Here is a 576716-nt window from a genome sequence, read left to right on the forward strand (position 1 = left end):
ATTTAGCACGTTCTTCCTTGTCTCTAGTGACAATATTCGTTATTTTTTCAGCGTTCAAATTTGGCCTGTCCATTATGCACTCCTTTCTTTCTTCCCTAACTACATATCTCATTTTTAATATGATGCGTTTACGGTCCCTCCCGATGCTGCTAGACCTTTCCTCATCAATGACCACTTCCCCCAATTTAACAGGAAATCCTTCAGTCATCAGACAGTAATCACTGTTCAATTGCCGGTTTCCCACTTCCCACGTGATCTCCCCTTCACACTTACACCCTGTATTCACGATAACAAGGTTGTGTTGCTTACAAATGTCCAGCATTGATTTCCTTTTGTTGCTGGTAGAGCCATCTAAATCCTGTATGTGGGCATTCATGTCACCTAATAGGAATATTTCGGTATCATTCTCGAGACCCCTGATATCAGCACTTATGCATTTTACAAACGGTTTGCTTTTCTCTGTACAATTATTTCCGCTCCACAAATACGTAAAGCCTAACCAAGTTTCTTTATCACTCATTGTACGGGATAACCAAAGATGTTCCTGACATTTTGAATTTACTGCTTTCCATTTGGCTCCCTGTAAGATGAGCATTGCGAATTCCCCTCCCTTTTTTTTCCGACTTACTTCTGTTGCACCCTTCCCAAACATAATTCTCAATCTGTGGTGGCTCTTTCGAATACCGCATACACCCCCGTTTTGTTCTCTATTTAACTTCTCACTCTCTGCCCACATTTCCTTTCTTCTGTCACCCTGCACGTTCATGTCGACTATTGCGTGGTGAGCGCTCTATCTTGCTTTGCTGTTTTTTCTGGTATTGACGGCGATGCTATCCTGAGGTTCCCTTATGATACTTTATTACTACCTACTGTGGCCTCCTGAAAGCCCGTGGGCCCCCTAAAAAGCAACAGCGCGACCAGAAAGCCGTCAGCCCACTTCTCGTGCAAGCCTATAATTGAACACGACCTCATCATGTTGGAAACCACCACACCTACTCCCCTTCCTGTTTATTTCGACATCCTCGAAACCTTTGTCTCGACTCAGTTTCCATTTCGCCTCATTAGCAGACACTACAGCTCTTTGTACGTGACTGTAACGTACAGGCACCTCCAGCAGCCTGCGCACCACAATTTGCACCTGAAGGGACAGCTAGCGCAAGTCGCACACCCCCTTCGCCAAGCGCGATGACCCCTGTCCCTTTCCTGTTTAGCACGTCATTTAGCCTACCTGTTATATGACAAGGTTCTGCATGTGGGCATTTTCCGCCAGCTTTGCTTTTCTTCGCTGCATGCCAGAACCTGGTGGGCGCCCGGGAAATGACCCTACCGCCACTCTTTTATCGTCTTTCACCCTCTCCACAATTGCTTTTGAGCGTCTAGCCACGTTTGAGTCACCAGCGATAATCACCATTTCACTCTCTCCTACCTGTACCTGCTTCCCTTTGTCCTTTTCCGCGTGATTTGGACTCGAGAAGGGACACTGACTCCCACGCTTGTGCTTTTTGTTTGTGGTGGCCTCAAGGTAGGTGCCGCACTTTCCAACTACCTCCTCCCCACGTTGCACGCATTCCACGTGCTTTGTTGACACTCCCTCTACAGTCAGGTCGTAACAGATTCGTGTTTTCTGGCATAACGACTAACAATCTGAAGCTGTCATGTTTACAGCTTCTGATAAGTCAAGCTTTAGGCATTTTCTGACGCAACTTACTTTTAAGAATCATTTAGTTCAATAGCTAACCTGTACTAGGTGGATTTCCTAGAAGAATGAGGATGTATACTGCGCTAACGGTTAGCGCCACTTAGCGGACACGCCCACTTAGGCATACCTCAAATGGTAGCTGAAGAATGCCGTGTCTTTCAGCTTCCACGTAACATATTCTTGTTGTCTCGCATACGGACTAACAATCCGAAGCTATCATGTCTGATGTTTTTGTGTAAGTCATACTCCAGGCATTTTCCCATTTATTTACGTTAACAATCAGTTAGTTCAATAACACCCTTGTGCTAGGTGGATTTCCTAGAAGAATGAGGATGTATACGGCTGGATGGATGTATGTTATCAGCGTCGCCTTCGGAATAGGGCTGTGGGTTGCGTCACCAAGCTCCTGCTATTATACTGCCTAATGTCCTTCCTTATAGGTTGCGTGCATTACTAGGGTAACCGTTAGCGCCTCCTAGTGGTCAAAAGCGTGGCAGTTTGGGCGAGTTGGTATGTCATGACAGCTCACAAGAGAAATCATCGAAGCAAAGGCTATCATTGGTCTGGGCCATGCATGTGTAAGCTCACCTTCATTATCATTATCAAACAATGAATTGGCGTATCTCCGACTGCAGCCACAGGCTGTCTGAATATGTTACCACTTGGTTACTATCGGCTTCGTTGCTTCATTTCTTTGTTATCTCCTGATGTCATATGGTTTTCCGAGTGTATAAGTAGTCTTGTGTCACGAAATAAACTGTCAGATGGAAGTTAGCGCTCACTCTGTTTCCCGTTCCCTTTGATTACCCCTACCTTATTCCTTTTTTGCTCTTCCGAGCTGCGCTACAAGCCTAAAACAGCCTCCTAGTGGACAAGGCCTCTCAGGCACATCTCAAACTGCAGTCGAAAATGTGCTGTGTCTTCCAGTTTCCACGTAACAGATTTGTGTTTCTCGTATATCGACTAACAATCCGAAGCTATCTAATCCGAAGCTACTAGAAGTAGTTCCAGATAAAAGACGGGGAATGCGGGAGATAGAAATTCAAGACGAGGAGCAAAACGTGAACAAGGTGAATGCAGGAGCCAACGTTTCGACAAGTGGACTTGTCTTCTTCAAGGCGACATATGCTTTCCTCGCCACAGTATATATAGGTGGGGTTCTGCTAAAGGGGAGGGGGTGTGAGGCGGGAGGACGCGGAAACGAGGGAAAAAGTGTTAGGTTGTCGAAATGAGTGTAAAGGAACTCTGTGTACAAGGTTAAAGCCAGCCCCCCCCCCCTTCCCCCGCATCCCATTCTGTCAACACACGCGTGTTAGCCGACGTGTCAAGGGCGTCTGACACACTGGCTGACAAAAAAAAAAGAGAAAGGAAAGGGGAACGAAAAGGTCGGGGGGATATGCCAATAAATCAAACTAAGTGTTGTTGCCTATAGCTTGAAGTTTAGCATAGCGAACAGATTCTAAAGCTCCCTTTGAAACGTTTATGCCTATTGGTTGCAATGTCTTGAATTTATGGATAAGGTATGATTCTCTGTATTTTCTTTCTCGTTCAGAACGCAAATTTGACTGTAAGATGTGGAATTTAAGTTCATCAAAGTTATGACCCGGTTGGTCAAATTGGTCGGCGACTGCTTTGGAAAGCTTTTTAGCTGTGTCCGCGCGATGTCCGTTTAATCTGACGTGCATTGATTGTCCTGTTTCACCGATATATTGTTTCTTACAGAAGGAGCATTCAAGCATATAAATCACATCCGAACTTGTGCAAGTAAAGCTAGATTTGATTTCATGTGTATAACTATTTGCGGTGCTTTTAATTTTAATGTCGCTTTGAAGGTACCTGCAGGTTTTGCACCTAGGGCGACAACATGCTTTTATTACGGGGGAATGCTGCTGGCTGACTTTTGCTTGCGCTAACATGTCTTTAAAGTTCTTGTTCCGGTGTTAGGTAACCCTGGGTACATCCGGGAACGCTTTTCGCAGGCGCTCGGTACTTGATAATATTGGGTGGTATTGTCTTAGGGTGTTCTTTATATTTGGGAGTGCATTAGAATATTTTGTTATAAAGGCCGGCGGTCTGTCAGACTCTAATCTGGGCTGTTTCTTCGCCAATTCCGACTGTCTCTCCAATCACGACGCGGCATCATAAGCTCTATCGAGAGCAACTTGGGGATAGTTCCTTTCTGCTAGCGTTGATTTAAGGTCATTTAGGTGGTGGATATAATCGTGGTCTTCACTGCAGATTCTTCTTATACGTTTCGCTTGTCCGACAAAAATTCCTTGCTTGCAATGTCGGGGGGGATGACTGTTGTAGTCTAAATATTGCTGGCTATCTGTAGGCTTCCGGTAAAGTGTCGTTCTCAGTTTTCCGTTTTCTATGTAGACCGTCGTGTCCAGGAAATTGATCTGACTAGGAGAGTGGTGAGCAGTAAATTTGATACTAGGGTGACAGCAATTGAAATGGCTAATTAAATCGCTTAAGGCGCTTGTGCCGTGTTCCCATATTATAAATATGTCGTCCATGTAACGAAGATAGGTGTGGGGTATTAAAGGGTAAGATTTCAGCAGGTCTGCTTCAAGCTGTCCGATGAAAACGTTCGCATACGTGGGAGCGAATGGCGTAGCCATGCTAGTGCCGAAAATTTGCAGGTAATGTATAGAACCGAATTCGAAATAGTTGAGCGTGAGAACTAACCTAAGGAGCGATAAATAAACATCAGGAGCATGCGTTTGGGGATTGATTGCGAGGGATCTAGAAACGGCTTAAATTCCTGCACTCATGGGAATGTTGGTGTAAAGGGCAGAAACATCCAAAGTGACTAGAATAGTGCAGTCGGAAAGGATTTGGTTGGCGTTGATGCCGTCGATAATTCGAAGGAAGTGCGGCATGTCTTGAACGAAAGATGGGAGGATGGTGGGTATGTTTGACAGGTGGTGATTTAAGAATTTAGATAGTGACTCAGTAGGTGTGTTGTTATTAGACACAATAGGCCGACCTGGGATTTCTGCTGTAAATATTTATTCGGCCGGAACTTTATGTATTTTAGGAAGAAGGTAAAAGCGGCCTGCTGTTTTGTTCTTGGGCATCATGAAGCTTAACACAATATTTCAGTAATCTGAAGTTGGGTTAGAGTCAAATTTTCTGTAATGGGTGTGGTTACTCAGTTGTTTAGAGGCCGCATTCTTGTACTTTTCTATAGGCCAGATTACGATACCGCCGCCTTTGTCTGCGGGTTTTAGTACAATATCATTCCTTTTCGCAAGTTCTTTAAGGATTTGTTGTTGAGCGGGGCTACAGAACAGGTATTCAGCTTTAACTCAGGAAGAGGACCTTAGTGTTGAAATATTGAACGACAATCTTGTGGGCATCATTAAGGAGTGTGCAATGGAAGTCGGTGGTAACTCCATTAGGCAGGATACCAGAAAACTATCGCAGGAGACGAAAGATCTGATCAAGAAACGCCAATGTATGAAAGCCTCTAACCATACAGCCAGAATAGAACTGACAGAACTTTCGAAGTTAATGAACAAGCGCAAGACAGCTGACATAAGGAAGTATAATATGGATAGAATTGAACATGCTCTCAGGAACGGAGGAAGCCTAAAAACAGTGAAGAAGAAACTAGGAATCGGCAAGAATCAGATGTAGGCATTAAGAGACAAAGCCGGCAATATCATTACTAATATGGATGAGATAGTACAAGTGGCTGAAGACTTCTATAGAGATTTATACAGTACGTGTGCCACCCACGACAATAATGAAAGAGAAAATAGTCTAGAGGAATTCGAAATCCCACAGGTAACGCCGGAAGAAATAAAGAAAGCCTTGGGAGATATGCAAAGGGGGAAGGCAGCTGGGGAGGATCAGGTAACAGCAGATTTACTGAAGGATGGTGGGCAGATTGTTCTAGAGAAACTGGCCACTCTGTATACACAATGCCTCATAACGTCGAGCATACCGGAATCTTGGAAAAACGCTAACATAATCCTAATCCATAAGAAAGGGGACGCCAAAAACTTGAAAAATTATAGACCGATCAGCTTACTCTCCGTTGCCTACAAACTATTTACTAAGGTAATCGCAAATAGAACCAGGAACACCTTAGACTTCTGTCAAGCCAATGACCAGGAAGGATTCCGTAAAGGCTACTCAACAATAGATCATATTCCCACTATCAATCAGGTCATAGAGAAATGTGCGGAATATAACCAACCCTTATATATAGCTTTCATTGATTACGAGAAAGCGTTTGATTCTGTCAAACCTCAGCAGTCATGGAGGCATTACGGAATCAGGGTGTAGACGAGCCGTATGTAAAAATAGTGAAAGATATCTATAGCGGCTCCACAGCCACCGTAGTCCTCCATAAAGCAAGCAACACAATCCCAATAAAGAAAGGCGTCAGGCAGGGAGATACGATCTCTCCAATGCTATTCACAGCATGTTTACTGGAGGTATTCAGAGACCTGGATTGGGAAGAACTGGGGATAAAAGTTAATGGAGAGTACATTAGTAACTTGCGATTCGCTGATGATATTGCCTTGCTTAGTAACTCAGGGGACCAATTGCAATGCATGCTCACTGACCTGGAGAGGCAAAGCAGAAGAGTGGGTCTAAAAATTAATCTGCAGAAAACTAAAGTAATGTTTACCAGGCTCGGAAGAGAACAGCAATTTACAATAGGCAGCCAGGCACTGGAAGTCGTAATGGAAAACACCTACTTGGGGCAGGTAGTGACGGCCGATCCGGATCATGAGACGGAAATAACTAGGAGAATAAGAATGGGCTGGGGTGCGTTTGGTAGGCATTCTCAGATCATGAACAGCAGGTTGCCATTATCCCTCAAGAGAAAAGTATATAATAGCTGTGTCTTGCCAGTACTCACCTACGGGGCAGAAACCTGGAGGCTTACGAAAAGTTTCTACTCAAATTGAGGACGACGCAACGAGCTATGGAAAGAAGAATGATAAGTGTAACGTTAAGGGATAAGAAAAGAGCAGATTGGGTGAGGGAACAAACGCGAGTTAATGACATCTTAGTTGAAATCAAGAAAAAGAAATGGGCATGGGCAGGACAGGTAATGAGGAGGGAAGATAACCGATGGTCATTAAGGATTACGGACTGGATTCGAAGGGAAGGAAAGCGTAGCAGGGGGCGGCAGAAAGTTAGGTGGCCGGATGAGATTAAGAAGTTTGCAGGGACGGCGTGGCCACAATTAGTACATGACCGGGGTTGTTGGAGAAATATGGGAGAGGCCTTTGCCCTGCAGTGGGCGTAACGAGGCTGATGATGATGATGATGTTGAGCGGGGGTCAAATTTTTGCGTTTCTGGCAATGCCGCGTTGACTCTAGAATTTCCTTTCATATCAGTTTTAAGTATAAATCGAGGTCTGGGCACTGTTTGGCTTCCGGTGTCCACGTGCTAGGTGGTCTAAGAGGGTCTGTATCTCTAGTGGTCTATCTATCTATCTATCTATCTATCTATCTATCTATCTATCTATCTATCTATCTATCTATCTATCTATCTATCTATCTATCTATCTATCTATCTATCTATCTATCTATCTATCTATCTATCTATCTATCTATCTATCTATCTATCTATCTATCTATCTATCTATCTATCTATCTATCTATCTATCTATCTATCTATCTATCTATCTATCTATCTATCTATCTATCTATCTATCTATCTATAGTAGTCTATCTCTATCTAAGTGGTTCCAGTTATCTTCTAGTCTCGATAACTTGCTTGTGCTCGTGGTCATAAAAGAAACATCTCCGATCTACTACCAGTTTGTCACACCGTACCTTAAACCGCTTTCCCAGGGCACGGGCATACTGCAAAATCTTTGAGCGCGCATGTCTCACTATAAAAGAGAAGTTGCGAATTGAGAAAATTGTTCCATTTAGCCTTGGGGCGGATGAGAGAGCTCCCTGCTTATGTTTGTAGGTGGAAAATTTAAGCACAATTGGGTGGTTCCTGTAACTTTTTACTGTCCTAACCTACGTGTGAACCTCATTCTGTTGGAGCAAACACGCTCACGAACGCTTGACTCAAAGACCACGCAGTTTCCTTCAATTCAACCCGGTAAGGTAATTCCAACAATACCAGACTATTTCTGCATAATTCCTTAGCGGCATCCTCTAATGATACCTCAACTGAGTGACCTCGCGGGTGATAATAAACTGGGGTAGATTCGAAAATATGATTAGGGTCATTTTGACTCGGTGAGTATTCAAGAACAGCAACTCTTCCCACCAGCTTATTCAGTGAAGCCGTCACCACACTATGCAGTTCCTGGACAGTCTTCAGCTTAAGAAAGGTTTTAAAATGCCTTATATATTCGGGAAATATGCGTGAAATATGACGTATGCGAAAGTACGGCTGGCTCGTACCGTTAGACGAACTCGGTTTTTATGGGCACAGTGGTGACCTGTTTTAGTAATTACTACCAAGTAAGTGAATTGCCGTGTGTTTGAATTTATGCAAGATCATGAATAATTTGGCACATATTCCTAATTTTGTTTCTGCCAGGCAGTTTACCTTAGCCAATGCAGCTAACTTTTTGGGGTCAGTATATGTCCATAAACTTCCCATTGCACAGTTTTATTGTACTCTTTCTTAGTATTATTTTTTTTAATTTGCATAGCGGGCGCAGTCGCCTGGGCCGCGTAGTCTTTGTCTTTAAACAGGTACACTAGATTTCTATTCTCGAGCATTTCACTTACGTCGAGCAGAAACATGTAGAGATTTACGCAGCGTAAGTTGCTGTTTATGAGTCCCGCTCAGTATCTTATGCGTGGATAGAATCTCTCAGTTAAGCGCTACTCATGATTTCCCGTGCGTTGCGGCGGACTCATGGGTGGGTGTATAGCGCTGCACCTAATACGTCGTCTCTCTTGCGGTTGGTGCTGGTAATGCCGATATCTTTTGGCCAAGCGTCTGTACTCCGTACCGCCAGAGCTTGCCTGTGGTCGTCAATAATGAATCTGGAAACGGCAAATTCATTCGCCCGCAGAATGCCCGCTATTTTCCGGGCAAGCCAGGTTGTGCAGCCTTCACCTCCACCTTCTTCGACTGCCGCTCCTTTCTGCCACACCTTCCGCTCACCACAAGACCCTTCGCGAGTATAGCGCCCATTATGATTGACCGCGATAGGAAGCAAGGTGGTTCCAACGACAAACCTAGCTGTTATTTCCGCGGAATGCGCGATCAAAGCAATATGCCCTCTCGTGCTCCCGCTTTCCAGTGGAACCGCACGGCAAACATCCAGCTGCCGCAGCGTTTATTATGTTGTCATGGTAACGCCTGTCGCCCACAATCGTAAGCCCATCCACATCAAGAGCCTTTGCTGCACTCTCGAATGATGTAGACTGTCGGTGGAAAAATAAAAGGAATTTTTAAAAAAACAACATGGATTTCAAAACCTACCACAGGGTCAAAAAATCACCTCCGTGCACCATTTCCATTATCCTGAATGGTCACTTGGAATATTGTGCAAAATCTCGTAGGTTCACGCATTCGCCCGTATGATGGTTTATTATTGTGCAATAAGCAGATGGGTCTTCTAGCAGGGCACCTTCCGAGCTTTTGCTCACGTATATGAAAGCGTAAATTACCCATTTACGGAACGACTTCAAGAAACGCTCCCAGTGGGCCTCTATCAACAACAGCTAACGTTCGTGCTCGGTAGCTCTTTGTCGTCATCCTTACTGCGCCTTTTTCTTTGCGTGCTTTATTGTTCCAGCGGCGTGCACATTCTTTGGCGTTCCTTTAAAAAATCTGCAGTTTTTCTTCTAGTAAGGAATGCTAGTCGTTACATTTACACTTACGACAACAAGCGTAAATGAAATTAGGCTGAAGAAAGTATGTGAATCTCGCATACTATGGGAGTGGATGCAGGCGAAGCTTTCTGTGCTGTTTGCTTTTATTGACGATAAATAGCGGTGATGTTGATAGCGAATGTTTCTTTTTCTCAGCGTTCAGACCAATACGAGAATACGAAGCGCCGCTAAATGTTACCTTGCGTGCACCGCTGCAGCTTGTAAGCGTAGTACACATAACACACACCCGGACGTGTTTGCTTGTGGTGTTGTTGTGCGCCGCTGTTGATAACATCCGACAAGGTTAGAACTGTCATTGTGTAACACATCACATCGCATCGTGGCACAAATGTCAAGCTTTAATTCAAATAGATGGGCGTACGTACCAAAACCACAATCCGAACATGAAGTACACCGCAGTTGTGGACTCCGGTAAAAATTTCACCTCTTGCGGTCGTTTACTATACACCTAAATCTAAGTACAGGAATTTTTTTTTATTTCGCCCCCATATAAGTATTGTTGCTGCGGTCAGTATTGAACCCATGAACACGAGTATTGTCATAGCCTCAATACTACCACGGCCGGTACAGAAATATTGATTCGACGAATGACCGGTGATTCGCTGTGAGCGCAAGTCTCACCTTGACGCCTAGACCATCTGGCGCTGTAACGAGGAATTGCGTCTTGACGCCGTACGTCATTTGTCCGCTTGACAAATTCACATAGTCTTTCTTTTAGAAATACTAGAAAAGTACCATACCGTACCTTAAACTTATGTTTGTCGAGATTGTCCACAATTATTTTCTTCTCCATAGCAGTAGCGTTTCCTCCCCTTCTCATGCCGCCTTTTCCATCCCCTGCCCTCCCTCCACGTGCGGGAACTGCTAGCGAAGAGTAGCAAGGCTGCCATTCTCTCATTTCGCGATTTCGTCATGTTTGCCCAATCTCTGCCTTCTCTCCCTACCTTCTCTCTAACATTCCGTCTGCCTTCCGTCTGGAGTGTCACGTTCGTTGAAAGGTAAGCGCTGCAGTTTTTGCAATAATTTTACGGAGGGTCACAGATAATTAAAGCTGTCAAGGGCAGGATGCCTCGATCTCCCCAATCATGCCAGTCCGTACAAAGTGGGGACATTCGTTGACGGCGCTCTCGCCACCACAACCGGTTTTTGTAGCGCTGTCTGCCATTGCCACGCCCAGCTCGCACGTCGGGACGTGCCCGTGTGTTGGCGGGAATTACAGACAAGAGCGTTTATTATTATTAGGCAAGATATAGTACACGGCAATTATATACTGGAGGAGGTCCTGTGGTGAAATACTGTAATGGGACCTCGTGTACAGTATATAAGTAAAAAATATAAACAACAGTTGCAACAAATAGTGTGAAATATTGGAATCCAGTCCGTAACCCTTAATAACCATCGGTTATCTTCCCTGCTCATTACATGTCCTGCCCATGCCCATTTCTTTTTCTTGATTTCGAATAAGATGTCGTGAACTCGCGTATGTGCCCTCACCCAATCTGCTCTTTTCTTATCCCTTAACGTTACACACATCATTCTTTTTTCCATAGCTCATTACGTCGTCCTCTATTTAAATAGAACGCTTTTCGTAAGCCTCCAGGTTTCTGCCCAGTACGTGACTACTGGTAAGACACAGCGGTTATACAGTCCCTCCTCAAGACCTGAATAAAGTTCACTGCCTGCTTCCTGTCAAACCACTCATTCAATACAATATTGAAAACTAGAGCACGCAAGGGACGCGCGCAAGGGACACGAAAGGCTGTAAAAGTGAGAAATCTGACTTCCAACGGCCGACTTTCAACTAAATATTCTGGAAATGTTCAGTAAGCATAAAAATAGAAAAATAACCAAGCATAAAAGTTCATGAAAATCATTGCTAACCCTCTTATTTACATTGCGAGGGATATGTTGCGTGAAAGAAATATGAGGTAAGTAATGAAAAGAGAGTGCGACTTACAATGAACTGCAATGCTTTTGGTTGCGCGCCCATTTTAGAATCCAGAACAGCCCAGGAATCGCGAAAGATTGAATTATACAGAGAAAGTAAGAATGTACACAGGTAGAAAAATATGTATTGAAGGACAGGTGCTCGCGAACCTTATGAATTTCCTTATCTGCTTAAGATGTGACAAACGTATGGAATACTATAGTTGTCTGATTGTTGCTTGGTAAGTACGGTGAAATATTTGTTGCTTGAAGTGTGCGGTAAGCCCTTCTGCTGTGTAAAAAAAAAAAGATAGCCACAAAACATAGAATAAGCAGGTGTTTTTTTTTTTTTTTTTTAGTGCCAGGTATGTACATTTGTATCTTGTTTTCCTCTTGGCAATTACGTGCTGCTTCTCCGTCTCCTATCGATCGTGAACGAGTACAAACGGCAGCATGATGTAGCAAAACATAGCGCAGAATAAAGGAGCGAATTATTTTTTATTGCGGCATATGAACGTTGCAGAAGTAAGTCGTGTTCCTGGCGAAAGTCAGGCTTAGCCTGTATGAGAATGTTAAAGTAATCGCCGTTTACTTGGGCCGCGGCTCACTTCAGGCTCCAATGACATACCGATTTCCAGTTAGAACTGATGTCATTTCTAAAAGACAGTGTGGAATTATAATGTATTATGTGTGACATATACAGGCAGCTGAGGTATATTGATAGTATAGAGGCATTAGGTAGTGAATATGACATCCCTCGAAGATGGCGGCGCCGATAAAGTTGAAACGAATGCCACGTAAATACATTGATCAAGTGTGCTTTCTTCTATTTCGATATTATAGTAAAGCCTAGTTTGCCTTGCGCTAGCTGCGAAAGAAATGCCGCCACTCTTTCGTTTCGAGGAGCCTCTCTTAAGTAAGACCACTGCCAAATTTCACTGTCAATACCAGAAGGTCTCACAGACAGAAGGATCATATTCCTCTTATTTCAAGCTGCGTCCTGCAATATTACAACTGCCTCTGTTGACGCTAGCAAAGAATTATTGTAAACACCCCTCTGTACGAAGTATTTAGGTATTTTTATTTTGGTTTGCAAGTTTTGTCATCCATTCGTTTCTTTAGGACCAACAGTTCCAGCTGGCAATCACTTCCAGTCGCCACGAGTGACAAGGAAAATCGAAACCAATTTCTGTAAGCCCGGTCGCAACCGAACCGATTGTCCACTCTAAAAAGATGCCGCTTCCCCATTTTCTGCTCTCTGCATTTTGCGTTTCCCTCCGCAGGATGCAGCTTCATCTTCAATGGAGCCATTTCTCGTCAACCATTAGACGTGCACAATTTCGTTTTATCTACGGTGAAACTAAACAAGCCTCCTTCGAAAACGATTCGCTGGAAATGCTTCGAAACTTCCAGTCAACCCCGTCGAACAAATCGCTAAGACGAGGCCAAGGGAATCGCGGCAAAGAAAGTAAAAAGTATAGCGTGCGTTGCGAGCCTCAATTTTGCCCGGACTGTGCTCGATCTGAAGTTTACACCGAGTTGGTAAACGAACGTACGGAGCAACGAGCAAGCCTGTGATTTATTTGCCGAGGCCGGTTTTGTATTTGCGCAAAAAAAAGTAAAGCACTGCGACCCTCAGTGAAGGCGAGCTGTTAGCTCGTTTCGTCTCAACTTTTTCTTGTCCCGTGCGTGTCACCTGCTTTCGTGCATGGAGCACGTTGACCTTTTATAATTACTGTTATTGTGCTTGCAGTTCGTGGTCGTATCAAATTAAACAGCACTAGCCTCAGCGTCGACAGTGCAATTTGAACGGGAACGGCAGCCCGAGCAGTTCAATCGGCATGTCCTTTAAGTTGGAACGGAAAGACAGGCTAGAGTGCGCTTCTCCACCACACGCCGGGACATAAACCTACTCGCGCAAGTATTACGGGAAACCAGTGCGGGAGATCTGGCTTCCCTTTCTCCTATGAACCAACGTTCCCCGCCCAGCAAGCTATCGCAAGTTTGCTTGGATGGACCGCCGGAGCAAAACAAAAAAAAAATCGAGAAAGAAAGGCGAGAACACGTTTCAACTTCACAATCCTGCCCCACGATGGCGCTCTCAAGCGCCTGCGTGGTCACGTGACAGCTCACGCCAATAAACTGCGCACGCGCGTCTTCCCATCCCTGCCGCCTCTTTTCAGCGATCCTCGCGACAGCTGTGGATCGACGCGCTCCCTCTCCCTCTTTCGTCCATGCCTTCCCAATGCCCAAGGAACGCCTAACGTAGCGCCTCACCACGGCGACTGTAGGAGACTCGCATCTCTCCCTAAGCGTCGTTCGGCGAGCCACGGTGGAGTGCCGCCTTCTCTGTCCCCTGCGGAGCGCCGCCATAGGGTGCATCCCCATACGGCGTCCACTCGCCACGCGCGACTCCGCAGCTGAGCTCTCCTGAATAATCTTTGGGAAGGAGGGGCTCCGGTTGCGCTGCCGTCGGTGCGTGTCATCCAGAAATGGGAGCTCGGAGCCAGTGAACTTGGCCGAAGTGCCGTCGTGCAGTGAGCGTGCGGCCAAACGTTTCAGCGCGAGACATTTTCGCTAAGCGAGCCGAGCGAAACAGAAGAGCCGACCAAATGGAGCACCAGCGGCTCTCTCGGAGGAGCAGTGTTCGGCTTCTCATCGAGTGCCACTTGCTGCTTGCACTCATCCTGCCCTGGACTCCGCACGTTATGAGCGGCCGCAATGGTGAGTTATTTCTAACTGGTGAGTGTTTCCAACTTGCGTGTGGCGAATGTTACGTTCGCAGTACAAAATCTGGCTGGATGTAAACCATGGACAATTTGTGTGTTTTTCGTGTGCCATCAATGTCTTGTAGAAAAGTAATTAAAACGTAAAAGAAAACTCGAAATTGTCATCTTGGTCCAGCATTCAAAGCAAAAACTGCACCGATGAGTCTTCCTTGGCTCTTTAAGAGAATAATTGCCAGGCGAGGTCGTGCCACACGCTCAACCTTTGTCAGAAAAGTGCCAAGATTAAGTTTACAGTAACTTAAGGATTCTATTTACAAAACAAAAAAAGAAACTTTCTAGCGCTTATGAAAGTGGTTCCATCGGCTGTCAACTCAAAGCTATCACCGTTTGTTTAGGTCACAGAATGAGCAGAGAAATCTTACCGGGACGCTGTACGGTGGGTTAGTCAGAGCTGTTTGGAGTCGTGCCATACCTTCCAGTAGATTTTCCTTCAGCTGCAATTTCACACACCGGGAAAAAATCCCACTGCCACAAGTCGGATGAACCCGCGGGATGACGGAGCAGGATTGTAGTGTTTCGCAGCTCTTTGAATAAACAGAATTGTATAGCATCGCATTGCTGTATAACAAGTAGCACTAACCAGATGAACATAAATCAGGACTGTGCCACCAAGTTGCCTAGCACATACGTTTTAGCAAAGCAAAATACAAAATTTGATTTATCATCTGTCGTTCAGGCTGATCAAAGTCGCCGATCAAAACAGTCTGTGCTTTTTATGCTTTTGCCCTACTTTTCTAGGAAGAGTTGAAATAGGACGTCACCATTAGGTATATCATCGATTCGCCTAAAGATGACCGTAATGACAATTTTCCCGTGCATGAATCTTCCTCCGCCTTGCGGGCTTCCGCAGAACTTCTTTAAATGAGAGCAGTACGAACTTTCATTTCTGACAAAGAGACATTCTAGCAAATGTGGTGCTAATTTGGTGGCAAATGTGGACCAGCAGCAATTATAGGTCTAGTTTCTTTCTGCTCAAATGTCAATGTGTGAGGGACATGTATTTTCGCATTCAGTTTACGTTTCCCTAAGTCATTGCCTAAGATTTGTTGATACGCATCCCTGTTCAACTGCAGATTTCCTGATATCTTGTGCGAAGTCATAGGATGCTCTACAGGCAGTATCTGTGCCATGAGTTTTACATTTGCAGCGGTATGTGGCATTGATTGGTGACCTATTCTGCGATTATGTTGAACCAAACCTTGGTCATCCCGAAATCATTGGTGTCAACAAAGTAGAGCAACTGGCTAATGTTTCGTTGACGTATACTTGCTGGAACATAATCCATGCGTAACTAGAGGTACTCCCTAGTCTAATCTGGAGGTTAATTGCAACTCTCTTTTTGTAGTTGTGTCCTTAACATCACTCAATAAAGTCCAACTAAATGCTGCGACAAACCCAGCATCGATCAGTTGCTAAACATTGCTCTGCTACCTAGTGAGTCTATGTTGAAGTCGTTCCAGCGCTATACCTAGTCTGAGCATACAGAAAGCTACTCAATTCCACCTATTACTTTAATCCAAACGTTATAAAAAATTATTTCTTCAACTTTTCTGATACGCGATACACTATCCATGAAAGCTTAAGCTATACTGCAAATGCACATAATTAAACTATGGTAATTGCAATGGGTACTTTAATTTCCATTAGCTACCATAACATCAAAAAAATTTGCCTTCCTAGGACAGTTTAGAAGGAGTTGATAAGTTATGTCAATGATTACCTAATAAGAACAAGGCGTTTTCTTTTTATTTGAAACACGAAGGCTTGCTCTCTGGTTTAGTGGTTTATCCTATTTTCTACATTCTGTTGCATCTCTTATATTCTAACAAACAATCATAACTGCATAAGTCAGTTCTTTCCATATTGAAGAAGGTTCCTGAAAATGTGTAACTAACTGCGTCAGATTATGGGTAAATGATTATTGTTAAAAATTATCTAAGCTGAACTTAGCAAAATACTTTGTACTTCTAAGGAGGACAGTGAACAATAGTAATTCCCTTCAATTATGGCCACGCACACATGTAATTTTTGAAGCATCGCACAAGTTATCTGAAAGACGCTGCGTGTAATTTCACTGCTGCTACGATGTGTCATATTGTACCAGTAAAATTTTGATTGATGTACTCGTCGTGATGCTGTAGGGCACTTCAATCAGAAGGGAGAGCGGGGCCCAGCTCAAACTCTTAAAACCCCGCTACCAGGCATTCCTGACAGACACCTGAACCCAGTCATTTCGTACTGAAGGCACGCTCACTATAGCGCAAAAGCTTCGACGTGACTCGTTTGGTGAGAGCCGGTTTCAGTGTCTTCCCGAGCCGCTGAACCCTCGGCAGAGGTGAATAGGAACGTTTTCACACCCGCCGCAATCTTGCTCCTGTTTTGTAGAATCTTTATGTATTTTAGAATGAGTTCAAAGACATTAGAATTTTAAACATTTTTTACAGCAAGATTTTTACCTTTAGGCATGCATCCCCGCATGCCTTTCCAAAGAGGTCAAGCGGAGGAGCACACTAGCTGGCTTACGTACTTGTTGGCTACAGGAATGAGTGCGCCGATCCGGGAGATCATGTAATACCGGGCACGCATTCCCAGAGGGGGGCGTGGGTAGCCTGGCCGGCTTACATCATGGCTCGCGGACAGGAATGCGTGGACCGATCTCAGAGATTGTGCAATACCGGGCGGATCCGTGGTGGAGGTGAAGCACGCTTCAAGCACTCCGTCAACTTCGAAAGATAGGTTTATTATCTTGGGTACAAATACAACCACGTAAATTCGGCGTTGTAGGAGAAACACTATATATAAGAAAGTGCACTTAGTGTAGACTTTCATGGCCATTATTTGTTTTAAATCTTCCTTTAAAAAGAATAAGACACGGAAAGAGTGTGGCGATGCCGCCTGTGCATGTTGCCTGGTATTCTGTGGCTGTAACGTCACGCACGTCAGAGGTGCCGGCGCGGCTTCAGCAGTGGTTGCATCAGATGCATGGGAGGTGCGGTTACCGTGGTAGCGCTTGTGTCGTCGTAGTGTGCTGTCACACTTAAATACGTGATTTCATGATGTATGCAGCCCACGTATGCAGCCTAAGCAGTTTCGCTCGTAATCCGCCCCACATGTATGTTGCAGCCCCACGAATTTTTCATTCCTTCACTACATGCATTCAATCATAATGTTGCCATCAAACGCGGAACAGAGGTATGTTCATTCTTGTGCCATTGAATGGAACTGGATGCTTATTTTTGATCTTGAATGCACTTGAATACGGGCCCGTGTACCCACAACGTATGTGGCATTTCATTTAGCGGCGGTTCGTTGGTAGTGAGCGGACACACATGATGTCACATATTCACGCACCGTACATGGTACACTAAAATGCAGCATATGATCACGAAGATATATGTATCCGCGTAAAAGAGAAGATAATTATAATATATTCCTGTTACAACAGTGACTCTCTCAAACACTATGTTAGCAGCAATTCCATCACGTGATTCTTGAATGCATTCCTACTCGTATTGAAATCGGTATTATCTTCTATTTTGTCTCGGATTGTTAGTTTTTGGTGTTAGGGTTGTTAGTTAGTTGTGGGTATTTGTTTACCATATGAGTCCTTGTGTTCAGTGTCCGTTTTCTCTTAAGTCGCATATGGTCAGGAACTTCAATAGTGCTTTCGTGTATATACCGTGCGTTGTTATGTATGTACTGCAGCAGTTTAAAATCGTAAACGTCTGTTGCTTGAATAATTCTCTATTAAAAAAATAATAGCAACGTCCGTAGTTCATAACATCCACCCTGATAGTTTTCCTAAATGCGCAATCTCTTCTTTTGTGCAAAATTACCTTCTTGCAAGTTGTTGCTGTGGTGCCCCATACCAAAATTCCGTAGGATAGTATGGAGTAGAATATTGAATTATACATGTTTGCTTTCAGCCAGTCATGTATTAAGTGGGCATATATATGTTATGCAAGCAGCCAATAGATCAGGAGAGTTCGGGCGCTAAATTATTAGTATCTACATTCCACATGAGGGGTGCTCTTGGAACCAAACACGAAGAACCGCTTGCTCTTTAGCCCTGCTTATCAATTGCCCTTCCAAAGTTAAAACTATTTCCCTACTTAGTGATTTGTTAAGTGCACCAAATGTTACATGCTTTTTTTCGCTATGTTAAGCTGCAGCCAATTTTGCCTTAAGAGAGACGCAAGTTTGGTTACCCACCCTCCCCCCTGGAACACATTCCCGGCAAGGAAATATCTCCGGGATAGGCGCACAAATTCCTTTCGCCAATCCAGGCGTAAGCCAGCCAGTTAACGATATCATTAACGTAAACCAGAAAAAAAAACTGTCCCAGTCTTGACCCCTGTGAAACTCCTTGTGTTAGCTTTAGTTTTGATGATGTGTTCTTTTTTATATGCACAATTCTTTAAAGTTGACACATATAGTTTTTCATGAGCTCTAGTGAAACTCTCCGAAACCCCTATCTAGACCGTTTATCCACTAGAATATCGTAATTTATAGAGTCAAAAGATTTCTTTAAACCTAGAGATAAACGAAATGTCAGCTTCTGTCTATATATGTAAGTGTGCTATGTTTAATACAGCCTAACACGTTCTCAGTTGATCTATGCTTCATAAAACCAGTTTGGCTTCTACACAACATTTTGTGTTTGTCAAGAAGAGAAATCCGCCTATGGTTATTCACATTTTCAAAGGTTTTCTACGAAACGGGAGCACCGATATCGGTTGGTAATTTGATATATTATTTCTATGGCAACCTTTAAATGTAGCTTCTTTCTTCCCCTTCCTTCTTCTTTGCTTCCATCCTGGCATGCCCTTTTTCCCTTTCCTCATTGTTGGGTACAAGTTAAGACACATCCTCTAATTAACTTCGTTGCCTTTTCGTTGCTAGTATTGCCCTCTATTAACATTGTATCAAGCCCGTTGAAGGTGAGATATTTGTGTGGGATCTCTACTTTCTAGTTATGTATAGTAATTGGGGATGATAAAGAGGCAGGAATTGAAGCTAATAATCTTCCGCAAGTTACATAAGAGTGTTTATTTAGAAAAAATATATTCAAGCGGAAATGTCGACGCTTTATTTCGCTGAGGAGATCTCCTTAGGGGAGTTGGGATACGCTATACTTTGAGGTTCACTGCTGCGTCTTCAGTCCTCTTGGTATAATAACATTAAGTCACGAGTGCAATATTTCTCTATTTCTAGACAATGTGGCATGATTTCAATTTGTAATTTTACGAGAAATAGGATTATTTATTTTTTATTTTTGTACACATACTGCAGGCCAATGTTTCGGCCCCAGCAGAAGATTGTAAACCAAATGACAAGTGAGTAACAGACAATGTATGACAAATGAAAGATCTGACAATACAGAAATAAAAACAAGCAAAATTTTCCAAGATAAAAGTAAGTTTGCACCCTTTTGCATAGTTATCGGAACCAACAATTCTGTCTGGCAGAAAATTCCACTTCTGAACGGTTCACGGAAAAAAGCTGTACCTGTACGTGTTAGTCCAGGAAAAACTGGATTTAACGAATGTTGCTTTGTATGTCTGGTTATTCTGGTGGAAGTCGGCCTCAGACAAACGGGTACAGTTGCATGGAGTTCCCAGAAATGTACTTATGAAGTAGCGTCAATCCGCTAATCTTTCTGCATGTTTCCAATGCTTGAATCTTATTTTGTAGCATTAAAGTAGTTTGCGAGTCGTCGCTTTTATATTTCGCCATAAATAAATCGCACTGCTTTCCTGTCAGCGCGCTCAAATTGTTTAATGTCTTTACTAAAATGTGGGTCCCATACCACTGCGGCACATTCAAGCATCGACCTTATACAGCCATCATAGACTGCGATTTTTACTGATGGGTGCCTCTTTCAGTATTCTTTTTATGACCCACAGGTTTCTTAAAGCCGATGCTGTGGTGTCAAGCACATGTGTAGACCAGTCATGTTTACTGGTTAGCGTAATGCCTAGATACCTGTACTTGTCAACTTCTGCAAGATGACTGTATGAGGACTAGAGAAAGCTGAATGACACCGCGCTGCATCGTGCCATCCACTTTTTTCGTGGTACCTTGGTGCTCTTCTGCGGATACAGAATACATGAGCTGTGGCAATTAGGGGTCTTGTGAACCGATGTGAGTGGTATGAGAGGCACTTTGTCGTGCGACCGACGGATGGCTGGTTGCAGTCGAACGAAGGAGCAAACTTGTTAAAGGGAAGCTGTAGAGTCTGCCGAAATCGATAAGGCGCTCATATACAGATGCGGCAACTTCATGAACCATGCACGTAAAATTTTGGGCGGGATTTTTCACTTAGGAACGACGTAATCGCCGGTTAAAATTGCACTGTCGTTCCGCGCCACATCGAGCGCCGCGCGCTGCTGCTGACGATGCGAGCGGAGACCGGAAACCGCGGCGTAGTGACGTCAGCACTGGTTTTCCGCTCCTTCGCAGTCTCCGCGAACGTGCCTGACCACGCTTGTTTCTGCGTGCGTGCCGTCATAATCTGCCTCGCTCGAGCCTGCATTCCTTTGTGTGTATGTAGAGTGGTAGCTGACGTGGGCAGCATCAATTGAAGTAGTGCGCTGATCACGCCGGCGTACTGTGCTGCCTACAGCTGCACCAACATCAAAGGCCGCGACGTTCCATTAATGCCCGCAAGACAGGAAGCTTGTAGCTAAGTGGAATGCTGCTGTGAATCGAAAGAATTTCAAGCGCTCAAGAACAACAGGGCTGTGCTCTAACCACTTCCGTGACGACGATTACTACCAGAGTTTATCAGTAATGTATGAATGTGTGAGAGTACGGCTTCCTGCTAGCACGCTTTCTAAACTTAGCGCGAAAAGGTCGACGCAACGAACGCACAAAGGCGGGATGGGTGTGGGCGGACTGGTAGTAACTGGTCTTGGAAGACCTTGTCAATACACGAACTCATCCAACCTGGATTTTGATTTATTGCTAACTCCTTCGTGTTGGCACGCTGAACGGAAGGTACTTGTTCATCTCCCACCCTTGACGCAGGGTTCGTCGCAAACCGCTGTTAATTTTCTATTCGCATGTGTGTTGCGAAGCAGCCAACATGCAGCTGCCATAATGCAGTGCAAGGGTAAAGTTTTCATGTGTTCGAAAGCAGGCGCACGCGAGGGCGCTGCTCTCCCCCTCGCGCACAAAGAGAAACCGGCTGTCTCACGTAGCCGGCGGAATTCGCCGCCTTTACGGCTCCGGTTACGAGTAGCGTGCGCATGGCGGGATGATGGAGGCCACTACACATGCTACAAAAGCCGGAAAACTTTTCCCCCATGTACACAGTCTGTGTAGATTGCCGACAGCTTTGGGGCAGCGCACAAATGCCGACGATCGCATTCCTCTTTACGTTCCACGAGGAGGCATGCAGGAACATAGCAGTACAGTTCTTTGCCCGGAAACGAACTCATTGGATCTCTGAATACAGCTTTGCAAAAAACATGCTCCCCAAAGAACATTTCTAACACAGGGAGATGCTAACACTTCGCTTTCGTTCACTTCGAAAGTACTGCTTGCTACCAGCATCTTTTGCTTCTTCGAGACGCCGGCTACGTATACATGTAGGGAGCAACGCCGAACTCCTCAGAGAAACGCAAGTTCTCGAGATTTATCATTACCGTTTAAACAAATCCCAGTGCCAAACCACCTTGCACCGTGCTTCATGTGTGGCGGCAGTGGCGGGTCCGGACGAACACTAATAAAGGCGCCAATACACTTCGACGTGACCCGGCGCGCGCGCGCGCGGTGGTTGCGCTACGTGACGCCAGGTCGGCTACGCCACGTCAGGCGAAAATCCGTCCCCCTACAGTACAACGCCGCGCCCCTGCCGCAGCTGGAGTAGCGCATGCGCAGAACACCGCGCCGCTCCGTGGCGCCTGCCGTGGAACATAGCGATTGCGACCGCGGACCGGACTGTTGCTCGGCGATGGCACGGATGCAGACACATTCCGCACGACGAAATTAAGCAGGAGACACACGGTACGATTCGGCGTCCGATCCGACGTGCGGCGCCACATGCTCCGGCATGCGGCATACGGCGATTCGGGGCACACGGTGCGTGCATCCGAAAGATTGAGCGGCGCGTAAGCTCCGCCCAGATACAGCCGCCCAGCTTCACTTCATATCCACATCGAGAAACACAATACAAACAACTCTGCACAACACTGCTTCGCTTTACGCGAATACTGTCAATCAAATTATGCCCCTGCGACTGACGGAACACTTCACAACGGCGCGTTGTCCACTGACGCCTCCGCCAACAACCAGTGGTACGGCCGGTAGGCCTAGCTAGGCGGACGCTGCGGCCGACGGCGCTGGCGATCCAACGCGAGCTCGTGAAAGAGCGCTTACTATTGCCAAAACAATTAACACTTTACATTTAGGTCGCCCGTAATTAAATACAATTGGTTTACTCGACGCAGTCATTGCGAAGGGCAAACGTGCAAGCGAAGCGAGCAGCCTCGCTCAGACGGTCGGTGTGTGCTGTCTGCCCGCGAAATGCCCTCGTGTCACGGCTCCCGATCTCGCCAGTAGCTTGGTGCTAGTGTATTAGGCGCTGCTTTGCATAACAGGCACACGTTCGATATAATTTTACTGAATCGGTAACTATTTCGTGTCGGAAACAAACTGCAGCAGGAAAGGAAAAAAAAAAAGACTGCGAGAAACCGGCCAGCCAGTGCCGCCTCCGTGGAGGGAACGTCATGAACGTCACATGCCAGCCACGCTGTCATTGGCTACGGCCAAACGACGGTGCGGTTGTCGGACGCGTCGGACGATGAAAATCTGCCCGGTTTGCCGCACGCCGGACGTCCGTACCGGCGCTTCGGCACGGCAAAACACCTCGATTCCGGCTGCCGTTCTGGTGCGTCGGACGCCTGATCGGACACCGAATCGGACCGTGTGTCGCGTGGTCTTCGTCTAAAGAGGAACAGATCTCTCTACATAACACAGACACGTAGCTGCTGCCACTCCTTTTCGTCGCTTCAACAGCTTTGAGTTCATGAGCATAGCGGTCCCTCAGCCGCTTCCATAGTTTCAGGCACTCCTCGACTGAAACAAGGAAAACAAGACAAACAAACAGGCACTGAAGGAATAGCATATCCAGAGACGTATACACACACGTGCGTAGCATTGACGCTCCTGTTGAGAGGCCAGAGTACATGCGTATCTGCTCCCGCGCGTTGTTTTCCCGCTCCGCATCCCAGTAGTCCATTCTTTTGGTGTCGTAGACACACGGGTGTTGCTGGACGACGCCCAGAGACCTTTCGATTTTAGAGGCGCACATGTCGGGCACGCTTTCTTGCCATCTCGTTCTGGCTCAGCCTGCCGAGTAGTGAGTCTCTACCTCGACGAGAGAGGGCGCTAGGCGCTAACTTACTCGGCGCGGTCGGCGCGAAATGCAGTCGGTTGCATTCGGCGCCGGGCGACGTCCGAGCGCGCCGAATGCCGCCGGTCGAGTCGGCGCCAGATGCCGCCGAACTGAAGAGGGTCGTGTTTTCGCCAACGTAACGTAGCCATGACGAGCGCGCGGTCGCGCGCGCGTTACGTCGGAGTGTATTGGCACAGAACACCTATACAAACTTAGAGAAGGGAAACTGTACCTTCCACAGTGCTACGGAAATAAGCGTAGCGGTGGCGTCTTGAACTAAAGTATGTGACCACGGGTGGCGCTGTACAACAGGAAACGGAAACGGGGTTTTGCACACGCTTTACCAGGTGTTCTGTGGCTTTACTGGGTTTCTGGCTGCTGCGCCTCGATCGTGCTCCCGCCAGTTTAGTTGCTGTGTAGCAAACGTAGCGCCTATATAATGTAGGCGCTACGTTTGCCACACAGCAACCAAACTGGCGGGAGCACGATCGAGGCGCAGAATACATGTAGCGCTGAGTCATATCGAGTTAAGGCACACTCTGAACTGACTTTTAAGGGCATCCCGAGCGGTTTTTCGTTTATTACGCCGCCGTTACGCCGAGTTGTGCCGCCGCGCTCCAGCTGTTGCATTTCGTGTAGGGCTACTGACAAAATGCGGTTTCCAGGTGGCACGATGGCCTCGACTGGAATAAACGCACACGACACCAAAGATTGAGTAAGCCTGAAAATATTTTATTTGCATTTTACAAGTATAACAAAAAGCACACGTCTACGCATCCACACAAACGCGGTTACATAGTCAAGAACATAGGCAAGAAATGGCTCATTAATAAGAGTAGCACAAACGCACAAGAAAGAAGACCTAAGCTACAAAACGTACGGTCGGCTGCTAATTAAGTATAATAATTTCCCTGTCACCGCGTGTCACTTTTATACAGCATCTTTACAGCACTACCAGGCCGGGTAGTTTGGCGGAAAGAACGCAACAGCTTACGGCCGTCAGCTGCCTCTGTCATAATTATCCTAATCTCCGCATCAACGTCGTGCAAGTCCGCATACAGGCATCTGTATCGGAACCATATGTGCCAGCTTAATACATGTGTAGTGAAATTATGACAACCACTGCGTCTTATCAAACGTATTGGTTTTGCAAATGCGCATTACAGCTGACGGAACGACATACTGTAAGTGAAGCACAAGAGAACAAGGACAAAAGGAGGATACAACACTTGAAGAAATGAAGAATTAGTAGGCGTACAGCAAACAAGCGATGACGGAGAACACACAATGATCGGGTGTTCTGTGACATCGCTTTGCGTATTTACGGTGTTATGGAGATCAACGGCATAAAAACGTACCTTCAAGCGTACTCCCTCAACCTCCGCCGCATTCATTATGATAATCAACGCCTAAACAAAATGAGGCACTATTTTTTGCCAAGAGTAGACCTCTTTACAGCAAGTCTATGTAATGACTCGCAGACGAAACCAGCATGCTTTCGAAAATGTTTTACCGGTTTTACCGCCGCAGTATTCGAACGCCAACGGCCAGGAAACACATCGATGCCAATAGGCTGTCGGCTGTCGGTGGTTAATCAAGTACAAAAACCTTGACGCTATTACTAAAAAGCAGCTTCAACAATCGAATTAAAAAAAAATCAGCTGCCTATTTGCCTGAGGTAACAAAACATCCTTAGACACCTCGATTGTTTATGTCAATCGTTTGTGTAAAGTAAAAAATTCAGCATGTTCAGCACCCCTAGCAGAAAAAGCACAAATTAAAGTATTCGACCAAATTACAGTATCTCCACTTGCGCGCTTACACTGAAACACGCCTCGATTGATTTTTCGCCCTCTGTGGCCATTTGTTGAACTTGAGAGTGTACGGGGCCTGGTATTGGCGCCTTAATGTTGACGTCACGAGGCGCCCCACCGATCACAGGCGGAAACGATGCGCACGGGCTACCCGAGTCTGCTGCTGCACTTTTCGTCGAAATAAAATCTATCGAAATAAATGCTAACCGTCCTTTTTATTTATTTACAGTCTTTCTTTTAAGTGTGCGAAATTAAAAAGAATACCACATGACTGCCGACTAATGCACCACCCTTTTAGTGCCATCAGATGTACGTTGAACGAGTTAGCAAAAGCTGTCCCGCCCACATAGATCGCTTGAACAGGCTGTCAGTGACCGCGATGGACGTTGAGTGACCAAAGGGGCATACGGGAACACCGTTTTAAGAAAAAAATTACTTAATGAAAAAGCGGCAGCCACGTGCGAATGGATATGGGACCGGAAGCAGTCTTTGAAGCAGCGTAGGCATCTTTTTTTCCTTTTTTTTCAGACCAATGAAGAAACACGACGAAGGGGCCCAGGCTGATACTGTGATGAAGAACGGAGATAAAAACCATGCTGCCTTCGGTCCCATATCACATTCGTACGTGGCGGCCACATTTACGTGGAAGAATTTTTTTTCTTAAAACGGGACGCTCCTGTTGTCGCTTGACGTCCATCGCAGTCACCAATAGCCTGTTTAATCGATCCCTGCGCACGAATTAGATTTCGCTAACTAGTTCAACGTACATTTGAGGGCACTAAAAGCGCGACGCGTTAGTCGGTGTCAGCAGTCATGTGATATAACCTAAACAATAATTTAGCATGCGCTACCTTGTCAAATGCCTTGCAAAATTCCATAAACATTACATCTATTTGGCCAGTCATGTCAAGAAAACTAAACAAATGCAATGTCGATACCAGCTGCGTAACTGTAGACGTACCCTTTCTGAACCCGTACTGATGAACTGGTAAAACTTTATGTTCGGAGAGGAAGCCTTGCATGTGCTTAGCAATCATATGTTCTAACGTCTTACAGCATTGTCTGGTCATTTAAACAGGGCGGTAGTTAGAAGGCAGAAGACGGCTGCCCTTTTTGTGTATGGGAACTACTTGTGCCAGACGCCAATCATCAGGTATTTCGCCCATCTCCAGTGAAAAGTTAAAGAGTTATGTTAGGTACCAAGAAATTTGTTCGGCATATCGCCTCGAAAGTAGGTTCGGGATACCGTCCAGCGCAGTAGCTTTACGCGTATCAACATTTAAAATCAACGCCGAAATCCCTTCACGCGTTACCCGAATGTCTTGCGGGAGGTCTGATGCGGTGGTTCGTTGCTCATATTCTGCATACTCCGAAAATACACTTTGAAAGTATTTGTTAAAGGTCCCGCTATGCTAGAAGGATCTGTCTGAATGACACCATCGACATTCAGCTTGGACACTTCGACTTTTCTGTTCCCGAAGTAGCGCCAGAACTTAGAAGGATCGTTTTTAATGAACTCCGAAAGGCTGTTGTTGAAAAAAATATTCCTACCTTGCCTAACCTTACGTTACAAATCGTCTTTAAGGTGTGTGAACTGCTCAGATTCTGTTTTACATTTTTTCCTCCATCGTTTTATTTTTCTTTTACACTGAATTATTCATCTGGTGATCCATGCATTTATTCTACGCGGACGGAACATTTTAGTGGCACAAAGTTTTCGATACAATGGGGAATAACATGACGAATTTCCTTCCATGTTGCCTCTATATTACTTATAGGACCGCATAGATGGGTGTCCAAATAGTTTATTATGGCCACATCTTCCGCCCGAGCAAAGTCCTTGATAACTTTTATCATAGAAGCATATTTGTGCCTATCAGTGTCTATAATCCATGAGTAGAAAATTAATTTGTGATCTGAAATATCCTCCTCAACTAGCAGAGTACCTCCCACGAAAATGTCACGTATAAATAAAAGATCTAGGACTGCATTTCCTCTTGTATTTATTTACTTTCACGACTTGCCCGAGGTTAAGGGAAAGCATAATGTCCAATATGGTGTCTCCAGGGGTGGAGCAACCATAATAGAGCTTTACCCAATTAAGGAGGGGAAAGTAATATCACCGGTTATTATTTGACTTTTTCCCTGAAATTGTAGTGCGGGATCGTACAGTTGGCTCAAGTACAAGTAATCAGTATCGGAAGGGCGATAAACAGCGACAAGAACAAACGTAATATAAAAAAACTCGGCTCTCAAAAACAGGCTTTCGTGTTTATCAATCTGGTCAAGTTCTTGTATCTTGACACCTTTTCGCCACCACGTGAGCCTCTATCCCGTCTGTAGAGCTGATTGGCCGGCGAAACAACTTCATCGTCTCGAATATACTCATTTAGCCAAGTTTCTCTTATGACACAGACATGTGGATCATACAGCAGCAACAAATCTTCAAAGGTATCTAATTTATTCAGAACACTTCGAGAATACAGAGAAAGCAAGCGCAGCTGGCAAGGCTGTAGTCGCTAGCTAGGTGCGACCGCTGGAAGGTTTCGGCAAACACTGCCCGGCTTTGATACTGCTTTGCGTGGATGGGCGCCATCGTCCCATGTGTAAGGGCAGTCGTCAACCCAAATCCTATCCTATACTAGAGACACCTTCTTCCCGGCTTCCTTATCAGTCTTGGCACTGGCCCAATGTAGCTTACGCCTTCTGACCGTGTATGCGCAGTAGTCATTTTGAATAGAAATTTGCGTTTTTTTTCTTTTGCGCATTGTGGTGTCGTCTCCCTTCCGTCCTTGTTTGCTGGCGCTAAATATGCTTTCAGTTTACTATCACGCCTAACAAATGACAATGCCGTTCCTTTAAGTTTTTTTTACGTTGTTCCAGACCGCTTGCTTTTCCCTGTAATCTTGGAAATAAAGAATAATCAGACGATTTCCTATTCCTATTTTCCTATTCTCCCATTTCCTGTTCTGTCGAGAATAATCGGACGATTCTCCTATTTCTGAAAAATAAGCACCATGCGAATTTGTCAAGAGGACAAATGACGCTTGGCGTGCAGAGACAAAGCCGCAATAAAGAAATGTATACGGTCGAGGCGACACTACGGGAACGGTTGTATGAGAAATCAACAATTACATTTCCGCCGTGTAAGCTTTGTGGCAATGACATTGCTAGAGGTTGCGGGATAAATCTCCACCGCCGCAGTTGCATTTCAACGAGAGTGAAATACAAGAACGCGACTACACTTAGGTGCAAGTTAAAGAACACAAGGCTGTGAAAATCAATGCGCAGTCCGCCATTACGGCATTCCTCATAATGCAATTTTGCTTTTCGCAGGAAACATTTCATCGACAATGCAATACTTCTGCCATGATGAGATGTGCCATATGAGGCAATGATAATTTAAAACCTTCTCCGACATTATGAACAATAGCGCCCAACAACGCCTCAAACAACAGTGGTAGACACAAGGTAACCTTTAACATCGAGTCACCATCCTTGTATAAGAATAAACGCTGAGGAAATTAGGTATTTGCCGTCAATATCGCCGGTAATTATTTTTAATCATGCAAACCGCGCAGAAAGCTCCGTTTACATCTATTCCCACACTGCTTGGCATTCGCAATTTTTACTTTGCATTTCATTCCAAGCGTACAATATCCTTATGTTTCCAGGCGTCTTGGCTGCTCATCACTTTCAGTTTGGTTGGCACGAAGGCAGGCGCAGCGTGCCACAAGATTCCTAAATAAGCAGCTACGGTCGATTGGCCATATATATAAGCACAGGCAGATAGGCGGATAGATGATTAGGAACCGCAAAGCGCGTGAAGTATCCTAGGTACACAAACCACAATAATAAATTCTAAAATCATTTTTTTTTATCGTGGCCGCAATTGTTCGGAAATTGGAGACCTTGGCGTATTCGCGGCTATCAACCTTCACAATTTCAGGCGTGTACCATAACGCTGGCTTCGTCAATAATCTGCTTTGTTTCTATTACAGCGCAGCTGTATACCTCTACCATCCAAGGAAATATTCGTGTCGCTATGGTAAGCAAGAAAATCCCCATACGTACGCCGATCCCGGAGATAGTGCAATGCCTCGTCGACCCGTGGGGGAAGTGGAGGAGGCGTTAAGCACTCACCCTACGTGGGCCGATGTCGAAGCTAGTGCAATGCCGGGTCGACCCGCGGCGGAGGTGTAGCAGGCGTCAAGCACTCCCCATACGTGGGCCGAACCCGGAGATAGTAGAATGTCGGGCCGGACCCACGCCTAAGGTGAAGCAGGCGTGAAGCACTCCATATACGTGGGCCGATCCCGGAGGTAGTAATATACAGGGTTGACCTCCATTGGATGTGAAGCAGGCGTTAAGCACACACCATACGTGGGCCGATCCCGAAGATAGTGCCAAACCGGGCCGACCCGCAGTGGATGTGAAGCAGGCGTTAAGCACTCACTACACGTGGACTGACCGCGAAGATAGTCCAGTGCCGGGTCGACCCGCGGCGGAGGTGAAGCAGACATTAAGCACTCCCCCAACGTGGGCCGATGCCGAAGCTAGTGCAATGCCGGGTCGAGCCGCGGTGGAGGTGAAGCAGGCGTCAAGCACTCCCCATACGTGGGCCCATCCTGAAGATAGTGCAATGCCGGGCCGACCCGCGGCAAAGGTGAAGCAGGTGTCAAGCACTCCACATACGTGGGCCTATGCCGAAGATAGTGAAATATAGGGTCGACTTGCGTTGAAGGTGAAGCAGGCGTTAAGCACACACCATACGTGGGCCGATCCCGGAGATAGGGCAATGCCGCGTCGACCCGCGGGTGAGGTGAAGCAGGCGTTAAGCACTCCCCCTACGTGGGCCGATGCCGAAGCTAGTGCAATGCCGGGTCGACCCACGGCGGAGGTGAAACGGGCGTGAAACAGACACGAGCACAGACCATCCGTGGGCCGATCCCGAAGAATGTGCCAAACTGGGCCGACCCGCAGCGGAGGTGAAGCAGGCGTTAAGCACTCCCCATGCGTGGGCCGATCGTGAAGATTGTGCAATGCCGTGCCGACCCGCAGCTAAGGTGAAGCAGGGGTCAAGCAGGCATCGAGACTTGGCAGCAAGGGCGGCAGCAGGCATCACGTGTGCTCACGGACTCTGCGCATCTTTTACGCAGGCATTTTGCTGATTCCTTATCCTGCGATCCGGCTCCGGTGGCTTCGCTATCGTTTCGGACTTCATCGCCGTAGATGGGAAAGGTGCATTTCCTACGCTAGCATCACCTTTCAAGTTACGGAAGTTCGACTGCGCCACTGCCCCTTCTGCCCCGCTGGCTCATCTGTACGGACAATACAAAAGCACTGAGCGCGCACCGCCTGTTCTTTCACATGGCAGCAAGGGCGGCAGCAGGCTTCGTGGGTGCTCACGAACTCTGCGCATCTTTTACGCAGGTTGGGAATTGGTTCACTTCTTGATTTTCACTGTTCTTGCCGCTGCTGTCATTGCTGCCATTTGTATTAATTTGTGTTTTTGGCATAGCTATTTGTTTTAAGGATGTCGAACGAGATCAGATTACGTTTTGATGAGCTGAAGTGTGAACTTAGGATGGGGTTCAAAGATTTCAAAGACACAATCTAGCGGGACTTTCGCAAGGAACTAAGGGATATTAAAGCTTTTTTGTCTACAGCAAACTAGGAGTATGAATAAATTATGAATGAAAACGAAGCCCTGAGAGCTTCAAATGATGAATTAAAAGCACAGTGCTCTGATCTCGCATGGCAGGTAAATGACCACGAGAAGAGAATACTTCGGGCTGAGCAGTATTCCCGGAGGGCAAATGTCGAAATCAAAGGTATTCCGTACGAGTCCTCCGAAAACCTAGTTGAAATGGTCATGAAAATTGGAAAAAAGGTGGGCATTCCGCTTGCTGCGACTGATATCGGACGAGCACACAGAGTTCCAACGGCACGCAACCCAAGCAAAAAAAAAAATTGTTGTGCAGTTCGAGCACAGACAAAGGCGGCACGCCTTTTTGAGGAGTGCGCGCGCAGTAGGCCTGACATTCCGACAGTAGGCCTGACATCCCGACATTGACTCTCGGTCAGCGGTATTCGTAAATGAAGATCTGTGCCCAGATTTGAAGCGACTTCTTGATCAAGCTACGGCGCGCAAGCGCGAGACTGGTTGGAAGTGTGTCTGGCTGCGCGATGGAAAAAATTGGAGGAAGCTTAAGCATCGCCTTTAAGAGTGGAACGCGATAGCGTTCCCGTCGACCCCCTAAGGGGTGTAAGTCAATGCGCTACGGCGCAGCGATCACTTACGAGGCGCCTCGCATCGAACTTTGCACCCACCAATCACGCGGTGAGCGTCGAGCAACGCAGCGTTCGGCGCGGCAACAAAACGTGCACCTGAGCAAGCGGAACGAACCAAAGAACCAGGTGTCTCGGAGGAGGAAAGGATGTACGCCAGCCAAACGTCGTGAACGGCACGGGCAGGGAAACAGACACATAGTGATCTAAACAAAGGAAGGACGCTTGATTGTGCAACCCGTGAGGGAGCACAGCGAAGTGTCGTCTGGGGAGAGGGGGTCCGGGCCACGGTGCGCCTCGCACCGGTCCCTGCACAGCCACAATGCGCGCGTGGCGCGCCACCTATCGGGGCAGCGCCGTGCATTGAGAGGAGGGGGTCTGCTGTGTTTGCCGGAAGATGGCACTGCGTGTGCAGAACGCGCAGAAGAAATGTAGCGGAAACGCACTTCGCTGCTCGCGTAACTACGACTTCTGTGACATGTTCATAATTAGGGATATGCACCGCAGTATAACTTCGGCTCGTTTCTAAGGCAACACCGCATTCACTAGAGACGCTTTTGTACCGCCTTAAAGCATGGAACTCGTGGCTGAGTGGTAGCGTCTTCGTCTCACACTCCGGAGATCCTGGTTCGATACCCATCTAGCAAGTTGGTTTTTATTCATGAAGTGCCTTCCGGGATTTATCGCTCACGGCCGACGCCGACGACACCGGGTTTGCTGCGACACGAGCTCCTTAACACTGTCGCGTTAAAATCTTTGCGCGGCATAAACGCATCAAAGATCAAAATTGAAAACAGTGATGATGTAAACAAAATAACCAGTTCTTCCTGCAATCGGGGAAGCGAAATAGGCGTTTTGTGTTGTGGGCACAAATATTACGGCGCTGCTGCAAAACAGAACATCGGTGACCTATTTCTTGCTTATTCTCTGTTGCCACGTAGGTCAAGTACCGCGCATGCTCATGACATTTGATCTCTGTTGGTTCATGAAATCTTTGCTTTACCATGTAAAAACAGCATTTTGCCGTATGAATTGTTGGGGAAAATTTATTTTATTTATTTCTATATTCTTAGGATGTACCAAGGTTCGAGGTGTTGTAGCTTGTTTTGGTTGCAATTTTTCGTTTATGCAGCCTATCCTGTTCGGCGTTGTAAAATTGGTTCTACCAGGATAGCTGTCGCTGCTTTTGTCGTTGCACGGTTGTTCGAATGCAAGATTGCTTTCACAATAAACTCGAATTTTACAATGCACGATTTCCTGTTGACCTCCCAGAAGCTAAAATGAGCACTTGTAGCATTATTACGTCAGTGTTAAGGTATGAAAAGGCCGAGAAATGCGATTCACCTCTAACTTTTATTTATCTTGCTATGTAGTCAGTGCGTCGCAAACAGGATGAATTCTGTATGTTTCTTAGTGATTTCGGTTTTTCTTTTTCTGTAATTATGTCGACTGAAACGTGGTTTTCGGCAAATGATTACATGCATCTAGAAGCTTATAGCGGAGTTTTCCTAAACAGATCGCTTAGAAGAGGTGGAGGCGTATGTATGCGTATTAAACAAGGCATAAATTATGAACTGCTCGATGTCATTTCTTCATGTTCCTCAGATATTGAGATAATATGTTTGAAATGTGGAAAGTTTCTTTTCGCTGTGCTGTACCGTCCACCCGACGGCAATTTAAATGTTTTTTTTTTCAGCAGCTACACGCGATATTCTCTTATGCTAATATACATATTTACAATTTATTTCTAGATGGGGATCTAAACATTGATATGCTTTCTAATACATCAAAACGAGCGGAATTTTCTATACTTCTTTTTTCGTATTTTTTTCAAATGTGGTGCTGGAACCAACTCGCATTTCAGCAACCAGCGCCACGTTATTTGACCTTTTTATTACAAATTTACCACATGAAAGCCTCTTTTCTGGAACAATAAATATTACTCTTAGGGATCATTTGCCGATATATCTAGTTATTGATAAGTGCCACATTGAATCAAAGCCAGCCTATAAATTTCCGTGGCCGAACATAACTGAAAACTCTCTTTCGCAATTTCGAGACAATATCGCCAGAACTAGTTGGGAAGCAGTGCTGTCGTGCTCATCAGCAAATGCCGCATATGCCAATTTTATGGAGGTAATTTCCGGTATATACATGCGATATTTTGCCTACAAAGAAATAAAGAAGTCGAAACGTTCACGGAAACCATGGGTCACAAAGAAGCTGTTAAAAATGATTAATAAGAAAAATAGCATGTATCAACCATTCTTAAAAAATCGCGATCCAGACACATTGGATTTGTTTAGGAAGTATAGAAATAATCTAACTAAACTTATGAAAATAGCGAAGCACAATAATTATTCTTGCATGTTCGAGTGTGTTGCAGGGGTCAAGGAGATGTGGAGCCAATTAGATTCAGTTACCACATTATATAAAGGTAATTTTACTGTAGAAGAGATAACTGAAGATGATCGAACATACAGGGGCAAAGTATTGGCAGAGAAATCACCCTACTTCATTGGTTGATAGCGTCAGTGACACCACTGCACTACATTACATTTCCGCCCCACAAGTAGCTTCGTCGACGTATCTTTATCCAACAGATGAATATGAAGTTATGTGCGTTTTCAGAAAACTCAAGAAAAGTAAATCGGAAGATATTGACGGTTTAAAGAACGCTCCAATCTGTTTTGTTATAGATATATTAGCCCTCCCTTTAACAGACATTCATAACCTCATTTTAGGCACAGGCATTTTCCCACAACGAATGATGCATACAAAAGTAACAGCACTTTGTAAGGGGGGAGTTAAAAATGATTTAAAAACTATTGGCCCACATCCGTTCTACGATAGTTTTCAAAGCCAATAGAAAAACTAATATTCCTAAGATTATCGAATTTCTTCACAAAACGCTCGGTCATTACGCCGGCTCAGTGCGGTTCTAGGTCAAGGCTGTCGACAAAGGCAGCATTGCTACTACAAAAGGAAATTATATTAGGCACTATAGAGGACAGGAAACTTACACTAGGTATATTTGTTTACTTCTCTAGAGCCTTTGACCGGATCAATCACAATACCCTTTTACAAAAATGACCCTATTACAGCATCTGAGGCACTGCGCTGAATTTATTTGCCAGTTATTTGAGCAATAGGCTACAGTGTGTAAGTGTAAACGCTGAACAACCGTCCTTGCAAAACGTTGCACAAGGTGTACCTCAAGGTAGTGTATTGTCACGTGGTGGTGACGTTGAAGAACACCGTAGCAATAATGTGAAAGACAAAACTAACTTTTATTGGGCGAACCTGTGCCCACAAAACAGGCTACACTTTTAGCACAACGATAGCGGCGAACACGGTCGGCGATCGTCGAAAATCCGATCAGCGGGTCAAGTGCGTCGGCTTTTATACATCAGTCGTCGAATGTTCCAGACTAATCGTTCGCACCCGCGTGCCTTCCACAAAGTTCTACACCATTCGCGTCACGCGATGAAATCAGATAACACAACGTTCGGCGACAATAGACAGCCGGGTAGAAGCACCGATAACTTTCCAGAAACTTCGGATATATGCAGGCGCGTCCCGCCCTGTGCGATTACAATTGTTAGGCGATGAAACCTGGTCGCCCGATAAAGATAAGTAGACGTGTCAATACCCCCTCTTAAAAAGCATCGACCCGATGCTGCATACAAACGAAAGTAATAAAGAGAAACACCCGTAGCAAAGAAAACAACAAAATGAGAAAGTTCGTCAGCGTCCGTAAAAGGGTTTCAGACGCACCACGTGGACCACTTCAGATCGTGCGCGGCGCTGCTGTGAATGCGAAATTGCGCCTGGCACGACCACATAGTCCAGATGCGCCAATACGTCGAATGACCTTGTAGGGTCCGGAATAGCGGCGCAATAGTTTCTCACTCAGTCCTCGTTGGCGTATCGGTGTCCAAACCCAAACACGGTCGCCGGGCTGGTACTCGACGAAGCATCATCGGAGGTTGTAGTGCCGGCTCTCGGTCCTCTGTTGGTTCTTCATCCGTAGGCGGGGGAGCTGGCGGGCTTCTTTGGCTCGCTGTAGATAGCTAGCGACGTCAACATTCTCTTCATGAGTGACGTGGGGGAGCATGGCGTCGAGCGTCGTCGTAGGGTTCCTGCCGTAAACCAGCTTAAATGGCGTGATGTGTGTTGTTTCTTGCACCGCCGTGTTGTAAGAGAAGGTTACATACGGCAGGACCGCGTCCCACATCTTGTGCTCGACGTCGACGTACATTGCTAGCAAGTCGGCGAGGGTCTTCTTCGGGTGCTCCGTGAGACCATTTGTCTGCGGATGGTAGGCAGTTGTCCACCTGTGGCTTGTCTGGCTGTACAGCAGAATGGCTTGGGTGAGCTCTGCTGTAAAAGCCGTTCTTCTGTCGGTGATGAGGACTTCTGGGGCACCATGTCGCCGCAGGATGTTCTCGGCGAAAAATATTGCCACTTCGGCTGTGCTGCATTTTGGTAGAGCTTTAGTTTCAGAAGCCACGATCCACTTATTCCCGGATGTTAACATCGGAAACGGCCCCAACAAATCCATCCCACTCTGCTGGAATGGTTGGCGAGGAGGTTCGATCGGCTGTAGTAATCCTGCTGGCCTTGTCGGTGGTGTCTTGCATTGTTGACAGTGTCGGCATGTCTTGATGTAACGGGCGCTGTCGGCGGTCAGACGCGGCCAGTAATACCTTTCCTGTATTCCCGACAGCGTCCGGGAGAATCCGAGGTGCCCAGCGGTTGGATGGTCGTGTAGGGCATGCAGTATTTCTGGACGCACCGCTGACGGTACATCAAGGAGGTAGCTGGCGCAGACTGGTGAGAAGTTCTTCTTCACGAGCAGGTTGGTTTGTAGCGTGAACGAAGACAACCCGCGCCTAAATGCCCTAGGGACAACGTCGGTGTTCCCTTCCAAATACTCGACGAGGCCTTTTAGCTCCGGATCTGCTCGTTGCTGTTTAGTGAAGTCTTCCGCGCTTATTATCCCAAGGAAAGCGTCGTCGTCCACGTCGTCTTGCGGCGGGGGATCGATGGGGGCGCGTGATAAGCAGTAGGCGTCGGAGTGTTTTCTTCCAGACTTGTTTATTACCGTGACGTCATATTCTTTCAGTGTGAGGCTCCACCGTGCCAGCCGTCCTCAGGGATCCTTTAAATTCGCTAGCCAACACAAGGCGTGATGGTCGCTGACGACTTTGAATGGCCTGCCATATAGTTAAGGGCGAAATTTCGCTGTAGCCCATGCGATGGCGAGGCATTCCGTTTCGGTTGTAGAATAATTGCCTTCCGCTTTTGACAACGACCGGCTAGCGTAAGCTATCACGTGTTCATGTCCATCTTTTCTCTGGACTAGGATGGTACCGAGGCCTTGGCTACTGGCGTCAGTGTGGATTTTGGTATCAGCGTGCTCGTCGTAGTGCGCAAGTACCGGCGGCGACTGCATGCGTCGTTTGAGTTCTTGAAATGCGTCGGCCTGCGGCGTTTCCCACTTGAACTCGACGTCACATTTAGTTAGCTGTGTCAGTGGCTCAGCGATGCGTGAAAAGTCCATGACAAATCGCCTGTAGTAGTTGACATAAAAACTGTTTACAGCGCAAACACATGGAACCACAATGTATAAGGGACATGACACTTTGTAGTTCCATGTGTTTGCGCTGTAAACAGTTTTTATGTAAAGTATGCACCAACTCGCCCAGAAAGAAGTTTTAACGCCTGTAGTAGGCACACATGCCAAGAAATCTACGCACTGCCTTGTTCTAGTAGGCTGTGAGAACTTTGATCCGGCAGCTGTCTTCTGCGTGTCGGGGTGGACTCCTGATTTGCTGATGACGTATCCTAAGAACAAAAGCTTATCGTAAGCGAAGCGGCACTTTTCCGGCTTCAGGGAGAGCCCTGATGACTTGATGGCCTCTAGCACTGTCGCAAGCCGCCTAAGGTGATCGTCGAAATTTCCGGCGAAGACAACGACGTCATCCAAGTGAACAAGACATGTCTGTCACTTTATTCCTGCTAACACCATGTCCATGACGCGCTGAAACGTTGCAGGTGCCGAGCACAGTCCGAATGGCATGACCTTGAACTCGTAGAGGCCGTCTGGCGTGATGAAGGCGGTCTTTTCGCGATCTCTCTCGTCGACTTCTAATTGCCAGTAGCCAGACTTGAGGTCCATCGACGTGAAGTATTTAGCGTTGCAGAGCCGATTCAATGCGTCGTATATCCGTGGAAGGGGGTAGACATCCTTCTTCGTGATCTTGTTCAGTCGACAATAATCGACGCAGAAGCGTAGGCTGCATCCTTTTTCTTCAGCGGGACTACAGGAGAGGCCCACGGGCTTTTCGACGGCTGGATGATGTCGTCGCGCAGCATTTCCTCGACTTGTTGCCTAATAACTTCACGTTCTCGCGTCGAAACTCTGTAAGGGCTCTGGCGGCGTGGTCCAGCGCACTGTTCGGTGATCATGCGATGCTTTGCAACTGGTGTGTGTCGAATCCTCGATGACGTCTGTATCGTCGGAGAAGACTTCTGATCTGTTGCTGCTTACTCCTTGGAAGACTTGGATTCTCGACGAAGTCTGGTTCGGGGACTGTGCTCATCGGGGTAGATGAAGCTGAATCCGAGAGGACAAAGGCATTCCTGGTTTCCACAATTTCAATGACAAACTTCATTGAAAAACATAACCTGTTAACACCACATCAATACGGTTTCCGTAAGAACAAATCAGTCGAGTTAGCATTACTAGAACAGAAAGAATATATACTAACAGAGTTCGAGAACAGAGCAGTAGTTGTTGGTATTTTCGTAGACTTTTCAAAAGCATTTGATTTACTTGACCATAATATTTTGCCGGAGAAATTACAGAACTATGGGATACGAGGACAATCACTATCTCTTATAAAATCCTACCTTTCCAACAGAGCCCAAGTTGTTAAAATAGATGCTTTTACTTCAAAAGCCAGGTCTGTCCATAGCGGAGTGCCCCAGGGAAGTATTTTAGGCCCTATACTTTTTAATATTTATATTAACGATATCGTCAACATAAACCTTCAGGCAAGATTTATCATCTATGCAGATGACACCAGTATATTTTTCGCCGGGAATGACATCCATACTCTCATTAAACAATGTAACAGTACAATGAAATCCTTAGAGGAATGGTCGAAACTTAATCTAATGAAGGTAAATGAGAGCAAAACGAAAGCAGCTATATTTAAGCCGAAAAATAAACATATACCTCTGCATCAAGATATTAAATTAAACTCGCGCAGTATTCAAATAGTCGAAAATTTCAAATGTCTGGGTGTCGTCTTTTCCGCGAACATGTCTTGGGATAATCATGTCAAAAATGTTGTAATCAAACTGAGCCAAATAACAGGTGTAATAGGCCGATTAAGGTACATTCTTCCTACGCACATCAAACTCTTGCTATATAATTCCCTTTTTTATTCACACTTGAACTATTGTCAGTTAGTGTGGGGAAACACGACAACCAGCAATCTAGAGCATATTTACTTAGTACAGAAAAAATATCTCCGACATACACATAATGCTCCCTACACTGCATCGACAATAACTGTCTTCATGAACACCGGTGTAATTCCAGCGTATAATTTGTACAAATATCGATTAAGTCGTGTCTATAAGGCAGAAGTCTATAAGAATATTTTTAATCTACATAAACTCGCCCAATTGCAAATTAGACCCCCACTATATAGCACAAGGCACTTCGAAGACTGGGCAGTACCGACACCAAGGTCAAACTATGGGAAACAGTGTCTGAGGTATACATTACCCACACTCCTAAACTATTACAATTCGGTTGGTTTCAATCTGTTCTCTTCCTCTCTCAATGAGCTCCGGCTGATGTACGCCATTGATTTGTAATACTTCTATGACCACTATATGTATATTTTTCTTTGATAATCTTCGTGACTTCTTGAGTAATGTATATGATGTGCAAAATTATGTATGTACGGTATAAATGCGTATATTTGAATGAAAGAATGTGATGCTGCCTCTGCCCAAATGAGGGATGGGGGACTTGTCAAGCTGTTCAATGGACAGCTTTTTTTCCTCCACCCCTCCATCTGTATCTTACAAGATCTGTACCTTACAAGATGGAAAATAAACTTTCATTTCATTTCATTTCACCTCGATGTATGCGATTGTCGTGCCCTTGTTGATGTGCTTGAACTCTTGGCGGAAGTTGGTTAGCATAACTTCCACTTGCCCTCCGTGCAGTCGAGCGATCCCACTTGCGACGCAAATGTCACGGTCGAGCAGTAGATGTTGGTCGCCCTCGATGACGCCTTCTACGTCAGGGGGTGTTTCGGTGCCGTCGGGAATAATAATGCTGGAGCGAGGCGGGATGCTCACTTGATCGTCGAGCACACTCAGGGCGTGGTGACTACGAGAACTCTCCAGTGGTATCGCTTGATCCTCCGACCGCGTTATCGATTTTGACTTCAGGTCGATGACTGCGCCGTGTTCATTGAGGAAGTTCATGCCGAGAATGACGTCTCGTGAACGCTGTTGGAGGATAACGAAGGTGGCTGGGTAAGTCCGGTCATGAACGGTAATTCTTGCCGTGCAGATTCGGGTCGGCGTAATGAGGTGTCCTCCAGCGGTCCTAGTTTGGGGCCTTCCCATGCTGTCTTAACTTTCTTCAACTGGGCGGCGATGGGTCCACTCATGACGGAGTAATCGGCTCCTGTGTCTACTAAGGCGGTGACTGCGTGGCCATCGAGAAGCACGTCGAGGTCGGTGGTTCTTTGTCTTGCGTTACAGTTAGGTCTTGGCGTCGGATCACGGCTGCGTCGTGTTGAACTGAAGTTGGAACGTCACGTCGTCAAGTCATTTTTCGTCGGTGTAGTCTTGGCTTCCTGACTTCGTCGGGTCGGTGGCGTGGCGTTATTATGTCGTCTTGATGGCCGCTTCGTCGTCTTCGTCGGCGGTGGGATCTTCGTCAGTTCGACGAACAGCAACTACACCTCCATCGGTTGCTGCTTTTAGTTTTCCGGATATGGGCTGACGGACCGGCCCCGAACTGGGCCGGTGTATGGTCGGCGCTGCGGCGACAGGTAGCGCCCTGGTGACGGCAAACGGGAAGGTCGTCGAGGGCTCCATTGAGTGGCGGCGAGGTAGTCGGTGATATCCCGAGGTTGTTCGCCAAGCTGTGGCCGCGGCGCGTTAACGGCGAATCCTCGCAGTCTCATCTCCCGGTATGGGCATCGGCGGTACACATGGCCGGCTTCTCCACAGTGGTGGCAGAGCGGGCGGTGGTCGGGGGCGCGTCACACGTCAGTCTTCCTTGGAATACCGCGTGGGTTGATGGGTTGGCGTGCTGGTGGCGGGGGTGGTGGTGGACGACGGAACTGTGTCGTCACTGTGCCCGGCCCTGGGCGCGGAGGGGAAATGCGACGGCGGGCTACAGCGGCGTATGTCATCGCTTGCGGCTGAGGCTGCGGTGATTCAGGGGCTACTCCGAGTTGTTGTTGGAGCTCCTCACGCACAGCGTCGGCAATCGAATCACTTGAGGCTGTGATGACGGGAACAGCTTCTGTAGCTCCTCCCGCACGACCGTTCGGATAGTCTCGCGCAGGTCGTTGGTGGCTAGTGACACAACCCCGGCGTAGTTTGTCGAGTTCGTGCGGTGGTCGAATTGCCGGTTCCGCATTTCCAGTGTCTTCTCGATGCTAGTGGCCTCGTGAAGGAACTCGGCTACGGTCTTCGGTGGGCTTCGTACCATTCCGGCGAAAAGTTCTTCTTTTACACCAGGCATCAGTAGGCGGACTTTCTTCTCCTCGGACATTTCCGGGTCGGCGTGGTGGAATAGGTGGCTCATTTCATTTGTGAACATCGCTGTTGTTTCATTAGGTAGCTGCACCCGGGTTTCTAACAGCGCTTGGGCTCGTTCTCGGCGTACGACGCTTGCGAATGTCTGCAAGACGCCGCTTCGGAACAGCTCCCAGGTCGTTAAGGTGGCTTCTCGGTTCTCGAAGCAGGTCCTGGGAGCGTCTTCCAATGCGATGAAGATATGTCGCAGTTTGTCGTCGCTGCTGCAGTTGTTTAAAGCAGCGACCCTCTCGTATGTCTGAAGCCAGCTTTCCGAGTCCTCGAACGTTGAACCCCGGTACGTCGGAGGCTCCCTGGGCTGCTGCAGCACGATGGGGGACGCTGGGGCTGCCATAGGGGTGGACTTGGTAGCGATCTTCCTGGTCGTCTCAAGCAAAAGTCCGTGCTCCGGGGGCAGTTGTTGAAGACGGTGGCTTCCTCGATGGTCCGGGACTAGGTTGTTGCTCTCTTTGCGGTCCGGGCTTGGATCACGGTTTGTCGGGGGCGTCCGGTACATGAACGAAAAGTACCTCCACCAGATGTCACGTGGTGGTGACGTTGAAGGACACAGTAGCAATACTGTGAATGACAAAACTAGCTTTTTTTGGGTGAACGTGTGCCCACAAGACAGGCTACACTTACTGCACAATGATAGCGGCGAACACAGTCGGCGATCGCCGAAAATCGGATCAGCGGTCAAGCGCGTCGGCTTTTAAACATGAGTCGTCGAAAGTTCCAGAGTAATCGCTGAGACCTGCGTGCCTTCCACAAAGTCCTACACCATTCGCGTCACGCGATGAAATCAGATAACACAAGGTTCGGCGATCACTTTCCAGTAACGTCGGATACATGCAGGCGCGTCCCGCGCTGTGAGATTACATTTGTTAGGCGGCAAAACGTGGTCGCCCGATTAAGATAAGTAGACGTGTCAATATTGGGGCCACTACTTTTCATTACTTGTATGAACGACATTATAAACATAAACCAGACAATCCAATGTGTCATATATGCGGATGACACTTCCTTGTGTTTTTTTCACAGGTGTAGACGTAAATTTCAGCAGCAAACGCGACAATAGGTGACTTGTATGCATGGTCGACCGTATACTCCCTACAAATCAACTGCTTAAAAACCAAAGCTGTTCTGTTTAGATTGAAGGCAACAACGTACACAGCTACTTCAAAGCTATACCTGAACGATTCCACGATTGATTTTTTTTCTACAGGTAAAGCATTGGGAATCGCCTGCTCCCAGTCACCTCTGGCGTCCCGCAAGGATCTGTCCTCGGTCTCTTGTTATTCCTCATTTACATAAACGACTTACCCCAGCGCGTATCTTGCCATATCCGCTTGTTCGCTGATGATTGCGTTATTTATCGTTCGGTAACTAACCCTTCTGACCAAGAATCCCTTCAGGCAAACCTAAACCTCGTGCTAAACTGGTGTTCGCAGTGGATGATGACACTCAACCCTAACAAATGTAAGTACATGTCTTTTCACCGCCGTCGCAACCCTTTTGTTTTTGAATATTCCGTTTCTAACTCCCCTGTTGACCTCGTCCAGTCTTACAAATACTTAAGTATCACCATTTCTCATGACTTATCTTGGCGACTGCACGTAATTAACCTAATATCATCAGCTAATAAAACATTAGGCTTCTTAAAACGTCACCTGAGGGAAGCCCCTCAATACGTCAGACTACAAGCATACATCTCACTTATCAGAACTAAACTGGAATACGCATCGCCCATCTGGAACCCTCATCAAGCATATTTAACAAATGCCATCGAAGCTGTACAAAACCGAGCTACCAGATTTATTCACTCTTCATACTCATACGACGTTAGCATATCATCGCTAAAATTACAATCAGGTTTGTGTGATCTTTCTGCTCGCCGTCGCATTGCCAGTCTTGTTTTATATCACAAGTTTTTTTATTCGCCCCTAAAACAAGAACCATACATCTGCGCACCCCCACCACGCCGATCCCATCGCATAGGTCACCCTCTTCAAGTTTTGCGTCCACGAGCCCGTACTACTACCTTCATGAACTCATTTTTTTTACGAACAGCAACTGACTGGAACGGCCATCCCCACCATGTCGCTGCCACAACCTGTCCATCCACATTTTCGACTTCTGTGAACGCCTGCATCTTGTAAACCCCACCCCTTATGTGACACCCCGAAAGGGGTCTTTAAGGAAAATAAAGTGAGTGAGTGAGTGAGTGAGTGATAATTTTTACGAGCATATATTATGGGATTCCCATAGTGAAATTGTAAGAAAAAAGCAAAGTAAGGCACTAGGCATGCTTAGGAGATGTCAATCATTTGTGCCGACTACTCAGATGTTAACTTTATAACACTCTTTTTTGTTCACAGCTACGCTATGTCTTTTGGTGTGAGGCACTGGTACCCTGCAATCTAAGCAAAACTTACTCCCACTTCAAAAAAATACCTTGCGTTGTATCGCAAATGCCGAATATAATGCACATTCGTCGTCTTTATTCAACAAATTCAAAGTATTAAGATTTGATAACATGTATGAATATTGTTGATTGGTGTCCTTGAAAACTGAATTTAACAAAGGAAGTAATAATCTTACCTCAATAGCACGCATAGAGCGCAGCACCTCGTCTCGATCTACAAGACAGAGTGATTATGGGGAGGTTTCTCGATGCCGAACAAACTATGGTCTCCACATGCTGAAACATTCACTCCCTCACATACTAAACAAGTTCAATTTTTCATTACACCGGTTACGCCTTCTTTCGCGACAGGATTTATCCAATCTTTTTTACTAACATGATGTATTTCTTGATGTGTTTTCTTGGTGCAAGATTTGCGGCATGAGATGCTGCATTTTTACGATTTTCAAATTTTTTGTCTTCTCGAAGAGTGCAAATCTTTCTGCGCTTTTCGTTTTTGTATAGTTGTATTCCTTATTGTACCAATTTAACTATGTATTTATGTGCCTATTTACTTGTTTTCGTTACTATGAATGCTGTCACTTTTCATTGCTGAGATGTGGGCTGCTGCTGCTGCTTTCATTGCTGGGATGTGGGGAAGAAAGCTGCGCTTATGTCACAGCTTTCTTCCCACATTCCACAACACACATCGTATCTTTGCCTCATGTATAAATATGTCAACATTGAAACACTGTGGTGAAATAAACTCCAACATACGTGGGCCGATATCGAAGCTAGTGCAATGCCGAGTCGACCCGTGGCGGAGGTGAAGCAGGCGTCAAGCACTGCCCATGCATGGGTCAATCCTGAAGAAAGTGCAATACAGGGTTGACCTGCATTGGAGGTGAAGCGTTAAGCCCACACCGTACGCGGGTTGACCCCGAAATTGTGCCAAACTGGGCCGACCCACAGCGGAGGTGAAGCAGACGTTAAGCACGTACCATTCGTGGGCTGATCACGAATATAGTCAAATGCCGAGTCGACCTGCGGTATAGCTGAAACAGGTGTCAAGTACTCCCCATGAGTGCACTGATCCCGAAGCTAGTGCAATGCCAGGTCGACCCGCGGGGGAGGTGAAGCAGGCGTTAAGCACTTCCCCTACGTGGGCCGATGCCGAAGCTAGTGCAATGCCAGGTCGACCCGCGGGGGAGGTGAAGCAGGCGTCAAGCACTCCCCATACGTGGGCCGATCCTGAAGATTGTGCAATTCTGGGCCTACCAGCGGCAAAGATGAAGCAGGGGTCACGAACTCCACATACGTGGGTCGATCCCCAAGATATTGCAATACAGGGTCCACCTGCGTTGGAGGTGAAGCCGGCCTTAAGCACACACCATTACTGGGCCGATGCCGAACATAGTGGCAAACCGAGCCGACCCGCAGCGGATCTGAAGCAGGAGTTAAGCACTCACCATACGTGGGCCGATCTCGAAGATAGTCCAACGCCGGGTTGACCCGCGATGGAGGTGAAGCAGAAGTTAAGTGTGAATTCCCATACGTGGGCCGATCCCGAAGACACTGCAATACCGGCCCGACCCGCGGCGGAAATGAAGCAGGCGTTGAGCACTTCTCATACGTGGACCGATCCCAAAGTCAGTGCAATACCGGCCCGACCCGATGAAGTAAGCGTTAAAGATTCCGCATACGTGGGCTGATCATGAAGATTGTGTAATGCCGGACCGACCCGCGGTGGAGGTAGCTCTTTTGTGCATTAGATTGCGCATTGATCTTTGGTGCAATAGCTGGCGCATATGTTTGTATGCGTTCAAGTGCGAATGCACATCATTCACATGTAGGTGTTCTCCTACATTGTACTCCAGTTTTCGTTCCTTATAGTTTAGATGGAGTGCTACTTACAAAGGTTTATGACATAAAATTTTGGTGTGCATTTTTATGCTGGTCTTACCTGAAGCAGACATGCCGTATCGTTTCTGCAAATGCCAGTAGGACGGTTAATATTGTCACGTGGTGGTGACTGAATATTGAAGCGCCAAGTTTCTGAATGACCAAACTAAGTTTTATTTGGTGAACTGATGCCCACAAGAGCATGTTGCACTCAAAGCACAGCGATAGCTGGGAACATGGTCCGCGATCTTCGAAATCGGGTCTGCAGGTAAAGTGCGTTGGCTTTGTACATGAGCCATCGAACGTTTTAGAGTAATATCTGGTGCCCGTGTACCTTCCCGAAAGTTATACACCATTTGCGTAGCACATAGATGCAATCATATTATACATGGTTTGGCGACAACAGACAGCGGCTAGTACCAAAAATAATAGTACAGAAAGTTCCAACAGAAGCAGGCGCGTCCCGCGCTGGGTGATAACATTTGTAAGACGGTGAAAAGCACTCAGCCGAAAAAGATAAGCAAGTTCAGGTGTCGATTCTACCCTCTCAGAAAGCATCGTCCCGATGCTACAAACATAACAGGAGAGCGAACCCCAAGAAGACACTTTTTAAAGAAACAAAATCCAAAGTAAGACAGTCCAAAAAAAAAAAGAAAGCCCAACGGTCAGCTACGCAAACTCCCAAAGTTCATTAGCGCTGGCCGAATGGCTTAAGTCGCACAATGTGGACTATTTCAGGTCGTGAGCGGCGCTGCTGTGATAGCGAAATGCCATCTGGTACGACCTCATACGTCTAGTGCGGCAATGCGTCGGATGATCTTGTAGGACCCGAAATAGTCACGTTAAAGCTTCTCTCTAAGTCCTCATCGGCGTATTGGGGTCCAAACCCAAAAACAGTGGCCGGGCTGGTACTCGACGGAGCGTCGTGGAAAGTTGTAGCGTTTGCTACCCATCCTCTGCTGGTTCTTGATCAGCAGGTGCGCGAGCTTTTGGGCTTCTTCGGCGTGCTGGAGCTAGGTGGGGACGCAAGATTCTCTTCGTCGGGTACGTGCGGCAGCATGGCGTCGAGAGTCGTCGTCGGGTTCCTGCCATAAACCAGCTTGAACAGCGGGGTCTGTGTTGTTTCTTGCACCACCGTGTTGTAAACAAAGCCTGCATACGGCAGGACGCCACACGAGGTCTTGTGTTCGACATAGACGTACATAGCTAGCATGTTGGCGAGGGTCTTTTTCTGGCGCTCCGTAAGACCATTCGCCTGCGGGTGGTAGGCAGGTGTTGTACTGTGGCTTGTCTGGGTGTATTCCACAATGGCTTGGGTGAACTCCGCTGTAAAGGCCGTTCTTCTGTTTGCGATAAGTTCTGGGATGCCATGTCGCAGAACGGTGTTGTCAATGAAGAATTTTGCCACTTAGGCTACGCTACCTTTTGGCAGAGCTTTCATTTCAGGGAAGCGGGTGAGGTAGTACGGTGCCACGACGATGCACTTATTTCCGGATGTTGACGTCGGAAAGGGTCCCAGCAAGTTCATTCAGATCTGCTAAATTAGTCGGCAAGGAGGCTTCATCAGCTGTAGTAATCCCGGTGGCCTTGTCGGTGGCGCGCTGCGCCGCTGGCAGTCCCGGTATGTCTTAACGTAACGGGCAACGTCGGCGGTTATGTGCGGCCAGTAATAGCTTCCCTGTATCCTCGATAGAGTCCGGAAGAATCCGAGGTGCCCAGTGGTCAGATCGTCATAAAGGGCGTGGAGTACTTCTGGACGCAGCGCCGACGAAGCACTAACGTACTTGGCGCAGACTGGTGAGAAGTTCTTTACGAGTGGGTTGTTTTTAAGGGAGAACGAAGACAATTCTCGCTTGAATGCCCTAGGGAAAACGCTGGTGTTCCTTTGGAAAAACTCAACGAAGCTTTTTAGCTCCAGGTATGCTCGTTGTTGTTCAGCGAAGTCTTCCACGCTTATTATTCCAAGGAAGGCGCCCTCATCCTCGTCATCTTGCGGCAGCAGTTCAATGGGGGCGCGTGAGAGGCAATGGGCATCGGAGTGTTTCCCTGCGTACTTGCAGATTATAGTGATGTCATAATCGTGTAGTTTGAGGTTCCACCACACGAGCCGTCCAGAATGATCCTTTAAATTACCTAGCCAACACAACGCGTGATGTTGGCTGACTACATTGAATAGCTTGCAATATAGGTAAGGGTGGAATTTTGCTGTAGCCCAAATGATGGCGAGACATTCCTTTTCACTCGTAAAATAATTGCCTTCCTCTTCTGACAGCGATGGGCTAGCGTGAGCAATCGCTCGTTCAAGTACGTTTCTTACGTCAACATCCTTTGCCTAGGCTACTGGCGTCAGGGTAGATTTCGGTATCGGCGGCCTCGTCTAAGTGCGCAAGTACCGATGGCGGCTACATGCATTGTTTGTGTCCTTGCGTTGCGTCGGCCTGTGGCGTTTCGCACTTGAACTCGACATCGCATTCAGTTACATCTGTCAGCGGCTCAGCGATGCGTGAAAAGTCCTTTACAACGCACCTGTAGTAAGCACACATACCAAGGAACCTACGCACATCCTTCTCGCTAATGGCCTGCGGGAACTTTGCGTTGGCAGCTGTCTTTTGCGGGTGGGCGCGGACTCCAGATTTCCTGATGGCGTTGCCTAGGAAATAAGGTGATCGTAATAGAAGCGGCATTTTTCCGTATTCAGGCTGAACCCTGATGACTTATGGCCTCTAGTGCTGTCGCAAGCCGCCTAAGGTGATGGCCGAAATTTCCGGCGAAGAAGAAGGAGTCACCAACAAAACAAGGTATGTCTGCTACTTCAATCCTGCTAAAACTGTGTCCATCATGCGCTAGTACATTCCAGACGCCGAGCACATTCCAAATACAATAACGTTGAACTCAGGAAGGCCGTCTGGCGTGATGAAGGCGGTCTTTTCACGATCCCTTTCGTCGACTTCTATTTGCCAGTAGCCAGACTGCAGTTCCATCGGCGAGAAGTATTTATCGCTGCAAAGCCGATCCAATACGTCATCTATCCGTGGGAGGGGGTATACGTCCTTCTTCGTGATCTTGTTCAGTCGACGATAATCGACGCAGAAACGTAGGGTTCCGTTCATTTTCTTCATCCAGACTACAGGAGATGTCTATGGGCTTTTCGATGGCAGGAGGATGTCGTCATGCAGTATTTCGTCTACATGTTGCCTAATAGCTTCACGTTCTCGCGTCGAAACTTGATGAGAGCTGTGGCGGAGTGGTCGAGCGCACTGTTCGGTTATTATGCGATGCTTTGCAACTGGCGTTTGTCGAATCCTCGATGACGTCGAAAAGCAGTCTTCCTATTGTCGGCGAAGACTTCCGAGCTGTTGCTGTTTACTCAGAGGGAGACTTCAATTTATGTTGAAGTTTGGTTCGAGAGCTATGGTCGTCGGGGTAGATGCGGCAGAATCCGAGAGGACAAACGCATTGCTGGTTTCAGCGATTTCCTCGATACATGCAATCGTCGTGCCTTAGTTGATGTGCTTGAACTCCTAGCTGAAGTTTGTTAGCATCACTTTCGCTTTCCATCCGTGGTGTCGAGGTATCCCTCTCGCGACGGAAATTTCGCTGTCCAAAAGTCGACCTTTGTCGCCCTCGATGATGGCTTCTACGTCTGCCGGTGTTTCTCTGCCGACAGAAATGACACTGCTGGAGCGAGGCGGGATGCTGACTTGGCCCTTAAATACACTCAAGGCACACTGACTGGAAAACCTCTCCGTCGCTATCGCTTGGTCTGTGGATGGCGTTTTCGACTTCGACCTCGGGTCCATCACGGCGCCGTTTTGGATAAGGAGGTCCATGCCGGAAATTACGCCTCGTGAGCACTGCTAAATGACAACAAGCGTTGCAGGGTAGGTCCGGTCACGAACTGTAATTCTTGCCTTGCAGATTCCCGCCGGCGTTCTGAGGTGTCCTCGCGCTGTCCGAATTTGAGAGCCGTCCTATGCAGTCTTGGCTTTAACAGTTTGGCGCTGAATAATCTGCTGATGACGGAGTAGTCGGCTCTTGTCTACACTAAGGCAGTGACTGCGTGGCCGTCCAGAAGCACGTCGGAGGCGGTTGTTCTTTGTCGTGCATTGCAATTAGCTCTTGGTGGCGAATCGCGATTGCGTCGTGTTGACGTGTGGCTCAGGTGTTTGGCCTGTGCATTCTTTGCTTCCATGCTTCGTCTGGATGGCGGCGTGTCGTTGGCAGGTCATCGAGACAATCTCTTTTCGTCTCCGTCGGCGGCGGGGGATCTTCGTCAGTTGAAATAAAAGCAACCGTACCTCCATCGGTTGCTGCTTTTAGTTTTCCAGGTATGGGCTGACAGACCGTCCCCAGGCTCGGCAATTGTATGGATGGTGCTGCGGCGGCAGGTAGCTGCCTGATAACGGCGAACAGTACGGCTGTCGAGGGTTCACGAGGGCGTTCACCTTGGTGCGGGTGCGGAGCGTTGACGGCGAATCCTCGTAGTCCCATTTCGTGGTATGGGCATCGGCGGTAGGCATGTCTGGTTTCCCTGCAGCGATAGCAGAGCGGGTGGTGGACGGCGGTGCGTTAAATGTCCATCTCCCTCGGGTGCCGGCGCTGGGCGACCGGCGGGTGAGCTGGCGGCGGCCGCGGACGGCGAAAGTGCGTCGTTATAGTGGCCTGGTGCCGCAAGGGGGAATGTAACAACGAGCTGCGGTGGCGCACGTCATAACTTCCGGCTTATGCTACGGCGATTGAGGTACTCTGTCTGATTATTCGCGCTCCTCACGCGCGACGTCGGTTACCGAAGCAACTTGGGGCTGTGATGAAGGGAACAGCATGTGAAGCTCTTCCCGCATGACCGCTCTGATAGTGCCGCGCAGATCGTCGATGGCGAGTGATTGAACTCCAGCGTAATTTGGTGAGATCATGCGGTGGTTGAATTGCCGGTTCCACATTTCCAGTGTCTTCCCGATGCTTGTGGCCTGTCGGAGAAAGTCGTCGACGGTCTTAGGTGGGCTTCACTTCATTCCGGCGAACAGTTCTACCTTTACAGCACGCATGACCAGGCGGACTTTATGCACCTCAGACATTTCCTGCATGGCGTGGCGGAAAAACGGCTCATCTCCTCCGTGAAAATCGCGATCGTCTCAATAGGAAGCTGCGCTCGGGTTTCGTGTAGGGCTTGCGCTTGCTCTCTGCGTGCAACGCTTGTGAATGTCTGCAGGCAGCTGCTTCGGAACATGTCCCCCGTCGTTAAGTTGGCTTCTCTATTTTCGAACCACATCCTGGCTGCGTCTTCTAATGCAAAAAAGACATGTCGCAGCTTGTCGTCACTGTTCCAGCTGTTAATTGTAGCGACCCTCTCATACGTCTCAAGCCAGCTTTCCCGGTCCTCGAATGCGAAACCACGGAACGTCGGTGGCTCCCTGGGTTGCTGGATCACGATTTGTGTTGACGGCATTGGAGCTGTCATTGAAGTTGCTGTCATGGCTGTGCGCTTCCTGGTCTTCTCAGCCAAAAGTCCATGCTCTGCGGGTAGCCCTTGAAACCTGCGGCTCGATCGCTGGCGCTTGGCGACGTTGATGTTTTATTCGCGGCTGGGGTTCACTCACGGCTTTGCGGGAGCACTCAGTATATGAACGCACAAGCGTCTAGCACCTCCGCCAGCTGACATATGGTTGTGACCGAGGAAAGCAGGAAAGCTGTGAATGGTGAAACTAGTGTTTTATTGGGCGAATTGGGTCCCACAAAAGAAAGTTGTACTCAAATCACAGCACCAGCAGCAAACACGGTGGACTGTCGTCGAATTTTGATCAGCTGGTCAAGCGCGTCGGCTTTTCTACATCAGTCGTCGAATGTTCCCCAGTAATTGCTAGTGCCCGCGTGCCTTCACCAAAGTTCTGCACCTTTCGCGTCGCGCATACACGCAATCAGATTACACAATGTTCAGTGACAACAGAGGGCGGGTATTGCCTTCGATAACATTCCGAAAACTTCCGATACATGCAGGCGCGTCACTCGCTGAGCGATAATATTTGTTGAAAGGGGAAAAGCGCTCACAGGGAAAAGATAAACAAGTCCACGTGTCAATATCCTTAGGCCTAATTCTAACAAATTTCCACACAACATGAATGAATTGCTTCATCATGATAACATTAGGCCTATTTTGGAATAAGCTTTCATGGTCTGAGACCCTCAAGTCCCAAATGGGTATGGTATGCATGAACGTATGCAAAATTGAGTGAAGAGGTTTGTTTTAAGCGCTTATGTATGGCATGTCAAAGTGTCGCATCAGTAAACACTACATTGGGCTGGACCCCACTGCAAGAACACCGACACAGAAAAAAGTGAAAATTTTATATTACTATACTTCGAAAAGAGCGGAATTCAGAGAGCGATATACTTTCTTCCTCATTTTGTGTCTCGCCTCCACGACCATGCATGGAAAATACGAGAGATACAGTGCCGCACCAATGCTTTGAAATTCTCGCTCTCCCCACAGGCCATCTCTACATGGTCGAAGTTGCCTCAATGTGTTATTGATGGTAATCTTAAGGGTATGCTACGTCATTGTACTTCACATTGCAATTAAACGGCTATCTAATTATTTGTCTCTATTTGTGCTGCTTATCTTTTGTTGCTTGCTATTATTACTGATGTGCACAATGTTCCCCTTCGCAATAATGTTCTTGTGGCGCTACAGGAAATATAAAAAACATATAAATAAATAAATAATGGCCATAAAGCCGCCGTTTTCATGCCACTATTTTTCCCGCCTTCATCGTATTGTACAGAATTATGTCCCATTGTCTTCGTGGCGTCGTCATCATAGCATCACCGTCACTTAAGAATTATGGTCGTAAAGTCTTCAATCCGCCGTCGTCATACTGGCTTCGTTGTTTCATTGTTACCATTGCGCGTGTGGTACTTTGTGCAGTGACAAGCTTGTGCAGGGACTGTGCTAGCTTTAATATTTTTGTAAAAACCAATGAAGGCGCAAGCTTGGGCTAAAAGCAGAGCCCCGGGCTTCCCTACTATGATCACAAGCTGCAATTCTTTTTATGTCCCTCCATTGCTGTGGCATGAAGTAGTGACTGATTCCAGCAAGAAAAATAAATTAGCTAGGCCCAGTGAGCTGAAAGACAGCTACACTCCCGCAGCAATAACAGAAAGGTTGCCGTCAGCCGCATCAAAGCCAACGTAGCTATACCTCAGATGTGTTTTTCTATTTGTTTTAAACCAATGGGGCGTGAAATATTCATAAAATGTAATTAATAAAAAAAATTTCAAGCGTTAGATTTTGGCATTGCGGTGGCAAAGTGTACCAGTGTCTAGTGCGTATATATATCTATATATATATATATATATATATATATATGTGTGTGTGTGTGTCTGTGTGTGTGTGTGTGTGTGTGTGTGTGTGTGTGTGTGTGTGTGTGTGTGTGTGTGTGTGTGTGTGTGTGTGTGTGTGTGTGTGTGTGTGTGTGTGTAAAAAGATTGAAACACGTAACATTGGGTCGTAGACGTTTACCGCGGGGCTTTTTATTGGGTGGCAAATTTCATCAGAAGCCATGAGAGCTCCAGATCCTGCACCGATAATTGTGGCGGTGATGAAAGCGAACCAGCAAACTTGAAAGCGACCTCCATCTGTGCTGACGTTGAGGGGGGCGTTTTCGGTGTATGAAGAAAAGACAGTTCCGTCACAACTGGAGGGCCAATTGCGAGTTCACGTTCGGCTCCCCCGGGAGAATAAAAGCGGGTGGCTCATTGGAAGGAGCACCTTTAGCAGCGAAAGCATTTTAAGCAATACAAAAAATAAGGAATTTACACTCAATAAGGGCTCAGGCCGTGGGAAAGAAACAAGCTGTGTCGAGAGGTGTCGATTCGATTTAGACACACTCGTCTCTCATCCAAATACTCTGCACCTCGCAAGAAGGAAACTGAGTGAGCGCTATTTATTGTGATAAGGTTTACTTTTTCATGTGTTTTCAAGCCTGATTTTCATGTGTTTACAAGCGAGAGGACACTGAAAAAAACCTAAATTTTGAAGGCCCATGTTATTTTATACGATGAAAAGAAAAGTGCATCGCGCAAAAAAATAACGACTGGGAACTTGACTGATATCCATGGCTGAAACTCGTTACGCAGCCTTCTCTATTTCGCGACGTATTTAAAAAATTATTCAAGGCCTAGTCAGCAGGGACTTTAATCCTAAGCGTTCAAAGTGAAGTGGCGACGAATAGAAAGCGCTGTTCCAAAGAAAAGTGTCTTCGTGGCTTCGTGGGCATTTGAAACTCGAAGCAAGAGTTCCACCACATAGGCCGCCTGTCTCGCCAGCGTATGCACAAGTCCATGGTCATGAAGAACTCCGTCCAAGGGCGCCCCACTTTTTGAATTTCTTCATCGATAGTTCTCTTTGTGCTGCGAGGCAAAAGCCTGGGTGTGTGCTGGCCATTCCCGGTAGCACTTTCGTGAGGATCACGGCCATGCTGTTTTGTTTGCGCGGGTGTGCGATGAGTCAGTTCGTGCACGAATTTCGCGAAGTCGTGTTTCGTATATCTCGTTACCTCTCGCTTCCCCTTCCACCTGTCCTGAAGCGGTCGGGCCGTTGGAGTTATTGAAACTGTGGAAATCGATTGGCCCCTCTCTCGAGTACCCGCTCTCCACCCACGCCGAATGGTCGAAGGTAAAGCTCGGTCGAGCCCCTTCCGTTTCACCGGTCGGATGACTTGCGAAAGGGGGCCATGGCCCAGCGGCAACGCCCTTCTATCGTGGATTCCTCGAGTAGCACTCTGCGCGCGAGCATCTTTCAGTGCTCCGTTCTTGGTCCCTCTCTGGTGGTTTTCGGGTATTTTATTATTCCACTCTTTCTTCTTATATCTTTCTGCATGAGAGTGGTAATCGAAGTGTGACATAGAAAGAGATGCAGAGAAAGCTGCGCAAAGAAACTCGTGTTTCAAAATTATTCTTTATTTTCTCTAAAGCGTTTCAGCTGTGTTTTGTGCGTCTTTTGTCGTTCATTCATTTTTCTTTAGAGCGGAGCACATAGGCGCCCGTTCTTGTGGCAAGCGTTGGAGTCCCTTGGTAACCGAGTGAACGAGCACAGCGAAAGATGAGAGCCAACGCAGCGCGCAGCAGGGGGTGAAAAAAGCGGTGAGAGCGAAGACATGCGAGCTGAAAAGCGGGGAGGAGGCTGCACAGGAACAGTGAAGCGGAAAGCGGCGGAGGGTGTGTGTAAAGAGCGAGAAGGAAAGCGGAATGCCGGCGTCGACCAGGTGTGTTTAAAACCCCTTAAACTACGTAAAGTAGCGACAATCTTCTCCTCCGCCTTCACTCCTCCTCGTTTCTCCTCTATTTCACGCCCCCTCCTCGACCGTAGTGCCGCCTACGCTGCTCGAGTGCAGCAAACGACCTTTGGCAGAATGAACGCACGCACAGCAAGGCAGTGCGTTCTAAGCGTTCCGGTTGGCTTTCCATCTCCGCGTAACTTCGTATACAGCATAGAATTTCTATCAGACGGTTATTACAAATTTAGTGAGGGCAGCTTCTGTTTTATTTTCGGTAACTACTTCTTAAAAAAAAGTATTTGAAGGAGTGTTAACGTAGTGCGTTGACGACTGCGAATGTATTGCATGGCCTACAATTAATTACGCAAGATTTGTCAAGCGCGTATCACAAGATCTTGTTGCGAATGGTTGGAAATAACACGTTTACAATAGAATGCCAACATCTTGACTTCCAGCAAGCCCTCAGTAGCCTAAATAATCCGCGCCGCCTTTACCATATTAATTCGCGGCGCGTATCAGCTATGACGTCAAAAGACTGGTCGAGAACGGTGCTCTGAAGGTTCGAAAGTGTATTACAAGCTACAGTACCACCAACGTGCATGCTTGCTAATCTCATCATCATCATCATCATCAGCCTCGTTACGGCCCCTTCAGGGCAAAAGCCTCTCCCATACTTCTCCAACTACTCCGGTCATGTACTGATTGTGGCCATGTTGTCCCTGCCAACTTACTCTCATCCACCCACCTAACGTTCTGCCACCCCCGCCTACGCTTCCCTTCCCTTGAAATCCAGTCCGTAACCCTTAACGACCATCGGTTATCTTCGCTCCTCATTACACGTCCTGCGCATGCCCATTTTTTTTCTTGATTCCAACTAATATGTCATTAACTCGCGTTTGTTCCCTCACCAAATCTCCTCTTTCCTTATCCCTTAACGTTACACTCATCATTCTTCTTTCCATAGCTCATTGCGTCCTCCTCAATTTAAGTAGAACCCTTTTCGTAAGCATCCAGGTTTCTGCCCCGTAGGTGAGTACTGGTAAGACAGAGCTGTTATGCACTTTTCTCTTGAGGGATAATGGCAACCTGCTGTTCATGATCTGAGAATGCCTGCCAAACGCACCCCAGCCCATTCTTATTCTTCTGGTTATTTCCTCTAAGCGCGCGCAAAGGCTCAGAGGTGGGCGCTGGTGCTATTCTGTTTCTCGTGTCTCCACGTCGACAGAAATACCGCTGCCTATCATCGAGTCGGGACTCTGCCTGCATAAGAAAATAAAATAAGTTTTTACCATTTGTGCGCGAAGCGGGAGCGCGATAACAATGCCTAACTCACTCTCAAATAAGGCCATAGTGGGCTTGAGTAAATTTTTGCAGATGAGTGACTTATCACGAATAGCACTTCATCGTGCGTTGGTTCGTCCATTCACTAAGTGACGTACTTGTCGCGAAGCGAATTGCAGTGAGGTGCGTGCATTCATGACAATCGCGCTCCCTCCGAAGTAACATTTGCGAGACATGACTTTATATAGTGAAGTCATGATCGCGCGAAGATTCCCCCCGCCATGACATGGCCGAGATTGCGGTAAGTGAAATGATGTTTTATATAGGGCGAAATGATATGAAACGGCACTCGACTTGCAAGATAATAATTTATTTTCAGCATTGATGCATTACAGATTTGCTTTTGCAATTACAAGTCTGTGTGCACCATTTATTATCTGACTGTGTAATTAATAAACGCACCAGCCTAAGAGCCCTACAGCAAGCGCGTCTCAATTAGACATAGTGACTCTAGAAACTAATAGTGTAATGAATGAGCAAGCGAACGACTAAACGAGCGCGTGAACTAAACTGGCGAGCAAACGACTAAAATAACGACTAAACGAGCGTGCGAACGAACGAGCAAACGACTAAGCACGAACGACGACAAAACCAGCCAGTGAACGGGCGGGCGACCGCACGTTTTCTTTGCGAGTGCTCCACCGCCGCATCTTCAGCTTCGCACATTTTAAAGCTCACGCGAAATAGCACCTACGTCTCAATTCGCACATACGTCGACGAACGCACCTCGTAACACGGTTTCGGGAGAGCACTCACGCCTTTTATCGGTGCCTCTGTACCGCAAATCCACCGGGCGACCGCCAACGAGGAACACGAACAAATGAGGCAAATAAAGCTATTCTATCTCAAGGAGCCTATTAGGCGACCGCAAAAGGCTGAGAGTTCCTCTCGCATGAGGAGCTTTCATGATGGAGACTGAAATTTTGTCAAAGGACTGCGCCGAATCTTAAAAATTTCGTTACCATCTTATCGCACGCAGCCTCACGTGCGCGTGAACTCAAGCCTGTTGGCTCATAAAACTATTAGGCGCACGAAATACCACTAACGCGACCACGTAGTGCGATTATAAACAAAGCAGACGTTGCGTCAAAATAGTGCTAAAGCGTGCAGACGAATCACAACGTGCAGATTGATCTGTGCACTATCTACTACATTATTCCCCGCAACGAAATACGCAAACCTGGCACATACCATACTATAAGAGACTCATACCTTACCTCGCGTAGTCGCGTGGGGGATGTTCGTCAGAAGTTCTTCCTCCTGATTCGGTGAAGCCACGTCTTTCTTCTTAACCCGTCGCGCTTACCGGAGGGTATCGGGAATAGTTTCTTGCCTTTGCTAAGAATATTTTGGTATCCAAAGGCGCAGCAGGCCATGGTCACAGAAAATGACGTCAAGTGACGTCGCACTTGCCACAAAACTTCTTTCGAAGCGTTCACAAAATCAAAACAACACGGAATAGGAATGGAATGAATGGTGCAACAAGCGTCGCTTCCCGAGCAAAAATGGCACTGAAGCGTGACCGTAGATAAACGAAGCCGGCGCGAGGAGCCACGTGATGCCAATAGGCCAATAGCGACGCGGCGTCGGCTTCGGCCAGAGCGCTCGAGGAGGAGGCAGCATTCTTCAAAGCGTGGCATTACTTTACGAAGCGTAAGGGGCATTAGGTGTGCTATGCAGGATGCGCCGAGTTTGGCGAAACTCGGGATCTTCTCGAGCTCTGGCGACAACCCAAGATAAAATCAGAAATGGTACCGAGACACAGTTTATCTTTCGAGAAACCTCTAGTTTAATTGGTTTACCTAGATTCACACTGCGCGGCTATCATTCCTTGTGCGTTGCCTTCTGGGCGGTCGACAGACTGGTGCTCACGTGGTCATACCGTTGGTGCATAGCGGTGCCTTCTTTCACTTGTTTGTCGTTTCACCGAGTGAATTACATGCAGAAGCAAGTTATAAAGAAAAAGGAATTTAGTGCAATATCATTAGTTACTATAACATGGTTTAAAAGCATTTTAAATCTTACGAGATGTACACTGAATGTGTATGAAACTAAACTGTAGTTTAGTATGCTTCGCATTATACCACGGGGAAACGCTGTGGTGGCGTCATCACATCCATTCACCGTGCGATCATGGAGGCTAAACATAGAAGAGGCCAGGTGTAAACAAGCTCATACAGTGAGCTTGCAGTCCGCGACGTAGTGATCAGGCTCGACGATGACCTTTATTTCTTGAATAGTTCTGTTCCTGCGTAAGCAATCTTTCCGTGCAACCCGTAAGACAGGAAATAGCTTCGACGATTTTACAGATCGTAACGCGCACCTACTGTTCATGGCGTAATTCTGAAGAAACGATTTGTCCGGTGCTGCTTCTGTGAGTACGCTGAGTTCCTCCACTCTGTGTGACTGCGAGCGTTACGAACATTACATAGTGTGTGTAAAAGAAAGACAGCCTATATAGCTACGATGCGACAAGGAGGCGGTGCCGACGATGGATCTCGCAACCAACACACTGAAGGCGACATCCACAAACTGCAGATAAGTATGTTTCTACTGTTTCATATTTAGCATAATAGTAGTGCACGGATTAAGTCACTTTCGTATTAACGAACTGTATGTCCAGCAGTTTAAGATCGGCATTGAGAACCAAAGAGTGTTCGTGATTTTACATGCACGTGGGCGCGCGAAAATATGGAAAAGGTAAAGGTAACCTTCCCTAACTTTGTGGGATAACAGAAATTCATGAGTGAGATTCAGCTCGCAGAATCTATGGAAGAGTTCTTTATCCAGGTGAAATATCAATCGCAGGTGCCGATATAAAGCAGGAAACATATATAAAAATTTCATGGGTTGAGTAGGACATGGGGCCATATAACGTAAAACTATTCCAATATGTTTTTATTCCAATCTCCTGACGTCAAATTTGCGTAACCGCCGACGCTAGCATCGGGCGGTCACCTGCAGGGTTGTCTAAACAAACCAATGAAATTTTCCCCTTGTTCATAGGAGGTCACTTTTGTTTGCCAGAAAAACGAATAACATTGCCTGCACTGAGCGGCTTGTCTTATTTAATTGGCTCACAAGAGGCGAGGATTATGCTTAAGTGGAAAGCGACTCAACGGGGCCGAGCCACTGCAGTGAATATCGATAACCGGATGAAGAGGTTGGTGCCGGCGTCTGCGGTTGGTCCGTTTTCTCTTCTTTAGCTTGCGGTGGCTCGTCGACAATCGCGGCGGCATGCAACGGAAGCTTACGAATTACACTAAAACTGACCCTCAGCAAAGAGGAGTTGGCAGAACGAGGTCGTAAACCTGGCGAAAGTTCTCGAAAACGTTACACGGGTATGTAAAAAGTTTTATTGCACGCAAACAAACGCATGCTCTCCGGCAGGGGCGAGTAGCCAGTGCCGGAGCGATCGGCAGCAGCTCTTTTATTCCTTTCGGAACGGGGCAGGCTGCAGCTACTCAGTAGGAAATTCACTTGTATTCGGCATAATTATGCATCTTTAACGCATAGACGTCACTATTACACGCCAAGTTTTCGCGGTTTTGTGACGTCGCGTGAGAGGCAGGTGAAGTGGGTGCAGCCCGAAAACGTTTGACCAATAGCCGAGGGCTAATGGCGAATAGGCGTCGAATCAGAAATAGCTATTTCTTTTTCTTCGGTCAAATTATGCATAATCAGTGTGTACACGTCATATCAGATGGGGAGATATCGCGCATTTCGTGACGTCGCGTGAAAGACAGGTGAAGTGGGACTCGTCCAAGAAATTTTTTGACTAATCGCGAAGGTCTGATTGCAGAATTGGAACAGAAAAGTTTGGAATAGTTTTACGTTATAGCGTCCATGGATGGCATCACTGAATCGAGATCGCCACATTACCGATATCCTTGAAAAAAGTTCAGAATCATTGCATTCTACCAGTTATGCAATATGGGACCTAAACCTGGAGGTTACCAAAGAAACTTGAAAAGTCGAGTATTGTGCAGAAAACGAATTAACACAAATTGTTGGAGATAGCATTGGGGCAGGAAGACAGTGGCGTAGTAAACCGTGGCAACTGATATGCTAGTTGAGATTAAGAAAAAATGGAATCGGCAGGCAAGCCATGCACGTCTTCAATAACTTGTTTCCAATTCATAATAGGTGATTACATAAGCGTGACAGAGACAGACAGAGACAGAGAGAGAACTGCAACCGAGGATGGTAGAAAATTTCTTAATCGGACAAAAATATGCTTGTAGGCGAAGGATGCAGTAGGCATACGATGCAGTGTGTCTTTTTTAGCTGGTAAAGTAGGAGCCTTAATAGCCTAGTGAAACGCCTGCGATGAACAGCCGTACCACGGCACTGTGTGGTATTTAGTACTTCATTGGGAATAGCATTGCAGCGCCCTTGGCGAATTCTCAACGTATCAACTCCCTCGTGCATGCGATCCTCTTTAATGCATCCGCTTCTAAGCTTTCGCCTCAGTGTCGCCACTCGCGGCAAGAAGTGCAAAATTTAATAGTTTGCTTGATCTCCGTTTGTCATCAGAAATTTTTAGCACTCGAAACGGACAACTGATTCCTAAAGAAATAAAAATGTTTGTTATTTTATTTGTTGTATTTTAACGTATTCGTTTGAGTGAAAGTGTAGGTGTAAGAATGCGCCGCATGTACCCTGTTCGCATTCAATGGAAAATAGAAAGATAGTGCCCGAAAGAAGAGGCACGGCCTTGATGCGCCCGGGGAAGGCGTAGCAAGGGGCTCACGGCAAGTGTGCAGACTGTCAGCGGGACACTCACGGTATTGCTTAGTTGCGATAATCCGTTGATAACAACACGCGGCCCTGGCGCATTTTGTTGTGCAGCGTTCTGCGCTTCAAACGTGGAAGAAGCGTATCGCGCAGGGTTAGCTCAAGTTATCATACGCGGATTTTTCTCTAGACACTTTTTTGCCTGCAGCTTTTGCGCGTTTCACGGTATCTGCGTTCACTGACTGCCGTCCAGCAAACTCGGGTAAAACTCGGGCGAATGAGAAACTCGGTGCACTGATTGAAACACGCACTGATTGAAAGAGCCGTCATAGAAAAATAATGGTGAAATGAATGGCCTTTGAAAATTGTAATTTGTATATTGTCACTAATAATATAATAGGTGCCACACCGGACTCGACAATTCTACTGGACAAAGCAGTTTGTTTCTAATGTGAAACACCAGCTTCCATTACATGCTGTGCAGATAACCAAGCTCAGTTTGTTTTAACGTGGTACACAACATTCACTGTAATTTGTTTCTGATTCTAAAGAAGTGCTAAACACCACCTCTTTTTCAAGGACGTCACTAGAATATTTGGTGCCACTTTTTACAGCCCCTCATAATGGAAGTGTGGCCAGCCAGCTTTGCTTGGATGCCTTTATAGATTTCTGTTCCTGATCCTTGTGTGCTATCAAGTTGCTAAAGTCTATGCAACCAGTGCAAGGTATTACGTGATTTTACAGTCGGATACAACTGTAGGAGGCCGTAGAATCTGCACTTCAAAGGCAGGTGAACACAAGCCTGCCCCAACGGGCAAGCATTCTAGACTGACGTCGTGCCGCCAGACGCACTAATACCCGCTCATTGTGGAGGGACTATTTCTTTAGACGTAGAGGCAATCGACTGCTGCGCTTTGGTCTTCTCGGTGGGACCTGTCCTGTCTCCTGAAGCTGTATTTGGCTAGAGGATGCCGCTTTTCATGCTACACAAAAGGAACAAGTGTTCTATTATTTGGCCTTTGAAATGAATACATCACAAGTGAGCTATGCAAGGGCTTAAACTGTCTGAACATTAGTACATGCAAATATAAGACATTGTTAAAGAATATGTGGTGTCGTACATACATGTAATGGCACGTTTGAATCGGGAACCGTTGCATTCATATGCACAGTCTATTGGTGATAGCATTAATGGCTCCTGCTGTTGCCTGCCTTTCATAGTGAATTACACACACCGCTAATCTTGTGCCTAATCAACAGGCGCTGTATTCTTGCACTTAGAAAGAACAAACAGAACATTGACGTGTATGCTGCATTAGTGTATTTTTCATTTACATGGTCCGAAAGTGGCACAGATTGTCTTACGTTTTTGTTAATTTTGAAGAGACGCCATGTGCATGTTACAAGTGTCCTAATATGCACAGCACAATATTTACTGCACTAAGTTCATTCATGCTCTTGAATAATAAACAAAATAATAAACTGAAAGCTCCTTTATAAGGTGTCTTCAGGGGGCTCGACTGGAGAGCAGTGAGGGCACCGATACTACTGTTGCAGACCAGCCCTCTGGACCTCGGTCACATTCTCAAGAGCACGTAAATGACGCTCACCTACTGCCACCAGGCGGTTGAGTGCCTCCAGCAGCAGAATCTTTTGCTGCGAAAAAAGTGGGTTCCTGGAATGAATCATCTGCATATAAACCATTATTTACAAAGAAAACTGCTCGTTGAACTATTGTTACTAATTGCCCTTAACTGTGGCAGTCTTTAGTGCATGCGCAATAAAACAGTGTGTCGGGACAACGTTGCTTTATTTTTCATAACCTGGGTTTTCTTTTTTTGAGTCAACTGTCATGTTGATTAGTGTGCCAGCAGCTGATGCGTTCCCGCACCTTCCCGAGTCCCTACTGTCAGCACCACAAACCTATTTTTCTTCACTGCAAAACAAATGCCTCTCCCTACAATCCAGTCTTATGGGAGCTGATTCCATCCTATGCCTTGAAACATATTTGCGTCCAATTACGCAATTTCTTTCCATCCTCGGTTGTAGTTCTCTCTCCTTGACATCGATTCTCTCGCGCTTATGTAATCACCTGTGATGAATCGGAAAAAAGGTATTGAATACGTGCATGGCCTGCCTGCCGATTCCATTTTTTCCTTAATTTCAACTAGCATATCAGTTGCCATCGTTTACTGCGCCACTGTGTGGCTGCCTTAATGCTATCTCCAACAATTTTCGTTACTTCGCTTTCTGCACAGTGCTCGACTTCTCAAGTTTCTTTGTTAACCTCCAGGTTTAGGTCCCATATTGCATAACCGGTAGAATGCAATTATTCTGAACTTTTTTCAGGGATATCGGTAATGTGGCGATCACGATTCGGTAATGCCAACCATGTGCTGTTCAACCCATGAAATTTTTGTATAAGTTTCCTGCTTTACATCGGCACCTACTGTTGATATTTCACCTGGATAAAGATACTGTTCCATAGATTCTGCGGGCTTAGTGTCAGTCATGAATTTCTGTTATCTCACCAAGTTAGTCACGGTTACCTTTATCTTTTCAATATTTTCGCGGGACCACGTGCATGTAAAGTCACGCACATTCTTTGGTTGTCAATGCCTATCTTAAACTGCTGGACATACAGTTCCTTAATACGAAAGTGACTTAATCCGTGCACTATTATTATGCGAAATATGAAACAGTAGAAACATACTTATCTGCAGTTTGTGGATGTCGCCTTCACTGTGTTGGTTGCGAGATCCATCGTCGGCGCCACCTCCTTGTAGCATCGTAGCTATACAGGCTGTCTTTCTTTTGCACACACTATGTAATGTTCGTGGCGCTCGCAGTCAGGCAGAGTGGAGGAACTCAGCACACTCACAGAAGCAGCACCGGACAAGTTATTTCTTCAGCATTGCGCCCTGAACGGTAGGTGCGCATTACGATCTGTAAAATCACCGAAGATATTTATTTCTTCATTTATTTATTTATTTACAGGATACTTACGGCCTTTGTTTCAAGCCTTGGGCAGGAGTGAGCAGTGCGATATACAGATGAACAAACAAAATTAACAGCAAAAATCATTACAAGAATTCAATACATGTACCACATCACGCTTCTACCTTGGCTAGGGAAGAATTCAAGCGGACCTGATCATTTACGCCATTAACTTCTTGATATAGTATAGAGTCATCTGCAAATAATCGTATTTTCACGTTTACTTCTTTTATTAAGACCTTCACACATATTAGAATGAATAGAGGCCCAAGGACGGACCCCTGTGAAATGCAATGTTACGGGGTGCACGCAAAGATTGCTCACGCAGGAACAGAACTATCCAAAACATAAAGGTCATCGTCTAGCCTGATCACTACGTCGCGAACTGCAAGCTCGTTGTACGAGTTTGTTTACACTTTGCCTCTTTGATGTTTAGCCGCCATGCTCGCCCGGTGAATGGATTTGATGACGCCGCCACGGAGTTTCCTCGTGGTATAATGCGAAGCGTACTAAATTACAAACTTCATTTTATTTCATTTCATTTATTGTACCCGCAGGGCCGAAGCTTTACAGAGAGGAGTGGCAAAAAAAAAACATTTCTGTGAAAAGATACACTTATACATGGAGTTATATATGTACCATATACAAATACAAATAGTCTAATTAGCAAATCCAATCAATACAAACCACCAAACTACAAAACAATGTAAAATGAGTAGATGATACAGGTAAGTACAAGCAAACAGGAGGAAAAAACGAGAAATAAAATGAGGTAAAGAACTAAGTATTTACTGTTAAAGCATTTTTGAAATGTTGATGGTCTGTAATTTCTGCAGTAGTGGTAAGAAGAGGGTTCCACACTTCACAAGTCTTTGGAAAAAATGAATACTGAAAAGGAGAAGTCCTGCAAAAAGGAACGGCTACTTTATGCCGGTGGTCAATGCGTGATGATAGGTACTCGGGAGGAAAGATGATATCATCGTGTAGTGAACGAAGGTGAAATATGCGGTGAAAAAGACACAAGCGATGAATCTTACGGCGAGATGCTAGTGATGGTAGTTCAATGCTCGATTTCATATTAGTCACACTTGTGGTTCGAGCATAATTAGACATTATAAAACGTGCAGAGTTATTACACCATTTCGAGTGAGTGGATTAGATTGTCATGGAAAGGGTCCCAAACAGAGGCGGCGTATTCCCCCTTCGAACGAATTAGTGTTTTATAAAGTAAAAGTTTAAGAGCCTGAGTAGCGCGTGATAAATTCCGGCGAAGATATGCAAGTGTTTAGATGGCGCTGGCGATTATGGATTCAATATGATCATTCCAGGTTAGTTTTGAGGATATAGTGACGCCAAGATATCTCTATGACGATACTACTTCTAAAGGAAAGTTATCAATAGGATATGAAACATTTGCGTTAGTAGAGCTACCTACATGCATGACTTTGCATTTTTTAGTGTTTAATTCCATGCACCAAGTCTTACACCAAGCGGACACCGTATCAAGATCCGACTATAGAATAGTAGTATCCTTAGGACTAGTTATTTCTCGAAATATTACACAGTCACCTGCCAAAAAGTTGATATGGGAGGAGACGCAGGAAGGTAAGTCGTTAGTGTAGATTAGAAAGAGGAGAGGGCCAAGCACCGATCTTTGTGGTACCCCTGAGGAAACAGGACTCGGAGGAGAGTCAGTGTTATTAACAGAGCCAAACTGGGAACGATTTAGTAAAAAAAAACATTCGAGCCATTCAAGCAGTTTGGAATCCAAATTTAGTAACTGCAACTTATATAAAAGGAGATTATGGCATACTTTATCGAAGGCTTTTGAAAAATCTAAACATATACAGTCAGCTAAAGAAGAACGATAGAGGATGGCATGAATACGGTGAATGAAACATACGAGTTGAGTATCACACGAGAATGTCTTGTCGAAACCATGTTGTCAAGGCGAAAAAAAATGAATTCGAGTCAAGAAACGAAACAAGATTTGAAAATGGAATATGCTCGAAAATTTTACATGGAATTAGCGAAATGGGGCGATAATTTAGAGGGGAGCGTTTATTCCCAGTCTTGTGAAGCGGAACCACCCTTCCAATCTTCCAGTCAGTGGGGAGGGAACTGTTCTCTAGAGACTGTTGAAAAATTTTTGTTAATATAAATGATGAGTAACAGACTGTATTTATAAGAAACCTAGGATTAACGGAATCGTACCCAGGTGAGGAGGATCGTTTTAAATTTTTTATAGCTTTGACCACGCCGTTGTAGTCATATATAATGGGAGACATTACTATAAATCCTAAAGGCTTAACATGAGGAAGCATTGTTTGTGCTGTTGTAGAGAAGTTGCTCACAAAGACTTCATTTAACACACGGGCACATTGCGCATCAGGTATAGTATTGCCTGCAGAATCTACACGACTGATTGCGCTATCACTTTTAGGATGAAACACGCGCCATAACTTTTTGAGATAGGATGTGAGCATTGAAGGTAACGTGTCATTCAGAAAAGTATCTTTAGCTATATTTATGGCTGCTATGAACACGGTGGAAGCTTGTTCGTAGGCTGCCCAGCGGCCGTCATCTGGCGACCGTATTGCTGAGCGGTATGTGTGTTTTTTTTTATTCGACAAACGTCTTATGTGGCGGTTGTACCATGTTGCATCAGCATTTACAATTATTGTACGAGTAGGTATGTATTCATTTAATAATTCTTGAACCTTAAATAAAAATAAATCCCAGTTTCATTGTACCATTCGCCCTTCAAAACCATCGAGAAAGCCGTCAATTAGTCTCATACACATTCAGTGTACATCTTGCAAGCTTTAAAATGCTTCTAAACCACGTTAAGGTAACTAATAATATTGCACTCAATGCATTTGTTTTGTAACTTCCTTGTGCACGTAATGCTCTTCGTGAAACGACAAACAAGTGAAAGAAGGCACCACTATGCACCAACGGCATGACCACGTGAGCCCCAGTTTGTCGACTGCCCAGCAAGCAACGCCCAAGGAATGATAGCCACCCAAAGTGAATCTAGACAAACCAATGAAACTGGAGGCTTGTCGAAACGTAAACTATGTCTCGGTACCATTTGTTGTTTCATCTTGGGGTGTCGCCAGAGCTCGTGAAGATCCCGAGTTTCGCCAAACTCGGCGCATCCTGCATAGCACCCATGGTAACGAAAAGCTTGCCGCACTTCGGTGTGGCCGTTCAACACGCCCAGTCGTCAACCTTGGCACGTTATGTCCAGTTTTTTTTCTATTGTGACTCGTGTAAATTTTACTCCGTAATAAAGCGAACCTCATTGCAAATGCAGAGGCTCTTTGTCAAGCAGTGTAAGCAGCTCGAGTGCTCGACGAATGCCGCACAGTAAATGTTTTTGTCCTAGTCACTATGAAGCACATGTTTCGGATAGTTCATTCCGCATTAACAAGTAAAACTGCGAAGGCTTCACCTAAGCTTTATTTAAGTCTCATGAAAGAAACCAAAGGTGGCGAGAAAGAAAAGTGTTACCTGCCATACAGTTTCATACAATTCCTAGAGGGAACTGCGGCGCTATTGTCTACAGGAGCTGCAAAGCAGACGGTTCAGTCAGATGAGAAATCACGAGTAGCACAGGGATTTGCGTGAAATTCGTCCTTCTGGATATACATGTCTTCAGTGACTTTTTTAAGGGATCATTTTATCGGAAAAACCTGATCCTAATTTAAATAAATATTACTCAAATTCTCTGACGGCACGATTCGAAGACAGGACCTCTAGCACAGTAGTCTGATGTTGAAACGATCAAGCCACCGACGCATACAAAAGCGAAACCACTGCAATTAACAGCAATTGCGCGCGTTTGCTGAACCTTACTACCTTCTGCAGTAAAATAAATACAAATTGCTTTGTGATTTAGGCAAGTAGAGGCCTAGATAAAGCTTAATAAACGAAGCCACATGAACCTCTCATGGCCGAAGCACGAAGATAACAGAAATCCATGTACTACACAACTTTCCCATGGTGGCTAAAGGATCGCAGTGCCCAAGTACGGTTAGTAATTGTAGGCAACTGTATGTTAGTTGCCGCTTAATTAACCTGCTCACCCCGTACAAAAAGACAGATAAAGAAGATAAAACGGTTCTGACTTCTGAAAAACCTGGCATATACGCAGTAAAGCTAAGTTCATTTCAAAACGTAATCGTATTATCAAGTGTTACCTTTTGCGTCAGTGTTAGTGGATCTGGACACTTATGCGATATATTTAGGACTCTAAACATTTCAATATGAAATGATCGTGAGTGGCAGTTTAAGAACACGAAATAATTATCTGTTAGACATATCCTTAAGGAATAATATTGCATAGGTAACTCTCTACGGCATCATAAGGTTTAAGTTTTACCGAATTTCCAAAACTCGTCCGTTGCAGATAGCATTATTGTCCTTAAGTTGGGTTATTCAGAAAGGTGGAGATTACTAGCGCAGATAATGCAAACACATAATCATCTCCTTGTAGAAAATTCATTATTTATCTCTTTAATAATTAGTTCATGGCAGGGATTGCAATTTACAAATCGTAGCCTCCGAGACTACAAGACGTATGCACTCGGAATGAATTTCCAAAATGAGAGAAGTTTCCCTATATTATTTCACAAAATGTGGAACGAAAAATATGGTAGTTCCAATTCCGTTTGTGCTTCAGTGCAAAAAAAAAAAGTTGCTATTAAAGAAGTAGATGGAACAGTGCATTTTTACAGCGAGTTTGATAGCGCATGCCTCCAAGCTGGTGTCACGCTGGAAATTCATTCTAATTGGATACGCCTTGCATACTCATCGGCTAAAATACATATATTGATATATGTGCCATAATTTCACTAATTAAGAAAGTAATTGGGGGATTTTTGGTAATTTGTTGAACATGGGTTTTGATTTCGATTTTTGGAATGTGTTTCGAACAGTGAAGCCATGTCAACAGTTTTCCCCTGGGCTCCAGCGTCATGACCGTGTTTGATGCGAATAAAATTATTCTTGTTATTATTTATCATACAGTAAATTTTATAGTTTTTCATGGCAATAAACATCATTATAGTTAATTATTTTATTTACTTTATTTTACTTTCAATACTGTCACTCAGTTGAGAGCATAGCAGATGGGCATTGCAAAGATTATCATGTTTAAAAAGAAAAAAGAACAGAAAACGGAATCGACAAAGAAATACCGAAGCACCTCCGCCAGGGTAGCATTAAAGCAATAAATGTGGTCTAACAGTCTTTCAAGTAAAAACTTCAATATTGCACTAAAATTTAACAGTGCACAATAAAGCACATTGTGAAAAAAAATTTTTAAATGCGAAATATTATTCGAGAAAAAATAGAACAAAGCAAGATTCTATGTAGAAAGTTGCGTTTTTCTCGCTTTTTCTTGCATTTAAGGCAAAGATTTACCACAAATTCAAATTAACATTTAGAAAATATGCATGCTGCACACACGAAATGAAGCACAGCCACAAGGATGGTTCACAACCAGTCTGCCAAGCAAATAGAATCAATGCCGTATCGATGATGCGCAATGTGCAAACAACACAAAATAACATTGAAAATAAAAAGCGAAGCACAACCAGGTACAGGATTGCAATCTGTTACAAAAATGGGAATGGAATAAAAAAGAAAGCAACGGATAGAAAAAGAACAAAATTTTGTGCAATTGCATAAGCAATCTCTTACACCATGCAGCCGTTACACATTTCAACGGTCATCACCAGCAAATATTAGGGAAGGGAATACATTTTAAAAGGGCAGGAATCTAAGAAAAGGGAACTAGCGTTGAAATTAGAGAGGGTGCGTGGCAATTGCGATGGTACTAGAAGTTAGATGTATTTCCTAACTTTGCAGCGAAATATTTAAACACTTTTTGTGCGCAAAAACAAACAGTGACAAAGAAGAGGAGCAACAGAAGGACGAGTGATTTCTAACAACTGGTTTTATTATATAAGAACTTCCTGCTTAAATACCCAAAGATCTGCGCGATCTAGTCAAACAGAACACGCCTATAGCGCATATAACACTTGAGATAAAATACAGTGGACCAAAGCCACCCGGTCTACATAAAAAAACATCAAGGCGGGTGTAACAAGCACTTACGATGAAAATGCGTTAAAGATGTGATGACAACTGCAAATTTTCTTTATCCAGCAGTGAAACAGAATAATAGCTGGTGCATTGTTTCTTTTGTTTTTCAATCCCATGCAGTTACACAATTTCTCTGGCGGTTTTATTCCTATGCCTATACAAAATTTCGGTGCTACTTAGAAACGGTGAGAAATCGTGTTTTTGACACTACATAGGCAAATGCGCACCAGGGCGACTTTCTGACTAAATCAGTTTTCCCTTAGTATCGTGCTGATGCATCTCGAAGGGTGCCCTTCGTATACATGACCATACGTCATAGCAATCTGAGAAACAACGTTTTTCATGCAATCAAGAAATTGGTTCTTATGCGGCTGTCTAACGCTACATTCATTCTTGGCGTCATCCTTTCTTTCGAACTTATTTTGAACCTTAGAACACACACTACCGATTTAGTTTTCTGCTGAAAACACCACTTTTACTTCGTAACTCCCAGCCACCCTTTTAGGTCTATGTTAAAGGCCGTGAACATACGGAATCGCTGTAACCTTGGAAGCGAAATCCTTCTGCCTTTGATTCTTTGTGGATTGTTCTTTATCCTGTTTTAGTCTTTTTTATTAGTCTATCGCATGACGCCAGCGTCACAGTGAGCGGGTTAGCTTCGAGGTTATCGATGAGCATTGAAATTCCCTCAGATGTGATGTTCACGGGTGGCATTCGAATAAAATTTAGGCTTGGTAAATTAATGCTCTTATCCACTGGCTCATGCGTGACAAATGAGATGAAGTAGGAATTCATTGTGTCTTATTCCTCATAAAGTAGAACGTCTGTGCCGTCTTGTCTTTTTAAGCATATGCTAAAGGAACAGTTCTTGTTGGGCATTAGCAAAATCTAAAATTTCTTGGGGTTAACACGCAATATTTCTAGAAGATCGTGACAGTACAAGTTTCTTTTGGATGACCGCAATAATCTGGTCTATTCGCGAATGATGCCTAAGTATTTTTCCCTTTTTACAGGGGATCCGCAGTTCTTGGCATTGCGAAAGAGGCGCTTCTTTTTTGGGATAGCTTACGCAGTGAGTTTGAATACCGTGGCTTTGTGGCATCCCCGCAAATGCAGAAGAGTGGCAAGTAGGCGTCTGTGAGTGATAAGGTTTTGTGCTTAAAAAGACACCAATTGTCGTTCACGGATCTCGTAGCCATAGACGCATGAAAGGTGGTGAAAAAGTCTTCGAGGTCTGAGTTTATGCTCGCGAAGTCAGCTTTACTGTAATCATGGATGCATTTTATGGATGGTTGACGGGGGGATACTTCAGTCATCAGGTTAAACAACAAGAGATTGTGATCACTCAGCCCACTATAACATGAAAAGAATTCAGTTTGCTCAGTACTGGAAACAAGAATGAGGTCAAGAATATTTGAGCCTCGTGTTGGCTTATTTAATGATTGGGAAAGATTCGAAGTGAGGATCATTTCAAGGAAATCTTTAGATTGGTGAGGTGGCGCAGTAAGAGCCTCCCAGTTGATGTCCGGGTATTTAAAATCACCGCAATGTATTAGATTGGTATGAGGAAATCGGGATTGGAAGTCTTGAACTACAGGGCGAAGGTCCGTAATAGAAGAATGATCCCTGTCAGGTGCTCGATATCATACAATTAGGTTATTGGTACAAGAAGGAAGGCAAATTTTCAGACACATTATTTCGTAGTGGCTGCTTATCGCGAGTAAAGCGGATGAAAAAGTTGAATTCACAAGAGCAAGAATGCCGTTTCCCAGGCGACCTACTCGATCTCGCCTGTAGATATGAAAAGACCGGTAGCTGTGGAGCAATTCTGAATCGTGAATATCAGGTGTTAGCCAAGATTCAGTAAACAAAGCGATGTCAGTGATATGGTCTTCGAGGACGGCCTCAACTATTTCTTTTTTTGGCAGGTAGCGTCTTATATTTGTCAGTAGGACAAACATTTTTTTTAGCTTTAGCTGTGCGCAGGCATTCTGACCGCTGGACCCGCGGCAAGGAATTGTCGCACGGCACTTGCGTTAACCGCTATGAATGTAGTTCTACAACGGAATCTGCTACGGCAGTTATAGGTGAATAGTTTTCTGCCGATAACGAACTTATCAAATCGGATCTTAACTCTCTATTGCATGGCGTCCCATATTTGGCACATACCGGCTACCATTTTTTTTTTGCGTGTGTGAGATTCCCAGTTGAGAATTTGATACCGTCAGAGTAATTCTCATAGTTATGCGCACATATTACGGGAAGTGCTGCCATCTCTTGAGCGATACGCAAAACACAGGTGAAATAGATATTGGGAAGCGATGTGAAACTCGGAGGGGGCAAACACAAGAAATTGGTATTTTTTTTCCACTGAAAATTTCCACCGCAGAATCATACAAAAATTATTTCGGCATATTTTTTGGTATCACCAATTCAAGGCAGTTATTAGTTTTCTCAATTTCGTGTGCAACTACAGTAGAGAACCCGCAATCAGTGTGTGCCATATTTGGCACACTATGAACTTGAAAGACAGAATATGGTAACGTGCTGCCATCTGTTCAATAGCCCAAAACTGCAGGTCACTCTGTCACAATATGGAATTTCGTCCACCAGATGACAGACTGGTCCACCGCTGGAAGCATCAATACAGTCGTGATAAAATGCTTGAAAGAGACAGCTGAGCAACTTTCCGACGAAGACTAAGGCTGGGAAGAACAATACGGGACTTCGGTTATGTGATGAAATAAATATTTATTGGGTGAATCTGTGCCTAGAAAAGACAAGAGACACTCAAGGCACACTGACAACGCCAAGCACATTCATTGGTCGTCAAAATCAGATCTGTGGATCAAATGCATAGGTTTTCATCGCGGATAGTGGTTATTATTATACCAAAGCCTTGTACTACACCCTGTGTTCAAAACATCAAAGGCACATCTGGGTCTATATAAGTAAATATGGAGCTTTTGATGTTTTCCGTTGCAGCAGTTAGGTGAATAGTGACATTGAAGAGAGCGGCATTCCAAGGCAGCATTATAGGACGCCAGGCTCATTTTGTACGCCACCATCGCTTTGGACTTGAAACCGGTAGCTTATGAAGAACAATACAGAAAGAAAAATACATATGAGCGAAGCGCACACGAAAAAAAAAGAAGCACATTAGCCTACAAGCATACAAGGACCTCCGCTCTTGCCTCCCCACCACTCGATTCATTTTTCATGCACCCTCCCCGAATGTGAAAAGAGAGCACAGGGCCTTAAGCCGGCCATGCTTCATTGGCGCGGCAGCAACGGAAAGAGGAAGAATACTGACAGGAAGCTGACGTACGCTGGGAGCAAATAGAATAGGACACCCCTGTGCTCCCTCCCCTTCTGCCCACACACACTGCAGAGTCCCAGGCTCTTGTTCAGCCAGGCGGAGAGCGGAGGTTTTCGCGGGCAGATGGCGGCAGACCAGGGAGCGGGCAGACATTTTCGATGTAAATGCTCATTTCTGTTTTTCTCTGGGAAACTCACTTTCTCTGGGTAGAATGAAAGCGAAGGTAATGAAAGGCAATGCTGGTCTGGAGCAGGCGTTCAATTGTAACCCGCTGAGAGAGTGAAGCATCAGTGTCAGCCTGCGCGACCGTCATAGTCGTGTACCGGTGAAACATAGCTTACATCGAACGCAGAATTGACGGAGTTGGTATGAGGGAAGGTATCACTAATGATCTACGGATAGCAATTGAAATCTGGGTGTCATCCGAAGCCTGAGTTTCGTGAAAGCATATTCTTTAATTCCCTCAATGAATATGCTCACCATTCATTCGCGAGAAGCGCGCACATGCGCTGTTGATGTGTTGTCCAAATGTTAAAAGCACAGCACGGAAGGCCGCTTTGCAACTACGGATAAACGAGCCACCAAGCACCTCCGGAACAACGCAATTATTGCAGTACTTGCAGCTAATATTGAGAATCATATCCTTATTGCTGAACAAAATGTAGGTGCTATAGCAGTATGATGAGATTGGTATGGAACGAGGACACTTATGCCCCAACGTAAGTTAGCGTAATTAAAACGCAACACATAATGATCTAACGAGAAACTTGCATAGTGAAGTCAACGACACCGCAAGGTGCACCAACTGGCCCAACACTCAACAATACAAAAGCAAGTTTCAAAGCTTCATTAATTTACGCCACCGGATCAGAAACACCTCTGCGGTATCCTCCTGCTACGGATTCGGGCCCTCAACATACAAATCACGGAATGTGCAAATGCCGATATTTCATTATGGCCTATCGCCAACATTACCACGGACTGTACCACAGCCACGCCAAACGTTTTACCCTCACTGCAATATGTCTGTGTATGACACCAGGATGTGGAATTCATCAATCTGTGTTTCAGAAGCGAACAATTTTCTTTAACTCCTCCCAGTTTTCGTAGTCGGTAGTTGCCGGTCGTTGATTGGCGCTCATCCTTCTGACAGAGATGCTAACACCACGTGGTATCACGCAATAGAGCTGCGGAGCCTTTCGTTGCGACCACAAAATATATGTTAATTAAGTACCTTCAATGTAAAGGTAGCTCTCACAAACCCATGAGTGATAGATAAGCCTACAATAAGGCTTCTAATAACGCAGTAAACATTGCTAACAGTGGGGCGAGTCAACCCACGGCCTAATCAACTCTTTCGTTTGTTTTCATGTTCTTTGTTCTTCTTGTTCCTTCAGTCTGGGTAAATTATCGCTCTGCTATAGAATGTGTGCGTATCATTACATTTTATATGTTCGCGCTTATTATATGTAAAGTACGAAGCCTTGAGGACTACCTTGTCTTACATTACTGTCTACGCTTATTGCATAATGGATACAAACCCTGCGATGAAATACTAGGACATACGCTGACCAACGTACCAAAAACAAATATGAGGAGCTTCACATTGCGCCCAGAAAAGGTGGCTTGTTCAGAAGTGGCCGTTGCGAAGTGTAGTGACCAACAGTGTGGGGACAGTGTGGGGAACAAAATATCGAGCCTTTTGTCGCCTTAGAGCTGTTTATTCACGATTATGGCCAGCCAGGCAAATTTTAGGCAGGCGTTCGACTTCTTTAGTCAACGTAACCAAAGGGTGCAGGAGCCACAAAACAAGTCGTCAGGCACTTTGAGTGTGTATCCGATAAGGCAACTGTAGCATGACTGCGCACCTTAAATGCGCAGATACTCTCGGCGCATGGTCCCGCGCCTATATAATCAAATGCTTGAATATGGCAATCGTTCATCTTTTTCTGGCCATCATGCTGATGTGTCGTCCTTCCTAGTTACATGGTGCCAGAAGTGGCCGCCGCGCACCGAAGCGTAGCAGTAACGGTGCGGAATGGGCCTGCTGAAGATGCCGCAACCTTTGCACCTATCGGGGAACCTATCGGAAAATTGGCAGTGCTTCAAGCAATGGCTCCAGCTGTATCTGCAAGCAGCGGCAGTATAGAAGGCCCCGAAAAGAATGCTACAAAAGCTGCACCCTTGCTGTGCTTTGCAGGAGATGATGCGCTTGATATTTTTTCAGTACAGCCCCGGTGAAAGCAAGGAAAACTACGGAACTGTGGTGCAGAAGTTTGACGCTTATTTCTCCGAGGTGAGCAACGAAATTCATCAAATATGTGTATTTCGTGCCAGGAGCCAGATGGAAAACCAACCTTTTGAGAAATTTGTGCCCGACTTAAAGAAACAGGCAGCACAGTGCGATTTTGGGGATCACCACGATTCACTGATTAGAGACCAAATTGTTCTTGGTAAGAACAACCCAAAGCTTCCGGAAAGAATGCTCGCCGAGAAAGACGTAACGCTGCTAAATGCTGAAGAATTGTGCAAGACTGCAGAGTCGGTGGCACTAAGGAGCCAAGTTTTGAATAAGTCGGAAGACTGCGTTGACAGTATTTTAAGTCGCACAGGGTCAACGAAAAAACAGCAGCAACGCGATAAAAAGCAGTGTCGCTATAATCAAGAGTACTACTGCAGGAAATGCAACCGTAAACGTAGGCCTAAAGAGTGTCCAGCGTTCCGTAAGATACATCACTCTTGCCGCAAGTTCAACCACTTTGCAAATTGTTGCCGCAAGTCTACCGCCGTCGGGGAAGTCGGTAAAGTCGACGAGAATGACTTTGAGATTCTTTAAATAAGCTCCGGAAATGTTCACAAAAAGGACTGGACAGGTAAAGCATGTGTAAGTGGCGATGACATCACGTTCAAGGTGGACACAGGTTCGCAGGCAAGCTTGCAGCCGTTTCCAATATGCCGTAAGCTTCGAACCAAAGAATCAGTGCAACCTACCTGCTCAGTGCTTCGAGCATACAACAGGGGTGTAGTTTTCAGCTTTGGAACAACGTCGCAGAAAGTGTCCGTTGGAGCTACTGACATCAGCATCAAATTTTTCGGCGTAAAGAATGGGCGTCAAGCCATCCTAGGACTCGATGCCAATGAGGCGCTCTGGTTGTTTCACGCTTGGTGGAGACTGTGAATGCCTCCCCTGAGTATGAAGTTTTGAAAGATTTTAGGCACGTCTTCCAAGAGTTGGGCTGCTTGAAGACTTCATACAGCATGGTCCTGGAACCAGGCGTGGTTCCAGCCGTTCAGCCGGCCCGTACGGTTCCACTGGCACTACAAGAACGTCTGGAGAAAGAATTCCAGCGAATGACACGTGCGAGAATTGTCGTCGGAGAAAGGGAGCCCATTGACAGGGTAAGCCCTTTGGTCTTGGTAAACAAAAAAGACGGTGCTCGAAGGGTTTGCATTGTTTGCATAGCACGAGGACTTGGAAACCCGATGAACAGGAGTTACCTATTTTACCGCTCTGGATGCAAACGCCTGAATCTATCATCTCCATTCATCTTAAAAGTTTTTGTGCGCAAACAAACAGGGACGAAGAATAGGAGCAACACAAGGATGCGCGCTTTCTAACAACTGGTTTTATTTTTGAAGAATAACCTGCTTGAATACCCACTGATCTGCGCGATCTAGTCAACAGCGCTCGTAGAAGACGTGCCTCCCGGTTCTTGCCTTGAAGGCCTTGCTAAGGCACTAGTGCTGCAGATTGTACACATTTTACTGATCATCCCTATCTCGTTAAAATCTATTGTCATCGAAGAAACGATCAATCACTGTCATTTTTATTATGTAGACACTTTTATTTTACGCACATTAGAGCGAATAAATTATAGGTCCTTTTAGAGGCACATTGCACCACATGCATATTTTGCACTTTTTAGTGAATATTGTTGCAGGAAGAAAGCAGGCCCACGAATGTAAAATAATGTATATTTACAAGTGAGGTTAATGGCGTTCAGGCAAGTGCCAGACTTCGTCTTCCTCTCGACCAATCCAACTTCTTCCTTCACTTCACCGTAACGTCACCCTCCCTTTGGAGTAGCGCCGTCCCGGTGCAAGTTATGGAGCCTCACTTAATGGGGGGACATCGGGCTTCAGACTGGCGACGTGAACAACATCGCTGGTGACGTTGGAATGCACTGAAGGCTGACCGACAGGGGCGATCTCGTATGTCACGTCGGACAGTTGGTGGCAGGTAGATGACGTCCGCTGCGAAGTTCCATGATTGTACCCCGCACCTTCCACCAAAATGTTGCAGGAAGAAAGCAGGCCCACGAATGTAAAATAATGTATATTTACAAGTGAGGTTAATGGCGTTCAGGCAAGTGCCAGACTTCGTCTTCCTCTCGACCAATCCAACTTCTTCCTTCACTTCACCGTAACAATATTTTAGGTCACTATACAGCCGTGTTTCATTACTTTCCGCAATTAATGCCCATATATGAATGAGAAGCACTGATAATCGACTTGGCACTCTTTGGCCACATCTGGCCCTTGCGCCAATAAACACTACCAATCAATCAATCAATCAATCAATCAATCAATCAATCAATCAATCAATCAATCAATCAATCAATCAATCAATCAACAGCGCTGGTCCTTGTGTTGCTCCTATTCTTCGTCCCTGTTTGTTTGCGCACAAAAAGTTTTAAGATGAATGTGTTCTAACTAGCCCGACTAGCAGTTATGCTTAGGATTCCATCAGGCGCAACTGGATGAAAAAACGTCCAAGATCTGTACGTTTGCACCGCCTTTCGGCCGATACCGCTTCTTAAGGCTACACTTTAGTATCTCGTCTGCACCTGAGGTGTATCAGCAGAGGCTTTGCCAGGTATTTGACGGTCTACCTGGCCTGCCTATTTATGTAGGCGGTATCCTGGGGTGCGATCTTGTACGCGTGCCAAAATAGAACGGAGGCGGTCCGTTCCACCGAGCCGCACACGCTTGGTCAGTTTGAAAGGTGTCGAATGCCATGACGTCAATTGTGAAGTGATATCTGCTGTCAATCATTCCGTGTTGTCTGCTATCGGATGAACGCAACGGAACGGACCGCCAATTTCGCGACGGAAAGAACGGACCGCCTCGGTTCGAGTTTCGAACGCGTACAAGATCGCACCCCTTGTCTGGGGCTCAACGAAGGAAGAGCACGATAAGCACCTGGTAGCTGTGTTGAAAGCCGCTGAAACGTTGAATCCACAGAAGTTCGGCGTAAGAGGGCTACGCTTTCTGGGTGATAACATAGGCGAGAAAGGCATATCGCCAAACCCAGGCCTCGTTAAAAGCTTCCTTCAAATGCCGGTGCCAACATGCAAGGCCGATGGTCACCGTGTGCTTGGTGAGTTGAATTACTTCGACAAGTTCGTGCCGCAGCTATCAGAAAGAACGGCTCTGTTAAGAACTCTCATCAAAGATGCCACAGAGTTTGACTTGACGGAAATCCACGCCAAAGAGTGGAAAAGCGTCACGCAAGTTTTGACCACCGTGCCCGTGTTAGCAATCTCTGACCCGCGACGGGAGACAAAGTTATCTTGCGATGCATCGCAGAGCGGCGTCGGCACCGCTCTTTTGCAGTGCCACAACGAGTGGCGGCCCGTAGCTTACACATCCCGAGTACTGACTGAAGCAGAAAATCGTTATGCTCACATAGAAAAGGAGGCCCTAGCAATTTGCTTCGGATGCGAGAAATTTCATCCCGTCGTCTATCAGCAGAAAGTGACGATCTAAACAGACCACAGGCCACTTTTGTCAGTTGCTCAAAAGGAAGTCGGTGATATGCCGCCTCGTCTTCAACGATTCTTTTTTAGATTGTTCAAGTATGATTTTGGCTTGCAGTATTTTCCTGGGAAGCATCTTGTGTTTGCTGACATGCTGTCCCGGTCGACTGCTGACCACCAAGACAAGGCTGCTGCCATAAACGACGTCGAAGTTCACGCAGTCCAGCTACTAGGCAAGAGTGTCACACCAGCAACGCAGAAAGAAATGACGGCGGCAACTGCTCGTGACTGCTACCTGCAGCCTGTAATCACTAGTTTCTCATTTGGGCTACCGGTACAAGGTGACCTCAAGCCTTTTGAGCAAGAACTCTCATTTGTCATCGGAGTACTTTTATAGGCATCGAATGTAGTTATTCCGAAAAGCATGCGTCAAAAAATGCTGCAAAGAAATCATACAGGTTATCTCGGCATGCAAAAACGCAAGGAAAGAGCAGACGTCTCGTATTTTGAATAGGGATCAACGCTGCGATCACTTCTATGGTGCAAATGTGTCCTACATGCCGCAAGTACGCTTACAAACAGCCGCAGGAACCGCTTCAAATGCGACCCGTGCCAGGTTGTGCATGGTACAGAGTTGATGATGTGTGGTTTTTTGTGGCGCAATGTACAGAGTTGTGGTTCACATTTTTTCGTTTGTGGGAGACTCGTACATAGTTGTTGTTGATGCATCATCAAATTTTCCAGACATCCAGAAGCTGCCAGACCCATCGGTGCGATAAACCATTGCAGCCCTCAGTGCTATCATTGCAAGATTTGGCGTGCCAGTTGAAGTATATACTGATAGTGGTCCGCAATTTTCTAGCAATGAATTTGCTGTATTTTCAAAGAAATTTGACTTCACACATGTCACATCCAGACCTTATTATCCTCAGTCTAATGGGCTTCTGGCAAATGGTGTGCAGATTGTGAAGCGAATCTTGAAGATAAACTGCAGACTCGGGGGATGATTTCTGGTTGGGCTTGCTGGCTTACAGCCCCACCCCACTGGAGGATGGGAAATCCCCTGGTGAACTCCTGCAAAGATGGTGCCTTCGCGGCAACCTCCCGTACTTCAGTGCTGAGACTGCGACCAGAGTTCAATAAGCACAGACAAAAACAAGCTGGAAGGCCTTTACCTCCTCTCCAAATGGGTACCATCGTGGGGCTCAGAGATACTGCATGGTCCCGAAAAGCTGAAGTGATGGGTATGCCCTACCCAAGACCTTACCTGGTAAAAACGGAGGACCAGAAGCTCCTTAGGCGCGACCATCATCACCTACTGCAAACCGACGAACAGGTCTTAGAGGCAAGCGATCACTACATGGATTCCACCCCAACGTACAATGACGTTGGTTATCATTCCACAGCGACAGTTCCAACCTCTCAAACAGCCACGCGTCAACCACCGATAATGGGTAACCCTTCGACCCCAGTTGTATCACCGCCAGCTTTGAGAAGGTCGACCCGAACCGTGAAGCCACCGCAACGACGTCATTATAACGAGCGTTTTAATCAAGTGTCTGCATAATCCTTACGTGTGGTGAGATGAACTTTCAACAGCTTTTTAGGAAGGTGTACAATTTACTTGTTAGCGGAAAGGGTTGTATCCGATAAGGCAACTGTAGCATGACTGCGCGCCCTAAATGCGCAGATACTCTCGGCGCACGGTCCCACGCCTATATAATCGAATGCTTGAATAAAGCAATCGTTCTTCTTGTTCTGGCCATCATGCTCCTGCGTCGTCCTTGTTGGTTAGAGCGTTGCCACATATCAGCGTACGTTCACTCGGAAGCCTTAGAGATAATCGATTGCCAAGGTGTTAAGAGATTGCATTTAAAGTGGCATTACACAGTAAGTGGTGTTTAGCCATGTATTTAAAAAAAAAAACACATCGTCTGTGCTATTGAATCAATGGGCATAAACGAACGGGCCGTACGCACGTCAGAAATGTAAGCGCCGTGATTTCACACAGGTAACGTGTGCGCAATCTCGTCCAGCGCATTGACTGAGTGGGAAGTAGTACTCTCGTTTCGTATGCATTATTTTGTCACCCGCTTCACATGAGAGGGGGCTCCCGGATGTCCCCATTTGTTTATCACTGGGATGCGAACATGAAATAATAAAGAAAAGGGCGCGACGTGAATTCCCCCCCGCTTCAGCTTCTTGCGCCTGTTTTGCATTCACCACAACCCGCCGCCGTCGGTGAAACAACGGCGCAGGCCCTTTTTCCTTCCCCTGCAAAGATACGCGAACAAGTGCATGAGCCAGCGGGGAAATCCAACAGGCGCAAGGAGTTCTTTTTTTCCCGGCGAAAACGCAGTCTTCACGTGTTGTTTCGGGCTGTATCTTTCCCCTGTGTTGTCAGTTCTTGCGGCTGACGATGTAGGCGGCGCTGAGAATGTGCAAGGAGGGCAAAATAAGAAGAGTGAAGACAACCAACTTCCCGTTATGCGCCGTCCCATTTTGTGCAGCCTTAGCCTGAGCGAAACAGAGAGTACTTTGGCGTGTGCCGACAAGAAAACACGATAATGTGCTCCCCGCGGCGCTTCATCTCCTGCGTGCTGTGAACACCTGTGCAATAGAGCTCGAGACGGCCTCCTTGATTCAAATGCCACAAACCCTGCCTTCGTATTCAGGACACCATGACTATGCGCGTTTCGTCACACCTCGCGCAGGGGCGGAGATAAGAGATAAGGTGTTCGCGTAAAGCTGCGTGAAGCAGACCTCAGGGTAAATCCATTGAAATTTGTCGAGAATAAAGGTGGCCTACTCAGTACGTGCATTTACGAAACTTTAGTTGCATTCTGAAAATAACGCGTCTTTAGACATGCCTCGCCCTGAAAGCGAAACAATATGGCTGGCACGCCTCTTAAAAGCAAAGTACTGTAATGTGTATACAGGTCGCAAGTTGTATTAGCGTGGTAAAGAAACTTCGAGAAAAGCCCCGAGGTTTTCTAATGGCAGCTGGATGGGATGGATGTTATGAGCGTCCCCTTTGGAACGAGGCAGTCAGTTGCGCCACCACGCTGTTGATATTATACTGCCTGAAGTCCTACCTAGGTAAAAAAAAAGAAAAGCTGAGAAAAACTCGCGATCAATTCCCATAAACAATTTTGTCACCCCCTGTTTTGAAGTTTGTTTTTGTGCGTTTCCGTTTTTCTTCGTTTGCGTGCTTCCATCAATCTTCAAATGGCTTCTTACTAATCTCTATTGCGGAACATGTTTACTTTCACCTCCTGTGGCTGAACCCAAGCGCTTCAAGGAGTCCAGTAGTGCCCAAATAGACCACTAGGCAGATATCTCCACATTGTAATAAAACCTGCTCCTTCGTTTCGCTCTCTTTACCGTGGCCCAAGCACATGCTTTTTCTTCCGTCTTATATCTGGCTTTATAGGTGTCTGTTCATAGGCACCCTCATCTCGCTTCGAAAAGTAATGAGCTTCCCTTTCAGTTATCAGAAATTATTTCTTTCCGAATTTTTTTTCTTCCTCTGAAGGAGTTACTCATGGCCGGTTTCTTTCACATTGCTGCAAACCATGAGATTATTTCAGCCTCTCTGTGTTTCCGCTTGGCTTTCTTTCTTGGTGTATGGCTCACCCTACAGTCAGCATACTTGCTGGTAAGCTTCGTAATTCCTTTCCCCCGGCATTTTGCCACCTCAGTGCCATTCACGCCTTGCAGAGCTAACTGTTGAACGCAAACTGCCTGAATGGCCCAATGTCGTGCATGCGACTTTCCGGCGCGAAAGGTAAAAATGCACTGCGGGTATAGGTTTCATGATGGCATAGCATTCCATAAGTATTGAAAATCCGTAGTTGGTGCGTGAACATCTCAAGAGGGACACAAGGACGAGAACGTGACGAGCAGAAGCACTTACCTCGAACTGAGGATTTATTGGTAGGTTTGCAAAATTTAAGGTTTTAAACACCTTGGTTTTTGAAGAATGCTGCAGTAAAACATTAAAAACTTTCGAAAGATGCTGTGCAAACGCAAATTCCCACTCCACTGGCTTCGTTCTTCCGTGAATGATAGTTCTTTGTTACGTGTTCCCAGCTGTAGCTTATTGACGGGAGTGGGTGCGTTCGCGATCGGCTCGCAACTTCTGCTGATCGCTGAATATGCGTGTCTGATAGTCTCCATAGAATTGGGAACCACTGAGGTACGCTTAACTAAAGGGGAGGAGCCGCCTTGATTGTTATTGCATAGCATTTTATAAACTTTCTCGCAATGTTCTATTCACTTTATTTTCTGATGTCTGTGTGTTCCGCTGTTTCAGACTAAAAAAATGGTGTGTAATAAGTTTATGTCGGCTATAAGTAATATGTGATGTGCAAGGACCTACAAGGTCATCTTGCTACTGTACTGGTGCCTTCAAAAGCCATAAAGAGGCAATAATGAAAGACGGCGGAGACACATTATTGGAGTTTGTGCATGTTATCTGATATATAAGTCATCATCATCATCAGCCTGGTTACACCCACTGCAGGGCAAAGGCCTCTCCCATATTTCTCCAACAACCCCGGTCATGTACTAGTTGTGGCCATGCCGTATCTGCAAACTTCTTAATCTCAATCGCCCACCTAACTTTCTGCCACCCCCTGCTACGCTTCCCTTCCCTTGGAATCCAGCCGTAGGCCTTAATGACCATCGGTTATCTTCCCTCCTCATTACATGTCCTGCCCATGCCCATTTATTTTTCTTGATTTCAACTAAGAAGTCATTAACTCGCGTTTGTTCCCTCACCCAATCTGCTCTTTTCTTATCCCTTAACGTTACACCTATCATTCTCTTTCCATAGCTCATTGCGTCGTCCTCAATTAGAGTAGAACGCTTTTCGTAAGCCTCCAGGTTTCTGCCCCGTAGGTGAGTACTGGTAAGACACAGCTATTATACACTTTCCTCTTGAGGGATAATGGCAACCTGCTGTTCATGATCTGAGAATGCCTGCCAAACGCACCCCAGCCCATTCTTATTCTTCTGATTATTTCCGTCTCATGATCCGGTTCCGCAGTCACTACCTGCCCTAAGTAGATGTATTCCCTTACGACTTCCAGTGCCTCGCTGCCTATTGTAAATTCCTGTTCTCTTCCGAGACCGTTAAACATTACTTTAGTTGTCTGCAGATTAATTTTAGACCGACTCTTCTGCTTTGCCTCTCGAGGTCAGTGAGCATGCATTGCAGTTGGTACCCTGAGTTACTAAGCAAGGCAATATCATCAGCGAATCGCAAGTTACTAAGGTATTCTCCATTAACTTTTATTCCCATTTCTTCCCAATCCAGGTCTCATTTCTTCCCAATCCAGATATATAAGTATTACATACTAATAATCTGTAGGTATCTAATTATTTATATTTACGTAATATTTGTTTTATTCAGTTAACAAGGATAAATGTTGCATACTTACTAGCATATGGTGAACTGTAAGCCAGCGCTTGCCCTGGCCTCGTATTCATCCTTGTGTCGTATTTACGCTGTCCCTGCAGTTTCCTTTATAGCTTCGTGCTATGTACTGGAGTGGATGACAACTTCCCTTATCATGAACTCTCTTTCACTTTTCTAACTTTATCTGAACTGATTTGCCACAAATGCCAGTCCTTAAAGGAAAAATGAGACATCTACCAGAAAGCAGCAATCGCTACAAGTGAAATAGGTTCAGTCGCTTCGCAGTTGAAAATTTAGACCTGGTGCGGCACTCCAACCCGGGACCGCAGCTTTTCCGGGACAGCCGCTCTATCATCTGTGCCAGCAGATGGTAGGGTGAAGTCGAACTCCTCAACAACTCTGAAGCAAATGCAAGAGTTGGACGTAGTAGTTCTGGATGGATGAATAGCTGGTTGGATGGAGGTTATGGGCTCCCCTTTGGAACGGGGTGGTGGGTTGCGCCACCAAGCTCTTGCTATTATGCTACCTAATGTCATAGCTAGGTTAGACAAGAAGAAAAGACACTATGAACTCCCACAACCACATTTTCTGATCGCCTATTGCGAACTGTACTTTTGGACGTCTCCGTTTTTTGTCGTTTCCCTACTTTTCATCCACCACTCCGCCAATTGGCTCTTACTAATCCCTATTGCTGACATGCTTACTTTTCACCTGCTCTTGTGGAACCCAAGGGCTTCAAGGAGGCCAATGTTGCCTAAATAGACCGCTGGGCAGACCTCTTCACATTCTAACAAAACATGCTGCATAGTTTCCCTAGATTTACCTAGCTTCCGTATCTTTACCTACCTAGTTTCCCTAGCTTTCCCATGCTTAGTCTTCCTTGTTATATCGCGTTTTATATGTGCGTGTTCTAAGGCATCCCGATCCCGTTTCGAAAAGTAATGAGCTTTCCTTTGAGTTATCATAAATAATTTCTTTCCTGATTTCGTTTTTTTCTCTTAAGTAGTTACTCATGGCAGGTTTCTTTTCCATTGCCCCCACCCATGAGATTATTTCGGCCTCTCTGACTTTGCGTTTGGCGTTCTTTGTTGCTGTGCTGCCCACCCTACTTGCTGGTAAGTTTCCTAGGCCTTTTCCTCCACTGTGAATCAATGTTTTTTCCTGTACAGATGCCTCAACACTCTCCCAGCCCATTTTCTTTCTTCCATAGTCCTCAGTCGTTCTCCATACTCAATTTTACTGCGAGCTTCCCTCACTTCAAAACTGGTCCAGCCCATGTCACCCTGCTCAGCTTCATTTGCAGTCTTCCCGTGAGCGCCCAATGCGAGGCGACCCTCTGACCTTTGGTTCACATCGAGTCCTGATTGTACCCCTGATTTAAAGCAAGCAACCGCATTTCCAAAAGTAAGTCCTGGAACCATTACACCTTTCCACATACCTCGGAGCACTTCGTGCCTATTGTATCTCCATAGCTCTTTGTGCTTCATTATGGCTGTATTTCTCTTCGCTTTCACTGTTACTGTTTTTTCCTGTGTTTCCATATATCTATTGTCTTCGTCTGTCCATATACCAAGGTACTTATATTCTGTTACCCGACGTATTTCCTGGCCCTGTATCGCCACTGTCTGTTTACTGTTCTAATTGAATACCATAACACCTGATTTTCTAACACTAAATTTCAAACCTAAATTGTTGCCTTCCTGTCCACAGATATTAGCCAGACGTTGCAAATCACTTTGCTTGTTAGCTAGTAACACAGTATTGTCCGCATAGTATAAACCTGGAAGCTGCTGCTCTACTACTGTACCCACCTGCTTGTATGAGAGATTAAAACCGATCTTACTTCCTTCTAGTTCCCCCTCCGCCCTCACCATGTACATCATAAGCAGCAGTGGCTATAAAGGGCACCCCTGCCTCAGTCCCTTGTTGATATGAACTTTCTCCTCGCTCCTCATCCCTTCCCATTCAACGCTAACGGTATTTTCCAGGTAAATCTGCGGCACAGAAGAAATTGGGTTTTTAAGAGCAAAACTGGGGAGGGCAACAAAAGATGATGAACTGCTGGCTTACAGATCTCTTATTCGACCATCCCTAGAATATGAGTTAGTAGCATGGGCGCCCCATCAAAAGGTAATGTGGGCCAAAATAGAGAAGGTGCAACGCCGGGCGGCGTGCTTTATTTGTTCGAAATATAGAACGACATACTCAGTTTCGGCGATGTTAAAGTCTTGTGGTCTTGAATTATTGAAAGATCGGTGCAAGAAGCAGAGAGTAAAAACATTATTTCAAATAATTCACGGTGAACTAAAGTTAATGACGATTTGTATTCAAAACCTCCAGGCAGACTTAGCTCCCGCTGAAATCGTAGTGAAGCTATTCAACCATACTTGCCCCGAACCAATGCCTTTCGTTGTTCGTTCTTCCCAGAGTCAATAGAGCTGTGGAACAAGCTGCCCGCAGAAAGTGTTCGAAGTTCTGACACTGCATTGTTTACAAATGCAGTCAATGTTCTTTACTAAAATTGTACCATGTGGATATTGTAAAGTGTTTTCTTTTCTTTTTGTGTGCGTGCGCCAGCTGGTTGAACATTTGAATATGTCTTACAGTCTGTATATCATATTTTGTATTGTATCCGTAGGGCACTAGTGCATTTGCATATTTCTTTTGTATCTGGCTGTCTTGTATGAACGTATATGTAACATCCCTCCCTGTTATGACCCTCAACTGAGGGTTGACAGTATTTCTAAATAATATACATAGATAATAAATAAAACCTGGAGACAATCGTCACCTAAGCCTTGCACTTCCTGAATATCCCACAATGTGCTGCCGTCTACGTTGTCATAGGCTCCTGTAATATCTAAAAAGGCCACATATAACGGTCTGCTTTCTACTTTTGATATTTCAATATGTTGACTAAGAACAAATAACTTATCATCGAAACGCCTACCTATGCTGAAGCCATTCTGAAGTTCTCCCAAAATGCCATTATTATCTGTCCTTGCTTGAAGCTTTAATTTGATTGCCTGCTTTGCAAGCCTGCATATTACCAATGAATGGCCAAAGGTCTATACGAGCGAATTCCATCTTTCTCCCCCTTACCTTTATAAAGAAATCGATTCTACTTTGTCGCCAACTGTCTGGTATTCGTCTATCTTTTAAAGTTTTTGCCACAGCTTCCACCAGAGCATCCTTAGTTTTCGCTCCTAGTTCAATAATCAGCCTAACGGGCACGTCGTCTAGTCCTGTGACTGTGCGCTTAGGCATTTTCTCGTCCGCTTTCTTCCAGTTGAAATTTGTCAGCACTAGCTCCTTTCCCACTAGGCTGTCTTTCAAGCTATTTTTTTGCATCTGATACAACCTCGGCATTGCCTTGAAAAGATTCGGCTGTTATTTTTTCTGATGTAATTTATTGCCGCTTCTCCTCCTAGGTTCTTTTCATCTTCGTCTAGGATAAGTTCTATTGTTGCTGACTTCGTGCCTAATAATTTTATGTGGCTTCAAAATATTCTACGTCTGCCGTTCTTTTTCTCACGTATTTATCACAACTAACGTTCACTTTCACCTTTTAAAGGGAAGCTGAAGACTCTGTCGAATTCGATAAGACGCTCATGTACGGATGCGGGAACCTTATAAACGATGAAAGTAAAATTTTGGGGGAAATTTTTCACTTAGGAGCGACGCAATCGTCGGTTAAATTTGCGCTGTAGCTCCGCCCCCCGTCGAGCGCCGCGCGCTGCTGCTGACGCTGACGAAGCGAGCGGAGACCGGAAACCGCGGCCTAGTGACGTCAACACTGGTGTTCCGCTCCTTTGCAGTCTCCGCGACCGTGCCTGACCGGGCTTATTTCTGCGTGCGTGCCATCCTAATCTGCTTCGCTCAACCCGACATTCCTTTATTTGTGTGTATATAGGAGTGGTAGTTGACGTGTGCAGCATGAATTGAACTTTAGGCCGATCATGCCGGCGTTCTGTGCAGCCTACGCTTACACGAACACCAGCGGCCGTGACGATGTTCCGATGTTCTATTATTTCCTGCAAGACAAGAAGCTTTCAGCTAAGTGGGATGCTGCTGTGAAGCGAAACAACTTCAAGCGCTCAAGAACAACAGTGTTGTGCTCTAACCACTTCCCTGACGATTACTACCGGAGTTTAGCAATAATGCGTGCTTTCGGTTCTCCTAAAAAAAAACGTTGTGAGCACGCTGAACGGAAGGTGCATGTTTATCACCCACCCTTGACTCAGGTTTCATCGCCAAGCGCCGCGAATTTTCTATTCGCACGTGTGTTGCGAAGCAGCCTGCATGCAGCTACCATAACGCAGTGCAAGCGTAAAGTTTGCATGTGTTGGAAAGCCTGCTCACGCGACGACGCCGCTCTCCCCCTTTTCTTGCACACATAAGAAACCGACCATCTCACGTAGCCGACGCAATTCGCCGGTTACGAGTTCCGTGCAGACGGCGCGCTGATGAAGGTTCTATAGTACCCGTGCTACAACAGCCGATAAACTTTTCCTGCGTTTAAACCGTCTGTGTAGATTGCCGACAGCTTTGGGGCAGCGCACAAATGCTGAAGGTCGCATCACCGCTTACGTTCTACGAGGAGGCATGCAGCAACATAACACTACAGTTGTTTGCCCCGAAACGTACTCACTGGAACGCTGAATGCAGCTTAGCAAAGAACATACTTGCCAAAGAGCATTTCCAGCACTAGGAGATGCTAACACTTCGCCTTCGTTCACGTGGAAAGCAGTGCTTGCACCAGCATTTTCTGCTTCTTGGAGAGGCCGGCTCTTCGCAATTGTCTCGTATATGTAGTATGTACAAGTATATACGTACGTGTAGTACGTACAAGTATAAACCCCTTACAGTTTATCTTGCACGCGACAGCGACAGCGCTACAAGCGAGGCGATGGCTGTCGCGTTCACTCGTCGTCTGCAAGCCGAACTCCACCGTCGCGCGCAAAATCGCTCTCGTAGAGTTTGGACTTAAGGCCGAACTCCTCAGGGAAACGCAAGCTCTCGAAAATTTCCATCACCGTCTCAGCAAAACACCGCCAAACTACCTTGCACCATGCTTCGTGTGTAGCGGCAGCAGTCGGTCCGGACGAACACCATTGTTGACGTCACGAGGCGCCCGACCAATCACAGACTGAAACGAGGCGCGCGAGCTGGGCGTGTCTGCTGCTGCTGCACTTTTCGTCGAAATAAAATATGTTTGCGCTTTCTTTCGCTCAATTTCGATGTGCTATTCAAACTCAGAGGGTTGAAAGCCACAGCGCACTGCTCTTCACTCATTTTTTTTTTGGAAAAGCTTTCAGCTTCCCTTTAAATTTGCTGGCATCAGTATTTGAATCATAGCCTTTTTCTTGCGGTATATTTCCCATTTACTGGCTATTTCATCCTGCGGCAACTGCGGCTCCTTTGCCTGCGTGTGCCCTTGGGATGCTTTCTATCGTTCGGGGATCGCTTCTCGTATCCACCTTTTTCACCTACTTTTCGGTTTCCTTTTTTCCTTTCGCAGGAACATATTGTTTCTTGTTTCGTTTTTATATCGTTATTAGAGTTAGAAGCGCACTATATTTTCGTTTTTTATTTGACCATTTGCCAAGTTCCTCCTCGACTATAATGACTGTATTTGTTATTTGTTCGGCATTCAAATTTGGGCTGGCCATTTCCCAATCTTTGCTCTCTTTCCCAACTACATATCCTATTTTCAAAATGATGTGTTTATGGTCGTTCCCTATGCTGCTATGCCCTTCCTCATCAATGATAATTTATCTCAACTTTAATTAATTCCTTCTGTCATCAGACAGCAATCAATGGTGGGCAGTGGAGCAATCAAGAGTGGGCAGTGGAGCAGCGCTTATGACAGTATGCTTCATGCGTATCATTTCTTCGCTCCTCGCGTGTTCCTGATCCTGACGATTGTTTCACCGTCTGCGCCCCTGCATATCTACTCTCAGGCTGGCGCTTGCGCAGTTGCTGATCATGGCCAAAGTGGTTCCGTCGACAGCACAAGTGCTGATACCGACGTGTCGCCTTCACACAGTTGACTGCTGGACAGGACGCTCATCGCTTCTGGGACGACAATGCCGGAAGAAACGCCCATGCCCAGCTTCTTCATAAGCAACGCGCGGATGGTCTACCACTTTAGTGGGCAGTGGAGCAGCGCTTAATACAGTATGCTTCATATTGTTACGGTGAAGAGAAGAACGAAGTTGAATTGGAACTAGAGGAAGACGAAGTCTGGCAGTTGCCTGAACGCCATATACATCTTTTGTAAATATAGACTATTTGATACTCGTGGGCCTGCTTTCTTTCTGCAACATTTTGGGGGAAGGTGCGGGGTACAATCACGGAACTTCGCAGTGGACGTCATCTACCCGCCGCCACAATGGCAAATCAACCGACACCAGCGACAACGCCTCAACAAGCCATGCCAATGGTCATCCTCATTCATCCGCGGGACCCAGGGACATCTTGTGGCACGCACAACGCTGACGTCGAGGATTGGCTTACGATGTACCAGCGAGGGTGCGACAACAACAGGTGGGATCCAACAATGATGCTAGCGAACGTGATATTTCATCTAAGAGGAACTGCGAAGCAATGATACGACACACACGAAGCTGACCTAACGAGCTGGGATGTCTGCAAAGAAAAAATGCGAGACCTGTTTGGCAGGCCTGTCGGTCGTCAGCTGGCAGCAAAAAAAAAGAGCTTGCGTGCCTCACTCAGACGTCCACAGAATCCTATGTCATGTACAGGCACGATGTGCTGGCCTTCTGTCGCAAGGCCGATAACAACATGACCGAGGCAGATAAAATTGGTCACATACTGAAAGGTAATGCAGACGATGCCTTCAATCTCCTGATGTGCAAGGATTGTGGCACTGTGCATGCAATTATAAAGCAGTGCCGGCGCTTCGAACAAGCGAACGGCCGCCGCGTCGCTCAAAATTTTGACCGATCGCCCAATACTGCCGCGACATCTTCTTGCGAAGACCCGCCGCGGTTCGTTAAGCCCACAGGACCGGAAGATGTCACGCGCATTGTTCGCCCTGAGCTTGAGGCCATGGCTCCAGCTCCAGTTCGTTCCGACTGTCGGGAAAGCGTGCCAGCTATCTCCCTTATAAAAGCGGTCGTTCGGGAGGTAATAGCAAGTTTAGGCATTCCATTTCTCTGCTCGGTCCGCCATACAAACACCAACAAGATTTCTCCCGCCGCTCGATCCCAGACGCAAAGTTTTCCGCCACTCGGTCGCAACCCAGCTGACTGGCACAGAGCGGATGATAAACCCATCTGTTTTAATTGCTCCGGTATTGGACACATCGCCCGTCATTGCCGCAACCACTGGTCTTCGCCTCCTTGATGGTCGTCTCCGAGGCAATACCGCGAAGTACCAGACAATCGTACTTTCTCACCCTATACGCCGACTAGGAACATCAACGCCGACAGTGCTCCACCAAGATCCAGCCGCTCCCCGTCTCCGCAAATTCGTAGGTACCGTTACCTTCTCGTTCACCGCTCTTCATCCCCTTCTGCAATGGGTCGCTTCTCTTCGGGAAACTAGGCGGTGCAGCTCCCGGAGGTGAAGCTGCAACCAGGACCCGGCCCACAAATCCTCTGTTGACCCTGCCTACATGTGGAAACCTACTGGACATTGAAGTTGATGGCGTTTCTGTTAGATATCTCGTTGATACAGGAGTGCAGCTTTCATTTATCAGCGCTGCTCTCCGCCGAAGGCTCAGAAAGGTCCTGACACCCGCCGTACCGGGCACTGTGCGAGTCGCCGATGGGAGTACTTCTCCTGTCCTTGGAATGTCCACAGTAGGTGTGACTATTGGGGGCCATTATACCTTTGTTCAATTTATCGTCCTTGAACACTGTCCGAACCACCTCATTCTCGGCCTCGACTTCCTTTCGAAACACTCTGCCCAAATTGACTGCTCCGCAGGTGTTGTACAGTTGGATCTGCCGCCTCCTGCCGACGCAACAACTTGTGCTTCACACCGCTTATGTTCTGCTGAATTTGCAAGGCTGTCTCCACAAAGGGCTACAAATGTCCTCCTGACGCCGTGCCTCCCCGTACCTGATGGCGAGTACGTCGTGTCGCCGCTTACTGACGTGGTTTTTTCGCGCAATATTGCCCTACCGAGCACCTTAATTCGGATGCCTGTGTTACCTCGACGATGTGATTGTGTTTTCGCCGAACTTTGAGAGCCACCTGCGGCGCCTCACAACCATACTCTCCGTGTTTCGCAGGGCTGGCCTTCAGCTAAACTTCTCCAAGTGCCATTTTGGTCACCGTGAAATTAACATGCTCGGCCATCTCGTAAATGCCACCGGAATCCAACCTGATCCACAGAAAGTTCACGCCGTGCGAAATTTCCCTGTACCTTGTTCAACAAACGATGTCCGTAGTTTTCTGGGCTTATGCTCATACTTCCAGCGATTTGTGAAAAATTTTGCCGACATCGCTCACCCTCTCACCGACCTTCTTAAGAAAGATGTCTCTCTCTCTTGGGGACCACTGCAGGAGAAAGCCTTCCCTACCCTAATTGAGCGGCTTACGACTTCTCCAATTCTGTCATACTTTGACCCTTCTGCGCCCACTGAAATACTAACTGACGCGAGTGGTCATGGCATAGGCGCTGTCCTCGCTCAACGTCAGCAGGGCCAAGACCGTGTCATCGCTTACGCTAGCCGCCTTCTTTCCACGGCCGAGCGAAATTACTCCATTACTGACAGAGAATGTCTCACGTTCGTACGGGCGGTCGCGAAATTTCGGCCGTACCTTTTCGGTCGGAGCTCCTGCGTCGTAACCGATCATCACGCCCTCTGCTGGCTCTCCTCTTTGAAGGACCCAGCTGGACGACTTGCACGTTGGGCATTGCGTCTACAAGAATATACATGTTCTATTATGTATAAGTCAGGGCGCCTGCATAAAGACGCTGACTGCTTGTTCCGCAATCCCGTGGATCAACCGGACGATACCGATGCAGACTCGGACATCAGTGCTCTATCCCTCTCCGGCTTCCACCATATTGGCGACGAGCAGCGCAAAGATCCTGTTCTTCGAACACTTATGGAACGCCTAAGCTCCTCGCCCAATGACCCGTCCCTCCGGATCTTCACCTTGCGCGATGGAACTTTATACCGTTGTAGCGTTCGTCTTGACGGCCCGGAGCTACCACTAGTCATTCCCAAGCACCTTCGACGCGCCGTGCTCCAGCAATTTCTCGATGGTCCTACTTCTGGACATCTGGGCATCACACGTACATACGACCGCCTGCGGCGCCACTTCTTCTGGCCCGGCATTTATCGATCTGTGCGCCGTTATGTCGCTTCTTGCGACCTGCGTCAGTGCCGGAAGATGCCTGCTATGCCTCCCGCTGGTGAGCTGCAACCAATTGATATCCCTACAGAGCCCTTCTTCCGTGTGGGCCTAGACCTCCTGGGCCCCTTTCCGATTTCCATCAAAGGAAACAAATGGATTGCTGTAGCAACAGATTATGCCACGAGACATGCCATCGCACGAGCGCTACCAACCAGCTGCGCGACAGATGTCGCGCCCTTCTTACTATGGGACGTCATCCTGCACCACGGCGCACCTCGCCAGTTGCTGATGGATCGCGGCCACTACTTTCTATCGAAGGTCGTCGATGATCTGCTCCGCTCCTGTTCTACAGAACACCAGATTGCTACCGCGTACCACCCTCATACGAACAGCCTCACCGAGCGACTCAACCGCACGCTAACTGAAATGCTGGCCATGTATATTTCCGACGATCACCGCGAGTGGGACGTCGCTTTACCGTACATCACTTTCGCATACAACTCGTCCCGTCATGACACTGCCGGATTTTCACCACTTTACCTGTTGCATGGCCGCGACCCCACCATGCCCTTTGACACTTTGCTACCTTCCGCAGTACAATCACCCAGCACTGGTCATGCTCGCCATGCTATTGACTTAGCCGCCCAGGCCCGAGAAGCCGCCCGTCATCCCCTCACAGTCTCGCAAGCATCTCAAAAACGACGCTACGGCCTTCGGCACCGAGACTCCCATTTTTCACCTGGTTCCCTTGTCTTTCTCTGGACGCCTTCACGTCGGGTTGGCTTGTCGGAAATACTACTTTCGCGTTATTCTGGTCCGTACCAGGTCCTACGCCAACTGTCCGACGTAACATACGAGATCACCCCAGTCAGTCAGCCTTCAGTGCATCCCAGCGTCACTAGCGATGTTGTTCATGTCGTCAGGCTCAAACCCTATGTCCCCCCGTTAAGTGAGGCTCTATAACTTGCACCGAGATGGAGCTACTCCGCCGGGAGGGTGTTGTTACGGTGAAGAGAAGAAAGAAGTTAAATTGAACTAGAGGAAGACGAAGTCTGGCAGTTGCCTGAACGCCATACACTTCTTTTCTAAATATACATTATTTTATACTCGTGGGTCTGCTTTCTTCCTGCAACAATATGCATCATTTCTTCGCTCCTGAGCTGTTGCTGATCCTGGTGATTGTTTCACTATCTACGCCCCTACATTTCTAACCTCAGGCTGGCACTTGCGCAGTTGCTGATCATGGCCGAAGTCGTTCCGTCGACAGCACAAGAGCACTATGTGAAGGCCTACGTGCCGCCTTCACATAGTTGGCTGCGGGACAGGAACCTTATCGCTTCTGGGACGACAATGCCGGAAGAGATGCCCATGCCCAGCTTCTTCATATGCAACGCGTGGATGGTCTACCACTTTAGTGGGCAGTGGAGCTGCGCTTACGACAGTATGCTTCATATGCATAATTTCTTCGCTCCAAGGTGTTGGTGATCCTGGCGATTGCTTCACCATCTACGCCCTTGCATATCTAACCTCAGGCTGGCGCTTGCGCAGTTGCTGATCATGGCCAAAGTGGTTCCATCGATAGCACAGGTGCTGAGACCTACGTGCCGCCTTCACATAGTTGGCTGCTGGACAGGAAGCTCATCGCTTCTGGGACGACAATGCCAGATGAAACGCCCATGCCCAGTTTCTTTAGAAGCAACGCGCGGATGGTCTGCCACTTTAGTGGGTAGTGGAGCAGAGCTTAGGACAGTATGCTTCATATGCATCATTTATTCGCTCCTCAGGTGTTGCTGATCCTGGCGATTGTTTCACCATCTACACCCCTGCATATATAACCTCATGCTGGCGCTTGCGTGTTTGCTGATCATGGCCAAAGCTGTTCTGTCGACAGCACAAGTGCTGAGACCTACGTGCCGCCTTCACATAGTTGGCTGCTGGACAGGAAACTCATCGCTTCTGGGACGAAAATGCCGGAAGAAATGCCCATGCCCAGCTTCTTCATAAGCAACCCGCGGATGGTCTACAGCTTTAGTGGGCAGTGGAGCAGCGCTTACGACAGTGTGCTTCATATGCATTATTTATTCGCTCCTCCGGCGTTGCTGATCCTGGCGATTGTTTCACCATCTACTCCGATGCATATATAACCTCAGGCTGGCGCTTGCGCAGTTGCTGATCATGGCCAAAGTGGTTCCGTCGATAGCACAAGTGCTGAGACCTACGTGCCGCCTTCACATAGTTGGCTGCTGTACAGGAAACTCATCGCTTCTGGGACGACAATGCCAGATGAAACGCCCATGCCCAGTTTCTTTATAAGCAACGCGCGGATGGTCTGCCACTTTAGTGGGTAGTGGAGCAGAGCTTAGGACAGTATGCTTCATATGCATCATTTATTCGCTCCTCAGGTGTTGCTGATCCTGGCGATTGTTTCACCATCTACACCCCTGCATATATAACCTCAGGCCGGCGCTTGCGCAGTTGCTGATTATGGCCAAAGTGGTTCCGTCGATAGCACAAGTGCTGAGACCTACGTGCCGCCTTCACATAGTTGGCTGCTGGACAGGAAACTCATCGCTTCTGGGACGACAATGCCGGAAGAAATGCCCATGCCCAGCTTCTTCATAAGCAACCCGCGGATGGTCTACAGCTTTAGTGGGCAGTGGAGCAGCGCTTACGACTGTATGATTCATATGCATTATTTATTCGCTCCTCGGGCGTTGCTGATCCTGGCGATTATTTCACCATCTATTCCCATGCATATATAACCACAGGCTGGCGCTTGCGCAGTTGCTGATCATAGCCAAAGTGGTTCCGTCGATAGCACAAGTGCTGAGACCTACGTGCCGCCTTCACATAGTTGGCTGCTGGACAGGAAACTCATCGCTTCTGGGACGACAATGCCGGAAGAAATGCCCATGCCCAGCTTCTTCATAAGCAATGCGCGGATGGTCTACCACTTGAGTGGGCAGTGGAGCAGCGCTGCCACTATTGCTTCATTTATTCGCTCCTCAGGTGCGTAACAATTTGGTTTTGTACGCTAGACGGAGCTACAATCGCTCTCTATTGCTGATCCCCTGCCCACTTCTTTTCTTCGATATTGTGTGCGACTGCATTATTATGATTCTGCTGTTGTTAAAATGTGGCGATGTTGAGGAAAACCCAGGGCCTCCAAAACCACAAAAGTCAAGCCAAGTTGTCTATTAGTGAGCTTCAGTCCGATGAAATTAGTTCTGTCCTACAAATGCTAAAAGACATAAAAAACAACAACAGGTGAGGCCAAAGGCCAGGCTTAGTTAAAAAAGAACGCGAAGGACGTCAAAACAAGCCAACAATTTATTGAAAGCAAGCTAACTGGCATTTACCGCCGCCTGGAATCGCTCGAAAAGAAATCCGAAACGATTGACAATGTGTCTAGTGATTTGGTCAAAGCGCAACAATCAGCAGAAAGCCTGGAAAAACAGCAGGTCGGCCTTATAGCTCGTCCAGATGATCTGGATGGCAGGACAAGGCGTAAGAAGCTAATTTTTCATTTCTTACCTGACTGTCGTGAATCATGGCTGCAGACCGAACAGAAAACAATCACTGCCTTGTCGGCCGCGATGGAACGTGATCTGCGACCGAACTCGGTTAAAAGCGCGCATCGTATCGGAGCCTTTTCGGACTGGAAGTACCGCCGCGTCATAATGAAATGAACCAACTCAAAGGCAAGGAAACCATACTTTCCTCGCGCAACAAGCTGAAAGCTAGCAACGTTTCTGTTTCTGAGGACTTCTCACCCGCTACAAGGCACGCAAGTAAAAAGCTTACCGAATTTGGTAAGCGCCAGCCCAATTCTTCCCCATTTCAGATAAGATTTATTAAGCTTTTTATTGGTAGGCAATCCTTCCTGTACGACCCAACGAGTGACTGCGTCAGGCGAATCAAGCAAGCACTCACTGATGGCGTAGCCACAGCTGTCAGTTCAGGCAGTCGCTTTGCCACGTAGGAACACGCGAGGGCTAGTGGCGTTGTTTCATCAGCACATGTCTCAGTGCTTCTTGCTAACGTATGAAGCGTGATAAATCAGTGCGAAACAATCAATTCGCTCGTCAACAACTGCGGTGCCAGTATTATCGCTCTAACTGAAACGTGGTTACATGCTGAGGTGTACGACTGTGAAATGTTTGACGTATCCCGCGTTCATATCTTCCGTTGTGATCGCGTGGCTGGCCACGGTGGAGGCGCACTGCTTGCCATTTCAAAATCTTTGCCTTGTCAACACGTTACCTTTCACAGCTACCAAGAAACGGTGTGTGCCTGCGTTGACCCAGGTCATCAAAAATTTATTTTCGCTGTTTGTTACCGCCCTCCCTCTTACCCGTCTTCTTTCACTGCCGAACTTCATGGCGCACTGCACACACTTTTTTGTGCTACATCCAAAAGCACCCGTTATATTAATGGGGGACTTTAGCTTCCCGAACATTATTTGGACGCTGATCCACCTGTTTGTTATCCGTATACTTCAAAGTGTGGTGAATTTTTTTATCTTTGTTCTTTATTTTCTTTTACTCAACTAGTATCTGAACCAACAAGAATTTTAAGTGACACTGCCAATATCTTAGACTTGATATGCTCTCATCCTGAGCTTACTACGAATGTTTCATGTATACCTGGTGTAAGCGACCATCTAGTTCTTTCATTTAACGTTACCTCTCCTCTATCAAAGCCGGTTGTTAAAGAAACATTAATATATGACTACGACAAGGCAGCCTTTAATGATATAAAGTTGGAATTATCTAACTTCCTTGACCTCTATTTAAGTAACTTCGATGATCGCACGGTAGACAATACCTGGATAATATTCAGAAACAAAGTGCATGAACTACTTGATAAGTTTATTCCGTCGCGTATAATATCGTCGAATTCTAAGGTGCCTTGGTTTATTTCGCACCTAAAGAGGCTTTGCAATCGTAAAAAGCGCTTGTACCGCATCAAAAAAGAAGCCGCTTGGCATTTAAGTGGGACACTTACAAGGACGCCAAAGAAGCTTACATAGCAGCTAAAAACTCGCTGAAAGTATGTTTCAAGAACACACTTTGCCTATAAAATTGCAGAAGACCCGAAAAAGTTTTGGCGCATCATAAACCTTTCCAAAGATGATACAATAACCTTAGCTGATTCTTGTGGATCAAAAATACCCAATGCTGAATGTCCCCCAATCCTAAACTCCGTATTCTGCAGTTTTCTTTTTAAGTGCTGATCCTGAAATCCTGCATGTGGGCATTCATGCCACCTAATAGGATAATTTCAGCACCATTCCCAAAACCCTTAATATCAACGCTTATACATTCAAATAACTCTTTATTCTTCTCTGTGCAATTGTTTCTGGTCCACAAATACGGAACCCCCCGTCAAGTTTTTTTTCCACGCATCGTACCTGATAACCAAAGATGCTCTTGACTTTTTGAATTTCCTCTTTTCCTTTGGGCTCCCTGATGGATGAGCGTTCCGACTCCCCATCCCTTTCTTTCCGACTTAGTTCTGTTGCACCCTTCCCAAACATAATTCTCAATCGCTGGCGCCTCTTATGAGTCTCTAAGGTGCGTTTCTGTCACCGCATACACTCCTATTTGATCTCTATTTAACTGCTCCTCAATCTCTGCCCACTTTTCTTTCTTCTGTTGGCCTGCATTTCTATGCAGCCTACTGGGTGGCGAGCTCTCTTTCTTGCTTTCCTCCTTTTTTTTGTTTTCGACGGCGATTCCCTTCTGAGGTATCCCTAGGGCACCTTCTTCATTACTACCAGCTCTGGCCTCCTGAGCACCCATGGGCCCCCTAAAAATGCAACAGCGTGAACATCCAGCCGCCAGCCCACTTCTCGTGCCAACCTGTAATTGAAGTTCATCCCGTTCGTTTAAAACCTCCACACTTCTCGCTTCCCTGTTTACTTTGACAACCTCGAAGCCTTTCTCTCGGCTCCTTTTCCATATCGCCTCTTTAGCAGCCACTACGGCTCTTTGTACGTGACTGTCACATACAGGCACCTCCGGCACCGTGCACACCACAATCTGCGCCTGAGGGGATAGCTCGCGCAAGTCGTCCTACCCCTTCGCCGAACATTGAGCTAGTCCTTACCCTTTCCTGTTTAGGACGTCATTTAGCCCACCTGCTACTATGACAAGGTTGTGCATGTGGGCATTTTCCACGAACTTTTCTTTTGCTCGCTCCATGACAGAACCCAGTGCCCGCCCTGAAATGTCCCTACCACAACTCTTTTATCGCCTTTCACCCTCTCCACAATTTCTTCTGAGTACCTAGCCAGGTTTGAGGCACCGGCGATAATCACTTTTTCACTCTCTCCTACCTCTCCCTGCTTCCCTTTGTCCTTTTCCGCGTGATTCGGACTCGACATGGGGCATTGTCCCCTGTGCCCCTGCATTTTCCGCGTGGCAGCTTCAAGGTAGGTGCCATTCTTCTCAGCTAACCCTTCAACACGTTGCACACACTCCACGTACTTTGCTATCACTCCTTCTCCTGTCACTTCGGGAGACTGCGTTCCACTGTCATGCACATTCTCGTTCACAATGGCGGCCCTGTTCAGTGCTTCCTCAGCTACTTCATATATTTTTCTTCTACCTTCCGTGCATCACGCTCCTTTTTTAGCTCATTTTTGAGCTATTCCACCTGTTTTACAAGCTCTTCCTGGAAGGTCTCCATTTTCTGCAGCGTAGTATCAACATCACACTGTGTGCCAGTTGACTCAATTTCCTCTCCATTCTCAACCGTGCCCTCATCTACCTTGAGGGTCCCCCCGCGCACTGCCTGCTTTCCCGGCTTTCTTGCCAGGTATTACACGGCTCCTTCTGATGCAAATACTATAATATTTTAATAATGCAGAGCACGAGTCTTTTGGCAAAAACCGATACGCACTGGATCCAAATCGTCAAAATGTCCCAAAGTATCTGTCACCACTGTTTTAAAAGCTATCAATGCTGCGAAGACCCAAGATATGGCACGCTCTCGCATGCGCTCAATCACGCTCCCACGCTCTCACTTTCCCACCAAAACATGCACAGTAAAACCACTAATAGCTATTAGACTCAACTATTAGTCAACTATTGTAGTCTATTAGTAGTCAACTCAACTATTAGTAGTCTCGACTGTTACTAATAGCTATTAGTCTCACTAATAACTCAGCATCCCACCCGGCTGCACGTGTTGAAGCACGGGGTGGGAAAGGGCGCTCTAACTATCCTGCAAAAGAAAATGTACATGAAAGACACCCGCGCACACGAACTAGGAGAGACAAAAAAAGGAAAACAGGAAACCACCCAATTGCTATTTACAGGCAGAAAAAAACGGCTAATCAAAAACAGAAGCAAGCTCAAAGCATGCACGAAAACCTATGATTTCGTCGCCGCCACGGATCCCCGCAAAGCACGTCCATTCGCCAAAAAATCTCAAGCAACACTCTGCAGCTCTGCCGTCAAGGTGAAGGCCACCCTGCGGCCTTAAGCAGAACTATTACGTTAAAAGCCAGTTCATTCCCGACACCTCTGCTTGCCAATAGTAGCACCGCACCACGCAGCCTAACAAGCGGAGGAAGCAGTTTTCAGTGCAACGTATTGTGATATAAGGCTGATCATGGGGCACATGTTTACAGGTGCACGTGACTCCACAGGGCGCTTGAGAACGCGGGAGAGAAGGCGCTCTTTGCAACACACGTAGCATTGGGCAGAATTTTTTTGGACGTATCTGGCTAAGGCAAGGTTTGACCCGAAGTCGCGTCTGTTATCTGACAGTATTTCGCAATACTTTCGATACATAGCTTGGGCATTTACTAACTGCACCTAAAACAGCAGCACTTCATGGCGAGTAAGAGATCGCTATATCTGCATTTCGCTTCTACGCTGAGCACTCGAGTTTGGGACAGTCCCGACTTTGTGGTCGAGTACAGACAGTACACTGTCTGCCTATTGGATACCGGTGCAGGCCAGTCGTCACTTGTCTCCCGCAGGCAAAGGACTCCCGTGGAGGGCCCTACGCGCCAGACGAGCGAATTTATGCAATGAATCCAACTAACGGCATTGTCTATACCGTTGTGTGCTTGCCCCTTTTTAAATATTGAAGCTCTAATATGTACTTTGGTGGCATTCGTATTTCGGAAGATAACATAGAGCCTGAGTAATTGAGTCAACTGGGAATGAACAATAAATCATGAGCGATTTCATTCTGTGAAGGTGGATGACCGGCGAAGCTGTTTAGCGGACGATACAGAGGTGACATAGAATTAAGAAAATAGGTACGGACTCGTTTATCGTGATTTTTATTACATTCGTGTGGACGATGGGACTGCTGCCCCGTGGAGCCGGAGGAAACTAGACATACGGGAGGTTTTGACGAGACCGCCACCACGGAAGAACAGCAGGAAAGGAGAGACGCAAGCCATTGGAGCACCGTAAAAGAGAGGGCGGTGCGAACGTGGACACGACCTGGGCGTGTCAAACTGTAGTATCTGTTGCGATCAGCTTAATGCCTGATGCGGGTTGTATTTGGACCCAAAATATTATTTTCATTTTTAGAAGTTGGTGCAGTGCTTGCAGCGTGCATCACCTTCGCCGGTGGTCGGCCCGGCATTGCACTATCTTCGGGGTCGGTCCACGGATTTTGGTCTACGGACATTGATTGACTATAAACTGGCAATATACAGCTTTGCTGTAAAACCCTTATGGTCACAGTGCCTGCGGAATAAACAAAGCCCAAGCATCGTACTCAACATTGGTAACACACATTACTAAGATCATTTTATTGAAGAAAATTTACGTGAAGTTGTAACAATGTATACTGCTTTACCTGCACTTTCTCGCGCGCTAATTATTTCATGTTCTGCAAATAATTTATCCCATGGTGTGCGCAGGACAGCGGAAATGCGATGGTAGCATGGCTATTTACCCCGTCGCTGTGCTTCCGTTTCAATTCTGCAGGCAACAGTTAATTTTATTCAACATATAGTAACTTCCCGACATGGCAAATTCCGTTCATTGTTCCACTGGTTCAGTCCAGTGTTATGTCACCTTCGACCTTCCATCATACGACACGGTTAAAACAGGGTTACCGCTAGCTTTCTTTTCTTGATTCTGTGTGTGTGCGTGCGTGTGTTTGTCTGTGTATGTGTGTTTGCGTGCGTGTTTACTGAACTTTTGCTTCAATTTGAAGCGTGAAGTGAAGCATTCTCTGCGGTTTCATCACATAATATTGCTGTGTGCCTATGACGCAGCACGCCGCGCCTATACACAGTGAAGGGCGCTGACTTTTGTCCGGGATTCGCAGTACCGCATTTTCTACCTTTGCAATCTTCATCGCAGTGACAGCAGGTAGGTTAAATAGAGGCGTTTGTATTCACAAACAGCCCCGAAAAGACCTCCGCGCGCTATTGTGGGTGCGTACAACAGTAGTTAAGGACGACGCTGAAAGTGCTTCCATCAATTGCTGTCGGAAGACACCTAATTTACCAGGTTTGTTTTACTCAATGCAATTATTTGCTTTTAAGCTGGTTGTTATCACTTGATTGTAAAATGATATTTCTCATTCCGTGTCGACAAGGGGTATCCTGCGTCTTGAGACGCACAGAAAAACATTTTTTTTTACACTGTCGCATCTTCCTGCTTTGGCTAACTTGCACTCGCCGTAAAAATACAGAAGTCGAATTCTTATCTCGCCCACTTTTGCAGAGCAAACGCAACAGGCCTCAAGTTTTTCTTATGAAAGATTGAGGTGTCAACGAGGATCGGATTTGACTGCGTGTTTTAACTGATTAAATAAGCGTGCACATAGGACCGCAACTTTGTTCATTTCTTTATTTTATTTTGTAGCTCCTAGAGGTCCGAAAAAAGAAATACATAGAGGGGCAACTATGAGTACAGAAAAATGTAATATATATATATATTTATATATATATATATATATATATATATATGTAGCCATAGCATAAGAAGCCAACAAACACTGACACCAAGGACAACATAGGGGAAATTACTTGCGCTTAATCAATGAAATAATGGAACGATAAATTATTGGAAATTAAAGAGGATGAAAAAACAACTTGCCGCAGGTGGGCACCGAACCTATCCCCATCACATTTCGCGTGCGATGCTCTACTGATTGAGCTACCACGGCGCCGTTTTCCGATCCACTTTCTTGGGTATTAATGTGTCCGAGTAGAACCCTGGGAGTGTTAGCCAGCGCCACACTCACAGACCTTGGCGGCGGACATGGAACGTCCTTTTTGCCGCAGGCGTCACGAGAACGTGATCTTCTAGGGTGAGGGCAAGTGGTCAATAAACCCACATATGCTACCTGAAGGCATCAATGTTGCCGGATTCGAGACCCGCGTTATGTAATAAAGGAGTAAGAGAGGGTTAACCGAGGAGCCCGATTTTTATTAGTCAGATCATAAGAAGCCAACAAAAACTGACACCAAAGACAAGATAGGGGAAATTACTTGCGCTTAATAAACGAAATGAAGAAAACGGGCCCCTCGGTTAACCGCTTTTCTTCTCCTTTATTGCATAACGAGGGTCTCGAATTAGGCAACATTTGAAATCGAGGGTTCGACGGAAGCCCGTCTGGTCGGGAAGGCAACATTTATGCCTTCAGGTAGCATATCTGGGTTTATTGACCAGTTGCCTTCACCATAAAAGATCACGTTCTCGTGACGCCTACGGCAAAAAAGACGTTCCACGTCCGCCGCCAAGGTCTGTGAGTGATGGCGCTCGCTAACACTCCCAGGGTCCTCCTAGGACACATAAATACCCAAGAAAGTGGATGGGAAAACGGCGCCGTGGTAGCTCAATCGGTAGAGCATCGCACGCAAAATGCGAAGGTTGTGGGTTCGGTTCCCACCTCCGGCAAGTTGTTTTTTCATCCACTTTATTTTCCAATTATTTGTCGTTTCTTTATTTCATTCATTAGGCACAAGTAATTTCCCCAATGTTGTCCTTGATGTCAGTGTTTGTTGGCTTCTTATGGCATGACTAATAAAAATCGGGCCCCTCGGTTAACCCCCTTTCTTCCCCCTAAATATATATATATATATATATATATATATATATATATATATATATGTGTGTGTGTGTGTGTGTGTGTGTGTGTGTGTGTGACATAGCACAGTGAAGAAAATTAAAAGGGGCTACAATCAAAATTGTGCGCAAATATACAGAAAAGCGGAGCCACGTCATGAGTACCTAAAACAAATGGAAATGACTATGCATGAAATCAGCACAAAGAAGCAAACGGTAGCCGTGCGTGTTTAGGAGTGGGTAGTAAAAAAATTTCTGCCACAGGTTCATATAAAATTGACCACAAATGCGTCGAGCTTGTTCATAGGTTGTAATATTCTGGCAGAAAATTATACGCCTGTGGCCATCTTGGGCGCAAACAGGGGCTGAAACCCGCAATTTTGACGCATGCGAGGAAATATAATGTGCGCTGCTTGAAGTGACGATGCTGTATAGTTAGTTGCATTAGGGTAAAGTTCCTAAAAGTATACTATGCTGCTCATTTTACATCTAATTTCTAAGGATGGCAGATCGATGCTATTCCTCATGGTTCAAATGCTCAGACGGGAAGAACAATGTTTGCCGATGAAGTATAGCTGCTTTATATTGGAAGGATTCCCATTTGTTTAAGTATTATTCGTAAAGGTTCCACATGAATGAAGCATGTTGACACGTGTACATGTTCGTCTTTCTCGGGTGACCTCGTTTAACCGCTTAACGAATGTTATCGCACAGCGCAGGACGCGCAGGACGCGCCTGCATGTATAGGAAGTTTCTGGAATGTTATCAATGCTTCTATACGCTGTCTATTGTCACCGAGCCTTGTGATATCTGATTTCATCGCGTGACGACAATGGTGTAGAACTTTGTGGAATACACGCGGGTCCCAGCAATTAGTGTGGAACATTCGACGACTGCTGTATAAAAGCCGACGCGCTTCACCCGCTGATGAAATTTTCGAAGATCGCCGACCGTGTTCGCCGCTTTTGTTGTGCTATGAGGGTAGCCTGTTTTTGTGGGCACAGGTTCGCCCTATACAAGTTAGTTTTGTTCTTCACAGTATTTCTAGTGTGTTCCTCAATGTCACCACCACGTGACATCTGGTGGATGTGCTTTTCGGTCATGTACCGGACGCCCACGACAAGCCGTGATCCAAACCCGGACCGCGAAGAGAACACCAACGTAGTCCCGGACCATCGAGCAAGCCGCCGTCTTCAGCAGCTGCCCCCGGAGCACAGACTTCTACCTGAGAAGACCAACAAGGTTGCGGCCAAGGCAACCCCAATGGCAGCCCTAGCCTCCCCCATCGTGCTGCAGCAGCGCAGGGAGCCTCGGCCGTTCCGCGGGTCAGCATTCGAGGACCCGGCAACCTGGCTTGAGACGTATGAGAGGGCCGCAGCATTTAACAGCTGGAACAGCGACGACAAACTGCGACATGTCTTCTTCACATTGGAAGACGCAGCCAGGACGTGGTTCGAGAACCGATAAGCCACCTTAACGAACTGGGACCATTTCCGAAGTGGCTTTCTGCAGACGTTCACGAGCTTCGTACGCCGAGAACGAGCCATAGCACTACTGGACACCCGAGTGCAGCTGCCTAATGAGACCACTGCGGTTTTTGCAGAGCAATTGAGCCATCTGTTCCGCCATGCCGACCCGGATATGTCCAAGGAGAAGAAAGTCCGCCTACTAATGCGTGGTGTAAAGGAGGAACTATTCGCCGGAAGGGTACGAAGCGCACAGAAGACTGTCGACGAGTTTCTTCGCGAAGCCTAGCATGGAGAAGACGCTGGAATTGCGGAACCGCCAATGCAACCGCCGCACGAACTCGACAGGCTACGCCGGAGCTGAGTCACTGGCCACCAACGAACTGCACGAGACTATCCGAGTGGTCGTGCGGGAGGAGCTACAGAAGCTGTTCCCGTCATCACAGCCTCAAGTGACTTCGATTGCCGAGGCCGTACGTGAGGAGCTCCAACAACAACTCGGAGTAGCCCCTGAATAGCCGCAGCCTCAGCCGCAAGCGATGAAATACGCCACTGTAGCCCGCCAACACCTTCCCCCTCCGCGCCCACGGCAGGGCCCAGTGACGACACAGTTCGCTCGTCCACCACCACCCCCGCCGCCAGCACGCCAAGCGGCATTCCAAGGGAGACAGACGTTTGGCAAGCCCCCGACGACAGTCCACTTTGCTATAACTGCGGAGAAGCCGGGAACATCTACCTCCGATGCCCAGACAGGGAAATGGTACTCCGAGGATTCGCAGTTAACGCGCCGCGACCACAGATAGGCGAACGACCTCGCGATATTGCCGACTACCTCGCCGCCACTCAGTGAAGCCCTCGACGACCGTCCCGTTCGCGGTCACCACGCCTCTACCTGCCGCCGCAGCGCCGACCATACACCGGCCCAGCCCGGGGCCGCTCTGCGAGCCCATATCCGGAAAACTAAAAGCAGCAACCGATGGAGGTGCGGTTGCTGTTCGTTGAAGTGACGAATATCCTCCGCCGCCGACAAAGACGCCGAAGAAACTACCTCGACGACATAACGACACGCCGCCGTTCCGACGAAGTGTGTAAACATAGAATACGCCGACGAAAGACGACCTGACGAGGCAACGTACCAGCCACAGGCCAAGGCGAAGCAGTCGTGATCCGATGCAAGACCTAATTGTAACGCAAAACAAAGAACCACCGATCTCGACATGCTTCTCGACGGCCACGCAGTCACCACCATAGTCGATACAGGGACCGATTACTCCGTCATGATTGGACACATCGCCGCCCAGTTGAAGAAAGTTAAGACTGCATGGGAAGGCCCCCAAACTAGGACCGCTGGAGGACACCTCATTACGCCGACCCGAATCTGCACGGCAAGAATTACCGTTCATGACCGGACTTACCCAGCCACCTTCGTTATCCTCCAACAGTGTTCACGAGACGTCATTCTCAGCATGAACTTCCTCAACGAACACGGCGCAGTCATCGACCTGAAGTCAAAATCGATAACGCGGTCGGAGGATCAAGCGATACCACTGGAGAGTTCTCGTAGTCACCACGCCTTGAGTGTGCTCGACGATCAAGTGAGCATCCCGCCTCGCTCCAGCATTATTGTTTCCATCGGCACCGAAACACCCGTTGATGTAGAAGGCGTCATCGATGGTGACAAACATCTACTGCTAGACCATGAAATTTGCGTCGCAAGAGGGATCGCTCGACTCCACAGAGGGAAAACGGAACTTATGCTAACCAACTTCAGGCAAGAGTTCAAGCACATCAAAAAAGGCACGACAACCGCGTACATCGAGGAAATTGTGGTACCAGCAATGCCTTTGTCCTCTCGGATTCTGCCGCATCTCCTCCGATGAGCATTGCCATCGAACCAGACTTCGACGTGAATCCAAGTCTTCCTATGAGTATGCAGCAACTGGTCAGAAGTCTTCGCCGACGATACAACGACTGCTTCATGACGACATCGGGGATTCGACAAACACCAGTTGCAAAGCATCGCATAATAACCGAAGAGTGCGCTCGACCATTCCGCCAGAGCTCCTACCGAATTTTGACGCGAGAACGTGAAGCTATTAGGCAACAAGTGGACGAAATGCTCCGCGACGACATCATCCAGCCGTCGAAAAGCCCGTGTGCATCTCCTGTTGTCCTGGTAAAGAGAAAGGAGGGAACCCTACGCTTCTGCGTGGATTATCGTCCACTGAACAAGATCAGGAAGAAAGACGTATACTCCTTCCCCGGATAGACGACGCACTGGATCGGCTCTGCAACGCTAAATACTTCTCGTCGATGGACCTCAAGTCTGGCTACTGGCAAATAGAAGTCGACGGGAGTTATCGCGAAAGGACTGCCTTCATCACGCCAGACGGCCGGTACGAGCTCAAGTTCATGCCATTCGGACAGAGCTCGGCGCCTGTAACGTTCCAGCGCGTCATGGACACGGTTTAGCAGGATTGAAATGACACACCTGTCTTGTTTACTTGGATGACGTGGTCGTCTTCGCCGGAAATTTCTACGATCACCTTAAGTGGCTTGCGACAGTATTAGAGGCCACGCAGTCATCAGGGCTCAATCTGAAGCCGGAAAAGTGCCGCTTCGCTTACGACGAGCTTCTGTTCGTAGGCCACGCCATCAGCAAATCTGGAGTACGCCCCGACCCGCAGAAGTGAGGTGCCATCGCAAAGTTCCCGCAGCCAATCGACAAAAAAACAGTGAGCAGATTCCTTGGCATGTGTGCCTGCTATAGGCGTTTTGTCAAGGACGTTTCACGCATTGCGGAGCCGCTAACACATCTAACCAAATGCGATGTCGAGTTTAAGTGGGAAACGTCGCAGGCCGATGCATTTCAAGAACTCAAACGACGCATAAGTGGCCGCGGGTACTTGCGCACTTGGACGAGGACGGCGATAGCGAAATCCACACTGACGTCAGTAGCCTAGGCCTGTGCTGAAGTCCGACGTCCTGAAGGACAGGAGGAAGTATGAAGTTATGCCCTATGTCCACAGGGTCTCGCACGGCCTGAAGCTGGTCGCGGGTAAATTCGGCATACAGGTTCTCTTTTCGGCTCCTTGTAAGCTGTCCAGTCTTTGCCATTTAGTTAGACCTGATAGGAAAAAGAAAATAGAGTGCAGCACTAACCACAGGAACAAGTTTGTGCCCTGTAGGGTGAATGTTGCATTTGTGGCAGCGTGTACGTTGGACAAACAGGCCGCTGCATTATTATTAGATTATTAGAGCATGCGAATCCCCTAAATGATTCTAGAGGACAGCATCTTCCTAAGCATTGCAAGACCTGCAGGCATGACGGCAAAGTTTGTACCCCACTTTTCGGCGGCAGTAAGATTGTCGCACGCGCAAGGGATAAGAGCGTGAAGTAATCGAAGCTTTAGAAATCGCGAGATTAGGGCCAGATAAATGTGTTAGTGAGGCTTCCATACATTTGTACCGCAAGAAGTTGGCGTTTCTAGGCTCGACTACATGATAGCGGCATTGGTCTTTGTGGTTGGTGCGCATGCGTTCTGTTGTTGGTAGGAAAGAGGCGTTGGAGCATTAAACCAGTTGTTAGTCTGCGCCTGTGTCGTTTGGTTCTTTATCTGTCTTGTCCTTTTTTTGCGCAGTTTTTCTTTGTTCTCGGTACCGTCCTAGTCCAGAGGAAAGACGGACTTGAACAGGTGATATCTCATGCTAGCAGGTCGCTGTCAAAAGCGGAAGGCATGTATTCTACGAATGAAAAGGAATGTCGCGCCATCATTTGCGCTACATCAATATTACGCCCTTACCTCTATGGCAGGCCATTCAAAGTCGCCAACGACCATCACGCGTTGTGTTGGCTAGCTAACTTAAAGGACCCTTCAGGGCGCCTGGCCCGGTGCAGCCTCAGACTACAAGAATATGACGTCACGGTAATATACAAGTGCGGATGAAAACACTCTGACGCCGACTTCCTATCACACGCCCCATCGATCCCCCACCGCAAGACGACAAGGATGACGACGCCTTCCTCGGAATAATAAGCGCGAAAGACTTCACTAAACAGCAACGAGCAGACCCGGAGCTTAATGGCCTCGTCGAGTATTTGGAAGGGAACACCGACGTTGTCCCTAGGGTATTTAGGCGTGGGTTGTCTTCGTTCACCCTACAAAATAACCTGCTCGTGAAGAAGAACGTCTCACTAGTCTGTGCCAGCTACCTTCTTGTATTGTCAGCGCTGCGCCCAGAAGTGCTGCACGCACTATACGACGATCCAAGCGCTGGGCACCTCAGATTCTCCCGGACGCTGTCGAGGATACAAGAAAGCTATTATTGGCTGCATCTGACCACTGACGTCACCCGGTACGCCAAGACATGCCGAGTCTGTCATCGACGCAAGACACCACCGATAAGGCCAGCAGGATTACTACAGGCAATCGAACATCCTCGCCGACCATTCCAGCAGATCGGAATGGATATGTTGTAGCCGTTTCCGACGTCAATATCTGGGAATAAGTGGATCGTCGCGGCGACGGACTGTCTCACCCGCTTCGCTGAAACTAAAGCTCTACCGAAAGGCAGCGCAGCCGAAGTGGCGAAATTTTTCGTCGAGAACATCCTGCTGCGACATGGTGATCCAGAAGCCCTCATCACCGACAGAGGAGCGGCTTTTACAGCAGAGCTCACGCAAGCCATTCTGAAATAAAGCCAGACAAGTCACAGGAGGACAACTGCTTACCATCCGCAGACGAATGGTCTCACGGAGCGCCTGAACAAGACCCTTGCCGACAAGCTAGCAATGTACGTCGACGTCGAGCATGAGACGCGGGATGCCGTCCTGCCGTACGTAACCGTTGCTCACAACACGGCGGTGCAAGAAACCAAACCAATCACGCCGCTCAAGCTGGTTTTCGGCAGGAACCCGACGACGACTCTCGACGCCATGCTTCCGCACGTGACCGACGTGGAGAATCTTGACGTCGCTGCCTATCTCCAGCGCGCCGAAGAAGCCCGACAGCTCGCCCGCCTACGCATCAGGAACCAGCAGCGTACCGACAGCCGACACTACAACCTCCGATGACGCTACGTCCAGTACCAGTCTGGTTACCGTGTTTGGGTTTGGACCCCAATACGTGGACGAGGACTCAGTGAGAAAGTATTCCGATGCTATTTTGGACCCTACAAGGTCACCCGAGGTGTTTGCGATCTGGACTCCGAGATCGTGCCAAACCGCATTTCGCAGTCACAGCGGTGCCACGCACGATCTGTAATGGTACACGTAGTGCGTCTTAAACCCTTTTACGCACGCTGACGAACTTCCTTATTGTGTTGTTTCTTTGCTACGGGTTTTTTGTTTATTACTTTCCTTTGTTTGCTGCATCGGGTCGATGCATCTTAAGAGGGGGTAATGACACGTGTACATGTTGGTCTTTCTCGGTTGACCCCGTTTCACCACCTAACAAATGCTATCGTACAGCGCAGGACGCGCCTCCATGTATAAGAAATTTCTGGGATGTTATCGATGCGTCTATCCGCTGTCTGTTGTCGCCGAACCTTATGGTATCTGATTTCATGGCGTGACGCGAGTGGTGTAGAAGTTTGTGGAAGACACGCGGATCCCAGCGATTAGTCTGGAACATTCGACAACTGCTCTATAAAAGCCAACGTGCTTGAGCCGCTGATGAGATTTACGACGATCGCCGACCATGTTCGCTGCTATCGTTGTGCTATAAATGTAGCCTGTTTTTGTGGGCACAGGTTCACCCAATAAAAGGTAATTTTGTCGTTCACAGTTTTGCTAATGTGTTCTTCAACGTCACCACCACGTGACAATATTCTAATTTTGGTAGTATTTCATGGTATGCCCAAACAGCTTCGTGTCCTCTTTAGCACGACATACTGCTTGACGAATTAAGCCAAGTGTTGTACTCGCGCTGGAGTCAAAATTTGTATGCCATGATAGGTTTCTACTCCAGTGAGCACCGATGTACTTGAAAGATTGTATTGCCTAAGCTACACAAGAAATAACTGTATCAGCCTATTTGGTGTAAAGGGTAGTGAATCTCATTAGCTTGGAACTAATAAATTGCATCTTCCAGTCAAAGCTTATACAGGTAATGTTCTAATGGTAGGTAATCACTAATAAGGGTAATGTGGCGATAGCTGACACACTCATCTGAGAGTAATCTTAATTTTAAACATATAATAACACAATTATTGGTAATTTAGATTAAATAAAATGTGAGCCCAGAAATGAGGCCTCGGAGAACACCTGATGCAAAAGGTTGCTACTAAAATTGCGTGTGATGAAAACACTTCCTCGCCAGTCATCACATTCAGAAATTTTGATCGGTATGTTAATTGATATATCTCATGTAGTTTTACTTTATGTTGCATGCAATTGAACTCTTTGGTGAACTCTACAAAAATTATGCGGGACCTCCCTGAGCAGGAACTGTACAAGATATGCCCAGCTGTGATGTATAAGGACGTTCGTGAATAGTTGTGTCTAACACTTCCAGGTTTACTTGTTGTAGTAAATGTTATATATGCAAGATATTAGACTGCAGAACGGTGCCGCTGTAGCTCAATTGGTAATATCATCGCGCAAGCAATGCACAGAGTGGTTTCGCATCTCACCTACAGCCAGCTGTTTTTTGATCAACATGGACTTGCATTATTACCCATTTCATTAATTCCATTACTGAGTACAAGTAGTTTCCCCTAGGTTGTCCTTGATAAATTCGTTTGTTCGGTTTTTATAATACGAATAATAAAAAATCTGACCCCCTTCCTTACGTTCCCTCCCGTTCAAATATCACGATCAGCAGCATCATCATCACCATCATCATCAGCCAGTTTTATGTCCACTGCAGGACGAAGGCCTCTCCCTGCGATTTCAAATTACCCCTGTCCTGCGCCATCCGATTTCAACTAACACCCGCGAACTTCCTAATTTCATCGCTCCACCTAGTCTTCAGCCGCCTCGGCCGCATTTCCCTTCTCTTGGTGCCCCTTCTGTAACCCTAATGATCTTACAGTTATCTAACTGGCGCATTACATGACCTTCCTAGCTCCATTTTTTGCTCTTGATGTCGATTAGAATATCATCTATACCCGTTTTCTCTCTGATCCAAACCACGTTTTTTCTGTCTTTTAAGGTTATGCCTTGCAATCTTCACTTCATCGCTCTTTGCGCGGTCCTTAACTTGTTCTGAAGCTTCTTTGTCAGTCTCGAAGTTTCCGCCCCATAGGTCAACACTGCTAAAATGCAATGATTGTGGACATTCCTTTTCAATCATAATGGTAAGGTTTCAGTCAGGCGCTGACAATGTCTCCCGTATGCGATCCAACGCATTCTTATTCTTCTATGAATTTCCTTCTCATGAACAGGGTTTCCTGTGAATAATTGGCCTAGGTAAACGTACTCCTTCACAGACTCTATAGGCTGAATGGCTATCCTGAACCCCTGTTCCTTTAACCGGTAAATGGGATCATTATTTTTGTTCTTCAGCTTATTAATCTTCAACCCCACTATTATACTCTCTCTGTTAAGTTCCTTAATCATTTGTTGTAACTCGATTGCATTGTTGCTCATTAGAACAATGTCATCGGCAAACAGAAGGTTGCTGATATATTCACCGTCAGTCCTTATTCCTAAGCATTCCCAGTTCAATAGCTCGAATACTTTTTCCAAGCACGGAGTGAATAGCATTGCAGAGATTGTGTCTCCCTGTCTGAGCCCTTTCTTTATAGGTGTCTTCCTGCTTTTCTTGTATAAAGCTAAGCTAGCTGTAGAACCTCTGTGCATATTTTCCAAGGTATTTACTTATGAAAACTGTATTCCTTCATTACGTAATGCCTCTATGACTGCTGGTATCTCTTCTGAATCAAATCACCTTTCGTAATCTATGAAAGCCATATAGAGAGGCTTATTGTACTCTGCGGATTTCTCGATAACCTGATTAATGACATGGATGTGATCCATTTTAGAGTATCCGTTCCCGAACGCAGCCTGTTCCCTTGGTAGACCAATGTCCAGTGTGGCCCTTAATCTATGGGAAATTATTTTCTTAAATATTTTATATATTACTTGGAGTAAGCTAGTGGACCTATAATTTTGAAATAATTAACGTCTTCCTTTTGTGGATTAGTATATTGTTTGCATTCTTCCAGTTTTCTGGGACCCTTGCAGTCGACAGACTCTTCGTGTAAAAAGCCGTCAGTTTTCCAAGCAATATGCCTCCTTCATCTTTGGTTAAATTGGCTGTTATTTCATCGTCTCGTGAGGCTCTTGTCTGTTTAATGTCTTGCAAGACCCTCTAACCTCATAGCTAGTTACAGTAGGAGTTTCTGTATCCTGTTTATTACTGTTTCTAATGGAGGTATCCTGACTCCTCTGGGTATATAGCACATGTCAGTATGGAACTCTTCCACTTCTTTTATTCTATCTGTGGGATCGCTGATGATATTACCCTGATTCTCTCCCAGTGCATACATATGGGTTTGTCCTATGCCAAGTTTGTTTCTCAGATTTCTGGCTGCGTCCATTTCTTCTGGCTTCTTCAGTCTTTCTCACGTTATAGTTTCGAATATCACTTATTTTTGCTTTGTTGATCAGTTTTGACAGTTCCACGATTTCTATTTTATCTCTTCAGTTGGACATTTTTATTTTTTTGTCATTTCTTTATTAGGCTGTTTGTTACTAGGGAGAGCTTGCCTACTGGTTGCCTTCGTGCCTTGCCTCCAACTTCAATTTCTGCCTGTGAAGTCAGCCTAGCTACGGTTTGATTCATTAGCTCTATGTGATGACCATCTCTCTGTCCTAAGGGTGCAAATTTGTTCGCATCGCAACTACCGGCCTGAATTTGTCTGCTTTTTACCTTACTGACTTTACGTTGAGCTGTTTCTTCTTGGCCAATTTTTGTCTTTCACTCCTTAAATTCAGGCGAATCCTAGTACTCACTAATCTATGATCACTGCACTGTACTCTACCTTTCACTTTTACATCCTGCATTATGCTGTGATCAGCAGAACGTATGTAGTCGATTTACTTTCTTGTTTCACCATTAGGGCATTTCCAGGTCCCCTTTCTGATGCTACGCTTCCTGAAAAAGGTGCTCGTTATTCGAAGCTCACTCCTTTCCACGAATTCTATCAGTATCTCTCATCTAGCGCTCGTAGAATCGACGCCGCAGTTGCCAATCGCTTGTTAACCAGCCTGCTTTTTCCCCACTTCAGCATTGAAGTCGCCCATTGCAACAGTACACTGAGTTGGCTAATTGAAGATCTTCATGAAACTGATCTACTTCCTCATCATAGGGACTGGATGTAGGAGCGTAGGCTTGTAGTACCTCTTATCTATACGTCTTATTAAGTTTGATTACGAGTACAGCTACCCTCTCCCTAATGCTGTAGAATTCGTCAACGTTACCCGCTATGTCCATATGGTTTAGGAATTCTACCCGGTATTGCTTCTTATCCGGGCTACTTCTATACCAGAGGACATGTCTGTTATTCAACAATGTAAAAGTCTCACCCGTTCCTCTAATCTCACTAAGGCCAATTATATTCCAAACAATGTCTGATAGTTCCTCAGAGAGTCCTGCTTAGCTAGCTTCACTCGAGAGGGTTTGGATGTTAAACGTTGGAAGGGTCAATTTCCATTGGCGGCCTGTCAGGACTCAGAGATTCTTAGCACCCTCTGCTGCGTTACAGGTCTGACCACCACGTGTTCAGGGGCTCCGCAGCTGCTGGGGAGTGAGGGCTATTGGGTAATTGAGTGAGATAATTGGGAGGGACTGGCCCAATACTGCACCATGGAGGCCAATTCCTGTTCTGGTTAGGGAGTGTCTTGTTTAAGGGCAGTGCGTCTTTCTAATTTGGCTGCAGCTGCATTAGTACAGCCCCACTCGCTCTCGGCATCTTTTGCCGGTGGCAGAGGTCACTTCAAACCTGCAAATTCTGTGCACTGAAGGAGGTGAATTTCAAGCTCACCATCGGAAATATATATATACCCAACGTACGTGCGCTTACAATATTGAAGCTTTTGCTTCAGTTTGCTTCTTGTCTCAAGCACTGCCGCTAAAACATCGGGAAAAGCCTTCTTGAATGACATTCTAACTAATATTAGAAACGTTTTGTAAAAGTGCATGGTACATTAAGAGGAGGCATAAGGTCGGGCGACTGAATAAACATAGGGAAGGCTCCCCACAAAAAGATGAAGGAGCAAGGGAATTTCATTCTCTGCATTATTTCAAAAAAGTTTATTCTCGCACATTTGCCTAAATATTCATTCTCGTTGAAGAGCATGGCACTACTGATTAAAGCATACCTAAAAATTTTTATGCTAGAAATGTGCACCTGGTAACAAGGGCAAAAGATTGATTCCAAAAGGTCTACGGCGTTCATAAATTTAGTCTGCCTTTCCAGCTACAAAAGCTGCTTATTCTGAAGAAACATGGAACTACCACAGCAATGGAATTATCAAAACTCTCAGCTTGTTTCATAGGCAATTGAGTAGAATGCATTACGGGAAAGCATAGATACCCTGTCAGATTTATATTCTTTTAAAACACCGCTATTGGCATGTTTTACTCAATCGGAAACTGTGCAATCGTGTAATTGCAGTTTGTGTTGTGTGTTGGATTAAATTTTCGTCTAGATTTAGAGCACAGCTTTTAGGCGGCCACTTCTGCGGGGAGCATCAGCGTAGACCAGTGAACGATCACAGCGAAGGATGAAATACGGAAGGAGGAAAGTGGAGAAGGAGGGTATGCCGAAAGCGTGAGACGGAAAGCATAGAAGCATAGTGCGGCGATGATGGCGCCATAGTAGCGCACGTCGTCTGCCAAGTCTGTCTGCAACGGTGGCTGTGAATCGCGCCCAGACGTCAACCGCACGTTCGCTCACAATCTCCCGATTGGCGAGACAGTTGCACCACATTTCGCTTCGTTTGCAACGTGCCGCACGGGTCGATTGCATTGTGCAGCATGAGATATATTGTCCACGTCAACCAATATATTGCGAAATGGAAACATGTATAGAGCTGTGCTCAAATTTCCCATTAGGGAGTGTCATAATGATCAGTGAATTTCTCCCCTCCGATTTCGTAGCTCTTGCTTATAAGGTGGACAAATACCTTTCTGTGTCTAATGTCCTTTGTCTTGCTACGATTATTACTTGTTCTTCTTCCTATTTGCTGTTGTGTCAATTTTTTGTACTTGCTATTACCACTGACATCGTACTCTCTTTTACTGAATGCCTCCTGGGCTTACAGCGTACTTAGGTAAATAAATATAATTTACACTCCCTTTATAGATGCGCCACACGTGCACAAAAAATGACTTCAACCTACAGTTCCTGAATGACATTTTTTGTCACACCTGCCAGAAATGTAAATTTAATGAGATGTTGATGCCAAGTGCAGCATCTGGAGTAATTTTAGAGCACTAATGTGAAAAGAATGTGCTATGGGGTGTTGTTTGCGCAGCCATCATCATCATGGAGTTGGTGCTCGGGTAGCCACATGCCGCTGCATTTGAAGTCCGGACACAACTCAGTAAAGCTCCATACTCCCTGGTATTGTAAAGTGACGGATAAATAAGGTTGGCATCGCTAGGCCAGCTGCATGCATTTGCACCGTCATGCGATAAGAACCGCATAGCCAGATACCTACTCCAGGCATAACGCGCTGTCGCGGGCCAGCCTAGCTGCAGCCGACCTTGTTGATACATCAAGCACTTCATAGCGGCAAAATAACAGTGCGGAAAAGCCGTGTCACATGGTATTTTTTTTAAATATTTCGCAGCTTTCTTTGGAGCGTCAAAAAAAAATGCGACGTCAGATTTATAGTCTTGGAGACAATTTATTGAGAGGATTCTCAAGGTGCTCTATAACTTTGCGTATAACACTTGCGGTCTGCTACCAATACTTAAAAACTTGATTAAATAAACAGAACTAATCCGATCGTTAAGGGGAAAATAAACAATAGCTTTAGTAACTCTAGGCGAGTGCCAACATTATGAATTCGATTTAACTCGCGTCCTTAGTGCGTTTCTTGTTTCAAACTTTGGCTCAAGTTATGTGGGACAACCCAACGTTACTAGACTAGCTTCAGTTTTAAAACTCGGCGCCGTTGCGCGGAACCGCCACCCACCCGCGCCTTCGTGGCGCTGCAGTCGCGCCCGGCTTCACTTCCTCACTAGCCGGCTACGCAGGCGGGCCGGACTAAGCGCGCGGTGCAGCGTATTGTGTGGTTCGTTGTCGAAGGCGAATTTCAGCAAGCATGTAATCCGCGAAACGGTAGCTTTCGCCGAGTTTGTTGAGAATATAACCAGACGATGCCGACGTGCTGCGCACCTGGCTGCATAGGCGGCTATCGGAACGATGTCGACAGTTCGGCGCGCTGCTTTTTCTGTGCCGCCAGCAATGCGACGCTTCGCTCGGCGTGGAACAGAGCGATTCCTTGTGCCGACCGACACACGCGCTCGTGCCATTGCTCCCACGTTCATCGTCGTCTTCCACAGCTCGCTGCGTTGCCGTTCATCATTCCAGCGTAGAATTTCACTTCTGTCATCGTAATGGGGAGGCCGCGTTTACGGTGGGAGGTGCCATTGCTTAAGGCAGTATGAGCCACTCATTGTCTTACGTAACGGATAGATTTAATTTCTGAAGAAATTTAATTTCGAATAACCGCAAATCGGGCGAAGGCAGCTAACCACGCCTCCGAGCAAACTCGAGACATCGAACGCAAGCGACAACGGCGGACTACGGGCATACCGTCAGTGACGTCGTTCTCTCCGTCGCAGCCGATTGTGTGTGTTACCGCATAATTCAGAAATACTTTAATGAATCCTCTAGATTAACCCAGTGATAAACACGGGCCGCACGTTCCAGCTTCGCTGGTTAACCATCTTCACGGAGTGGAAGAGCAGATGATATTTGTGTGTGTGTGTGTGTGTGTGTGTGTGTGTGTGTGTGTGTGTGTGTGTGTGTGTGTGTGTGTGTGTGTGTGTGTGGCTTGTGTGTTCAAAGACTGACCTCATCTTTCTTTTCGTTGCGCTTCTTTGGCGTGGCGAAAAGCCTCGGTGGGGATGAAGATCATCCTACAATCACACACTTTGGACAAATGTTCAGGCTTCTGAGACTAAACTGCGCGAAACGTTAAGACGACAGGAAAAAACAGCTTCCGCGCTTCGCTGTATGCGTTTCTTTCTTTCGTGCAGGTTACCCTTCTTTCAGTATGAACCAACTGGCCCGATAAATCTTATTGCTGTAGGGGGATACCGCTTTCTCATGGTATCACTAATTCGGACAAGGGAGAACGCCAGCGAGCGTGAAGCACGCGCAAACTGCCCGTCCGCACGAGCGGAAGGCTGCGGCGAGGCGTCCGCAGTGGAGCCCGATGGAACGGCGCTGCCATCTGGCGGCTGTCACAGAAGTGGCGACACCGGATGTAAGCGCGTGGGCGGAGAGTTTTACAACTGAAGTTAGTCTAGTAACGTTGGGACAACCTGCATATATATATATATATATATATATATATATATATATATATATATATATATATATATATATATATATATATATGCGCACGTGGGGCTACCAGCAGAGAGATGCCAATATTTGCACTTTCGTAAGTATACATTCCGCAAAGCGCCAACTGCCCCATAATGCTGTGCTTATCTTCGACAGATCCCGTATACAGGCAGGTTCCGCCTAATTTGTTTGTGCGATGCCCAGTGCACCGTGACCAGCTTGTGAAGTCGCCATAGGCAGTAGTGGGGAAACGGTTGCGCTTACATGCGTAATTAATGCAGGAGTAGCCCATCATCTCGTTTATCGTTTCGTGTCGCCCTGAGACACCTGTCATCCTCACTTAAGCCTACTTTTTTTACTACAGTCTATGTATAAAATGCTGAGTAATATTTTACCAGTCATCAAAGAGGCTGCTGGTGTGGAATGGAGGTAGAACACGGACTTTCTGCATATGATATCCTAAATTTCAATGTTCTGCTAAGCCACTACACCTTTTCGGTATTGTAGCGATTGAACTCAGCAAAAAAAAAAAAAATCTTTGGAGCCGGCGATTCTAAAGTATTGAAGGGGCACATAGATCTTCAAGAAGGTACTCATTGGCCGGAACAGGTATAGGCATCCCTAGCGCGTTTTTTTGGCACTTTGTCTCTCATGAATCGCTGAACTAATACTCATTGTCTAACAGTTGCGGAGTATCTCACCAAGGCAATGGTCGTACATGGAGTGCAAACAGCTGCCACCATTCAGATGTAAGTGGAGATCACTGGCAGATGTTCTCATAATGTCGTGGACATATATTAGGCTCACCGGGAATGAATCTGCGATACCGTGCCATACGGCAAGCCACATCTTTTCTGTAATGTTCTAAAGAGGTTTACGCATACTTCTTATGGTTCTGTTGTTTCTTCATTCTTTCGTGCTTTTTCTGCGTGCTCACTATGCAACTGGAATCCACAGTCGCGTTTTCTATGCAGGACAATGTTGCAATATGAAAGAAAGATGCCAAAGATACATGCTAGCGCGGAGCGGTACGGAAACCGCTCAGTCAGTGTAGCTTTTTCGGGGGCGAATTCGAATATGCGATCTTATTTATGCTGCATTAGAAACCCAAAGTTTTCGATAAGGAAAATATATTGAAGTAGTCCTTTATTTCCTGTTCCTCTTCCAGTTTGATGACCGTCATTGAGCTAGCTTGTCGCGAGTGCATAAATCTTTATCAAGATCCGTAGCTGCCACACCCTGCAAGAACACGCCCTGTCTCGCAGGGAATGGCGCTCTCCGCACTGGCTGGCATGGGCGCAACACGCGCGCCACCAAAGGTCGGACATGCCCGCAGCCACTTTGGCGCACTTCTCCCGCATCGAAACTGGCAGCATTATTAAATATTTCTCTCTTACCGCACTGCAGAGAGAAACGAGGGGGGGTATTGCTGTCGGTAGCGTTTTGGGGCAACCTCTTCGCCTTTCCCTGTAGTGTGCTTCCGCGAAGACGTATTGCGCGCTGCAGAAAGTTTCTGTCGGGTAAGAATAAAAAATAAAGGGGGGAGGGGCAGAAGCGAAAGCAATCAACGCGGGTTCAGAACACTCGAGGAACACAGTGAGGTAGCGATAGCAAAACAGTGAATGGCCTGCGCCAGCTGTGACCCCCAGCACGCGTGCAATGCCACCCAAGCTGTTTCGGAGGCAAAGTGGTCCCGTTTCGGCAGTCGGGCTTACCGCCGAGTTTCCGCACGACGCTGCCACATTTGTGCGTCTTTTGTGGACTGATGGAGGTGCGGGGATTTGTGTTGTCTAGGGGCAACGGGCGGGAGGCGAGACAACGGGCTCTGAACGCTTGAAAGGCGGAATGTGTCGGCGTGTACACGGGGCATTTTTCAATTTATCTGCGACAGGAATGGCGCAGTAGTGGCGGCGCTGCCGTGGACCCCCCTCCTGGGCCGGCAAAGCAGCGTTGCCGTAAAGGAAGATAGACGCCCCTTGTGAAGCGAGACAGAAAAGCGGCCTAGAAGGAGCGGAGGTCATGTTTCAGTTTATATATCGACTACGGCTCACCTGCACTTGAAACAACGTTTGTCAGAGCGCGTGTATATATACATATATGACGTTTCTGTAGAAGCAAGTCGGGCATTTGTACTATTCTGCGTCTTAGCTTTAATAAAAAAATTCGATTCATTGTGCCCGTCTTTGCAAGCGCGGTGCTCTTTTTTTTTTCTGTGCCGGCGTTAGTCCAAGTCTTCTCTATATATTGAATCTCACGTAGGTGCCATACCGCCTGCTTATCCGTTCTTTTTTGCAGGTATAGAAAAACCAGTTCTTTATTTTATTTGTTGCAAAATCCATCGTTGAACCGCGAAACTGTACTTAAGAAGGTGGCGCGAGGGGAGGGTTGGTCGCACGTTTATTCATACTTTCATTCAGCGTGCAGTTACACTAGGCCACGTTAAAATAATTTTTGTGTAGCGTAAAACCACAGTATAAGTATGAGGCACGCCGTAGTAGGGTGACTTCAGATCAATTTCGACCACCTGAGATTCTTTAACATAAACCTAAATCTAAGCAGAGGAAAGATTTTTGCGTTTCGCCCCCATTAATATGCGGCCGTCGCTACCGGGATACGAACCCGCGGCCTCGTGCTCATCAGGGCAACACCATAGCCATGGTAGATTGCTGTGAAAACGACATGTTGTCTGCAGAGCAAATTGGCCTGTCACTCTGACGGCATTTCCAGGCTACCCCGTATACAAAAACGCGAGAAAATATCATGTACGAAAATTTCTCTGCCCACTAAAAAAAGAAAAGAAATAATGGGTGGAGCAACTGTCTTCAAACACCGATCATACCACTTCCCACTCTACTTCTACGAACACACCGCAGAACGTTAATGAGCTGCATAGGCATGGTAAAAGGATAACATTGCTGTGCCGATTGTGACGAAGGAGATCGGCAGGCTGAAAAGCCCCATTGCCATCGCGTCGCTCGTACCCAGTTCGCTCGCTGGCTGCGCCCTACCTGCTGTTGCCGCGTTGGTCGCTGCTTCTCTACGACCCGAATAAACCCCCTTTACACTATAATTATTTCATCTCTGAAAAAGGGTTCCTTTTATCTGCGTTCCACCCTATTTTTCTTCAGCTCCTTCTCCTTCCTACAATCGACTGATATTTGCGCTATTTAAGCAAGAAACTTGGTTGTTATTGTGCTCTCTGTCCTCTCAGACTATTCCGTCCTTCAAGTATAAGGTGTAAATAGCTTTTCGTCGCTTTAAGTACTGACCGCTTACATGCTTACACCGATCAATTGGCCATTTTTTCATTTTTTATTTCACTCTTTATTTGCATTATAATAAGGTTACAAACGGGGTTTATACATACATACAGAGTGAGGTCCCATAGTCAGCAGACTGTACAGGGCACCTCTCATTACAAGTGAGTAGGATATATAAATACAAAGCAGCTATATGCAAACACAAAAAACACCATAATATGGTAGTCACTAGCTTACGCTGTAAAATATTTAACGACACAAAGCATTTATAATAATAATGATAACGATCAAATTGTTATATTGAGTGCAAATATTTACGAAGGTTTGATTTGAATGTGTAAAAATTAGAGAATATCTTAATATGACACGGTAATGAGTTCCAAAGCAGTGTGGCTGAAAAATTAGTAGTAAATTTACCATAATTAGTTCTAGGTTTTGGTAGTAAATAGCTGTTGGTAGAAGCGAAACGGGTAGACGGGTCCTTTCTTGGTGCACTTCATTGTGTGCCTCGAGAAGGCCGGTGCTTTTACTTTGGAAAAATTAGAGTGCTCAACGCAGGCGAGTCGCCTGAATAAACTTGCATGAAATAATAGAACAAGACCTCGTTTCTGTTCTGTTGGAATATGGATACTGGCTGGTAGTAATTATAGGGAACGGGAGCTTCCCGTTAACAGATTTATAGATAAGTATTCCAAGTGAGTATTTATTTAGCTTTTGTAACGATAAAATGCCGTTAGATCTGAGCAATGGAGATACTTCCGATGTGTAGCTGCTACATGTAATAATGCGAATTGCTTGATTTTGGGTATGCTGTAGCAGGGATAAATGTGAGGGATACGTGTTTCCCCCTGATGATATGCAATAAATAATATGCGTGCGATTAAAAGCGTAGTAGAGGGAGATGAGTGTCTTCATATTAAAGAAATTGCGAACTGTAATTAATATTCTAATTCCATATGCTGCCTTCTTTCTTAAGGATAAGGCATGCTAGTCCAATTTTAGGTGTTTATCTAATATGACGCCAAGAAACAGTGCACTATCAGTAGGACAAAATACACAGGAAGCAAAGGTTAGCGATGGATACACTGAGATATGTTTTGTTTAGCTGAGAAGATGACGAGGTTAGATTTCGCAGTATTAATGTGTAGTCTGTTAAGTTGGCACCAGGTTACAATATTTGCCGCGTCGTGATTAAGCTTAGACTTCAATGAATAAAGACTTTTGTCTGAGGAGAAGATGGTAGTGTCGTCAGCTTAAGGGATACAGTCAGAGGACTTTAGGTACTTTCGGATGTCATTAATTTATATTAAAAACAAGAGAGGCCCTAATATAGATCCTTGTGGTACACTAATGTTAGTTGTTTTAGGGTGCGAGTAAGTGGTGGAGATTGATACAGTGTATTCTCTATCTTTAAAATAGTTACGTAGTAATTGCAGTGCCGGGCCAGTTATACCAATAGAGTCTAATTTAGCAAAAAGGATGTTATGAACAAGTGGATCGAATGCTTTAGAAAGGCCAATAAATAATGCGCCAGTGAAATTTCCAGTGTCAATTGCCTGCCGAATCTTGTCTGTTAGAAATAATAATGCCAAATCAGTTGAGTAACCTTCCTGAAACACAAATTGATTTGGTGATAGGATGCAAAATTTTTATAAATAGCTTGATAAGCGTGTTACGATTAGTTTTTCGATAATTTTACTGAAGGATGAAAGTATAGCTACAGGGCGGTAGTTAGATGTTAGAAGCTTATCTGCCTTCTTAAAAACAGGGATTATTTTGGCTTTTTGCAAAGAACTTGAATAGATTCCTGTTTTAAAATTAAGGTTCAATATGCGATGCGATAACTTTATTTGGAATCCGGTGATTGTTCAATATGTGACAGAATATTTCAGATATTAGGTAAGTTATCGTTTTTGTGAGAGATCGGCTGTAGTTATCGAGACCAGGTCATGTATTTTTTAGACTGGAAATGACTGTGACTATGTCTTCAGGTGTTGGGGGATGAAGGAAAAAGATATGGGGCACACGGGGGTAAGTCTCGGTCAATGAATCTTCGCACTCTTCATTATCTGCACAGAAGGAATTAACGAAGGAGTTTGCAATGTCCAAGGGATTATCAAGGAGAAGATGCCCCGATTGTATCGTAGTTATTTCGAAATTTTGATTCGACCGACCTAAAAAACAGTTTATTACCTTCCAATACTTTCTGACATCATTACCTGTAGACTTAATTTTATTTTCATAATACGTCGTTTTAGCCTGTTTGAGTAGTTTTCCTAGTAAGTTAGAACATTTATTAAACCTTTCGTGAAGTGCTGTGTTAAATGACTGTTTTTTTGTTTTCCTGTAAAGGTCATGCTCTAGTTCAGCGGCTGCAGAGTTTACCCCAGGAAAATTTATTGAGATAAAATTCAGGACATCACATTTGACATCAAAGACAGCCGCCGAACTTGCAGCCCTGCTTGCGGCACTTTAGTTCGTGAATCAGCAAACACCTCAAAAAAGCTCCATATCCGATTCGATGCCAGCCACCCTCCAGAGTTTGCGCTCTGCATTGCACCACGGACCTCGCGAATGAATTGCCGTAAGCGCCAGAAAATTTTACCAATGGGCAGTAAAAAAAAAAAAAACGACATGGCGTCAGCGTTCAGTGGCTGCTAAGGCATCGTTGCAAATCACCATGTCAATGCTGGCACTCGACGTGGCCGTGATGGTTGCGATTTTGTTTTTGAGCATACGAATTCGGTGACCGTTCACACAGCGGACTTTGACAAAAAACAAATCAGCGCCTTCGTTGGCTGGATCCCCTACTAAAGCTCCGCCTTCCACACGGCTTCCTACCACAGTAGGTTGCTCTCATTTTTCGCCTATGGCTAGGAGTCTCTTTAACTGTACCCCACTACTAACATATCAGAATGGCCAGAGGTTCGCAATGCGAAGTTTGTCTGTGCAAAGAAACGACAGCGCACGTTCTGCGCCATGGTCGTCGTTTTAATGCACAAGAACAACTCGTTGGTTGTACGTTTTACAAGATTGACCGCAGATGCCTTATTCAAACCGGAATTCTTGGAACCTGGTAACAGCACGACGTTGGCCCGAACTGCTTTAAAAGGAATAGTCTGTTTTGTATAAGCATTGGGTCTGATTTCAAGACTAGTGCAGACAGACTTATCTACTATTCTTTTGTTTTCCCCTTATAATTTATGCCTTTACCACATTCCTCCGTGCGAAGTATCCTGACGCACTACCAATCTCGTTAACCGCTCTGGCCTACACACTTTATTTTGTCTCACGCTGTGGGTAGTGATTGCATGGTAGAGTACACCTGTTGCCATAGGAGCTCTATTAACTGTGGGCGGCATGTGGTACGTAACGTGTTTCTTAGGGGACCGCCAACGTCACTGCTTCGAAGGCCTTTCTTAGCGCAAAATTTCCCTGACTATTCTATCAGCGCGCGGGTTGAAAGGCGACCGTGCATGGTATATGTGTGACGTCGTTTATAAAAAAAAAGATACGGACGCATGTGGGATCAACATAGCGGCGGCAGTGGATTAACAAGTCCCTTTCTTTTGTTTTATTGCGATAGCAAATATATGGACACTCCAGGCGCATGCCTTCCGTCGGCGTCGCCATGAGGCTAAGCATGAGGGAAAGCTTGTGAGGGTGAGCCGGCGAACGCGATTCGATCTCGCGTGCACGAACGAGGTAACGTGGCCAGGATGCCTTCCCTCTCTCTGTCGTGCGCGAGGCAGCGTGGTAATCCGAGGCAGGAGGGCGTTCTTCTCTGGCGCGGCGGCTAGGGGGCGTCGATGTCCTCCTCGCCCACCACTCCGTACGGATTGGAGACAACTGCGATGGCTACTACGGCTCTGGTCACGCGAATTGCTGACGCCGAAGCACACGCCTTTGCCGGACGCTGTAGGGACGCATTGCCGGCACTCGTGGGCCTTGAAAGCGATCTGCGACGTGGCCAAAGTGCGCACACGCACAGGCCTCATCTTCAGAGCAATCTGCTATGTTTGCAGAGCGCGCATAATGCCGGTAGCTGTGCAGGCGCTGTGCTTTGGACGTTTTATTTGCGTTGAAAGGAAATATTCATGAAGGTCAATTCGCTTGCTGCAGCAGTGATTCCTCAGTTCCGAAATTTGATAGGGAGTTTCCATGCTCATCGAGCGAGATGTGTTCATGTTTACCATTGCGGGCGTGACACCGTGCTGGTTAATTTAGTTAAAACACGTTTGTAGGCTAGTTGGTTGGAATCCATCGTAGAATGTGTAAGCGCGACTGAACAAGGACGTAGAACGAAGCAGATGCCCAAAGACAGTGCTGTCTCTGGGTGTCTGTTTCTTTCTACGTCCTCGTTGAGTCCCGTTTACGTATTCTAGCATTTTTTTTTTGCTAATTTTGTTAGTAAGCGGATGTTTAAATGTTTATACGGCCGATAAAACTGCTACCTTTACTTCGTACAGCCGTCTACTGATTCACTTTCGCAGTCGGCTCGACTTCCCGGTGAAACTGCATATTTTTTCACAACATAGCAAACATAAAATTAACAAATGTTTACTAAGTTGATACGTCATTATTTGACGAAGGCTTCGGAGAGCGTCAAAAACCATGTTCGCTGGGCTAAAGCGAGAGGCAGCACCCAATTGTAAAATCGCTCAATATTTGCAACAACTGTTTGCGTTGTACGAGCTGATTTATTCCAAAAGCGTGCCATAAATCGACCTTTATCAGGCATAGACTTTGTGATTCTGCACTCACTGGAAGTGCAGGCCGGCTCCCTTACTTCAGTAAATCAACAGCTGACGTGTGCAGCCTTAAAGGTTCCACCAACAAACCTCATTTCTGCCGTGAGTAATGACTTCTAGGGAGGAAAGAGGAGGAAGGCCCGGCACAATCAACAAAAATGAAAAAAGAAACGCAGGTAAGAAAACAGGGATGACAAAATATTTCACGCAACCAGAGAGCGATGTGTTCTTTACTTTTTTCTAAAATGACCACCGCTGCTTTCTGGCTTTTCTGGGGGTCCGTCTTAAGCGATAATGAATAGACCCCGAAGCAATTACGGAATATTTGGTGACGGATATTAATGAAGAGAGGCTCACACCTTTCATGCCGAGGCCGAGCTCAGTGACCGAAATACGAAATTGCACAAGAAATCTAAAACACCATCCATGTCCTTACGAAGATGCGCGTGCCGAGAGACGCGTATCGCGCGGACATACGCGCCATGCCACCTTCATTAATCAATTTACTAATCATCATGCTCGAGGATGAGTAATAAGCGCCATTCAAAGGTGACGAGCAAGGCGAGCCCGGTGCCCACTCCTTACGCTGGAGGTGGCGAGTAAATAATTCATGAGCCGGAACAGTGCCTCCGGACGAGAGAGGCTTGGTGCGCTTGCAGTGCGGGGCTCAGTGAAACAAGGCGACCCCGCCCCTCCCTCATGAAGTGGGCGGGGCAGCTTTTGAGCAAATGTTTGCTGTGTTCGCATAATACGAACGCGTTTTGTTTTCTCTAATTATGTACGTTGCTTGCCCTGCTTATCATGTTGCATTGATTCGGGGATTGACGCAATGGTTTTGTAATGAACAACCTTTTTGTTGTTCGCAAGCCGTGTGATGTTATAATAACAGAAAAAATTACATATGCGCCCTATCGTTTCCAATGATACCTTAACTGACATACGCATTTCACCAAAACCGACCAAAAGTGCAGATTCTATTGGGCTAGTTGATTTCTTGCATCAGTTCAAGTCATAGCGCTGAATCGACAAGATCAAGAAAGACGACAGGACGTGCGCTATTAACTTATTTTATTTGAGAAAAACATGGTACTTACGCCGGATAAAACTAGTGAAAATCTTCACACGCGCAGCCGTTCTTTTGCAATCAAGCTTGCGTTTACAATTTCCCTCGTATTTTTATGATTGTTTCTTAACATTACTACACAATCCTTCAAGGGAAACTCCGGCAATCTTTTGATTTCCAGGGATGTCGATGAACTTCGCTGGATACATTCATCTACACACTCCTGTAATGTCTTCAAAAAATCACGTTTGAGAGTTGCACAGATCTGTGACAAATGAATCGAATAAATTGTGTCGAACAGCCAGCCTTACTTCATCCTCAGTTACAGGCAACATTGCGCATAGAGTCAGGGGAGTCCCAGTCAGCATGCCGGTATCATGCAGACGACAGCGAGGAGAGCGCGGACGAGTAGGTGATCGTGAGCTAGTGCTTCGCGTGAGAAGTTGCTGCCACAATTTGCAGTCACTGTTGATGGACTAGTGATGGGGGGTGGCAAGTGGTGTTGCGTTCTTTGCTGCATAAACTGCAGCCCTCACCATCCGTACACACAGTTTCAGCTCATGCCAATCGCGTTCCGCCGAGGTTAAGCCTATATGTCACAGTCGCGTAGTCCATGCGTCTGCTGCTGGCGGACCTGAGCGACTGACCTGAAGGTAATTAAGCCATTAGGATGAAAAAAACTCCTTCTGTGGTTCAGTTTTGCTTGAAATATACGCCGCGCTTGAGTTGAAGGGCAGAGTAAGGAATTTTTTTTAACGCATGTCCTCGTCAACCAATCAATCTCTTTCTCTGCAGTACTAACACTGCTAAATAAGCTTTGTGCGACACTATACACCAGAGGTGTCGGTCTTCGTTTTTTTAATCCGGCCTCCCTGTAAGGCATCCGATTGCTCCGAGCACATTGGCAATCCTTAGTGCAGCAGAAGTATGTGACGGCTTTATGCTTCCTGTCGGAACCAGCAACAACAGTGGTCACTCTGGCCACGATTCGAAATAGTTGCACGGAACATTTTGCGGGCTGGTAACGACAACAAAGGGCGCGGATGCCGCGTGCCGAGGGGATGCAGGCGATGAAGTCGTCACGGCCGATCAGTTCGGTCGCAGTTAATCATCGGGAATGACCGACCGGCTGAGCCCAGCCCCCGGGCTCACCCGTCCGTAGGCCGTCTGTCGGGAACCAAGCCAGTCGGATGGGGAGAACTGCAGGCACGTGACCCGACTGCCGACCAGGAATTTCGGCACAGCAGACGACGGGCGCCGAGGAGTTCCGAAGAATCTCGTTTCTGGTGATCGGCACACCGACGGCATCCGTCATTCGCAGCACGTCCTAAGACGACGCTAAACAACAAAACAGACGTGTTCAGTAGCTGGCCAATTCTATGGGAAATAGAAAGCGTGAGATTCGCTGGGCTGGGCGGACTGGTCGGCGGCCCGGGGGAAGTAACGCACAGACGCAAAGTCGCAGCATGAGATGACGCGTGAAGATAAGGAAGCAGGGAAGCAAAACATTGACCTCGCAGCGCAGCAAGAGGAGCGAACAGTTGCTGAAAAAGGCAGTTCGCGCCCTGCGATTTATGGTGTGCGCACAGTTAACTTCTGTGGCACGCTCTGGATGTCTAGCGCGGCTTCTGTCGGCCTGCGGTGGTGCGCGCCATTGAGTCGCCACTGCTCGGGTCTCCTAGGTTCACAGGGTGAAGCTACAATAGGGTGCGCACGGTCTGACTGGCGCAATGCACGAACGTTGTTGAGATATTGGCTGACACGGTATGTAACGACATCGATATAGCGACAGTCCTTAGTTTCAGAAAACTTGAGATAAGTGAGCATGCCATACCTCGGTTAGATCTACTTGGTCAGCCGTTGTTCAGGAATGCAGCGGCTCAAAATAGACGTAGACGGGCAACGCGTACGACAAGCGCGGCTTGCAGGATTGCACCGGCACACCATTGGGATAACAGAGAACAGAGGCCACGCGAAAGGGTTGTTTTATCTGAAGAGCTGTCTGTCCTTTTTGGCGCCATTCAATACATGAAGGGCGCAAAACGTCAATTTGGGCCTTAGGAAAACAGTGTGTGTGCACAAATGAAAAATTATTGTGCTCCTCCGCACACTAGAAAGGCAGGGGCATGTATTCCGCCCACGTGCCCTTAACGCTGCCTGTTCGCCATATTGTTACTTTATAAACTACACATGCACTAGCGATGGGCTTCCGGATAGAAGGGACTTCTATCCGCCTGCGCCTGCAGCAGAAGGGATGTTCCACATCCGCCACTAAAGATTGTGAGTGGTGGGGCTGGCTAACACTCCCAAGGTTAGTTGCAGCAGTAACACATAATTACTCCTGAAAGTAGATGGGGAGACGGTACCGCGGTAGCTCAATTGGTTAGAGCCACGTACGCGTAATGCGATGACGTGGGACCGTTCCCCACCTGCGGCAAGTTGGTTTTTCCGCCACTATTGTTGCCATAAATTTATCTTTTCTTTGATATGATTAGTAATTACCAGCTTCTTCCCCTATGTTGTCCTTGGTGTCTTTGTTTTTTGGCTTTTCATCCTACGATTAATAAAAATCGGGCTCCTCGGTTATTCCCCTTTCTTCTCATGCTTAAGACGCAGTGACTCAAGCTTCGCTATCGGTGCCAAGACTTATGCATATCAATCCAGTGTGTCAGCCAAAGTGACTAGTGCAACATGGGGAAATAATGGAGTCGCTACCAAAACGTAAGCCTAGAGACGTGACACGCCTCGCCCACAATTGCCCAATAATGGGCTACCTATTCATCCAAGCATTTATTTAAAAAACATGATAGAAAGAGAATATAGTGGTAGATGAAATGTAGGTTATTTTTTTTCGAGAAAAACACATGGCCCTATTTGTCTTGAGGACCGCCATACACTTGTAAACGTCTGACTCACATCAGTGATTGAAACTTGAGATTACATAGCCAGGCAAAACAAATATCATAGGCATATATCAGGAACAAAAATACAGTACGAATGCCGCCATCAACTAAAATGTTGCACTGAGGCAGAAAAAGGAGAAACCTACATATAGGCACACAACATACATAGTCGTATTCTCGCAAAGGCAGTGCCATAAATCGTGAACCATTGACACGATTCTTCAGTTAGGATCCACGATGCCAATTCAGCCTCAGCCCTTCGTCTTATCGGACAGCGGGACATCTGACTTCATTGTGGCACTAGCGTTGTTTTTTGCGTAGGTATTATATCGGTGTTCCTTTGTTATTACGCATGTTTTCCCAAGTTGTAAAACCTTACGGATTCGCTCCGACACCAGCCCTTTAGAAAATTCCAATCCCGCTTTCCATTCAGCCAACAGTTTCTTTACCTTTAAGTTTCCCCTCTAACTTCCAAACACCATTAGACACGCAATGGCATAATTTACAATGCCCATCCCCTGTGTCATGCAAAGTGACCAGTGCAACATAGTGCAACAATCGGGTCGCTGCCTAAACGTAAGCCTAAATAGGTGACACGCCTTGCCCACAACTGGTCCAAAATGGGCAACCTATTCATACCAGTATTTATTTAAAAACAACACGATAGAATTTGAAATCTAGTGTTACTTGAAATCCACGTTTTTCTTTTCTTGAAAAACACATGGCCCTATTTTCTTGAGAAACGCCATACACTTGTAAACGTCTGACTCACATCAGCGACTGAAACTTCACACATTTGATAGGCAGGCAAAAGAAATAATATGGACATGGCAAGAAATACAGAAATACAGTAGAAATGCTGCCGTCAACTGAAATCTCGTACTGCAGCGGAAAAAGGAGAAACAGACACATACGCACCGAACCTATATAATTATATTGTAGCGAAGGCAGTGCCATCATTCGTAAACAATCGACAGCATTCTTCAGAATCTTTAGAATCGACGACGCCAGTTCAGACACAGTAGTTCGCCCATATGAGGTACAGCCGAAGGCACTTCCAGTATTTTCTGACACAGTGGCACATTTCGCTTCATAGTGGCGTTTGTGAAATTTTATGCGCAGTTATGCCGGCATGCTGGTGCATAAAAATGATTCATAATTTATGGGTGCAAGGCATGTGAAAATTCTGGGAAGTAAGATTATTTCACAGTACAGCCTAACCATAACCGTAATTGTTAGGAGCATGATCAACAATGAATAGAATCGAACAAGCGAGAGCAAGCCGAATAAGCCCCTAAACTCATTAGAGTGATTTGGCGAAGCCGAGTAGCTCCAATGCGCTGGCTGGCGCCAGTAGAATCTAATGGCTCAACCATTAGAATTGACGTCTGTCACCCCAGTGCATAAATGACCCAATGCGATGCAGTAAGACTCTGTTCCTGTGCTCTTGCGCTGTTCGCTGCTGCCTTTCTGCCTATATTTCATCATGCGTTTCCAGATGTATTGACGTATTTCCGATATATGTATTTCCGTGTATTTTACCAACCAATGGATAATTTCTAGCAGCAATTGTTGATGAACCTCCGTGACTGATTTTTTATGTATTTTATATTTATGTATTATTTATTTATTATTTATTGGCATGTTTCCTGACGCTGATGCCAAAACCCGCTGCTCCTCGACATTAACGCATCGAGTGAGTCTGCCACTTCTATATAGCGTGCGTTTTTGTCTCTCTTTCGCCTGCGTTTTTGCTTCGCTCGCACTTATCCTGTTAGCCTTGCGATAGGTGTAACATGGCTGCGCACGCTATAAATGCTCGAGAGCTGGGAAAGTTAGAAAGTAACGATTGTCGGTGTCTGTTACCTTTCACCGGCTATATCATAATTCTTTTTTTTATAAACAGGACCCCATAAATATCGACTTCGTTCTTTTCCGCTCCACGATCATGTTTTTTTTTTCAATTGCGTGACTGCATTCTACCTATACAATACTCGTAAATACGAACGCGGTTCTAATCACAGACGACTGCGTTCTCGTCGCCGTAAATGGGACTGCTCTCTTCCTTTGTCTCACAGTATGATTTAAACCGTGACCAATCCTACTCTGGAAAGTGGTTATAGTGCTTGAACGTGAAAATTCGCAAATCTCTAAAACAATCGAAGGCGATCCTACGAGCCACACAAGTGCACCACCGACTTGCGTTCTCTGAAGCTTTTATGCACCTCGGCAGTACGATTGGCGTTCACTAGTAAAGTGCGGCACGCGTTACCAATGAAGCTAGTCGTAAGCTTGGCTACATCCACCAGAAGCTTAACACACCTCTCTCCCAGATAAAATTTGAATTTCCATTTTATTTCGCCCTAACTTAGAGTTTGCCAGTGCTACCTGGGATCGATACTAATGTAATCAAGTAACCAAGCTCTAGGTAGTTCAGAATCGTGCAGTTGGAGTTGTTCAGTCGTATTATATTTATTTCACTAATATTCTGCTCCTTAATCAAGGGCTAATCAAAAGCTTTACGGCGTAGTCTTTACCGCCGTATGGAAGGAATGTTGCTGCCATCTTTTTCAACGAATCAGCAACCACACAGCCGTCTAATCCTAACCGGCTTACACCTTCACCCATCTAATTCTTCCTTTGTCGAGCAGTAAGGGATTGAAAAAGATGGTCTACCAACGCCGCACACACTACAGACCCCAGCGAATTGAAGCAAACTATCGTCCTACTCTTCCAATAGCTTTGTTCGCCCACCCCCTTACGTAATGCCCATCAACGAGACATAGACGTTTAATAGTTAGCAAATATCAGGAGTTGTGAGACAGGTATGGCCAGGTACTGTACCAAGGAGGCCCAGTTTTATTCTGGTGGGGGAGCGCGTTTGCTGAAGCTCAGCGGGTCTTCTTAATTTGGTTGCACCTGAACTAGCATAGCTAAACCAGCTTTCAGCTTATTTACCCCAGCTTTAGGCGCCAGTTCAATCCTCCAAAATGTAGTTGGCCTGGATCGAGCATTCAAACTTAGGATTGAGATTTGAAACCCGTTGTTCTACCTGTACTTCAAGCAACCACCGCGAGAACAGAATATACAGAATAAAATGCACCAGAGCGCCTACAGCAGGATTCCTTAATCATGACCAGGAGCTTACAACTATCATCTGAAAGAAAAGTGCAGAAGCATTCTTTGTATTTATTTACACATGAGAGACAAACTTGGAAGTTATAAATTATGTTTAAGAAGAAGTTAATGATCGACCAATGAGCGATGGAATGAAAAACGTTGTACGTAACTTTAGGATGTAGGACGACGGCAGTGTTGATTACGAAACAAACGGGGGTAGCCGATGTTGTAGTTGACATTAAGAACAAAAAATGTAGTTGGCTAGTTGTAGTTGTAGTTGGGTAGTTACCTGCGCATTGGGCAGGTAGCCGGTGGCCGATCAGCATTTCAGAATTAGTGTCAAGGGAATGGAACTGCAGCCCAGGATGGCAGAAAATTGAGTGGGGTGATAAAAATACGAGATCTGCAGGCACAACTTGGAAATAGCTAGCCCAAGACAGGGGTAACAGGAGATCGCTTAGAGAAGCCTTCGTCCGGCAGTGGACACATAAAATAGGCTCCTGACGATGACATTGAAATAATAAATAAATAAATACATTTAACGACTTCACTAGTTATATAGAGGCCCAGAAATATTTTATTCTACTACGGCATCTCAGCTGCTCGCTCGGGCAGCATAGACAAAGGGATTATGGAAAGGAGCGCTGGTTCACCAGTCATAGTTATCATTGTCTAGTTAAGCCCACTTCAGCCCATAGGCGTAACCGGCCGTTCTTGTTCTGTTACCACAATTGTCCGCTGCCATTCTCAACCTATTTATTATAACGGAATATTTATCTTGTTTACTCGTGAAGATTTGGGTAATCTTCCACATTCCTCCGCTGAACACCAATCTATCCTTTTTTCTGTATAAGCTTGCGAACGACAGGCCTGTTTTTAATGCTGAGACACTTATAGCGCTGTAAAACGGAAGAGGGAGCATAAATAACGCAGTACGAGCACGTGGTAAATTTCACTAGCTTCTATATGATTATTCAATTTATTTCGCATACCACTCTCTTTCGTTCAATCTACTTGCCGCGGGATCCTAAATTTCTTTGCAGGCTTTCTTTTGGGAAAGTACAAATTTGGCCTGTTAGCTATATGAGCGCTAGCGAATTAAAGTTAGCCATTTCAAAACACAGATGATATAAATTCTAATGACACTATAGGATCACGCTGCAGAGCAATGACCTTATTGTGAAGTACCTCCTCTTTTTTTAATGGATCTCTATCAGACCTAATATGTTCAGCTATCTATATGTAATTTGGCGCACCACCTACAGGGAACGACGAATAGCAGTAATGCCCCAACCGCAATGCGAGGATTTGCTTCTAGTAACGTAATGGCCTGAACAACGTAGGTAACTAAGCAAACATTTCCTTTGACTGCTGCGGTAAATATTAAATGCGTTCGCACTAACTACCTTTGTGTTCGCACAACTTCAGTTGGCGTCGTCACCATCGCCATCAGTGTCATACACGGTGAAACGGAGATATCTCTCAGAGATCTCCAATTACCACACTTATGCTCACTTTGTTATATTCAACATTTCATTGATCTCCCCACACCACTTGATACTGTGTTGACTGCATTTCCCTGCCCTATACACCCATTTCGATGCTCTGGTAGCCCATTCTAGTAGTTAACATTTTCACTAGGGATAACATTATCTGCAAAGTTCCCATGCTTTCTCTAGATCTCAACTAAAATGCCACCACTTTGCTCTCCGACCAATAATGTCGCCGTCCTGTGTCTCCAAATTATCAAGTTTTGTCACATCATTCCTTCTACCGCCTTTACTACTTTAAAGATTGCTTTCGTCAAAATTTCCGCCACAGGTAGACTGGTAGACGGCAGTCTTTGCACTTCGTTTCCGTTTCATGCCTACCCAGGAATCAACCTAAATTTCTTTCATGAGTCCTTAAAAGCGTGACGTCTACAACCTCTGTAATGTTGAGAGTCAATTAAGAAGAAAATGGGAACAACTCCTCTGAATATTTGCCACCGGGCTTACAATCAGTAAGCACGATCCAGCGACGAGGTCGAACGACGAGATATATAGCGCCCTCTATGATACCGCCACACGCCTTTGGCATTTGATTGTTTTAACGAGGTGCGTGGACGCCATCACACGAGAAAAGAGAAGGAAGAATGAACGGGGCTCGCACGGTGAATCTAACCTGTAAATAGTTGCTTGTCTTACTGACTCCTCCTTCGCTTAACATTGCGGTGGAGGTGGAACGTTCCCCGTCCTCGCCATGGAGCTCCGAAGCGGCGCCACCGTCATCTTCTCAGCCATGGCTTCCGATGGAACCAACCCATTGCCACCTACACCTGCGGCGCCAACCACAACGTACGTTACGGTTTCTAGTGTTCGTGATCCTGGCACATTCTGCGTCCAAAATGGCGTTGATGTCGACGACTTCCTCAGCATGTATGAGCCCCGTGTTAGTCTAAGCCACCATTAGGACCCTACCATCATGCTTGCCAATGTGATTTTTATCTGCACTGGACATCGCATGTTTTGTTTCACACCCATGAGGTTGCGCTCTCCAGCGGGGACATTTTCAAAGCGAGGCTTCACGACCTATTTGGCAACAAGTCAGGTCACCAGCATTCTGCGCGAAAAGAGCTTGCCACCCGCGTCCAGTGATCGACAGAATCGTATGCCTCCTATATGCAGGACGTATTTGCGCTTTGCCGGAAAGTCGACGAGCACATGGCCGAGGTTGACAAGGTGGGCCGTATCATAAAAGACTTCGCGGACGACGTCTTGAATTTGCTCGTTGATAAGAACGTTTCTACCATCGATGCCAAAAGCCACCGCGTCCTCCCATAGTTTTCCTGGCTTTTAAAGACCCCTGCCACATCCTCTTGTTCCGCTCTTACCGCGACAGGACCATGTCAATAGAATGTCACACTGCCATTTGTTGGGCGTGTTGGTAAATTGAAAGCATATTTAGCGCCAGCAAACAAGGACGGAAGTGAGACGACAACACAATGCGTAGCGCATTGTGTTGTCGTCTCCCTTTCGTCCTTGTTTGCTGGCGCTAAATATGATTTCAACGTCACACGTTTCGTTCGGCGTGAGATTAAAGCGGCGAGTCTGGCCCCCCTTCATCCACGACCCCTTGAGCTACCTTCGACCAAGCGGCCTCCACTATTTGCGTTATTAAAACAGTTGTGCGGCAAGAAATTGCAAACCTTGGCATCCCTACCGCCTGCTCTGTCTCCTGACCAGATTCGGCAACCATCACCATGTCCACAACCTGTAATGACGATTACTTCACTCCCAGATCACGCAATCCTGCTGAATCGCGAACCCCAGCTGACAAACCAGTCTGCTGCCACTGCCACCGCGTTGGTCATGAATCTCGCCACTGCTGCACCAGCTGGATGCCGCCGTACTGGAGCTCATTTCCTGCTCCTCGCCCATACGTCGACGCTCGCCGTTATTCACCTCGCCGTCTGTACCCTACTTCTGATGCCCCTGACAGCAGCTTCTCGGAGCGGCCGCCGTCGCCTCAACGCCGTCGCTTCCCGTTGACCCAACCACGCCGCTTTTCCTCGCCAAACCGACGGACGGAAAACTAGACCATGCAGCTTTCAGAGATAGTGCTCATTATCATCATCATCAGCCTGGTTACGCCCACTGCAGGGCAAAGGCCTCTCCCATACTGCTCCACTACCCCGGTCATGTACTAATTGTGGCCATGTTGTCCCTGCAAACTTCTTAATCTCATCCGCCCACCTAACTTTCTCCGCCCTCTGCTACGCTTTCCTTCCCTTGGAATCCAGTCCGTAACTCTTAATGACCGTCGGTTATCTTCCCTCTTCATTACATGTCCTGCCCATGCCCATCTCTTTTTCTTGATTTCAACTTAGATATCATTTACCTCGCGTTTGTTCGCTCACCCAATCTGCTATTTTCTTATCCCTTAACGTTACAGCTATCATTATTATTTCCATAGGTCGTTGCGTCGTCCTCAATTTAAGTAGAACCCTTTTCGCAAGCCTCCAGGATTCTGCCCCGTACGTCAGTACTGGTAAGACGCAGCTGTTATATACTTTTCTCTTGAGGGATAATGGCAACCTGCTGTTCATGATCTGAGAATGCCTGCCAAACGCACCCCAGCCCATTCTTATTCTTCTGATTATTTCAGTCTTATGATCCGGACCTGCAGTCACCACCTGTCCTAAGTAGATGTATTCCCTTAACACTTCCAGTGCCTTACTACCTATCGTAAACTGCTGTTCTCTTCTGAGACTGTTAAACATTACTTTAGTTTTCTGCCGATTAATTCTTAGACCCACCCTTCTGCTTTGCCTCTCCAGTGAGCATGCATTGCAATTGGTCCCCTGAGTTACTAAGCAAGGCAATATCATCAGACAATCGCAAGTTACTAAGGTATTCTCCATTAACTCTTATCCCCAATTCTTCCCAATCCAGGTCTCTGTATACCTCCTGTAAACACGCTGTGAATAGCATTGGAGAGATCGTATCTCCCTGGCTGACGCCTTTAACTATTTAACTCATCGAACTCAACTTTAATTTAACTCATCGAAGTGTCACTTTGGGCGCCGAGAGATTACAGTGCTAGGCCATCTCCTTGATGCTTCCGCCGTACAACTCAACCCGGGGAAGGTTCGACCAGTAACTGCCGTCATTCGACAGACTGGTTTTTGCTTAAATTTGGTTGAGGCGGCGGGAATGTATGCATCTGCAATCTATGGTGTTGTGTAATTTCGTGAAATCTGGTCATTCTATCTTCTCACTCCCACTCATTGGTAACCAGTGAGGCGCAGCTAACCGAGGCTTGGTCCGTAAGCTTTCGTGCCATGCGGTACGCCGCCTCATTGCTACCGTCTGGTAGTGTGTGAGCGGTTGCCCAGATGAGATGGGCACTTTTGTCGCGGTTATAAGCTAATATTAGGAGTCGTGGTGCCTCTGGGGAGATTCGACCATTGGTGAAGTTTCGTATGGCCCTCTGGGAATCACTGCTGATTATGCCTGCTGGTGTTTGCGCTATGGTTAGCGCAACAGCTATTTCCTCTGCGGCGTCACTGTGTAGCGTATTGACTGTAGCACTCGTCATGCATTTACCCTCGTAATTTATCACCACTGCTGCGTAGGCGCGCTTGTGTCTGTATCTAGCTGCGTCTATAAATTAGGTGTCCTTCCTGTTACCGAATTTCTTCTACATATTGCGTGCTCTGCTTTGCCGTCTACCCTGATGGCGGGTAGGATGTATATTTTTGGGTATTGGAGGAATGGTTATCATGTCTCTGATGTGTCTGGGCATATCTGCTTTGACGCCATGTTTGGTATGATACCTTATACCTAGGCGATCCAATATTTGCCTACCTGCTGTAGTTTTGGCACGCGTTCGTATCGTGCTAGCCTTTTTTGCCTCGATTAACTCGATTAGCCTCGATTAGCTCATCCTGTGTATTGTGGAGACCTAGCTGCAGTAGTATGTCGTTGCTGGTGGTGATGGAGAGTCCAATTGCTTGCGTGTGGATTCTTCTGATTAAGCGGCCTAATTTGTATTTATCTGGCAAGTGCCATCGTAGGCATGGTGTCATGTATGCTATTCTGTTTGTTACGAACGCTTTCACTAGATTAAGCAGATTACCTTCTTTCATTCGACTCTGTTTGTTGGCTATTCGTTTAAGTAGCCGCATGATTTGAGATGGCATGTTATCGAATTTGCGTATGGTCTCTCTATTGTTGCCGTTACTTTCAATGATGAGGCCCAATAGTCTTATTTTGTCAACCTTGGGTGTGGGCTTACCACCTGCCGCAGTTAGGTGAATTCGCGGATTGTTTCGTTCCCCGTAGTTGCGTGGTTTTCGGCGACGTCGCGATGGTAGGTAAATGAGGAGCTAAGATTTCTCTGCCGAACACGCCAGCCCGGTTCTTTCCAGGTATTGTTCAACTGCTACTATTGCACGCTGTAATGTGCTTTCAACCTGTCCATCATTGTGATCGCTCATCCAGAGGGTGATATCGTCAGCGTAGATGGTATGATTGATGCCATCGATTTCCTGTAGCTTTGCTGGTAATAGGATAAGAGCCAGGTTAAACAGCATTGGTGATATTACTAAACCAACTGGAGTGTACCTGCGCTTCCAATCTGTAATTCTTCGGAGTTAATGTCTCCTATCTTAATGTGTGCCTTTCTGGTCTAGGCCTAGCTTACTTATTCTGTTTAGTATTGTTTCGTGGATAACATTGTCAAAAGCTTTCTTGCGTCCAATCCTAGGATAGCTTCTGTGTTCCGACTTTGTTATCTATAATTTGATGCTTAAGTTGGAGCATTGCATCCTGTGTGGACGAATTTCTCCGGAAACACAACATTGTAGGGGGGAGAACGTCGTTATCCACGAGGTAGTAGGTCAGTCTCGTTAGAACAACGCGTTCCATGAGCTTGCCCACACTGGACTTGAGTGAAGTGGGTCTCAGGCTCTCCAACTGTAGCCGCTTGCCTTGTTTAGGTATTAGAATCATCTGGGGCGTTTTCTGTTGTTATGGTATTGTACCGGATTGCCAGCATTCGTTCATATACTTGGTAAGTTGTTCTGGAGAGGCATCATCGAGATTTCGGATCGTCTTGTTTGTTATACCGTCCAGTCCCGGCGCAGATGTAGCGTTAAGGTTTTATAGAGCTGCTCTCACTTCCGCCTCGCTAATATCTTCGCCTAATTGTCTGTTTTTGGTGCCTGTGTAATCTGGGCGAATTGTTGACTTAGCCCGAGATGAATACCTTCCCGCTATCTCTTCGATAAAAGCTGCTTCAGTTTTGTCATATGCATGTAAGATTTCGTATATGTTTTGTCTGTATGTGGCTTTACTTTCTTTAGGATTCAAAAGGTGCCAGAGGAAGTTCCGCGTACTGGACAATCCTAATTGATTATACATATCGGTATATGTTGCTTCCCACTGTTCTTACGGAGCTGTTCTGCGTATGCTTCTATATCTAAGTTAAGCCGGGCCAGCCTGTGTCGGAGCGTCCTGTTGTGTCGCTGAGATTTCCATCTCCTCAAGAGACCTTCTTTAACTTCCCACATATGTAGGCGTTTACGGTCTGCCTGCTCCAAGTGCGCGTCTTGAAGGATTACTTGTGTCGATGCGTTAACATCCTGCTTAAGATGCGTGCTCCGCTCGACGATGTCTGTGATAGTATTGTCATTTTTTTTCTTGTGAATTTGTCCGAGTTTGCTGAAATAATTATATTCTTAGGTGTTATGTTTGAGCTCAGTGATCACTTTACTTGTCGGTGTTATGAGGCCAAGGCAAATAGGGCACTCCTCGCCTTCCATTCCGGTCATACGAAGCTAGTCAAAAGGCGCTCTGCTAAGATGTTCTTAATCATACAACTGGCCACCTGCAGTCCGGCACACATATAATAGGCTAAAGTTTTTAAGAATGAGCTTCATGGCTCCTAATGCCTAAATTTCCATCCAACTTGAAGGTTTGGGTAGGAAAATGATTACTCCGGCTAGATCCTCCTCGGCCACTCTTTCCAGTACCACTCCTCCCGGCAAGACACCATTAGGGATAAAAACGTGTGGGGGTAGGCGAATGGGCAGGAGGTGACAGTTAGGCAGGATCAGGAAGCCACAGCACCTTAAAGAAGGGAATTGCGCTAAAAAGGACACGGACGAGTAAGGACATGGACGGGCGCAACGAATTGCGCTCGTCCATGTCCTTACTCGTCCGTGTCTTTTTTAGCGCAATTCCCTTCTTTAAGTATGTACGACCGACTCGCCCAACAACGTGCTCGCCACAGCACCCTTCGCCCCAGGTGCCACGCTTACGCTCTGATGTCATTCTTCTGATCGGACTTGGTGTTGAGTCGTCGTTTATGCGAATTACTGACATAAGTAGCTGGCCGTACCAAGATTTTTCAGGTACCTGGCAAGAGCGACAGAGAAAGAGAGAGAAAAGTTTATTGGTACGAAATTCAGAGGTCGGCCTTAGTACATTCTTGCAGCCAGCAACTCTGCGTTGGGGGAAGGGGAAGAGGGAAGTAATGTGAGAAGAAAAAGGCGCACGATGGGTGACGATGACGAGAAAAGATGTAAAGCACATAGTTCCTTACACAACTTCAGGCCTACAGTAGAGACCCGTGCTTTAAAAAAAAATGAAGTAAAGCATGGTTAGCCTTAAAACACAATTTAATGTCTGACGAAGGGCCTAAAATAACGTACTCCGAAAGAGGTCGGCTGCCTAGGCGCGTAAGAGCATTGTTAAATTTTTTACCCTCTTCCACGCACTGAGGGCAGTCACACCGCAGCTGACCTATAGTCTATTTCACATTGCACAGTTCACAGTAAGAAGATTCCGTACGTCACATGAAATGCACGTACCCGCGCGCAAACGCCACTCCCAGCAGAAGGCTGGCACAGCTGCGTTGAATTTTGCGTAGAAGCCTAAATTTGACGGTAGGATCCAATCTTTGGAGTCATCTGTAGCGATTAACTGGATAGTCCCAGTGCTTTTCGGCCTGTGCTCGAATGACACTTTAGAGAAGGCAACTGGCGACCGCCCTTGACGAAGGAATCGCAAGCAGTGGCTCTGGTTCTTCTAGCACCTTCGTCGCTTCCGTATCGGCCAGTCCACTGTCGTTTACACTGCAGGGACTGGAAACCCACTGAAGTGTAATGTGGTGGCCGTTCTCTTGCGCTAGAGTGCATAGCTCGGCACTCTGAAGAGCCAACACTCATTAAGAGCATTCCTTCCTTACGAGTCTAAGTATCTGCAAAGCTGATTTCGCATCACTTAAGGGAGTCAATTCTTGAAGAGGCTGTCGCAAAATATAGTGCACTGCCTCATTGATTGTCGCTATTTTGGTCGATGTTTGTGTCGTCTTGTTTCGCACAAGAAACCGTCGAATGATTTCATGCGCATGCATGACGAAAGCCGCACCTGACGCGTACGAAAAGACCCATCCGTCTGTATATACGCTCACGGATGAGTCACATGCTTTTGAAATATATTCAAGTAGTAGATGTCTGAGGCCTACGGTAGGTATTCGCGGTATTCTAGGAATCCGTGGAATTGCTAGACGTATTTGTATTTTAGACATTACCCATGGGGCATACGTGGAAGGTCAGTAGGGGCAAAGTTGGATGGTATGGCAGATTCTAGGCATTTATGGCCCTCGAAAAAGTGGAGTCCGGCCGTATGTCTTGAAGTGTCGATAAGGGGTGGCGTCGGTGATGGCACAGCAGCTGCAGGAATAATAGCAGAGGTTCGTGTCGCAGAAAGACAACTATAGGGATGACGCGAGCTTCCTGAATTGTACCATAAATTGAGGTGCAACGCGGAACCGCTAGACATGTTCTCTGAATCTATGTATAAGGACTTTCCAGCGTATGCAAGCATGACGGCTCATACTGGTAAAAACTTGCAGGCTATATCAAATGCATCCGACGTTGAGAGAAAGATACAGCCTGAGTAGCGAATGCTCAGGTGGGCCCCACTTCATACCCGCCTGAAAGGGAAAAACTTGAGCAAGTCCAGTTGATTCCTTGTGTAACATTGCCACATGCTTCCACCATGAAAAACCACAGCCAATGGCAACGCCCAGGTATCTTTGCCGGGCCACATAAATAATGACATTGCCATTGCTATCAATCGGATACCGACACATAAGCTTTCGTGTTAATGCTATCGCAACGCACTTCTCTGTGGCCAGTTGCAGTCCTTGGGACTGCAGGTACCGAGACGCTAAGGAAACATCTCACAGCAATCTTGCACGAAGGTGTGGTCGCGTGACTGCGGACGTCTGTATGGGTGGGGGGGGGGGGCACATGTCGTTGGCATAGGTACTGATAGGTACTGTATCAGGAATTGTTTCCGCAATCGCAATAAGGGCAACAATGAAAAGGGTTGGGCTGAGCACTCGTACTTGAGGCACTTGGCGGACAACAACGTGCCTTCTCGTTTCACCATCATTCGTGGACATGAAACCTGTGCGACCATCTAGGTAGCTTTCAATCCACATGTAGATGTGGCCGTCCATGCCCAAATTAATGAGGACGTCAAGAACAGCTTCGTGCAGCACATGGCCATAAGCACTTTGGATACCTAGAAAAACTGCTCCTACAAGTAGGTGCCTCCGTTTTTCGTGTTCGACCGTGGACACGAGATGAATGACCCTTCTATAGCAGATCGTCCACGTCTGAATCTAGTCATCATTTCAGAATAACGCAGATTTTTTTCCGTGAACCCCACTAATCTAGTTAACAACATCCGTTCCATCACCCTATCGACACAGCTAGCTAGAGCAACTAGTCGGTAAGATGACAGTTCGTAAGGCGCTTTTCTTGGCTTTAGCAGGGTCACCAAACGGCTGGTTTTCCACTTTTTCGTAATTGTACTGGACAACCACTTTGAGTTGTAGTATGACAGCAAGAGGTCCCGTGCTTTCACGTCAAGGTGGCACAGGGCAGTATATGAAATACTGTCAGGTCCAGTGCAGAAGATCGTTTCGAAGCCGCAAGTGCCGCGTCCAATTCCGGCATCGTGAAAGGGAGGTCAAGACGAGTATCGTTAGTAAGGGGTGCTGACATTCTGACATATCTGTACTCGTTAACTCTCTTACAGAATTCCTCAGCGACCCGCACTTCCGTCACAGGTAAATGAAGTGATAAATCACGGAAAGGCTGCTCTTGCTAAAAAGGGGCACGAAGACCTCGTGCTATCTGCCCGATCTTAGAAAGTGGCTTTCGAGCAACCAGGTACGAACAGAGTGTCCTCCATCGTTGCTTTCCCATTTTTTGAAGGTTATGCCGTATTTTTTCGTTGAGATGGTCGACGTAAGACAAGCCCTAACGAATGTTTAGTGCGCCTACACTTCCTTTCCGCTAGACGACGGATTGTGCGGAGCCGTTTGTACTCAATATCAGTTCTTGATGTAGGTGCACTGATACACTTTGTTGTCCTCTGCACTGAAGATGTAACAACGCCATCTGTTTCAGATGGTGAGGTGATGTCTCTGCAATACTTTTGTACAAATGTCGATAATGTGGACCAATCAGTGCAGCGTACAGCAGACGCAGTTGATCACACAAACCACGTCCTCTGCCCATATGTTGGTATATGATCGCTCCCATGCATTTCTACGTCCGAGCACCAGCTGAAAGAGGGCAGGAGGCTCTGAGACACACCAGTAAGGTCTAAACAACTGCTGGAGGAAGTGCTGCGGATGTAGGTGGGAGACCTATTGTTGATGACAGACATTCAGTCTCTGTGAAATCCATCAAGTTCCTACCACGGCAGTCCATTGCGGCACTTCCCCAGTAAGCATGGTGAGCATTGAGGTCTCCAAGAACATGAGGTCGTGGAGAACCTTGTAACACAGTCGATGGGTAGGACAGGTCATCTTTGTCTAGGAGGTATGTAGGCGCCAATGATCGAAAGCACCTGTAGCTTGAGTTATAATGACACACACACACATACTCATTGCTATCATATGGAGTGACTTTGTGCCTAACAAACGCCATGCCATCACATATACACATTAACATTTTGCTCTGATGTCTATCTTCATGTGACCATAGCTGGACGTATCTGGAAAGGCGAAATTTTAGAGCCGCTAATAGCGGCTCCATAGCATCTAACGCCTTCTCCTAAGATAGTGCAGCTGGCGTTACCAATCCGGAGAGCCATATTCGCGTAGTGCTTACTAGCTATTTAGGCATGCCTATCACTTTTTTATTTCAAAGATTTTTGTGCCCTCTTGGCTTTTGGGAAACGCCAAAGGAATACCCCCACTTGATGTATTTTGAGGTAGCGAAGGCCACTCAGCAGCAGGACAGGTTGGACGAATGTTGGAGGACGCCTCATTCCTTTACGGGCGCAAATGTAGTGGTGGACGCGTCCCTTGTCTGTGGTGGCCTTCCTCTCTCTGTGTCATGTTTTGCAGCCAAGCTCGCAAAGGAAGTGTCTCTTTTAACCGGGACTTACTCTGAAACCAGCGACGCCGTTGCCGCAACAAGCGCGTTGCGGAAGGAATCGACAGCCTCCTTGAACGTGGAGTTCTCTCTCATCATTTTTCTCAGAATTTGTCTCCTCTGCCACTCTGTGGCAGTCCTCGGATGGCCCCCTTCATGGCCTCCGGAGCAATTTGCACATTTGATGGTTTCAGCCGCACAACATCCTATCAAATGGGTTCCACCACAACTTCGGCACGATGCAGGATTCCTACATATAACACTCGTGTGGCCCAGTTTGACACACTTGCGATGCTTTAACGGTTGTGGCACATGGTCGTACTGAGTGCGTCACATAGCCTACTTTGATCGATGCTGGCAAAGAGGATGACTCGAAGACCAACGACGGAAAAAGAAATGCTTTCCGAATTACTTTGCGGCTAGGGAGAGCTAATCACATTTGCGGAAGGTTTACACAATTCTCAAAACGACATTTAAAAGAACATATTTGCACTGACCAAACGCAGAGCAGGTTTGGAAAAACAAAAGGCTGGTAAGAACGCTTTGAAGAGCCGTATGAAAACAAAGGAGGACACTGTAGTGAGGGCTGATAAACAGTTAGATGCACTCATATCTAAAAAGGATGACTTAGTAGGAGTCGCAGAAACAATCTAGTTATATACGGAGAAGTAATGTGGAAAGATGGGCTTGTTGCTGATTAATCATCATACCTTGCTGGTGAAGCAACACAACGACATGGACACAGTGAAGACACGCAAACAAAAAAAGAGGACACTCGTTGCACTCGCACCTATTTTGATTCAGAACGCATACTTCATATTTTTATACCTGCGCACCCTCAGGCGTCAAACAAAATCAAGGCAAGATTATAGGTATTTAAAAAAATATATTTGCCCGCGCATACACGGGCGTCAAAGATCCGGCACCTATCTATCATGATGTGCAATGCTATCGTATTTGTTGCACCCCTAACAAACATTTTTATTACATAACTTTTTGTTCCTTCAGTGTACTTCCAGAAAGCCAACTTCACCATGGCTTAGATGTACAGATGACTGACTCATACAACCCTCTCTCCTCTTTTGAATGTCAAAGGCTTCGACTATTTGCCTGGTCAGCTTATTCTTATGGTGCGATAAAAGTGCAGTATCATTGTCAAGCGGCCAGCACTCATGTTGTGAGCGATTCCTTTAAACCTTTGACGGTCCATTTTTTTTTGTCGTATGCAACCACAAAGGGTCGATACTTTTATTGCAGATTCCAATTCTCCTGAGAGACCTATTACGAAAAGACCGTTCTCCTCACACTTTCGGGACGGCCTGTTGATAAAAATTGCTCTCAGATGTATTTTAGAAACTTCTGCCGTGCTGACGATATCTCCATTATCAATGTTCTTTCCTTTAATTTTTATACATTTCGTAATAACCGTGCCAGTGTTCAAAAACTTTGGGATAAGTTTAAGGCCGTAGTGCATGAATGTGCTGAATTTCATGTGCCGGTTACTGATAAAAAGTAAACAAAAAAACGCATGGATTTCTCGGATGACGCTTCAAGTGAAAAGACAACTGAAGCGCATGAAAAGTGAAACGAAAAGCAAATATTCTTTCTCCAGAATGGAAAGAAAAGATCACTTTCTTTAGTTCTCGGCTGAAAAAGCATACGGTCAATGACAAACAGCGTTATTATGAAGAACCTTTACCCAACTTTATGTCGGATTCTCCCGAGAAATTCTGACGTTTGGTATCTCCAACGTCTAGGGCCCTTGATCAGTTCGATATCAAACGTATTCTGGTCAAGGACGCACAAGCATTAGCGCATGTCCTAAATGAAAATATTAAGTCCATATTTACTAACGACAATAATATATTTCCAAAATTTGAGGCCTGGCTCCTGCAATTTGAGGACCTTGTCATTATTGCGCATGGTATGATAAATACGCTGTTTAACCTCGATGCAAAGCAAGCACATGGATCGGACAACATACCTAATGCCGTTTTGAAAGGATATGCACAATGGACATCTATATATTTCTTTGTTTTACTTACAAGGTCTGTATGTGAAGGTCAAATTCCGAGAGACTGGGGGCTGCCAGAGTGAAACCGCTTGATAAAAGTTTGATCAATTCAATTCAATTGATCAAACGATTGATCAATAACTACCACCCAATCTCGCTAACATCGACTGCTTGTAAACTACTTGAACACATAATTCATAATCACATATCAAACTTCCTCGAAGCTAACAATTTCTTTTTACTAAATATCAGCAAGGATTCAGGAGAGGCTATTCGACTTGTACACAGCTAGTAGAGATTACACATCATTTTGCTTCTTTAAATAACAATGGAACAGAGATTGACGCAGTATTCATGGATTTCAAAAAAAAGCTTTCAACAGTGTTACTCACAAAAAGGTCATTTATATATTAGACACAATACTTCATAACAAAGAATTAGTAAAATGAATTTCAGCCTACCTTTAAAACCGAGAACAATTCGTTGTTTTTAACGATCATTGTTGTGACAGGCTTGCGTTTCACTCTGGCATCCGTCGGGGCTCTATCCTTGGGCATCTGTTGTTTTTATAAAATATTATTGATAGTTTCTCTAACATTGCTGTAAAAGTTAGACTTTACGCCGATGATTGTGTCGTTTGTACAGAAGTAAGAAGTGTATCAGATCAATTACAACTGAATAGCGCGTTAGAAAAAAGTTGCTGCATGGTATGAATCGTAGCAAATATCCATTAAACTTGAAAAAAGTGTAATAATAAGGATAACTCACAAAAAATGTCCTACCGTTTGATTACAGTATTAATGGTATGAGACAGAAGCAACCGCATATAAATGTAGGCCTCTGAGTCACTAACAATCTTCGCTGGAATAAACATGTTGATTTCATAACATGTACCGCTTTTCGTAAATTGTTTTTTAAGACGGGCATGGTGGTTGTCAACTCCTTCTTTCCGCCTTCTTGCTAACAAATGTATTGTTTTGCCTACCTTAGATTTTGCGGCTGTCATTTGGGACCCATTCACCATGTCTAACATAAACAAAGTAGATAGGGTTCAAAGACGGGCTGCTAATACATATCAACCAATTACCGACATACATTAGTAGCACATATTTTAAACAAAGCTGGCCTGCCGACGATAGCCGTCCGAAATTATTCTCTACGATTTATATTGCTGTACCAATTCATTAAAGGACACTAGAGAATTGAACTTATCCGTTTATTTCATTTTTCGTCTGGGTATGCGACTCGACAACATCAGCCATCGTTAACACATTTTCGCGTTCGTAATAGATGCTTTAAGTACTCATTCCTTCCACGAACTCTAACCGATTGGAATTACCTCACCGACAATGGTGTTTTGCAACCGACACTGACGTTATTTGCACAACATATTACGTAGTGTGTGCTGCTGCATTTTGTCAGTTTATTGTTCTGTTGTATGCTTTATTTCTACCGTTTGAGATCTTGTATGGCTGCAGAGCTTCAACCTGCACCCATATTTGGTTTTGTGCACGTTTTGCTTGTTTTTGAAAGTGGTTAGTTCTTTTTCCCACCCAACGATAATCCCGATATTGGGAATGCAGTACCAATGAATAAATAAAATATGATATATTGATGCACCGGGAGCGGCCGAATCGGTGGATGTAGAGGATTCGCACCGTTGATAGTAGAGGCCGCAGGTCTTCAACCTTGATGTCAATGTCCACGTCTGATACAGCACCAGTGCAAGTGTCCTATCCTTACGCTTGGAATGAGCGAACTAGAGTTTTGCCAACGGTTTGAATACCTTTCAAAGCCTCCAATACTGCCTGAGAACTGACGTGCACAGTCATAATTTCCATCTGCTGAGTGGAACGGCGGCGAAAGCACTTTGCTCTTCGTTAGATAGGTTTGACTGTCGTCAGCTTTCGCTGTCATTCCATATTCCCAGAGTGGAATGGTTGTAATTTCTTTTTCACATAGGCCAGCTGGTGTGTGGTAGTCGCTTCGGCCCTCGCTAATCGGTACAGCTAAACATTTCGATACGGGCGCTGCTCTTTGCTCGTTCATGCTATACATAGGCCGACGACGTGAATTCGGCCCTGGGCTCGTGTATGTAAATTGTAGTCGACAGAACAGTGCACTAGGCTCGTATGCGTCCAGTTATATTTTCCGAAGTTTCAGATATCATATCTTCTAAGGCGTAATATATATATATATATATATATATATATATATATATATATATATATATATATATATATATATATATATATATATATATATATGCAGAGAGGAAGCCATCCTTTCCGATCGCCTGCTTTACTCTCACTTCATCTTCTGTCATCGCGCCAGCCATGTGAGCACCCGCGCTCATGAGCCTCTTATTCATCACACTCAGCTACGCTCCGCAAATGGCTCTGGGAATAAAAAATTGCCGAAGGTGGCTGTAGTGTTTCTGGACGGCCGCTGATAAGAAAGCGCGACACAAGATCCTGGACATTAAAGAGCGGTCGGCCACACCGACGTGCCATGGAAGCAGCAAAACCCTCTGCTCACTCTACGGGCGCATCATCGCAGCGTCTTTAATGCGATCAAATCACCCGAACTCTGTTGAAAGCCACGTGCGGCCGAGTTATCCATGCACGATGAAAGAACTAATGGCAATTCCTGGGTACTGTGTCGTGGGTGACTGCAAGGTTGCTCTCGTTGCCCACCGGGAGGCGGTGGTTCCAGACAGGATCCTACTGCGTCTGCACCACCAGCTGTCGTCTCTTGCACGTCTGCTCGGTACACTTGAGCCAGACTAGAAGATCTTCGATGCTGATTTCAGCTGTTTTGGTAGCTTCGGCTTTTGTGAGCAAGGACCAGATGAAATACCCAACGAATTTTTATACAGGTATGCAGCATGGGTTTCAAAATATCTTGCCATTATATTTCGCTCATCTGTTACTACCGGCTGTTTCCCCAGTCCTTGGAAGCGTGCAAAAATCGTACCCATACACAAAGGCGGCGCAACAGCAGACGTCAACAACTACCGCCCAATTTCCCTTACCAGCGCATGTTCAAAATTACTCGAGCACATTGTATCAAAACACTAAATAAATGTCTGGATTACCATAAGGTATTATACAGCCGTCAACATGCTTTCAGAAGAAAACTCTCCACGACAACTCAACTTATAGAAATCGTACATGACCTCTCCCAAACCATTAATTCACGTGGCCGAACCGACATAGTGTACCTAGACTTTGCAAAGGCGTTTGATAAAGTTTCTCAACCTAAGTTATTACATAAAATAGACGCCATATTTAAGAATCCCGCACTAACGAAATGGTTCGCGTCTTACCTTCTTTGCAGAGAACAGTATGTCCAAATTGGAAACTGCCAGTCTGTACCCTCACTTGTAGAGTCTGGGGTGCCTCAGGGCCCGGTACTAGGACCACTCTTATTTCTCGTATTTATTAATGATATGCCTAATGAGATCCCTGTACCGTTGCGCTTGTTTGCGGACGACTGCATCATTTACAACAAAATTCAATCGAGACATGACCAAGAAGAACTTAACCCAAACCTTCAAAAAGCTAAAAAATGGTGCGACGATTGGCAAATGGTCATAAACCCTCAAAAATCAGTGTCCATGTCTATTTCACGCAGGAAGTGTACCCTTAGTTACTCGTACTACATTGATGACAACAAACTCAAGAACGTTAAAAAACACAAATACCTGGGTTTAACGTGTACATCAAATTTACGCTGGAATACACACACAGAAAATGAGTGCATCAAATCGCTTAGAGCCCTATGATCTTTGAGGCGCAACCTCAATCGGGCAACCCCTGAAATTAAATGCCTTGCTTACAAAACTCTAGTTAGACCAAATTTTGAATATGCTAAAATAGTTTGGGACCCACACACCATAACTAACTGTTCTAAACTTGACCGCATACAGAGGCTAGCCGCCCGGTTTATATTTAATAAATATCGTCTCATCCATTCTCCAACAGAGTTATGTCAATTAGTTGATCTAGCACCACTTAAGCTCAGAAGTAAATACGACAGATGAAAATTCCTCTTCCAAGTTATTCAAAATCAAGTAGACATTAAACCAGATGATTATTTTGAGCTTCCTATGAACGCGTCAGCGAGGCATCGTCATAGTATGTACATTTCTCCTCCACTCGCCCGCAATGATTTTTCAAATTCAGTTTCTTTGGTAGGGCTATAAGAGACTGGAATTTGTTACCCGACTCTCTTGTAACGACGATGTCCTCAACTACCTTTTTGGAAAGCCTTAAAAGCACCATTTTTTGTAATAACACATAGTGAATACCCAATATGTATGCATTTACTTTTACATGTGTGACTCCTATTGTGTCTATGACGGTGCGGTGCCAAATTGTGAATGGTTCTTTATTACTTTCCCTTGTATGTTGTAGTTCATACTTTTCAATTTTAGACAAGCTTTGTGAGCCAAAGCTTGTTGCTCGGTCGCATTCTATGTATCTCTTTGTTGTTTTTATTCTCCAATCCTGTAATAGCCCGATGAGGGCTGGCAGTATCAATAAATGAATGAAATGAATGAAAAAAGATGTCGCTGAGCGTGGGGCGAAGTGCGGTGCCTTTGGCCAATTGCTGCCCTCAGAACCGTAGATGTGGCACAGGAGGGCCAGGAAGTATCTCGTTTCCGTGGTCCGAGGACCCGTCGGGAGTTGGGAGTGGCAGAACATCTAGTATGAGAGGAGCTGGTGTATCACTGTACGTAATCGTTGAAGAGCGCGAATGCCAAGTCAACGACTGCTGAGGATGGAAGGTAGTCAAGGTCTGTGCAATTGATGGCATGGTGTCCGATGCTACAGCGGCGCAGGTCGCGGGGCATTCTTCCAAAACCTTTCCGGGTTCAGCTGCAGCGGTGACATGACGTGGCTTCCAAGCGTCGCCGAATTTTCTTCGCAGCAGTTCCGCCAGCGTAGTCTGCCATGTGAAAGTAACAACGGTGACCTGGGGTGCTATGCAGGATGCGCCGAGTTTTGCGAAACTCGGGATGTTCACGAGCTCTGGCGACACCCCAAGATGAAAGCACGAATGGTACCGAGACACAGTTTATCTTTCGACAAGCCTCCAGTTTCATTAGTTTATCTAGATTCACACTGGCTGGCTATCATTCCTTGGGCGTTGCCTTCTGGGTGGTGGACAAACTGGGGCTCACGTGATCATACCATCGGTGCATGGTCGTGCCTTCTTTCACTTGTTTGTCGTTCCACCGAGTGCATTACATGTAGAAGCAAGTTGTAAAACAAATGCATTCAATACAATATTATTAGATACTTTAACGTGGTTTAGAAGCATTTTGAAGCTTACGAGATGTGCACTGAATGCGTCTTAGACTAATTTGTAATTTAGTACGCTTCGCATTATACCACGAGGGAACGCTGCAGTGGCGTCATCACATCCATTCACCGGGCAAGCAAGGCGGCTAAGCATCAGAGATGCCCAGTGTAAACAAACCCGTACAACGAGCTTGCAGTGCGCGACGTAGTGATCAGGCTCTACGATGGCCACTATTTCTTGGATAGTTCTGTTTCTCCGTGGGCAATCTTCCCGTGCACCCGGTAAGACTGCCAATAGCTTCGGCGACTTTACAGATCGCTACGCGCACCTACTGTTAACGGCGAAGTGCTGAAGAAACAACTTGTCCGGTGCTGCTTCTGCGAGTGCGCTAAGTTCCTCCACACTGCGTGACTGCGAGCGTCACGAACATTACATGGTGTGGGCAAAAGGCAGACATCCTATATAGATACGACGCGACAAGGAGGTGGTACCGACGATGGATCTCGCTACCAACACAGTGAAGGAGACATCGACAAACTGAAGATAAGTATATTTCTACCGTTACATATTTAGCATAATAAGAGTGCACGGATTAAGTCACTTTCGTAGTAACGAACTGAATGTCCAGCAGTTTAAAGCAGGCAGTGAGAACCAATGAGTGTTCGTGCTTTTACATGCAAGTGGGCCCGCGAAAATATGGAAAAGATGAAGGTAACATTCATTAACTTGGTGAGATAACAGAAATTCATGAGTGACATTAAGCCAGCAAAATTTATGAAAGAGTATCTTTATCCAAGTGAAATATCAATAGCAAGTACTGATATAAAGCAGGAAACTTATACAAAAATTTCATAGGTTGAACAGCACATGGAAGGCATTACCGAATTGTGATCGCCACGTTACCGATATCCTTGAAAAAAGTCTAGAATCATTGCATTCCACCGGTAATGCAATATGGGAAATAAACCTGGAGGTTAACAAAGAAACTTGAGATGTCAAGGACTGTGCAGAAAGCGAAGTAACAAAAATTGTTGGAGATAGCATTAAGGCAGGAAGACAGTGGCGTAGTGAACCGTGGCAACTGATATGCTAATTGAGATTAAGAAAAAAAAAGGAATCGGCAGGCAGGCCATGCACGTATTCGATCACTTGTCGCCAATTCATATCAGGTCATTGCATAAGCATGACAGAATGGATGTCAAGGAGAGAGAACTACAGACGAGGATGGTAGAAAATTGCGTAATGGAACAGAGATATGATGTTTGTAGGCATAGGATGCAATCAGCTCGTATAAGACGGGATGGTAGGGTGAGGTTTGTTTTGCAGCGAACAAAAATAGGTTTGTGGTGCTGACAGTAGAGACTCGTGAAGGTGCGGGGCCACCTCAGCTGCTGGCACACTAATCAACATGACAATTGGCTCTGAAAAAGAAAACCCCAGTTATGAAAAATAAAGCAACGTGGTTCCAACGCATTGTTTTATTATGCATACTACACTAGAGGCTTCCACAGTTAAGGGCACTTAGTACTAATAGTGCAATGAGCATTTTTCTTTGTAAATAATGGTTTGTATGCGGCTGATTCATTCCAATACACTTCTTTGCAGCAAAACATTCTGCTGCTGGAGGCACTCAACCGCCTGGTGGCAGTAGGCGAGTGCCAGGCACGTGCTCTTGAGAGTGTGGCAGAGGTCCAGAGGGCTGCTCTGCAACAGTAGTATCGGTGCCCTCACTGCTCTCCTGTCGAGCCCACAGAAGGCATCTTATAAAGGAGCTTTCAGTTTAATATTTTGTTTATTATTCATGAACATGAATAAAATTATTGCAGTAAACATTGTGCTGTGCATATTAGGAGACTTGTAACATGCACTAGGTGTCCCTTAAACATAGGGAACAACGTAAGAGAACCTTTGCCACTCTTGGACCATGTAAATAAAAAATACACTAATGCAGCATACACGTCATCGTGCTGTTTGTTCTTTCTATGTGCAAGAATACAGTGCGCGTTGATTAGCCACAAGATTAACGTTGTGTGTAATTCACAATGAAGACAGGAAACAGCAGGAGCTTAATAATGCTATCACCTATATACTGTGCATATGACTGCAACACTCCTCGATTCATATGTGTAATTACATGCATGTTCGATACCACATATTCTTTAACATTGTCTTATAATTGCATGTACCATATTTCACACATCTTAAGCCCTTGCATAGCCCACTTCTGATGTATACATTTCATAGGTCAAATAATTGTACACTTTGTCCTTTTTTGTTGTATGAAAAGCAGCATCCTTTAGAGTCGGATAAAACTTCAGAAGACAGGAGAGGCCCCACCCAGATGACCAAAGAGCAGCAGCCGATTGCCTACACGTCTAAAGAAATAGTCCCTCACCAACGAGCAGGTATTAGTCTGTCCGGCGGCACGATGTCAGTCTAGAGTGCCTTACCATTCGTGCAGGCTTGTGTTCACCTGCCTTAAAGTGCAGATTCCGCCGCCTCCTAAAGTTGTATCTGACTATAGAAACACCTAATGCCTTGCACCACTTGCTTAGACTTCTGCAACTTGATAGCACACAATGATCAGGAGCAGAAATCTATAAAGGCATCCAAGCAAAGCTGGCTGGCCACACTTCCATTATTAGGGGCTGAAAAAGGTCTCGCCAAATATTTCCATGACGTCCTTCAAGAAGAGGCGGTGTTTGGCACTTCTTTAGAATCTAAAACAGATTACACTGAATGTTGTGTAGCACGTCAAAACAAACTGAGCTTGGTTATTTGCACAGCATGTAATGGGAGGTTGTGCTTCACATAGGAAACAAATTGCTCTGTCCAGTACAATTTTGAGGCCGGTATGGCACCTATTATGTCAACAGTGTCTATATACTAATTGCACTTTTCACAGGCCATTGATTTCACCATTATTTTTGTATGATGGTTCTTTCAATCAGTGCTTGTATTACATGAGCAGGTGAATTTGAAAGCAAAGCTTTGTTTGCAAACATTCCGACTTTCATAATTGTGTTGCAAGGCACTGGCATGTTGTCGAATAGCTCACACTTCCTCGGTCCTGCACCAAAGAAGCCCAATGCTCTAGTTGAAGTTGGATTGCACAACAATTCAACGGCACACAAAGTGTAACACACACAGCAAAGCATTCTGCTGTGTGTATTTCTCTTTGTGTCCCGTCGAATTGTTGTGCAATTAAACTTCAAGCTTCTATACCAATACACAGTCTTCAACCTCACCAGTGCTCTAGTTGTTAGGCTACAATGGTGCACATCTTTGAAATTTCCCAACACAAATTAGCTCTCCAAAAAATCACAAATGTTAAATTTTGCAGCACAGCTGTATGTATGCACGTGCCATATTCTTTACCACGAAACTCACAGAAATCAAAGAGGCAAGCCTTAACCAGCCTTGCTGCTGGTGTTACCATTATCATCATGTCACCAATGGAAAGACAGTCCCACGTTTCAGTAAAGGGAGTGCTGGAGGGAAAGGTGTGACAGCGAGGGCTTACAATAAAAATAACAGTTACGAGACATGTTCAATGCCAATAATGCTGCATGTCGCTCAGCCTACTTTGGCATTGCGGCAAGCGTTTACTCGTTTGGGCATATCACGTTTTGTGTAATCATTGCTCTAAAGCTGTACAAATGGTCTATTTGCTCTGCAATTTTTATTTTCTCATGGTGGGTTAAAGCCCCACTTTTCATTGGCATCTGCACCACATTTCTCCCGATATGTAATTTTGCCTTGGTGGTTTATGACATCTTCACGTACAGAGAGATCTGCAGAGTATCGCATGTGCATTGTTCTACTGCTTAAGAATTAGAGCCCCATTATGAGATGAACATATACAATTTATCCATCCAGAATAACGCTGCCCCCCCCCCCCCAAAAAAAAAAGAAGATGCACTGATCCTCTGGCGCATGCATCGACAGTGAACAGAGCAAACAATCTGACGTATTTTCTTCAAGCAAGCCAACACACTAAGATCCTCAATGCACTTTCATTTCGCCACAAATGCGTAGGCACAACGGGCTTGGCGCAATATCCACATCTCGCGCTGCAACAAATTGTGCAATGCCTCGCTGTTTCATAGTGTGGCCGATAGATTACGCATGACCAAAATTCAGCATTGTGCATACTTAGTAACATCACCAATGAAGAACCCCAAGTTCTTTATGAGATTAGGATTCATAGGTTACTTCACGCCATTTGTGATATCCATTTATCTGTTTATACTTAATTAACCTCTTTCCCAAGAAAGTGAGACATTTGGAAGGCACCCTGACAGACAAGTAGAACAATCGGCAAAAAGTGATCAACCAGCGAAAAGTCTGTTAATCACAGTAAGGCTGACATTGAAGGCGCCTTAATTCCTACGTACGTTCCGTCGACACACCCGACTACGTTCGTAATGTTCCCACGAAGTAGGAAGCATTCTTTTATATATGCCCGCTCCACCGCAGTATTCAGGAAAGCTAGCCACCGCTTACGCACTGCCGCATCGACAAGCGCGTCAGACACATCTCTGAAACAGTTGCTAACAGTAGTGTGATGGCGTCCAATGTAACGCTCGGCGCCGACGCTTCCCTGAAAACTCCCAGTCCCGTAGAAACGGAGGGCACAGATGACTTGCTCTACGACGGTGAGCGAATGAAGCCCGCCACGCTGTCTCCGCAGACGAGAGTATTCGCCTAGCTCGTCACACAGCCAGCACACTGATGTCTTCGACAAGCGAAAATGGCGCTGAAACTCCCCGTCGGTCGTGCAGGTGAACGGGTCCGGACGGTCATACTGACGCTTGCTGCCGCTGGATGCAATGAAACAGGCTGCTGCTGCCGCCGCCATGTTTCCGAGTTGAACTCGGAGGGGGTTTCGCGATGTACGAGTTTAGCACGAGTTCGCCTGTCAATCAAAACCAGAGGTCACGCCCCGCGCGAGGCATGTAACTATTGCGCGCGCACCCACTACAGTTGGGGCACGCCCAACTTATCTTCCGGCAACAGCGACGCAGTGTCGAGCTGAGAGGCATCAACATTCTTGACCGCCGACATAAAACACGCACAACGCACTGTCATCAGTGATGTACTGAGCACCACTATCAAAAACAAAGCGTTGACTGTCGTTGGCTTATGCATACATCTTCTCGGGCTGAGATGGCCGCACAACACGGTTTGATTGCCTGCATTGTGGCGCGTAGCGCACAGTAAATAATTATCGGCACGTCACTGTAGCTGCTTGCAAGGCGTCGATGCGTCGAGGGGGACGACGATGCTGAGGAGTGCGTATTGCAGCAGTCGTTTGTGATGGCTGCTCTGTCATCGGTGATGAAACGGAGCCACAGCATCGTAAACACGATCAGCGTCCGAGAATTGCTCGCTCTTCTAGACCCAGTGCAATGGCATTTCTTCATCACAAGCACTGCGCATTCAACAGTTCCAACACCTCTCTCCGTTCGAAATCTGATTTCATAAGTGCTCACAAGAGCCCTAACCTGCCAAAATGCGAGTGCTGCGGTGTCGTTACGATATCCATCTGCGATCGCTGCTGGCTCCAGCAGAGGTAATCCGCAAGCACCTTCGACTGCACAACACACTCATATACTGCGTACATGCGCTCAGAGGCGCCTTCACTGGGCAAGCGATGACAAGCGATGAATTGTGTCGCTGGGGAAGCACGCACTTTTCGCAATGTATCGCAGAGGCTTCGCGCACAAAGATAAACTGGTACATTTTCACTGAACTGCGTCACTACACACTCTAAAATAACATACCGCCATTTTGCAGCGACAGCTGTTGTGTCGTTTTCAATTGGTAAAGCGGGGGCCTTAATAGCCTAGTGAAGCGCCTGCGATGAACAGCCGTACCGCAGCACTGCGTTTCTATTCCCCTAATAGAGAAAGAATGGCCATGACCCTCCATGGATCATGACCGACTTTATTGAGAATAGCAGTGCAGCGCCCCTAGGCGACTTATCACCGTATGAACAACCTCGTGCGTGCGACCCTCTTCAATGTACCGCCTCTAAGCTTTCGCCTCCCTGTCGCCATTCGCGACAAGAAGTGCAAAATTTAATAATTTGCTCGATCTCTGTTTGTCATCAAAAATTTCTAGCGTTGAAAACGAAAAACAGATACCTAAAGAAATAAAAATGTTCGTTATTTTATTTGTTGTATTTTAACGTATTCGTTTGGGTGAAAGTGTAGGTGCAAGAATGCGCCGCATGTACCCTGTTCGCATTCGATGAAGGATAGTAAGACAGTGCCCGAAAGATGAGGCACGCCCTTGACGCGCCCGGGAAAGGCGTGGCAAGCGGCTCACGGCAAGTGTGCAGACAGACAGCGGGGCAGTCACGGTATCGCTAAGTTGCGATAATCCGTTGATAACAATACGCGGCGCTGGCGCGTTTCATTGTGCAGCCTTCTGCGCTTAAAACGTGGAAGCAGCGTGCCGCGCAGGGTGCGCTCATGTTGTTATACGCGGCTTTTTGTCTACATAATTTTTTGCCTGCGTCTTCGGTGCGCTCAGCGCTATCTCCGTTCACTGACTGCCGTCGAGCAAACTCGGGTAAAACTCGGGTGAACGAGAAACTCGGCGCATCCTGCATAGCACCCCTGGTGCGAGTTCAGAGGTACTAGGTGGAGCCGATGATGTAGGTTCGTGATGCGCTGTTGGCTGGGTGCGGAGGCGGTGGTCGGCGTGCGCTTCCCACCGTCCGTGGTAAAGCCGACGGGTACAACTGGTGCGCCGGCGTCTGTGGCGGGTGGCCTTCACACCTCTCTGTCGAGACCTTGCTAAGCATAGCTGCCGCAGGATCGAAGCTTTAGCTGTCCGGAGCGCCATACGCAGAACTGTGTTGGCGGGACTCACCGCATGCATTACGTGGCTGGCCGAACGCAGCTATCAAAGCTGCACTCCGTTCAGGCCAGGACCGCTGCTTGGCGCCACCAGCAAGGAGCGGTCCGCTAAGCAAAATACGATGTTTAAGGAAGAGTTGCGACTAAGAAAGAAGAAACACAGGAAAAAAACTGAATAGATAGGAAGAGCGCAAACGAAATAGCTTGGCGCCACCACAAAGTGATTTTGCTGCAACCAGTAAAAAATATTTATGAAACAGCGCGCGTTCATTATTTAGTTGCCGTCCTTCGCCATCTCAGCAGCGGCAATGCCAGGAAAAATTACACGACGTAGCATTTGTAAGTAAGGCCATCAAGCATGCATAAGTGGTTCGGAGATTAAGTAAAATAGGTAAAATTTTAAAATGAACTGCGCCATGTGGTGCTACAAAAGCAGACTTTGAGCGGTCCGTAAAGTGCTAGGCAATCTGTCTATAATCACGGACGAAGGCCAACAGATACAAAAAGAATACAATTTAAAGAAAGCAGGGTGCCGTGCATACCTGCAAGAAGATAATTATTCTTGGGCATCATGGTTAGATTCTGAAGTCAACTCACTATGTCAGTTCATGTTGTCTACCGGGAACACCCACGGTTAAACTGTCCCCCCCCTCTCCATCACAAAAGAATAATCCCAAGTTTCAGTCGTTATGAACGTTGGGCATGCGGTCACTTGCAAGTCGTTGGCTCGAGACGCAGACAAACATGATTCTCTTTTAGGTACTCGTGTCACATTACTGAGGTGAAAAATGTGATGAGCGATTATCATCACTCCATACGTAAATCCACACTTCGAACTCGCTTTTATATTTATGCTATTGCAATGATGAAATGAAGTAATCAAAAAGGAAAATTCCTAGGAGACGGGAGTGAAGCACGAAGTGGGAGTTATTCGACCAAGGTTCGATTTAAAAGCGCCTCCTGACAAGATCGTTCAAGGGGAGCTGAACGCTAACGAAGAGGAAATGGTACTCCCCTTCCTTCCGGGGCCGCTCTCAGCGAACTACGGCTCGTCTGCCATTCGGAGCCAATTGTCTTCGCCTCCCGCGGCCGCTTGACGCCGGCCTTCCACGCTCAGCGGAAAATCTTGTTTGCCTTTTTGCCGCTCGCAGATCTTTCGCTTCTCGCGGCCGCTAAAAGCGAAGGGGGGGGGGGGGGGGTCATGTCCGTAAAGGGGCTTAAATGCGCTCAGTGCTGCTGGCCTATGCACGCCAAAGAGGAGATCAATATAGGTAAGAGCCCTTGAAGTAGAGAGTGCGTACAAAGGCAGCTTGCGAATTTCTCGCAGGGCCGAAGACCACTGGGACACACAGCAGCAGCCGCGATGGTGGGAGCTGAGACTCCGCGGCGCTGAATTATTTAGGGCCTTGTTCCGTAGGCACCGTTATTTTCTTCCATTAGGCATAGCTTTTACAGTCAGATCCTTCCAGGAACTCGCCGCTAGACGGCTGCCATAGTGCCAGGTCGTGCTGTGATTGCTTAGCGCACCTAATTCCTTAGCGCGCTTCACTTCTTACGAAGTACTTCGCCTACTGCTTCTGTCAATTTTCCGTTGCAGCAATTCTCGCCGAAGAAACAGCGTAGTATGCACGAAACACCCCGGTCGCGTGAAGGCTTAGTTATGTGAACGAGCGGGGCCGCGTACGCAACCCGATTTGAATTTGATTGCAGCGAGTTCCTCCCCCCCCCCCCTTAGCAGAAAATTTCTTCGAAGAGGTTGGCCTGCACTAGTGATGCTCGAACCTCCTGCTCATTGTCCAGCGCGGGGGAAAGGGTCCCGTCAAAGTGCTTTCGGGGATGATCATGATGACATCGGAGAGGAATACACAGCGCTGCACAACTGCACAACTGCATTGAACGTCGGATAAGTACGAAAACATAATTCAAAAAGACAATGCCGGAAGCGACATGGTACCCTATTATGGCCAAATCCATAATTCGAATGAAAGTTTCCAAAGACAGGTTTCAAGATGACGCTCATCTGTAGCCTTCTCATGCGCTTTCAGCAAGGGCGCCACAAACGGGCATTGCAGTTTTAAAGGGAACCGTAAACATCTCCAGTGCGGTGATCCCTCGCAAGACGCATTCTTAGAAAACGTTAGAAAGCCTAGTTTTGCAAATCTATTGGCATTAATTCGGGCCAATGCTTCAATATTTTATCAATATTTTGTGTTGTGAATGAGGAGCCATGGTGTTACTACCGCAGGGTATTGCCCGCTTTGTCTGCACAATTATGTTATTTTTGACATAGATGTCTACTATGGTATCGTCACACGCAAACTGTCCTAAAGAACAGAAAAGATAGCTCCATCTCTGTATCACCCAGATGCAATAAATTATTCGCCCTGTGCTCTTGTCTGTTATAAGAAGAAAGCGAGAAGAGAGTTAAACCAGGGCCCCCATTTTTATTAATCATATCATAGGTAGTCAACAAACACCGACACCGAGGACAACACAGGACAAGTTACTTGTACTTAATAAATAAAAACAAAGAAATGGTAACTTTATAGAAATGAAAGTGGATGGAGTCCACTTTCCCGCAAGGCGGATAAATCAGCAGATCCCTTAGGCACGTGGGACACTCTGGGCTGTATTTTTCGGCGGTAAGGTAGCCACGCCGCCTGCGGGATTATCTGACTAAGCTATGTCGAATGCTCCGTTGTGGTAGTCGGAAGTCGGAATCCTCTTCGTTTTCAAATATGACGATGGTGTGCCTGACTTTGACCTCCTTCAGTCTCTACATTTGCAGGCTTGGAGTGACGCCGGTAACCGGCAAAAGATGCCGAGAGCGCGTGGGGCTATACTAATAAAGATGCAGCCAAATTAGGAAGGCTCACTGAGTTTCTACAAAGACACACCCTCAGCAGAACAAGAATTGGCCTTCCTGGTGCAGTATTCGGCCACCCCATCTCTTGTAATTCCTTCAATTAACCATTGGCCCTAATTCACAGCAGCTGCGGATAACCTGACCAAGGTGGCGTCAGACCTGAAGCGCAGCAGATGGTGCTAAGAACTTCCGGACCCGGACAAGCCACCAACTGGAATTGACCCTGGCAACCTTTAACTGCTGAACTCTGTCGAGTGAGGCAAGCTTAGCAGGACTCTTTGAGTAGCTATTACATATTGTTTCGGACATCATTGGCCTTAGCGAGATGAGAAGACCTGGTGAGACTTATACAGTGCTGACTAACGGCCATGTCCTCTGATGTAGAGGTATCCCAGATAAGAAGCACTACAGGGTAAGATTCATAATTCATAAGGACCAGGGGCGTAGGCAGGGGGGGGGGGGGGGGGGGGGCTTATGGGGCTTCAGCCCGCCCCCACCCGAAATTTTTTCGTGCTGTCCATGCACCGCCGACCAAAGCAACCCCCGGCGCCGGAAATCATACTGGATTTTGTCTAGATGTCTTTTTCACGCTCGAAAAGACATTTCACCACGAACATTGCGAACTCGGGCTGAATTTCGCGGTAGCATCCATGCACCTAGAGTCGCATAATGCAAGCAGCCCCCTCCGAGCACAAAGGTTGTCTTGATGGCAAGCGGGATCGTGGCGGCATATCGCGGAGGCCGCGGAATCTACGGAGCGCATGGATGTCAATTCTGAAACTTCATGGGTATAAAGTTCTCATTAACTTTTGATGTGAAAGGTGCACTGACATTTCCAAAGTTGTGCTTTAGATTTTCAGTTGCGTAACTTTGTGGGTTTAATGTCGTTATAAACATTTAACGCGAATGATGCATTGACTTTTCTAAAGTCTTACATCGGAATATACAACCAGACAGCCAAATCAACACACTATCAGACAAGTTGACAAAGCACGCTGCGAAGTCCGATGAGACGAAACCTTGTAGTGGTTCATTTCTGCCGTCATGTCACATAAAAATCAACATTTTTTTTTTTCACCTACGCCAAAGCATCCATGCCAAGATACTAAAGCCAGCCAAGGTAACTATGCTCGTATTTGTTTTTCTACTTTGACTTTTATTTGCAAGGGCACATTGGGCCTCTTCATATTTTTTTTTGTTCTCGCTACCCTATCCGCGGGCTGCCAGAGCCCAGCGACAGCACATGCCTTTTTCTGGTGTAGCCCCTACCACTGCGCGGCGCACTTTGGTGCGCGTTCGGTTTTCGCTGGCCGAGTGGATTTTCGCCTTCGAGTTTTGGATGCTTTCTGGCTAGCAGACTAGAAAAAGAAACAATGGTCGCTCGCCGCTCGCCACCATCACTGTGGGGACTCGAGGGATTGCAACGCGTTCGCCTGAGGACAACCTCTCCGGAAAGTCTTGTCTCGCCAGCGTAGGATACAGAGCAGCATGCGTACGGTTCTTTGTGGTCCAAGCGTCTCACGTTTTCTTCAATATTCTTTCGGTAGCCACATTAGGTACCCAAAGTAGGCATTCGATTGTGGCCAACATGGTTTCCTTTTTGTTTGTTCATTTCGGTAGCCCTGCTTCTCAAAAGGAAGAAAAAAATACATTGTTGTGACGCAGCAAATTTCTGCATGGTAAAAGTTCAATTTTGTTACTTCTTTCATGGAAAGTAATGAGCCACGGGATGCTTGAGTGGCGGGATACTCTTATGATATTATTGCGATAGCAATTATATGGACACTCCAAGCGCATTCCTGCCATCGCCGTCGCCCTTGTGTTTCGTATAAAGTCCAAGGGTGATAACACAGTGACCGCGCGCCGCATGGCGTATGTGCAAGGAGAGAAGCGGGGAGCAAGCGCGCCGCCTTCCGGCGCCCGCTATACATCGGGGGAAGTGAAAGGAGGGTGGGCGGGCCTTAGGATTCTGTGATCTGTGAATCTGTGATTGCGCAACATGTTTATTTGCCTTGTTTGACACATGATAACAGTGGCTTTTTCTTAGATGCGTAAATTTATTGGACACGTACATGTATATTTAAATATCTTGTTGCGAGGTGGGGGAGGAAGAAGAAGTGCCTCGGAAGAAGAACGCCTATAGCTGTGGTCTCTTCATTTTCTTGTGTCTCGGACGTTTTTCAACATCAGAGGCTGTGCAAAGGGCACAACGTCATCCTCCAGGATGGGGGATAGGAATCCCAGCCAAGCGTTTGACCCTGGTCGTCCACCGCTGGTTGCATCGAAGACAAGGGACCGCACTGGCCCTTCCGCTGTCGCCCTTGAATCTTCCGACAGCCCAACGGTTGAAGAAATGGAATCGGAAAACGATTTCACACTTGCCATGGGTCGCCGTTTGAAGAGAAAACTCAGGAGGACATCAAGAGACAGTGAATCGTTGCCCAGGCAGGACAGTGGTAAGCAATCGTTCACTGTTGCTTACGTCCCTACCACAGCTACCGACGATCTGAATACTTTGAACAGGCAAAGCTTAACGGAGTATTTTGAGTGAATTGCGCCCGGCCAAGTCAGCGAGATCAGAATTAACGCACGGAGGAACATCCTTTAGGTGGATGTCAACAACAAGTCAATTCTGGATACGCTAAAGGCTGCCACACTACTAGGAAACATCCCAGTGCGCTCCTTCTTTGCGTATGGAAAAGGAACCTCCATTGGCGTTCTCTGATGTGGACAAAGAAATCGCAGGCACTGACCTCAAGAGGCTTTTGAATTCCACCGCACCAATAGTGCAGATTCACCGCTTCGGCAATCCCGGTGTATTAAACTAGTCTTTGACTCTGAAACATTACCTGACTACGTAAAAGTAGGATACGTAAGGCACCGTGTGCGCCCTTACGTGCCAAAACTGGTGCAGTGTCGGAAGTGTTTCAAAATAGGACACGTAAGCGCAGCTTGCAAGGGCGGCGTAACATGCCAACGGTGTGGAGGGGCCCATCAAAATGATAGCTGCGATGCTACTGCCCTAAAATGTCCCAATTGCGCCGGTCCACATGAAGCGACATCAAAAGACTGCCAGAAAATCAAGGACGAAATGTCAGTGCTTCGAAAGATGGTGCGGGACAACTCCACTCACAGACAGGCTGCTACATCGATACGCCACCGCAGACGTAGATCGCGACACAGACGACAGCAAGACAAGAGTACGTCCCGTACACATGGACCGTCGGCCGCATGGCAAACTCCTCGCTTGCCAAGTTTGCTTCTGCGATCAAGATGCGGGCCTGACGTATCTTCTTCGGCAGCAGCACATGGAACACATGCGCTGCATAATACGACGCCTCCGCCGACCGACTCTGACATTGACTGGCCGTCGCTCCCACCCAAACAAACAGGCTTAAACGCGTCGGGTGATGTGTCTGCAAAGGTGGTTGAGAATGATAAGACAGAAAATGAAAATGTACGAAGTATGCTGAAACACCTGATAACTACGATGCGCTCACTTCTCTGCGGACTACAGACGCCGGTTGCTAAGACCGCGCTACATGATCTAGATGCTTTGGAACCGCTCCTCGCGGCTCTACAATAAGGCATCATGGCGCTATCTTTTGAAAACCAATTACGAAGATCTGCAATAATGCAGTGGAATGCCAGAGGCCTACGAGGCCGCCTCGCAGACTTTCGGCAATGGATGTTCAAATACCAGTTTCCCGTGGCTGTAATATGTGAACCAAACATGACGTCTTCACTACGTGTATCTGGATATGTGCCACTGTGGTCAAAGAATGATCACAATTCAAGCAAAGTGCTCACTTCTGTTCGTCGGAATTTAACGTGCCTTCGTAAAAACATTCCTGCACACGCTTCCAACGAGTACGTTTGCATAACGCTGAAGTACAAGCGGCGCACACTCTCAGTAATTGGCGGGTATATACCCCCAACATCGAGCATAGACTGTTCATATTTGCTGTCCATACTGAAAGCTTGTCCGGGTCCCCATATAGTCATCGGTGACTTTAATGCCCACCATCCCATGTGGGGCTCTGCTTCGACGAACGCACGCGGTAGAGACTTGGCTGATTTCATGCTTAGTCAAGGCTGGATGGTGATCAATGATGGCTCGCCAACATACCTTCGAGGCTCTTACTACAGCAGTTGTCTTGATATTCCGTTTGTTTCAAAAAGCGTGCTTTCTGCTACACGATGGTGTACTGATCTCGACACCCATGGAAGTGACCATGTACCAACATATGTTCAGTTGAAATGGTTACGTCCCCCAGCTCCTCACACTGTGCGTTCTATCAATTGGCCAACATTTCGAGAATCTGTGACCAATGCATGTCAAGCCATCCAAGCACCATCCAATATTGAAGATGTCATCGCGGCAACTTTACGTGACACAACAAAACACCTCAGCGCAGCCTCACCGAGATCATCTATTGATGACCAGTACGAGCGACTTCGCGCGATACGGCGTCGAGCAGAACGGAAATACAGAAGGACCAAATCCCCATTAGACGTCACTGCATCACGCCGGGCTCAGCGTCATGTCTTGCGCCACCTTGAAAAGCTTGACAAACAACGCTGGAGATCATTCTGAGGCTCTCTGGATCCTAGAAAACCTCTTTCTAGAATTTGGAAAATTGTACGAAGCCTTCGCTCGCCTCCACAACAGCTTCACCCGTTCAGCGCTGTGGCCATACGGCAAGGCCGGCGTGGAGTTGAGGTCACCGATGACTTCCGCAAATTACTCGTGAGCTCCTGGAACGATATACCAACCCATTCACGACTGACGTTCCCGTCATCTAGTGATCACCGTCTGGACGCACATTTTACTATGCACGAGCTCGACGCTGAGATATCTTCTTTCCGCCGGTCAACTTGTCCAGGACCAGACGGAATTACATACTCCGCGATCTGTCATCTTGGAGTAGAAGCTCGAGAAATTCTCCTGGCGCTCTACAACTCTACGTGGGACACAGCAACTGTGCCTAATCACTGGAAGTGCAGTCGTCTTGTGGCTTTACTAAAACCTGGGAAATGCCCACATGATCTCTCACATTATCGGCCAATAGCCTTGGCAAGCTGTGTCGGTAAAGTGATGGAGCGGATGGTACTGAGCAGACTGGAATGGCTACTCGAGAAAAGTGGTGGACTTCCTGATTTCATCAATGGATTCAGAAGAGGCCGATCATCAATTGACGGTGTGATCGACCTAGTATCTTCTGTTCAACAGGAAAAGAGACGCCGTCGTCTGGTATGCGCAATATTTCTGGACATCAAAAGTGCCTACGACGTCTTCCACCATTCGATTCTTCAGGCGCTTGGGGATATTGGTGTTGGTGGCCGGATGTATGCATGGCTGCAGAGTTACCACAGTGGCCGCACCATTTTCATGTCCACTTCGGATGGCGAGACTGATAGACATGACGTTCGCAGGGGTGTTCCGCAGGGTGGTGTCCTTAGCCCAATATTGTTCAATATCATACTGGTGGGCCTTGCAGACGAGCTACCTGAAAAAGCGCGTATCAGTACGTACGCGGATTATATCTGTATTTGGTCATCTGGGGTCACACATAGCATAGCATAGCACAGTGCGTGCAAGGGTCAAACGTGCGGCTACCATAACGGCGAGGTACTTGCGCCGTAGAGGCCTGCAACTCTCAGCAACTAAGTGTGCAGTCATGGCATTCACGCGCAAATCAATGTCACGTTATCCAATCGTTGTCGACGGAACAGCGCTCCCTTTAGTCACCCAACAGAGATATCTTGGCGTGATAATAGACCGCAGCCTTTCCGGGGCCAAACATGTTACTGCTCTTAGGGCTAAACTGACCAACTTCATACACGTTCTTCCTGTAATATCAGGACTGAGATGGGGCCCCTCTCAGCGAAGTTTGCTCCAAGTGTACCAGGCACTTTTTGTGGGCTACATACGCTACAGCATGCCTGTGTTATCTAACATGGGGTCATCTTGTATACACACGCTGGAGAGCCTTCAGGAGCAAGCACTACGAATATGTCTTGGCTTGCCACGCTGCATGTCAACTAAGGGAACAATAGCGGAAGCACGGGCTTGTCCTATCGACATATACAGGTCTTGTGAACCTGTGCGAACCTATCTTCGCCTGCTAACCAGACACTCACACCATTCACTGTCAACACTTCCAAGCACCAACCTTGACTGTGCTTTTTCTAAAGGTATTGCATGTCACGCAAGCATTGTACCTGCAAGATTCCAGGCCACCGACATCCCCGTGACACCTCCATGGACATTGCCAAGACCACTAGTGAGGCTTCAGATACACGGAATTCGGAAGAAATCTCACGTTTCCTCCATTGGGTTGAAGCAGCTCACCCTGTCCCATATATTTACATCATATAGTGGGACTGTACAAGTATATACCGATGGTTCGGTCACGCCATCTGCCACAACGGCCGTATTTGTCATCCCACAGCTTGGAATTACTCAACGATTTCGATTAGACCACAAATCGACATCTACGGCTGCAGAACTTGCGGGAATACGAGAGGCTGTCCGTTTTATGAGAACGCAGACACCCCATAAATGGACGATATTGTGCGATGCCAAATCAGCGCTACAGGCGCTAAAATACTCTTTAAAGAAATGACCATACCATCTGCTCGTGCTGGAAATCGTCGAGCTTTATCACAGTGCCGAGTTTAGTGGCCACGTGATCACCTTTCAATGGATGCCTAGCCATTGTGGTGTCTTTGGTAATGAACACGCTGACAGTGAGGCAAGATCGGCCTCCTCTTCCTCTGATGAATTACGGATTGCCTACTCGCGACCTGACACCAACTCCATGATCAAGGCAGGACCTTACAAAGGCTTACAGAGCCCCCTCTGATAATATTCACAGACGTCTACATACGATTGACCCAGACGGTAAATTCTGTTTGCCCCCGAAGCTTACATGGAGCAAAACATCATTGCTACACAGGATTCGGCTCGGCGTTGCTTTCACCAGTCGCTACGCACACCTCATCGGCCAATCGAACAACCCTGATTGTGTACACTGCCAGATTCCCGAAACACTGCAACACGTACTGTGCGACTGTCCAGCATATATCCTGGAGAGAAGGACATTAGACCGTTTCCTAGCCAGCGTTGGCAGACAACTACTGTCGGAGGAAGCTATCCTCGGCCCATGGCCTGACACTGCAATTTCAGTGCGTGCAACAAAAGTTTTGTTGAAGTTCCTGCAGGACACCAAGCTCGACGAGCGGCTCTAGCGAGGCAACTGTCTCATGTACATAAGCACTCACCACTTCTCTTATCATCATCATCCATCCCAATACTTTCACTCCCCTTCCCTCTTCCCCAGTGCAGAGTAGCAGACTAGAGCGCACTAGCCCGGGTCCACCTCTCTGTCTTTCCTACCAAGAAATTCCATTCTATTCTAATATATTGTTGCGAGGTTTTGTGTATACGTGCATGAGCTTTGTTTCCAGTGACACCTTGTTGCCCTTTATCAAGCTGTATCTTCGCATTTGTATATTCCATTATATCTTCACATTTATAATGTACGAGGGCGAGTCAAATGAAAGTGAGCCAACCCACCCCGCGCAATAATGGTTCGGTTCATTATCTGCGAGGCATGCGTGTAGCACACAAGCATCTCCCATTTACAAAAGTGGCATGCAGGTGCGAGGATAACTATTCTTTAATACTCTCATACACTGGGTTGAATATGGTTGCGTGACGTAATGGCCGCTCCAGAAGTTGAGCAGAGTGGTATTGTGAGGTTTTGACTGCTGAAGGTATTTCGTAAAACGAAATTAGTTGCCGTAGGGCTGCTGTGTACGTTGAACATCGGATTTCATTGGCCACTGTGATGCGTTGGAGCGAACGGTTCAAAGAAGGACGTGAAAGTTGCAAAGATGATCCTAGACCGGGACAAACTCACCGTTCAATCACCCCCAACGCAATTGCAAAGGTTGATGAGCTGACTAGACAAGCATTGATGAACTGGCAGAGCGTGCGAACATCAGCCACGCTTTGGTTCCCGCCATAATTCATGAACATCTCGGTTATCGGTTCTTGTGTGCGCAATGGATGCCCAAGATGTTGAACCCCCGCCAGAAGACGGAGTATTTTGACACTGCCTTGACTCATCTGATCTGGTATTACAATGAGGATGACGACTTCTTGTCTGCAATATTGATCGGGGACGAACCATGGTGCCACTGGTACGGGCCTGAAACACGACGGCAAAGCTTACAGTGGAAACATTCGAATTCACCACCCCCAAAGAAAGCAAATGCCGTCATTTCCGTAGGAAAGTTGTTGTTGACTTTTTTAGATCGTCAGGGGCCATTACAGATAGAATTTGCCAAAGATTTAAAAAGTATCAATTGTTTCCGACATTGTCTTGCCAAAGATTTAAAAAGTATCAATTGTTTCCGACATTGTCAAACACCGGATCGGTTGCGTGTCGCAATCAAGAACAAATGACGTGGAAAATAGACGAATGGGGTCATCTTGTTCCCCACGTCACTGATGTGGTTAATACAAAACTGGCAAAGTTCAAGTGGGAAACGCTTCAACATCCGCCATAGAGCTCAGACCTGTCGCTTTGCCACTTCCACATTTTGGGGCAACTGAACAAACAGCTGAAGGGAACCAGATTCGTGTCAAACGATGACGTGCAAGAGTCAGTTGCAGACTTTTTGAAGCAGCAACCCAAGGAGTTTTGTGAGACGGGAATAGCGCGACTCGTTAGTCGATAGGACAAATGTCTCATTGTTCATGCAGACTAATCTTAACTAAAGTACCCCGTTTGTCAAATGTTCGCATTGGCTCGCTTTCATCTGACTGGCCCTCGTATATTTTGCAAAACTTCTGGTTTTTATACCCGCTCCCTGTTTCGACTATAATTTCGGTGCAATTACTCACGATACATTACCGGTGACACCTGCTTCTGCGTAATATAATGGAGCGAAGGACAGCGTTATTGAGACATTTCATTGGCCGTTGCATATGTACAAGAATGTAAACAAGGCTCTTGAATGACTAAGCTTCATTAACTTATTTGTCCTCAACTTGTTCATTTCATGGCCTTTACATTTTTCATATCAGCGGCATGCACTGCTTTGCTGGTTTAGAACTGATATGGTTCTGAATTTCGTGTGATATTTTCTTTGCTCATTAAATAGACAAACAAATAGACAAACAAACAAAAACACCACAAGTCTCCGTGCTTGTTGCAAACGCTCGAAGTGTGTTTCGCAAACGCGTGGAACTAGAATCGCTCATCGATAGCTGTAATGCTGGTATCATTGCATTAACAGAAACGTGGCTACAACCCCATGTGCAAGATTGTGAAATCTTTGACTTGTCTCGATTTCACACCTTCCGTTACGATCGTACTAATCGCAAAGGCGGAGGCGTACTACTCGCTATTTCAAAATCCCTGCAAGGTCGTCAAGTCCACTTAACCAACGAGGATCTCGGAAAGCGCCGCTAACCTCCTTGACTTAATATTATGCTCTCATCCTGACATAGTTACCAATGTTTTATGCTTACCGGGCTTAAGCGATCACCTGTGATAAAACCAATTGTTGAAAAAAAAATAATTTACCCCTACGATAGGGCAAACTTTGACGATATTAATATTCATCTAGCTAATTTTCTTGATCCATTCCTAAGCCAATTTGATGATCGCACGGTTGATGAGAACTGGACCGTTTTCAAAAATAAGATACATGAGCTCACCTACAAGTTTATTCCATCAAGCGTAATATCCTGCAATGTTAAGAAACCCTGGTTCAATCCCAAGTTAAAAAGGCTTTCAAACCGAAAAAAAAACGACTGTATCGAATAGCCAATAAACGTTCACTGGCATCGAAATGGGACGCTTATAAGGAGGCAAACAGTACTTACACAGAAGCTAATAAGCTTGCCAAAAAGACATTCCAAGTACACACTTTGCCCACTATGCTTGCGAATGACCCTAAAAGATTTTGGGGTGTTATTAACCCTTCCAAAGATAATTCAATCACGTTGATTGATTCCAACGGTTCACCGGTACCCGCAGATGTATGTCCCCATATCCTTAACTCTGTGTTCTGTAGCAACTTTATCGTATGTAGTAACCCTGTGCTTCCAACGCTCGAGTCTTGCAATTACCCCCCTATGGACTTTATTATCATTGAATCTCTTGGGGTAATGTAATGTAATTAAAGGTCTTAAGTTGTCATCAAGTCCTGGTGCTGATTTGATTAACGCGAAATTCCTGAAAAATACTGTTGTTTATTCATCTGTTCTGGTTTCGAAAATTTTTCAGCAATCCTTAGATACCCATCGGCTAGCTACAGATTGGAAGTTCGGGAAGGTGGTCCCACTTCATAAGTCCGGTAGCAAACATTCGCCACTCAACTACCGCCCCATTTCCCTCACAAGCATTCCTTGCAAGGTTCTTGAACATATTCTGTACTCACATTTAGCTAAGCACTTACACAATAATTCATTTTTTACAAAAGCACAACATGGTTTCCGAAAAAACTTGTCATGTGAAACCCAACTTCTTTCTTTTACTCACAGCCTTCATCTTATTCTCGACAAAGGTTATTTCGCATACTGTGTTTTATTTGATTACGCCAAGGCCTTCGACAAAGTGTGCCATAAATTACTTCTATTTAAACTCAGTAAACTTAATCTTGATCCTCACCTGTTTGCATGGCTTGAACATTTTCTCTTTAATCGGTCACAGTATGTGGTGGTTGAAAATCATATGTCCTCATCTAATCCTGTAGACTCTGGTGTGCCCCAAGGATCTGTTATAGGCCCTCTTCTTTTTTTAATTTACATTCACGACTTACCCAATGACGTTTGTTCTAACATTTACCTTTTTGCAGATGACTGTGTTATCCTCCGTGGAATCTCGGACAAATCTGATAACAAATTCTTACAAGACGATATAAACGCTATCTCTAACTGGTGTGACGTATGGTTAATGCAACTTAACGTAAGTAAATGTAAATGTATGCGTGTAACTCGCAGCCATATTCCTCCACCGAACTATTACCTTAATGATACTCCCCTGGAAGTCGTAACCTCGTATAAATACCTAGGCGTCCACATAACCTCATCACTTTCCTGGTCGTTGCACATCGATAACGTAATTAACAATACTAATCGCATGCTAGGTTATCTTCGCCGAAACTTTTCTTCTGCTCCTACATTATTAAAATTAATTCTATACAAAACGCTTATTAGGAGTAAAATGGAGTACGCTTCATCCATGTGGGACCCGCACCTCGAAACCCGTACTCAATCACTCGAACTAATCCAAAACAGTGCCGTACGTTTCATTCATAGCAACTACAGCCGTACATCAAGCGTAACTGCCATGAAAAACTCTTTGCTGCTTGCTCCTCTCTCAGCCCGGCGTAAGTGTTTTCGCCATGCTTTATTTCATAAACTATATTTCCACAATTCGTACCTACGCGATAATCTAATATCACCTCCTACCTACATTTCCTCTCGCATCGACCATAGCCACAAGTGAACTAGGGTGGTTGCTTGGGCTAGTTGGTAATTCATGATCGAAAATAACGTACAGCGCAAAGGACAAGGACAGTGATAGACGACATACACAGCGCTGACTTCCAACAAGATTTTATTGCGTCGCCACATCGTGTGTATATATACAAGAAGAGGCATGCGCAGAAAATATACGACAGTCACAGGGGGTGTCCTAACAGCAAGTCATTGAACTAAGAACATGGTCACCAAAAAAATTAAGCATTACGATTACTATCTGTTTGGAAACGCGATTTCACCAGGCTGAAAGACGCAGGTTTGCAGTGCTGCCATATGTGCATGATGTATCCCATAGGCTGAAGAAAATTGGGCAGCGTGCAGGGATCACAGTCGTTTTCTCAGCCCCAGAAAAATTGGCAAAGCTCTGTAAGCGTGTAAACGAGCCTAAATCGCATAAGAGTTGTTGTTCTGTCGGGCACAGAAAACGGTTTGTGACGTGCACAACTAATGTAGTCTACCAAATTCCCCTGTCTTGCGGCAGTAAATATGTAGGACAGACGGGCAGGTGCTTAAACGACCGACTAAGAGAGCATTGTAACAACGTCCACAACACTGTACAAGGCCACTTGGGCATTCATTGCCGGGACTGCGGCTGCGTGCCATTCTTTGAAGATACGCAAGTTTTAGCGAGACACTGCTCACAACTCACCAGGGAAATTGTGGAAGCTGATTTCATCAGAAAACTTGGCAGTATGTGCGTTAGTGCGCCCTCAATTGCGCTGACCCCTGGTGAAATCGCGTTTCTAAACAGATAGTAATCGTAATGCTTAATTTTTTTGGTGACCATGTTCTTAGTTCAATGACTTGCTGTTAGGACACCCCCTGTGACTGTCGTATATTTTCTGCGCATGCCTCTTCTTGTATATATACACACGATGTGGTGACGCAATAAAATCTTGTTGGAAGTCAGCGCTGTGTATGTCGTCTATCACTGTCCTTGTCCTTTGCGCTGTACGTTATTTTTGATAGCCACAAGGTTGCAATCATTCAGTGCCGCGCCAGAACCTGTAACGAATCATTCATTCCTAGGACCTCTCAGGAATGGTACCACCTTCCCGGCGCAGTTGTCGCAATCAAGGACAACTCAAAGTTTCGTTCGGCATTATCAGACATCATTACTCCCGGATGCAATTAACTAATCACATTTGTTGTTTATTGCTGCTTTGTTTATTTATTTGTGTATATTTTTTTACCCACTCCCCTCTGTAATACTTTGGTCTTGAGGGTACAATAAAATAAAATAAAAAATAAAAAAATATCTCAAAAATATATCAGCATAGTTGGCAGTGACAATTCAGTATGTATTTGATCCATGAATTCATGTATTTGATCCCTCGACAAATTGTTTAAGAGGAAGCTTTAGCTCGGGTCCAGTTCCGACGCGGTCTATCCAAATACATGTAAAATGCAGAAACGCTTTTCTGAGATGACCCTTTCATCGCTTTTAATGAAATTTGTTGCATTTGAGAGAGAAAGCTCAATTCTAATTAGGGTCTTTCGATTTAGGGTCTGAATTGTGTTTAAAATATTTCGAAAATTTCGAAAAAAGTTGAGGCACGACGTTTACAAATTAATTGCTCTGCATCAAGAACAGATATTGCGGTTCTGTAAACGGCGTCTGTTAAAACACTCAAAGCGGGCAAATTTGATACGTCAATTGGTATCTTACGTGAATTTGTTACGTTGTGTACAAGGATTCTGGAAAAACAGTATTTCCATAATATTAATTTTTCTTAGAATAACGTATAACAAAAGAATTTTGTCCGCTATACATATACTATTAGACGCAATTCACAGAATTTTGATATCATTTTTCGTTATTGAGTTACAGTTTTAAACTTTATTGTTTAGCTTTCTGAAAATTTGTGATTTATGCCAATTTTTATTAAAGAAGTGACTGTCTAAATGAAAACTCCAAAACAAACAATCACTAGAATTTAAGTTGCTATTCTAATTGCAAGAAACCTCGTCAAATTTGGTGCAGTGGTTGCCGAGAAAAACGAATTCACCTTCGACATGTATTTAGATACGAACACCCGAGCTAAAGCTTCCTTTTAAGGAGGAGGCCGAGCTGCAAAGTGAGCCCCCCTCGAACGATATTTCTGGCTACGCCACTGATAACGACATGGCGCACAACATTGACGAATTCCTCAGCACTATTGAGAGGGTAGAAGTAGTGGTAATCAAACTTTTAAGAGGTAAAGGTTACAAGTAGTGGAAGCCTACGCTCTAACATCCAGTCACGATGACGTAAAAGTGGATCAGTTTTAGGAAGATGGTGCATTAGCGAAGAGATAAATGCAGACTCAGTATACTGCAGTAATGGGTGACTTCAATGCAATTGTGGGGCAAAAAGAGGCTGGTGAACAAGCAATTGGCAACTACGGTGTAGATTCCAGGAACGCTAGAGGAGAGATGGTGGTTGAATTCGCAGAGAGGATTAAGCTGCGAATAATGAACACCTTTTTCAGGAAGCGTACCAAAAGAAACTGAAATTGGAAAAGCCCTAATGGTGAAACACAAGAAATGAAATGGATTTCATACTTTATGGGGAAGCCAGCATAGCGCAGGATGAAGTGATTGGTAGGGTAAAGTGCAAGGATCATGGGTTAGTGAGAGCTAGGATTCACCTCAATTTGAAGGGAGAAAGAGTAAAATTGGTAAAGTAAAAACAGGTCAACCTACAGGCAGTAGGTAAAAAGCAAACAAATTCAGGCTGGTGCTTGCACGCAAATATGCAGCCTTAGAACGGAGAGATGAAGATTACATAGGGATGATCAATGAAACCGTAACGAAGCTGGCTTCAGATGCAGCAATTGAAGTGGGAGGCAAGGCACCAAGGCAACGAGTAGGCAAGCTTTCCCATGTAACGAAAGACCTGATAAAACATGACAAAGAATAACTGCCCAACTGAAGAGATCAGATAGAGTTCGCGGAACTCTCAAAACTGATCAAGAAGGCCAAAATAAGTGGTATTCAAAATTATAACGTGAGAAAGACTGAATAACCCCTTAGAAATGGACGCAGGCTGAAATAAGTGGGAAGGAAACTTGGCATAGGACCAACCACGATGTATGCACTGAACGATAAGCAGGGTTTTATCATCAGCAATCTCGAAGGCATGTTAAAAACAGCAGAAGAATGCAATACTGACCTGTGCAGTACCCAGTGGTGTCAGAATACCTCCATTCGGAGCAGTAATGAACAGAATATAGAAATTTCTATAGCTAGCGACCGCTCTCTTCCTGTCTCTAAATATTACACTTAAAATCTGATTTCCTCGCTCATTTGGCGGTCCTTAACCTGTTCTCGAGCTTCTGTGTCATCCTCCAAGTTTCATTCCCATATGTTAGCCCCGCTAGAATGCATTTATTGTACATCTTCCTTCTTTATAAACGTGGTAACCTTACAGTCAGGAACTAGAAATGTCTGCCGAATACATTACAAGTTATTTTTATTCTGTAAATTTCCTTTTTATGATCAGAGTCCCCAGTGAGTACTTGGCCTAGGTAAGCGCACTCCTTCACACACTCTAGAGGCTTACTGGGCATTTTGAACGCTTGTTGCCTTGCCAGGCTATTGAGAATTACCTTTCTCTTTATAATAATAATCTTCACCCCCACACTTACACTTTGTCTGGTAATGTCTTCAGTCATTTGTTGGAATTGCTCCTCAGCCTTGCAGAACAGGACAATATCATCTGCAAACAAAAGGTTGCTGAGATTTTCGCCATTGAATCTGACTCCTAAGCCTTCCCAGTTTAATAGCTTCAATACTTCTTTGAAGCATGCAGTGAATAGCATTGGAGAGATAGTGTCTTTTGCCAGACCATTTTATATATAGGTATATTTCTACTTTTCTTTTCGAGAACCAAGGTAGCTGTAGAATTTTTATAGATATTTCCCAAGATATTCGCGTATGCGTCTTGTACTCCTTGATTTCGTAATGCCTCTCTTATTGCTGGCATTCCTAATGAATCAAATGTGATTTCATAATTTGTGAAAGCCCTATAAAGCTGTTGATTGTATTCTGCAGATTTCTCGACTGCTCATTTTATGCAATAGATGTGATTCATTGTACAGTACCCTTCCTGAAGCCAGTCTGTCTCTTAGTTGACTGAAGTCAAGTGTCGCCCTTATTCCATTGGAAATTATGTTGGTGAATATTTTATAGAATGCTGAAAGTAAGCTAACGGGCCTATAATTTTTCAATTCTGTAATCTCTTCGTTTTTGGGGATTAGTACAATGATGGCATTCTTTCATTACTCTGGAGTCCTTGACTTCATGAGACACTCAGTGTAAATGTAAGCAAGGTTTTCAAGTATAATATCTCCTCCATATTCGAATAAATCTATGGTCATTTCATCTTATCCTGCGGTTTCTTCCCGGTTCGTTCCGTGTAATACCCTCCTAAATTCATCGCTGATTATAGAAAGAACCTCTGTAGCCTGTTTATTACTACTTCGAATGGAAGTAGCGTGGCATCTCTGTGTGTTGTACAGGTTAGTATGAAATTCCTCCACTGTATTTTCTATATTTTCAGAATCGCTGATGATATAGACACGCGTACGTCTTTATATTTATTGCGTGACCACGTTGCACCGTCTAAAAAATGTTATCGCTCAGCGCAGGATGCGCCTTCATGTATGGGAAGTTCCTCGAATGTTATCTACGGTTCTATCCGCTGTCTGTTTTCACCACACCTTGTGAAATCTGATTGCTTTTATTCACGACAACAATTCTGTAGAACGTTCTGGAAGACACGCGAGCACCAGCAATTTCTCTGAAAAGTTCGATGACTCCTGTGTAAAAGCCGACGCGATTGACCCACCTATCGGACTTGCGACGCTCGCCGACTGTGTTCACCGCTATTGTTGTACTTTGAGTGTAGCCTGTTTATGTGGGCATAGGGTCGCCCTATAAAGAGTTAGTTTCACCTTCCACAGTTTTGTTACTGTGTTCTTGACCATCACTGCCACGTGACACTACTGCCCTGTTTATCTTTCAGTGGATAGGTCTTGGCCATTCCTATGCCAAGTTTTGTTCTCACTGACTTCATGGTGCGTACATTCTTTTGCTACTTCCTCGGTCTTTCTCACGTCATCATTTACAATAACCACCACTTTCTCCTTGTTGGTCATTTTTGATAGTGCCACAAATTCTATCTTATCTCTTGACGACAAACTTATGGTGCTATGATGTGCAAACATTGCTGTGTATGTATGGCGTGGCCATATATTACGATGTTTTCAAGGAATAAGGCTAATGGCGAATGACGCCCTTTACTCTCGCCTTTCTCTTTATTTCTGAAGCGCATCGTTTTCATTGTAAGAAGCGTGCACTGACTAGCACAAGAACAAGCTTTATTCTGATCTCTTGAGTTGGACACTTTCATTCTTTGTCGTTTCTTTATGAGGTTTTTGTTACTTGGGCGAGCTTACCTACTAGTTTCCTTGTGGCCTTACTTCCCACTTCACCTTCTGCTTCTGATGACAGCCTATTTGTAGTTTTATTCATCACTTCGATGTCAGCTTCATCTCTTCGCTCTAAAGCTTCATGTTTGTTTGCGAGTGCCAGCCTAAGTTGGTCTGCTTTTACTCGTATTGTGTTTAGGTTGGCCTCTTTCTTTTTAACTAATTTTATTGTTTTTATCTTCATACTGAGGTAAATCCTAGAGTTTAATACCATCATTAAGCAGCAAGGAGACAGGGCGTCCCGTAATGACACAACTAAAGAAGTGACTCCTGAAAGTTTCGTCAGCAGAATCTCTTCGGCTAACTTTTTAGCTGCAGTACCTATTTAAGGCTCTGAATTTTTCTGTGTGCCAAGCCCAAGCAACACAAAACGTAGACAAGACTAACCTGCTTCGCTACATGCAAAGCATTCGATAATTTTTTTCCTGCCCTGTTCTCGGTCGCAACACGCTCGCACCCACAAGAGGGAGTTGTCGAACACCATGGGTGCATGTTTACTCGTGGCCGCCGTTAAAAAAAACCCACTGAACTTCACCCAAGTTTGTTGTCTATACAAAATTAACCCTGCAAGTTGCCGACTTTCGAAGAGCTCGTCAATCATCTCGAGCCCACCATTCGTCCACGGCGTCTGTGCGAAATCCCAAAAGCTGAGCAGAGGGCGCCCATGCGTCTCCTGCCTTGCAGCCGCACACGCGTTCCAGCCATGAAGTGACAAACAAGAATGCCGCTGCGACGGGCGACAACTAATCTCAGCACCCTCACTGTTGGGACATGTTCCACGCTTCCCGCCTTCCGCTCCGAGGAGCACCAATGACGGCCGCTCAATCACGTGACTAATTACGCAGTGCATCGGCATGACGGCGATCGCCGGCGAGCAAATTCTGTAATCGCCAAGGTTGCCGCCTGCACTTGCGAGGATCGAGCGCGTCGTGAGCACACAAGGCTCGATAAACCGGAGCAGAGATCGGCGTTTCCCGCGAACCACCGTTGTCGGAGGCCAATTATTGAAAGATATAGAGCGGCAGACCTGCTGGCAAGATTCGCTAGTATGATGTGGAGAAAAAAAATAATGATTGATGAAAGCTGAGATTCGCATGACAACTTGGGGCAGTGGGACATTAAAACGAAAGGCGAAAGGCACTTCTTAATTGTGTCTTCAATTGGTCGCCTGCATCCTTCAAATAAGGGTCGTGGAGTCCGGCGTTCCTCGAACTCGTAGGCCGATGACAAGCACGTTAGTGAAACGTGCGACTCCATGTAGGAGAAAGAATCAGCAGATCCAGAACCACGTAACTACAACAAACGTCCCAATTTTACATTTTTATTAATTTATTTTCGTACTGCCAGCCTGTTTTAGAGGCTCTAGGCAGGAGTGGGATATACATAAAGGGTTAACAACCTAGTAACATGTGAAACACAGTAAAAAAAAAAGGTAGAAAGGGTGGAAACAAGCAAAGCGTCATCTTGTTACAATGCAAAAAAGAAGAAACAACAATAAGCAACAATATCAAAGAATTCTGCAATACAGAACATGTTTGCACTATGGCTCATAGACACACACAAAAAAAATAAGAGTACCCTTAACATGACATGATCTATATCACATAGCATATGGAAAGGGACACAGATCGTGGGGAACGTTTTGGGTCATAGATTAATGAGAGCGTGCACAAAGGACGATAAGGTTATGCATTAAAGAACGTTTTCAGGCAGGGCGTTCCAGTCATGGATGGTTCGGGGGAAAAACTACTGCTTATATAAAGTGGTATGGTGCGAATACTCGTCTAACCGGAATGAATGTGGTGAACGCGTTGGGCGCCGGCTACGAGGGGTAATATACAATTTCTTGTCTAGCATTACATGCTCCCGATGAATTAAATATAGCATTTTGAGCCTCTTTCGATACCGTCTTACCTCTAGGGTTTCAAGGTTCGCCTCCTATAAAAGAGCGCAAACTGATGTATGATGGCGGTAAGAAATAAAAATAAACCTGACTGATTTCGGCTGTATCATTTCAATAATATTTATGCTTCCTTGGGTGTAAGGGTCTCAGATAAGGGTAGCGTACTCTAACAATAGTCTGATGAAAGTCTTGTATGCTAATAATTTTATATTACTTGTAAATTTAGCCAATGTCCCCCTCAGGTATCCGAGCTTCTTCATGGCTTTCTTTTTAATGTGAGTTACATGGCTATTCCATCTAAGGTCCAGCGTAGTAACTAAACCAAGGTATTTGTATTTTGTAACAGAAGATAAGTTATGGCCATTAATGCTGTATACAAAGGGTAACGGCTTGTTTTTGCGCGTAATTATCATTGAGACTGTTTTTCTTAGGTTAATGCTCATTTGCCACTCTAAACACCATGTGGCTATTGCTGATAAAGATGAATTTAGGATCGTCTGATCTGCCTCGCTGCGAAATTCATGCTAAAGTACGCAGTCATGTGCAAATAGCCGAATTTTAACTGGCATATTAGTCAAACTTCATAGTCAAACTTCCCGGCTCTGCCGAGAAAACCAGCGGACATGGCATTGGGACGACAACCCTTGGTTCAGACGGCCCGCATGTAATGGCTTAGGTAGTCTAAGTTATAAGGAACCGTCACCTACAGTGGCAACGCTGTTTTGTGATGATGTGACGACAAACGCTCATCTAGACGAGTGCTCGCACGACAGGACACAGAGCGCATGGGAGAGCTCGATGGAGGAGGAGAGCGTGTAAAAAGAACCAGCCGAATGCAAAGTGCAAGCTCTACTACCATCAGTCAAAGACAACGCTGCTTGCGAGAGTGGTCTAGAGCGCTCCGAAGCGACCAGATGAAGGTAAAATAAGTATCGGTGCCATGTATGATCATACTTCGAAAAATATCTATCCTGTCCTACGTCCCTTTTTCATGTGCTCAGCAGCAGTTGAGCTTGGCTTAAAGGCATCAAGTTACGGATCCGTTTCTGGGCATGGTAACCTTATTTTCCTTCAAGGCTTGTTCAGCCTGCATAGGAGAGGTGCTCTAAATTAAATATCACGAGTATTAGTGTGCCGTTCACTGCAGTGTCTCCCGCAGAGTACTGGAGGTCCGCACTGGGGATCCAGCATGAGTACATCGTCAATAACTAGGAGGCGATATCTCCGGCTCACAGCGCGAAGAAGCGGGCGATAGCTGGCATTCACCATACAGCCTCGCTTGTCTCCACCACTCTGATTTAAAAATTCTGCATATGTGTCTCTATGAGTATTGATTAGCAACACGCCCTACAATCAGTACTGCGAAATCGCATAACTAGTTCTTTGGGCTCTCTTCAGTGTTAAAATTTCCTCATTTTTACCCTGCAAGTTAGATAGTACAGTATGCAGTGTGCGTGAACCGAGCGATATCTGCTTCGTGGCACTTTAAGGAACAAACGCGTCCTGAGGACGTCCATAATATGTGCGGTTGATTACAACCATAACCTAGCCACACGAGAAGCATCTGCCGAATTTTGAAATCACAGTGGTGGAGACAGGCGAGGCTGCACGATGACTGCCTTCATATCCACAGTGACCATGTTGCAGGAAGTCAGGCGATGCACCTGAACAGAAAGTGATGTGTGTTTCGCATCACGCAACGCCTTTGGAATATCATCCGCCTTACACTTCCAAAAAAGGAGAAGAAAACACATGGGCTTCCTGGCAAGGTTGTATTCTTGGATGAGACCGCCTTGCGACAAACACATCTGAAGACCTCAGGGCTGTGCCCTCGGTTCTGCTTCGAGCAAGCACTCGGACATGCAGAGACTTTAGCTATAGCATGCTCTATTTCTGAAAGGGATCCTAAAGTTGAGAAGGTAAGGTGCGTTGCAGAAAAAGCAAGGGTTCTGACCGCTTCCAGGTCAAGAGCTGGTTGCAAAATCAAGGTGAATTCTTTGGAGGCTTTTATGACTGCGAGTGGTATTAGGCATTTGATAGCCGACAAAGAGGGTTGCTTCGTTGTCTTGCATAAAGGTTCTTTTTTCCGAGAAGGCAATACAAGCTGCGAATGTAGAACCTAAGGAGAGCAGTAGATAGGCCGGCTGACCTGAAGAAAGCTGTTAGCTTATTACGAGAGCAAAAGCTGGATAAATTATGTGCGGCTGTCAAAAATGAGAAGGGACATTTGATAGGATTGTTTGTTACTGTTAAAACACAAAACGTAGGCAGTGTCCTTCGGGTAAGAGTATCTGAACGTAGAACCTGGCAATAATTGATATCTTGATTCCCCAAAAAAACACTTAACTAGACATTGAGAGGCGCGCCGAGCAGTGCACCCGTGGAAGCATCGGCTCCGTTTTTTTTTTCATGCTTCATTGGCCAACTTTCAGAGTTCAACGAAAATCAGCGTATCACTGGATCTACGAGGCGACGGCGAGTCGACTGACATCAAGATTCGAGGTTGGGCTTGCAGTTTCACAATATTACGGGACGTTTCCTGCTCCTACATGCTGAGTTAAGCTTAGCGGAGCTAAGCTTAGTGAGGAGTAGGGCCTTTGTTGGACCTGGTAAGCACATTTGCCCGCAGGCATGGTGGATACAAATATGGAAGATGAAGCTTTTGCTGGAAAGGAAGGAAACAATGCCGAGGACGACTTCAGCTGACAAGTAGTGGCTGGCAGAGGATCACGACCTCTTAATAAAGCTGTAGATAAGGAGAGCGCATTGTCACGTAATCAATGAGAGCATGGCGTCAAGGGAACTGCCGTCGGGAGAATGGTTAAGGAACGGGTCATCAAAGCTTCCACGATGACTCAACTGCCTGAGGAGCACAGTAAGATCATTATACGACCTCGAGGAGGGCTCTGTTTGAACATGGTGAGCACCACCACGATTGGTGCCACAGTCATCGAGGCCTCATGCCTAACGGAAGAGCAGGCCCGTGAAGTTGTTGTCTGCCCAAAGGTCACTAAAATATTTATTTATTTATTTCAGATACCCTCATGGCCCACAGGTCATTATTGAGGGGAGTGGTACACACATTTCAATAAATTTACACAAAAGGAGACAATGCATACATATAAAACATATATATATATATATATATATATATATATATATATATATATATATATATATATATATATACGGGAACAAATACATAAATCACAACCCGGAACATGAAGTAAGTTCAAAATTATACAATTAACAAGCAACGTGAAATCACGCACACAAAAGTTCAAAATTGCAAAACACCACCATTAGCACAAACATGAACACAGCAAATCTGGGGGAAAAGTACAGAAGGATGCGCATGATAACGAGAAAAATGGAAATCGAACCAAAGCTATGGCAAGCAATGATGTGTTGATAATTTCTTCTTAAATTCATCAAAATCTTTCGAAAGTGCAATATCCCATGGTAGCTGGTTCCAGTCCAACGATGTTTTTGGAATGAAAGAATTCCTGCAGGATTACGAGCAATAAAAACAGCGCTAAACGACGGGACGAGCGAAGGGACACAGACAAAAGCGCTGTCTGTGTCTGTCTGTCTGTCTGTCTGTCTGTCTGTCTGTCTGTCTGTCTGTCTGTCTGTCTGTCTGTCTGTCTGTCTGTCTGTCTGTCTGTCTGTCTGTCTGTCTGTCTGTCTGTCTGTCTGTCTGTCTGTCTGTCTGTCTGTCTGTCTGTCTGTCTGTCTGTCTGTCTGTCTGTCTGTCTGTCTGTCTGTCTGTCTGTCTGTCTGTCTGTCTGTCTGTCTGTCTGTGTCCTGTCCTGTCGGTGTCCCTTCGCTCGTCCCGTCGTTCAGCGCTGTTTTTATTGCTCGTGATCATGAACCAACCAGCCCAAATGCGTACTCTTTGCTGCAGGATGTTGTACGGCACTGTGAAACGCCAACTTTGCATGGATGATCTAAGCGGGATGAAACATATGTTGTCGGCGTGAGTAATGTATCTTTAAGGGTGGAATTCATGTGGTAAATTTAAAAAAAAACAGACACAGGCGTGATATTTTTCTGCGCGTTGAGAGAGGGGTTAGTGACAATGTGTTTTTCATTTCTGTGACGCTGGACAAACGATCATAGTTACGAAAGATGAAACGGGTTGCTCTGTTCTGTACGGCTTCGAAGGCGTCGATAAGAGAGTTAGTGAAAGGGTCATGTACTGAGTTAGCATATTCCAATTTGGAGCGGACAAGCGATTTGTAGAGAAGAAGTTTAACGGGTGACGCGGCCAAGGAAAAATTCCCTTTCAGATATCTAAGCATGTGGATAGCGGACGTGATGATAAAAATGATATGTGCCTTCCAAGCCAGGTTTGACGTTATAATGACACCGATGTATTTGTAAGATGTTACCGTTGTTAGCAGGGAAGAACAAATAGTGTAGGGAGCGGGGCATGGATTGACGCGACGCGAAAAACGCATTACTTTGCATTTAGTATCGTTAAGTGTCATCTTTCATTGTGAACACCAGTTAGATATTGTAGCTAAGTCTTCCTGGAGTAGTACAGTGTCATTAGTATTTTTTATTTCCCGGTAAACCACACAGTCATCCGGAAAAAGTCGCACTGTGGATGTTACGTTGTTAGGGAAGTCGTTAATATACACCAGAAAGAGCAAGGGACCGATAACAGAACCTTGTGGGACGCCTGAGGTCAAAGTGAGTATGGGAATTCAGTGGGCATGGGAACAACGCTACAATGCGGCTGACAAATATATTCCGCTTCTGCCTGTTTCAGCTCATGACAGCATCCAGCCCAAGCACCGCTGCGGCGCCTTATCGGTGCTGCAATGGCGCTTTGCCACACGTGTTGCACACTGAAAACCAAGCGCCAAGTGTCGCATCCTCCGCCGACCCACGAGTTGCCACGCCAGCGCCGGTTCCTGTGACTCTCCCTGGATGGTCTACTGCATCGCCATCGACATCAACGCCCCCGCTCTACTTAAACTACTGGCACCATCCGCAGCAGTTCAGTGGGCATGGGAACTACGCTACAATGCGGCTGACAAATATCTTCCGCTTCTGCCTGTTTCAGCTCATGACAGCATCCAGCCCAAGCACCGCTGCGGCGCCTTATCGGTCCTGCAATGGCGCTTTGCCACACGTGTTGCACACCGAAAACCCAGCGCCAAGTGACGCATCCTCCGCCCGACCCACGAGTTGCCACGCCAGCGCGGATTCCTGTGACTCTCCCTGGATGGTCTCCCGCATCACCATCGACATCAACGCCCCCGCTCTACTTAAACTACTGGCACCGTCCGCAGCAGTTCAGTGGACATGGGAACAACGCTACAATGCGGTTTACAAATATATTCCGCTTCTGCCTCTTTCAGGTTTGTTACACATGTTCTAAACGCTCAGATAACGCGTTCCTTGTCGTGTTCACATGCCCACAGCTGCTTTTGGACCATGTGCATGAGTGTTTCTGCTTGATGAAAATGTTGCTGTCCGAGGATGTCGAGATGAATCCCGGGCCGAATTCTAATAAATCCGCGAAAGCTTCAGGTGATGACAGTCCAGTTTTAACGCTGCTTCATGATCTTCGGGGCCATTGCGCCAACATAGAACAAGGACAGGCGCGCATAATTGATTCTCTGCAAAGCCTTACAGCAAATGAGAAGGAACTGAGTAAAAACATCACAGAAATATCCGCCCGCCTTAACGCTGTTGAAAATAAATTGCAGTTGCTCGACGCAGTTCCGGACGACATGACCACAGTGAGCAAAAATGCTGAAAGAGCACTCGCTCAAAATGAGCTACTAAAAATCCATTTAAATGACCTTGAGGATAGGTCTCGTAGAAACAATATTGTGTTTTATAATGTTCCAGAGGGACCCAATGAAACATGGGCAGACTCCGAGGAAAAAATAAGAGGTATTGTTCAAAAGGACAAGTCCTTAACCGTAGCCGAACTGGACATTGAATGCACGCAAAGGATCGGTAAGGCTGTAACGGGGAAAAAGCAACCAATAATTGTGAAATTCCCACACTACAAAACTAAAGAACAGGTCATGGGCACAAAAAGCAAGCTAAAGGAGTCCGATTTCTCGATTAATAAAGATTTTGCTCCGGACACCAGGCATGCACGAAACAAGCTAGCTGAATTCGCAAAGCAAACTGAGCCCGGTGAACCGTTTAGTCTTCGTTTTAACAAGCTTATTCTGAAGAGAAAAAAATGCTATACCTACTGCCCTATAACTGATAGCGTCAAGAAAAAGATGAAAAACGTGTTGTAACTAACTTTAGTCCTTTGTCTCCTAGATAGCTCAACGAACATGAGCACCGCCCTATGCAGGCACCACATAACGTCTCAGTTCTTTTTACTAATATAACAGTGTCATTGGCAATCGTGATAGTTTATCTTGCACGGCCGATACTACAGCAGCTGACATAATTGCACTAACAGAAACGTGGCTCAATGAAACTGTGCAAAATAATGAAATATTTTCAACGGAAAAGTGTTACCGTGTATTTCGCTGTGACCGTTCTTTTGGTCGTGGTGGTGGTGTATGAATCGCTGTGTCCGACAATTGTTGATGCTTTGATGTTAGTGTTGATACAACACTGGAGTTTAAATGTGGGCAGGTAACAATTAACCATAAAGCTCTATTATTTTGTGCATGCTACCACGCACCATCTACGCCCGTCGGCTTTTCTAACGACCTTCATGATATTCTGAACATAATTCAAACAAAGTTTCCTGGTCGTCCTACTTTTATTTTTGGTTATTTCAACTTCGCGAACCTTAATTGGTCTAGCCCTGCTGTGGACGGTGACGGATCTTCCAAGTCGGCAAGTTTTTCAGCCCTCTGCTCCTTCTTCTCGCTAAGACAAATGGTTACCCAGCCGACAAGGACGACAGCTACCAGTTCTAACGTATCAGACCTTTAGCTAACGAGCGCCCCAGATTTTGTTTCCGAGGTAAAATACTTGCCAGGCTTAAGTTATCATTGTTTACTGCACATCACGTTGAATTTACCGTCGAATAAAACGCCAAGAAAACGAAAACCATTTACAATTATGCTAAAGCAAATTTTTGTTCAAATAATGATGGCCTCTGGTTTTTTCTCGACGATTTCGTCCTGGCATTTGCCGAACGATCTGTTAACGACAACTGGTGGATGTTTAAAGAAAAACTGCATGAATTAATCGAATGGCACGTCCCTCGTAAAATCATCACGACTAATCGTAGGTTCCCATGGTTCACTCACTCCTTAAAACGCCTCGGGAACAGAAAAAGGCGTTTATATGTCAAGGCGAAGTTGTCCGGAAGATCGGAGCATTGGTCAGCTCTAAGAGCCGCAGTTGGCACTTATAAAAAATCGTTAAAAGATGCTATACAACATTGCTTTATTGTCACACTGCCATCATCTCTTTTAACGGATACTAAAAAATTCTGGAACGTTGTTAATGGGTCAGATCAGCCATCAATCTCTCTCCTGGATTCTCAATCAAATCCTATCCCTAACAGCGATAGTACTAATGTATTTAACGAGACTTTTGCTAATGCATTTTCTGTCCCTTTTAGCGCATCACCACCAGACTATACTCCCGATATCATATTTCCTATGGATCCCATTCGTTTTGACTTTGAAGGCATTATAAGTATCATAGATCATTTAAAGTTATCCTCTTCATGTGGTCCCGATAATATCAGCACTAAAATCCCGAAAAACACTAAAGCATATTCTTCCATCATACTATCGAAAACATTTGAGCAATCCCTTCGAACTTGTGAACTCCCAGACGACTGGAAATCGGCTAAGGATAGGATAGGAATAAACTTTATTTGTCCAACGGTTGTTGATGTTGGTGCCCGGGGCTAGGCTGCCAGGGGTCCATCAACCGAGGAAAATCTTTCGAGATCCCCGGCAACGGCCCTGGCCCGCTGGACGGCCCACTCCTGGTCTTCGGGTGCCTCGCTGAGGAGGGCGGCTTGCCATCTCTCAGCGAGGCGCCCCGCTTCAGAGGGTTCTGCTCTTGTATTCCCCCTTCCTCTTTGTCCTTGTTCCACATGGCGTCGGCATTCCCAAAGCACATGGGCCTTATCGGCCCGTTCGTGCTCGCACCACGGGTAGCCGGGCGACGGGTGCAGCGCGGTCCACAGGCGGTGCAGGTGGTAAGGGTTGGTGAAAGTGCCCGTCTGCAACCGTCTCAGGTTGATCACCTGGGACCTGTCTAGGCGCCCGTCGTGTTGCGGATATTTTCTTCGTTCTTTCCTATAGTGACCAAGCACCTCCCGGTACGTTGCCGGAAACTCCTTGACATCGCAGTCGGCGTCCTCGTGATACCCAGCTCCGTCCGCCACGATTTGTGTTGTATTGGTAACAACAGCGGCCGCGCCAGACGGGGTGGCAGCCGCCGTCGCCGTCTCTCCTCCGCTGGGGTCCCGCACAACAACGGCAGGTGACCGCGTCGCGGCGGGTAAGCTGCCTCGCGACGAGGTGGGCGCGCTCGTTGTGGTTGGGTGGAGTGTCGTTGCGCCTTCGGCCGTTAGCATTGCGGCTAGAACAAGTACTCCAGCAATTCCAGGCCGACAATGTATAACTCTTCAAGAGGAAAAATGCAAGTTATTTTAAAGGGGAGTTCGGTACCTGGGCCACCGGATATCTGCAGCCGGAATCCAGCCTTTGGGATCAAAAGTTAAAGCAATTACGGCTGCGCCAGAACCCTCAAACGCAACGGAATTGAAATCATTCTTGGGTTTCACTCCAGGGATACAAAGCTCTTACTCTCCGTGGGGATGGCAGAGGAATCTGCACATTAGTCAGCAACAAGTTCGCTTTCGTCGCACACGATCTAGGGGTCCAGCCTAGCAAGACGGAGACCTCCCTAGTAGAAGTCATCCCAAGCCAATCCAAGACCTCTAGCATTTTTATACTTAACGTATATAGCAGCCCGAGCGATCACAGACAACGTTTCAAAACCATCATCACTAGGGCAACGAAACTCGCCGGAAACTCTCCCCTGGTTGTGGCCGGTGATTTCAACGCCCCCTTTCACGCGTGGAACTACACGCACGACACGGTCAAGGGCAGAAGCCTGTGGCAGGAGATGCGGGACTCTCTCTATTGACGGACCCAGCCTTTCCCACCAGACGGGGCACCTCCTCGACAAGGGAATCTGTCCCGGATCTCGCCTTTGTTAAAAACGCTGGCTCAGCCATGTGGTCGAATCTGCTCATAGACCTCGGTAGGGATCATTACATCACGGTCACCAGCTTACAAGTGGAGCAGAAAAGAAAGAAGGCGTTCTCGGTGCCTGAATGGGACAAATTCCGTGAGGTTCGCAAGGCCCGCGCCACCCGTGGAGAAAAGCCGGAGAGTCTCGTCCAGTGGTGCGCACTAATTCTGCAAGATGTCTGCTCCACCACCAAAACCATAGAGACGGATCTACAGACAGACAAAATGGATAGCAGGCTAGCACACCTTCTCGAGGCTAAGTAATCACTTCTCGAGAGGTGGAAAAGCCAACGCTTGAATCGCAAGCTCAGAAAAAAGATAGCCGAGATCAACAAGCAGATCGACGAGCACTGCCAAGCCCTGTCTAGGCAGCAATGGGACGAAATTTGCAATTCAATCGACGGGCAGATGCGCACGGGAGGGAAGTGGAATCTCCTCAAACACTTGCTCGACGACTCCGGCACCAAGTCAAACCAGAGAAGTGTCCTCGCTAAAGCGCTCCACGAAGCCAAGAAGTCGTCTTCGGAAAAGGACATGCTGGAGATGTTGGCTAAGAAGTACTTGCCGCTCAAAACTGTGGCCGATGAGGCGGCATACCCAGTATACAAAGGGAAGCCGAACTCCGCCCTGGACGAGCCTTTCAAAATCAGTGAAATCCGCCGCGCCCTACGCGACCTCAATGGTAGGTCAGCACCCGGCCCGGATCACATTAACAACAAGGCTCTCAGAAACCTAGAGGACGCATCGATCGAGTTTCTTAGAGATGAGATAAATCGGATTAGGGAGCAGGGAATTGTACCTGAAGAATGGAAGTTGGCGAAGGTCATACTAATCCCAAAGCCCGGTAAACCGCCGAGCCTGGACAACCTCCGCCCAATCTCACTGACGTCATGTGTAGGGAAGGTGGCCGAGCACGCCATCCATAACAGAATTGCCGAGCATATCGAGACCAACGACCTTTTCCCTCACAACATGATAGGATTCAGGCCAGGCCTCTCCACTCAGGACGCCATGAAGCTTATCAAGATCCAAATCCTGGAACGCTGCACTCGGGACACGAGAGCCATCCTTGGTTTGGACCTAGAGAAGGCCTTTGATAACATCCGTCACGAGTTCGTCCTCGACGCCATCTCCAAGCTCTACCTGGGCTCGTCCTTCCATGCCTTCGTCAGGTCTTTCTTGAGCAAACGATGCGCCATCCTCAAGGCTGGAGATTTGGAATCGCCGCGCAACAGAACTCCCTGGAGGCAGCTGTTTCGTTGACGCGGCCCAGTATGCCAACAGCGACAATTTCACGGTGGTGTCAATCAACCACAGGGGTTCGACCGTTAACGCGTCTTCGGTACGAAGCACGTCGCCGCGTGCGGCGGAGCAAGTGGCCATTGCCTTGGCCCTCCTGGATGACGGATATGCCAATATCTTCAGCGACTCCAGGGCAGCCATCCGCGCCTTCAGCGTCGGCGCCGTGTGTAAGGAAGCCTGTCGCATCCTCGACGGCAAAAGCATCACCACCCACACTCTCACGTGGTTCCCCGCTCACGTGGGATCCATCACGGGAGGCCCCACAAACCTCAACGAGCTGGCCCACTCCAAGGCGCGAGGTCTCACTTTCCGCGACCATGGAGAACTCCAACGCCGGCCCGCAGCGGTGGAGAATAGAGATCAACCGACCACATATAACGAAATTGCGCAGCACTTTTATCTCTGCAGGAGAGAGTTTCCCCTTCCACACAAGAAGTTAAATAGAGCGCAGGCATTGACCTTCAAATTAGTGCAAACAGGCTCATATCCCAGCCCGGCTTTATTCTATAAAATTTATCCCGACACCTATGCCACTAGTTCTTGCAGGCATTGCAATGACATCGTTAGCCTAGATCATATGCTCTGGCGTTGCCCCTCGTTACGAGGCACAGAAGAAATCAATGAAGACAAGTGGCTCTCCGCTATCAAGAGCCCTGATGCCGGGGTGCAACTATGGGCTGTCCAGAGGGCCCACGATGCGGCGGTCGGGCAAGGACTGACTGTCCCAACGTGGGAGCGGCCCGCAGCGCGCTGAGTCGCGTACCTCAGGACCTTATTAAAGTTTCGCATCCATCCATCCATGGGCATGGTGACCTTTTATTCCAAGTTCCTGTCGAACTTGGCAATCGTGGCAGCACCGCTGTACGTTCTTTGAAAGAAAGGCGTGCGGTGGCACTTGTCCATAGAATGCGCTGCTGCTTTTCACAAAACAAAGAAGCTGCTCACGTCGAGCCCAGTAAACTGCTACTACAACCCAAAGCGACCGCTTGTACTCAGTTGCATGCATCCCAGTACGGACTGGGCGCAGTGATGACACTCCCCATGACTCGAGAAAATCATTGAACTTTCGTTCAATGATTTCACTCGAGTCATGGGGAGTGCGTCACACGTACAGCCCAACTTATCGCCCGCAGTCGAATGGAGCAGCTGAGAGGTGTGTGCAAATAGTCAAAAAAACCTTGCGTAAGCAACTACTCCATGATAGCGCTTCCGGCAGCCAGAGGACGCTACGAGAACGCCTAGACCGTTTTTTGCTTGCCTATCGGACAACTCCGTGCGCAGTAACGGGCCGCTCACCAGCCGAACTGTTTATAAAAAGGGCACCGCGTACAAAGATGTCGCTACTAAAGCCATCATTTCAAGAAGACATGCTAAAGGGGCACCAAAAGACCAAGGCTCAACGCGACCGAGGTTGCTCTCCATGTCGCTTCTTCACGGAAGGGGACCGCGTCAACGTTAAAACGGTCAGAGGGGAGAAAACAGCGTGGACTGAAGGCCGAATAGTGAAGGTCATTAGCCCTGTCACGTACTTGGTGGACACGATGAGCAAAGTACATTTCGTATGATTTCGGTCCTACGACCGTCAAGAATACGGTTAATTTATTGGCGTCGCCTACCCCATTTGCTTCCACATACAACTCGAACCATTCCACGTACGAGTCCAAACTTTCGGCCTTCTCGTCAAAGCAATCGATTCTTCCCACCTTTGACATGCCGTTTCCTCGAGGTTCCGCCGCCCTGGCCTGGTTGCCTGCCACGCTTGTTGTCAGCATCCGCCACGGTCCAGGGAAGCCATTCGCGTCAGTCCCACCCTCGTCGCCATGTGTTGTGTACTACGTGCGGGCGGGGACGCGCCCAGGCGCGCAGCGTGACGAGCAAGAAGACCAGCGGGATCCGGATCAGAGAATGCTTTAGTCGGAACAGCGCGTGCTTCTTATACACGCTGGCGGTTGCTTAGCCCCTTCTGATAACGAACACTGAACGACGCCTGTCGGCGCTATCACAACGAGGAAGTGTTTGATTCTGTTGAAACCTCAGCACTCAGACACGCATTGCGGAACCAGGGTGTAGACGAGCCGGAAGTAAAAATACTGAATACGAGATATCTGTAGCGGCTGCACAGCCACCGTAGTCATCGATAAAGAAATCAACGAAATCCCAATAAAGAATGACGTCAGACAAGGAGATAAGATCTCTGCAATGCTATTCACAGCCTGTTTACAGGGGCATCTATATGGGCATTCGTATGAGCATTGATATTGTGGACATTATCTGCCTCAGCAGTACATAACCATCACCATCGCTTCGCATCTTCATTTTGGGCGCGCTAGCTCGTGATTGGAAAATTGAAACCTGGCTTCTCAACACACACATACACACACACACACACACACACACACACACACACACATATATATATATATATATATATATATATATATATATATATATATATATATATATATATATATATATATATAGTCATATAATGAGAAGCCAACAAACACTGACACCAAGTACAACATAGGGGAAGTTGCATGTGCTTAATAAATGAAATAAAGTAATGATAAATTAATGGAAAATTAAAGTGGATGAAAAAACAACTTGCCGCAGGTGGGAACCGAACCCACAACCTTCGCATGTCGCGTGCGATGCTCTACCAACTGAGCTACCACGGCGGCGTTTCCCCATCCACTTTCTTGGGTATTTATATGTACTTGTAGAACCCTGGGAGTGTTAGCCTTCGCGACATGCGAAGGTTGTGGGTTCGGTTCCCACCTGCGGCAAGTTGTTTTTTCAACCACTTTAATTTTCCATTAATTTACCATTACTTTATTTCATTTATTAAGCACATGCAACTTCCCCTATGTTGTACTTGGTGTCAGTGTTTGTTGGCTTCTCATTATATGACTAATAAATATCGGGTCCCTCGGTTAACCCCCTTTCTTCTCGTTTATTACATAACGAGGGTCTCGAATCCGGCAACATTGATGCCTTCAGGTAGCATATGTGGGTTTATTGACCAGTTGCCTTCACCCGAAAAGATCACGTTTTCGTGACGCCTGCGGCAAAAAAGACGTTCCACGTCCGCCGCCTAGGTTTGTGAGTGGGGGCGCTGGCTAACACTCCCAGGGTTCTACTAGTACATATAAATACCCAAGAAAGTGGATGGGGAAACGCCGCCGCGGTAGCTCAATTGGTAGAGCATCGCACGCGACATGCTAAGGTTGTGGGTTCGGTTCCCACCTGCGGCAAGTTGTTTTTTCATCCACTTTAATTTTCCATTAATTTATCATTACTTTATTTCATTTATTAAGCACATGCAACTTCCCCTATGTTGTACTTGGTGTCAGTGTTTGTTGGCTTCTCATTATATGACTAATAAATATCGGGTCCCTCGGTTAACCCCCTTTCTTCTCGTTTATTACATAACGAGGGTCTCGAATCCGGCAACATTGATGCCTTCAGGTAGCATATGTGGGTTTATTGACCAGTTGCCTTCACCCGAAAAGATCACGTTTTCGTGACGCCTGCGGCAAAAAAGACGTTCCACGTCCGCCGCCAAGGTTTGTGAGTGGGGGCGCTGGCTAACACTCCCAGGGTTCTACTAGTACATATAAATACCCAAGAAAGTGGATGGGGAAACGCCGCCGCGGTAGCTCAATTGGTAGAGCATCGCACGCGACATGCGAAGGTTGTGGGTTCGGTTCCCACCTGCGGCAAGTTGTTTTTTCATCCACTTTAATTTTCCATTAATTTATCATTACTTTATTTCATTTATTAAGCACATGCAACTTCCCCTATGTTGTACTTGGTGTCAGTGTTTGTTGGCTTCTTATTATATGACTAATAAATATCGGGTCCCTCGGTTAACCCCCTTTCTTCTCGTTTATATATATATATTGTTGCGCCCACAAAAGGGCATGTTTTAGCAGAATATTCGCCACTTCGTGACGCTGCTTAGTGCTGAGCGACTTGTTTACCATAGTCAGAAATGAGGAGTGCGCCGCAGGGCCGACATAAGCGAAATGGCGCTCATCCGCAGAATCAAGGGCCTCTGTAAGAATGGCGAGCGATAGCACGTGATCTTCATGGTAGGCGGCAAGTTTCAGACCCTGTGGTAGTATTGCAGGTTCACTGGAACAGTTTACGGCCCATAAGTTGGTGCGTCCCTGAACGACTGACAGCATACAATACGGTATCAGTACATTCCTCTTGATGCAACTCAGGTGAACGGGCTCCACGGTAGCGTCAAACGTTCCGTCGGTGGTGGGGAAGCAGGCGACTGAAACACACATTGTGGATAACGGAGGCACAACGGTATCCCGGGATACACAAAGCACACTTTCACGATACGATGGGCCTTCCATAAACGCAGCAGAAAAGCTCGTACCTACACTGATTTCACCCGTTTTGCAGTCGACGGTGGCACCACACAGTTTCAAAAAATCAAGGCCCAGGATTACGTCATGCGTAGAATTAGGTAGAACAGCGAACTCCGCGTTAAATATTTGACCACCCAAGGCTACGTCTACATTACACACGCCCACAGGATGCAACAACTCCCCACTCACTCCGCGAAAGGTATCGGCACGGTCCCAGCGAAACATCACCTTTCGTCCTAGGAGGCTTTTAAACGCCAGACTCATCACTGAAACGGTTGCTTCCGTGTCCACTAAGGCCATGGATGAAACCCCGTCAATTAATACAAACACCTTATTCTTAAACATACAAATGGTTGGAGGTATCTCTGTCGACAGCGAAGATTGTCCAGCGACCTCACCTCCAACGGCCGCGCTGGCTAGTTTTCCGGAGGTGGCGACGGGTATCGACGCCGCGGAGAGGGCGATCGGCTTACACGAGGAGCAGGTGGTGGTGTCAAGCTGTGATCGGATGCTGGAGAACGGTTCCGCAGCGGCTCCGGGTGCTGGTAAGGCAAGCTTCCTAAGTATGTGTGCGAGGGCGAGTATGTTTCGCCCAGAGGAGCGCGGTACCGCCTAGACATCGTCGATCGGTTGAACCTCGGTGGTTGGCGGCGATTGCAGTACCTGGCAATGTGACCTAAGTCTCCACAGCTATAGCACACAGGTAAACGACGATCGATGAACTGCCCTTCGAAGCGCTCAGCCGTGGGGGGTCGTGTAGCAGAGCGAAGCGGCTGAGCCTGCTGCACAGGAGGAACGGTCGGTCTGCGTGCAAACCTGCTGGGGCGAGGGTGTTCTGCAGGTCGGTGCTCGGGCCTAAATGTGTCCTCACGTGGCCATGGAGCACCTCTGTGGTTGACGTCTGTGACACATACCGCCGGTTGCCAGGAAGCGCAGGGTGCGGCAGGCGCCATGTGTTGCGGGTAATAAGCGTCAGGTTGTCGTATGACGTCGCGCGCAAGTTCCTGGTGCCGCAGCAGTTCTTCACTCACGATCTGCCGTATAGTAGACGAAAGATCGGCAGACGGGCTCTCATCGACGCTGGCAATGGTTGTCACATTCGCCAGGCGTCCAAACTTTGGCACAATGCGACGTGTTTTCAACGTCTCAAACGTACGGCAATGACGCACGACATCTGAGACGGAATCAACGTGTTCCCGACTTATGAGGAAATTGTATACATCCTCTGCAATTCCTTTGAGATGTCCGACTCGGTCTTCCTCGGACATCTGCGGATTGACGATTTTGCACAGCTTGAGGATTTCCTCTATGTATATCGTGCATGTTTCTCCAGGAGCTTGAGCTCTTTGAGCAAGTGTCCTCTCGGCGCGTTTCTGTTTGGCGTGGGTGTCACCAAAACACTTCTTAATTTCCTCGACAAAGTGCTCCCACGTTGTTAGGGAGTCTTCGTGGTTTTCATACCACATCAGCGCTGTCTCACTCAGAAAGAGCGCGACATAAGAGCTGAGTGACAGAATCCCAACGGTTGTAGCGGCTCACCCTTGCGTAGTGCATCAGCCACTCGTCGACGTCTTCCCCCACTTTTCCCGCGAACGAGCGTGGTTCCATGTAGTGCCGCAAAGGTCCAACTGGCGCTGACCTTTGAGAAGGTGAAACTAGAGCTGGCATTTGTCCACCTCCGTCCTGAGCCATAGGGAAGGTCGTTGGCAAGAGACCGGCAAGACGACGGCTCCGGCGAAGTTCTGGATGTTGCGACTCCGTGGTACGTCCTGTCGTACCCCGCACCTCCACCACTCTGTTGCGCCCACAAAAGGCGTTACTTTGAAGCCGGGTAGAGTTCGGAGCGATGGCCTTGGTCAGCTGAGCGCCTGTCGAGATTCAGCCAGCCAGCCACACGTCGTCTTCCTCGTTCACCACTCTTCGGTGCTCCCGCATACTGTTTGTTGAGGCGTGACCCCACTATGCACCTAAGAGCGTCACATTCGTGAACCCACTATGCACCTAAGAGCGTAACAATATATATATATAATGTGCGTTTAAAGGATGTCCCAGCTATCCTGCTTCGCGCTTTTCAGATAAGAACTAAGCGCATATTGTTCGCAGTCTATTCCAGCAACGCTAGAATTTGTTTGTGTTCATGTCATTCAAATGAATAATTATTTGCAGTTATTTCACGCCTGTCAATGAAGAATTTGGAGGAAATTCAAAGAAACCTAAAGTTCGTATGTTTTGAACCGCAGTGATCGCTATGTTGAGCAGCGCCATGGGCCTCATGCAGCAAGGCTAGCGTAGACATAATTTCGAGCATACTAGACTTGAAATGCGTGAGAACTGTGCCAGTGTGTCACAAATATTTGATAGCGCCTGCCGCTCAGATGTTTCGTGGTTGCCTTAGGTTGGCCGTGCACGAGCATGCGCTCTTATGTTTTATGTTTTACTCCCTACGGCAATCGATCAGACTGTGAACTGATTTACCAGTTAATGCTGGTAATACAGAGACGCCGGTTTTCTTTGTTGAACTAAAATCGATATAAGCAAAATAGTAAACAACACATACACGCACCGCGACTGATAATGCGCGTACACCGCGGCTGATTATGCGCGTCACATTTTTGCGCCCCCAAGACATATTTCTTCCTACAGTAGTTACCGATGCACCGAAAGGCTTCCCTGACGACCTGATATGAAAGAACATGGCGTAAATTTCAGAAAGTAAGATCGAAAACATCTCGAAATCGTTCCGCAGCACGCGACAGCAATACTTTCAAGCAGCGCCGCGCCGGATCGCCCAAGCCAGAGAGGAGGAAAGGCTCTCGGCGCACCCTATCCTCCTCGCCCGATGAAACGGTCTATAGAGCAACAGAAAGCTGAGTAAGGGATCTTTCATGTTGCTCTACAATTTTCTCCGTGACACTTTTAAACGAAATATATTATTTGATAAGTTGATTCAATAAATGAGGCTAATGGTGTCTTTAGGCGGAATGCAAAAAATTATGAGTATTTCCAAGCAACGGCAAAGAACGCCACCTTCGTTCTGTCCAGATACGTGGTATGTGCATATTTTTTAATCTTGGGGCATGATACATGGTACATATAGTTTATGTGTCTGTGCGTTTGTCTATTTGAAGATCAAATTGTCACGCGTAGTTGCAGTAGTTATGTGGGGTGAATATAAATCAGCCTTGACAATAACAACGTGAGTTTTTGATTAAAATCTTGCCGGTTAACTTTACGTGTTCCTTGTGAATCAGGCGTCTATTGAACCGTTAATAATCACGAACCTCTCAACTCGGAGTTCTTGTGAGATCAGAGTGTATTATGACTGAAAGCTGATTTATTCGTGCGTGAGCCATATCTCATTTCTCATTCCTCTTTTCTCATTCTCAAAGGATGATTGCTTTTGCACATTCCATTCGTGCACAGTGCATAATACCATATCTTTATAATGACACCTTGCAGTGCCCACATGTGCTAGGCAAAACTGGCTTTACTGTTGTCTCAAATTAAGTCCTTCATCGAAGAGTCAACACAAATCAAGAAGCACACGCCTAGCTTAAAAGCCTTCCTCAAAGCTCCACGACTGAGAGAGAGAGATAGATAGAAAGAAATGGGAGAACAAAGGGAGAATGTGTGTGTGGGGAGTGAGGCTGTCGAGTGAGGGCACTGAGTGCGACTAATGGCCACAAGCAAGCAACGGAGGGTTGGTACTGACTTCGCTAGATTTGTAGCACCCGGCTTTTTCCGCTTGCCTTCTGCGAGCGCATGGATGGCAAATGGCGCCCAAGCGCGACGGTTGGCAACAAAGCTTGGGCGCGGGTGAGATCGGTTAGACCCCGCGCTGCCAGCTTTTTGCGGCCAGCTGCTCTCGTCCTATCGACAACTCGACAGGAGGCGAGGAGGGATTTGCAGCAGCAACGATTCATCTTTCGCAATATACAACAGAACCATTACCAACCCTCGTCGCGATCGTATACGAGCGTAGGGTCTTTTCCGGCGAGCCACCAAAGCCACTGCGAGTGGCCGTAGGGACAGTTGCTTCAATGCTGCCGTGTCGTAGCGAAGGCGGGGCCCTGACAACAATTACCTCTGACAGACTTTCTGGCCGAGCAGCAACGAGTGGGGCTGCAGCTGCAGCGACAGGAACAGCGGCCGCACCTTTGCTCATTATCAGCGCCAGCAGTGTAGGCGAACCCAAATATTGAGAATTCTCCCACGTTGCCTTACAAAAACATTCTTTATGATTTGCAGCCCTAGCCACTGCGTATGCAGCAATACATTTGTCCTTCACTGCCATTCGGGATCGAGATATGTGCTTTCGCTCCCCTTTTGCCCCGTTTGTTCTTTCGAAACTTTGCTTGTGTTGTTCGCAGCCAGCTGGACGGTGCCCGTCGAAACGATGCGTATAGTCTCTCTCCTTGGAAGTGCAGTCCAGATCGGTACAGTGGGAGAAGCTCTTGGGAAGATAGATTCGCTCGGCCATAACTCGCGCAGAGATGTACCTTGAGCCTGAGAGCTCTCATTCGGGATCCCGCCCTCGTGTAAGAAGCCTTTGTGGGTGCTTTACACGCTGCTCTTGTTTTACTTCCCTCAGTGACCCCTTGCACTTTCACTGTCTTTATCATTCTTGCAACAGCAGGTTATATTCGTCTTTCTTATATGATGCTTATTTTGGCTATTCTTTTTTGCACGTTGTGTCTAGGCTGGGTTTTCGTGCTCTGGGTTATGTATTTTGTTACGTTGTTCTGCAAGGTCATCCCAGGAACAAATGACAGCTTTGTCACTGACACACGAAGTTCGTGATCACTTAGCTGCCTTCGAGTAGCTAAGCTGCTATGCCCGGGGCTCTTCTGTTAAACCTTTGTCCTGGAAGTGGGCGCGCACAGTGCAATAAAATGACGTCAATACATTGCCTTCAACGGCTCGCCCCTCCACATAAACACACGGTCAAAGTACAGTAGGCTTTTGCCATCCCTCTCTTCGATGCCTTATGTTTTTCTTTCATCGATGGTGCACTTGTGCCATCAGTTTCGGCGGCCTGCGCAAGAAGAGCGGGAACACGTACGTCGAATGGCTTCTTCGTGTCGTGTCCTGTGCGGTTGACAAGAGTTCGCTAGTCGTATCGATGTGTACTTATCCAGCCTTACTCCAAGTTAATCTTGCAGTCTCCCTAGCGCATTACCGTTCACCATACCCTTTAGTTATCTCCAAGACAAACAAGCACACCTTACCATATCGAGATACTTGCGAAAAGCAAGTAAAGAATTCACAACAGTGACATTCGAGCATCGTCGTGTTTATCACAGAGGATTAGCATCCTGTTCTCGATCACGAACATTCGCGGGATTACCTGTTCTTTACTCAGGAATCTGGGATCCCAGCAAACGGTTAGGCACGTCGCTGTTAATCATGTTTTTCTGCTTTGTTTGTAGATTAACCAATCTCCCTCATAGTTTGTGGGGCTACGAGCTGCTCTTGAATGAGACTCCTGCACAGTGGCACGCCAGTATTAATTCACATGTGGCTTTCGCTTCCTATATATTAGAAAACGAGACTAGAAGAATGTAGCCGAGCAGCTGTAGAGCACATTGCCTCTAATGATGTACCTCCTGTTCCCTGCATGTAGACGCGATGAGTTACAAACCGTGCATAATATTTCTGAGCGTAGTAACTCACACCAACAGCTAAGCAAATGAAAGTGCAATCAAGCAAATGGTTTTGTCCGCACATCCGCCGAAACAGAATGTTTTGGCTTACACGTTGTCGACTCCGAGGACTACAGTCTTTTAGCTTTTGAATAGCCAGTCTTTGCATGCTTAACCCTCCCCCCCCCCCCTCCGCCCTCAGCCGCTGGCTTCTAGGTGGTTGTCGAACACACGATATTATTGGCGTGTTAAAGATCGGTCAGGCCCTGCACCGCCACTTTGTGGCCCGCTGCTCCCGATCTGTCGACAACTCACGAGAGGAGAGACGGGAGACGAATAAACAGCAGGGCAACGATGCACCCTTCGCGATGTGTGCCAATGTACTGTTTATATATATATATATATATATATATATATATATATATATATATATATATATATATATATATATATATATAAATATATATATATATATATATATATATATATATATATATAAATATATATATATATATATATATATATATATATATATATATATATATATATATATATATTTCAATGGAAGGTCCTGTAGGTCCGGTGCATAGGTAGTTGAAGATACGAATGTGCACACTTATGAAAATTGCCTCTTCAACGTTCTTAACGTTTTGGCCGTGGCACGGTCTTCGTCAGAATAAACACACATAGAAGCGCGCAGCCATTTTTATGGGCATGCGCACGTGGACATAATCAGCAGTACATGCGCCTGTACGCGTACCAAATAATAAGAGAAAAAAAGTACAGCAGTAAATATAACTTAAGCACGATAAGTTACATGCATAAAATATCACGAAGGTATCACGATGATTGCACATGAAGTACAGAATAATATCGATTGCGATATGGCAAATATGGTTTGGCGTGCTTTGTCAATTCTGTACAAGAACATACACATCAAAATATGGTAGAAAGGCACGACATTTTTCCTACGCACTCGTTGATACCGGATGACACATTGTTAAATTAATGGATGAGAAAGGATCCTCGTACTTCTCGATCATGGTGCAATTTGAAACCTGATCGTATTCTAGTTACACTGCTACTGTGAAACATATGACCTGGCAGGCGAACATGTTTAGGTAATGGAAGTTGGGGCAAGTTGTCAATGTGTGCTCTGTGGCTGTTGAATCTGATACGACAAGATGTTTCGGCCTGACCGATATACTGCATATGACACACTGAACATTCAAGCAGATAGATGACGTTAGTGGGGTCACAAGTGAAGTCGCCGTTGATTTTAACAAACAGATTTGATGCTGCGCGTCTAGCGGTCGTTGTAAAGCATGTATGTACATGCTTTACAACGGGGCTCCTTGCAGGGATGACAACCAGCAGGAGCAATCGCTTCAGTCTTGGAAGAGGTTCCCAGGGCACGCAGATTACTAGAACGACGATAGACAACTCTTGGCGAGTCCGTGCAAACGTAATTTAAAACGGTCGCTTTGTGTCAGTAAGATATAATGCTTCCTTAGAATGTGGACACACACACATATATATATATATATATATATATGTGCGTGTGTCCGTATGGGTCGCAGTGCATATTGCAGGCATTAGCAAAGCCGGACTGGGAGCTTACTGTTGTCATTGAACTGCGCAAGTGCACGATTACTCCATTCTCCCTGAGCCAACATAGGGGAAACAAACATGGAGTTTACCAAAGAAGCTCCAGAACAAAGTAAGGACTACCCAAAAGGCTATGGAACGAGCAATGCTAAGCGTAATTTAAGAGACAGGAGGAGTGGTGTGGATCAGAGACCGAACTGGGATATCCGGTGTACTAGATGAAATTAAGAGAAAAAAATGGAGCTCGGCTGGCCATTTAATGCTTAGAATAGATAACCGGTAGACCATTAGAGTTAAAGAGTGGGTGCCAAGGTAAAGGGAATGCCGTCGAGAATGGAACTGGGCGCGATGATAAGATTAGGAAATATGCAGGCATTAGTTAGAATCAGCTAGTGCAAAAAAAAGGGATAATTGGGGATCGCAGGGTGAGGCTCTTGTCCTGCAGTTGAGAAAATAGGCTGATGATGATATATAGGTTTATATATGCATATATCAGTTAAGCATAGAATCGCAGCATGCCGCACAGAAATAGCTCAAAGAACAGAATCACCTAGGAAAAATAACAGGACTTTACTAACGTTTTGTCCGGAAGCGGCCGAAATGTCAGTAAAGTCCTGTTATTTTTCCTACGTGCTTCTCTTGTTTTGGCAATAAATTATTAGATACGGACCATTATTTAGCATAGGTCAGGTTATCTGAGCGCACTCTCCGTCACATTCCGGTTACGGTGCGCAGGTGCGCGTGGACCATGTTACCGGACCCGCCAGATACGCTGGCTATACCACTCTGGTGTGACGTTTCGCGAAAGTGCACGTGGAGGCGGGCACGCATTGTTATAATTGAACTTAGTCCCACGAAAAGCTGCTTTGCTGCAGTAGAGTGGTCGTTCAAGGGCTCCCACGCGATTAGGCAACGCCGGACAGATGCGGCCATCGGCGGATGGAGCCAAGTGACGTCCCCATTGGCCGATCATGACGCCACGTGCACGGGCCCTATGATTGGATGAAAATGACAAGTCCACAGGCTTGATTAGTCGATGAAAATGAACTGACCCCGGCTGACTGAAAGAAACGTTCTAGCCACAGGCCTCAGCGTACGATTCGCTGCTGTCCGTTGATTTACTCTTGCTTTACCTTCTTCTAATCCTCTGCATAATGGAAGTAAACCATGATTTCTCCAAGTGCCCCTTAACATCAGCCAACTTCCTCACTCAATGAGAAGGTCCAAGATCTGGTGGCAGCGATACAGATGAACCTTCGGCAAAAGCAGTCCGGAGAAACTGGGATCAGCGATGAAGAATGAGCATCTAACCCAGGAACTCCTGATCAAATGGAAACAGCGGACAAATGAACCAGATGGCATGGTGCTGCATGCATTCTTCCTTTTGATTCGCCAGACTTCAAAATTTGTGTGTTTATTTTGGTTGTTCTGGGGATCAGGTATTTGTACCGTATTCTGGGCTCTCACAAATTATTTTAGGAACACTTTTTACCACCAGTCGCGGCAGCGGTAATAGATCTTGGAAACTTAACGAGGTCATACCTATTGTTGTGCGACCAGTTGGGAGTTGAGGCGGACGAAAAGGTGAAAAACCAGCTATCCAAAAGGCAAATAGAGTTAGGGGCAATGGCGACGAAAGTATTGATCTTGCTTGGGATGCGGTGTAGGAAACGCGGAAGCGCGAGCGCGAATGTCAAGACAGTGAAAGTGAGCGTGAAAGAGAACGCCAAAAGCACAAGAAATAGATTCCGGAAATACAGGTGGAACTTAGAAATAGCGTCCAGCGGCGGGTAATGAAGGAACCACCCTAAGGAAATCAAGTGAGGGCGAGGCATGTCGTATGGACCAGTAGATGAAACCATACAAGTTGCCTTATTCTTGATTCGTTTTCAGAGAACTTGTGATAACAGTCATATTGCTTCGAGCACCCAGTGACAGCAGTTGGTGACATTCTTGTATTTGGCATTGTTAACTTGTGAGACGGTGATTGTAGTCGCAAGATTACCGGCGAGTGATACGCAAGACTACGGGAAAGTAAAAGCAACACTCCTTAGGAGTTGCGTTTCTTCCCCGAAGCGTTGAGGCAGCGATTCACATAAGCGAGCAAAAAGTGCAACGAGGGCTACTTTGAGTTCACGTGTGGTTTAAGAAAAACATGGTTCAGTGGTTTAAGAGAGCCGAAGCTTGCGAAAGTAGAGATGAAATTGCAGAGTGTATTGGTCTCGAGCAATTCGACCTGAGCATTCGACAATCACTGAGGTATTGGGTGCAGGATAGAGACGCCGTAGAAACGGCAGATAAGGTAGCTTGGCTAGCTGATGAGTACGTGATGCAACAAAGGCTCACTGCCAAGGAGAAGCATTCAAATTTAGGAAATAATCCGAAAAGGTGTGTAAACCAAAAAAAAAGGAGCACACGCACCGCAAAAGATACAGAGACAGCCGGCTCGATGAAAAATATTCAGGAAGCGAACAAGGATAAGGACGCCAGAAACCCTCCGGAGGAAGGGACAAAGAATGACACGAGAAAGTTCGAGAGGAAGCAACCGCTTCCATCTTATCAGAGCCAGGACCCTGGTCAGTTTGCCGCAGATTGCGAAAAAAATAAGGCATAAGAGGGCATAGCTAGGCGCAACGCGACCAAGCTCAAAAAATGAGGACTCCAGTACAGACACTACCTATATCGTACAGGCCGGATCCTAGATTACTTAATCGTTCCAGAGAAGTATCCCGCTGAACTCCTGCCTTTGTGTCACAGAAATGGCTGGTCTGGTCATCTAGAGCAATAAAAAAAAGAGATCCCTTTGTTAGGATGAAAGTGGCCAGGATGCTTTAGAAGATACGAAAAAAATATTTACGGTCCTCTGACGCGTGTCAAATACTTGGGAAGCCGGTAGATGAACAGCAAGGCGCCTTTAAAGTTGGGTCCCTCGATGACGGAGCCATTTCGTCGTCTGGTAATCAACAGAATTAGGCCTTTGCCGCCTAGCCGATCATGAAGCAAGTACCGTTTGATCATGTCCGTTCCCGCGCCAAGATTTCCGGAGGTGCTTCCTCTGAAGGAACTCAGCTCCACCGAGATAGTCGGCACTAAGTTGTCCACTTTTGCTCGCATTGGTTTTCGTGCGAGTGTTCAGGCTGACGAGGGAACGGTACTTACAAGTTATTTAAGCCCCACTTTCTTAGAAAGGTGTGGGCTGCGGCTGATACACGGCTGCATGTATCACCCACAGTCAAACATCATTGAGAAGATACACTCGGTGCTTAAGGCTGTGTTACGCGCATTGGGCCATGAACACAAAGTAGCCTGGGAGGGCTGTTTACCCTCAACTCGGTTCACGTTGAGAATGGTCCCAGACAAAGAAACTGGGTTCACTCCCTGCGAGCTGGTGCACGGTCGGACGATCCGTTCCTCCCTCGGAATGTTAAGAGGAATGCGGGAATGAACAGGAGAAATCCAGACGGTGGCGAGTTGCGTTTTAATATTGCTTATCGCTTAGATGTCTTGCAAGAACTGGTGGAAAAAAACCTTAAGTAGGCCCCGGAAAACGCGAAGGCATACTGTTGCAGAAATGTGCGCAGGCGAATATTCAAGGTAGGTGACAAGGTCAGGATCCTAAGGCCTCCACGACAAACAAGCTTCAGGTACCGCGGGACGGACCGGTGAAAGTTACCCAAAGATCTCGGAAGCATACTAGACCTGAGAAGTTCCCCAAAAAAATAATAGAGGAATCATTTAACATTACGATTTTAATGAAACCTTATTTTGAAGGTAGGAGGTTGTCAACATGGTTGTAAATGCGTCGGAAGAGGTAGTGGTCGAACTTCCAGGTTTAGCGACACTGATGGGCGCGGAACGCTCCATAGAACCATAGACCTGTATATGTCTGTAAACCCACTGGCTCTCGATCAGAATCAGAAATAGAATTTATTATTAGAAGTTGCGTCCCATCCCAAGTATTTAGTATACAGAAGGAGGTCCCGTAGTTGAAGAGTGTATCGGAACCTGCTATACAAGAACAGTTATAATAGCTAATATCTCAAAGCAACGGTAGCATGTATAAGCTAGTGCAGAATCAACAAGAAAAGAACAATTACAGAACTAAATGCACAACTGATTACAAATAATAAAAAATTTAGCATATTTTATGGTAACAGAAAAAAATTTGTGGTAAGAAAACACCAACTGTTTATCTGGAACCAGAAAAAAAACAGAAAAAGAAAAAAATGAGAAAAGCGAAAAAAAACTTTATGCAGTAAACCTTCTCGTTAATCTCTCAAAAATAAATGCACTTTTGTTCTTTTTAAATTGTGATAAAGATCTTGCGTTTTTCATTTTGAAATGAAGGGTGTTCCATATTGATATGGAAGAGAATTATATGGCCTGTTTACAATAGTAAGTGCGGATTCTTGGTAAAGTAAATTCTTATTCAATGCAAATATGGTGGTGCTAAGAATCATCCGGTTAGAAGGTGGAAATGTTATCGATGGTAGCTAGTTATTCACATCTAAGTATAAAAAATACTTAGGATGCATTTAGTGAGTCCAGAAGTGGTATGGATGTTATTTTCGTGTAGTAAGGAATTGGTATTAGAAAAGCGTGGACTGCAAGGAATTGTTCTTATGCCTTGGTTCTTATGTTCTTATGCCTTGGAGACGCAATATGAGTAGAATACATGTTGCCCCAACATATTATGTCATAAGTAATCTAAGAGTGGACAAATGGGTTGTAAAGTTAAATTTGGTAGTGCGAAGTAAGGGCGCGTTTTTAAGATGCGTATACCGTAAGCTATTTTATTTTTTATGGTAGCAAAACGATTGAGATATTTGAAATTAAGATCAAGTGCAATACCAAGGAAAGATGACCAGGAATTTGGAGGAAGGCGGTGAGAAACAAAAGTGATAAGTGGAATGGATGGTATGTTTCGCTGATGTGAATAGAATACGAGAAATTTAGTTTCACTTGCACTATTACAAAACATGTTTACATTACACCTACTTAGGACATTTTCTAAGTCAGCATTTACCTTATTAACGAGAGATGAGATATATTTAAGAAAGGTGAATATAATGGTGTCATCTGCATACCGAATGCATATTGTGGAAGAAAGACAATTAGGTGAATGATTTATACAAACCAAGAACAGAAGTGACCCCAGTATAGAGCCCTGGAGTACACCAATGTTAGTAGTTGGCTGTCGGGAATAAGCAACGGGAAATAGAAACAACTAGAAATATGGTATATACAAAGCTTTTTAGTAGTGAAACAGCCGTGTAACCTAAGCCACCCCCTTCCTCAACTGCAAGTAGATGGATCTGGACAAGATCGACACACTAATACGAACAGGATCTTTTTTTAAAAAGGTCCTAAGCCTCCCTGGGAACACTAGCACGGATCAACTCCTATAACTGGGGCTACACAACACGGCAACCGAACTCTTTAGGACACAGCGAAACGCCCAAATTACTCGGCTCTCACCCCAAGAGCGGGCAGCAAGATCTTACTAGTAGCAGGCATACAGCCCCTCTTCATACCACCAGAGAAGTCGAAACAATGCCCAAACGCCAAGAGGGCAATAACGGTTCATCCAATCCCATGAAATGTAGACCCGACGCACAACGAAGGGCGGAGAAAAGTGAGAACCAAGGCTATCCTCGACAACATCAAACGCCACGAAACGGGAGTCCTCTTCGTGGACGCGGCCAGATATTTGAATCGAGGTGCCTACGCGGTCTCCGTGTTGGACGCCCATGGCTCGCTCGTCAACGCAGCCACGGTAGTTACCAACTTCACGCATGAAGCGAACGAAATGGCCATCGCGGTGGCCCTTCGAAGCTGCAAAGGAGCCTCCGTCATTTACTCGGACTCAAGAACAGCCATTATAAACTTCTCGGCGGCCCTCGTCTCCTCGAAAGCAGTTATGGTTGTCAACTAAATGTTTTTTTCCAGAAACGGGAGATTACAACCATATGTAGCCACACATCACATGGTTAACCGCCCACATCATCGAACCCAGGCCACAACATCAAACGCAACGAAACGGAAGTCCTCTTCGTGGACGCGGCCAGATATTCGAATCGAGGTGCTTACGTGGTCTCCGTGTTGGTCCCCCATGGCTCGCTCACACCGCAGCCATGGTAGTTACCAACTTCACTCATGATGCAAAAGAAATGGCCATCGCGGTGGCCCTTCGAAGCTGCAAAGGAGCCTCCGTCATTTACTCGGACTCAAGAACAGCCATTATAACCTTCTCGGCGGCCCTCGTCTCCTGGAAAGCAGTTATGGTTGTCAACAAAATGTTTTTTTCCAGAAACGGGAGATTACAACCATATGTAGCCACACATCACATGGTTAACGGCCCACATCATCGAAACCAGGCCACAACATCAAACGCAACGAAACGGAAGTCCCCTTCGTGGACGCGGCCAGATATTTGAATCGAGGTGCTTACGTGGTCTCCGTGTTGGCCCCCATGGCTCGCTCACAACGCAGCCATGGTAGTTACCAACTTCACTCATGATGCAAAAGAAATGGCCATCGCGGTGGCCCTTCGAAGCTGCAAAGGAGCCTCCGTCATTTACTCGCACTCAAGAACAGCCATTATAACCTTCTCGGCGGCCCTCGTCTCCTGGTAAGCAGTTATGGTTGTCAACAAAATGCCTTTTCCAGAAACGGGATATTACAACCATATGTACCCACACATCACATGGTTCCCGGCCCACATGGGCAACCTTTCCGGATGTCCTGATTGTAATACGAATAAACAGGCACACCAACTGGCGCGAAAATTCACATTCCGCGTCTGTGGTCCACCCCCCTCTTCAACCCAGCCTGTTCGGAGCTAGACAACAAAGACCCGCTCGTTTCATACCACAAGATCACTTCAAATGATAGGTTATGACGTAGAACTTTCCCCCTTCTCAACCAAAGCTCAAAAAAGCACAGGCCGTCAATTACAGACAGTTGCAGACTAGAACATACATCACACCAACGACACCAAGAAGGATCGATCTAGACCTTTCTACTGAATGCCCACACAGGGGCCACGAATATTGCTTCGAATACAGCCCTGCCAGCCAGAGCATGTGTCCTCCTGGGATTCAGCACTCAGAAGCACAGAGTTCATCGCTCAGCCCAAGGCTGTCTAGAGCGCCCGGCCCGTCGCGAAGGGCTCCGTTTACCGGATCCGACCTGGGTGTAGCCGCCGGATTGATTTCATTCTTTCCCCTCAGGCCCTAACTGAAGTTCACACTCACTCACTCAGTAGTCTAACAGCGGGCCCACAAATGCCAATTCCTTCCATCATAGACAATGGGATATTAAGATTTATGCTTGCGTTATATCGACAAAAACTGGGCGGCGAGAAATCCTTCGTCGATTAATTTCCTTATTTAGTCGGTAAGATGAATGAGTGCCAGCTCTGTGGATAATCCACGGCAAACACCAAACTCATATGAAGAAAGGATATTAAATTTAGAAAGGTGTTTCTTTAGCCATATTTGAATTTGTTTCTCAATAACTTTCAAAAAGAATAGTAGCATGTGAATAGGTCTGTCATTATGTAGCAATGAGCTATCGCCTTTTTTTTAGAACTTGGATGGTTTTGCGAGGCTTATGTTCAGAAGGAAATAAAGCCGTCTAGAATGATAAAGTAACAATAAGTGATAGTATGTCTGAGATTAGGTGAACAAATATTTTAATATTAGCAGAATGGACCTCATCCCTTCAAGCGCTTTCACTTTTTGATTGTTTATAAATGCAGTTATTTCTACTGGCGTTGTAGTAAATAAAAGGAATGAATGAGGTAGACGGTTCATGCTGATGATCTGTATAGGAGAAGGTAAAGTATTAAGAGAGAAAAAAATTACAAAAAGCCTCAGTTACTTCGGCAGTAGAGTGCCGCGTAATAGAATGCGCCTGTTTGGTTTGGGCGGTCCAGAAATGATCTTATCTTTATTGACCAAAGTTGACAGTGGCAAGGGCAATGATGTCTATTTTCACATCAGTACAGTGTAATGCAACAAAGGCCCGTGCGGAAACATCTGTCATTTTGAATCCGACCACTGTCCTCTCACCTGGCTCACACAGATGTCCCCTAAGAACGGACATTTACTCATACGTAGTCTGATTCTTCAGGAACAGAAATTCACCGTCCATAACAAAAAGGGCAAGTTATATGGGAACGCGGTTAATTGAGCCTGTTGTTTCAGTAAACTGACGTATTGCCTTCCTTCCTTTGAATAAGGAGGTATGTAGATTTATTCATCATCATCATCAGCTTAGTCACGCCCACTGCAGGGCAAAGGCCTCTCACATATTTCTCCAACAACCCCGGTCATGTACTAATTGTGGCCACGCTGTCCCTGCAAACTTCTTAATCTCATCCGCCAACCTAACCTTCTGCCGCCCCCTGCTAAGCTTCCCTTCCCTCAGGATCCAGTCCGTAACCCTTAATGACCATCGGTTATCTTCCCTCCTCATTACATGTCCTGCCCATGCCCATTTCTTTTTCTTGATTTCAACTAAGATGTCATTAACTCGCGTTTGTTCCCTGACCCAATCTGCTCATTTCTTATCCATTAACGTTACACCTATCAATCTTCTTTCCATAGCTCGTTGCGTTGTCCTCAATTTGAGTAGAACTCTTTTCGTTAGCCTCCAGGTTTCTGCCCCGTAGGTGAGTACTGGTAAGACACAGCTATTATATACTTTTCTCTTGAGGGATAATGGTAACCTGCTCTTCATGATCTGAGAATGCCTGCCACACGCACCCCAGCCCATTCTTATCCTCCTGATTATTTCCGTCTCATGATCCGGATCCGCCGTCACTACCTGCCCCAAGTAGGTGTATTCCCTTACGACTTCCAGTGCCTCGCTGCCCATTGCAAATTGCTGTTCTCTTCCGAGACTGTTCAACATTACTTTAGTTTTCTGCAGATTAATGTTTAGACCCACTCTTCTGCTTTGCCTCTCCAGGTCAGTGAGCATGCATTGCAATTGGTCCCCTGAGTTACTAAGCAAGGCAATATCATCAGCGAATCGCAAGGTACAAAGGTACTCTCGATTAACTTTTATCCCCAATTCTTCCCAATCCAGGTCTCTGAATACCTCCTGTAAACATGCTGTGAATAGCATTGAAGAGATCGTATCTCCCTGCCTGACGCCTTTCTTTATTGGGATTTTGTTGCTTGCTTTATGGAGGACTACGGTGGCTGTGGAGCCGCTATAGATATCTTTCAGTATTTTTACATACGGCTCGTCTACACCCTGATTCCGTAATGCCTCCATGACTGCTGAGGTTTCAACAGAATCAAACGGTTTCTCGTAATCAATGAAAGCTATATATAACGGTTGGTTATATTCCGCAGATTTCTCTATCACCTGATTGATAGTGTGAATATGATCAATTGTTGAGTAGCCTTTGCGGAATCCTGCCTGGTCCTTTGCTTGACAGAAGTCTAAGGTGTTCCTGTTTCTATTTGCGATTACCTTAGTAAATAGTTTGTAGTCAACGCACAGTAAGCTGATCCATCTATTATTTTTCAAGTCTTTGGCGTCTCCTTTCTTATGAATTAGGATAATGTTAGCGTTCTTCCAAGATTCCGGTACGCTCGAGGTCATGAGGCATTGCGTATACAGGGTGGCCGGTTTCTCTAGAACAATCTGTCCACCATCCTTCAACAAATCTGCTGTTACCTGATCCTCCCCAGCTGCCTTCCCCCTTTGCATATCTACCAAGGCTTTCTTTACTTCTTCCGGCGTTACCTTTGGCATTTCGAATTCTTCGAAACTATTTTCCTTTCCATTATCGTCGTGGGTGCCACTGGTACTGTATAAATCTCTATAGAACTCCTCTGCCACTTGAACTATCTCATCCATATTAGTGATGATATTGCCGGCTTTGTCTCTTAACGCATACATCTTATTCTTGCCGATTCCTAGTTTCTTCTTCACTGTTTTAGGCTTCCTCCGTTCCTGAGAGCATGTTCAATTCTATCCATATTATACTTCCTTATGTCAGCTGTCTTACGCTTGTTGATTAACTTCGAAAGTTCTGCCAGTTCTATTCTAGCTGTAGGGCTTTCATACATTGGCGTTTCTTGATCAGATATTTCGTCTCCTGCGATAGTGTGCCGGCATCCTGCCTAATGGAGTTACCACCGACTTCCATTGCACACTCTTTAATGATGCCCACAAGATTGTCGTTCATTGTTTCAACACTAAGGTCCTCTTCCTGAGTTAAAGCTGAATACCTGTTCTGTAGCTTGATCTGGAATTCTTCTATTTTCCCTCTTACCGCTAACTCATTAATCAGCTTCTCATGTACTAGTTTCTTCCGTTCCCTCCTTAGCTCTAGGCTAATTCGAGTTCTTACCATCCTGTGGTCACTGCAGCGCACTTTGCCGAGCACGTCCACATCTTGTAGGACGCCAGGGTTAGCTCAGATTATGAGGTCTATTTCATTTCTAGTCTCGCCGTTCGGGCTCCTCCACGTCCACTTTGGGCTATCCCGCTTGCTGAAGAAGGTATTCATTATCCTCATATTATTCTGTTCCGCAAACTCTACTAATAACTCTCCCCTGCTATTCCTGGCGCCTATGCCTTATTCCCCTACTGCCTTGTCTCCAGCCTGCTTCTTGCCTACCTTGGCATTAAAGTCGCCCATTAGTATAGTGTATTTGGTTTTCACTCTACCCATCACCGATTCCACGTCTTCATAAAAGCTTTCGACTTCCTGGTCATCATGACTGGATGTAGGGGCGTAGACTGGTACAATCTTCATTTTGTACCTCTTATTAAGTTTCACAACAAGACATGCCACCCTCTCGTTATTGCTATAGAATTCCTGTATGTTACCAGCTATATTCTTATTAATCAGGAATCCGACTCCTAGTTCTCTTCTCTCCGCTAAGCCCCTGTAGCACAGGACGTGCCCGCTTTTTAGCACTGTATATGCTTCTTTTGGCCTCCTAACTTCACTGAGCCCTATTATATCCCATTTAGTGCCCTCCAATTCCTCCAATAGCACTGCTAGACTCGCCTCACTAGCTAACGTTCTAGCGTTAAACGTTGCCAGGTTCATATTCAATTGGCGGCCTGTCCGGAGCCAGTGATTCTTAGCACCCTCTGCTGCGTTGCAGGTCTGACCGCCGCCGTGGTCAGTTGCTTCACAGCTGCTGGGGACTGAGGGCCGAGGTTTGATTGTTGTGTTCGTATAGGAGGTTGTGGCCAAGTACTGCACCAGGGTGGCCAATCCTGCTCTGGTGAGGGAGTGCGTTACCGGCTCTGGTCACCGGGGTCAGGCCACACTCCAGGCCTGTTTGTGCAATTTTATCAACACTCGGATTTTTTTTTATTCCGGTGGAAAATTGCGGCACCGGGATTCGAACCACGGACATCTTACCTCTTGCACGCGAGGCGGGTGTTCTACCTCTACGCCACCGCTGCATGTTGTAGATTTATTATGCGCGGGAAATCATACTCGTGGCCTCACAGCATTGCTTGTGTATAGTAATATTGGTTGCTTTCATTATTGTTTTGTTTTGTCGCGAATCTTTTGCAACGGCCATAATACCCTGGCCTTGTCGGCATCGGAGAATATATGGAAAGCTTTTTAGAAAGGTGGCTAGATCTGATTTATTAAAACTGACATAGAAAAAAGACATGGTTGAGTTTGGTGTCGTAATGACATGACCACTTGCACGGTGGCAGCGCTATGTTTTTTTTTTCTTGACATAGGCTGGCCAGTGCACGGGATTCAGAAATTTGTCACACGAAGCTCGTGGCCATTGCACTACACGCGGCATCAGTGTTCTTGATGGCAACTCCGAACTTCCGGGGCAGCTGTTATATAGGGACCATTAATTAGCGCTGATCACGTTCTTCGAGCGCAAGCAATTCGCCGCCACATTCCAGTTATGGTGAGCCGGTGCGCGTCGACCATGTAAACGGACCCGCCAGAAAGTTTGACTATTCCGTCCTCGTGTGACGCTTCCCGAAACCGTACCTGGAGGCCGGCACGGTTGGAGGTTTTTGACCTTAATCACGGCAAAAGCTGCTTTGTGCCACTGAGAGCTCGCACAAGGACAACCCATCGAGGAGACAACTCCAGACTTTTGCGGTCATCGGAGCACAGATGAAGTGGTGTCACCAATGGCCGAACATTTCCCCACTTGCACGGGTGTACGATTCGATGACTATTACGGCACCTGCGTGAGTTCGACGACTGGATGAAAATGCTGTAAAGCACTGATTTGAGCTTGTTGGTAAGACATCGTGATGTTTATAGAGCGGAAAAAAGACCAGGACGAAAGTGAGACGTGACACACACAGCGCCTGTGTGTGTCACGTCTCACTTTCGTCCTTGTCTTTTTCACGCACTATGAACCTCACGATGGATGAAAATGGCATGACCCCGATGGCCTGAAGGGGATATACACCAGCAAACCATCGGAAAGGAAGAGACGTTCTTGCCACGGGCAGCAGCGTACGATTTTCTGCCGGCTGTCGATGAACCTGAACTCTCATTAACGCGATAGCGTTAAAGGCCACGTGTGGCAGAAAATCCTGCTTCGGCGTGCCGCCTCCGGCGTCGAGCATCGGATGTCACAGCGGCAAAAAGAATTTCGAACCAGACATACTCAACCACGCCAGCCCTCGATGTGGCGCAAGAAAGCTTCTGAACAAATTGAATCTCTCAAGGTAAAATTCGCAGAAAATTGTAAAGTATGACTTGCACACAATCTACATACATGATAGCGTCTCATTACAATTTGAATTTATCAGAACACTTTATTTTTTTACGCGCAAACCACAAAACTCTTTTCCAGCGTTTCTACCATTCATCGAGTGGCCATGGCCTCCCAGTTTTGCGCGTGCAACTCTCGAAGGCCGTAAAGTGGCGCACCCGCTTCCTTGCCACTCCTTCAAATGACGCTCGCCTCCGCCACGTCTTGTGCCGCAGCGTACGCTGCTGCCCGCACGCAGCGTACAGAAAGATGAGTACGAGGCGATAGGAAGGTTGGTGGAAGAAAATTAGGGAAAAGACAAACAACTGAAACATTAAAAAACAAAGTTCACAATGCGAGCTCAGAAAGTTTCGCTAAGGGAATTCATCATGGGTCCTTTCTTAGTTTCTTTTTCTTCTTTACCTTAGGTAGGACATTAAGCAATATAATAAGAAGACCTTGGTGGCTCAGTCTACCACACCGTTCCAAAGAGGACGGCCATAGCATCCATCAATTATTCGCGGCCCACAAGAGCGCTCGCTTTCATGCATAGCGCTCATGGCCAGCGTTCCCGGTAAACATTCCGGTTACATAAACTGCAGTTACCGGGAAGCGTGAGAAGCAGTCAGGGAACTTTGAACGCTATTGCGTTCCACCCTTAAAGGCAAAGCTTAAGAGTCCCCCAAATTTTTTTATCTGTAAATTATGTAAATAACCCTTAAGTTCTCCAAGTCCCCCTCAACGTCGACCAACGCCCGTGCTCGATGGCGACATCCATAAGTATATATATATATATATATATATATATATATATATATATATATATATATATCCAGTCGAAAACGACGACAGGAATTCCTGTGGCAGCTACAGAAATTACTGTTGCGAATACAAAAATCTGTTGCACGACCGCAGTTTCTGATGTTTCTGTAGTTGCGACAGCCATTTCTGACGTTACGACAGAAATTCTGATGTCCCAACAGAATCATTCTGTCGCGAAGACCAAGAGTTCTGAAGTCGCAACAGAAACGTTCTGTCGGGACTCGAGATTATGAAGTCACAACAACTTTCTATCGCGACAGAGATTCTGACGTTGAAACAGCAACTCCCTGTCGGGTCTACACATTTTCTGTCATACCGTTAGAAATGTCCCACTTGCTGTCGCAGCGACATAAGTTCTGACGCCGCGGCAGAAGCGCTTTCTTCGCGACGCTTTAAAATAGCTTGTTAGTTTCGCATCGGTGGTGTACACTGTACTTTTCTCTTGCATGGTATTTAATCGTACTTCTCTAAAGCCGGCTATGCTGATGGCACCGACACCGACATTAAAGTCGACGTGGCCAATTGTTATAATTGTTCAGTGGGAACGAGGTACCATGAACGCCCTACCAGCCTCCTCAAACTCGGCCGCTTATCAAAATCATATTGACGCAAGATGATTTCAAATTACACGCCAGCCGCCTCCTGCGTCCGTCCAGCTGCTTACTGCTACCTGCGAAAGATAGCGGCAGTGAAGCGGGCAACACGGGCCCGCAAGGCACGCGCAATCGGAGCAACGTGCCATCAGCGCGGGACACGAGGGAAGAAGAAGAGGTGCGGGTCTCTTGCGAAAAGACTGTGGACGCTCTAGCGAGGCTCTCGTTTAGCTCTTTGTCGGGCACAAGTTCGCCCAAGGTAGATTGATTAAAGCAACGTCACTCAACTGTGCGTTACAAATCTGGTGGAGGTGCGGGGTATGATTTCAAGCCCTTCTCAAGCCAGAGAAAGGAGCCCGGACTCACGGCGACTTGGACCCATCGAGTTGACTCCTGTTCACCAACGCAGCAGTCGTCGCCTACGTGGTGAGAGCCCCCCGAGTTTTCCCCCTTGCCGGTTTCTATCGGAGCGTCAGCATCTGCTAGCGGAAACGCTACCGAGATGACGACTCAAACCACGCCAACTCACATCGTGGTCAACTCGCCAATGACGCCAGAGCCTTTCCACGGCGACACATTTGAAGACGCGGAGGACTGGCTAGAATGCTTTGAGCGCGTCGCTGAGTTCAATGGATGGAACGGAGAGCGCAAGATACGAAATGTTTACTTCGCATTAGAGGACAGCGCTCGAACGTGGTTTGAAAACCACGAAGCGACGTTTCTGTCGTGGGATGCTTTCCGACTGGAGTTGCTGGCAACTTACCCGAGTACCGACCGCAGGGATAGGGCCGAAGCTGCCCTGCAAGCAAGAAACCAGCGTAATAACGAAAGCGTGGCCATGTATGTAGAAGACATGGCCCGACTATTCCGCCGAGCCGATCCGAACATGAGCGAGGACAAGAAACTGCGTCATCTAATGCGCGGCGTAAAACAGGAACTGTTTGCAGGGTTGGTTCGGAGCCCGCCGCGCACCGTCGCTGAGTTTCGTGCAGAGGCGACAACAATGGAAAGCACGTTGCAACAGCGATCAAGGATGTACAACCGGGAGATGAACCTCGCCTCTGTAGACACAGTTCCAGCCGTCTTTGGAAATAGCGTGAAGATCATACGAGAGCTCGTGCGATCTGTAGTGCGAGAAGAGCTCCAGCGGCTACGGCTTGACCAGAACGCTCCAATGCCCTCTTCCCTGGCAGACCTGGTTCGTGAAGAGGTCAGGCAGGCCGTCCGGGAACCACAGCTCAGTGCGCAGCCCGAAGCGCTACGACTGCGCCAACCGAGCGTCTCATATGCCGATGTGCTCCGGCAAACTCCCGCACGTGCTGACGTCGCCGCCACTTCCTCTATGAATAGCTCGATGCCTCGAACTACGCTGCCGCCACCCGAGAGAAGATTCAGGAAGGCTGATGTATGGCGCACTCCTGACCGAATACCCCTCTGCTACCACTGTTATTTGTTAGAAATATATATTTTGTTAGAAAAGCGCCTCCTATTGAACAATTCCTTTCATTTCGTTGAATATATATTTGGGAATATATATTTGAACCATCAGGTATGTCCCCATTCTTAACTTTAAGGCGAAAGCCTTAAGTGGCTCGTTGCAATCGCCATACCCAAAAAAATGGGCGTCTCCTCCAGTGAAAGAAAACAAGTAGACGAGTGAAACAAGAATTATCATCATCAACAAAGAATCATACCTCCGTAAGCAAGCAAAACTGCAATGCCTGAATATTATAAAGCAACGAAAGAAAGAAAGAACGAAGGAAAGCAAGAAGGAACGAAAGAAAGGACAAAGAAAGAGCGAGCGAAATAAATAACGAAAGAAGGTTTAGGTTATGCATTGGGTGCTCGCATGTGTCATTAAGGAGGTCGACCTAGAGTGCCAGACGTTTATTTATATTGTGGCTCGTTACTTCCCGCAAGAAGACTGACATTCCGATCGTACCACTTAATGCACTGCCACGAGTGCAGCAGGCTTTCGCCTTCACATGTAACGCGAGCGTAACATGCTGCCGAATTTTTAATTCTTTTGTTTCAAGTACGAAACCCACGATCTGACTATGATTCACGCCATAATTGACAGGGAAGTTACAGATTAAATTATACCACCTGGGGTTCCTCAACATGCATTCGACGCGTGGCACAAGGGCGATTGTGCATTGCGCCATGATGGGACGTGTCTGTGCAGCCGGTGGGCCTGTTCTACTCGGACACGAGAGACAAATAATGCCTCAATACAATTACATAAGTGTCGTACGTCTCTCTGCGTACAGTTCTCATCCCCCTTCTTTACTCTTCAAACATCGCACGTCACCTTCGTATTGTCCGGACCATCACGTCAACGTTCCGCGGTATATCCATGTGATTGGAAGCTTGTATTTCGGCATAGCTTGGGATAGCAGTACTGCATAAGCATTGCAAAACATTAGAGTGCCTTGATGTGCATTTGTAGGCTCAGACATTTTGGGTGAAATGGCACAAGCCGCATATCGATTGGGGTTAAATGCAGAAACATCCATGTCCCATACATTGCGTACGGTTAAAAAACCTCGGGGGTCAAACTATAGCGGAGTCCCGGACTACGGCGTGCCTCATAATAACAACCTCGTGTAAGCTAGTAAAGTCTTAAATTTTGTGTTTTGATGAAACAAAAAGCGCGGAAAATTATATGTATTTATACAATTTCAAACATGTGGGACTTCGTACCAGTATTATATGTAATATTTCAGAAATCTGCATCGATGTTCGCGGCACTTGTGTCAACATAGATCCCAGACATGTGATTTTGTTGGGTCATTGTTCGCTGTACGTCCATATATTATCATGGAGACATATTTTGTGGCGTATACATTTGTCTTATTGTTCAAGGGCAGCTTGAATTTGCTCACAAGTGGCGTTGCCGTAGTCATGCAGAACACAGTTGCTGCCAGAGCACAGCAGCTGTGGGGACAGAGCGGTTTGATGAGCTGACTGAGTTGACAGCTGCACCGGCGCCGAAGCGTGAGCCATTAGCAAGGATTCCAGATGCATAGGTGCAAGCTCAGGCAATGCGCGAAGCCAATCAGAGGTTTCGCTTCCGCCGGGGAGGGAAAGGGCATTAAAGGACCTCGCGCGCGCGGCGCCGGCTTTGTTTTCACTCAGTTCAGTCTCGGAAAATATATGGGACGGCCGCGCGTTGTGCGTTCCCCCAAGGAAAGAGCAGCCTTCCACGAGCGCCAGTATGAACTCGTACGTGAAAGGGCTCACCGTCGGTGCACCGTTGCAGCCGTTAGAGTCGCCGGAGCCCAGGCAATCAATCCGACAGCAACGAGAAGGAAATTCCGAACTGAAAAAGCGGGATGCCAAAGCAACCAGGCACCGTTACCTGTGGCTTACTTAGCCGTGACGAAGGTCAGGTGCACGCAGCACAAGCTGCGCTTAACCCCATTTTCCGGAAGGGGAAGAGTTGATAATTATTTCTTTTTCATTCTGATTGCATTGCACTTGTAAACATGGAAAGGGATGTAGCAGATTTTGTGTCACCACGTGTTAACTACTCGCGCGAGCTGGCTTATGAGTGCTTTTGTATGACTATGGCCACGCTATTTGGGGAACGTTTATATTTTCATGGCAAATCGGCGCAGAATAGTAGCCGGCGCATCTAGAAACTTTTCGTTAGATATGTTTATTATTGTTATTAGAAAGGTTGTCACCGGTGCATGGCAGAAATACCGGTATGTATTTATAAAAAGAAAATGAGATATCTGCCCAAACGTACCTAAGCGCTACAAAGGAAACCCATACCCGTTCCTCAGAAGAAAAGCTTCGGAGCCGAAGAAAAATTCGTCCTGATCCGGGACACGAATCCGGGACCATCGCCATTCTGGGGCAGCCGCTCTACCATCTGAGCTAACTCGGCGGCTAGCAAATGGCAGGCGAAGTCGAATTTATCAACAACTCAGAAGCAAAGGCAAGAGCTTGACGTAATTGTTGTGCGGAAATCCGCAAGGTGGAGAAAAGCCATTATTAAAGGCAAAACGAGACATTCACTCAAACGTAGCTTGCGTTCGAGTCCCGGACCACGACGAATTTTTTTTCAACTGCGAAGCTTTTCAATCGAGGAACCCATATGAGTTTCCTTTCTAGCGCTTAGCTATGTTTGGATGGTTGTCTCATTTTCCCATAATTAATTACTTCTCTCCACCTTGCAGATTTCCGCAGAGCTATTACGTCAAACTAGCAGATATACTTGGTATGATGTGATATGGTACATTGGGACTGTTGACATTGTTTTCAATTTAACACCGCACTGTCATTGTTATGTGCGAGAAATTATTATTTGACAAAAATATTTATCCTAAATTTAGAACACAAGGCAGAAATTGGCACAAACGCCTGTATGTCCTTAGCAATAATCGCCGTTTTGCGAAATGAACCTGATAGCCCACAAACAAGTGCTCTTGTAGTTCGCTCAATTCAAACAGTAACCTCCCCAAGCGGTTTCTCGCAGTGGACGAAGACGACCGATGCAACCGGACCGTGGATATATACCAGGGAGTGGAAAGTCCTCCAGTGACCGAGCGAAACCGTGGTCGACCCCTGCACTGCACCTACCGTATCCGAGTGAGGCCTGCTCGGGACGACTGGGTTGTCTTCGTTCGATTCATCCGGCTGCGCATTGGCGAGCCGTCCGACGACCGCCAGAGGTAGGGGCTTACAGTGAGTGCACGCCTCGTATTGTGAAAGATTGCTCTTTGCGACGGAGCTGCCATGGCTTGTTCAGCTTCACCGTACACCCTACGCATTTTATTTACTCAAGGTAATTTGGGTGCCCAATCGCTCCGCTACAGTGTACGCAAAATGGGTGCGACGCCGCTACTGAATTGAGCAGCATCAAAGGGTCTCTCGAGCGTGTTAGTTAATAAGTGCAGCGGCGCTTCTAGGAAAAAAAGACAAACGAATTGAGACAGCACGAACAGCTGTTTCCACTTCTTCCGTTCCTCGTAAGAGCGCAGGAGATACGCACAGTTTTCAACTAGCCCAACGATACGCGCTGCGAAGAGCGAATTTCTCAACCCTCGGGAACACCCGGCACATCCATTGCAATCAGCAGCGGCGGCGGGGAACACCGTGCCTGTGAGGGGTTCGTGTGTGACAGTGCTGTACGTCGTAAACTGACCCGCGCTTACAGCCATCTGCTTACGGAAACGTACTGTGAAATGTAAGCAGGAAATAATGTTCGTCGGCATAAAATCTCGCGGCGTCACATTACAGAAAAGCGTTTTGCGCAATATGTCAGATTAGCTGTCAACCGCATGCCTTGGCTACTTCGCACGCTCAATTTATAGGCCGTGCTACCAAACACAGCAGTTGGCTTGTCCAAACGGCTGACTATAGCGCGCGGGCTGAAATTGCGCTACTTGAGGCACCGCTGTGTAACGAACGGTCTTTTACCAACTGCAGTATGCAGCTCAATATTGCGAACAGCATCGGGAATGCTGTTCCCGATGCCAAAGCGAGCATCGTAGCTGTCAAGTTGGTTGTCGCGCAACAATCACTCGCTCCCTAGCGGCAGTTGTGCATCGGGTGACAGAATCTCCAGCAACATCTTGTGTATACATCGATGGCCATTAAACTAAATTTTAGCCCTTTTCATCCGGGTGTACGTGTTCTGCTTGCGCATCTCGACCAGCTCAAACTTCATTACGCCTACAGAACATTGTCATGCTCAAGCTACCAAAGGGCGAAGAGAGACGGCGTAGCACTGTTGTAAACCGGTATTTATTTTATCACTGCTTATTGCTGGACTACATCGTTACGGTTGAAAAGATGCGTAGCTACATCAAGAAACGAAAGGACTGGAACGGCGTCATCTACTATAAAATTATCTCTTGCAAGAAAAATTTATGCTTAACCATAACGTCGTATTTTTTCATGCCCGCTTACTTGTGATGGGAAGAAAGCGCAGCTTCCATTCCGCCTACCACACGTGTTCACCACCAGAGCGCGTGGCTTGTCCATACCCACACACAAAGGGCAGTGCCTTGTTATTGAGGCTCGAGCTGGTTGCCTAAGCAGAACGATTACGCGGATACCACGAGCTGTAGGAATCGCCGTGGGCGAAGCTTTCTGGGCTGCGTGCTCTGATTCACGATTGACCGTAATGTTAACCGCGAATGTTTCATTTCTTCAGCGTTTAGTTCAATGCGAGAGTAGCGAGTCGATGTTAAATGTTATCTTGCCAGCACCGTTGCTCTTTGTTTGCGCAGCACGAAGAACACAAAGGGAGACAGTGTTTGCTTGAGGCATTGGTGTGCGCCATTGTCATTTCCTCGCAGGGCACATCGCTTTGTCGCAGAAGTGATGAACTTTTATTCAATTATTTGTCTGGACAAGCCTAAACCACTTTCGGATTATCGGCCATGTCGTAGTGGTGGATTACGGTATAATTTCGACTCTCTGGGATTTTTTAACGAACACCTAAATCTAATTACACGAATTTTTTTTTGTATTTCACCTCAGCAGGAATATGGCTTCCACGCCCTGGATCGAATTCACAACCTCGAGCAATGCCATAGCCGAAATGCTGCCGTTACGGGCGCAGAAGTGTTGTTAGACTTACCATTAAAGAAATAAGCGCAAATTAAACACAACAGAGAGCAACGGCATTAACGACAGGCGCTAACCCAGAGCTGCTTATCGGCATGGGCCGCCATACTCGTAGGCTATATTTTGAAGAAACTGTGCATGCTAGAGACAGGGTATCACGACCAAGTTGCCTCTACGTGGCTGTGAAGAAAAGCTTACTTTCTTTTATAAAAGCTGATAGACGGAATGCTGGTACGATTGCTCCCACACTTCGACTATAAATATGAGTGGTCAGTTCGTATTTATATTCTCATAGTGTGACTTTCATAATGTGTGAGCTTGCGTTTGTTCTCCGTACTTTCCATTGTAATTGTGTATTTTTTTGTGAGGAGGGAGGCGGGGGGGTGAGGCTTTGCATTGGAAGTGTGCACACGTACATTATACATTGCAGCGCATGTTGGCAAGACGCCTAACGAAGGACTGGCCGATTTTGGTCCCTGGTCACAAATTTTGCGCACGGGCTATAATGCGCAAGCATACTCGCTGATCCATTGTTACGACCCTTCCATCAACAACATGTTGCTTGCCGTGCCGGCCATATTCACAAGTTAATATGATTGACTTGCGAAGTACGTACCAGGGCTGCAAGACGATACAGATAGAAAGACAGCACAAGCGTTGTAGTCTCCTATCTCCTCTGTGCTATCTGTACTCGGCTGGCTATCTCGCACTTCGGAGGCCCTACGAGACCAACTAGAACCAATGTTGTCCGCGGCTGCTGTTCCTTAATCTGATTGGGCCTACCTATTAAAGAATCCTACATTCGCTATACCCTAATCCTGTGCCATAATTGCCTTTTTCCACTCAGGTGCGATGGAGGCTACGTGCAGATCGTGGACGGATACCGAGACTCGAACCAGTCGAACCGCGACGCTCCTGGTTTCTACTGCGGCGAGATCGACTCACCAAAGACGTTCATTTCGGAGACGCCACACGTAAAGATTGTGTTCCACGCCGACGCCTACGGATCCGACACGTACATGCATTTCGACGCGTCGGTCAAACAGCAAGGCGAGGTGTCATCACGGTGAGTATTACTTCTTCGCTAACGCTACTGCTGCAACACACGGTCCATGATGCCGAGTTTGTTCATTTCGATTACTGACCAACCAGCATGACGCTTCTTTACTCAGTAAGTAACAGTATGAGCGCTAACATTTCCGCCTTCGGAATACAATACCGACGATGCATGTATCGTTTCCCATCTTTACCTGAGATTTTACCTGCATCTTCATTCCACGGTTTCATCCTATCATTAATGATTCCTAGTTAATTTGAAAGCTTAAATTGCGAATGCCGTCTATTTCCCAGTTTCTGACCAATCTTGACCATTCAGGCAATTTTACCTGATCGTGTCGGCAATATGTACTCTGTAACTTAGGAGAGCTTCTCTGGTTGCTCGACTGCCATTTTCCCTTCACTTCTACTCAACTTGTACCTCTGCAAACATATTTAAGACCTCAATCATTCTCAAGGTAGTCGTTCAGCAAATGCTCTTTGTTTACCGACCGTCATACTTATAGCGATTGAGGCGGCGTGGAGTACGACAACATTCTTTTTATTTATTTGCTCGCTCAAGCTTTTCCGAATATTTTTCCTTTCATTTTAATTTAAGTAAAAAGTGTTCATTTCGAGCAGCTGACACCTTTATGCTAACTTTGCCAATACATCTCGTGTACAGTTATTGCAGTGTTTTCCATTGCCAATTTCCGTTTCCCGAACTGACATTTCCGCCCCTTTTAATTTAATACATGTCATACCAAACTATGTGAGTGTTCTGAGCAACGTTTGTAGCTGACCGATCAGTTGCTAATATATCTGTTCTACTTCATCATTATGGTTAGGACCTAGCAAATTGACCATTTACTAACTTTAGTTGATATATCCTATTTATATTAGGTTAAGCTCTGGAGAAACCTTCAGAACCTTGTCGAAACCACTATTTGATTATGAGGCACGTGGTAGAGAGATACTCCACATAAACTTTCCTCTTTCTACTCGTACAAAAGCGAGTTTTCTAAAGCCATTCCACAGGCTTCTCTATGCAACGGAATTTGCGTCATCGCCTGACATGACAGCGCCTTGACTACCTAGCCTGCCCATTCAGGACGAATGTGTGCTCGTTTCTAATGCATTCGCCATCTTTACAGGAAGTGAATCTTTTTGTAGACTTTCGCTACGCTTTATCTTACGGCGGCAGCAAAGTTCAGGCATTATGAAGTTTTATATTCGCAAGCGCAGAAGCGCTACGTGCATGAAGATCTTGTGGCCTCCTAATGCGGCCGCGCCTAATGTAGATACGTAGTACGGAATTGTAGCTAGAAAGGAGCGACAATCGTGATTTGGCTATCATTCACACTTGTCTTGAACATACTTGACCGAAGTAGCATTCATCGCCGCCAGTAGAGGCCGCTGTGGTAAAGATGTAAAGGGCACTATAGGGAAACAATATCAGTTTTATTCTCTCAAACAATCTGGCGGGTACAATAGTAGAGAACAAGCACTCATGTTTCTTTTATGTCGACGGCATTGTGTTGCTAGGTAACAAGCAAAGTGATATGCAACATCTGGATAATATGTGTGGAGAGGATGGAAAGAATTTAGGTCTGAAATTTAGCGTAAAAAATCAGGTAGTGTGGTGTTCGATAAAACATAGAAAAGGCAGTGTCAATACTGGGCCAGGAAATACATCGGCAAAAAGAATATAAATACCTTGGTATATGGATAAAACCAGGCAATATATATATATGAAAACACAGGAAAACAAACATAACAGCAAAGTGGAAGAGAAGTGCGCCCATAATTCAACGCAGAGCGATATGTGGCGTAGGGTATGTGGAAAGGTATGTGGAAAGGTGTAATGATTCTCCGGGGTACGCGGAAAGGTGTAATAGTTCTAGGATTTAAAGTTGGAGAGAGAGAGAGAGAGAATCAACTTTTGTGCTGAGTCCTTAGTGATGGTTGGTGCGCGCTGGCACCTGATGGGGTGGAACCTTCTTCTCAGGTCCCATATGCGTCCAGCAGTTCCTGGCCCCTAGCCGCCAGCGCGAGCTGGGTAGGTAGGTCGGGGCTGGACAACAAGGTCTCCCATCGCTCGGGGGGGTTGGGGCTGGGCAGGGTGGGGGGTAGGGATGGTGGAGGGATCTTGAGCTTAGTGCACTCTGCAAGGATGTGTGCTAGAGTGCCTTTTGACCGTCTGCAAAAAGGGTATGAAGTGTCATGCTCCATTGGGAATATCTTGTGCAAGAGCACGGGATGCACTAGCGACCCCGCTTGCGTGCGTCGCACGATCGTTTGCTGCATTCGGTTGAGTTGCGGATGCGGACGGGGAAGCCTACGTCTGCCGCTTCTGTACATTTGCGTGATTTCTTTGTAGCTTGTCACGGGGTGCGGTAGCTCTGGCTCGTCCTCGGCCCGGATTGACAGTTCTCGGGCATAGTGGTCGGCGAGTGCGTTGCCTTCCACTTGCGAGTGAGCGGGGACCCACACAAGCTCAACGGCCCGTCCCGGTGATTTGCATTTGGTGAGGATCGCTAGTGCCGCGGGAGAGATGTTCCCCTTGCGGTAGCTTGCGTAGGCGGTCTGGGAGTCTGTGACCATGGTCCTCACTCCCGGTTGTGCGAGTTCGAGGGCCACGGCCACTTCTTCCGCTTCGGCTGTATTCAACGTCCGTATTGACGCGCCTGTGACCAGTTTATCGATGGTGGTGACGACCGCCGTTGCTCTGGTTCCATGCTTGGGAAGCGAGGCGTCCGCGTAGAGGACCTCGGGGTCCTCTTCCAGCTGTCGAGCCAGTGCCTTGGCCCGCGCAGAGCGTCTCTCGTTGTTCCTCCCCGGCTGTATGTTCCGGGGGAGGGGCTTGGTCTTAATAATGTCTCTCCACATTGTGGGGAGCGGCTCCATTATCGATAGCTGTTCAACTTGCCATCCTATCTTGCGTAGGACGGCCCGACCATGCTCTGTCCGGCACAGGCTTACTCTCTGATGGGATAGGTGTGCTTCCACCAGCTCTTCCACCGTGTTGTGTGCACCCATTTCCAGCAGCTTCTGCGTTGACGAGTAGACTGGGAAGCCCATGGTGAGTTTGACTGCTTTCCTTATCGTCGTGTTCAGCGTCTCGCGGTTCACCTTCGCAAGCTGGAGGTACGGGGTGGAGTACGTTACGCGTGGCACGACGAATGCCTGCACCAGGCGCAGTGCGTCTTCTTTTATTCCTCTGTTGCGGTTGGTGACTCTCCGGATCATGCTCAGGACTTGCTCGGATGTGGTCTTGATTTTGTTGACGGCTGCGTGCGCCTTGCCGTCGCTGTACAACAGCAGGCCCAGTATCCGGATCTGATGCGTTGGTTTGATCTCTGTGCCGTCAATGGTGATGATTATGTTCGGAGGCGGCTCTTTCTTTGGTCTTCCGGGCTGTACAATGAGCAGCTCCGATTTCTGTGAAGTGCGCAGCTCAGGCCGCAGGTCGTGGCATACTCGTGGACGGTCATTGCCGCTCTCTGCAGGGCTTCCTCCGCCCAGGTATCGGACCCCGCGCGGTTCGTCCACACCGTTATATCGTCGGCATGGAACGCGTGGTCCACGCCCCCGATGTGATTGAGTAGTACGGGCAGGGGCAGGAGTGCTAGGTTAAAAAGCAGAGGGGACAGGACAGACCCCTGTGGGGTACCCTCTCTCCGAGATCCGCAGGCTCTGACCATTCATTTCCTATTCGGATAGTTGCTGTTATATTGGTTAGGAAATCTTTATTAAAGCCGTAGGTCTTGCGGCCACACCCCGACTTGCGCAGGTTCTCGAGCACGCTGGCGTGGGACACGTTGTCGAAGGCCCCTTTGAGATCCAAAGCCTGTATACTCTGGGGTGCGTGCCTCGTTGCGCTTTTAATCACTAGTTCGTGTAATTGGATCAGGACGTCTTGAGTGCTCAGGTGCTGGCGGAATCCATACATGGTCGCCGGCATCTCATTTGTCTCGTCCAAGTGTGCTTGAAGTCTTATGAGTACCATGCGTTCCATGACCTTCCCCACACAGGACTTGAGCGAGATAGGGCGCATGTTCTCGATGGTCAGAGGTTTGCTGGGTTTAGGTATGAACCGTACCACGGCCTCTTTCCATTCCGTGGGCAACTTCGAGCTTTCCCAGGTTCTCTTGATGTGAGCCAGGAGCCCGCGTGCCGCCGCATCACTCATGTTATTGAGCAGCTTGTACGTAATGGCGTCCATTCCGGGTGCGCTCGTCTCATTACTCTCGTCTATGGCTGTTAATAACTCCGTGATGGTGAACGGTTCATCCAATGCCGAATTTTCTGGTCCCCTGTACTCCTCCGGTATCGGAAATCGCACTCTCTCCGTTGCCATCGTAAGCGTTCAGAACTTTGGTGAGGTTGCGGTTGCTTGCGGTCTTGCTGCTCAACGGGTCGATCAGGTGTCTGAGCAGGCACCAGGTATTGCGCGCCAACAGCTTTCCCTACAGCCCGTCGCGCGTACTCATCCAGTTCTCTCGGCACAGCTTGGTTGCGTATTCAGCGATCTGTTTGTTGAGGAGCGCGATGCGTTTGACGAGCTTCTTGTTTCGTCGTTGACGCTTCCATCTTCGCGGTAGCGAGTGCCGCGCCTCCCGCATGTGTGCTAGTTTGGCGTCGACGAAGGGCCTCTGCATCGTTGTCACAACTTCTTGGGTAAATCTGTCGAGCGCGATCTTTTGTTCTCGCGCCCATTCTGCGTACGTTTGATGTCCGCCCTCCTCCGCGTTTTCTCCGGAGGTCTCATTTTCTTCGTCCATGTGCTTGCGCATTCGGTCCCAGCCGATGATCCGGGCTTTGCCGAAGGCTGCCCGGTACCTTGGTCCCTTGATCGTTACACTTATGATGCTGTAGTCGGAGCCCAGGTCTACGTCTTCGTTCCGCCAGGCCACTTCCAGGGATCCCGCCATCCACGACAGGTCCGGGGTGGTGTCCCTGTTGACGCTGTTTCCCTTTCGGATGCCGACGCTCGGTTCATTAAGGAGCGCCATTTCTTGGTCCTCCATTGCCTTTGCTTGAGCCTTGCCTCGTTTAGATTGGTATTTCTAACCCCATGTAGTGTGAGGGGCTGTTACGGCACCCAACCGGTGCCACCAGTGTTACGAACTTGCACCGCTGCACCACGAATACGGCTTTGTGGTCCCGTAGCGCTCGTCACACGTTTCGTGACAGAGCGTTGGTAGCGAAGACTCCGAGCCTGGCGTCGATGAGAATAACAAAAGGGACTTTATACATTATATACAGGTTATCATACAGGACATGAACGGGTCGGCACTGGGGCCGAGTGCTCACAACAAACGCGACTGTTCTCGCACGACGACGTCCGGCGAAAACGCGTTACACATCTCACCCCAGTCGGGAGCGACACTCTCTCCCGGTGGGGTCGGCAGATCCTGTTTTCGAGCGGCGTGTCGCTGCTTTTATAATCCCCGAGGCCCATTGTCACTCAAACGGCCCAATACAAAGTCAGCACACGACGGTCGTCCGAGGGGTCCAACCAGCGACCGCGCTGGCCACCCGGTTCAAAGTTCGCGCGCGCGGTGACCTCCAGGCAAGGGAGGTGCGGCGCCGGGCTGTCGGGCACACGCGGACACGTCAAAACACGCTGCTCGCCGAGGCTTCTCCCGCACGACGGCGCAGCATCTTGTCTTGTGAAGGGAGAATTATGGCGCTCGCAGGATAGATTCCGCATCTTGCAGATTCGGAATCCGGGCTTGTGGTAATGGCACAACAGCATCCCCGCCCTCAGATAAGGCGCCGGGAAGACGAGCTGCCTCCACGTGGCTCGGATGCCAGGCGCGCACGTTCGTCAGGCTCGTCCAAGTTCACGTCCAGTGTCCGGACGCCAGGGAACATCACGTGCCCAGGTCCGACTCGCCAGGACAGGAGCTCTGCTCACCACGTCGTCGCCAAGGCACCTTGACCAGCTCCGCTCGGGTCGTTCCTAAGACCTTGCTTCTCGCCACTGGTCCCGCTTGGTCGTTCTGCAGCTTGCAGAACCGACCGGCAAAAGGCAACACCCAACACGAACAAGTGCCCTCTGTCTCCCGTCAAACACCAGACAAGGCCATAATTCAAATCAACCTAACTAAATTGTTTTCCCCTTTTTTCTCCCGCTGCAACAAGAGGCAGGTGTACGATCTAGCACACAAGGCTCAAACAATCAGTTTTCAAATCAACAACTCAACAAAATAGAAACAATTATTAATCAGCAATAATAATTACAAATAGAATGGTCCCCTTGAAATCACTTGGACCGAAAACATACTTCTGAGGAAGCAAATGAAGTCATTCATTTTTCCCGGCGATATTTTCGCGGAATCCGAAGCTGCTTATATTTGCGACCCTGCTTATCCGTGTAGCGGCGGTACAATAAGCCAGATTCCTTGCCAAATGAAACCTCCTTTTTTTTCACTCCCCGTTTGACGCTCTTCCTCAGATCGGCTAGTGAACAATCTTCCTGTTGTTCGCGAATCCGACTTTCCCTTTCAACTGCAGCCTGCTCCTGCCAGCTGGCGGAAACCGGAGCGAGTGTGGAGCCCGCGTCGCCTAATTGCGGCGTCGCGTCTCTATCGCGGCTAGCACTGCACGCGTCACTCCCACTCACCTCCAGGACCCGCTCGCCTAGGCCAGCCTCCGAGCTCTGCCTCTCCCGTGACTGCTCGCCACTCAAGTTACCGTGATCGGTCCGTGTGCCGCACCGCCTTTCGCTCACCGACGCTAAGTCAAGTTCCCTCGACAGCGGGCGCGCTTTGGATCGCGTGGGGGCCATGTACGCCACGTCGGCAAAGAATGATTTGCCCTGATCCCTCAGCAGCTGCTCCGAGCTATTTGAGAAGAGGTAGGAAAATTGCTCCGGGAGGGCGGCTGACACAGCGGCTTCGGTGTTAAGTTTCCCAAACTCTCCTTCAATGATAACCGTTGCGATCGGTAAACAGACACTCTCCTTCTCGGCCACTTGCCGTATCCTAACGCACTCTCCCGTAAAATCACTCGAGGAGACGAAAGACGGGTGAACAACGTCCATAGTTGCTCCAGAGTCCCGCAGTGCTCGGCACTTCTTGCCGTTTACCTTAATTTCCTGCACATAGGGCTCCAATAGACGTATGTTCTTGTGAGTTTCCTGTATCGTTGCAAAAGCAATTCTCTCTGGGCAGCTTGCAGCGATGTGCCCTTGCTTTTTGCAATTGTAGCAGGTTAACGGTTTCCGTTTTTCAAAAGAACGCGTCATTTCGTTTCGCTGTTTCGGACCATCGTCATCATTCTGAGATGTATTCTGCCCTTCCCTTACAGTTTCTTTGGTAAGGGATTCGTCGTCCCGAAACTCGCGACGCGTGATTTCCTTCCGTTCGTCGGACTTCCCGGAAAACCAATCTCTCCTATCAGCTTTTTCTATGCGCACTGCCTTGCTGTGCAAGCTGCGGCGGGTGTAATACTCTTCCGCTAACTCTGCTGCCTTGTTTAGCTTAACCTCCTTTAGCCTATCTTGCAGCCAGAGCCGGACATCCTCATCAATGCAACGGTAGAACTGCTCCAACGCGATGCATTCGACAATTTTGTCGCGGTCGTCGTAAACCTCTTCGCCCTTCAGCCATTCCACCAGGTCGGCTTTTAGACGAAACGCGAAGTCAACATTCGACTCCTTGCCCTTTTTTGCATACCGGAACCTCTGCCGGAAAGCTTCGGGCGACAATTTGTACTTCCGCAGTAGCGCTTCCTTCACATCACTGTAGCTCTAAAACGCCTCTTTCGATAAGCAAGTGATTACGTCTGATGCCTCCCCAGGAAGCAACGCTAACAGATTCTGTGCCCAAAGGGATCGCTCAATGCTATTCCGTTCGCACACGTGCTCAAATTTCACGAGGTATTTGGCCATATCCTCTCCGACGACAAAGGGTGGAAGTTGATCGCGTATTCTTGGAACATTAGAAGTGAGACTAGGCGCCGGCGAGTTATTTCGGTTCTCCAACTCTTTCATTTTAAGCTCGTGCTCACGAATCTCTCTCCTTTCCTCCTTTTCCTCCTCGCGACGTTGCTGTTCTCTCCTTTCCTGCTCGCAACGTTCCTTTTCCCTTTCCTCCCTTTCCCGACGTTCATTGATATCCGCCCAGGCCTCTGCGGCTTCCTCAGCCGTTACGTCCCCAGTCCTCATGACCTCAAGGATCGCATTCTTTCTTTTGGTTGAGCCCAACTCAATGCCCAACTCCTCACAAATTTCGAGAAGTTCATTCACCTTGTACTTCTCCATCGTTCACACTGTCCTCCTGCTGTTTACCCTTTTTGAATATACCTGCCGAACGCTACTATAATGCTACTAGTAAGACATATGCAAGTATTTCACACACTGCCCTGTTTACCCCCTCAGCATCCCCTGGTTTCCAAAACACTCTTACTAGGCTTGAAACACTCAAGGTTATCACAATGCAACACCAAATCCTTCCCTAAGCTACTATAACCTGTGTCAGAGAAAGTCTGGTGTTTGAGGTAAACTTCAGGCACTCACCGCGCCGAGGTAGCTGATGCCGGTCAATCCCACCGCTGCCACCAATGTTATGACACCCCCAACCGGTGCCACCAGTGTTACGACATCCAACCGGTGCCGCCAGTGTTACGAACATCCCACCGCTGCCACCAGTGTTACGGCACCCAACCGGTGCCACCAGTGTTACGAACTTGCACCGCTGCACCACGAATACGGCTTTGTGGTCCCGTAGCGCTCGTCACCCGTTTCGTGACAGAGCGTTGGTAGCGAAGACTCCGAGCCTGGCGTCGATGAGAATAACAAAAGGGACTTTATACATTATATACAGGTTATCATACAGGACATGAACGGGTCGGCACTGGGGCCGAGTGCTCACAACAAACGCGACTGTTCTCGCACGACGACGTCCGGCGAAAACGCGTTACACATCTCACCCCAGTCGGGAGCGACACTCTCTCCCGGTGGGGTCGGCAGATCCTGTTTTCGAGCGGCGTGTCGCTGCTTTTATAATCCCCGAGGCCCATTGTCACTCAAACGGCCCAATACAAAGTCAGCACACGACGGTCGTCCGAGGGGTCCAACCAGCGACCGCGCTGGCCACCCGGTTCAAAGTTCGCGCGCGCGGTGACCTCCAGGCAAGGGAGGTGCGGCGCCGGGCTGTCGGGCACACGCGGACACGTCAAAACACGCTGCTCGCCGAGGCTTCTCCCGCACGACGGCGCAGCATCTTGTCTTGTGAAGGGAGAATTATGGCGCTCGCAGGATAGATTCCGCATCTTGCAGATTCGGAATCCGGGCTTGTGGTAATGGCACAACAGGGCGTTGAAGTCGCCTAGGACCAGGAGTGGCCTGTTCCCCGCCAACTTCTTCGCCTGGCTCACTGTTGTTTCAAAGTCGTACTGCCTTTGTGACGGCCTGCAGTATGCGCTCATCACAAACAGGTTTCCGGCACTGCCAACAGTCCTTGTGTGAACCTCGACCAGCGTGTGTTCGCAGCCCTTTTGCGCTGTGAGGTGCTGGGTGGCTGCTATGTTGGTGGGCACCAGTAACGCCGTCCCACCTTCCGTCGGATCCGTGTAGGTCACGTAACCCGGGAGTCTAGGTCTGCCGTGTGTCTGTTGTAACGCGCTCATATCCGGTTTCTGGTCGAGCCCATCTATGTGAAGTTGTAACTCGGCTTCCCTGGTGCGGATGCCCCTGCAATTCCATTGGTAAATGATCGTTGTTTCCCCCCCACGGATTTGCTTTTTACTGTTCGCGGTCTGCGCCATCTTCCTTTGACGTTTTGATGCGACCGCGCCTGCACGCGATCGATTCCTTGACCCTATTGATGCGTTCTTTCCTTAGCGCTGCGAACTTGTTCTTCACGGTTATCGTCGCTGTCTTCGCCGCCAGTCGTTTGTGCTTGACTGACAGTATCTTTATTAGACCCTCGAAGATCTCTAACCTGGCATTCATATTGCCGAGATTCTCGTTAATTTGATTGATGGCTGCGAGTATCACTGCCAGTTTGCCCTCTTGCGGCGGTTGCTGTTGTTGATGTGACGTCTGCGGTGCCGCTGCTGCCGTCTTGCAGTCAGCTGTGGTTTCAGCGTCCATCGCTTCTTGAACATTCAATGCTTGTTGCATGGGCTGCGACTCTCCTCTCCGCTCTTGGCGGGGCGAGAGGGGGTCCCTCCACGGCAACTTGCGTTTCTCATTGGCGTCCTCGGGCGCCGTGCTCGTTTTGGCTATATTAGTCGCTGAGCTGCCGCTAGCTAGCGCATCTATTTTACTCATGAGTGCTCTGATCTGCACATTCTGTTCCTGAATCTAGGCGTTTTGCTTTTCGATTAGTCTTTTAAGTTCTGTACATTCGCCACACTCTTGACGTGTTGCGGCGTTTGGCTAGAGGGGGGAGGTGGGGTAGGGTTGAGAGGTGGGAACTCTCTGTCGTTCCCTAGAGCGACGGAAAACCTGTTGGTCCAGCCCACCTTTTTCTCGGCGAGTATTCCTCATTGGTTGGACTCGACCCGGGTTCTTGATCTGGTCCGGGACCTCGAACGGGATCCCCGGCGTCTTCCGCTCGAGCTACGACTGCCTCCTTTCCCCATCGTCTCCCAGCGGCGGCCGTCCTTGGAGCCAGCCGATGGCGCCTGGTCGGCCTTGTTCGGGCCACTCCGGGAACGGGATCTCGATTGTTGGCGGCTTTGGTGGGTACCCTTGCGGGCCGGCGTTCTCGAACGGCTCCGCGAAGAGGTGCTGCGTTGGGCACGGCCTGCAGGACCTCTATCTTCTTGGCTACTGTCGTCGATGGCCCGGCACCGCTCGCAGCGCCGGCGCCGCACCACGTACGGCGTCTTGAATTTTGCCTTACAGGCCCGGTCGGCGGTGAGATGCTTGCCGCCGCACAAGACGCACTTGGGCACGCACGCATGCTCTTTGTCCGGGTTGGCGATGCCGCACCCCCTGCAGATGCGATTTTGTGGATTGGGGCACACGTCCATTCGGTGTCAGACGCGGCCGCACTGGTAGCAGACGCCGATCTGCTTGCGGTGCAGTGAACATTCAATGAGCAGGTTACCGTAACGCACGTAATTGGGAACCTTGGGTCTCTCGAAGGCGATCACCATGGACCCGGTCTTGCCAATCTGTTTCGCCTGCAACGCCGTCGGGTTGTGCTTGTGCGCCATTAGGTCTTGAATTTCTTGGGCGGTGTCCTCTAGCGGGATGCCCCGTATCACTCCTTTAACCGTTCCGTGAGGCGCCGATTCGTAAGTGCTCACCTCGTGGGCCGTTCCTCGAATGTCGATGCGTTTCACCATGGCGTACTTGTCGGCGTGCTCCCTCTTTGAAGTACTCACGACGATTATGTTCTGTTGATGGTTTGGACAAATAATATATTCTCTTGCTGCAATTGCATCGACTTGGGCCGCCCCAGTAATGGCTCGGCTGATTTCGACCCGGGTCACATCGCTCACTTGAAGCCTGCCGCGTGGCCGCATTACAATCTTCACGTCTTCGCGCGGGAGGTCTGGAAGCTGGAAATGCGGTTGCTTGCTTGAACTCATTGGCACAATCTGCATTTGAAGATAACCAAAGGTTAGTTGGACGCCTCGCATTGGACGCTCATGGGCAGATAACCAATGAATTAGCGCAGGGTGACATGGGCTGGACAGATTTTGAAGTGGGGGAATACTCACTGTAAAATTGAATACGAAGAACGACTAATGAAAATGGAAGCAAGTAACTGGGCTGGGAGAGTGTTCGGATACTTGCACAGGAAAGAAAACATTGATTCACAGTCGAGGAAAAGAACTAGGAAGTCTACCAGCAAGTAAGTATGAGACTTGTATGGCAAGGTACATGGCAACAAATAACGCCAAGCGGGAAGTGAGATAGGTAGAGACAATCTCATGGGTGGCGGCAAAGGAAAGTAAAACTGCTATGAGGAGCTACATAGGAAGAAAAAAATTAATTCAGGAAAGAAACAATTTATCATAACTCAAAGGGTAGTAATGAAAGGAAAATGAGACATCCGACGAAACGTAGCAAACTGCTACAAAAGAAACCCTTACATGTTTCTTGAAAGAAAAAGCTTCGTCACTGATGAACAATTCTTCCTCGTCCTGGACTCGAACCTGGTACCACCGCCTTTCCGGGGCAGCCGCTCTACAATCTGAGCTAACAAGGCGGCTAGCAGATGGCAGGGCAAACTCGAATCCATCAACTCAAAGCATAGGCAACAGTTTGACGTAATAGTTCTACGGAAACCCGCAAGGTGGAGAGAAGTAGTTAATAATGAGAAAATGAGACATCCACCGAAAAATAACAAATTACTACAAAAGAAACGCATACGGGTTCCCCGAAAGCAAAAGCCTCATCACTGAAGAAAAATTTGTCGTGGTCCGGGACTCGAAGCCTAGACCACCACCTATCCGGTGCAGCCACTCTACCACCTGAGCTAACCAGGCGGCTAGCAGCTTCCATGTGTACGCACTGTGTGAACTGAGTGACCGCCGCTCGCTCACAAATGCCAGCGGGATCCTGAGGGTCGATGATCTCTATTGCAGCGAGTCTCCATATCTCCGTCGGGTTAGCAACGTCGTACGCGGCTCCCTTATTCCGCTCACAGACACGAAATAGGGCCTATGCGCTTGCGTTCTAAATTGACAAAGTACTGGCGGGCCTAACTGGGTACGCGCGTTGCACCAGCCAACCGAAGACCGCCTCAACTGTGCATAGGTCGATGCTTAGGCTTTCAATTCTTTCGGTAACTATGCACCAATAGTGATCTGATCCTCTCATGACACTGATTGTTGCTGTCGTCCAGTCGATCAGTCGATGCTCATCTGCGACAAGCATCTTGCGTTCACACAACTGTGCGAGGAGATCTTGTTCGATGGCTGAAGTCTTCCCGCTGCAGACTTCAGGTACTTCCAACACGTCCACCGCGATATCATGGGAGTCGAACCAGCTATAATGTTTGAGTTTGACGCTTCGACAGCTGTAATGGTGGGAATACTTAGAAGTGCCAAACGTCAACGGGGAGAAGTTTTCTGTTCCGGGAGAAGGCAGGTCGCGTCGAATAAACGTTCTCTGCTGCCGGTGTCGAGCAGTAATCGAATACGGAATTTTTGTTATGGTTTCCATACGCAAAGATTCTGGGCGTTTGCACCAGGACAGGTGCAGATGCAAAAATACTAAGTGGAGCGCTTATCACTGACAACTTGTCACTTACCCGCCGTGGTTGCTCAGTGGCTATGGTGTTAGGCTGCTGAGCACGAGGTCGCGGGATCGAATCCCGGCCACGGCGGCCGCATTTCGGTGGGGGCGAAATGCGAAAACACCCGTGTACTTAGATTTAGGTGCACGTTAAAGAACCCCAGGTGGTCGAAATTTCCGGAGCCCTCCACTACGGCGTGCCTCATAATCAGAAAGTGGTTTTGGCACGTAAAACCCAAAATTTAATTTAATTTTTAACTTGTCACTTAATTGTGTCATGCTTGACAAGTGGATCACTGCTCTCGGTAGACTGGTGGTTGCTGTCTTGATTCCATGCGGCACAAAGTGCTGAAAGTTGACATTTCGAGCAATACTTGCATTTGAGCCTCGTGGCGTTGTGGCGCTTTCTTGCGGCGTGTCCTTCTTTCCCACATTTTTTTAAAACAACAGTTTTAAACAACAATCGGTGTCGAATCTTGTCGGCGGACTATGTGACATGGCAATCTTTTATGGCCTGGTCACGCTGATCACACAGGACAGAGCAGGGTTGGTCGTTCGATGTTCTTGTCAAGCTGCTTATGGCACCTTTTAGCCCAGGAAGACGTTTCTAGTGCTTACTAGGAGAATTAATAAAGTTGAAGTTGAAGTTGACATCCTGCGGCCAGTGCTAATACTGACGGTACCACTGGTGGTAGACGAAGTTCGCATCACCTGTGCTACGTGGAGTTGTTTTTCGATAGAAACCTTGAATAGGAGACCTGGCTCTCTTATCTGCACTCGACTCGCATCTAGAGGAACTTCATGACTTGTCGAACATCTTCTTGCTGCGACCGAGGAGTAGCGCCGTCGTCGGCCTCAGTCTCCTTCATGCGTTGACGTAGAGAATGGCGATACTTTAGGGGAGAGATTGCAGAAGGACACGATGAATTATGACTGCGTAATCTAACGCTGGAACTCTGACGCTGGAACTCTGAGGCTGACTGTCCATTTTGTCAAAGATTATTGTCGGGTGAACCACGCATGCGTGATCGATTACTTAGGAAATTGTCTAACTGCTTTTGACGAAAATTATGTTAGCTTACTTTGGTCCCGCTTTAACGACATGTTTCATTTTTGCATTGATAAATTCATTCGAACTATGAAAAAGCAAGTTTACAGGAAACGCCATGGATGATGATGAAAAACGTTTATTTTCTCTATTTTGCAGTGATTTTTGCGGCATCAGATGGAGTCTTCCATCTTCTCTCCAGGGTCGGTTCCCCTAGTCCAGGGCTCCGCTGAGGGTAGCTGGCCTGCGTGCACGCCTTACTAGTCCTTGTTGGACTTTCAGGGTGTCGCTGGATAGCATCCTCTCCCACTGTTCCGCACTCGGGTTTTTTATTATGGCTAGCCCTTCTGTTTTCTGGCTAGCCCATGTGGTATGATATAGGGTTGGTTTGTCTCCACACCATGGGCACTTGCTCTCGTACTGCGTGGGGTAGATCTTGCTGAGCATGTTTAGGCACGGGAATGTTCCCGTTTGTAGCTGTCGCCATGCTACGGCGTCTTCTCTGTTTAGTTGTTTGTGAGGGGGTGGGTATTTTCGTCTGATGCCTCTGTAGTAATTGAGTATCTCTGAATAGCTTTGGGCTACCGGCTCGGGTTCCTCAGTGGGGTCGGGAATGTTGGATGCTCGGTTTGTTGCGTGCCCTCGAGCTATCCTATCGGCCTCCTGATTTCCCGTAATGTCGGTATGTCCCGGCACCCAAACTATCGTGTGTTTGGCCTGGTTGTTGACGGTTTTGCCACTTGAGCGGAGGATGCGGAGCGCGCTGTGGCTGATTCTGCCGTTTAGGTAGTTGCGGCATGCTGCTTGTGAATCTGTGAGTATGGTTAAGGACCTGTTGCATCGGTAGCCCTCCGCTGCCGCTAGAGCCACGGCTGCCTCTTCGGCCTCAACTACCGTACAGTTCCGAATTGATGCGCTGGTGATTTCTTTTAAGTCCGAGTTGATCACCGTTGCGACTTTGCTTTTCTTGTGGTTTTTGTCCTGAGTGTAGGTAGCGGCGTCTACGTACACTGTGTCATGTCTAGTTGCCAGTGTTCTTTGTACATACTCTGCCCTTGCTTGTCTTCGTGCCATGTGTAGGTTCGGGTCCATATTGCTGGGTATCGGTGCTACCTTGATGGTGTTTCTGTATTCGTCCGGTATCGTCTCCGTGCTTTGTGTCTCCTTTATGGTAGCTTCACCGCCGTATCTACTCAGGAGTCTTCTGCCCGTTGCCGATAGCCTTAGTCTTTGCATTTGCGCGATTATCTGCGCTTCTTGGAGCTCCTCGAGACTGTTGTGTAGCCCCAGGGCCAGGAGTTTGTCGGTCGATGTTGACTGCGGTAGGTGGAGCGCCGTCTTGAGGGCTTTCCTCAGGATTGCGTCGGCTTGTTGCATTTCGTGCTTCGTACAGTGGTAGTACGGGAGGCTATACGTCACTCTACTGACCACCAGGCTTCTGACCAGTTTGAGTGTGTCTGCTTCCTTCATGCCGTGTCTTTTCCGTGAGACCCGCGTTATCATGCGGGCCACTTGGTTGGCTGCAGTTTTAAGTAGTGTTAGGGTGTGGGTACATCGTTGGTTCGACTGTATCCACATTCCTAATATCCTGATGAGCGTCTTCTCCGGGATTGGCTGTCCCTCGAGGTGGATGTTCAACTTCATGTTTACTTCCTCTGGGACGGTGCGATTCTTCTTGCCTCGCCATACTCTTAGGAGCTCGGACTTCTCCGTTGAGCAGGCTAGGCCTCTTGCCTTGACATATTTCTCTACGCATGTCGCAGCTTCTTGTAATCTTTCTTCCTTTTCCCTGAGTGAGCCTTTGGTGACCCATACAGTGATATCATCGGCGTATATGGCGTGGCGTACGCCGTCGATTTGGTCTAGTTGTTGGGCCAGTCCAATCATAGCAACATTGAACAGGATGGGTGAGATGACCGATCCCTGCGGTGTGCCTTTGTTTGGGGTGGTGAACTTTTCGGATCTCAGCTCGCCCAGGCCGATTGTTGCTGTTCTGTTGGACAAAAATGCCTTGACGTAGCTGTGTATTTTCATGCCGCAATTTAGGTTGTCTAGTCCTGTCAGGATGGCTTCGTGGCTTACGTTGTCAAAGGCGCCTTTGACGTCCAGTGCCATGATGATGTGCTCTCCGTTGAGCGGGATATTGCTCAGTACCTCTTCTCTGATTTGCAGCAGTACATCTTGGGTCGAGAGCCTGGCTCTGAAACCAAACATGCTGTGGGGGTACAGCTCGTTTTCTTCCATATGATTTTGTAGCCTCCTCGTAACCACTCTCTCATAGATCTTGCCTAGACATGATGTAAGAGAGATTGGTCTGAGGTTTTCCACTTGAAGTTTCTTGCCTGGTTTCGGGATCATGATGACTTCCGCGTGTTTCCATTCTTCTGGTACTGTTCCCGCTTGCCAGTGTCCATTGAGATATTCGGTTAGCTTTTCGACTAGCTCGTCTCCGAGGTTGCGGATGAGCGCGTTTTTGATCTTGTCCGCACCTGCGGCTGTGTTCTTTGTTGCGCTTCTTATCGCCGCGTACACCTCTTCCCGGGTGATGGGTCTATCCAGCCTTCCATTTTCTTCTCCTTTGTAGCGCTCTGTGTAGGCTGCTGGGTCACCGTCGCCGTAGCACTTTTTGCGTACTTTGTCCAATAGTTCCGAATCTGTTCCCTCGTACTTGTGCACCAGTCGGTGTATGACTTTGTTGTTTTCGGTCTTTGATTTTGCCGGATCGAGGAGTGCCTTCAGTACACGCCATGTTTTTGCAGTGCTCAAGGTTCCGTTTAGAGAGTCACTAAATTTTTGCCAATTTTGCTTCGCTACCTGCGCTGCGTATTCTTCTGCTTTTTTCGTGATTTCCGCGATCTTTAGCTTGAGCTTTCTGTTGTATTTCTGTCTTTTCCACCTTTTTGTGAGCCCCCTTCTGGCTTCCCATAGTCTGAGAAGTCTAGAGTCCACGTCCGGCGTCTGCGGCGTACGCTCAATTTCTTTGGTGAATTTGCGTTGTGTTTCTTTGAGCATATTCCCCCAGTCTGTTATAGATTCGATGCTTTTTATTGTATCGCCACATGCTTCTCTGAACGCTTTCCAGTCCGTTATGTTTGCTTTCCCTATTTGTCGTCTAATTTTGTCTGCTATTGCGATTTGCGTCTTGAGGATATAGTGGTCGCTACCTAGGTTTTCCATTAGGTTGTCCCACTCCGCTTGCCTAGTTCTTTTGATGAACGTGAGATCGGGGCACGTGTCCTTGTTCACGCTGTTCCCGATCCTCGTAGGGGTATCGACTTCCGTGATGAGTTCACACTCGATATTGTCAGCTGCTTCGGTTACCGCTCTTCCCTTTTGATCCGTTCTCGTGTATCCCCAGCTCTCCTCTCTGGCGTTGAAATCTCCCAGTATGACTAGTGCATTTCCTTTAGCCAGCTTGTCTGCTCCTTTGAACAGAGCGTCGAATTTCGCCCTGCTTTGTCTCGGGGGGCTGTATATATTTACGATGAATATGCTTCCTCCCTTCCTTTTCTTTTTTGGTATGATCTCGACTATTACGTGCTCTACGTCTGTGTCGGCTATCCTGTCATGGCTTATAGACGAGCGCACGCCAAGTTTCGCCCGAGACGCCAGCGCTCGTTTCTCCCCTGGCGGCACGGTTTCCAATCCCCCGGGGGTTTGCTTCCGCCGGTTCCCTTCGCTCGCGCTGAGCCAGAGGAGGCCAGGCTGAGCGCGCGCTGCACGCGAGAAGGTGTAGGTTTCCGTCGCCGCTTCCCTTCGCGGTCGCGCCCGCGTTCAGTTCGCGCTGCGCGCGAAACGTCTCTTGTTTGCGACGGCGCCTCTTCGGATGACCGGAAATTATTATTGTGTTGTTAACTGTCACGACAGCAATGTAAACATGAAAAGGTTGATGCCACCAGTGAAATTATACCGATTCACAAGAAAATTGTACGAAAGAAGCAGACGACAGACATGGATTACTGCGGTGCGCCGAGCGAAGTAAACATCTGGCAAACGAAGCGAGATCGTTTATTGATCACTCCTGAGTGTATGACGGTTTCTATATCTAACCCACGTGAAATTAATAATTACTCGGTACATAATCCTTTTATTCATACAAAAACTTTAAGTTCAACGAGTGCTTGCCCTGTCTTCTTTCTCGTGTTTCGTTTGTGTGTGCGCTGTCTAAGAATGGAAACCACGTCTGTTGTATGCGCTAGCAGTGGCCGAAGTTCACGCGTGCCGAGAAATTGAATATGTGCATGATGCATTGAACATGACCGGAGTTCATTCCCGCTTCACCATCGCACCGATCGATCGGGTTACTGGACGATACACACCCGCGTCTTGGTCGCGCCGGCATTGCTGAAGCAGGAATGATTAATAATACTTTCAACTTCCGTCTCTTGAGTACTGTTAAAAAATGACCAAGCTGTCTACATTGCTGCCTCTATTCCATATTGTAGGGGACGTACTAGTTAAAGTTGTGTGCGCATGTCGTACTTGTGCTATGCAGCGATATATCTTGTTTATTTCCGCACAGTGTCGATAGAAGTCCGTTGTCGCCATCAGAGACAACACGGATTTGTAGCAAACATAATGTGAGAAACTGCAAAAATGACTTTAGCTCGTAGGTGCCGCATCGTATGTGCTGACGATTTTTCCGGCGGCACATACGATGTCGTTTCCAATTACCTGCTCAGCGTCCCTTACATGGTTAAGCAGACGCTGCCCTTTCGCCGCATTGCAGCCATATAAAAATAATCGTCAAGCGTACCGATCTTCTTAAAGGCAAATATAGCGTGTGCAGTTTGTTTCACACTAAGGGGAAAACTCGGAATGTATTGCATCGCGACGCGGCAAGCAATGGAGTCGTGCGGCGGCAGCAGCTCGAGCAGGCGCACACGCTTGAGGGGCGGTGTCGTGATCTGCGTCGTCTGCTACGGCGGCGCGCGCTGGCCGCATTTTCGGGAAGCATGGTACTGTCAGGGGCAGTGAACCAATTTCATCGGTACTGCGGGAACTGAGCTGATATTCTTTACTAAACGTTGTGCGTCGCCACACTCTGATCCTTCATTGGCGCTAATGGAGTTCCACAAACTTCTTTTGACAACATGGTTCATTTGTTCTTTCGAAGGGCCGGAGTACTGAGCGTGTGCACGTATATTTCTTCACTGTGTGTGCTACCGTAATGAGCAGCGACAAAACGCACCAAGATGTGCGCGCAACGTGCTCAGTCTTTGTTTGACTCGAAAGGAAAACAAAGCACTCAACAATGGGAGTCGAACACGGTGAAACAAACGGACACGATTAAATGAACGTTTTAGGTTCAGACAATGAGCTGGAAGTGATTTTTCTCGGTAATCATTCGCTACACCAGACAGACCCTGCCCGCCGGTGGGGAATTGGACACGTCACGCTCGGAACTTCAGTTAGTATCTCGTCATGTCCCCAGCGGCAGCGATGACAGCGCTCATCCTGGAAGGCAGTGAAGTGTAGAATGACTTGATCAGGGATGTGTTCATTCGCTGCACGCCTCAGTCACTGACGATGGTGGATCGAAGCCTATCCTCGGGCGACTGATAGAGGGGATGTTGCGCCAGCGATACTTTCAACGAGCCCCAGACATTTTGAATGATGTTGGCGCCCGGGGATTGAGGCGGCCGCTCCAAGAGAGTGACTGCGCGCTCTTCTAGCAGTTCTTGCACAGCACGAGCAGTGTGGATCGGCGTCCTATCGCGTTAGAATATATAGTCGCCTTCCAGAAACGGGCCGTCAAGAATGTATGGAATCAGTGCGTCGTCTACGACTGCCATGCAGCGATGAACTTACATTCGAGGCGTATCAGTGGGCGTCGCGCAACGCTTAGCAAAGAATACCGGCTCCTTTCACGCAGTAACGATGTGATCAGCGCCCTGCACCTGACAGTAGAACGTTTCTCGACAATGCGGCCAGCGTGCGCCGCCGTAGCAGACGACGCCGTTCAAGATCCCGCCCCTCGAGAATCTGCGCGAGCTGCTGCGCTTCGAGTTTTCCCCTAAATGTGAGAGAGACTGTACACCGCCCTTCGAAAGAAATGTCCACGCGCACACACCGCGCGCGGCGCGAAACGTGCCCAAACACGCGCAGTGCAGGAGGCAATCAAGGCGGCGCGAACGAGAGATGGGAGAGGGGTACCACCGGCTAATAGAATTTTGCTCCGCATGCGGCGCTCTCAAAGCCGGCGCAGCAGCGCCGCTCTCGGTGCCGTTCTTGTCTATAGCGATGAGGGTTTTGTTGACTAGGATTGCCGTTCTTCTCCCTTCCTCCGGATTCTCGTAGCACGTGTAGCCCTGTAGTGTTGGGGTAATCCCTGTTTCTTGTAGAGCTATTACGTCGGGTGGAGTTAGTTGTGTGTTGATGTACTGTTGTAGTAGTGCTTGTTTTCTTCTATATCCTCTGCAGTTCCACTGCCATATTTCTAGTTTTTCTTCTTTTTTAGTTCTTTTGGTTGTACTGTCCATGCTTAAATTTCGGGGTCGTCGTCTCTAGTACTGTAGTTTTCCAACGCCGGACGTCTCTGGTTGAACTTGTCTTTGACGCCGTCGGTAATTTTCTGTTTTCGTAGGGTGCGGATTTCTGTTCCCTGCATGGTTATCTGCTGTTCCATTCTTTGCATAGCTTGCTGTATTTCTGCTATAAACTTGGTGAGGTTGGCCTGAGTCATTTCAGTAGGTTGACTTTGCGGGGGTGTTGATGGCGGCCTGGGAGCGCTACCTGACCTGAGGTCCTGTACTTCTTGCATTAGTCTGTTGATTTTTGCGTCCTGCTCTTCGCGCGCTCTACGGCTAATTTCTAGCTCTCGCCTGAGTGCCCTGTTTTCTTCCTCTAGCTGTTTCTCTCTATTGTTCTGGTTATTACCCGAGTGCGGAAACAAAGTTTTGGGAGGGCCTGCTTCCCAGCTCACCTTCGTCCCACCCTTGGGCTTCTTCTTTTTCTGCTGCTGCTGCTGCTGGCCCTCGATGGCCGGGGGCGACAGGGGTGGGAAGGACCGGGACCGACTCCGTGAACGGCTCCGTGACTGGCTCCGTGACCCGCTCCGGGATCCGTTCCGTGACCGGCTCCGGGATCGGCTCCGGGATCGGCTCCGCTCGCCCTCCGAGCTGAACCATCTCGGATGGCGTTGCCTCCGTTCTTTCTCCCTGCTGCTGCGCTGCTGCTGCTGCGACTGGTGCTGTCGACCTCGCAGCTCGCTGACTTTCTTTAGGCGATCCTTGCAGTCCCTGGATCCGGTGGCGTGGTCGCCTCCACATATCAGGCACTTGGTTTGGCATTGGTGATTTTCCGGTGGATTCTGCATTCCGCATTGCCTGCACGCCTTGGCATTTGGCGTCGGGCAGACGTCGGAGCGGTGGCCCTGTTGGCAGCAAATGTAGCACACCTGCCTCGTCGGCCGGTATGGGTAGCACCTAAACTCTGCGCCCGCAAAGATCACGTATTTGGGTATGGTGGAGGCGTCAAAGGTGATGACCGCCGTTTCCGATTTTCCTAGCATTCTTGCGGTGAGCACCACAACCCCTTGGGTGCGGACTCGTATCTTCGCCTTGAGCATTTCCGTCGGCGTTCCCGCGGGGACTCCGTGTATTACGGCTCGCTTGACGTCCTCCGGCATGGCCACGTATCTGTTGACCTCGTAGGCTTGGCCTCTGACTCGCAGGTTGGTTATTCCGAGCATCATCTTCGCTACTTCCTCGTTCGAAGTACTTGCTATGATGATGTTCGACCCTGGCCTTAGTCTGACTATGAAGTCTTCATCCTTGAATTTGTTGTTGCATGCCTCGATGATGGCTTGCACGATTTCTATCGCCTTCAGTGATTTGATTGGTAGGCCATTCTTTGGTCTGATAATAATTTTGGCGTCGCCTTTTGGGAGCGGTGGCAGCCTTTGTCGCGGCTGTCGTTGTTCTTTGTGCGCACCTTGCGCGCCAGCTGTCGTTCCGCTCACACCACCTGCTACCGAGGTGGCCGGCGCCATCTTGCTATTATTCTCCCCTCTCCGGGTCTCGTTCGAGTTCAAAATTGCAGCGTTCCACGATCCGCTCCTCTGCTGTTTTTTCTGGCGTTTTGAAGTATAAATCTGCCATTGCTCGGCGGTATCGTATGCGCTTGACGTACCCGGTTGGTCCTGCTGCATGGCGGCACCCTCGAGCTCTCCAGAGTCTCCGGTGGCTTCGGTGTCGGAGTGGCCGCGGTAGCGATCGTCGTCCATGTCTTGCGTTTCGGGCGGATCGTTGGCGGGTCCGTTCATGAGGGGCTTCAAGTTCGGTGGGTTCGAGCAGCGGAGGTCCATCTCAGGCCGCGTCGAAGTCGTCGACGCTGCCCGTCGCCCTCGAGCGCCGTGCTCGCGCTAGGCCTTGTGTGCTTACAGGGGATGGTAGTTCGCAGTGGTGAGGCGGTCGCTCACGCGTTAAGCCTATCGAGGCCTAACGGGGCTTCCGCCGCTTCGAATTTTCAAAGTCGCGTGGAATGACGAAAACTTCACTCACGGACTTGAACTTGGTCTTGAAAGGGAACGTTTGTCGAGTGGAACCCGATAGGATAGTCGAGTCTGGTGCAGTTGATGAGGTTTCGGCTAAAACGTCGATAGTCGGCGTAGCCCATGTGAAAAACGCCATGGATCAATCGCAACATCATTCATATTGCCACATGAAGTAAGCGGCACGTAGAGGAAGACGAAGACCTCGTGCATTGCGGAAGAGAAGGAGAGGTCCCTGCGCAATCGCTTTTCAGTTAGTCTGCAATTAAAGTGTCCTACACTTTTTCTAACTTCCTGCTGCTTGTGAATCATGACACTGGTGGAGGTGCTGGGGAAAGGTTTTGGACGCTTGTCAACGGCCCCACAAAGTTCACGTGCCTATACACCCGTTCACTGCACAAGCCGTCGCCTAATATGTCTGTTGACCCTGAGGGTGTCATCAATAAATAAATAAATAAATAAATAAATAAATAAATAAATAAATAAACAAATAAATAAATAAATAAATAAAAGCCCCGAATTTGGTCCATTACCCTGAAGTCTGCCAGTTACCACGTTTGCCCAAGCCGTGGAAGACCCAGGGCCCGCACAGGTGACTCTTTTAACTCCTCGATTTCCCTTGAGCTTCCTCGGCAATGCCTACGAGGATGCAGGAGACCTCCTTGAGGACTACGAGTGCGTAGCCAAGTTTAATGAGTGGCATGCTGGACAGAACCTATCGCATGTGTATTTCTTTCTTGAAGACGGAGCCCACACGTGGTTCGTAAATCGCGAGGGAATCTCGCCAAGCTGGGATGAGTTCCGCCGCCAGTTTCTCCATACGTTTGGGAGCACCGAAAGGCGAGACGACGCACAGCGTCTCCTCGAATCTCGAATTCAAAAGCCGAATGAAGCTGTTTCCATGTTCGCTGAGGACATGGCTTGTCTTTGTTGTCCAGCAGACCCAGATATGGCCGAGGCAATAAAATTCAGCGACCTCATGCCCGGCGTGAAGGAGCAGCTGTTTGCCGGTCTTGTGCGGGAGGCGACGACGAGCTTCGATGCATTTATTAATGAATCGACAGCCATAGAGCGCGCGTTACGCCTAAGCAGCCGCCACTATGATCACCTGAACAGCAGTGGACCGGTAAGAGCCACAGCGGTGGCGGGTACATACGAGGGTTCCTTGCACCGGCGGATACGCCAAATTGTTCAGGAAGAAATTAAGAAGCTTATTGCCACGCAAAATGAACACAGAGCTGCGTCGATAACTCACGTTGTGCACCAAAAAGTAAAGCCACTGTTTGTGGTTCCCGAGACAATTCCCAGAGGTGGGAGCTCAGCTACGCAAATGTTGTCCGTCGACCGCCACCTCCGATGACGACGCCACAGTCACATTCCCAGACGTGGCAGCCCAGCTGCGCAGATGTACGTCGCCCGCCAGCTCCGATGCCGTCGCCGCAGTATCACCAGCAGTCAGCATCTGCATCCCCTTGGTACCACAGGGAACAACCGACGTGACCACCACTTTGCAGAACCGACATTTGAGGGAGAGCTGACTACAGGCCCTTGTACTTGCACTGTGGGGAACTTGGCCACATCTGCCGTCATTGCCATTATCGCGTCAAAGGGTACGAAGCGTTCCCACCCACTGCTTCTCGCCGTGCTTTTGACGGCAGCCAAGCCAACATCAATGCGAGTTCGACGAGCTGGCAAGCCTATTCTCCCGGTTACCGGGCGCGCTCCTCTTCTCCGGGACATTGTTTTCCAGCTGTAAGACGCAGTTCCACTGTCGTCACCTGAGGGCGATCTCCCAGCCCTCGCCGGGGCAACTGAAGGCCGCGACCTTATGGGGGACGGATGGCACACGTCAAAGTACTGAAAATCCTCCATTGTCGTCGAACGAGAATCCGATACAGCCGGATAATTTCACGACAAACGAGATTGTTAGCGCCGATGTTACTCTATCGATTGACGGCCACGACGTAACGGCACTAGTAGACACTGGCGCGGACTTTTCAATCGTAACTGGAAAGCTGGCGGACCGACTTCACAAAGTGAAAATGGAATGGTCGGGGCCGCGCATTAGAGGCGCTGGAGGCCGGCTACTGACACCGACTGGCAAGTGTACTGCAAGGGTCAACATAGGGGATTCGTCATTCCTCGCAAATATTGTTATTCTCCCCGACTACTCCAAAGTTGTAATCTTAGATATGGACTTATGCGAGTACGGCACCATCATCAATATACCAGAAGGTATACTAACCTTTTCTAGGGACGAAAGTGCAGACCTACAACGCCAGTCTTGCGGTTCATAGATGATGTGACCGTGCCTCAGTTATCTTGCTGCGTTTTTTCCGTCGGATGCGACACAGAGTACGATGGGTGAGGTACTGCCGAGCAGATAATTGCGCTTTTGCTCACTTAATGTATTGCCACACCCAGAAGTCTCGTAAAAGTAATGCATGGGGAAACAGAACTACTGCTGACACACTGCAGCAAGCAACGACGACACATTGCAAAAGGCGCAGCAGTTGCTTACCTCGACGAGATTGCGGAATTCGGTGAATGCTTTGCATTACAACAAGGAGAGCAAGACGATTCGGCACTGTTGCCTGTTCTTGACGTGAGCGTGAGCTTATTACCAGTGGAACGGCAGCGTCTTGTGGACTTGCTTCATCAATTTCGCGATTGTTTCTCGTCGACATCCAGAGTTGGTCAGACGCAACTGACGAAGCACCGGATTATCATGGAAGAGACTGCGAGACCAACCCGACAAAACCCGTACCGTATGGCACAAAAAATAAAGAAACGCGACGTGATCCGAGAGCAAGTGAAAAGAAAAGCTCGACGACGATGTTATCCAACCATCAAAAAGCCCGTTGGCATCGCCGGTAGTGATGGCCAAAAAAAAAAAAGACGGCAGTCTACGTTGTTGTGTCGACTACTGTAAGCTGAACCGGGTGACAAAGAAATACTACACCCATTACCGCGTATCGACAATTCTCTCGACAGGCTGAGACGTACCCGCTACTTCTCGTCGATTGACCTCAAAAGCGGCTATTGGTGAATCGAGGCTGACGAGCAAAACAGAGAAAAAACTACTTTTTTAACGTCTGATGGGCTTTACGAATTCAAGGCCATTCCTTTCGGTTTATGCTCAGCTCTAGCAACTTTTCACCAAGTCATGGATATGGTTCTCTCAGGCCTGAAGTGGCAGACATGCCTAGTATACCTCGACGACTTCATAGTTTTTTTGGACACGTTCAAGGAACACCTGAGACAGCTGCTGGTGATTCTACAAACTATCCGATCAACCGGCTTATCACTGAAAGCAGAAAAGTGTCAATGTGATTTCTAGGAACTCCAGTTCTTAAGTCATGTTGTCAGTCATCAAGGCGTCCGCCCTGACCCCGAGAAGATCACGGCTATCGCAAAGTTTTCAATGCCACGGGTAAGAACGCAGTGAGGCGTTTCCTAGGCCTCTCCTCGTATTGCCAAAGATTTATTGCCAATATTTCACAAATAGCTTCACTGTAACGCGCCCTACAAGAGAAGAAGTTGCCTTCGTATGGGGCGAAGAAGAACAAGCAGCGTGTAATGATCCCCGACAGTGCCTGGAAACACCTCCTGTACTGGCTCGCTTTGACGAGGACGATCCTACCATTATTCATACGAAGGCTAGCAACGTAGGCCTAGGCGCTGTGCTCGTGCACTGGCAAGACTCAGCCGAGAGAGTCATTGCATACGCAAGCAGAACGCTCTCATGTGCTGAGACTAATTACTCAACCACAGAAAAGGAATGCCTTGCAGTGATCTAGGCACGGACGCTGAAGCTTTCGTCGCATCGCCGTCATCGTTCCACAAACGTCATCCAACTTTGGTCATGCTGTCTTCGTCACACCGCCTTTGTCTTTTCAGCATTGCCATTTGTTTGGCGTGTTGGTAAACTGGCTTGGAAAGCATAGTTAGCGCCAGTAAACAAAGACGGTAGACGACACCACAATGCACTATGCATCTTTTTACCAACCTCATTCCTTCTTTGTTATTGTGCTGCAATCAAGCCGTTATTCAATTGCGGCTACACCGCTGTTGTAACGGCATCGTTGTCATAGAACCATTATTAAGCACTGGTTGCCATGCTCCTGCCGTGACGTCGTCGTGGTCGTTTCATCATGGTCATTCCAGCTTCATCATTCGCATCTCGGTATAGCGTCGTCGTTCTCTCATTCTTGTCATGGAGTCACCGTCATGTTAACGTACTCGGATATTCGCTGTCATCAGAATGCCCGCACGCCATCTTCGTCACGCGCTCGTAGTTATATCAACGCCATATTTCCAGAATTGTCATCTCGTTGTCGGCATGCCATCATCGTCATAAGGGCTTCATCTATTCGTCGACGTCGTTTCCTCTTGGACAGTCACCGTTATGTCGCCAATGCTGTGGCCGGCCCTGGTGAGTGAGCGTTACAGAAAAATGGGTCGTTCCCGGAGACTTTATATGTCGCATTAGGCGAAGCAGTGAAAATCTGAGAATTAGCACTACAAATATTGTATGACAGTGTCTTCAACCGTGCAGTGTGTCTGTACACTGATTCAGCGTTAATTGCATAAGCGTCGGCTGTTGTAGAGAGATCCGTTATACTGAAATTAATTTATTTTTATTGACTATATCTCATAATTTTCAAATTGAATGCGTTTCCATTTTTTCAGCCTTTTGTGGCTCTCTTAACACACCATACAAGTGCTCTTTGAAATCATATGTGACGAGAAAATTACGTTGCTCGACACTAATTGTGTGCTCACCGATAACAACATGATGATTTTATGAAATTAGGGTAAGTAAACAACTTGCCACCTTATTTCATGCATACAAAGCTTATAAAGATGCAAATAGCGTCTGTACGTTATTAAAGAAGTAATTCGATGAAGATAGCTATAGGGGTTTGTGCTGTGGGGCATAGCGCTGGATGTGTCAGATGTGGCTTTCTGTTGTCCTTGTTCAGCTTGCCCTACCACAAAATAAGACACGACGTAATGCAAGCATGTCAGGCACAGAAGTTTCGGACAACGAATTGCGCATTTAGGTGATGCTGGATTCCTTTTCTGGATACCTTTCGTTTCTGTCGCGGTCGGTATGCTTGGAGAAAACACATGAAAATTGCGTTGCCCGATATGTCACTTACGTCGGTCCCATTTGGCCTTGGTCACAACGAACTAGAAAATAAACTTTATTGGTTTGATTAATTTGTCCAAGTGTTGCGCCTGGCTAACGGACAGGTCTAATCAACCAGTAGGGCTGAGCAGGCCTATTCGTGTTCTGATGTTCCTATGAGCTCCGTATGAACTTCAATGTCTCCGGTTTGAATGACCGATTATAATAAACTGCAACCTGCACGGAACGATTGCCTTTTTCTAAGAGCGCAATGTATGGCTCCGCTTTCGTGGCTCAAAACCGCCATCCCTGCAGAAGGTATCGCGAGCCTCATCACGATTTTCAAAGTTTCTACTTCTTCTGGCTTGATCACATCAACTATGAAATACTGAATATTAATACTAATATTTACAGTCGCATTTTGTGTCTTCCCTTTAACCAGTCTCTTTCATCAGGTGAGCTGCCTAAGGACGTGAAGGTTGGTAATTTACCTCCCCTATTAAAATCCCGTGAGAAGCACTCGCCCTGTAATTATCGAGCCATTTCACCAACATGTATATGCTGCAAATTACTGGAACATATTAGAGCTTCTCATATCTGCTCCCACCTTGGATCATTTAATTTTTTTGCTATAATCAGCCTGACTTCAGAAAAGGCTACTCATGTGACACTCAGTTATCTAAATTTACGACTGACTTTCACTTTAACATGAATTCTAACAATGAAACCGATTGCCTCTTTCTTGATTTCGCGAGGGCGTTCGATACTGTACCTCATTGCCGTTTAATTTCCAAATTGTCGGCCCTTTGTATTGATTCTATACCACTCTTTTCGCTACGTAACATATTGTCTTCACGTCAGCAATTTGCATTGGCCGGCAACATTCCGTCTAGCCTTTGCGACGTCATGTCCGGTGTCCCCCACGGCAGTGTGCAAGGTCCCTGACTCTTGTTAATATATATCATGGACTAGCCCGCTCACATTCATTCCTCAGTTAGGTTGTTCTCTGACGACTGCGTCATCTACCGTGAAATAAATGCTTCAATGATCATCTTACTCTCCAAAATGACCTTGAACTGACTTTTAGATGGTGCGCAACTTGGCAGAGGTCCCTTAACGCCTCCAAATGCAGGGTAATCTCGTTTATTCGGAAGCACAATAACTCATTGTTCCACTATTCGATTAATAATACCGTGGCTTCGACTGCTCCATTGTACAAAGATCTCGGCGTTCATCTTTCATCGGACTTATCTTGCACAACGCATGTAGCAACTGTCTCATCCAATACTTCTGAATTTCTCTGCTACCTGTGTAGGTATTTTCGTAAAGTGCCTTCTAATGTACGAAAACTAGCATATATTACTTATGTTCGCCCCCTACTAGAATTCGCATCATGGACATGGCCACCATATCAAAATAATCTAATCCGTATGTGGGAAGTCGTTCAGAACAGGGCAGCCAGATTCATATCTGTATGTTTCGACTATCATTCGAACATTACCCGAATAAAACAAGACCTTGCATTTCAATCATTAGAAGATCACCGCGTGATTGCTCTTTTATTTCTGCTTCACAGGTACAATAATAGTAATAGCTTTCATTGCTTGCCGCTTCCTTATCCTGTGCGCACATGTCGTTGCATTCACAGCGCACTTAGTTTTATGCGCATTTATAGTCAAACGCAGGCATTTAGCTCACCACCACTAGCAAAAGCTATCGCTACTACATTGCAACAGTCTCCCGGATCATGTTGTATTCATGTCCAATCATGACACATTCCGTGATAACCTGAATTCGACGCGTATTAACATTGTATAACGATGTTGCGCTCTGAAATTTTTTTCGTGTAATTACTTTTGCCCCTTACTTAATGCCCTTCAATGGGCCTGTAAGGTAATGTGAATAAATAAATAACTTCGTACCAAATACGAACTGTTCTGTATGCCAACTTATATTTCGTAAAATGCATTCTTACTTATCAAAGCAACATTTGGCGTTTCGATCTACGCATGGTTCTTTAGCTGCCGGTATTAACTGGCGTAACGCAGGTATGGCCAGTACTCGCAGCTCTACCCGAACCGTCGTGGCGTGCCGGTTCCCAACAGCTACTGCCACCGGGCATTCAGGGACTGCTCCCCAGGCCGCTGTTTTGTGCAGTCGCCGGGGTACCCTGGCATCTACCCGCGCAACCTGCTCTGCAAGTACCGCATCAGCGTGCGCCGAAATCTCGTGGGCCTAGACCTAGCTGCTTTCGACGTTGACGGGCTGCGCTGCGACAACCTGCTCATGTGCTTTCCGAGACCGGTCACCAGGGACCCGGAGCGGTGCCCCTACGACTACGTCAGGGTTCGTGCGGTCATTGATAGAAAATGGACTAATACTCCGCTCTGGCTCGCAGAAATTTGTGTTGTCGAACATTGATGTAATTTTATTTAGGTTATAGTTAGGAGCGAGTCATACATTATTAGCATGACTTAGTTGCGCCGTTGAAAACACAGACTGACTTCCACATATGTATAAAATTTTTTTTCTACACCCTGCCACATAATGCGTAATGATCGCCAGAGCTGCCACCCTTTCATATGCAAGCACAAAGAATGCCTCAGATTACAGCAGCAGTAGGCTTTTTCGAAGTAATTATTTAGTATTGTTCTAACAAGAACCAAAGTCCTTTACCAACCGTAGGTGATAGCAGTGCGACACTGGCTGCGGGTTCTTGGCTTTCAGATCATGATTGGCAACAGCACAGTAGCCCTCGATAATTGGAAATAGTTAGAACATACTAAGGGTGTATTCAGTGATAGGCGGGAAATGGCGGCTAGCAGGCTCTAGCATCAAACCAAGCACCATCATTTTCACAGAAAAGCTCTTCCTCAATCATTGCCATAGCCCTATGCTTGTGGCATTTCCCTGAACTCCAGGGCGCGATCCAATTTTCGCCGGGTCAACGCATGAAACATGCAACACGACACGAACAACTTCGGGTGACCAAACTGTGCCACACATCTCCCAAACTATGCGGAATTGCATAATCAGATTGTGGTTTTGTCACCTAGAACACCATAATTTAGCATGGTGCTCGCATAAGCAAGTTCCAGTGAGTCCTGACGCTCGAAATTATACTTACTAAGTATATGTGGTATCTTGTACGTATTGACATGTCTTACCTTCACCAAAATATAAATAACTTATTATTGTCGAAATATTACTAAAATGACAACTAGCAACAGGTGAATGGTAGATATGGTAGAAAGAACTCAGCGAACTGCGCAGCACAAGCGCAAAAACTCAGGCGAAATAATATTTAGTGACTTGGACAGCTGTACAGCAGTGGCCGAGCGTAAGTATTCGTGACTGCATATCACACATGTCCAATCCATATGTGAAAACGCATTTACTGTTTAATATCTTCCAGTAAGAGAAATACGTACAATCGCCGTTTGCATGGCACTTTTGTTGAACAATCTTGTAGATAGAGCAGGTCTATAGGGTCATATTAAGAAAACACAAAACGAAGCAAGCGACAGAAAAGCATTGATATAGTAACTGAAAGAACTATATGGTATGCGCGCACACCGATCGCATCAGCCACTAAGAGGCACAAATATACACAAGCGCTTTGTTTTGCTTTCTAGACTTATTCAGACGAATGAATGTTTGCGTGCTTCTCACACAGACTGGTTGCACCCAGATATTGGCGTCGACGTGTATGCATTGAAATGGGCATTATTCAAAACCCCTCCCACTTTGTAACGATAGCTTTCGTCATTGTTTTCGTTAGGGCCATGTTTCTTAACGCTCTGCCCTACAATCGGTGGTCGCAGGTGTACGACGGGCCGACGGAGGACTTCCCGCTGATCGCGACACTGTGCGGCCGCGGTCGCCTCAAGTCCAATATCGTGGCTACGGGATCAGACATGCTGGTAACTTTCACCAGCTCACCGGCGGGTCCTCTGCTCAACACGGGATTCCACTTCAAGGCGGACGCCGTGTTCGACGCAGGAGACGGGGAGCATGTGCAGCTGAGCAATGGCAGCTGCCTAATCGAGAGGAAGCTCACCGCACCAGCCGTGTTTGCAAGCCCCAGGTGGGTGACGATGAGAATGCCGAATCAGGTTGGGCTTTTGAATCCGTAGGGCATTATGCGTGTCAGATTGTAAGCAAAAAGTGTATGCGTTCTATGGTGACGAGCCGGTCATGTGGCAAAGGTCGAGCGCAGATGGGAGAGCTTAAAAGAGCATGTGTATGCGTTAGCATGTATGTACGTATACATACATACATACACCAACATATATATATATATATATATATATATATATATATATATATATATATATATATATGTTTCTACGGGCTTTCTTCAACGCTGAATAGGCAGGACTTGACGCACCATATGCAATAAAAAGACGACAAGCTTTTTGGAATAATTATTTACTAAACGGTGGACCAGCCTGCATTCGGACGAAGGCTGGACAACCAGTCGAAAACGTTAGTAACTACGTCTTCGAACAAGTTCATCGTCTCTTTGCGGAATATATATATATATATATATATATATATATATATATATATATATATATATATATATATATATATATATATATTGACCGGGGAAGTTGGCGACGAAGTATAGGAGAGGCCTTTGCCCTGCAGTGGGCGTGCGCAACCAGGCTGATGATGACATATATATATATCTATCTATATGTAAAGTCATAACATACGAGGGCAACAAACACTACACACAAGGAAAACACAGCGCAAATAGCTTCTGCCTAATAAATGAATAGAGAAACGGTAAATAAAAGAAATGAGTGTGGCTGAAAAATAACACCGCAGCTGGAGAACCATGCCACAACATGCGCATTTCGTGCGCGATGCTCTACAGATTGAGCTACCGCGGCGCCATTTCCCCATCCACTTTCCTGGTTATTGATGTTTCCGAGTCGAACCCTGGGACTGAGAGCCAGCGCTACCACTCACAGACCTTGGCAGCGGATGTAAAACATCCTTTCTGCCGCAGCCGTTAGGAGAACGTGATCTTTTAGGGTGAAGCCAACCAATCGATAAACCGACACATGTTACCCGAAGGCATCAATGGTGCCAGATTCGAGACCTTCGTTTAATATACGAGTATAAAGGCGGTTAACTGAGGGACGCCATTTTCATTAGTCATATCATACGAAGCCAACAAACTCTGACAACAAGCAAAACACACGGTAACATACTTCTGCTTAATAAAATAAATTAGTAATGTGCATTAGAAGTTGGTGGTAACTCCATTAGATAGGATACCAGTAAGCTATCGCAGAAGACGAAAGATCTGATCAACAAACACCAATGTGTGAAAGCCTTTAACCCTACAGCTATAACGAACTGGCAGAACTTTCGAAGTTAACAAGCGTAAGACAGCTGACATAAGGAAGTATAACATGGAAAGAATTAAACATGCTCTCAGGAACGGAAGAAGCCAAAAAATAGTGCAGAAGAAACCAGCAATAGGCAAGAATCAGATTTATGCTTTAAGAGACGAAGCCAAAAATATCATTACTAATATGGATAAGATAATTCAAGTGGCTGAGGAGTTCTATAGAAATTTACACAGTACCAGTGACACCCACGTCGATAACGGAAGTGAGAAAAGTCTAGAGGAATTTCATATCCCACAAGTAACGCCGGAAAAAGTAAAGAAAGCCTTGGGGGAAGGCAGCTGGGGGGGGATTAGGTAATAGCAGATTTGTTGAAGGATGGTGGGCAGATTGTTCTAGAAAAACTGGCCACCCTGTACACGCAATGCCTCATGACCTCAAGCGTACCGGAACGTTGGAAGAACGCTAACATAATCCCAATCCATAAGAAAGGGGACGCAGACTTGAATAATTATAGACCGATCAGCTTACTGTTCGTTGCCTACAAAGTACCTAATAAGGTAATCGCAAATAGAACCAGGAACACCTTAGATTTCTGTCAACCAAAGGACCACGCCGAATTCCGTAAAAGCTAGTCAACAATGGACCATATTCATACTGTCAATCCGGTGATAGAGAAATGTGGGGAAGATAACCATGCCTTATATATGATTTCATTGTGGACGAGAAAACGTTTGATTTAGTCAAAAGCTCAGCGGTTGTGGAGGCATTACGGAATCAGGATGTAGGCAAGCCATATGTAAATATATAGAAAGATATCCATAGGTGCTCTACAGCCACCATAGTCCTCCATAAAGAAAGCAGCAAAACCCCAATAAAGAAAGCCGTAAGGCAGGGAAATAGGATCTCTCCTATCACAGCGTGTTTACAGGAGGTATTCAGAGACTTGGACTGTATTAAAGGAGAATACCTTAGTAACTTGCGATTCACTGATGATATTGTCTTGCTTAGCAACTCAGGGGACCAATCGCAATGCACGTTCACTGACCTGGACAGGCAAAGCAGAAGGGTGGGTCTAAAATTTATCTGCAGGAAACTAAAGTAATGTTAGTCTCGGAATAGAATAGCAGTTTATGATAGGTAGTGAGGCACTGGAAGTGGCAAGGAAATACGTCTACTTAGGGCAGGTAGAAACTGCGCATCTGAATCATGCGACTGAAATATTTAGAAGAATAAGAATGGGCTGGGGTGCGTTTGGCAGGCATTCTCAGATCATGAAAACCAGGTTGCCATTAGCCCTAAAGAGAAATGTGTATAACAGCGGTGTCTTACCAGTACTCCCCTACGGGGCAGAAACCTGGAGGCTTACGAAAGGGGTTCTACTTAAATTGAGGACGACGCACCGAGCTATAGAAAGAAGAATGATGGTGTAACGTTAAGGCATAAGAGAAGAGCAGATTGGGTGACGGAACAAACCCGTGTTAAGGACATGTTAGTTTAAATCAAGAAAAACAAATGGGCATGGAAAGGACATGTATTGAGAGGGAAGATAATCGATGGTTATTCAGGTCACGGACTGGATTCCGAGGGAAGGGAAGCGTAGCAGGGTGCGGCAGGAAGTTAGGTGGGCACATGAGAGTAAGACGTTTGCAGGGACAACATGGCCACAATTAGAACATGACCAGGCTGGTTGCATATGTATGGGAGAGGCCTTTGTCCTGAAGTGGGCGTAACCAGGCTGCTACTGCTGATGATGATGAATAAATGAAATAAAGAAACAATAATTGAATTCAAATGAAAGTGGATGAAAAAGCAATGTGACGCAGGGGCGAACGATCCCACCATCTTCGCATTTCGAGAAGGTTGTACAACACACACGCACACACACACACACACACACACACACACACACACACACACACACACACACACACACACACACACATATCATCATCAGCAGCAGCAGCAGCAGCAGCAGCAGCAGCAGCAGCAGCAGCAGCAGCAGCAGCAGCCTGGTTACGGGCAAAGGCCTCTCCCGTACTTCTCCAATACCCCAGTCATGTACTAATTGTGGCCATGACCTCCCTGCAAACTTCTTAATCTCATCCGCCCACATAGCTTTCTGCCGCCCCTGCTACGCTTCCTTTCCCTTGGAATCCATTCCATAACCCTTAATGACCATCGGTTATCTTCCCTCCTCATTACATGTCCTGTCCATGCCCCATTTCTTTCTCTTGATTTCAACTAAGATGTCATTACCTCGCGTTTGTTCCCTCACTCAATCTGCTCTTTTCTTATCCCTCAAAGTTACATCCATCATTCTGCTTTCCATAGCTCGTTGCGTCGTCCTCAATTCAAGCAGAACCCTTTTTGTAAGCCTCCAGGTTTCTGCCCCGTAGGTGAGTACTGGTAAGACACAATTATTATACACTTTTTTCTTGAGGGATAATGGCAACCTGCTCTTCATGACCTGACAATGCGTGTCAAACGCACCCCAGCGCATTTTTATTCTTCGGATTATTTCGGTCTCATGAGCCGGATCCGCTGTCACTACCCGCTCTAAGCAGATGTATTCCCTTACCGCTCCCAGTGCCTCGCTACCTATTGCAAATTGCTGTTCGCTTCCGAGACTGTTAAACATTACTTTAGTATTCTGCACAATAATTTTAAGACCCACTCTTCCGCTTTGCCCCTCCAGGTCAGTGAGCATGCATTGTGGTTGGTCTCCTGAGTTACTAAGCAAGGATCAGTGAATCGCAAGTTACTAAGATATTCTCCATTACCTTTTATCCCCAGTTCATCGCAATCCAGCTCTCTGAATACCTCCTGTGAACAGGCTTTGGATAGCATTGGAGTGATCGCATCTCACTGCCTGACGCCTTTCTTTATTGCGATTTTGTTGCTCTCTTTATGGAGGACTACGGTCGCTGTGGAGCCGCTATAGATATCTTGCAGTATTTTTACATACGGCTCGTCTTCACCCTGATTCCGTAATGCCTCCGTGACTGCTGAGGTTTCGACGGAATCAAAAGCTTTCTCGTAGCCAATGAAAGCTATATATAAGGGTTGGTTATATTCCGCACATTTCTCTATCACCTGATTGATAGTGTGAATATTGTCTATTGTTGAGTAGCGTTTACGGAATCCAGCCTGGTCCTTTGCTTTACAGAAGTCTTATGTGTTCCCGATTCTATTCGTGATTAGCTTTGTTAATAGTTTGTAGGCAACTGACAGTAAGCTCATCGGTCTATAATTTTTCAAGTCTTTGGCGTCCCCTTTCTTATAGATTAGCATTGTGTTAGCGTTCTTCCAAGATTCCGGTACGCTCGAGGTTATGAGGCATTGCGTATACAGGGTGGCCAGTGTCTCTAGAACAAACTGCCCACCATCTTTGAATAAATCTGCTGTTACCTGATCCTCCCCAGCTGCCTTCCCCGTTTGAATAGCTCCTAAGGCTTTCTTTACTTCTTCTGGCGTTACCTGTGAGATTTCGAATTCCTTTAGAATATGATCTCTTCCATTGTCGTCGTGGGTGCCACTGGTACTGTATGAATCTCTATAGAACTCCTCAGACACTTGAAGTATGTCATCTATACTAGTAATGATAATGCCGGCTCTGTCTCTTAACGCAGACATCTCATTCTTGCCAATTCCTAGTTTATTTTCCACTGATTTTAAGGTTCTTCTGTTCTTGAGGGCATGTTCAATACTATCCATACTATACTTCCTTATGTCAGCTGTATTATGCTTGTTGATCAACTTCAAAAGTTCTGCCAGTTCTATTCTAGCTGTAGGGTTGGAGACATTGATACATTGGCGTTTCTTGATCAGATCTTTCGTCTCCTACGATAGCTTACTGGTATCCTGTCTAATTGAGTTACCACCGACTTCTATTGCACACTCCTTAATGATGCCCACAAGATTGTCGTTCATTGCTTCAACACTAATGCCCTCTTCCGGAGTTTATTTATTTATTTATTTATATAAAATGCTTTCAGGGCCCAAAGGCACTACAGAAAGGAGTGGGAAAGAAATGGCAAGACGTGCAGCAAACAAAAAAACAGAAGTATTACAAGGCGTCTTGTAAAGCGATCTTGAACTGGTGGTCATCAGCAATGCTGGCGATTGTGGAGGGAAGGTGGTTCCATGCGACACTTGTTCTAGGAACAAAAGAGTCATTACACAATTTTGTGCGACAAGAAGGTAGCCCCACCTTGAAGCGATGATCGGTCCTTGAAGAAATGTAATGAGGTGGATGAAACAAAACGTCCTTCATCTCGTTGTTATAATAATATATTTTATGAAAATGGCTGAGGCGAGATGACTTTCGACGCAACGAAAGGTCAGGCAAGTTTAGGGTTTTCTTCATGGATGTGACACTGGAATGACGTGAATAATTCGACAAGATAAAGCGTGCGCCGCAATTCTGAATGGCTTCAAGAGTTTGAATGAGTGTAGTCTGAGTAGGATCCCATATGGCGCATGCGTACTCTAATGTAGAACTTACCAAGGTTTTGTAAAGTGTTAACTTCAGGGACGATGGGGCATCAAAAAAGTTTCGACGCAGATAACCAAGCATGCGATTGGCGTTGTTAGTTACATATTCTACATGCGTATTCCACGATAGATTAGAAGAAATGTGAACACCAAGGTATTTATAGCTGTCAACAGATGGTAATAACATATTATTGAGGTGGTAAGTACGCGGACAATGATTAGTGCTGTGGCGAGAAACCTGCATACTTTTACATTTAGTTGTATTAAGTGTCATGAGCCATTGACTGCACCATTCAAATACCCTATCTAGATCACTTTGCAGATTGAGGTAATCGTCACGGTTAGTAATTTTCTGGTAAACCACGCAGTCATCTGCAAACAGTCGGACAGTTGAGGAAGAAAGGCAAGTAGGAAGATCATTAATATAAATCAAGAAGAGCAGAGGGCCCAAAACGGACCCTTGCGGGACACCAGATGTTACGGTAGAATTACGTGAAGAGAAGTCGTTAGCCGTCACATACTGACTACGGTTAGAGAGAAATTCCTTAATCCATGCAAGTACATTGGGGTCTATGTTAAGTTGATTAAGCTTGAAGATAAGTAGATCGTGTGAAACGGAGTCAAATGCCCTAGCAAAGTCTAAATATATGCAATCGGTATCAAAGTCATGATCCGCGTTAATAAACAAGTCGTTAGTAAAACATAACAATTGCGTTTCACACGAAACTGCTTTACGGAATCCATGCTGATAAATGCTGAAGAAGGAATTGGACTCAAGGAATTCAATGAGGTGCGAGTATATTATATGCTCTAGGATTTTTACTGGAATGGATGTTAATGATATGGGGCGGTAATTATTGGGAGAATGTACATCACCAGATTTATGCACTGGGACCACCTTCCCTATCTTCCAATCAGAGGGTAGTGTAGACATCTGTAATGACTGTTGAAAAAGCTTTGACAATATCAGTGCAGAATAAACTTGTGTACACTTCAGCATTTTTGACATTTTTGATGAAATACAATCTGGACCGGCCGACGAAGACACTTTTAAGTTGACAATCAGCCTTTCGACACCAACTGCATCAATAGCGATATAATCCATTGGGAAGAAGTTGGTTTTTGTTATATGCGGTAATACTGTGGGAGTGCTCTTATGAAAATGAGTAGCAAACACATTGTTCAGAACATTGCAGCACTCGCTTTGAATTACTGGGACATCAGATTGGATTAACTGAATGTGTGTCATTTTAGTGCCGTTAATAATACTCCAAAATTTACGGGGATTAGAACGAAGTAGCAAAGGAAGAGTTTTATCAAAGAAATCCTTCTTGGCTTTTGAGAGTGCAGTACAGTATTCTCTGTTAAATTTTTGATAGCAGCACCAGTGGTCTATTCTGGCTGTGAATTTTGCGCGTCGAAATATCCGCTTCTTTTTGTTGCGCATGCGCTTTAACATGTTATTGAACCATGGTGAGCGAGTACATGATGAAACTTTTCTTTTAGGTACAAAACGATCAATAAGAGACAAGAGTTTGTTTTTATAAAGCAACCAGTTGTCCTCAACCGACCGCTGCTCAAAACCGGCGAAAAACTGATCAGCAAAGACCTGAAATTCCGCATTCATTCCGGTTACGGCTGCTTTGCCGTAGTCTTGGATGACCCTAGTTTTTTTCTTCTTAGAAATCTTTGTCCGTAGAGTGAAGTGAATTATCGAGTGATCGCTAATTCCCGGTGAATGAGTTAAGCCGGTAGCTAGGTCGGGTGTAGTGGTAAGTATTAAGTCTAGAATATTAGCGGAAGTGGAAGTTATGCGAGTGGGAAAGTGAACGAGCTGAGTTAAGTTGAAGTCGTGACAAAAAGTTAAAAATTCTTTGCTTTCAGCTGAGTTGTGTTTTAAGGAAACCAAGTCTCGTTCCCATCTGATGTCAGGAAAATTGAAGTCGCCAAGTAAGAAGAGGGGCTATTTTGGGTATCTGACGAACAGCTGATTGACAACATCGTGCAGTTCATTACAGCATGATAATGATGCAGTTGGTGGCCGATAACAGACACAAAAATTTATTTCGCGAGAATCAATGAGCACGCGCGCACACACAAGCTCAAGCGAGGATACAATTGGAATAACATGGGAAGCAAGACTATCAGTAACCGCCAGCAGAACACCACCACCAGACCGGTAATCACGATCATATCGGTAAAATTTGTAGCACTTTTCACAGTCCAAAATTTCTTCATCTTTAACTTTTCCAGAAAGCCAAGTCTCCGTTAGACCAACAATATCAGCAGAGCAGGAATCAATAGCGGAAGACAATTCCACGCGTTTATTCAGAATACTCCGCATATTGGAAAGAAAAATAGAGGCGTCTTTTGCGCAGGATCTGGGCGGGCATAGCTATGATGCACTGGAAGTGCCAGCACGTGCAGTTACAGTACCAGCGCTATCTTGCGTATCCACTGATCGTGCTGAAGCAATTTCGCGTACGCTGTCACTTACTGAGCAGTGCACGTACGTTTTTTTGTCCATGATCAGTTTATTCATGCGAAGAGAGTATGTCTTCCCGGCTACCTTTGCAAATTCTGTTAGCTTCCTCCTTGAGTTTCGCGTAGCTCTGCAATAATCTTCGCTAGCTGATACACCAGTCCCCTTGAGCTTATATTTCTGCGCCCAGACTGCATCCCCGACTTTAGACGACGAAAACTTGATGATAATAGGCCGAGTCTTTTTATCTGTGTAGGATCCTAATCTGCGTGCTCGGGAAACTTCCGAGTCAGAAATTTGCATTTTAAGGTGACGAGACAAAACGTCTTGAACAAGGCCTTCTGACTGAGCCCATGTCTCAGTCGGGCAGTCCGGTATTCCAAAGAACAATAGGTTATCTCGTCTGGACCTATCTTCAAGCTCGTCCAGTCGAGAATTGAGTGCCTGGCCTTCCATTCTGACAGCTTCGGTGATTAGACGTGGTGCGTCATTAAGAGCTGCAGAACCGTCGAATGATTCGACAAAGGATTCAACCGCGCATAATCTTACTGATAGGTTAGCGACGGTCTGTACTAAGACCTCCTGCTTTGTCTTTAATTCGTCGAGAGCTGCCTTGAGCTCAACGTGACGGTGGTCAACGTTTTCAGAAAGTTTAGTGATAGCATCAAGTATTTCTTTGTTAGTAGGACCAGGGTTGAGTTCAACGTCACCGCAACACATTAAGAGCTTCGTAACAAATACGCATTCGCACAAGCACTGAAAGAGCACACTTGGGCACGGTAGGAGCAGCAGGCAGACGTTGCTAGTCCGCTTACAATAGAGAGAGGGGGGTTTACTAACCTGCACAAAAAGCAAGATCGGGATTTTGAGCGACTGCATGGCTGCCGCTCCACCGTGCCCACTGAAGGGGCGTAGGATTTCCAGTGCTCTTATATCCTCCTGCGTCGCTGCAGTCGCCAGCAGTGTTGTCCACCCGCTGACCATGGAAGGGGTGTGCCCGGTAAAGTAGAACTGATGACATGAGGACGCATTATTGAAGATCGGGACCGTCAGCAACGCTGGTGATGGACAGCCGGTGATCGCTGGACCCGAAGGTTGTAGCCACGTGCCAGACCGAGCGATAAACTGCACAAAAAGCAAGATCGGGATTTTGAGCGACTGCATGGCTGCCGCTCCACCGTGCCCACTGAAGGGGCGTAGGATTTCCAGTGCTCATATATCCTCCTGCGTCGCTGCAGTCGCCAGCAGTGTTGTCTACCCGCTGACCATGGAAGGGATGTGCCCGGTAAAGTAGAACTGATGACATGAGGACGCATTATTGAAGATCGGGACCGTCAGCAACGCTGGTGATGGACAGCCGGTGATCGCTGGACCCGAAGGTTGTAGCCACGTGCCAGACCGAGCGATAAACTGGACAAAAAGCAAGATCGGGATTTTGAGCGACTGCATGGCTGCCGCTCCACCGTGCCCACTGAAGGGGCGTAGGATTTCCAGTGCTCATATATCCTCCTGCGTCGCTGCAGTCGCCAGCAGTGTTGTCCACCCGCTGACCATGGAAGGGATGTGCCCGGTAAAGTAGAACTGATGACATGAGGACGCATTATTGAAGATCGGGACCGTCAGCAACGCTGGTGATGGACAGCCGGTGATCGCTGGACCCGAAGGTTGTAGCCACGTGCCAGACCGAGCGATAAACTGCACAAAAAGCAAGATCGGGATTTTGAGCGACTGCATGGCTGCCGCTCCACCGTGCCCACTGAAGGGGCGTAGGATTTCCAGTGCTCTTATATCCTCCTGCGTCGCTGCAGTCGCCAGCAGTGTTGTCCACCTGCTGACCATGGAAGGGGTGTGCCCGGTAAAGTAGAACTGATGACATGAGGACGCATTATTGAAGATCGGGACCGTCAGCAACGCTGGTGATGGACAGCCGGTGATCGCTGGACCCGAAGGTTGTAGCCACGTGCCAGACCTAGCGATAAACTGCACAAAAAGCAAGATCGGGATTTTGAGCGACTGCATGGCTGCCGCTCCACCGTGCCCACTGAAGGGGCGTAGGATTTCCAGTGCTCATATATCCTCCTGCGTCGCTGCAGTCGCCAGCAGTGTTGTCCACCCGCTGACCATGGAAGGGATGTGCCCGGTAAAGTAGAACTGATGACATGAGGACGCATTATTGAAGATCGGGACCGTCAGCAACGCTGGTGATGGACAGCCGGTGATCGCTGGACCCGAAGGTTGTAGCCACGTGCCAGACCGAGCGATAACCTGCACAAAAAGCAAGATCGGGATTTTGAGCGACTGCATGGCTGCCGCTCCACCGTGCCCACTGAAGGGGCGTAGGATTTCCAGTGCTCATATATCCTCCTGCGTCGCTGCAGTCGCCAGCAGTGTTGTCCACCCGCTGACCATGGAAGGGATGTGCCCGGTAAAGTAGAACTGATGACATGAGGACGCATTATTGAAGATCGGGACCGTCAGCAACGCTGGTGATGGACAGCCGGTGATCGCTGGACCCGAAGGTTGTAGCCACGTGCCAGACCGAGCGATAAACTGCACAAAAAGCAAGATCGGGATTTTGAGCGACTGCATGGTTGCCGCTCCACCGTGCCCACTGAAGGGGCGTATGATTTCCAGTGCTCATATATCCTCCTGCGTCGCTGCAGTCGCCAGCAGTGTTGTCCACCCGCTGACCATGGAAGGGATGTGCCCGGTAAAGTAGAACTGATGACATGAGGACGCATTATTGAAGATCGGGACCGTCAGCAACGCTGGTGATGGACAGCCGGTGATCGCTGGACCCCAAAGTTGTAGCCACGTGCCAGACCGAGCGATAAACTGCACAAAAACAAGATCGGGATTTTGAGCGACTGCATGGCTGCCGCTCCACCGTGCCGAATACCTGTTCTGTAACTCATTGATCGGCTTCTTATGTACCAGTTTTGTTCGTTCCCTCCTCAGGTCTAGGCTAATTCGAGTTCTTGGCATTCTGCGGTCACTGTAGTGCTCCTTGCTGAACACCACCACATCTCGTATGATGCCAGCGTTAGCCCAGAGTACAAAGTCTAATTCTTTGCTAATCTCGCCGTTCGGGTTCCGCCACGTCCACTTCCGGCTATCCCGCTTGCGGAAGAACATATTCATTATCCGCACACTATTCTGTTCCAGAAACTCTACTAATAACTCTTCCCTGCTATTCCTAGTGCCTATGCCATATTCCACTACAGCCTTGTCTCCAACCTGCCTCTTGCCTACCTTGCCTTTGAAGTCGGCCATCAGTATAGTGTATTTTGTTTTCACTCTACCCATCGTCGATTCCACGTCTTCATAGAAGCTTTCGACTTCCTGGTCATCATGACTGGATGTAGGGGCCTAGACCTGTGCAACCTTCATTATTTCTTTTATTAAGTTTCACAACAAGACCTGTCACTCTCTCGTTAATGCTATAGAATTCCTGTATGTTAGCGGCTATATTCTTATTAATCAGAAATCCGACTCCTAGCTCTCGTCTATCCGCTAAGCGCCGGTAGCACAGGACGTGCCCGCTTTTTAGCACTGTATATGCTTCTTTTTGCCTCCTAACTTCACTGAGCCCTGTTATATCCCCTTTACTGCCTTCTAATTCCTCCAGCAGCACTGCTGGGCTCGCCTCACTAGATAGCGTTCTAGCTTCAAACTTTGCCAGGTTCATATTCCAATGGTGGCCTGTTCGGAGGCAGGGATTCTTAGCACCGTCGGCTGCGTCGCAGGTCTGACCGCCGCCGTGGACAGTTGCTTCGCAGCTGCTGGGGACTGAGGGCCTAGGTTTGATTGTTGTGTTCATATAGGAGGTTGTGGCCAAGTACTGCACCAGGGTGGTCTATCTTGCTCTGGTGAGGGAGTGAGTTACCTGTTCTGGTCACCGGGATCAGGCCACACTCCAGGCCTGTTTGTGCAAATTTATGAACACGCTGATTTTTTCTTAATACGGTGGAAAATTGCGCGGCAACGGGATTCGAACCACGGCCCTCTTGCACGCGAGGTGGGTGTTCTACCTCTACGCCATAGCTAGACCTCACACACACACACACACACACACACACACACACACACACACACACACACACACACACACACACACATATGTATATATAGCTATATTAGTGTATGTGTGTGTGTGTATTGAACGCGAAGAAAAATGGGTAACCGATGCGCGCGATTTTTAACATTCGCATCTTAAAATGCCATCAATCAAAATACACCAATGACAGCAGAAGGGAACTACTTGTACTTAATAATTGAAATAAAGAAATTATCAATTAATCGAACCTAAAATGGATCAACATACAACTTGCCGCAGGTGACGACCGATCCCATGTCTTCGCATTATGTTTGCGATGCTGTACCAATAGAGCAACCGCGGCGCCGTTTCCCCATTCACTTTCTTGTGTAACTGTTTCCCTGTTGAACCCTGGGAGTGTTACTCAGCGCCACCACGCACAGCCCTTGGCGGCGAATGTAGGTCTTTTCTGCGGCAGGCGTCAGGAATTCGTGATCATTTAGGGTCAAGGCAACTGGTCTATAAACTTCCACCGGCTACCTCAAGGCATGAATATTGCCGGATTTCAGACCCACGTTATATAATGAACTTAAACGAAGGGTGTTTACCGAGGGCCCCGATTTTTATCGATCATATCATAAGAAGCCAACAAGCAACGATACCAAGGACAACACAAGGACAACAACACACTGTATCTACGAAGTACCTACTAATTGAAATAAAGATTATTGAAACTGAAACTTGATGAAAAATGACTTTCCGGGGAACAATCTAACGTCTTCGCATTACGCGTACGATGCTCCACCAATTGAGCCACGATGGCGCCGTATTTCCATCCATTTTCCTGGGTATTCATGGTTGTCTACTAGAACAACCCTGCGAGGGTTAGCCAGCGCCATTACTAATAGCCTTGGCGGTGGATGTGGAATATTCGTTCTGCCACAGGTCAGTGGCGTAGCCAGAAATATCGTTCGGGGGGGGGGGGGGGGGCTCACTTTGCAGCTCGGCCTCCTCCTTAAAAGGAAGCTTTAGCTCGGGTGTTCATATCTAAATACATGTAGAAAGAGAATTCGTTTTTCTCGGCAACCACTGCACCAAATTTGACGTGGTTTCTTGCAATTAGAATAGCAACTTAAATTCTAGTGATTGTTTGTTTTGGATTTTTTATTTAGGCAGTCACTTCTTTAATAAAATTGGCATAAATCGCAAATTTTCAGAAAGCTAAACTATTAAGTTTAGAACTGTAACTCAATCACGAAAAATGATATCAAAATTCTGTGAATTGCATCTGTATATGTATAGCGGACAAAATTCTTTTGTTTTACGTTATTCTAAGAAAAATTAATAATATGGAAATACGGTTTTTGCAGAATCCTTGTACAGAACGTAACAAATTCACGTAAGATACCAATTGACGTATAAAATTTGTCCGCTTTGAGTGTTTTAACAGATGCCGTTTACAGAACCGCAATATCTGTTCTTGATGCAGAGCAATTAATTTGTAAACGTCGTGCTTCAACTTTTTTCGAAATTTCCAAAATATCTTAAACAAAATTGAGACCCTAAATCGAAATTTCGTTTCCAACAGAATTGAGCTTTCTCTCTCAAATGCAACAAATTTCATTAAAAGCGATCCAAGGGTTATCTCAGAAAAGCGCTTCTGCATTTTACATGTATTTGGATAGACCACGTCGGAACTGGGCCCGAGCTAAACCTTCCTCTTAAACAATTTGTCGAGGGATCAAATACATAAATTCATTGATCAAATACATACTGCTCTGTCATTGCGAACTATGCTGATATATTTTTGAGATATTTGTTTGCCTATTTAATCAGTAAAGAAAACATCACACGAACTTCAGAACTATATCAGTTCGAATCCAGCAAAGCAGTGCATGCCGCTGATATGAAAAATGTAAAGGCCATGAAATGAACAAGTTGAGGACAAATAAGTTAATGAATCTTAGTCATTCAAGAACCTTGTTTGCATTCTTGTACATATGCAGCGGCCAATGAAATATCTCAAGAACGCTGTCCTTTCCTCCAATATATTACGCAGGAGCAGGTGTCACCGGTCGTGTATCGTGAGTAATTGCACCGAAATTATAGTCGCAACAGGGAGCACGTATAAAAGCAGAAGTTTTTCAAAATATATGAGGGCCAGTCAGATGAAAGTGAGCCAATACGAACATTTGACAAATGGGGTGCTTTAGTTAAGATTAGTCTGCATGAACAATTAGACATTTGTCTTATCGACTAACGAGTCGCGCGGTTCCCGTCTCACAAAACTCCTTGGGTTGCTGCTTCAAAAAGTCTGCAACCGACTCTTCCACGTCATCGTTCGACACGAATCTGGTTCCCTTCAGCTGTTTCTCCAGTTGCTCCAAAATGTGGAAGTGGCAAGGCGACAGGTCTGAGCTCTATGGCGGATGTTGAAGCGTTTCCCACTTGAACTTCGCCAGTTTTGTATTAACCACATCAGTGACGTGGGGAACAAGATGACCCCATTCGTCTATTTTCCACGTCATTTGTTCTTGATTGCGACACACAATCGATCCGGTGTTTGACAATGTCGGAAACAATTGATACTTTTTAATCGTTGGCAAGACAATGTCGGAAACAATTGATACTTTTTAAATCTTTGGCAAATTCTATCTGTAATGGCCCCTGACGATCTAAAAAAGTCAACAACAACTATCCTACGGAAATGACGGCCTTTGCTTTCTTTCGGGGTGGTGAATTCGAATGTTTCCACTGTAAGCTTTGCCGTCGTGTTTCAGGCCCGTACCAGTGGCACCATGGTTCGTCCCCGATCAATATTGCAGACAAGAACTCGTCATCCTCATTGTAATACCAGATCAGATGAGTCAAGGCAGTGTCGAAATTCTCCGTCTTCTGGCGGGGGTTCAACATCTTGGGCATCCATCGCGCACACAAGAACCGATAACCGAGATGTTCATGAATTATGGTGGGAACCAAAGCGTGGCTGATGTTCGCACGCTCGGCCAGTTCATCAATGCTTGTCTAGTCAGCTCATCAACCTTTGCAATTGCGTTGGGGGTGATTGAACGGTGAGTTTGGCCCGGTCTAGGATCATCTTTGAAACTTTCACGTCCTTCTTTGAACCGTTCGCTCCAACGCATCACAGTGGCCAATGAAATCCGATGTTCAACGTACACAGCAGCCCTACGGCAACTAATTTCGTTTTACGAAATACCTTCAGCAGTCAAAACCTCACAATACCACTCTGCTCAACTTCTGGAGCGGCCATTACGTCACGCAACCATATTCAACCCAGTGTATGAGAGTATTAAAGAATAGTTATCCTCGCACCTGCATGCCACTTTTGTAAATGGGAGATGCTTGTGTGCTACGCGCATGCCTCGCAGATAATGAACCGAACCATTATTGCGCGGGGTGGGTTAGCTCACTTTCATTTGACTCGCACTCGCACATTATAAATGTGAAGATATAATGGAATACACAAATGCGAAGATACAGCTTTATAAAGGGCAACAAAGTGTCACTGGAAACAAAGCTCATGCACGTATACACAAAACCTCGGAACAACATATTTAAATATACATCTACATGTCCAATAAATTTACGCATCTAAGGAAATGCCACTGTTATCATGTGTCAAACAAGGCAAATAAACATGTTGCGCCATCACAGATTCACAGATCACAGAATCCTAAGGCCCGCCCACCCTCCTTTCACTTCCCCCGATGTATAGCGGGCGCCGGAAGGCGGTGCGCTTGCTCCCCGCTTCTCTCCTTGCACATACACCATGCGGCGCGCGGTCACGGTGTTATCACCCTTGGACTTTATACGAAACACAAGGGCGACGGCGATGGCAGGAATGCGCTTGGAGTGTCCATATAATTGCTATCGCAATAATATCATAAGAGTATCCCGCCACTCAAGCATCCCGTGGCTCATTACTTTCCATGAAAGAAGTAACAAAATTGAACTTTTACCATGCAGAAATTTGCTGCGTCACAACAATGTATTTTTTTTCTTCCTTTTAAGAGGCGGGGCTACCGAAATGAACAAATAAAAAGGAAAGCACGTTGGCCACAATAGAATGCCTACTTTGGGCACCTAATGAAGCTACCGAAAGAATATCGAAGAAAACGTGAGACGCTTGGACCGCAAAGAAACGTACGCATGCTGCACTGTATCCTACACCGGCGAGACAAGACTTTCCGGAGAGGTTGTCCTCAGGCGAACGCGTTGCAATCCGTCGAGTCTCCACAGTGATGGCGGCGAGCGACCATTGTTTCCTTTTCTAGTCTACTAGCCAGAAAGTATCCAAAACTCTCGAAGGCGAAAATCCACTCGGCCAGAGAAAACCGAACGCGCACGAAAGTGCGCCGCGCGGTGGTAGGGGCAACACCAGAAAAAGGCATGTGGTGTCGCTGGCTCTGGCAGCCCGCGGGTAGGGTAGCGAGAACAAAAAAAAAATATGAAGAGGCTCAATGTGCCCTTGCAAATAAAAGTCAAAGAAGGAAAAAAAATAAGAGCATAGTTACCTTGGCTGGCTTTAGTATCTTGACATGGATGCTCTGGCATAGGTGAAAAAAAATGTAGATTTTTATATGACATGACGGCACAAATGAACCACTACAAGATTTCGCCTCATCGGACTTCTCAGCGTGCTTTGTCAACTTGTCTGATAGTGTGTTGATTTGGCTGTCTCGTTGTCTGTTCCGATGTAAGACTTTAGAAAAGTCAATGCATTTTTGGCGTCAAATGTTTATAACGGCATTAAACCCACAAAGTTACGCAACTGAAAATCTAAAGCACAACTTTGAAAATGTCAGTGCACCTTTCGCATCAAAAGTTTATGAGAACTTTATACCCATGAAGTTTCAGAATTGACATCCATGCACTCCGTAGATTCCGCGGCCTCCGCGATATGCCGCCACGAGCCCGCTTGCCATCAAGACACCCTTTGTGCTCGGAGGGGGCTCCTTGCATTATGCGACTCCAGGTGCATGGATGTTACCGCGAAATCCAGCCTGAGTTCGCAATGTTCGCGGTGAAATGTCTTTTCGAGCGTGAAAAACACATCTACACCAAATCCAGTATGATTTCCGGCGCCGGCGGTTGCTTTGGTCGGCGGTGCATGGACAGCACGAAAAATTTCGGGGGGGGGGGGGGCTGAAGCCCCATAAGCCCCCCCCCCACCTGGCTATGCCCCTGCCACAGGTGTCACGTTTACGTGGCCTTGTTGGCTGAAGGCAACTAGCTAATAAACAAACACATACTACCTAAATGTATCAAGGCTGCAGGATTGGATCTTGACCATTGTAAGATACGGAGCAGTAATTAGGATTCGGTTAAGTTCTCCGAGTGCAACAACTCGCCGTCACGTTCTAATTGTGGTGCGCTGGTGAGCGCCCACTATGCTACTGGACGCGCAAGACAAGCTGCCTATGCTGCCCTCGTGTGTCGTGTGTGGCGCTTTCGTCAACCCCCCCCCCCCCCCACCACCACCACCCTGTGTGACGCCTCCCGAAAGTTTACTTGGAGGCCGGCATGGTTCGAAGTAGATGACCTTAACCTTGAGAAAAGCTGCTTTGCAGCACTGGAAGGTCGTTCATGCACAACCAGGCGATGAGGAAACGCCGGACGGATGCGGCCATAGGAGGCTAGAGCCCAGGAACTGTCCCCACTGGCCGAAAATGACACCACTTGCATGGCCCCCATGACTGGATGTGAATGAAGGGAACTGTACGGGCTCGCCGATTGGTTGAAAGTGACGACACCTGTACGGGTTTCACGAATGGCAGAAAATGACCTGACCCCGAAGGACTGATAGGGTTATAACCCAGAGAACCAAGAGAATGGGACAGACGTTCTTCTTGCCAGGGGCCACAGCGTACCATTTGCAGCTGGCCGTCCATGAACTTTTACTGTTATTTATTATGTTTCAAATCGTGCACATAAGTCAACCTTCGTTTCTCCAAGTCCCCCTGAACGTCGGCCAACTCCCGCACTCAAGTGCAAGATCTAATAACTGATGGCAAAAGTGGGATAACCTTCGACAAAAGGAGTCCGCAGAAACTGGAATTAGCGACGACGATTGGGCCTTCGACCCAGGAAACCTTCAGTAACTGAGAACAGCAGACAGATGAGGCAGATGGCATTTTAATAAACTGTGGGGGGGGGGGGGGGGGCGCATGGATTGTTTCTTTTGATTCGCCAGACATCAAGTATTGTGATTTCATTTTGATTGTGGAAACCGGGTATTTGTAGTATACTTTACGCTTGCACAAATTATTCAAGGAAACCGTTCTAACCAGTCACGGAAGCCGTAATGAATCCTCGAAGGTTGACGAAATCGGACTTGTGCGTCGAGTTGGGAGTTGAGGCAGACATAAAGGTGATTACGAGAAAGCGTTTGATTCTGTCGAAACCTCAGCAGTCATGGAGGCATTACGGAATCAGGGTGTAGACGAGCCGTATGTAAACATACTGAAAGATATCTATAGCGCCTCCAAAGCCACCGTAGTCCTCCATAAAGCAAGCAACGAAATCCCAATAAAGAAAGGCGGCAGGCAGGGAGATACGATCTCTCCAATGCTATTCACAGCGTGTTTACAGGAGGTATTCAGAGACCTGAATTGGGAAGAATTGGGGATAAAAGTTAATGGAGAGTACCTTAGTAACTTGCGATTCGCTGATGATATTGCCTTGCTTAGTAACTCAGGGGACCAATTGCAATGCATGCTCACTGACCTGGAGAGGCAAAGCAGAAGGGTGGGTCTAAGAAATAATCTGCAGAAAGCTAAAGTAATGTTTAACAGTCTCAGAAGAGAACAGCAGTTTACAATAGGCAGCGAGTCACTGGAAGTGGTAAGGGAATACATCTACTTAGGGCAGGTAGTGACGGCAGATCCGGATCATCAGACGGAAATAATCAGAAGAATAAGAATGGGCTGGGGTGCGTTTGGCAGGCATTCTCAGATCATGAACAGCAGGTTGCCATTATCCCTCAAGTGAAAAGTATATAATAGGTGTGTCTTACCAGTACTCACCTGGGGGCAGAAACGTGGAGGCTTACGAAAAGGGTTCTACTCAAATTGAGGACGGCGCAACGAGCTATCGAAAGAAGAATGATAGGTGTAACGTTAAACGATAAGAAAAGAGCAGATTGGGTGAGGGAATAAACGCGAGTTAATGACATCTTAGTTGAAATCAAGAAAAAGAAATGGGCATGGGTAGGACATGTAATGAGGAAGGAAGATAACCGATGGTCATTAAGGGTTACGGACTGGATCCCAAGGGAAGGGAAGCGTAGCAGGGGGCAGCAGAAAGGTAGGTGGGCGGATGAGATTAAGAAGTTTGCAGGGACGGCATGGCCACAATTAATACATGATCGGGGTTGTTGGAGAAGTATGGGAGAGGCCTTTGCCCTGCAGTGGGCGTAACCAGGCTGATGACGATGATGATTATGAAAGGTGAAAAAGCGAGCTATCCAAAAGAGCAATTAGAGATAGTCGCAATGTCGACGAAAGTATTCAGGCTGCTTGGGAGGTGGTGCAGGAAACGCGCAAGCGTGATCGAGGATGTCAGGAGCGCAAGCTATAATGTGAAGGGCGTGAACGAGAACGTCAAGAGCACGATTAGGAGACTGAGCGAGAACGGCAAAAGTCCGAGAAACAGATGGCGGAGATACTGGTGCAACTAAGAAATAGCGTCCAGCGGCGGGTACCGACGGAACCACCCACAGGAAATCAAGCGAGGTCGAGCCATGTCGAATGGACTAGTGAATGCAACCACACAAGGCAGTAGAGGACATTGGTTTATTGTTGGTTCATTTCAAGAGAACTTGTGAAAGTTGTAATTTCGCTGCGTGCCCCTGTTCTCAGGGTCTAATGAATTTGTTGGCTTGTGACGCGGAGAACAGTCACAAGAATAACGGCGAGTGATGGGGAAAACTACAGGAACGCAATGGCAACGCTTTTGAGGAGGTACAGGATTTCCCCGGAAGCATTTAAGTCACGATTCAGAAAAGTGAGCAAGAAGAGCGACGAGGGCTACTCAGAGTTTGCGTACGGTTTGAGAATAAACCTGGTTGACTGGCTTAATGCTGAAGAAAAAAATAGTCACAAAAAACCAAGGACAAGAAGACAGGTTGACACCACAGCGACTGGACTATCAACTCAGGTTTATTTGGAACGGCGTAGTCTCAGCAAAGCCAGTGGAGCCTGCGCAACAACCTGTCTTTTGCGGCTCGTTTTTTCGTTCAAATATTTACCAAATGACCCGGATTTCATCTGTTCGCCTTAAGGCTGCGAAGTCTACTAAAGTAGACAAAATTGTAGAGTTCATTGGTATCAAACAATTCTACCGCCACATTCGACAGTCAACGAACTGTTGGTTACTGGGTGGAGATGCCGTAGACACGGCAGGTGAGGCGGCTTGACTAGCTGATGAGTACCTGATCCGACGAAGGCTCAATATCAAGGGCGAGCGTTCAAATGTAGGGCATAATCCAAGAACGCAAATTCACCACAAAAACACACACAGGTAAAAACTACCGAGACGGCCGACTCGACGAAAAAGACCCTAGAAAGAAACAAAAAGAAGGGCGCAAGCAACCCTCCGGAGGAAGGAACACAGAACGGTGACACGAAAAAAATTCGATATGTGGCAACCTCTCAAATGTTGTAAGTACCAGGGCCTAGGTCACTTTGCCACGGATTGCAATAAGCATGGTTTAGTGCTTTCCTACGTTGTCGGAAGCCAAGAAAGGTTGGAGCTTCTCCGTCGACACATTGAGGAGCTACGGATTAGCGAAAAACCTGTATTGTCCTAAGGGATATCGGAGCTTCCATGAACCTACTTGACCTTTCCTTTATAAACGTCGAGGACTATACAGGGAAGGAAACTTGGATCAAGTCAGTGCCAGGAGAACAGAGCGTGTCTCTGCCACACTGTCTTCACGAGTACGAAAAACACGAGTGTCAACTTCAGGTCCTTATGAGAACTGTTTACAGAAGCAGGGGTTTCGAAGGCGCTGCCAATGAACTACCTACATCTCTGTTCAAACCCTTTGGAGCGCTTGTTACGGCAGCATGGTTAGGTGTTCGTAGAAGGAAAGATGCAGGCATTATCCAGCTCGCGAGCCCAATAAATCGACGCTCAGCTAACCTAAGACTCCAGCGAAGCGGTGGGAAAACGCGAGGAGGCCCATCCCCAAGTAATTACTCGGACAACGGAGGAAAAGGAAAACAGCTTGACAATAGAGGGGCCAGCTAAAATAATCGCGTAGAAATCGCGCCTCACGAAGAAACATCAGTTGAAGTAACAGAAAGGGCGGACGGCCTTGTATTTTCACCTACATGTGAGAGCTTCGACGGGGTTCTCAGGATGGATAGGAAGTTGCTTAGAAGTGAGCAACACAGGGACCAGACTCAGACACATTTGCACTCAAACGCAAAAGAGTGCATAGATAGGCGCTATGCCCTGTTCTGTATACACACTAACGAGATTGTAGGGGGCCGGATCCTATGTCAATAAATCATTGAGGAGAAATAACGGGCTGATTTTCTGCACGGATACAGCTGGCCGGGTCATCTAGAAATCAACAAAAAGAAAGCAAGGCCTTTGTTAGAATATGACTGGCCAGGATGCCTGAAGAGGAAGCTTTACCTCAGGTGCTCCTATCTAAATACATGTAAAAGGAGAATTCGTTTTTGTCGAAAACAACTGCACCAAATTTGGCCACATTTGTGGCACTCAAAAGAAAACGTTTAAATCTAGTCACTGGTTATTACGAATTGTGGATATAGGTCGTTAACGTTTTTTAGAGACCGGCAAAAATTGAAAATATTCAGAACACGATAGCGGCAAGTTTATAACTCTGTAACTTTGCGCTGAAAAACGATATCTCAATTTTATGAGTTGCATTTAAAGTATATCTGAAGATGACAAAATTATGATGTGACAGATGAATCTGAAAAAAATGTACTAGTATGGAAATATACCGTTTGTAGAACCCTTGTGCGCAACGTACCAAATTAACGAAAGATATAAAATGACATACCAAATTTGTCCGCATTCAATGATCTAGTGGATGCTGTTACAGAGCCGCGATATCGGTTCTTGATGAAGAGGTGTTAGTTTTGTAATCTTTGTGCTTCCATTTCTTTCAAATTTTCTAATTGTGAAAATCTTTTCAAGAAATTGCAAGCTCTAAAGCGAAAGTCAGCTTCCAATATTCGCTAGAACTTAAGTTTCTCTCTCAAATGCAACACACTTCATTAAAATCGCATTCAGGGGTAATCTCAAAAAACCTAATTGCGCTTTACACGTATTTAAATAAACCGCGTCGGAGTTGGCCTCGAGCCAGAGCTTCCTTTTAAGGATGTGGAAAAAGATGCAAGGTCCTGTGACGCGTGTCAACAAACTGCGAAGCCTGGACAGAAACGCAAGGCACCTTTAAAGCTGGTTCCCTTAATCATGGAACCATACCGTCGTCTGCTAACCAACATAGTCGGGCAATTGCCACCGAGCCAATCAGGGTGGAAGTATCGTTTAGAAATGCGTATTGAATGAATGAATGTGTGATGTTTATTGGCAGAAAAAGTGCTCTGTCCCACGGCGAAATTTCCTGAGGCGATGTCTTTGAAGGATCTGAGCTCCACCGGAATAGTCGACGCTATGTCGTCCCCTTTGGCACGCATCAGTACTTTTGCGCGCAACAGCAGTGGACAAGGCAGCAGTTTGAACGACAGCATGAACGGAAATCCATTAAGCTTTGTGTTGAAGGTTGTTGCAGCCATTCTCGAAGCTGTGGCAATACCAGGCTGCTGCTTCATGGTGGCAACACGGGCTTACCATCACCTCTTCGCTTGCGACAGAATGCCGCGCACGAGCAGAAACGTTCAGCAACGATACCCTTGTCTACGAACAAATCATCCTGCCTCTGTCATCGTTATCGTCGGGAACATCGCATCACGTGAGCTCAGAAACAGTTATAAAATCTACACCGAACAGATAACTATCCCGTGGGCACATCAGAGGCTTGACCGGCAGCGTGAATTGAATTACTTTTTGCTTCGTGTTACAGGTTAGTGATCGCCGGACTACTGAGTGCTACAGAAGTGATGACTGTTTTCTAGTGCTGCTGCCCTACCCACATTTTGTAAAAGGGGTCATTCTTTCTTTTCTTTCACTGCTGGTGAATCTGTTGTCCTGCAGCGATATTGACGCCAATAATGGTTCTAGTGAAAAGAGAATGCTTTCAAAGATACTTGCGGGGCAAGAAAACGTAAGCTACACAATTAAAAATGTACAGACAAGCCAAAACCAAATAGAGAAACAAATTTCTGCGCTGACAGAGCGTTTGGACAGAGTGGAACGTCAGCTTACTGATTTAAACAGCTCCAGCAGAAAAGTGGATATTTTATTGCCAAGGGTCGAAAAGACACTATTAGCCATTATTAGCAAGACGGATGACCTAGAAAATAGAAGCCAAAGAAAGAACTTGTTCATATATGGAATAGGTGAAACAGCAACAAAAGCGAAGATGACCTGCAGCTTTATGTAAACAACGAAATTTTTCAAAAGAAGCTAGGCACTTCTGCAGGGGGTATCGAAAGATGCACACAATAGTAACAAAATCTGAAGAGACAAAACTCTGAGTTATTGTTATATTTATGGACTACCGGGAAAAGTCGTCAATTTTGAGAGTTGCTTAAAAGATAAAAGAATTACATTTTTCTCTATATGAAGATGCTACTGCTAGCGTGCGTGATATCCGAAAACAGCTATGGGAAAATGCATCGCAAGAAAAGGAAAAAGCACGAAGGCAAACTACACTATGACAAACTGAGTTTTGTTGACGTTTGGTTCGGCTTGCATGAAGAGAAGTGCGCATGTTTTAGAATCTTAACGAGCGGAAACTGACGCCACAGCGTGAATCCTCGAGCACTGAAAATATTGAACATTAACTGCATAGGTGTTTTCAATAAATCATCTGAACTTGAATGGAATTCTGCTTTCCAATGATGCAGGTATTTTTATCCTTACACAAGCATGTTTAACAGCACAATTTATGACAGCGAATTTGTTGCACCTGGCTACAGTGTACACAGGAAAGACTGCGGTTGTAAAGGCAGAGGTGCGGTCATACTTTATAAACAGTCTTTAAAGATAATGCGTATGCCTGCGGTACCAAACATTAAGTGGCTTTTCCGTAGTACCTACCACAGAAATGTTCAGCACATTATAAGAGCTTTGCATAGGCCACCTGGGTCTCCCTTTTCTGTGTTTTGCGAATTAAAAAATTACATGATCAAGCATTTTAAACCTAATGAACGGATCATTCTGTCAGGTGATTTCAACCTTCCGAATGCGGACTGGTCTAACCTCTTCATTGAAAATCATAAGGGTGATTCAACTGAAGCGCTGCTAGACATTGCGTTCGAATATGATTTATTGCAAATTGCGAAAGATTTCATGAGATTGCGCGGTACTTCAAAGCCCATTCTCGATGTTTTTTATCAGTAGAAATATATCTTCGAAGTGTTCTTGTCAGGTAACAACTAGAATATCCGACCACATGCTGTTTCGGTTACTCTGACGGATGTTCTTATTGATAATATTAGATAGAAATCTTCTTTTCACAACATTCCACATGCCGATAACGTTTTCATCATTGGCGCTCTTTCATTTAACCTTGATGCATTCAGGAATAGCACTCAGGACATAGAGGGCCTCGGGAATTCGTTTAAGGCCATTGTCACGGATTGTATTGAACGTTTCGCGCCTCATATTATCAAAAAAGCCAAAGGCAAAAACTAGAATCGGGAGCCAAAAACTGGAGAATCGGGTGGCTTTGTAAATGAAAAGAAGACTGAAACGCATGAAGAATAACAGAAACAAGCACTCCAATTCACTTTACCAAACAAAAAATTTTTCTCCTTTGAACGTCCCATTAAAAAGGAGAATAATTAAGGAGAAGGAGCATTATTACTCAGAGTGTTTGCCTGGTATTATGTCAACGTCCCGCGAGAGGTTTCACCTGCTAATTTCCCCGTTTATGAGCAGCTGTGATTGTTCTTCGCACCCTGCTAAAACCACAAAAATGTGGAATTGCAGTATATAAAAATAAATAAATAAATATATAAATTAATAAAGTAAATCTGTTTTCTCGCACAGATTCAGGTGGACCAGGGGAAGATATTTACAATTGCCTTAACCACAACGTTTCTAGGAAGGTATGGGGTGCCGCAGATACATAGCTCCATGCATCATCCACATTCAAATGGCATTGCGAAGATTCACTCGATGCTTCAGAGAGCCTTACGTGCATTGGCCATGAACACAAAGCAGACTAGGGGGACTGTTTGCGCTGAACTCTGCTCGCGTTGCGAACGGTCCTACACAAAGCAACAGGGTTCACTCCCTCCGAGCTGGTTTACGGTTGGATCTACGATTCGATGACAATGACGACACCTGCACGGGCCCAACGATTGGTTGAAAACGGCGTGAAGTCACGTACTGAAAGGGTTATACGCAAAATAACAATTTTAAAGGAATAGGCGTTCTTGCCATGGACCACAGCATATGACTTGCTGTCCGCCGTCGATGTACCTCTGCTGGTAATTTACTTGCTTTACTCCGGTACATTATGGAAAGAAACCTTCATTTCTCCCTTGAAAAAGGTGAATCCACCGACTGAAATCGTTGAATAAGAAAACCAAGGATAACAGCTAAATAGAGCTTCTCATTTATATGGATATATAGATTGCAATAGAGACAAGCAGACAAAGGGCTTTTGCGCCGTACGCCTTATATTCTTCTGCTTTATTTTCTTTTCTCGCGTCCACGCTTCGAGTGCTGAAGCCCGAGTGCGCCTTCTTTACAGTCGGCTACGCTGCGGTACTGAAAAAAGAATAGACCGTTAAGTTGAACCGGCGAAACCTTTTCTTGAAGCGCGACACGTGCACGAAGAAGTTATTTCGTTTACGCGTGTCGAGGCTGGCGCATGGAACTGAGGTGCTGACGCCACGTGTTCTCTCCTGCGCGCTTAGTAATTGTGAAGGGCCCTTCAAGCGTCGCTCGTTGCCGGAGGAGCTGACTCCCCTTTGTATCACCTCGTTACCGACGTGATACACCGGAGCAGGTCGATGTCGGTGGTCACAATGGCAGTTCTGCATTTCTTGCACTTGTGAAGCTCTTGTCGCTACTGAACTGAATTTTCCTAAAGACGGACGCTCGGTCATCGGAGCTATAAAAGGTAACGGGAGTGACTAGGTTGATGACCGCCTCAGCTGGGGCAGGTAGCCGTAGACGGCTTCATATGGTGTTGTACCAGTGGACGTCTGTAGCGCAGTATTAGCAGCGCAAGCAGCTGACTAAAGATGAACGTCCCAGTCGGCTTGTTTATTATCTATTTTCTTGTATAGCTTTAGTCGTCCCTGGATGATTGGGTCGGTTCCTTCCCAAAGGGCGTTTCGCTGGGGATGAAATGCGGACTCGGAATAGTGTTGTACCCCGGCCGTACTAAGGTACTTTTCTAGTTCGCTTTTGCGGAGTGTCGTAAAAAGGTCTCATATAGATGTGGCTCGACATGTCTCCATTCCAATCTGAGCTTAAGGAAATCGATTAGGTGACCGGGCACAAGAGACAGCACTGCGGCCACTTCTACTTAAATGAACAAATAGTCCACGGCCACAATAATGTGGCGGCTTCCTACTGCAGGGATTGTTAGAGGCCCGATGTAGTTGATGCCAACAGCTTGAGAAGTACTTTCTCGCACCAGAGTAAGTGTCAGCTATGCGGTATCGCATCGTGGTAGCCGCTGGTTTTGCAGGCACACTTCGAAAATCGCGGCGTATGCGCGGAGATGGCATTCCACTTTCGGCCACCAGAAGCTATTCTCGTATTTGTGAAGTGTGGCTCACTGGCCGATATGCCCTCCTTAGCGGTTGTCATGAATGGCTCGCAATATTTCCGATCGGAAACAATTAGGAATCACTAGAAGTGACGTTCTTCTGAGTGGTGATTATGTCACTGACTTCGATACAATGTGTCATTGCATATTACAAATGTCGAATGCTTTGTTGTAGCAGCGATTGAGGCAAATATTTATGATGAGTCTCAGTCCTCGTACTGACTTCGGAGAAGTCTTGATTAAACAAGAAGATGTGACTTCCCTCGTTCTGAGACACGTGCTTAAACGGGTTCTGTGAGTGAACATTGGCGACATTTTTTAGCTCCCCAGCACGGTTTCACACGTCAAAATCCTACTCTTGCAGCGTGATAATCCATCGAGCAATCTTATACTTCAGCTGCTGCTTCGAAAGCATTCATCTTATTGCAGCATCTTCGGTCGCGACCACGAACTTGCATTCGAAGAGACAGTGACTGAATTTATCATCCACACCCCGTACCACCACTAGAAATTTCAGCCCATTGAAGTGTCAGTGGTGCTCGGCATCTAAACATTTGCTGCTCTCATATGCGACAATACTTTCGTTGCCACCAGGGACGCGTTGTACTAGCAGTGCCCTGTGGCCCACCTGGCTGGCCTCAGTGTGCCCTTCCCTAGTCCAGTCGTCGTTGAATTTACTTAGAACGGTACAGTGCTGTTTTAACTGCTGTTTTAAAGTTCGAAAAGCTATTTCTTGTAGGGCACCCTACTAAAAACAAATTCACTTTTTAAGCAAATCGGTCAGGTCAGCGGCGGCCGATGAGAAGTGGGGAATTAATCTGTGTAAATACGAAGCCATACCTAGATACGACTGAACTCGTTTCAGCCAAGTTTGTCTGGGATATTGCGCCACAGCTGCAATGTGCTGTAGCGGCGGCTTTTTGCCGTTTCTAGATATAATATGCAGTGGATACGAAATCTTGGAGACCAAACTTGACCTTTACGCGGTTCAACTGAAAGCCATCCTCATAGAGGTTGTGTAGTACTTCTTCCAGATTTCGCAGATGTTCTTCTACCATTAACCAACGACCATAATATTGACTTGTGTCGTCCAAATATACGACAAAACTTGATTTTTCAGAGGCCCTAGTACGAAAATAATGGCGCGCTGAAAGGTACTCGGAGGCGCACGCAACCGAAAGGGCATGCGGGTAAATTCATTCAAGCGTGACGGAGTCAGAAATACTTTCTTGCACTTACTTTCTTCCGTGGCGGTAATCTGCCAGCATGCCGCGCATAAATAAAGCGATAAAAAGAACTTGGAATGTCGAACCCTATCAACAGCGTCATCAGCTCGAGGTAGTGGGTTATGCATCGGGCGTCGTACGCTCGTTGAGCTGCTTGTAGTGCACACAAAATCTCAACTAAACATTGTTCTCCTGAACAATTTCAACAGGTGCTGACCACGAGCTTGAAGAAGTGCTGAATGATGCCCGAGTCGAGCATTTCACGCACGTGCTCCACCATCATGGTACGCTCACGTTCCGCTCAGTGGCAAACGTTTCACTCAGTGGCAAACATATCGGCGTTTGGTTACCCGTGGGTGCAAATTGCACCAGCAAATTAGAACCCGAGAGGTCGGCCATGCTATGAGCGAATAATTCAGCGTGGTGAGCGAGCACCGAGGTCAAAGTAGTTGAATTTGCAGGCTCACCTGGCGGTGTCGGAAAGGACGTGGAATTGGCTTTAGTGCCCTGGACCGCGGTATAGATGGTCGGAGCTCAAAATGACTGGGGTCAATGGTGATTTAATTGTCGTAGGAAAGCAAGGAATCCATCCACAGAAGCATGTCGGCTTGGAGGTCCTCGGAAACAGGTACTGCTGGGAAAAGTTTTCACTGCCGACCAGAGTGGAATGTCAAGCATGCGAACTGGCATAGCGCTGTCTCCTATTCCATACAGCTAGGGATGCGTCCGTGCGCAGATTGTGTCAGGAGCATGGCGTTGACGTACCACCGTCCTTTCAGCGCCGGTATCCACAAACACCAACAGGCCGCCTATCGCTTCCACAATGACCAGTAACATGGGTGATTGATAGGTCTGATAATGAACCCGGCTTTTTGGCGACGGACGGCAACCTTCGACATGGTGACCAATACGGCCGCAAGAGAAGCAGCGGCGCCGTGTGGCTACGGTTAGTGATGGTCCAGCCTCCGGCATACCCTACAGCAATACGACGGTGAGTGCTATGTTGCAGTTCAGCGGCCTTTCGACCGAAAACATGGGGTGACGTTTCCGGAGGCTGAGCAGAATGCGCACAGTCGAGCGATATCTCGACCACATAATGGCGAGCAGCAGGAGAGAGCCAGGTAAATGCCACAATGCTTGAGAAGCTTCGCTTTTTGAGACATGTAGATAGTTACATGTACAGTTGGTGCTTCCCGCCATGAGCGCATGCGCAGGAAGCAGCGGTCATAGGCAGAGAGTGTGGGCTGAAAGCAGTCCCTAAAGGCGCAATCAATTCGGCCAGGAAGTGAACGCAGAGCGGTCATCTTTGCCACGCCTTGGCGGCGTCATGGTGCCAGCTTTCGGCGAGCGAAATCTTCACATCTTCCAGCCAAGCCTGTAGAGAGGCCAGTGAATTAGCTGTGTGTGCCCACAACGTTAAATATTCCTCGAAGCCATGAAACTGAAACATCCAGGGCCGATGGTGAACGATTTTCGGTACGCCTAAAAAGGGTTGCGATGGGTACCGTGACGTTTTCCCAGGTGCTTAGGCAGCGCAGATGTCGACTGTGGTGTGTCGCTGGAGGTCGCATTAGAGGTCGCATTGTTATGAACAGCCTCCACCGACAGTGCTGCAGCCGCTAGAGTCGCGGCAGCCGAATCCACATCCAAGGGAGCGCTTACGCCGTCGCTTGGCAGCAAGGTGCTTTGCATGATGATGGCAGGCGAATCCATGACCAAAGGAGTTTACATGACAGGCGTGGTGGTGAGCAGATGAGATGTCGAGGAAGCGTGGGCGCCGTGTGGAATCGATGGAACAGATACGGCAGGATGCCAAGAAGGCGTCCCTTCCGCAACACTGCCTCGGAGGGCGGGTCGAGCATTAATCGCCGCCGATTAATGGCTGCGCTATTGTAATGGATTGAAGCAAAGGCCTGTTACGCCGAACGCCTGGTTTACATAAGCTCTCTCTTTCTCTCTCTCTCTCTTTCTATATATATATATATATATATATATATATATATATATATATATATATATACATACATACATATATATATATATATATATATATATATATATATATATATATATATATATATATATCGTAAGTCTGGTTACGCCCACTGCAGGGCAAAGGCCTCTCCCATACTTCTCCAACTACCCGGTCATGTACTAATTGTGGCCACGTTGTCCCTCCAAACTTCCTTATCCCATCTGCCCACCTAACGTTCTCTCGCCCCCTGCTACGCTTCCCTTCCCTTGGAATCCCGTTCGTAACCCTTAATGACCATCGCTTATCTTCCCTTCTCATTACATGTCCTGCCCATGCCCATTTTTTTTCTTTATTTCAACTACGATGTCCTTAACGCGCGTTTGTTCGCTCACCCAATCTGCTCTTTTCTTATCCCTTAAAGTTACACCTATCATTCTTCTTTCCATAGCTCGTTGCGTCGTCCTCAATTTAAGTACAACCCTTTTCGTAAGCCTCCAGGTTTCTGCCCCGTACGTGAGCACTGGTAAGACACAGCTGTTATAAACTTTTCTCTTGAGGAATAATGCCAACCTGCTGTTCATGATCTGAGAATGGCTGCCAAACGCACCCCAGCCCATTCCTATTCTTCTGATTGTTTCAGTCTTATGATCCGGATCAGCAGTCATTACCTGTCCTAAGTAGATGTATTCCCTCACCACTTCCAGTGCCTCGCTACCCACCGTAAACTGCTGTTCCCTTCCGAGACTGTTAAACATTACTTTAGTTTTCTGCAGATTGATTTTTAGTCCCACCCTTCTGCTTTGCCTCTCCAGGTCAGTGAGCATGCATTGCAGTTGGTCCCCTCAGTTACTAAGTAAGGCAATATCATCAGCGAAGCGCAAGTTACAAAGGTATTCTCCATTAACTCTTATCCCCAATTCTTCCCAATCCAGGTCTCTGAATACCTCCTGTAAACACGCTGTGCATAGCATTGGAGAGATTGTATCTCCTTGCCTGACGCCTTTCTTTATTGAGATTTTGTTGCTTTCTTTCTGGAGGATTACGGTGGCTGTGGAGCCGCTGTAGATATATTTCAGTGTTTTTACATACGGCTCGTCTACACCCTGATTCCGCAATGCCTCCATGACTGCTGAGGTTTCAAGTGAATCAAACGCTTTCTCGTAATAATGAAATCTATATGTAATGGTTGGTTATATTCCGCACATTTCTCTATCACCTGATTGATAGTGTGAATATGATGTATTGTTGAGTATGCTTTACGGAATCCTGCCTGGTTGACGGAAGTCTAAAGTGTTCCTGACTGCATTTGCAATTACCTTAATAAATACTTTGTAGGGAACGGACATTAAGCTGACCGGTCTATAATTTTTGAAGTCTTTGGCGTCCCCTTTCTTATGGATTAGGATTATGTTAGCGTTCTTCTAAAATTCCGGTACGCTCGAGGTCCTGAGGCATTGTTTCTACAGCGTGGCCAGTTTTTCTAGAATAATCTGCCCACCGTCCTTTAACAAATCTGCTGTTACCTGATCTTCCCCAGATGCCTTCCCCCTTTGCATAGCTCCCAAGGCTTTCCTTATTTCTTCCAGTGTTACTTGTGGGATTTCGAATTGCTCTAGACTATTTTTTCTTCGATTATCGTCGTAGGTGCCATTCGTACCGTATAAATATATATATACATGTGGATGTTGGTAGCATAACACTGTATTTAGGATGTATATACAAGCAGAGTCTCTGGGATTAAAATGGCGGACTAGAGGTTTTCCCGTTCAATTCAATCCAAGCGCCAGTCTATTTAATACGTGCGCCAGTCAATTTAATCAAAGCGCCAGTCAATTCAATCCAAGTACCAGTGAGTTTATTCTCAGCGCCACTCAATTTAAATCATACTCCAGTGAAATTATACCAGGCTTAGCAGAATTCTATGATTTTTCAACTTCAGGACTTCTGAAAATTTGCAAACATATTATAGGTTAATACCTTGAAAATGAAAGAGCGAGGTGAGAGACCAGTAGCTATCCTGCGGCGTGACCAACGACAACTTTAGGAAGTTTTTATTTTCTACTTCGTTATGAGAGTGACACAGCAGATGAGAATTGTCGCAATAGATTCAGAGAAAACGTAAGCATGAGTAGGTTGAGTTAACAATACAAATGCGATTTGGTCATGGCTATCGAACAAAACAATAATGAGGGATTTGACGATAATCACGAGGTCCTTGCCGGGAGGCTTCCGTCGCTAGCGAATACGATTCAGTATTCTACTGCGATATCAGACGACTCTAATCAAATACCTTGTCATGGCTACGACTAAAACACGCATGAATAGCATTTATTTGCATATTACACCTAACTGATGTGGTTGAGTCACTAGCCAGCACAAGTGAAATATAATGCGCAGTTCAGGGTTCTAGGGGTTTTGCACAACATAACTTCATATATATCCAGCGAAATGCGATGAAACAAGTGAATCACTATGCCTACTATAAAATCGTATGCTTAAGTCACTGGTGAATATTATTAACCAATTTTTCTATCACTAACACGGCTTTCATTCGTGAGTGCCGTCAGTAGCACCAATCAAGCCGCAGCAAGATGAGCACTTTTGTGTTCCCACTGTTAACTGATACCGCCGAGTTTTTAGTGATCACTAGTGATGCACATGTGATGTTCTCCGATTTTCAAGCAGCGTAGCGTCCTAGATATAAAATAAAATGTCATTCAGACGGCGATTCAATAGCTATTATTAATTAACTATAGGAGTTATTGATTACAAGCGACGAAGAATAACTAAATTTGTGTAATGTGATGATCACAGCATTCACTCATGCACGGCGCCAATGGTATAAATGAAAGTGTCAATAAATGAGAGTTTTAATCAGTAAACATTGCTAATGCGCATCTTAGAGCCATTAATGATGACTAGCGATAAGCTCTGTTCGGTGCTCTTGTACTTTTATGTAGCACAGGGCAATGCATGTCAAATGAAAACTCTTTTGAACAGCGATCCAATCATTATCATTTATTATCAGTAAGCATTTGTTCTACTACTATGGCTACCTGATAGTGAAAAGTGATTAGTGATCACCAGTGAGAAGCTCAGTTCTTTGTTTTGGTACTTATTCCAGCATAAGGTCACGAGTATCAAATTAAAATTGAGTCAAGTGGCAATTGAAGTTTAATCACTAGGAGGTGCTATGCATCTGTCACTAGTGATCACTAGTCACTTCAGTATGGGAGCGGCAGCCATCAATTGCGCACGTAGTGACTCACTGATGTTCTTTATATTCTTCAAATTATTGCTGGTTTATGTAAACATTACTGAATTGCAGCGCGTACAAGTAAACGCTAATATGGTAAAAAAAGCTACTGACATTTACTACTGGCTTAAGCTTCTCAGTTCATAATTGTCATAATCTAATCACTTTTCAGCAACTTTCATTTTATGTCCCTCAACCTGTGATGTGTCAGTAGTCGGGAAAATTGAACTGAACATAGTTCCTACTCACCACCAGTAATTCGATTACATCAGCAGTCGCAGAGGAAAGTAATTAAGGAAACACATTCATTCATGTGGCAAAATGAACGAAAGGTGACTACCACTCTCATACCAAACAAAGTGATCCATGGTTACTAGTGACTAATTCGTAGCAGCTCCAGGTTATTAATCGTAAACCATGGTTCGAATTACCTATCATTTGACATGCATGGCGCTTTGCTAGATAATAGTACAAGAACACCAAACAGAGCTTATCGCTGGTGATCATTAATGGCTCTGTGATGTCACTTAGCAATGTTCACAGAAGGAAATCATTTATTGACGCTTATATTCATACCATTGACGCCGTTCTATAATGATCGCTGTGACCATCACATTACACCAAGTTATTCCTCATCACTAGTGAATGAATCTTGCTATCTCCTATAGTTAATAAATAATAGTTATTGAATTGCCATCTGAATGAACTTTAATTGTATATCTATGACGTTATTCTGCATGAAAATGGGAGAACATCTCAGTAAGCGGATCACTAGTTATCACTAAACCCGCCATGGTTGCTCAGTGGCTATGGTGTAGGGCTGCTTAGCACGAGGTCGCGGTATCGAATCCCGGCCATGGCGGCCGCATCTGGATGGGGGCGAAATGCGAAAACACCCGTGTACTTAGATTTAGGTGCACGTTAAACATCCCCATGTGGTCCAAATTTCTGGAGTCTCCCACTACGGCGTGCCTCATAATCAGGAAGTGCTGCTGGCACGTAAAACCCCATAATTTAATTTTTTAGTTATCACTAAAAAACCCGCCGGTATCAGTAAACAATGGTAACACAACAGTGCCCATCTTCCTACACTTTATTGATTTTGATGACGGCACTCACGAGTGAAAGCTGCCTCAGTGATAGTACAATTGGTGAGTAATACTGACATGTGTACTTCTTTATCTTTGTCGGGCGACCACAGTTCACCGCCTAACAAATGTTATCGCACTGCGCTGCACGCACCTCCATGTATAGGAAGTTGCTGGAATGTTATCGATGGTTCCATCCGTTGTCCGTGACCGAACCATGTATAATCTCATTGCATGCATATGCGACGCATATAATGTAGAACTTTGTGGAAGACAGGTGGGTCCCAGCGATTACTCTGGAACATTCGACGACTGATGTATAAAAGCTGACGCGCTTGACCCATTGATCAGATTTTTGACGATCGCCGATTTTGTTCACCACTGTCGCCGTTCTTTGAGCATAGTGTGTTTTTAGAGGGCACAAGTTCGCCTAATAACACGCTAGTTTCGTCATTCCCAGTATTGCTGCTTTCCTCACCGTCACTACTTCGTGACAATATTCACCTGGGATTTAAGCGCACGAGTTCATATAGCCTCTTCAGTCCTGAGACATCAATGTTTGAACAATTTTGATAAAACTTGTTCATTGAACGCAAAATACAACAAAGCAACTGATCAAAAGTATTACGTGTGAAAAATCGGAACGAAACGTAGTTTGTTTGTTGGTACACAAGTGGGTACTCTGGGACTTAGGCTGTATGAAACTTCCGGAAACAGTTCCTACTTTGCAGGCAAAGACACACATTACAGTCACGGCATATTACTCGCGACTTCCCTTTGCACTGCGGGTTCCAACACTTCATCTGAAAATTCCGCTTTTCATGTTCTGGAAAGTGTCCAGTCCTGTCGTAGCGCACCTCGTCTGGCGGCAGACGAATCACCGTGGCTCTCTGGGGAGGTGTAGACTCTTCAGAACCTTCTGCGCCAAACTTGTAAAGACTTGAAAACGTGAAAATTTCAAAATAAATGCAGTTACGTTTTAGTTTTCCACATGCAGTCTGTAGTTGAAGGCTGGTTCGTTTGATCGTCACTATCGTCAGAGTTGCTTTCTTGGTCGGATTCGTCCAAACATTGTGCGGAGTTGTCGATGCACTCTGGTTTATCACAGTCTGAAATATCCGCATCACTCTGCTCCAAAAAAGCCTGGATTTCTTCCGCCGTGAGGTACTTTCCTGTAAATCACCACTGAACAACTGAATGCCCAAGTACCCATATAGGTACCTTGAAACTTCACGCAGATCTAGTACGAATACATCGCGCAATACTCGTACTAAACATGTAACCGCAAGGTCTGTAGTGTGTCTCCATTGTTATCACAGCTACGCGGTTTAGGAGGAGGGCCGCAAGGCAGCGTAAGAAAACATTACTTACCTCGAGGACGCAAACGCACGTGCAGGCTGGATGAAGCCATGTATGCAGCCAGGCTGGATGAAGAAGCGGCAGCCGCAAGACTTAGAGCGCCATCTCTTGCTCAAAGTGCGAAATAAAATGAACAGAAACAGGTAATACAGGTCTCAAAGGGAGTATTCCATTCTGCAAATTGCTGTCAAATTGAAGAAAAGAGGTAGCCACTTTGGTACCCATGGAATGAAGAGGGTAGGCATAGTGAGTCACTTGTTTCATCGCATTTCGTCTTATATATATGAAGTTATGTTGTGCAAAACACCGAAAACCCTGAACTGCACTTGATATTTCACTTGTGCTCACTAGTGACTCGACCATATCAGTTAGGTGTATTATGCAAATAAACGTTATTCATGAGTGTTTTAGTTGTAGCGATGACAAGGTGTTCGATTATATGCTGCGGCTATCCCAGTAAAATAGTGAATTGTATTCGCTAGCGACAGAAGCCACCCGGCCAAGACCTAGTGATTATCATCTAATCCCTCCTTATTGTTTCGTTTGATAGCCATGAATAAATGGCACGTGTATCATTAACGCAACGCATTGATACTGACGTTTCCTCTCAATCTATTTCGAGAATTCTCATGTACTGTGTCGCTCTCGTAACGAAGTAGAAAATAAAAACTTCCAAAAGTTGTCGTTAGTCACGTTGCCGGATAGCTACTGGTCTCTCACCTCACTCTTTCATTTTCAAGGTATTAACTCATAATATGTTTGCAAATTTTCAGAAGTCTTGAAGTTGAAGGATTCTTGGATTCCGTTATGCCTGGAATACATTCACTGACGTTTGGATAAAAGTGTGTGGCGCTCGGAGTAAAATCACTGGCAGTTGGATTAAATGGACTGGCGCTCGGATTAAATTGAGCGGGAAAATCTGCTGTGACAACACGGAGCAGCCAGCGTCTCGCGATCTTCATCCTCTCTCTCTCTTCTTTCATGCTTCTGTAACAGGACCCCCGGGTGGTGAAGCGTCGTCTCGACGCATGGTAGGCGAAGAACTGCGAGCGAAGTCTGGCGTAGTAGGCGGCGGATTTGAGGATGCGTGAAACTGTAATGGCGCGATCTCGTAATTGACGTCGGTAACTTGACTTAGGACTTCATTGGACCCTGTGTAGCGAGAGAGGTGCTTATGGGAGAGGGCGACCCGACGACATGGTGACCAAAGCAGCACCCAAGCACCTGACGCGAACTGAACATTGTGCTGGCACCGGTCGTAACGCTCGTTTTGCAGATATCCCGAGGCCAATAAGCGAGATCGGACGACATGACGCGCCATGTGAGCGCGATAGATCACGGGCGTACACAGCGGAAACGCGGGGCACAGAAGGTAGGATGGTGTCAAAAGGCAAAGTAGGGTCGCGACCCTACAAAACATAAAAGGGTGAACTTCCTGCGGTGTCATGTAGGGACGAGTTACACGCGAATGTCACGTAGGTGAGCGTGGCGTTCCAGTCGCGGTGATCGTTGGAGACGTACATCGACAGCATCTCTGAGTGTTCGGTTGAGGCGTTCCATAAGACCAATCATTTATGCCTGGTAGGCGGTGGACAGCTTGCGCTCAGTAGCACAAGAGCGGAAAAGATCGTCCACAACTCGATACAAGAACGAGCGGCCGCGGTGTGCAAATAACTGCCGAGGTTCACCGTGCTGGAGAATGACGTCGGGAACGAGAAAATCGGCGACGTCAGTTGCGCAACTAGTCGGCAAAAGCTTTGTTATCGCGTAGCGTGTCGCGTAATCAGTAGCGACAGCGATCCACTTATTCCCTCTAGTCGTCACGGAAAAGAGCCAAGCATTTCATGGCTTACGTCAAAGAATAGTTCAGAGGGAACTTCAATTGGTTGGAGTCGGCCGACTAGTGGCAGGGAAGGTTTCTTCCTACGCTGACACAATTCGCAACTTGCGACACAATGACGCACAGAGCGGCAGAGACCCGGCCAGAAGAACCGGCGTAATACACAGTCGTATGTACGCAAAATTCCAAGGTGTCCCGCCGTTGGTCCATCGTGAAGTTGTTCGAGAACGATGGATTGCACAAGACGAGGAAGGACAAGGAGAACTCAGGGCGTCAGGGTTGATATTGCGGCGGTAGAGGATGCCGTCGTGCAGCACGAACATGGGGCGCGTGCCGTCGGTGCTGCCAGACTGCACTCCGGCGATGATGTACTGTAATCATGCGGCGCGTTGTTCAGCGCGCATGTAGGTCATGTCTCTCAAAGCCATCACGCAGGTCACCGGATCATTCGCAGCAGGATCGGGAGAATCAACGGGGTGACGCGAGAGGCAGTCAGCGTCCTTGTGCAGATGTTCAGATATATAGCTAACAAATGAAAATTCCTGGAGCTGCAGAGTCCAGTGACCAAGCAGTCCAGCGGGGTCCCGGAAGGAATGCAGCCAGCATACGGCGTGGTGGTCTGTAATTACCTAAAACGTGCGGCCGTAAAATATGGCTGGTACTGGGCGAAGGCCTAAACGAAAGCCAAGCACTGCAGTTCTGTGATGGATTAATTTCTCTCAGCAGGTGACAGTACGTGGCTGGTGTAAGCTATTACGCACTCGGTACCACTCGGCTGTTGGGCGTGAACGGCGCCGAAGCCGTGGCAGCTTGCGTCAGTGTGAACTTTGGTCGGTGCAGATGGATCAAAATGGGCAAGTACAGGAGGCGTGGTCAGAAATCCGATGAGAGCAGCGAACGTGTGAGCTCGCTCAGGGTGCTATGAGAACGGCGTGTTCTTTGGAAGATCTGTCAAAGGCCGAGTAACGTCTGCGAAGTTTTCGACGAAACCGCGAAGTTGAGAATAGAGGCCCCGCGGTCCTTTTCATCAACAGAAATCTGCCAGTAACCGATCGAAGATTGATGGACGAGTAGTATTTATCTCCGTCCAAGCAGTCCAAGAGATTGTAGCGGTGGCGTAGCGGTAGAGCATTCGCCTCGCACAAAGAGGACCATGGTTCAAAACCCGGTGCCTTGCACTCGATTAAAAATCAGCGTGGTGATAAAAGTGCATAAAAAGGCCTGGAGTGCTGCCTGATCCCGGTAACCAGAAGCGGTAATGCACTCCCTCACCAGAGCAGGGTTGGCCACCCTGCTGTGGTGTACATAGCCACAACCTGCTGGCCACAACCTGCTATATGAATACAAAAATCAAAACTCGGCCCTCAGTCCCCACCTGCTGCAAAGCAACTGACCACGATGGTCGTCAGCCCTGTGACGCAGCAGAGGGTGCTAAGAATCTCCGGGTTTGGACAGGCCGCATTTGGAATCAAAACCTGGCAACGTTTTACGCTAGAACGTTATCGAGGGAGGCGAGTTTAGCAGTGCTATTGGAGGAATTAGCTTGCAGTAAATGGGATATAATAGGGCGCAATGAGGTTAGGAGGAAAAAACAAGCATATACAGTGCTAAAAAGAGGGCACGTCCTGTGCTACCGGGGCTTAGAGGAGAGACGAGACCTAGGAGTCAGACACCTGATTAATAAGGATATCGCTGGTAACACACAGGAATTCTATAGCATTAGTGAGAGGGTGGCATGTCTTGGTGTGAAATTTGTTAAGAGGCAAAAATTGAAGGCCGTACAGGCCGACGGCGCTACATCCAGTCATGACGACCAGGAAGTCGAAAACTTCTGTGAAGATGTGGAATCTCCAATGGGTAAAGTCAAAGCAAAATACACCATACTGGTGGGTGACTTCAATTCCAGAGTTGGCAAGAAGCTGCCTGGAGACAATCAGTGGGGGAATATTGCAGAAGTTCTAGGAATAGTAGTCGAGAGTTATTAGTAGAGTTTGCAGAACGAAATAATAAGCAGATAATAAATACCTTCTTCCGCAAGCGGGACAGCCGAAAGCGGACGTTGACGATCCCGAATCGCGAGAATAAAAATCAAATATACCTAATACTCTGCGCTAACCAGGGCATCATACAAGATTTGGATCTGCTCGGCAAGGTGCGCTGTAGTGACCATAGGATGGTAAGAATTCCAATTAGCCTAAACTTGAAGAGGCAACGGATGAAATTGGTACATAAGACAATCAATGAGTTAGCGGTAACAGGGCCGATAGACGAATTCCGGATCAAGCTACAGAAGAGATATTCGGCTTTAACTCAGGAAGCGGACCTTAGTGTTGAAGCAGTGAACGACAACTTATGGGCAAAATAAGGAGTGTGCAATAGATGCCGGTGGTAACTTCGTTAGGCACGATACCAGTAAGCTATCACAGGAAATGAAAGATCTCATTAAGCAACGCCAATGTATCAAAGCCTCTAACGCTACAGCTAAAACAGAACTGGCAGAACTTTCGAAGGTAATCAACAAGCGTAATACAGCTCACATAAGGGAGTATAAAAACAAGAAAGGGGCTGGCAGATGGAATGGCACACACTGTGGTATAAAATTTTTTAAACAGGGTTGAAGTACCTCAGACAGGCTGGCCAACGTTTCGATAGGTGGACCTATCTTCATCAAAGGCGGCCTCGTCATCCTCGGCGTGTTACTTTTAAAGGGTTAGTGCAGTGACGTCACGTGCGGGTGTTGTCGCTGGCGGCTGGTTTTAAAGAGAGAGATTACAAGAGGGAACAGGCGCTGTCGTCCGACGTCTGTGAGCCTCATTCTCAAGACGAAGGGACAAGAGCGTGAGAGTGGGCACGCGGGGAGGAAAGAAAAAACATAGAAGCAGAAAAAAGGGAAAAAAAGGAAAAAAAAGGAGGGGGGAGCCAGGGCCGTACCAAGACACAAAAAGGGGGGGGGGTGAAAGAAAAAGAAAGAGAAAGATGAAATCTTTAAGAAATACGGGGGCTTGGGAGCGTGTTGGGGATGCGAAAGGTTAGGAGGTATTCAGGGGGAGTCGTTGGCGGCATGTTTTTGAGGCATTAGAACGGCCGGTCAAGCAATAGGTCGAGTAATTTTGAAATAGTTAAGGTGGCGACGAGGAGTCTGCGGTGCAATGTGTGGGGTGACTGAAAGGCAGCGGCATGGTCTTTCAAGGGGCACTGCCCCACGCGCTTAACGTAGGTGTCGTTACGGCGGCATCCAGAAGGCGATACTCTGGGTTGAGGGGCCGAAAAAGGCATATTGACTTCGGAATGTGTTGTCGAGGGGGTTTCAAAAAAAAGACTAAAAAAGGGGGGCACGGGGAAGGGGGGGCGAAATCGGTATAGCAAACAGGAGGGGGACGCGTGCAGAAGCGGGCGCGGGCAAGTGTACATGGAAGAAGGGGATCGTACAGTTGGTATAGATGTAAAATCCTGAAAGAGTACATTAAATTGAGTAGTAGGCAGGAAAATTTTTTCCCCTTTCCTTTTCCTCCGAAATGAAAGAGTAGGTGAGGTTAAGAATTAAAGTTGGCTGGTGGCCTAATGTGTTTTATGTATTGGTTGATGATATGAGAGTTTCAGATTTAAGTTACAGCTACAGGAACACGGAATCATACCTCATACACAAGTTTAATTGCCTACACCCTACAGGAATTAATTTGGCACGCGGCAACTTAGAATCTTTAAAAGCTGTAACTTAAATCTGAAACTCTCATATCATCAACCAATACACAAAACACATTAGGCCACCAGCCAACTTTAATTCTTAACCTCACCTACTCTTTCATTTCGGAGGAAAAGTAAAGGGGAAAAAAAAGAAAAAATTTTCCTGCCTACTACTCAATTTAATGTACTCTTTCAGGATTTTACGTCTATACCAACTGTACGATCCCCTTCTTCCATGTACACTTGCCCGCGCCCGCTTCTGCACGCGTCCCCCTCCTGTTTGCTATACCGATTTCGCCCCCCCCTTCCCCCTGCCCCCCTTTTTTAGTCTTTTTTTTTGAAACCCCCTCGACAACACATTCCGAAGTCAATATGCCTTTCGGCGCCTCAACCCAGAGTATCGCCTTCTGGATGCCGCCGTAACGACACCTACGTTAAGCGCGTGGGGCAGTGCCCCTTGAAAGACCATGCCGCTGCCTTTCAGTCACCCCACACATTGCACCGCAGACTCCTCGTCGCCACCTTAACTATTTCAAAATTACTCGACCTATTGCTTGACCGGCCGTTCTAATGCCTCAAAAACATGCCGCGAACGACTCCCCCTGAATACCTCCTAACCTTTCGCATCCCCAACACGCTCCCAAGCCCCCGTATTTCTTAAAGATTTCATCTTTCTCTTTCTTTTTCTTTCACCCCCCCCCTTGTTGTGTCTTGGTACGGCCCTGGCTCCCCCCTCCTTTTTTTTCCTTTTTTTCCCTTTTTTCTGCTTCTATGTCTTTTCTTTCCTCCCCGCGTGCCCACTCTCACGCTCTTGTCCCTTCGTCTTGAGAATGAGGCTCACAGACGTCGGACGACAGCGCCTGTTCCCTCTTGTAATCTCTCTCTTTAAAACAGGCCGCCAGCGACAACACCCGCACGTGACGTCACTGCACTAACCCTTTAAAACTAACACGCCGAGGATGACGAGGCCGCCTTTGACGAAGATAGGTCCACCTATCGAAACGTTGGCCAGCCTGTCTGAGGTACTTCAACCCTGTTTAAAAAATTTTATACCATAAGGGAGTATAATATGGATAGAAATTGAATATGCTCTCAGCAACGAAGGAATCCTAAAAGCGGTGAAATAGAAACCAGGAATAGGCAAGAATCAGATGTATACGTTAAGAGACAAAGCCGGCAATAACAATACTAATATTGTCACGTGGTAGTGACGTTAAAGAACACAGTAGCAATACCGTGAAAGACAAAACTAGCTTTTATTGGGTGAACTTGTGCCCACAAAGACAGGCTACACTTAAAGGCTACACTTAAAGCACAACGATAGCGGCGAACACAGTCGGCGATCGTCGAAAATCTGACCAGTGGGTCAAGTGGGTCGGCTTTTATAGATCAGTCGTCGAATGTTCTAGAGAAACCGCTGGGACCCGCGTGTCTTCCTCAAAGTTCTACACTATTCGCATCACGCATACGACGCGTCACGCGCCGAAAGACAGCGGATGGAACCATCGATAACATTCCAGAAATTTCTTTTAATTGCAGGCGCGTCCTGCACTGTGTGGTAACATTTGTTAGGTGGTGAGAAGTGGTCACGCGACAAAGATAAAGAAGTACGCGTGTCATTAGTCCCTTCTTAAAAAGCATCATCCCGATGCTACAAATAGAAGAGAGCGAAACACAAAAGGACACAAATAAACAAAAGTGACAAAACGACGAAAACAAACAAAGTCAGAAGGTCAGTTACACGAAGCAGCAAAATTCATTAACGCTGGTAGTACGGCTTGAGTTGGACAACGTGGACTATTTCAGGTCGTGAGAGGTGCCGTTGTGATAGCGAAATGCCATCTGGCACGGCCTCATATTCCAGTGCACCAATACGTCGGCTGATCTTGTACGGCCTGAAATAGCGAAGCAAAAGTTTCTCGCTCCGTCCACGTCGGCGTATAGGGGTCCAAACCCAAACACGGTCATCGGGCTGGTACTCGACGACGCGCCGTTGGAGGCTGTAGTGTCTGCTGTCGGTACGCTGCTATTTCTTGATCCGTAGGCGGGCGAGCTTTCGGGCTTCTTCAGCGCGCTGAAGATAGGTCGCGACATCAAGGTTCTCTTCGTCGGTGACGCGCGGCAGCATGGCGTTGAGCGTCGTCGCCGGGTTCCTGCCGTAAACCAGTTGAAACGGCGTGATCTGTGTTGTTTCTTGCACCGCCGTTTTGTAAGCAAAGGTTACGTACAGCAGGACCGCGTCCCACGTCTTGTGCTCGATGTCGACGTATATTGCTAGCATCTCGGCGAGGGTCTTGTTCAGGCGCTGCGTGAGACCATTCGTCTGCGGGTGGTAGCCAGTCATCCTCCTGTGGCTTGTATGGCTGTACTGCAGAATGTCTTGGGTGAGCTCTGCTGTAAACGCTGTTCCTTTGCTGGTGATGCGGCCTTCTGGGGCACCATGTGTTACCAGAATGTTCTCGACGAAAAATTTCCCCACTTCGGCTGCGCTACCTTTCGGTAGAGCTTTTGTTTCAGCGAAGCGGGTGAGATAGTCCGTTGCCAGGACGATCCACTTATTTAAAGATGTTGACGCCTGAAATGGTCCCAAGAAATGCATCCCGATCTGCTGAAATGGTCAGCAAGGAGGTTTGATCGGCTGTAGTAATCCTCCTGGCCTTGTCGGTGGTGTCTTACGTCGCAGACAGTTTCGGCATGTCTTAACGTAACGGCGACTTTGGCGGTGAGACACGGCCAGTAATACCTTTCCTGTATCCTCGGTAGCGTACGGGAGGATCCGAGGTGTCCAGCGGTTCGATCGCCATGTAGGACGCAGCGCTGACGGAACAACAAGAAGGTAGCTGGCGCGGACTGATGAGAAGTTCGTCTGTAAGAGCAGGTTGTTTTGTAATGTGAACTAAGAAAATCCGCGCTTAAATAACCTAGGCACTACGTCGGTGTTCCCATCCAAATACTCGACAAGGCATTTTAGCTCCGGGTCTGCTCGTTGTTGTTTAGTGTAGTCTTCTGCGCTTTTTATTCCGTGGAAGGAGTCGTCATCCTCGTCGTCTTCTGGCGAGTGATAGGCAGTCGGCGTCTTATTGTTTTCGTCCGGACTTGTAGATTACCGCGACGTCATATTCTTGCAGGCTGAGGCTCCACCTCGCCAGCCGTCCTGAAGGGTCCCTTGTGTTAGCTAGCCAACACAACGCGTGATGGTCGCGCCCGACTTTTCAATGGCGTGCCTTATAGGTAAGGGCGGAATTTTGCTGTAGCCCAAATGGTGGTGAGGCATTCCTTTTCATTCGTAGAATAATTGCCTTCCACTTTTGTTAGCGACGGGCTAGCATAAGACAACACCCGTTCACGGCCGTCTTTCTTCTGGACTGGCACGGCACCAAGGCCAAGTGTACTGGCGTCATTGAGGATTTCGGTATCGGCGTCTTCGTCGAAATGTGCAAGTACCGGCGGTGACTGCATGCGTTGTTTTAGTTCTTGACATGCGTCGGCCTGAGACGTTTGCCACCTGAACTCGACATCAGATTTGGTTAGATGCGTGAGCGGCTGTGCGATGCGTGAAAAGTCCGTGACACAGTACCTGTTGTAGGCACACATGCCAAGGAATCTACGCACTGCCTTCTTGTCGGTGGGCTGCGGAAACTTTGCGATGGCAGCTGTCTTCTGCGGTTCGGGGCGTGCTCCAGATTTGCTGATGACGTGGCGTAGAAACATAAGCTCATCGTAAGTGAAGCGGCACTTTTCCGGCTTTAGAGTGAGCCCTGATGACTTGATGGCCTCTAGCACTTTCGCAAGCCGGCAAAGGTGATCGTCGAAATTTGCGGCGAAGACGACGACGTCATCCAAGTAAACAAGACAGGTGTGCCACTTCATTCCTGCTAAACCGTGTCCATGACGCGCTGGAGCGTTGCAGGCGCCAAGCTCAGTCCGAATGGCATGACCTTGAACTCGTAGCGGCCGTCTGGCGTGATGAAGGCAGTCTTTTCGCGATTACTCCCGTCGACTTCTATTTGCCAGTAGCCAGACTTGAGGTCCATCGACGAGAAGTATTTAGCGTTGCAGAGCCGATCCAATTAGTCGTCTATCCGGGGAAGGAGTATACGCCTTTCTTCCTGATCTTGTTCAGTGGACGATAGTCGACGCAGAAGCGTAGGGTTCCCTCCTTTTTCATTACCAGGACAACAGGAGATGCCCACGGGCTTTTCGACGGCTGGATGATGTCGTGGCGGAGCATTTCGTCGACTTGTTGCCTAATAGCTTCACGTTCTCGCGTCAAAACTCGTTAAGGGCTCTGGCGGAGTGGTTGAGCGCACTCTTCGGTTATTATGCGATGCTTTGCAGCTGGTTTTTGTCGAATTGTCAATGACGTCTAAAAGCAGTCCTTTTATTGCTTGTATTATCGGAAAAGACTTCTGAGCTGTTGCTGCTTGCTCATGGGGAGACTTGGATTTACGTCGAAGTCTGGTTCGGGAACTGTGGTCGTCGGCGTAGATGCGGCAGAACCGGAGAGAGCAAACGCTATAATGGTTTCCAGAATTTCCTCGATGTAGGCGATCGTAGTGCCCTGGTGGATGTGTTTGAACATCTGGCTCAAATTTGTCAGGAGTACTTTAGGTTTACCTTCGTGCAGTCGAGTGGTCTCTGTTGCGACGCAAATTTCACGGTCTAGCAGTAGACTTCGGTCACCCTCGATGACGCCTTCAACGTCGGCAGGTGTTTTGGTACCGACGGAAATGACAATGCTGGAGCGACGCGCGATGCTTACTTGACTTTCGAGCACGGTTAAGGTATGGTGACTACCAGAGCTCTCCGGCGGTATCGCTCGATCTTCCGACAGCGTTATCGACTTCGATGAGGATTTCGACTCAGGAAGTCTATGCCGAGTCGATGCCCAGTCCATGTCTCGTGACCACTGTTGGAGGATAACGAAGGTGGCAGGGTTAGTCCGGTCATGAATGATAATTCTTGCCGTGCAGATTCCAGTCGGCGTAATGAGGTGTCTTCCCGCGGTCCGAATTAGAAGGCCCTCCCATGCAGTCTTAACCTTCTTCGCCTGGGCGGCGATGATGACGGAGTAATCGGCCCCTGTGTCGACTGAGGCGGTGACTGCGTGGCCGTCGAGAAGCACGTCGAAGTCGGTGGTTCTTTGTCTTGCGTTACAGTTAGGCCTTGGCGTCGGATCACGGCTGTGTCGCATTGACCTTTGGCTGGTATGGGACGTCGTCAGTTCGTCTTTCGTCGTCATACTCTTTATTTCCACACTTCGTCGGGACGGCGGCGTGTCGTTATGTCGTCGAGGTAGTTTCTTCGGCATCTTCGTCGGCGGCGGAGGATCTTGGTCAGTTCGATGAACAGCAACCGCATCTCGATCGGTTGCTGCTTTCAGTTTTCCGGATATGGACTCGCTGACCGGCCCCGGGCTGGGCCAGTGCATGGATGGCGCTGCGGCGACAGGTAGCGGCCTGGTGATGGTGGAAGGGATGGTTGTCGAGGGCTGCAGTGAGTAGCGGCGAGGTAGTCGGCGATGTCACGAGGGCGTTCACCTTCCCCCGGGCGCTGTGCGTTGACCGCGAAGCCTCGCAATTCCAAGTCGCGGTAGGGCATCGGCGGTAAACGTGGCCGGCTTCGCCGCAGTGGTAGCAGAGCGGGCGGTGGTCGGGGGCGCGTCAAATGTCCGTCTTCCTGGCGTAAGTGCACCGGGAGGCAGGTGGCCGTGCTGGCAGCGGCGGCGGTGGACGATTGAATTGCGGCATTACAGGGCACTGGCGCGGTCGCGGAGGGGGACCTTGACGGCGTGCGACGGTGGCGTAGGTCATCGCTTGTGGCTGGGGATGTGGTAATTGGGGTTGCACCTCAAGAACTCCCAGCGATCGCTGAACCTCATCTTTCATGATGTCAGTGATGGAAGCTACTTTAGGCTGCAACGAGAGCAAGACCTTGCGCTGTTCTTCACGTACAATGGCCTTAATGGTCTCGTGGAGATCAGCGGAGCCAAGCACTTGGATGGCGCACTGAGGCGTGAGCACTTGGCGGTTATATTGCCTAGTGCGCGTTTCTAAAGTTTTCTCAATCGTCGTAGCCTCTGTCAGGAACTCAGCTACGGTATTCGGTGGGTTTCGGATTAGCCCGGCAAAAAGTTCTTGCTTACGCCTCGCATCAAGAAAGGTACTTTTTCTCTTCGGACATTACCGGGTTGGCGTGCCGGAAAAGACGGGTCATCTCTTCTGTGAATATGACGATGGTCTCATTGGGTAGTTGGCCTCGGGTTTCCAGCAGAACTTCAGCCCTTTCTTTTCGGACAACGCTTGTGAACGTCCTCAGGTATTTACTGCGGAACAGGTCCTATGTTGCAAATGCGGACTCCCACTTTGTGAACCAAGTCCTCGCGGCATCTTCCAAGGAGAAGTACACATGTCTTAGCTTATCCTCAGATGTCCAGTTCTTAAAGGTCGAGATCCTTTCGAAGGTTTCGAGGCAGGTTTCCGGATCCTCCGACGTAGGTCCACGGAAGGTAGGGGGCTCTCTGGGTTGTTGAAGTACGACGGGTGACACTGTGGCTGCCATTGTGGTTGTCCTGAACACAATCTTTTTGGTCTTCTCACGTAGAAGCCCGTGCTCTGGGGGCAACTGTTGTAGCCGACGGCTTGCACGATGGTCCGGGACTACGTTGGTGCTCTCCTTGCGGTCCGGGCATTGATCACGGCTTGTCGAGGGCGTCCGGTAGATGGACAAAAAGCACCTCCACCAGATGTCCCGTGGTAGTGACGTTAAAGAACAGAGTAGCAATACTGTGAAACACAAAACTAGCTTTTATTGGGCGAACCTGTGCCCACAAAGACAGGCTACACTTAAAGCACAACGATAGCGGCGATCGTCGAAACTCTGATCAACGGGTCAAGCGCGCGTGCTTTTATACATCAATCCTCGAATGTTCCAGACTAATCGCTGGTACCCGTGCGCCTTCCACAAAGTTCTACATTATTCGCGTCGCGCACACATGCAATCAGATTACGCAAGGTTCGGTCACAGACAGCGGATGGAACCATCGATAACATTGCAGAAACTTCTTTTACATACAGGCGCGTCCTGCGCTGTGTGATAACATTTGTTAGGTGGCGAGAAGTGGTCGTCCGATAAAGATAAAGAAGTACAGGTGTCAATAAGGATGAGATAGTTCAAGTGGCTGAAGAGCTCTATAGAGATTCATACAGCACCAATGGCACTCATGAAGATGAAGGAAGAGTGATTGATCAGGAGGCATTCGAAAGAAGGCCTTGGTAGCTATGTAAAGGGGGAAGGCAGCTGGGGGGGGATGAGGTAAGAGCAGATTTCTTGAAGGACGGTGGGCAGATTATTCTAGAAAAACTGGCCACTCTGTATGCGCAATGCCCCAGACCTCAAGCATACCGGAATCGTGGAAGAACGTCAACATAACCCTAATCCATAAGGAAGGGGACGCCCAAGACTTGAAAAATTATAGACCGATCAGCTTACTGTCCCTTGCCTACGAAGTATTTACTAAGGTAATCGCAAATAGAATCAGGCACACCTTTTAGACTTCTGTCAACCAAAGGACCAGGCAGGATTTCGTAAAGGCTACTCAACAATAGACCATATTCACATTATCGATCAGGTGATAGAGGAATGTGCGGAATATAACCAACCCTTATATAAAGCTTTCATTCATTACGAGAAACTGTTTGATTCAGTCGAAATTTCAGCAATCATGCAGACATTACAGAATCAGGGTGCAGAGGAGCCGTATGTAAAAATACTGATATGAAGTGATGTGCCACACGTGTCAAACATGATTCGTTCTTTTTTATGTTGCGTCATAGGCAAGCAGCCCATATATATAGTTCGCTGTCCCTGAAATAAAACAGTGCGCTACGTGCTCTTGGATCGTCTCTGTCACTCTGCCACACACTACAAGAGTGGCGACGAGGGTGGGACAAGAATCAGCCCACGTCAACGCCAGAAGGCCGGTGCAGCCTGGCCACTCCAGAACCAACTATCGCTGCGCCTGTTCCTTCGATAACATCTCCGACGTGTCTCCCAGCCGAACAGGCTGTCTGTCCCTCAAGTCCACTGGTCTTACGGAGGTATACCCGACAACGAAGACCCGTGCAAAGACTGCAGTTTTAAAAGAAAGGGAGAAGTGATATGAAGTGCTATGCCACACGTGTCAAACATGATTGGTTCTTTTTATGTTACGTCATAGGCAAGCAGCCTATATATATATCGCAGTTCGAAATATATAGTTCGAAAGATACCTTTCGCTGATACTGAAACGTATGCATAGTAGGTAGATTAAGGCAACCAAATCCCAATATAGAATGGCGTCAGGCAGGGAGATATGATCTCTCCAGTGCTATTCACAGGGTATTTACAGGAGTTATTCAGAGACCTGGATTTGGAAGAATCGGGGATAAGAGTTAACGGAGAATACCTTAGTAACTTGCGATTCACTGTTGATATTGCCTTCCTTAGTAACTCAGGGGACCAATTGAAATGCATGCCTCACTGACCTGGAAAGGCAGACCAGAAAGGTGGGTCTTAGAATTAGTCTGCACAAAACTAAAGTAATGTTTAACAGTCTCAGAAGAGAACAGCAGTTTACAATAGGCAGCGAGTCACTGGAAGTGGTAAGGGAATACATCTACTTAGGGCAGGTAGTGACGGCAGATCCGGATCATCAGACGGAAATAATCAGAAGAATAAGAATGGGCTGGGGTGCGTTTGGCAGGCATTCTCAGATCATGAACAGCAGGTTGCCATTATCCCTCAAGTGAAAAGTATATAATAGGTGTGTCTTACCAGTACTCACCTGCGGGGCAGAAACGTGGAGGCTTACGAAAAGGGTTCTACTCAAATTGAGGACGGCGCAACGAGCTATGGAAAGAAGAATGATAGGTGTAACGTTAATGGATAAGAAAAGAGCAGATTGGGTGAGGGAACAAGCATGAGGCAATGACATATTAGTTTAAGTAAAGAAAAAGAAATGGACATGGAAAGGAAATGAAATGAGGAGGGAAGATAATCGATGGCTTTGCAGGTTACGGACTGGATGCCGAGGGAAGGGAAGCGTAGCAGGGGGCGGCAGGTAGTTAGGTGGGCGCATGGGAGTAAGAAGTTTGCAGGGACAGCGTGGCCACAATTGGAACATGACAGGGCTGGTTGGAGAAGTATGGGAGAGGCCTTTGCCCTGCAGTGGTCTTAACCAGGCTGATAATGATGATGTTGATGACGAAACTTCAGGAAAGGCTTAATAGAAACCAGTTTCACGGGATGACAATAACGGACAATGCGACTCCAGCATTTATCAGAAGAAAGTGGCTCTTCTGAAGGGGAGTGCATGATGTGAATCCGGAACTTTTTATTCAGAGATACGAAAATATTTAGTTTTGATTGCGAAATATGTGCCACAGGTAAGATGGCAGGTAGTGCCTGGTGGAAAAATGATAGATACGCTTGAAATTTAAATATACTAGGATAAAGTAAAGTGCCGCATCGAAGCTTGAGCCGATGTTTTGGTAACTATGCAAGGACGGACTACTGCCTCAGCGCCTGCAACGACAACTTCATCCGCCTGGACGATATCCTATCGCCCTACGCAGGTAGTGCCTGATGTTCCAGACACTATTCCTTGAAAGTAATCTATTGCTGTCGTGCGCAGCAGATATAGATATATAGCTGCGCCTGATGCATAAACCACCTGAAGGGGACACACGTGTCCGCTCTCAATTTTTCGCCTTCTTGCTAGTTTTAAGCTCCCTTTTTTTAAATGTAGGCTAACGGTATTTCGAGGTGTGGAAGTTCCCACGACATTGCACGATTAGGACGTAGCGCCAGCGATGCCTTAACGTTTATCATCGTGCGATCATTGAAAGTTGGATGGAAATTAAAACAGATTGGTGTTAAGTAGGCTTTGTTTAATACGTTTATGATGTTCCTTTTTAAGAGAAAGAAGATTTTTTTAAAATAAAATCACCTGAAAGCTAATAGCACAATTTTTTTGCCCTAGAAAACTCTAAGGATCGCAGATTACGTGTACAATGAAAATAAATGGATAAATGAATATTAATTGAATATCAATGCTTGCAATTCAACTAAATACTATACCGCTTCATCGTTCATGTTCGTGTTGTAGTTGTCTGTCTGTTATATTTTTCTACAGCTATATCCCCAAAAAACTATAGGGCTCAAGTTCCAACTTACAATTGAGGAAAATTAGTTTTCTTGGAGCACCTCCTTTGAATGATTTTTAAAAATATTGTGGCAGTTTCATGCTAAGTGCGATAGAGGGTTGCTCAAAAATGAGCTGCTGCTTCACTTGCACTTATGACAAACCACATTTTTTTTTACTTTTGCATTGGAGCAGAAATTTAACTGAAAGATGAGGAAGTTTATCAAGTAATTGGAGAACACACATTATCAAACTGAGCTATTCCTGAAAACGCCTTCTACGCCGCCATCCCTTACTAACTTACCAGCCCCAATTCGTAGAATGAAGTATGTGGCCATAAGTGGTCAGCTAATTGTTAAAAAAAACTTGTAGATTAGCCAAAGGTGCATTTTAATTTCTTGTGCAAGGATTTTCGTCGCTGAGAATGAATGAGTTGTAAGACAAGAACAACTCTACCCACAAAGAAATGTTTTTTTTTTTTAATCGCTTATGTCTTAACTATAACCCCTGTGACTGGATGTTTGTCTTTACAACACCGACGTCACCTGTGCGGGTTATGTCACAAGTTCAATCATCTCAGTTTATTCAATAGTAGCATGGGCATAATTATAAGCATAACTTTATTAATTGCTATACGTTGTCCCAAATCAGTCGTTTACGTCGCTATGCGCTTTTAGATATTTCCCTACCCTCCACACATGTTGCGGTCGTTGGTATGCAACAGCTGCGGTGGTACAAAAACAGTTAATTACCCCGCCGTCATCATATATTTGCAGCTCTAGTGCTTTGTTTATTTTCTCAAATGTCCCAATGGGAAGGCATTCATGAGTTGCGACCAAATCGCTTGATGAGGTGTTCAATGATTTTTCTAAATTCCTACTACCCATCTGACCCAATTGTATTCCTTCTGTAGCTGCCGCTTCCTGCTGACGAGTGATGCGCCCTGACTGATAACGCTATATTTACTCACTATATAAACGATCTGTTTATTACTGTGACCGCACCATTTTGCCTTGTATTCCTTTATTTCCATGTTTATCCACTGAACTGCTAGCTTGCATCATCTTTTTGAGTCATTGCTTCATACGTTCGCTGAATCAATTTTCTTACCCGCCCAGGTCCTGGTACCCGGTGAACACTACCTGTTCATACAAGTTCACTGCACCCCCGGGTGAGCTGGTGCGCGTCGAATTCCTTTGGTTTCGAGTGGAGCGCGTCACTCTTTGCGAGGAGGCCCTGCGCATCTATGACTCGCTGCGACCAGACCCGCGCCACATCATCACCAAGCTGTGCGACACTAACAAGCCACGCACTGAGCAGCCCAGGGCTGTGTTTGAGTCCACGGGGCCTGGCCTGCTGCTGCAGTTCAGCAGCAAAACGGGAAGCCTGGATGGCTCGTCCATCAGCTTCGGCTTTGAGGTAAACAAAAGTAAAAGAAAAAGTTACAGTGACGTTTCATTTCGTGAACGCCGGTGGAGCGCAAGCGTATGGGTTCTATAGCGCCATGACGCTATCGGCGCCTAAACACCTACACTGCCCGCATCGCGGATCGTTTTCAAGACAGAGCTCACGCAGCTATGCCTTACCCAGCAGCCGCCAGAGAACACCTCCTTTTAAACGTTTCCTCACTAAGTAAATTACCTAGCATGGTGTCAGCGCGTATAGTAAAACATTCAACACTTGATGACCGTGGACACTCGCTGTGAAAACGCTGGCGTGAGAAACCGCGGCAACAGCAACGAGCGAAGTGACGCTTCAAACCAAAGCGAGGGGTGAGAACACCGCGCACGCAAAGGTACGAGACATCGCCCCACTTAGACTGTGCCCTTGAAGCAGATCGCGTTCAAGATACAACCCGTGCGGCCAGGCTCAGTCGATCAACAACGCCCAATTTCCGTCTCTGCGCCCGGTGCCATGCAGGCCATGGAATAAGGCGAACGACTGGCACTTGGATGTCTCGGGCATACATTGGGTTGCCCGTACATAAGCGCGCCTATACTCATTTCCACGCCAAGTAAACAGATGATAAGAAGACTTTCCAATTCACGCAAGCAATCGACAGAAACTGCTGCCCTCTGTAGAGTGTAAACCGACACAGCCGAAGTAGTTCATAACATGTACACATGCCACAGCTGACATACATTGCACATTTGGACCACAAAGGTCAATTTCTGCTTACTGTAGTTACTGCTGCAGCCGTAGGCCACACAATGTTTCCTGAAAATTTGTGTGAACCGACATCACATAAAATTTCTCAGAACTAGTTATAACATCTCCAAACTGTTATACAGCAAGTGAAACAGTGGAAATTTCTGTGGTTGACCTCAAGTTTTGTTCATTTTCCGTCGTTTCTACCATGCAGGGTACACGTGCACTCACTTCAAGACAACCACCCTCCACCTCAAGAACAGCCCCTCCTAAATGATTCATGCATTCATTCATTCACAAATCGTTATTAGAGTCCTGAAGCCCGGTCTTTTAAGACCAAGGCGGGCGGCGCGTGATAAATGACGAGAATAAATGAAGGAAAATAGAGCATCCGTAACGAGACGGTTACTATGTTTTCTTTTAAGTTAACCTCTTTCAGCATTTAAGGAAGCGTTGATATGGTCACTAACGGTTTTGTTAACTTTCATTCGTTGAATAATGGCTAACGTGCAGCACGTGTAGGGCCCAGGTACATCTAAATTGTGTGGCACCTTCGCGTTATATATATATATATATATATATATATATATATATATATATATATATATAAACGAGAAGAAAGGGGGTTAACCGAGGGACCCGATAATTATTAGTCATATAATGAGAAGCCAACAAACACTGACACCAAGTACAACATAGGGGAAATTGCATGTGCTTAATAAAGGAAATAAAGTAATGATAAATTAATGGAAATTAAAGTGGATGAAAAAACAACTTGCCGCAGGTGGGAACCGAACCCACAACCTTCGCATGTCGCGTGCGATGCTCTACCAATTGAGCTACCGCGGCGGCGTTTCCCCATCCACTTTCTTGGGTATTTATGTGTACTAGTAGAACCCTGGGAGTGTTAGCCAGCGCCCCCACTCACAGACCTTGGCGGCGGACGTGGAACGTCTTTTTTGCCGCAGGCGTCACGAGAACGTGATCTTTTCGGGTGAGGGCAACTGGTCAATAAACCCACATATGCTACCTGAAGGCATCAATGTTGCCGGATTCGAGACCCTCGTTATGTAATAAACGAGAAGAAAGGGGGTTAACCGAGGGACCCGATAATTATTAGTCATATAATGAGAAGCCAACAAACACTGACACCAAGTACAACATAGGGGAAATTGCATGTGCTCAATAAAGGAAATGAAGTTATGATAAATTAATGGAAATTAAAGTGGATGAAAAAACAACTTGCCTCAGGTGGGAACCGAACCCACAACCTTCGCATGTCGCGTGCGATGCTCTACCAATTGAGCTACCGCGGCGGCGTTTCCCCATCCACTTTCTTCGGTATTTATGTGTACTAGTAGAACCCTGGGAGTGTTAGCCAGCGCCCCCACTCACAGACCTTGGCGGCGGACGTGGAACGTCTTTTTTGCCGCAGGCGTCACGAGAACGTGATCTTTTCGGGTGAGGGCAACTGGTCAATAAACCCACATATGCTACCTGAAGGCATCAATGTTGCCGGATTCGAGACCCTCGTTATGTAATAAACGAGAAGAAAGGGGGTTAACCGAGGGACCCGATAATTATTAGTCATATAATGAGAAGCCAACAAACACTGACACCAAGTTCAACATAGGGGAAATTGCATGTGCTTAATAAAGGAAATAATGTAATGATAAATTAATGGAAATTAAAGTGGATGAAAAAACAACTTGCCGCAGGTGGGAACCGAACCCACAACCTTCGGATGTCGCGTGCGATGCTCTACCAATTGAGCTACCGCGGCGGCGTTTCCCCATCCACTTTCTTGGGTATTTATGTGTACCAGTAGTACCCTGGGAGTGTTAGCCAGCGCCCCCACTCACAGACCTTGGCGGCGGACGTGGAACGTCATTTTGCCGCAGGCGTCACGAGAACGTGATCTTTTCGGGTGAGGGCAACTGGTCAATAAACCCACATATGCTACCTGAAGGCATCAATGTTGCCGGATTCGAGACCCTCGTTATGTAATAAACGAGAAGAAAGGGGCTTAACCGAGGGACCCGATAATTATTAGTCATATAATGAGAAGCCAACAAACACTGACACCAAGTACAACATAGGGGAAATTCCATGTGCTTAATAAAGGAAATAATGTAATGATAAATTAATGGAAATTAAAGTGGATGAAAAAACAACTTGCCGCAGGTGGGAACCGAACCCACAACCTTCTGATGTCGCGTGCGATGCTCTACCAATTGAGCTACCGCGGCGGCGTTTCCCCATCCACTTTCTTGGGTATTTATGTGTACTAGTAGAACCCTGGGAGTGTTAGCCAGCGCCCCCACTCACAGACCTTGGCGGCGGACGTGGAACGTCATTTTGCCGCAGGCGTCACGAGAACGTGATCTTTTAGGGTGAGGGCAACTGGTCAATAAACCCACATATGCTACCTGAAGGCATCAATGTTGCCGGATTCGAGACCCTCGTTATGTAATAAACGAGAAGAAAGGGGGTTAACCGAGGGGCCCGATAATTATTAGTCATATAATGAGAAGCCAACAAACACTGACAACAAGTACAACATAGGGGAAATTGCATGTGCTTAATAAAGGAAATAAAGTAATGATAAATTAATGGAAATTAAAGTGGATGAAAAAACAACTTGCCGCAGGTGGGAACCGAACCCACAACCTTCGCATGTCGCGTGTGATGCTCTACCAATTGAGCTACCGCGGCGGCGTTTCCCCATCCACTTTCTTGGGTATTTATGTGTACTAGTAGAACCCTGGGAGTGTTAGCTAGAGCCCCCACTCACAGACCTTGGCGGCGGACGTGGAACGTCTTTTTTGCCGCAGGCGTCACGAGAACGTGAACTTTTCGGGTGAGGGCAACTGGTCAATAAACCCACATATGCTACCTGAAGGCATCAATGTTGCCGGATTCGAGACCCTCGTTATGTAATAAACGAGAAGAAAGGGGGTTAACCGAGGGGCCCGATAATTATTAGTCATATAATGAGAAGCCAACAAACACTGACACCAAGTACAACATAGGGGAAATTGCATGTGCTTAATAAAGGAAATAAAGTAATGATAAATTACTGGAAATTAAAGTGGATGAAAAAACAACTTGCCGCAGGTGGGAACCGAACCCACAACCTTCGGATGTCGCGTGCGATGCTCTACCAATTGAGCTACCGCGGCGGCGTTTCCCCATCCACTTTCTTGGGTATTTATGTGTACTAGTAGAACCCTGGGAGTGTTAGCCAGCGCCCCCACTCACAGACCTTGGCGGCGGACGTGGAACGTCTTTTTTGCCGCAGGCGTCAGGAGAACGTGATCTTTTCGGGTGAGGGCAACTGGTCAATAAACCCACATATGCTACCTGAAGGCATCAATGTTGCCGGATTCGAGACCCTCGTTATGTAATAAACGAGAAGAAAGGGGGTTAACCGAGGGACCCGATAATTATTAGTCATATAATGAGAAGCCAACAAACACTGACACCAAGTACAACATAGGGGAACTTGCATGTGCCTAATAAAGGAAATAAAGTTATGATAAATTAATGGAAATTAAAGTGGATGAAAAAACAACTTGCCTCAGGTGGGAACCGAACCCACAACCTTCGCATGTCGCGTGCGATGCTCTACCGATTGAGCTACCGCGGCGGCGTTTCCCCATCCACTTTCTTGGGTATTTATGTGTACTAGTAGAACCCTGGGAGTGTTAGCCAGCGCCCCCACTCACAGACCTTGGCGGCGGACGTGGAACGTCTTTTTTGCCGCAGGCGTCACGAGAACGTGATCTTTTCGGGTGAGGGCAACTGGTCAATAAACCCACATATGCTACCTGAAGGCATCAATGTTGCCGGATTCGAGACCCTCGTTATGTAATAAACGAGAAGAAAGGGGGTTAACCGAGGGACCCGATAATTATTAGTCATATAATGAGAAGCCAACAAACACTGACACCAAGTTCAACATAGGGGAAATTGCATGTGCTTAATAAAGGAAATAATGTAATGATAAATTAATGGAAATTAAAGTGGATGAAAAAACAACTTGCCGCAGGTGGGAACCGAACCCACAACCTTCGGATGTCGCGTGCGATGCTCTACCAATTGAGCTACCGCGGCGGCGTTTCCCCATCCACTTTCTTGGGTATTTATGTGTACCAGTAGTACCCTGGGAGTGTTAGCCAGCGCCCCCACTCACAGACCTTGGCGGCGGACGTGGAACGTCATTTTGCCGCAGGCGTCACGAGAACGTGATCTTTTCGGGTGAGGGCAACTGGTCAATAAACCCACATATGCTACCTGAAGGCATCAATGTTGCCGGATTCGAGACCCTCGTTATGTAATAAACGAGAAGAAAGGGGCTTAACCGAGGGACCCGATAATTATTAGTCATATAATGAGAAGCCAACAAACACTGACACCAAGTACAACATAGGGGAAATTGCATGTGCTTAATAAAGGAAATAATGTAATGATAAATTAATGGAAATTAAAGTGGATGAAAAAACAACTTGCCGCAGGTGGGAACCGAACCCACAACCTTCTGATGTCGCGTGCGATGCTCTACCAATTGAGCTACCGCGGCGGCGTTTCCCCATCCACTTTCTTGGGTATTTATGTGTACTAGTAGAACCCTGGGAGTGTTAGCCAGCGCCCCCCTCACAGACCTTGGCGGCGGACGTGGAACGTCATTTTGCCGCAGGCGTCACGAGAACGTGATCTTTTCGGGTGAGGGCAACTGGTCAATAAACCCACATATGCTACCTGAAGGCATCAATGTTGCCGGATTCGAGACCCTCGTTATGTAATAAACGAGAAGAAAGGGGCTTAACCGAGGGATCCGATAATTATTAGTCATATAATGAGAAGCCAACAAACACTGACACCAAGTACAACATAGGGGAAATTGCATGTGCTTAATAAAGGAAATAAAGTAATGATAAATTAATGGAAATTAAAGTGGATGAAAAAACAACTTGCCGCAGGTGGGAACCGAACCCACAACCTTCGCATGTCGCGTGTGATGCTCTACCAATTGAGCTACCGCGGCGGCGTTTCCCCATCCACTTTCTTGGGTATTTATGTGTACTAGTAGAACCCTGGGAGTGTTAGCTAGAGCCCCCACTCACAGACCTTGGCGGCGCACGTGGAACGTCTTTTTTGCCGCAGGCGTCACGAGAACGTGAACTTTTCGGGTGAGGGCAACTGGTCAATAAACCCACATATGCTACCTGAAGGCATCAATGTTGCCGGATTCGAGACCCTCGTTATGTAATAAACGAGAAGAAAGGGGGTTAACCGAGGGGCCCGATAATTATTAGTCATATAATGAGAAGCCAACAAACACTGACACCAAGTACAACATAGGGGAAATTGCATGTGCTTAATAAAGGAAATAAAGTAATGATAAATTACTGGAAATTAAAGTGGATGAAAAAACAACTTGCCGCAGGTGGGAACCGAAACCACAACCTTCGCATGTCGCGTGCGATGCTCTACCAATTGAGCTACCGCGGCGGCGTTTCCCCATCCACTTTCTTGGGTATTTATGTGTACTAGTAGAACCCTGGGAGTGTTAGCCAGCGCCCCCACTCACAGACCTTGGCGGCGGACGTGGAACGTCTTTTTTGCCGCAGGCGTCACGAGAACCTGATCTTTTCGGGTGAGGGCAACTGGTCAATAAACCCACATATGCTACCTGAAGGCATCAATGTTGCCGGATTCGAGACCCTCATTATGTAATATACGAGAAGAAAGGGGGTTAACCGAGGGACCCGATAATTATTAGTCATATAATGAGAAGCCAACAAACACTGACACCAAGTACAACATAGGGGAAATTGCATGTGCTTAATAAAGGAAATAAAGTTATGATAAATTAATGGAAATTAGAGTGGATGAAAAAACAACTTGCCGCAGGTGGGAACCGAACCCACAACCTTCGCATGTCGCGTGCGATGCTCTACCAATTGAGCTACCGCGGCGGCGTTTCCCCATCCACTTTCTTGGGTATTTATGTGTACTAGTAGAACCCTGGGAGTGTTAGCCAGCGCCCCCACTCACAGACCTTGGCGGCGGACGTGGAACGTCTTTTTTGCCGCAGGCGTCACGAGAACGTGATCTTTTCGGGTGAGGGCAACTGGTCAATAAACCCACATATGCTACCTGAAGGCATCAATGTTGCCGGATTCGAGACCCTCGTTATGTAATAAACGAGAAGAAAGGGGGTTAACCGAGGGACCCGATAATTATTAGTCATATAATGAGAAGCCAACAAACACTGACACCAAGTTCAACATAGGGGAAATTGCATGTGCTTAATAAAGGAAATAATTTAATGATAAATTAATGGAAATTAAAGTGGATGAAAAAACAACTTGCCGCAGGTGGGAACCGAACCCACAACCTTCGGATGTCGCGTGCGATGCTCTACCAATTGAGCTACCGCGGCGGCGTTTCCCCATCCACTTTCTTGGGTATTTATGTGTACCACTAGTACCCTGGGAGTGTTAGCCAGCGCCCCCACTCACAGACCTTGGAGGCGGACGTGGAACGTCATTTTGCCGCAGGCGTCACGAGAACGTGATCTTTTCGGGTGAGGGCAACTGGTCAATAAACCCACATATGCTACCTGAAGGCATCAATGTTGCCGGATTCGAGACCCTCGTTATGTAATAAACGAGAAGAAAGGGGCTTCACCGAGGGACCCGACATTTATTATTCATATAATGAGAAGCCAACAAACACTGACACCAAGTACAACATAGGGGAAATTGCGTGTGCTTAATAAAGGAAATAAAGTAATGATAAATTAATGGAAATTAAAGTGGATGAAAAAACAACTTGCCGCAGGTGGGAACCGAACCCACAACCTTCGCATGTCGCGTGCGATGCTCTACCAATTGAGCTATCGCGGCGGCGTTTCCCCATCCACTTTCTTGGGTATTTATGTGTACTAGTAGAACCCTGGGAGTGTAAGCCAGCGCCCCCACTCACAGACCTTGGCGGCGGACGTGGAACGTCTTTTTGCCGCAGGCGTCACGAGAACGTGATCTTTTCGGGTGAGGGCTACTGGTCAATAAACCCACATATGCTACCTGAAGGCATCAATGTTGCCGGATTCGAGACCCTCGTTATGTAATAAACGAGAAGAAAGGGGGTTAACCGAGGGACCCGATAATAATTAGTCATATAATGAGAAGCCAACAAACACTGACACCAAGTACAACATAGGGGAAATTGCATGTGGGTTCTACTAGTACACATAAATACCCAAGAAAGTGGATGGGGAAACGCCGCCGCGGTAGCTCAATTGGTAGAGCATCGCACGCGACATGCGAAGGTTGTGGGTTCGGTTCCCACCTGCGGCAAGTTGTTTTTTCATCCACTTTAATTTCCATTAATTTATCATTACTTCATTTCCTTTATTAAGCACATGCAATTTCCCCTATGTTGTACTTGGTGTCAGTGTTTGTTGGCTTCTCATTATATGACTAATAATTATCGGGTCCCTCGGTTAACCCCCTTTCTTCTCGTTTATTACATAACGAGGGTCTCGAATCCGGCAACATTGATGCCTTCAGGTAGCATATGTGGGTTTATTGACCAGTTGCCCTCACCCGAAAGGATCACGTTCTCGTGACGCCTGCGGCAAAAAAGACGTTCCACGTCCGCCGCCAAGGTCTGTGAGTGGGGGCGCTGGCTAACACTCCCAGGGTTCTACTAGTACACATAAATACCCAAGAAAGTGGACGGGGAAACGCCGCCGCGGTAGCTCAATTGGTAGAGCATCGCACGCGACATGCGAAGGTTGTGGGTTCGGTTCCCGCCTGCGGCAAGTTGTTTTTTCATCCACTTTAATTTCCATTAATTTATCATTACTTTATTTCCTTTATTAAGCACATGCAATTTCCCCTGTGTTGTACTTGGTGTCAGTGTTTGTTGGCTTCTCATTATATGACTAATAATTATCGGGTCCCTCGGTTAACCCCCTTTCTTCTCGTTTATTACATAACGAGGGTCTCGAATCCGGCAACATTGATGCCTTCAGGTAGCATATGTGGGTTTATTGACCAGTTGCCCTCACCCGAAAAGATCACGTTCTCGTGACGCCTGCGGCAAAAAAGACGTTCCACGTCCGCCGCCAAGGTCTGTGAGTGGGGGCGCTGGCTAACACTCCCAGGGTTCTACTAGTACACATAAATACCCAAGAAAATGGATGGGGAAACGCCGCAGCGGTAGCTCAATTGGTATAGCATCGCACGCGACATGCGAAGGTTGTGGGTTCGGTTCCCACCTGCGGCAAGTTGTTTTTTCATCCACTTTAATTTCCATTAATTTATCATTACTTTATTTCCTTTATTAAGCACATGCAATTTCCCCTATGTTGTACTTGGTGTCAGTGTTTGTTGGCTTCTCATTATATATATATATATATATATATATATATATATATATGTATACACATGGTTGTAAGAAGTGTGAAATAGGGCTTCGGTGGGAACTCCTTTAGACCGGATTCCGGTAAGCTATCACAGGACACGAATGACCTGACCAAGAAACGCCAATGTAGGCAAGCCTCTAACCCTACAGATAGAAGAGAACGCGCAGAACTTTCGAATTTAATCAACAAGCGTAAGACAGCTGACATAAGGAAGTGTAATATGGACAGAATTGAACATGCTCTCAGGAACGGAGAAAGCCTAAAAGCAGTGAAGAAGGAACTAGGAATTGGCCAGAACCAGATGTATGCGCTACGAGACAAAGCCGGAATATCATTACTCATATGGATGAGATAGTTCAAGTGCCTGAGGAATTCTATAGGGATTTATACAGTACCAGTGGCACCCACGAAGATAATGGAAGACAGAATAGTCTAGAGGGATTCGAAATCGCACAGGTAACGCCGGAAGGAGTAAAGAAAGCCTTGGGAGCTATGCAAAGGGGGAAGGCAGCTGGGGAGGATCAGGTAACAACAGATTTGTTGAAGGATGGAGGGCAGATTGTTCTAGAGAAACTGGCCACCCTGTATATGCAATGCCTCATAACCTCGAGCGCACCGTAATCTTGGAAGAACGCAAACATAATTCTAATCCATAAGAAAGGGGATGCCAAAGACTTAAAAAATTATAGACCGATCAGCTTACTGTCAGTTGCCTACAAACTATTTATTAAGGCAATTGCAAATAGAATCAGAAGCACCTTAGACTTCTGTCAAGCAAAGTACAAGGCAGGATTCTGTAAAGGCTACTGAACAATAGACCATATTCACACTATCAATCGGGTGATAGAGAAATGTGCGGAATATAACCAACTCTTATATACAGCTTTCAATGATAACGAGAAAGCGTTTGATTCTGTCCAAACCTCAGCAGTCATGGAGGCATTGCGGAATGAGGGTGTAGATGGGCCGTATGTAAAAATACTGAAAGATATCTATAGCGGCTTCACAACCACCGTAGTCCTCCATAAAGAAAGCAACAAAATCCAAATAAAGAAAGGCGTCAGGCAGGGAGAGACGATCTCTCCAGTGTTACTCACAGTGTGGTTACAGGAGGTATTCAGAGACCTAGATTGGGAAGAATGGGGACTAAAAGTTAATGGAGAATACCTTACTAATTTGGGATTCGCTGATTTTATTGCCTTGCTTAGTAACTCAGTGGACCAATTGCAATGCATGCTCACTGACCTGGAGCGGCAAAGCAGAAGAGTTGGTCTGAAAATTATTCTGCAGAAAACTAAAGTAATGTTTAACACTCCCAGAAGAGAACAGCAATTTACAATAGGTAGCGAGACACTGGAAGTGTTAAGGGGATACATGTACTTAGGGCAGGTAGAGAAGGCGGTTGCGGATCTTGAGACCAAAATAATCAGAAGAATAAGAATGGGCTGGGGTGCGTTTCGCAGGCATTCACAGATCATGAACAGCAGGTGGCCATTATCCCTCAAGGGAAATGTGTATAATAGCTGTGTCTTATCAGTACTCACCTACATGGCAGAAACCTGGAGGCTTACGAAGAGGGTTCTACCTAAATTGAGGACAACGCAACGAGCTATCGAAAGAAGAATGATGGGTTTAACGTTAAGGAATAAGAAAAGGGGAAATTTGGTGAGGAAACAAACGCGAGCTTATGACATCTTAGTTGAAATGAAGAAAAAGAAATGGGCATCGGCAGGACATGTAATGAGGGGGGAAGATACTCGATGGTCATTAATGTTGCGGAGGGGATTTCAAGGGAAAGGAAGCGTAGCCGGGGGTTGCAGGAAGTTAGGTTGGGGGATGAGAGTAAGTTTGCCGGGACAACAAGGCCACAATTAGCACATGACCGGAGTAGTTGGAAAAGTATGGGAGACGCCTTTGCCCTGCAGTGGACGTACCCAGGCTGCTGATGACGACGATGATGGTGACATACATACATACATACATACATACATACATACATACATACATACATACATACATACATACATACATACAGGCTGTGTATATCAAGCACCAAATACGGTCAGGCACAGGTCACATCTCTAAATAAGCTCTCAGTATCATTGGGACACATCAGAATATGCTACCACACGTGACGGCTGATATTTTTATAGGAGTGCTATGAACGCAAGCAATCTAATGCATCAGCTCACTAGAGGCTTATTCGGAAGACATGAGACAGTCACAAGAAAACTGCTTTGGAGCACACATCAGGAAGGCATTTCATGCTGACAAGAAAAATACTCATCAAGAATTCAACAGAAAGACGGTGGCCACTATGTTTTAGAATGACATTAGGGATACATAAAAAAATTGCAGTAAAGCGCATCAGAAAGACTGGTGGCTGTGATGTAAAAACTCGTGAGATTTTCATGTGAAACTCATCTCGTATTTTCTCAAGGACACGCGACTACAGTGGAGTGATCTTATACTTGACATCGCCAAGGTGGCACAGTGTCGGGTAGGGCTCTATGTAGCGCGGCGGGAGCATTTCAGAAAAGCCGATGCTGTGACACGACGTTCATATGAGGACAACGTAACCAGCAGGAAATCGAACGTCCCGATGTCGGCTGTCATACCGGATCATCCGCCCGGCCTGATACTCAGCCGGGAGCCGGCAATTTCACGGGCCATGCGAGCCTTGGCGAAGACGTCTTGAATGCCTTCAGTACGAGCGTTCGTCTAGGAAACAAGCACTCTGTCAAAGGGCAAAGAGTGGCGGCCAAACAGAAGGTAAAAGTGCGAATAGCCAGCGGTCTCAGGAGGATTTATAGGCGCAAATCACGAAGGGTAACGTGCTGTCCATACCACTGTGGTCGTCATAGACAGCATATATGTAAACATGCAATTGCAGGAACTCCATCAGTGTGTTCGTCTGCGGGTAGTAGGCGATGCAAAGCCTGTACTCGGCAGAACAGCTGCGAAGTAGGCCTTCAGTTGCTCGAGACAAGAATGCGTGCTCGCAATCATTTAGGAGCTGCCGAGGTGCGTCGTTATGGAGGATGACATAACACCGAAGGAAATCTGCCACCTCAGTTGCACAACTTGTGCGCAAAGCTCGCGGGATCCCGTACTGTGTCGCGTTACTATTCGTGACAACCACCGAATTATTGCCACAATTTTACGTCGGAAAAGGGCCGAGAAGATCGAGACCGACGCGAAAGAATGGCTCTGAGTGCACACCCCTAGCAGGTTTCTTGCGGGGCTGACAGAGGACTAAGGCTGGAACGTAGCGATGCACATAGCGGTGCATCCATGGCCAGTAGAAGCATCATTGTACATGGTTGTAAGCACGCGAAACGCCGAAGTGGCCTGGCGTCACGAAACTGTTGAAGAAGTGACGTCCGGAGATGGCGTGGTACGATAAGTGAAGATTCTGGTCCCTCAAGGCGTCAATTGCAACGGTAGAGAACGTCGTCGCGGAGCACGAACATTCGCAGCGCTGGCTTCGAATGTCCAGATTGTAGACAATGGATGAGAACACGCAAGCAGTTATCATGCCGTTGTTCAGCGCGGATGTCCTGCAGATCAGAAATGGCCATTACGCAAAAGTCGCTGTAATGCGCAGAATATACAGGGTGGTCGACAGGATGACGGCAGAGTCAGTCTGCGTCCTTGTGCAAACTGAATGACTTGTATAAAACAGCAAATGAATATTTTTGCAATCTTAGCATTCATCTACTCAATCGTCCGTTGCGGTATTTAGGTGAAGAGAACCTGCACAAGGCGTGGTGACAGTAACCAAGGAAAATGTGTGGCCGTAGAGGTAGGGACGGAATTGGGCAATTGCCCAAACTAACGCCAGGCACTCCCGTTCGGTAATTGAAAAATTTCTCTCGACTGTCGACAGGACGCGGCTGGCGTATGCAATTATTCGCTCTATGTTAGGCTGCCATTGAACAAATACAGCCCCAATTCCGTGTTCACTGGCTACCTATTCAAGTTCAGTCGCGAAAGATGGATCGTAAGGAGGCAGAAATTGGGGGGGGGGGGAGGAGGTGACGTGAGCAAGAGTACGACGGCGAGAAGGCTTTGATTTGAGCAATGCCCCATGTGACAGCAGCGTCCTTCTTAATTAAGTCGGTGATAGGGTGAGTGACTTCGGCGAAATTTTTTATCAAATGACAGAAATAGTAGCACAGACCAACAAGGCATCTCACGTTTTCGGCGGAAGGTGCAACCGGAAAGTTCTGGACAGCGTTAATCTTGTCAGGGTCGAGTTGAATGCTAGCGGCAGTGACGAGATGGCCAAGAACTTAGATTTACGACATCTAAAGTGGCACTTGGAGAAGTTCAGTTGCAGGCCGGCGCGCCGGAAAACATCAAGAATAGCGGATAGACACGTTAGATGAATCGCGAAGGTTGGTGAAAAGAGTATGACACCTGCTACATAACACAGACACGTGGAACATTTGTAGCCGCGAATTAAGAAATCCATCATTATTTCGAAGGTTGCCGGGGTATTACAAAGGGCGAATAGTATAAAGATGGATTGCATAAAGATGAATTGGTAGAGTTCGTCAGGGGTTACGAAGCCAGTTTTCTCATGGTCCATGTCATCTGCCGAGATTTGCCAAAAGACTGAACAGGGTTCTATCAATGAAAAGTACTTCAGTTCCGTGCGAGTGGTCCAAGGCGTCATCAATACGTGACAAGGGGCAGACATCCTTGCGTGTGCACTTGTTGAGGTGTCTGTAAGCCACACAAAAGCACCAATTGCCGTCCTTCTAGAGAAGGACAACGGGGGACGCCCACGGACTGCCAGATGGCTCGATAATGCCTTCAGTCAACATCTTATTTACTTCTTCATTACTCACTTGTTCTGCATGTTGAACACGGTTCGGCGGCGGCATATTGGATTGGCCTCTCCGGTGTAAATACGATGGGTGACAACCGATGTATGGGATAAAGGGCGGCCATCCAGGTCAAAAATTTTACGGTAAATTTCTAAGAGACTGCACAAGTAAGCAGCTTGTGCCGGAAGATCATCAGGTGCAATCATCTTGCGAACTTCGTGCGTGAGCATTGGTGAATCCGAGGTTCCTGTAGAGGGCGACGGAATTTCGTCATCAAGAGCCGATATCTCGCAATCGTTCACAGGCCAGACGTCCATAAAGATATGCCTCTGAGAATAATTTGAGTTGAAATGTATAATTAAGCAGAGGGAGCGAAGTATGAATGCCTGCAATAGTGAACATGGCACGGGGAACGGCCAAATTTCTTTCAAGCGTTATGTCAGTGGTGGCACATGGTATATAGGCGCCATCAGGAACAGATGGGGAGGACAGTAGAGTGACGTGCGTAGTGATTTGAGGCGACAGGTGGATGTCTTTACACAACAGGCGGATGGTTGCGTGACTAATGTACTACAGCAATCGTGGGGCTGTTCAAGCTGAAAGACACTAGACGCGCTATCACAGGGGGCTGAATGGCACGATGAAAGTCTAAGCCAAGTATAACATCGTAAATGTATTCTTCCAAACTGGCAAACAGTGTGCGAGTGGTGCACATACCAAACCCGGTAGGCGTTCCTCCGTCGGCGACGCGGAGGATGCAGCGGGTTCAAGCGTCGTCAGAACTTTGTTCGGGTGTCGACGCAATTGGGCACTTTTCACGGATACGTGCGCGCCACTGTCAATGGGTGCTGGGACATCGGACAATACGTCACCATTGAATAAAAAGTCCATCAAGTTATGCTTCCATAATGTTAAAACAGCGCTAAAAACGTACACCGGACAACAGAAAGGAGGATGGGATCCCTCATGGCACTGATTTTGAACTGCGTTTATTGAAAAAACAGACACGATGGCGTTTTGAGACCCTATAGCAAGCGTGTGCGCATGCTCGATGGAATAGAAGCACTTGTCATCCCCAAAAGATTGCTTCGTGGGCGCGGGTGAGATCAACACCGTTGTTCACCCCAGTTCTGCAAGCCCATTTCTTCAAAGATGAGGTTACGGAAGGCTTACTAGACACCCACTACATTTTCTCCTTATGCGAAATGCTTCCGCCACTTCTCTTGTAATGCTGTCATTTTGCACAAACAGGATTTGTGTCTGATAAAATAACGGTTCACTCTCGCATTAGAAACCATGCTGTTCCAAGTTTGTAGATTTCTTGTGTAACAAATTCTGGTGCTCGGATAGCCTCATATTAATGCATAGACCTCTCTGCCCTATTTATGAAATCCGTTTGAGAAATGGATTTCGTAGACAACATGCATCTTAAAGGGTACAGGCCTTTTCCCGTTGTGTATTTTACAGCCCCTGTTCTTTGCTAATCATCTCTTTCTTTCGATAGCTGCTCCCACCGTACCAATATTATTAGGAGCTGAAAACAAAACTTTGACACCATATCTGGCTTCTATATTTTTTTTTTATTTGTGTGAGAGAGAATGAACGTATGGCATTTCCGCTAGTTGTTCACTCCCTACAACCGGGCTAGTACGCTGCTTCAGGTTGTGTTTGGAGGGCTTTACCTTCCTGAAGATATAGCCCGCGCATGAGAGAAGAACCGAGTCCTTGAAGCCGGCCTCCCTGCAATGACCTACCTGTGCCTCGCGACTACTGCTCATTTTATTACAAGACTTCTTAACTGTCATACCCATGCAGCCATCAACTATCTCATTTTTTACAAGTTTGAGTGGCATGGCGTGTAGTTCAACAAGGGCTTCTCGCTCCTAGATGAGTACTGCCAACACAGGTGGTCTTGTTCAAAGGGGAGCTTTTATTGCAGTATGCTATGTTGTGGAACTTTATGCGCGAATTTGATTCCGGAACTGTTTTGTTTAAAAACATCAAGAGCATCTGGCACACTTTAAGGTTAGAGGGATTCGACAAGCACAAGAAAATAAGTTAGGTACCTAAAAATGCGTATAAGATCGCCGGCCAAGTGTGTCTCTACTTTTCTGTCAAGAGAGCTAGGAAATATATTACTTAGTACTGGTGCTACTTTAGAACGTATACAAACATAAGACTTTCTCATGTATGTATGGCCTTCCCAAACAATTTACGTATTCTTGAGGTAGAAAGACCCGAGTCCTAGAAAAGATCCAGTGTTAATTCTTGATTCACTTTAAATCAGGAATTCTGGTTTTTCCAATAAACGCAGTTGTATATCAATCTCTTGTGGGTCCCCGTCCTCTTTTCTGATGTCCGGTGCACGTTTCTAGCGCTGTTTTTTACATTACAGGAAACCACCAACCAGCCCAATCTGCCGTGTTTCCTATGCTTGGCTTGGTCGGCAAAGTAATCAGAGGTTTTTTCGGTTGAGTCGTCAATGCAGCGTCACCTGTGGGAGCTGCACCGCGTAGTTTTCCGGAGACTGGCCTCGGGTCTGCATCGGAGATGGTGGGCGACGAGCCTGCCGAGAAAGGAACAATGGTGAACGAGCTGCTGGCGAACGAGACTAGTGGCGTTGGCATGAAGACGCGGGGCTTTTCCAAGGAGCACGAGCGTCAGCGTTTGGCCATTGTGGTGCCCGTAGTGGCTAGTAACGACGCTCACTCTGTTCGGGGCGATAATAACTGGAGAATGGTGGTCGCAGAGGGGAGGAGACAGTAGGGTTTTTACAATGGCGAGCGACGTGACTAATATGCCAACTAATCGCCACTTGGCTGGATTTCAGTAGCGTCAAGGTATCGCGTACCAGTCGATGGAGCTGGAGCCTGAGGCAGCTGTGAAGCGGCAACGGCACGTACAGAACAAACTCTAAGATTAGCGAGTTCTTCGCAGACCTTTGCCGGCACAAATGATACTGTAGGCAAATTCTCGTGCTCATTGGGGCAAGAAAAAAGCGGCTGCAGGAGCCACTGCTCCAAGTTCTCGTTGCACAATCTGCGTCAGGTCATCTGATGGTGATCGTCGCTGCACTCCTAGCGGCTCGTCACAAGAGGGAGAGTAAAACACCTTTATTGTTATTATTTCAACGGAGAGATGAGCGGGGGCGGAACCCTCAGTCCAGGGTCCCTAAAATTATTCGGGCGATGTTTCGAGCCGCTGTATCATAGCTCGGATGACCTCGGGAAGTTCATCGTCGAGGGCATCGTCCTGCAGCTCTTGGTTGCGTAGGGGGTAAAAAAGAGTTCGCAAGGGAGGAAATAGGTTTGCATTGCACTCAATCGTTACCTGGAAGATTGTGGGAGAGCTTCCACAGCCCAGGAAACGGTCTGCGTAACAGTTTGGGTAGCATTTATTGAGAGAGACATGATTTTAAAAATTTGGCATGGGCGTAATGTCATTGCTTCCTCTTGCGAGATGGACAGCGGTGAGGCACCGAGGGTGCGACGAATATGTGTATAATAATGGAATTTTGAATAGGTGAAGCGCCAATAGTGATGGTACACTAGGAAGGAACCAATACAGGAGCGCCTTCTCCTATCTTTGTTCCTTCCTAGTGTGCCGTCACTAGTGGCGCTTCATCTATTGAAAGCCATGCACCAACTAGCCCCACAACGTGTTTCACTGCTAATACTGGAGGATGTCTTTGCACCGGAACAAGGGATCTCCCCCCCCCCCCCTTAAAATAGTCGCCTTACCATTCCGAGCCGCCAGGAGCGAAATTTCTCGGGAAACAGCATGTCCGCGTACGTTACCCGGCCGCGAGCTATGACCACGGGTACAGAGTAAGTGGATGCGGGGAGGTGTGGTACGTGCATTTTGCGAGATCTGTTCGAGAATTTAGTGTGCCGCTCTCGGGATGCCATGTCCTGATAAGAACACCTGGCATGGCTGTTGCCAGTCTGTCAATATTGTTACGCGCAAAGGAGACCGTTTATAACACTTACGGATGAAGGGAACCGTTTACTTTAGGTCGCGAAGGCGAGCGCAAGAGCGGCCAGCTGGTTAATCAACTGAGCGTCGTCCTCTTCTTCCTTCCTCCTCTCGGGACCGCAAGCATGTTCACTGGTCTTCATCTTCTTCATACGTAACATTCCTCTCGTCGCAGACGAAGCCCGCCGGGCGAGTCAATCCATTTGTCTTGACGTGAACAATTTCAAGCGGGCGACATGGACCACTTGTCTTGGCAGCTCTTCTACCACTCGCCGTGAGGCGAGCTATGCTATACGTCACTTCCGTGAGTCTGTTAATAATAACAAACGGTCCATAGTAGGTGGCCAAAAGCTTTTGGCGTAACCCGCGTTTCCGTAATGGAGTCCACAGCCAGACTAAATCACCAGAGCGATAGGTTACCGGAGGGTGGCGAATGTCGTAGCGTGCTTTTGATCTGTCCTGCGATGCCAAAGTGCGCAAACGAGCAATACGACGAGCTTCTTCTGCGAGGCAGAGAGACTCGGCGACAGAAGGATTTTCGTGACTGCCGAAGGGGAAAACAGTGTCGATTGTGTACCGGGGTGGCCGCGCGTACAGCAGGAAGAAAGGGCTATAGCCGGTGGTATCGTGCTTGGCGGTGTTGAACGAGTACGTGATAAAAGGCAGTACGTCATCTCAGTTCTTGTGGTCGGATGAAACATACATAGACAGCATTTTTAGAATTGTTCGGTTGGTGCGCTCCGTAAGCCCATTCGTTTGTGGATGGTATGGTGTCGAGTGACGCAAGTTGGATTCACACAACCGAAGCAGTTCCTCTACAACGTCCGCTGTGAATTGTCGTCCACAGTCGCTGATGATCACGCGAGGTGGACCATGTCGCAAGATCACATATTGCAGCAAGAATTTTGAAACATCAGTGGCAGTTGCGGAGGGCACGGCCGCCGTCTCACTGTAGCGTGTGAGGTAGTCGACGCAAACAACTATGCAACGGTTTCTCTTGGCTGATTTTGGAAATGGACTTACGAAGTCGATGCCCACTTGTTGGGAAGGCGTGATTGGAGGCGGGATCGGTTGCAGGAGTCCAGCTGGAGCAGTAGACGGGCGTTTGTGGCACTGACACTGCATGCAGCTGGCCACATACGTCTCAACAGACTGTCGCATTCCAGACCGATAAAAGCGTTCCTGAATTCGGTAAAGCGTCCTCGCCGAACCTAAATGGCCAGACGTAGGGTCGTCGTGCATAGCACTCAGAATCGCTGTGCGAAAGCTCTCCGGTACCACTAGGAGAAAATGTGCGCCAGTGCCGGAAAAGTTCATCTTATACAGGAGTCCATCACGTACACAGAAATGGTTTGCTGTCATCGAGGCGAAGAGCAGTGTTAATTTATCGTCTTTTCGCTGTTCAGCTTTGAAGCCGTCGAAGTCTGGAAAACGCGGCTGGCCATATAAGGTGGTCATACGCTGGTTACAAAACCGCGATATGTGACCCGGGACACCGCAGGAATAACACACCGGTAGAGGTCGAAACATTGGTTGTTCGTCGAAGAAGCGGATATTTTCATTTTCCCGCGTGTAGTGGGTTGGTTCGTAGCGTGTGTCACGACGATACATAGGGCGTCGAGAAGGCGTGCGCTGAGCGCGTTGGTCATAGCACGAAGTCGGAGTTGTCATCCTAGACTGTGGGGCTGCACTGTACTCTACGGCCGCTGCGGTAACCATCGGTTGCCAAGTGGCCGAATGTAGCGCCGTCATAGCCTCACGTGGCGTGTACACACCATGGTGGTCAGCAGTTGAATGCAACAACTCTTCGCGGCGGGAAAATTCCTCGCGGACAATCTGTCGGATCGAGGAAGGTCGAGGCAAGGACTCGTGTCCACACTGGCAACCGTCGTAACGTTTGCCAACCGACCACACTTTGGCGCAATCCAACGCATCTTGAGCGTTTCAAAAGTTCTGCAGTGCCGGATGACGCCGGACACAGAACTGAGGCTCTCCTTTACAATTACAAAATTGTACACATCCTCAGCCACTCCTTTCAGCTAATGTCCAACATTATCTTCTTCCAACATGCGAGCACTGACCACCTTGCAAAGCTTTAGCACTTCTTCGATATATGTTGTGCATGTCTCACCTGGTAGCTGCGCCCGTTGCGACAGTGTCTGCTCCGCACACTTCTTTTTGGCGACTGAGTCCTCAAAACACGCCTTTAACTCGTCAACAAAATGTTCCCACGTCGTAAGCGCGTCCTCGTGGTTCTCGTACCACACGAGGGCGGTATGGGTCAGGGAGAATACAACATAGGGGATCTGAGCGGTTGCATCCCACCCGTTGGACTTGCTCACTCGTTTATAGTGGACGAGCCACTCGTCGGCATCTTCCCCCGCTTTGCCTCCGAAGGTGGGTGGAATTCGGTAGTATGGCAGTGGACTGCTAGGCGCTGCCCTCGGAACGGCTACTTCTGGCATCTCGAAGATGGTCACGGCTGATGGCGGGAAGCCGGCAAGTAGACGGTTTCGCCGGAGCGGCGGCAGTGATGGTTCCGTTGTTGTGAGCGGTACCCCACACCTCAACCACTTTGTTACGCGCGAATGAGACCATTTGTAACCCTTACGGATGAAGGGGACTGTTTACTTTAGGTCGCGAAGGTGAGCGCAAGAGCGGCCAGCTGGTTAATCAACTGAGCGTCGTCCTCTTCTTCCTTCCTCCACTCGGGACCGCAAGCACGTTCACTGGTCTTCGTTTTCTTCATGCGTAACAATATAAAAACTTCCTCAGCAACGCGGATGCTGTATTAAAACGCAAGAGCAACGCCGAAAATTTCTCCGGAAGCGGGATTTGCTCTGCGCATTGCAGCAGAGTCCTTCAGGGAATCGGTGCCATCCTACGCTACCGAAATATTGCCCTCTTGAGTACGCGTTATATCCGTGTATAAGGTATGTGTTTCCGGGACGACTGCACGTATGTGGACAATGTATCGTAAACATGCTTTGTGCGGTCCTTTGTCCTGCTCGGGGTGCATTTTACGTAGCAATAGATGAATACTTAGTGCATGGTGTAGAGTGCACGGCAACGTTGTTGGACGGGTGTCAGTCGCAAGGGGTCGGTCAGAGTATCCTAGCCGAGTGAGAAGATTATGGTTAGTAGGGGTGAGTAGGAGGCTTTGGCGATGGCTGGGCCATTGTTCCTCTAGTAGCTCGCGTAGTGTGTTATGTGTCCCTAAGTTAAGGAGACGGCATGTGAAAGTATATATCGGCGGGCCATGGGCTAGCTTCGACGCTTAACGACTCATTGTGTCTATGCGAAGTTGTTACGCTTGGGTGAACTGCTGAAAGGGGAGATGGTATGTAAGCCGGCTTATACGCATGCCTACACCAAGCCAAGCAGGTCCTCTGCTTGTAGGCCCGAGGGCCTGTTCGCGAGCCTCCAGATCAGATCCTTAATTTGCTCAATCTGTCTGGATAGAAGGACAACAGTATAGTTCGAGCTGCCATGCGATTGGACGTGTAAGTCAAGGATGCGAGCACGATTAAACTGTCATATGGGTATTGCATACACGTGCACAGTGATAGGGGGAGTAGATGGACGGCTGCGGGGGCGAATGACTAGGAGCTCTGAATTTCACGGAGCACATCGTAAGCCGCATTTTCTAGCGTACTCGGAGACGGTGTCGACTGCTTGCTGCAGACGGCTCTGGATGGCACCGTCGGAACCCCGTGTCGACTAGACAATAATAGACAGTTTTAGTTACACGCACGTAGAGGCTTCACGTACGCAAACGTGAAAAGCCTACGTACCTTACGTGCACGCCATCTGAAACGCTTTTAGCTACACGTACGCGACGCACGCCAAGAGGGACCCCGTAGCTCCATCTATCGGGAAATGTGAACACGGCGGTAGCCAATTCAATCCTGTCGCCGTGTTTCGATGCGAGCCGCCTGCGCGCGCGCGGCTCGCTATCGCTTTTTCCTGATCTTGCGTAACTCCCGCGCGAAGCTGTCTACGTGCGCAAGAAACGCACGCAAAGAACTTAATCTCACGTACGTCCGTGAGACGCGCGCGCGCCCGCTACGTTCTACGAATGCGCACTGCTCACACGTAGAAGCTCTACGTACGCAAAGCCTCTACGTACGTGTAACTAAAACTGTCTAATGTCGTCCGCATAAATAGCATGGGCGACATCTGGGATCTGGTCGAGTAGCAGGAAGAACCCTGCGAGTGCTATATTGAATAGAGTAGGGGAAAGAACTGAGCCTTGGCGTGTCCCACGTCCTAGAACGCGAATCGTACTGGGTCGATGCGGTCTCATTCCTACGGTGGCTGTGCGGGCTTGAAGAAATGCGCAGATATAGTTATACATACGACTTCCGCAGTGCGAATGTGCAACATTGTGAAGCATGAGGTCATGTTCAACATTATCGAATGCCTCTTTTAGGTCTAAGACTCATTAGTGCTCTCGTTTTGGCGCATGACCGAGGTTCTATGATTTCCTGACGCAATTGTGAAAGCACATCATTGGCAGGCAAATGAGCTCGCTATCCCAATTGAGAGTGAGAAAAGAATAATTTTTTTTCGAGGAAGGGCTGCAGACGCCGCAAGTGTACATGTTCCATGAGCTTGCCAATGCAAGATGTTAGGGAGATGGGCCGCAAGATTTCAACCTTCGCGGTTTTGCCCGGTTTCGTGATCAGTGTAATGTCGGCACGTCGCCACGCTTGGCAGAGCATGCCCTTGCGCCAACAATACTTGAAGGTATGGGTGAGATGGTTAATATCCGCGTCACTAAGGTTACGAAGGTTGGCGAATCGGATGTGGTTGGCAACCGGTGCCCTGTTGCGGCGTAGGTCTTGTAAGACCAGCCGAACCCCGTCATATGCGATGTCTGCATTCAGCAATTCGTTGGCCTTGCTGACATAAGGATAGTCAGCGTACTACCGAGGCGGGCCTCTGTATATGAAATGTTTCTCCAGCTCCTAAGGAGTTTAGGTGTACTCGTGCATTAGGATGTGCAGCTCTTAAAATACTTTTCCCTTTGCTGTGGTGGGGTCTGTGAGTGAGCGCAAATTGGACCACGTTTTCGCTGTGCGCAAGGTGCCTGAGAGGTGATCGCAAAATATTCGTCAGTTATTCCTGGTAAGGGTCTCTGCACACTCCTGGGATTCCCATGTAATTTGTCTATACGTTTCCTAAGTTTACGTTCGAGGAATTGTCGTTTCCATCGCCGTGTCAACCCTCTCCGGGCGCTCCCAAGATGAAGTAAATGCGGGTTTATGTCTGGTGTCTCGGTTGTGGTACTCAGTGTGGGCGTGGTGACCTTTCGGAATTCTGTGAGAGCCAGCCGTTGTACCCCTGGCCTTCAGGTGGGTCCTGGCGGCGTTCCCTGCATTACGACAAATTCGTTAAACGCACGTTTCGCTCGGCCTGCGAGCACCCCGTAATTACAAGGTGGTCACTACAATGTAGCGGTCAATACCAAGGTGCTCTTCTAAAGGGCCGTGCGCAACGACTGGACCAGTATTGCGCACTAAGGTAAGGTCAGGGCAGTTGTCACGAGATATGCTGTTGCTTATCCGAGTTGGGTGCTCTGGGTCAGTAAGAACTGTTGATTTCATGTTACATATGGCGCTCGATAAGCGGGTCCCTTTAGCCTGCGATTTGACGTAACCCCATGTAGTATGCGGTGCGTTAAACTCGCCGCACACCAACAAACCCGTTCAAAGCTACCAAATTCTTTTAGTGCGTGATGAAAACAGTGCGTACGCGAACGGGGGGAACTGTATACATTGAGTACACGCAGATTCTCGCGATAATTTTCTTGCATAATAATTTCCAATATTTTATGAGGGATGCCACTGCTAGCCGTATGCATGCGACATGTAACATTTTTCGAAACTAAGGTTCCCAGAAGGAGAGAGACACCCGAGACCAAATTGTAGGCGCATAAAGGGGTGCAATTGAGTTCTTGTAAGAGGATGACATTGGGAAGGTGGTTCAGCGATGTGACGATGAACTGCTGTAGGGAACCTCGTCTTTTAGCGGAATCCCCTGCAATTGCACTGCCACGCCATTAGTTGTTGCCCGCTACGCGGTGCCATCATCATCGTGAGCGGAAGCAGGAGGTCGTGTATAGGGATGCGGGAGCCGGGCATCCACGTTTGAAGTTTGCGGCCGAGTGCTTTGGTCGGCCGACCTGGTTTCCTTGTAACCACTAAGCTCAGGAAATTGCATGCGTGCGAAAGCGCACTCTATAAATGATGTGACTTGCCCCATAATCCATATTAGAAGGTCCTCCATTTGGCATTCTATCCTGGCCAGGGCCGCCTGTAGGCAAGCGCTCATGTATGCCATGAGCGCGTCCATCTGTTATTGCAGGCGCTCACAACGCCTCCATGTCACGACGTAGACTGGCTATTTCTATATAAGGATCGGGGGTTGATAACGAGTTTGCAATAGGGGAAAGATTAGGCGAGAGATTTCCGGGGCGGAGCGAGCTGTGGGGGACCCCCCGCCCAACCTACCTCCCAAGGCGCTTCCGCTGCTCTTTTGTTCTCCGACGTTCGCTGCACGCCTGAGAGGGCCAAGGTGTTGGGGTGTTGGCCTGCAGGGCCTTGCTGTAGGGTTGTTGGGATTGATGTGAAGGAGGGCGCTTCTCCGGGAAGTGCACCGATGCCTCGCGGGATCGGGACCAAGACTTGCAGCGGGTCCAGAATTTGCGACGGGATCCCGAACGGGTCTCCGACCCTACTTGTCCGGTATGCTTCATTCGGGCGCGTGACGTTCGGGTCTCCACCGTATCCGTGGTTGTTGTCTGGTCGCTGAAAGGCTGGAGTTCACGCTACGCTTTCTGGAGAGCTTTCTCACCCAAACGTTGTTCAGTGTCTGCCTAGCACGCCGCGAGCAGTTTGGATCTGTTGTAGGGTGGGTCCCGTCACAGGATCTGCAGGTGTCAGGTGCACGGATGCGGCGGGGTGGGGTTGTCAGCCCCGTACGTCGCAGAAATCACCACGTGCGACGAAGGACAGTAATCAGCCCAATGACCAAGCTTGTGACATATCTTGCAAACCATTTCAGGGTGCGATGCGGGTAGCAGTGGAGTTCTGCACCATAGAAACACACGTAGCGAGGCATTTTAGGTCCTTCAAATGGTTACCAGCGCATGGTTGGTCTCACCCATCATTCTTTCTTGAAGTATCTGAGTTCCAGGAGCCAAAGGAGAGGTTCATCCACCAGCTAGGAAGGCGGCGCACCGGGAAAACATCAAGAAAAATTCCCTTGCATGAGTTGTCTGGGAAAGCAAATATGTTGTGGTTGGATAAAGCCACTGACGAAGGTTTAGCTGCCCTCACCTTGTACAATGCACCGTCCACGTGTGACTGTGGTGTGCTGATACTTGTCAAGTTCTGCTGAGGTCGCAGTCGGAATATGATGTCCTGACGGTCATCGGTGATCAAGTTGGGCGCGCTACATACTTCACTGGCGAGTTCTGGGCGCGTCCACTTATCAAGAGAAAGTCCTCAGTGAGGCCGCATCATTATCTTTCCACCGCTGAAAGGGAGTCGAGGCAGCTTCTGATTCCGAATGCACATGCCTACGGTAAGCTGAGAGGCATCCGAAATGCCCAATATGGTCTCAGTGGGTTGCGTCTTGGCATGCACTTGATGGACGCGTCGCTTATGCACTTGACGGACGCGTGACTGTCTTCTAACAGCAAACTGCGTCGTTGACATTTTTGTCGTAAATGTTCAGGGCAGAATCTTCCTCCATCCTGTCCCCCGTCCGGAGTGTTCACCCCTCGTTGTTGAGAGGGAAAATTGGCGACAATGGGATCGACGGCTAGTCCCGCGGTATCCCACTGGGGCGTCTTTTATGTTGCGGAGGAACGCGCAGCGGCGTTCTTCATTACCGTTTCCGTTGGACAGTGATATTGCGGTAGATAATTGCCCCATAGAAACGGTGTGGTGAATTGGCCGAAGGCTCTTTGCATGCCCGTTTAGAACCTGGACCTCGGGAGAGCTGATTGCTTGGTGCTCTTGGTTCATGGTGTAGAAAACACGTCAAGGCAGCTATGGCCGCGGCAGTGGCAGCCGCGTTGAAGTCGTAACTGCCTCAGAGCTCTACAGGTGCGGGGAGCTGCAAAAAATAAAATCACGGCATACAAGGCTAGTGTCAGCTTGCAAGAAACGCGGTGATTTGTACTATCGCAGCCGAGTGCGCGCAGCAAAAGGTATTGCGCAGTACCTTTTTTTTTAAATGTACGTGTTTTCGATTTATGTAAATACACTATCCCTTAACGCGCAAAATCTTTTGAGTAAATTCAAAATAATGTTACGTCGTAGTGACATTAAAGAAAGCATTAGCAACACTACGAAAGACAAAACTAGCTTTTATTGGGTGAACCTGTGCCCACAAAGAAAGGCTACACTTAAAGCACAACGCTAGCGACGAACACAGTCGGCGATCGTCGAAAATCTGATCAATGGGTCAAGCGCGTCGGCTTTAATACATCAATCGTCGAATGTTCCTGACTAATCGCTGGGACCCGCACGCCTTCCACAAAATTCTGCATTATTCGCGTCGCGTACACATGCAATCAGATTACACAAGTTTCGGTCACAGAAACTGGATGGAACCATCGATAACATTCCAGAAACTTCCCATACATGCAAGCGCGGCCTGCGCTGTGCGCTAACATTTGTTAGACGGTGAAACGTGTCGCCCGATAAAGACAAGTACATGTGTCAAAACCTCCCTCTTAAAAAGCCTCGACCCAATGCTGCAAACAACGAAAGTATAAAGAAAAGCACTCGTAGCAAAGAAAACAAAAATAAGGAAGTTCGTCAGCGTGCGTAAAAGGGCTTTAGAGGCACTACGTGGACCATTTCAGATTGTGTCCGGCACCGCTGTGACGGCGAAATGCCGTCTGCCACGACCTCATAGTCCACTTCGCCAACACGTCGGATGATTTTGTGTGGTCCCAAATAACCTGGCAATAGTTTCTCACTGTGTCCTCGACATTGGGGTCCAAACCCAAACACGGTAACCGGGCTGGCACTCGACGAAGCGTCGTCGGAGGTTGTAGTGTCGGCAATCGGTACGCTGCTGGTTCTTGACCCGTAGGCGGGCGAGCTGTCGGGCTTCTTCGGCACGTTGGAGATAGGTAGCGATGTCACGATTCGCCTCCTCAGTGACGTGCGGCAGCATGGCGTCGAGCGTCGTTGTCGGGTTCCTGTCGTAACCCAGCTTAAACGGCGTGATCTGCGTTGTTTCTTGCACCGCCGTGTTGTAAGGGAAGGTTACGTACGGTGGGACAGCATCCCAGGTCTTGTGCTCGACGTCAAGGTATATTGCTAGCATGTCGGCGAGGGTTTTATTCAGGCGCTCTGTAAGACCATTCAACTGTGGGTGGCAGGAATTAGTCCTCCTGTGCCTTGTCTGACTGTACGGAAGAATGGCTTGGGTGAGCTCTGCAGTAAATGCCATTTCTCAGTCGGTGATAAGGACTTCTGGGGCGCCATGTCGCTGCAGAATGCTTTCGACAAAGAATTTCTCCACTTCGGCTGCGCTGCCTTTCGGCAGAGCTTTAGTTTCAGCGAAGCGCGTGAGGTAGTCCGTCGCCATGATGATCCACTTATTTCCGGTCGTTGACGTCGGAAACAGTCCCCAAAAAGTCCATCCCGATCTGCTGAAATGGTCGGCCAGGAGGCTTGATCGGCTGTAGTAATCAGGCTGGCCTTGTGGGTGGTCTCTTGCGTCGCTGACAGTCTCGGCACGTCTTGACGCAACAGGCAACGTCGGCTGGTGGCGCGGCCAGTAATACCCTTCTTGTATCCTCGATAGCGTCCAGGAGAAGCCGAGGTGCCCAGCGGTCGGATAGTCATGTAGGGCGCGCAATACTTCTGGACGCAGCGCCGACGGAACAACAAGGAGGTAGTTGGCGCGGACTGGTGAGAGGTTGTTCTTCACGAGTAGATTATTTTGAAGCGTGAAGGAAGATAACCCTCACCTAAATGCCCTGGGTACAACGTCGGTGTGCCCTTCCAAATATTAGACTAGGCCTCTTAGCTCCGAGTCTGCCCGTTGCTGTTCACGGCGCTTACCATTCCAAGGAAGGCGTCGTCATTCTCGTCATCTTGCGGCGGCGGGTCAATCGGGGCGTGTCATAGGCTATCGGCATCGGAGTGTTTTCGTCCGGACATGTAAGTTACAGCGATGTCGTAATCGTGTAGTCTAAGGCCCCGCCGAGCAAGTCATACCGAAGGAACCTTTATATTCGCTAGCCAACACAACGCGTGATGGTCGCTGTTGACTTGGAATGGCCTGCCATAAAGATAAGGGCGAAATTTAGCTGTAGCCCAAACGATGGCGAGGCATTCCTTTTCAGTCGTAGAATAGTTGCCTTCCGCTATTGACAGCGACCGGCTAGCGTAAGCTTTCACCTGTTCGACTCCGTTTCTCCTCTGGACTAGAACGGCACTGAGGCCTAGGCCATTGGCGTCAGTATAGATTTCTGTATCGGCCTACTCGCCGAAATGCGCAAGTACCGGCTGCGACTGCATGCGTCATTTGAGTTCTTAAAATGCGTCGGCCTGCGGCGTTTCCCACTTGAACTCAACATCACATTTAGTTAGACGTGTCAACGGCTCAGCGATGCGTGAAAAGTCCTTGACAAAGCGCCTGTAGTACGCACATATGCCAAGGAATCTAACGCACTGCCTTCTCGTCGAAGGGTGGCGGGAACCGTGCGATGGCAGCTATCTTTTGCGTTAGTTAAATTACTTCTGTAATATTGTAACTGCAGTTCATGATTCTAGAACTGGAAATGCGCAGTCGTAGAGTAGTGGTCTACGCCAGCGTAGAGCAGTCACCGTTGTGCAAAAGGAAGAGCCACTTTCAAAAGATTATGATGTTGATGATGGTGGTGGGGATGAAGACGGCTGTGCAAGCATCACATCATGAGGGGCAACAGCTCGTCGTCTCTTAAGCTGGTGTAACTGTTCAAATTACCACGTACTTATTTCAAAGCGAAGAAACGGGCAACACGAGGTTCGATTTTTGGTAATCAGGACCGTAAAAGCCAAGAAGCAATAAAGCAAAGAAAGCAGTGGCGTAATCAGCTGTGGTTCAAATGAAATGCAGAAAATGATGAAGAAAAGGGATATCAAAGTAGACGGAAAGATAACTGCGGCCAGTTGAAGCCGAACCAAGAACCTCCGCAATAGCGGGAGTTGCATAAAATCTGTCATCATGGCTGTCAGATTCGAGACGCTTGATGCCATTAGTTAGCTTACAGTGGTTTATTAACCACGTATACCGTATGAAAACGTTAGTTTATGCTTCTTATGTGAGATGGACATAAAAACTGTTTTCTCGAAATTAATTGACATTTGCTAGGTAGCGCACCAGTCGACAATTTGTCGAAAAGCATCGTTCAGCAACTCCCGGTCAGTAATACTGTCTATCTCTGAGTACAATACACAGTCATCTGCATAAAGCTTAGCCATAACTGGAATACCATGCAGCATATCATTAATGAATAAAAGGAACAAGAGAGGTCCAAGGACCGAGCCCTGGGGAACACCAGAGTCTACCGGAAGTCGTTCAGAAGACTGATTATTAAAAACAACAAATTGCTGTTTTTATAACATGCTAATGCTAGGCTAGTTGATTATGCTAATCATAACCAACTAGCCCAGCTGTCCATACTTAGCGAAATTGTTCTCTGCTATCAAGGTATGCTGTGAGCCAATTAATTACTCTGGAGTTTTTCAGTATCTTGCTCAATTTGGAAAGTAGTTTTTTTGTGAGAGACCCTGTCGAAAGCCTTTGAAAATCCATGAAAAAAGCATCTATTTGTTTCCCGTTGTTAATTGCTTTCGCAAAGTCGTGCACTGTCAAAACTGACTGGGTAATTGTAGAGTAGCCTTTTCTGAATCCGTGTTGATGCTTCGTTAGTAAATTATTGTTTTCCAAGAATTCTGAGCTATAATTATGGATTATGTGTTCCAAAAGTTTACATACTGTAGATGTTAAAGAAATTGGGCGGTAGTTTTGAATGCAGTACTTTGTTCCTGTTTTCTGTAATGGCTTCACTCTGGCTTTTCTCCAGTCACTCGGTATTTGTTCCTCGCAGAATGACCTTGTGAACAGAACGGGCAAGCACTTTGATGTCCGTTCTGCATACCATTTTAAAAATGTGTTTGGAATGTTGTCCGGGCCAGAAGATGTTTTAGTGTTCAATTGTAAAAGCATGTTGAGTTTACCTGGTTCGCTTATTTGAACATCGGGTATAGGCGGCACACACATTTCGAAAGGTGGTATTACATCATTATCATTTGTATAGACGGATTTAAGTGATTGTTAAACGCATTTGCTATTTCTTTGCTTTCGTGAACTGCCTTACCATCAACATGAAATAAATCACATTCCTTGGAGGTGAGAGAAATAGAACACCAACATTTCTCTGGAGCCGTGGTTATGGTGGTATGTGCAATCTTGATAACGCGTCTGCGTCAGGTAGCTTTTCACCAGGTCTGTGGCTAACATCAAACATGAACTGCTGAATTTCGCTATTCCATCTTGTCAGTCTTCCCTTCGGTTTTGTAAGGCTCAGAAGGCATGTCGAAGCCTGATTTTCCGCGAAAAGCTTTAACTGATGGCCCTCCAAATAACTCCTGAAGTATCGTCACGCCAGCACTACCACTAAGGCCTACTTTTCAGTGGTCGTGTAATTTATTGCCGCTTTTGAACAGCTGTAGAAGTATTAGTCAATGACCTTTAACTGGTGTCTTCGGTCTTCGTTTGAATCTATTTGGACTAACACTGTTCCCGTGCCATAATTGGACGCGTCAGTGCAGAGCTCGAAAGATTTTGTAAAATCTGGTAATATCAGGACTGGATCTGAGGAAATTGCGCGCCCCAGTTCTTTATATGCATGGTGAGTCTTGTAAGATACCTGAATCTCACCGCAAATTCTTTAATGAACGCCCTAAAGCGTCCTGACAGTGCTAAGAACACGCGCAGTGAGGGAACATCGTAGGGTTTATGCAGTTCCTTAATTGGTTAAACAGACTGTCCAGGACTCTGCCAAGGAGCACCACCTTTCTCTTAAAGAATTGACTTTTCTTCGTATTAATCTGTAAGTATGATTTGCTCAATGCTCCTAGTAGATGAGACATGTGGGAACAGTGCTCTTTCTCGGTAGGAGAGTAAATGATGATGTTATCGACATAAACAATGTGGAAATCTCCTATGAAATCTTTAAGCACACCGTTCATCCTGCGATGAAACCAAGCGCCCGAGTTCTTCCCACCGAATGGCAGACGGTTGTATTCATACATAATAAATGGCGTTAAAAATGCCATGTACTTCTTTGATTTTCACGGGAGGGGTACCTGCCAGTAACCTTTTCACAAATTGATTCGTGAGAATAATTGCCATCTTGTAGCATCATTAATGATGTCGTCAATCAGAGGCATAGGGAATGAATAAAGTTCTGTTTGGGTGTTAATTTGCCGATAATCTGCACACAGTCGCAGCGAAGCATTTTCTTTAGGAACAGTAGTTATGGCAGAAGCAAAAGGTGATGTTGAGGTCCCCATTATTCCAGCATTCAACATTTGTTGCAGCTCTTGCTTCAGCCACGTTTTCATAAGAAATCCTACAGGCTCTCTTCCGTGCAGTAGTCGTGTCACAAAATTCAAAACGTACTTGCGGCACACAAGCTGCAGGTGGATATGTATCGAGGCATACATGTTCGGGAAAAAGTGTCCTTATATGATTAGCGCATTTTGCAGTCCTCATCTGTAGCTGTGTCTGGATACTTGAAAGCAGGGAGTCTAGGGTGACTTCATATTTCAAAGAAATGTTAATTCTTAGCTTCTTGATGTGGGGTCTTGACAGTATAAACAAGAATTCGACACAACACAAAACGAGTGCTTCTGCTGTGAAGTCCTCCCAAGACAAATTTATATTGACTTTCGTCCAGGTATACAGTGTTCGAGTTTATCCATCATAGCTTTTAACCATTGCCACTTTAACTTGTCGCATGTCATCTGTCTTCACCATGATTTGATTATTTAGATTCACTGAAGCTCCTGTATCAACTGGAGCACTTACTTATTTTCCGTTAATAAGCAATGCAGTTAGCATCAGGTTTCATGAAGCAGAAGGCCATTTTAATATTACAATAGCCAGGACATTCCTGTGGTTGTGGGGCAGGTGTTGAAAGTGCAAGCGCACACAAATTGAGCAACATGGGCAATTCCTTGCAATGCTAACAGAAACTACGTGCTAACACCGGTCTGAAAGCTGAATTAGTGAAATCGGACATGTTCGATGGGACGTCTACGTCGGCAACCACTCGGGCGAAGTTCTTTTAATATGTTTGCGGAAAGAACTGCTGCATGGCGTCACAGGATAAAGTACAGAATATGAGGTGGTTCCTTGTACACAATGCCAAGAAATGGTGTGATCTCAGCATTAGAGACCATCAGGATGACACCTGGTAGCGCGGGAGAGCAAGTTTATCTCGGCTTTCGATGAAAACCCATTCGGCTGATGGGGCAAAGCTATATTTTAAAACAAGACTCAAGTTCACTAATTGAATATTTCTACGAGAATAGAGGTCTGGTACTATTAGCAGATCCTGCTTTGTCTGAGTCATCCATTGTGCCGTTAGTCATGCACTGTAAGGCAAAGGAATACCAAAGTGCGAATAAGGAAGCCCAATACAATTGAAGACCTGCTGTGGTGCGTTAAGGGAGGGGAACGTGTGCCGCGAAGCCCTTGGGCCCTCTGCACAGCATAATGTAACCCATTCAGCCAGAGTTCATTCGGATATTATACCGGCAGCGAAGATAGCATCCACCAGAAGCGCAGCTTCTGACTATTCCCTTAGTTGCGGAGACGTCAAGGAGACAAAAACAAATAAACCTGGGTGCCCAGAGCTGTCCGTGTAACGAGAACGAGGTTGTCCACTTAATACCTGTCTGAAGTGCTTTTCATAGTCGGACATTTTGATATAGATCTTCCACACACCTCGGCTGATGAGATCCCCTCGATGACTTTAGCCTTAGTTGCGATGAACTGGGGCAGACATGGTGACGCCGCTGTCTCCTGTACTTCGGCTTGTCCTTCATCTTCGGCTTGGTATGGAGTGACGTACGGTTGTTCCACTGTAGTAGAACCAACTCGTACTTGTATCCACATCCTGTCGGACTGCGCCAAAGGTAAAGTAACGGATCCGAGACTCACAAACTGTATACTGCTTACAGTCGATCTTCTTCTCTCTTCTCACTTCCTGTTCTTCTCTTGACCGGGACACTACATAAGTGCGATAAATCGCTAGAATTTCTAGCACCAGCATAATCGTCTTAGAGCAGTTAACTTTCCTAAGACCTAGGAGAGCTCCCTGTAAGAAAAATCACCACCCAAGCACTCTGTACAGATGGTTAACGAGCGATGCTGAAACGAGCTGCCCCGGTGTTTATCATTGGGTTAATCCCGACGGTTGATTAGATGATCGACGGCTTCGTAGGCTGCCGGATCCTCGGTACGCAGTTGCTGCTTGCTCTCAGCTGCGCGAGCCTGTTCTTGTGGCAGAGCTGCAGCATCGGCATGGTGTAGACGAGCTCGTTCCCGGTTCTGTTCGCGGCGTTGCTGCTCGAAAGCTGCCTGCTCCTCAGGAGTACTATACATACTGGCCTGCCCATTATACGTGTGGCCTCCCATTTCCGTGCCTGGAATAAACTGCTGAGCGCGCGCTCGGCTGCGACGGAGAGCATTGATGTCACTTCTGGCGTAGCCGATCGCGCGCCTCTATTTCTTTTTTGGCCACGCACATCGGGTTGCGCCGGATGCGTTTTTGGCATACAGGTGACGGAGGGACGGACGGGTGATTCGGCCAGCAGTATACAGCTTCGCTGTAAGAATTGGCATTAGCTTAGCTAAGCTAGCCCTGGATATGCAGAGTGAAAGCTTGGTTTAGCGTGGTTAAGTCTTGGTTTCACTTGATTACCCTTTAATTTAGCTGTAAATATTTTACTTGTGTATAAAATCATCGTTAAGCCAGGTCTGACGGCTGTGAATAGGTCGGTGGCTAGACATGAAAGTGATTAGGCTTGGGTAGACACGCATTGTTCGACGGTGCGACGCCTGTTGTGCCACAGGGAGAGTTTAAGTGCTACACATGCAAAGAAACGCTGCGAACCTGTTCACCGTCAAAGCAGAAAGAAACAGTTCGTGAACGCGATCACTACGTTGATCTCGACGGTGCGACGCCTGTTCCATTCCGATGTCCTCCCCAGTGAAGCAGCTCGCTGGGCGATATCCGCCGGGTGGTCAGACGCCGCTTAGGGACGACAGCTCAAAGCGTCCCTTATGCCGCTCAGCGCTCAGAGTAGATGGCCCGGCCTCGCGCTCATCCATGCCCAAGTTTGCACTGACTAGGCGAGCGCGGCGCTCCTCTTAGCCAGGTGCGAGTCACGTGCCCAGCTGGCGACAGAGCTGCGGAGAGCGCATGTGCCAAACCGGCGGCGGAGCTCGGCGCGACGAGTGACGTGACGTGCTGCCAGGGCTACGGCGCAGCTGCGGTCAAATGAAGGTCAAACTACTCGCGACGGCGAAACTCAGATCAACTACACTGTAAAAAATTTCCGTCATTATACGGAGGATTTCCGTCATTATACGGTGAACTGCAAGGTAAAAATGCGGAAACTATGTCATATTTCAAAAATACGGCAAAATCTGCCGTTAATATACGGAAAGTGCTCTCCGTTTTCAGCTTTACGGCCACTTTCACTGTAATCATATGTACGGCTATACACTGTTTTGGACGAAACAGACAGAATTCCGTATTGTTGTTATGCGAACATCCGTGTTATTGTGAGAAAACTTAAGCTGTCTGAATGAGCGCTCGTACTCGTAAAGTTTCAGCTAACAATATTTTATTGAACACGCAAACTGTACGCATTATGAAGATGCGTACAAAATGTGAGAGCTAGCCTTCTACCAAAAGCTGCAATAACAGATCGTATAAATACATACGCATCTTCTATTGCGGTCGCAGTTTGCCGCGCATATGGGCCTCGCTGATCATATGCACAAATATATGCGTGTTCCCGCAATGTTCTCAAATTAAGCGCTTTGTAGTTAATAACACAGCATATATGTTTAAGTGAACGAAGAGCCATGGACATACGTGCATACGTAAACAAGCTTGCAGCATTCAGGTGCTGGTGCACTGGGAATGACATTGGTGTTCTGTATACGCCAAAAATTGTGTGCACTCTAAATCAGTACCGAAACGCAGGGAGTGGTATAATGGCCGTAACGGCATTTACATTTTGCAACAAATGGTCTCGGAGGGGGCTGGTGACCTATAGATCCAAGTACAACGCTCGGATGAAATTTTCGAATGCGGCAAGCAATTAACGTCAAAGGGCATTGCTGAACTGCAATGTAGTTGGTTTAACTCATTCCCATAATATTTACAAATATCTCGTCTCTGACAATAACTGCCCATTCATTGAGACAAATCGATTACGCATAATCTTCACTGTTCATGAGTTAATTCTTGCGATAAGATGTAATCGCAAAAATTTGGCGCTTCATCTTGAACCAAGACCGGTAAGCGCGCTCGTTCTTGTACGGTAGAATAAAGAAGGCGAACATGCACCGACATGTGTGTAAACTACTGAAAGCTGACTGAAGATGCAGGACCTATTACCGTGCTCGTACTGTGTGTACTGTCAAAAAGAAGAAAAAATAATACGGAAAGAAAGAATGCCCAGTGGCCAAGATGTAACGATTCAAGCTTTATTTCTTTTTGACCTAGAATGCAACACCATTAGTTCCGTGTGCTTTATATATGGGTAATGTTATGACACAACTCATTATTTACCCGTTCATTACATGCACCAACCAACCCAAATTATCACTATACTAGAGATTATGGACGCATCGCAGTGCATTGCTTTGCACTTCATTGCAGCACAGGGGTTTGCTATTCCCAGTAGCGAACACTTTGGTTGACCTCCCTGCCTTTCTGCTTATTGCATTCTCTCTCCCTTTGTATAAAACGCACTAACTTGTGGGAGAGAACGTGTTCTCCTCTTTTAGAATTCAATTAACTGTCAAGCAATTATATTGCAGTTCCAGTAACTGTATCGACCGGGTCCCGGTCGAAGAAACCAACAGCAGGCGTTTCAAGACAACAGTGAACTGTTATGTTTATTGCGCTGGGCATTTTATACCAGAGCGAGGGAAAGGGGGTCGTGGAAATAGAGGGCAAGGAAAGGCACATGTCGTTCCAGCGTGCCTAGATAGCTTGTGCTCGTTGAACGGATACGATACAGTAACTAGAGCACAAATGCGAAAACGAAACCGATTATGTTCTGTTCTCCGCGCTCACAGAGTGCGGCACCAGCGGACAGCGCGAGCTGCGCGTCCGTTAAGGGCCGTTTATAGTCCGACGTAACGCACGCGCGCGCGCGCGCGCGCGCGCGCACGCTACGTCACGTCGGCGAAAACGACACCTCTATTGTCGGGCGCACCGGCGCAGCTAGCGTAACCGGCGGCTTCCAACGCGCCCCGGCGAGCCCGGCGCCGATTTGGCTCCGGAGCCATTCGCGCGTCGAAGTCGGCGGAACTCTCGCACCACAATGCATTGCGCGCGAAGAAAAAGGCGCCAACACAACTCCGCAGACGGCTTTTGCGGACGGCGCTCGACTTGGCGAACCTTCTGCGCATGCTCCGAAGATAGCAGCCTACGGCGCGCGCGTTGAAGTATAGAGGGGATGGCAACTCGGCTGGCGCAGCGCAACCGACGTAGCGTGACTGACCGCGAACGACGCTCGCCCACGCGCCCATAACGTCGGACTATAAACGGGCCTTTAGAAGTGGCAGACGGCGCTGCACATGTGCAGTCAGCCGGAATGTTTTGTGTCGTGTTGTAAAAGTTGTTAATTTGCCGTAAATATCTCTTGATTTGTACTCAAGATTGAAGCAACACTCCAAGGAAGAAAGATGGACGCATCAGGAGCGAAGAACAGAAACGATGGATGGTTACGCTGCTTGGGTCTCAGCACGTTCGAATTGGCAAAGTTCTGAATTTGTCGCTGTGTCTTGTACGCTTGTGCGCTCGTCATTTGCCGTCATCACGCGGAGATATTTGCGCTGGATGTCTTTCACTTCGTGTACAAAATTCTGCACGCTGCGGCATCGAAGAAGTTGTCCTGTGTTTGGGTGCACGTATGCGCTTGGACACGGATATATCCTGCTTGCTCTCAACGGGTGTTCAACAGTCTACGCGCACTCGTAACTTGCTCATGAGGTAAGCCCATTTTAATCTCATTTGGTTTGCATAACGTAGGTGGGTGGTAAAATGATGTGTGGTAAGCCGGTGTCGCGAACAGAAATATTGTTTCAAAAGACCACTATGCAACGTCTTACGGCAAAACTGACGCATGAATGGGGAAAGGGATCACCATATCTTTTCAGATCGATTCCAGTCGTAGCGCGATCGGCTCGATCGCAATTTCCGTGAGGTACTTCTAACCTTTTGCTCACTCGCGTTAAAAGCGTAGAATTAAACTGCGTTCAGTTGCGCACTTGTATTGACGCTTGTATTGGCTTGAGAGCATACTGTATCCGATACAAGAACTTGTGTTAAAATACGGAAATAAACGTTCGAGGCAATAGCAGTGGCTCACTACCTGTGATCGTTACTTTCTTGCTTGGGTGCACGTTTTAATTGTGACCAGAAAAAAAAAGTTATTTGCTCTGGCTGCTCTGCTGTGTTTCCTCGGTGCAACTTTTTGCAGTGCATCAAGACGTGTTGCTTCGAATGATGTCTGGGCAGTCAAAGCATTCGTGTCAGTAAGCAAGCAGTAAACGGGGTATCAGTGGGACGAAAATTGGACATACAAGAGAAGCGAATGGTATCATCACAGACTCTTTTACTTTACGAATAATTCAGTTGTATTACTAAAGCGGAGAGTGTATATGCATGAAAGTCAGATTGTATTGATACTCAGCAAAAACAAGGTAACTTATTACTAATAAATCGTTTTCTTTTACTGAAAGGCAAGTTGCTGTTGTGCTGGAGCTAAGAGGTCTGCTGCCTGCAATGGGTCCATCTCTCTCAAGTTATCGCAGTATTGTAGCTTCAAAGTGAGTGGATTTTTTTTTCTCTTAGCTATTTGCCACCTGAATCATGACTGCCACCTGCCACCTGAATCAAGCTGTGTAGGTGATCACTGTTAGTGACATTGGAGTGCTGGTGAACAAGCACTCCTTTATGATTGCAGCGCATATGACAGAGTGTAGCTGTGGCAGTATGCGAAGATGTTAATCTATAAGCCAAATTAGGTTCTTTAAGGTAATATGTTAATATATTGATGACATTGGATTGTGGTCTAGCAGGCAAAAATGCTAAACAAGAAGTAATTTTAATTTGCAATTGGTAAGATGTGCAAGCAATTCAGGCTGTTACACATGAAATGGTACATTTGTAGATGCCTTCTACAATGCTGCAGTCCTGAATAGCTTCAGAGTTTAGTGATACCACTGTAATTTCTCTGTAAAGCATGCAGCACAGTTTAGCATTGGGGAAGGCTGGCATCAACAGGCGTCTACTTACTTAGTCAGTTAAATGGGGTTTAATGGCGCAAAAGCGGCTAAGGCTATGCTGCGCTAAACACGAGGTGTTTTAAAATCCAGTTAATGAAGGAAAAGGCTTTGTTAATAATCTATATTTTATGTAAAAATCCAGTGTCGTCTAGAAATTTACGAGCGTCACATAATGGGGCTAGCGGATCATCACCTAAAATTAGAGCAGGGTGTAAAGGTATGTGTAGTTTATATAATTTGTGCAAAAGTGTTCGTCTGTGTGTTTCAGTCTGCGTACATGTGAGTAATATGTGCGTAACTGTTAGAGGCTGTTGACATTTCTCGCATGTTGGTGTGTCTTTTTTCGTAAGTAAGTAATTGTGTGTGCGGTGTGTGTGCCCAATGCGTAGTCGGCATAAAACTACATTGATGAACCGCTCCTGATGGTAGCATGACTTCCACTCGCCAACTATGGGTTTCGTGAGATGTAGTTTGTTGTCAGCACAACGGTCCCATTCGCGTTGCCATTTCGCCGTTAAGGCTTTTCTAATCACGCGGATGCTATCTTTGTATGGAAGTGTTGTGTTTGTTATCTCTTTGTTCACTGCCATCGATGCATATCTATCGGCTGCTTCGTTACCCGGTATCCCAACATGACTTGGTACCCAGCAGAAGCGGATTGATCTCCCATATTTGTTAAGCGCGACCATGTTTAGTATGTCCCCTAACAGGGGTTCTCACTCAGATTTTAGGTTAAGAGCCTTCAGTGTACTTAAGGAATCGGTGTAAATGACTGTTTTTGTGCTTGCCAGTGATAATCTTAACTACAACCCATACAGCGTAAACTTCAGCAGTGAAAACAGAGGCATGCTTTGGTAGACGAATACTTCTTTCCCAATTTTCTGTTACGGCCCCTACACCCACGTGTTCTTTCGTTTTCGACCCATCAGCGTATAATTGCATGTGATTTTGATATTGGTCCTGAAGAGCACGGAATTCTTGTATAATGTGTTCTTGTGGAGTGTCTCTCTTCCTTAAATGTGTTAATGTCCAGTCGCACAACTGCGTGAAATCATACCATGGGCCCAGCCGTTCTGGTTTCTTGGCAACCTGGAGGACTTCGTGGGGAATTTCATAATCCCAACAGTATTGCTCATACCGCAGTACAAATGGCCTAATCATGTTTGGTTTATTTGTGTAGTGTAAGCGTGAGTTGCACTGTGTGACGATGTTGTAGCATATGTGTTGCGGTGATGACTGAATTCGGAGTACGTAAGGAAATGTGAGGAATGCTCTGCGCTGCTGTAATGAGGGTTCGTTACATATAAACTTTGAATAGGTGACGTCTACTTACTGTGAAGTTCAAATGAGGTGTTACTGTTAGGGTGACTATATATAATTTATGGTTTAATTCTAATCTTGTATGAGGCAGACATAGTTTACCCACTTCGTTAAACAATAGAGATGTAATATCTATGTACATAAGTATTACCCATTCATTTATGCCATTTGGACAATGGCAGAAATGCATGAGTAATACTTGTGTACATAGACATTACATCAGTATTGTTTAACCAAGTGGTGCGCCTGCATGCTAAATTTTACAGGGCTATTAATAAGTAATGTCAACTTTTGTTGTAACAGTAAGGCACCTTTTATATTATTACAGATTACCACCATTGTGTACCATCATAGTGTGATATTTACACTAAATGTATTTGACTTTGCTATAGAACCCTGCACAGTGGTGCATCATGAAATTTTTGTCTATAGTTTCTGGCCTCAGAATGCACTTAACGTTATATTCTTCTTTGCAACAAGACTATAATGCAGGTTTCTCTCCTTATATTTTGTGGCACTTGAAGCTGCGGCGAGCTAAACCACTGGGCAGCAATACTGGAATCGCTACTGCGTGTGGAGCTGTCTTCAAACACACACAAGGAATACACAATTGGTTTTTTAGCGCGAAACAATGGACACAAGAAAGACGACAGAACAAGTCGCTACTCTCAACTGACATCACTTTATTGCGTCCCTCCTTTGTAGACAGCAGAATCTAGAAGAACATGCGCTCTGAACACCATGTGCAGAAACCACCAACATCTGATCACAAGAGCACACTCATGCGACAGAATCCAAAAAAGCCATATTGAGCACTGTACAAGGTTAAAGAAAGCACACTAATGCACTGTGACCCCAATGACTGTATGAAGAAAGCTTCCGATAACTCTCTGGCGGTGGTATCACGCTTCGTTTTCAAAATCGTAGTATCACGAAACATTGCGAACATAAGCGATCCATACCAACAGGCACAGGTTCTCATTTGGCTCAACATTGTAAAATATGGAAGTGCAAAGCCATGTTTCGCGATACTATAATTTTGAACAAGTGCTGCGATACCACCGCCCGAGAGTTAACGGAAGCTTTCTTCATACAGTCATTGGTGTCACAGTGCATTAGTGCGCCTTCTTTAACCTTGTGCAGTGCTCAATATGGTTTTTCGGATCCCGTCGCATGAGTGCGCTCTTTTGATCGGTTGTTGATGGTCCCTGCACATGGTGCTCACTGCACATGTTCTTCTAGATTCTACTATCTATAAAGGAGTGACGCAATCAAGTGATGTCAGTTGAGAGTAGCGCCTTGTGCTGGTCGTCTTTCTTGTGTCCATTGTTTTGCGCTAAACAAAGTATTTATGGATTTGCACCAACTAGCCCGCCAACGCATTGTGTTGAACGCAAAGAAATGCTGCTTTGCCTTCTTTGACTGTGTTGCGGACACTTTTGATGTACTGTCTGTCCAATAACCTTGGTGGCATGGAAGTGCCGTCCACTTCTGTGCGTTGCTTTCTGTTTCATTGTGGCATCACATCACATTATATTCATAATTTAAATGTACTTTTTCTAAGAGACTCATATTCCTATCCTTGTGTTATATTTGCTGTCGAATTATTTATGTGTAAATGACCAGTGCTCCGAGTTACATTTATCGCAAAGTTAGCTACTGGTACCTAAACAGTTCTGTATATCAGAAAACCAAAGCCGAACTGCCGAACACTATCAAGCAGCAGCCTTAGTACAGTGTCAAGTAGTCAGATTTTATTGGTTATGCAGAGGCGCACAGCGTTCCTCTTTGTTGCTTGCTGAACAATTAAGCTGTGTGAAAACTGAGTATTTAAGTAGCTTCAACCACATGCTATTGGCCATTGTTCCTGCCCTCAGCAAGTGTGGAAGATTATCACGGCATTTCTTTTTCTAACTCTTTTTTCTCATTACAGTGGCATTACTGCATGTGTAAGTAGGAAACGGATCACATAGGCAATCAAAAGCCAACAATGTGTAAACTTGGAACATTGATTGTACAGTTTGATGACCCAGAATAAGTAGAAATACACCATAAATGATTGACAATTAACTTTTACTTGACACAGGGCTAGAGAGCACAGTAAGCATACTGTACGCTCATACGAGGTCACATCAATTTAAATTTTAGTGTAGCTTTACAGTGTACGCTTCTATTGTTGCATTCTGTCAGAGGGATGGTAATGTTTCGCGTGTCTATCAACTAGACTCTATATAAAGTAGTAAAAATGTGCGAACTGCTTTTTTAATGATTTGATAGAATGTGCAGAACAATAAAGCCATACAATCAATGCACAGTGATGTGACTTTCTCTGCACATGTTGCAGGTTCAAAAACGTATGGTGGAAGCTGTTGCGAAGGTTCCGACCAGAAAAGACAGCCAGTATAAAATGGTCCACACCACTGATCTCTACTACAGGGGATGGACAGCACATCGAGCACCCTCGACTGAAGCCAACCTTGTCCCGGAAGTTGGTGCTTCACAACTTTGCGGCAGCACTTCGTTTGCACGGGTGTGTGGCATTTCTTCCCCTAACATGCCTGCCTGATGTGCCATAAGCTACCCAAGCAGTGTTTCGAGGTGTCCAAAACTTTTCCATTGCAGTGTCTACAGTGTCGCCAACATAAGTGGCGTGCAATGGAAACACTAGTAAATGAGAAAAAACTTGATGTAAGAGAACACTATCGTGTACGGGTTCAGATTGTCATAAAAGCGCTTATCAGACATGTAGAGACCTCCTAAAATGTGAAAAACCGCAAAGAAAAGTTTTTCGGCAGCAATATTATCTGATGGCACGCACTAGTTAGTCCACCATGTGCCCTGCTTCCAGGACAAGCGCCTGCATGACACCGCATGTCCACTGGCTTCACCTGCATCCGGTGCGGTGTGCTGCATCCAGCAAAACATTAGAAATCAGTGGTGCACAGTGCTTTCTGTCCCCTTTCTCGACACCTACTGAACACATGGTAAACTGTTTCCAAAGCAAAAAAAGAAAGGGCTCTGAACACATTGCATTTTAAAGTGGCTGGTACTGGGTAACGCAAGTAATGTGGCATAGTAGATTTGCACCAGGCAACCTGGGCGCCCAAAAAGGCTGCTTTTTACTTGCAAATGGCCAACGTATTGTGAGCATGTTGAAGTTCTTTTTTTATGCGAAGCATATTACTAGAGCTCAACCCAGCTCCGCCGGCGCGGCGGTGTCGCCTTCAATGACCTTTGACCCCATGCCATACCGCGTGACACCGTGATGTCACGACAGAGGAGAAACGGGGCTCCAACTCGCGCCGTCGCTCGCGGTGGTATATAAGCAGCTGCGCTTGTTTCTAGGTGGCTTTGGCTCAACTCTTGCAAGATGGGCTGGTTGGGAATCGAACCAGGGTCTCCGGAGTGTGAGACGGAGACGCTACCACTGAGCCACGAGTACGATGCTTGAAAGCGGTAGAAAAGCGCCTCTAGTGAATGCGGTGTTGCCTTAGAAACGAGCTGTTTCTAAGGCTCAGGCGTGCGTCGCTTGCTCAGGCGCACCTTTCGTTGCCGCGCCGAACGCTGCGTTGCTCGACGCTCACCGCATCCAATGCGGGGCGCGTAGTCGCTGCGCCGTAGCCCATTGTCTTACACCCCTTGGTGGGTCGACGGGAACGCTGTCGCGTTCCACTCTTGAAGGCGAAGCAGAGTAACGCATGAGTTGTTTCTTCGTCTAGCCGAACCAAATATAGCCAAGCAACAGCAGTTCACCAGGCTAAACAGTGGTTCAACAACTAAAATAGAGGCTAGTATGCTTCGCATCCTGGGCTTAACCTTAGCTAAGCCACAGCCATTTTTATTCTCATCGCATAATTAGCTAGTGGAGACAGCTTTCACAACTGGAGAAGAAGCCTTGGAAGCATGAACCACTTCACAAAACAAGCTTCAATATATCGTATCTGCATCACAATTTCATGGCTGCATGAGTGAACCCTCTGGTTAACATGTAAGAGTGTTCATGATGTTTGCCATGCATTATCCACTTTATTTACAGGTCAACCCTATCTTGAGATTTAAGCTGATGTTGCGCTTAGAGAAATTATGGCCGAGAGCCAGCTTTTGAGAATACAGATTGAGCTCGACAGAATAAACGCCAGAACAAGTCATTGAGGATTTCAGATCAAGAATCTTCAAAGGCCAGTTCATTTAGTGGTGTTAATATTCTGCTCAAAGTTATTGATTGTTACGTTCATATAGTGCCCAAGCATTACGGTAACAACTTCACTTGGAGTACATAGCAAGGGTGTATTCGACGTAAGCTGCTGGTTTTTTTCTGTGTTTTCAAAAACGGGTTTCTTGTTCAGTTTAAATTTTCAAATTTTGCATTGTTTATTAGGTGTTGTGTCCTGTTTCCTTTGCCTGGAGCTTCTTAGTTAAACATCTGAATAGTGAACACAACTTGACCTTTTGCTTGATTTTCTAGATTACACGCCCTCGATGCAAAACAATTTCACTTCAAAACTGCTTGTACCGTACTGAAAGAATAACTTGAAGCAGCCATAGCCATCAATAACACGCGAGAGATGATTATGAAAATTGTAATATTCTTTTTTGATCTACAGGGTGTCGTAACTATCGTGCAACAAGATTTAGAAATATGTAAATACGATGTTACTAGACAAAATGAAGGTAATGTTGTTTGCTGCCGCTTGGAGAAACTCTGATTATATTTTGCGTTCTGCCTAATTACATAATCCTTAATTAGTTAATAAATATCTCAAATAATTAAATGAAATGCGTCAATGAAAAGTTGTAGAGCAATATGAAAGCCTCCTTATACACTTTTTTGTTACTGTTACTCATTGTGTGCTGCATAAAAGTTTTTCCAAGGAATAAGCCTGCGAATACACATAAAGTGTCTTGAGTGGCCAGTCATGTGTGAGTTTTGTGGTGCAAAGCCACGAATACACCTTAAATGGTTTCTTTTAAGAAAAAAGACTTCGCTAAGAAAATTATCCTTCTTTATGCAGCCTGTGGAGACAAGGTTTCTTAGACATGGCCATGGCCCTCAAGGAAGATGCCGAGGCCACGGGCAGTTCCTCCAGTGACCGTAAAAAGGTCCCCTGGGGCACAAGTCTAATTTGGCACCCCTACCTTTCTCCTGCAGCTTTTCTGTCTACTTAGATAACCAGGTGGGTCAATGATGGCAAAGGGAAAAAAGAATCAACAGCTTCAAACGTAGAACTTGCTCAAGCTCAATGCATTTTTGGTGTGAAGTTTTTCCCTTATCATTTATCAAAAAATGGGTAATAAGTATATGATATGTTCTTCATGTGGACACCTCTTTCCCTCAGAGAATTAGCAGTAAAAGAAGCAGCTTATGAAGGCTTGAATATTAGCTAGGACGATGTAGCATAGATAGGATAATGATTATGAATGTTTCTGGTAATGGTAGTGGTAGTAAAGTGAATAATCAGTTTATATATAGATTAAAAGACATTTCGGTCCAATGCCAGAATTTTAAATCATCCCAAATAATTCTTGCGGTTGATAGTCTATGCACATTGAGTGATAGTGCTTCTTGATGCTTGCTTCGTGCTGACATCATTCTTATGCTGCATAATTCACCTGGTTAAATTCCCTATTTCTTCCGTACAAGCAACTTTACATTCATCATAAGAAACCTCTCAGATGAGTCCCAGAAACTTGCTGATGAGATTAGGGGGCGGCATGCACCCCAGGCTTAGATATGCATTCAAGAGCCTCATATCTTGCAAATGTGAGAAATACTCCTGCTAAGCAAGTTCTTGGTGTCATACAAGGTTATTTGCGAATACGAATTTGCCTAAATTTAGAAAACAGCCAATCTAAAATATGTCAAGCAATATCGCTGACAATACACACACATTGCAATGGAACTAAATGCAAATAAATATAGCACAAATGCAGAATCATTGGCATGATGCCATTCTTTCAGTGGACTAAAATCTGTCCTGCGTTGTAAATCTGGAATCCTTTATAATCCAGACTACCTAATGCCTCATGAGGGTTCTGATGTAAAATATGGGTGTATTTATTCCTCGTTTTTTTATTTTAAGACCCGATAATGCTTAAGCAGCAGTGAAAGAACTGAGATCACGGTGCTTAATACTTTATATTGCTCCAGAAATCTGTTTTTCTGCCGATCGCAGCATTTGACACTAACAATTTTTGGCAGAAAATGTGAGACAGAAGGCACATAACGCTTAAGGTGGTGCTATTCACTTTGATTGTTTGGGAACGAAACTCATAATGTACATGTTATGGCCCTACGTGTCAGTGCCTTTGAACAACAAAAAGGTAGGGGGTTTGCGTTTTGCAAAACTGCATGGAGGTTTTTACTGCGTGCAATTAAAATATGGAATCTTCATAGCTGATACTAAATGCATTCTCCACAGCTTTAGGTTATACAGGTGCACTACTTTACTCAGAACACACTCTTTTACCTCATCACTGCCCACACTCTTAGGCAAAATTACACCCTTTGGAGTGCCCCTTCTGCCGCACAATGATAATCGTCATCTACCTTGTTGCGTTTCCTTTCTTTAACGTTGCGAGCCCTGTACTTTCCAGTAACGAACGGCATGCGCGTTATCAGCATGATAGCATTCCCGAAACGAAAGTAGCGGGCGTGGCGTTTTAAAGAAAGGAAACACATCAAGGCAGATAATAATTATTCTTGTGTGGCAGGAGGGGCACTCCAGGTGGTGATTGAGATTCTTCAAAGGTGTTTCATTGTATGGGATGGCACATCGCTCTTCACTTATGTGTAGAATATTGCATTCCAATTGTGTCATATGAGATGAATCCATTAGAGAGTTTTAACTTGCCCTAAATTTATTACAGCTCTGTACTGGTAAACTGGCAGCAGCTTGCAGTGCTTGTGGAAAAACAATTGTAACTGCTATATTATATGTAACTGCTTGCACACAGGCATCGGCAGCAGCAATGGTTAGGGTACACTTGTTTCTTCTGTTCTGGGGTATGCATCCTCCACGAGAAAGTAGTTTTTTTCGTCTTCCTCTTCTACCACATCGGAATTTGAAATGGGTGTAATTTGTAGGGTATACTCTTGCATAAACTTCATGAGCATTTATTCTTGTCTGTGCCACAGATCATTGTTGCTACGACTGTAAAAGCAGTTTACAGCACCCATAGGGAACAATCTGTGAATCTTTAACGAACAGTAAGGATAATGAATATTCGAATAATTTTTAGTAATTTTCAACAAATTTAGCACTCTTTGCTTTCCACTGTGGTGTTTTTCAAACTCTAATGTTGGCACAAGGTTTGTCAGCAGGATGTCATTTTTTGTGAAAGAGTGCACTTGTGCGCATAACACCTCATCGTCAACATTCTGCTGCACAGAATGTCATTAGATTTCGTATGCATTAGTCACTATCGGCTGCTCCTTTGTTAGTTGGAATGTAGCATTTATGTAAAGCACATTTGATGTTCTAACAAAAAGCATTGTGCCCTCTTATCTTCTAATTATCCTCCTTGATTCCTAGTGCTGTAATAGCATGGTTGACACCATGAGAGTAAGTGTGGTGTATGATTGTGTCTGGTGGGTTGGGGGGTGTACATTAACTTAAGCAACTTTTCCAGACGACTTGAATCAATATTGTGGAATGCTGTTTTTTTTCAATCACTGTTACCAAGTTTCACTGTGGCTGTGAGAACAAGTTTATTGTAGTTCGCTAGCACTCCTGCCAACATATATGATGTGCAGGCATCTGTGTTGAAAAAAAGACCAGCTAATGGTTTGCGAGGAGCTAAGGTCCATTTAGACCATTAAATTTTGAGCTTACACCGGTGGAAATAACTGGTAAATGAAAGCACACCCAGGAGAACTGACCACAATATTTTCTTTCATTATAATAATGCTGAAGCTTTGAACTGCATATGAACTGACTTGTTTAAAAAATTACCCATTTCCTTGTTCAAGTAAGAAAAAGGTTCCACAGGAAGACAGAAACTTGAAGCCGTCAACAGCAGCATGAATATGAACACCGCTCGACGTTTTGCAATCTTGCACCTGGTTATCATATTGTCCATCCCATTTTTTTCCGCAGGCTGTTCTTTACTGTTTTATGGTCATACCCAGTTTAATTTTAATGTCCCTATATTTTAATATTTCGTTAATATATCTTTTCTATATTGGCTTTTAACAAAATATATATTCGTAATGTGCCTTCATTTACCATTTACAGTGATCTTAACCGGATGCATCTTGATACAAAATTTATCTTCCTTAATTCTTCGTTTTCTTTTTCCAAAAGTGCAAACTGTTTATCTTGATACCTATTTTGTCTGCTGGGAAGATTAGGTCTACTTGATTAATGACTGCTTACATGTGTACATCATTTTCTGTTTTGGTCACCCCTACTCTTTGCAAGAACTGACAGTAGTGCTCATACCCACTCCATCACAATCACTACTGCTAAGCACACCCTTCCTTCCTTTATTTTAACACTTTGGCTTCTATCGACCTATTATATGCACCACTTTCTTCTCCCCCAATGAGGCTAGGGGCCAGTGAGCTATGCACAATCCAAAACAACACAGCCAAGGAAAACATTTGCTACCCTAATGACAAGCACCTATGTCGGAATGTTGGCTACAGCAACATCCCTTGTTCCAACAATGTTGGTCTACTTGCATGTTTTTCTAACACAGAAGTTACTGCTTTGTCATGTTCTGTGATTATACTTTTTTGCCGCTTTCTTTAGGATGGATATTCACGAATACTGTTTGTTTCTCCTAACAGCAGCAAGTTTATCCTTGCAAGCATTTTGGGTCAAGAACAACTTTCACCAGGAAGAAGTGCAAGACGAGTGATTGAAGAAAATAAAGTTGCTTCTGTGATCTAAGAACTTGAGGACTTAAATGTTGCACCTTTTTGTATATATGCTATGCAGTGCATTCATATCACAAAGTGCTAAGTGTTTTTATCTCTGCAGCCATGTCAGTGTGTTGGCAAGACAATTTTTCTCAATGGGGACCTGCTGCTTTGTCTATGAGCTGCATGACATTTGCTATAAAGGCAATGTACTATCGTGGACAAAACTACCCTGGAAGTGCGAGCGTTGACCAAAATTGCATTTCTGTTCAAGACCGCTGAAAACAGTGCGTCACGTATGCACATTCCGAACGCAGATGGTAGCACGGCTGATCCCAGCAAATAGTGCACCATAAAATTCGGTCGACTCTCGCAGGTCCTGGGCAATTTTTGTCCCTGATGGCACATTCTTCGAACAATAGATATGCTCTGCAAGATGAAATACGGGAAGCACCTGTACTTTACGGATATAGTACAGATTTTAGCATACGGAGTCTTTCGTTTTTTCTTAATACGGCAAACACCTGTATTTTAACGGTTATAGTACAAATTCAGCATACAGTGTGTTCCGTCTTCTGAATACGAGAAGCACCGTACTTTAACGGTTATAGTTCAGATTCAGAATACAGTCTTCCGTTTTTCTAGATACAGAAGCACTCGTATCTTGTATTACGGTCTCTCTCTTTTACAGTTGTCCGTTCTACGGAAATGACCATTCTTAATTTACGGACGAGTATTCGGTCACAAATTACCAGCAAATTTTCTGTAAAGTAAGGCAATTTTTTTTTACAGTGTAGGTTAGTGAATCTTTCCTTTAAAAGCCATCGAAACGAGCATTTTGCGCCAATCAGCTCCAATGACAGTGGAATCTCGGTGAATCAATGCATTGTTATGTCAAAATCACGCTGCAGAAAACAGAACGTTAAGAACGAATAACAGAAGGTCTGAGTTTCCTCTGAACTACTCAACAATGACGGCAATGAAACCATCACCTACACTTCATGTAATATTTTGCAAGAAATAAGGCTCGTAGCTTTACGGGGTGTGTATATTCTCATTCTGAGTGAACTGCCTGCACGTGCGTGCCCAAAGGCACGCACGAACATTTCTCTTGATGAGCTCCCCCGTGCACTCGCAGTCAGAACGCCGGGAAGTAACGAGCTCCAGCAGCATGAAGCACGCGCGCTTGTCCTAAAGCCAACGTTCCATTCTGCCACATCATTACCATTTGACTGTGCGGCGCCTCATAAATTCACTGGTCACGTGAACAAGACTATTGAAAACGAGCGAAAGAAGAGCGCCTTAGGTAGCCTCGCTATCCTTTGACACTAGGTGTCAAATTAGGCCAGAATGCTGGGCTAGTAAAACACGTTTTGGAGCTAGTTGGTTGTATTTAAGATGAAAAATAGCCAAAGAAACGCACAGAGGAAACATACAATTCAGCCTCTTTCCTGTCTACTTTGATGTTTCCTCAGTGCGTCTTTTTTCGGCAAATTTTTTTTTCCTAAACAAAAAGTTGGCCTATTTCATTGGTTACAAGGGTGCTTGCGCAACATGTATTGAGAGCATGGCTTTTGGACATAAACCGCTTCCTCCAGCGCCCGCCCTGAATATTTCATGTTGTTTGCCATGTTCAGCGCGGAAGTTTGTCGCTTTGATAAAAGAAGGTGTTGGCCACTTTACTTGTTGTGTTGGCCACCCTTTACAGGTTCGCCACATTAACGCGGCCATTTACGACAACAGAGTGAGCCCAACCGCTTGCAACCGGCGCTTCACAGCTGGCGATGCGGACTCCCCTTCACGCGGCGCGCTCGCCGTGCACTTCTCCGACTTGGGCGCAGAGGGCCAGGCAGCAGCAGCTGTTGCCTGTAACTACACGTTCGATGCACGTGCATGGCCGCATGGCCGCGTGCAGCTTACGCTCGCCTCGGTATTCGAGACGCGCACCGACCACTGCGACCTGTGCCCCCGCGATGGACCCGGCCGTGTCGAGATCGTCGCCGAGACGCGATACGAGAAGACCACTTGCCTCTGCAACGTTGGAAGGTGAGTCTGAAATACACAATTCTGCATGGATATATCATATCTGTGCATCAGTCTTTCAGCTGTAAATCTGAAAAAAAAATGGAAGCCGCTGTTTCACCCGAATGGCGAAGCATCGATTGGGCTAGCAAATTAGTAGGCTGTACGAGGTAAGAATAGTAGTTTTATCCGACGAATTTCCTTGTGAACATTCCCTGAATAAGTAAATTTCAAGCATTGTTTCTCCGGTGCCCAATCAAACATGAACACATCTCACTCGATGACCGTGCACACTTGCTGTGAAAACATTGGAGGGAGGAATCGTGGCAGCAGCAGCGAGCGAATTGACCTTCGGGCTGCGCCCCGCATCAACGCGAACTAGGCGGCAAGAACACAGCGCACACGATGCACTGTGACCCTACCGCGGATGGATTTCTAGATAGGATGCACGTGACCACACGGGTCTTGCGCGTTATGGCACATAACTGCAAATGAGCCAGTGGCGACAGAGAAATTTGATCCTAATCAGGCTTAACTGCGTTGTGCGACATCTGTTGAGTGCTCCGTCTATGCGACTGCAATTGCACCGTGTGACAATGCATTTTGTTCAATGGTTGCCCGTATCTCGGTTAACTAAACGGCAGTTACACATTCAGCCAAGGTCCACGCCAATTGCAGTCTGCTCGAGTTACACGGGCATTCCTCTCCGCAGTGGCAATGAGTAAGGCACTGCACTATCTTAAATTACTGCTGTAATTTCAAAACACTGCTGCACAAATTCTTAAGACTAACGTCCAAATTAAGGCCAGTTTCGAGAGAAGATGAGTACGGAATGTACGGCCGGTCGTGAATTGCCGTATTCTCAAGAGGGTATCGACAGGGTTAGCTTCTCTGCGCAGAACGCTGACGCACATGCAGCGTAAACTAAGCAGTGCAAGTTTTCCCGCAAATACGTCATCCTACAGGTTTTCTTAACTATGTCCATTACATAGTTAAGTTAGCGTAGGTAGTTACCTCTAACACTTAATCACGTTGTCGAGCTTTAGCCGAAATTCATTCCTTTTGTTTGGAAATTCGCCAGGAAGATTGCCGCCGAACACCTGTCATCTCGGAGTAGAGGTGCACCTTCCGTGCGTATCAGTGCGTAGATGTAGTATAGGTGCAGTATAGGTAAATAAATAAATAAATAAATAAATAAATAAATAAAATGTTTACAACGAAACGCTGGCGGAGAATGCTACGCACGAAGCGAGCTTTCTGGTAGAAAAGGGGCGTCTTTCTTGCGTGGGCTGCGGTGGATGGATGAATGGATGTTATGAGTGTCCCCTTTGGAATTGGGCGGTGGGCTGTGCCAGCAAGCTCTGGCTATTATCCTGCCTTATGTGCTACCCAGGATTAAAAAAAAGAAACCACGAAAAAACCACTATGAACTCCCACAACAAAATTTTCTGACCTTAACTTTGCTTTTGTACGTCTCCGTCTGCTGCCGTTTCCCTACTTTTCTTCCACCAATCTTCCAATCGCCTTTTACTAATGTCGATGGCGGGCACATTTGCTTTACCACTGCTCCCTCTGAACCCAAGGGCTTCAAAGAGGCCCGTGGTGCCTAAATCGGCTGCTGGGCAGATGTCTTTACATACTAATAAAACATGCTCCATCGTTTCCTTAGCTTTACTGCAGCAAGCACATGCTTCTTATTCCTTCTTATATCTCGCTTTATAGGTGTGTGTTCTAAGGCTTCCTGTTCTCATTTCGAAAAGTAATGAGCTTCCCTTGAGTTATCATAATTGTTTCCTTCCTGATTTCCTTTTTCCGGCTTAGGTAGTTACTGATCGCTGGTCGCTTTTCCATCGCCGCCACCGATGAGATTATTTCACACTCTCTGACTTTCCGCTTGACTTTCTCTGTTGCTGTGTTGCCCCCCCTACAGGCCGCATAATTGCTGGTAAGCTCCCTAGTTCTTTTCCTGCAGTGTGATTCTGTGTTTTTCCTTTACAGATACCTCAACACTCTCCCAGCCCATTTATTTTTTTCCATATTCCCCAGTTATTAAAGTTTTTCATCCATCTATCCATATTCCCCAGTGGTTCTTCATCTTCAATTTTACTCTGAGCTTCCCTCACTTCAAAACTAGTCCAGCCCATGTCACGCTGCACAGCTTCATTTGTAGTCTTCCCGTGAGCGCCCAATACGAGGCGTCCCGCTGGTCTTTGATTCCCATCGTGTCCTGATTATACCCCTGCATTCAAGCAAACAACCACATTTGCAAACGTAAGCCCTGTTCCATTACACCTTTTCACATACCCCGGAGCACCTCGTACCTATTGTATCCCCATAGCGATCTGTGCATCATCATGGCTGCATTTCTCTTCCTCTTTACGGTTATTGCTTTTCTTGTGTTTCCATATCTATTGCCTTCGTTTATCCATATAGCATTGTATTTATATTCTTCTACCCGAGGTATTTTCTCGCCCTGCATTGCCACTGTCTGTTGACTGTTTTCACTGAATATCATAACACTTGATTTTCTAACACTAACTTTCAAACTTAGATTCTCGCCTTCCTGTCCACAGATATTAGCCAGACATTGCAAATCACTTTGCTTGTTAGCTAGCAACACAATTTCGTCCGCATAAAAAAAACCTGGAAACTGCTGCTCTACTGCTGATACCCACCTGTTTGTATGAGAGATTAAACTCGATATTACTTCCTTCTAGCGCCCTCTCCATCCTCACAATGCATGTCATAAAAAAAGTGGGGATAAATTGCACCACTGCCTGAGCCCGTTGTCCATATCAACTTTCTCCTCGTTCCTTATGCCTTCCCATTATAAAAAAACGATATTTTCTAGGTAAATCTCTCTCAAAAGCTGTAGACAATCGTCACCTAAGCCTTCCCTTTCCAGAATATCTCACAAAATGCTGCGGTATACGTTGCCATACGCTCCTGTAATGTCCAAAAAGGCCACATAACCGTCAGCTTTCTACTCTTGATAGTTTATTACACTGTGTTAAGTTGAAAGGGAAAATGAGACATCCACCTGTTCGTAGCAATTGCTACAAAGGAAACCCATACGGGTTCCTCGAAAGAAAAGCCTCATATTTGAAGAAAAATTCGTCCTGGCCCGGGACTCGAACCCGGGACCACCACCTTTCCGGGGCAGCCGCTCTACCACCTGAGCTAACCAGGCGGCTAGCAGATCGCAGGGCGAAGTCGAATTTGTCGACAACACGAAGCAAAGGCAAGAGTTTGACGTAGTAGTTCTGCGGAAACCCGCAGAACTGCAGCCGCCTGGTTAGCTTAGGTGGTACAGCGGCTGCCCCGGAAAGGTGGTGGTCCCGTGTTCGAGTCCCGGACCAGGACGAATTTTTCTTCAACTATGAGGCTTTTCTTTCGAGGAACCCGTATGGGTTTCCTTTGTAGCAAGTGCTACGAACAGGTGGATGTCTCATTTTCCCTTTTTTCATTACTTCTCTCCACCTTGCGGGTTTCCGCAAAACTACTACGTCAAACTTTGTTAAGTTATACTCCAAACTCCAACCTATTATGAAGCCAATCTGAAGTTCTCCCAAAATGCTAATATTCTCTGCCCATGCGTGCAGCTTTAATGGGATTGCCTTCATTGCTAGCCTGTATATTACCGATGTAATGGTCAATGGTCCATACGAGTGAATTCTATCTTTCAACCCCTTACCTTTATAAATTAAATACATTCGGCGTTGCGACCAACTTTCTTGCATTCGTCTATCTTTTAAAGTATTTTCCACGCGTTTTCACCAGAGCATCCTTACTTTTTGGTCTTAATTGATTAATCAGCCTTTTGGAAACCTCGTGTAGCATTGTGGCTGTGCGCTCAGGAATTTTCTCTTCGACTTTCTTCCAGTTGAAATTTGTCCGCACCAGCTCCTTTTCCATCTGATTCTCTTTCATGCTCTTTTTTGCTTCAAATACAAGCTCATCGTTTCCTTGGAAAGATTCGGATGTTATTTTTCGGATATAAATTAAAGCCGCATCCCCTCCAGTTTGTTTCCATCTTTGTCTAGGATATGTTGTTCTATTGTTGCTGACTTGCCGCCGGATAACTTTATGTGGTTCCAAAATATTCTAAGGGCGGCCTTCTTCTTGTCACGTATTTCTGACAACCAACGTTCACTTTAACCTTTTACTTTTGGTTGCACAAATATTTCAAACATAGACTTTTTCTCAAGGTATATTTCCCATTTACTGGCTACTCTATCCTGCGGCAACTGCGCGTTCTTTGCCTGCCTGTGCTCTCGGGATGCTTTCTGTCGTTCGGCGATCGCTTTTCGTATCTCCCTGTTCCGCCAGTTTTTCGGTTTCTTTTATGCGAAGCATACTAGCCGCACAACCACGCTCTTCCTTGCTGCGCCGAGCGCGGCCGCGTAGCTATTATTGAGGGTATGAGCCATTGCTCATTGCTGCGCGTCTCATATGTGGGTCTATTCTCTTTTAAGTTTGCTATGTTTGTTACTAAGTTGGTTCTATTTTTATGCGTTGCATAATGCAATCACTCATATCAGTACTTGGGCGCGGCCGGGCAGCCACCATTGACCTTACGCGCAACCACGTGACGTGACGTCACGACAGCCGGAGGAAAAGCTGGGCCCCAACTCGCGCAATATGCAACGCATTCTTGGCTTAACCAAGCTAAGCCTGGCCATTTTTATGCGAAGCATACTAGCCGCACAACCACGCTCTTCCTTGCTGCGCCTCGCGCGGCCGCGTAGCTACCGTATGACGTCATAACAGCTGCAAAAGCGGAGGCTCAATTCGTGCGCTCGCTTGCGGCCACGTAGCTACATAGCCGGGTCTCAGCTCGTGCGCTCGCATGCATGAGTTGTTTCTTCGTCTAGCCGAACCAAATATAGCCAAGCAACAGCAGTTCACCAGGCTAAACAGTGGTTCAACTACTAAAATAAAGGCTAGTATGCTTCGCATCCTGGGCTTAACCTTAGCTAAGCCACAGCCTTTTTTTTCCTTTCCAACAAACATGTTTCTCTTTCGCATTTCTGTCATTATTACACTGAGAAACTGACTATATTCCCACTCTTTACTCGGGCATTTTCGACGTCGTTCCTCAACGCTATTGACTATATTTGCTATTTGTTCAGCGTTCAAATTAGGAATGGTCATTTTGCCTTCTTTGTTGTCTTTCCCAACTATATATCCCATTTTCAAAATGATGCGTTTATGGCCACTTCCTTTGCTGGTATACCTTTGCTCATCAATGACCATGTTTTGTCAACTTATCATGAATTCCTTCTGTCATCCCACCGTAATCAATGGTTTATTGCCGGTTTCTCACTTCCCATGTGATCTGCCCTTCACCCGTAGGCCCTGTATTCACAATAACGAGGTTATCTTCCCTCACAAAGATCTAGCATTGATTTCCCATTGTTTCGTTATAGCCATCTAAATCCTGTATGTGGGCATTCATGTCACCTAACAGATTATGTTCAGCATCATTTTCGAAACCCTTAATATCAGCACTTGTGCATTCCAATAAATCTCTTTTCCTCTCCGTGCAATTATTTCCGGTCCACAAATATGCAATGCCCAGCCAAGTTTTTTCCCACTCATTTTATCTAATAACTAAAGATGCTCTTGACATTTTCAATTTTGGCTGCTTAACGGATGAGCATTCCGACACCCCCTCCCTTTCTTTCATAATTAGTTCTGTTGCACCTTTGCCAAATATAATTCTCAATCACTGGCCGCTCTCCCGTGTTCCTAAAATGATTTTCTGTAACCGCATACACCCCTATTTGTTCTCTATTTACCTGCTCCTCAATCTCTGCCCACTTTTCCTTTCTCTGCTGCCCTGCATGTTTATTTATTAATTTATTTCTATGCCCGAAAGGCCCATTCTTGTATTACATTGGGGGGGGGGGTAGCCAGTTACAATTAAAAACGTGTAAAAAAGGACATTGGTAAGATACCGTCACATAATTATATGCAGAAAGAATTACATACGGAAGTAAGCACTCAACATAGAAAGAATGACACATTTAGGAAAATATTCAACTTGTTAACAAAAACATCATGGTTAATGGAAATAACTGGTAGACGATCTATAGCGACGACGATGGAAATAAAGTAGACGATCTATAGCGGCTTCTACACCTTCGCGAGTGACTATGAAGCCATTCATCGATGTATTTAGGCTGAAAAAGTTCAGATCCGGTGGCCCTGGTTTTCTGATGTGAAAACCGATCATAAAGAAGTGCTTAATTTTTCCGCAACGTTGGACTGCAGAAAAGGCTCACCGTCTTGCGTCATCGACACAAGGGATGACGACGATGTTTTCGGATTCATTACTTCCCAAAATTTTTTACAGTTGTTTTTTAACATGTATGGTAAGTCGTAGTTGTAAAACTTTTCCGTCGCTGCTTCGATTTCTACATTGCAAAGCCTTGCCTGTCGGCAAGGCTTTGCAGTCGTCGGCAGAGGTCGAATGGCCCCCTTCGCCTTTGAGTACATTCTTTTCTTCTTATTAATGCACTGCTTAACATGTAAACCACGTGTTTTATTGGAAGATGTGATAGTAATTCTTTGAATATATCTTTAATGGAGTGAGCGTCCTTTGAAAGATCGGCCACTTTTCATTTGTATCACGCTCGGAAAAGATCATTAAAACTGTGTAGAAAATGTTAGTAGGTCATTATTTAGTTTGTGTACCTCCCCTCTGTTGTAACCATGTATGGTATTCATTGCGTTACAAGGTTTTTCATAAGTTATGGTATTCTCGTAGTGGATAACATTGCGGTCACTCATGCAGTCAAGGACGCGTACATACATACTTTGTTGATCTGTAGTCAGTACAAGATCTAGAACTGAAACACCATGCGTGGGACATGATATCATTTGGCTCAAAGTAAAGAAATAAAGAACATCAAGAAACTGCCAACAGTCATGCATTCTTGCGCCCTCGACGGGTTTGCATGTGAGCCAGTCGATTTCGGGATAGTTAAAGCCACCTGTAAGTATTATTTCCGATGACAAATACCTGCTTTGAATAATGCTTAAAGAATCATGAAGACATTCAACGAAGTAATTGGAAAAACTGGGTGGTCGATAGCAAACCCAGATACCGCCAGCTATAGACGGCGTTAAATGGAGTGCAATCCACAATATTTCCAGGACGCGAAAAGTGTCAACAAGAGGAACACAGAACTTATTTACAGCAATTATGACGCCACCGCCTCGAGATGTGGGTCTTTCTTTCTATACAAGTAAAAACTATTCGAAAGCCATACTTCATTGTATGCTACATCAAAGCACAGCCAAGTTTCGGTACCAAGGACTATGACCGCGGAACAGCATTCAATAAAGGCTTGCAGTTGATCGTGTTTGTTCAATAAAGTTCGGAAATTTGATTCTATGATTGACGAGGTGTTATTCGGATAGGTGCTTTCAGGTTCATTCGTTTGTTCTACGTGTGTGGTTATCTCAGAGATCTACCACCTTATTGGCCGAGCAATCAAACGTATTGTCCTTATTGGCAAGAATTAGTTTACGAAAAGCTAGCTCGAATTTCGCTGAGTTTTTTTCTGATCTGCCGCAAGCGCAGTGAAAAGTTTTCTTTTACCCATACCCGAGCAGATACAATATCTTTACGCTTCAATGCATACCTCAGCATATTGTTTTTATCCTTAAAGTTCAAAAATTTCACTGTTATATGGCGATTATATCCCGGCTTTTCCTGACCCAGTCTGTGAGCCCTTTCAATACCACTAGGCTAAATGTCGAATGTTCTTGTTATATACTCTGTAATTAGTTTTTCCGTGTCATTCCATTTCTCAGTTCTTACCTTGAGAATGCGCTTGAGTATAAGGTTGTACCGCCATATTCAGTTTTTCAGATCATCCATGAGAAGATTGGCTTGTTCAATTTGTTTCAGCTCGATGGTTCGAACCTGATCCCGCATGCGCACTTTGGATACATCTTTCTTAAAGCTGTCTACCGTTTCTAGGCGCTGCTCAATTTGTGACAACCATCTTTTGGCAACTGTGATATTCGACTGTATGTCCTTGAGTTTGACGTACAGGTCTTTCTGATATTTTTTTTTATTAGCCACGGAAAGCTCTTTGAGAAGATTCATGTTTTGAGCTCCCTTGTCGGGACCTGGGTTTGTTTCGACGCCCCCAGCACAGGTGATTAGGTGTGCGACACAGACTAAATTTACGAGCAATCGTAGCCCAGCGTTCCATGTTCGGCCCACCGATGCTGGCCGTAACCACATGGGTGAGCCCGATTTAGTGACTCTACTAGGCGTGCCGAAACAGCCGATCCTGGTGCGGTACCTACACATATCAATGCCCAACTCTGTTCAAAAATCTTACACAGCTTCACTTAGGGTTTTCAGCCAAATAGGAATCAGGGAATTCAGCACAGCTCCGCAGACTCACCTACAATGAGCGAAAGCAACAGTTTTAGCACTGTGAAACTGGCCGCAAATCCCGTTAGGCCTTTGCCGCTGAGGCTGCTTATACTTGATTTGAGGGCACTGCGATGCATGCCAGCATCACCTGCGCGGGATCGCCCGACGATTGCTCCCACGACGCAAGGTTATATGAGTCGAGGACACGAGGCAGTAGCGCTTGTGCTTTATGTGTGGCAGTCCGCTGGTGCTTGCGCGATCAGCCGATAGTAGCAGCAACTGACGGGCGTTTCGCAGGGTCACATGCAGGTTCCCTACAATGAGCGAAAGCAACAGTTTTAGCACTGTGAAACTGGCCGCAAATCCCGTTAGGCGTTTGCCGCTGAGGCTGCTTATACTTGACTTGAGGGCACTGCGATGCGTGCCAGCATCACCTGCGCTGGATCGCCCGACGATTGCTCCCACGACGCAAGGTTATGTGAGTCGAGGACACGAGGCAGTAGCTTTTGTGCTTCATGGGTGGCAGTCGGCCGGTGCTTCCGCGATCAGCCGAGAGTAGCAGTGACTGACGGGCGTTTCGGAGGGTCACATGCAGGTTTCCTACAATGAGCGAAAGCAACCGTTTTAGCGCTGTGAAACCGGCCGCAAATCCAATTAGGCGTTTGCCGCTGAGGCTGCTTATACTTGACTTGAGGGCACTGCGATGCGTGCCAGCATCAGCTGTGCTGGATCGCCCGACGATTGCTCCCACGACGCAAGGTTATGTGAGTCGAGGACACGAGGCAGTAGCTTTTGTGTTTCATGGGTGGCAGTCGGCCGGTGCTTCCGCAATAAGCCGATTGCAGCAGTGACTGACGGGCGTTTCGCAGGGTCACATGCAGGTTTCCTACAATGAGCGAAAGCAACAGTTTTAGCGCTGTGTAACTGGCCGCATATCCAATTAGGCGTTTGCCGCTGAGGCTGCTTATACTTGACTTGAGGGCACTGCGATGCGTGCCAGCATCAGCTGCGCTGGATCGCCCGACGATTGCTCCCATGACGCAAGGTTATGTGAGTCGAGGACACGAGGCAGTAGCTTTTGTGCTTCATGGGTGGCAGTCCGCTGGTGCTTGCGCGATCAGCTGATAGTAGCAGCAACTGACGGGCGTTTCGCAGGGTCACATGCAGGTTCCCTACAATGAGCGAAAGCAACAGTTTTAGCACTGTGAAACTGGCCGCAAATCCCGTTAGGCGTTTGCCGCTGAGGCTGCTTACACTTGATTTGAGGGCGCTGCGATGCGTGCCAGCATCACCTGCGCTGGATCGCCCGACGATTGCTCCCACGACGCAAGGTTATGTGAGTCGAGGACAAGAGGCAGTAGCTTTTGTGCTTGATGGGTGGCAGTCCACCGGTGCTTGCGCAATCAGCCGATTGTAGCAGTGACTGACGGGCGTTGCGCAGGGTCACACGCAGGTTTCCTACAGTCAGCGAAAGCAACAGTTTTAGCGCTGTGAAACTTGCCGCAAATCTCGTTAGGCGTTTGCCGCTGAGGCAGCTTATACTTGACTTGAGGGCGCTGCGATGCGTGCCAGCGTCACCTGCGCGGGATCGCGTGACGATGGCTCCCACGACGCAGGGTAATATGAGTCGAGGACACGAGGCCGTAAGTTTTCTGCTTGATGGGTGGCTGTCGGCCGGTGCTTCCGCAATCAGCCGATAGTAGCAGCGACTGACGGATGTTTGACGGGGTCACACGCAGGTTTCCTACAATGAGCGAAAGCAGCAGTTTTAGCGCTGTGAAACTGGCCGCACATCCCGTTTGGCATTTGCCGCTGAGACCGCTTATACTTGACTTGTCGTCGTGGCGATACGTGGCAGCATCACCTGCGCGGGATTGCGTGACGATGGTTCCCACGACGCAAGGTAATAGGAGTCGAGGACACGAGGCAGTCGGTTTTGTGCTTGATGGGTGGCAGTCGGGCGGTGCTTCCCCAATCCGCCGATAGAAGCAGCAGTGTAAAAAGGACTTGCAGCAACCGAGCAAAAGCTGAACAGGGCCGCCATTTTAAGTGAAAATGCTCGTGATAATGGAACGTGAGAGGAGAGGGAGTGCCAGCAAGGTACGTGGAATGCGTTCAACGTGGCAAGGGGTTAGGTGGAAAGAGCGGCACCTCCCTTGAGGCCGCGACTGAAAAAAGGAGGAGCGCAGGGGACAGTGCCCCTTGTCGAATCCGAATGACGCCTAAAAGGGCAAGAGTAAGCAGGGAGAGGTAGTAGAAAGTGGAGTGCTGAATATCGCTGCTGACTCAAACCTGGCTAGGTGCTCAGGAGCACTTTTGGCGAGGGTGAAGTGCGTTAAAAGAGTAGCGGTAGGGACATTTCAGGGCGTACATTGGGTTGTGTAATGGAGCGAGCAAAATCAAAGCTCCGGGAAAATTCCCACGGGCGCAACCTTGTCATAGTGGCTGGTGAGTTAAATGACGCCCAAAACAGGGAAGGCACATTACTAGTCCAGCACTTGGCGAAGGGGGTGGACGATTTGCGCCCGCTATCCTTTCAGCTGCAGATCGTGGTGTGAATGGTGCCGGACGTGCCTGCACGCGACAGTCACGTACAAAAAGCCTTAGTGGCTGCTAATGAGGCGATATGGAAAATGAGCCTTCCGTGCAACAAGCTGCCTATTAAGCTCATTTTTAAGCTCTTCAACCTATTTGACAAGCTCTTACTAGAAAGCTTCCATTGTCTTCAGCCTAGCAACGACGTCGCAGTGTGTGCCGATTGACTTGATTCCCTTTCCATTCTCATTCATCCGCTCATCTGCCTTGAGGGTCCCTCCACACCCTGGCCGCTTTACCAGCTATTTTGCCATGTATTGCACGGCTTTTTCTAATGCAAATAATATATTACTATAATAATGCAGAGCTCGTGCCTTCTAACGAAAACCTATGCGCAGAGGATCCAAATCCTCAAAATTCGCAAAAGAACTCTCACCAATGTTGGAAAAGCACTCAATGCCGCAGAGTCCCAAGATATGACACGCTCTCGCACGCGCTCAGCCACGCGACCACGCCCTCACTTTCCTACAAAACACACTCAGTAGTACCACTAATAGCTATTAGTCTTGCCAGCACCAAGCTACCATTTAAAGTCTACAATGACTCAAGTCCCACCGGGCACGTGTTGAAGCACATGACGTGAAAGGACACTCTACTATCCCGCAAAACCAAGTGTACAAGAAACATACGTGCGCCCATTAAAAACAGACAGAGACAAAAAAACAAAACCGCGCGATTACTATTTAAAGGCTAAAAAAAAACGCAAATCCAAAGCGGAAGCAAGCTAAAAGCATACACAAAAACTTATGATTTCGTCGTCGCCACGGAGCCCCGAAAAGCACGTCCATTTGCCACAAATTCTTCTTGAAGTGCGGCGGAGACGAGCTCCATTTGGTGGTGTTGCATGGAACCGGGCGTGCCACTCCGCGGTCTCCGATATTTCCGCGCTCTGTTTTATGAATAGTATAAACGCTGGAAAAAGGGCTTGTTCATGTTTCGGCCTAACAGATATGTTTTTTCTCGTATATCCAAATTACAGTTCCACACCACCATTTCTATAGGTTTTAAGTCGTATGTTACAATATTTTTGACGTGCTTTGTGAAATTCAATAGGTAAATAACTTACCTGGGCTACACGAAGGATCGGCGTGGAAGGGTTTGCATAGTTCGGAACACTGACGCCGGATTCACTGCGATACGGGGCTCTTACCACTGCCGTGGTGAAAGGGTTGGACGGGCCGTCGTTAGTGCCACTGGAAAGTATGCTTCTTTCGAACGGTTTTAATACGACAACATTATATCGATATAAACGGCACATTCCCAATGGGTAAAAGATATCTGCTGGATAGAGAAGTTGTGGGGTTGAGGTTGGCCGAGCGCGGAATGAGAAACAGTGCTCCCACGTGACGTAGAGAGTCCCGTGACAAGGGAGGCAATTCCGCGGCCGTGACGGCCCTGACGGATTACGAAATCATGCATTGTACACATCGATATGGTTGTAATAAGAGATAGCTTATGCTTTAGCATTGATGTATGCATGTGGGCGTTGTCAGCTAAGTTATCTAAATGGTTAATGCGAAGTGACTTTTATAGCAAAGGCTAATTTACTATAGCGTACAGCGATACTGTTTTTCAGACCAGCCAACTCTCCCGATTTTATCGCAATGTATTGGAACTAGTGGCCGTTCCGCAATTTATTAATTTCGCCTCAAGTATTACAAAACAAAAATTCCTTTTCGGGATTCTGTACGGTGCTATGACCCCCTCAAACGCATACTACCTTCTATTGCAAGTGTTCTGGTGGTAAAACGATGCTAGAGGGATACTTGCTTCAAGTAAGCTTATTCAAACAAATTCTTAAAGCATGTCGAATTCGCTAGAGCGAGGTCACTGTGAAAGTCGCTGTGATCTAGAAATAGCTTGCTGCTTGTCAGTATTTGCAGCTCCAAATCTGCTGCTGCTCCAATGTGGTACGTCAAAAGTTAAATCTTCGTTACCGAAATATGTGCGCTCGTGACAAGCTTTAAAAAATGCGCACTACTCCCCCCCCCCCCCTCCGGCTTCCAAAAGATGTTATCAGTTGTAAAGTTCACGTGTGTCATGTACGTGTTTATGCATAGAATTCAGGACCAAATTTTAGGCGAGAGGACCCTATGTAAAGACATAGGAAATGAGAAATCGCTTTTCTCGGCCAAAACTCTTGTGATTTAATGAGATTAATCTCAGTTAGAAATAGTTAAAATGTAGTGTCTACTGCAGCTAGCGGATATTCAATTCAGGTCAATTATTTGAAATAAAACTTAATGAAAATTGAAAAATTTTCAAAATGAAACTAATAAGTTGACAAGTATTAACATAGGAATGCGATATCAGTATTCAGTAAATGGTAAATAATAGTTCATATAATTCATAATGGTAACAGCGCGATCAAGACCTTTCACTTCGTCGTCGTCTTGTTAGCGCTGTTGCCATTATGAATGTATACCAACTCGCCCAACTTTCCACTTTCATATAGTACATATAAATTGGACAAATTTTTTTCGTGATTCATGGCTCTCACATGCGCCAATATTACTTGTATAGTATACTTGGCAAACATTCGTAAACATGGTAGGAAATTCAAGTGAGCTTCGAATGTAGGTCTCCAATTTTTCATCTTTGCATGTTTTTACAGATGCTGTCAGAAAAGTGGCGATAACTGTTTTTGGTGCAGAATTCAGGATTTGCAAAGTTCGTGCTTCTATTTTTTTTTTTGAGGACACCAAATTTCCAGCAATTTTAGTAAAACTGTAATGCAAAGAATGAGTAAGAGTGTTACAGAGGTATGAGTGTTATTGCCTGAGTGGTAAAAATATTCAGGCCGTACATTAAAGCTCTGCTTGCATCAATGACCATAATTTAACTTTGTTTGGGAAATGCCAGAAAAATTGTTTATATTATGTCCAGCGGTTGTTTAATAAAAACTATTTCTGCGCTTCACATATATTTCTAATAATATATGGGGTTTTACGTGCCAAAACCACTTTCTTTTCTATATATATATATTTAACCACATATATTTCTAGTGGTGACATAAAAGTTGGCCCCGAGCTAAATATTTCACTTAAGAACTACAAATAAAAACAGTAAATTAAACATTGTGTTTCGATTCTCCATAACTGAAATTCTAGACTATTAGCAGCAATAGATCATAATGCCATGATCATTCGATGATTTTGATGAACTCATTACCATGGCAACAGAAGACGGCAGATGTTGGTGGATGATCTTGGAACAATGGATTCACATAAGTTTAGGGCATTTAGGGAACATATACAAAGCATGTGAAACTATGACTTTTTTATTCGAACCTTTGTTTGCTCTTTGCTTGAATAAGTTTTGATTCGTATGAGTAATTCGTGAGTGATCTAGAAAAATGGCACTAGAGCAAAGTGCGAATGCATGAGTTCATGACTGCAGGCTTAACTGGTTACCCTTTCATGGCAGATACCGGACGCACCGCCTAGTGTCCACGGGACCCATGCTGCAGCTGTCGTTACACCTGCGGCCAACGCCAGAGTGGAAGCGGCTGAGCGCGACTGCGCTCAAGGATCGCCTGCTGGAGGTTTCATTCACCTTCTACTCGGACACCCGCTGCGGTGCAGAGCGTCTGGAGCTTGATTTGCAGGTACGTGTCATTCTCGAGTCTTCCATTCATGTGCGTGTAAGGATATTTCTGCCATCGGTAACTTTTTACTGCCTGTATCATAATCCAGTAAAGTACTCTAATCAGAAGAAAAAATTCATCCACCCGACCTGTAGCAGGACCTGTAGCAAGGGAATGCGTAAATGTTTCTCAGGAAAAAAAGCGCTACAGCCCATTGCACACGTGTGCAAGTGGGAGAGTGTTCATCGTAAAAAAGAAGCTAGAAGATGGAAAAGTGTCTAACGATAGATGACACTGTGTCCTTCGTCATAACCCCCGTGTGCCGTCTTCGCGCCTTTATTCTTATGGCTGTTCCCTTAGTTAGACCGGCATGTTTATTGCGATAGAAATTATAAGGACACTACATGAACATTTCCACTGTCGACGACGCCGTCGCCATGATATCTTGTACGAAATCAAAGTGGGATAACACCGTGTGGCACACTGTATGCTGTAGGTGCGAGTGAGCGCACTGCGAGTGCTCGACGAGGACGGGGGCTTGTTCTTGCGCGCGCACGGGAAGAAGGCGGGGACGAAGCAGGCTGGTCTCCCACCGCGCGCAAGGCGCGAGAGGGGGTACCTCCGGCGGCGGCTGCGTAGGGCACGACGACCGCGCGGGCCCCATCTTGGAAACGATGTGCGATGAGTAGTCAGCCGCGCGGGCATTATCTTGAAAACAATCAGCAATGAGTACACAGTCTGGGTGCTCCGAGGGATCCTAGCTTCATGTGCGCTGTGTTCTCGCCGCTTAGTTGGCGTTTAAGCCAGAGGCAGCACGAATATTAGTTCATTCGCTGTTGCTACCGCACTTCCTCACGGCAGCGCGTTGTCGGCGAGTTTACGCGCTTATCGTGTAGGAGTTGTTCGTATTTGTCTGTGCACGCGTGACACCATGATTGCTAATTTAGTAAGCAAATGTTTACAAGTTTATAGAGACAAAAAACTGCCTTGCTTACAACAAGAATACTGTTGAGGCTAATCATTTGAGAGATCTGTCAATCTCTGCTGATGAAGAAATCCGCGATAAAAAAGAGAAAAAAAAACACGACAGAAAGGAATACCAGCAAAGGGTGGCTTATTGCTTGAAACGCGAATATATAGGACAGCATAACCAGGTGTAAGAAGCTTGAAAATTAGCGGCCAAGTAATCAACCTATAACTTATTGCAGCATCACAGAATGTCTCGCAATACGCATGTCACTGTGATTGTGAACAAAGAACGCTTCGGCAATCTTCTTCACAGTGTTGTATTTGCGCCTTGACAATGCCTTCGTTCCGGACAGCCACGGCTTGCATTTGCGTTTTTTGTTCTGTAGCTATAAATTATATTACAGCTGTCCTTTAAAAGAAGCTCAGTGGTCACTTTCCTGGTTTTGGTATCTCGTCGGCCGATGTACCACTTCCCGCACCACGGGGGAATGTGATACAACACGCCCTTCCCGAACACAAAGAGAGTGTCATAGCGCTTCACACTGCGGTCATGTCACTCTTGTGTAGTGCCTTTAACCTTTCGCTCTAGTGCTGCGAATAAGTACTGCTGCATAAGTTAGAGATAAGTTGTCCGCTAATTTTTAGGCATTTTACACGTGTTTGCGTTGTGCTATATATTGGCGTTCCTCATAATACATCATTGCTAGACCACACTGGTGCCTCGTTTCTTTCTCGTCCTCATTTTATCGCACTATCTTTGTCAGTGTGGAATACGAACTCACCCAACACTCAGTCCTTCTATGTCAATCTCTTCTGCTAAACCACCCATTCAAGGCCTTCGCGACTGTAATTAAGAGACACGAGAAGCAGCATATGAGCCAATGTATTATCCGCAGGGTTCTCTGCGGTTCCCTGCCGTGCATCAACCTTATCGGAGCAGCCAGAAATCCGGCTTCTCGGAAGAGGTGCTTGGCGCCGGTGGTCCTCTCTACTGCCGCTGGCAGGCGCCCGTGCTCTCCAACCACGACGTATCGTTCCGGCTGGAGGGCTTCCATGCGCCCTCAAGCAATTGCACCACCAACTTCCTGCTCGTGGACGACATCGTGCTCTGTCCGAACCCGCCCGTCAGTCATTCGGTTCTCTTACACCGAGAGAACATCCTCAACGCTCAGGTGCGTTCCAGGGTTCCGCGATCCTTCGAAACGTAATCTGAAGGGCAACGCAGGAGAGAAGAGATATTTTTTAGCAACCTTTTCCGCAGTCAAAATAAATTGTTTGCAAAAAATGCCACGCTAAATTCTATTTTTGGCTTATCGCTGCTTTGATTTTGGTCCAAATCGAAAATCGGTGGCATATTATGCGACCCAATCTAATATTTGGCTTGTTGCTTGGCTGGTCTGCCAGGAAAAGAAGTTGACCCAGTAGAACCAGTAGACCCAGAGACGGGTCTCGATTCCGGCAACATTGATGCCTTCAAGTAGCATGTGTGGATTTATTGACCAGTTGCATTCACCCAAAAAGATCACGTTCTCGTGACGCCTGCGTGGAAAAGGACGTCCCACGTCCGCCGCCAAGGTCTGTAAGTGGTGGCGGTGGCTAACACTCCCAGGGCTCTACTAGGACACATAAATACTCAAGAAAAGTGGATGGGGAAACAGCGCCGGGGTAGCTCAATTGGTAGAGCATCGCACGCGAAATGCGAAGGTTGTGGGTTCGGTTCCCACCTGCGGAAAGTTGTTTTTTCATCCACAGTAATTTACCTTAATTTATCCTTTCTTTATTTTATTTATTAAGCACAAGTGATATCCCCTATGCTGTACTTGGTGTCAGTGTTTGTTGGCTTCTTATGACATGACTAATAAAATTCGGGCCCCTTGGTTAGCCCATTCTCTTGTTATATATATTGAAATAGGGGTTTATTGCAGCTCGTTCGAGGGATCGCATGTAGCTCTAGATCACGAGTCCTAGCGCTTCGCGTCAACAGCCCGAGCTCGGGTCTCGCGCCGCAGCGGTGGCAGTCCGCACTGTGCCACATGCATATTACCCACTACAACTTCCCCCGCGGCGAAGAGGAGCCATCGTGGCGACCTAAAGTAATGATACGATAAGGGGGTCTTGGTACGGCTTCAGGTTGTATCGTGCGCCTCTGAGCAAGTCGACACACACTGTGGTTGGGCTTCGAAAAACTGGCTGTCTCTTTATTGTGGTTGCTTTTATATCTTCGTGTGAGAGGGTGCCGCATGCGCAGAAGGGGTTAGGGGAAAGAAGGATGCGCTGCTATCAGCTCGTCTGCTTCTGTGGTGGCCAAGTATGATACATCTCCTTTCCCTTAACGAAAAAAAAAGACTATGACCACAAGGCAAGAAAAAAAAACAAACTAGGAGACTTGCCGGAAATTCGCTTCGTATTGCAGCCGTTGAGGCTTGTTGCGCTGACGGGTCGACCTGCGGGGCTCTGCTTCCGATGTCTCCACTTTGGGGAAGACCTGTATGTTGGCTTGCGGATGATCAGTTAACCCGGGTGCACTTTGGCCTTGTTCTGGAGGCTCCTGTCTTTCGTTTTGTAAGCTACTATTTTCAGCGTTGCAGTTGTCATCTTCGTCTACCCTGCGGTATTTTTCCCGCGTTTGCAGCAGGTGTTGTCTGTTCCGCCTTAGAAGCCTTCCATCCTCTGTCTCCACGATGTGGGACCGGGGAGCCGCTTCTTGAAGCACTCTTGCCTTACGTGACCAGTTGTCATCCAGTATGCGTACCGTGTCTCCTTGCTGCAAAGGGTGCAGCACTTTGCCCATGGCCCCCTGTTGATGCTTGACTATTGGGCATCCTAGCTCAGTGCTGTATTCCGGAACGTTGGTGCGCAGGCGCCGTCCCTGTAACAGTTGGGCAGGTGAATGGCCATCCTCTAGTACAGACACGCGATAAGACAAGAGTCCTAACCAAAAGTCGTCGCAAGATTCAGTGGTCTTTTTCATAATGCGCTTAACTATCTGTACTCCCTTTTCAGCAAGTCCATTTGATCTCGGAAATCGCGGGCTTGATGTTATGTGCTCAAAATCATATCGCCTTGCGAAGTCTGCGAACTCTTTGGATGCAAATTGAGGCCCATTATCTGTAAGTACTTGCACAGGGATCCCGTAGCGCGCGAATATCGCGGATGTTTTTTGTACCACCTCATGGGCCGTCATTGTAGATAACTTTTCCACTTCAGGAAAATTGGAGTGCGCATCGAACACTACTAGATGCTCTTCCCCGGCGAAATGGAATATGTCGATGCCTACTCTGTACCACGGCATACTAGGTGTCGGGTGCAAAATAAGGGGCTCGGACTGCTGCTTGTATGCATATTTTTGGCATGCGTTGCACGAACGAATCATTGATTCAATGCTGCTGTCTAGTCCAGGCCAAAAAATAAGAGCGCGCGCTCTTGCCTTGCACTTATTCATACCCAGATGACCTGCGTGTACCTTTGTTAGCATTTCGCTCCTCATGGACTTGGGTATGACAATTTTGCATCCTTTCAGTAGTATCCCGTCAATGACAGATAGCTCAGCCGTAAACGGACGTAATTCCCCTTGAACCGTTGTTCCACGCGACAGTTGATGCATTACAGCACTCAGATAGGGATCCGATAGTGTCTCGTCCTGAAGGCGACTTTTCGTCGATGGGGTTACCATGCACGAGACTAGACGAACTGCATGGACCTCGATGTCCTCCATTGCTTCCGGGTTTGGCGAAAGGGAGGGCACACTGGAGAGCATGTGAGCCAGGAGCAGGTCCTTTCCAGGAACGAACTGCAAGTCATAATTGTATTTTAGAAGGCGAACAAAGAAACGCTGTAGCCGGGGAGGCATTTCTCCGATGTATTTTTTTGCGATGGCCAACAACGGTCGGTGGTCCGTCTCTATGAGGATCTTGCGGCCATAAGTAAACTGGTGAAATTTTTCGCAGGCGAACACTATGCCAAGCGTTTCTTTCTCGATTTGTGAGTATCGCGTTTCGCTATCAGTTAGCGTTCGCGAGGCGTACATCACTGGGCGCCATTCATTCTGGTGTTTTTGCAATAGCGACGCGCCGATTCCGATGTCTGACGCGTCTGCCGAGATCTTTGTTTCTTTAGTTTCATCAAAAAACGCCAGGAGCGGCGGCGATGTTAATGCCTCGCAGACGTCTTGCCACTCGCGCCGATGGGCGGTAGTCCACTCAAAAACCGTATCATCCTTGACGAGGCTTCGCAGCAACGCCGTTTTATCGCTTAAGCCGGGTACATACTTTCGGAAATAGTTGACGACACCCATCATTCTTCTCACGGCATTTTTGTCTTCCGGCGCGGGCATGGCTCGGATGCCTTCAATCAACTCTGGGCTTGGGCGCACGCCACCTTCATTGATTATGTCACCTAGAAATATTATCTCCTTCATACCAAACGCACATTTTTCAGGATTAAACGTGAACCCTGCTTTTTCTGCCTTTTCTAGCGCGGCACGCAAACGTTTGTCATGCTGGGTTTTGTCAGCACCCCAAATGAGGACGTCGTGGACGTAAACGCGTACTCCTAGGATACTTTCAAAGATCTCAGTCAGTGTCTTTTGAAGGATCTCACTGGCAGACGAAATGCCGAACGGTAGCCTTAGGAACCGATAGCGCCCGAAGGGAGTCGCAAACGTGCAGACGCGTGATGTAGCTTCATCAAGGGGTATCTGATGAAAACCAGAGTTGGCATCTAGTCGCGAAAAAAATCGAGCACCTGAAAGCTCACTTTCTATATCTTCGCGGGTAGGCATCGGGTAGTGCTCACGTAATATATTTTTGTTTACTTCTCTAGGGACCATGCATACTCGGAGAGTGCCGTTCTTTTTTCTTACCACAACCAGAGGGCTTACCCATTCGGTGGGTTCTTCTACTTTGACGATTATGGACGCCTCTTCCATGCGTGCCAGCTCGTCACGCAATGGTTGCTTCAGTGCCAAAGGTACTTTCCGAGCAGGTTGTACGACTGGAACCGCGTCTGGTCGCAGAACCATTTTGTACGTTCTTTGTACGCAGCCCGTTCCATGAAAAAGATGTGCAAATTCTGTTTCTGGCCCTGCTTTTCCACTTCGCCTGACTGAGTCTATGTTTGCTGGGACAATGCCGAACTCGATGCATGTACTCAGGCCAATGATCGCTTGGCGTCCTTTCTTGACGATAAAGAAGGCAGTATCTCTCGTGGTACCGTTCATATCTAGTGCTTTAGTTGCTACACCGAGATGCTTGATCTCGGAGCCGTTGTAGGCAGTCAGCACTGCTGCGCTCTTGCGCAACGTGTTCACTTTCGAGATGCGCTGAAAAATGCTAAGCGGAATCAAGTTGGCTTGGGAACCAGTATCGACTTTCAATTCTATCTCGTGACCAGAGACCTTGCCACGCACTGTCCAGTCTTTCCCTGGTTTTGTGCTTACGCCACAGATGCTGACGTCAAGGACATCAAAGCCGTCTTCACGATCTTCCTGAATGCCATGAACTTGCGGGTTCTTGCAGCACGATGAAAAGTGATTCTGCTTTTTACATGCGTAGCAAGTTTTTCCGTAGGCTGGGCATTGCCGTGGCGTTTGCGCTCGACCACACTGCTTGCACCGGCCTTTTTGTTCTTTACCGCGTTCATATCGGCGAGTGGAGTCTACTTGCACGCGCTCGTTGACCCATGCAGCATTTTGTTGTGCCGCCGCTTCAGCTGCTTTGAATATGTTCTCGGCTTTTTGTAGAGTCAAGGTTTTGTCCCGCAACATTTTCTCTCGGACAGTCTTGTCATTAGTCCCGAATACAATCTGGTCCCTAATCAGAGACTCTTCAAGGGTCCCGAAATTACAAAGTTTGGCTTGTGTCCTCAGGTCACGTACAAACCGCTCGAATCGCTCTCCTTCATCTTGGACTCGCATACGGAACAAATGCCGTTCGTAAACCTCGTTTCCTTGCTCAATAAAGTATGCGTCAAACTTCCGCACTAGTGTCTGGTAGTCATCCTTGAGCTCACCTTCGGCGAATGTGAAGTTGTTGTAGACCTCAAGCGCTTCGTCACCCGCGGCGCTCAGGAGGATGGCCGCCTTGACCGCTTCTGTCTTGGGATGGTCTGTCGAGGTAGCCGTCAGGAATAGGTCCAGTCTTTGCTTGAAGAGTTCCCAGTTCCTTCTGACATTACCGGTCAACTGTAGTGGGCAGGGCAGTTTTAAGGCGTCCATGGCTTGCTTCCTGCCACGTGGCTGCGGCCACTTCTGACACCATGTATCGTACGCCTCTGAGCAAGTCGACACACACAGTGGTTGGGCTTCGAAAAACTGGCTGTCTCTTTATTGTGGTTGCTTTTATATCTTCGTGTGAGAGGGTGCCGCATGCGCAGAAGGGGTTAGGGGAAAGAAGGATGCGCTGCTATCAGCTCGTCTGCTTCTGTGGTGGCCAAGTATGATACACAGGTGGCTGACGCAAACGGTCTCGCGGCCACGGCGGCGTTTGTCCGAAGATGGCGTCACTGGTTCGACGACATAATTCGCAGGCGAAGTACACGCGACGATCCGGTACGGTCCTTGATATTTCGGAGCGAGCTTTGGGCTAAGGCCTGGAGCTTGGAAGGGCAGCCGAAGCCAGACGTGAGAGTCAACGGCGAAGGATTGTGTGGGCTGATCGTTGTCATGGCGATCTTTGTGGATTCCTTGGGTATCCGGCGTGAAGGAGCGAGCCAGTTGGCGGCGCTCTCCAGCATGGCGAGCAGCTTCAGAAAGAGGGATGAATTCAGATGCATCTGGGTGATATGGTAGTACGGTGTCGAGGGTAGTGGATGGTTCACGTCCATTAGGAAGGAAAAATGGTGAGAAGCCTGTGGTAGCATGAACGGCTGTATTGTATGCGTACGTCACAAAAGAGAGGACATCGTCCCAATTGGAATGATCAGACGCGACATACATTTATTTATTTATTTATTCATACTGTTACCCTCACTTGAGGGTCGTTACAGGGAGGGTCAGTAATACATAGAACAAATATTGAAGATCATTTGTAGTAGAACATTTGTAGAAAAAGAACACACAGCTACATGCAAGGAACAAATATAAGCTATACAGTGTGAGCGAAATACTTGTCAAGGCCAACCTCAAAATCACTCATAGCATTTTTTTTGTACCACATCATTCGGTAATTCATTCCACAGTTTAATAGCGTCAGGAAAGAAAGAAAAGCGGAATAAGTCTGTTCGAGCTAATATTGGTTGCACGAATGTACTGCGTGTTGTTCGTGGTAGCCTTTTGTGAAAGAGCGTCAGATAATCATCCTTGTTTTTTTTTTCACATCTGCGTGTAGTATTTGAAAAAGCAATTTCAATCGCTGCTTCTGCCTTCTTGATTCCAGTGGTTCCAAGTTACATATTTTTAACATTTCAGTTACCGAGTCACGTCGTCGATATTTAGAGCAGATAAAGCGAACTGACATTCTTTGAATTCGTTCTAGTTTATGTTTTAAAACCTTTTGATGTGGGCTCCACACAGCACCAGCGTATTCTAGGCTCGGACGGATATATGTCTTGTAAGCAATCAACTTGACTTCTTTCGTCGCATGGCGTAATTTTCTTTGCAAGTAGCACAACTTCCTGAATGTTGATTGACAAATATTTTCAACATGAGGACGCCAGTTCAATTTGTCTGTTATGGTTATACCCAAATATTTGAAGCTACATACTTTTACCAGTATATTATCAGCAATATTATATGTGAACGAGAACACTTCCTTTCTTTTTGTTATGTGTGTGTAAGTGGTTTTTGTTAAATTAATTTCCATACCCCATTTTTGACACCACGAGCTTAAGTTTTGAAGGCACTGGTTGAGTTTAAATTGATCTTCCCTGCATGTTACCGGACAATAAATTAGGCAATCAACTGCGAAAAGCTTAATTCTTAGAGGTGATTGGACAACCGCTGAGATATCATCAATGTATAGCAGAAAAAGTAGTGGCCCTAGTACGGAACCCTGCGGCACGCCCGAATACACCTGACGATTTCCTGAAATAGTATCTGCCACTCGGACTGCTTGTTGGCGATCAGTTAAATACGCTCCTATCCAATCGAGAACACCCTCACTAAGACCGAAATTGCGAAGCTTGTAGAGCAGTTTACGGTGTGAAACTTTGTCAAAAGCCTTAGCAAAATCTATGCATATAACATCGACTTGTACACAGGCATCTATAGCAACACAGAAATCATGAATCGTTTCGATCAACTGCGTTACAGTTGAAAGGCCACTGCGGAATCCATGCTGAAACGGACATAATAAGTCATTTTGTTCCAGAAATTGTCGGATGTATTTTGCCACTATATGCTCAAATATTTTACAACACACCGATGTGAGAGACACAGGCCTATAATTGCTTAACATTTTTCTATTGCCACCTTTGAAAATTGGGACCACAATTGCTCTACGACAATCTTGAGGCAGCGAGTGGCATTTTAAAGACTTCTGAAATATAATTACTAGGTAATACGACAACCACTCCGCGAATCTTCGCAGAAATTCATTCGGTATACCGTCAGGCCCACATGACTGTTTCGTGTCCAGAAGGAGCAGCTGATCAAATATGCCTTCTCGGTTAATAATAATATTACCTACTTGAAGTGGCAATGTAGGAGCCGATTCATATTCTTTGTTGTCATCCTGTTCCGTACAGAACACTGACTGGAAATATCGATTGAATCTGTCAGTGATAACAGGCCTTTCCGTAATTACTTCCGTTCCTTCTACAATCTGTTCAATTCCTTCATTCGTTTCCTTAAAAAATAGCCAGAATTTCCGTGGAGAGCTCTTCAAAAAGTTAGTGAGGGTGTTATTAAAAAATGTTTTTTAGACGGCGCCATCTCTGCCTTCAAGTTTTCTTTTGCACGCCATATTTCCATCGGGAACCTTTTATTTTTGCGCAGTCTTTTTATTCTGCGCTTCATCTGAATTATTTTTCGGTTTATCCATGGGTTTCTTCGTTTTGTTTTTTTAGTGCGAGTAGGTACGTAGTTATCTAAACAGTACTGCACAATTTTCTGCACATACATTGTGAGCATGTCCCCAAGAGTGCGGTTGAATCGTTTCGTTAGACCGTTAGTCTGTGGGTGATACGCCGTAGTGGTGCGATGAATAGTGCGGCACGCGGCGAGTAGCTCATTAATAACTTCGGACACGGCCTCCGTCACTGAGCACTTGTCGCGGTGCGCCGTGCCGTAAGACGAAATGCCGTAAGATGAATGCAGCGACGTCGCGAGCAGCAGCCGAAGCAAGTGCAGCAGTTTCAGCATATCTTGTGAGGTGGTCTACTGCGACAATTATCCAACAATTTCCGTTAGCACTGCATGGAAGAGACCCATAAAGGTCTATGCCAACCAGATCAAAAGGACGTGCAGGACACGGTAAAGGTTGCAGAGGGCCTGTCGTATGAGAAGATGTCTTGCGTTGCTGACAGGCTACACATGACCGAATGTATTTGCGGATATAAGAACACATGCCGCGCCAGTAGTACCGCTGGCGGAGCCGCTCGTAGGTTTTCAGGACGCCAGCATGAGTTTGTTGTCGTTCTGCATGGAAATACGTGCATACGTCGGAACGCAAATGGCGAGGGATGACTAGCAGCCATTTGCGACCGTCTGACTGATAGTTTCGGTGGTACAAGATGGCGAATGGCACGAATTGGGTGCCTTGGCGACGAAGGGCTCGAGGGCATGTAGACGTTGAAGAACTGCTAAGAATGTCAATGAGGGACGCAATCCACGGATCTTTTTTCTGATCAGATGGCATGTCAGTAACAGCAAGCGTAGCAACCGGGCACTCTATGGATGAAGGTGGCGTTTCGTCGGATGGCATGGGCGAACGGGAGAGCGCATCTGCATCAGAATGTTGGCGCCCGAATCGATAAATTACGCGAATGTCAAATTCATGGAGCCGAAGAGCCCAACGTCGAAGACGCCCCGACGGGTCTTTCAGTGACGCAAGCCAGCAGAACGCGTAGTGGTCTGTTACAACGTCGAACGGACGGCCATACAAGTAAGGGCGAAATTTGTTTAAGGCCCAAACTATAGCCAAACATTCTTTTTCAGTGACAAAATATTGGCTTCTGCCTTCGTGAGAACGCGACTCGCATATGCAACCACATATTCTGGAAAGCCAGGCTTCCGTTGTGCAAGGACGGCTCAAGACCAACGCCGCTGGCATCGGCATGAACTTCAGTCGGTGCACTCGGGTCGTAGTGGCGTAGAACAGGCGGTGAGGTAAGCCGACGACGCAAAGTGGTGAAGGCGTGGTCACATGCCGGAGTCCAGTCGCGAAGGTCACCAGGGCCAGCCAGGAGCTTCGTCAGGGGAGCGATGATGCAGGCAAAATTGCGCACAAAGTGTCGAAAATAAGAGCAAACACCGGCAAAACTTAGGAGCTCTTTCACTGTAGTCGGCCGCGGAAATTCTACGACAGCACGAAGTTTGTCAGGGTGGGGAAGGACGCCGTCTTTGGACATGACATGGCCAAGTATGGTCCGCTGGCGGGTTCCGAAGCGGCACTTTTTCAAGTTAAGTGGAAGGCCGGCGGTGGTTAGGCAAGTAAGGACTTCGCGTTGACGAGAGAGGTGAGTGGTGAAATCAGGGGAGAAAACTACCACGTCGTCTAAATAGCACAAGGACGTGTTCCATTTGAGGCCACGTAGAATATTGCCCATCATCGTTTCGAATGTTGCGGATGCATAGCAGAGGCCGAAGGGCATTGCTGTAAACTCATACAGGCCATCTGGCGTAATGAACTCTGTCTTCGAGCGGTCGGATTCATCCACTGGCACTTGCCAATATCCCGATCGTAAGTCCAAATAAAACAATTCGGCACCACGAAGACAATCCAGGGCGTCATCTATGCGTGGTAGAGGATAGATATCTTTTCGTGTATTCTTGTCGAGGCGATGATAGTTCACACAGAAACGAATCGAGCCATCTTTTTTCTTAATGAGTACTACAGGAGACGACCAAGGGCTGCAGGTTGGCTTGATAACACCATGTTCAAACATGTCTTCAACTTGCTCGGCGATTACACGACGCTCGGTGGATGAAACGCGGTACGGACGCTGGCGTAATGGTGCGTGATGTCCCGTATCAATGGGGTGAGAGACGGTACTTGTACGGCCTAATGATGCTTGGTTGCAGTCAAAAGAGGCGTGAAAATCATTTAAAAGAGTAATAAGCCACTCATGTTGTGTCGGCTCAAGGTCATCGGCAATGAAGTGACAAAAAACATCCGGTGGTACTCGGTTAGATGGCACATGGGGTGCCAGTGCTGTTACGTTGGCAGTATCCACGTCGTCGGGAACAGGGCAATGCACAATAACGTCAGCGTCCACAGTCTGGATGGTACCAATAGTCTCGCCACAGTGCAAAGCCAAAGTGTATGAATTTGGGTTAGAAATCAGTATTTCTGCAGCCCCATGGTGAACCGTGAGGAGGGCGAAAAGCAACCATATAGGATGGCGGCGGATGAAGACGGCAGCGGATGAAAACATTACCGTCGCTTCGGCAAGCGATGCGCATGAAAAAGGGACGAATACTGCGTTTTGAGGGGGGAGATCAGCATCTGAAGCTACACAGATCCTGGTAACATCATGAACTTGAAAGTCGTGAGAGGGAAATTCGCACAGAACGGAGAACTGAACCTCAGCACGTGCAGAGTCAATGACGGCGTGATGGCGCGACAGAAAATCCCAACCAAGTATCACATCGTGGGAGCAACAAGTTAACACAAAGAAATCAATCGAATACAAAATGTCTCGAGTCAGCACCCTGGTAGTGCATGTAGCGACTGGCTGAACTTGTTGTGCACTGGCTGTTCTAAACAATAGTACCGAAGGCATCATGGTCACTTTCCGTAATTCACGGCAATGTTTCTCACTACTCACGGATACAGCAGCACCTGTATCGACGAGCGCAAGACATTTGATGCCATCAACGGACACTTCAATAACGTTTGCGGGGGAAAAGCGAGGACTCTGATGTTCCTACGATGACGCAGTTTCCACGTCTTGTGCTCGACGTCGACGTACATTGCTAGCATGTCGGCGAGGGTCTTGTTCAGGCGCTCCGTGAGACCACTCCTCTGCGAATGGTAGGCAGTTGTCCTCCTGTGACTTGTCTGGCTGTATTGCAGAATGGCTTCCACGAGCTCTGCTTTAAAAGCCGTTCCTCTGTCGGTGATGAGGACTTCTGGAGCACCATGTCACAGCAAGATGTTCTCGACGAAAATTTTCACCACTTCGACTGCGCTGCCTTTCGGTAGAGCTTTAGTTTCAGCGAAGCGGGTGAGATAGTCCGTCGCCACGACGATCCACTTATTTTCGGATGCTGACGCTGGAAACGGTCCCAACAAATCCACCCCAATCAGCTGGAATGGTCAACGAGGAGGTTTTATCGGCTGTACTAATCCTGCAGGCCTTCTCGGTGGTGTCTTGCGTCACTGACCGTCTCGGCATGTCTTGACGTAACGGGTGACGTCGGCGGTCAAACGAGGCCAGTAGTACCTTTCCTGTATCCTCGACAGCGTCCGGGAGAATCCGAGGTGCCCAGCTGTTGGATCGTCGTGAGGGACGTGCAGTATATGTGGACGAAGCACTGATGGTACAACAAGAACGTAGCTGGCACAGACTGGTGAGAAGTTCTTCACGAGCAGGTTTCTTGTAGCGTGAGCGAAGACAACCCGCGCTTAAATGCCTTAGGGACAACGTCGGTGTTCCCTTCCAAGTACTCGACGACGCCTTTTAGCTGCGGGTCTGGTCGTTGCTGTTTAGTGAAGTCTTCCGCCCTTATTATTCCAAGGAAGGCGTCGTCGTCCTCGTCGTCTTGCGGCGCGGGATCGATGGGGGCGCGTGATAAGCATTCGGCGTCAGAGTGTTTTCGTCCGGACTCGTATATTACCGTGACGTCATATTCTTGCAGCCTGAGGCTACACCAGGCTAGCCGCCCTGAGGGGTCCTTTAATTTAGCTAGCCAACACAACGCGGTATGGTAGCTGTAGCCCAAATGATGGCGAGGCATTCCTTTTCAATCGTCGAATAATTGCGTACCGCTTTTGACAGTGACCGGCTAGCATAAGATATCAGCCGTTCAAACCAGTCTTTCCTCTGGACTAGGACCGCACCGAGGCCTAGGCAGCTGGCGTCAGTTTGGATTTCAGTATCAGGGTCCTCGTCGAAGTGTGCAACTACCGGCGGCGACTGCATGCGTCGTTTGAGTTCTTGAAATGCAACGGCCTGCGGTGCTTCCCACTTGAACTCGACATCACATTTTGTTAGATGTGTTAGCGGCTCCACGATGCGTTAAAAGTCCTTGACAAACCGCCTATAGTAGGGACACATGACAAGGAATCTGCGCACTGCCTTCTTGTCGATTGGCTGCGGGAACTTTGCGATGGCAGCTGTCTTCTGCAGGTCGGGGCGTACTCAAGAATTGCCGATGACGTGGCCTAGGAATGGAAGCTCATCGTAAGCGAAGCGACACTTTTCCGGCTTCAGAGTGAGTCCTGATGACTTGATGGCCTCTAATACTCTCGCAAGCCGCTGAAGGTGATCGTCGAAATTTCCGGCGAAGACGACGACGTCATCCGAGTAAACGAGACAGGTGTGCCACTTCAATCCTGCTAAAACCGTCTGCATCACGCGCTGGAACGTTGCAGGCGCCGAGCACAGTCCAAGTGGCATAACCTTGAACTCATAGAGGCCGTCTGGCGTGATGAAGGTGGTTTTTCCGCGATCCCTATTCGTCGATTTCCATTTGCCAGTAGCCAGACTTGAGGTCAATCGATGAGAATTATTTAGCGGTGCAGAGTCGATCCAATGTGTCGTCTATTCGTGGGAGGGGGTATACGTCTTTCTTCGTGATTTTGTTCAGTCCACGATAATCGACGCAGAAACGTATGGTTCCGTCATTTTTTTTTTCACCAGGACTACTGGAGACGCCCACGGGCTTTTCGACGGCTAGATGATGTCGTCCCGGAGCATTTCGTCGAATTGTTGTCTAATAGCGTCACGTTCTCACGTGGAAACTCGGTAAGGGTTGTGCCGGAGTGGTCGAGCGCACTCTTCGATTATTATGCGATGCTTTGCGACTGGCGTTTGTCGAATCCTCGATGACGTCGAAAAGCAGTCTCTGTATCGTCGAAGCAGACTTCTGTGGTGTTGCTGCTTAATCACAAGGAGACTTGGATTTATGTCGAAGCTTGGCTCGGGAACTACGGTCGTCGGAGTAGATGCGATTGAATCCGAGGGGACAAAGGCATTGCTAGTTTCCAAAATTTCTTCGATGTATACGATCGTCATGCCCTTGCTGATGTGCTTGAACTCCTGGCTGAAGTTTGTCATGAACACTTTCGTGTTTCCACCGCGCAGTCGAGCGATCCCTCTTGCGACGCGAATTTCATGGTGGAGTAGTAGACGTTGGTCGCCTTCTATGACGCTTTCTACGTCAGCGGGCGTTCCGGTACCGACTGAAATAACAATGCTGGAGCGAGGTGGGATGCTCACTTGATCTTCGAGCACACTCAAGGCGTGGTGACCTCAAGGGCTTTCCGGCGGTATCGCTTGATCTTCCGACAGCATTACTGACATCGACTTCAGGTCGATGATTGCGCCGTGTTGGTTCAGGATGTACATGCCGAGAATGACGTCTCGTGAACACATTGCAGGAAAACGAAGGAACCAGGGTAAATATGGTCATAAATGGTAGTTCTTGCTGTGCAGATTCCAGTCGGCGTGATGAGGTGTCCTCTAGCGGTAAGAATCAATGGGCCTTACTATGCAGTCTTAACTTTCTTCAACTGGGCTGCGATGGGTCCACTCATGCCGGAGTAATCGGCCCCGGTGTCGACTAATGCGGCGACTGCGTGGCCGTGGAGAAGCACGTCGAGGTCTGTGGTTCTTTGTCTTGCGTTACAGTTAGGTCTTGGCGTCGGATCAAGGCTGTGTCGCGTTGACCTGTGGCTTGTATGGGACGTCGTCAGATCGTCTTTCGTCGTGGTATTGTTTGCTTCCAATTTCGCCGGGACGGCGGCGTGTCGTTATTGCGTCGAGGTAGTTTCTTCGGCATCTTCGTCTGTGCCGGAGGATCTTCGTCAGTTCGACGAACAGCAACCGCACTTCCATCGGTTGCTGCTTTTAGTTTTCTGGATAGGGGCTCGCGCAGCGGCCCCGGGCTGGGCCAGTGTATAGACGGCGCTGCGGCGACAGGTAGCGGCCTGGTGACGGCGAACGGGACGGACGTCGATACTTCCACTGCATGGCAGCTAGGTAATCGGCGATGTCACGTGGGCGCTCCAAAAGCTGTGGAGGCGGCGCGTTGACAGCGAACCCTCTCAGTCACTAGTCGCGCTATGGGCATCGGTGGTACACATGGCCGTCTTCTCCGCAGTGATAGCAGAGAGGGTGGTGACCGGGGTCTCGCCAAATGTCTGTCTTTCTCGCGTAGGTGCGCTGGGCGACGAGTTGGCGTTCTGGTGGCGGTGGCGGTGGACGACGGAATTGCGGCGTTACAGGGCCCTGGCGTGGTCGCGGAGGGGACTTTGACGGCGTGCGACGGCGGCGTAGGTCATCGCTTTCGACTGGGGCTGTGGTGATTCTGGTTGCACCTCCGGAACTCCAAGCGATCGGTGCGCCTCCTCTTCCACTATGTCGGCGATCGAGGCCACTGGAGGCTGCGACGAAGACAGGACCTTGCGCAGTTCTTCGCGCACAATGGCCCTGATGGTCTTGCGCAGATCGTCCGTGGCCAGGGATTGAATTCCTGCGTAGTGGGTAGAGCTTGTACGGCGGTTGAATTGCCGGTTCCGCATTTCGAGTGTCTTCTCGATGCTGGTGGCCTCGCGAAGGAACACTTCTACGGTCTTCGGTGGGCTACGTATCATTGCGCCGAAAAGTCCTTCCTTCACCCCACGCATGAAAAGGCGGACTTTCGTCTCCTCGGGCACAACTGGGTCGGCGTGGTGGAACACACGGTTCATTTCTTCCGTGAAGATGACAACGTCCTCGTTAGGTATCTGCAATCGGGCGTCCAGCATCGCTTCGGCCTTTTCCTTGCGCATGACGCTCGTAAAGGTGCGCGGGAAGCCGTTACGGAAGAGGTCCCATGTTGTCAAGGTCGTTTCCCGGTTCTCCAACCACGTTCTGGCGGCATCTTCTAAGGCAAAATATACATGCCGCAGCTTGTCGTCGGAGTCCCAGTTGTTAAATGTCGCGATTCGTTCGTAGGTCTCCAGCCAGGATGCTGGGTCTTCAGTCGCTGCTCCATGGAAGGTCGGTGGGTTCCGAGGTTTTTGTAGGATAATTGGGAACGCTGGGGCAGCCTTGGGGTTGTTTTCACCACGATCTTCTTTGTCGACTCAGGTAAAGGTCCGTGCTCTGGGGGCAGTCCTTGCTGTCTGCGGCTAGCACGCTGGTCTTGGGTGGTGTTGGTTTTATCCTCGGGCTTCGCGCTTGGTTCGCGGCTTTGCAGGGGCGTTCGGTACATGAACGCACTAGCACCTCCACCAGATGCCACGTGGTGGTGACGTTGAAGAACACAGTAGCAATACTATGAACGCCAAAACTAACATTTATTGGGAAAACCTGTGCCCACAAACAGGCTACACTTATAGCACAACGACAGCGGCGTACACCGTCGGTGATAGTCGAAAATCTGGTCAGTGGGTCAAGCGCGTCGGCTTTTATACAGCAGTCTCCGAATGTTCTAGACTAATCGTTGGGACCGGCGTGCCTTCCACAATGTTCTACACCATTCGCGTCAGGCGATGAAATCAGATAACACAATTTTCGGCGACAATAGACAGCGGATAGAAGCATCGATAACATTCCAGAAACTTCGGATACATGCAGGCGCGTCCCGCCCTGTGCGATATTTGTTAGGCGGCAAAACGTTGTCACCCGATTACGATAGGTACGGTACTAACGGAGTGAAAGGCGACAGCGAGCATTTGGAAGAACCCAGCATATGTGCAGAGATCTCGAAAGTACCATGTCACGTCGCTATGAATCTGGTCACTAAAGGTGACTCTGACTCCGCTCTAAGTCTACGCACCAACGTTGCGTTGATGTGACACGAACTGCAGCCGGTGGAAACGAAAGTATGGGCATTAGTGTGCCCTAATTTGACGCGTTTCCTTCCGTGAGCACTGTACACGTGTCAATATATATATATATATATTGTAACGAAGAAGAGTAGCCGCCTGCGCCACAGCACCATCGCTACCGGCATGAGCTCGTGGTTGCTGTCTTTCGCCGAACGCTTGTGACAGCTACCCGTTCGCGCCCGTTGCTAATAAATCTCTTAGCAAGTGGTGGACGTGCTGGGTTTCGACCACCCTGGAACTTCGGAGTCGCACTCTACCCCCCATCATGCCCGACGACGCACGCACTCCTCCAGCTCCTCCAACGGCGCCGGCCACCTTGGTTTGTGCCGGTGCCTTGCGTCAGCGAGATCCCCCTATCTTCTCCGGCACAGATGACAAAGACGTTGAAGATTGGATCTCAACGCTCCTCTCAAGCTCAAGCTCGCTCCTCCTGGATGACTGGCGATGTGTCTGCAGCGCTAGGCATTCTTCTTCACTACGATATATATATATATATGTATATATATATAACCTGGTGTGCGACATGGCTTATGCAACTGAATATTTCCAAATGTAAGTTCATGCATGTATCATGAAAGCGAAATCACCTCAGCTATCCGTATTCATTAAATTCTACACCACTCTCTGAAACAGAATCGTACAGGTATCTCGGAATCATCGTGAACAACAAACTAACGTGGTCTGAACACATTTCAAAACTTTGTACAGATGCTTCTATGTTACTTGGGTTTATCAGACGATCCCTCGCTTTTTCACCCCGTTCTGTCCGTCAACTCGCCTACGTAACATTCATCCGATCGAAACTCGAATATGCCTCGGCGATCTGGAATCCCCATCAGAAATATCTAATCAATCAGCTTGAAGCCATCCAAAATCGCGCGGCCCGTTTTATCACATCGCAGTATGACAGACGACACAGTATAACTCTTATCAAGGCATCCCTTGATCTTCAACCCCTGGCACTTCGGCGTAAAATTTCACAACTTTGCCTATTTCACAAATTATACTATACCTTGCCACAGCTAAGAAATTCTGTATTACACCCGTCGCTTCGCACCTCACGCCGTCTATTCAACTCCTTAAGTTTGCAGCGCATACATGGCTCCACAAACTCATTTAATAAATCTTTTTTACCTAGCTCCATTACATTGTGGAATGACTTACCCGATTCCATAGTTACTGAAATAGAACCTAATAAATTCAGGCACTTATTAACAACACATTTCAAGAGCTGAGTTATTTTGCCGTGTTTTTGAATGTGTATGCGTGTTTTGTTTTGTTTCCAAGTTGTTCTTTCCAAGTTGCTTTTTTGTTTTGTTTCCAACTTGTTTGTATCCAAGTTGTTGATGCTATTAAATGATGTTAATGTTGAACATGTATCCTGCACTCTGTATTGCTTTTTGTTGTTACCGACCATTGCATATGTAACGACTGCTCCCCCCCCCCTTATGTAATGCCCTAATCTAAGGGCCTTTAAGGGTAAATAAATGATGATGATGATATATATATATATATATATATATATATATATATATATATATATAGCTGAGGTGATTTCGCTTTCATGATACATGCATGAACTTACATATATATATATATATATATATATATATATATATATATACACACTGTACTGAAGGAGAATGAGCAGTAGGCACTGCTTAGAGGAAGCCGATGGCAACGATTGTTTAGCAGCCTTGTGCCTGTGTCGCCACAGCTCTGTGTCCTCTCGCTGCGGTGCTCTGATATCTGAGCGTTTTAACAATCGAACTATAACGCCTCTTGACATTTGGTGGACGTGCTGGGCCCTCCCCAAACCTGGAACTCTGCAGCCGGACGCTCCCTACCGTTTCTGCCATGGCTCAAGACGCCGCGCAGCCCGATCCTACCCTGGCATCGCCTGCGGCTGCTCCGGTGCTCTACGCCAGCGAGATCCTCCGGTTTTCAGCGGCAACGACGACCATGACGTGGAGCATTGGCTGTCGTCATATGAAAGCGTGAGTGCGCATAACAAATGGGATGACAAAGCTAAACTAACTAACGTCATCTTCTATCTTTCTGGAATCACTAATCTCTGGTTCAGGAATCACGAATCCAACTTCTCCACATGGACAGCATTTGCCCATTCTTTCAAAGAAGTCTTCGGTCACCCTGCTGTGCGCAAGCTTCGCGCAGAACAACGCTTGCGTAGTCGCGCTCAGCAAACGGGTGAAAACATCACAAGCTACATTGAGGACGTAGTTGACCTTTCCCGGCGCATTAATCCCGTAATGCCCGACTCTGAAAAGATCAAGAATGTCATGAAGGGCATAGAGGATGACGCCGTCCAAATGTTCTTGACGAAAAATCCTCAAATGATTGACGGTGTCATTACACTGTGCCAGAGCCACGATGAGCTCCGCAAACAACGCCTTACTACGCGCCGAGCTGCCGCGCCCGACGATATGATTTCGGCTTTAACTGGTACTTCCAGTGCTGCTCCCGCCCACTCTTCGTTCCTCGACCAAATCAAGCAATTCGTTCGCGAAGAAGTCGCGTGCCAACTGTCACTGCTGCCTGCTACCCAGTCGTCTGAGTCCTCTTTGTCCCCGGAACTCCGACGCGTCATACACGAACAAGTCAGCGGCGCACTACCTCTCGCTAATCAGCCACCCTCAGCACCTGTTCTGCTCACGTACGCTGCCGTTGTCGCCAGGCCAATACTACCGCCCCAAGTTGCGCATTACACCCCCACAAGCGGCTTCTACGCCTCGCCTTCTCCAGCTGCGAACTACTTGCCTAGAAGCGGTTTCTGCGCGCCTCCGCAGCCCCTACGCCCAGCTCAAAACAGTGCAACGCTACCTAGGCCCCCTGTTGATAATCCGTGGTGTACCCAAGACAACCGGCCGATCTGCTTCGAGTGTGGCTTTGCTGGCCACGTGGCACGGTTCTGCCGCCGGCGGGATTGGTATCCTCCCGATAGTGCGATATGTCAAGGGAATACTACTGACTCCATGTCCCGGTATTCGCCACAAGTTCCGAACTTCGCTCCTTCATCTCCTGTTCCCCGAAGCTTCAACACACGTCGGTCTCCATCTCCCCGTCGACGTTCCCTCTCCCCCATCGTCCGCCGCCCTCCAGCTGTGGAGGAAAATTAGAAGTCGCAGTTCCGGAGGCAAGAACTGCGATCTCTTCGGACTGCTCATGCCCTCGTTTATTGCCTACGAACATCATTGAAGTTTTTGCCGAAGGTGTCGCCGTTCACGCCCTTGTCGATACGGGCGCCGCAGTGTCCGTGATTGCCGACCAGCTTCGCCGTATGCTCCGAAAAGTCGCGACGCCGTTTTCTGTCATTTCGCTACGTACAGCAAGCGGTGAGCCAATTGAGCTCTTAGGAACATGTACCGTCCTTGTCGCCATACAAGACAGTCTACACCACATTGAGTTTGTTGTTCTTCCCCGCTGCTCTCATGCCATCATTCTAGGATGGGAGTTCCTCTCATCTCATCACGCTGTTATTGATTGTGCGCGTGCGGAACTTGCGCTGACTCCATTTTGCGGCAGCCCTTCTGAAGATGTGCCTCCACCTTCTGCTCGGGTGTTCGTCACCACCGACGCTGATATCCCTCCTTTCCCTGCCGCCCTTGTACCCGTTTCCTGTGCTGCTTTCTGCGATTCCACAGTTCTTTTCGCGCCATCTCAACTTGCTGCACGCCGTCATGCCTTCTTGCTTCCCTTTGTCCTCCTTCCCTTTCGCCACGGCTCCAGCGCACTTTACGTGTCGAATCCATTTTCGTGTCCATCAAGTTTACATCGTGGCGAGTGCCTCGGCTTTGCTGACGAATTCGACACGAGCTCTGTGTACGATGTGCCTGATGACTCGACTCTTCTACACGTTGACGCTATGGCTCTCGCTGCCTCTGCGCCTGCGCCTGCATGTGACCGAACGTTTGCTCTATTTATTGATCCTAACCTCACTCCGAGTCAGCGCACGCAGATCGTTGACCTGCTTAACCAATTTCGAACTTCTTTCGACCTCCAAAAACAATGTTTAGGACGTACCTCTACAGTCGTCCATCACATCGACACCGGCAGCCACGCACCGCTACGCCAACGTCCATAGCGTGTGTCCGCGACGGAGCGCCGCGTCATCGAGGAGCACGTAGGAGACATGCTTCGACACGGCGTTATACAGCCATCACACAGTCCCTGGGCTTCCCCGGTAGTGCTGGTCAAAAAGAAAGATGGGACTATTCGTTTTTGTGTGGACTATCGGCGTCTAAATAAGATAACCCGGAAAGATATCTATCCTCTTCCCCGTATCGACGACACACTGGACTGCCTCCAAGGCGCTGAATTCTTTTCGTCCTTGGACTTACGATCCGGTTATTGGCAGGTCCCCATGGCTGACGCAGACCGCCTGAAAACAGCATTTGTTACGCCTGATGGCCTATATGAATTTGCCGTGATGCCCTTTGGCCTCTGTAATGCGCCTGCAACATTTGAAAGAATGATGGATAACATCCTCCGGGGCCTCAAATGGCAGACATGGGTTTGTTATCTCGATGACATTGTCACCTTTTCCCCAGACTTTTCTTCTCAACTGTGCCGCCTCAAACGCGTGCTCACTTGCCTTGCCGATGCTGGACTCCAGCTCAACTTAAAAAAGTGTCACTTCGCCGCCCGGCAGCTAGTCAGCCTCGGCCACGTTGTTTCGAAAGATGGTGTGCCCCCAGATCCAACCAAACTCCAAGCCGTTGCCGAATTCCCACGACCAAAGACCACAAAAGAACTCCGCAGCTTTATCGGATTATGCTCCTATTATCGTCGTTTCATCCGCAACTTCGCCACCCTAATAGCGCCTTTGACACAGCTTCTCGCGGGTAACCACGACCTCTAGGCTGGCCGCCAGTTTGCGATGCCGCATTCACGACGCTGCGCCGTCTTCTAACCTCGCCCCCGATACTCCGACATTTTGACCCAAGCGCACCGACAGAAATACACACGGATGCCAGTGGCGTCGGCATTGGCGCTGTTCTTGCACAACGAAAGACTGGCTTCGACGAATACGTTGTTGACTTCGCTAGCCGCACACTCACAAAACCGGAAGCAAACTATTCCGTTACAGAAAAAGAATGCTTGGCTATCATTTGCGCCATAACAAAGTTTCGTCCTTACCTCTACGGCCGCCCGTTCGACGTCATCATGGACCACCATGCGCTCTGCTGGCTGTCGTCCTTGAAAGATCCCTCAGGCCGCCTCGCTCGATGGGCGCTTCGCCTCCAAGAGTGTGATATTCGAGTGCTGTATCGCTCTGGTCGCAAACACTCGGACGCGGATGCCTTGTCTCGCTCCCTAGTGTCAGGCCAGCCCAATCATCAGAACGTACAAATATGCGAGTCCTCCTTCACCGCCATGGATATGCTTTCGGAGCAGCAGAAGGACCCATGGATTGTTGCCATGCTGGCTTTTCTGTCAGACCCATCAGCGCCTTCTACTGGCCGTGCATTGCGTCGCCAAGCACACCACTTTGCTGTTCGTGACGGGCTCCTATACCGTCGTAACTAGCCCTAGGACAGGCGCAATAGGCTACTCGTGGTTCCTCGGCATCTACGTTCAGATATATGTGCAGCGTTTCACGATGACCCGCAATGCCTGCATGCAGGAGTACTCAAAACATACGCGCGCCTGCGAATTCGTTATTACTGGCGCGGGATGCACCGATTCGTCCGCCAATATGTCAGCTCCTGCCTCGCCTGCCATCGCCGCAAGAATACCTCTCATGCCTTAGCTGCTCCACTGCAACCATTGCCTTGTCCAGCACAGGCCTTTGACAGGGTCGGAGTTGATCTTTATGGGCCCCTTCCGAGTACTTCAGATGGCAACCGCTGGGTGATAGTGGCGATTGACCATCTCACACGCTACGCTGAAAATTCGCCACTGCCCACCGCATCTGCGCGGGGTGTTGCCTGGTTCCTTCTGCGTAACATCATACTTCGCCATGGAGCCCCCAGAGAGTTTTTCTGTCTGATGTTATAGAAGCCTTGCTCCAGGAATGCAACGTAATTCACCGTAGCTCTACTGCATACCACCCGCAAACCAATGGCATGACTGAGCGCTTTAACGGCACTCTTGGCGATATGTTAGCCATGTACGTCGCATCTGACCAAACCAATTGGGACCGAATTCTCCCCTTCGTGACGAACGCTTATAATATCGCCACACAGACCACTACATGATTTTCCCCGTTTTTTCCTTTTTACTGACGCGAGCCTTCCTGCACAACGGACACCATCCTTCCGTATCGCGCTGACACAACGTAGGAAACTACCCTGTCCGAGGCTGCTGCACACGCGGAAGAGTTCCGGAAGCTCGCCCGCACATTTACTTCGGAAGATCAGCAACGACAGAAGCACCTTCGGGATATTCCCTCTTCTCCGGCACCCTATGCCCCTGACTCGCTAGTCTGGCTTTGGGTTCCCGCTACCAGCCCTGGACTTTCACCCAAGCTTGTGTGCAAGTACCAGGGTCCCTACCGTGTCATCAGTCAAACGTCTCCTGTGAACTATATGGTAGAACCCATTGAGCCGCCTTCCGATAAGCGCCGACGAGGGCGCGAAATCGTGCACGTTCAGTGACTCAAGCCGTACTTTGACCCACCTGTGCTATCTTGCCCGTAGGTCGCCGAGACGGCTCCTCTTCCGCGGGGAGGCAATTGTACTGAAGAAGAATGAGCAGTAGGCACTGTTAGAGAAAGACGACGACAACGAGTGTTTGGAAGCCTTGTGCCTGTGTTGCCGAAGGTCTGTGTCCTCTCGCTGCGGTGCCCTGCTATCTGAGCGTTTTAGCAATCGAACTATAACGCCTCTTGACAATATATATATATATATATATATATATATATATATATATATATATATATATATATATATATATATATATATATATATATATATATATATGTGTGTGTGTGTACATATAAACGAGAAGAAAGGGGGTTAACCGAGGGACCCGATATTTATTAGTCATATAATGAGAAGCCAACAAACACTGACACCAAGTACACCATAGGGGAAATTGCATGTGCTTAATAAATGAAATGAAGTAATGATAAATTAATGGAAATTAAAGTGGATGAAAAAACAACTTGCCACAGGTGGGAACCGAACGCACAACCTTCGCATGTCGCGTGCGATGCTCTACCAATTGAGCTACCGCGGCGGCGTTTCCCCATCCACTTTCTTGGGTATTTATGTGTACTAGTAGAACCCTGGGAGTGTTAGCCAGCGCCCCCACTCACAGACCTTGGCGGCGGACGTGGAACGTCTTTTTTGCCGTAGGCGTCACGAGAACGTGACGTTCTCGTGACGCCTGCGGCAAAAAAGACGTTCCACGTCCGCCGCCAAGGTCTGTGAGTGGGGGCGCTGGCTAACACTCCCAGGGTTCTACTAGTACACATAAATACCCAAGAAAGTGGATGGGGAAACGCCGCCGCGGTAGCTCAATTGCTAGAGCATCGCACGCGACATGCGAAGGTTGTGGGTTCGGTTCCCACCTGCGGCAAGTTGTTTTTTCATCCACTTTAATTTCCATTAATTTATCATTACTTCAGTTCATTTATTAAGCACATGCAATTTCCCCTATGTTGTACTGGTGTCAGTGTTTGTTGGCTTCTCATTATATGACTATATATATATATATATATATATATATATATATATATAGGGCGTTCCCCCGCGCAAGTTTTCGCGGTATAGAGATTCTCACTCGATGTATATCCTTCATTTTTCTCCCTTTAACACTCCCGCGGAGCATCAGTCAATGAAGCTTTATACAAGTGACGTTTCAAACTATGTGACATATTTAGATGCAACTGCACAAAACTATATTCTAGGGCGAGTTAGTGTTTGCTGAACTACTTCCTATTGTAGCCCCAAAAAACACAGAAAAACAAGGATTCAATGGGACACATAGAAGAGTAAGAAATACGGCGCTACACTTGACTGTTTATTAGGCTCAATGCGTGCTACATATACAGCGTCATGCGTATTTGGCTGGTGGACTTTCAGAAATTCCTGTACTCAAACTACTCGTTTAATCGAGAACAAACATCGCTCACAGGGCAGCAAATTGTAGTCTAAGGTGTTGGAGGTGCATTTAAACATCGATACTTGCCTTTTGTTCAATGAAGCAGAAGCTGCTTTCGGCTACGAGCACAGATTTTGCAGACGAGAGCTAAGCTGCTGATCCCAAAGGTTGCGCCTTCTGGCAAACGGCAAAAGACAATTTCTCGGCTCGGTGGATAAGAGAAGCGCGCTTGCTTCGAAGATGCAGTTCGTCTGCCCATTGAAATGAATGTCGCAAACCTGAGTGGCAGCCAAACTACATCTGCTGTAGTTTGTCCGTGTGTCGTATTGCCCACTCCTTGAATAGGCGGTGACGTTCCCTGAAACGCTGCTTTCTGCAGCTGACGGTAGGCGGCGACACAAGTTTATGCATGCGGGGCGCGGCAGCAGCTCGCATCCCTATAAGAGGAGGCGAATTTGTACTTTTTTTCTGAAAAACCAGGCAATTAACTGTGTCCAGTGTTATATTAAACGACATAGACCCCCAAATGCCTTATTATTGCAAACGTTTAGCAAGAACAACTTCTCGGCTCGGCATAGAACAGAAGCGTGCTTGCTTCGAAGATGCGTTCGTCTGCCTGTCGAACTGAACGTCGCAAAAAAGAGAGGCGGACAATCTGCCTCTGCTGCAATTTGTCTGTGTTTCGGGCTGCCCGTTCCTGGAACAGGCGGTTGCGCTCCCTGAAACGCTGCTTTCTGCAACTGACGGTAGGCGGCGACAGAAGTCTATGCATGCGCTGTCGCGGCAGCAGCTCGCATCGCCGTAATAGGAAGCGAATTCGCACTTTTTTTTTTCTTAAAAAACCAAGCGATATTTCTGCAAAATTTGTGAAAAACCTTTTTTTTTCGTACAGGCACAGCAAAATATTCAGTTGCCTGTATTTAGAAAGCCTGGTGGCTAGTGAACATTTGTGAGTGTAGCTTTCTTGCTCTTCTGTCCGTCACGTTGAATCTTTCTTTTTCTGTGTTTTCTGAGCTACAACATGATGACGTTACACGCAGATGCAACTTTTCATACAACTGCTTGTGCGAAACAGCTTCGCTGGATGTTGTGCTAGGTCATACAAATCTGCTGCCCTTTTCTTTACAGTTCTCCAAAATTCAAACGCAGACGAATGGGAAACTGCCGCAATGCATTATTTCGTCTACAGCTTGGCATGCAATTGCAGCAGCTGCTGAATCAGATATGAAAGATACCGCAGGACCTACTACATGTATATACCAGCCACAAATGGATTGGACGTCGCACTTCAATTATCACGCGTAAAACGCGTGCCTTGCTGCATGTCGCTTCTCGCGTTTCAGTTTTTTGCGTATCTGTCCGCGTGGTGAACATGAATATATGTGATATCAGCAACACCCAATACATCTCGTTTACCTGCGTGTCGGTCTCGTTGCGAGTGCGTCGACAAAACCGAATTCTGCCTTGACTTTTTTGCCGCCGTTGTTTTACGGGAAAACTAGAAGAAGTGTGTCGTACTGCTGCGAGGGCTTCTCGGCTACTCTTTCCACTGGAAACGCGTTCAATTGTGTGAATAACACTTTGATGCTGCAGACGTTATTCATCCATAGATGTGCACAGCGAATGAAAATAGTGGATCGCTGAAGTCCCTCATCAAATGCGGTGAACACACCAATCCAAAGATTATTCAAGCGCTTCCTTTCTTGTTTAAGATAGAAAGCCAAACACAAAATTTGCTTTTAAAAAGAGAAGCCAGGATAGAAATGGTTTTTTTTCCCCATGAGTCAGCATGTTTTATGTAGCTTACCCAACTACCTAAAGTGAAAAAAAGCTGTTGATGTTGTTTTCTGGCAGGCAATGTTTATCATAAAATGTGTTAAAAGTGCACCAACAATGGTATGTAACTAATGAATAGCTATATTCAGTAAACCGTTGGCTTTTCAGGTCCCTAAGGGTCTGACCTATCCAATGAAGTAGGATAAATGTAATATGACAAATATTAAGGTAGTAATGTTTGGAAAACTAAGCAAAGTGGAAATGTTTGTCCTTGTGGACCAACTTTGTTTCCAAAATGTGCTGCACATTCAAAAAATATTCCATCAGTTTTTTTATCATTGTTCGTTGCGCACATATCTATGTGAGAAATGTGTGTGCAAAATTTCATTTCAGCGTATTCATTCAGAAAAAGTTATCAAAGCTTGCATAACACCAGGCGGAGCTGAATTTTGTTGTGTAAAAGCAAACGAAAACAAACGTTTCAAAACGTGGAAGGTGTCAAAATAACACATAGAGGCCATAGACGCCTTATGATTGTCTTTAGAGATCTTCAAATTGTACCAAATGTGAAACCGAGTACAAAAATGCCCGTTAGTGTTATGCGCAACATAAATGAAAACGTATCTTGAATAATGTTCACATAAAAGAAATAGTGCTAATTTTCGAAACCAGAGAAATATGGAATCGGTTTCGCAATACGAGGGTATCGGTTGGAAAACTCCCTGGAACTGCCAAATCAGTAATGATAGAAAGATACGTTTTTCAACATGTTTCTGAATGTTTGGACATAAATAAAATGTAAAAAAGAATCGTAAATCAATCTTGTGTCAGAAAATTGGCTTTTGAATGGTGCCTCCAAATTTAATGCGAACAGCCTCGTCCAGTGGCATAGTGTTCGTGAGCTAACTAAACTAATAAACTAACAACCATATAACAAAACTAAATCACTCATCAAAACCCGAAATATTAGCTGATATACATATTATAGAAATCTAACATCTTTATTACTAACTACGTAACCTAACTAAGTTAGCTGAGCTTATTAAATAGCTAGCTAACAGTAACTCAACACGCATACTTAAACCACCTAACGAAACAGTAAAGGAATTTACTAACCAGACGCAACTAATTTTAAAAAAGGGACACCTAAACAGCATCAAATTGAACATAGCAAGGAGGAGGAGTATATTTTAATGAAGAGAAAGGAGGAGAGTTCGGCCTGGAGAGCGTGTCTCTAGCCTGCTACTCCTCACTGGGGAAAGGGGAAGTGGGAAATACAGGGAAAGGTAGGTGGCGGCTGATTATGTTATGCAACAATGAAATACTATATACACGTTGTCCAATATGCGGATGCGCACTGTAGACGCAATACACGTAAGAGTAATCTTGTCCATAGAAAAATAATATTGTCACAAAATGTTATTGCGCAAACACATTTCGCACTTACTGCACGTCTCACAGCTTCTAGAGGCAATCGTCGAAACCAGTCTCACTCAAAATGTTCAAAAGTGATTTTGTGGACCGTTTGGTACAGTAAACACTCCTCCACGCACCCAAAAGCTTTTCTTCTGAAAAGGGGCGGGAGTCCAAGCTGTCAACTGTAGATTTGAGTGTTCTTCGTTCGGCCGCATATTGAGGGCACACGCAAAGTACGTGAGCTATTGTCCCGAGAGTGTGACAGATGCTACACTCAGGGTCCCGTGCTTGTCCAATCTTGTGAAGGTATCGGTGGGTGTATGCCACACCCAGCCCTAATCGATGAATGAGTGTTTCCTGGCTTCTCCGCAACCGAAGTGGAAGCCTGAATTGTAATCCAGCGTCAAGACTATGGAGGTGCTCTTGTCAATGTTCGGGGTTGTCCCAATGTCGCGCCGTAGAAATTTTAATGGAGGTATGGAGCAAGGCGTTAATGTCATGCCGGGAAAATGAATTTTTATAATGGTTCCGCCAGTGTGCGCCTTTTTTGCTTCTGCGTCAGCCTGTTCGTTTCCAGCTATACCACAATGGCCAGGAATCCACTGCAGCACGATGGTACGCCCGGAATCAGACGCCTCATCTAGCAGATACATGATGTCATAAACCAGAGGAATATATGTGGTTCTGTCACTCAAATAATTGCTGATGAGTTGCAGTGCTGGTTTTGAGTCCCAGAACAATGTCCACTTCTCGAGACTCTGTTGCACTATGCAGCGAACTGCTTCTCGAACTCCGGTCAACTCAGCTGCTGTAGACGACGTGCTGTGTGCTATCTTGAACCGTTGTGCGATCCCCATTCCTGGCACCATGTAGGCCGCCGCGGAAGAGGTCTGTGTAAGAGAACCATCTATAAAAAACGTGTTCGTAATATCCATACATGTAAGCAATGTATGATAGCGCGAAATGATTGAGCCCAGCAAGCGGCATCTTCGACTTCTTCGTTATTCCAGGGATTGAGAGTCTCGCCGTGGGTTTTGCCATCGTCCACAGTGGAACCTCGGCTATATCATACGGTTCGAAGTCCGACGGCAATAAGTCTTGCTGCGATAACGCGGCTTCTGAGTAGGCGGGCACAGGCCGTACGCTTGTGACGTTCGCGAGTGGACGATTCCTGTGTTTAGTCAGTAGCCTTAGATGTACTCGCAATGGCTCATGTTGCAGATAAACTCGAGTTGGGCATGCACGTGCTTCTGCAATAGTGCCCCAAGTAGACGCACATCGTGGTAGTCCTAGGCAAATTCTCAGTGCGCGAGCCTGAGCACTTTCAAGTGTGCGTACAGCAGTTGTACTAACCCGAGACAGCACAGGCACTCTGTAGCGGAAGTAGCCAACAAGAAGTGCCTGGTAGAGCTGCAGAAGAGATGACTTGGATGGCCCCCATGACTTTCCAGACGTATGTCGAATGATCTGCGTAAAGCTGTCCAGCTTCTTTCTTAATCCAGACGAGTGCTTCGACCAAGATAAGTCACGGTTGATGATGACTCCGAGAAACTTGTAGTGTGTTACTGAAGGTACAATCTTCCCATCAATCCTAATGGGGTAGCAGGCCATTGACCTCCGTGTAAATGCCATGGTTCCACTTTTTTTTCTGGTGAGAGCTGCAGTCCGCGACTTTTTAAGTATGTCGACGTTATTGACACAGCGCCCTGCAGCTTCGTTTACACTTGCAAGCGCGTTAAGCTCGTTATCCGTATACAGATGTCGTCCGCGTACACAGAGACCGAGACTGTGCCTGCGTGTTCTTTTACCAGTCCAATGAGTACGATATTAAATAAGGTTGGGCTTAATACACTTCCTTGAGGCAGACACTCCACGATAGACGGAGTGGTTCTTTGTTTCACCGTCTGTAGTTGTCATGAATATCGTTCTCGCTTGAAGATAGCTGGCTATCCATTGATGCATACATCCCCCGACGCCACATTCTTCGAGGGCATTTAAAATTGCGTCATGTAGAACGCTGTCAAAAGCACCCTTGATATCTAGAACGACAGCCGCCGTTAATCGACGGTGACATTTCTGATGTTCAACAGTTGTTACTAGGTCAGTGACGCTGTGGATTGACGACCTACCCTTTCGGAAACCTGTCATTGCGTCTGGATATATATTACGCTTCTCCAAAAACCACTCCAGGCGCGTCAAAACCATGCGTTCCATGGTTTAACTATGCAACTGGCAAGCGCCACAGGTCTGTAGGAAAGCATACCATGGGGTGTCTTGCCTGGTTTCAATAGTGCCACGATTTTGCTTGTCTTCCAGTGTGCAGCCACAGCTCCCGAAGACCAAGAGAGATTGTATAAAGCCAGGAGCTCTTCAGTCACTCGAGGGCCTAGATGGTGCAAGGTAGAATAGGTAATTCCATCAGGACCAGGCGCACTTGAGTGTCTTGAAGAGGAAATCGCTGCACGTAGCTCTTGCAGCATGAATGGGAGGTCGAGATGATCGTCCATTGTTGGAGGAGCACACCTGAGCACTGAAGCTACCGATGATGTCGATCCAGAGAGGTGTATGCTGAAATCTTCCGCGATTTCCTTCTCACTGAGCGTCTGGATTATAGCCAAAGCTCGGTAGAGACGTAGCTGTTGTGGAGGAGATGGTAGTGCTCGTACAACATGCCATATTAGGGACAACGGTTTTCTTGGGTCCAAGCTGGTGCAAAAGGACCTCTAACGTTGCCTGTCAAGCTTGTCTAAGTGTCTTCGAATTTTCTTTTGCACACGGCGTGACATCCTGAAGTCTGATATCAATATAGTTCGCCTGTATTTCCTCTCGGCGCTACGTCGGACTGCCCGCAGCTCTTCATATATAACGTCCACGGATGGTCTTGAATTTGATGTTTGGATGATGCGTGTTCTTGCGTGCATTGCTGCTCTAATGCGCTCTTCAATCGCTTTCGGTGAAATTGTACAGTTGCAGGATTCTTCTAGCTTGTTCTGAAAAGAATCCCAGTCAGTGCGTCACATATGAGAACTTGGAAGTCTTGTAAACCATCTCAGTTGTACATAAGTAGGTAGGTGATCACTGCCATACGTTTCAGCATCTGTGTGCCAGGAAGCAGAAGACGAAAGGCATCAAGAAACGATAGCTAAATCGAGACAGCTGCTGTACGTTGTGGCACGAAGAATTGTTGGTGAGGCATCGCTCAGGATGTCAAGGTCATTGCTGCTTGTGAACTTAAGAAGCTGTCTTCCTCGAAAATTTGTGATCCTACTACTCCAAAGATGCTGGTGCGCGTTGAAATCGCCTGCAATAATATGAGGTCCTTGGCAAGAGTCAAGAACAAGTTTCAGGAGCGCATAGTCAAATCTTCCCCTGGGAGAAATATAGCCACCGATGATCGAGATTATCCGGCGCTTTAGCTTCAGTGTTATAAAGACGTACTCATTGCTGTTATGCACCGGAACTTGGTTTAGCGAATACGTGAGGTCACATCACACACATAGTAAAACATTGCTAGTATTTCCATTTGTACCAGACGCGAATTGTTCGTATGCAGAGTCTAAATGGCGATGTCATATTCGGCTCGCATATTACGGTAACTGGAAACCGATGCTTGAGCACTCTCTGTTTAAAATCTCCCAGGCGACCCCATAGACCTCGTGCGTTCGACTGAAATATTACGGACCCGCTTATCCTTTCCAGTAGTGACAACCATAAAGCTGATGATGCCATGGCGTTTACTAGCTTTTATACAGCAACAAGCACTGGTTGTATTGCGCGGAGAATTTGCACCGCAGCCTTGGCAACGGGCATCTTCACTCCGATGAGCAGCAATCGCAAGGATCGGATCAACTGTGCAAGCATTGCCTTGATTTGCCCATCCGACGATGAAGGTTAACGTTCACGCCGGCGTTCCGGCTGCACTTCTGTACTCCGAGATGGCAGGAAAGGCATATAGTAGTGTCCTTGGTGTTCATAACAGCAGACGTGGCTAAAGGTGGCTCTGACGTTTGAGGACTAGCAGGAGTGCGCGACGACGTTTCCTGGAGTACAGGTTGTCCTCTTGCCGATGCTGATCTCCTTCTGCGATTACGTGAGCGCCTCTGGCAGCGGTGGACCTCAGTAGCCGCTTCTCTGTGTGTAGATCGATCTCGTACCATTTTCCTTAGCACGAACATTTCAGTCTTTAGTTTTGGACAGTCCTTCGACGTTGCCTCGTGCGGCCCATCGCAGTTAGGGCACTTCAAGTCAGACCCAGCACACGTCAACCCGTCGTGATCACCACCACAGCGCGGACATGTCATCTTCTTCACGCAGACAGCACTTACATGCCCAATTTTCTGACATTTACGGTATTGCAAGGGCCTAGGGATGTATGAACAGAAAGGATGTCGCACATAACCCACTTTTACATGTGTTGGTAAGGTCTCTCCCTCAAAGATGAGTTGTATGCACCTCGACCATCCAAAACGGCGTATGTCCGTGATATGGATAGCTGAGGAGATTAGCGTTGGGAGATCGTCATTATCAATATCTGTATCGACATCGTAGATAACACCGGCGATGGTGCTGCCTCCATGTACGATGAATGAGTGGACAAGTATATTTCCTAGCTCAGTTACAGCTTTCAAATTGTCGAGGATGGTTCGTGTAGTCACATCAACAGTAAGTATGTGTCTTCTGGGAATAATTCGGACCTCTCTGATTTGCCCTGGAGCCAGCCTCTCGAGATAGGCAGTGAGAGTTTGCCTATTGAAGGAATTGAGGTTGCCTGTAGCAGCGATGGGGATGTAGGCAATGGTGTACGCTTGCTGTGTGGGCGGCTTATTGTAGTAAAGCTCACTCACGCTTGATGTCCTACGAAGTCCTAAGATGTCTAAGAAGATAGCAAAAGGACCACGGGACAGCGTGTCTAGCAGCCAAATACTTTATTAAGGCGAAAGCCTTAAGGGGCTCATACCCCCGTTGGTCTGGAAAACCCGGCGTGCGGCACAAAAAGTCACGTGAGCTGCCTTCGCCCAGACACGCGCTCGGTCCAGTGCTTGCACGTTCGGCATCGTCTTCTTCCACAGCTCATCATGCCTAAAAGAAAGGTAAATTTATTTAGCGTAGCGAATTCAAACTGAAACCCACGGCCTTTGGCGGGAATCGAGCCCACGACCTTTGGTATTATTTAGAAGTTCATTAGGCTTTGATAAGGTGGAAGCGTGGGCGAGTTGGTGATTCGATATCGACATGTTTGTGCAGTGCAAAAGAGGAGGACTGAAGGAAGAACACAACACAGGTGCTGGCTTCATGTGATCTTTAGTTGCGAAATCGCCAGAACTATTACGTGACCTAAAGTAATGAAAAAAAACCTTTTGCATTGTGTCACACATGAACCCTTATTGCAAAAAAGCCAGATACTTGATTTCGTTTTGGTGAGGGCAATAGACGGCATGCTCATGCAAAGGTCACCCAGCCGCTGTATCTTGTCAGCCTCTAAGATTTAATGTGTAAGCTTTTCTCGGTGTTTGGAAAGTACGATGCAGTTTTCGAATTCAGGGTCACAATGGCAGTCTCTGCAGTGAATGCCAAGGTGACCTTGCACGACGGTATAAAAATTGCAACAAAAAAAAACGAGTGAAGAGAAGTAAAACCGCATTCGAATTTTGATTGAAAAGTAATGTAATTTATATTTCGAGCGCGCAACCTTTCACTTTCGCCCTCTTTGGCGTTTTGTAATGTGACTGTCACTGCCAATGTTTTTTCTAGGAGTGGCAGATGAAACATTGACAAAAAGACCCCACATAAGAAAGAAAAAGAAACGGAATCAGCACGACCCATAGTCTCTTTCTTTGGGCGAAGGACAGTGTACTGACGCATTCGTCGGCGCATTTGAAGATTGAGATCCGTTTGATTGATGATTGAGATCTGTTTGAAGATCCCTCCGACTATGCGTTCAAGCAGGGAGGTGATCAGTGAAAGATACCATTATTGTGTACTACAATGCATGGCGGATTCGCGGGTGCCCATTATTTTTTTGTCATTTTACGCACTCTTCTAAGCGAAGTCGTTTGCTACCCGATGAGTATCAGTCGGAGAAGTCTGTATGTCCAAATATGAGCAGTGTATATCCTCGTCGCAGGTCTTGGTGATTTTACGAATGGGTTCCATCTGGACGGCGGATAAGAGCGACATTGGAACGCTCACACGTACAGGTTTCCAGCGGGAGGGTGTGTCAGCATATGGAGTTGTTGATGCTCATTTTGCTCAAGCCGGCATTGTTATTTCGAAACACTATTATGTGGTAAAGCGCGTTAATCAGGCGCTGGTTAACGCCATATTTCGGCGGCAGATCGCGAGTATTACGTGCTTATCTCGGCATCTACCTGAAATTACACAATAGGGCCTGTTGCATACGTGCAAGCAACCGAGCCAGCCACAACATAAAAGCAAATTATTGGCAGTCCCCAAAATGGCAAAATGATCTGACGACGTGCAATTCGGTTCAACGAACCAGTGCATGATTACTTGGAAGGGGGAAGAGGAAAGTGGGGGCACTAATATTGACTATGTTACTGTGCCATTGACCACTTACAGTATTAACGCTGGAAAATGCGTCTTGTGTCGTCGCTTCCAATTTCCACGTCTTTGCTCAGTGGCGGCGAATATGCGCAAGCCTTTTCGTCCTTGAAGGGAAAATTGTGAGACAGCTTTGAACCACCTTATTGGACGTGTATTACATCCAAGAAGACGAAATCGGGCTAGTTTGTAAGGGCTCCTAATGAGTACGGCAGTACAAACCATGTCAAAGGCGAAGTTTCAAAGTGGGTAGCAACGGTCCTGTTTACTTTCTCGCCGATGTAGTGTTTTACGGTGCCGTACTCCTTATGCACATTGTATGACTGGTTTGCGTTGTACAGGAAGCAAGGGAAAACCAACGTGTTATATAGGTGATGACGTGTTCAATGCTTGAAGTGTGTTCTGGTAATCGTGTCGACGTGCGTTCCGACAACCACATATGTGCTTCCTCTGGTTTAAGAAGTAAGCATGAGAGAGTCCGATATTCATGCAACTATGAATGCTCCGAAATTCTGTAAATATGTATGCTTTTATACCTTCTACAAATACGCAAATGAACTGTTTACTGTTCCTTCAACAGTCGACCCTAAATCAGCGGCCAGCTATAGGCTTGAAGATACGAACGGCGGCATGGCTCAGCTTAGCCCACATTTGTGGTATCATGTTAGCATAGGTCAGCTTCCCCTTTGGGAACGTGCCGCCGGTGTTCGCAAGCAACCCATTAGTACGACTCCCACCTAAGGCACACAACAATGCTGTTCGACTTCAATGGAACAGGGAGAAAATCGGAAAAATGTGAAACTATTTCTATCTGTTTAAATGTCGCACACAACTGCAATTACGCTGCCATTTTTCATGGACATTTTCTTCCAGATTTGGTTCGACAGTTTGCGCCATCGTAGAGTGCTCTTTTGTTTGGCCCCTGTAAACGGGAACATTGTTTTGTGCTGATCCACCGCTGCTCGCCTATTGCGTGTGCAGACTAATGTAGAGAAGCTCCATCTCACTGTGCCCTGTGCCCTGCCATTGCGAGGGTCAAATTGCTGTCCGTACCACAGCTTCGAGTTCCTTCCGCATCGCGGCACCGGCTCGCCGCGAGCCTTGCCGCATGCAGGCTGCACAGCGCTTTTCCTTCTTTCTCAGCATTACTCCAGGCGAGGCTCCCGTTTCGTCTCCTCTTTGGTTACGGCATTTCATGTTCCCTTTTTCTGTAGGAGCTTGTACGCTCACACATATGTGATCCGCACGCGCAAAGTGCAATTTGCATAATATGCTCGTAGCCCGTATGCGCGTCTTAGACACCCCTCCCCCCCCCCCCCCCCCCTCAGGTCAGCGGATACATCGTTTCCCATTTCATTGCCCATGCGAGGATGTGGTTTTACCTCGCCTTTGCCTTACAACGTAGCGCTCCACGGCTGTCTTACCGTGCACTGCTTCATATATTATTGGCGGGGACGCACCTAAAGAAAAAGAATGAGAAATGCGTCCTAGCAAATTTTGGTGGTTCTCTCAATGTCCTAATTGAAAAGAACACAAATAGGACATACAAAGAAACAAAGAAATTAAGTGAACCGAGGTGCCCACAGGACCTGCTTTGGATAATTTTTTTTTGGTTTTAGTGATTCATAACGCTTCATCAAGCAATACGAGTGAAGCAAGCAACAGTGGCGGGACTGAATGCCATATCAACCAATATTTTTGGACATCGTAGAGAGAGAAAATAAGCAAGTAAATGAAGCACGTTACAGGCATTCTTCTGCCATTCCGATTATTATGTATTTCGCGAAAATAGCAGCGAGTTTACACTGCACATGGTTGAAAATACTACATAGCATTGTTGGTTTCCTATTTGACATTTAGTCTCTTATTTAACCAATGTGTAAGAAATACGCAGCCGCTAGCTGGAATCGGTTGGCACAGGACAGGTGTAATTGGAGATCGCAGGGAGAGGCCGTCGTCCTGCAGAGGACATAAAATAGGCTGATGATGATGATTATGATGATGATGATAATGATGAAGTACAGCCAACTTACTAAGGCTAAAGAACAACAACGCAAAAATACAATAACAAGGACTTACCGAGTCTAGTGCATTCCAACCATCCATTGCTCAGCCCCTCTTCAGTAACAATAGATGGACCCTAAAAACGCTCAAGGCCACAAGACTCGTAGACTAGTAAGAGATTATGAAGGCGATAACTTCCTCTACGCAATACGTGACCGCTGCATTAAGGAGTCGGAAAGCACTCAACACGCCATATACGACGGCGTCGCAAACGTGAAATTGGACACGGAATTTAGCGAAGCAGAAGTTCGGATAGTCCTATTCGAACTAAACACCCGATCGGCGCCCGGTCCAGACCGCGTTATCAACAAGGCTTTCCGTAACCTAGACGACGAGCCAATCTCCCAACTCGCGACCTATGTCAACGACTGCTTGCGAGGGGGCTCTCTTCCCGAAGCCTGGAAACGGGCCCGCTTTATCATGATTCCTAAACCAGGCAAGCAAGTTACGCTGGATAATTTAAGACTGATTTCGCTTACGTCTTTCATCGGAAAAGTCATGGAACACGCAATTCTCACCCGCGTGACCGACTTTCTCGAAGACCGTGACGCTTTCCCGCTTACCATGCTAGGAGTCCGGCGCAATCTATCCGCGCAGAACGTATTGCTGTAGCTTACACACCAGATGGTAGACGACACTACCAGCTCCACTAAGGCGATTCTCGGCGTTGATATTAAAAAGGCGTTTGACAACGTTAGGCACGAAGCAATCTTAAAAACAGCTAGAGCATTAGGACTAGGCCAAAGAACGTATATTGGGTAAGAGATTTCCTCGCGGCCTGGCGCGCATGCGTCGTCGCTGGCGACGAGGAATCGCCGGAATTTCAGACGGGTCTGTCCGGCACGCCGCAAGAACCTGTCATACTTTTACTCGTTAATTTAGTTCTACTCAATGTACCCGAGAAATTACCAGAAGTAGAAGGATTGCATCACAGCCTCTATGCGGATGACATCGCCCTCTGTGTTCCCGGGGGAGGATGCGGCGGTCACGTCGAGCGAACGCTACAAGCAGGAGTTGATGCGGTTCAGAATTACTTTCGTGGAATGGGCGTCGAGTGTTCAGCTACCAAGTGCGAACTCGTAATCTATAGACCCACAAGCAGAGGTCGTAAAATCCGGCGCGACGAGGAACTGGAATATTCTAAAATACGCATTATATTGGCAGATGGTACTCCCGTACCAGACATAGACAAAAATGGAATCCCGGGTTTACACCTGCAGCTGCAGACAAATGGCCATAACGGAAAGACAGTGTGAAGACTTCGTCGTTCGGTAGGTGACACGATCCGACTCTTGCGTCGCATCACGAATAGACGCAATGATATTCGCGAACGCTGCGCGATCCGGCTCGTGCAGGCGCACCCGATAAGCCGTATAACGTATGTTGTCCCCTACCTGAAGTGGATAGGATACGAAAAAAAGAAGGTGGAATGCGTGATACGAAAGGCTTTCAAGAAGGTGGTGAGTGTTCTAGTCAACGCGAGCACTGATAAGTTTCTAGAGCTGGGACTTCACAACTCACTTGACGAGTCATTCTAGGCCCACGGTGTTGCGCAATACGAACAGTTATCGAATTCAAAGTCAGGTTGACGCATGCTCGAGTCGCTCAGCATCACGTACCACACTCAGCATGGAGAAAAAGCGGCGGTTCCGGCTCGATCCGTGACCGCCTGATCATCCCACCGCTTCCAATGAACATGCACCCGACGTACCACGCCGGCAGACGCAACAAACCAGCAAGCGGCCTTCAGAAGAAGCTTGTCAACAGCAACGAGGCGGTGCACGTAGACGCTGCGCGATATGGAGGAGGGAGAAGCGCACACGTGATCTTTGTTGTAGGCCACACGGGTAAGCGCCTCGCGAGCGCCACGGTGACCACGGGACACACGGAGGCGCCCGAAGAAGCAGTGGTCGCCCGAGCACTTGCGGCGAGGCCGAACGCTGCGATCGTGATGAGCGACTCGCAGGGCGGCAATCCGCGGCCGCGCGCGTGGTCGCGTCTCGCGTGAAGCGGCCTGCACACTCCAAATCTGTGACGACGGTGACTGGTCATCGCCCTCGCAACCCCAAAATTCTACGGTCTTCCTCCTCTGGACAGCGGCATACACCGACGTTCCGCTCGTGGACGCAACGAGGCGGCCCATGCCATGGCTCGAGGTCTGACATGCCGAGTCGGGGCAGGATATGTGGGCACCGCTTTCGCCCGGAAAGCGGGGCATTGTATCTTCCGGATCGGGACACTACTACAGCAATGCAGCAACAAGAATCACAATGCGCGTGGGGCGCTCACCTGACCACGTTCATAGACCTCACACAACAGTGCAGACTCGAAAGACGCACATTCCCACCACCGCACGATAAATTAAACAGGAAAGAGGCCATTACTTTACGCTTGCTCCAGACACGCACCTACCCTAGCACCGCCGTCTGATATCACTGCTACCCGGGCTTATACCCAATAGATGCGTGTAATGCTTGCGGACAGAGAGCGACGCTGAGACACGTGCTCTGGGAATGTGCCGACAACAACGGTGATGAAACCACATCCGTTCGTGACGCGTCCATAATCGCGGCCGTTGCCAGAGTTCAGGAAGCCTAGGGCTCGCTTTTTCCCGACGCCGCCCCGGCTGCAGGAATCGCCGGGGACCTTCTCCATCGTCGTCGCCACCACTGGGAGGCGGCTCTCAAAAGTTCAGAGTTGGCCGACCAGCTGTGGGCTGCCGGCAAGCCGAAAATGCCGCCCGAGTCCAATGACTTCGAGCCGCTACCTGAGGCCAGCACAACAAAAACTGCCGGACCATCCTTTCATAAAGTTTCTTCTTCGCAGTTTTGCCGAAAGGCAAACCATTGACAGCAATAACAATGAACCAGGCAAACTTATGAAGTAAGGTTGATAGCTGTACCGGTCATACAAAATGAAGCAAATATAGACTTACTAGGGAAAGAAGCAGAGCGCAATGCGTACACAAACATAATCAGATGACCGCGAGTACTCGCTTTCCTAACGGTGTGATGGATGGTGCCTGGTTGAAGGGAGTGACCGCTTCGTTCGGCCACTAGCTTCACCGAGTTTCAACCGCCAATATTTCGCGTCCTCCAAGACTAGGTACGCGAAAACACATCGCGTTTCATGCCGCTGGCCACATGACATTTCGCCTCAGCCTTAACCCTGGAACCCGCCGCAGGTGAACTCCAAGTAGACCCTAGTAAAATACGGCGCACAGGCCACATATGCGCTCAATCTCGCGGATAGCCATTTGCAGCCACGGCCATGCTTGAGGAGAAGGTGCACGTTCTCCCCCACAGCCGTGCCCGCAGCGTTTTTGGTCACGTGACCTTTAACACTGGGTGCGCGGGAATCAGGTCACTATCGCATCAGGTCACTATCCCTGTTGTTTAAATCTCTCACGCTTGCCTTTTCGCCTGCAGCAGGCGGCAGTTATTGTACTTGGACTTCATACCGAAATTACCGGTGTTCGCAACGGCACAAATTTTGGAAGGGTACTGGCGAACTAGTTTGTTCGTTATCACCGAAAAAAAAAAACAGCCCAAGACGTCACACAAAGGCAAAACTACACATGAACTGGCAACAACAGACAGATTTCTGAAGAAAGTTGATCTTGTGCTTCCATATAATATCGTGCCCAAGCCCCAGCTTTCGCAGCTACGGCGTCACAAATTACAACGCATTTTGCTTGTTTGAGTCTTTTTCCGAAGAGTTTCTTGACCCATTTATTCCTGACGTGTTCTTATGTGTCTTCCTTTTGTGAGTGTTCAATTGCGGCAAAAAACATGTCTTTTAGCAAGCACCAACTAGGCCAACAAGCAGTTCTGTTGCAACATATTTATAGTGTAAATAATTGTCGTGTAATTATTCGTAGCCTTTTGCAAGGAAACGCCCGTACCAACAATTGAATAGCGAAACTATAAAGTATTTTCCTTCGAGTCTCTTAGCTTGCATAGATTTCGCTCTTGATAATATTAAAGTATTATTTTCCGACATTTGAGGTGAGAAGCTTGCGAACGCGGATTGAGGTATCCTACGTTTATAACATATTAAAACGGAATATGCCGAGAGGGCTCAATACAAAATATACTGAGATGAGCAGATGCGAGAGGCCAGTCAAGAGTTGGTAAACAAACCTAACCCTACAAGGGTCATTACGTGGGGAAAACGTCCGCCACCTTTTGCTCCCACTGTTTTGGAATTGGAGGGGAATGAGGCGAACATTTGTTGACAAATATCTCATCAACGGATTACACTGTAAGAGCCAATAGGTAGAAATTGTGATATACACCAATGATAGAAGTACATTTTTCCCAGGAACACATTTAAAAATTCACCAACAAATACGATGCTCCCTAATATGCTTTTATATCGTTTATCGTGCTTTTTATATCGCGATATCTTGGCTGGCGCGCACAATCTGTCTCATGCGGCATTTGCAAACGGAACGAAGTGTGGCGCGACTGCCTCGCTAACCGAGCGCTCGTGAGAGGCAGAGCGTAGGTGACGCGTGGGTGCGATTCCCAGCAGCCACCGCAGGAAGACCTCGGCTCATGCAACGGTTTGTTTCCATATATAGTATCGGTGTACGCGCTCGCCTCATGCCTCATCGATGGCGTCATTGGTAAGTAGATGACGTGCGCTACTCTACCTTGTAGCAATCGTCGACGCAAAACACGCCTCGAGGGGCACTACGCTTTTCTTCTTGCAGTTTCGTCATACCATCCTCCTCCGCTTTCCTTGACGTGTTCTCTTCGCTATCACCGTCTTTCATATTTCGGGTTCGCTTTCGTATTTCAGAGGGTTCGACTCCATCCAAAGGTGGTGGGTTTGAGTGCCATAATTCAATCCATCTTAACTAACGGTGCCTTAATTACCTTCGCCTTAATTAACGCCAATCAATGGTCGAGGGTTCGACTCACACTAATGACCCTGCATTCGACCCTCAATGGTGGTTCCGTCAATTTTGGTGCCAATGCATTCTGGTCCCACCAAAGGTCGAGGATACCACTTCCACGAAAGGTCGTAGGTTCGAGTGCACTAATATTGCCACGACCTTGACGCAACTGAGAGCGACTCGGTGCAATTCGGTGTCACGCTAGGCATGCTGGTGGCTCCCAGAATAAGACAACGTCGAAGATGCCAGGACAGCTTTGTAACATATCTATAGCGTGGACAGTGGCGTAGCCAGAAATTTTGTTCGGGGGGGGCTGCGCCACTGGCCCAACATATATATATATATATATATATATATATATATATATATATATATATATATATATATAGCTGCACGTTGCAGCTCCGCCTCCTCCTTAAGAGGAGGCTTTAGCTTGGGCGCTCCTATCTAAACACATACAAAAGAAGAATTCGTTTTTCTCGGCAACCACTGCACCAAATTTGATGAGGTTTGTTGCATTTGAGAGAAAAACTTAAAATGTAGTGACTGCTGGTTTCGAATTTTTCATTTAGGTTGTAAATTATTTAATAAATATTGGCCAAAATTGAAAATTTTCAGAAAACGGAACTATCAAGTTTAAAACTCAGTGACTCAACAATGCAAAATTATATCACGATTCTGTGAATTGCATCTAATAGTACATCTACAGTGGACAAAATAGATATGTTACACATGAATCTCAAAAAAAATTAGTATTGTGGAAATACGTCTTTTGCAGAACCCTTGTACACAATGTAACCAATTCACGTAAGATACAAATTGACGCAGCAAACTTGTCCGCCTTGACTGTTATAATAAATGCCGTTTACAGAACGAAAATATCTGTTCTTCACGTATAGCTAATAATTTGTAAACGTCGTGCTTCTATTTTTTCAAGCTTTCGAATTTTTCAAAATGTTTTAAACAAAATTCAGGCCCTAAATCGAAGTTCTGTTTCCAACAGACACTAGGATATAGCTTGCTCTCAAATGCAACCAATTTCAAAAAAAAAGCGATAAGCAGGATTATCTCAGAAAAGCGTTTCTGCGTTTTACAAGTATTTGAATAGGCCGCGTCGGATTGGGCCCGAGCTAAAGCTTCCTCTTAAACAATTTATCGAGGGATCAAATACATGAATAATAACTGCATTGTCATTGCCAAAGATGCTGCAAACGAATTCTTGAAAGCTACGCACTGTAAATACAAGTAAAATATGTATTTTTTCATAAAATATTATGCTCGTATGTGCCAAAAATTGTGCCCAACATAACTGACGACAATGCTTCCATGTTTTTTGTCTATTTATTAAGTAAATAAAATATCACACGAACTTTACAACTATATCAGTTCGAAACCAGGAAAGCAGTGCATGCCGCTGATATGAAAAATTAAAAGGCAATGAACTGAACAAGTTGAGGACAAATATGTTAATGAAACTTTGTCATTCAAGAACCGTGCTTACATTTTTGTATATATGCAAGGGCCAGTGAAAAATCTCAATGACGCTGTCGTTTGTTCCAATGTATTACGCAGGAGTAGCTGTCCCTTGTCGTGTATCGTGAGTAATTGCACCGAAGTTATAGTCGCCACAGAGAGCACGTATAAAAAGCAGGAGTTCTGCAAGATATATGAGGGCAAGTCAAATGAATGAGCCAACAACGGGGTACTTTATTTAAAAGTAGTCTTCATGAGAATTTAGACATTTGTCCTATTTACTAACGAGTTGCGCGATTCCCGTCTTATAAAACTCCTTGGGTTGCTGCTTCAAAAAGTCTGTATCTGGTTCCCTTGAGCTGTTTTTTCGTTTGCCCCAAAATGTAGAAGTCGCAAGGTGACAGGTCTGAGCTGTATGGCGGATGTTGCAGTTTCCCACTTGAACTTTGCCAGTTTTGCATTAACCACGTAAGCGACGTGCACGGGGACAGGCATTGTCGTGGAACAAGATGACCCCATTCGTCAATTTTCCACGTTGTTCGTTCTTAATCGCGACACGCTGCCGTTCTGGCGTTTCACAATATCGGAAGCAATTGATAGCCTCTCAAGATTTAGCAAATTCTATCAGTAATGGACCCTGTCGATCGAAAAAAAAGTCGACAACACTTTTGCAGCGGAAATGATGGCCTTTACGTTCTTTGGGCGTGGTAAATTCGAATGTTTCCTCTGTAAGCTTTGCCGTCGTGTTTCAGGCTCGTAGTAGTGGCACTAAGGTTCGTCCCCGATCACAGTTGCAAACAAGACGTCGTCATGCTCATTGTGATACCCGATCAGATGAGTCAAGGCAGCGCGAAACTTCTCCGTCTTCTCGCGATGGATAAAAATCTTGGGAATCCATTGCGCACGAAAGAGCCGATAACCGAGAAGCTCATGAATTATGGCGTGAACCGAACCGCGACTGATGTTCAGACGGTCTGCCAGTTCATCGATGCTTATCCTCCGTTCTTGTTTCAGCAGCTCATGAACCTTTGAAATTGTGTGGGGGGTGATTGCACGATGGTTTTGGCCCGGTCTTGGAATGTCTTTGCAACGTCCTTTGAACCGTTTGCTCCAACGCTTCACAGTGGTCAATGAAATGCAGTGTTCAACGTACACGGCAGTCATATGGTGATTAATTTCGCTTTTGGAAACACCTTCAGCTGTCAAAAACTTCGCGACACCAAGCTGTTCAACTTTCGATGTGTCCATTATGTGACGCAACCATATGCAACCCAGCGTATGAGAGCATTAAAGAACATTTATCTTCACACCTGCGTGTCACTTTTGTAAATGAGACATGCCGTTCTCCTGCGCGCATGCCTCGCAGATAATGAACCGAACCATTATTGCACGGTTAGGGTAGGCTCACTTTCATTTGACTCGCCCTCGTACATTAGAAATGCAAAGATACAATGGGATTTGCAAATGCGAAAACACGGCTTGATAAAGGACAAAAAAGTGTCACTGGAAACAAAGTTCACTGCATGTATACACGAAACCTCGCAACAAGATATTTAAGTATACATTTAAGTCTCCAATGAGTCTATGTATGTAAGAAGAAGTAACTGTATATGATGCGTCAAACAAGGCAAATAAACCTGTTGCACAATCATAGATTCACAGAATCCTAGATTCCGCCCCCATTCCATCCACTCCCCCCGATGCATTGCGCGCGACGGAAAGCGACGCGCTTGCTCCCCGCTTTTCTCCTTTGCGCACACAAGACTGAGCCACCATCGTCGGCTCACCCATTCTACCTCCCCTCCTACGCTTTCACTCGCACATACGGCATGCAGCGCGTGGTCACGATGCTGTCACCCTTGGACTTTATACGAAACATGAGGGCGATGGCAGGAATGCGCCTGGAGTGTCCATATAATTGCTTTCGCAATAATATAATAAACGTATCCGTCATCTGAAGCGTCCCGTCGCCCATTACTTTCCGCAAAAGAAGTATCAAAATCGAACTTTCACCATGCGATAATTCGCTGCGCCGCAACAATGTATTTTTTTGTGTGAGGCGGAGGCACCGAAATGAAAAAAAAACGCATAGGAAAGTATGTTGGCCAGAATCGAATGCCTACTTCGGGCACCTAATGGGGCTACGGAAGGAATACCGAAGAAAACATGAGACGCTTGGTCCACTGAGAACCATACGCATAACGCTCAGTATCCTACAGCGGCGAAACAAGACTTTCCGGAAAGGTTCCGCTCAAGGAATGCGGTGCAATCCTTCGAGTCCCCACACTGATGGCGGCGAGCGACCATTGTTTTTTTTTTCTCATCTACTAGCCAGAAAGTGTCCAAAACTATGTCAGGTGAAAATGCACTCGGCCAGAGCAAACCGAACACGCACCGAAGTGCACCGCACGGTGCATGGTCGGGGCCATACGAGAAAAACGTATGCGCTCTGGCTGGCTCTGGCAGCCCGCGGGTAGGGTAGCGAGAACAAAAAAAAAATTGAAGAGGCTCAATGTGTCCTCGCGAATAAAAGTCAAAGTAGAAAAAATAAATAAGAAGGTAGTTACTTTGGCTGGCTTTAGTGTCTTGACATGGATGTTCTGGCGTAGGTTAAAAAAAATGTTGATATTTTTTTATGTGACATGACGGCACAAATGAACCACCCCAACGTTTCGTCTCATAGGACCTCGCTGCCTGCTTTGTCAACTCGTCTGCTGGTGTGTTGATTTGGCTTGTCTCATTGTATGTTCCGATGTAAGTCTTTAGAAAAGTCAACGGACCTTTGGCATCAAATATTTATAACAGCATTAAACCCACAAAGTTCCGCAACTGAAAATCTAAAGCACAACTTTGGAAATGTCAATGCACCTTTCACATCAAGAGCTTATGAGATTTATACCTATAAAGTTTCGCAATAGATATCCATGCGCTCCATAGATTCCGTGGCCTCAGTGAGATGCCGCGGCGAGCCCGCTCACCATCAAAGCGCCCTTGAAACTTTGTGCTCGGATGGGACTGCTTGGCGTTATGTGACTCCCGACTATGGGCGTTGCCACGAAATCCAGCCCGAGTTTGCAATCTTCGCGGTTAAATGTCTTTTCGAGCGTCAAAAATACATTCTAGACAAAATCCAGAGTGATTTCCGGCGCCGGGGGTCGCTTTGGTCGGCGGTGCATGGACAACACGAAAAAATTTCGGGGGGGGCTGAAGCCCCATAAGCCCCCCCCCCCCTGGCTACGCCCCTGAGCGTGGACCGAAGTCTTTTGTGGCTTTGCCTGTGGCAAACTGGTGGAGTTGTTGCGAACGCGTCTATGTACTCTGACATTCAGGAACTGGAAGCGGACAACCTACGAAAAAGCCGATGTGTTCAAAGACTGCCTCCGGAATACGGCCTGCAAGATCTGCTGAGGATGTCCACCGCAACCGCAAGCCTGACACAGAAGACATACGGTACGGGACAGCCTCCTGCGTCTCTGGTTCTGCACACGCCACGCTGGCTGCGGCCGTTCCATGGTGAGCCTTTTGAAGACGTGGAAGACTGGCTCGATGACTTCCATCATGTGGCTGACGTCAATTATTGCGATGAGCAGAAGAAGTTAAGGAACGTGCACTTCGCCCTAGAGTACTCTGCCCGAACATGGTTCGCTAAGCACGAGCCATCCATCACCACTTCGCAAGAATTTCAACGGCAGATACGCGATATGTACAGCTGTCCCGCAAGAAAAGAGCGAGCAGAGTAAGCCCTTCACAGCACGGTTTAAAAGCCGAACGAAAGCATGGGATTGCTCGTAGTGTACATGCCACGGCATTTGAAGCGTGCTGACCCGCGCATGACAGAAGCGAAGAAGGTTCGCCTGCTGAAGTGTGCAGTGAAAGAGCAGCTGCTTGCTGGACTGATGCGAAGGCCTCCAGCTACAGTAGCTGAGATCGTCAGTGAGGCGACAACAATGGAGCAAGCCCTTCAGCAACGCTCCTCGGTCTACGATCGCCAAATCAGCCTGCGATTGGCAGCTCCTCTCTCTTTGCCATGTGACACCGACACCGATATGCATGGTGAGCTTGTGCGTAGTGTCGTGCGTGAGGAGGTCGATCGACTACAGGGAGTACGATTTCAACCGACCGTAACATCCTTCACGGATATCGTCCGCGAAGAAGTCCGCCAGGCGGCAAAGCCATTCGTGCAAACAAGACATGAAGCCGCCCCCGTACTGGCTTACGCGCAAGCATTGAGGCTACCTGCGAAACCCGTGAACCACCATAAGCCGCCTTCTTCTGAAGAACCGCCGTGCCACTTACAGGGCCAAGCTTCACATGCAAATATATACGGGTCCACATGCCCCCGAATCAATACGCGAAAGGCAGACGTGTGGCGCACACCTGACTATCAGCCACTCTGCTTCCACTGTGGCGAAGCGGGCCACTTGTACCGTGCCTGCTACTACCGAAGAATAGGACTCCCGGGCTATCACTCTGGCGCTGGTCGCCCACGTGACAGGGAGCGCCCGAGAGAAACTCAGCAATATGTGGCCGGTCAACCTTCGTCGCCGTACGTGCAGTTCCCACCGGTTGAAAAGTCCGTGCCCACGACCCGATCTCCGTCTCCGCAGAGGCGCCAGTCACGACCACCACCTCCTCGACGACCAGCGTCACCTACCCGCTACACTACGTTCTCCGCTTCCGTAGGCAACCTTCCCACGAGCGCAAGTCGGGGAAACTAAGAACAGCGACCTCCTGGGGTGGGGCCGCTGTACAACCCATTTTGAATGATCCTCCGCTGTGACGCCCCGACGACGACGTCGACAACGACGACGACAACGACGACTGCGTGCCTTGGACACCTTCCTTCGAAAACCGTGAACCTGTTTCAGCCGACATACTCGTTTCTGTAGGTAACCACCCGGTAATCGCTCTTGTCGATACTGCTGCCGATTATTCTGTCAGGAGCGGACAACTGGTTACTGCACTACACAAGGTGACGGCTCCGTAGCCAGGACCTAAGCTCCATACAGCGGGTGGTCATGTTCTCACGCCGATCGGCAAATGCACTGCGAGGGTGCAAATTCGTGAGGCCACATTTGTCGGCTCATTTATATACTGGCAGAGTGCTCTAGGCAGGTCATACTTGGCATGGACTTTCTTCGGGAGAACGGCGCAATCATGAACATTTGCGAGTTGCTTGTCACTTTTTTGAGCGAACACGCAACTCATTCCGACGACTATCACCCACAGTCCACGGTGTTACGTGTTTCGGGTGACTGCACCACTTTACTACCCCGGAGTACTGCGTTGATCACCGTATGAACAGACGCTTATCCTCCCCATCTCGGAATCGCTGAAGGCAATCTGCCAGTCTTGTTCGCTCGACAGGTTTGCACAGCCAGCGGTATCTTGCAGCTGTTGTCACGCACTGCTGAGATTTTTGTGACCAGTTTCAGCCATGAATACGAGCACTTCGCCCCATGAGCTGCCATCGCCTATTTGGAGCCAGTCAGTGACTTTCCTGCTTGATTAACTGGAGAACGCAATGATGGAGATTCTAACTGTGACGTACCAGCCAGCAGTAAAATTGATGTGAATTCTCAATTATCAGGTGAACAGCAAGCTAGCATTCGAAGCCTCTTACAGTCTTTTGCAGACTGTTTCGCTTCAACATCGAAGGTCAAACAAACGCCTATTGCGAAGCATAGAATTATTACAAATCCCAAAGGAAGACCCGTGCACCGACGTCCCTACCGTGTTTCTTGCAAAGAGCAAGACGCCATCCGAAATCAAGTCCAACAAATGTTTACCGACAACATCATACAGCCCTCCACCAGTCCATAGGCGTCAACTGTGGTTCAGGTGAAAAAGAAAGACGGTGCACTGCGTTATTGAGTTGACTATCGCAAGGATGTTTATCCCCTTCCTCGCATCGACGACTCTTTCGACCGCCTTCGACATGCTCGATACTTCTCATCGATGGACCTTCGCAGCGGCTACTGGCAAATAGAGGTTCATGACCGTGACCGTGAGAAAACCGCATTTCTTACGCCTGACGGACTCTACGAACTCAAGGTCCTTCCTTTCGGATTGTACTCTGCAACTGCTACTTTTCAGCGCATGATGGACGCGGTTCTATCAGGTTTCAAGTCGCAGTCATTCCTTGTCTAATTAGATGCTACCATTGTGTTTTCAGAAACGTTTGAGCAGCATCTCCAGCGCATAGAAGCAGTTCTTGACGCAATTCGTACTGCTAGCCTGTCTTTGAAGCCTGAAAAATGCCATTTCGGGTATGACAAACTAAAATTTTTAGGCCATCTCGTCAGGCACGAAGGCATTCCAGCTGACTCCGACAAAACCATTGCTGTTGCTTCGTTGCCAACACACTCCAACAAACAGGAACTCCGCCGATTTCTAGGGCTTTGCGCGTATTATTGACATTTCGTGGCTAACTTTTCGCGGATAGCCGAACCTTTGCAATGGTTAACAAAATATAATTATCTGTTTCTCTGGGAGCACGACCAACAAGAGGCCTTCTATGAACTCCAGAAACGTCTGCAGTTCCAGTTCTAGGATAGTTTGATGAAGACAGTGACACAGAGTAGCACACGGATGCCAGCCACGTTGGCCTTGGTGCCGTCCTCGTACAGTGCGAAGATGGAGTTGAACGCGTCATAGTGTACGCAGGCCTCACTTAGTCTCCAGCTGAAAGGATCTATTCTACTACGGAGAAGGAATGCTTGGCCGTTGTATGGGCAATCGCTATGTTCCGACCATATTTTTTACGGCCCATCGTTTTGAGTTGTGACAGATATATATTCATTGTGCTGGCTCACCAATCTAAAGGATCCATCTGACCGTCTTGCACGCTGGAGGCTTCGCTTGCAAGAATACGATATGACGATAGTGTTCAAGTCCGGGCCTAAACACACCGACGCCGACTGCCTGTCAGGTGCTCCACTTCAACCGTCGCCATACGACTTTGATGACGAGGACGCATTTCTGTCCATTATCACAGTATCAGACATCAGCAAGCAACAGTGCGATGATTCAGAACTCCGGCCTCTCATCGACTACATTGAGAACCGTCTACCAGAGCCACCTTGTATGTTCATCCGCACGTTATCCTCGTCTTTTTCTCCGCGATGGCGTTCTCTACAAATTAGGTTTTAGGTCAATCGCAACCACCTGCCTCCTTGTAGTGCCGTCTTCACTACGGGACGACATCCTGAGAGCCTCTAAACGACGAGCCATCTTCGGGCCACTTGGGGTTCGCACGGACGTTTTCACGCATATGCCAAAAGTGCTTCTGGCGTAACCTTCATCTTCACCGTGACGTAAAGCAATACGTGCAGACATGCCGCGACTGTCAGAGACGCAAGACACCTCCCGTGCGTCCAGCTGGACTTCTCCATCCCGTAGGTCCTCCGCGGATCCCTTTTCAGAAGATTCGCATATATTTGCTTGGACCATTCCCCACGTCGCGTGCTGGTAACCATTGGATTACTGTTGTCACAGACTACCTTACAGGTTACATTGAAATCTGAGCTCTCCTACGAGGCACTGCTAGTGATATTGCGACTTTCTTCGCACATGGTATCGTACTCCGCCACGGTGTTCCAACAGTGGCGCAGCTCACAGAAGATGTCATGCTTTTCAGTAGTACAGTTCACCGCAAAGCCACTGCTTACCATCCCCAGACGAATGGGCTCACATAAAGGCTAAACAAAACGATCGCTGACATGACTTCCAGGTATGTTGATGTCGACCATAAAAACTGGGACGACGTTCTCCCATATGTTACGTTTGCATATAACACTGCAATTCAAGAAACTACCAGCTTCACCCCTTTTCGCTTGGTGCACAGCCGGGAAGCTGTAACAGCGTTGGACGCAATGCTTTTACCCACCTACTGTTCTAATGTTGTCACAGATGCTGCCGAATTCGCTCGATGCAGGGAAGAGGCGCGCAATCTTGCACGAATGCGTATCCGCTACGAATAACACAACGACGCCGACCGATACAATCATCGTCACAGCGACGTCACTTATCAAACCGGTGACACATTATGGGTGCCGACACCGATCCGCCAGCGTGGTTGGTCGGAGAAAATTTTGCGCCGCTACTTTGGGCCTTATGGAATCGTTCCGCGCCTCGGCGACGTCACATACAAAGTGATTCCTGAAGGAGGAGGTACCACTCGCCGTCCCCGACGCCCACGTCTGCCGAATGTCGTTTACATCTCCAGGTTAAAGTCACACTACTCCAGCTGACCACAAAGCTCTTCACCTCTTTCACCGTCTACGTCTCCCTTAAGAGTATCGCCGTGCTAATTTCCAGTGCATCAATGTGTAGCATCGAGACAATCCTTCTAGGCAGGGGTTTAATGCCACGACCTTTACATGACTGACAGCCACTCGGTGCCATTCGGTGCAACATGCTAGGCATGTTGGGTGGCTACCAACACAACAAGACAGCGACGAAGGTGCCAGGACAGCTATATAAAAGATCTATTAGTCGACCGACGTATTTTGTGGTTTTGTCAGTGACAATATCTTTGCCTTAGTTAACATCAAAAGTGATGGGTTCGACTCCCACCAATGGGCGTGGACCATCCAGTATGATTCCATTGAATTTTGGTCCCACACACTTAGTCAACACTGACTTAAAACAACGTGTGTTGTGCGGAAAGGACATCAAAATTTCGACGCTTATAAATGGCTCACTTGAAGCGGCCTACTGCATATACGTCCTATTTTATGCAGCTCATGCAGATGCATCCCGAATTCATAGAAGGGCCGCTTGCAAAATGTCACGCATAACGGTATTTCTGCGGCATTTCAGATCAAATCTTTCCGGCTTACTATAAGCGGCTCAAATATAATACGGGTGAAGATTATGCGGGCCATTTTCATGAAAAAAAATATTATGGACAGTTGCCGCCCAGAGTCGTTTTGCGCAAGGTTTCCTACACATAGCTTTGAACCACATTTTAGAAAATTTTTAAAACTCATCACACAAACATGGTAACACATTACACAAACATAGACGCACAGAATCGAATCCGGAGATACCGCATTACAACGGAAAAGTCTAACCACTGCAGCACGTGACTACGCTGACACGGGTAATTCGCATATGTATTTGTATATACATGTGTGCCGCCGTAGCTGCCGTTTTAAATCGATTGTTTACCGTCGGTGATGTTGTGTGGTATCCATTAGTATATGTAAATGCTGCCGGTGCTTATGCGGTTGGCGATAGTAAAGATTCGTCAAAAGGTAGCTTCACAGAACTACTGCATTCAAAAGCTGTGATGTCTGCTGCAAGGGCTAAAAGGAGTAAGATTACGGAGCACGAGAGCTGCACGAAAAGGAAAACTGCCTCGCCGGGCGAATGATGTTCTTCAATGTTTTGCCTTTATTTCAGCATTGCCATTTGATGGGCGTGTTGGTAATCTGACAGCATATTTAGCGCCAGCAAACAAGGACTGAAGGGAGACGACATTACAATGCGCTAACTTCAAATACTTGATTTTCAGCACGCAACTAACGCAGAGGGAAGATAGCGGTAGTGCCCTACCTGCATATAACGGCACATAATCTTAAGAAAATGGCTAGCCGTGTGGACACAAAAATGATCTTTTGAGCACCAGAAAAGCTGGCAAAAATATGTCGATTAGCGGCACCAGTCAGCGGCCGGATGCTCTAAGAACCATCGAAAAGCACCAAAGGGTTGCGTTGAAGCTGTTGTATATGAGCTTCCGCTGTCCTGTGAGGAAAAATACATCGGACAGACAGGGAGATGTCCTAATTACCGATTACGGGAACATAGCCTAAACGTGAAGAATAAGAAATATGGTCATCTGTCACCTCACTGTCACGAATGCGGCTGTGCGCTGGTGTATGGATCCTGCCGGGTTCTTGCGAAGCCCAAAGATAACGATGTGCGAGAGATTATTGAGGCTCAGGCTATCTGGCGGAATTGTGGTACGTGTGTTAATGCCCCTTCGGTCGAATTGTTAGATAAGGAGATAGCTTTTTTTGGAAGGTTAAGGTTGGGATAAGGTGGCGCCACTGTGCATGGGTTATATAGGTGTATTTCCTGAAAACCAAGTTTTTGAAGTTAGCGCATTGTAGTGTCGTCTCCCTTCCGTCCTTGTTTGCTGGCGCTAAATATGCTTTCATTTTTGCATTCATTTGCTTTCTGTGGATTGTTCGCTGCAGTCGCTTTTTACCGGGAACTTGGCTGTATCGAGAAAATTTCAACCTCGTTCACATGGTTCAATCAAATATGATCCGCCGTCCACGTGCAGACCTGCCGCTGTAGGTAACTGCATTTGCTTCGAAGTTGCACTGCCTCGACGGTATAGCGACAATACGGCTCCACTATTCTGAGACTTCAAATAAGAGGGCGGAAATTTTGCAGCACGTCTGTAGGTTTGCTGAACCGGCAACTATTTCTATTCACTTCCATTGTCCCAAAAAGGAAGCCCCGTCTGTAAGACTGACAGCTATAGCTTTTGTGAGTACGAGAAAAATGCTCTCGAATTGTGACTTTTATGCCGCTCCGTTGCAGGTATTCAGTGTTTACTTCGAAGCACCAAGGGACGTCAGTATATTCGTTTGTGAGCCTACCGTAACTTCACTGAAAATTTTGGAAGCTTCACTGCTTTGCACACGCTAGCTTGTGTTCGTCTCTTTACCAGCAGAACGCATGTGACGTTGCGGCTAGTACCGCGGAGGTTAAAAGAAGGAAGGGAGGAATGAAATCGAGGCATGGTGAAACAACCTATATTGCGGGACTTAGTATACTAAGAACTCTATGGATTACGAGGGAGGCAGCAACGGAGAGCTCCCGGTTAATTGTGACTACCTGGGGTTACTGAACGCGCCACAAAGGATGCCACAAGCATGTTTGCATTTCCGTCGAATGCAACAGGTGGGACCCAAGCGCTGAAGCCAGGTAACCACGGCAATGTCGTCAAAAGAACGGTTCAGCTGTTTGAAAATGCATAACAAGGAACAATTTTGCCGGTGTATTGGAAGCTGTCAATGGCTCCATCCATAGGCTTCCAAGTCGATAGCTGAGACTCAAAATGAACCTAGAATAACAGCGATTTACCCATATTGTCTTGGCTACATTTGTATGGTCAGCACCACCGCAATGAGTACTTTGCGCTATCTGGAATGCGAGCATTCTCCGTGCTGAAGACGAGTCGTATTCATGCACACATTACTTTTTTTATGTCTATATATATTAAATGAAAAGAAACGCGGGCGCGGTGTGTTAATCGAGCACGACGCTATTGTGCCGAGTGTCACGCAAAGTACGGTGTGCCAGCAAGTGGTTGCAAGTTGGTGAGAAAGAATGCACGATCGCATACTTAAATATTGTCACATCGTTGTTACAGTGAAGAAAGCAAAACGGTGAATGGCGAAACGCGTTTTATTGGGCGAACTTGTGCCCACAAAAGCAAGTTGTGCCCACAAAAGCAAGCAAAAGCAACGGAGAGCAATAGCGGCGAACACGATAGGCGGCCGTCAAAATCTGATCAGCGCGTCAAGCGGGTTGGCTTTTATAAATCAGTCCTCGAATGTTCCAGAGTAACCGCTGGGACCTACGTGCCTTCCATAGAGTTCTGCACCATTCACGTCGCGCATACATGCAATCAGATTACACAAAGTTCTTCCACAACAGACAGCGGATAGAAGCATCGATAACATTCTAGAAACTTGCGATACATGTAGACGCGTCCTGCGCTGAGCGAAAACATTTCTTAGAAGTTAAAAGCGCTCGCCCATAAAAGATAAACGTGTTCAAGTGTCCATTCCCCCCTCTCAAAAGGCATCGTCCCATGAGAAGAGCCTTGTGTGATATGTCAAACGGGACATATCAAGTACGTCTCGATACAGTAATTTGACGCACATTTACACAAAACATGGCGTTCCACAAGGTTGCATTTTCAGCATGACACTCTTCATAGTCCAAATGAACTCTATTAATGAAACCATTCCGTCCTCTGTTATACACTCAATATACGTGGATTAATTGCAAGTTGCTTAGCGCGCTTCAGATCTATCGACGTATGATAGGCAGTTACAAATAAAAATAAATAATCTGACACAATGAGCCGGAAAAAACGGTTTCCGCTTTTCAATGCACAGAGCCATTACAGCTCTGCTTTACCAGTAGCGAGGATTACACTGCGATCCAGTTCTGACATTGGATGGAGCAACATTGCCCGTCCAACAATTCTACAAAATTTCAGGCGCAACTCGTGACACAAAACTGAACTTCCCGACCCCCCACATTAGGAAAACAAAATTCAGGCATATAAAGCACCATATATTCTCAAAGTCTCATCCTACAAGCACTGGGCATTTAACTGAACATATATGCTACGTATACACCGGTCCCTTGTACGTAGCATCCTCGACTACGGTAGTGTAGTTTATGGTGCAGCTAGGCAGTCCTACATTATACGACTTGATCCAATTCATAGTCTTGCCCTGCCACTGGCAAGTGGTCCCTACAGGACATTGCCTGCCCAAAGTTTATACTTTGACTGCCATGAGCCTTCCATACAGCACCTTTTTCTACGTACTGAGAATTTGTTCATCACCAGAACGTATATGCCCCCACATAGTAACACAAAGAATTCACGCTTAGAGTACATGAATAAACCGAACATGATTGGGATACTTTTCCAACGGCACGAAGAACACTGTCAGAGTTCTAATATTTCTAATGACGCCCTGAAGGTTGCTGAAAGACCACGAAGACTGGCCCCATGATGATGTCACAGCTATGTGATTGGACACTAACACACTTAAAGGAACGATACACACCACATGATTACACCACGCAAGAGTTGCACTCTATTCAAGACAGATATAAATATCACGTAGAACTTGAGGCAGACGGTTCCAAAACACAAAAATACTTGAATGTCGGAGCCGTCGGAGAGCTTGGTAGCTCTCCGACGCCATAGGCGCTGACACACCTCGTGCGGGCGTCATGAACCAGGTTGAGGTAGTAGGAGGGGTAGATCTTCAGCCGGAGGTGGCAAGAGGCGGCAAACGCACATATACGACGCCACATATCAAGATTCACCCCGCAAGGACGCCATCCCTGCCACGGCCAAGGCGGCTGTAAGGAGACAGATGATCTCCAGGAATAACAAGGTGACGCGTGCCAAGTTGCCCGAAGGCTCATACAAGGCTGTTTACTCGCATTCGCGAAGATTTTGACGCCTTCCACTTCAGCCACTTTCAGATCGCCAAGCTTCTTTTTACGGCAGCCAGCTTTCCAGCCAGTGTGGAGCTGTGCCAAGACGTCATTACCATCAACCCCACCGCCGAAACAGTTACCCAGTTAAGTTATCGCACGGAAAGGTGCGATCCCTAGAAGAAATATCTCGCAATCAAGTCTCTCACCACCGACGGCCAAGAGCACGAAGTCACCTCCTACAGGGTACCAAACTCCGAGACGTGAAAAGGCATCATCTACATCGACAGAGTACGCCTGGAAAAACTTATCTATGAAAAAGACATTCTACTCATGCTTCGTGAGTGCATCTCGCAAACGCATTTTTAGAAAGCAGACGAATGGGAAAAACTTTTGACGCTGTGCTCCTGACTTTCTTGTGAGCGAAATTTTCTTTTTGGGTCAAACATGAATTGGGATGTTCCGGTGCAAGCCTTTCCGTAGAGGCCTGCACACGCTGTTGGAGAGTTGGACATCAACCGGACGTATGCCCGACGCACACTGAGAATACTTGCCAAAAATGAGGAACTGTTAATTCTCCGACTAATCCTGTGTGCATTCCCAAGTGTGTACTCTGTAGTTGAAGTCATGAGACTGGATCCATTCATTGTTCACTATGGTATCAGCCCATAATCTATCTCCCCAAGGCTGACAAGACTCCTCCTCCATCTAATACCAAGTCTTCTCTTTCGCCCAAGAAGCAGGGACCTCTTTCTAAGAAAAAGCGAGATGAAGATTTGCCTCTTCTATCTACTGCTCCCTTAAACAAGAAATCAAGCTTTCCTCAGGTAAACTGGGAATCGGTAGCTTCCCACAGCTTACCTAAACCTAAGCATGATGATGCCCCAAACTATGCCCTCCCGCAGCAGTTTCAAGAGGAAAATCACCTTCTGCGTGAACAAATTCTCGACCTACAAACCCCTTCTACATGTACAATAACTACGACTCCATCTCAACCCTCTACTGATGAACAACCCAGTATAACTTCTGCCCCTGCCAGTGAGAATTGCACTCATACTCTAAACATGGACACTTCTCCTCCTCCCACTACCATAACCGCAACAAAGCGCAAATATATTTCTGATGGGAGAGATACTTACGAGGAACACAGAAAGCCAAGTAGTAAACTAACCGCACACATTAGAAACTAACAATCGCTTTGAGGCCCTTGAAAAACGTATGGATGCCCTAGATGCCAAACTTGAATCCCTGGCTACTAAATTCATAACCTCAGTAACCGTATAAATGCAAAATTTAGCCAGAACGACGCAAGACTTATCCAGATTGATGAGTGATTCACTCAAATTATCGAAAGACTAAATCGACTGCATGGCCGAGTCACCTAAGCGATCCCTAATAGTTGTGTGGCAGTGCAACTGTAGGTGCTATTTGAAAAAGAAGACCAGTCAGCAACAATGAATAGCCAATCTCACACAACCGTCCGCAGTAATTGTTTTAAAAGAAACGACTGATTACGTTAAATTCCCTGAATACAACACATTTCAATGCGCAAGATGCGAACGTCCAAATACCACGATCCTAACACAAAAGCATTTCGCTGTTATTTGCTCCCATTTCGAGGGTATCAACATTGATCAGGACTTCGTAGAAATACTTCCTAAAAGACAAGGTCGGCTCCTATTTTCATCCTTAACGTTTACACCAGTCCCAGCTCTTAGCACCACCGTTTAACTACCGTTTTTGCGCGTACTAAACAGAAAGCTTAGAGAAACCCGCTCCTCATTGTTGGTGATTTTAACTCTCCAGTTCAGCTATGGGGTCATACTACTTCCCCACCTAAAGGGCGAACTTTACGGACCCACATTCAGGATCATTAACTCACCCCCCACAATGACTTCCAGGCATCTGCTCACTTAGGAAATAGTCTCGTCAAAGATGCATCACCAGATCTCGCCGTCACCTCTCGAGTTAACTTAGCTAAGTGGGAAAACCTTCAAATCAACATTCGTAGCGATCACTACGTCATTCAGATTTCTGTAAATTTCTCTCACAAGCCCTTTCACACTCTGCCTGCAAAACTTACGGACTGGCAGAAATTTGAGAAAACTCGCGCAAATAATGCTCGCAGTTCCACACTTGATCTACAGTAATCGATCAGTTAACTGCAAACGGACGTTGACAATCATACTACGACAATGCTACCTGATGCTCCCTTTCGTATAGCTGACGCCAAACTACTACACATCTGGCAAGCGAATGAATCACTACGAAAGCAATGGAAAAGACGCCGCCATAACCGCAGGCTTTGCACCCGTGTAGCTAGACCTGATCATGACATCCAACCATATGTGGCCGAACTAGTTAATAATGGAGCCAAGTATGTTACAGCATGCGTGGTAATCTCAGTAGTAAAATGACATGGCAACTGCTGAGAAATTCGCTTGATCCCTCGACCTCACGCGCGCAACACAGTCACTGCATCACTCAATTATTGCACAAACACAACGATAATATTTCCTACCTTTTTCAGAAGCTTGCACGTTTAAACCTCCGTCCTACCACAGCTCAAGCAAATCGAGGCTATACATGTGAGGCTAATGAACTTCTCGACGCCCCAGTAATGCAGACAGAAGTTGGATATGCCTTAGCTTCCCTTAAAACCATATTAGCTGCGGGTATGGATAATGTAAATAACAATTTACTCCGAAATCTGGGTGAAAAATCTGTCTCTGCCCACACAGAATACTAATCACTGCTTCGATAACAGCTCTCTTTCGAACGCATGGAAAACCGATAAAGTAATCTTTATTCCCAGACCCTATAAACCATCTAACATAGGTAACCTTATACGTATTTTCCTCACGTCAAGCTTGGGCAAAATGCTCGTACATGTCATGCTTAATCGCTGAAATATATACACGGAAGACAATCAGTTATTCCCGCCAGTGATTGGCTTTCGCCAGTCACTCTCTTGCCAGGATGCCAAGCTAAGGCTCAGGCATCATCTCCTTACTCCTACATTTAGTAAAGATACCTAAGCCATCGCAGGACTCGAGCTTCGCGGTGCATTTAACAAGATAGATCATGGATGTATCCTACGTGAATTTAATCTTCATAACCCTTTTCTTTATTAACTGAATTTGTTGCCAATCGCACAGCTCTTATTAGTCTCAATGATCAAAGTTCTCCCCCAATCAGCCTAGGCAGAAGAGTACGCATTCGGGCTAGTTGGTTCATGATAACGAGCAATAAAAAACAGCGCTATACGAGACGACGAGTGAAGGGACAAAGACCTGCTCTGTGCTCAATGTTGTCTGTGTCCCTTCACTCGTCCTGTCGTTTAGCGCTGTCTTTTATTGCTCGTAAGCCTAGGTAGCTTTGGCACTCCTCAGGGATCTGTGCTTTTGCCGCTTCTATTTAACCTAGCTACGAAGTATGTTGCTGGGACGCTTTAAAAAAGATACACGATCCCCAATATTCTTTATATGCAGATGAAATTACTCTATGAATTAAGGGTGGCTGGGATGGCTACATTCAGCATACCTTACAACAGGCTGCAGGTGCAGTGGCTACGAGAGCCAGATTCCTTAACCTCGAGTGCTCGCCCGCCAAATCTGAGCTGTTGCTTCTATCCGCAAATAAACATGATAGGCCCAACATTGAGATTACATTAACGGGAAGTAAGTTCCCGTAGCAGACAAAATCCGTGTACTTCACATGTACATTCAATCTAACCGACTCAATACGTGTACACTTCAAACTGTTACTGCCAGCCTGGAGCGCCGGTTCGATTAGCATTCACCTCCAAAGCAAGACTACTTATATACCACGACATTTGCGGGCGTTAACGCCTAGGTCGCCTAAGCCTCCCACCTTTAATGATTCGGTCGTCACGTATACACGAGGTACTATGGCGTACTCGCACTTTTCTATGTCCTGGCTTTCATTACAAAATTCAACCGGGAATGTACCCTACCTCAGCCTGCAAGTTTTGTCTGATTACAAAGATGGCACCGAATAAAACAACACACGAAGAAAGGAGCACGAGACAATCACCTAGGCGCACTAACAACTGAGTGTTTTATTTCTTGCCATAGTAATATATAGCTGCTATCAAGGATCAAAACAACAAGAATAAACAGGGCAGTTATCTGCATAGCACAAGGAAGCCAGGATACAAAATAACTTCTAAGTGTCGCTCTCAAGATACGCCAGTTCCTTTGTCGAAAGAGAAACTGAAGCTTCACTGATACAATCAACACCACGCTTCTTGATATCAAGCGCTTCCAATATCTCCCTTGTCAGTTGATCATCAGCTCTGTTCAAAAAACTGGTTCTATCAAAATCTGGGATGTACTTGTGAGCCTTACAATGCGCACTTATATGACCGGAGAGCTGGTTTTCTATCTTATATCGATGCTCATGCAATCTGTCATTCAGACATCTGCCCGCTTGGCCTACATATGATGAACCACACGACAAGGGAACCGAATAAACTACTTTCTTTACACATCCGACATGTTTCTCCCCATGTTTTTTTGCGCACACCTGTTTGTTTTCCTGATTTCCTGCATTCAGTTTGGCGCACAACAAGCCAAGACGTTTCGGAGCGGAAAATGTAACACGAACACCAGCTCGTTTACCTACTTTTTTGAGATTGTGAGATATGACGTGAACATATGGAATGATGGCACACCTGGTTCAGAAGGGCCTGTTCGACCCTGGTTTACAACGCTAGGCTGCTTGAGCTGTTTGAGCATTTTCTCCGCAACAAATACGATCACATGGTGAGGATAACTTGTCCCATTGAGGCGGCTGACCTCACAATGAAAACTGCTTTCCAGCCGATGCACGCATGACTTGTTAAGTGCATTGGTTAAACATGATTGGGTGATGCCTCGTTTTATTACTTTTGAATGAGCTGAATGGTAGGAGAGGATGGGTTTCTAGCCCTTGGCTTGAACTGCCAGCACACAAGACACGATGAAAAAATGAACTGTAAATCTAAAATCTTAAACTGTTATCAGCCGGAAGCTCATGGGTCAGGGTTAGAGGATGCAAGGCTGTTTTAAACTCTAAAAATACTAATGATGACTAGGTCTCCAATTCTGGACTGTCACAATCTAAGAACACTAAAAAATCATCGACAAATCTAAAGATCTGCATAACATTTGTCCCCGATATGCACTGCTTTAACATATTGTCTTTTGAAGCTAAAGAAATGTCGCCTAATTAACATAATCTTAGATTGTGACAGTCCAAAATTGGAAACCCAGTGATCATTAGTACTGTCAGAGTTTAAAACAGCCTTGCATCCTCTAACCCTGACCTATGAGGTTCCAGCTCATAACTGTTTAAGATTTTCAGATTTAGAGTCCATTTTTTTATCGTGTCTTGTGGGCTGGCAGTTCAAGCCAAGGGCTAGCAAACCCATCCTCTGCTACCATGCAGCTCATTCAAAAGTAATAAACCGAGGCATCATTACATCTTATTTAACCAACGCACTTAACAAGTCATGCGTGCATCGGCTGCAAAGCAGTTTTCATTGTCAGGGCAGCCGCCTCAATGGGGCAAGTTATCCTCACCATCTGATTGTATCTGTTGCGGAAAAAAATGCTCAAGCAGCTCAAGCAACCTAGCGTTGTAAACCAGGGTCGAGCAGGCCCTTCTGAAACCAGGTGTGCCATCATTCTATAAGTTCACGGCATATCTCACAATCTCAAAAAAGTAGGTAAACGAGCTGGTGTTCGTGTTCTATTTCCCGCTTCAAAACGTCTTGGTTTGATGTGCGCCAAAGTGAACGGAGGAAATCGGGAAAACAAACAGGTGTGCGCAAAAAAAACATGGGCAGAAACATGCCGGATGTGTAAAGAAGGTGGTTTATTCGGTTCCCTTGTCGTGTGGTTCATCATATGTAGGCCAAACGGGCAGATGTCGGAATGACAGATTGCATGAGCATCGATATAAAATGGAAAACCAGCTCTCCGGTCATATAAGTGCGCATCGTAAGGCTCACAAGCACATCCCAGATTTTGATAGAACCAGTGTTTTGAACAGAGCTGATGATCAACTGACAAGGGACATATTGGAAGCGCTTGAGATCAAGAAGCGTGGTATTGATTGTATCAGTGAAGCCTAAGTTTCTCTTTCGACAAAGGAACTGGCATATCTTGAGAGCGACACTTAGAAGTTATTCTGTATCTTGGCTTCTTTGTGCGATGCAGATGACTGCCCTGTTTATTCTTGTTGTTTTGATTGTTGACAGCAGCTATATATTACTATGTCAAGAAATAAAACACCGAGTTGTTATTGCGCCTACTTGCTTGTCTGGTGTCTCCCTTCTTGGTGTGTTGTTTTATTCGGCGCCGTCTTTGTAATAATGCTTAACCAACCAAACCATCAGCACATGCTAAGTTTTGTCTTGCTACCACAGCGGACCTTGACCACATTATGTGGCAATGAGAGAACTACTCCCCACACCCTATCCTTTGTAGAGTTCTAAGTAGTAGGGAGCTGTGCGAGGCTGCCATGCTCACCTACAACAACGAACTTCAGGAAGTTATCCTCTGGTGGGTTACGGTGATACACGAGGCCTACCACGACTATGCTAACCTCCCTCGCCTTCTTCTCGCAGCCCATTTCCCTTTAGGGCGGGATTAATAAAGTTCTTTTTCTCTCTCTCTATCTATTGCATAAATAACAAGTTACACCAAATGAAACCTCTGCTTGGCGAGTGAAAATCATGAAGTGTCCAGCAACACTTCCATAGGATTATATGTCGACTTTGAATTGGGCACACACGCCTGACACACAATTTTCTACTTCGAAAAGAAAAACCGCAAGCTTGCGAGAAGTGCCATGAACCGCTTACAGTTATGCACATTGCTATGACATGTCCGCATATTTAAACAGAGAGGGAAACTTTTACAGAATTTGTATAACTTGCACATAACTTTGCGCCCTGCCTCAATGACCCAGTAGTGCTCTTCATTGAGTTGTTAAACTTTTTAAACGAAGCCTGTTTTATACAGAGGCTTTAAGTAACGGAGATTTCTAAGCCCTAACAATTGATTTCTTTGTAACTTGTGGTTGGCGCAGCGTGGCCTAGGTCGCTTTTGCGCCATTAAACTTGAATAAACCTGTCTATATTGTGAGCGACAATTCTCCATCACTGAGGATTATTAAAGTTTATGGAAACCGACGTATTGAATTTGCGTTTGCCGAGCCTTCTTTAGCCCACGAACATGCGTGTGAATCCAATAAACAAAGGTGCTACTTGAATGGGAGCTACCTCCGTCGTACTTAACCGTGCCTCGTGGCTTCCCTGCGAATGATGCGGGAATTTTAAGCCGAGTTGACTGAAGGTAACCTAATGCACCTTCTTTACGAAAAATTTGATATGCGCTTCTTACGCCTGTGTGTGTTAATATTAAGCCGCTAAGGTGTGTCTGCAGTGCTCAGGTTAAGTATGACGTTGGCTGTGCGCGCACAAACATAGTAACATTTTTCTAGGCGAGATATTATTCATGATATCTTTTCAATGTCTGGTTTGCGTACATTGATCTCTTCCTTTTATTATTTTCCTAGAATCTCAGTTCATATCACTAGTTCCAGGATCGCTCTTCACGTTTACATACCAGCATTGTGCGGGTATATTGTGCTTCAATGCCAAGTTTTGTAGTTTCGTCACACCCGAGGTCATTTTATTTTTACTAGCTTCATACAGTACATTTTTGCATCTTGACCAAGGATGGCAAGACAGGCACGTGTAAAGTTTCGTGAAACGAAATGTTTTGGGTCAAAATTTTTTTGTTAAGTTTTCTTTATTTAATCCAACAAAGCTGCTGGTCGTTGTCAATGCCACTCATGCAGCGCTGATTTCACCTCTGTATCGTGCTTCCCCAAGGGAAGTGGTCTTTAGAAGTACATACTTGGGGAGAAGAAGGGAGGGGGTGTAATCGCGGGCCGAACATGGACCTGCGAGGAGCCGTGTGGGTCCGGGGGAGTAGCAGTTTGATAGTTCTTGTTGTACACCATAATATTACTTCCAGAGTAGCATTCATTCTGATGATTTACTGCAAGGTCCTCTTATTTGTCCAACAGTGACTCGAACAGAAACTGATATTGCTATCTGAAAGACAGCGATTCTACTGTATTTTTACATGTTACAGATATATTAAATATTAGTATTGTTACGTAGGAAGACGCAGACGAAAAGCTATGTACAAGTATATATACAGGAAAATACGCTGCGCTTGGCCAAGGGGCAACAGCCCGCGCTAGCTTCTAATCGTCGTCGTCGTCTTCACACTGCTCGCCTTTTCGTGATCGCACGCATTGTTCCGTAGCACTGCCCCCGGCTGCAAAAGCGCCGTCCCGCAGCGACTAAATATCGGACTCGGAAGCAGTGTAGTAGGCCTTGAGGCTACTGACATGCACGACATCACTAGATGCCTGAGGAGGGGACGAGGTTGAACCCACAGGAACAATTTCGTAAGTCACAGGCCTCACCTGGTGCAGCACGTGGTAGGGCCCTGTGTATCGCGAAAGGAGCTTCTCTGAAAGTCCGACGTGACGAGAGGGCGACCACAGGAGCACGAGCGCACCAGGCGACAACTGTACGTCACGATGGCGGGCGTTGCAATGACACTGCCGCGTGGTTTGCGAGTCCGTCAGCCTAGCACGGGCAAGCTGGCGTGCATGGTCAGCGAGGGCAATGGCGTCGCGCGCATACTCGGTTGTTGAGGTCGCAGCAGGAGGAAGTACCGTGTCAAGGGGCGAGGTCGGTTCGCGACCATAGAGTAGATAAAATGGAGAAAATCTGGCGGTGTAGTGCCGGGAAGAATTGTACGCAAATGCTACGTAAGGAAGGGCAATGTCCCAGTCGCGGTGGTCTTTGGAAACGTACTTGGACAGCATATCAGTAAGAGTACGGTTTAACCGCTCTGTCAGGCCATTGGTTTGAGGATGGTATGAGGTAGTCAGTTTTGTTGAATGGAGCAGGAACGCGCAATGTCAGCGATAACTTTCCAGAGAAAGTTTCTACCACGGTCAGTAAGCAGCTGTCGCGGGGTGCAATGAAGCAAGATAATGTCACGCAAGAGAAAGTCCGCGACGTCAGTGGCGCAACTGGTAGGGAGAGCCCGAGTGATAGCGTATCGGGTGGCGTAATCAGTCGCGACGGCTACCCATTTGTTCCCAGAGGACGACGTGGGAAAGGGACCGAGCAGGTCTAATCCAACACGAAAGAACGGTTCTACACGGACGGTGATCGGCTGGAGATGACCGGCAGGTCTCAGGTGTTTTCCGACGCTGGCAGGGATCACAGGCAGCAACATAGTATCGAACGGAGTGAGCGAGACCAGGTCAATAGAAGCGGCGGCGGATGCGGTCGTACGTGCGGGTTACCCCAAGATGTCCTGCAGTGGGAGCGTCATGCATCTCAAAGAGCACAGTCTGTCGTAGCTGTTTTGGCACGACAAGAAGAAGATCAGAGCCGTCAGGGAGGAAGCTCCTTCGATACAGAATGCCGCCCTGGAGCACATATCGGCGAACGGATGTGTCGGTAGGTGTTGAGCGCAGACGCTCGATAAGTGCTGGTAGCGATAGGTCTCGGTACTGCTCATCGGCGATGTTAGCGAAGGCAGACACAGAGAAAATGCCGTTGGCGCTAGTACTGTTGGCGTCGTCAGGCTCGTCAACCGGGTAGCGAGACAGGCAGTCAGCGCCCTTGTGTAGTCGGCCAGATTTATAGGTGACAGTATACGAATATTCTTGGAGGCGTAAGGCCCAGCGACCAAGTCTTCCTGTAGGATCTTTCAGTGAGCATATCAAGCAAAGCGCGTGATGGTCTGTGACAACGGAAAAGGGTCGGCCATGTAAGTATGGGCAGAATTTCGCAACCGCCCAAACTAGGGCCAGACACTCACGCTCTGTGATGGGATAGGAGCCTGCTGGCGTAAAAGAGGAGCCTGCTGGCGTAAGCGATAACATGGTCGTCGCCACGCTGTCGTTGTGCCAGTACTGCGCCAATTCTGTGACCGCTGGCATCAGTACGGACTTCGGTAGGCGCATAAGGATCGAAATGGGCCAGAACGGGAGGCGTTGTAGGAATGTCGATTACATGTGAGAATGCAGAGGCCTCGTTATCACCCCACTGGAAAGGGGCGTCTTTTTCCAAAAGCTCGGTTAGTGGTCGTGCTATGGCGGCGAAATTTCTCACGATACGGCGGAAGTGCGAACAAAGGCCGATGAAGCTGCGCACATCCTTGACACACTTCGGAACAGGAAAGTGCGCAACAGCATGGATCTTGCCATGGTCCGGTTGCACTCCGTTCGCGTCAACGAGATGTCCAAGGACGGTAATCTGGCGACGGCCGAATTGGCACTTCGATGCGTTGAGTTGCAGACCGGCTCGACGAAAAACGTCCAGGACTGCTGAGAGGCGCTCGAGGTGCGTAGCGAACGTTGAGGAGAATATGATAACGTCATCCAAGTAGCACAGGCACGTGGACCATTTGGACCAAAGTGGCAAAGTGGACCTAAGTGGCAGGGGCGTTACATAGACCGAACGGCATCACTTTGAATTGATAAAGACTGTCGGGTGTTACAAAAACAGTCTTCTCGCAGTCGAGGTCGTGCACGGCAATCTGCCAGTAGCCGGAGCGAAGGTCAATAGAGGAGAAATAGCGAGCACCGTGGAGGCAGTCAAGGGCGTCATCAATCCGAGGTAGGGGATACACAACCTTTTTCGTAACCCTGTTAAGTTGCCGATAATCGACGCAAAAGCGCCGTGACCCATTTTTCTTCTTTACCGATACAACAGGTGACGCCCATGGACTATATGATGGTTCAATAATGTTCTTGGCAAGCATTTTGCGAACTTCTGCGTGAATAATTTGACGCTCAGCTGGTGACACTCGATGCGGGCGGCGATGAATAAGAGGGGCATCGCCGCTATTAATGCGATGTTTGACAGCTGTAGTTTGGGCCAAAGCACGATCGTTAAAGTCAAAAATATCGTAGTAGGAAAACAGAACGCGGTGGAGTTCACAGGCGTGCTCGGACGGCAAGTCGGGCGCAATCATTTTCTGTAAGTCGGCGATCGTACAATTTGCCGACTGCGATGGTAGAGGAGTATCGGATGAAGTGTCCTCTACTGCAATGGATGCTACTGAGTGATCCTCGAATGAGCAAAGCTGGGCCAGAGACATCCCGCGTGGCAGCACTTGTGTCGTCAAGCCAAAGTTCACCACTGGCAGGCAGACGCGACTCACCGTAATAGATAAAACTGTATGAGGTACTGTGATCCCGTGTGAAAGGAGGACGTCTTGCATAGGAGGCGCAATGTACTGACCGTCGGGGACTGGTGGGGAGGACACTAGGTCAACGTAGGTCAGTGCCGAAGGTGGCAAGCGAACGAAGTCGACGGAACTGAGGCGACTGGGGTGTGGTTCAGCAGGATCCAGAACAGGCAGGTCAAGGCGGAAAGTGCTGGCGGAACAATCGATGAGAGCAGAATGTGCGGAGAGGAAGTCTAAGCCGAGGATGATGTCGTGGGGACAGTGGGCGATGACTGTGAATAGCACCATTGTTGAGCGTACGGCGAAGGAGACGCGGGCGGTACACACACCAATTAGGGGGACTGCTCCGCTACGGCGACACGGACAACAGGCGTCGTGGCGGGCGTGATCATTTTCTTGAGCCGGTTACGAAAGTCAGCGCTCATTACGGACAATGCACCCTAGTGTCTATGAATGCAGAAAACAGCAACACCGTCGACTTGCACGTCAAGAAGGTTCAGATGAGCGGACAACGTCAGTAGAGGATTTGGCGGCGTAGGGAGCAATGCAGCGTCACCTCGAGGCGCTGCATGCATCGTCTAGTTTTCCGGCTGGGAGCAGCGTCCGAAGGGAGTCGGCGAATAGGAGCGACGGGGCTGGGGAGAGCGAGATTGTCGTTGTAGGGGCGAAGGCCAACGAGAATAGGAGAATCAGCGGCGGCGTTATCTGTGCGTGCTGTATAGGGACGAGAAGGGCCACCTGGGGGGCTAGAGTAGGCAGTATGGGTAGACCGGGTCGGGGAACTCTAGCGACTGCGACAGTGCCGAGAAATGTGCCCGATTCGATGACAGTGGAAACAAATGGGCTTGTCGTCAGCAGTGTGCCATTCAGATGGGTTGCGGAAACGTGGTGGGTAAGAAGATGCGGGATGGGGCGGAACCGAAGAAGCCGGGCGGGTATCAGGTTGATGGGCCGAGCAGATGGTGTGAAGACCCATGTTTTCGAACTCTTGGCGGACAACTGTGTGGATCAGTGACAGCATGACTGCAGATGTGTTGGTGGGACTGGAGTCGAAGGCAGCCGGATAGGCGGCCTCGACCTCACGCCGGACGATCCTGGTAACATCGCCAGTGTTGTTGCGACGAGGAGTGTCGCCACAGGAAGATGTCGCTGGGATGTTGGGCAGACGGGCAAACTGCTGGTCATTACGTCGGCTTTTAGCGAGTTCCAGGAGGCGGCACGCTTTTATAACAGCATCCACCGTCGCTACGTTGTTGCAAACGAGCAAGTTGAAGGCGTCATCGGCAATGCCTTTGAGGATGTGGGCAACTTTGTCTGAATCAGTCATGTGGGTGTCAACTTCGCAGCACATAGCCAAGACGTCTTGAATGTACGTGACATAGGGCTCTGTTGACGTCTGCACACGGCCGGAAAGCGCCTTCTGCGCGGCAAGTTGGTGACCGAAGGGGTTGCCGAACAAGTCCCGAAGCTTTTGCTTAAGCGAATCCCAACTGGTGAGCTGATCTTCGTGCGTGCGATACCAAACTCTAGGTGTGCCACCAAGATAAAAGACTACGTTGGCGAGCATAATAGTAGGGTCCCAACGGTTATTGCGGCTGATGTATTCATACAGGCTGATCCAGTCATCGACGTCTTCCCCATCTTTGCCCGAGAATACGCCAGGATCACGGGGAGCGGGGAGAGTGATGTAGGTCGTTGAAGTGGCAGCAGCTGTCGGAGCCGGGGAAGTCCGGTTGTCCTCGCCGGGAGCCATGAAGGAAGGCTCGACGTACCATCCCCTGCGAAGCTCCGTGACGAGGTACAGGGAACGTCAACCTCCACCAAATATGTTACGTAGGGAGACGCAGACGAAAAGCTATGTACAAGTATTTTTACAGGAAAATATGCTGCGCTTGGCCAAGAGGCAACAGCCCGCACTAGCTTCTTATTGTCGTCGTCGTCTTCACACTGCTCGCCTTTTCGTGATCGCACGCATTGTTCCGTAGCACTATTATACAGAATAATATTTACATAATAAAAACAAATAGCTCACAAGTGAACCATCGGGGAAAATAAAAATCAGTTGCGAGTGTGCGCCTGCCCATGTCGTTTCTTCGGTTTCCCGTGTCTTATTTTTAGCGTCTAAAAGCAAGCATAAAAACTCATTCAACACCATGAATAACACCAGCGCACAGGACCAGAGCAGGTCCTGTGTTCTTCCTTGTCCGTGTATTTTTTTTCGCGCTGTTTAAAATGAATGACCCGTACAAACTAACTCACACCCAAACCCTTCTATACTCACGGACAACTTTTCTTGGCTATGAAGCGAAGGCTACGGAAACTAAGCGCGCCTCTTTCACCACGCTGGAAGTTGTCTAGCAGTTTCGTTCACGTTCTTTTTACGTGCAAAATAGAAAACGATATTATTTTTGTTTTTACAGCACATAATATGAAACGATAGGTAACATTCACCAGTAGGATATTGGTATTTTATTGTATTTTTAGTTTGGTCTTTCGAGTTCTCGCACACCCGAAACGGTCGCATGTTTTGCACATTTGTCAAACGCAAAATGGCGTCCGTGTCTTCAGGTGAGTGTTTGTCACTTGCTGTCCCGCCAATCAACTCCCCTGGGAGGCTCTTGACCAACGTCAGCAACAAAAGACGGTTGGAGCACACACACACGCAAAAAGTGTTTGCAGTGCTGCGCAGAAACCAAGCGAACCCATCTGGAAATCGCAAACTTTAGAATGTACAAACGAGTGAGCAGGCGAGCTGACTGCTTCGCCGGCTATCGATTGTAGTTATGCTGCGCTTTCGCTCAGCGCGTCACCAAGCCTCTTACGTTACTGAAGAATACCAAGGCTGCACTGACAATCCTGATAGCATAACGCATCCTACCAAGTAAGGACCCTATCTCTTGAGTGTTCAGTGTTATCTCTTCATAAGCAACGACGGTGTCGCTGCCGCTGTCCTTGATTTTTCGGTTCCTTCAGGTCAGTCATCTTACAGCATTATAAGCGTCTTCAGGTTCTCAGAGTTGTCCTGACCGGGCCTCTTGCCTTGCTCCGCCAAAAGCGCAACCGAGCAGAGAAATATCTTCTAGTAGCACCGCGCAAAGACCATATACCATATCTGTTTGTTTCTCGCACATGTGACTGAAATAAATACCACGAAATAGAGCGTAGCATTTTGACGGTTACAGTATCGGGCTTCTGCACTAAGGAGCCGAAGTTCGAATGTCGCTTTAGGACTCGTTTGTTCCTTTTTTGTGTTTATTAGTGAGGAGAAACCTACTCGTCCGGAACTCGACCAGCAACGGAGCGACCAACCGACTCAGGTGAAAATTGGTTGATAGCCAAGAAAACTTCACCTTAAAATGTTGTGAACCATAGCTTCAAAACTGGACGATGCACAGAAGTTGGAAGTTTGAGCTTATTCATACAAACCACAGATACATAAATCTAGTATACAGACGAGAGTCAAAAAGTATTATTACTTAAAACAAGACCCTCGCAATGCGTACTCGAGGTGAATTAAGCATGCTCCATATACCAAGACAGCAATTCATGTGTTAGAATGCCGTGTGTATCTTTTCGTTGCACTGAAATACGCTACTAATATAATGCGGGAGCCTACAGACTGCAGTGGCCTATAATGAACTGTTTTTGATTTTTAAATTTGCGGCGCAGAATATATTTCTTACAAGTACAGTAGATGTGGAGTAAAGAATGGTTGTTAGCGCTGTATCTGTCGTCTGTACTTTACGCTGAATGTTCGATTCCTGAATGCGTAAACGGCTGGGGCGGGGCTATATACATCATGCATAAAATATATTGCATGCTTGTGAATTCCGAACCAGTACAAGCTTTGTCAGAAACTGAAGAAGCAGCATTTGCTAGACAATTTAGGCTGAAATTAATTAAACCTATTCAGATGTTAGCCGCAAAGCAGGTCATAACTATTATACTACCTATTACTGTATTACAATGCAAATACTATGCTATGTATTTAGCCGTCTCTCAGGTTCTGTGTGTCATGTCATTTTATACGATAAAAGTAAAAAATAGCTGAAGATTCAGAAAATCGTCGTAAGCTTTACTGAACTGACTCGGCAAGAATTTCAATGAGCGTCCCTCTCAGGGAATATGCCACTATTGCGAACAAGACACTTCCACGAAGTCAGCAGAGGCGGGTAAGAAACAAGCAGTGTGGCTGTTTTCGCATGCAAAGGAACGGCGCAACGAAGTAGCACACTGTGCAGAGCTCGAGAACTGCCTCGCTGTCATCACAATAATCAACTTAGCCCTCCGGCAGCTCAAAGGCAAGCAGGAGCGCTTTCCGACGTCGTCTACCGCTTGCGATTCCGGCGGAGTCTCGTTCGGCTGCTCTCTTTGTTCGTTCTTACATGGCTTCGGACGTGTGCGCATCAAAGCACGGGAAAGCTAAAGACGTTATCCCGGTGGTATTGGGTGCGAGCGAAGGAAGCAGCCAGTCACGGGCGCGCATTAGTGTCGCTCGTGAAGGATGTTTGCCCAATCGCAGTTGAGCAAACGAGAGCACACAGGACACTGGCGCCGCGATAGCGGGCTACAAGGGAAGACGTACCATAGGTCCCGATGCTAATTCGGTCGTGCGGAGACGACATCCGCCGCCTGCTTTCACGCCGACTTCTGTGCGCGCTCGAATCAGAAGCCCGCCTGTATCAGTCGAAGCGGCAAAAGTGTTGCGGTGGCGTGATACCATCGAAAGCTTCGTATGCATGCGCGGTTTTGGTTTTTTCGAGTAAGAGCAGACCCAGATTGGATTTTACCTGGTGGTCGTTGCTCAGTGTATAAGCTGATGGGCTGCTAAGCATGAGATGGCGGCATCAAATCATGGCAACGGAGGCGGCCTTTCAAGCGGGGCGAAATGCGAAAACATCCGTAGACTTAGCTGCACGTAAAAAAAACCACAAGTGGACCAAGAAATTCCGCAGTCCCTCCCTACGGTGTGCCTCATGATGAGGACATGGTTTTGGCGCGTAAAACCCCATTGTTTCTTTTTTATGATTTGGTGACAGAAGTAGGTTGACAAACAACACTAGAGAAAAGCCAATGTTGATAGCAACATTTTTTTTTTAATGTGCCCTAATAAATTATGTACGATGGTTCCTCTCAGCGTTTATGCTGTAGACATAATTAATTTTAGCAATCGTGAATTGTCTATCTAATGCTACAGAAACATCCGGAATAAAACGTAGCTTCTTATTTAGCTGAAAAAGAAATTGATGGAAAAGGAAATTGTTAAAAAAAAGTGTGCTTTCACCTATCGACTGAAAAGGAGTACGTGCGAATGTTTTTTACTACTTACAACTTTGTCACTCACGCAGGTGTGGTTTAATAAGCCCAAATTTGTTGTTAATCGTCTTGGCCATTCCGTAAGCGATGTTGTGTTAGTAAACTATTTTTATCTGTGTGACATGTCAAGAAACGATTAAAGGTTATTTATTTATATATTTATTTATTCATTTATTTATTTATAAGTGTAACGTGACCTGTGTTCCATACTGATGGGGTGTACTCCCAGTGAGCGAGAACATAAGAGACGTATAGTGGTTAAGCGCTGTAGTAGCAATTGATATAATCTTTACAATAAAAACACGAACAGCGCAACACAGGACGAGCGAGTAAACAGCACAGGACAAAGCGCTCTGTCCTGTGCTCTTTACTCGCTCGTCCTTTGTTGCGCTGTTCCTGTTTTTATTCGAAAGATGAACCAACCAGTCCCATTGAATGCAGTGATAACTTTCGTTTTGGAAAGGTGAATGGCTTTATATATGGTTAAGTCAACATGCAGTTTCGAAGAGCTATCGCTAGTGATGTGGACGTCGTGTTACTTATAGGTAGTTAGAATACTTAATGAAATAGCGTGAATGGGAATATATAGGACAAGCCGATTGACTGTAAGAAACTGTCATTCAATGTATTACTTTGTGCCTACGTTGGCACCGAATAACGGACACCGACCACGGAAAGAATGGCGTAAAAAACAACTGCCCCCATGGGATCCATGATGTCTTTTGTAGTGACGCCGAGAACCGATGCCGTGACAAACGTTAAGTCATGAATATAAAAGTGATTTTGGGTGGTTGTTTCGGTGCGTGCAAGAGGCAGTCATCTTTGGTGGGTCGAAAAAGGGCACTCGGGTCCGTCAGCATGTTTTTCCGGTGACGGCCCGGCCCTATAGGTTGTGTTACGATGCGGTAGCCCTTTGTGGACCTTTCGTCGGTGATGGCGAAGCGGCAGCGTTTTTATTTGTTAGCGGCATGTTCAGTTTTATCTGGTGAAGATACAAGCAGTGACAGCAGCTACATGATACTGCTGCTATGTTGCGGTGCTGCCGTAGGAATACCTTTGAAGCAGCGTTTACAGCTATGCTCGTTTCGTTGCCGACGCTTTTGTGTCTGGCTCGTAATGCCATGTAAGGCGGCGTCATACCGACGTGCATCGCTGGAAGTTCCTCTCCACCCTCGCTTCCTTCCCTCTCATTGCTCCGTTAAGTTCACCGACATTCGGGTGCCGCGTGATTTCTCTCACTCCTATCTGGAGTGTCTCATAAACCACCTGGGACGACCGGATATAGAACCCTAATTTTTAATAATTATTTATTTGTAGATGTGCGTGGTAAAAGAAGTAACACTGAAGCGCAACAATAGTATTGGGCACACTCGTACGTTGTCGAAAGCTGATTCCTGGGCCAAGCGCACCGGTTAATCATACATGATCGATGATATTAGGGGGGTGCTCGAGTACGTTCGAGAATGCTCACCGATATTTGCATCATGCACCCAGTATTATTGGACAAGCTGTTTTCATGACATAATTGGTGTGAATATTTACACGTGTAATTCGTTATCTTTGTCGAGTGACCACATTTCAATTCCAAACAAATGTTATCGCACAGCGCAGGACGCGCCTGTAGGTATCTTAATCTTCTCGAATATTATCAATGGCTCTATCTGCGGTCTGTTGTCACCTCACATTGCGTAATCTGATTTCATGTATGCGCGACGCGAGCACCGGTAATTTCTGTGGAACCTTCGATGACTGACGCATAAAAGCCGACACCCTTGACCCGCTCATCACATTCATTGTAAGGTTCGTACCAGCGCAACGCAAGACACTGATAAAAGGAACGTAAAAACGATGACACGGGGCCATGTCGTCGTTTGCACTTTCGTTTTGCCCGTATTTTGCGTTGCACTTTTACGAGCCCTGCAATGAATCCCAACCAACTCGCCCAACTTGCCGTCTTCATACCGCTGATCAGATTTTAGCTGATCGTGACTGTGTTCGCCGCTGTTGTTGTGGTTTGAGTGTAGCCTGTTTTTGAGGGCACAGGTTCGCCTAATAAAACGCTAGTTTCGCCATTCATAGTTTTGCTGCTTTCCTCACCGTGACCAGCACTTTACAATATTCGGCACTGTTCCATTATATGCACACGCTTCCAGCGCCGAGTTCTGCCTTCCTAACGCTGGTTTGTGAAATACTGCCTCCTGAAAAACTGAAACAATGTATGCATGACAACATATAATTAAAAGGATAAGTTTTTAGGCTCGAGTTGCATATATTTTAACTTATCCATATAGTTTCAATATAAATAATATAAATTGCTTGCACACGTTAGACGAATGCTCACTTAGTGCTCGGTACGGCAGCACCAAAACTGCCTCGAAAGGCTTCTTGACCTTTCTATATAATACTATGGCGGAAAAGAGTCAGATACATGGTTTATTTTCCAGCTATTTACAATCCATTCAGCTGCACCAAAGTAGGCGTACAAGTGTGGATGCATCAGTGTGCGTCATCTTTGGCAGTGTCTTCAGCGTTCTCGCTGGCACACCGTTCTGGCATGATGTCTCGCGGCAGCAAAGACGCCGTGTCGGTGCTTGCTGTAGATGAGCAATATCGCCCGCGTCATTCTAGGCGGGCGATGACGGTGACATTAGATGAAACTCGAGCTCCGGTGGGATCAAGAATCATCATTAATAATGTTGCATCGATCAGTTGCCGCGAGACATGGTAGGTGCTACAGTAGTACGAGCAACTTTTTGTATGAGCCGACGTTCCACGATGGGGGCCAAAGAAAGACCATGTTACAAGTGGTGAAATAGCAGTAATGTAACGGGTGATATGTTTGCGCAGTTCGAGGATGCCTCTGGAGGTTTGCTGATAGGGCCACGGAAGCCTTTTAGTGTTCTTTCAAGAAGGGCTGGAAGGAGCATGTCCGAAAGCCACGTCGGGTCTCGTCCGTAGAACAAATAAAACAGTGAAAACCATGCAATCATGCCGAGATCCTTTACTCGCAAGCGTTATGAAGGGCAGGGCAACGTTCAAACCATGATGGTTCGTAGTGATATTCATTCAGCAAAAGCGAAAATGCAAACAGGAACCTCTTATGCCTAATGATATAGATCTTCGACATGTAATTCCTGTGTAGCCGATTTCTAGTCATGGAATTGTCCCAAGCGCACGTCTTAGTGTCTGAGGTAAGCTACTGTCATAAATGCAGGTGAACCAGAAGCGAATCAAGACTTTAGGGTTGTTCTGGAATTGTTGTATTTGACTTAATTTCCAGCGTGACGGTGAGGGTTTATTCGAGGTGCTCTGCGTGACAACTTGTATGAAGGTGGCAAGCAGTGATAAGATTGGTTTCTTGTACGGCAACGCAAGAAGTCTTGGGCAATTTTACATAGGAAGTAGCGAGCCGAGTCAGTGATTAGTTGTAGAGGAGCGTGGTGCCGAATTATGACGTCTCGGAGGAGGAAGACAGCAAAGTCGCATATGTTTGGATGAGCAAGAGTGATCAGGCTTCTGGTCGCGTACTTCGTAAAATGTAGTCATTCCAGATGAAGAGGCAGCATGTTTCATCTGAACGGCTTTGGCATATTAAACTTTTTGCGCCATGGAACGATAGCCATAGCTTAAAGACAATACTTCAACTGACCCACAAGAATACTTACAACTTTCAAGCCGATTTGAAAGCTGTAAAAATGAATAACAGGTTGTTTAGCTCAGCCAAATATTGAAATACATGTATTTCGCTGCGACTAGATGACAAAACCTATGGTCAGAGACTACTAAAAATAACCCAAAGTCCGTGGTGGTGACGTGGGCTAGTTGGTTTCTGGAGCTCGTATTCATGTTTCAGTGAACTGCAAACATAAACACAGGCTTCTGGTCATTGACCTATTGAAATATGGGACGAACTTTGGAATTTCTTAGTTACTAGTAGCTTCCGTTCTGCACACCCTCAGCACGATGATAACTTCTTCATTTGCTGCTTTGTTGTTTTCTTTATTTCATTTACACTCGTGATGAGGTGCTCATTTCTTGAATACAGTGAAGTACGACTGGACGAGGACATAGAGAATTGGACACACATTGGCCTTGCCCAGTCGCGCGGCAGTGTGTTATCATGAATCCCAATCAACTATCCCGCTGCGGTGCTTTAGCTCATTTCATGTTCTATAATCTTCTATCCAGGTACCCCTTGAATTCAGATCTGCAGATGCGGCCACGACCAATTTCTCGCTGTGGTGGACCCAGGTGAAAATACTGCCAACGCCGTCAACTCCTGACACTCTCGTCTCCCTAAGCAAGGAATGCGAGTTCCTCTGCGCCACCAGTATGGTGTGTATCAAAAAGGAACTCGTTTGTAATGGTGTTCCAAATTGTCCACAGCGGCTGCCCGACGCCAGGCATCCCCGCGCATCCTCTGACGGACTGCTAAAGACAGCAGCCGATGAGGATGCCTTCCTTTGTGCAGCGGACCGTGCCACCGTCCAGGCCTACTGGTGGATCATTGGTGTGGGCCTGACTGTTTGCGTCAGCGTGCTTGTGTGCTTCGTATTCTCAGTGTTCCGGCGATGTCGTGCTGGGAGGCACCGGTTCTGAGAGGCGCCGGTAATGAGGCCTTGTACCTCCAGGAAAGTTCATGCACTACGAAGCGATCAGTTGATATCGCAGGACGGTTGTGCGTAACTATTCAAGCTCAAGCCTTGAGCTCAAACCGAAGACCTGAAGTTCTCTGCAGAAAATTTACCGCAGAAGGCTGGAGCAGTGGGTTGTCCAAATGGCAATTTATGGACCACATAGTGACGTCGAAGCAAATCGGGTTGTGTCAAACCAAGGTTGTTTATTCTTCAACAAAATTTCCTCTCCCTCAGATATCAGCTGAAATGCCCGAGTTACTCAATAACGATGAATACGCACCTAGACTTTGTCACTTTTCATGGTTACAAATGTATACTGAGTGCTGCTCTTTAATGTGCAAAAAACTTTGTTTAATGGTGCCGTGATGTGTGTGTGTGTAATGTTCACCAGTCAACGCGAAGAAAAAAAAACAAGCAAGGACTCATCAAGCGTTGATGTTTATGTATTCACAGGGATCATATCTGTCAGCGACTATATATTTTCTTTTGGCTCCGCGGGTGCTGCTGTGTCTTCAGCCGATGCAGTTTCTAATGGGTTGGCGATCGCTGCCCCCCCAGGTCTGTGCGCGAAAGGTTGGTTTTATAACCTAAGCTACTTAATAGAACAACAGCTGGGCCAGCTATAATTAACGCCCTGAGTGTCAACATCAGCGCAGTGATTTAGGGTCCTTGAATAAAAACAATTTTCTTGCATGGTTGTTCCGCAGAAAAACTTGTTCTCGTAACAATAGGAAGGGAAAAGGCGACTACAGGGTTTTTTGCCTAAGTTTTTTCCATGTGTTAGAACGTCCTAGCGATGGCTTAAATTTTTTGCACCTCTGGATTGAAGGCTACCTTATTCAGTCAATTGTCTGTCGTTATGTTGTAACACACAGACCTCTTGCGGAAGCACCAGGATGAAAATTGTAAAAGATGTATTCGCTCAACCTTGGCATTCGTACAGCATAAAATAAAGACGTATTTGTCACCTGCAGAAAAAAAAACGAAATGATGTAAAACTTTGTTAGGCATGACTGCATTTCATGGCCTATTTTTGAGACTCTATAACTCACAAATAGTGCTCGTCGCAAGATTACTACAAAGCTGACATATCTAGGGGACGTCAGCTTCAATTCTTGCAACTGCAACGTGTCTCTAAACATTCCTTAAATGATATTGATCACTAAAATTTAGTTTATTATGGAGAAACATGATGATCGGTTTGCATTTGAATACCAACCAATGCTTCGAACCATACCTAATAATGATCATTATTTTGCTGCAGCTTTCATGACAATATGTTTTGAGATTGTTCTCGTGGAACTGTTCATATAGAGGTGCACAAATAGATGAAACCTAAACGGAAGCAAGCCACTTGATGTCGGCTGTAAATTTATTTTGGCTGCAATATATCTAAAGATAGAAATAAATAGCATAAATTAATTTCTCATAGTAGACGTCAAAATATTGTTAGAAGCAACATCACCATTAAGTTGCTGAAATTCTTATCTTTAATTGCGGTTACTAAAGAGCGCAATAATCGTAGGCATCTGTGAATGGGCATCATTCAAGTGCCACTGGAATTTAAAGCATCGGTTGTTCCCGGCACAGGCACTCAATATCACGTAATGCTTTCATTCTGAGTTGATAACGTACTAAGATGTCATTTTCAGTGATCAGCGATTGTCTTTGCTAGGGGATAGCCGACGACTTACTCCACGGGGTCATCGCACTGGACTCCACATTGGGCAAGAGTGAAATTCTCCCCCAAAATACTCCCTCCTGGTAGTTAATTAGAACGCCACTCAGCACCTAACTATTTCTGCTGTACACTAAGAAACGGTGTTCCGTGAAATGGTGTTGACCCCCGTACGGCTGGCCTCTCGAAGCACAGTTTTCCGTGCGCTGTGCCCCAATCGAAGCGCCCTTTGAGTGGAGTTGTGTGAAGTACAGTTAATCAATCAATCAGCCAATCAATCAATCGATTCATTCATTCATTAATCAATCAATCCTTTTTAACGTGCTCAGGAACAACCCTAAGTTTTCAGTGCTGGCGCACGCACTCATTAAAATCCAAAAGCAAAAAAAAAAACAATGCAGGGGAACTTATTTAAAAAACTATGATTAAAAAGAAGAATTGTGAAAATAAGAGAGTAGGTACACCAAAAGCGCAATGTAAATACAAAAGGGAAAAGAGGAAAAGGGCAGTTTAACTAAGCGTGAAACTACGATACAGCAAAGCAATGTTCGGAAAGAAACGATGACAGAGAGTTACAAAAAATATCAATATAATAAAAATGAGCGTTATAAGGACAGTGTATTCTGTGGCCGGTTGCGTGTTCTTGAGCACAGACAGCGACATGGAAAAGTCTATCCTCTCTGGTGATCTTGCACGGAATACGAAGCATGATGCAACTGAGGAGTTCGAGACAGGTATGTATACCATGAAGGAATTTGAAGAGAAACAGAAGGGGTCAGCGCGATTACGTTGGCAGCAAAGTGAGGGCAATGACAATGAGCCGACAGAGTTACAACAAAGTCCAATGTCCGACTTTGCAAAGTGGTGATGATGTATGCATAGAAACTTTTTCGGAACACGATCTCTAATGTCACTGTTGGATCTGGACAAATAATTATCTGCAAGTATCTGTAAGTATCTGGACGACAGATACTAGTGTACAACTTGCGGAACGGTGTAGGGGACATGAATTCCGTGGATAGTCCCCAAACAGACGGAAGTGTATGCATATCCCGCAGAGCAACATGTTTAGTGTGCGCAGACAACTGTAAGGTTGCATGAAAAAGCACACCGAGATCGTTGATCTCAAAGACCTTACACAAAGTAACAGAATCTACAGAAGAAGAAGAAGAATGTTTTGCGCGTGAAAGTCATGAATTCGCTGTTAGCTGCATTCAAGGAGAGGTTGCCTTGCCCTATTTATAGAAGCAAAGCAGCTCCGCCTGCAGGGTGCGACAATCATAAACAGTGTGAATTTTCTTTTAAACTTTGATCTAGTGGGCAAATATAAGAAAAACAGAATTCCGAATAATGGAAATAAGGTCATACTAAAATTTAATAGAAGGATTGCTCCTAATACTTATCCTTGAGGGACGCCGCTAGTTGCCGTGAGAAATAGGACGTTTGGCCGGTGACGTTAACTTAATATTATCTACAAGGAGATGGCAGCGCAAGAGATTGACAGCTGATGTGTCTACATCAGAATGCATCAAAAGCGTGGCCGTTTGGGCGAGTTGGTATGTCATGACTGTGTTAGGCTTGTAGCGCAGCTCGGAAGAGCAAAAAAGGAATAAGGTAGGGGTAATCAAAGGGAACAGGAAACAGAGTGAGCGCTAACTTCCAACTGACAGTTTATTTCGTGACACAAGACTACTTATACACTCGGCAAACTATATGACATCAGGAGATAACAAAGAAATGAAGCAACAAAACCGATAATAACCATGAGGTAACATATTCAGACAGCCTGTGGCTGTAGTCGGAGATACGAGAATTCATTGTTTGATAATGATAATGAAGGTGAGCTTACACATGCATGGTCCAGGATAGCCTTTGCTTCGATGATTTCTCTTGTGAGCTCATTACGACTGCGACCAAGAATGACGCATTCCTCTAAGACAGGTTCGCAACCACACGTTTTGCAGTGCTGCGCCAGAAACCCCCCAGCTGTAATACAATTCTTGGCATTGTAACGATGTTCGCCCAGCCTGTCATTCAGACATCGGCCAGTCTGACCAACGTAACGTTTTCCGCACTTGAGTGGAAAACAATAAACGACACAATGTGTGCAATTCCCAAACTTATTTTTGTGGCTCTTTTCACAGGAAACAGGAGCTACCTTATTGGGATTAGTGAGTTTGCAAATCCTCATTAGCTTGTTAGGGGCAGAAAACACTACACGAATATTCGCTCGCTGAGCGATTTTCTTAAGATTATGCGAGACGGTGTGAATATAAGGGATGACGCTAGTCCTACCCCTAGTAGTTACAGGATTATCTGCGTGCTGGTTGTCTTTTCTACGCTCTCTTAGAATTCGTTCTGCTATTACCACTTGTAGGGACACGGGATAACCAGCCTGCGAAAGCCGATCGCACTGAGAGGCAAAGCTAGACGAAACAGTATGGTGGCACGACTTTTTCAAAGCATTATTAAGGCAAAGGTTAGCAATGCCTCTCTTGATCAACTTGGAATGGGCAGAATGAAACGGAAGAAGTGGTTTGTTAGCACGCGGTTCATTGGACCAACACGTATGAATGTCCGAACAAGCTAAGCGCAAATCCAAAAACCGGATCTCATGATCCTGTGGGAGCTCGTAGGTAACGTCAAGGGGCGCTAGGCATTCTTGGACTATTGGCACTACTGAGGCAACCTCAGTCTCAAGGTCAGCCGGAGAACACTGAACACAAAACAAAAAATCGTTCACGTAACGAAATATTTTAAAAATGTTAGTCTGACAAAGGTTGACTGACATGGCGACGTCTAGGCGAGCTAAAAACAAATCATTGAGGAGCGGGGCAATGCACGAACCAATGCACACTCCGTGTTTTTGCAAATAGATGGTGTCATTCCATGTAATGAACGTAGATGACAAATAAAAGCTCAAAAAGTTCTAAAAAGTAATTACTAGACATCCCAGCATTATTTGAAAACGGGTGACGCGAAATTCATCAATTTGGCATTTGGAATTTGAATTTGGAATCATTCATCAATTTGCAAACTCACTAATCCCAATAAGGTAGCTCCTCTTTCCTGTGACAAGAACCACAAAAATAAGTTTGTTAATTGCACACATTGTGTCGTTTATTGTTTTCCACTCAAGTGCGGAAAACGTTACGTTGGTCAGACTGGCCGATGTCTGAATGACAGGCTGCGCGAACATCGTTACAATGCCAAGATTTGTATTACAGCTGGGGGGTTTCTGGCGCAGCACTGCAAAACGTGTGGTTGTGAACCTGTCTTAGAGGAATGCGTCATTCTTGGTCGCAGTCGTAATCAGCTCACAAGAGAGAGAGAGAGAGAAGGGAAGACGGAAAGGCAGGGAGGTTAACCAGACTGAGTCCAGTTTGCTACCCTACACGTGGGGAGGGGAATGGGGAGTGAAAGAGGAAGACAGAGAACTTAAGTGTAGGATGTCTATAGCCGGGCACTCAAGTCTGTTGCCCTCAGGTAGCGAAAAAGCGCTCGACCGCCTTTCTGGGCCAAGGAACTGTGAGGCCAGGCTCCCAAGATCTTCGCTTCCGTAAATGGCCTGTCATCCAGTCTATTTAAGGCACACTGGAGAGTCTCAGGTTGATTATCGAAGCGAGAACAGTGGCACAGAAGGTGACTGATGGTCTCTTCACACTTGCACTTAGCGCACATTGGTGAATCCGCCATTCCAATACGGTAGCTGTAGGAGTTGGTGAATGCTACTCCTACCCGCAGCCGACACAGCAGTGTTGCGTCACGTCGTGGAAGGTTCGCTGGTAATGTAAGTTTCAGTGAAGGGTCGAGGCCGTGTAAACGGCACTTAGAGTTCTGTGGTGTATGCCAGCAACCTAACGTGATTGCACGAGCGAGACTGCGAAGCTCTCTTGCAGCGTCGACTCTGGATAAAGGTATAAGGAGTGTCGGTGAGCCAGCCTGGGCACGTCGGGCAGCGTCATCGGCGAGGTGATTACCAACGATGCCACAGTGTCCCGGCAGCCACTGAAATATGATATCATGTCCTCTTTCAGATGCGCAATGGCAGGTTTCGTTGATTTGTGACACCAGCTGTTCATAATTGCCACGTCGTAAACTTCGCAAGCTTTGGAGGGCTGCTTTCGAGTCACAAAATATTGCCCATTTGTTGGGCGGTTCTTTTTCAATATATTCGACAGCAGCGCGAAGAGCGGCCAGTTCAGAACCTGTAGATGTCGTTACGTGTGAAGTCTTGAACTTTATGACGACCGATTGAGATGGTAGAACAACGGCGCCCGTAGAATTTTCCGAGACGGAACCATCCGTGTAAACATGAATTCGGTTAGCGTATGAACAATGAAGAAGTTCCAATGTGATCTGCTTGAGAGCCGCGGTGGTCAGGCCAGCTTTCTTCACTATTCCTGGAACAGCAAGGTACACAGGAGGCTTCTTCAAGCACCACATAGGGGATGGCGTTCTTGTTGCGGGTGAGTGCCTCAAAGACAAAGAGTGCCGGTTAGCCGCAATTGATCTGGAGAACGCTGCCTTGGGTCTTTTCTCAGGCAAGTGAGCGAGATGGTGGTCAGGGACTCTGGATATATGGCGGACATGCGCCCGGAGTGCGTCGATATCTATATAGGTCCTTATTGGGTTGTCTCTCGCGGTGGCAATTGTTGCCACGGTTGAAGCATTTCGAGGTAGCCCCAGACATGTTCGAAGGGCTTGGCCTTGAATGCTCTGTAGGACATGGATGTTAGTTTTGTTAGCATTGGACAGCACCGGTGTGCTGTATCGCAAGTATCCCAGGAAGAGCGTCCTGTATAGTTGAAGCATAGATGCCACAGATGTGCCCCACGTTTTTCCGGCAAGAAACCTTAGTATATGGGAGATAGAAGTAAGCCTCTTCTTCAAGTATGAGATGTGGGGGCTCCATGAAAGGTCTCTGTCTATAATAACGCCTAGGAATCGGTGAGTTTTTGCGTAGGAAATTGGTTGGTGGTCAATAGAAATGGGGTACCAGGTCATGGGCTTGTGGGTAAAGGCGACTAAGGCGCACTTCTCGGTCGAAATGCTGAGGCCTTGCGCACTCAGGTACGATGATGCTAGGGTCACTGCTTTTTGGAGCCGTGCACGCACCTGGAGACGTGTAACTGCCGAGGCCCATATGCATATGTCGTCAGCATATATTGAAAGGTTTACTGTATGTGGTAGAACGTCGGCAAGGCCAAGGATTGCAAGGTTGAACAAAGTGGGGCTAAGAACCCCACCCTGAGGGACGCCACGGTAAGTGTAATGGTCAGCAGTTCGGCCATCTGCACTGTGCACAAAGAAGGATCTTTTGAATAGATAGCTCCGAATCCACCGAAACAAGCGTCCACCAATTCCGTTATTTTCCAGGGCATCAAGGATGGCTTCATGCGTTACATTATCATAGGCGCTTTTCACGTCGAGGAATAGTGCAACCGATATGCGCTTGTGGTTTTTTTCTTGTTGTACAGACGTGACTAGGTCGATGACGTTGTCAATAGAGGAACGGCCTCTTCTAAAACCAGCCATGGCATCGGGGTATACGTTGTGGCGCTCAAGATACCATTCTAGGCGGGTGAGAATCATTCTTTCCATGACCTTCCCAACACAGCTGGACAGCGCAATGGGTCGGTAGGACGCTAGGTCAAGTGGCGACTTTCCAGGCTTCAGGAGTGGTATCAAGCGGCTGGACTTCCACCGCTCAGGAACGACGCCATCATTCTACGACTGGTTATAACATTCCAGGAGTCTGCTTCGGCCATCTTCACCTAGGTGGCATAAAGCAGCGTAGGTGATGCCGTCTGGTCCTGGCGACGAGGAGCGCCTGCAGGAGGCCAGAGCAGCGTCCAATTCTTCAAGTGAGAAGGACACATTCAATTCTGGGAAGCGTGTCGCAGGAACCTCACCCAGAATTTCGCTACTGATGGTGACCACACTGCCTGCAATCTTCACACAGAAGTCTTCGGCTATATCGACCTGTGAGCGGCCTTGATAGAGGGCTAGGGCTGAGAATGGGTGTCGTTGCTGTGGAGACTAGCCAAGGCCGCGCACCGTCCTCCATATGATAGACAGTGGCTTGCGGGGATCAAGTGATTCGCAGAACGTCTTCCACCGTTGCTCCTCCAGCCTGTCCATACGACGTTGCATTTTCTTCTGTATACGTCGAGCGACTCTAAGGTCATGAATGGACTTCGTGCGCCTGTATCGCCTCTCGGCTCTTCTGCGAATCGTTCGAAGTCGCTCAAGTTTCATGTCAAAATCCGTACGTTTTTTAGCGGATGTAAATGTGTACTTAGACGATTCCAGTACACTTGTAATAAGGTTCTCAATGGTGCCGGTAAATCCTCCTTTGCATGCCTCTTCCACCTTTGTCTTATACGTTGACCACCTTATATATGCTTGTCGGCAAATACAGGAGGAGGAGTTTCCAAATCCAGTGATACTTAAGTAGGTGGGAAGATGGTCACTACCATGAGTCTCGATGTCAGCGAACCATCGAACATTTTGACCAAGTTGCCGTGACACCAAGGTCAAGTCTAAGCAACTGCTGTAGTTCGAACCACGCAAGTACGTCGGACTGCCATCGTTCATAATGCAAAGTTCATGGTCGGAAGCAAATTCCACAAGTTTCCGGCCCCTGGAATCTATTCTGGAGCTTCCCCAAGCCAAGTGATGAGCATTAAAGTCTCCCGTGATAATCCAGGGTCCAGTAGTCGCCGTCAGGATGTCTCGCAATCGGTCGCCGTCGAACCGACTATATGGGGATATGTAGGCGCCGATAAGAGTGAAGGCCACTTTATTCTTTGTAATGCGGAGACACACATATTGGTTTCCATCATGAGGCTGCACCGAGTGGGGAATGTAAGTCAGTTCTGTACGGATGTAAACAATTACTTTGCTGGATTGCCCACACGTCGACGCCATAAAGGCTTCGTATCCAGAGAGTCTTAGCGCTTTGGACACGTTCGGTTCACATATTACCACTACAGGAAATCGGTGCGTGAAAACGTAGTGACGGAAACATGAAATCCGTGATTTAAGTCCTCTGGCATTCCACTGGAAAATCGTCGCGCTACGCACTTCATCACGGAACGAAGGCAGTGGAAGAGCCATTGTGCTCATGCAAGATTTGCAAGCACTGGGCTCAGGGCATCCAATACTTGCACTGCGCTTCGAGCTGTTGGCGTATTCGAGTTGCCCACAAGCGTACGAATCGCATTTATCAAAGACTTCAGCATGGTTACAATTCGGCGGTCATGCTCTGTCAGCTCATCTGGGTGAGGGGTGGAGCATTGTGGTGCCTTTCCTTGTTGTGGTTTTTCCACAGGGCTTATCCTTGGCAGTGGTGGCCATTCCTCATCCACGGCATCCTTTTGAGATGCTCCGTTATCAATACACGGTTTGGAAACGTTCTGCACTGAGGTTGGAGCAGATTCAACAGCAACAGGCTGTGCGGCACGCGTATTCTTTGTGCGGAGAGCAGAATTCCTTGATGAGCGTCTGCGACGAGAAATCATCACAAGAGAAATCATCGAAGCAAAGGCTATCATTGGTCTGGGCCATGCATGTGTATGCTCACCTTCATTATCATTATCAAACAATGAATTGGCGTATCTCCGACTACAGCCACAGGCTGTCTGAATATGTTACCACTTGGTTACTATCGGTTTTATTGCTTCATTTCTTTGTTATCTCCTGATGTCATATGGTTTGCCGAGTGTGTAAGTAGTCTTGTGTCACGAAATAAACTGTCAGTTGGAAGTTAGCGCTCACTCTGTTTCCCGTTCCCTTTGATTACCCCTACCTTATTCCTTTTTTGCTCTTCCGAGCTGCGCTACAAGCCTAAAACAGTCATGATATACCAACTCGCCCAAACTGCCACGCTTTTGACCTTCATTTCTAGTTCAGCGGGCCCCTCTCTTGCTACAACTCGTAACCCGTATGCTACTGTTTCGCTCATCGCGGCAACCGTGTGCAAAGCCCGTACCTTGGCATTTTGTGGTCGCCGCAAGATCATCCCACTGGAAGTAGGTTCCCTCTTTGGTGGATTCATTCCCTCATCCGGACATTCCAGCAGAATCTGCAAGACTCTCAAATCCGAGTTGCACACGAAGGCTCGGCTCTACCGCCATGTGCTCTCTACTCAGCTAAAACTTTCTACGGAACCTTACTGCGGAAATTTCTACGCTTCGCTGACCAGAATACCGAGTGCTTGTGGCAGTGCCAGTTGCGTGATCTTCGTGGCCGTTGTTCCGGGAGAAGACCGACTCCTGGAAACACTGTTCACCCGCCGGAAAACTTGGACCTACCAGAACACATCCGCAACGTTTTCGCGTTGGGACCTAAGTTCGTGGTGGAGTCTAGTAAACCACCGGAAGAGATGCTCTCAATGGTGAGGTAGATTTCCAAGTTCGCGGCGGAAGAGGATGTTCGCGCGTTATTTCCGAAGGTGTAGGGGCCATATCCCGCTCTAGACAGGCACTTCCGAAGATGTCGTTGAGACGTGTAGCTAACTATCTGCGTGACAATTCGATTTGCGTGTTACCGGCACATAAAGAATGCGGGTACTGTGTATTCCCGGAAGGGAATTTTCACGCAAAAGCTGGTCTGGCAATTTCCGCCGTATTTAAGCGTGAGGATACAGTGTCCTTAACTAAGGTAAAAGCTAAGGATAAGACACTTTGCAGGGAATGCAACTTGGACAAATTGTTATGTAATATTGCCAGCAGCAAGCAAGATCACCTAGAGGTCTTCTTTAGCGCGAAAACGCACAAACCTGACGTCCTGTTGAGGGTTATTGTTTCAGATAAAGACACGTGGCAGAAGTCTGTCGCACTGTTTCTGCAGGCCAAGCTAGCCATTTTACTCGTGAATGACCCGTTGTTAATACGCAACTCCGATGAAGTAATTGAATTTTTAAAGGACAACTATGATCGAGGCTTTCAACTCTTCTCCGTCGATGTGAAAGACCTCTACTATTCTATTCCTCACAATGACCTGCTGTCAGCTATTTCGCAGACAATTGATGAATTTGGCGTCACCCGTTTTCAAAATAATGTTGGGATGGCTAGTGATCACTTTTTAGAACTTTTGAGCTTTTATTTGTCATCTACGTTCCTTACATGGAATGACACCATCTATTCGCAAAAAAACGGAGTGTGCATTGGTTCGTGCATTGCCCCGCTCCTCAGTGATTTGTTTTTAGCTCGCCTAGACGTCGCCATGTCATTCAACCTTTGTCAGACTAACATTTTTAAAATATTTCGTTACGTGGACGATTTTTTGTTTTGTGTTCAGTGTTCTCCGGCTGACCTTGAGACTGAGGTTGCCTCGGTAGTGCCAAAAGTCCAAGAATGCCTAGCGCCCCTTGACGTTACCTACAAGCTCCCACAGGATCATGAGATCCGGTTTTTGGATTTGCGCTTAGCTTGTTCGGATATTCATACGTGTTGGTCCTATGAACCGCGTGCTAACAAACCACTTCTTCCGTTTCATTCTGCCCATTCCAAGTTGATCAAGAGAGGCATTGCTAACCTTTGCCTTAATAATGCTTTGAAAAAGTCGTGCCACCATACTGTTTCGTCTAGCTTTGCCTCTCAGTGCGATCGGCTTTCGCAGGCTGGTTATCCCGTGTCCCTACAAGTGTCAATAGCAGAACGAATTCTAAGAGAGCGTAGAAAAGACAACCAGCACGCAGATAATCCTGTAACTACTAGGGGTAGGACTAGCGTCATCCCTTATATTCACACCGTCTCGCATAATCTCAAGAAAATCGCCCAGCGAGCGAATGTTCGTGTAGTGTTTTCTGCCCCTAACAATCTAATGAGGATTTGCAAACTCACTAACCCAATAAGGTAGCTCCTGTTTCCTGTGACAAGAACCACAAAAATAAGTTTGTTAATTGCACACATTGTGTCGTTTATTGTTTTCCACTCAAGTGCGGAAAACGTTACGTTGGTCAGACTGGCCGATGTCTGAATGACAGGCTGGGCGAACATCGTTACAATGCCAAGAATTGTATTACAGCAGGGGGGTTTCTGGCGCAGCACTGCAAAACGTGTGGTTGCGGACCTGTCTTAGAGGAATGCGTCATTCTTCGTCGCAGTCGTAATCAGCTCACAAGAGAAATCATCGAAGCAAAGGCTATCATTGGTCTGGGCCATGCATGTGTAAGCTCACCTTCATTATCATTATCAAACAATGAATTGGCGTATCTCCGACTACAGCCACAGGCTGTCTGAATATGTTACCACTTGGTTACTATCGGTTTTGTTGCTTCATTTCTTTGTTATCTCCTGATGTCATATGGTTTGCCGAGTGTATAAGTAGTCTTGTGTCCCGAAATAAACTGTCAGTTGGAAGTTAGCGCTCACTCTGTTTCCCGTTCCCTTTGATTACCCCTACCTTATTCCTTTTTTGCTCTTCCCAGCTGCGCTACAATCCTAAAACAATCAGAATGCATAAGCTTGATCAGAAGCAGTGAGTGACACTCCCCTATACGTGCGGACTTCGGACTAGAGGCAGTGCTACTTGCAAAGAACTATATAAAGCCGTGAAAGAAATATCCGCCTTTACAATTCTCCTAGACTTCACCCGGAAATGCAAAGACAAGAACGACGTGCCACGAAGTATGCAGCTACGCCAATCGATCAACATGCCAGAAGGCCGGGACATCATCAACAAGGCCCAGCAAAGACTGGTGACAGCGCTGATACATGAGTGCCACATGGTGATTCGGAAGAAACAGGTGGACGCCTTCTTCACCAGCAGACAGCTTGAACACAAGGTACCCCATCTCTTTCATCAATTGATTCCTTTGCAAAGGCCATCGCACACTGAGAGGATACGAAGCACCGTGAAAGGCGTAAGAAGAAACTCTCTTCTTTAATCTGCGAAACCGGCAAATCAGGAATGTTAAACACACAGTAGCCAATTTATCATTGAAGAAGCTCACAACCTAAAAAACCCCACATGACCCACCCCTCCCCAGGATGATCGCTGCCGTTGAGAGCGGCATCCAGCAACTGGGCCCGAAAGTGCCGGAACAGGTCAGACTGGAAGCAATAAGCATAATAACGTCCAATACCAACGGCACAAGACAACGAAACTTGCCTTCCGACGTAAAAAGACCACTGAGAATACTGAAAGATGATGCAAGCATTGTAGTCCTGCTGGTGGATCGACAAAGAACTCAACCGTTGTTTTGAACGAACACGACTACGACTTAAACTGAATAAGAGGTATAAAATGAAGATTGTACAGGTCTACGCCCCTACATCCAGTCATGATGACCAGGAAGTAGAATGCTTCTATGAAGACGGGGAATCGGCGATGGGTAGAGTGAAAACTAAATACACTATACTAATGGGGGACTTTATTTCCAAGGTAGGCAAGAAGCAGGCTGGAGACATAGCAGTGCGGGAATATGGCATAGGCGCTAGGAATATCAGGGGAGAGTTATTGCTAGAGTATGCGGTACAGAATAATATGAGGCTAACGAATACCTTCTTCCGCAAGCGGGATAGCCGAAAGTGGACGTGGAGGAGCCCGAACGGCGAGACTAGAAATGAAATAGACTTCATACTCTGCGCTAACCCTGGCATCATACAAGATGTGGACGTGCTCGGCAAGGTGCGGTGCAGTGACCACAGGATGGTAAGTACTCGAATTAGCCTAGATCTGAGAAGGGAATGGAAGAAACTGGTACATAAGAAGCCGATCAATGAGTTAGCGGTAAGAGGGAAAAAAGAGGAATTCCAGATCAAGCTACAGAACAGGTATTCGCCTTAAACTCAAGAAGAGGACCGTAGTGTTGAAGCAATGAACGACAATCTTGTGGGCATCATTAAGGAGTGTGCAATGGAAGTCGGTGGTAACTCCGTTAGGGAGGATACCAGTAAACAATCGCAGGAGACGAAAGATCTGATCAAGAAATGCCAATGTATGAAAGCCTCTAACCCTACAGCTAGAATAGAACTGGCAGAACTTTCGAAGTTAATCAACAAGCGTAAGACCGTTGACATAAGGAAGTATAATATGGATAGAATTGAACATGCTCTCAGGAACGAAGGAAGCCTAAAAACAGTAAAGAAAAACTAGGAATTGGCAAGAATGATATGTATGCGTTAAGAGACAAAGCCGGCAATATCAGTAATATGGACGAGATAGTTCAAGTGGCTGAGGAGTTCTATAGAGATTTATATAGTACCAGTGGCACCCACGACGATAATGGAACAGAAAATAGTCTAGAGGAATTCGAAATCCCACAGGTAGCGCCGGAAGAAGTAAAGAAAGCCTTGGGAGATATGCAAAGGGGGAAGGCAGCTGGGGAGGATCAGGTAACAGCAGATTTGTTGAAGGATGGTGGCCAGATTGTTCTACAGAAACTGGCCACCCTGTATACGCAATGCCTCATAACGTCGAGCGTACTGGAATCTTGGAAAAACGCTAACATAATCCTAATCCATAAGAAAGGGGACGCCAAAGACTTGAAAAATTATAGACCGATCAGCTTGCTGTCTGTTGCCTACAAAGTATTTACTAAGGTAATTGCAAATAGAATCAGGAACACCTTAGACTTCTGCCAACCAAAGGACCAGGCATGATTCCGTAAAGGCTACTCAACAATCGACCATATTCACACTATCATTCAGGTTATAGAAAAATGTGCAGAATATAACCAACCCTTATATATAGCTTTCATTGATTACGGGAAAGCATTTGATTCTGTCGAAACCTCAGCAGTCATGGAGGCATTACGGAATCAGGGTGTAGACGAGCCGTATGTAAAAATACTGAAAGATATCTATAGCAGCTCCACAGCCACCTAGTCCTCCATCAAGAAAGCAACAAAATCCCAATAAAGAAAGGCGTGAAGCAGGGAGATACGATCTCTCCAATGCTATTCGCAGCGTGTTTACAGGAGGTATTCAGAGACCTGGATTGCGAAGAAATGGGGATAAAAGTTAATGGAGAATACCTTAGTAACTTACGATTCGCTGATGATATTGCTTTGCTTAGTAACTCAGGGGACCAACTGCAATGCACCCTCACTGACCTCGAGAGGCAAAGCAGAAGAGTGGGTCTAAAAATTAATCTGCAGAAAACTAATGTAATGTTTAGCAGTCTCGGAAGAGAAGAGCAGTTTACGATAGGTAGCGTTGCACTGGAAGTGGTAAGGGAATACATCTACTTAGGGCAGGTAGTGACCACGGATCCGGATCATGAGGCTGAAATAACCAGAAGAATAAGAATGGGATGGGGTGCGTTTGTCAGGCATTCTCAAATCATGAACAGCAGGTTGCCACTATCCCTCAAAAGGAAAGCGTATAACAGCTGTGTGTTACCAGTACTCACATATGGGGCAGAAACCTGGGGGCTTACGAAAAGGGTTCTGCTGAAATTGAGGACGACGCAACGAGCTATGGAAAGAAGAATGATGGCTGTAACGTTAAGGGACAAGAAAAGAGCAGATTGGGTGAGGCAACAAACGCGGGTAAACGACCTCTTAGTTAAAATCAAGAAAAAGAAATGGGCATGGGCCGGACATGTAATGAGGAGGGAAGATCACCGATGGTCACTAAGGGTTACGGACTGCATTCCAAGGGAAGGGAAGCGTAGCAGGGGGCGGCAGAAAGTTAGGTGGGCTGATGACATTAGGACGTTTGCAGGGACAACGTGGCCACAATTAGTACATGACCGGGGTAGTTGGAGAAGTACGGGAGAGGCCTTTGCCCTGCGGTGGGCGTAACTACGCTGATGATGATGATGATGGTGATGATGATGATGATGAAGCAGACACTTTAGGAACGGAAGGAAAATGTTTAACATAATAAGAAATGAACGTTTCCAGAAAAGCACCGTAAGCACGATCAGCACTTGTAGCAGCAACAACACTGTTCCACACTACGTGACGTAAGTCATCGCGAAAACACTCTAGCCGTTCTTCAGTTATAATTTGCGAAAAGCAAACTCGTTCTTGTGATCTTTTATCTTTCCGTTTGACAGTGAGGAATACAGGCATGCGACCACTCAAGCTGTATGAAATAGTGCCACATTGAACATTGTTTGATCCGTACTTAGTAATGAACAAGTCAAGACATGTGGAGGTATCACAGGTAATACTGGTAGGAGTATTGATAACATTGGAACCCCCATACGTTTTTAAAAGCAATTCAAAATCACGTGTGATATTGCAGTCAACCATCATGTTTATGTTGAAATCGCCACCACAAATCAATTTATACTGTAATTCAACAATGTATTTTAATAATTTCTCAGAAAAGAGAAAAAAGCCTTGGAGATTACCTCTCGGTGGTCTGTAGATAACAGAATAAACAGTGCGCGCATGTAACACAAACAATACCTCGTAGTCATCGTTAACACAAGAAAACTCTTGAACACAGTTTGCATCAAATGAATCGCACACTATTAGGCTAACCCCGCCACCGCGCGAGTTCATTCTTGATCTTGCAAAGCACTCGTACTTTGGCGGACACCAGGGCACCATACAATCACTGTACCACATTTCAGAAAGCATTATGAAATGAAAACGTAAGTTTAGGCTGCTGAAAAAAAATGTCAAATTCATCGTTTTTATTTTTCACTGACTGGCAGTTGATATGTATGCATCTAATCAATCCACCATTCTGCGAGCTTGCATTATCATGAAGATCCGACGAACGCATTTTATTCGAGTATCCCAACATCATTTTAACTGCAACTTACTTTCACTCCTATGCTCAAAGAATGATCGTATCCAGATCTGCAGGCGACTTTATCAAGTGTGCGCGATCGCCCTCACTCTTTCTTAGGAACACTTTTCCAGCGCGGTGCCCTGCAAAGCGGAAAATATTTACACGCGCCCATTCTTTCGCAGCTCTTAGGAGCATTCAATTCTGCGCAGTCAGGTTTTCCGTGATAAACATTCCATGCTGAGCACCTGACAAAACTCTCCTTTTGTTCAGCCATTGTTCCCTTGTGGACTGGTTGGAAAAGCGTTTGATAATAGCGGGAGGCCTGTCGCCTCTGTTCTGAAGCCGGTGAATCGAGGTAACTGTTTGTTCAGTCAAAGGGGCAAGATGTTTTGATGCAATGACATTCATTTTATCTATAAGACACTCGTTGTCTTGATTAACACCGTGGACCTCAATATTTAGTTTTCTGCTGTGGTACTCAAGTTCATTTATCGAGGAGCGCACTGAAAGCAATTCTGCGCTCATGTTTTGCTCCTCTAGTTTGCAAGCTTTGTTCTTGAGCGCCTTTAGGTCATTGTCATGCTTCGCAACGGCCTCAAGAATTTTGTCATACTTGGTTGATAATGGACTCACCAATTCCTCATTATCGTTTACCGTTTGCTTGAGGGGCAGTAATTCATCAAGTGTCCTGCTTATCTCGACCAGCATCGTGGCTATTTTTCCATCAGTTTCCTTTGGCATAGACGAGCTCTGTCCTACTTTGCCCTCACGACATGACGAGCAACGCCAAGATTTCCTATAGTCTTCCCTTTACACCGGTACGTGCTCTCAGAAACTCCGGAGCATGCAGTTCTGATATGATAATAGGCTGAACACTCGGAGCATTCCATAAATTCCAGAGTTCGCGCCGCCTAATTATTCCGTTATCTGAAAAGACCGTCCCACACGTGGTGGTGGAGTGGCGTTATTAATAAAAAAATGTTTTGCGTTTTCCGTTCTACCTGAGGTAAAAGACGCTGAGGAGGTATTTTCTAAATTGCTTTGCGAAGGTAGAAACGTTGTTTTAGGGTGTGTTTATCGGAGCCCGAACTTGGGTGACGAGTGTATCAGTGCCATTCACGACTACATGCAACGTCACGCCCATGGTTCACGCATCGCCCTTATGGGTGATTTTAATCTTTCTGACATTAATTGGAATGACATGCACTACTCCTCAGCAGCCTTGGATGCACTATTTGATCTCATGTTAACCTTCAATATTCATCAGGTTGTTTCCCGTCCAACGCGTTCGGTGGGAACTACTCAAAACATTCTTGACCTAATATTTATCAGCCATCATTTCGATATTAACCATGTACGAACTGACGTAATTCGTGGCATATCAGATCATGACGTACCAGTATGCGTGTTACCACTCGTTGGTACTGCTACCCACTTTCCGGTGTCCACAGTACCCGACTTCCAAAACGCTGATGACAATAGCAACTAACATACCTTGACCACGAGTTCCAGCCTTTTTCCCAAATGGGTTCCAATGCCTCTGTTGACGTACATTCCCTTTGGCTTAGGTTCAAATCTATCGTCCTCTACTGCGTCACGAACTACGTGCCCACTAAAACCAAACGGCCGCCAAAAAATAATCCCTGGATAACCCGAGAAGTAATTCAGGCAAAGCGCCGTCTCAAAAGATTGCGTAGAACAATAAAAATTAAAGGAGGGAACAAATCCAGGATGACGAAACTTCCTAATGCCATCGCGGAATTCAAGCTTGCAGCCAAACGAGCAAAAGAATATTATTTTAATGTAACGTTACCGAGCTTTCTTACTAATAATCCCGGAAGGTTCTGGAGGCACTTTCGCACCAATGATAGAGAAGCGTCCCACTTAAGCCCAGAGGAAGAAACTGCGAAAGCCAACGCATATAACATTTTTTTTTTCAATCAGTATTTACTACAGACAATAACATTATTCCCCCCATTCTAACGAGACAGGGCGTAAGCATTGCCGAATTAGACATCACGGACGCTGGCATACTTAATCTTCTGCTTAATCTTGACCCTAAAAAAGGCAGTGGTCCTGACAACATACCTAACGACTTTCTGAAAAGGTGTGCGGAATGGTGCAGTAGATACCTCGTCATAAGTTTTCGTGAATCACTCACGACTTCACAACTACCGAACGACTGGAAAATTGCAAAGGTAATACCTATTCATAAATCAGGCGACACAGCCGAAATTTCAAATTTTAGACCCATTTCAATAACTAGTACATCCTGTAAGCTTCTAGAGCACATAATCTTAAAGCACATAACGGTTTTTCTAGAGAGCATTGGCTTCTTGTCTCCCTACCAACATGGTTTTCGCAGTGGTTTATCAACAGTAACCCAACTAACAGAACTAGTCCACGATCTTGCATATACTATCAATCACCGCGGCCAGACTGACATGATTTTACTTGATCTATCTAAGGCATTTGATTGTGTGTGCCATAACAAACTAATCGCTAAAGTTGAAAGTGTCGTTGGGAAAGGGCTCCTTTCAGCCTGGATAAAAGAATTTCTAGCCAATCGTTCACAATTTGTAACCTACGGAAAAATGCTAGCTAACACTGTCACCGTTACTTCCGGAGTTCCCCAAGGCTCAGTTCTTGGGCCATTACTCTTCCTAATTTATATTAATGACATCACAGCTAACATCGGTTGTAATATAAAACTGTTCGCCGACGACTGCGTTATCTATAGAGAAATCACTAATTATAACGATAACATCGCACCTAATATATCCCTCAACACTCTAGCTAATTGGTGCTCTAATTGGCAGACGTCACTTAACGTAAAAAAGTCTGTCGTCATGACCGTAACAAGGAAAACAAGACCATCTAACTTTACATATGAGATTAACGGCATACCACTAACTAAAGTTGAACAACATAAATACCTGGGAGTTAGATTAACCTCAGACCTCCGGTTGGATAAACACATTTCGAATATCACGGCAGGAGCATTACGCAAATTATTCTTCCTCAAAAAAAGCCTTGCGCTCTTTACAACATCAACGAAGCTACTGGCCTACACAACGTTCGTTAGGCCTGTTCTCGAATATGCAAACACAGTCTGGTTTGCTCATACAACAACTAACATAACAAAATTGGAGGCAGTACAAAGAAAGGCTATAAGGTTCATTCACAATAAATATAAACGCACTGACTCACCGACTAATCTTCTAACGCAGTCTGGATTGCAAATGCTATCTACCAGGGCAAAACACGCTCGCCTGAAGTTCTTGTTTCAGCTTCTAAAAAATAACTATAAGATAGATGCGTCCAGGTACATTTCATTTTCCTAGGCTCGAAAAACACGTAACAAACATGCGCACATTTTAACAGAATGCACATGCAACACTGACACGTTTAAGTATTCATTCTTCCCCCTTACAATTGCTGAATGGAACCGCCTTGATCCTACTATAACCGCCATCGAATCGTTGTCCGAATTTACTTCACAAGTGGAAGCTGCAGTGCGTAAATAAAACAATTTATCGTCGCACTGGTCGTCGTCACAAATTTTACATTGTGTTGCTTTCGACTTCCCACTTTTCTTTTTTCCATTTTGGTTTGATTGTCGTTATGAGGACATATGGTACACTGTGTTCCCAAAATAAATTGTCATTACTGTACCTACTGCTAGTCCTAAGATAATTGTTGTCTCTGCCATTACCTGCTGATTGCTTGCCTAGATTGTTCTTTTTTTCCATTTTGTGTCTTCTCGCTCTCAAAGTGTATGTTTTAAGCGCATCCCTTCACACAATTTAAATATTCTTCACGCGTTAAGTGTTATCTTTCAGTTCGCTCCTATTTTTTGTATAACTAATTACTTACGTGTTCTTAACTGCCAGTATCATGTTAATTAACTGTCATGTGCAAACTTGCATTTTTGTTTCCAAACTCAGCTTCTTTCTTATATTACCATACTTGGGCAATTGCTTTTCTTTTCTCTTCCTTTTTTCAATTACTGTTCTGCCTTAATGCGTATTCATATTGTTACGGTGAAGTGAAGGAAGACGTTGAGTTGGACTAGAGAAAGACGAAGTCTGGCGGTTGCCTGAACGCCATATCCATCATTTGTAAATATAAGTTATTTTACACTCGTGGGCCTGCTTTCTTCCCGCAACATTTTGGTGGAAGGTGCGGGGTACCACCACGGAACTTCGCAGCGGACGTCATCTACCTGCTGCCACAATGGCAAATCAACCGACACAAGCGACAACGCCTCGGCAGCCCGTGCCCACGGTCATCCTCACTCACCCACGGGACCCGGGAACATTTTGTGGCACGGACAACGTCGACGTCGAGGACTGGCTTACGATGTACGAGCGAGTGTGCGACAACAACAGGTGGGATCCTACAATGATGCTTGCAAACGTAATATTTTATCTGAAGGGAACTGCGAAGCAATGGTATGACACACATGAAGCTGACCTAACGAGCTGGGATGTTTGCAAAGAAAAAATGCGAGACCTGTTCGGCAGACCTGTCGGTCGTCAGCTGGCAGCTAAAAAAGAACTTGCGTGCCGCGCTCAGACGTCCACAGAATCCTATGTCGTGTACATACAGGATGTGCTGGCCCTCTGTCGCAAGGCTGATGACAACATGACCGAGGCAGACAAGATTGGCCATATATTGAAAGGTATTGCAGACGATGCCTTCAATCTCTTGATGTGTAAGGATTGTGCCACTGTGGATGCAATTATTAAGGAGTGCCGGCGCTTCGAACAAGCGAAGGGCCGCCGCGTCACTCAAACTTTCGACCGGTTGCCCAATACCGCCGCGACATCTTCTTGCGAAGACCCGCCGCGGTTCGTTCAGCCCGCAGGACCGGAAGAAATAACGCGCATCGTTCGCCGTGAGCTTGAGGCCATGGCCCCGGCTCCCGTTCGTTCAGACTGTCGGGAAAGCGTACCCGCTATCTCCCTTATACAAGCGGTCGTTCGGGAGGAAATAGCAAGTTTGGGCATTCCATCTCTCTGCTCAGTCCGCCATACCAACACCTACCAAATTTCTCCGACCGCTCGCTCCCGGACGCAAAGCTTTCCACCACTCCGCCGCAACCCAGCTGAATGGCGCACAGCGGATGATAAACCCATCTGTTTTAATTGTTCCGGTATTGGACACATCGCCCGTCATTGCCGCAACCACTGGTCGTCGCCTCCTCGGTGGTCGTCTCCGAGTCACTACAGCCAAGTACCCGACAATCGCACTTTCTCGTCCTATACGCCGACTAGGAACATCAACGCCGACAGTGCTCCACCAAGATCCAGCCGATCCCCGTCTCCGCAAGGTCGTAGGTCCCGTTCGCCTCTCGTTCACCGCTCTTCGTCCCCTTCTGCAACCGGTCGCTTCGCTTCGGGAAACTAGGCGGTGCAGCTCCCGGAGGTGAAGCTGCAACTCCGACCCGGCCCACAAATCCTCTATTGACCCTGCCTACATGTGGAAACCTGCTGGACATTGAAGTCGATGGCGTTCCTGTTAGATCTCTCGTTGATACAGGAGCGCAGCTTTCAGTTATGAGCGCTGCTCTCCGCCGCCGGCTCAAAAAGGTTCTGACCCCCGCCGTACCGTGCACCGTGCGAGTCGCCGATGGGAGTACGTCACCTGTCCTTGGAATGTGCACAGCACGTGTGACCATTGGGGGCCATTATACCGTTGTTCTATTTATCGTCCTTGAACACTGCCCACACGACCTAATTCTCGGCCTCGACTTCCTTTCGAAACACTCTGCCCAAATTGACTGCTCCGCAGGTGTTGTACAGTTGGACCTGCCGCTTCCTGCCGACGCAACCACTTGTGCTCCACACCGCTTATGTGCTGCTGAATTTGCAAGGCTGTCTCCACAGGCTGCTACAAATGTCCTGCTGACGCCCTGTCCTCCCGTACCTGATGGCGAGTACGTCCTGTCGCCGCTTACTGACGTGGTTTTGTCGCGTAATATTGCCCTACCGAGCACCTTAATTCGGATCCGCGAAAACTGCGCTCGCGTGCCCATCCTCAATTTTGGGTTCTCGTCACATGTTTTGCCACACGGTATCGCCATAGCGCATATCACTCCTTTGGAAGAATTTCAGATTTCTTTTTTGACCTCTGAATCCTTCCTCAGTACGAACGGACCTTTGTCATCCACTCCTTCGTACTCGACGCCTGCGGACGATGTTTCTAAGATGATCGCCCCCGACCTTCCTTCCGAGCAAACAACAGCTCTTCGTCATCTCCTGTCATCTTATCGGGACATCTTTGATTTGGACGACCGTCCACTTGGCCAGACATCTGTTGTCACGCATCGCATCAACACCGGTGACGCCAGCCCCATTCATAGGCGGCCATATCGTGTCTCGGCAACAGAAAGGGCCATCATACAGAAAGAAGTAGACAGGATGATGGACAAGGACATCATTGAACCCTCCAGTAGCCCGTGGGCATCACCGGTTGTCTTAGTAAAGAAAAAAGATAACTCGTGGCGCTTCTGCGTTGACTACCGTCACCTCAACCGGATAACAAAGAAGGATGTTTATCCCTTGCCTCGCATTGATGACGCTCTTGACTGCCTTCACGGATCCCAATACTTTTCATCAATTGACCTCCGCTCCGGCTATTGGCAGATTAGCGTCGATGAGATGGACCGCGAGAAAACCGCCTTTGTCACACCGGACGGTCTGTACCAATTTAAAGTCATGCCCTTTGGATTATGCAATGCGCCAGCTACATTCGAGCGCATGATGGACTCTCTCTTGCGCGGCTTGAAGTGGTCTACATGCCTGTGTTACCTCGACGATGTGATTGTGTTTTCGCCGAACTTTGAGAGCCACCTGCGGCGCCTCACAACCATACTCTCCGTGTTTCGCAGGGCTGGCCTTCAGCTAAACTCCTCCAAGTGCCATTTCGGTCGCCGTGAAATTAACATGCTTGGTCATCTCGTCAACGCCGCCGGAATCCAACCTGATCCACAGAAAGTTCACGCTGTGCGAAATTTTCCTGTACCTTGTTCAACGAACGATGTCCGTAGTTTTCTGGGCTTATGCTCTTATTTTCGGCGATTTGTGAAAAATTTTGCGGACATCGCTCACCCTCTCACTGACCTTCTTAAGAAAGACGCCTCTTTCTCTTGGGGACCGCTACAGGAGAAAGCCTTCTCTACCCTGATTGAGCGGCTTACCACTTCCCCGATTCTCTCCCACTTTGACCCTTCTGCGCCCACTGAAGTACGAACTGACGCGAGTGGTCATGGCATCGGCGCTGTCCTCGCTCAGCGTCAACAGGGCCAAGACCGTGTCATCGCTTACGCTAGCCGCCGCCTTTCCACGCCCGAGCGAAATTACTCCATTACTGAGAGAGAATGTCTCGCGCTCGTATGGGCGGTCGCGAAATTTCGCCCGTACCTTTTCGGTCGGAGCTTCTGCGTTGTCACCGACCATCACGCCCTCTGCTGGCTCTCCTCTTTGAAGGACCCAACTGGACGACTTGCACGTTGGGCATTGCGCCTACAAGAATATACATTTTCTATTATATATAAGTCAGGACGCCTGCATAAAGACGCTGACTGCCTGTCCCGCAATCCCGTGGATCAACCGGACGATACCGATGCAGACTCGGACATCAGTATTCTGTCCCTCTCCGGCTTCCTCCACATTGGCGACGAGCAGCGCAAGGATCCTGTTCTTCGAACACTTATGGACCGCCTAAGCTCCTCGCCCAATGACCCGTCCCTTCGGATGTTCACCTTGCGCGATGGAACTTTATACCGTCGTAGCGTTCGTCCTGACGGCCCGGAGCTCCTCCTAGTCGTCCCCAAGCACCTTCGACTCACCGTGCTCCAGCAACTTCATGACGCTCCTACTGCTGGACATCTGGGCGTCACTCGTACTTATGACCACCTGCGGCGCCGCTTCTTCTGGCCTGGCATTTATCGCTCTGTGCGCCGTTATGTCGCTTCTTGCGACCTGTGTCAGCGCCGGAAGACGCCTGCTATGCCTCCCGCTGGTTTGCTTCAACCCATTGATATACCTACAGAGCCCTTCTTCCGTGTGGGCCTCGACCTCCTTGGTCCGTTTCCAATTTCCATCAAAGGAAACAAATGGATTGCTGTAGCAACCGATTATGCCACTAGATATGCCATCGCACGAGCCCTGCCAACCAGCTGCGCTACAGATGTCGCCGACTTCTTACTAAAAGACGTCATCCTGCACCACGGCGCCCCTCGCCAGTTGCTGACGGATCGCGGCCGCTACTTTCTATCGAAGGTCGTTGATGATCTGCTCCGCTCCTGTTCTACAGAACATCGGATTGCTACCGCGTACCACCCTCAAACGAACGGCCTCACCGAGCGACTCAACCGCACACTCACTGAAATGCTCGCCATGTACGTCTCCAACGATCACCGCGACTGGGACGTCGCTTTACCATACGTCACTTTCGCATACAACTCGTCCCGTCACGACACTGCCGGATTTTCACCATTTTTCCTTTTGTACGGCCGCGACCCCACCTTGCCTTTTGACACGTTGCTACCTTCCGCAGTACAGTCACCCAGCACTGCTTACGCTCGCGAGGCTATTGACTTAGCCGCCCAGGCCCGAGATGTCGCCCGTCATCGCCTCACAGTCTCGCAAGCTTCTCAAAAGCGACGCTACGACCTTCGGCACCGAGACCACCATTTTTCACCTGGTTCCCTTGTCCTTCTCTGGACGCCTTCACGTCGTGTCGGCTTGTCGGAAAAATTACTGTCCCGTTTTTCTGGTCCGTACCAGATCTTACGCCAACTGTCCGACGTGACCTACGAGATCGCCCCACTCGGTCCGCCTTCCGTGCCTCCCAACTTAACCAGTGATGTTGTTCACGTCACCAGGCTCAAGCCCTATGTCCCCCCAATAAGTGAGGCTGTTTAACTTGCACCGGGACGGAGCTCCCCCACCGGGAGGGTGATGTTACGGTGAAGTGAAGGAAGACGTTGAGTTGGACTAGAGAAAGACGAAGTCTGGCGGTTGCCTGAACGCCATATCCATCATTTGTAAATATAAGTTATTTTACACTCGTGGGCCTGCTTTCTTCCCGCAACAATATACATGCCTACTGTATCGCCCAACTACCACGCTCTCAAATGAGAGTAGCAGTATTGTAAATAAATAAAGAAATAAATTGGTCATCGTCCTTAAAGGCACTGCGACACTTGCCACACTCCGATTCACTTGAAGGACCCACGACGACAAATAGCAATCAGTGATTATATAGATGCAGGAAAATAAGGCACAAGTTTCAATCACAGAGATTGTTCAATGGCAGCAGCAGCAGCAGCAACAACAAAAAGTACGACCAAACGTGTACACAATTAATAGAAAAACACCATGTGTAAGAAGCACGAACCTGTAAAAGGTTGCAGAGCCACGTTAGATTGCCGTCTGTATTCCGCTGCCGCTGCTGCCAAATGACCAGGAGAACACAGCGCAACCCGTATAAGTAGCAGCAGAAGGGGGCCCTTGTGACCTATCCGCAGGATGCACGTGATTCACGGTGAAGGACAAGCCAGGCGCCAGGTAGATGAACCAGTCTATAGGCACGAGGAGTAGCAGATTATCTTGCGCATGCTCTTTCCATCCACGCGGTCCGGCAATCCTGTCTTCAGATCAAAAAGATGGCCCCAAGCCGGTAGGCGCGCAGCAGAGAAAAATGTGTAAAAGGTTGCAGAGCCAGGTTAGATTGCCGTCTGTATTCCGCTGCCACTGCTGCCAAAATGTGCCAATTTACAATAAAATGCTCTTGCTTAAATACCATACAAATCAACTTTTCCTACCCGGACGGCATTTTCTTTGATTATCACTGCATGTTTTCTTGGCACAAGCAAAAGTTCCATGGGAAATGGTTAGGTAATGCTGGAAACACAAATGTGTGTATATTATTCTTCTCTTATCCTTGTGTGCTGCTTCCACGTGGTTGCTTAATATGAAGCTTTAGAAAACAAGTAGCTTCAATATATAGTAATGTAATGACTATTGAATGCGTACTATTCATACATTTTGTAGAAAGGCAGGAAAGAAAGCGGTTATGATAATGAAAGTTTCTCCTTCCACCTTTCACAAAATCAATTTTGAGTGATGTGCATAAAGCCGGTACCTGTGCCTAAAATTCTTGTTTCACAAAGCTTGATTTTACTTATGTTGCGCTATACTAAATATTATGTGAGAGCCAGATAAGAATTCCGTGTTGGGAAGCGAAGTAAGGATATTTGTTAAACAAAGACACTGCTTACAGACGGCTTGGAAGATCTGCAGCTCAAAACAGCACACAGGCGATCGCTCAGTAAATCTCTCATTTTAGCAGTCGTGGGGCATAGGAGCTTATTTTGAGTGAGCAAACTGTTGCTCATATGTTCTGTACCATTCTCCAGGCCAGTGCGTATAAACATTCCATATACAAAATTATTTGGTGGCAAAGCCAATTACCAAACTAACAAGATAGTGTGGAATCATATTTCAGTGCGAGGTAATTTTTTTTTGCTGGGAGGAATGACATTGTGCGAACTGATATGAATGCTTTAATCGAATTACTACATGCGGTACAACCTATATTACTCGTGAATTCATGTCGACGCAATGCAACAATTAGTGTGGAATAATATCTCAAAGTGTTTCCTTAACTCGAATAGGAAACTGCGCACACATGAAAACTTTGTACTTGGATATGAAAAAATGACATATACTACTTTTTTTATCAGATACCCTAAAGGCCCTTATGGGCATTACATAGGGGGGGAGGGGGTTAACAACAGGATATTTCAAACACAATTAGGGGGGGGAAGGCAATATAGAACAACGTGGTAAAGATCACCGAATACAACAAGAAAATATAAAAAAGAAAAAAAAGAGACAATTGCATACATTGATGAAAAAAAAACAACACCACTCCGTACAAAGCATGTACCTAGATACACTTACAATGCGTCAAAGGCATAAATTTTTGCTTTTACGCAACATGCGTAAAACTGCGCTTCAAATTACTTACAAATGAGTCATGATCACGTATAGAAGCAATTTCTTTTGGCAGCTTATTCCAGTGATGAATAGCTAGAAAGAGCGATGATTGTCGCAGGAGATTCGTACACGCAAACATGGGACGCACTTTGAAGGGATGGTCGAGGCGGGCGAAAATCTTTTGTGGGGGTTTGATATGGGATGCTGTAAAGGATGACGGGGTATGATACAATCTGTGGAAGTGGGAAAGTAGTGCTAACAGTCGTCGTGTTTAGGTAAGTAGACAATTACATTTGCCTTTAACATGGCGCAAGGACGTCAGCACTGGGGAGCTGAGATTTTGAGAAATAATTGTGATATTCACGTACTGTAACAAGTTCAGATAATTTTGCTTTATAATATTACCATATCATCGAGCGATGCTCAAGGGACGAGCCGCCGCGAGGACGACGACGAAGTGCGTCTATGCCCTTGGCGCGAGCGAGTGTCGGCCTGGCGATCTGTCTCCAGTGTAAATAGCCTGTATATTGCCTCTTTATTCTGTGCCTTTCCACACGTAACATTCTGGTGGAGGTCGGCGATCCCCGTCCTCACCACGGAACTCCGGAGTGGTCGGTACATCGAGCCTGTCACCATGCTTCCCAGTGACGAGATTGCCTCTGCAACGGCTTCAGCTTGTCCGACTGCTCCGATCATCACGGTTGCCCAACATCGCGACCCTGGTGTGTTCTCTGGTATGGAGAGAGAGGACGTTGACGAACGGATCAAGCTCTATGAACACGCCAATGCTAATAACAAGTGGGACCCAACGATCATGCTCGCCAATATCATCTTTTATCTCGGCGGCACCCCACGCTGTGGCACCAAACGCATGACGACGTGATAAACATTTAGAACAGTTTCAAAGAAAAAGCTCAGGGAACTAACTGTTCGGCGACCCCATTGGGCGCACGGCTGCCGCGAGAAAGGCTCTTGCGTCTCGTGTTCAGACATCTACAAAGCCGTACGTTTCATACATCCTCGACGTCTTGGCGCTCTGCCTCAAAGCTGACGATACTATGTCTGAAGCAGATAAAGGGCGCTATAACGTAAAACTATTCCAAACTTTTCTATTCCAATTCTGCTATCAGCCCTCCGCGATTGGTCAAAAACTTTTTTCGACCACCCCCCATTTCACCTGTCTGTCACGCGACGTTACAAAAACCGCAATACCTCCCCATCTGATATGATGAGTGCACACTTATTATGCATGATTTGACAGAAAAAAGAAAAACAGTTATTTCTGATTCGACCCCTTTTCGCCATTAGCCCTCGGCTATTGGTAATATGTTTTCGGGCTGCACCCACTTCACCTGCCTGTCACGCAACGTCACAAAACCGCACCAACTCACCGCGTCAAAGTGACGTGTACGCGATAAAGATGCATTAATATGCCGAACAAAACTGATTTCTTTTCGGAATAGTCGCAGGCTGCCCCGTTCCGAAAGGAATAAAAGATAGCTGCCGCCGATCGCTGACACGCTGGCTACTCGCACCTGCCGGAGAGCATGGGTGTATTTGCGTATAATAAAACTTCTTGCGTGACCGTGTAATGTTTTTAAGCACTTTCGACACGTTTACTACCTCATTCTGCCAACTCTTCTTTGCTGAGGGTCAATTTTAGCGTCATTGTTAAGCTTCCGTTGCATGCCGCCGCGATTTTCGACCAGCCACCACAACCTAAGTAAGGGAAAGCCGACCAATCGCAGACGCCGGCACCACCCTCTTCATCCGGTTACCGGTTTTCAGTGCACTGGCTCTGCCCTAGTGAATCCCTCTCCACTTGAACGTTCTCCTCGCCTGTTGTCAGCCAATTAGATACAACAAGCCGCTCAGTGTAGGCAATGTTATTCGTTTTTCAAGGAAACAAAAGGGACCTCCTATGAACGAGGAGAGCGTTTGATTGGTCTGTTTAGACAAGCCTATGGGTGACCGCCCGGTGCTTGCGTCGGTGGTTACGCAAATTTGACGTCAGGACATTGGAATAGAAACATATTGGAATAGTTTTACGTTATAGGGCCCAAAGTGTCGCATGTGCTAAAAGGCATCGCCGATGACGCTTTCAATTTGCTTGTTTTCAGCCACGTCTCGACTATCGACGCCATCATCAAAGAATGCCGTCGCCTTGAACAAGCTAAGAGCCGCCGTATCACACATCACAAAACGCGGCTACCCAACACTGCTGCTACGTCGACATGTGAGGGTCGACCGCGTCAGACCACCCGCTGTGACGACGTAACTCGTATTGTTCGCCGCGAGCTCGAGGCTGCTGCCTGTTTGCCAACTTTCTCCGCGACGCCTACCGATCCACCAGCAACCACGATTGCGCTGATTCAGGCCGTCGTCAGATAGGAAATTGAGAACATGGGTCTCAACTACGTGTGTTCATCGTCTACACCCACGGTTCTCCAGTTCTCTAGCAGCCCTCCTAGTCCCCGGCAGTCCTTTTCTGCCACATCTCGCCGCAACCCGGCCGAATGGCGTACCCCTGATGACAGGCCGATCTGCTTTCACTGCTGTCGCATCGGCCACGTCGCTCGTCACTGCCGAAACCGATGGCCACCACCTCCTCGGACATATACCACCGCTCATGCCCGCCCCTTTGGACCTTCTATTCCATATGCCACCCGCAATGAACCCATTGCCGCTGATGCTCCCGCCCCGAACCTTCGCTACAGCCACTCACCCTCACCTCGACGCCATCAGTCTCGTTCGCCCCAACCCCGTCGCTTCTCTCCGTCGCCTATCGCCTCCCGGATCCAGCCGGAAAACTAGGCACTGCAGCCTCTGGAGGTGAAGCTGCGTTGTCCACCCTGCCCTCAAATCCTCTGCTCACGTTACACACAAACCAAAACCTTCTTGACGTTGACTTTGATGGCTATCCTGTCACGGCACTTATCGATACAGGTGCACATCTTTCGATTATGTGTGCTGCCTTCCGACGACGACTGAACAAGCTCCTCACTCCAGCGTCGGCACGGGTCGCCCGCGTTGCGGATGGCGGTGCTGTGCCTATCATCCGCATGTGTACGGCATGTGTTAGCATCGCCGGCCACCACACTCCTGTCCTCTTCACCGTGTTTGCTCATTGCCCCCACGACCTCATTCTCGGCGTCAAGTTTTTTTTTAATGCGAGGGTAAATACCTCAGGGCATTCAAGTGTATGACTGGGGGTGAATAATGAGGATTAAATGAATGAAAAAAGATTTGTTGACCTAATGAAGTCCAAGAGGGATCGATAATGCGGTCCCTGCGTCCAAGCAGTGTAATGGCTTGGATTATGCGGCGCGAGTCCCCCTGTTGCGAGGTGCCGGAGCCTCGTCAGCTTCAGTGCAGGGTAAACCCACAGCAGGTGGTGGATGTCAGCTTTAGCATTTCGCGACTTGCAGAGTGGACACTCAGGACGAGGATACAACAGGCGAAAGCGCGGCCACTTCCTAGTCATGGCAGGAGTGAGGGCAACCCCGACCCGGCATTTTCTCTCCGCGCATTCTGCTCTTATTGATTGCTCTGCTAGTACACTTCGCCTTGAGTTGCCGATTCTCGCCGAACCTGCTGACGCACCCCAGTGCCGCCTGCGCCCCACCGGCTTTATTCACCTGCCGCCGAAATCAATAGCCTATATTGAACTCTTATCCTCCCCACCAGTCCCTGAGGGCGAATACCTCACCACTCCTCTGCCCGACATTCCACTACAGTATGATGTTACCGTGCCCCACAGTATACTTACTATTTATGCCAACCGCACTTTCATGTCTATCTTTAACTTTGGATTAGCAAAGCAAATTCTACCGCAAGGTATTTGCCTTGCCACCGTTAATTGTCTCGGCAACCGTCACGTGGCAACTTTATCGACCGATGCTTCTTGCGAGCTTAGCAGGCCCATCGTGCCAGCCTCGGCCGCCGACCCCAACCCCAAGATACAGAAAATGGTTGCGACGGGCCTGTCCTCTGCGCAGGCTGAAGACCTTTAACAAGTATTATCATCCTACAGAGATATTTTCTGATTCGACGATCGCCCTTTAGGCCAGACGCTCGCGGGCAAGCAACGGATTCTTACTGGCGATGCTACTCCTATTCACCGACGACCGTATCGAGTTTCTGCGTTGGAACGCCCAGTAATTCAAAGTGAAGTCAACAAAATGCTGGACAAAAACATCATTGTGCCGTCTTCGAGTCGCTGGGTGTCACCTATAGTGTTGGTCAAGAAGAAGTATGGCTTGTAGCGCTTTTGTGTACACTACCGCCATCTGAAAGAAGGACGTCTACCCGCTGCCACGTATAGACGACGCCCTTGACTGCCTACACGGTTCCAGCTATTTCTCTTCCATTGATCTTCGTTCTGGATACTGGCAAATTGTTGTTGACGATATGGACAGAGAAAAAACCGCGTTCATCACACCTGATGGTCCATACCAATTTAAAGTAATGCCGTTTGGATTATGCAACACCCCTGCCACCTTTGAGCGTATGATGGACTCCTAGCTCCATCGTTTCAAATGGTCCACATGTCTCTGCTACCTCGACGACATCATCGTTTTCTCGCCCACGTTCGACACTCACCTTGAGCGTCTAACAGCTATACTTGATGTATTTCGAAAGGCGAAGATGCAACTTAACTCGTCCAAATGTCGTTTCGGCCACCGCCATATTACTGTTCTGGGCCACCTCGTTGACGCCTCCGGAGTACAGCGTGGGGTGCTATGCAGGATGCGCCGAGTTTGGTGAAACTCGGGATCTTCACGAGCTCTGGCGACACCCCAAGATGAAAGCATGAATGGTACCGAGATACCGTTTATCTTTCGACAAGTCTCCAGTTTCATTGGTTTATCTAGATTCACACTGGCTGGCTACCATTCCTTGGGCGTTGCCTTCTGGGCGGTCGACAAACTGGGGCTCACGTGATCATACCATCGGTGCATGGTCGTGCCTTCTTTCACTTGTTTGTCGTTCCACCGAGTGCATTAAATGCGCAAGCGAGTTATAAAGCAAACGCATTTAGTACAATATTATTAGTTAGGTTAACGTGGTTTAGAAGCATTTTAAAGCTTACAACATGTACACTGAATGTGCATTAGACTAATTTGTAATTTAGTACGCTTCGCATGATACCACGAGGGAACGCTGTGGTGGCGTCATCACATCCATTCACCGGCCGAGCATGGCGGCTAAGCATCGGAGGCGCACAGTGTAAACAAACTCGTACAACGAGCTTGCAATGCGCCACGTAGTGATCAGGCTCGACGATGACCACTATTTCTTGGATAGTTCTGTTCCTCCGTGAGCAATCTTTCCGTGCACCCCCAAAAGACTGCCAATAGCTTCGGCGATTTTACAGATCGCAACGCGCAGCTACTGTTCACGGCGCAGTGCTGAAGGAACAACTTGTCCGGTGCTGCTTCTGCGAGTGCGCCGAGTTCCTCCACTCTGCGTGACTGCAAGCGTCATGAATATTACATAGTGTGGGCAAAAGGTAGACATCCTATATAGCTATGATGCAACAAGGAGGTGGTACCGACGATGGATCTCGCTACCAACATAGTGAAGGAGACATCGACAAACTGCAGATAAGTGTATTTCTACTGTTTCATATTTAGCATAAGAAGAGTGCATGGATTAAGTCACTTTCGTAGTAACGAACTGAATGTCCAGCAGTTTAAAGAAGGCAGTGAGAACCAATGAGTGCTCGTGCTTTTACATGCAAGTGGGCCCACGAAAATATGGAAAAGATGAAGGTAACCTTCACTAACTTGGTGAGATAACAGAAATTCATGAGTGACATTAAACCCGCAAAATTTATGGAAGAGTATCTTTATCCAGGTGAAATATCAATAGCAGGTACTGATATAAAGCAGGAAACTTATATAAAAATTTCATGGGTTGAACAGCACATGGAAGGCATTACCGAATCGTGATCGCCACGTTACCGATATCCTTGAAAAAAGTTGAGAACTATTGCATTCTACCGGTTATGCAATATGAGACATAAACCTGGAGGTTAACATAGAAACTTGAGATGTCAAGGACTGTGCAGAAAGCGAAGTAAAAAAAATTGTTGGAGATACCATTAGGGCAGGAAGACAGTCGCGTAGTAAACCGTGGCAACTGATATGCTAGTTGAGACTAAGAAAAAAAAAAGAAATTGGCAGGCAGGCCATGCACGTATTCGATCACTTGTTGCCAATTCATAACAGGTGAATACATAAGCGTGTCAGAATGGATGTCAAGGAGAGAGAACTACACTTGAGGATGGTAGAAAATTGCGTAATGGGCTAAAGATATGTTTGTAGGCATAGGATGCAATCAGCTGGTATAAGACGGGATTGTAAGGCGAGGCATTTGTTTTGCAGCAAACAAGAATAGGTTTGTGGTGCTGACAGTAGAGACTCGTGAAGGCGCGGGGCCACTTCAGCTGCTGGCACACTAATCAACATGGCAATTGGCTCTGAAAAAGAAAAACCCAGTTATGAAAAATAAAGCAACGTTGTCCCAATACATTGTTTTATTATGCATACTACATTAAAGGCTTCCACAGTTAAGGGTTCTTAGTACTAATAGTGCAACGAGCATTTTTCGTTGTAAATAATGGTTTGTATGTGGCTGATTCATTCCAATACACTTTTTTGCAGGTAAACATTCTGCTGCTGGAGGCACTCAACCGCCTGGTGGCAGTAGGCGAGCGCCAGGCACGTGCTCTTGAGAGTGTGGCAGAGGTCCAGAGAGCTTCTCTGCAACAGTAGTATCGGTGCCCTCACTGCTCTCCTGTCGAGCCCACAGAAGGCACCTTATAAAGGAGCTTTCAGTTTAATATTTTGTTTACTATTCAAGACCATGAATAACATTATTGCAGTAAACATTCTGTTGTGCATATTAGGAGACTTGTAAGATGCACTTGGGGTGCGATCTTGTACGCGTTCCAAAATAGAACGGAGGCGGTTCGTTCCACCAAGCCAAATACCATTTGTCAATTTGAACCGTGCCGAACGCCATGACGTCAATTGCGGCGTCATATCTGCTATCAATCATTCCGTGTCGTCTGCTATCGGACGAACGGAACGGAACATACCGCCTATTTCGTGACGTAAAGAACAAACCGCCTCCGTTCTATTTTGGAACGCGTACAAGATCGCACCTTTGGTGTCCCTTCACAATAGGCAAAAACGTAAGACAACCTGTGCCACTCTTGGACCATGTAAGTAAAAAATACACTAATGCAGCCTACACGTCATTGTGCTGTTTGTTCTTTTTATGTGCAAGAATACAGTGCGTGTTGATTAGCCACAAGATGAACAGTGTGTGTAATTCACAATGAAGACAGGAAACAGCAGGAGCCTAATAATGCTATCACCTATAGACTGTGCATATGACTGCAACACTCCCCGATTCAAATGTGCCATTACATGCATGTTCGATACCACATATTCTTTAAGATTGTCTTATAATTGCATGTACTATATTTCACACATCTTAAGCCTTTGCATAGCACACTTCTGATGTATCCATTTCATAGGCCAAATAATTGTACACTTTGTGCTTTCGCGTTGTATGAAAAGCAGCATCCTTTACAGTCGGATAAAACTTCAGAAGTCAGGAGAGGCCCGGCCAGATGACCAAAGCGCAGCATCCGATTGTCTCCACGTCTAAAGAAATAGTCCCTCTCCAACGAGCACGTATTAGTCTGTCCGGCGGCACGATGTCAGTCTAGAGTGCGCGCCCATTGGTTCTAGAGTGCGCGTCCATTGGTGCAGGTTTGTGTTCACCTGCCTTAAAGTGCAGATTCCGCAGCCTCCTAAAGTTGTATCCGACTATAAAAACACGTAATGCCTTGCACCAGTTGCATAGACGTCTGCAACTTGATAGCAAAGAGTGATCAGGAGCAGAAATCTATAAAGGCATCCAAGCAAAGCTGGCTGGCCACACTTCCATTATGAGGGGCTGTAAAAAGGTCTCGCCAAATATTCCCATGACATCCTTGAAGAAGAGGTGGTGTTTGGCACTTCTTTAGAATCAAAAACAGATTACAGTGAATGTTGTGTAGCACGTCAAAACAAACTGAGCTTGGTTATCTGCACAGCATGTGATGGGAGGTTGTGCTTCACATAGGAAACAAACTGCTCTGTCCAGTACAGTATTGAGGCCGGTATGGCACCTATTATGTCAACCGTGTCAATATACAAATACACTTTTCACAGGCCATTGATTTCACCATTATTTTTGTATGATGGTTCCTTCAATCAGTGCTTGTATTACATGAGCAGGTGAATTTTCTGACTTCCATAATTTTCTGACTTCCAAACTTTCTGACTTCCATAATTGTGTGGCAAGGCACTGGCATGTTGTCGAATAGCTCACACTTCCTCGGTCCTGCACCAAAGAAGCCCAATGCTCTATTCGAAGTTCGATCGCACAACAATTCAATGGCACACACAGAAGAGTAACACACACAGCAAAGCATTCAGCTGTATGTATTTCTCTTCTTTGTGTCCTGTCGAATTGTTCTGCAATTAAACTTCAAGCTTCTATACCAATACACCCAGTCTTCAACCTCACCAATGCTCTAGTTATTAGGCCACAATGGCGCACATCTTTGAAATTTCCCAGCGCAATTTAGCTCCCCGAAAAATCACAAATGTTAAATTTTGCAGCACAGGTGTATGTATGCTGGTGCCATATTCTTTACCACTAAACTCGCAGGAATCAAAGGGGCAAGCAATAGCCAGCCTTGCTGCTGCCATTACCATTATCATCATGGCACCAATGAAAAGACAGTCCCATGTTTCAGTAAAGGGAGCACCGGAGGGAAATGTGTGATAGCAAAGGCTTACAATAAATATAACAGTTACGAGACATGTTCAATGCCAATATATGCTGCATGTCGCTCAGCCTACTTTGGCATTGCGGAAAGCGTGTACTCGGTTGAGAATATCACGTTTTGTGTAATCATTGCTCCAAAGCTGTACAAATGGTCTAATTGCTCTGCAATTTTTATTTTTATCATGGTGGGTTAAAGAACCACTTTTCATTGGTGTCTGCACCACATTTCTCCCGATATGTAATTTTGCCTTGGTGGTTCATGACATCTTCACGTACAGAGAGTTCTGCAGAGCATTCGATGTGCATTGTTCTATTGCTTAAGAATTAGAGCCCAATTATGAGACGAAAACATACAATTTATCCATCCAGATTAACGCCGCCCCCCCCCCTCCCAAAAAGAAGAAGCTACACTGAACCTCTGGCACATGCATCGACAGTGAACAGAGCAAACAATCTGAAGTATTTTCGTCATGCAAGCCAACACACTAAGATTCTCAATGCATTCTCATTTCGCCAGAAATGCATAGGCACAACTGGCTTTGGCGCAACATCCACATGTCGCGCTGCAACAAATTGTGCAATGCCTCACTGTTTCATAGTGCAACCGATAGATTAAGCATGCCCAAAATTCAGCATTGTGCATACTAAGTGACTTCACCAATGAAAAACCCCAAGTTCTTTATGAGATTAGAATTCATAGGTTACTTCACACAATTTGTGATATCCATGTATGTATTTATACTCAATTAAGAGGAAGCTTTAGCTCGGGTCTAACTCTGACGCGGCCTATTCAAATACATGTAAAAACGCAAAAACGTTTTTCTGAGATAACCCCTGGACCGATTTTAATGAAATTTTTAGCATTTGAAAGATAAAGTTAAATTTTAGTGACTGTTGGAAGCGGAACTTTGATTTAGGGCTTGAATATTGTTAAAAAGATTTTCAAAAATTCAGAAGTTTGAAAAAAATAGAAGCACGAAGTTTACAAACTAATAGCTCTGCATCAAGAACAGATATCGCGGTTCTATAAACGGCATCCATTAGATCATTCTAAGCGGACCGATTTCATATGTTATTTTACATCTTACGTGAATTCGTTACGTTGTTTACGAGGGTTCTGCAAAAGTTGTAACTACATATTAATAAATTTTTTGAGATTCATGTTAAGATGTAAAATTTGTCCGCTTTAGATGTGCTATTAGGTACAATTCACAGAATTGCGATATCATTTTTTCTTGCTGAGTTACAGAGTTGTAAACTTGATAGTTTCGTTTTCTGAAAATTTGCGATTTTTGCCAATTTTTAATAAGAAATTGACGACCTAAATCGAAAATTCGAAACCAACAGTCACTAGATTTTAAGTTTTTCTTTTATATGCAACAAACTTCGTTAAATTTGGTGCAGTTGTTGCCGAGAAAAACGAATTCTCCTTTTACATGTATTTAGATAGGAGCACCCGAGCTAAAGCTTCCTCTTAACCTCTTTCCCAAGAAAGTGAGCCATTTGGAAGGCACCCTGACAGACAAGTATAACAATCAGCAAAAAGTCATCAACCAGCGAAAAAGTCAGTATTATAAGCAGCCGCATGTGAGATGTCGCTAACACAAAATTTAAGTCGGCTACACAGAAGTCACAAACTTGGCAATATGGCGTGTCAAAAGATTGCTTCAATGTTAATCACAGTAACGCTGACATTGAAGGTACCTTAATTCCTACGTACGCTCCATCCACACACCCGACTACGTTCGTAATGTTCTCACGAAGTAGGAAGCATTATTTTATATATGCCCGCTCAGCCGCAGTGTTCTGGAAAGCTAGCCACCGCTTACGCACTGCCGCATCGATAAGTGCGTCAGACACATCTCTGAGACAGTGGCTAACAGTAGTTTGATGGTGTCCAATGTAACGCTCGGCGCCGACGTTTCCCTGAAAATTCCCAGTCCCGTAGAAACGGAGGGCAGAGAGGACTTGCTCTACGACGGTGAGCGAATGAAACCCGCCACGCTGTCTCCGCAGACGAGAGTCTTCGCCTAGCTCGTCACACAGCCAGCGCGCTTACGTCTTCGACAGGCGAAGATGACGCTGAAATTCCCCGTCGGTCATGTAGGTGAAGGGGTCCGGATGGTTATACTGACGCTTGCTGCCTCTGGATGCAATGAAACAGGCTACTGCTGCCGCCGCCATGTTCCCGAGTTGAACTCGGAGGGGGTTTCGCGATGTACGAGTTTAGCACGAGTTCGCCTGTCAATCAAAACCAGAGGTCACGCCCCGCGCGAGGCATGTAACTCTTGTGCGCGCACCCACTACAGTCGGGCCACGCCCAACTTATCTTCCGGCAACAGCGACGCGGTGTTGAGCTGAGAGGCATCAACAATCTTGACCGCCAACATAAAACACGCACAACGCACTCTCATCGGTGATGTACTGAGCACCACTATCAAAAACAAAGCGTTGACTGTCGCTGGCTTATGCATACATTTTCTCGGGCTTAGATGGCCGCACAACACGGTTTCATTGCCTGCATTGTGGCGCGTAGCGCACAGTAAATAATTATCGGCACGTCACTGTAGCTGCTTGCAAGGCGTCGATGCGCCGAGTGCGACGACGATGCTGAGGAGTGCGTATTGCAGCAGTCGTTTGAGATGGCTGCTCTGTCATCGGTGATGAAACGGAGCCACAGCGTCGTTAACACGATCAGCGTCCGAGAATCTCTCGCTCTTCTAGACCCAGTGCAATGGCATTTCCTCATCACAAGCACTGCGCACTGAACAGTTCCAACACCTCTCTCCGTTCGAAATCTGATTTCATAACTGCACACAAGAGCCCTCACCTGCCAAAATGCGAGTGCTGCGGTGTCGTTACGATATCCATCTGCGATCGATGCTGGCTCCAGCAGAGGTAATCCGCAAGCACCTTCGACTGCACAACACACTCATATACTGCGCACATGCGCTCAGAGGCACCTTCACTCGGCAAGCGATGACAAGCGATGAATTGTGTCGCTGGGGAAACACGCACTTTTCGCAATGTATCGCAGAGGCCTCGCGCACTAAGATAAACTGGTACATTTTCACTGAACTGCGTCACTACGCACCCTAAAATAACATACCGCCAGTTCGCAGCGACAGCCGTTGTGTCGTTTTCAGTCGGTGAAGCGGGGGCCTTAATAGCCTAGTGAAGCGCCTGTGATGAACAGCCGTACCGCGGTGCTGCGGTTCTGTTCCCCTAAAGGAGAAAGAGTGGCCATAACCCTCCATGGATCATGACCGACTTTATTGAGAATAGCACTGCAGCGCCCCTGGGCGCCTTATCACCGTATGAACGCCCTCGTGCGTGCGACCAGTTTCAATGTACCGCTTCTAAGCTTTCGCGTCACTGTCGCCACTCGCGGCAAGAAGTGCAAAATTTAATAATTTGCTCGATCTGCCGTTGTCATCACAAATTTCTAGCGTTGAAAACAAAAAGCAGATACTTAAAGAAATAAAAATGTTCGTTATTCTATTTGTTGTATTTTAACGTATTCATTTGAGTGAAAGTGTAGGTGCAAGAATGCGCCGCATGTACACCCTGTGCGCATTCGATGTAGGATAGAAAGATAGCGCCCGAAAGAAGAGGCACGCCCTTGACGCGCCCGGGAAAGGCGTGGCAAGCGTCTCATGGCAAGTGTGCAGACAGACAGCGAGACAGTCACGGTATTGCTAAGTTGCGATAATCAGTTGATAACAATGGGCGGCGCTGGCGCGTTTCGTTGTGCAGCCTCCTGCGCTTGAAATGCGGAAGCAGCGTGCCGCGCAGGGTGCGCTCATGTTGTCATACGCGGTTTTTTGTCTACATATTTTTTTTGCCTGCACCTTCGGTGCGTTTCGCGCTATCTCCGTTCACTGACTGCCGTCGAGCAAACTCGGGTAAAACTCGGGTGAACGAGAAACTCGGCGCATCCTGCATAGCACCCCTGATCCCGACAAAACTCGCGCTGTCCGACACTTTCCGGTTCCGAAGACAGCCGCAGACGTTCGAAGTTTTGTCGGGCTATGCTAGTACTTTCGTCGCTTTGTTCAAGATTTTGCGGCAATTGCTAGACCCCTCACTAATCTTTTGAAGAAAGGCGTACAATTCTCGTGGGGTACTGCAGAAGCCGCCGCCTTCTCTCGTCTCGTCACTCTTCGGAGTGACGCATTCTCGCCCACTTCGACCCTGATGCCCCTAGAGAATTGCGTACAGATGCCAGCGGTCATGGCGTAGGTGCCGTCTTAGCCCAGTGTCAGCGTGGCCAGGATCGCGTTATTGCTTATGCGAGACGCCTCCTCACACAATCGTAGCGCAACTATTCCATTACAGAACGAGAATGCCTTGCTGTAGTCTAGGCGGTTGCGAAGTTCCGTCCTTACATTTACGGTCGCCCCTTTTCCGTAGTCACTGACCATCATGCGCTCTGCTGGCTCTCATCGCTAAAGGGTCCTACAGGCCGGCTTGGTCAATGGGCGTTGAGGATACAATAATTTTCATATTCCGTGGTCTACAGGTCTGGCCGCCTGCACCAAGACGCTGACAGCTTGTCACGTTACCCTGTTGACGACCCTGATTCGTCCAATATTACCATTGCTACTTTTGTATTTTCTGTGTCGCAGCTGCTTTATTTCGCTGACGAGCAACGTCGTGACGCCTACATCAGAGCACTCATCAACCGCTTTGAACACCCTCCGGCCGACGCCACACTACGCCTCTTCGTCCTCCGCGACGGTACTCTGTACCGTCGTAATCATCCGGAGGGCTCTGAGTTGCTCCTTGTCATACCTAAACACCTCCGCTTAATCTTTCTACAAGAGCTTCATGACGCACCAACGGCGAAACACCCTAGGCGTATCTCGAACCGATGACCGTGTACGTCGCCGTTTTTTCTGGCCGGGCCTTGCCCATTCCGTACGACGTTACGTCGCCGCTTGTGAACTTTGCCAACGACGCAAGAAGCCTTCCCAGCTCCCCGCTGGTTACCTACAGCCGCATGACATCCCTGCCAAGCCCTTCCATCGTGTCGGCTTAGAACTTCTCGGCCCATTTCCGAAATTTACATCAGGAAACAAGTGGGTTGCAGTCGCGGTGCACTACGCGACCCGCTATGCCGTAACCCGCACTCTTCCGACCAGTTGCGTAACTGATGTTGCTGAGTTGCTCCTGCATGATATCGTTTTGATTCATGGTGCTCCGCGTCAATTGCTAACAGACCGTGGCCGTACGTTCTTAGCCAAAGTCATTGACCACATCATGCGTGCCTGCTCAATACAGCATAAACTTACCACCTCCTACCACCCTCAAACGAACGGCCTCACTGAGCGTTTGAACCGCACCCTTACAGACATGCTATCCAAATACGTTTCAGACGACCACCGTGACTGGCATCAGGCTCTACCTTACATTACATTTGCGTATAACCCTTACCGTCTCGAAACTGCTGGCTTTTCGCCTTTTTACCTCTTGTATGACCGTGAACTGACGCTACCACTGGACACTGTGCTTCCGCCACCACAGCTTCAACTAGCGCTTATGTCAGTGATGATATCGCCCATGCTGATCATGCTCGCCAGCTTGCGCGCACTCGTCTACAAGTCTCTCAAGGCAAACAAAAGGACCACTACGACCTCCATCACCGAGGTGTCCATTTTGTGGCCGGCACCCTCGTGTTGCTTTGGTCACCATCGTGTAAAGTTGGCCTTTGTGAAAAACTGCTTTCCTGCTACACAGGCCCATATCGCGTGATTCGCCAAGTAACCGAGGTCACCTACGAAATCGCTCTAGCCACGCCCACTACTTCCTTCGCTGTGACAACCTGTGACATTGTCCACATCGCCTGACTCAAACCCTACAACTGTCCACGCGCCTTGAATATTTAACAACACCGTGACGGCGCTTTTGCCGCCGGGGGGTGGTATTAGGATATTGCCGAGCGATGCTCAAGGGACGAGCCACCGCGAGGACGACGACGAAGTGGGTGTGTGCCCTTGACGCGAGCGAGTGTCGGCCTGGCGATCTGTCTCCAGGGTACATAGCCTGTATATAGTCTCTTTATTCTGTGGCTTTCCACACGTATCAATATAGCTCAATTTTATAGCTTCGATAGCTGGATTGCTATGATACTTCACCCCACTAAAGGCATTTTACTGTCCAGCTGGAACATCTTTAACAGGACACTCAGTGAAGAAGGCCAACAAGACAAAATTACACATTCACAATGTGGTGCCATACGCCTTATGTATTCTATCACAGATGCTGGTAATTCACAAAGATAATGAAGAAAACCGTGCCTAAGCAGCCGCGTCTATTCGCTGGAATGCACCATAGAACTTGGCTGCAAACACATTGTACGCCGCCGCACATTTCTGGCCCACACCACGTAGGACACATTTACGCTGCGGAGACATGTGTTTTTTTCGAGGAAAGTTCGTGGGCCCCACGATAAATACAGAAGGCATGGACGGCAGAAGCGCAGTCCGCGCCCATTCAACATAGCAACACGAAAGCAATGCGGATGACACGGGTGTAACCTGCACCACACGAGCAATCAATCCTCGTAGATTCGATACTTTCTGACTGAATAGGTTGCAATGCGCACGAAAATATCATGCACTGCACATGTGTAGCTCTGAGGTCATGTCAACAATTTGTAATGCTACAGTAGAGGCTGACGACAGCGACAAGTCATTTAAAACAAAGTGGCGGAGTAGGTAGGACGGGCAGTAGTGCAAGGCGTCGTGGATGAGCTTCAATACAGCTGCGTGAACTAAAAAATAGCCGGCAAACAATCCGGAAGGGAGCAGTGGGAGACATGGCTCGCCATCCTCGATCACGCACGGCGTACAGCTCAAGCCAGTGGAGTCATGGAGTAGGGGCTCCTACTACTGACTTCCCACACCTTTTTCTGTAATAAGCGTTTTGATATATATATATATATATATATATATATATATATATATATATATATATATATATATATATATATATACAGTGAAGTAGACGCGCGTATGAAGCGGTTTATTAAACCGCTTCATACGCGCGTCTACTTCACTGTGAATATTTACCCGGACCCAGAACTGCTTTTTTTCTGGTATATATATATATATATATATATATATATATATATATATGTGTGTGTGTGTGTGTGTGTGTGTGTGTGTGTGTGTGTGTGTGTGTGTGTGTGTGTGTGTGTGTGTGTGTGTGTGTGTGTGTGTTCAACTCACAGCCCAGCGACGGCTTCCTAAGAATTGTATACACAGATCTCTAAGGCCACTTTCTTGCGGGATGCATGCGGCAGAAACTACTGACAATCAAAAATACGTCATAGAATGTCTTTCTGCGCTAAACTATTGCGCATAAGATAGACTGTGCGATGGTTGCTTTTGTATTGCATGATTTTTATGTAGCTTGGAGGAATAAGGCACAAAGCGAGTGTGCGCTGGTTATTATTTTAAATATCACGGAGGTCACAAGAACCTTCCGATTCTACAGGTAGCGCCACCCACCGCCCCGTTTCAGATGGGTTGCTCATAGCCATCATAGCATCCATCCATCAATCTTGTTCCATCGTTTACATGTGCCGCCCGTCGTCCGAGCTGCTACGATGTGTTTGTTTGATCGTGTTTTTGCGTTTGCTGTAATGAACTTTGACTTAGTTCGCGTGCACAAAAGTGCCAGAAGATAGCTTGTGTCTCGCTGCAAACTCGCCGTGTGCGTCGCGCGCCAGTCAAATGTGGGCCGACAATTTTCATGCCGTGGAGGGCGTTCCCGTTGTCCCTGGTGGTTGTGGAAAGTTCGGTGGACGCCACAAAGAAATAAGGCGTATTATTAGCGTTCCGCAGGTCGTCCACTATGCAATGGCATGTATCTGGGAATTACATTGCAGCATTGGCAATTTCGAACATGCTTTTCGACCGTATCGTACGATTTAAAAGGCGAGTAATCGTGCTTGCTAACTACACGCATATTGTGCGTGCTTTTTGTGTGCGCATAGAGTGTTTTGCGAAAGTAGGAAATCGAACTCCCACGACGACAGTTAAATCATTGATGATGCTTGCTGAGCGCTGGTTGACGTAATTTGGTGGCGCAAACTTATTTGCCTAATGCTAAACTGAAAATATTGATGAGCGTTTCCTTCCGATGAGAAAGATTAGGTTCAGCAACAATAGTGTTCATCATTTGCGCAAACTGGCGCTTTTCTGCTGAAGTTGCATAATAACGACTCATCTGCCTATTCGTCGATTCTTACTGCTATGACGCTCTTTCTCTTACATGTGCTACGAGGTTGTCAATAATCTGTTTACGCGGTTGTTGCTTTGCGAGCAGTTATACTGGAAAGTATGAACTCCATGCAAGCGATCATGCGCGTGACAGCGACCCGATATAGATGGCTGTAACGTTCGCTCGTTCCCTGCAAGTCGTACTTAATGCGAGCAACGACATTGAGTGGCATCTCCCCGGTTTTGCAGGTATTAGGGCAGCAAATACGCGTCAAAAGTGACGTGACGCGTGTTTTCTTAATTTACATTGCCGTGCTTTACTGTAAGGAACAGCGTAAAATATTTCTTGGAAGTCTTGAAGTTGGTTCTTAACCTTGCACTTTTCAAGCTAGTCGTCTGGTCGTTGCGTGAGAAAATCGGTAGTACTTGACTAACGTACATCCAATTCCAGCTTCCCGCTATTGTCTAGTCGCTCATAGCCCTTCTGGGCGACGAGCGACGAATTCAAGATTTCCAGATCTCAGTGCTCGAGCGACAAGAACGAGGGATCGCTTCGCGCGACGGCCTGTTTCGTCGCTCAAAGCCGTCGAGCACAAAATCACTGTAATCGGGTTCGGGCTAAAACTAAGCAATCACGGCTTGCTACTACTACAGCTTCCGTTTTATAAGGTGTGTTCACATAACTTAGACGTAACGTACAATGACAAGGGAAAGTAATTTTAGTTAGCGATGGAAAAAAATTAATTGTTACGCAAACAAACATTTGTGTGTAATATATTGCTGCTGCTTGTCTGTCTAAAATTGTAATGTCATGGATGCATCCCTCTTATCACAATATTCATCAGTGCCTTCGACTTTGGGCTCAGTTCCCACCCTGCCGTGGTGCAAACATTGTTTTCGTGACTATCTTTATGGTGCTCCTGGCATGTGTTCACAATGTGACATCTTTTAAATGCCACTTCTGTAAGTTAGTGCAGAACTTATTTTGTAGTGGCTAGGCGGTGACCCTCAACAGTGTCCACGTCAGGGAGGAGCTATGGCTGCAGCAGCACGTTGTGTAATCGGATGGTCTGGTCAGGTATTACTGAAGTCCACGTGTTTGCAAAGAATGTATCTGAGTATCATTCGTCGATAAGTTTATGTATATATTACTCAGCGCTGCTTACTAGATAGGCTAAATATTTGTTCAACTTCATTCAACTTGTTTCTTATTTGTGTTTGTAGATGCAAATACACATTCCTTTGTTCACTATAGTATAGACTTAACGTGTCTTGATGTTTATTTTTCTTGCATCGATCGCTTGGGTGCAAGTTACATTTTATTTTTGCTTAGTAAACAGTATATTTGCCACATGTAATTTCTTTTTATTGCTTTGAAAGTTTGCTTTGTTGTAGCTTTTATACCCACATATTTTGCAGTTTGCACTACATGCTTGCAACAGTTTCTGCACATTTAGGCATTCAAAGTGTAATGGACCAAATATGTCACGAATCTAAGCATGCAGCGTGTTTACCATTGACATTTACAATTATTGTGACAGTGACTTGCACGAACAGGACTAATGGAAAAAAAGGTGGGACACGACAGAGCGCCAGGCTTCAACTTACAAGCTTTCTTTGGAAAAACATGCAAAGAGGCCACCGTATGCTCCGATAAATGGCAGACAGAACCATAAGTGATGCATCATATGCATGTGTGCTGATGCATAAGACCCGCCGTGGTTTCTAAGTGGCTACAGTGTTGGGCTGCTGAGCATGAGGTCGCGGGATCGAATCTCGGCCACGGCGGCCGCATTTCGATGGGGGCGAAATGCGAAAACACCCGTGTGCTTAGATTTAGGCGCACGTTAACGAACCCCAGGTGGTCAAAATTTCCGGAGTCTTCCACTACGGCGTGCCTCATAATCAGAAAGTGGTTTTGGCACGTAAAAACCCCATAATCTGATGCATAAGATGCATCAACACAGCAGGGCGCCGCAGGGGCGTCTGCCTAAGCAGGCGTTTGGTGCGTTGCGACACCACGTACCCGAGCCCACGAGGGTTGGACCCTCCCGCGTTTATCCGTGCGTGGCTTAGCCGTGTCCGGGGAAAAGGGGATCCTGGGGGTTGAGCCGATGACGGGTGTTTGGACCTTTACGGCCCCTCCGCGGAGGCAACACACCCCTTTGGCCTGGGCTTCACGTAGACGGCACCCCCGGACTGACCCACCAGGGGGAAATCGGTAGTTGCCGATTCCTGCCTCTCTCTTCCTCCAACCTTCGTCTTTTTCTCACTCTCCATCTTTTCTGTCTTCTCCTAGCTTCCCTTACTTCCAAGTTTCCAGGCAGCAAGGGTTAACCTAGTGTGAATAGCCAACCTAGGTAATTTCATATTTGCTTATAGTGATGACGTACAGCTGGCGTTTACAGGACCTGTTCACACAGTCCCTGTAGCGTCCCCTCATAGGGCTCCAGTGGGTGGCTGGCGTTATTGCCGAAAACTGCATTTTTGTATGGCAAGTTCCTTTCCTCCAATTCCTGATCGCCCTCAAAAAAGAGGGCGCACCGAAGATGTATTCGAGTTCTTTGGTCGTCAAAGACCGAACTACCAACGGTACCATGTCATCCACTCTGAAAAATCCGATAAACAAGTACGAAATATCTCCCCTTTTCTAATTTCCAAGTCCTTAACTCATGTCCTTGGTCCAGGCTACAAGGTGTCAAGGCTCGCAAGTGGTGATCTCCTGTTAGAACTGCATGATAAGAAACAATACGAAACGTTGCCCAGTCTAGTGTCATTTGGGGATGTTCCGTTGACAGCAACTCCTCACCGCACTCTGAACACCACCCGCGGTGTTGCGTCTGATGACGATTTGCTCCAGCTGACACAGGCTGAGCTCTTGGAGGGCTTCAGTGAGCAGAACGTTGTCAATGTCACAATAATTAGGATGAGAAGGGATGGTAAAGAAATTCAAACGAAGCACCTAATACTCACATTCGGTTCAAGTATTCTGCCCGAGTCTGTAGAGGCCGGGTACATCAAGCTACGTGTCAGACCATATGCGCCGAATCCCCTAAGGTGTTTCAAATGCCAGCGTTTCGGCCACAGCTCACAGAGCTGCCGAGGCCGCCAAACATGTGCGAAATGTACTGCCCTTGAACACGCCACTGAAGCATGCAATAACTCTCTCCACTGTGTAAACTGTGACGGGGATCACGGCGCGTACTCGCTGTCGTGCCCCTCATGGAAGTAGGAAAAAGAAATTGTAACTATAAAATTAAAAGAGAATATATCATTCAAAGAGGCACGATGGCGGGTAGCATACTTGCCAAAGAAAAGCTTTGCCGAAGTGGCGCGTCAGGGGGCAGCGTCACAACGGCCTCCGGCGACTGTCCGACCCACAAATAGTGAGTCGGCAGTCACACCATCTGCCCCCAAGATGGTCGCAGCTAGCGCTGCTCCACCAACCCGGCAGAAGGGACGACCAACCCCGAACGTGGGCGCAGCCGAGACTGCGCCAACCTCCCCGGCCCCTTCCAGCGCTGGCAACAGCCGGCGCAGCCAAATCCCTCAGGGAGCCCCATCGACCTCCGGGCTGGTGGGCGCAGGGGTCTTGCCCTCCAAGGCGGGACACTCTCGGGAAAGATCTCGCACGCAAGAGCACGTGTCCGGCACCTCACAAGAAGCAATGATCACTACACCTATTCTCAAGGCGCACCAAGCGCCTAAGGAGCGGCGAGGCTCCCTCGAACGCTCCAGAAAGGGCAGAACCCCCGTTACAGGGCCCAGAAAGAGCTCTGTAACCTAAGGCATCACCTCCGTCTCCATACACACAGCACTTATTTACTTTCACATATCCGGGAATTTTGGACATTCTCCTTCGGAACTTCACAGCAACGCACAAGTGTAACTCAATGGGAAAATATTTTTTCGAATTTATATTTCAGAATATAGGGTGAGGGTCAAAAAGTTTCAAATGACTACAAGAGGGTAGTCCCTTCTAGCAACATATGCATTTTGGCACTTAGTCGGAACATTGGTAGTACGTTAAAGCAGTTAAAGAAAGTCAGACAGGGGAGCTGAAGTCCAACGACAGGAGAAAATCGTTTGGCACCCTCCCGCCAGAGGGCACATTGGCTTGAAAAAGCACCAAATTTAAACCATAAAGCGATTTATTACAGTTGGCATTGAGAAGGTATTGGTAGAGGGAGTGTTACGCAGCCTGTTGGCACGTGCAGGCTTTTGAGAAGCAGCCGAGATGGTACAGAGTGGTTATGCATGTGTATTTCTTGAGCGTGCCTGGGTATGGTTCTATGCACATGTTCGCTCTGCGTATGAGTGTGCGGGCGTGTGCCTCCGTATTTGCGTTTGCATGCGCGCGAGTGCGTGTATGCGTGTGTCAGCGTTCGCAACGTGTGTGAGCGTTCGCAGCGTATGTGAGCGTTCGCAGCGTGTGTGCGTGCGCTTACGGTACATGCGTGGCCGCGTGTGAACGTGTACGCGTGCCAACGGGTTTTCGAATTTCAGCATGCACGATTGCGAAGAAATGTGTGCGTGTTTGTATGGATGGCTGTGCGTGCGTATAGTGTGTGTGTGTGTGTGTGTGTGTGTGCGTGCGTCCGTATGACGGATGGAGAGAGAGTACGTGCGTGTGAGGGAGAGTGCGTTTGTGTGCGGGGGAGACAGAAAGTGTGTTTGTGTGCGAGGGAGAAAGAGCGTGTGTATGCGCGAGGGAGAGAGAGACTGCGTGTGTGTGCGTGCAAGGGGAGAGTGTGTGTGCGTGCTAGTGCCTCCATATTTGCAAATGCGTGCACGCAAGTACGTGTATGCGTGTGTGAGTGTTCGCGGTGTGTGTGCATGCCTGGATCTGCGTGTTAGTGCATGTGTGCGTGCGCTTGCGTGCTTGCGGCGCATGCATGGCGGCGTGTGAATGTGCACGTGTGCGACCGTGCGTATTCGTCTTTCAGCATGCATGCCTGCGGACAAAAGTGCGTGTTTGTGCGCGCATGGATATATGTGCGTGCGATGGAGAGAGCGTGCGAGTGCTTGTGAGGAAGAGAGTGTGTGCTTGTGCGAGGGAGAGAGAGTGCGTATGTGTGCGTGTGAGGGTGTTTGTGTGTTTTCGGGTGTGAGTGAACATTTTCCTGCTTACACCTACTCTTGGAAAGAAACGCGGTGTGGAGAGCATTAAAACCCGTGTTTAAATCCTCGAGACAAGAACGAATGACACTGTATATGTAGCATTATCTCTTTGTTAAAGCGAAACCGACAAGAAAATGCACCTGTGACGTCAGTATTGCCGCCCTTGGCTGGCGCGGCCCCGTAAGAAGCAGCCAAGCAGTTCAACTTCGTTATCTTGCTTCCGTTGTCGGCAGCGCAATGCCTTGAGAGCAATGACGCGCTAAATCTGCACTATCATTCAATCGTGCATCGTTTCTGCGACCAAGCATGCCTTCGACAGCGCACGTTCGCTGCTACATTGACATTTAAACTTTAAACGGCTTGCTATCGGAAAAACGATGTGAATAAATATCGACAGTCGCCTGGCCGCAAGGAACATGCTCACGGAGCCGTGCCATTCATCGCAATATCTCGAAAGGCTGGAAGCGGTCAAGTCGATGCTACCCACGATCGTTTTCCGCGTAAGTTAGGCTTTCAGAGAACGCTTAATTACAAAATATTTGTTCTTAGCTCTTACAGAAATATGATTAATAAGCATATATTCGCTCAACTACAATATGTCGAAGACAGGCTGCAGACTGCTAATTTGCTTTAGCCACCCAAAACAATTATTTAAATGGTAATTAACATACGTTCGTAAATTGCGCAGACAACTGCTCAACTTGATCCGTATCCGGAGGTTACTATCTGAACACTCGAATGATAACAATAATGTCAGGAAGATTTACGTTGATCTATTCCTTAATATTCGGTGCCGTTAAAGAAGACCGCCTGTATATTGTTGGTGCAGTAGGCACCTAATAAAGCAGGTGCGAATACTCGGACAGGTTTTCTTGACGCAATTCAAGTTGAACTTAGAACAGATACACCCAACCGTGCACCTCTGTCTTTACAATGTTTTCTCCTACATTGTACAAGAAACGCCTCCGCGCCATCGTACATCAAAAAAGGTGTGCGAGAGCATTATTTGCGCTAATAGATTTCTGAGCATTGGTGGCATGCAGTGAATTAGGGGGGGGGGGGGGGGGCGACTGGAATACAGTGAATTAGGGTCTGATTTACCCTGCATAAGTAATAGACAAATCGCGCAACAGAAGGTCCCCGGACTGATGTAGGATGACGACATTCGGCCACTAACGGACAACGCATGTGATGTAGACACTTGCGAATATTTGTGGCAAGGGAGCGACAAACCTAGACCTTAAGTTTACACAGAGAAATCGGGACTTACAATCTGTAATGAAAGGACGAATAATTACATCGTGTCAATTCAACAGCAAGTCATACGCATAGTCAAGCACTGTATATACCTATGCGTATATACAGGGTGTCCCACGTAACTTGAGAGAAACATTAAAAATATGCAAATACAACGTAGCTGAACAGACTCAAGGTAATGTTGTTTGCCATCGCTTGCAGATACTGAGATTAATTTTTTTATTTGGCCTAATTAAATAACTAGCCCTAATTATTTATTCAACTTCTCAAATAATATAATTCGGTTAAAAGTGTCAATAAAAAAACTGTATAGCAACACGAATACTCCCAATCAAACAAAAAATGCAATGCCTCATAGCCCACTAAGACAGAGGCTACGAGCCCTCAGTAAAGTCAAGAGAACAGTACTTAAATTCTTTCTAATCACGCATACAACATACAAAGCAGCATGTCGAAGAATGTCATCATCAATGGCTCATACCCCAGTAAGCAAGCAAAAAATGCAATGACTCATAGTCCCGTAAGTTTCATGGCTACTCACTCTCCGTGAATTAGCTGCGATGACACTATCTCTGTTGTTGTTGTCGGTGATTTCAATGTGTATGTGTGGGTATCGAAAAGGGAGCGGTTTACGCGTTCCATGTTGCAGACATACCCCTTGCGATGCCACACTGATCCGGCCCAACCGTCCATCCAGTGGCGTACGTGCACCGATTTGACATTCTCAAAGAATGTGATTGCAGTTGCGAGTGAAATAATGACGACCCTCAGGACAATACATGAGTTTGTACCTTTTGTTCAAAATTATGTGTCACCTCCGAGTCATGTGCTAAATAGCTTCGCTCGTCAACCACCTGTCCGAGTATTCGCACCTGATTTATTAGGTGCCTACTGCACCAACAATATACAGGCGGTCTTCTTTAACGGCACCGAATATTAAGGAATAGATCAATGTAAATCTTCCTGACATTATTGTTATCATTCGAGTGTTCAGATAGTAACCTCCGGATACGGATCAAGTTGAGCAGTTGTGTGCGCAATTTACGAATGTATGTTAATTACCATTTAAATAATTGTTTTGGGTGGCTAAAGCAAATTAGCAGTCTGGAGCCTGTCTTCGACATATTGTAGTTGAGCGAATGTATGCTTATTAATCATGTTTCTGTAAGAGGTAAGAACAAATATTTAACGCGGAAAACGATCGTGGGTAGCATCCACCTGACCGCTTCCAGCCTTTCGAGATATTGCGATGAATGGCACGGCTCCGTGAGCATGTTCCTTGCGGCCAGGCGACTGTCGATATTTATTCACATCATTTTTCCGAAGGCAAGCCGTTTAAAGTTTAAATGTCAATGTAGCAACGAACGTGCGCTGCCTAAGGCATGCTTGGTCGCAAAAACGATGCACGATTGAATGATAGTGCAGATTTAGCGCGTCATTGCTCTCAAGGCATTGCGCTGCCGCCAACGGAAGCAAGATAACGAAGTTGAACTGCTTGTCTGCTTCTTACGGGGCCGCGCCAGCCAAGGGCGGCAATACTGACGTCACAGGCGCATTTTTTTTTGTCGGTTTCGCTTTAACAAAGAGATAATGCTACAAATGCAGTGTCATTCGTTCTTGTCTCGAGGATTTAAACACGGGTTTTAATGCTCTCCACACCGCGTTTGTTTCCAAGAGTAGGTGTAAGCAGGAAAATGTTCACTCACACCCGAAAACACACAAACACCCTCGCACGCACACATACGCACTCTCTCTCCCTCGGACAAGCCCACACTTTCTTGCTCACAAGCACTCGCACGCTCTCTCCATCGCAGGCACATATATTCATGCGCGCACAAACACGCACTTTTGTCCGCAGGCATGCATGCTGAAAGACGAATACGCACGGTCGCACACGTGCACATTCACACGCCGCCATGCATGCGCCGCAAGCACGCAAGCGCACGCACACATGCACTAACACGCAGATCCAGGCATGCACACACACCGCGAACACTCACACATGCATACGCGTACTTGCGTGCATGCATTTGCAAATATGGAGGCACTAGCACGCACACACACTCTCCCCTTGCACGCACACACACGCAGTCTCTCTCTCTCCCACGCATACACACGCTCTTTCGCCCTCGCACACAAACACACTTTCTGTCTCCCCCGCACACAAACGCACTCTCCCTCACACGCACGTACTCTCTCTCCATCCGTCATACGCACGCACGCACACAAACACACACACACACACACTATACGCACGCACAGCCATCCACACAAACACGCACACATTTCTTCGCAATCGTGCATGCTGAAATTCGAAAACCCGTTGGCACGCGTACACGTTCACACGCGGCCACGCATGCACCGTAAGCGCACGCACACACGCTGCGAACGCTTACATACGCTGCGAACGCTCACACACGTTGCGAACGCTGACACACGCATACACGCACTCGCGCGCATGCAAACGCAAATACGGAGGCACACGCCCGCACACTAATACACAGAGCGAACATGTGCATAGAACCATACCCAGGCACGCTCAAGAAATGCACATGCATAACCACTCTGTACTATCTCGGCTGCTTCTTAATAGCCTGCACGTGCCAACAGGCTGCGTAACACTCCCTCTACCAATACCTTCTCAATGCCAACTGTAATAAATCGCTTTATGGTTTAAATTTGGCGCTTTTTCAAGCCAATGTGCCCTCTGGCGGGAGGGTGCAAAACGATTTTCTCCTGTCGTTGGACTTCACCTCCCCTGTCTGACTTTCTTTAACTGCTTTAACGTACCACCAATGTTCCGACTAAGTGCCAAAATGCATATGTTGCTAGAAGCGACTACCCTCTTGTTGTAGTCATTTGAAACTTTTTGACCCTCGCCCTATATTCTGAAATATAAATTCGAAATACATTTTCCCATTGAGTTACACTTGCGCGTTGCTGTGAAGTTCCGAAGGAGAATGTCCAGAATTCCTGGATATGATATGGATACACAAATTATTCAATGGAACCTTAGAGGTCTTCTTAGGAACCTTGGTGACTTGCAAGAGCTTATCCAAAAACACAATCCAAAAGTGCGGTGTCTACAGAAAACACACTTAAAACCACAACACACAAACTTTCTCCAACCGTATGTCAAATTCCGCAAAGATCGCGATGATGCTGTCGTATCATCAGGCGGTGTTGCCATTTTTATTTATAAAAGCATTTCCTGTCAGCATTTACAGCTACAAACGCCCCTTGAAGCAGTGGCGGTTCGAGCTGTTCTTCCAAACGAACTCGTCACCATTTGCTCGCTTTACGTACCCCCACACTACAAATTAACAAAACATGAATTACAATCCTTTATAGATCAATTGCCAGAATCTTATGATGTTGTTGGCGATTTCAATGCACAGAGCTCCCTGTGGGGCGACTCGTATAGATGCGCGAGGTCGTCTTGTTCAACAGTTCCTATTTTCTTCTGGCGCGTGCCTTCTGAATAAGAAGAAACCCACTTATTACTGTCTTGCAAACAATACCTTTCTTCAATTGATCTGAGCACAGGTTCCCCGTCCATACTGCCTAAATTTGAATGGGAAGTTACAAGCAATCCTTACGGAAGCGACCACTTCCCCATAATATTAAGAACACTTAAAGAAAACGAATATCCACCACAGGCTCCTAAGTGGAAGATTGATGCAGCAGACTGGGAGAAATTCCGAAACTTAACTAGTATACCATGGGATGACATGTCCTCGTTAGAAATTGATGCTGCTGTGGAGTGCTTTACAGCCTTCATTATAGATGCCGCATCTAAATGCATACGTGAAGTAAGTGGCTCGGCATGCAAACGGCATGTCCCGTGGTGGAACGATGAATGTAGAATCGCACGCAGGAATCAGAACAACGCGTGGGGGTCGCTACGCGCTTCGCCCACTGCGGAGAATCTTGTTAACTTTAAGAAAGTTAAGTCTGAAGGCAGGAGAACCCATCGACAGGCCAGAAGGGAGAGTTGGCAAAGGTTTTTACAGGTATAATCTCGTTTACAGATGAGGCGAATGTCTGGAACCGCGTAAATAGAATTAGAGGGTGAAAAACATATTCACTGCCTCTGGTAAACATACAGGTTGATACGCTGCAAGACCGGGCAAACTGACTTGGGGAGCACTTTGAGAGTGTGTCAAGTTGAAAACATAATTCGAAATGCTTTCTGAAATATAAACAAACAGAAGAATGTAAGTCACTCAAAAGAAAATGTCTACAGAATGAATCGTACAAGTGCTCTTTCAGTATTGCCGAGTTGAGAGCTGCCTTGAGCTCATGCAAGAGCTCTGCACCGGCATCTGACCGAATCATGTATGATATGATCAAAAACCTGCAGAAAGACACCCAGGGTACACTACTCACAATTTTCAACACCATTTGGGCTGCAGGATACCTTCCAACTGCATGGAAAGAAGCCATTGTGGTTCCTGCTTTGAAGCAAGGCAAAGATCCTTCCTCTGTGGCAGGTTACCGCCCGATCACCCTCACAAGTTGTCTTTGTATGGTATTTGAAAAAATGATGAATCGGCGACTCATCCATTTCCTTGAAATGAGCAAAATGCTTGATCCTTATCAGTGCGGTTTCCGAGAAGGGCGCTCCACAACCGTTCATCTCGTACGTGTTGAAGGAAATATCTGGGACGCATTTATACATAAACAGTTCTTCCTTTCGCTATTTCTCGATACGGAAAAGGCGTATGATACAGCATGGCGTTACGGAATCCTAAGAGACTTGTTAGAAATGGGCATCCATGGCAATATGCTTAACCTAATAGAAAGCTATCTGTCCAATCGTACGTTCCGGGTAAAAGTCGGCAATGTACTGTCACGTCCTTTTACGCAAGAAACGGGTGTACCACAAGGAGACGTGCTCAGCTGCACGTTCTTTATAGTGAAGATGAACACGCTTCGCGATTCATTACCACCGGCAATCGTTTAGTCTTTCTACGTGGACAACATACAAATACCTTTCAAATCTTGTAACCTCGCAGTCTGCGAGAGATAGGTACAGCATCGCCTGAACAAAGTCTCAATGTGGACAGACAAGAATGAATTTAAGATTAATCCTAACAAAAGCTCTTGCGTTCTTTTTACAAGAAAGAGAGGAATGATCCCAGATCCTTGCTTGGAACTATGTGGACAACAAATACCCCCAAACAAAGAGCACAGATTTCTAGGTGTTATACGGTACTACAGACTCACTTTCGTCCCCAACATTAAACATCCTTAAGAAAAATGTCTGAAGACAAAGAGCGTAACGAAACTTCTATCCCATACTTCGTGGGGTAGTGACAGGAAGTGCTTAATTAATCTCTATAAGAGCCTGATCCGTTCACGATTAGATTATGGTGCCGTGATATATCATTCTGCTGCCCCGAGTGCGCTAAAGATGCTAGACCCTGTCCACCATCTAGGTATCCATTTAGCCACAGGAGCTTTCAGAACGAGTCCCGTACAAAGTTTATATGCAGAATCGAATGAGTGGTCACTTAATATCAAGAGAACATAGATCAGCCAAACATATTATTTGAAAGTCCACTCTAAACCTCAACATCCGTGTTATAATACCGTTAACGAGATGACATATGCTACCCTCTTTCACAATCGTCCCTCCGTAAGACAGCCTTTCTCGCTGCGTGTGAGGAAGCTTAGTCATGAAATGCATGTTCCATTCCTCGAGCTTCGCCTAATGCATCCAGCCAAGCTGCCACCTCCTTGGGAGTGGCAGCTGATACAATGCGATATATCTTTCATGCAAGTTACAAAACACGCTCCAGAGATTGAAATCCAAATGCATTTCCAGGAACTCCAGCACAAATACTCCTGCATGGAGTTCTACACAGACGCATCGAAGTCGCCCGACGGGGTGTCCTATGCAGCCGTCGGTCCATCCTTCTCGGAAACCGATGTACTGCATCCAGAAACTTGTATCTTTACGGCTGACGCTTACGCACTGCTGTCGGTCGTAAGGCATATAAATAAAACAAAACTCCAGAAATCAGTTATATATGCGGACTTCCTTAGTGTTGTGAAGGCCTTGATGTCTTTCTCTAACACAAAAATCCAGTAATTAATGAACTCTATTCCGTTCTGTGTAAAGCGTATATAGGTGTGGCGACACACTCTGCGCACATTTCTGCGCACCTGCCATCTTATCATCTGGCCAAGCATACCACAGCTGCACGCTGGATTGCATGGTCGATAAAGCATAGCGCCGCCGCCATGTCACCCGAGGTATGCGTCACCGACGGTGGCTATAAGAACAGGCTGCCTGGCTGATAAAAGCCGCCTTCTACCACCAGCTACTGGGACAAACGTAGCGTTGGTACGCCCGTCCGCTGACATCGTTCGCCGAATAAAGACGCGTTGCGTTTTTATGTTGGGATTCGTCCTTCGCTAGCCGCGACATCCCCACATCTGGTGACCCGGACAACGAACAGCAACGCATCGCCATGGACGAACAAGACGCCCTTCAACGACAGCTGGAACTCCTCAACAGACAGCTTCACACGCAGCAAGAGGTGATCCAGAGGCAAGAGCGACAGCTTCAGGAACGGCACGACCAGCTCACTGGTTCCGTGCAGCAGCATCCTGCCGGTTCCGCCGAGGACGCCACAACCCCGGCAGACGGCATCCCGCACGCTGCCCCGCATGGCGTCTGGCGTGTCGCTGTCAAGCTTCCGCCGTTTTGGGCCGACTCGCCCGAAGTATGGTTCGCCCAAGTCGAGCCCAGTTCTCTCTTGCGCACATCACACAAGACCGGACCCGCTACGACTATGTCGTCGCCCACCTAGATGCCCGCTACGCCAGCGAGGTCCGGGATATCCTTGCCAATCCACCAAAGGCCAACCTTTACGAACACCTCAAGACGGAACTCATTCGCCGCCTGTCACTCTCGGACGACCAGAAGGTGCGACAACTTCAGTCCGCAGAACTTGCCGAGCGCAAGCCTTCGCAGCTCCTCCGCCACATGCGTGCTCTCGCGGGCAACATGGAAGTCCAGGATTCCTTACTGCGAGCACTTTGGCTTCAAAGACTCGACCAACTCGCCGGGATCGCTGACCGCGTCATTGAGATGTCTTTGCCGCCGTTATCGCCCACCGTCCAGGCTGTCGCCGCACCGCCGAACACCATAGAGCTTGCGCGGCGTATCGACGATATCAACCGACAGCTCAGCTCCATTCAACGACGCCTGGATCAACACTTCCCGACGCGCCACTCGCAAAGCCGTGGCCAGAACACTACCCCGTCGCAGCAGCCTGGTGACGACGACCGGTGTTACTACCATAGACGCTTCGGGGACAGAGCACGGCAATGTCGACCGCCCTGCTCCGCTAGAAATCAGGGAAACGCCAACGGCAGCTCGTAGCCACAGCTGCGAGCTACCAACCTGGAGGCCATCGCATCTTCGTCACCGACCAAATTACAAAGCAGCGGTTCCTTGTCGACAGCGGTTCCGACATTTGCTGCTACCCGCGAGCCCACCTACAGGGTCCCCGTCCTTCTACGTCTTTCGAGCTCAGCGCGGCAAACCGGTCCACTATGAAAACTTACGGCTCGCTCCGCCTGCACGTCCAGCCCAAAAACCTACGCCCTGACCTTCATTGGAATTTTGTCATCGCCGACGTCACAGAGCCAATCATCGGCTCAGACTTTTTGGCGCACTACAACCTCCTTCCGGACTGCCGCCACGACCGTCTCATCGACGCGACAACGGGACATTCTGCGCCAGGTCAACGAACGACTACCCACCAGCCAAGCATCAAAGTACTCAGCGTCGAACATAATTCACCGTACCACGCCATTCTCGCCGATTTTCCCGGTTTGACGCGCCCCAGCGGGTTGCCACGCGACGTGCAGCATACCACCTTGCACTACATCCGGACCACCCCAGAGCCCCCGGTTTTCTGTCGCGCCCGTCGCCTTGCCCCGGACCGCATGCGCATAGCCAAAGCAGAGTTCGAAGCCATGCTCCAGGAGGGAATCGCCCGCCCCTCCGACGGCCCATGGGCCTCACTACTTCACCTCGTCCCCAAGAAGACCGAAGGCTGGCGGCCCTGTGGGGACTACCGTGCCCTCAACGCCCGCACAATTCCGGACAGGTACCCCGTTCACCACATACAGGACTTCGCACATCGCATTTCCGGCTGCCACGTTTTTTCCGTGCTAGACTTGGTCAAGGCCTACACGCAGATACCCGTCAATCCGGACGACGTCCCGAAAACTGCAATCATTACTCATTCCGGCTTGTTCGAGTTTCCCTTCATGAGCTTTGGCCTGAGGAACGCTGGGCAAACCTTTCAACGCTTCATCGACGAAGTCGTCCGCGGCCTCGACTTCTGCTTCGTCTATCTTGATGACATATTGGTCTTTTCCCGCAACGCCGACGAACACCACAGGCACCTTCGCCTGCTTTTCCAACGCCTCGATGACCACAGCCTTCTCGTCAATGTCCCAAAGAGCACGCTCGGCGCTTCAGTCGTCAAATTCCTCGGCCATGAAGTTTCGTCAGAGGGAACTCGACCCTTACCTGAACGCATCTCAGACATGCAAAATTACCCTCAACCAACCACCGCTAAAGACCTTCGCCGTTTCCTCGGCATGCTGAACTTTTACAGGCGTTTCTTGCCACACGCAGCCGAGTACCAGGCTCCCCTCCATGATGCCTTGGCTGGTCTACGAGGAAACCAACCCATCACGTGGACACCGCCTTTAACAGAACTTTTTGAAAAATGCAAAGCTGCTCTTTGCACCGCCACACTTCTCTCCCATCCTGTGCCAGACGCTCCCTTGGGGCTCTTCACGGACGCCTCTAGCATCGCCGTAGGCGCCGCCCTTATGCAGCACGTAGACAACTCCTGGCACCCCTTGGCGTTCTTCTCCAAGAAACTCTCAGCTCGCAAAACGACCCCTTCTGCGGCCACTCCCACCGACGAAACCACGACCCCCCCGCCGTCGATTTCGCCAGCTTACTACAGAGAACTTCTGGCGATATACGAAGCAGTTCAGCACTTTCGCCACATTCTCGAAGCACAACACTGCACTATCTACACCGACCATAAACCTCTGACCTACGCCTTTTCTCAGCGCCGCGACAAACTCCCACCGGTTCAGCAGAACCAGCTCTCGTTCATCGCCCAGTTTACCACTGACATCCAACATGTCAGCGGGAAGGACAACGTGGTCGCCGACGCGCTTTCACGTGTGGCAGCTATTAGCCCTTCACAGATAACAGCTGATGTCCTCGCCGAGGCTCAGACTACGGACGCTGAACTGCAGGAGCTTCTTAAGGACGGGTCCTCGCTACAACTGCAGCAAGTCCCCATACCTGAATCGACAAAGACTATCTACTGCGACATGTCAACAGCACGAAGCAGGCCTTACGTGCCCCTTTCCCATCGCCGTGGCCTCTTTAACCAGCTACATAATCTCAGCCATCCCGGCATACGCGCCTCTGCACGCCTCGTGGCTGACCGCTATGTCTGGCCCTCCATGCAGCATGATTGCCGCACTTGGGCGCGCTCCTGCATTCAATGCCAGCGCGCTAAAGTGACCAGGCATGTCACTTCACCACTCGGCGCATTCCCCCAGACCTCTGGTCGGTTTCAACACGTCCACCTTGATATCATAGGGCCCTTGCCTCCAGCTGGACGCTATCGCTACTGCCTCACCGCCATCGATCGGTACACTCGATGGCCTGAGGCATGGCCCCTCGAGGGAATCACTGCGGCAGACGTCGCCTCGGCCTTCTTCGCCGGCTGGGTTGCCCGCTTCGGGCCCCCTCGCCGCGTCACCACCGACCAAGGACGACAGTTCGAATCGCACCTTTTCCGGCTGCTCGGGCTGACCATCGGGCTCGAACGCTCGCGGACCACCAGCTACCACCCATGCGCCAACGGGATGATCGAACGTTTCCACCGACAGTTCAAAGCAGCCATCATGTGCCACCCGGACTCAACCTGGCCTGAAGCCATCCCAGCCGTCACCCTAGGTCTTCGCGCCACCTTTAAGCCCGACATTCAGGCTACACCCGCAGAGCTCGTCTACGGGGAACCTCTCCGCCTCCCAGGCGAATTTCTCGCTGCACCGCCATCCACCACCGCGACGTCAGATCCCACCGATTTCATCGCCCGGCTCCGACGCACTATCGCTACCCTCCACCCGTCACCTGCAGCTCACCACTGTAAGACAGCGCCCTTCGTCTTCAAGGATCTGGCAACGTGCTCGCACACTTTTCTCCGCGACGACACCGTCCGCCGGCCTCTACAGCCACCTTACAGCGGACCCTACCCAGTTATCCGTCCCGATGACAAAACCTTCACCCTGCGCATTAAAGGGTACGCCGTCCGCGTCTCTATCGACCGGCTGAAGCCGGCCTATACAGATTCCGCCGAAGCAGCGAATACCAGTACACCCACAGACGTCCATCCACGACCGCCGACATCGCAGCCTGCTTCCGTCATTACGCGCAGCGGACGTCTCGTACGCTGCCCAGATTTTTTCAAGCCCTGAGGGCTCTCCACTCCGCGGGGGGGTGATGTGGCGACACACTCTGCGCATATTTCTGCGCACCTGCCATCTTATCATCTGGCCAAGCATACCACAGCTGCACGCTGGATTGCATGGTCGATAAAGCATAGCGCCGCCGCCATGTCACCCGAGGTATGCGTCACCGACGGTGGCTATAAGAACAGGATGCCTGGCTGATAAAAGCCGCCTTCTACCACCAGCTACTGGGACAAACGTAGCGTTGGTACGCCCGTCCGCTGACATTGCGATGAGATGTGAGATGTGATTGAGATGTGGGGATGTCGCGGCTAGCGAAGGACGAATCCCAACATAAAAACGTAACGCTTCTTTATTCGGTGAACGATGTCAGCGGACGGGCATACCAACGCTACGTTCGTCACGGTAGCGGGTGGTAGAAGGCGGCTTTTATCAGCCAGGCAGCCTGTTCTCATAGCCACCGTCGGTGACGCATACCTCGGGTGACATGGCGGTGGCGCTATGCTTTATCGCCCATGCAACCCAGCGTGCAGCTGTGGTATGCTTGGCCAGATGATAAGATGGAAGGGTGCGCAGAAATATGCGCGGTGTGTGTCGCCACATCACCCCCCCGCGGAGTGGAGAGCCCTCAGGGCTTGAAAAAATCTGGGCAGCGTACGCGACGTCCGCTGCGCGTAGTGACGGAAGCAGGCTGCGATGTCGGCGGTCGTGGATGGACGTCCGTGGGTGTACTGGTATTCGCTGGTTCGGCGGAATCGGTGTAGGCCGGCTTCAGCCGGTCGATAGAGACGCGGATGGCGTTCCCTTTAATGCGCAGGGTGAAGGTTTTGTCATCGCGACGGATAACTGGGTAGGGTCCGCTGTAAGGTGGCTGTAAAGGCCGGCGGACGGTGTCGTCGCGGAGAAAAGTGTGCGAACACGTTGCCAGATCCTTGAAGACGAAGGGCGCGGTCTTACAGTGGTGAGCTTCAGGTGACGGGCGGATGGTAGCGATAGTGCGTCGGAGCCGGGCGATGAAATCGGTGGGATCTGACGTCGCGGTGGTATATGGCGGTGCAGCGAGAAATTCGCCTGGAACGCGAAGAGGTTCCCCGTAGACGAGCTCTGCGGGTGTAGCCTGAATGTCGGGCTTAAAGGTGGCGCGAAGACCTAGGGTGACGGCTGGGATGGCTTCAGGCCAGGTTGAGTCAGGGTGGCACATGATGGCTGCTTTGAACTGTCGGTGGAAACGTTCGATCATCCCGTTGGCGCATGGGTGGTAGCTGGTGGTCCGCGAGCGTTCGAACCCGATGGTCAGCCCGAGCAGCCGCAAAAGGTGCGATTCGAACTGTCGTCCTTGGTCGGTGGTGACGCGGCGAGGGGGCCCGAAGCGGGCAATCCAGCCGGCGAAGAAGGCCGAGGCGACGTTTTCCGCAGTGATTCCCTCGAGGGGCCATGCCTCAGGCCATCGAGTGTACCGATCGATGGCGGTGAAGCAGTAGCGATAGCGTCCAGCTGGAGGCAAAGGCCCTATGATATCAAGGTGGACGTGTTGAAACCGACCAGAGGTCTGGGGGAATGCGCCGAGTGGTGAAGTGACATGCCTGGTCACTTTAGCGCGCTGGCATTGAATGCAGGAGTGCGCCCAAGTGCGGCAATCACGTTGCATGGAGGGCCAGACATAGCGGTCAGCCACGAGGCGTGCAGAGGCGCGTATGCCGGGATGGCTGAGATTATGTAGCTGGTTAAAGAGGCCACGGCGATGGGAAAGGGGCACGTAAGGCCTGCTTCGCGCTGTTGACATGTCGCAGTAGATAGTCTTTGTCGATTCAGGTATGGGGACTTGCTGCAGTTGTAGCGAGGACCTGCCCTTAAGAAGCTCCTGCAGTTCAGCGTCCGTAGTCTGAGCCTCGGCGAGCAACCAGCATGTCATCATATGCTGGGTGCCAGGTCATAGGGGCACCGAAGGTAATGTTCTGGCGGACTAGATGGCCCCATCAGTTGCATCGCATTCTCCTAATCCCGCCGCTACAGTTCCTGTCACAGATCTGAAGCCCTTCTTACGGATGAAACTACAGAACTACTGGCAACGCCTATGGGACGCGGAAAAAAATAGTAAGCTCCACGTGATAAAGCCACAGTTAGGATTCTGGCCTTCCGTAACAAAATCACGCCGGACAGATGTCCTGTTCTGTCGTCTAAGAATAGGACACACATTTGGCACACATAATTTTTTACTCACCGGAAACAAGCTTACAACCTGTGGTAGATGCGGGGAGAGGCTGACCATCCTGCACGTCCTTCTGGAGTGTCGGAAAGCCAAATCTGACAGAAAGAAACATTTTCCTATAGCATACCGGCAGCACATCCCCCTTCATCCAGTAATGTTACTCGGCCCAGAACCGCTGTTTGACACCAACGCAGTCCTGGGCTTCCTGAAAGATATTGTATTACATGTTACTAGCCCCATAAACTCGTAGCGCCTGCTCTCTTTAGAGGATGCCGGTGTGATAGCTGTTTCATATAGCACATGCCTCTAGGCCCTTGTGTTTCAAGGGCTCGGTCGAGGCAGTGGTGCCCCAGGTTATTTCACCATCTAGTATATTTTCTGTATTGCATCGCTCTTTCACGATGGATTTTATTGCACATACAACACGTCATTTGTCATCGACATAATCTTATTACAGATTGATTTTACGCACTCTAGAGCGACTATTTTTAAGGCCCCTATGCAGCCACTTTAAATTAACCCCATAGAACTCATAACTACATTGCGAACTCATCACCACTGCCTTGGCGCTCTTTGGCCACACTTGGCCCTTGCGCCAATGAACACTACATATCATCATCAACACAACAGGAAAGTCATTGACACTAGCAATGCACGCCCAGTGGAGTTGCAATAACGCACGCCCCAGTAGGCGCCTTGTGGTTGTGCCATACGTACACGGGTGTCCCACTGCCTAAAAGGAAAGGTGGCGAACAAGGTTGGTGTAGGTGTTCTTTCAACACCATTCAAGCTCGCAAGATTGTGTGGGTTGGTAAACAATGCCGGGAGTCAGGTACATGCGATAAGGAACATGTAACCTGCTTTGTTAACTGTAATGTAGTGGTGATATACAAGATTTTACTTCCTTTTGGAAAGTCATATACAGGTGCCGGAATGACTGGCTTAGGGAGTATCAGAACGCTGCAAATGCTCTCACAAGGTCTGGCCAGTTGGCTGACCACTCCAAAAGATGTACTCGTAAATGCTCCCCAGGTGATTGTAACATGAAAATGCTGTCGGTTCGCCTGGCAGTTAGATAGGGAAATGTTTGGGGTGTTTTGCATTTCAAAAGCTGTTGATGAATGCATTAGCACTCTATCACTGTTACTCGTTGATAAAGATGTGTTGCACGTTGAGACGAACCTGGTGAATGCTTTAAAATGGCTTCTTGTAGGTGTTTCTCAGCTTCATTGCGCGTTTGGTTGTCCCCTATACGGCACATTCGTTTATGCATCTGTCTGCACATTAACTGAGCATGCGGTGGCCCCTTTGCATGTTTCTTATCAATAAAACCTGTTATTTGAAGTCTATCCCTTTGGCTTGTCCTGCCTTTCTTCCGCTAACCTTGTTCGCGCTATTAATAATGCCACGAGAGCTGCGTCAATACGAACTAGGCCAACTTTCTGCAATCAGTCTACAATAATTTTTCTCGTCTTCCAAGAACAATGGCCAGGATCTTGAATTTCTTCAAATGATAAATTAAGGCCAGTCTTCAGTCGCTGTAGTTACCGCAGGAGCGAGGAGTTTTCTAGTAAGCTTGCTTTTTTTCTCTCTACTTTTTTATATTCTTTTTAAGCGATCCGCATTGAGGCAAGTAGGCATTGTAGCAGAGTCTGTATCCAGTTACATCATTTCCGGCTTTCTGTCTATACAGCATAGACCACATAGCTTGTACATAGTTCGGTGTATTGATGCTCTATCATTAAATAATCATGCAATTTTGCACATCATGCCAAATTGCCTGCCTGCTCTTGCTAAAGCATTTGCCGGTTATTGTTATGTTGCTCGTGAAATGAATTTGATTTCATCAGCACTACAAAAAACATCCGCTTGGCACTGGGGTAATTTTAATAGTGCTAATCAACCAACAAGCTCAAATTCTACAGCTGCCAAGAATTATTTCTATTCCTTTGGGCCTCTTTCCATGTATTTGGTCAACACTAGGTAGGCTGTTCTCTATTTATTCTGCTTGGTGCTATTCAGGTGAGAATGTGTTCCACCAGCAAGTAAAAATTGTACCGCTGTCAATAAGCCATCGATTACTAGGCGAATGAAAGCATTATACGTAATCCTAAATGTGTTTTTTATGAAATACTTGTGTCAAGTAGAAGGATCGTAGGCGCTGCAACTCTTATGGTTTCATGTTGGGTATGCAGGTATCGTTAGCTAAGGGTGCTTGTGCATGTACCTTCCACCTATTAGCTAGTGCTTTAGCTACATGAAGCAACCTATATTGTGACTCCTGAAATCAAATTTGTGGTAGCCGTGTGACAACTGAAGTATTGCAGCAATTTTGAAGCTAGCTTGCACCCTAATTGCTACGGTATGCCGAGAGACACCTGTCACTGTATTTGTGCATTTTCTGAGAACCAGCCGTTTCCTCTAGGTGAAATTTTAGTGTTATTTTTAGTTTGCCAGTCAGTTCGTATAGCTCTAGAGGACAAAATTTACACAGGGAGGGAAACGAGACGATACAACATGAACAGTGGTAATGACTGAATATTTTGATGAAACAATTAAAAATAATAACACTGGATGTATGCTCATATTGTGCACAGGTTCTTTCAGAAGGAAAATGATAGTTGCAATGCAAAGGTGTGAAAAAAATATTGTGTAAAAAGGATAAATAGGCACTGACTAACTTATATCCCTTGTCATTTAGACAGAACGCGTTTTTTCATGAATTCATAATGGGCACCTGCACACGCATGCCTTATTTATGTAGTATGCCTCACTAATTTTTCACCGTCGATGGAAGCAGATGAACAGTTTTAATGTGGCCTGAAGCTCTATCACGGCGAGGCACGGCCAAGTCTGACGAACCTGCCGGTTCTCTCAGAGAAATATGGGGGTTTCTTTGCCACATATTTAGTTCTTGGCGAGTCTGCTCTGCATAAGTTTGACCACACATTTTTGGAATACAGTACACTTCCCCTGACACGCACTAGACATGTTTGGTAGTACCTTTAACCAAGCAAACCTCGTTTGCCTGCTCGCTTTACTCAGTTTACATGTGGACTGTCCTGCAAAATCTGCCTACCTTGTTTTTTTGCTGTAAATATATATGTTTAGCATTTCACAAGCGAATTAAGAAAAACATCCAGGCAAGAGAGATTTCTGCCAAATTATCAATAAATTTGTAATGTGTCCATAATTGGCACTCAAGTCTATTCTATCCCTCTGATCGTGTGTATATTTGGTCACATATACAAGGTCGCCCACCCTTAGTACGAACATGGCTCAGCGTTGCCGTGCCCCTCAAAGTGCCAGTGTACACGGCGCAGCCGTGCATTGAAGCTAAGTGGCGCAGGCGTGCAGGAGAGAGGGGGAGCTTCGTGTGAACTGGTAAAGCGCTGGAGTGCGCCATGCTTTAGCGGATGATACAGGACACGAAGTCAAACTTGCAAGACCCTGTGCACTTGTGTCGCTTAGCTTCATTGCACGACCGTGCTCTGTGCGCTGGCGCTCTGCGGAGTGCAGCCGCTCTGCACTGTGTTCTTATTCAGAATAAACGACCCTCTACATGTGGCACAGTGGCCGGTGCATGAGCATGAGCCCAGGAGAGCACCATTATTCACTGAAAGGGTAAGTATGCTCGTCCCACTTGACGATACATTGGCACGATTAGGGATGCGCGCCAGATTTAGATTGTTCATCTATTTTGTTCGCCTAAGGCAACCCATTGATCAAAAAATCACTGAGACATACCACTTAAAAAATGGGACATGTGCCAGCCAGCGCTCTTTATGATTGCTTTACAAAGAGGAATACTCTCTAAATGACACGGAATTGCAATCGATCCGTGCCTATTTATTATATTTTTAAGCAAGTACTGTTTATCATGATCTTGTACATTTGTATTACAACTTGTGCATTTCGCCTCAAAGAGCGCTTGTGCAGCACAAGTGCGCACACATTATAAATGTTGATTTGATAGCTTTTGTGTCCTGTTGTCTGCCTTGTGTCCCTTGTCTCACACTCAAAAGGTAAACATGAGCGTTCACCAACTTGAAGTATTTTGAGACAGAACGTCCTTACCTCTTGTTATTTCCGCTCAGTATAGTACTACACCGTTGGCTTTTTATAAAGCATGCTAATATGTACGTCTGATCAATGTAGAAGACAGGACTAGTTGGTGGGAGCTGAACTTGGATATCATGAAAAGCGCGAAGGCACACACAGAAACACAGACTGAATGGGCACTAGACATCTACTTAAGGCCTTAATGACAAGAACCGAAACGTACATATTGCACAGAAGCCTACAAAAAGATGCAGAAGGTGCAGTTTTCGTTCGAGAGAATTCACACATTTACCAGCTTCATTTTTAATGTACAAAGTTTCAAACATTTTCTAGCTTGCTTTGCAAAGCTGCGCATGGCACAGGTGCCCTGAAAGTCAGGCATGCACGAGCACCGCCTGCCGTGATCTGACAAATGTCCACTCCCTGCCAGCGACTTAACAGCGGTACGGTGCTATCTCTAACGCTCATTGATGCATTAGCTGGTCTAGCTCACGTAAGATTTCCCGCATGAAAGTGGTATCCTGTTTACCACACCCGCCCTGGAGCGCACCACACCAGTTGTAGAGCGCTGCTAAGATCTCATAAATTCCTCAAGTTGTCAATGTTCAAACGAGTAGTTTTTAAAAGCAACAGGTCCAAAACCATTTGATGGTTTCACGGACAGTGCAAAAATGTTGACTTTGTGCAATGAATGAAAAATATCTACTACATCAACATAAAAAGGTGTAAAATTGTATGGAAACCGAATAACCATCGTTATTCTGAAAAATTCGGTATTCTGAAGCTCATAGTACTGAAAATTTTTACATGGAAGCAATACGAAGTCAGCAGGGAATTTACGAAAAGCTCGTTATTCTGAAAAGTTTGTCAATGTGGTGTTCGCAGTGACGAGGTCTCACTGTGCACTGTTGACTCCGAATTGACGCACTTTCGCCTAAAGAAAAGTCAGCCTCATGTTTGTTACTTAGTGGATAATTAAAGCTTGATAATGGTTCAGTTTGAAGTGTAATAATGGTTTAGTTTGAAATGTGAAACTTGTCATCACCACAAAAAGGGGCATGTGAAAATCACAGATACTGCTGAGCACAAGCGCTGAACTTCAAACCTTTTATTTAAGCAGTAGGCACTTTAACAATAGGAGATAAGATCAGCATGCCGATCTTCTCTCCTGTTACTGGATGGGATCTACCACCTTTTAAAATGCTTTCGCAGGGCCTTGAAAGTCTTTCAATATCCTTTAATTTTTCTCTAAGACCTATACAAACCTTTGTTTAGCTATTTCAAACAACTTTATGCTCCGACAATCGCGGACGGCTTACGCATTGTGCAGCATTGAAGCTTCTATTGAGCCACATTCATGGAGAGGGCGATTAGGGTCTGGGTATGGAGGATGCTTTCTTCTGCTACACAGTGCAAATCTTAGCTTTGGCTGCACTTTATAGTGTAGGAAAAGGGTGCGAGTAAGAAGTGTAGTGAAGACGTGAAAAATAGTGACGGCTTATCAGCGGTTTGTCAAATGCCTTTTCTTTTGGTATTACTAGAGCATCATACGTTAAAAAAAAATTTCCGCAGCTTCCATTCATGTTCACTGCAGTTCTCACCTATAACAATCCCACACATAACAAATTGTTGCTTAAAAGTACGTCATGTTGGGCGAGTTGGTCATAATTCAGCTTGGGTACTAGGCGCGAACACACCCTAGAAACAAGGAAGGAGACGGGACAGAGCGCCACTTACAACTGCTTTATTCGGAGGTACACCACCCACTTATACCCGTCTTAGACGCAACGGACGCAATAAGATCAAGATATATATAAACGTGAACTGATTAAATATTTCTTTTCAGCCATATATAAAGATATTGATGGATCGCTGAAGCACTGCTTGCTTTCTTTTCGATAAAGAAAGCTTTAATTACTTCCCGAGCTTTTTATCTTTACTAATTGGCCAATTGTGACCAACTCGCCCAACAAGACGTACATTTAAGCTATATTTCTCGTATAGTGGGCCTTTCTATATGTGTGACAGCTCCGTGTTTCATGGATCTGTGGATTTCATCTGCTGTCGCAGATACCTGTCAAGCAAGGAACATTGCTTTTTGTATCAAGAATGAATTGGTACCAGCTGACGTAAGGGCTCTTTTCCGGCCAGTTTTACCCTCCTGGGGTCATGTGAAGCGCATAAGAAGGATTCTCAGGTGTGAATTCTGGCGTCACATTCACCTTCTAAATGATGTACGCACCGCTTGTCGAAAGCAATACCCTACGTGGCTAGCTGAGAAGAATTTTCGGTCCGTTAAGAAGTCAGCTTCGAGAAATACTGAACAGATCTGGGTGTGCATGTCAGACAACTTGCTGCAGGGAAGAAATAAGAAGAAAAACCAAATGAGTGGGAGTCGGTTGGTGGTTGAAGGGGACATTCATCACCCCGACGAGATGTGATCTTTCCTGGAAAAAGGACCCAAGTATGGACTTGAGCCGCAAGTTCCAACGCATGAGCTGCTTGCCATCAATCGACGAATCGCCAGCAAGGCCGAATCAGAGGAACAAGAGGCGTGCTTTCTGGAAGGCGTAAAGTGCCTTTTCAAGTCATTCGACCAGGGGCGTTCACGTCAAAAGGAAACTTCAACTGGAGCCATTGTGACATACTTCAGAAATAACCGCCTCAGGCTCTTACAATCCGATGAGGAGGGAGGGTTTGTTGTGTTATCTCAAGGTAACTTTTTTAAAAGAGCTGAACAGGCACTAGAAAAGAATTTCGCATCTGTCAAAGTCAAAGCAACTAGAGTTAAGAGCAGAGGTGTCGCACTATGTGAGCAGTTTGGTTTAGACTGTCTTGGCAAACAGATAGGAAAAAGCAAAAATAATTTCTTGAAATCCTTCTTTTCAGTAAAAACGCATGAGCAAGCTATGCTGTTTAGAAAAAACTTCACGGAAAAAGGGTCGTGGCAGAAGGAACTAAGCCAGTTCTTGTTGAAACATTTGAATACACTTGACGTAGACGACCGATTTCTTACAAAGAAATCTGACGAAGTTTGCGACTTCCTAAAATCGCAATCTGATGTTGGGCGCGCCTTTTCCGTCGATGTGGTGGATTTATTCTGCTCTGTTCCTCACAAGGCCCTGTTTGCTGCAGTCCGAGAGCGTATTGAAAAAAAAAAACGAACCCAGTTCCTTTAAGAACAAAGCGGGAACTTCCATTGATGATTTTTAACCTATTTATAGTTTTACTTGCAATCAACTTTGATAACATTTGACCAGCAGTGTTTTCTGCCGAAAGCCGGCGTATGTATAGGATCCTGTGTGGCGCCAGTACTGTGTAATATTTTTCTCACACAAATAGATTAAGTTTTACGTGAGGTTTTACCGGCTAGGCACATTTTTATAGTTTCTAGATCCGGGGATGATTTTTTGAAATTTTTAAGTAAGGACGGAAGCTTGAACTTTGCAGAGAATGCGCATGATATTTTATCCATATTCCGACAACATGGTAGTGGCTTGCAATTCACCATTGAAGTGCCTGAGGGTACCTGCCTACAGTTTCTAGATATAAATATTGAGTTTGTGCGCATCACATTTGTTGGGGTATGTACCTCATGCAAAGAAAAAGTGTTTCTGCCTTACGACTCCGCCCATTCGAAGTTAATAAAGAGCGGGGTTGCCTCACTTTGCCTGAAATCCACCCTTGAAAAATCGTGCCCTCACAGGATGCAGCTTAGGATCCAGAAACAATTGGACAGGCTGTCTTCAGCTGAATTCCCTGATTCGATTGCGATGGCAGTCGATGAAAGCCTGTTACGAAAGCTGAAGAGTGCGGCGGTGAGAACTGGGGAAGATCCCCGTCGAGATGAGATGGTGAGGCCTGTGGTGGTGCCCTATGTACCCAAGATGGCCCACAACTTAAAGAAGGTTGTTAGCAGACATGGGGTGCCGCTTCTGTTTTCAGCCCCAAAAAAGGTAGGAAGCCTTTGTTTTCGTATCTAGAGAATACGAGAAGATAAAAATGGATGCGGCACCAAGCATAGGCGACCGTTTATGAAGTGCGCCGAAGTTGTCGTGTACGAAATTTCCCTTTCATGCGGCCGCTCCTGCATAGGGCAAACTGGGCGCTGCGTTAATGACCGAATTAGAGAACATGAAAGAAATGTAGAGCCAGATAAAGAAGGACCAAACACAACCAAGCACATTAAGTCCTGCCCGTCACCATCTTGTGAGGCATGTCTTGCAGGGGCGCGGATTCTAGCAGAGTAAAGATAAAAACGCCGGGGAAGTAATTGAAGCCTTCTTTATTGGAAAGAAAGTAGGCATGTGCGTCAGCGATCCATCAATATCTTTGTTTTTGGCTGAAAATGAATATTTAACCAGTTCGCGCTTATATCAATCTTGATCTGATTGTGCTCCTTGCGTCTAAGACGGTTATATAAGTGTTTGGTGTCCCTCCGAATAAAGCAGTTGAAGGTGGCGCTCTATCCCGTCTCATTTATTGTGTCTTGTGTGTATTCGCCCCTAGTAACCAAAACAAATGATTGGTTCAAGTCACACTTCATTGCAATAATTTATGATTTTCAGACCACGCTGGCTGAAACTGCGTCCACATAAATTGAACGTATTTTAATAGCGCTGCACTATTACAACAAATATTTCAAAGGCGGTTGGGGTAAAAGGAGGGTGCGCACAAAGATCTGAAGTTTGAAGTTGCACCTGGACTTGGCACATTGCCCGCTGCACATTAGTGCTGATGAAAATATAATTGCCGAGATGAATGAATGCTGCGCGCGGTTTTGAGAAGCCATAAGGGATTTCACACAAACTCAACCATGCAAAGGGAATCATATATATGAGGTACGTGTCCAGTGTGCTTCAGAACAAGGCCATGCAGTGTTTCATGGCGCTGGCAGTTGGAGACTGACACGTGTAGCTCTCTAAGTCACGTGTGCTGCACTGTTCTCTTTGTGACACTGCTTGAAATCTTGGAGGCCTTCACAGCACTCGTTCTTGCACTGTTCGCTGCATTTCCTGTGCCTGTTTGAACCAATTATTTCGCTTTCACCGTCGATTACAATACTGCGAGGTTAGACTGTGTGATATATTACTGTTTGCTGCCTTTAAAGTGGGACAATTTTCTAGTTTAATCGTTTACAAAAAGTTTGATTTCTTGGTGAGGTTGGGCTTAACCGCATTTTTCAATAAAAGTTGTTCAAGGTGCAGAAATTGAAAATTATGGCGCAGCATGAGAAATCAACGCACCTAATTAACCTATACAATATTGTTTTATACAAGTGTGTTTTAGTGCTAAGAGTACAGCTCAGAAAAAAAAAACACTTCATATCACAGGTAGAGATTGGTGTGGGATTTGTGATGCCACTCAACAAGTGTCATTACATATTGAAGTCTCCTTCCGACGCGAAGTGCTCATTAGATGTGGCACGGCACCTGTGTACACTGGTACAAGCAGGTGAAAGAAGCCTGACTGTATAGGCCTGCCGGACAATGTGCCATGCATCTGGGAAGATTCCGGCAACACCCAAGAAAGTGGCTGCTCTTAAGAGTAAGTCAACAGTCACCTCATTTAAGAAACATAACTCTACATATATAAGTTATCTCCATGAGTTAGCACTGCATGATGCATGCACAATGAAATGAAATGCGAAAGCAAGAATGAAGCGAGTGCCTATATGTATATATCTTTTTCTTCCTGCTGTAAATGCATTCTGTCTCGGCACATAAATTAAATGTCTCTGTAGTTATGAAAATACTCACGAAATAATTTCGGGATATTGGTTTCTCGCGAAAATCGTGCACAAGGTTTCCTCTATAATCAGTTTGAATAAAAGACCATCAAGAAAGGCAGATGGCAACATCTGCCTTCAATTGTACATGAGCCGATAATTTTGACAGGACCTTGGCAAGCCGCCATGGTTGTTTAGTAGCTATGGTGCCGGTCTGCTGAGCACAATGTTGTGGGATGAAGTGCTGGCCACGGCGACCGCATTTTTATGGGTGCGAAAGGCGAAAAGATCCGCGTACTTAGATTTAGGTGCACGTTAAAGAACCCCAGGTGGTCAAAATTTCTGGGGTTCTCCACTATGGCGTGCCTCCTAATCAGAAAGTGGTTTTGTGACGTAAAACCGCATAATTTATTTTAATTCTTTTAGGACCATGTCAGCTTAAGTTGCATTCACCTGCTGCTTATTGTCTTAATAAAAGCAAGAATTTAGGCACCTTATTGTCTTTGAAAATTCTAAAGTAGACTTGGAGTGTGTTATAAATAGCTTTTTATGCTGGAGCTTTAATTTCACTGTTTCGGAAAAATACTTCTGAAGAAAATAGGGCTCCAACACAGCTTGGCAAATTGTACAGTCGGAAAATAATATTTTTAAATCACTGCTTTAGCAATGTGTTGACTATGGTCACCTGATTTGCAGCTTTATAATCGGCAGCGTTCCCAGCCATGAAATTTCAAAACACTGTTCTGATGATTTAAATTTGTAAGATATCACCTATTAGCACTTTCACCTTACTTTCAGTGATCTCATTTTATTTAGGCATAAGAATGAGGAAAGAACTGCTACATAAAGAAAGCGCCTCGTATGTTAGTCTTATGTACACTGTGACCTCGATAGCTGATCTTGTGCTACGTAAAGCATCCTTAAATTTTCCTGCCTGTCGTCGATGCCAAAATAAAACCCAAGGTCCTGACCTTCATAAAGAGTTCCAGCGCTTGGCGTCAGCCTGAATTAGAACAGATTACTATTTAGAATGGCTGTAACTGGCCTTTTCCTTCTGCAAAGATTCAATTGTTTTATGGATCAAAGCACTGGTAACTCTCGTACTTGCATCAAAAGTCTGCAACAAATTCAATTTCGTACGAACATGTTTTTTATAAAGAAATGAGCGTAACAGGTTGCTCTATATTGAAGATGCTGGTTTAAATTTTTCTACCTTTAAGATGTAGGTTAGCTATGGCAAAGTGGCAATAAGGTAATTGAAAAGTAGAACACAAAATATTGGTGGATCCCATTCACTGTGGAAATCAAAGTAAGTGAAGCTTTCTTCGCTGTTTCATTTTATTTCATTTATTATACCCTCAAGACCACATGGTATTACACAGGGGAGTGGGGTAAAAAAAATTACAAAACAAAGGAAAGAAAAAAGGCAGCAAGTGACGTAGTCACAGACATGTGATGCACGAAGCGATGGTGTCGATTATGGCCGTACGAAATTATTCGTGGTCTTCAATAGCAATCAATGCGCCGGAAAGGTGGTTCTATTCTTGACACGTCCTAGGTTAAAAGACTCATCACAAGCTTTAGTGCGACACTGCAAAACTCCAACTTTGCGATGATGATCAATGCGAGGAGGTTGGCTTGGGGTTGAGGTTTTGGATGAAATAAGATTCTCACGCATATATGAATTATGGAAGTATATTTATGAAACAGTCCCAGGCGAGAGCATTTGCGACGAGCAGAAATCGACGGAAGTTGGAAGATGTTTTCCGTAGAAGCTACGCTAGCCGTGCTGTTATAATTGCTTAGGATGAAACGCGAGGCATTATATTGAACACGTTCGAGAGACTGGGTTAGTGTCTCAGCATATGGGTCCGAAATTGATGAAGCGTATTGCATTTTACTTCTAATTAGTCTCTTGTACAAAATTAACTGTAACGATGACGGAGTGGAAGAGAAGTTTCAACGGATATAACCTAACATGCGATTACTTTTATTGATTACGCTGTCGATGTGTAAAGACCAGGAAATAGTACACGTTAAATGGACACCTAGGTATTTGTAGGATGTAGGTCCGAAGAGGAACTTCATGGCTGGTTAGAAGCATGGTTTTGCACTTGGATGAGTTTAGTTTTATTAACCAGAAGTCGCACCAGTTACAAACAGCGTTAATGTTGTTTTGCAGAGTGTTAGTATCAGCGGCGAGAGGTGTTTCACGACGAATAACGCAATCGTCGGCAAAGAGATAAATGTTACAAAGAATTTCATTGGGTAAGTCGTTAATAAAAATTAAAGAAAGGAGAGGGCCTAACACTGATCCTTGAGGAATGCCAGATTCAACAGGGCTAAATGTAGAGAAGTGGTTATTGAATGCAACGAACTGAGATCGATGAAGAAGAAAGTTCTCTACCATGCAAACAGATTTGAGTCAAGATTTAGTTTACTAAGCTTAAAATTGAGTAGTTTGTGACATATATTGTCAAAAGCCTTTTCACAGTCGAAGAAAACAGTCTGCGCATGAACCTTTATCAACGATGAGATGAAGATCGTAAGTGAACGATATAAGCTGTGTTTCACAGGAGAAACGTCCGCGCTAAACCGTGCTGCGTGCGTGTGAAGAATGAGTTATCATCTAAGTGATTAACTAAATCAGAGAACAACATATGTTCGAGTACTCTACAAGGAACGCTAGTGAGGGAAATGGGGTGGTAGTTATGGGGTGAACATTGGTTGTCGGAATAGTGAAGTGGAACCACCTTCCCAATTTTCCAGCTTACAGGGAGCTGATGGGTGTCCAAAGGTTGCTGGAATATTTTGAAAGTAATAAAGATGAGTAAACAGAAGCGTTTTTCAAAAACTTTGCGGGAACCAGGCCTGGGCCCAGGGCTTGACGACACCTTTAGGTTTTTAGGTACAGTTTATACCCCAAGTGGCTCAATCGTAATAAAATCCATAGCCAGGTAATTGGAGCTATCTAAGGTTGGAAATACAGGATCAGGACTTACAACGAAATTACTGCAGAATACGTAGTTCAGAATTCGGGGACATTCAGCGTCGGGCATTTTTGATCCACTAGAATCAGGTAAGGGTACGGTATTATCTTTGGAAGGGTTTATGCTGAGCCAAAACTTTTTCTGGTATTCTGTAAGTATTTTAGGCAAAGTGTGTCGTTGAAGTATACTTTAGCGAGTTTTTTAGCTGCTGTGTAAGCTTCGTTAGCGTACTTGTAAGCGTTACTCTTAGATGCCAAGCGACTGTTCTTGGGATGCGGAACAGGCGCTTTTTCCGATTGCAAAGCCTTTTCTGGTGGGAACTAAACCAAGGCGCCTTAGAATTCGATGATATTATAAGCGCCGGAATAATCTTGTCAGTTAGTGAGTGCTTTGACTGACAACAATTAATGGGGATGTTGGCGGCAAATGTGTAATTTTATCAACGGTAAGTCCAATACGAGAGTGGTGAGTTGATGTAAAGCATTACCTTGTGTGCACCACTGCTGTTTGTCGGTGTAGTACACAGAACACTCAGCCAGACGTGTTTGCTTGCAGTGTTCTTGCGAGTCACTGTTCATAATCTCTGACAGGGCATTGCTTATTGTCATTGCCTCCCGTGGCGCGCCACATCATGGCAGAAGTATTAAACAATAATTGAATTGTTGGGCTGTGTGTACTTCAATTAGTTATTATTCATTGTATGTATACATTTTATACATGTTGAAGTGGGAAACTTTCGACCAGTTGGTCTGGCATGTTTAAAGCGGAAAAGAACTGCGACTTCTGACAGGGCGTAAGATGAAGAACCGGTAAGGATGAGCATCAGGCTTGCAACTGAGGTTTATTATCATGAAACACATAGCAGGAAAATTTTGCACCTGCGCTCAGCGGGCCTTAACATACTCAACACCAAGATGAAGCACACGTGGCAGGAAACAACTGTCGTAGGTTACGCTAAAATGAGGTTTCTTTATCTAGGAGAGCCACCGCAGGCTCACTTACACGCGCGTCTTAGCCGAGTATCCACATGTGTGCCACTGCCATAATTTGTCGCTGAAGTCTACAGTCTCCCCGTCCTACAATGAATGATGGCTTGATTGAATTTGGAGTAGCAACTTTTGCATTCCCTGGTTCGTCTGGGGAGATTGGCACTGCTTTCCGCTCATTGCCCCTTCAATGAGCGGAAATGCTGCCGCCGTCTATCATTAAAACTTTGGCCAGTTTGAGCAACGTCAACACTGCCGCATTGCAGCGGAATATGGGGCACCACATTTGTGGCACAGTGCATGTATTGGTAGCTGTGTTTAATAGCACAGGCGACCTTGCGCTGGCCATCCGCCATGCGCCTACATAGTTGAGATAACTTGCAGGGGACTGAAAACATAAGTCAAATGCCCTGCCTCTTTAGCCGCCACCTTCTTCAGGTTGTGTGCCATTTTCTCCTCATAGGGCATGACTTCTACGAGGCCTCTGTTGTGGGGGCTTGCCTGCTCCTACCCAGGTGCCTGGTGCAGCAGCTTTCACAACAGCAATTCAACTACAGCCTGAAGAAGGGCTGAAGGAAAGCCTACCTGTTTCTACTTATGTACTTGGGTCTAAAACCTTTCAGCTATATTGTACTGGAATAACTTCAAAAGGGCGGACCTCAAATGCGTGATAGCTACGTCTGTCCTAATTAGTTTCAAGTATCAAGACGAGGCAGGTGCAGCGGTGGCGTAGAGGTAGAACACCCGCCTCGCGTGCAAGAGGTCTGTGGTTCGAATCCCTGTGCCGGCAATTTTCCACCGGATTAAAAAAAAATCCGCGTGTTGATAAAATTGCATAAATAGGCCTGGAGTGTGGCCTGATCCCGGTGACCAGAACCGGTAACGCACTCCCTCACCAGAGCAGGATTGGCCACCCTGGTGCAGTACTTGGCCACAACCTCCTATATGACCAACACAGTCAAACCCCGGCCCTCAGTCCCCAGCAGCTGCGAAGCAACTGACCACGGCGGCGGTCAGACCTGCGACGCTGCAGAGGGTGCTAAGAATCACTGGCTCCGGACAGGCCGCCATTGGAATATGAACCTGGCAACGTTTAACGCTAGAACGTTATCTAGTGAGGCGAGTCTAGCAGTGCTATTGGAGGAATTAGAGGGCAGCAAATGGGATATAATAGGGCTCAGTGAAGTTAGGAGACCAAAAGAAGCGTATACGGTGCTAAAAAGCGGGCACGTCCTGTGCTACCGGGGCTTAGCAGAGAGAAGGGAACTAGGCGTCGGATTCCTGATTAATAAGAATATAGCTGGTAACATACAGGAATTCTATAGCATTAACGAGAGGGTGGCAGGTCTTGTTGTGAAACTCAATAAGAGGTACAAAATGAAAATTGTACAGGTCTACGCCCCTACATCCAGTCCTGATGACCAGGAAGTCGAAAGCTTCTATGAAGACGTGGAATCGGCGATGGGTAGAGTGAAAACTAAATACACTATACTAATGGGTGACTTTAATGCCACGGTAGGCAAAAAGCAGGCTGGAGACAAGGCAGTTGGGGAATATGGCATAGGCACTAGGAATATCAGGGGGGAGTTATTAGTAGAGTTTGCGGAACAGAATAATATGAGGATAATGAATACCTTCTTCCGCAAGCGGGATAGCCGCAAGTGGACGTGGAGGGGCCCGAACGGCGAGACTAGAAATGAAATAGACTTCATACTCTGCGCTAACCCTGGCATCATACAAAATGTGGACGTGCTCAGCAAGGTGCGCTGCAGTGACCACAGGATGGTAAGAACTCGAATTAGCCTAGACCTGAGAAGGGAACGGAAGAAACTGGTACATAAGAAGCCGATCAATGAGTTAGCGGCAAGAGGGAAAATAGAGGAATTCCAGATCAAGCTTCAGAACAGGTATTCGGCTTTAACTCAAGAAGAGGACCTTAGTGTTGTAGCAATGAACGACAATCTTGTGGACATCATTAAGCAGTGTGCAATGGAAGTCGGTGGTAACTCCGTTAGGCAGGATACCAGTAAACTATAGCAGGAGACGAAATATCTCATCAAGAAACGCCAATGTATGAAAGCCTCTAACCCTACAGCTAGAATAGAACTGGCAGAACTTTCGAAGTTATTCAACAAGCGTAAGACAGCTGACATAAGGAAGTATAATATGGATAGAATTGAACATGCTCTCAGGAACGGAGGAAGCCTAAAGCAGTGAAGAAGAAACTAGGAATTGGCAAGAATCAGATGTATGCGTTAAGAGACAAAGCCGGCAATATCATTACTAATATGGATGAGATGGTACAAGTGGCTGAGGAGTTCTATAGAGATTTATACAGTACCAGTGCCACCCACGACAATAATGAAAGAGAAAATAGTCTAGAGGAATTCGAAATCCCACATGTAACGCCGGAAGAAATAAAGAAAGCCTTGGGAGATATGCAAAAGGGGAAGGCAGCTGGGGAGGATCAGGTAACAGCAGATTTACTGAAGGATGGTGGGAAGATTGTTCTAGAGAAACTGGCCACTCTGTATACGCAATGCCTCATAACGTTGAGCGTACCGGAATCTTGGAAAAACGCTAACATAATCCTAATCCATAAGAAAGGGGACGCCAAAGACTTGAAAAATTATAGACCGATCAGCTTACTGTCCGTTGCCTACAAACTATTTACTAAGGTAATCGCAAATAGAATCAGGAACACCTTAGACTTCTGTCCAGCAAAGGACCAGGCAGGATTCCGTAAAGGCTACTCAACAATAGATCATATTCACACTATCACTCAGGTGATAGAGAAATGTGCTGAATACAGCCAACCCTTATATATAGCTTTCATTGATTACGAGAAAGCATTTGATTCTGTCGAAACCTCAGCAGTCATGGAGGCATTACGGAATCAGGGTGTAGACGAGCCATATGTAAAAATACTGAAAAATATCTATAGCGGCTCCACAGCCACCGTAGTCCTCCATAAAGAAAGCAACAAAATCCCAATAAAGAAAGGCGTCAGGCAGGGAGATACGATCTCTCCAATGCTATTCACAGCGTGTTTACAGGATGTATTCAGAGACCTGGATTGGGAAGAAATGGGGATAAAGTTAATGGAGAATACCTTAGTAACTTGCGATTCGCTGATGATATTGCCTTGCTTAGTAACTCAGGGGACCAACTGCAATGCATGCTCACTGACCTGGAGAGACAAAGCAGAAGACTGGGTCTAAAAATTAATCTGCAGAAAACTAAAGTAATCTTTAACAGTCTCGGAAGAGAACAGCAGTTTACAACAGGCAGCGAGGCACTGGAAGTCGTAAAGGAATACATCTACTTAGGACAGGTAGTGACTGCGGATCCGGATCATGAGACGGAAATAATCAGAAGAATAAGAATGGGCTGGGGTGCGTTTGGCAGGCATTCTCAGATCATGAACAGCAGGTTGCCATTATCCCTCAAAAGAAAAGTGTACAATAGCTTTGTCTTACCAGTACTCACCTACGGGGCAGAAACCTGGAGGCTTACGAAAAGGGTTCTACTCAAATTGAGGACGACGCAACGAGCTATGGAAAGAAGAATGATAGGTGTAACGTTAAGGGATAAGAAAAGAGCAGATTGGGTGAGGGAACCAACGCGAGTTAATGACATCTTAGTTGAAATCAAGAAAAAGAAATGGGCATGGGCAGGACATGTTATGAGGAGGGAAGATAACCGATGGTCATCAAGGGTTACGGACTGGATTCCAAGGGAAGGGAAGCGTAGCAGGGGACGGCAGGAAGTTAGGTGGGCGGATGAGATTAAGAAATTTGCAGGGACGGCATGGCCACAATTAGTACATGACCGGGGTTGTTGGAGAAATATGGGAGAGGCCTTTGCCCTGCAGTGGGCGTAACCAGGCTGATAATGATGATGATGATGATGATCAAGGGGAGGACGGTAAAATGGCCTTCTTAGAACGCGCCAAGTGGCCCAGCACATACCATGAAGTATTTCAAAGAAATTTTAAGTTTAAAAACTAAATAACCTGCTTTTGCTGCTGTTCAAGGGGAAAATTTTAGTATTTGGAACAATGCTTAAAAACTTCTAGTATACTTCCTCAGCGACACTGCTCTGACTCGCTTTGAGGTGAACGTTTATCAGGACTAAGAAATTTTCTTGATATCTAAACACAATTTGAACACCAAGGTCGGTAGCGTCAAGCTGAGCTTGAAGCTGTCGGTCAAACCTAGCCAGTTAGTTTTCGGACAGGATAGGCGCTATACACAATCTTATGCAAATGTCCCTTTTCTGGGTTTACAGGTGCCCTTCAAGTTTTACAAGAGTTGCCATAGGTAGAATCTTAATATTACAAAACACCTTCTCTGGGGACGCCACAATTGTTTTGAAAAGACAGTACACCAGACTAGTCGAGTAGTTTGCTGACAGCACAAAAAAATTGATCATGCATAGCTGTGCGTTGGTTGCGTGCGCCTTGCCCCATAGTCTTTGTAACCTTGGCAGGGACTTGTTTGCTCGCAGTATTCTCCGTTTGCGACAGCAACACAGGCGTGTGAATGTACCTCGACTCGTGATAAGACAATAACTATTCGCAGCTACAAAATTGCGGGACACTTTCGGAGAGACGGCACACTTAACATGGCACTTGTGGGAGGATCCCATCATGGGCCCGAAGCCCGGACTTGACTTTCTTGCGAGTTGGCGTCGTCCAGCCCTTGGTCACAGATCTTTACCAGATCACGATGGCCTACCGTTACTGGAAAAGCGGCAAGCATGACGACGGCACTGTGTTCGACCTTTTTTTCAGGAAGAATCCGTTTCAAGAAGAGTTCACCGTGTTCGCTGGTTTGGAGGATTGCATTCTCTTTCTGCAAGCCTTCCGTTACTCCAAAAGCGATATCGAATACTTGAAGACTATTCTCCGAGCCAGTGATGACCCTGCTTACTACGATTACCTCTCGTCTTTAACTGGGAAAAAGTGAAGCTTTATGCAGTACCAGAAGGAACTGTTGCGTTCCCAAGGGTGCCCCTAATACAAGTGGAAGGTCCACTTGCGGTGTTGCAGCTCTTCGAAACATTGTTAAACCTTGTAAATTATGCCAGTTTGGTGACAACAAATGCTGCGAGGTTCCGGTTAGCGGCTGGGTCAAGCATAAGCCTTCTTGAGTTTTGTCTGAGGCGAGCTCAAGGTCCCGATGGAGGGCTGTCAGCATCCAAGTACACCTACCTTGGTGGGTTTGATGGGACAAGCAATGTGTTGGCAGGAAAGCTATTCAATATTCCACTGAAAGGAACCCATGCCCATGCTTTTATTATGAGTTTTTCTTGCTTGGAAGATTGCAAACTCCGAACACTGAAGGCAACTGGAGGAGATGAAGTAGACTTCATGGAATTGTGCTACTAATGGCGGAAATAACTGACTGGCCTTTTCAAGACCATAGAAGGTGAGGCAAGCAGTTACGACTTGTTACGACTTTTACTTCCTTCAAATGATCAAGTTTGGTCATCTTTCCAACAGACCGGCGCAACCGAAAGGCCGCGCCGGACATCGGTCCGAAGACCTCACTAAATCATTCAATCGGTAGTAGCGACGGGCGGTGTGTACAAAGGGCAGGGACGTAATCAACGCGAGCTTATGACTCGCGCTTACTGGGAATTCCTCGTTCAAGGGGAACAATTGCAAGCCCTATCCCAATCACGAAAGAAGTTCCACGGGTTACCCAGTCTTTTCAGACAGGGATAAAGACACGCTGCTTCCTTGAGGGTAGCGCGCGTGCGGCCCCGGACATCTAAGGGCATCAGAGACCTGTTATTGCTCTGTGGCGCGCGGCTAGGAGCCGCTTGTCCCTCTAAGAAGGTTGTAAGGTGCTGGGAACCCCGCACCTATTTAATAGGCTAGAGTTTCGTTGGTTATCGGAATTAACCAGACAAATCACTCCACCAACTAAGTACGGCCATGCACCACCATCCACCGAATCAAGAAAGAGCTCTCAATCTGTCAATCCTCTGTCAATCTGTCCATCACGCTACCCCAAGCTCAATCAAGCGGTCATTGTAGGATTGGGAGAGACTAGACTTGAGCGAGAAATTATGGAAACTGCACACAAGCACAGACATGGCCTAGACGCGTGCGTAAGTAAGCCTTCGATGCTTCTCCTAGATAAAGAAACCCCTTTTTTGATTCACCAATGACAGTTGTTTTCTGCTACGTGTGTTTCATCTCGTTGTTCAGTATATTAAGGCACACTGCATGCAGATGCGACATTTTGCTGCAAAGTGTTTCATGGTAATAAGCCTAAGTTGCTGGTTACCGCTCCTCCTGTTCACTTCTTCGGCTTCCGTCCCGTCTGAAGTGTTGACCCGTGGTAGCGGTGTGTTGTGATAGCCTTGCGGAAATAACGCGTTGCGAGCGCTCACTCGTCTACACGGACAGGACGACGTCGAAGTCACGAAGCCACCGCCATCGTAACTGCCATCATTTGGTGTCGCCTTGCAAAGAGCAGCCACAAGCGACTAATAAAGCGAGCAGGCGGGCGAGGCGTTGAGCGGCAGTCCGCCTCAAGAAGCAACGTACGCGTACTAGCGTCCACCGGGCGTAGCGGAGTGCTGTGGTAGTCTTGCCGAAATCATACGTTTTGAGCGCTCCCTGGTCGACACGGAGAGGACAACGTCCAACTTCCGAGACTACCGCCGTCGTATATGCCATCATATTTTGTCCCCTCGCAGAGCAGCCCGAAGCGAATCCTACAATGAGTAGGAGGCCGAGGCAGTCACTCTTCGTTGAGCAGCAGCCCCCAGCAAGTACCAACGCACGGCACCAGCGGAATGCTGTAGCTGTCTTGCCCAAATAATGCGTTGTGAGTGCTGACTGGTCGAGACGCCGTGAACGTCGTCAAAGTTACGAAGCCACCGCCGTCATAACTGCCACCATCAGCTGTCGCCTCGCAGAGAGCCGTCACAAGCGACTACTATAGCGAGCAGGGCGAGCCAGATACTTCTGCGTTGAGTGACAGCCCGACGAAAGTAGCAACGCACGCGCACTAGGGTTGTCCGGGTTAGGCAAGTGCTGTGATAGTCATGCCGAAGTACTGTGTTGCGACTGCTCACTGGTTGACACGGAGAGAACGACGTCCAAGTTCCGAGGCAACCGCCATCGTAACAGCCAGCACGTGTTGTCGCCTCGCCGAGAGCAGTCAAATTCGACTACTATAACGAGCGGGTGGAGGGGGGAGCGAGTGAGACACTTTTGCGTTGAGTGGCAGCAAGTAGCAATGCACTAGCACTAGCGTTGACGGGGGGTAGTGGAGTGCTCTGATAGCCTTGTCGAAATAACTCGTTGATAGTGCGAACTGGTCTACATGGAGACGACGACGTCCAAGTCACGAAGTCGCCACCGTCGTAACGGCCAGCATGTGTTCTCGCCTCCCAGAGGGCCGTCACACGGAACTACGATAGCGTACAGGCGTACGAGCCAGAGACTTTTGCGTTGAGCGGCAGCCCGCCGCAACAAGCAACGCACGTACACTAGCGTCGACCGGGGTTAGCGGAGGGCTGTAGTAGTGTTGCCGAAATAACGCGTTGATAGCGCTAACTGGTCTACACGGACAGGATGACGTCCAAGTCACGACGCCACTGCCGTCATAACTGCCAGCATGTGTTGTCGCCTTGCTGAGAGCTGTTACAAGCGACTATTGTAGCGAGCAGGCGGGCGAGGCATTGACTTTTGCGTTCAGCGGCAGCCCACAGCAAATATCAACCCACGAACCCTAGCATTGATGGCGGGTAGCGGAGTGCTGTGGTAGTCTTGCCGAAATAATGCGTCGCTTGTGCTCACAGGTGAACACGCCGCGTACGTCGTCCAAGTCACGAAGCGACCGCCGTCGTAACGGCAAACATATGTTGTCGTCTCGCAGAGAGCAGTCACAAACGATCACTATGGCAAGCAGAGGGGTGAAGCAGATACCTTTGCCATGAGTTCCAGCCTACAGCAAGTAGCAACGCTAGCGCACTAGTGTTGACAGGTGGTAGCGAACAGCTGTGATAGCCTTGCCGAAATAATGCGTTGCGAGTGCTCACTGGTCCACATGGTCGGAACGTCGCCCTAGCCAGCATATGTTGTCGCCTCGCAGAGAACAGTCACAAGCAACAACTATAGCAAGCCGGGGAGGGAAGCAGGCAATATTGCGCTTAGAGGCAACCCGCGGCAAGTAGCAACGTACGCGCACTAGCATTGACCAGGGGTAGGGGAGTGCTTTTATTGTATTGCCGTAATAATAGGTTGCGAGTGCTCACAGGCAAACACGGGGCTAACGTGGTCCAAGTCACGAAGCCACCCCAATCGTAACTGCGAGCACGTATTGTCGCCTCACAGAGAGCAGTCTCGAGAGACCACTATAGCGAGCTTTGGCCGAGGCAGCCGTCCTTGCGATGAGCGGCAGCCCACAGCAACTAGCAACGCACGCGCCTTAGCGTTGACCTGGGGTAGCGGTGCACTGTGGTATTCTTGCCGAAATATTGTAGTGCGAGTGCTCACTGGTCGACATCCAGAGAGCGACGTCCAAGTCACGAAGCACCCCCTGGCCGGCATATGCTGTCGCCTCGCAGATAGCAGTCAAAAGCGACAACTTTAGCCAGCAGGGAAGGCAAGCAGGCACTTGTGCGCTGTGCGGCTGCCCGCGGCAAGTAGCAACGCACGCGCACTAGCGTTGATCGGGGGTAGTGGAGTGCTGTGGTAGTCTAGCCAAAATACCACGTTGCGAGTGCTCACTGGTCGACACGGAGAGGGCGGCGTCCATGATCAGAAGCAACTGCAGTTGTAACTGCCTGCACATGGTTTCGCCTCGCAGGGAGCAGTCACAAGCGACTACTATAATCAGAAAGTGGGCGAGGCAGACTTCTGCGTTGAGCGGCCGCCCGCAGAAAGTAGCAACGCATAAGCGCACTAGCGTTGACCAGGTTAGGCAAGTGCTGTGATAGTCACGCCGAAATAATGCGTCGGGAGTGCTCAATGGTCGACACGGAGAGGATGACGTCCAAGTTCCGAGGCAACCACCATCGTAGCAGCCAGCATGTATTCTCGCCTCGCAGAGAGCAGTCAAAATTGCCTACTATAACGAGCAGGAGGGCGGTGAGACACTTTTGCGTTGAGCGGCTGTCCGCAGGAAGTAGCAACGCACGCGCACTGGCTTCGACGGGGGATAGCGGAGCGGTGTACTAGTCTCGACGAAATTATGCGTTGCGAGTGGTCAGTGTTAGACATGGAGAGGACGACGTACAAGTCACGAAGGCAACGCAGTCCTAACGGCCAGCATGTGTTGTCGCCTCGCAGAGAGCACTTAGAAGTGAACACTATAGCGAACAGTGGGGCTGGCAGACAATTTTCCGTTGAGCGGAAGCCCGGAGCAAATGGCAAAGCACGCGCACTAGCATTGAGTGGGGGTAGCGGAGTCCTGTGAGAGTGTTTGCGAAATAATGCATTGCGAGTGTTCACAGCTGGAACGCCGCAAGCGTTATCCATGTCACGAAGCCACCGCCTTCTTAACTGACAGCATCTGTTGTCGCCTTGCAGAGTGCAGTCACAAGCGAATACTACAGCAAGCAAGGGCGCAAGGCTGACAGTTTTCTGTTGAGCTGCAGCGCGCAGCAAGCAGCAACTCACACGCACCAGCATTGACCGGGGAAAGCGGAGTACTTTGATACCCTTGCCGAAATATTGCAGTGCCAGTGTTCACTGGTCGACCCGGAGTGGACGACGTCCAAGTAACGAAACCACCGCTGTCATAACTGCAAAGATGTGTGTCACCTCGCAGAGAGCAGTCACAAGATAGTACTATAACGAGCAGGCGGGCGAGGCAGACACATGCGTTGAGCGGCGGCGCTAAGCAATTAGCAACGCAAGCGCACAAGCGTTGACAGGAGAAAGCGCCCGGCATTCATAGTCCTGTCGAAACATTGCAGTTCGAGTGCGCACTGGTGGACACGGAGAGGACGACGTCCAAGTTTCCAAGCGATCACCGTCGTAACATTCATTAGGGGTTGTCGTCTCACAGACAGCAGTCACAAGCCACTACTATAGTGAGCAGGGCGCGAGGCAGACACTTTGGCGTTGAGCGGAAGCCCGCAGCAAGTAGCAAAGCACGCGAACTGGCGTTGACAAAGGGTTGCGGAGGGCTGTGATAGTCTTGCCAAAATATTATGCTGCGAGTGCTACTTGCCGACACTCCGCGAACAACGTCCAAGTCACGACGCCACCGCGGTCGTAACTGGCAGCATATGTTGTCGCCTCTAAGAGAGAAGTTACTACCGACAACTATAGCAAGTTGGGGGGCGAGGCAGACACTTTTTCGATGAGCAGCAGTCCGCAACAAGTAGCAACGCTTGCGCACTGGCGTTGACAAAGGGTAGCGGAGGGCTGTGATAGTCTTGCCAAAATATTATGCTGCGAGTGCTACTTGCCGACACTCCGCGAACAACGTCCAAGTCACGACGCCACCGCGGTCGTAACTGCCAGCATATGTTGTCGCCTCTAAGAGAGAAGTTACTACCGACAACTATAGCAAGTTGGGGGGCGAGGCAGACACTTTTTCGATGAGCAGCAGTCCGCAACAAGTAGCAACGCTTGCGCACTGGCGTTGACAAAGGGTAGCGGAGGGCTGTGATAGTCTTGCCAAAAAATATGCTGCGAGTGCTACTTGCCGACACTCCGCGAACAACGTCCATGTCACGACGCCACCGCGGTCGTAACTGCCAGCATATGTTGTCGCCTCTAAGAGAGAAGTTACTAGCGACCACTATAGCAAGTAGGGGGGCGAGGCAGACACTTTTTCGATGAGCAGCAGTCCGCAGCAAGTAGCAACGCTTGCGCACTGGCGTTGACAAAGGGTAGCGGAGGGCTGTGATAGTCTTGCCAAAATAATATGCTGCGACTGCTACTTGCCGACACTCCGCGAACAACGTCCATGTCACGACGCCACCGCGGTCGTAACTGCCAGCATATATTGTCGCCACTAAGAGAGAAGTTACTAGCGACCACTATAGCAAGTAGGGGGGCGAGGCAGACACTTTTTCGATGAGCAGCAGTTCGCAGCAAGTAGCAACGCTTGCGCACTAGCGTTACCGGTGGTAGCGAATTGCTGTCATAGGCTTGCCGAAATGATGCGTTGTGAGTGCTCACTTGTATACCCAGAGAGGACGACGATCAAGTTCCCAGGCTACCGCCATCCTAAATGCCGGCTTGTGTTGTCTCGCAGTGAGCAGATAGAAGCGACTGCTAGAGTGAGCTGGGGGGCGAGTCAGATAAGATGTTAAGCGGCAGCCCACAGCAATTAGCAACGCCCACGTGCTAGCGTTTATTGGGGGTACCGAAGCGCTGTGGTCATCATCAGCATCATCACATCGGCCTGGTTATGCCCACTGCAGGGCAAATGCATCTCCCATAGTTCTCCAGGTAACCCGGTCATCTACTGATTGTGACTATGTTGTCCCTGCAAACTTCTTAATCGCATCCGCCCACCTAACTTTGTGCCATCCCCTGCTACGCTGCCCTTCCCTTGGAATCCCGTCAGTTACTCTTAATGACTATCGGTTATCTGCCCTCCTCATTACATGTCCTGCCGATGCCATTTTCGTTTTCTTGTTTTCAACTAAGATGTCACTAAGTAGCGTTTGTTGCGTCAATCCATCTGCTCGTTCCTTAACCCTCAGCGTTACACCCATCATTTTTCTTTCAATGGCTCGTTGCATCGTCCTAAATTTAAGTAGAAGGCTTTTCTTAAGCCTTCAAGTTTATGCGCCGTTGGTGAGAACTGGTGAAACGCAGCTGTTATACACTTTTCTCATGAGCGATAACGGCAACCTTCTGCTCATGATCTGAAAATGCCTACCAAACGCACCCCGGCCCATTCTATGCTGTGGCAGCCTTGCTGAAATATTGCTGTGCGAGCGCTAAATGGTTGACACGGAGAAAACGAGGTACAAGACACGAAGTCAACGCCGTCGTAACTGCCAGCATGTGTTGTCGCCTTGCAGAGAGCCCTCACAAGCGAACACTATAGTGAGCAGGGGGGGGGGGGGGGGAGAAGGACACTTTTGCGTTGAGCGGAACACCCCAGTAAATACCAGCGCACGCGCACTTGCGTTGACCGGGGGTAGCGGAGTGGTGTACGAGTCTCCCAGAAATTATGCGTTGCGAGCGCTAAATGGTCGACACGAAGAGGACGACGTACAAGCCACGAAGCCAATGCCATCGTAAATACAAGCATGTGTTGTCGCCTTGCAGAGAGCACCCAGAAGCAAACACTATAGTGAGCAGGGTGGCAGATGGAAACGTTTGCGTAGAGTGGAACACAACAGTAAATAGCAGCGCACTCGCATTTGCGTTGACCGGGGGTAGCGGATTGGTGTACTAATCTCGCCGAAATTATGCGTTGCGAGTGCTCACTGGCCGACATCAAGACGACGACATACAAGTCGCGAAGCCAACGCCGTCGTAACTGTGAGCATATGCTGTCGCCTTGCAGATAGCACTCGTGAGCGAACATTTTAGCGAGCAGGGTGGCAGTCAGATACTTTTGCATTGAGCGGATGCCCGCAGTAAATAGCAGCGCACGTGCACTTGCGTTGACCGTGGCTAGCCGAGTGGTGCCCTTGTCTCGCCGAAATTATGCGTTGCGAGTGCTCACTGGCCGACATCAAGACGACGACGTACAAGTCGCGAAGCCAACGCCGTCGTAACTGTGAGCATGTGCTGTCGCCTTGCAGATAGCACTCGTGAGCGAACATTTTAGCGAGCAGGGTGGCAGTCAGATACTTTTGCATTGAGCGGACGCCCGCAGTAAATAGCAGCGCACGTGCACTTGCGTTGACCGTGGCTAGCCGAGTGGTGCCCTTGTCTCGCCAAAATTATGCGTTGCGAGTGCTCACTGGCCGACATCAACACGACGACATACAAGTCGCGAAGCCAACGCCGTCGTAACTGTGAGCATGTGCTGTCGCCTTGCAGATAGCACTCGTGAGCGAACATTTTAGCGAGCAGGGTGGCAGTCAGATACTTTTGCATTGAGCGGACGCCCGCAGTAAATAGCAGCGCACGTGCACTTGCGTTGACCGTGGCTAGCCGAGTGGTGCCCTTGTCTCGCCAAAATTATGCGTTGCGAGTGCTCACTGGCCGACATCAAGACGACGACATACAAGTCGCGAAGCCAACGCCGTCGTAACTGTGAGCATATGCTGTCGCCTTGCAGATAGCACTCGTGAGCGAACATTTTAGCGAGCAGGGTGGCAGTCAGATACTTTTGCATTGAGCGGACGCCCGCAGTAAATAGCAGCGCACGTGCACTTGCGTTGACCGTGGCTAGCCGAGTGGTGCCCTTGTCTCGCCGAAATTATGCGTTGCGAGTGCTCACTGGTAGATGATAAGAGGGCGACATACAAGTCGCGAAGCCAACACCGTCGTAACTGCGAGCATGTGCTGTCGCCTCGCAGAGAGCACTCACAAGGGAGCACAATAGCGAGCAGGAGGGCAGGCAGACACTTTTGCATTGAGCGGAAGCCCGCAGTAAATTGCAGCGCACGCGCACTAGCGTTGACTGGTCCCAGCGGTATGGTGTACAAGTCTCGCCGAAATTACGCGTTGTGGGTGCTGACTGGCAGACACCAAGAGGACGACATACAAGTCGCGAAGCCAACGCCGTCGTAACTGCGAGCATGTGCTGTCGCCTCGCAGAGAGCAGTCATAAGCGACTGCTATTGTGAGCAAGAAGCGAGTCAGACACAGTTGTGTTGAGCAGAAGGCCGCAGCAAGAAGCAGCGCACGCGCACTAGCGCTGACCGGTCCTTGCGGTTTGGTGTACTAGTCTCGACGAAATTATTGCGTTGGGAGTGCATACTGGTAGACACGGAGAGGACGACGTGCAAGTAACGAAACCAACGCCGTCGTAATGGCCGGCATGTGTTGTCGCCCCGCAGAGAGCACTCAAAAACGAGCACTTTAGCGAGCATGGGGGCAGGCAGACACTTTTGCGGTGAGCAACAGCCCGCATCAAGTAGCAAAACACGTGCGCTAGCGTAGACCGGGGGTAGTGGAGCCGTGTACCAGTCTCGCCGAAATTATGCGTTGCGAATACTCACTGGTAAATACAGAGAGGACCACGTACGAATAACGAAGCCAACGCCGTCGTAACTGCCATTATGTGTTGTCGCCTCGCAGACAGATTCACAAGTCAACAGTATAGCGAGAAGGGGGGCATGCATAAACGTTTGCATTGAGCGGAAGCCCGCAACAAGTTGCATAGCACGCGCACTAGCGTTGACCGGGCGCACTGGAGCAGTGTACTAGTCTCGCCAAAATTATGCGTTGCGAGTGCTCACTGGTAGACACGGAGAGGACGACGTACAAGTCACGATGCCGACGCCGTCGTAACTGCCAATATGTGTTGTCGCCTCACTGAGAGCCCTCACAAGTGAAGAGTATAGCGAGCAGGGGGGCATGCATACACTTTTGCGTTGAGCGGAAGTCCGCAGCAGGTTGCATCGCACTCGCACTAGCGTTGACCTGGTGTACCGGAGCAGTGTACTAGTCTCGCCAAAATAATAGCGTTTGGAGTGCTCCCTGATAGACACGGAGAGGACGACGTACAAGTCACGAAGCTAACGCCGTCGTAACTGCCAGCATGTGTTGTCGCCCCGCAGAGAGCACTCACAAGCGAAAACTATAGTGAGCAGGGGGACAGACGGACACTTTTGGGTTGTGCGGAACACCACAGTAAATAGCAGCGCACGCGCATTTGCGTTGACGGGGGTTAGCGGAGTGGTGTACTAGTCTCGCCGAAATTATGCGTTGCGAGTGCTCACTGGCAGACACCAAGAGGACGACATAGAAGTCGCGAAGCCAACGCCGTCGTAACTGCGAGCATGTGCTGTCGCCTCGCAGACAGATTCACAAGTGAACAGTATAGTGAGAAGGGGGGCATGCATAAACTTTTGCATTGAGCCGAAGCCCGCAGCAAGTTGCATCGCACGCGCACTAGCGTTGACCGGGCGTACCGGAGCAGCGTACTAGTCTCGCCAAAATAATAGCGTTGGGAGTGCTCACTGGTAGACAGGGAGAGGACGACGTACAAGTCACGAAGCTAACGCAGTCGTAACTGCCAGCATGTGTTGTCGCCTCACAGAGAGCACTCACAAGCGAACACTTTGGCGAGCAGGTGCCAGGCAGACACTTTTGCGTTGAGCGACAGCCCGCAGCGAGTAACAACGCACGCGCACTAGCGTTTACCGGGGGTAGCGCAGCCGTGTACTAGTGTCGCCGAAATTATGCGTTGCGAATGCTCACTGGTAGACACGGGGAGGAGGACGCGCAAGAAACGAAGTCAGCGCCGTCGTAACGGTCAGCATGTAATGTCGGCTCACCGAGAGCACTCACAAGCGAACACTTTGGCGAGCAGGGGGGCAGGCAGACACTTTTGCGTTGAGCGACAGACCGCAGCAAATAGGAACGCGCGCATACTAGCGTTGACCGGGGTTAGCAGAGGGGTGCACTCATCTAGCCGAACTTATGCGTTGCGAGTGCTCACTGGTAGACACGGAGACGACGACTTACAAGTCACGTAGCCAAGGCCGCCGTAACTGCCAGCATTTGTTGTCGCCTCGTTGAGAGCACTCGCAAGCGAACACTTTACCGAGGAGGGGGGCAGGCAGATAGTTTTGCATTGAGTGGAAGCCCGCAGCAAGTAGCAACGCACGCGCACTAGCGTTGACCGGGCGTAACGGAGTGGTGTACTAGTCACGCCGAAATTATGCGTTGCGAGTGCTCAATGGTTGACACGGAAAGGTTGTCGTACATATCACGAACCCAACGCCGTCGTAAATGCCATCATGTGTCGTCGCCTCGGAGAGAGCACTCACAAGTGAACCCTATAGTATGGTGGCTAGAGCGGGGTAGTGTGACGGGCGAGAGCGGAGGGGTTCACAAATTTGTGATGAAAGATGACGGCCCCGGTAGACGGCACTGGCTGCGCGGCAGGTGCCAGCGGCGCTGGCCGGTTTCGCGTTGGGCCACGTGTGTTTACTTTCACCTTGTTTTCATTCATTACAGGCCGCGTTAACAGGGCATGAACTAGTCGGTTTGTTAGTTCGTTGAAACAGATGCGTTTGAAATTTTAAATGATGCTGCTTAACGTAAACAAAAACCACGTTTCTGATAGACGCAACTGGCATTTAGATTATAATTGAATGTTGCTCAGCATTGACCGGTTTTGACATGTTTCACCAAATTCATCTGAAATAATCCACTAACCTGAGCGCATAGTCAAACTGTTTTGAGTGTTTTTTCTCTGTGCGCTTTGTTTGGAGTGTAAACTGCTTAATAGTTTCTCTTATAAGTAGCAATGGTTCGCGTGTAGCGTTTATTTTCGCTTACAAAGGTTTTGTTCATGTTCAAATCATTTAAATCTAATTTTCTCTTTCTCATTTGCTTGGAGAGCCTATATTTTAGAGTAAAAATTGCAATGCAATACTCAGGTGTCTCTTACACCGAACATCTTCATTTATTATCTTTTAACTGTTTCTCTCCTTTATACACTCTCCTTCACTTTAAATGCACACTGAATACACGTAAGGGAAGTTGAAAAACATATTTATTCATGGCGGAGTTTACTCAGGCGGAGATTATGACACACATGCTCAAGTTCCATGGCCTGCTGCTTATCTGAGGCAATGATATCTGGTATATCTGTCTCCTGGCGTAGCTGCGTGTGCGCTGCGGCGTCTTCTTGCTGGGTGTCTTGCCTTTTGATTGCATTAAGCTTTTGCCGTTTTGCAACAGCTCCACGCTGCTCGCATATAATTCTCTCGTTCCTTTTCATCGGAGCTTTCTTCGTAAAATACTTAGGTGCGTCAGGGAACACAGTATGCACGGCGTCTTCTTTCAGACGCGGACGATCGCGAGGCAATTCTACAACCTCACCGTTGATTGTGTGCCGGTAGGTCCTTTGAGCGAATCTTTCGTCGAAGTGTGGTTCGCAAACCACGCTGTCGTTGGTAAGCTCTTTGTCAGCCCGTTTAATATTTCGGGCCCATCGCTCCCTTCGCAAGAGATTAGTTGGGGCTTTAAAGACAGAAAACTTTTGCGAGGAAGATCGATTCCCGCCTTTGCGTCCAGGTACGAAGCACGTACTTAAGCGGCTTGACGGCATGGTTCGCTAAAACCAACAGTCTCAATCTGAAGAGTCCATTCCTCGTGTGGCAACCCGACGACCGCACACTGCACACATATTTCGCAGAAAACGACAGAGGCGATAGGGAAGCGTCAACGCAGCCGGCGATTCCTAGTCAGTAGCCGGCCGTCGCAAACGTGGCACCTGTGAATACAGCAGCGCCCCTAGCGGTGGATAAATTTTCACCGCGTTCCGCGCGCTCCTCCTCCCCGGCGCGGATAAGGCGACCGTCACAGTACCCCTCTAGCCACCATACCTATAGTGAGTAGGGGGGCTTGCAGACCCTTGTGCGTTGAGCGGAAGCCCGCAGCAAGTAGCAACGCAGCGCACTAGCGTTGACCGTGGGTAGCGGAGCCGTGCACTAGTCTCCCCGAAATGATGCGTTGCGAATGCTCACTGGTAGACACGGACAGGACGAAGTACAAGTCATGAAGCCAACGCAGTCGTAACTGCCAGCATATGTTGTCGCCTCGCTGAGAGCACTCACAAGCGAACACTATATCGATCAGGGGGGCAGGCAGACATTTTTGCGTTGAGCGCAAGCCCGCAGCAAGTACCAACGCACGCGCACTAGCGTTGACCGGGGGTAGCGGAATGGTGTATTAGTGTCGCCGAAATTATGAGTTGCGAGTGCTCATTCGTAGACACCGCGAGGACGACGTGCAAGAAACGAAGCCAACGCCGTCGTAACTGCCAGCATGTGTTGTCGCCACACGGAGAGCACTCACAAGCGAACACTATATAGCGAGCAGGGGGGCAGAGAGACACTTTTGCGTTGAGCGGAACACCGCAGTATATAGCTGCGCACGCGCACTTGCGTTGACCGGGAGTAGCGGAGTGGTGTACTGGTCTCGCCGAAATGATGCGTTGCGAATGCTCACTGGTAGACACGGAGACGACGACTTACATGTCACTAAGTTAATGCCGTCGTAACGGCCAGCATGTGTTGTCGCCTCGCAGAAGGCACTCACAAGCGAACACTTTAGCGAGCGTGGGGGCAGGCAGATACTTTTGCATTAAGCGGAAGCCCGCAGCAAGTAGCAACACACGCGCACTTTCGTTGACCGGGGGTAGCAGATTGGTGCACTCGTCTAGCCGAACTTATCCGTAGCGAGTGCTCAATGGTAGACGCGGAGAGGACGACGTAGAAGTCACGAAGCCAACGCCGTGACCAAGCCAGCATGTGTTGTCGCTTCTCAGAGAACGCTCGCAAGCGAACAGTTTAGCGAGCAGGCGGGCACGCAGACACTTTTGCATTGAGCAACAGCCTGCAGCAAGTAGCAACGTACGCGCACTAGCGTTGATCGGGGGTAGCGGAGCCGTGTACTAGTCTTATACATTGCGAGAAATTATACATTGCGAGTGCTCAATGGTAGACGCGGAGAGGACGACGTACAAGTAACGACGCCACCGCCGCCGTAACAGCCATTATGTGTTGTCGCCTCGCCGGGAGAAGTAACAAGCGACTGCTATAGCGAGCAGGCGCGCAAGCAGACATTTATCCGCTGACAGGCAGCCCGCAGCAAGTAGCAACACATGCACACTAGCGTTGACCGGGTGTAGCGGAGCCGCGTACTAGTCTCGCGGAAATTATGCGTGGCGAATGCTTACTGGTAGACACGGAGAAGACGACGTACAAGTCTAGAAGCCAACGCCGTCGTAACTGCCAGCATGTGTTGTCGCCTCGCAGAGAGCACTCACAAGCGAACACTTTACCGAGGAGGGGGGTAGGTGGAAAATTTTGCATTGAGTGGAAGCCTTCAGCAAGTAGTAACGCACGCTCACTTGCGTTGACCGGGGGTAGTAGAGTGGTGCACTCGTCCAGCCGAACGTATGCGTTGCGAGTGCTCACTGGTAGAAACGGAGACGACGACTTACAAGTCACGAAGCCACCACCATCGCAACTGCCATCATGTGGTGTCGCCTTGCAGAGAGCAAGCAGCCACAAGCGACTAATAAACCGAGCAGGCGGGCGAGGCGGTGAGCGGCAGCCCGCATCAAGAAGCAAGGCACGCGCACTAGCGTCCATCGGGCGTAGCGGAGTGCTGTGGTAGTCTTGCCGAAATCATGCGTTTTGAGCGCTCGCTGGTCGACACGGAGAGGACAACGTCCAAGTTCCGACACTATCGCCGTCGTATATGCCATCATATTTTGTCGCCTCGCAGAGCAGCCCGAAGCGAATCCTACAATGAGTAGGGGGCCGAGGCAGTCGCCCTTCGTTGAGCAGCAGCCCCCAGCAAGTACCAACGCACGGCACTAGGGTTGACTGGGGGTAACCGAATGCTGTAGCTGTCCTGCCCAAATAATGCGTTGTGAGTGCTGACTGGTCGAGACGCCGTGAACGTCGTCAAAGTTACGAAGCCACCGCCGTCATAACTGCCACCATGAGTGCTAACTGCCACCATAGTCCACCGTGCCCATGAGTGGGCACGGTGGACTTGGAACGAGCATGTGGCCTAACAAGCCATTCTTCTGCCTTGTGCAGGTGCTTGTTCTTGGGCTTGCCGGATCAGCGAAAGAAGACGAACAGTTCATCGAGCTTATCACCACCACGAAATCCCAGTCTACAGCTGCGTCACAATCGTCGCAGTGCTCAGCGCCTCGATTCCCTGGCATCATATCTTCACTGCCTCGTGGCGTTCCAACAGCGCCATCTAGCCCTCACGTGACTTCACCGCATCGAGCTATAAACCAGCAGCTACAAGCATTCAACTTCAGTGGGCACGGTGGACTTGGAACGAGCATGTGGCCTAACAAGCCATTCTTCTGCCTTGTGCAGGTGCTTGTTCTTGGGCTTGCCGGATCAGCGAAAGAAGACGAACAGTTCATCGAGCTTATCACCACCACGAAATCCCAGTCTACAGCTGCGTCACAATCGTCGCAGTGCTCAGCGCCTCGATTCCCTGGCATCATATCTTCACTGCCTCGTGGCGTTCCAACAGCGCCATCTAGCCCTCACGTGACTTCACCGCATCGAGCTATAAACCAGCAGCTACAAGCATTCAACTTCAGTCGGCACGGTGGACTTGGAACGAGCATGTGGCCTAACAAGCCATTCTTCTGCCTTGTGCAGGTTAGTCCCTACTACAGCTCCATAAAAAGTGACTGCCGTTATCTTTTGGTCCTACCGTGCCCACAGCACTGTGTCTCAATGGCTTATGATGTGTACTGTATGTGCTTGCTTCTCTTGTGCGGAGACGTTGAAGTAAATCCAGGCCCTAATCCAGAGCAGTCTAGCACTCGCGAGTTGCTGGAAAAGTTGCTTTTAGGTCAGAATAAGCTAGCTGAGGATGTGGCAGCCCTCCGAACACAGCAAACAAATATGGAAAAACGTCTTGCGGAGTGGGATTCCCGCTTCCTAGAAATAGAAAAGCAAACTGAGCGCGTGGACAGCCTTGAACGAACGGTAAAATCCTTGGAGGCCAAGATTACTGACTTAGAGGACAGGAGTAGACGCTCAAATCTAGTGGTCTTTGGCGTGCCTGAGGACGAAAATGAAACAGAGGCTGATTTGCGGAACAAAATTCTAACTGAAATTTTTTCTACTAAACTTGAAGTCACATGTAAATCAGTTGGCAGAATTCACCGTCTTGGTCGGTCTGGCAGTTCCAGACCAGTCATCCTGTACTTTCAAGATTACGAAGAAAAAAACCAGATTATGAAAAATGCTTACAAACTAAAAGGTTCCAATACATCTGTACAAAATGACTACTCGCGAGATACGCTCAGGAAGCGTATACTTCTGTGGCACAGTGCTTCAGAGGAAAGGCAACAAAAAAGGAAAGTAAACTTAATTCACGAAAAACTACGCATTGATAATAACGTCTTTGTTTGGGATGATACGGAAAACGCTCGAGTAAAAATTGGAAAGTACAACAATTCTGAGAAAGCCTGACTTCACTACGCAGATAATAAAGAACTCCGTATTATAAACATCAATGCCCGTAGTATCATTAATAAATGTGATCAACTTGAGGCTATTATTATAGGTTATAGTCCGCATATAGTTGTTCTAACTGAAACATGGCTACACAGCGGAATAGAAGATGAAGTCGTGTTCCCGCCTTCTTATCGTGTTTTTCGACGCGACAGACCAACGAGAGGAGGTGGGGTAGCTGTACTGGTAAAGAAAAATATGCCGTCCACTCTTTTGCGTCAGGCTGACGATATAGAAACTATTAGCCTAAAAATTTCTTGTTGGGGACAATCTTTCCTGTTGTTTGCCGTTTATCGAGCACCCGGTTCACCGCTTCAATTCATGAGTGATTTGCGTACGCATATCACTTCGTTCACACACACAAAAAAATATTTCTGTTAGGAGACTTCAATCTTCCAGGAGTTAATTGGGAGGATAATACTTCTTGCACTGAACTTACTCCCCATGTCAATTACATGCGTGATATAATTCTATGCCACAATTTACATCAAGTTGTAACTTTACCCACGCGAGTATACGGATCTTCGTCGTCAATACTTGACCTCGTGTTTGTGAATAGAAATGTCGAAAAGTTATCAGTGTCTGTTGAACGCGGCATATCTGATCATGAAATGGTATGTTTTTCATGCTGCTTGGAAAAATGCAATCGCAGTAATGCAAAAAGTGTTGTAGTGAAGGACTTTTCACGTGCCAGGGACGAAACTATTTTAGATTATCTAGATTTTCACCTCAGCAACTTTAAAGGAAACAATGTTATAGAACTTTGGGACAGGTTTAAAGAACTTTGCACATATTGTGTTCAAAATTTTGTACCAAACAAGACAAAGAAAACAGCGAAAGTTAACCCTTGGGTTACGCGGGAAGTCATTCACTTGAAAAGAAAGATTAAACGCTGGAGACGAAAGAACGCCCCTATAACGCAAATTCAAACCGCAAGAGCTAAATTAAGCTCGTCTATTGGGCATGCTAAACGGCGATATTTTAACCACACTCTGCCCAATTTTATTCGTACCGCGCCACAAAAATTTTGGACATATTTGAGTAAAAAAAAAACAAACCAATTGAACAAATAGTGGATGGCGGCGTTCTTATCGTCGAAAAGCAAAGTATTGCAGAGCATTTCAACACATACTTCCATAGTGTCTTTGCAAATACAAGTGATATATCGATTCCCATTTTTTCTTTGTCCGTTGCAAACTCGGACCTTGTATCTGTACCTGGCGTAGTTTCTATGCTTCTTAACTTAAAAACCAAATCAACCCCTGGTCCTGACAATATATCGAATGTTTTTCTGCGCCGATACGCAGAAATGGTGTCCAAGTTTCTTGTGATCATTTTTCGTGCTTCATTATCCACAGCAACTCTTCCTATTGACTGGCTAACTGCACGCGTAGTACCTGTACCGAAAAAAGGGGACCTAACGCTGATAAGTAACTATCGCCCAATATCGCTAACGTCATCATGCTGTAAGATGCTAGAACACATCATAGCTAACTACATTACTAAATTCTTAAGTGATAACAGTGTACTCTCACCTGAGCAACATGGTTTTCGAAAAGGTTTTTCTACTGTCACCCAATTAACATCGGTTATTCATTATTTTGCGAATATTCTAGACAAATCCAGCCAGGTAGATGTAATATTTTTAGATTTCAGGAAAGCATTTGACCTTGTTTCACACTCCAAGTTAATTGAAAAACTTCGATTAATTAACATTCCTTGTTTCATTGTTAATTGGGTTTCAGCATACCTCACTAACCGAAAACAGTTTGTTAGTATCGATACTTACCATTCCCATGAACTTCCAGTTACCTCAGGCGTCCCTCAGGGTAGTGTTTTAGGGCCTTTATTATTCTTAATTTATATTAATGACATTGCCAGCGTTGTCACAGCACCAGTTCAAATAAAACTGTTCGCTGACGATTGTGTTCTGTTCAGTGAGGTAACCGGTTGCGATGATCAGATAACCCTGAACAATAATCTTCAAAACCTTCTTTCTTGGTGCAACCGTTGGAACATGGAGGTAAATGCTAACAAAACAGTTTACATGAAGATAACTAAAAAAATAAATAGCCTATCTTTTCCTTACGCTCTCGGATCTGAACCATTAACCGAGGTTAGGGAATACAAATATCTTGGCGTCACAATAACTCATAACCTGCACTGGAACATTCATATTTCTAACGTATGTGACTCAGCCTTTCGTAAACTCTGTCTTCTACGTCATAAACTAAAACAAGCTCCCGCTGAAACTAAACTTTTAGCCTACACATCAATAATAAGGCCAAAACTGGAGTATGCCTGCATAGTGTGGGACCCTTACACGAAAACGAACATTGATGCACTAGAAAGAGTACAGCGTAAAGCAATCAGATTTATTTTTTCGAAATACCGTATGAGTGATTCCCCGACAGCAATAATGAGACAACATGGCATTCAGACATTGGAAATACGAAGAAAAATACAACGGCTGAAATTTCTTTTTCTTCTTAAAAATAATCTCCTCGCCCTCACTCCTGAGCCTTATGTAACGCCAATGACAGCACGCCGAACACGTCATCGTCATGCTGACTCTCTAACTCCCTATAATGCCAGAACTAACATTTTTAAATATTCTTTTTTCCCACGCACTATAACCGATTGGAATAATTTACCTCAGTCGCTACTAAACAGTACTGATTCCATTGACCGTTTGAACTACTGATTTCATAGTAATAACTGAAATTGATCTTTGTGTTACATTCCTTCTCATTGCTTAAAATTGTACTGACGGTTCATTTGTACATTTACTCTTCACTTTTGTTTTGGGAATTGTTTGGTTACAAGACCGAGTGTTCTTTTTACCCATTTGGTTCTCGCAGCTGGTGGACTCCATTGCTATTGCGCACAGTAATTTGGTCCTTTTGTTCTTACGTCTGCAAATGCAATTATTCTGTATTTTGTATGCCCCTCCTGCCTGGGCCTCAATGAGGCCTGCAGTATTGTATAAATAAAATAAATAATAAAAATCAGCTGTCACCTCGCAGAGAGCCGTCACAAGCGACTACTGTAGCGAGCAAGGCGAGACAGGTACTTCTGCGTTGAGTGACAGCCCGCAGAAAGTAGCAACGCACGTGCACTAGGGTTGTCCGGGTTACGCAAGTGCTGTGATAGTCATGCCGAAGTGCTAATACTAATACTAAGTACTAATAACTCGTTGATAGTGTGAACTGGTCTACACGCAGACTACGACGTCCAAGTCACGAAGTCCCCGCCGTCGTAACTGCCAGCATGTGTTCTCGCCTTGCTGAGAGCAGTCACAAGAGATTATTGTAGCGAGCAGGGGTGCGAGACAGAGACTTTTGCGTTGAGCGGCAGCCCACCGCAACAAGCAACGCTCGTACACTAGCGTCGACCGGGGTTAGCGGAGGGCTGTGATAGTGTTGCTGAAATAAAGCGTTGATAGCGCTAACTGGTCTGCACGGGCACGACGACGTCCAAGTCACGACGCCACTGCCGTCATAACTGCCAGTATGTGTTGTCGCCTTGCTGAGAGCAGTTGCAAGCGACTATTGTAGCGAGCAGGCGGGCGAGGCATAGAGTTTGCGTTCAGCGGCAGCTCCTAGCAAATATCAACCCACGCACCCTAGCATTGATGGGGGGTAGCGGGGTGCTGTGGTAGTGCTCACAGGTGAACACGCCGCGTACGTCGTCCAAGTCACGAAGCGACCGCCGTCGTAACGGCAAGCATATGTTGTCGTCTCGCAGAGAGCAGTCACAAACGACCACTATGGCAAGCAGAGGGGTGAAGCAGATACTTTTGCCATGAGTGGCAGCCTACAGCAAGTAGCAACGGTGGCGCACTAGTGTTGACAGGTGGTAGCGAACAGCTGTGATAGCCATGCCGAAATAATGCGTTGCGAGTGCTCACTGGTCGACATGCTCGGAACGTCACCCTAGCCAGCATGTGTTGTCGCCTCGCAGTAAACAGTCACAAGCAACAACTATAGCAAGCCGGGAAGGGAAGCAGGCAATATTGCGCTTAGCGGCAACCCGCGGCAAGTAGCAATGTACGCGCACTAGCATTGACCAGGGGTAGGGGAGTGCTTTTATTGTATTGCCGTAATAATATGTTGCGAGTGCTCACAGGCAAACACGGGGCTAACGTGGTCCAAGTCACGAAGCCACCCCAATCGTAACTGCCAGCACGTATTGTCGCCTCACAGAGAGCAGTCTCGAGAGACCACTATAGCGAGCTTTGGCCGAGGCAGCCATCCTTGCGATGAGCGGCAGCCCACAGCAACTAGCAACGCACGCGCCTTAGCGTTGACCTGGGGTAGCGGTGCACTGTGGTAGTCTTGCCGAAATATTGCAGTGCGAGTGCTCACTGGTCGACATGCAGAGAGCGACGTCCAAGTCACGAAGCACCCCCTTGGTAAATGCCAGCATATGCTGTCGCCTCGCAGATAGCAGTCAAAAGCGACAACTTTAGCCAGCAGGGATGGCAAGCAGGCACTTGTGCGCTGTGCGAGTGCCCACGGCAAGTAGCAACGCACGCGCACTAGCGTTGATCGGGGGTAGTGGAGTGCTGTGGTAGTCTAGCTAAAATACTACGTTGCGAGTGCTCACTGGTCGACACGGAGAGGGCGGCGTCCGTGATCAGAAGCAACTGCAGTTGTAACTGCCTGCATATTCTTTCGCCTCGCAGAGAGCAGTCACAAGCGACTACTATAATCAGAAAGTGGGCGAGGCAGACTTCTGCATTGAGCGGCCGCCCGCAGAAAGTAGCAACGCACGCGCACTAGCGTTGACCAGGTTAGGCAAGTGCTGTCATAGTCACGCCGAAATAATCACGCCGAAAGCAACGCCTGGCGTTCTAATGCTTAAGAAGGTGTTCCTTTCGGCCGCACCTGACAATGCCTGCCTTGGCTCCTACGCGGAGCGCTATACGGAGAGCTAGGGCCAAAAAGACGTAATGTTGCGCTGATGCCTTATCCCCTAAATCAACACCTGGCGAGCTCGTGTTGCATCATGTTCTATTTTGGCTACTCTGCCAAGGTCTGGCTCTGCTCCGACAAGGAGAGCTATACCGAGAGCGGCGTCAGAGGAGAGGTAGCGTTGGGGTGATGACGCCTGGCTACCTAGCGTTGCAGCAGGTGTTCCCTTTCACCCGCTCAGCCAATTCCTTGCCCTGCTCTGACAGCGAGCGTTATGCCGAAAGCGAGAGCCAAGGAGACGTACCATTCCGGTGATGCTGTCTCACCTCTCGAAACACCTGGCGGCCTAACTTTAGAGCAGCTGAACCCTTTGCTCTGCTAAAGCCTGGCTATGCTATGACGAGGAGCGCGATGCCAAGAGCAAGAGAGCCAAGCAGACGTAACGTCACGCTGTTGCCCTCAGGCAATGCCTGGAAACCTAGCGTTATAGCAGGTTTTCCATTTCGGCCACTCTGCCAACCCCTGGCTCTGCTGCGACGAGGTGCGCTAAAGACGAGAGCAATAGCCAGAGAGACATAGCGTTGTGGTGATGCCCTCTCGCCTCACGCAGTGCCTGGCGATCAAGCGCTGCAGCAGGTTTCCCTCTCGGCCGCTCTGCCACCGCTTGCTTTGCTCCGACGAGGGGCGCTATGCGAGAGTGAGAGCCAGGGAGGCGTAGCGTAGCGGTGATGCCCTCTCCCCTCAGGCAACACTTAGAGACCTAGCGTTATAGCAGGTGTTTGCCTTTGGCCACTCTGCCAATACCTGGCTCTGTGACACCTAGGGATGCGGTGATGCCCTCTCCCATCACATAATACCTGGCGTGCTAGCGCGGCAGATTTTCGTTTTCGCCATCTCTGCACCATCTGAACGCAGCTCGTGATGTGGTGTGACAGCCAATGGCGACGCGAGTTTACGTGCAGCTTCGCTACTAAAGATGACACACGCCGTATTTTTCGCGCAATGTGCCGATTGACACTTTCACATCATCAACGTGCCCAAGAATTACAAATATACTGCTACAGTACTAAGCCAGTGCGCACAAAATTTATAAAAAAATGTACAAGGATAACACGTACACGCTTTATTCGATACTCTATCAGCAAGATTTTGTGGCAGACATATCCAGTCCACGATCGTTCTTACATAAAAAAGACGACATCCAGAATATATCTGTTTTTTATGTGCTTGTTTGCTTGTATTTTTTGTATTTCTTCAGCTTGTTTATATAATCTAGGCCCGAAAAAACATACAATGAACGACAACCTGATGGGCATCATAAGAGTGTGCAATAGAAGTGGGTGGGAACTTCGTTAGACAAGATACCGGTACGCTATCGTAGGAGACGAAACGTCTGATTAAACAACGCCAATGTATGAACGCCTCTACCCCTACAGCTAGATTAGAACTGGCAGAATTTTCCATGTTAATCAATAAGCGTACGATAGATAACATCAGGAAGTTTATTATGGATAGATTTCAGCATGCTCTCACGAAGAGAAGATGCCTAAAATCAGTGAAGAAGAAACTAGTGATATGCGAGAATCAAGTATATGCGTTGAGAGACAAAGCCGGTAATAGCATTACTAATATGGACGAAATAGTTCAAGTGGCTGAGGAATTCCATAGAGATTTATACAGTACCAGTGGCACCCACGACGATAATAGAAGAGGGAATAGTGTAAAGGAATTTCACTTGCCACAAGTAACGACCTAATAAAAAAAGCCTTGGGAGGTATGCAAATGGGGAAGGCAACTGGGGAGGATCAGGTAACAGCAGATTTGTTGAAGGATGGCGGCCAGATTGTTCTAGAAAAACGGGCCACCCTGTATACGAGATGCCTCAGGACCTCAAGCGTACGGGAATCTTTGAAGAACGCCAACATAATCCTAATCCATAGAAAAGGGAAATCCAAAGACTTGAAATTTCATAGTGCGATCAGCTTATTGTCCGTTGCCTACAATGTATTTACTAAGGTAATCGCAAATAAAATCTGGAATACCTTAGACATCTGTCAACCAAACGACCAGGCAGCATTTCGTAAAGTCTAATAAACAATAGACCACATTGACACAGTCACTCACGTGACAGGGAAATGTGTCGAATATAACCAACCCTTATATATAGCTTTCGTTGATTACGAGAAAGCGTTGCATTCAGTCAATACCACAGCGGTCATGCAGGCATTACGGAATCATGGTGTACACGAGCCATATGTAAAAATTCTGAAAGGTACTTATAACGGCTCCACAGCGGCTGTAGTACTCCATAAAGAAAGCAACAAAATCCCAATAAATAAGGGCGTCAGGTAGGGTGATACGATCTCTCCAATGCTATTCACATAGTGTTTACAGGAGGTATTGAGAGACCTGGGTTGAGAAGAATTGGGGATAAGTGTTAATGGAGGTTCGCTTAGTAACTTGCGATTCACTGTTGATATTGCCTTGCTTAGTCACTCAGTGGAGGAATTGCAATTCATGCTCACTTACATGGACAGGCAAAGCAGAAAACTGTGTTTAAAATTATTCTGCAGAAAACTAAGGTAATATTTTAGAGTAACGGAAGAGAACACCGAATCCTGAAGGACAGGCGCGATTATCTCAACCTCTTTCGATTCCACTCGATTTAGCATGGCCCTTTGTCGTGTTAGCCTAGTGTACTCGCGTACGAATTCGATGAGTTTAATTTTTATGTTATACGGTGTCAGTTCCTTAAAAAGCAATGTGGGTGTATCAAAGTCAAACTTTTTTATATCCAAAGATAAGCAATGAATTCAAGAACGTTTATTGAGAGAACTTGTCAAATTGTGAACAATTCAGTTGCCACTGTAATGGAAGGCGATCACTGCGATATATGTGATCAATAAAGGTATATACTTATAAGACAACTACACAAAGTAAGGCCAGTTTGTTGGCCTTATTAATTGCAGTAAACATTCTACTACTGAATAAATTCACAAATATTGTGTCATGCGCGCACCGACAATCATGAACAGGTCTCACGTCATGTCCACTCGCTGTCACATTGCATGTGTGTTTAAGATTTCAAACAGAGAACAGCGAACGCATTTAGTGCAGCGCTGACTTCAACGTGTCTGAAATTTGAGATTGCTCGGCTTTACACCACTAGCCGTCGATAAGCCTAAATACACGCAGCTACCAGTAATTTTTTTCCCAGGCAGGACTCAGGTGGTGTAAGCGCTCGTCCGCATGGACAGTCATGCGCTGCCACATCTGGGCTAGCGGATAAGGCGGTTGCTCACCTGCTCACCCCCCTCCCCTACCAGCACACGCTTTTTGACGGTAGCAGGCGCACACCTCTCCAACCAGTTCAAGCATCGAAACAAGCTGAAGAGGATGACACCATTTTCTCCTTAGTATGGCAGAGAAAATAAATCAATATGACACTGTGAAATGCAACACACCAAACTCATACTTGGAGAAGCTAAATAGAGGACTTTCTATGCCTGTGTGTATAGGTATCGACAGAAAAATTAAATCAATTTGGTCAGATACAAAAACTAGCTGTTGTCCGGGGGGACGTCTGTGCGACAAAGCAATCTCATTGAAGAGGCGCTGTTACTTGGCTAAAGCGGCATTGAGTGGTGTAAACATTTTTGTAGAATAGAAAGAAGCACTAGAGAGATAATGAAGATGGGCAAAAGTCCAAAGCAAAGTTTCGGTTGAGTCCTTTCAGCAAGTCGCACTGTAGGCGTACCAAAGGGAACAAGTCGTTTACAAAATAGAATTACCATTGCCCAAATATGAAAGTGGCCCTACCAATTGGCACTTTCCTTGCACTAAACAACAAATTTTCATTCCTTCATTGTGAACTGGAAGTGTTCGCCGACATAGCATTTGAAGCCACTCAGCACTCTCCACAAGTGAAAAATTTGACACTAAATTCATAAAATGATACATTCTTATCAAGGCATAACCATCAGCATGATTTCGTTGTAGCAGAGCCCAGGTGAACGCGTTTTCTCGGAAAGTCTGCGGTGTTGCGTATGTCGCCCACGCTACGCCTCTGGAAGCCTTGTTCACGTGGAATTAACAATTCTACGTTGACGCAGAAATGTAAATCCCTTCGACAAACCACTTATGTCAGCATTTTATTTTTGTGGTCCTAGTACAAATTGGAGCAAGGTATGAGTCCTAAGCCACTTTTGTAGTGTGGTTTTTTGGGTCAGTTGGTGCATTCTGAACGATTAAAGGGTTCCAGAAAGTACGGATGCGAGCAAAGTAAAAAGGAACGGACAGGACAACGCTGGACTTATAACTGAAGTTTATTGGGAATGCATGCATGCAAATCTCCGCCACTCCTGCGTATACACCCAAGAACAATAACAAGGTTTATAGTAAAATATCAATAAAATGTATACACGTACACAAAAGCCAAGTCCCACCCCATTCCCGACAAGCGCAACAGCACTTTCATTAACGTGACAAAATTAAAAAAAAGAAGCTCTTTATCATTGATATGGACCGAAAGTTCACTCACACATGTATGCACGCCACCTTTTTGATGTGGAACTATTCGCTTATTTCCCTTTCTAGTTTACGGCGCTCTCTCCCCACAATAGATACACTATCAAAAACTGGCCGGCAATCGCGCTTTTTTTGCAATGCAATGGCAAGTTCCATCCTGTACTTGTAGCAAGCGAATAGCGATGCTCACGCATGCGATCATTAAAGCAAAGACCTGTGTGGCTAATATAGGACAGTCCACATGAGAGAGGTATGTGATATACGACTAAAGATTCACAATTTTCGTGAAAAAATGTGGAGTGCGTTCTTCCACAGCCACTAGTGGCATGTTTCTTCTCTACTGTAATGCGTTTGCACAACCCAACCAGTTTGCTCGGCGCCGAAAACACTAGTGTGACGCCATTCCACCCTCTTAAGATTATGAGACAAGCCATGAAAATAGGGCATCACTACGACCTTTTTTTCTTTTTGTATATTCATTATCATCCGCGGTTTCCAGGGGTTTCTTTTTTGTCAACTTTCTAAACACGGATTCAGCCAAAGCCATCAAAAGTGAGACCAGCTACCCTGCCGACATTAACCTCACCTTCTGGGCTTCAAAACTATCCTGCAATGAGTGGATGCAACTCTTGTTGGGAGCATTCGACAAGGACAAGGAATCTATGCCACGTTTTAATAATTTGGAGTGGGACGATTCATACTGGAACGAATCCACACCCGTACGAATTGGTGGCTGTGGCTGAATGCGTCTTTAGAATTTATCATGTTAATTCAAGTGTTCTTGCCTTTTTTTCGGGAAGGGGCGTGTCTTGGCTTTTGTTTACGTGTATATCTTTTATTGATATTTGACTATAAACCTTGTGATTGTTCTTGGGTGCATACGCATGCATGGCAGTGATTTGTGGAATTTATTTCCAATAAACTACAGCTGTAAGTCCAGCGTTATCCTGTCCGTTTATTTTTACTTGTGCTCGCATCCGTACTTGCTGCAATTCCTTATACGTTCAAGTCCTAGGCTAAATTGATTCCGTCACCAGGGGAACTGCGGTGGAAGCATCAAAATGCGAGACCGTGCGCTGCAGCGCTGCTTAAGAGGTAGTGCTTGTCTCGTACGAATTCTTTGCCGTTATGCTGAGTTTTTAGTAGTTTTTGTTCCGGTCAAATTTCAGTGTTTCCCATTTAGGCAAACATATCAGGACAGCTTCACTGATCGTTGCTTCAGTATATGCCTTACGACCGAGAGCAGGGCTGTTAAATTAACATCGGCCCAAAATATTGTCGTCAAGCACCGTGCGTTTATCAATGGTTTCGAGTAACGATAAAAGGATCTCCAATCCACGCTTCTAAGGTACTTCAGCAGCAAAGCTGTAAGCGACCACTATAACTATTACCCATTGCAATGCAGCTTGAAATTATTAACATTATGACATTCTAATGCACCTAATTATTAGCCGGAGACGTTTCAACGGCATGCGACTTGGTTTGTATCGCTACATCGTCCACCTACGATCAATGGACCTAATAGAACAGAAACGTTCATAAACACACTTTGCATGCTGCTCTTGAGGAATCCTAACTATACGTGGCCTTCCCATAGCACTCTCACAACGCACATTAGTTGCTAGATGGGTTCGCCTGTTAGATACGAAAGTGTAGTTACGTCACACCTAAGCCTCACTGGTGAGCCTCATGGTGAACTGGTGAGCCTCATTAGCCTCACAAGTTCTAATCTCCGTAAGAACGATGATATCCCAAACAATAACTCATAATTCCTCAAGGGGTCCTGCTATTCAAGCAGGGGGGTTCCATTCGCAGCCTGGCCAGACCGAGAGATTCTCAGCGCCCTCTGCTTTGTTACAGATCTGGCCGCCACCTTTTGAGCATCAGTAACAGCGTTGTTACAGAGACCTAAGCTTAGAATCTCCACAGTTTGTGCGTGGTGCTCTACTAATGAAATGGGTGTTGCTGCCCCAGCCTGTGTTGATAATTTTTATTTCATGCGAGCAATGAGAGAGTCAATCAGCAGTACTGCTGGTTTATTTATTTATTTATTTATTTATTTATTTATTTATTTATTTATTTATTACACCTCAAAGGCACCAAAGACGGTGTATTACATGAGGGATGGTCAGACATTAAAGAAACAGTGATTCCAAAACAGCCTTCAATTGATGTGCGTCGAAGTTGTGTGTGGCGTTGGCAAGCAGACCGTTCCAGTCCCTTACAGCTTTCACAAAAATAAGCGTACGTGGGAGGTAGGATACACGTCTTTCCTGTGCTCAATGCGGCTGGACTGGCGACGAGCTGACAATATAGCTAAAATTTGAAGTGGCGGATGGTAGAATTTGTGAGAAGGATCGTGATATTTGAGCAACATTTACTGTTGGGCTAACTTGTGCTTGTTTTCTGTGGTTATTAACGCTAACACAAAATATTACATTCACGGAAAGGGCTTTCCTTTTTGTGTATATGTGTGCGTTGTACTGTCAGTACCTGACCATGGTGCCTGTGATTTAAAGGGCATTCCCGTGATTTTACATTTCCTTTGCGAAGTAGCTGGTACTTGCGCAGCTTTCAAAAGGCACTGTAGCAGAATATGAAAAAGGATGGAGAGTTAGGCACGTTGGTACGGCAACGTATTCTTGGTTTATTGTGCGAAGGGGCACAAACCAAGATTATAGCACTCGTCCTGTCGGTTTCTAGTCGTCGTCTGGGTCTCTTCGCTGTAAACGAGAGTATGAAATTATACTACACTTGCAGATACAACTAGAATACAAAATATGCTGCTCTTACACTGAACAAAGGGTTGTTAAGCATGAAAAGTTAAAATAAAAGACATGTTCATGTGACATGCACTTTGACAGTGTAGGCTTCTGTCTATCAAGTTAATTGTTGATCCAAATAAATGGTGTAACTGACATTTGAAAATAATTTTTTTAAAACTCAGCCTAGAAACTTTTGATAACTCTGGCTACCCAGAAACAGTCGTAGTGCCGACACATCCTTCTAAATCTGTGGCATAAGAGTGATGTACTGGCAATGTATTAGAGGCGGAGAAATTAAAAAGTTTGGTCTTCATTTTATAATTTTTTTTTCGAGGAAAGAACTGATAACTTGCAATTTTAAAGTGAATATTGTCACGTGGTAGTGACGTTAAATGAAGCAGTAGCAGTACTATGAAAGACAAAACTAGCTTTTATTGGGCGAACCTGTGCCCACAAAACAGCGTACACTTAAAGCGCAACGATAGCGGCGAACACAGTCAGCGATAGTCGGAAATCTGATCAGCGGGTCAAGCGCGTCGGCTTTTATAGAGCAGTCGTCGAATGTTCCAGACTAATCGTTCGGACTCGCGTGCCTTCCACAGAGTTCTACACCATTCGCGTTACGCGATGAATTCAGATAACACAAGGTTCGGCGACAACAGACAGCCGGGTAGAAGCATCGATAACTTTCCAGAAACGTCGGATACATGCAGGCGCGTCCCTCGCTGTGCGATTACAGTTGTTAAGCGGCGAAACGTGGTCGCCCGATAAAGACAAGTACACGTGTCAATATCTTACTCGTTGGTGTGGCTTAAACTATTTAGTGTTGCCTAGCACTACTAAACACAATTTGTCACCTGAAACCACAAGCAGAGTTTCACCCATCATCAATGCTTGTGCTTTACTCTGACATACCTACAAATAATGACAGTTAGCATGTTGTGCCATGATCTAACCTGATAAAAAGAACAGTGGCCAAACTTTGTTCACCATAGGTGTTACAATCTGTACATCAAAGTTGTGCTACCCGCCGCGGTTGCTCAGTGGCTATGGTGTTAGGCTGCTGAGCACGAGGTCGCGGGATCGAATCCCGGCCACGGCGGCCGCATTTCGATGGGGGCGAAATGCGAAAACACCCGTGTACTTAGATTTAGGTGCACGTTAAAGAACCCCAGGTGGTCAAAATTTCCGGAGTCCCCCACTACGGCGTGCCTCATAATCAGAAAGTGGTTTTGGCACGTAAAACCCCATATATTATTTAAAGTTGTGCTATACTATGTGCAAAGAACTGCTCTTTTGCGCGATGCATTTTTTTTGTATGCAGAATAACAACGGCGGAAGTGTTCTCATTGAAAGAAGCAGCGTAGATTTTGGGCAGTATTAGTTCATACTTGTTGAAGCGACACTGCCCAATTGCCTGCATTCGCACTGCTAGCGGCCTAATAAATTTTCCAGATATCTAACATGCCACATTGTCACGGTCGAGGAGATGCATGGAAAGTCGTCGTTTGGCAGCGCCAGCAAAGGGAACAAGAATATAGCAGTGGAGGAGGCATTGAACCTCGTCGGGTTTAACGCAGTGATCGGTAAGCCACTAATATTGCCATGTATATTGAAATTTGTCATGGTCGTGTTTATGTTTCACATTTGTGTCTTGATGTTGTGTGTGTGCGGCTGAAAGCAAAACGTGGCTCTATTTTTTCTTAGCTCTTTCCTAGTTCAAATGACAATTGACATGACTCCAGTTAGTGTAAGGTACACTGTATGAGTTACTTTGGCTCATAGCACATTGTAATATCACCTCCAATAAAGGGTAGTGATGGCCGACTGATCAATTTATTCTAACCCAAATCCTTTAGGTGCAACATTTGGCGAAATGTCTCAGCTATTGCGTCATCAATAAGCCCAAGCCTCCCTTGTTTTTATTTATTTATTTAACTATTTATTTATTTACAATTATTGCACGCAGCAGTGATGCCCAAGCAAGATAGGGTTACAAAAAGTGAGTTCGCTAAGAACTCTCAAAAGTACTAACATTCCTACAATGAACAACACAAGCAGGCAGGTGGTTCCATTGTTCGAATAGGTAGGGAAAAATGAATCTTCGAATTGCTTATTTCTGTCATAATATAGCCTTATCACTTTTGTGCACTTTAATTTTGATGATCTTGGTGGTGCAGAAAGTATGATTCACGTGGCAATCCTGTTTTGTTGTGATAAAGCAAGTACAAGATTTTCAACCTGGCCATCTACCTGCGTAAGTGGAACCGATCCAACTTATGTTGTCTTAGTATATCAGTAATATATGAACGTGTTCGATAATCAGGGGAGATGAATCTGGCAGCATGACTTTGCTTGCGCTCCACCTGTTGGACGTTATTGGCATGGCACGGATCCCACACCAAAGACGAGGGCTCTAGGACTGGTCGAACCACTGTGTGATATGCTTGATGTTTTACGCTTGACGGAGACCCATTAATTTTCCTACACAGGTAGCGTAATTCTATGAATGCTTTCGAGTCTATATCGTGATTATGCATATGCCATTTATGATTGGTAGTTTTTGTAAGACCTAGGTATTCCTTGGATGTAGCAGGATTTATGCACTCATCGCAAATTGTGTAAACACACTGTAGGGATTTTTTTTATGTTGTAATTTTCATTAATGTGGTTTCTGAAAAATTACTTTCCATCGCCCTTTTTTCGCGCCATTCCGCGACGATACATAAGTAATTATTCAGTAGTTGCGGGCAAGGGGAATTCCTAATGACAGATAATATGACCCAGTCATCAGCAAAGAACTTCACAGTGATACCTTCGTCAACATTTTGAGCAATATGGTCGATATGTGTGAGACACAATAGAGGTTGCAGCACGGACCTTTCTGGTACACCGGGCAGAACATGTAAACACTCAGACCCAATTCCATCAGTATCTACAGATTGCCTGCGATTCTGTAGATAGGCTTGTAACACATTGAAAAGATTGTCTGGAATCCCAATTACTTTCTTGTTTTTCAAATGGCAAGTGGTGGGGTACACAATCGAATGCCCTAGATCAATCCAGGGTAATTTGCATCTATTTGTTGACGGTTTTCAATGGAAAAGGGAAAGCTTTGAATTAGTGATAGCAGCTGTGTTGTAGTAGACACATTCTTACGGAAAGCATGCCGGCATTTGACAAACAAGTTGGTGGATTCAGGATGGTTGGATACATGGCGGGTTATTATGTGCTCAAGCAACTTGCAACACCTGCATATAAGTGAGAAGGTCGGTAATTTCCAGCATTCAACTTTTCACCTGACTGAAATACAGGCACTATTCTGGCTACTAACCCATCACTCACCATTGAAAATCATATGAAGGTAGCAAAAATTGTTTCAGATTACCGATGAAGTACCGATTTTATCGGTTTTCAGATTCCCGACTTTCTGTGCACAGACGTGACAGGTTCGGACGGAAAGGCGGTGGTGTTCTAGTTCTCGTGAATCCCAACCTACCTTCCTCTGCACTCGATATTCAATGCCATCACAAAATTCTCTGCGTGAACATATTTCTCCCAGGAAGCATTAACATACTAATCGCCTGCTATTGCGCACCTGACTGTGCCATTTCTTTTGTGGAAGAACTACGCACTGTCCTTCTCGGTTTGCACAACCGCTTTCCTAGAGCAAACTTTATTCTTTGCGGTGATTTCAATTACCCTGATATAGTCTGGGATACTTTATGCGCTACTTCTGGCCAATCGAAGGTATTCCTCGATCTGGTACTTATGTGTAATCTTACACAGACAGTCAATATGTCAACAAGGATCAACAACACCCTTGACGTAGTTTTCGTTTCGCACCCAGAAATGGTTCCCTCAGTGTATCGTGCTCACGGTCTCAGTGATCACAACACCATTATATTTAGCCTATCAGTGTCGAAGGCTGCCTGTAACCCTTCCACTAAAGTTATCCGTGATTATAACAAAAAAGATTTCACTACTATAAAGGCTGAACTCACGAATTATTTTTCACAGATTTAAACAGGCCGCTCCTTTCGAACTGTTAACCAAAACTGATTAACATTCAAGCACAATCTCTTGGCACTAATTGAAGCCTGTGTTTCTGTCATTTTCATCCATGGCGACGTTTGCAAACCCTGGTTCAGTAGTGCCCTAACGAAGCTATCCCGAAAAAAAAAACGTCTTTTTGCATAGCTATGCGTTTACGTTCAGCCCTCAGGTGGGAAAGTACTTCACATGTCTGAAAGAGTATGCAATCCTCTTGAAAACCTCCAGAAATAAATTCTTTCATCAGGATCTACTGAATATAATGAGCAAGAATTCACAATAATTCTGGAATCTGATTTTCCCTTCTAGCTATCAATCGCACAACATATCGCTTTCTAACCCGGATGGTTCACATTTGTGGCCTCAAGAACGATCTGATGTTATGAACTCTTACTTTTTTTTTCGATACTCACTCATCAACCGCATCATAACATCCCGAGCTCTTCTGGTCCCAAATTTTCTCAGATGCTGCCCGTTACAGTTACGGCGGAAGGCATTGAAAAACCGATCGACATTTAGAAATTATCAAGGAGTCCCAGCCCCGATAACATATCTGCTAAAATGCTCAAAGCAAGCGTAGTCCCCTCAAGTCAATTCCTACAAATAATCTTTACTCAATCCCTCAATGGAGGCGCGCTTCCAGATGACTGGAAGATCAGCAAAGCAGTTCCGGTATTCAAAAATGGTAACCGGTCTGGTGCTGCAAATTATCTTCTAATCACTTTAACGTGCATTGCATGAAAACTAATGCAACATATAATTTATTCTCAAGTCGCAGTACACCTTGACAACAACGGGTTCTTTTTCGCCAATCAACACGACTTCAGGTCTGGTCTTTCTTGCGAGACGCAAATTTTTGAATTTACCACCGAGCTTCATTTAAACCAAGATTCATTGTTTCAAACTGATGTAATATTCTTAAACTTCTCAAAGGCAGTCAATCGTATTCCCCATCTACCACTAATCTGCAAACTCTCTTCTTTCAGCCTACACCCGCAAATTTTAGCCTGGATTAAATGCTTCCTGATGGAGGAAGAAGAAGCATGTGCTTGCTGCGGACATGTCCGCACCGGCTCCCGCTTTCTCGCCAATTTAAATGTGCCTTTTGCCCAGTTTTGTGCCTTTTCTACTCGGAATTGGATTCTTGAAGTTCTCTTCTACCTAGAGAGACCACATTTCGGCAAGTGCGTGACCTCTGGACTTTTTTACGAGTGATTTCAGCTCTCGCCGCCCCGCTTCGGGCTCTAAGCCTAACGGCGAGTATGGCCGCCGCCATTAACGCACGTCTAGACTCCGACCAAGCCGCCGCCGACCCCAGACGTCCCCGCGCCCACCCCGTCTGTGGTAGCCTCCAGCGATCAGAACAAACGAACCTTCCACCCAACAACGACCCTACAGCGATGGCATACGAAGTCAATGGGCCAGACATGAGCCCGGAAGACTTCACCGCAGATGCAGGGTGGACTATCGTGGCGCCGCGCCCGTCAGTAATCAAGACTGCGTTGAGCCAGCCCAACCTCGTTAACCATCAACGAAAGGGAGGAAATACGAGCGCAACTGTCTCAACAGCCAGAAACGCCTTGATCAAAGCAAGCAGGATGCCCGCGCTGCCCCAAGATGACATCAAGATCATGATTCGCATACGTGGCGGTATCAACATAGCCAAGGTAGGCCAACTTACGGTCACCAAAGCAATTTGCATGGCTGCTTGCATCGAATCTACCGAGCGAAGCGAGGACACGATATGCCCCAATTTGAAGCAGAACATCATGGTGGTCAGCACACCGTCCGAAGCGAACGCAGCAAATTACCTCAGGATCCGCAGCATTTCCATAGGAGAGCAAACGTTTGAAACCACTGCATATAGGACGGCGCCGCACAAAACATGCAAAGGCGTTATAAGAGGGGTTCCGCTCGATGAGACGCAGGACTCCATAAACCGCAAGATCGTCAACCAACGCAACCCGCTCGCTCTGGCGGCAAAGAGAATCAAGGAAACTGGCACGGTCATCATCGCCTTCGACGGCTTTCGAGTCCCGAACTATGTCAGATACGACAACTCCTTGATCAAGTGTTCCCTTTACCGCAAGCGGATCGCCATGTGCCATGTGTGCCGCAGATTCGGCCATCGTGCCGACGTATGCCCCTCGCCCGACGACGCAATTTCCAAAGGCTGTGGACTAGCTAACCCTAATGATGATCATGTGTGCACCTCGATCAAATGTGCGCTCTGCGAGGGAAATCATGTCACGGCAAGCAAGGAATGCAAGAACCGCTTCCAGCTCCCCTGCGTCGTCCGAAGAAGACGAGTTGAAAGAAAAATTGCAGCAAACGCAAGCAAAAGCCTCACGAGATCAGGGCCAATCGCCCTGAGTCAGCACGACTTCCCGCCGCTCAAGGACGCCGAGTGTAGCGCCATCAACCATAACGTGGCCGCCAACGCAGATGCTGGCTTGTCCGGTGAGCGGGGCCGCTCGAGATCGAGGAACCGCGGTCGCCTGTCGTCACGATCGCGAGGACGCTCCAGGAACCCGAGTCAGAGATCCTCGTCAAGGATACGATTCGCCCCCAGCCCACGAGTTGGCGGTGATGACCGGTTGACGTGGGCCCAACGAGTTCAGCAGCACCAACAACAGGAGCTACAAAAACAGCTACACCAACAGCAGGCCGCCAGCCACGTGAGTCCGATGGCACGGCCAGAGCAAGTAGAAATAGCAAATACGATTAAAAGACTAGAACACGAAAACAAAGAGTTAAGGCAAACCATCACACAACTTGTCGAGGAAATCAGACAACTCAAAACGCCACCACCCCCCGACTCTAATCAAACCGAAGTCACATCAGAACCCATGGTAGTGGAAGTACCGGTCGCGGAATCCACGCGCAATGCGCATAAGAGAAAAGCCGTGAGAAACACATCCATCGGGCACGGACAGCGACATTAGCGAAATCGAGGAACTGCTCAGCGGGCTTGCAACTACCGTCGCGTCACTAAAGGAAGAGCAAGACAAACTTGCGACGACAGTAGGGACCCTCAAGGAAGGTTACGACAGGATAACGCTACAGATCAACCACATGATGGAGACGATCAACATCCGTGGTGCAAGGCTCAACGCGCTAGAAATGGCAGACCACCCGCCTGTGACGTCACAGCCTGCTATCACCAAGCTACCTCGGGCGTTGTCGCTCGATAGACATAGCAACAACGTGGCCTCACAAAGGCCACCCAACGCCAACAACAAAGATGGCTGTGCCAACTGAAACGTTTCGCCTTTGGCAATGGAATTGTAGGGGCTACGTCCGTAAAAAGGCCCCCCTGCAACAATACATTCGAGCCAAAAAAGACAAACCCCAAGTCATTCTCCTACAAGAGACAAATACCGCTACACCTTCGCTACCCGGCTATGACGTGACCGCAACGACACCGCAACACAAATGTAGAGGTATCGCCACGTTGGTCAGCAACAAGCTAGCCCACACGACATACAACAGTAATCACGACCGCAGCAATTGTGAATTCATTCTCACGGAAGTCTTCCCTAGAGCCAAGAACGCCAAGAGCATCTTCATCCTAAACGTTTACAGCAGCCCCAAGCACAGAGCACAAAAATTTAAGCAAATACTCCAGCTCGCCCGCAACCGTGCCGGCGACAATCCCGTGATCGTGGCCGGGGACTTCAACGCCCCTAACACGGCCTGGGGATACGTCGCCAGCAGAGCCAAAGGCAAGGACTTGCTAAACGACGCCGATGAACTTGAACTAACGCTCATCACGAACGCCGAGTACCGCACAAGAACGGGTAACTCGGTCAACCGCGACACAACGCCAGATCTCACTTTCGTCCGCAACGTTCCATACTATCAGTGGAACAACCTCTTCGAGGATCTGGGCAGCGATCATGACATTGTTGAGACAACAATTGACACCCCATCCAGAGGACCCAGAAAAATGACGTACGTCGACTGGGACAAGTTCCGCGAGTTCAGACACGAACGCCGAACAGGCAAAGAATCAATGGAACAATGGACGTCGCAACTAAAGGCCGACATTAAGGCGGCCACGAAGGAAATAGAGACAGATCTTCCCGTTCAAAGCATGGACAGCCGACTGGCCCACATGCTCGAAGCCAAACAATCGCTCACCAGGAGATGGAAAGAACAAAGACACAATCGACGGCTCAGGAAAAGAATTTCTTCCCTCAACCGGCTGATTGCAGAATATTGCACGCAACTATCTTACCAGAAATGGAACGAGGTGTGCGACACCGCGGACGGCCGCATCAACAGCGGGACGACGTGGCACCTGCTCAAACATCTTTTAGATAGAACCAAAACCAAAGCGGACCAGGGTCGTACGCTGAACAAGATTATGCACGAGGAACTCAAAATTACTACGGAAAATGAGCTCATTGACCGTCTCGCCGACAAGTACCTCCCGCTGGCCAAAAATGTTAGAGGCACGACCGCCAATGCATATCGCGGCAAAGCCAACCCAGAGCTTGATCGGGACTTCTCAACCGAAGAGATACGCACGGCGCTTCAGAACCTAAACAGCAAGTCAGCGCCGGGGCCGGATGGCGTAACTAACAAGGCACTTAGAAACCTCGACAAAACCTCAATCGAAACCCTCACAGAGGAAATCAACAAAATCTGGAGGAATGGAGCACTACCAGAAGACTGGAAAACGGCCCTTATCGTGCTTATCCCAAAGCCTGGCAAGGCGCCCAACATCAATAACCTCAGACCTATCTCGCTGACGTCTTGCGTCGGCAAGGTAGCCGAGCACGCGGTCCTAAACAGGCTCTCGAAACATCTCGAAGATAAAGATGTCTACCCCGCAGCAATTATCGGCTTTAGACCCGGGCTATCCACCCAAGACACCATGAAGCTCCTCAAGCATCAGATCATTGACGCAGACACGAGAGACGCGAGAGTAATCCTAGGGCTAGACCTCGAAAAGGCATTCGATAATTTATCACATGACTACATACTCGACACGATCTCCAACCTCGACCTCGGCACGAGACTCTACGCTTATACAAAATCATTCCTGAGTGACAGAACGGCCACCCTCCGTCTAGGGGAAATCAAGTCCCAGAAATACAAACTCGGAGGCAGGGGCACCCCGCCAGGTTCTGTAATCTCTCTGACGCTTTTTAACCTTGCGCTAGCCGGCCAAGGCAAGAAATTGGATCAAATCGAGAACGTCAAATACACGATATACGCCGATGACGTAACGCTCTGGGTCCCCGGAGGTAGCCTGGGATCAATTGAAAGCGCTC

At 47.0% G+C, this 576716-nt stretch overlaps 1 protein-coding gene, 1 non-coding gene and 2 pseudogenes across 4 annotated transcripts; all 4 read left to right on the plus strand.

Moving 5' to 3' along the window:
• The first annotated feature begins 13840 nt into the window (after positions 1-13840).
• LOC135915547 (uncharacterized) lies at positions 13841-457629 on the plus strand. Of its 3 annotated transcripts, none has more exons than XM_065448668.2 (10): positions 13841-14194; positions 224103-224298; positions 227049-227267; positions 257171-257468; positions 258947-259209; positions 312150-312450; positions 362946-363283; positions 377682-377862; positions 379707-379982; positions 456225-457629. In XM_065448668.2, the coding sequence occupies exons 1-10, from the start codon at positions 14083-14085 to the stop codon at positions 456633-456635; spliced, it is 2595 nt and encodes an 864-aa protein (XP_065304740.1). In that variant the 5' UTR covers positions 13841-14082; the 3' UTR covers positions 456636-457629. The 3 variants fall into 3 exon arrangements, with proteins under 3 accessions (XP_065304740.1, XP_070379151.1, XP_065304739.1); XM_070523050.1 differs by lacking the exon at positions 13841-14194 and adding an exon at positions 26008-26094; XM_065448667.2 differs by lacking the exon at positions 13841-14194 and adding an exon at positions 96983-97225.
• On the plus strand, positions 102681-102859 carry LOC135915554 (U2 spliceosomal RNA; annotated as a pseudogene).
• On the plus strand, positions 105030-105102 carry TRNAL-CAA (transfer RNA leucine (anticodon CAA)). Its single transcript has one exon. It is a non-coding gene; the product is annotated as a tRNA-Leu (tRNA).
• Positions 457630-538483: 80854 nt separating the features above from the next.
• Positions 538484-539475, plus strand: LOC135915552 (nicotinate phosphoribosyltransferase-like; annotated as a pseudogene).
• Positions 539476-576716: the final 37241 nt, after the last annotated feature.

Source organism: Dermacentor albipictus, chromosome 8, assembly GCF_038994185.2.
Source record: "Dermacentor albipictus isolate Rhodes 1998 colony chromosome 8, USDA_Dalb.pri_finalv2, whole genome shotgun sequence".
Classification (NCBI taxonomy): Eukaryota; Metazoa; Arthropoda; class Arachnida; order Ixodida; family Ixodidae; genus Dermacentor; species Dermacentor albipictus.

What these genes read in the sequence shown, in the direction of transcription:
- LOC135915547 (XM_065448667.2), top strand. Translation starts at nt 97,111, where the DNA reads ATGCCGGAAGAAATGCCCATGCCCAGCTTCTTCATAAGCAATGCGCGG. An exon ending in CAAGGCGAGGTGTCATCACG is followed by an intron (nt 227,268 to 257,170) that starts GTGAGTATTACT and finishes GGCGTAACGCAG; the next exon opens with GTATGGCCAGTACTCGCAGC. An exon ending in GTCTGGAGCTTGATTTGCAG is followed by an intron (nt 377,863 to 379,706) that starts GTACGTGTCATT and finishes TATTATCCGCAG; the next exon opens with GGTTCTCTGCGGTTCCCTGC.